General features: G+C 41.0%; 13 protein-coding genes and 3 long non-coding RNA genes across 28 annotated transcripts in view; 4 read left to right on the forward strand and 12 right to left on the reverse strand.

The window, feature by feature from the left end:
• Nucleotides 1–2,537: 2,537 nt before the first annotated feature.
• unm_sa1614 (un-named sa1614) lies at nucleotides 2,538–30,221 on the reverse strand. 3 transcript variants are annotated; one of them, XM_039797811.1, is made up of 28 exons: nucleotides 29,378–30,221; nucleotides 23,650–23,722; nucleotides 23,383–23,528; nucleotides 22,311–22,385; nucleotides 22,010–22,059; nucleotides 21,043–21,172; nucleotides 19,928–20,013; nucleotides 19,637–19,712; nucleotides 18,895–18,975; nucleotides 18,684–18,781; nucleotides 18,485–18,554; nucleotides 18,258–18,345; nucleotides 18,053–18,101; nucleotides 17,750–17,922; nucleotides 16,770–16,903; nucleotides 15,159–15,250; nucleotides 14,826–15,012; nucleotides 14,512–14,597; nucleotides 14,299–14,414; nucleotides 14,054–14,121; nucleotides 13,855–13,962; nucleotides 12,587–12,854; nucleotides 11,629–11,796; nucleotides 11,480–11,543; nucleotides 10,053–10,096; nucleotides 9,207–9,346; nucleotides 8,780–8,905; nucleotides 2,538–3,762 (listed from the first exon to the last, which is right to left on the reverse strand). In XM_039797811.1, exons 1-28 carry the CDS (start codon nucleotides 29,501–29,503, stop codon nucleotides 3,688–3,690), a joined length of 2,997 nt encoding a protein of 998 aa, XP_039653745.1. In that variant the 5' UTR covers nucleotides 29,504–30,221; the 3' UTR covers nucleotides 2,538–3,687. The 3 variants fall into 3 exon arrangements, with proteins under 3 accessions (XP_039653745.1, XP_039653746.1, XP_039653744.1); XM_039797812.1 differs by having other exon boundaries at nucleotides 8,784–8,905; nucleotides 9,207–9,361; XM_039797810.1 differs by having other exon boundaries at nucleotides 9,207–9,361.
• Nucleotides 6,135–8,941, forward strand: LOC120557469. The gene is made up of 3 exons (XR_005638971.1): nucleotides 6,135–6,539; nucleotides 8,518–8,647; nucleotides 8,807–8,941. It is a non-coding gene; the product is annotated as an uncharacterized LOC120557469 (long non-coding RNA).
• Nucleotides 30,222–31,973: 1,752 nt separating the features above from the next.
• On the reverse strand, nucleotides 31,974–75,395 carry LOC120557468 (fer-1-like protein 4). Its single transcript, XM_039797822.1, has 49 exons — nucleotides 75,302–75,395; nucleotides 74,637–74,692; nucleotides 72,504–72,592; nucleotides 72,181–72,280; nucleotides 71,968–72,062; nucleotides 69,601–69,645; nucleotides 69,252–69,413; nucleotides 69,014–69,074; nucleotides 65,818–65,949; nucleotides 65,613–65,675; nucleotides 65,432–65,516; nucleotides 65,181–65,349; nucleotides 64,599–64,779; nucleotides 63,808–63,994; nucleotides 62,623–62,702; nucleotides 59,511–59,636; nucleotides 58,900–58,969; nucleotides 58,415–58,518; nucleotides 58,154–58,262; nucleotides 57,247–57,475; nucleotides 56,120–56,252; nucleotides 55,923–56,023; nucleotides 55,696–55,783; nucleotides 55,478–55,594; nucleotides 51,270–51,422; nucleotides 50,991–51,183; nucleotides 48,860–48,984; nucleotides 48,483–48,617; nucleotides 48,146–48,319; nucleotides 47,216–47,326; nucleotides 46,774–46,935; nucleotides 46,448–46,622; nucleotides 45,581–45,693; nucleotides 45,346–45,462; nucleotides 44,831–44,879; nucleotides 42,760–42,866; nucleotides 41,529–41,663; nucleotides 41,330–41,446; nucleotides 39,683–39,810; nucleotides 39,423–39,593; nucleotides 38,668–38,822; nucleotides 38,332–38,513; nucleotides 38,153–38,238; nucleotides 37,803–37,901; nucleotides 36,904–37,021; nucleotides 36,131–36,254; nucleotides 34,124–34,428; nucleotides 33,130–33,230; nucleotides 31,974–32,717 (listed from the first exon to the last, which is right to left on the reverse strand). Exons 1-49 carry the CDS (start codon nucleotides 75,378–75,380, stop codon nucleotides 32,537–32,539), a joined length of 6,177 nt encoding a protein of 2,058 aa, XP_039653756.1. The 5' UTR covers nucleotides 75,381–75,395; the 3' UTR covers nucleotides 31,974–32,536.
• Nucleotides 75,396–80,402: 5,007 nt separating this feature from the next.
• LOC120557470 (fer-1-like protein 4) lies at nucleotides 80,403–157,426 on the reverse strand. 2 transcript variants are annotated; one of them, XM_039797824.1, is made up of 49 exons: nucleotides 157,310–157,426; nucleotides 154,279–154,334; nucleotides 153,571–153,659; nucleotides 153,360–153,459; nucleotides 153,095–153,189; nucleotides 151,198–151,242; nucleotides 150,862–151,008; nucleotides 150,644–150,704; nucleotides 146,481–146,612; nucleotides 146,305–146,367; nucleotides 146,124–146,208; nucleotides 145,629–145,797; nucleotides 143,429–143,609; nucleotides 142,680–142,866; nucleotides 142,014–142,093; nucleotides 139,093–139,218; nucleotides 138,479–138,548; nucleotides 137,912–138,015; nucleotides 137,651–137,759; nucleotides 136,145–136,376; nucleotides 135,033–135,165; nucleotides 134,825–134,925; nucleotides 134,603–134,690; nucleotides 134,385–134,501; nucleotides 133,655–133,807; nucleotides 133,376–133,568; nucleotides 133,067–133,191; nucleotides 132,683–132,817; nucleotides 132,382–132,555; nucleotides 131,352–131,462; nucleotides 130,969–131,130; nucleotides 130,638–130,812; nucleotides 125,749–125,873; nucleotides 125,515–125,631; nucleotides 105,349–105,400; nucleotides 103,520–103,620; nucleotides 102,578–102,712; nucleotides 102,380–102,499; nucleotides 101,496–101,623; nucleotides 101,236–101,406; nucleotides 100,478–100,632; nucleotides 99,047–99,228; nucleotides 98,868–98,953; nucleotides 92,952–93,050; nucleotides 91,950–92,067; nucleotides 91,340–91,463; nucleotides 89,633–89,925; nucleotides 85,796–85,896; nucleotides 80,403–85,615 (listed from the first exon to the last, which is right to left on the reverse strand). In XM_039797824.1, the coding sequence occupies exons 1-49, from the start codon at nucleotides 157,386–157,388 to the stop codon at nucleotides 85,435–85,437; spliced, it is 6,165 nt and encodes a 2,054-aa protein (XP_039653758.1). In that variant the 5' UTR covers nucleotides 157,389–157,426; the 3' UTR covers nucleotides 80,403–85,434. The 2 variants fall into 2 exon arrangements, with proteins under 2 accessions (XP_039653758.1, XP_039653757.1); XM_039797823.1 differs by lacking the exons at nucleotides 151,198–151,242; nucleotides 153,095–153,189; nucleotides 153,360–153,459; ... (1 more) ...; nucleotides 154,279–154,334; nucleotides 157,310–157,426 and having other exon boundaries at nucleotides 89,875–89,925; nucleotides 150,862–150,873.
• A 4,973-nt stretch (nucleotides 157,427–162,399) lies between these two features.
• On the reverse strand, nucleotides 162,400–195,380 carry LOC120556829 (RNA-binding protein 12-like). Its single transcript, XM_039796566.1, has 19 exons — nucleotides 195,253–195,380; nucleotides 187,661–190,371; nucleotides 182,341–182,395; nucleotides 181,901–181,973; nucleotides 178,202–178,330; nucleotides 176,466–176,645; nucleotides 174,927–175,001; nucleotides 174,572–174,643; nucleotides 172,565–172,648; nucleotides 172,328–172,417; nucleotides 172,145–172,243; nucleotides 171,973–172,059; nucleotides 171,285–171,344; nucleotides 170,855–170,988; nucleotides 169,435–169,489; nucleotides 169,164–169,218; nucleotides 168,941–169,074; nucleotides 168,619–168,855; nucleotides 162,400–166,499 (listed from the first exon to the last, which is right to left on the reverse strand). Exons 2-19 carry the CDS (start codon nucleotides 190,341–190,343, stop codon nucleotides 166,389–166,391), a joined length of 4,413 nt encoding a protein of 1,470 aa, XP_039652500.1. The 5' UTR covers nucleotides 190,344–190,371; nucleotides 195,253–195,380; the 3' UTR covers nucleotides 162,400–166,388.
• Nucleotides 195,381–196,807: 1,427 nt separating this feature from the next.
• LOC120558106 lies at nucleotides 196,808–200,169 on the reverse strand. Its single transcript, XR_005639057.1, has 2 exons — nucleotides 200,020–200,169; nucleotides 196,808–198,220 (listed from the first exon to the last, which is right to left on the reverse strand). It is a non-coding gene; the product is annotated as an uncharacterized LOC120558106 (long non-coding RNA).
• A 401-nt stretch (nucleotides 200,170–200,570) lies between these two features.
• Nucleotides 200,571–210,249, reverse strand: nfs1 (NFS1 cysteine desulfurase). The gene is made up of 10 exons (XM_039798975.1): nucleotides 209,888–210,249; nucleotides 209,001–209,077; nucleotides 208,790–208,906; nucleotides 203,170–203,253; nucleotides 202,410–202,562; nucleotides 202,193–202,286; nucleotides 201,655–201,789; nucleotides 201,118–201,275; nucleotides 200,898–201,003; nucleotides 200,571–200,720 (listed from the first exon to the last, which is right to left on the reverse strand). Exons 1-10 carry the CDS (start codon nucleotides 209,991–209,993, stop codon nucleotides 200,587–200,589), a joined length of 1,164 nt encoding a protein of 387 aa, XP_039654909.1. The 5' UTR covers nucleotides 209,994–210,249; the 3' UTR covers nucleotides 200,571–200,586.
• Nucleotides 210,250–213,508: 3,259 nt separating this feature from the next.
• On the forward strand, nucleotides 213,509–220,438 carry c4h6orf89 (chromosome 4 C6orf89 homolog). Its single transcript, XM_039796567.1, has 8 exons — nucleotides 213,509–213,556; nucleotides 214,498–214,764; nucleotides 215,250–215,415; nucleotides 216,062–216,210; nucleotides 216,940–217,091; nucleotides 218,329–218,464; nucleotides 219,356–219,479; nucleotides 219,740–220,438. The coding sequence occupies exons 1-8, from the start codon at nucleotides 213,509–213,511 to the stop codon at nucleotides 219,820–219,822; spliced, it is 1,125 nt and encodes a 374-aa protein (XP_039652501.1). The 3' UTR covers nucleotides 219,823–220,438.
• A 4,827-nt stretch (nucleotides 220,439–225,265) lies between these two features.
• Nucleotides 225,266–236,883, reverse strand: dram2b (DNA-damage regulated autophagy modulator 2b). The gene is made up of 8 exons (XM_039798976.1): nucleotides 236,631–236,883; nucleotides 235,096–235,245; nucleotides 234,788–234,855; nucleotides 233,963–234,105; nucleotides 233,666–233,843; nucleotides 230,473–230,555; nucleotides 229,624–229,716; nucleotides 225,266–225,866 (listed from the first exon to the last, which is right to left on the reverse strand). Exons 2-8 carry the CDS (start codon nucleotides 235,224–235,226, stop codon nucleotides 225,753–225,755), a joined length of 810 nt encoding a protein of 269 aa, XP_039654910.1. The 5' UTR covers nucleotides 235,227–235,245; nucleotides 236,631–236,883; the 3' UTR covers nucleotides 225,266–225,752.
• Nucleotides 236,884–237,378: 495 nt separating this feature from the next.
• Nucleotides 237,379–254,848, reverse strand: cept1b (choline/ethanolamine phosphotransferase 1b). Of its 2 annotated transcripts, none has more exons than XM_039798978.1 (10): nucleotides 254,635–254,848; nucleotides 253,079–253,344; nucleotides 251,045–251,219; nucleotides 248,664–248,811; nucleotides 247,852–247,993; nucleotides 245,629–245,713; nucleotides 245,146–245,277; nucleotides 243,582–243,740; nucleotides 242,904–243,029; nucleotides 237,379–241,001 (listed from the first exon to the last, which is right to left on the reverse strand). In XM_039798978.1, the coding sequence occupies exons 2-10, from the start codon at nucleotides 253,270–253,272 to the stop codon at nucleotides 240,879–240,881; spliced, it is 1,284 nt and encodes a 427-aa protein (XP_039654912.1). In that variant the 5' UTR covers nucleotides 253,273–253,344; nucleotides 254,635–254,848; the 3' UTR covers nucleotides 237,379–240,878. The 2 variants fall into 2 exon arrangements, with proteins under 2 accessions (XP_039654912.1, XP_039654911.1); XM_039798977.1 differs by having other exon boundaries at nucleotides 253,079–253,373.
• Nucleotides 254,849–256,630: 1,782 nt separating this feature from the next.
• On the reverse strand, nucleotides 256,631–262,846 carry pth4 (parathyroid hormone 4). 3 transcript variants are annotated; one of them, XM_039798625.1, is made up of 3 exons: nucleotides 262,812–262,846; nucleotides 262,187–262,275; nucleotides 256,631–257,355 (listed from the first exon to the last, which is right to left on the reverse strand). In XM_039798625.1, the coding sequence occupies exons 2-3, from the start codon at nucleotides 262,270–262,272 to the stop codon at nucleotides 257,085–257,087; spliced, it is 357 nt and encodes a 118-aa protein (XP_039654559.1). In that variant the 5' UTR covers nucleotides 262,273–262,275; nucleotides 262,812–262,846; the 3' UTR covers nucleotides 256,631–257,084. The 3 variants fall into 3 exon arrangements, with proteins under 3 accessions (XP_039654559.1, XP_039654560.1, XP_039654558.1); XM_039798626.1 differs by lacking the exons at nucleotides 262,187–262,275; nucleotides 262,812–262,846 and adding an exon at nucleotides 258,333–258,404; XM_039798624.1 differs by lacking the exons at nucleotides 262,187–262,275; nucleotides 262,812–262,846 and adding an exon at nucleotides 258,103–258,316.
• Nucleotides 262,847–276,977: 14,131 nt separating this feature from the next.
• LOC120558148 (plasma membrane calcium-transporting ATPase 1-like) lies at nucleotides 276,978–383,504 on the reverse strand. 6 transcript variants are annotated; one of them, XM_039799068.1, is made up of 22 exons: nucleotides 382,946–383,504; nucleotides 337,696–338,128; nucleotides 323,342–323,539; nucleotides 322,199–322,456; nucleotides 321,564–321,689; nucleotides 320,049–320,174; nucleotides 314,377–314,412; nucleotides 307,173–307,346; nucleotides 305,409–305,623; nucleotides 304,986–305,228; nucleotides 304,158–304,399; nucleotides 303,535–303,772; nucleotides 298,937–299,116; nucleotides 297,586–297,673; nucleotides 296,652–296,758; nucleotides 294,609–294,800; nucleotides 290,984–291,197; nucleotides 290,582–290,793; nucleotides 288,444–288,551; nucleotides 286,115–286,297; nucleotides 282,057–282,146; nucleotides 276,978–278,352 (listed from the first exon to the last, which is right to left on the reverse strand). In XM_039799068.1, the coding sequence occupies exons 2-22, from the start codon at nucleotides 337,889–337,891 to the stop codon at nucleotides 278,107–278,109; spliced, it is 3,672 nt and encodes a 1,223-aa protein (XP_039655002.1). In that variant the 5' UTR covers nucleotides 337,892–338,128; nucleotides 382,946–383,504; the 3' UTR covers nucleotides 276,978–278,106. The 6 variants fall into 6 exon arrangements, with proteins under 6 accessions (XP_039655002.1, XP_039654996.1, XP_039654999.1 ...); XM_039799064.1 differs by having other exon boundaries at nucleotides 278,218–278,352; nucleotides 281,930–282,146; XM_039799062.1 differs by lacking the exon at nucleotides 282,057–282,146.
• Nucleotides 383,505–471,235: 87,731 nt separating this feature from the next.
• On the reverse strand, nucleotides 471,236–478,117 carry gpr37l1a (G protein-coupled receptor 37 like 1a). Its single transcript, XM_039798285.1, has 2 exons — nucleotides 477,203–478,117; nucleotides 471,236–472,718 (listed from the first exon to the last, which is right to left on the reverse strand). Exons 1-2 carry the CDS (start codon nucleotides 477,860–477,862, stop codon nucleotides 471,693–471,695), a joined length of 1,686 nt encoding a protein of 561 aa, XP_039654219.1. The 5' UTR covers nucleotides 477,863–478,117; the 3' UTR covers nucleotides 471,236–471,692.
• On the forward strand, nucleotides 477,487–479,331 carry LOC120557726. Its single transcript, XR_005639012.1, has 2 exons — nucleotides 477,487–477,603; nucleotides 479,188–479,331. It is a non-coding gene; the product is annotated as an uncharacterized LOC120557726 (long non-coding RNA).
• nol8 (nucleolar protein 8) lies at nucleotides 479,096–497,731 on the reverse strand. 2 transcript variants are annotated; one of them, XM_039798277.1, is made up of 18 exons: nucleotides 497,619–497,731; nucleotides 494,749–494,897; nucleotides 493,555–493,617; nucleotides 493,320–493,398; nucleotides 492,699–492,855; nucleotides 491,398–491,711; nucleotides 489,833–490,101; nucleotides 486,785–488,118; nucleotides 486,068–486,274; nucleotides 485,687–485,812; nucleotides 485,420–485,513; nucleotides 484,676–484,814; nucleotides 484,470–484,553; nucleotides 483,937–484,253; nucleotides 483,716–483,854; nucleotides 482,048–482,109; nucleotides 481,800–481,882; nucleotides 479,096–479,584 (listed from the first exon to the last, which is right to left on the reverse strand). In XM_039798277.1, exons 2-18 carry the CDS (start codon nucleotides 494,867–494,869, stop codon nucleotides 479,525–479,527), a joined length of 3,648 nt encoding a protein of 1,215 aa, XP_039654211.1. In that variant the 5' UTR covers nucleotides 494,870–494,897; nucleotides 497,619–497,731; the 3' UTR covers nucleotides 479,096–479,524. The 2 variants fall into 2 exon arrangements, with proteins under 2 accessions (XP_039654211.1, XP_039654210.1); XM_039798276.1 differs by having other exon boundaries at nucleotides 497,614–497,731.
• Nucleotides 497,732–497,835: 104 nt separating this feature from the next.
• Nucleotides 497,836–507,500, forward strand: part of LOC120557724 (centromere protein P) — a 110,700-nt gene continuing 101,035 nt past the window's right edge. Inside the window, exons 1-5 of the mRNA XM_039798289.1 lie at nucleotides 497,836–497,951; nucleotides 498,073–498,181; nucleotides 498,871–499,029; nucleotides 499,206–499,360; nucleotides 504,270–504,358. Coding sequence (XP_039654223.1) covers nucleotides 498,872–499,029; nucleotides 499,206–499,360; nucleotides 504,270–504,358 — 402 coding nt within the window. The 5' untranslated portion in view covers nucleotides 497,836–497,951; nucleotides 498,073–498,181; nucleotide 498,871. The remainder of the gene's footprint in view (nucleotides 497,952–498,072; nucleotides 498,182–498,870; nucleotides 499,030–499,205; nucleotides 499,361–504,269; nucleotides 504,359–507,500) is intronic.

The raw sequence follows: 507,500 nt of genomic DNA on the forward strand, positions 1-507,500 counted from the left end.
TGACTAAAGCAGGAACATTTTAACTAGTTTTTTTTTTTATACTCCAGTAGCTGACAAAGGTAAACTCTACAACAACTTAAGATGTGAATCAGTGAGTAAAGCTGCAGACTGTTGAAATTCATGGACAGACGTAATGTAAGTATGTGAGTCACAGCTCAGCTGATGGAAATGACAAGGACGAGTAGACCCTGCACGACTTTTAACTAAAGATTTATTAAACAAAACATAACAAAGTCACACAATCAAGCAACACGACCAGTGTGTGCGGTGCATGGATGAGTGGAAGATGTAGTGCAATGGAAGTCCAACCAAAAAGAACCAACCATATGAATGAAGAGAGACTGCCCAGTCAAGCAGGTAGTAGAGGAATCAGCTGACTGCTGGACTTCCTGTTAAAGGGAGACGACAGCGTGCAGAGGGCTGTCACACCTGTACTGTGAATGTACAAAAACTGTTGCTGATTGTCAATCACAGTCGACTGAATGTTTGTGGCTCTAAGAGGAGTTTCAGGACGTTATCACACTGTGACAACGTCACAATGTTTGAGTCTGAATCTGAGATTGATCGTCCGTCTTAGATCGGTTATATAGTTTCTTTCAGCTGTGCTTCGGTTTTGCATGAGGGCTACTCCGCGAAGAGAAGAGAAACCTATATCGGTGTAATCCAAGCATACATTTTGGCCTTCACATGGATGGTGAGCACGTCCACTCATGGTAGATAGTTCAGACTGAACGAAGTTTGCATCCAGCAGCCACGCATTTGAAAAATTTGCCCTTAAGAATGCATGAAAACACTTTAACATGATCATGTTTAGTTGACGAAAACGAAGACATGGTCACTTTTTAATAGCTTTTTTACCTCCATTTGTATTGCTGTAAAGGTCAACGAATATTTTGTCAGATTTCGTTTAAAAAAAAAATGAACATGAACAGGTGCAAAATCTGAAAATTTTATAAGAAAGATATCTCACGCTGTAGCTCCTAAATTAGTGCCTTTGCTGGTAACAGTAGCTAATGTTACTGGTTTTAAAAAAGGAGAATAACAGATTTATTGACCTAATGCATCCACAATCTCACTGAAAATTAGATTTGGGGTTAACGTTACAACACAAAGTACATGAACAATGTTCATATTGCAGCTGTTTGTCAACGTGAGCAAATGGGTAAAATCGAGGAATATGAGCGCTCTGACCGCTCTGCTTTTAGTTGTTTACTGTTCTGATTGGTAGTAGATCATCACACTTCAGCTTTCGCTTTCGCTCATTATCTTGCTAAAAATGCCACAAACATGGAGTGGAGGTTTCCAGTAGGATTACAAAAAGTTTTATGACTGAACAGGCACTGAGCTGAGGCTACCACTTTCAGGTTTAAACAGGTACTATACTCCTATACTCGCATCTCAACTACATAATTGTCTCAAAAGAAATGTCAAAGGGGAGAGCTTGCCTCGCTTTTTTGGTTTCCTTTATTGTTTTCCTTTATTATTTTTTTAGGATTACTGTTAATATCCATTTCCAGATTTAGACCAACCTGCCATTGTGAAATCACTCTGTAAAGAGCTCAGTCTGCTTCAAACAAACTTGGTTGTACAACCTTTAAGGGCCGGGGATATGCTAGAAAAGAATGTGTTAATAATAATAATAATAATAGTTCCGAACAGCATCACTGGAAGGCAGAGTAAAAAATCCTGCCATCACAGACTGCTCCTGGCTGCATCCCATTGCCTCCATGAGCTCTGTCCAACACAGCTGTCTTTGGTGACAAAAGTTGACGGATGCAGCTGTCGGAATTTTAGACGATCCAACGAGCACTTTATTTGAAGCAGATTGAGGGCCTCTATAATTAATCATAAATGCTGAATTATAATCTGGAAGCTGTTGCTCTGACGTTAGCTTTGCTGCAGTTTAGATTTCTACCTGGTTTGTCTGGAACAAGTCGAATTATCTTTTAAAACCCAACTGCTGAGTCATCTAAAGCTGCAGTTTAATGTGAAACATCTGCTTGTTTTATAGCTTTTTGCTGAGATTTAACACTTCGTTGGCTTCTCGAGGAAAAACCTCCTGCTGGTAAACTGGGAAACTATCCACGTAATGAGGAACATTCAGCCACTAGCAGCCCTCCAGAGTCCTGAGCTGGCTTTAACATCCGGATGACGAACAATGAGGAATTTGCAGACTAAGTTATAGTAGAAAGATGAACTTCCTCGCACAAAAAAAAATATCCTAAACTGTGTTAATTAGAGTTCCTGCAGTTTGGAAATTTAGAGATTATTACCATCAGAAAAGAAAGGAAAGTGCAGATGAAATCAAATCAACAAATCATGTTGTATGATGTATGTATGTTATCATAGCTTTAATTCAGCTCATGTTTAAACTGTGACTGTTTGAATAAAGAGAAAGAAATGTCAGTTTCACTTAACAACCTGCTGTACGTCAATCCATCCATTCATTCAGAGTTACCAAACGGAGAAGCACTGTGATATTTTAAAACATAAACCCACCGATGGTATTTTCAATTAAACAAAAACATGAAACAAACTGAGTTTTTCTTTTCTTTTTTTATCAAAAGCTAGGAGGTAAATGTTGACAATCAAACCCAGATGAGAAACATTCTGCTGAGAAATTTGAGGTCCTTAAAAGTTCTTCCTCATGGCAGTGTAATGCTGCCACCATGATAAAAAAAAAATTCAGTCTAAGGTTGTTTAAGGTCATGTTATTATGACTTTGATGTTTTGTTATCACTAGATACCAAATTATTCCGTTTCAACAAGAAACGTTTTGTTTTTACCACAAATCACTTTATCAAACTCCTCGTCACGTTGTTATAACAAACATTACTTGCTTGACCTCCGTCAAATATTTAACTCCGTTATACACGTTATAAAAAACCCCAAAGTGTTTGTCATATTAGATAAAATAATAAGTTATGTAAAAGAATTATTTGGTATGTACTGATAAGAAAATGTATCATATCATAACAAATCTCTTGTTATAATGGGAAAAAATAAAAATAATGTGTCGTTTTCATGAGAAACTGAGCCAAAATATTATGTAATAGTGTCAGTAACTCGCTGCCGTACTTACTCACTGAGGCATCGTAATATCTTGTGACATTGAAGGCAGCTGGAAGCATCAGCTGTGTCCCATTTCAGGCTCCACCTCCTCTGAATTTATTCTTTGGTCTTCAGTATTGTCCTCTGGTCACTTGCTGGACCTTGTAAGCCCCGCCCCTCTAAGGAGGCGGAGCCTGAAATGGGACAGAAGTGCTGATGGATCTCCACAGGATCAATAACATTACAAACATTAGAAAATTAAATTAGAAAAAAGTTGAAGTTAAACTTCAAAATAAAAGTCAAGTGGATTGTTCTACTTTGAAGTGAAGTATTTGTGCTTTAAATAAAATATAATAATAATTAAAAATAAATAAATAAATAAAAGTATCGTCAACATCAGACTTCAATGGTTGCTGATCGGTTTGTGCGAGGCAGTCTCCATGGCAACATTATTACATGACCCGAGCTACATAAAGATCTAGTCTGGTCTAGATTCTTCATTAAGAAAAGGCAGGGACAACATGATCTGAGACTGGACCGTACTCAGTACTCATCTGGTTTGGTTCTGGTTCTCCATGCTGACTGATGAGGTCTGGATCTGTACTGGTCCAGGGTCTGCACCGATCCAGGTTCATGTCAGTCTGAGAGAAGCTGGACGAAGGACGACGGAAACAAACCCTTCTGGTCCGGTTCATCCTCTATGTAACCATGCTGCACGCCCACACACACACACAAACACACACACCACACACACTTTAGAGAAACTTTGACATAGAATTCACACAACTAATGGTTAATTAGCTAATTAACAGCTAATTTTGGCACCAGATATATACATTAGTTTTAGTCACATTTTTGTCATTTAATTATTGTTTATTTTAGTCAACAAAAACTAAAGACATATTGGTTTTGTTGTGGCACGCTTTTGTGAATTTATATACAATTTAAAGCAACACCAAAGCACTTTCCTCTTCGGTCCCCCTACAGGTTGGAAGCGTAATTGTCTATTATCGCTGTCTCATTCTCAACTACAGATCCGCTACCCGATCTGGCAAACTTGCATAGTGCGGTTTTAGCCGATAGAGGACCGCAAAGCGAATGCAGAAGTGCCATTCACTCTGTTATGAGTTGATGAACCACTGAAACGATTTTGGAAACATATTTTAAGGTACAAAAGAATCTTTGGTGTTCAGTTTATTTTATGAAAGATTACAGTGCAAATTAATAAAACGCATGATTTCCCATGGGTTAAAAAAGCCAGAATTAGTCAAAAGGCTATTTTTCATCTGTAGTCCCCTGCTCTCGATGTTAAAAAAGGCTTTTTAAAATACAGAGAAACAAAAAGGAAGACAACACAAGCAAAACAAAACTTAGCATAAAACATCACAGAAACGATAAATGAAAAAAACAAAGCACATCACAGAACTTAGCACAAGACACAACACAAAAGCAGAAAGATATACAACAAAGCAAAGCAACAGAGTATAAAGTGAAACAAATAAAAATTAGAATAGACACAGCCGTTAAGAACAATAAAAGCAGTAAACTAGGAGGAAACAATAAGTAAAATTCATATATGTTGACTTTACAAACTAACAGAATAAATGTAGTGTTAGTGCTGACATATATATGTATTGACCATCCAGTGTTTTAGCTGCTTAGTAAAAGATGTATATGTGTTTAACTGTCTGATGTGGTTTGGGATTGAATTCCACTCTCCTGACCCTCTGATGGACCAGGCTGACTGACTAAAAGAACTTTTCCGCAGCGGAATAACACGGTCTCCTCTTGAGGATCCCCTTGTGTCTGAAACAGTATCTGATCTTCTGTTGATGTAGGCAACAAGTGGCGGTGGTGCTAGGCTGTGAGTGACTTTATATACCAAGCATACGTTTACATATTTCATTAGGTCTTCCCAGCTTAAAATTAAGGACTGATGGAAGTTTTATTTATCTAAAGTTTTTATGGCTTGTTTGTATAGTGATTCAAGTGGTTTCAGTGTGCTGTGGTTGGCCTGGGACCAGCTTGTCAAACAATAACTCAGATGAGTGAAAATCATTGAATGTAAAAACATTTGGCAGCCTCTGTATACGTGATTTCTGATGGAACGAAAATTAGCAATATTTTACTTGATTGTTTTACAGATTTTTTTCACATGTGACTTAAAAGGAGAGGTTCGAGTCAACAGTGTTGGGAAGGATACTTTCAAAACGTATTTCGTTACAGAATACAGAATACATGCCCACAAATGTAATTTGTAACGTATTCCGTTACGTTACTCAATCTGAGTAACGTATTCTGAATACTTGGATTACTTCAGGATTACTTCCACATTGAATTGCGTTTTATAAGTGTAGGAATGCAGCTATCACATACCTAACTAACAGGCCTATAATGGTGTGTTCTTTTTATTCCAACTAGCTGAATGTATACCTGAACAAGCAGATAGATTATTGGTAGTCCCGAACTGCATACTACAAAAATCTAACCGCAGTCTTGCTACCACGAGCTAATTTTAGCTAACGTTAGCTAGCATGTCAAACGGGGCTAGTCAGTCTTTAAACGGCTCTGGAGCTAGTAAATCAGCACGTAGGAGAATGTAAAGTCGCACGTATGTTAAAAATAGCAAGGTGACCAGTAAAACTACAGCAGACGACTACCCTTGGCTAATTAAAAAAATAGCTTACTTTAAGATGCTTCTTCAGGTTGGAGGTGGAGTAATTTGGACGCTGAAAGGAGGTTGGTTGCTGGCAAGCACAGGTTGCACTGCACAGTTATATTTCATTCTCCCTGTTCGTTCTTTAATGTGAAATGCTGTTTGAATTTCCAAGATAGAAACTTATTCCTGCCCTGGCTCTGTCGTGCCGGTTCCGACTCCATTGTGACTGATCACGCAAATAGCTATTTTTTTCGATTTCATATCGGGGCTTCTGGAAAATGCATAGAGTTGCCTTAATTTAGTCAGAGTGAATAAACTCGTGAAACAGAGAAGTATCGTCATGTAATCCATTGATTTCAACAATGTAACTGTATTCTAAATACCAACGATTTAAATTGTAACTGTAACGGAATACAGTTACTCATAATTTGTATTCTGAATACGTAACGCCGTTACATGTATTCCGTTACTCCCCAACACTGCGAGTCAATTAGCACCCCAAGATATTTAAATTCACTCACAACCTGTAATTTTGCACCCTCAACAATTATGTGATGATCACTTGTGGATCTATTGGTTTTGCAAAAGAACATGCTAACTGTTTTAGAGACATTTAGTTGCAGGCAGCACTCTTGTAACCATGTTGTAACCTGAGCCATGGATCTGGTGAGCATAGCTGCAACGTCTGCTTTGGATCTGCCATGTACAAATTAAATAGTATCATCTGCGTACATTATGGTTTCAACCTCAGGACAAACAGATGGAAGGTCATTAATACATATACTAAACAAGAGCGGACCAAGAATGGATCCTTGTGGGACACCAGTAGGTAAGTGCACCAACTTCGATCTATGATTATCAATGGGAACTGACTGAGACCTGTTTGTTAAATAAGATTCTACCCATGTCATTGCACCATCACAGAAATTAAATTTGGATAACTTGGCAAGGAGAACTTTATGTATCAAAAGCTTTCCTAAGATCCAGAAATACTGCACCACCCAAATCCAGAGATGATTTTATTTTCTCTAGAAAAAGGAAATTAGCCATGTCTGTTGAGTGTTTGGCTCTGGAGAGAGGTGGAACGGTTTTCTAGATGGAAAACAATCTACTCAGCTACCCATTTCTCAGCAATTTTGGATGCTGTCAATAGAATACTGATTGGTCTATAATTACTTAAGGAAGTTAAATCACCAGATTTGAGAATTGGAGTAACAATTGCTGATTTCCAGGCGTTTGGAAACTGTCCAGTTGATATTGAGAGGTTAATAATCAAAGTAATAGGATTAACTAAAACTGAGCCGAGGTCGTTGAGCATAGTCGTATCCATCCCAAACACATCTTTTGCATTAGAAGGTTTGAGTGACCTAATGATTCTCATGATTCCTGACTCAGTAATGCTTTTTATGGTAAAGGCAAGTTCTACTGTGGTTGCTGGATTTTTCTATTGTTCCCCTGTCAGTTTCTTTAATTGGCTCTAGAACATTTTAACGTTTCCTCTGGCTTCATTTAAAGCGGCAATAAAAAAAGTTTGCCTTTCTTTACATAATGTAGTGATACTTGTCGTGATGGAATTTTTTTAGAGCAAGATCACGGTCTTTCATCAGTTTGAAAATGTTATTATTTAACCAAGGGAGACTGTTATTTTTGGCTCTATGTTTAATCTTACGGGTCAATTTTGAGATAATTTCCTGTATTTTCCTAGAAAATGTTAGACAATCTTGTTACAGATTATTCCCTAATATCAACTCATTCCAATTTACCTGTTGGGTTGAGGTTTGGAAATTATTTTGCTCATTCCTTGGAATTCTATAAAATTCTGTTGCAACCAAGGGTTTAAATCATTTGTTGTTTAGCTTCCTGGACACTGTAATCAAGTTATGATCAGACAGTCCTATTAGCATATAGAACAATTTAAAAATTCTCTCAGGTCTATTGCTAAAAACAAAAATCTGTGTACTGGTGGAATTAGTTCGTCTTGTGGGCCCTTGGATTAGCTGTGTGAAATCCATCCCATCCATAACCTTTTTCAGATTTTTCCTATTTTGTATATCCTCCCAGTTTATATTTAGGTCCCCCATGATGATTACTTCTTTCTTAAAATTGTATTCTTTCAACACATTATCAAGTTTTTCATAATGTCTTCTAAGTAATCTGAGGGTGCTTTCACACCTATAGTTCGGTGTACTCGGTACAAGTGGCAACATTGTTGCATTTTTCATTTGGTTTGGTTAGCTTTCACACTACACTTTGTCAAATGCACCAAACACTGTAAACACACCATCTGATCGAGACAGTCGCTTGTTTATTGGACAGAATATCCGAAACTCGCTGACACTTAAATAATGGAGCAACACCAAATTTATAACGTCTTGGGTTTTCTGGTTCTGCATTAGCGTTTCTCATAGTTTAGAAGGAGGCGAACAACGAGCAGCTGATGGACTGAGTGAAGGAGAGAGACAATGTGTGCTCAGAACAGCTTATGGATCGGAAAGCTATCATCCCTATATAGTGTTGTACAGGTTCGTAAATTGTGTGCAAGATTGAAATTCGCGGATCGAATTCTCACCTAAAGTAAACCAAACTCTAATTAATTTGGAAGCGAACAAAGCCCCCCGTTTTCAAGCAAACCAGATTTTGTTTTTATTATATTTTATTTAAACGCACAAATACTTCACTTCAAAGTAGAACAATCCACTTGACTTTTATTTTGAAGTTTAACTTCAACTTTTTTCTAATTTAATTTTCTAATGTTTGTAATGTTATTGATCCTGTGGAGATCCATCAGCACTTCTGTCCCATTTCAGGCTCCACCTCCTTAGAAGGGCGGGGCTTACAAGGTCCAGCAAGTGACCCAGAGTTCGGATGAGTTTTCACACCAGCCCAAACGAACCGGACTATCCGACCAAACGCTCCAGGGTTCGTTTTAAAAACAAGGTAGGTGTGAAAGCAACCTCAGACTACAGTTTGTTACCATGGTTAAAGGTTCTCGTCTATCGCATTGCTAGTGAAAAAAGCACTGTTTATCTATTAATAGCACCAATCAGAGCGCATGATGATGATACGTACCCACCAATCACTGTCCTCCTGTCCCAGGACCACCAGCACCTGTCCCTCAGAGAAGCTCAGCTCATCGTGGTGGTCAGCCTGGCAGTCGTACAGCGCCTCAACCCGGCGGCTCGTCGCACCCCGAGGCTAATAGACATAAGCAAATCACGCTGAAAAATGTCCTACTAATATTAATAATAATGCATATTAATAATTATTAGAAAGGGGTTACGTTTCTAAAAATTTTTTAACTGTTACAATGAAATTAACTAGGTGGCTGCAAAGACTTATATAGTTGATTCTAAGGTGTTGCTACATGGTTGCTAAGGCATAAGTAGGTGGTTAGAAGGGGTTACTAGGTGGTTGCTAAGGTGCTGCTGGAGTGTTTTGTGGTTTCAATGCTGATTCTAAGTGTATGCGAGGGAGTTAAAGGTTTTGAAGATCTCACCAATGATCTGCGAGGAAGTGGCTGGGGGGCGGGGCGTCTGCTGTCATTTTCAAAGCTCTGAGAACGGTGATTGGTGGGAGACCCGTTGGGAGGGGCTTTTCTGACAGGGTGCAGGAAGTGGGAGGAGCTACCGTCACTATCTGCTCTCCGAAAACCTCAGAGAGAAAGAGACAGAATGTAACTGTAGCTATTTCAATGTCAAGTTATTTAAATTATTTCATAGAGAAACAGAAAGACAATTATTTCTTTCAATTTACCGATATACCTTAACAGATTTTGATTTTTTTAATTTCTGTGTGAGAATGTTTTTTTCTACAATATTTTTGAGACAATATACACTTGCTTTAAAAAAAAAGATGGGGGGGAAATAACAAGAATATTGTATATAAGCAACTGGAAATGTAACTTGCACCTTTGAAATAAAGAAGGACAACTAACAAGTGTTTTCTATTATCGATTAATCTGCAAGAAACTCAATTAGTTTTATTAATTGTTTGGTCTATAATATGCCGTAAAATATGCTCATTAAATGACTGATTATCAAAATAGTTGGCAATTCATTTTCTACAAATTTTGGACTACTCCTCAATTGTTGCAGTTTTACAATAAAGTATAAAAAAGACAGCAAAATAAATACAATGATATCACAGATAAAAATGTAAACTAATCTGTTTAAAAAATTTGATTAAAGAATATGATGTACAGTCTAACCAGTGGAGGAGTTGCACTGGGCCAATAAAAGTTAAAGCTCCTCGGCTGACACAGTTAGCTACCATTCATCATAGCTACACATGATAGATTCATCAGACTCCAGACAGATAAAACAGATGTCTGGACAGGAAGTACCTCTTTCTGGTCGTTCAGTCAGCGAGCTGAGAGGAGAAGCTGGACTGGAAAGAGAAAGACAAGTTATTTTTATCTATCTGACTACTCTGAACTGTATTTCATCTTCAGTCCACCAGAGGTCAGTACAGTCTCTCAAGTTCAGCTGAAGAAGAGATTTTTCAGCTTCTTCATGCTTCAACACACACTGAATCCTGACTTTAACCTCACCTTTATTGTTCTTTTAGAATTTTGGGGGGAAACATTTTGTGTATTTACTGCATCATTTTAGACACATTTCACTAAATTCAGGCAGACATATCTGGTATCTTTTGACCCTTTGGGATCTCACTAGAATTTAAAATAAATGCGAGTTTAAACAAAGTTTGGACAAACGACACAATTTTGTAAAGATAAAGCCCCTCAAAGTTCTTGTCAGGTTTAGAAGAAGGGTTTGCAGTGGGGCAGTTTCATGTAAACGTATATAGCAGAGAATGGCGTTTCAACAGGTTGAAGGAACTATTTTAGATAATGTCAGCCTCCCCCCCTCCATGTTTCCATAACTGTCATGAATAACTGACAAACTGTCACTAACCTCCACCCCCTCCCCCAACCATCTTGTCGGTGATTGGCTAGAGTGGTTTCTTGTATTTTGATGCACAGCCTGTGCCCCTAGTGTTTGTTTGACGTTTACGGCCCCTGTGTTGTCTCCCGAGACCGGGTTTTTTCACAGTGCATTCAGGGGGCAGGCAGCTAGTGGATCAAGGAGAGATACCTACGATTTGAGACAAAAATGAAATTGCGCTGAAACCATGCAGGAGCTCATAGTGCACCTTTAAAGTTCCAAATGTGTCCATTTTAACTGGTTTTACACTGGATGGTATTTGGTCCGCGTTTGTGTTTTTTTCTTCTTATAAACAAATAAAAGAATAAACATAAATGTCGCTTTTTCCTGTTTTAAACCAAAAACAGCTTCAGTTCTTCTGTTTTTGTTGTCTAAATCAAAAAACAAAGTCAAATAACGAGGCAATTAGTTTTTCCCAAATTCATTTTTGTCAGTATTTCTTTTTGAATTGAAGAATGGAGAAAAATAGACAGAGGACCAGGAAGTATATCAAATAAAAGCCTGATCCATTACAATTGATGGATGGACAGACAGACAGACAGACAGACAGATAGACAATAGTCATTCTTCAACCAAAATTGGCCCAGTTATTTAACTTTTGGTTTTCCTCGTTTTTGGTGTTTCTTTTTTCATTGGTCCAAAAGAAAAGAAATTAATGTACACAGACCTGTTTAACACTATTGTTTATGGAAATGGAAAATCCAGGCAACCTGTCACCAATGTGACATAATTCTACAGATCCATTCAGAAGCCCAGCTCCCTTGGATGTGTTTATTGTAATCACATTTAAATGCACGTTTAAATTCATTGTGTCTCAGATACTCACACACACTTCTTAAAGGAGGAGTCTGGACCGCTGTAGATCCTGGGACTAGTTGGCAACCCATAATCTACACACACACACACACAAAGAGTTAATAACACAGTACTGTATCACTTTGACAGATTAATTGAAGCGTGTCTCTCAGATGTTACCGTGCTTGCTGGACTCGGAGCAGCTCCTCTTGTGTCGGACGGCGATGGGAGGGGGAGGCGTTGACTTTCTGTTTCCTGTCAAACGGAAGAAGACCTCCCCCTCTTCCTCCTCTTCCTCACCAACTCCGTCCCCCCCAGCAGGAGGAGGAGGGGGAGGAACGTTTGGAGCTGGAGGACGACAGAAAGCATAGATGGAGGAGTGACTTTTGTTTTCAAAACCTGGTCTTTACTTAATAAGTGAATAAAAACAGTATTAGTGTGAAAAAATTGTTTTGCCCTCATTGTTGTGAAGTTTGCTAGAAGTGATGTCATGTGGCATTTGTGGAGTAAGCACTGTGAAGGACTCCGTTAAAATAGCCTTTTAAATGCTACATTGCTTGTAAGGAAATAAATGGAGTAACAGGCTTACCAGCTTTAAAAGTGACGTATTCTCTTTTTTTTAAATGAGCTGTGTGTGTAGATCCAATGCATTCTGATGTGAAGAGCAGTTCATTCATGTGGATTTGAAATAGTGTTAAATTGAGAATAGAATTTGGTGTGGTGGTGAGAGAACAAAAACTGTACATAGTACTTGAGTAAATGTCTTGTAATTAAGAAGTAATGTAATTTACTTTCTACCACTGATTGTGAGAAATTGTGCAGCTTTAATAAAAGTATTTTTATATATTTATACATGTATAGCTTGGGTTGTGTTTGTCGCTGCCATTTTGGAGTGAATTTTACTCGTCCAAAAACGCTGTAAATATTATATTATATATATATATATATATATATATATATATATATATATATATATATATATATATATATATATATATATATAAATATATTAAAAGAAGCTGGACCTCACTTATTTCTAAACCATGGCTACAGCCCTGGTCAGGCAGCAAATGAAAGCAGAAAAACACCTGGAAACATTACAGATATAATAAAACTCAGAACCAGAATCTGAGCTGACCTTTGACCCTGGGGGGCAGTGGCGGTGCAGGGGAGGACGGAGGAGGAGGAGGGGGACTGGAGGCGCAGCCAGAGGGCCGGCTGTGGAGCTCCATAGCCATGGCCAGCCTCCTCCCCACACTGAGCAGACCCCCTGCTCCTCCTGCTCCTCCAGATGAGGGTGGGGGAATGGGGATGGAGGAGGAGACGGACTGACTGAAGCTGAAGGGCCGGGGGGTGAAGGAGAAGGAGGAGGACGAGATGGAGCGCTCCTTCTTCACTGGACCATTCTGAAACCGAAGAGGAGGAGCGAGAGAGCCACATCGGTAAACAAAAATTATTATCAGAATAATTATTGTTGCAATAAATGATTTAAACCTCAATGTTAGCGTACAGTAGGGCTGCACGGTATTAGGAAAATATCTATTTGTGATTATTTTGACTGATATAGCGATTGCGATATGATTCACGATATTAGAGGGAATCATCATTTTTGTGTTATTATTCTCATTTAATGTACCAAACAAAGATGTTTTTCTTTAGTCTGTAGGATACAATTTGTAGGCCGGGACATCGCTGCAGCACCACAATACTTTATTTTAGAATGGTTTGACACATATTTTGCCATTAACAAATATTGTGCCCCCCTGCGATTTGGATATTGCACTAGTACATATTGCGATTTCGATAAAATTGCGATTAATTGTGCAGCCCTAGCGTACAGACTAGACTACAGTTTGGTAACTTTATAAAACTATCAAGGCTTCATGCACATAGACACAGTTATTATCCCAAGAAGCCAATATAATATATGTGCTCAAGAAACAAGCACAAATACTCAATTTTCTGCGACCACGTACGAGCCTGCATCCATGCACTAATGCATCCCAAATTTCTGCCTCCTAGGGCGAAAACTGTGGCCGCCAAGGGTTGGGGACATTTTTGTGCACAGACCGATCGAGCTACAGAGGTGCTGGTCGCACTTAAAAATACAAAAACTGGACTGCCCTATCCTAAAAAAATATTGTCATGTTGAAAATGACACGTAAGTATTCTTTTTGTGCTTAAATTGTGAAATATAAGACTTATTAGAACAAGCTTGGTGCATTCAGCCACTAAAGTAAAGCATTAATAAAAGTAGTAATAGTAGTATTAAAGTATCACGAAAGGCAGATAATAATTAAAATATACTCTTTAATGTTATGGCACAGCTGTGTGCTGATGTTTTGTTTCTTGAACAAAGGAGGAATAAAGCAGATAAATCAGCAAGTTGTCAGTCTCCATGATTACCTTTTCGTCAAAGTCATCGTCGCTATCATAGAGATCGTCATGTCGAAGCCTCCACTCGTACTCCACGTGGACGTGATGGTCAAACTGGTTGGACTGGGCCTGCTGCAGCTGCACAAACACAACGCTATGTTACGATAAATGTAACACGGACATCTATAGTCACATGCAGAGATGTGCGGCTTTGGAGTGACGGCCTCACCAGCGCCTCACAGTGGCCGTGCTTCAACCTGCGGCTCACATCCAGAGCGGTCTCCCCAACATCGTTCTCTGTTCACACACAAACAGTTGAAATATAACTCAGATGGTCTCGGTCGTCATGACCATCAACAGGAAAAGTATGTGCTTCTACAACTGTGAGAACGGACTAGTTGAGAGTGAAGATATTTTTGGAAAACAAAAAATTCCCCAATGTGTGTGTGTGTATGTGTGGGGTGTATGTATTACTGATGTGTGTGTTGGCCCTGGCTCTCAGCAGCAGTCTCACACAGTCGCTCTTGTTGTGCAGACAGCTGTAGTGCAGCGCCGTGTTCCCTGCTGATGTCTGCACGTCCACGTTGGAGCTGAAGACAAAAGCACACACACAGGTGAACACAAAGGTGTACACATTTACACATGCTGAGACGATATCACTCATAACCGTCGTCAGAGCACACTGACCAGTTCTGAGCTAAGAAGTCCAGGATGTGCAGCGACGTCCTGTCAGACAATAGGACGGCTAGATGGAGTGCAGTCTCCCCTCTCTCCTGTTGGCGTGGAAACAAGCTGCTAAGTGTGTTTGTTTATGGGAGTTCACTGATGTGTGTGTACCTTTGTGTTACCTTATATGTGATAAACAGTACCTGTTGGTATACCTGTATATGTGTGCCTGTGGGCACCCGTACGTGTACAACTATACCTGTGTGTGTACCTTTGTATACTTGTATTTGTGTGTACCTGTGTGTGTGTGTGTGTGTGTGTGTGTGTGTGTATACCTGTATGTGTGTGTGCAGCGGCTGGCTCAGCTCCATCCTCTGAGCATACAGTTGGATCAGACTGTAGATGTCGCAGCTCTTGGTCGCCTCCTGCAGGGCAAGTCGCAGCACTGCAGTAGAGCTGTGGCTCCGCCTCACAAAATGAACATCCTGATACTTTGACAGAATGAAGTCTTTACGTTCTCCCCTGAACACACACAATAATATACAGTACCAACTTTATTAAAGGAACATTTTTACTAGAAAAAAGTACAGTGTGTGTGTCTATGTTTGTGTATCCATGCATGCGTGTGTGTGTTTGTGTTTTCAGGCGTGCGTGTGTGCGTGCCTTACATGTGGCTATGTTGGGAGGGCTTCAGTGATGGACTCAGCAGGTTGGCCTCCAGTATTTCATTAAAACCAGAGTTACCAACATTCCTTGCCAACTAGGGGAGAAAGAAGACAGAATTTTCTCACTACCCACATCATATAGTAACGAGTACTCCAGAAAAAAAATTACTATTTGTTTGGTTTTGCTTGCAGACAATTACCGCAAGCGTTCTTTGATTTAATGCAACGTGTAATTGGCCCAATTACGCAGCAGCTACAACCCATACAGTCTATAGTGTGGTCAAGTTGAGCGCAGCGTATTTGACGGGAGTTGTACAGTTTAGTAGTTACTATAATTCATTTAAGAATTTGAACACTTTCAATACCCAGCCCTGTTCTACTCTTGAACATACAGCATACATACAATAAAGTTGGGCCCTTTGGAAAAAGTATATTTAAAGAGTAACTAAACCCCTTAACTACTTTTTTCAGCCGAAAACCAATGTATATGGGTATTTAGTAGTGTTGGTGGTGGATTCAGGTCCAAAACTGGACACACACACACACATATATATATATATATATATATATATATATATATATATATATATATATATATATATATATATATATATATATATAGAGAGAGAGAGAGAGAGAGAGAGAGAGAGAGAGAGAGAGAGAATTTTGTTATTGGCTGATCTGGTGCTGGGTGATGTTTATGGTGCTGGCTTTCCTTTTCACCCTGGAGCCAGGGACATTCTGTAGTGAAGTGTGGCTAAACTAAAACTGAGGGATTGTTTAACTTTTGCCCACGAGTCGGGCCAGAGAATAACTACAGCCAATCAGTTAACAGTCCTGTGACAGGTTGATCAATGTTGCAAAGAATTCCTTCCCAACTGAAATTAAAAGGACATGCCTCCTGAACACAGAAAAATGTAATGTAATTGTGGCGAGACACAGTTCCCTGCTAATTGGTGTGTTTTCAGTGTGAGATCTAAACTATAACTCCCAAGGTGCTTCAGTAAGAAACATCCATCCAATCACAGACCTTTAAAATCTGTTGTGTGGGCACCTGGGTAGCTCACCTGGTAGAGCGTGTGCCCATATACAGAGACTCAGTCCTCGATGCCCTTTGCTGCATGTCATTTCCCCTCTCTCTCCCCTTTTATGTCTAAGTTGTTCTGTCACAAAAATAGGCCTAAAAATGCCACACACAAAAAATCAATAAAAAAACAAACAAAAAGAATCTGTTGTGTGTGTCGCTAACGGCAGGTAGAAGCTTAAGATGACAGTGAGGATTGAACTCTTTCCTAACTCGACTAAACCAAGCAGAGAGGAAGGATTCTCTTTAGTTAGTTAGTCTTGCATAGCCAGAACTATCTCATACCGCTTATCATTCTGGGATAAGGAAAAAAAAACACTCTGGCTTGTTTGCATTTCTTTAAACCAATCACAACACACACGTCTTGGGTGGCTATAAGCCACGGATGCAGCGACGGTGCCCTTGAAAAATAGATACCGGAGATAATGGAAGGGGAAAAGAATGTCTGACATCGGGCGCGTCTCAGGCTTTATCCCAGCACTGTAAATCCTGTAAGCCAGACTACTTGTTAGCTAACAGGCCAGACCTACCAGCAGGTCTGAAGTCCCCAGACTGTCCAGACTCAGAGACTGAATCCTGGAAACGTGGACCCCCATCTCCCTGTGGATCCCCGAACACTCGATACAGGTAAGGATACCCAGATTGGTCGAGATCCATCCAGGATCTACAGAGAGAGAGAGAGAGAGAGAGAGAGAGAGAGAGAGAGAAAAAAAAAAAAAAAAAAAAAAAAAAAAAAAAAAAAAAAACCCAGAGCATTAAAGTGTATTGTCTTGACATATTCATTAGATGAGTTTCAATGATATTAGCATCGAAAGTAGCGATAGAAAAAATATCTAATAAGTGCTGCAACTGACTCATTATCAAATAATCTGTTATAATTTCCTGGATTAATCATAGTGAAAAATGTCCGTCACGGTTTCCCAGAGCCAGAGTTGACTTCTTCAAATTACCTTTTTTGTCTGACCAACAGTACAAAACATGAATATATTTGGGATTGCTGGGTTTACTGTCGTAGAAGAGTAAGAAAAACAGAAGTTGAAACAAGGGAAGTTTCCAATTTTGCGACGGATGACTAATTCATAATTCCCATAATCATTTAAACTCTATATGCGATGTTTTTAAGACTCATGTAATTGTTTTTATTATTTTTATTTGTTTGTTGGTTGTTTAACTGTGTGTATGTTTTCCTCAATGAGACACCTGGTTAAATAAATGGTAAATGGTCTGCATTTATACAGCGCCTTTCTACCTTAACCGGAACAAAGCGCTTTACAATTTGCCTCTCATTCACCCATTCACACACTCATTCATACACTAATGGTGGCAGAGCTGCTATGCAAGGTGCTGGCCTGCCCATCGGGAGCAACTTGGAGTTCAGTGTCTTGCTCAAGTTTAAAAATGCAGACAGGAGGAGCTGGGGATCGAACCGTGAACCTTGCCGTTAAAGGACAACGATCACTAGATAAAATAAAGATGCATTGATTAAGAGATTGATTGATTGATTGATTACCTGGTGCTCCGCAGTCACAGCAGCAGTTGTTTCCTGGCATCCGCCTGACGTCATCAGTGATGGCCCGGGTCAGATCCTCCACGCTGCTCTCCCCGCAGCCTCCCCCTGTCCTCCCCCCGTCCAGAGCCACACTCAGAGCTTCCTGCTTACTGTTACTGAGCACCGAGATCCAGCTAAACACAAAGATTAACATAAACACATCTTAACACTTTTCATTTTTGTGATAATCAACATAATTACAGGATGACACCAGTATCAGACTTTATCAACAGCTCACCAGAATAAAGTTTATTTTTGACTTACGCCACACACTCTGCTTCATCCTCTGCCAGGAAGTGGTAGGTCCGATTATCTGGAGGATAAAGTGTCTGTTATATATTACACACTTCTATCAATTACACACTTATATCAATCAATCAATCAGGGCAGTCTTAGGCTGTTTCCTCAGTGTGTGTGTGTGTGTGTGTGTGTGTGTGTGTGTGTGTGTGTGTGTGTGTGTGTGTCTTACGAGAGATGAGGTCGAAGCATTTCTTGTCCTCCACACTGGGTTTAACCTGACAGGTGAGCAGGTTGAGTCTGGTAGGAGGTTTATTAGGCTGAGAGAAAGAATATTATAATTATAAGAATCATAACTTTAATGTTAAATGCCAAAGGTTACAGCTTATAATATTTCACACACACACATTTTTTTTTATATCTATGCACACACACTTGTGTACACAGAGGGGAACTCACAGTAGCGTGTGCGATGGTCAGGTAACAGTTGTGAACTGAACATTTCCTTTTCTGCCACATTTTCCTCAACCTGAAACACAAACACGCAGGCTTAGTCTCACTACTAATACTATACTACTAATAATACTGATACTGATTGTTAGTGTTGAGTGTTTTAGTGTGCACGTTAGTGTGTGTTTTTTTATTTAATGTTTTTTACCCGTCACTCTTCTTGTAGAGGAATCCTGTTCTTTCTGTCCCATACTGTTTGTCTCCCAGCAGCTGATGCATACTGTAAACCTGCTTAGGTAAAGAGTCCTACACACACACACACACACACACACACACACACACACACACACACACACACACATTAATTACCTGCTGAACAGTATTATAATGTTAGTTAGTGTCACGTTTGTGTCTCTGACCTGCTCTGTGTGAACCACTGGCCTCAGCTGATCTCTGAGAGTCACCAGCTGCTTCTTCTCCTCCTCCTGACGCTGCTTCACCTGAACACACACAACAGCTCAACTGAGCCAAATGTGTATTTTAACTAATTCAGACTAACAAGCTTTTATCAGGCCAAACATTATGTTAATTCTTATCCAGATAATTTGGTTATTACACGTTTTAATGTTAGATTAAGTTAAGTTTGTTTTTGCCACTTGCAGGCTCAGATTGTTATTATACATGTCTGACTGCATTATGAAAAGATGGAGAACTTGCCGTTATCCTGCCATGCTTTCATGTGTAACTTACTAATGCCTGGTACACACAGTAATGTTAACTTTAGCTAATAGCATTAGCTTACCTCCGCTCTGTCTGCAGCTCTCCACTCTTTGAACAGCATTTTTCTTTAGCAAAATGTGCCTTGGTATAGGATTTCTTCTCCTATTTGGCTAGCAGGAGTAGCCTGACAAGCCAGATCCACATCAAGATGTTGGCTGCAAATTACATTTGCTGCCGCTAGGGTGCGTCTAGATTTCTAGGCTATAGCAGTGGAGTCATCCCGGTCAAGCTAACATTGTTACCATAGACTTTTAATATTAATTCATATTTACAGTCCACGATTGTTACCCACATACTCCCAATCACAACACCAACAGCCTGCTAGCGGCCCCTGCAGGCTGCAGTGGTTATTACAGATAATCATAACTACTTGTACCGTACCGTGTTCAGGACTCCATTCAGCTCCTCCATGTACTGCTTCAACCTCTGAGTGGTGGAAACACACTCCTGCAGGAAACTAGATATACACACACATGCAGCAAACTGGCATGGTTGTATTTACTGTACTATACTGTACACACTTATATCAATTAAACACTTATATAAATCAATCAATCAATCAGTCAATCAATCAATCAGGGCAGTCTTAGGCAGCGTCCTCATTGTGTGTGTGTGTGTGTGTGTGTGTGTGTGTGTGTGTGTGTGTGTGTGTGTGTGTGTGTGCGCTCTTACTTGTTGTGGCTGTGGTAGTGTTTGATGAGGTTCTGCAGAAGGTCAACGCCTCTCTTGGTCTTTATCTCGTTGACCTTAATCAGATACTGAGACAAAGAGAGAGAGGATTGTATTTATTGGACAGAGAGAGGGCTGCATATTTTGTAAGCGATGGATTTGTTTCAGAGTCGTTGAGGAGCAGCAGGGGGAGGAGGAGGTTAAGGCCGGTTACACACTGCACGCGTCTCGCGAGCGTGGCGTTTCTGTTGCGTGGATTTTTCTGTGTCCTACATACCAGAAGCGTGTCTGACGCGGCGCTGCTCCTGCTGCTAGGTACAGGGAAGGCTGATCTTGGGACATAGTGCCGACATAGTGGACAGATTCAAACTCTGATAAATGGGTAAGTGGGCTGTCTGAACAACTTTGTGTAGCAGTAAAGAGCCTATATAGCCTGATGATATCTGATGTTGGACCGTCACTCAGAACACACACTACGTTGTTATCGTAGCCTATCCTACCATTTATATATAGCCTACTGATTTGATTAAAGCAAGACAACGTCGGCAGTATTGACTGCAAAATATGTTACAGAATATTTCGTTCTGTATGACAGGTGCAATATTTGAAAATCTTTTCTCTGAAATTTTGTATTACATTTATATCTACATTGATGTCAAAACCTAGACTTTCAAACATCAATATGTCATTTATTAATATGTATTTGTGTCTAAATGACATATAAACATATTTTCCTATTCTATTTTGCCTGGAAACGCTTCCAACACGCTCGCGTCTCGCGTGAAAAATAGGTGTTGGTTCTATTTCTAGCACGCGCGTCTCACGCCAGCAGTGTGTAAGCTCTAACCTGTTAACATGGGAGCCGAAATATAAACGGACACGCCACTCAGCTGACACGCCACGCAGCTGACACGCCACGCAGCTGACACGCTCGCGCGACGCTTCCAGTGTGTAACCGGCCTAAGGAGTGTGAGGAGGATCAGCAGGAGCAGAAGGAAGAGAAAGAAGGATAGAGAAGAAAAAGATAAAAAGACGGAGGAAGAAGAAGATGACCGAGGAAGTAAGGGTGAAGGAGCAGGAGGAGGCAGAGTAAAAAAAATGGAGGTAGAGTCACTGACCTCACACATGCTCAGTTGGAAGGAGCGTCTCTCCTTCTCCAGCTCCTCTGCAATCTCTCCTCCGCTGACCTCGGTCCTCACCATCCCATACTGACGAGCTAACTCCCTCTTCTCCTTCTCCACCTGTTTACTGCACGTGTGTGAGAGAAAAAGATTATAAACTGTAACCTCAGACGTTTAAGATTAAAAATATGAACCTTATAGTTATAATATTCTCTCTCTCTCAGCCTTATGAACCTCCTACCAACCTGCTCACCTGTCAGGTTAAACCCAGTGTAGAGGACAAGAAATGCTTCAACCTCATCGTACATTAGACACACATAAATACATACACACACACACACACACACACACACACACAGAGTACATACGCTGACTCCGTAGCGGGCAGTATGAGTCTGTTTTTCAGGCCAGTCGAGGATCTGAAGTCTTCAGGTCAACGACTCCACTGACCAACAGAGTGAGTGTGTGTGTGTTTGTGTGTGTGTGTGTGTGCGTGTGTGTGTGTGTGTGTGTGTGTGTGTGTGTGTGTGTGTGTGTGTGTGTGTGTGTGTGTGTGTGTGTTTTCCTTTGGTCCTTTTTAACCATTCAGAGCTCCACTTGAAGCTTCAGCTCAAGACACATTTTCCACACGACTTCTGGTCAGTGACACTTTACAGAAATAACAATGACGTGTTTTTGCCGTCTTCATGGAAACGTAGATATTCATGCAAAGCTGAGTATTTACCCTGAAGGCTACCTGAATTGTTATGACTACTTGAGCACTTACTCAAAGTTCTCCAGCAGACATATTCAGGTTTGTCAAAATCTAGACAAGAACGTTTCCAGGTTTCTGAAACCATAATGATGATATTTACATGGACAAAAACCTGAACAGATAACAACAAAACAAATAATAACAAAGATACTTGTGTGCATGTAAACACACTCAGTGTGTGTGAGATAATTCTGTGTGATCATCACTCACAATCTGCTCTCATAGTCCCTCCATGCTTTGTCAAAAGGCTTCTTCAGATCCTGCAAAGAGAGACAGAGGAGAAGACAGTGGTTTAGATTCACTGCATAGATGAGGCTGTAAACACTTCAGTCAGGTGACAGACAGCGCCATCCTGAAGCTATGAAGATCAAATAGGATGAAAATAATAACTCTTGTAAATAACTGAACTGTGGTGAAAGATGTATTAGTCCATCCAGTCTGACATGAGGTCTGCCAGAGTTTATATGTATCATCCAGGTGATATGAAAGTAAGTAAAGACAAAGTCCTCACCCCCTTCACCTCCCTCAGGTCTCCTTTAACCAGAGAGTCCAGGAAGAAGTTGATGTTGTGGAGCATACTCTTTAGCTGCACACAAAAATAAAAAATAAAAATAAAGTAACTTCCACTGTCAACAAAAATAAAAAATAAGAAGCATAATAAGAGATAACAACCAACATATTATTCATTTAACAATGGCAATGGGCAATATGGAGACAAACAACCACATCCTGTTGGTGTTTAAACAGAACTTTTCCAAATGGAGTGTTGAATAGACCAGGTAAAACTAGTCCTAGGTTCCTTTTTCTCAATAGAGATTGGACTGGACTGGTTAAGGCTCAGTTGGCTTTTTAATCAAATGTTTTTTCCAATCTAAGTTTGGAAAAGTTTAGAGCCAACTACTTTTAAGTGCTTTTTTGTACAATGGAGTTTGGAATGGACCAGTTAAATTATATTGTGTTTTTAATTGTAAGGCCCTGGTTAAGACATCGTTGGTGTGTATTGAATCAGAGGTTTTTTTTTCAAAAGAGTTTGGAATGTAGCAATTAAGGGCATATTGTTTTTAACTATTTAGTTTTCCAGTGGAATTTGGAATAGATCACTCAAGAATTAATCACAGGTTTTCAATTAGAGGGTTTCTCAATGGCGTTTGCAATAAAATAGTTAAAAGCTAATTAATTTTGAATAAACAAATTCTATGGAAGATTTGACTACAAACACATTTAGCCCCTTTTATGGTGGTGCCTCGTCCAATTGAAGACAACTGCGAACCAGTGTGTACTGAGGACCATAAAGATTGAGCAGATTTTCCCAATACATCCGGTGAGTTGGATGCCTTTTAGAGATTTGTGTTTTATAATCCATTCCTTTTTACTAATTTTATTTTTGCATTTTGGAGAGAGGACATTGGATATTTGTTTGTTGGATCATGCAGTCTCATTTGAGAAGGACACAGTTTTTGAGTTTTCAATCAAGTAGACAGGTCTTTGTACCACAGTAGCTCTCGAATTATACTTGTAACCAGGCTTAAAATTGCAGCTAACTGTTATACTGTGACGTCCTACTGCTGTCACTGATGACTTACCAGGTTCTTCATGGGAGAGAGGAGCTCTTTAGAAAAGTCGGCCAATCGACAGAAGGCAGAGCCGACCTCGGTCTCTCCGTTTGAGTGACAGTTGACCGACAGCTTCTCCATCGAATTAATGTACTGCTCCAGGTGAGACACGTGGTCTGACAGAGAGAACTGTTAGTACAGGAATTCACATTTGTGTGTGTGTGTGTGTGTGTGTGTGTGTGTGTGTGTGTGTGTGTGTGTGTGTGTGTGTGTGTGTGTGTGTGTGTGTGTGTGTACCTTGTCCTGATGTGTATTTGGCTTTAGCAGCTTTCTTCATCTTCTGCAACACCAACCGGTCACTGTCCAAAACCTGAACACACACAAACTCATATTTAACAGTTCATACATTTAAAACTCAGGGATGTTTTAACCACGAGTGCATGAATCTGCTGAATGTGTGTGTGTTGGTCCTGTTGAATGTGTGTGTGTGTGTGTGTGTGTGTGTGTGTGTGTGTGTGTGTGTGCGCGCACACGTAGAGGCCCTAATTCCCCTGCTGACTCAACACACACACACACACACACACACACACACAGAAACACAAAGAGAGAGACAGAGGACGAGCTTTGTTCTTTGACAACAGACAGCTATACATTGCTGAGTTTGTCAGTTTACACCGAGATCTCGGTCTTTATTATTTCTGACAACCACACAGACCTTTTTCACAGCGGACAATTTGACTTGTCATAGGTGGAAAAGCACAGGTGTTAATAATAACTGTTACTAATAAAGTTTCAGTGTGAGTGTTCCCAGTGAGCCAGCATGCACAAAACCAGGAGCCTGAAACCAATCATTCATTTTATTATTTACATCTGTGCTTTTCCTACTGGGATGTGTCAATATGTCAGTGAAAATGCCCTGGCATTGTTACAGATAAATGATCAGGGCTGATTTATTGGGAAATATTTAATTTGTATGTGATTTTTTTCATTAATGTCATAAAGATTTTATATATTTTTTTTAAATATTTAATTCACTGGATTAACCAAAAACAGACATGACTCTCTGGGTATTTTATCTAACAACTGTGTTTCTTAATAAGCACATAAAAAAAACTGTATCCTGACATGAAAAGCATTAAATGGAGCCAGTTGAGTTGGTTCGGGCGTCTGATCAAGATGCCTCCTAGACGCTTTGCTTTGGAGGTTTTTCCTGGGCACATCCAACTCATAGAACCCACTGGAGGGATTATCTATCTCATTTGGCCTGGTAATGCCTGTAAAATCCTCATTAGGAAATTGGAACCACAGACCACACATTCAGAGGTGGGTAGAGTAGCCAAAAATTGTACTCAAGTAAAAGTACTGTTACTTGAGAATAATATGACTCAAGTAAAAGTAAAAAGTAGTCATCCAAATAATTACTTGAGTAAGAGTAAAAAAGTACTTGGTGAAAAAACTAGTCAAGTACTGAGTAACTGTTGAGTAACGTCTGGTTTATTTTTAACACAAACATTCAATCAAACAGACAAAAATACAAAATAATCATCTTCAGGCAAATTATAGCCTAGTTCATCCAATCAATAAAATAAATTTAAATGAATTAATTACAAAATAGCTTAAATTAAAAATAATCCAGGTAAATTCAAATACTTAAAAAATAAAATCAATAAAATAATAATACATAAAAAATAAATAAGCACAAGTAACACAAATTTCCAAACCTTTATACTTTTTTTTTACCAAGCTCTGCAGGCAGAACTAGAACAAGGTAATGTAGCTGCTGTTTGGCACTTTTACGAAGGTAAACAAGCTTTCATTATGAGGCCAGAGGCCTGTACTACGAAGCAAGATTTGGTTTTCTGTATCACAAAGATGGATCACCGGATTCAATCACCATGGTAATTTATGCTGGACGCCTAACCTGGTCGGGAGCAGGTTATGTTGGAGATCAGAGATCAACTGTTGTAAAAGCACCGCCTACTGACCAATCAATACTTGATTGATAACGGCGTCACCGTTCTTAGAAGATCAGGGGAGCTCGGTGCGCGGAGAGAGAGAGAGAGAGAGAGAGAGAGAGAGAGAGATGAGAAAAAGGGCGCTCATACAAAAAACATTTAGAGACCGACAACCCCGTTAACATTCCCTGATGGGTATATTTATGAAATATATAGATTTTAATGGGAGGGAATTACATATCGGCCATTTGTCGGCTTCTTGAGCCGTGTGTCGCCAATGCGCACAGCGGTTTGAATTATGTTTTTTATATTTTTTATTTGCTCTCACGATCGCTTCCACTGCCAAGGTTGCAACTGAAATAATAGGCTAAAGCAACGTCAATTTATGGAAAGCACAAGTGTAAAGCTGTGTTCCAGGCAACCCGTAACTCGTGTTTTCACAACCTTCTACCCGTGAAAGTGCCCTGGAACGGCAGTCAAACCCGTAACTTACTACTCGTGAACTCGTACCAGATGGTTGTTCTCCCAGTTACAGTTTTTGACGTCACACACACATAAACAACAATGGCGACCCCCGTTGATGCTGTACAGACGCCGTTTATTAACAGTGATAAGTAGAAATAAATAGACATAAATAGGCAACGTAAAGAAACCTAGATAGCTAACGTCAACATTAGGTAGCCGCTAGCTAACGCTAGCTAGAAGGGTTGTGGTGACTTTGCCTGGAACGCTACCAACTCGTGAGTCGTGACTTGAAGTCGTAACTTACGGGCTAAAAACTGTGTCTGGAACGCAGCATAATTATGGTCAGATGTTGTGCCTGACTGATGGGGAAGTGATATTGATAAGCGTTGTGATGTAGGCTAGCCTACGCATCTACAGCATCGCCTATTTTTTTTTTGCCAGCTGTCCTCCTGTTTTAGGAAGCAGCGACTGTATTGCGTTTTGTCTGTAAAACCGTGTCTGTGTTCTTCATATTTATGTAGAATTATAGTTTGCTCTTCTTATGTAAAATATGTGGCTATTGGTCATGTTGTGCAAACATCGCCTCTTTTATGTAAACACGTGCCGCTAGATTGGGAAACCCTGGGTTTATTGAACTAGTTGTTAACCACCGTTATATATGTCAGTGGTCGTGACACAGCTTGCGGGACCACGGTTGGTAGGTTAGGTGAAGCCGGGTAACTGAAAAAAATGTTGATCTGGCCTCTGGGGTGTTCGTCCCCATCTGTTTCTGCATTGCCGATGGTTGATTCTGACATTGTCATTTTTGTTTTGCTGCGACTGTAAAGCTAACCCGTTGTCAGTCCCGCCGATGAGATTGAGTATGGTCACGTGACGAGACTGCACAACTACGTTTGATTGGTAAAACACAGCCACGTGGTAGAGCCTTTAGCGGAAGTCTCTCTCTCTCTGTCAAAATAAAACATTAAAATGAGGCGAATGCGGGGGGGATAAAAACAATGACACGTAGAATACCAAAGAGGTAAAAAGAAAAGTAACGAGCTCATTGTAGCCTAATGTAGCGGAGTAAGAGTACAGTTTCTTCTTCACAAATCTACTCAAGTAAAAGTAAAAAGTATAGTGATTTAAAACTACTCCTGGAAGTATAATTTTTTCAAAAACTTACTCAAGTAAATGTAACGGAGTAAATGTAACTCGTTACTATGGATCCACTCAGTCTAGTTTACTGTATCAACATGTAACACAAACGCAATGTTTTATGCATAAGAAGTTTTCTTAGAAGAACATTTAATTTCCAATTTTCTAGCCTTCCACGAATGTAGTAGCATCAGTGCGCAGGTTGCAGATTAAGTCATATCCTCATTAATGCTCTCTGGTTCCTCCTTATTACCATTAATTAACAATAAAATGAATACTAATGAGGATTCATCTGTTGTCGTGGTACACTAACTCTGTAGGGGGGGGGCAGTTTGAGTCTCTCTTTTTCAGGCCAGTCGAGGATCTGAAGTCTTCAGGTCAGCAACTCGGCTGACCAACAGTGTGTGTGTGTGTGTGTGTGTGTGTGTGTGTGTGTGTGTGTGTGTGTGTGTGTGTGTGTGTGTGTGTGTGTGTTGGGGGTTTGCTGCCCTCTGGTCTTAAGGGGCCCCCCACTCAAACACACACAGAAGCAGTCATCACACAACAGAAGATTGTTCAAAACGTGGATGGAAACGTAGATTTCCAACTACTTTAATAATCAATTATTTGTTTGACTGTTTGACAAAACTAGACATCTGAACGCATCAACATGGACTCTGGCACAGCTGGATTCATGTGAGAGGAGCACTTTGTAAGGGTCATGGCAGTTGGGATGGGGATTTTTATTGTGTTTCTGTGACAAATTCTTAGGAAATGTAGCTACTTCTTTTTAACAAAACATTAAAGTGTGGTTTCTCTTATCCATTTTTGGTTGGTCGGTGGGTATTTTCAGAAGAAATTTGTTAAAGAAAACTAATTTGTGAATGGTTTTTTTTATAAATAATGAAGTGTGTTTTCCAATCATTCTGTTACAGAATAATAATAAAAAATCGCAAATATAAAATTCCCAATATGCCTATTACATACAGTACATGTCCCTTACAAGTGTGTAAACTTTTGACTGCAACTGACCGGTATCAGTGAACACAATGCAGATACTGCAGATATGAATATTTATTGTCTTTGCAGATATATTCATTAAAAAGCTGCCGTGCTCAAACTCAGTTCGCTTCGGGAAAACTTAAAGCTAGCAAGCCACATGCTGAAAATGTTTTGAAGAAAATTTGGATCGTGCAACAATAAGGCAGACCTGCTTGGTTCTTTCGGGGAATGATTGTAAAGATTTAAGAAGAATGTGTTTACGGCATTTAATTATCTAAATGGGATTGGTGGGATTTTCTGTGGACGAAGTTCACACAGTGATACACTAGTAAGAGCTAATGATGTTTAACCATGTATCCAGCTTATTTAATTTGTGTGAAGAGTTAACTTCATTTAATTTTGTATGTTGCATTTTCTTTTGCAGGGTACAAATCTTCCATCAAAACAAGTTCCTTCCCGATACTATTTTGCATAGGCTGCGTCCAGAACTTAGCCCTGCCTAAGACGATTGTGATTGGTTTAAAGCTACATTGTGTAAGAATTTCTCCCATCTAGCGGTGAAATTGTATATGACAACCAACTGAATATTACTTTCTAGCCCTTCCTCCTACGGTGGCCGAACCCGAACCCGAACCCGAAATTAGCTCACTCCATCCTTTACAGGCAGCTGTTCTAGCCACTCCAATATTAACTTTGGTCTTGTTGCTTTGCCTGTCGCGTTGTCGTTTTAATTCTCTTTTTCGCTTCCCTGGCGAGTAATCTTCCCCTTGCATTCGTCACGGTGCCAATAGGTGTAAGAGGGTGAAATGCAGAGGTATGTCCCTCTTTGGCTAATGTATTTTAAAGATGGAGGCGCTACATGGCTGCTGCCATTCGAGCGAGTCGCTCGTATGTATTCTGAATGATTCTGAATGGCAGTTTCCACGCTTACGAGATACTTAGTTGGTGGAAGTAATTACACATGAATGAGTACATATTTGTGAAAGAACAAAGGGTTTTTTGCTAAAAATTACACAAAGAAATGCAAACATTTTCTCCTTTTGTGGAATGTAGGCTATGTGTGGTGTAGCCAGACCTTACTCCACAGCGCTGTGGAGATAGGTCAGGCAATGGGAGACTATATAATAAAACTGTACATATAGTGTACAGAGAAGGGGAGCTTAATTATTGCTCCGGGGCGGGACCCGGAGTCGGGCCCCCAGAGTCGGGCCCCCAGAGTCGGGCCCCCGGAGTCGGGCCCTGATTGTAGAGGAGAAACAAACACAACAGGTCTACTTTTTGCTTTTACATGTTTTATTACATTGCATTACATTAAGTGTATGAAACCCACTGTGTTATTATGGATGGGATTAAAGTGAAAATTTTAGTGGAAAAAAGTATTCCCCTTTTTACCCCTTGGAAAACCCTCAAGGAACCCTGGGGGTCCCCGGACCCCACTTTGGGAACCACTGTACTACTGTACTACCACTCCCTGTGTCAGTACTGACCTCCTCCAGCAGGTAGATGGTGTTCCTGCAGTTGATCATCTTGGAGGTGAAGGAGGAGGTGGTGGGGGAGCTCCAGTCCTCCTGAACCTCCTGCAAGAACTCGGATACCGACACGCACTCCGGCATAGTGCTGCTTAACCCGGGACACACCGGAACCACCCGGGCCAGGACCAGAACAGTCTAACAGAGGTCCGGGACTGACAGATCAATTCCACACAAAAGACGGAGGGAAGCAGGCGAAGACCTATTAAGCTATATGATCAATAATAAAAAAAATATTAATTTAAAACTCCACTGTGTAAAAAGGACAAAGAATCCCATCAGTAGCCGACTGTTTCCGCTTCACACTCCCACAGTCCCATGAAGATAAATCCGCACTAACAGGCTGATAAAAACCGTAGCCTGATTAAAGACCTGCTTCCTCCGTCAGTGTGACTTCATCGTGCACCGCAGCATCAGCCGCTTCTTGCTTCAAACAAAGGTGATCCAATCCAGCAGGAAATAACCCCGAACAGCGCAAATTCCGCAAAAAAAACCGACAAATTAAAACAGACCCGGGTCATTAGCGTGTTAAAACCGCCGAGTCTTTATTCGGTATAGAGCCGCTTCATTCAGAGAAAAACCCACAAACCCGGCCGGGTCTCTCCGTGTGTGAACCTGACAAAGAGCGGAGGAGCTGAGCGGAGAACCGGACCCACCCGGACACTGGAACCGGGCTCAGATGAGGGAATCAATGCGGTCTCTTTTCTCCGCTCTAGGAACATCTTTTTTTTATCATCAGCTGATTTCCCCCTGCTTTTTTCCTTCTTTATTCAAACCGCATGGAGAGGCGCGTGCACGGTGCGCGGGGCGGAGGCGGCGGCGGGTCTCTCTGCCTCGGGAGCGCGCGCTGCTAACCGAGCAAAGAAGTAGACCTAAACCACATTACACCCTGTTTCATTCATGTCAAACCTGCTTAAAGTGTGTAAAAACAGGTTTCTAAAAAAATAATAATAATAATAATTTCTAAACCACCTTCAAAAACGACATTTCTATTTATGGTTTTATTACGAGTCTTTGGTTTTTCTATGAAAGAAAAATATATTTAAAGAATAGAGGAGTTTACATGCTAGCAGCGCTCTAAGGCTGTCCTTAGGCACAGTGGTGCTTCGAGCTAGGCTAATGTCAGCATGCTTACAATGACAATGCTAACATGCTGATGGTAAGCAGGTATAATATCTTACCTTAGCCTGCTGACATTTGCTAATAAGCTATGAACACAACGTAGAACAGAGGTTCTGAGAATGTTATTAGTTGTTCAGGTTTTTGGATAGAAATCAAAGTATTGGACGGATCTAAAGTTTTACCTGGTGAAAAAGTTAAAGGTTAACTTATAAGTTAAACTTTAACTTTTGAACTGTGATAAATCACAGTTCATCCTGAGTAAGACATAAATGTCTGAAACACATTTATCCAACAGTTGTTGAGACATTTCACACAAAACCACAAATGTAAACTTAATGGTGGCGCTAGCGCAAAGTTCAGAGGATCACCAAAGTCAGTATGGTTCATCCTCTGGCGACCACGGATGTCTGTACAAAGTTTCTTGGTAATCAATTCAATAGTGGGGCGCCAGTCCTTGTCACAGCGGCCCATGGTTCGGTTCCGGCCCCTTTGCTGCATGTCATTCCCCCTCTCTCTAGCCCCAAAACAATCTTAAAAAAACAAAAATTCAATAGTTAGTGAGATATTGCAGTCTGAAGCGAAGTGGTCGAATAACGGATTGACAGACCGGTGTGGCGTAAAATAATCACCAGCGACAGCAGCTGAAACATTTGTGGCACAAACTGAACCTCATACTGATCTTCTGACATCACTTCCCTTCTAGTCTCAGAGGAAAAAATCTGAGCAAGCATCTGTAAACAAACCGTTTCTAACTTCCTGTTGATCTGCCTGAAGATGAGGATAAAGTCTGACGTCCTGACTTTTATTTCACTGCCCTCCACTTCAAAATTCAAACTGTGTTTTCTCATGATTGTATTTGATAATCTCATCAGGACATTGTTGGTAAACTTGAGTACAGGTAGATATTTCATTATCTACACAACAGCTTTCCATATAAGTTCCTGATCACATTCCTGCTCTTAAGAGGATGATCCCTCGACATTTTAATGACTCCATGACTTTTCCTCTAGCGCCACCCACTTAGGACAAACTTTACATTTTTAGAACAGCTAAATCATCAAGATGTTGTTTGCTGTGTCTGTAATGAACACCGCAGCCTTCAGCGAACACTAGCAAGCCATTAGCTTAAGTTCAAATGACTGTATATGTGTCTCAGGAGGAGCATCTTGGAAAACAAACTATTCAATCTTTAAAACTCTGAAATGAAGCACCTTTATTCACTGTTTTTTACAGTCTGTTCACTGCCTGTTATTGACTGATATTAGTATTTATTCATTTATTTACTTAGAAATAACAGCTAACATTCATATTGAACAAACTGGTACAAATGAAAAAAAAAATATATATATATATATATATATATATATATATATATATATATATATATATATATATATATATTATAAATATATAAACTTCAGTCAGTCCAAAATTAAACACAAATATAAAAAAAATGTAATATAATTTGTACTTATTTACTACTACTTTTGTATTTTATTTACCTTCAAATTAGAAAATTTGCAACCCCAACTAGATTTAATGAACAAAATTAGACTTTAATACATCAGAGTTATGCTCATGTTTAGGAGCGGTGCTGATTTATCCAGTCAGATTTGTGCTCATCTACACAATCTGCCCAGTGCTGCAGGACAGTTTCAGAGTCAAACAATCTATAATTTACATAATAATATAAATATGGGACTTAAATATGCAGTAATAGGTGTCCAGTAATTTCCTCTGTTGACCGATAAATCTGACAGTAAAACAAAATCTCTGATTATTGCTCCCATGACCCAGGATGTGTTAATATAAACGAGGATTCTGGGTAAAGTAGAGAAATGTTTGTGTAAACATATTAAATCATGAGTTTTACTGATCTTTTGTGAGTAGTAAATATGACTTCAGTCAGTCGTTCAGTGGATCAGTTCCGGATCAGAAAGCTGAGACGCTCTGTGACATCCAGGAGGAAAGAATGAAGACTCCCCGCAGGATTCTTTATCCTTTGATGATGAGGGAGGAGATTTGCCCCGGCAGCGTGTAGACGATGAGGCCGAGGAAGAGCGTGAGGATGGCGAGGATGACCAGAGCAATGATATACTTTTTGAACTTCCTCCAGATGATGAAGATGAAGGACTTTAACGGGTTGACGAACCAGGTGAAGCTGGTGGTGGGACGACTACAGAGAGGACAGGAGACAGTAAACAGCTGTTTACACCTGGACTGAGTCTAAAGGGGCTAAAGGTCGGATCACACCAGCATTTAAAAAGGTGACATTTTGCTGCAGAATCAGTTCATTTTCAAAGGAATCGCTGCAATCAGTGGAGTCACACTCAGGGGTAACGTAAAACTATGCAAATCTTTCACATAGATGTTAACTTTGGTGAAGTTTGACAAAAGAATTTGCCCTGTTGACCAATAGCAATAGTTCTTGACAGCGCTGACATTTGAGGGAAAAGAGGGTCGGGGAGTCCAAAATGGAGAAAGCTACAATAACTTATAAGATGAAAAAAATCTGAGTACTTCTTCCACCACAGCAAATCTGTCTTTTTGTGCTAATAAGTGTGTGCGTAGGTGTGTGCGTGTCGTACTTTGGTTTGTCCAGAGGCTCCGGCTCCTTGCGGGCGCGCCCCACAGGGTTGGCCTCCGCCTGCTCTAATGCCACCAGCTGCAGCTCCGCCTCCACCTTCCCCTTCACACACACACACACACACACACACACACACACACACACACACACACACACACACACACACACACACACACATACACACACAGTTTCAGTGTAAGTTTCAATATCACCACAATTATTTGAACTTAAAAAAAATAAGGTTTAGGTTACAGGTTCAGTATAATGTTCATTTCAACAGCATTAATTCCATCAAAATAACACGTCATAATCACCACTTTGCACCACTGTATTTATAGTTATGTTTTTTACTTACAGTTTTTATATAAACTAAGGACAATGAGATTTTATTAAAAGTATTTCTTAAGAAAAAGATGAATGCAACAGTTTGTATAGTGATATATCGATCACATGAAGTGTGATCAAAGTTCTGTATTTAGGAAAACAGGAAACAAGATTGCCGAAAACCTTTGGTAAATACAGTAAAGCATTCTGTACTGGAGAAGAGGTGTACAACATGTTTTATGTTGATGGACTTGCATTGAAGCTAAGAAACTGTCATATTAAAAGCTGACCAGAAAAAGGTGGTGTTATGATATTTCCGCTGCTGGTTGGCTTATTTTATAACTTGCATTTTTTTAATTTTGAAATATAACAAAGAGATCGACACTGTAAATCAAAAATGAAACCAGCCTATTATTCATCTCACATCTCCAATTTCCCTTCCCCATCCCAACCAAACAGAAACAACAGGGGTGGACCAAAATACTAATAGCAGAGATTACCGAACCGAGAGTAGTTTCTGCAGTCTGAGCATATCACGTCTATGGAATAATGCTTTTAATATGGTAAACTAGATGTCAAAAAAGTCAGATTCAGAGCCTAACTGCAAATTTGTAGCTACTGCATCTTGCCTTTCTAAGGCAGTATTGTCATTTTTTTTTTTTTTTTTTTACCATTAGCAGGAAAGTGTTGCCCATGCTGTCGGTGTATTGGATTTCCTCCGGTTTCATATTGCTCCTCTTGTCCTTCTTCTTCTTCTTCTTCTTCTTTCCTTTCTTCTTGGCCTCCTCCTTCTCCTTCTCCTCCCTCTCAAAGTCCTTGGCTGTTTTTGGGCGGGTCAGCGGCCACCAGCCCTTCATCTTCTTGGCGCGAAAAATGGAAAATCGAGGGCTGGCCCGATCCTTCGCCATCTCAATCGTACACTTACTGGATGACTTTGCCGCTCGCACCATGTCGTTGAGCCGTAACTCAATGGAGCCTGAAGGAGGAAGAGCAAAAGAAAGATGATGAATAAGAGTTAGAATCATAAGCATTTGTTCTTAAATGCACTGGGGATACACGGGTGAAGCTGTTGTATCCCATGATGCTCCCTGAATCTTGAATAAATAGGCTGCATGAAAGAAAACTCAGGTCCATGTAAAGGCCATTTTGAAGTGTTCAATTTAAGTGGTCAGTTCACCTAAATTACAAATTTTATTTTGTCCATGTTTGGAGATAACACAGCATTGCATTGCTCACATCATTGGAAAAATACAATTTAACATTCACTTTTTCAGTAACAGTGTTTCGGATTTTTCAGTTTCGATGTGTGGTTTGGGACTTATATAGCCTGGTTGACACCAGACCCTTCTCAGTTGTAACTGAGAGTGGATCTGGGGAAGGTTCATTCACAGCCCACTTCCAAAGGGGCGTCACCAACGGACGCCGCTCAAATGCCTCTGAACGCAATTGGATAGACCTAAAACCAATCAGAGCGATGAAGGAGATGACGCTTCAATATCGCTGCGCTATCGTCATTGTGTAAATCCCGCCTCAACAGTTGTGATTGGTGCCTCGTTTTGGAAAAATTGGAAATGGGCTTGAATGGGCTCTTGGCCAGATGGACTTGCAGAGCAAATCTCAAATTTGCCGGAAGTTCGTCAGGGTTTTCCCAGGCTAGGACGTATGATATGCAACAATTCAGATGTTGCAGATTAAGAGCCTACCAGGAACAGGAATGATTACACTCTTTGAGCTGCTATTTACAGTGGCCCTGCAAATCTTCACCAATTTGATAACAAATGTACAGAATTTAGAAAACAGCTGTGCGTGTGTTGTCAAATTGGTGAAGAAGATCTTCATTTGCTTATGTTGTGTTAATTTTCATGTTTTCTTAATTTGTGTGAGCTCCCAGGGCCACCATCGGTTTTTTACTTTGAAAGCAGGAAGTTTGATTGGCAGTAGCGATAAAACTCCAGCAAAGTAGAAATGACTGGAATTAATTAGTTAATGAAAACAGTACTTCCATTTGAGAGTAGTGGACTTCAGCAACATTAGTGCAGTAAAAATGGACACTATACTGAATTTATCAAGACATAAACATGGACATAAACATTACCAGCAAAATAGGAGCAGATGTAGGGAGGCTTCTTAGTAAATATGTATAAACACTTAAAAAAATATAAAAAGATATTAGAAATAAATACCTGCCTCTAATAAGCCTGTTTCTAGAGACCATCTTGCGATTGGATAACACTAGCCAAGATGCCAAATCGGGCCAGGGACGTAAAGTGGAGGGCCAATGACCCCTTTCCTACTTCCTACCCCCCTACTTCCGGCATCCTTGCTCAGAACACACCCATCTTCGAAGTGGCCTTCATTTTGATCACAGGTACACAACTGTAAAGTTTCATGACTGCATGTTGCACCATTGTGACGCTATCCACTGACATATACAAATTTGGCAAAGTACTCAAACCGCCTCTGTGGTAGTTCCCGCTACTTTGCCATGATGACACACGTGCACACACACACACACACACACACACACACGCACACATACGATACAACTTCATTATAAGTTTACACTGAACAAAACAAACGCACAAAAAAACCTCAGAAGGTGAAAACAATATCAGAATCGCTGTCGCGGCTGAGAAAATATTTGAGAATTTATTGTCCTGTCTGTCGGTGTGTCTCACCCAGGAAGTCGTTGGCAGCGATGCGGTCATAGTCCCAGACCTGCAGCATCAGAACAGCTGGCTGCCGAAACTCTGACTCCTCCAGAGAGAAAAAGGACTCCTTCTTCTTGTAGACCACCTCTTTCTACAGCATGAGAGGAGATTTACTCTTACTAACAACCAGACTGACTGCTAGTGTCCTCTAGTGGCTGCAATGTTCATTACAGCCACAACATAAACAAACACCACCACCTAAAAGGGTGGAAATTTTGATTAAATATTTAAATGTGTTGTGTACAATGGAAAAGTAATCCTGACGGTGACACAGAGTGTTGAAACAATTGGTTATTTAATTATTTGCTTGACTGACATAATGGTCATTGGTAATAATTTTGACAATTTTGTTTACTGATTCATCTTTCACCAATCAAAAACTCCAATCATACTTTGGTTTGAGCTTATTTTATGTTGGGATTTGCTGCTTTATTCTGTTTTATATCACTGTAAACTAAACATTTTTGACTCTTAACCCTAAACCCCAAACAAGACATTTGAACACATCCCCTTGGATTCTGGTAAACTGCAATGAACAATGTTTTGGACATTTCTTAGATAATTAATTGCTTAATTGTAAAAATAATGAACGGATTACTCAAGAAGGAAAATTATAATTTGTTTCCCTAGAGAGACCAGAGCAAAGGTCACTATAATCCTCAGGATTCATCAGTGGATCAGTGGAAATGTTGACCATCAGCAGGTCCAGGTGTCACCAGAAGTATGTACAGTATGTGTACCTCAGTAGGAAGGTAGTCGAAGCGGAACACAAATCTCCAGTTGAAGTTTCCTTCTCCAGTCAGAGAGTTGAAGTGGACATCAGTCTCCTGTTTTTCTCCTTCCAATCCTTTTATCCAGCTGCACAGAGAACAAAACAGAATAAAACACTGAGCCTCCATAGCCAAGCAATGCCTAAATAACCGTTCACCCAACCTTTTTAGTCTGAAGTACCCCCACTGTACCCCTTCATCGATTCCCAATGTATGTTCCAAACGTAAAACAGTATTCATTATATAAAAATAGACATTGTTAAGTTTTTAATACAATTGAACTGTCAATATTAAGGTTAGTTTGGTCAACAATCATACTACTACTAGCCTACTACTATTTAGAGTGAAGCTGGATGTTTGACCATTTATCCAGTAACGTTACTTTTGGCTAACTATTTTAACCATTTATCCAGTATTCATTACTTTTAGCTACCTTTTTAAAATTCTGTGCTAGCTTGCTAACTTGTTTTTTCTTACATAACAGCAACAGTAGTAGTGTACTGCTCAGGTGTTACAGTTGACTTAATGTTAATATGTGGACTTATTTTAATCAAATCCTAATTAAAAAAAAATTAAATTACAGTGGTTGGCTACAACATTTTCATGTACCCCCTGGCAACTGCAGAAGTACCCCTGGGGTACCCGTGGTTGGGAATCACTGCACTAGAGTTAAGCTAACGTACCTAAGCAGGTAAAACTCTCCAGTATTTTAAGGGGAAAAAGCAAGATTTGAGAGGAGTCAGAATCAAATTAACATCATTTTGTGTAGTATTTTTTTCTTATTCTTCTTTTCTCTTTCATATCTTTCATATCTGTTAATCATCTAAATGCCTTCAGATTTATCTTGTGTGTGTGCTTGTGAATCTAACCCTTTCACGTAGATGTCAGAGGATGGCTCTCCGGTGAAAATGTTGACATCGTCCAGGAACACATCATCGGTGTTCCAGATGATCACTCGCAGCTCGTACCTGTCGTCATGGAAACACCAACAAAGCTTACATATTGTAGCTCCTTCTCTAATCTATTCCAGTCCACTTTACTTGATAGATTTTATTTTACTCTACTGTACTCAATTATTCTATTTGACTACTCAATGATTCTATTAGACTCTACTGTACTCAATAGATTATATTCAACTCTACTGTACTATATAGATTTATAATCAACTCCACTGTACTATATATATTCTATTTGATTCCACTGTACTGCGTTGACCTACTGTTCAGGTAGGCGAGGCTTGATGTTAACGGGGGGCGGGGCCGGGACATCATTAGGAAACATGTCCACCCACATATGAAGGAAACCCTGAAGCACAAACATTGCTGATGACATGTAGTAATACCAGTAGAAGTATGTTACTGTTGTTGTGACTGTAGTTATTTTTAATTTTGTGTTTACCTGTGGCAGTCCAGGTTTGTCCTGGTTCAGCAGGGACCGGATCTCCACGTGCTCTGGGACCAGAGGAATGGCTCCAGGGAGGAACTCGTTCATCTCCCCCCAGCGCTGCAGCACGCTCAGGGCTGCATGCTCCTCCATCTCTGCCTCCTCCTCTGGAGACCGCTGGTTCTTCTTCAGCAGACCTTACGACAACAGCAACAACAAAACCGCTGTATAATAGTGTAGTGGTTCCTGATATGTATCCACAGAGAGACAATGATGGACTGTTCACTTCTACTTCTGTGTCTGGCTTGGTCAACCTGTCTGTCTGTCTGTCTGTCTGTCTGTCCGTCCTACCTTCAGGTACTGCGTCAGGTGGGATCTTGAAGATTTTGTTAAGAACTTTGACCTCAGATGTTCTGTACTCTGGAGACTGAATGCCGTTCTTCCTGCAGACCTCAGCCAAAATGGCAGACGGCTTCTTTGCATCGCGCCATATATTGTAGCCGTCACTGGAGAGAGACAGTCAAGTAGAAAGACAGGACACAGAAAGATAGGTACACATTTAAAGAGACAGGTACTCTTCTGACAAAGTACGTAACACATACATTATTTTCTGGTATTAACATGCCACAGTTTTGGTACTAACATATTGTACTTTTGATACTATTGTGTCGTAGTAGCAGTACAGTACTGATAGTACAGTACAGTCGTTCAAGTACTGATTTGTTCGTCAGGCCATGCCAAGAGGGCAATGTCAGGAGCCACCCACTTTAGCTTTATTTTGGCTCTTCAGAAACCTATGGGTGATGTCATGGAGACCACGTCCATATTTTATACAGTCTATGTTTCTAACATGTCTAATATGCTCCAGTTCTCACATGTTTTAGATCTGGTACTTGTGTCACAGTTTTGGTAGTAACATATTGTAGACACTTTTTGACAGTACTCGTACTAATGTGTTGTAGTTTTGGTACTAATATGTCCTACTTTTACTGTCTTCTAGCATCTAGTTCCACACACTGTCTGACTTTTTTTATACCAAAATGTCATTGTTCTGGTTTTAATGTGTCGTAGTTCTGAGACTAACGTGATGTAGTTGTGGTACTAACGTGTCATAGTAAAGAGCCAGACCGCAGGAAGCTCTGTGGTGGCTGTAGAACCGGTTCTCCAGGTCAACTCGCGTCTCACCGATGAAGTCATCAGACCCTATAAGATCGTGGTCCATCACTGAGATAACCAACTCGGTCTCCAGCGGGAAAGACACTGTGAATTCAAACACCCTGAAAGACAATGTCAGACAGACAGACAGACAGTCAGACAGACAGTCAGTCAGTGCTGCACAGGTACAGGTAGACAGACAGGTACTGACTCTCCGAACGTAGGGTTGAGCTGTTTGGGGATGTATCGATCTTTAGTGTCCAGAGACTGCTGTCCAGATCGGACCACCAGATACGGGTCGGCTTTACCGTTCGGGTCTGTGGGAGCCAGAGTGGTGGCCTGCAGGACACAAACAGAGACAGTAGAACACACAGTCAGTGCAAAGCTAGACCCCAGGTGGTGCTAAACCACCTGCCCTTTTGGCCCCTGTCTAGATAAGTGACTTTTTCTATTTCTATTTATCTTGTTTTCTATTTTAGTCTTTCAAAATTTGGCGCATGGCATAAATTCTCAATTCAAAGTGTGTTGTACTGCCTGACGACTGCATTTCAGTTCTAATCCCGCTCGACTGCACAAGAAACTTCCCTTGTCACAGCCACCACAGTTAATGCACGCAAATCGAATCTTCAATTTTGGAAGAATGGTCGAATAGTTCAGAGTGAATACCGAAAAGTATTTTTGCATTAAATTCCCATCCCTAATAGACAGGAGCATCTCAGAAACGGAGCATTTTGACTTCCAAACTCGCAGATTCGGTTATTTTGGTCATTTTTCCTGGATATTTGTGCTTCTACCACAAAAGTATGTAGTCTACATAGTTAAATGTTCTTTTAAATTTAGTCCAGTTATGAACGACACAAAACAAAGATTTGTCTGTGTTTTAGTTGTTAAAATAGTGTAGGGATGTGATATATGATCGGATGTCTTCACAGGTTTTGAAAATTGACTGAAAGCTCCAGCCCTTCCACTCCCTGCCTGACCTGTTGAACGCCCCACAGTTCCATCAAAAACGCGAGACGCGCCTGCCTGGTGGCTCTATGGGTCAGATGTCTGGACATCCTTGAATACCTTTTTATTTATTTTTATTTAACTTTAATTTAACCAGGTAGGCCGTTGAGAACAGGTTCTCATTTGCAACGGCGACCTGGCCAAGAAAAGCATAAAATGCAAGACAACATACAGTTTCACATTCAATACAATACAAGAACAAAGATGGGAAGAATAACAGTTGAGCATACCAGGGCAGATGAATAGTGCAAAAGAACGTAAACAGAATGTGTCAGTAATGCAGGTGAATATGTGCATTTGGGCATGACAGAGATAATGGAATGCAATAAGGGGATGCAAAAAGACAGACGTACTTTGAAGGCAGATAGTGAGATAAGGGTTTTGAGTTTCAGGGTTTTTTGAAGTGCATTCCAGTCATTTGCAGCTGAGAACTGGAAGGAGTGGCGGCCAAAGGAGGTGTGGGCTTTTGGGGTGACCAAGGAGATGCAACTGCTTGAGCGCAGGTTGCGGGTGGGTATAGTGACCAGTAAGCGTAGGTACAGCGGGGCTTTGCCTAGCAAGGATTTGTAAATTAGCTGGTACCAGTGAGTTAAGTACTTGTCAGCACTACTGAGTTAAGCGACGGGTGTGTAACAAGGGCCAGCCAACTAATGCATAGAGGTTGCAGTGGTGGGTGTTATAGGGAGCTCTGGTCACAAAACATATGGCACTATGGTAGACAACATCTAGTTTTTTCACCTTGAATGTAACAACAGTTTAAAGTCAGCGTAAAGGAGATTTTCTAAAATATCCGACTGTTCAAGGGACTAAGAGACAAAGACAGGCTGTGCATAGACAGAGAGACAGGTACCTTGACGATGTAGACTCGGACCAAGACTTTGAGAGGTGAGTTTTTGGGGATTCCATTGGTGATCTGACATGAGGTGTCTTCTTCATCTGAATCAACTGGATAAACCAGGAAGGAGCCCTTGGGATAGAGAGTATGAAATAATGAACACTTTTCTGCAGAGTAACACACAGACAGACAGGCAGCTCTCCATCCACAGTACCTTGTATTTTCCCATCAGCCGCTCCTCTTCATCTTCCTCTTCATCCTCAATGTCAGCTCTGCCTTTGTACAGTGGGAAGATCTGCAGCCAGTCCTGAAACTGACTGAACTCTGACTCCAGATCCCCTCTATACAGCTGAACAAACATACAAACAGAGTCAAACATTTTAAAACGTAGTTTCCAAATCTGTTCAGACTTTACTGTCTGTCAACATCATGATACAGACTGATGATCTGTCTTAAACAGGAAACTAAAGGTCTTAATGGGTCCACTCAGTTCATAGTGTCTGAAGCCATTCTTTCATATGAACTTGCAATTTTCATATGATGAATCAGGTCCGAAGTTGCCCTTTAACATATAGCACGTTTTAGGTTTAGGCGATGGGTGGTGCCTAGGTAGAGCATGAAGGATGCAGGACATATCATGGATTACTCGCGGTAACGTAGCCGGTTCGTAATTTGGTCCTAAAACGAGTCTCTCGCCGTTCCTGTCTCATGATTTCGCTGTTCAATGAATAGAATATAAAGGATGTAACCCATGTGTAATCACCAACATTTTGACCAACATAGTAACTGTAATTCAATTACATATTTTTTCTCAGTAAGTAACAAGCAGATTACAATTTAATTACATAACGCCATTAAATGTAACTAATTACTCCCCAACATTGGTAACTAATGGGGCACTCAGAGAGCCAAACGCCCTGTCCCAATGTTAACGCATGTGAAAATTAACTGGATCCGCCACATGTTTAGGATCTGCTCCAAAATCTAATGGGTTTTTCCTTGGCCCATGCTACACCCTTCCATGCTGTCGGGAAAATCAAGCCAGTAGTTTTTCCATAAAACTCTGCTGACAAACTGACAAACAAACATTACCACCTTGGCAGAGGTAAACAGAGGCATCACACTGGGGGGAAAAGGGGGACTGAGTACCCAGGGCCCTCATGTGAGGAGGGCCAGAAAAGAGGCTATAATGAATAGCTGTGGATGCGGGGAAGGGCCCATAGAAAATGCCTTTCTACATGGCCCAGAATTTTGTGCTACGCCCCTGGAGGTAAATATGCTGTAAAAACAAACCTAGGAGTTAAAAGAGGCCAAAAAGCTCTGTAGAGCAGATACACATTCAATTCACATTACACATTCGTTTCAAGGATCTTGTATCGCTGACGTCACTGCAGCCCTGGCCTGACAGACTGGATTGTAAACTGTGGATCACAGTGACTTCACACCTTTAGTGTGGCAATGTTCTTGCGTCTGGGAGGCTTAATCTCAACCACCACGATTTCCTCCTCGTCCTCCTCCTCTTCGATGTTCGCCATGCTCAGATTCCCTCCATCTGAACAAAACAGAAAACAACACATCAATGCTAACAAACACAACACTGTTAAAATAGTTTTTCAGTTATTTTTCAATTTGTAGTATGTTTATCCTATTTTTCAATGTTGTTGTTGTTTCTTTCATTGTGTTTTACTGCTAAAATCTGGTTGAAAGCTTTTCCAGAAGAGTTGAGGCTGATATCAACAGACTGATGCCTTTGGTTATGGGAGTTCAATTATTATAGCCTGGGAACCAGACGAATCTGCGACTGCATGTTTTATTTGCTCTGGCAGATATGTCTGGTCCCCCTCCCGGTAAGACAGATTTCCAGCCAGCCAGATCCTGGTCTCACAACCGTTTATCTCACATGGGGCGGGTTTCAGACGATTACTGACAACTTCGCGCTTTACACAAAATACGGAGCCCAGTCTCACTGAAAAGCGTACAAATACCACGGGTTTCTATCTGTGAAATACGTGCAATGTGTACGCGAAAGTGAAATTGTGCGTACAGTAGATACGTGGAGCGCTCCAAATTACAGTAATGGAACCCACTGCGCTTATAGTATAAAGGGACGTGGGACCGCGTAAGGAGGTTGGTTGGGGTGGTGGATGGGTAAAACACAGGACTTTCACCCAGGAGACCGGGGTTCGCGTCCCGTGTTTGGCGATTTTCAGTATCCCGTGTTTGGCGATTTTCATGTGTTTTGCATGTGTTTTTTTTGTTGTTGTTAGGCCGTTTATTAGTGTGTTTATGTGGCGCGTTTTTGCGACTTTTTAGTGTTTTGTTGTTAAGCCTTCCCCAATGTTTCTTCCCTAAACCCAACCGTTTATTAGTGTGTTTTTGATGTTTCTTCCCTAAACCCAACCGTTTATTAGTGTGTTTTTGTGACTTTCTTGTGTTACTAAAGCCTTTCCCTGCATTATTTTTCTAAACCCAACCATATCTATGTTTTTGTGTGTGATGCTGTTCTCGCGATAACACACAACGTGGTGACGCAAGCTGCGTGCATATAAAATGCACCGGTCCCCATTACTTCAATTGGAGCGCTCCGCGTATGTAATGCACGTAGAATTTCACTTTCGCGTACACATTGCACGTATTTCACAGGCAGAAACCCGTGTTATTTGTACGCCTTCGAGTGAGACCGGGTTGAAATACGTGATGACGTCATTTTTGGCTCGCACTCCCTCGTGCTGGGGACTCTCATGGGGACACTATAGGGCAAGCATAAACCTAGTTTAGAGAGGAGCGCCGTTGTTTTTTTAAAAACAACCAAGATGGCTATTGACTATTTTCAAATTCTGATGGCAAAAACAGCAACACTCATTCTCAGACTCAGACATATTGATTCCAAACCATCACACCTGCACGCTGTAGTCTGTTTACATTTGTCAGTAACTCAGCATTACATCATGTTTCATTGCTCTGATTGGTTGTAGGTCGATCCAATTGCATCCAGAGGTATTTTGGTCTAGACCCATAATAACACCCCTTGGAAATCGAGAAATGACCTGAAAGGTTCCAGACTAACTCAGATTTGCGCTTTGGTCTGAAGATGTCGGGCTGCAATGATACCGTGTCCACATACTTGTACATGCTACATGGCTTTATAGTGTACCTATTTAACACTGATTCTAAAAAATCTGCCCTCAGACTGACATGAGAAGAATATAAATGATCTCCTGAGAGCTGAACTTCTATAAAAACTGACTACTGACTTTGGAAGTTTTCCTATTCACTTCAATACAATCATAGTTCATCACAGCAGCATCTAGTGGACATTAGTGGAACTGAAGCTAAATACACTTCAGCTCTGACTCATACTGTATCAGCCGTGTGTGTTGTTGTTGCTCTAATAATACAATCATTTAAATAATGGAATCATTATGTATTTTTATTAAATAGACACATATGGCAAAATACAAAATATACCCAAAATATTATTATGACTGATTGACAAAGTAGGAGTTAAAACTGTACCCATCTCTGCTTGTTCCTCCTTCATTGCCTCCTCCTCCTCCTCAGCAGCCTGGAGACAGTCAACACATCAGACATGGTGAGTAAAGAACTGATTTATTCATAACAGTTAGTTATTCTGTAGTGTCACTTAACACATATTTACCGAAAAGAAATTCAATTTTATGTCTGTTGTTGAACTTTCTCGAGTGTCATTTTCTTAATTCTGCTGCAGTGATCCGTCTTATTCTATCTTGTCTTGTTTCACATACTCATTTTTGGAAAGGTCCTGTCTTATAATCTGGTAATAAGATAAAGTTCTCAACTACAAGAAAAACATATTAACCTTGTAATGGTGTGCTATCTTGGCCAGGTGTCCCTTTCAAAAAGAGATTTTAATCTCAAGGACTTTAAATGTTAAATATGATAAGGTTAACTCTTAAATTATCCTAGATATGTATTACTGCAATTATTCTGTCATTTCTGCTTCACAGTTATTACCACATTTATTTAGACAGACAGGTAAAAAAGTGTCTCACCCGTCTCTCCATCTCCTCTAGTGAAGCGTAGTATTTGGACCACCAATCCAACTCCTCCAACTCCGGTGGCTCCTCTTCTAGCTCCTCGCCCTTCTTTGTCAGTTTCTTCAGAGGATCCTGAACAGGTTTAAAAAAAAACATCAACCATTTATTTAATCTTTTATCGTTTAATCTGGTTGAAATTTGTCTGAACATTAATGTTTTTAAACACAGTGGAGGAAATAAATATACGTACATTAACCAGCTTCATGGGGTTAAAGGGAATCTTTGACTGTTTAATTGACAGGCCGCTGAGTCCGATACGCTCCACTGACATCAGAGGATTGATCTTTTTCGTATTCTGCCTCACTGGAGAGACACACAGAGAAATCATGTCCATAAAAACTTTAGGAGAGAAGTCAACTATGAAACCCACAGAGCATAGCTCACATGCAGGGCTTCTCAGTTGTTGTTGTTGTTAGCTTTAGCTTCAGTCTTTTTGCATTATTATACTGGGATGCGTTGGCATGATATTATGTGTATATGACACTTTTGCAGGTTTAAAACAAATCAGTTTGAAACATTATTAGTAGCTAGTTAGCTACAGCTGATAAAATCTCAGTGACAGCCAGGGGCGTAGCACAAAATTCTGGGCCCTGTAGAAAGGCATTTTCTATGGGCCCCTCCCCACATCCACAGCTATTCATTCTAGCATCTTTTTGGGCCCTCCTCACATGAGGGCCCTGGATACTCTCCCCCGCCCCCCCCAGTCCGACTCCCCTGGTGACAGCTGTCATTTGAGCAAACAAAATCAATAGTCACCAGCTGGAAATGAGAAGCTGCTTCAAAAATTACTGAGAATTTTTATGGTAAATCTGCCACTGTTTTTATAAACTGCATTAGGTGCTGTGCAACAACGGAAAGCTCGATATGCATAGCAACAGTAATTAAGAGGGGCAGGGCTTAGCAAATGGTCAATTAAAATGTTCTGGAAACATATCTATAGTACCTAGTACCTAGTCTGGATGTTACAAAAATGTCTCCAAAACATTCAAAACTCAAACTATCTAGTAGACACTGCTACTGTGACTACTACCTCCATCACTTCTTCCATAGCTCTTACCTTTTGGTTTTGGCTCGTCCTCTTCCTCCTCTTCCTCCCCCCCTAGCTTGCGCGGGGTGTAGTTCATGAGGCTCTGGACCACGTGGGTCCCGACTAGAGCGAGCCGACCGAATGCCCGATGCTCCACCACGAACAATGTCAGAGGAGGGTGGAGGTAGGCCTGCTCTGGCAGCTCCTATTGGACCACACACAGGAAAAGGAAAAAGGAAAACAGGAAAGAGAAGATTAGCCATGTCTCTACACTGTATGCTGGTGTGTTTCTTTAAGCCAGATGTGTAGACAGCCACTGTAACTAATGTCAGTTAGTAACCACTAGTTTGACTGACCACGTCCATATAGCGGACCAGCTCTTTGAAGTTGGAGTGAGTGCCGTAGCTCTCAATCTCTTCAGACTCCAGCTGTCGTCCTGCACACTCCACCCTCACTAGGGGGCGCTCCACTTCAAACAGCTGCACCCGCTTCAGCTCCCGCAGACCCCAGAACAGCACCTGAACACACACACACAAACAAGGGGAAACAGTCACACACATTCATACACAAAGTGCAACCTGCTCATCAGATAAAAATTCACACACATTTACACTCCGATGGCGCAGCATCGGGAGCAATTCGTGGTTCAGTGTCTTGCCAACACCACTCTACCACCTGAGCCACAGCTGCCCCAACTGTGTGTGTGTGTGTGTGTGTGTGTGTGTGTGTGTGTGTGTGTGTGTGTGTGTGTGTGTGTGTGTGTGTGTGTGTGTATGTGTGTGTGTGTGTGTGTGAGACCTCAATCCTGAAGGTCTTCAGAACCGGTCGGACTCCCTCAGGGATGATGTAACCTCTCTGATCCTCCAGGTAGGTCAGCTCCTGAGGGTCCACACTTCCTGGGACACAGGGCTGCAGGGGGGTGATAAGATTTTCCTATTCAAAACCTTTTGGAAAAAAGTCAACTACGAATGCCAGAGAACATAGCTGGGGGAGAAACATCCAATCACAGAGCTTCTCAGCTGTTGGGTGTGGTTAGAGATTGATCATTGTAGAACTTACTGAAATAAATTCAAAACTTTGAATCAGTTCAGATTTGGATTTTAGATCAATTGTGGATCAATTCATCCCTAGAAAGGAATCATGTTAACAGAAACATACCTGAACAATCACATCAATCTTAGACAGTAATGGACCCTTCCTAAGTCCCGCCCCTTATTGCTCTGTGCTCCAATAACAGTTGAGAAAACTTGGTACCTTGCAGAACCTCTGTCAACTTTCCCCTCTCCTGAAGGGCATTTTTTTTTCTATAATGGGGAAGTTATGACCAGTCCTACTCTTACTCTGATTGGCTAGTTCTCGTTTCCTTCCATGGTTGGGTTGGTTAGGTTAAGGCTATAGTCTGGATCAACGGAAGTACATTTCCAGCTGATCCGCTAGTTACATTTTGTGCAACCGGCTTCAGACTGTTGTAAAATGACCAAAGACCTCCGTGCTAATGTGCACATCAAACATGTCTTTTGATTAATCATACTACACAATTTGAAAACAGTTTACACAGCTTTATAAAAAAATCACTTCTCAAAATCAAAAGTCACATTGTACCTCTTATTCTGGCACCAGTGCTCTGTTACCAGATCTCAGCTACAAACAATGTTATTATCACTGTTAGAAATGATGGACAATAAAGAGGTACAAACAGGGAGACATTGATTGTTTGACAGGTGTCACCTCTCCAAACCCAGAGTAGTCCAGCTCGATGAGCTCGAAGGCAGCCAGCAGCTCGCCGGCGGGGGCCCTGCCCATGCTGATGTCATAGAAATGGAGGCGGGGCTTCTGGTAGTACTGTTCCACAGATTTAAACTCTGGCTCTGCAAACGCCCGACCCAGAGGCTTCACACTGCCCTGCACGCACGCACACACACACACACACACACACACACACACACACACACACACACACACACACACACACACACACACACACACACACACACACACACACGACATCACTACCAGAAACAGCAGCAGAATGTGTGGATAAGAAGTAGAAGAATGTCAGCGTTACCATGGCGTTGTGGTCATAGATGTTAATGGTGATGAGGGGTGGGTCTTGTTGGAGCTCCTCCCTTGTTCCCTCCAGCAGAACTCTGTCAAACAACAAACACTCACACCAGGCTGGAGAGAGAGTCTCATGCAACACCTGAACACACAAAAAAATGTGTACATTAAATGAGCACTCCACCAAATTTTGCACATGTAGTTGAGTTGACCGGTCATGGGTAGTTCTACATGTGAAAGCAGTTGTGTAATATTTACTGTGAGTTTTGAGTCTACAAATTTATAACAGAAAGCCTGTGTACAGACAGGAGTTATAATGTTAATTATAATTGTTTATTGAATGAACAATAATAACCTTTTAAACAGCGGGAGAGTTGTACCTACCCTGGTGACTTGGCACTGTGTAGAGAAGACGACCTTGGCGAAAGGATCCGATAGGCCGTTATCATCTGCAGCCATCAGGCCACGCCCCTGGTACAGGTGACATCGTAGCTGGAAGTACCTGCTGTCTGCAGAGAGATTGACAGAGAGAGAAAAAGAGATTGGAAAAGGTCTACTTTCAACTAACCAGAACAAACTGCTGCTGACTCCAGGTGAACCTTCATGATTGTAGAATAAAACTAATAACTGCCTTTTTTTTTTATTCCAACAACAGACAAGATTTGCTGAGCAACAGACCTTTTTCACAGCAGACATGTTGACATGTCATAGCAGGAAAAGCACAGGTGTATTCAAAACCATTAATGATGGCTGCATTCCACTTAGGAGAGGCCCTGGTATTGTGTACAGTACAGGCCAAAAGTTTGGACACACCTTCTCATTCAATGCGTTTTCTTTATTTTCATGACTATTTACATTGTAGATTCTCACTGAAGGCATCAAAACTATGAATGAACACATATGGAATGATGTACTTAACAAAAAAGTGTGAAATAACTGAAAACATGTCTTATTTTTTAGATTCCTCAAAGTAGCCACCCTTTGCTTTTTTGATAGCGCTGCAAACCCTTGGTGTTCTCTCAATGAGCTTCATGAGGTAGTCACCTGAAATGGTTTTCACTTCACAGGTGTGCCTTGTCAGGGTTAATTAGTGGAATTTTTTCCCTTATTAATGGGGTTGGGACCATCAGTTGTGTTGTGCAGAAGTCAGGTTGATACACAGCCGACAGCCCTATTGGACAACTGTTAGAATTCATATTATGGCAAGAACCAATCAGCTAAGAAAAGAGACTTTACTTTAACAAATGAAGGTCAGTCAGTCCGGAAAATTGCAAAAACTTTGAATGTGTCCCCAAGTGCAGTCGCAAAAACCATCAAGCGCTACAACGAAACTGGCTCACATGAGGACCGCCCCAGGAAAGGAAGACCAAGAGTCACCAGCCTCAGAAATCGCAAATTAACAGCAGCTCAGATTAGAGACCAGATGAATGCCACACAGAGTTCTAGCAGCTGACAAATCTCTAGAACAACGAATCAGGCCTTCATGGTCAAGTAGCTGTTAGGAAACCACTGCTAAGGAGAGGCAACAAGCAGAAGAGATTTGTTTGGGCCAAGAAACACAATGAATGGACATTAGACCAGTGGAAATCTGTGCTTTGGTATGATGAGTCCAAATTTGAGATCTTTGGTTCCAACTGCCGTGTCTTTGTGTGACACAGAAAAGGTGAACGGATGGATTCTACATGCCTGGTTCCCACCGTGAAGCATGGAGGAGGAGGTGTGATGGTGTGGGGGTGCTTTGCTGGTGACACTGTTGGGGATTTATTCAAAATTGAAGGCATACTAAACCAGCATGGCTACCACAGCATCCTGCAGCGACATGCCATCCCATCCGGTTTGCGTTTAGTTGGACCATCATTTATTTTTCAACAGAACAATGACCCCAAACACACCTCCAGGCTGTGTAAGGGCTATTTGACCAAGAAGGAGAGTGATGGAGTGCTGCACCAGATGACCTGGCCTCCACAGTCACCAGACCTGAACCCAATCAAGATGGTTTGGGGTGAGCTGGACCGCAGAGTGAAGGCAAAAGGGCCAACAAGTGCTAAGCATCTCTGGAACTCCTTCAAGACCGTTGGAAAACCATTTCAGGTGACTACCTCTTGAAGCTCATCAAGAGAATGCCAAGAGTGTGCAAAGCAGTAATCAGAGCAAAGGGTGGCTACTTTGAGGAATCTAAAATATAAGACATTTTCAGTTATTTCACACTTTTTTGTTAAGTACATAATTCCACGTGTCCACAATGTTCATTCATAGTTTTAATGCCTTCAGTGAGAATCTACAATGTAAATAGTCATGAAAATAAAGGAAACGCGTTGAATGAGAAGGTGTGTCCAAACATTTGGCCTGTACTATATGCTGACTCACTGAAATAGCTCACTGGGACACTTGATGGAATTGAACCATCGTTAAGGTTATCAATTTCAGCTGTGCTTTTCCTACTATGACAAGTCAAAATGTCTGCTGTGAAAAAGGTCCATTATACTGTGCAGAAGCCATGCCCCTGCTCACTCACCCTGGCAAGACAGACTGACAGGAAGTTTCCTCTGCCCGACAGGGACCAGCCTCCTCTGCTCCTCCTCTTCCTCATAGACCGGCAGAAACTCCTCTGGCAAGCAGGTGGTGACTTCTTTACTGTACTTGGCCAGACCGAGCCACAGGTAGACCTCCAGCTTCGCAAAGATCTCACTTGCGGAACCTCCGGGAGACTGGACAGACAGACATTTTTCAGATATGAAATAGAGAGCGAAATCAATAGTGTTAGAGAGATGGACATCAGTGTTAGAATGGTTACCTTCATGTAGAGGGTGGTGACTCTGCCACAGTCCCGCCCCCTCTGCTCCTCCACCAATGAGAAGAGGATGGAGTAGGAGGGGATCCTGACATAAGCCAATCGCTTGCTTCCACTTAGTAACCACAAAAATGCATCTGGGATGGTAGTCTGGGGCTGGAGAGAGGGTGGTGTGGGGAGAGGTGTGTCAGACCTCAACATATTGAACATACTGCAACCTTGGATGTCTTTGTTGTCACTTATGGTGATCTATGGTCAGTGTTTGGAAGGTTACTTTGGAAATGTAATAGGTTACCTTTAACAAGTTACCCTATTTAAAATGTAATAGTGTAAATATTTCAATTACTTTATCAAAGTTATCTTACTTAACCTTTAATTACTTTTTGATTACTCTTCTAAATTTTTAATTTATGTTTTCAACTGTTAACCATTTTCAAATGTTTAAACCTGGCAGATGGGTGGCACTGTAAATTCAAGTAAGAGAACCAATCGAAAGCATCAGAATAGCACCAAACGTTACTCAACGGTTATGGCTGGAAATTGCAAAGGAAGACATTAGTTAAGTTTCCATCCACTTGTCAATCGAATTATCTGAAGTTCGGTAAAAAAACTCATGCGAATAAAGCTGGTGAAAATGTGTTTCCATCCAACAGCTTTAAAGAGAATAAAAACCTGTGCGTAATGACGTCACATGCTGTTTTGCGATTAAATTGGTATATCGAATTGATTTGAGACATTTTATGGTGTTTCCATTCATTTTTTAACTGAATCGCACAAGATTCAAGCAAACTTTTGCGAACAAAGTTTTGCTAGACAAAAGTAGTTGTTAATATTAGAAGCCAAGCTATAGCCTAAGCTCCGATGGACCTTTGGCTGAGGATATGATCCAGCTCATCAAAAAGGTGGAACTTGCCTTATATTTTCCGTCCAGCACCGCTGCGAGACAACTCTCTTTTTTGAGCCTTGTATCGCTGTTTGAGCGCCTTCCATTTACTCCGCAGGACGTCCCACGGCTTGTCGTAAGGGGACATTCTAAAACGCTTAACGTGAAAAAGCTTAACATGGTTTAATATCTAAACAACGATCAATCATCACCAGATGTATCATGGTCATATCTTGTCATGAACACTTAAGCCTGTCAAAAAAACTAAATCGAAATCCAACGATTATAGAAGTTATCTCACGTTAATGTGTCAAATAACGTCCATAATATTTGGACATTGGGTTAGATTTGACCGTTTTAAGTGGTTATGATGAGCAATATAGAAGAGGATGTTTTGGTGATGATTGATCGTTGTTTAGATACATTAAACCATGTTAAGCTTTTTCACATTAGGACTTATAAAGCCAATGAGAACCGTGGAGAGTCAACCCCCAGCCGCTCCGCTGCCCTGAAGCAGAAACACTTTATGTCAGATAACGTCCATAATAATTGGACTTTGGGTTAGATTATTTGACAGTTTTCCGTGGTCATGATGGGTAATATGAGAGAAATTTGGTGATGATTGATCATTGTTTAGATACATTAAACCACGTTAAGCTTTTTCCTCGCCATATTAATAATATTAATACGGCCACTGATGAAGAAAATATTAACGTGAGATAACTTCTATAATCGTTGGATTTCGATTTAGTTTTTTTGCTCCCCAGAGCTAAGTTAGTAACAAGCATTTCTGGGACATGGATGCACAGAGATGGAAAGAGAGAGGAGCTCAGTGTGTCAAAGGAAGTCCCCCGGCAGTCTAAAACTATAACCTCATCATTAAGAGCTGGTGCAAGGCAAACCTGAGCCAGTTCTATAAGGGTTGGTAGATGAATCCGACAACTATGAAGAGAAGCAGAGAAGAGAAGGGGTGCCGTGTCTTTAGCTATACACCCTCCCCCACCGGTCAACGCTGCAACTCCTCACTCCCTAACTATAAGCTTTATCAAAGAGGAGAGTTTTAAGCTTACTCTTAAATGTGGTGACGGTGTCTGCCTCCCGAACCCAGACTGGGAGCTGGTTCCACAGGAGAGTAGCCTGATAGTGATGGCCAAATGAAGCTTTGTGAACCATTTTCTCTTTTTTCTGAGCCCACTAGATGGGGCTCTCTCTTCAACAAAGGGTTGAAAACACACTGAATTGCCATTCCTTTAACCTTTTATCTTTGAATAGAGAGCGCCATCTAGTGAGCTCAGAAAATAAAGACAATGGTTCACGAAGCTTCATTTGACCATCACTAGAGCCTGATAGCTAAAGGCTCTGGCTCCCATTCTACTTTTAGAGACTCTAGGAACCACAAGTAACTGCATTCTGGGAGCCAGTGCTCTAGTGGGACAAAAAGGTACTAGGAGCTCTTCAAAATATGATGGTGCTTGACCATTTAGAGCTTTGTAGGTCAGGAGAAGGATTATAAATTCAATCCTGGATTTTACAGGAACCCAATGCAGAGAAGCTAATACGGGAGAAATATGATCTCTTTTCTTAGTTGTTGTCAGAACACGCACTGCAGCATTCTGGATTAGCTGGAGAGTCTTATTTGAGCAACCTGATAGTAAAGAATTACAATAGTCCAGCCTGGAAGTAACAAATGCATGGACTAGTTTTTCAGCATCGTTTTGAGACAGTATGTATACACTGGCTGCGTCACGTGAGCGTGTCAGCTGCGCAACGTGTCCGTTCATATTTCGGCTCCCACGTTAACAGGTTAGAGCTTACACACTGCCTGCGTGACACGCACGTATCAGGCACCGAAAACGCATGCATACTAGAAATAGAACCGACGCCTATTTTTCACACGACACGCAAGCGTGTTGGAAGCGTTTCCAGGCAAAATAGAATAGGAAACGGTATTTATATGTCATTTTGACACAAATACATATTAATAAATGACATGTTGATGTTTTGAAAGTCTCTAGGTTTTGATATAAATGCAGATATAAATGTAATAAAAAAAATAGATTTTCTAATATTGCACCTGTCAATACAGAACAAAATATTCTATAGCCTATTTTGCCATCAATACCGACGACATCTTTGCTGTAATCAAATCAGTATATATTTATGTTTAACATGGAATTTAATTTTATCAATGGGAAACATACATGTGTACAGACAAGGCTAGCAGCAGCAGCGCTGCGTCAGACACGTTTCTGGTGTGTAAAGACATTGAAAAATCCACGCAGCTGCCACGCAGCTGACACGCAACAGAAATGCCGCGCTCACACCACGCAGGCAGTGTGTAGCCGGCCTTAAAGGATATATCCTGATCATATCCTGAAGTAACTCCTAGATTTCTAACAGTAGTGCTGGAGGCCAGGGCAATGCCATCCAGAGTAGCTATATCTTTAGATAATGAGGTTCTTAAGGTCCAGCACAATAACTTCAGTTTTGTCTGAGTTTAACATCAGAAAATTGTAGGCCATCCATGATTTTATATCTTTAATGCATGCTTGAAATTTAGCTAACTGACTGTTTTCGTCTGGTTTGATTGATAGGTAAAATTGGGTGTCATCCCCATAATAGTGAAAGTTAATTGAGTGTTTCCTAATAATATTGCCTAGAGGAAGCATATATAAGGTGAATAGAATTGGTCCAAGCACTGAGCCTTGTGGAATGCCATGGCTAACTTTAGTAAATTGAGATTGATCAGATAAATAGGACTTAAACCACCTTAGTGTGATTCCTAATGCCAACTAAATGTTCCAGTCTCTGTAACAGGATGGTATGGTCAATAGCGTCGAATTCAGCACTAAAATCTAGTAAGACAAGTACGGAGACAAGTCCTTTGTCTGAAGCAGTTAGAAGGTCGTTAGTAATTTTCACCAATGCCGTCTCTATGCTATGATACAGTAAATTCTAAATCCTGACTGTAAGTCCTCAAATAAACTATTGCTATGTCAAAAATCACATAACTGATTAGCGACTACCTTCTCAAGGATCTTGGAGAGAAAGGGGAGATTAGATATAGGTCTATTGTTGGCTAAGACCTCAGGATCGAGGGTGGGTTTTTTCAGAAGAGGTTTTATCACAGCTACTTTAAATGACTGCCATACATAACCTGTTAATAAAGACACATTGATCATATCTAGTAATGAAGTGTTAACCATGGGTAACGCTTTTTTAAGTAGCCTCGTTGGGATGGAGTTTTAGAGACCGGTAGACATTAAATTCCATAATGCCATTACATGTAACTGGTTACTCCCCAACACTGCCTATCATGACCGCTGACCTCCTTAGCTAGCAGGCGGAGTTTCCGCAGGAGTTTCCTGGTATCCATCAATTTCTGTTTGGCCGTCCGCCTGGTGATCCTCCGCCTGGCCCTCACTGCCTGTCTGGCCAGTAAGACCTGGAGACAGGCAGACATTAGGACAGACAGGAAGACAGTCAGACAGAAAGACAGGTAATGAATAGGCATGTAGAAAGAGAGACAGGTGAGGACAGACTCACCAAATTCTTCTTGATAAACTCCTTCCTGTATCTGTCAAGGTTATTGGGGCGAAACTGAGACCTCCTGTCTGCAAAACCACTAAACTGTCTGAAGAGACAGACAAAATGACAGACAGGAGACCAGAGAAAGAGAAAGACAAGAGGACAGAAAGAGAGACAGGAAAATCAAATCAAACCAAATCAAACTAAATCTATTCTAATCAAATTTTCATAAGGAGGAGACTGACTTGCAGGAGGCCACCAGCTCTAGCAGCACCTCCTCCAAACGTTCCTTTGCGTTACTCCTCGGCCTCCTCAAGAGACGTTCCACCTCATCAAGACCAATCTCCTAAAAGAGGAGTGGGGAGCAGAGTGGACAACATGTGACCACAGTTTGTGATACACTCCATGTGTTAATAAAAATTAAAGATCACTTGTCTCTCACCAGCCTATCGGCCGTTTTGCTGAGCCAGTTTGCCTGATAGAGACGAAAGTTGTGATCTTCAAACTGACTCCAGACAAATAGACATGGCTTCTGTTTCTCGGAGGGAGGCTGGAGAGGAAGACACTGGAAAGACCTGAGAGACAGACAGTTAGAGAGAACTAGACAGTCATGCAGACCGACAGCAAGTGGATAGTGTTTGTGGAGTAGTTACTATAGACGTTACTCTTTCAAAAATTGCCACCTTGTCATGATAAATGGGAAATGGACTATAGTGTTATTGCTCAAGGGCACTTCAGCAACAGATTAAACCACCAAAACTGTGATTAGTGAACAAACCACTCTACCTGCTAAGCAACAGCTAAGAAGGGGTTTGTGTGTCCCTGTGACCGTGGGAGCCGTGTCCATGGGAGCAATACCTCCTGGTAGAGTCTTTAAAGGCAAATTGGTGCCAGGTGAGTGGCTGGACTAAGAGCCATTCAAGAACAGCTACAAATTAGGATCTTCAGTATAAAGTGACTGGATTCGGCATTCTCGAGCCCCCTACTGGATCCTGTCCTAGGAACTTCTCTACCCTCTCCTGGAAGGTGAAATAGGATCCCGTCAGACGTTGGAGGCATGAAAACGGGGTGGGTCATGTTCAAGGCTTCCATTTTAGAGGCATCTACTTAAAAGTGAAGAAAGCTGCCAAGATGAAGAAGGGCAGACTGGTGTCAGGAGGCCAGACGCCAAGCTGCAACTCAACTCAGAAAGGGGAAGCTTAATTTTTTGGGGGAAGGATCCTAATGGGGATATTGTTGGGCAGGGGAAGGAACAGTTTGAAGAGCTCCTAAACCTAATTGGCCTGCCTTCTGTGGAGGAGGCAGGATTGGAAGACCTAGAGAAAGTCATAACATGGCAAGGTAGTTCCAGGGCAGTTCCAGAACACAGTGGAGAGATTAACCATCCCATCTAACGTGGCAAAGTTTTGGGATCACCCAGAGGTAAATGAATGATGGAGCTGGGGAGAAGGATGTCTCCTATTTGGCCATCTTCCACCATCTTGCAGCCAGAGAAGTGGTGGAAAATAGATGGATTGTGTAGTATTTTTAGGTGCAGTAGTTACCTGTGTGGGTGCAGAGGTTACTTACCTGTCATACTCGGTGGACTGGGGTCTCATGGCAGCAGACACAGATCTGATCTCAGGTTCGGGACTTAGCACCTCCTCTCTGTCCAGCTCCTCCTCTGACTCCAGCAGACCCTGCACCTCTTCATTTAGATCTTCCCTGCTGCTCCTCAGCTCCTCCCTGCTCCTCCTTAGCTCCTCCCTGCTCTGGCTCTTCTTGGATCTCCTAACCCCCACTGCCTTCCCATAATTTCCTGACAGAAACAGAACAGCTTGTGAAGCTCAGGGGATTGAGGTTGGAAATAAAATTGCATATACAGTATGAACCAGGTAGCCAAAGGGGTCTGGCTCAGCAGTGGCCTAAATTTGCCATCAGTAGCCAACTCTGACCCAAAGCAGACCCCAATATACTGACTAGAACTGATTGTTAATCAAAATTATCCCTAGTCCACATGACACACTAGATTGTGCTCTGCATGATTATAAATGATGTGAAACAGCATTTAAATAATGTCCAGTATTTAAAAACAGTGAAAAACTCTTTAAACTGTACAGATTGGAGCTGAAATTAATCTACAGAAAATGAATCAACAACTATTTTGATAATTGATAAATCGTTTCTGTAATTTTCAAAGAAAAATTGTCAAACATTCTTCAGTTCCAGCTTCTGAATTGTGAGAGTTTGCTGCTTTCTGTTGTCTTAAATAAAAGTAAGTTGAATATCTTTAGGTTTTGCACTGTTTGATGGACATTTAAAGATATTACTTTTGGCTATAATTGTGATGGATCAGTGTTTTCTGACCTGATTAATTCAAAAATTGAAAAAAGAATCAGCAGATTAATAGACAATGAAAACAATTGTTGCAGACTTAGTAGAGATGTGTAAGTAAGCAAACAATTGTCATATCTAGGACATAAAATACACTTTTTACCTATGGAGAGTTCGAAGGTCACCGGTCTGGTACCTACAGATGGGTCCATCATAGTGACTTCAAACAGAGATGCGAACAACAGAAAGTCCTCCCGTTGTCCCTGGAAACCCTGAGGACCAAAAAAAAGAGGAAAACCGTGAGAGCTAACAGGACATCACTCTCTCCGTTTTTTATGCATATGCAGATGACATACAAGTATATGACACAGTGTGTTTAAAATGGCTCGTTAATGATGATGGTGTTGGTGGTGGCAGCACTGACCTCAGGGAGTGGGTGGATCTCCTCAATCTCTACAGTAACAGCCTCTGGTACCTCAACTCCCGCCTCCCCTGACTCGTCGACCAATCCACTGGTAGCCACAGACACTATGACAATAAGTAAACAAATCAATGATTAAACTACAAATAAAGGAGGTCCAGAGCATACTTTCATTATTTCAACATCCTAGCTGTGAAACAAATAAAAATAATAATGATAAAAAATAAACAGTAAAGTCTCTTTAAATTACACTTTGAATAATTCAATTTAGTTCAATTCAAATTTTGTGAATCCCCTGTTTTGCTGTCTTACCCTGAGTCAATAAAGGAGCTACCAGATTCCCTCTGCAGCTTCCAGTCTGTGTGCTAAGCTAGGCTAAACATCTGTTCCAATATTCCAATATTCTTGAATTACGATAGGAAACTACACCCTCCCCTTTAAAATTTAGTTTCTAGTTTCTCCTGCTTGTCCTCAGTAGATAGACGAACCTTCCTTCTTCTTGTCCTTTTTGCTGCTCCTCTTCTTCCTCAGTCCCAGCTTCCCCAGAGCTCCCTTCACCTTTAAGGACACACAAGAAGGAGTTACGCAAGAGTTAGTAATTGTATTTCTATTCAATTGTCAAGAAAATGTAAAGCAAACTTTTGAAATGTTGCAAAAAAGAAATGCAAAATCGGTGCATATTCATCAACTGGTTTGGAACGAATAAACTAAGCTAAGCAAAGCATAGTTTCATCCAAAGTTGGCGGGGTAGGCTGCGCTATACATATGGCTATGATCGGACAGTATACAGAATAGAAGAAGTAGAGGTTGCGAATCAGAAACAAAACAAGTTGCCTTGGCCATTTAACACATCTACAAACAATAATGGAGGCAGGTCTTCAGAAAACGGCTAGTGAGGTGATGTAAGAGAGTTGCTGAGATCAGCTGAGTATCATTTAGGTCACATAAGATTTTATTAGATATTGTGGTTGCCAAGGTAACAACATCCTGACTCAGATGAAAAATGCAAGAGAAAATAGCTTGGCTTGTTAATCTGTTTGAAGGTCTGTGGTTAAATACACTGAAGTAACTTTTATGAAAAACGGGAAGTAGGAGGTACCTTTCCCAAGGGGGCAGAGCCTGTATCCGGGACAACGGCAGCAGGGGAGGAGTATACCTCCACGTAGAGAGCGAGGAGGATTCGACCACGGTAGAAGATTCCTTCACCCAGACCCTGGTTCAAAGCCTGTAGGAGAGAGAGGGTTAGTCCAGTTCAGTCTGGATAAGTTTTGTTTAGGGACCGTTCGGTATTTATGGAATGGACCACCGGAGGAAAATAGGGGAGGGTCATGTGTTTTTATTCTTTGTTAATGGGAGGGTCATCCAATTTGTTTTAGTCTACGGGGGAGGGTCTCCCAACTTTTGTATTCATGAGAAGAGCAGATTTCAAAGTGGCTTGTTTGGTGCATATTTATGCATGTAGCACCATGTAGCTCTCTCAGTCTCGGCCCCTATTGCTAGCAGATGGGTCCCTCCCTATTTAGTCAGCCAGACCTGTAGCTTAGAGACCGTGGGATTTCCCAAACTGAATAAATCCCGTTCGCACATATAAACACAAAACTGCTTTGCTAGCTCAATCGTGTTGTAACTGTTGTATGCTGAAAAAATTATTTTATTCATTCGCATGATTGCCATACTGTTTAGTTCAAAAACATCCAAAACACCTTACGAAAAAGCTGACCAGACGCAAGCTTTTATTTTGAAAAGTCGAAACTTGTGCCGCGGATAGCACCAGTGATGCTGATACTCTAATCTGACCACTTTTTTCAGTAACGAGTAATCTAATGCATTACTATTTCCAAACCAGTAATCAGATTAAAGTTACTTATCCAAGTCACTGTGCTACTATTTTTGTCATTTTCCTTAGTAAAAATATATATTTTTGCTTTCTTCTTGCGTCTCGGGGAGTGAAGTCACGTATGCGACAAGTCACGTTTTCAGCATGTGGACAGTTCACGTGTACCACGCAGCGACACAACAATGGAGGGACGAGAGAGATGGAAATACAGTCACTATTTTGAGTTTGTGTCAGCTAAAGACGGTAATATTAAGGTCCGTTGTACACTCTGTGCTGGTGGCGACAAAGTGCTATCTAGCTACAAAAACACTACGTCAAATTTGAAGAAACATTTGGAGTCGCAGCACTGCAGTCAAACTTACAGAGCAAGTCCCAGCAGGTGGTGCGAAGCAGAGAGGAGGTCCCCCACCACCCAAACAACAAAAGCTGGACTTCGGTGCAAAACCAGTAAGTGGGGGAGAGTTGAAGAATTCGGTCTGGCAGTATGTTGTAGAGGAAATGCTGCCCTTAAACACCGTTGACTTGTTCTCTTTTGTGACATAATAAACCAGATCCCGAGCAATGCCGAGCTGCCTCACAGTAAACCGGTTGTCATTTTTATGTTGAGGCTGTGGGGGTGTTGTCGGCAGTTGCTGAATGTAACTAATAAAGTAACTTGTAATCTAAATTCGTTACTTTTAAAATCAAGTAATCTGTAAAGTAACTAAATTACTTTTAAAATCAAGTAATCTGTAAAGTAACTAAGTTAGTTTTTCAAAGTAACTGTGGCAACACTGGATAGCACCAGGTGCAATTGTGCCAGCCGGCAGCCGGGAAGGCATGAGACGGGAGGTATATCCTTTCGGTCCCTGTGATTATTTGTGAAATTGTGCAAACGACAGCCTTTTCAAGAGATTTGAGAAGCTCCCAAATTGACGTTCGTGTTTTGGATAATGTTCAGCTTTGGCAGCTTTACCTATGCTAAAATATACAATGACTGAGGAAGCCTAGTGACGAGTCCATAGCAAACAGTGTTGAATTACCCAGTGTGCTTTGCTTAATGGTCTCAATGTTTTATTTCATGTGAATACTAGTTTACTAGAGGAGTAACTTATTATTTGAAGTAATACAGTAATGCAGGAAGTGTGCATTTAGTTTCCATGCTTATTGTGTTTCCACAACAATGTTAGTGAGTAAATCTACTGAAATGGCCACCACACCATAACAGAGGAGTGTGATGTGTCAGATGAGAATGTCAGGGCTGTAAAAAAAATGGAAATCTATACAGTTTCAGTACAATAAATTGTTGGGGAGGGTCATATTTTTTTTTCCAAAATTTGTTGCTGAAGAAGGGAGGGTCAGGTCTATTTTGATTAAAGGTCCCAAAACTCCTCCGGTGGCCCCTTATAAATAACGATCAGTCCCTTAGTTTGTTCGACTATGCTTGCTATATAGCAAGCCAGCTAGCACAGCTATCTGGCTTGCTAGGGGGCTATTGTGCGGGAAACACCACATAAAATATAGCTACTGAGACACTCGGTTGGCCCAACTTGGACCAACGGCCTACCATCTCCCTGGTGTGTTACCAACTTAACCCTGCAGACATTGAGTTGGATTGAAAAGGGCAGGGTTAGAACCAATGGTATGGGTGTAACCTGCCAAAGTACAAACTTTAGATTTGGCCTATGGCTCAGACAATACCTGCCGGACTATCTACTGGACCCCTTAAGACCCCGTGGGCCGAACCCGGCCCCTGGCAGGTTTTCATCCGGCCTGCATATCAATTTAGGTTCACAATAAATGTTGGCCCGCCTAGTTGTGCATCAACACAAAAAGACAGGAAACTGTTTTTGAAATGGCAACTACATGACACTTAGAGCAGAATTTGGTAGATTTGCCGACTTTGAGACTCCCAGAAATTCCCACAGAAGCAGAGAGCTGTGAGTCGACTTTTAAAATGCAATCTTTGTTTTGCTTGATTTGCTAAATTCTAAGATTTCTAAGGAACTATTTGCTGCCTTTTATAAGGCTTTATGTGGACCAAACTGTAAATGAGAAGACTATATGAAACATGGAATAATACAGTCAAAGATATTTGACTTTTTCTAAATAAAAGCATGAAAATAAACTCTACATGTCTGGCCCTTGATGCGACTCTCCTTTTCCAGTGTGGCCCTTAGTGAAGTTGAGTTTGACACCCCTGCCTTAAGAGGTCTGGACAGTAAAGGAGAAATGTTCAGTGTTTGCTGGGCCTAGCCTTATATTTACCGTACAGACATAAGAGTGGTATCAATCCTCTCATTTAACTCTCAAAAATAAAATAGGTAAGTGTATTTCCCAAAAATACAATTCATTGCTTTAAATGTTAGATTTCATTTGATGGAGTCTGGTCTACCTGGTGGATGTCTCCAAGGGTAGAGTTCTGAGGAGAACCATACAGGTTCACCCAACATGGACCAAAGGTGGGGTTAAATCCTGCAGACAGATAGATATTTCCTTGTTACCATAAATTCTCAAAGAAAAACTGGTATTCCAATAATGGCAGAGTCTAGCACAAACAAGTAAAAGCTGGTCTCTATTAAAGGCTTATAATGTAAATTTAACTCTCAATTCTTAACGTACACAATGTAAACATATCATCAGCATTGATTCCGATAGTACAACAACAGCACGCCATATTACACCATTCAGATAAAGCACTTTGTATTTTGAACTCAACACTTCCTTTGTATGTTTCCCATTAAAAGCCTACCAGGAAAGGAAGTAATAATTGTATGCCTGTTGAAACAATGAAAGACTTTTAATGTGAAGTATCTGAGCAGGAGGTGTTCAGTTAAATGATGGTAGTGCAACAGAAATCTAAAAAGATTTACTAAAACTTGATGAAATACACTTTAAAGGTCCCATGACATGGTGCTCTTTGGATGCTTTTATATAGACCTTAGTGGTCCCCTAATACTGTATCTGAAGTCTCTTTTATATAGACCTTAGTGGTCCCCTAATACTGTATCTGAAGTCTCTTTCCCGAAATTCAGCCTTGGTGCAGAATTACAGCCACTAGAGCCAGTCCCACAATGAGCTTTCCTTAGTATGTGCCATTTCTGTGTCTGTAGCTATAGAGGAGGAGAGAGGGGGGGCAAAGTGGAGGGTGGGGGTGTGGCCTTAACAATCTGCCACTTTGTTCATTTGAAAATCATGCTGTCTCTCTCTCATGGGTGGGCCAAATTCTCTGGGCTGCTCCTTATGATCTCATAAGGAGCAAGATTCCAGATTGGCCAATCTGAGCTTTCATTTTCTCAAAGGCAGAGCAGGATACCCAGGGCTCGGTTTACACCTATCGCCATTTCTAGCCACTGGGGGACCATAGGCAGACTGGGGGATTGCATATTAATGTTAAAAAAACCTCATAAAGTGAAATTTTCATGTCATGGGACCTTTAAAGATAAAAAATAATTTAAAATAAAGGGCTTTTACTGATATAAGACTGTGTCAGATAAAGACCTGGTTCTCTCTGCAGGTGATTTCTGATGTTTAGTAGAGTACCATTAAAGTAAAAACAAAAGAATTCTGCAGATTGTACCGTTCCTGGTGGGGTCTGAAATCTGCTGCAGGTCCAGGAAGTGCGTTGCCAGGGCGATGTCTCCCATCTTGGCGTCATCGAGGACCTGGACTCTGATTCGCTGAGCCAGAGGAGGAAACTGCTCAATGAATGAGATTTCCTCATTCCAAACTGGACTGCTGGTGGCACTGGCAACCGATGTCTCCCCCTTCAGACACACAAACATACAGTACGATTAGAAAATTTCAGATTTGCAGACTTCTAGTTTAACTATTAAAAGATATATTTTTCAACCAAAAATTTCCAAGAACTTTCAAACCAGAGGAACTAAACTAGCAACAGAAAGTCGCCTTTGCGTATTTCTGTTTGTGTTTCCATCGCATCTTAAGAACCTGAATAGTTAGAATAGAGAAGAAGAAGAAGAAGAAGAAGAAGAAGAAGAAGAAGAAGAAGAAGAAGAAGAAGAAGAAGAAGAAGAAGAAGAAGAATCCTGGTCTACTTTTATTAAAGTAGGATTTTGGATGCAAAACTTTTACTTATAACTGAGGATTTATATTTCTACATTGTGGTGTTGGCTACTTTTACTTAAGATGGATCTGAGTACTTCTTCCACCACTGCCAATCAGTGACATTCAGCCCTGCAAGCTCTAACCCTGAAAGTTCCCCCCCCAGAGACCTTTTTGGTACCTGGAAATATAGTACAGGAACTACTACTAAATGTAGTTTCCGAGTTTCTCAAAAAGTTCTTGGTGCAGGCTGCTACCTCCTGGAGGAGAATATATATAACAACACCTGTGTATACGTCTGAGTACCTGTTGTCCAGCGAAGGTCACCTGTACGTAGGGATCAATAAAGACCGTCCGGTCAGTGACCTTTGACATCTTGGCCATCAGCCCTGCATCCATGGTGGGCAGACCCTCGGCCCTGTAGATCCGGACACGGAACCGAGCCCACGGACGTTCAGAAGCCATACCACGAGGAAGCAGCAGGTTCCTGCAAGAAAAACACAGTCAGAACACAGATCCGATTGCATCAGCTGTTCAATCAGCCTCGATATAATGCACCGTTTAACTAACTGCTCAAGGCTTGGCGGCAGTTTTATTCAGATCTTTTACTGAAGTAAAAGTACTGCATTCAAAATAGTAAAAGTACAAAAGTATTAGCATCAACATATATTTTAAGTACGAAAAGTAAAAGAACTCATTATGCAGAATGGCGGGGGGGGGGGCACATTTTAGCATAACATAAAATGGCCCACAGCTCATTTTATGTATGTTAATCTGGCCATGCTGATTCATGACTTTTGTCGTCATATCGTTTTTTGTCCTTTGTTAAGTGCTGTGTAGTGTAGTTATATAGTATATATATATATATTGCAGTGTGTTGGTACTGACTTTTCTATGTCTTCACTGGCTCCGGACGAGGAGGGCGGGGGCAGACTGGCCATGCTCAGAGCGTCCCCCTTCATCAGCACACTGAGGCTGGCCTTGACATAACCTTTGACCCCTGACCTGGTGTCTGCTGGGTCGGTGAGAGGAGCCCACTTCTGGTAGAAGCGGTGGTCTGGAGACGCAGAGAGGTCAGAGGTCAGTGAATCCTATACTGTATTTGGATCAGCGTACTGCAGTGTGAGAAGTACTGGTACCTGGCTGGTTGTACACGGTGGCGATATCAATCTTAAAGGATCCAATGTGGGTCATCAGGAAGGCCAGAGTCCGCCTATGGAACACCTGAGAGGAGGGGACATTTACAGGGGTTCACTTTGGCCACACCCACATGGTACAGTAACAGCAGTAGAAACAGAAGTGAAAAACAGCAGAACTGACCTTTATCTCTATGACTTTATCAAAGAGGATTTGTGGAGTCTCTTGAAACTCAAACTGGAAGTTCTGAAAGAGAAGGGGAGGTAAACAGCTGTATTGTATTCTACTGTACTATATTCCACTGTACTGGCCTGTACTGATTGTATCCCACTGTACTCTACTTTATTAAACTGTACTGTACTCCACTCCTGGCTCCTCTCTGTAGTACCTCATTGTAGAAGGGGCAGTTGGTGGATTTCTGTGTCGCAGTGTGTTTTTTCTGATCTCCCACTCTGATGAAAATTGCAGGGCTGATGTTCACTCCAACAAGCTTCTGAGCCTCCAGGATGTTCACATTCACCTTCGCACACACACACACACACAGACACACACAAACACATACACACACACACGAACACACGAACACACAAACACATACACATACACATACACATACACATACACATACACACACACACACACACACACCACACACACACACACACACCTTTGTGATGTAAAAAAGCTTTATGGTTTCTTCTAAATTGGCTGGAAGGTCTATCTGTGAACTGTATCTCCCTTTAAGCAGCATCAAAAAAGTAAGTTAGAACTAAATGAACCCTTGCCACCCGGCCTATATCAGTGGGACAGAAGGGGGCAGTTCACATTGTGCTCCAATTACTGTAAGATATGCTCATGCAATTGAAAGAACCTCAATACCTGAGTTTGTTTCCTAGATGGGTTCCTATTTGCATAGCTTCAATCAGCTGTTTCTCAGGAGCAATGGAATAAATTGCAGGGAATATATTTGTGTTTATTAGGGGAACAGCTGTTCACTTTCACTTTAGCCTATAAGTTAGATTTAGAACATGATGTTATCTGTTCTGACTTACATTGTGAAAGCATTTGTGAATTTGGCAGTACATATCCATTGTTTTGTAAAAGATGTTCAAGCATTTTAAATTTGTGTTAACTGTATGCAATTTGTGTCAAAGCAACAAAAAATGTGTTAATTGTATAGCCTACACAGACAGATGTTTTGCTAACTGTGTTAAGAGTTTAGGAAAGTTGTTAAAAGTAGGGGAGAGCCGGGACAGTTGAAACACTTTTTAATTAAATGTAATTTACAAAGCGATCGTATCGCACTGAAAGGTAATGTTTTGTCACTAGCAACCTACACCTGTCATCTGTCAAATACAGTTGCATTTTCAGCTTTGAACAAAACCGTTCAGGAATTATTACAGCAAAAGTGGGGGATGCGTAATGTTTCATTCGTCCCTCCTGGTCGGGACGATTGAAACATGCAGTTTAAGCCATATAAACTTCCCACAACTTAAATATTTTACTACATATCATGAATGGTACTCCCAAAAAGTGTTATTTTAGATAGATTGTTGCTGGGCTATACGTCTTCGTGAATATCTGTTAACAACTCATTGCCGTCACCTTGAAGTGTGTATGAAGCAGTTTTTTAAATATCATGCACTGTGGATGATTCTGCCATTTGTATAGCTAGAACAGTACGTTTTCCCTTTTATATCATGTTTCTATTGTGGAAAATGTCGTTTCACTAGGTTTTTACGTGGGTTAGGTCACTGCACATCCAAATAAGTGGCCTTAACGACCCACAGCCCATCAGTCTCCATAGGATAACATGGGAAAACTCAACCCCTTACCTGGTAGGGCCCAAATATATCTCCCCTCCATAAATTATTGTATAACACAGATATTTGTGCATTTACTTAAAATACATGGAGTTACAGCCAGGTCGGGGACAGTTGAAACAGCTGTTTCAACCGTCCCGACATAGACATATGCCATTATAACCTGTTTTGCTTTCCATGTAAACAAGCATGCAATATAAAAGTCTGGGATTGTGGAGAACACTAAATAGTCTACTGAATAAGCATGTAGTCGAACCTTTAAATGAAAAACACTCATTAATAATTGAAAAAATTTAACCGCTAATGAAGTTTACTTTCGACCATTAAAACTTTGTTTATCGTCTGTAACTCTGTGATAAAAGGAATAACAGGAAGATATTTTGCTGAGAGAAGGAGGTTAATATGCTCTATGTTTTGACCTAAGGAAGTCTGTCTATCTTCATTGCACTCGGAGAAAACTGGAATGTTTCATTCGTCCCGCGTTTCAATCGTCCAGGCTCTCCCCTATTGAAAAAATTGTCACAGCAATCATAAAAAACTGTATAACTGAATCACGTTGCTGAAAAAGAGACCCTGGCTGATTGTTGAACCTTTGTTCATGGAGAAGCAATTCAGATTCTGTCCCAGTTGTGAAACAATAGTCAAGGATGCTGGAGGGTTCTTCATTGTAGTTTGCCCATCCAGTCTACTTGTTTTGTAGACCTGGAGAGACACTTAAAACTCTCCTCTTTGATAAAGCTCATAGTTAGGGAGTGAGGAGTTGCAGCGTTCGCCTAGACCGGCAGGGGAGGGTGTATAGCTCCAGACATAGCACCACTTCTCTTCTCTGCTTCTCTTCATAGTCGTCAGATTAATCTACCATAAAATAAAAATAGAGGGAGGCAGGCCAGTAGAGCCCGATCCGGCATGGGAGAGTTCTAGCCCGACCAGGCTCCTCTCCTTAACCTGTCTCTCTTAGTTATCCTGTTATAGTTTTAGACTGATGGGGACATCCTTAGACACACTGACTTTCTCTCTTCTCTCTCTTTCCATCTGTGTGCATCCTTGTCCCAAAAATTGTTGTTACTAATTCAGCTCTGGGGAGCTTATTCCCCAGAATCCTTATGTGTTTCTTTTGCCCAGCATGTTTCCTTGGATTAGGGTGGCACATAAATCATGGTTGCAGCTGTCCCGGTGGTCCTGCTCTACGCCCTGCTATGCCCTGTTACACCCCGCTACGCTCTGCAGTGCCCTGCTACGTCATGCTATGCCCTGCTGTGTTCTGCTGTTCCCTGCTACATCCTGTAATGCTCTGCAGTGCCATGTGCTATGCCAGGAACTACTACAACTATTATTTCTGGTCACTTTTCTAGTATCTCTATTGTGATTATTACTGCCATTGTTCATGACACCCCCAACCGGCACCATCAGACACCGCCTACCAAGAGCCTGGGTCTGTCCGAGGTTTCTCACCACCCGAGGTTTCTCCCTAAAAGGAGTTTTTCCTCGCCACTGTCGCACTAAATGCTTGCTCTTGGGGGAATTACTGGAATTGCTGGGTCTTTGTAAATTATAGAAGTCTAGACCTACTGGGTTTTAAGATTATTATTCTTCATCAAAACAACTGCCTGCTGCAGAAACATCACAGACTGGTGAACCAAAACAGTAAAGATTAGTGCCGGACTGCTTAAAAATGAGCTGAAACTCACTACAAAGTAAAGTCAAGGTCAGATGCAGATAAGGAAGATAAGCAGTAAAAAACAAATGGATGAATAAACTCACCTGAAAGCTCTGGACTCTGGGCGTCGCCGCAGAAACATTTCTGGACATCGGCCTGCAACGACTACACAAAGAAAAACACAGTCATGCACACACACACACACACACACACACACACACACACACACACACACACACACACACACACACACACACACAGAGACACACACACATTGTTGACAGCAGATGAGTTTACAGATCAGACAGACAGACAGATAGAAAGACAGTAAAGTAACCAGACCTCAGTAGAGGAGTGAAGATGATGTTGGAAGCCTCCAAATCCATCTGGTCGTCATCAAAATCATCATCATCATCTTCGTCTTCATCCCCAGTCTGGACCAAGCTCCGCCCCAGACGCCGAGCCTCTCTCTCCAACTGACCTGGACGAGCGACAGTCAGCTGACTGATAGGGGAGAGAGAGATAGAAAGTAGTTCTTCCAATACTCAAAGTACATAATATGTGTACTTTGTTTTTATTTTATTGTTCAGACTAAAGTCCAACTCATACTTGAGCATGTCTGATGTTTTTGGCCAATATTATCTTTTAATATATACATTGGACTTAATGTGCGGGTCGTGTAACTTCTCACCTTTCAGGGTCATTAAATCCGTCATTCCTGATGACCAGAGCTGATCTGAGGATAAAGGAAGGAAGAGAAACAAAATGACACGAGAGAAAAAATAATTTGTTCAAACTGGTCAGACCTCTCCCAGCTGATCTGGAGGTCTGCACTAGTTTTCTATAACACACTAAACACTGAAACCCTCTCACTGCCTGACTCTTTGTAGTTTCCCCTGCTTCCAATGTTTGTGTTAAGTTTGGCCAAACACACCCTGGGACCGCTTTTACAAAGACAGACATTGATTATGGGTATGAATATGAATTCTGCTAAATTAAGACTTTTTTCAAACATAAAACATGGCAACTGAGCAAAAATAAGAATTTAACAGTTAAAGGTGCATTTTCCCTGGAAAAATAAAAAGTGTAAAAATACAGAAATATTCCAGTAGCATAAAATATAGGGCTGTCAGCATTAACGCGTTAATTGCGATGCGATTAAGGGCCGAGTGTAACGCGTACATTTTTTTAATCGCATACCAATTTTATTAATTTATTTTCACTTCACTCGGCTTCGCGTTGTGCCTAACAGGCTACTATTTTGACCCTTTGCCACACTTTGCCATACTTCCTCGTAACACGTCATGCTGCTGCAGGCTGCAGGCATGATGGAGAAAGACAGCAGCAACTCAATTCTGAATGCCGCTTTTTATTTTCCAAAACTCCTGGATGGGTCAATTTTCACATTGTGTAAAGCCGAATTAAAATATCACCGAAGCACGTCAAGCTTGAGCTACCACCTACGAGCTAAGCATAGTACAGTTAATGTGACTCAGGTTGATGCTATCGGGCTCAGGCAAAGCACTATTTTGGAGAGTGCTAGTTGCCGACCTGTGGATTTACTAAGGGTCGACCAAAAAATTACTACAGGTCTTGCGAAATGGGTGGCAACGCATACCCAGCCTGTACGACACGGAGAAAGCAGCCATACTGGAACTGCTGCAAAGTGATGTAAAGTGATCACTGGACGTCGGTAAGTAATACAAATTATTTAGGAGTTACTGCACACTATATTGACTCTAGATTCAAATGTGTGACTAGATTCACACATTTTTCTTTTGTTTACAGTAAATAAATAAATAATAAACAAATACAAATCTTAAAATCAATCTCATAAAGTCACTTTCTTTGCATTAATTTGATTCCCAATCAAGATACACTGGTAAGAATTGCTTCCCATTGTTAATATGTATTTAAAAACAGTTCTGAAATGCATAGTTAATAATAGAATTTTAATCATGTGATAAAACATGCGATTAATCACAATTAACTATAGAAATTCTGTGATTAAATGCGATTAAAAAACATTAATCGTTTGACAGCCCTAATAAAATGTCAAGTCAGTGCAGACCTGTGGCAGAGCTGAGAAGCTGTGGCTTCTTAAGCTGCATTCACACCAAATCAGCCCTCCCATTCATTTGAATAGTAAGCGTTTAGGTTGTGGTGGTGGGGACTGCAGGGGATGCCGAAAAACTAAACGCAGCAGCCCTGCGGTGAAAAGTTGAAACAGAATGTGTAATGTGTAATGTTATGTTTCACGCGTAGTCACTAAATTTGGCTATCACCATAATGATAGGCCTTGTAAAACTGGTTAGTTATTGAAAGTAAAGGTGTTTCTTTAATCTGTCGATGTGACAGGTAATCACTCATAGGACCCGGCGTACTAGCAGCATGGCTAAATGCTTGCACCATGGGGAACACAATCAAGATACAAATGCGCCATTTAAGTGACTACGCACAACCCTGCGTTAATCACCTCAACGCCTGATTTGATGTGAATGCAGCCTTAATGTGAGAGGGTTCAGTACAACTTCTGCTAACTCCTCAGTTGTCAACGGAAACGACTGCCAATGTCCTCACTGCTGTGTATTTATATGGAGTTACTGTGGTCTCTAAGTTGTCTTTTCTTTCTTATCACTCATTCTGCAACGTAAGATAAACCCCAAATTATGAGACGAGGGAGACGTAACATAAGGCAAAGATATGGCATAAGATCACTTAAGGTACTTTGAAACTCTAAGTGCCTGTCTCTTTTTATTTTATCAAAACTGTCTAACTTCCATTAGACTAAACTAAGAACAGACTTAGGTTTGGCCTAACACTACACACTAGTCTGAAACATTTCTGTGAAACCAGTGGACAGAGAAATCTTCTCATATGACTGGAGATGGAGAAGACAGGGAAAAAGAGGATTTAAATAAATGTTGGAGTGTTCCTTTAACGTGAAAACGGTGACAAGTAAGTTCTGTTTCCTCATCCGCACTACAACCAGAGACTGTTGTTTTTACAGTATAGTGTAAAAGATGTTTTCCAGTTCAGTGTGGACACTATCTCTTACTCATCCGTGTCTTCGACTTTCAGGAAGTCAAGTCCTTCCCAGCTTCCTGCTGTTCCCTCAACTGGATGATACCGAACATCCAACTCAACATAGATCTACAGAGAGAAGAAGAACCCAAAGTGATGTCAACAACATCAGTGATCTCTCATACCACGGTGTGTGTGTGTGTGTGTATGTGTGTGTGTGTGTGTGTGTGTGTGTTTGTGTCCTTACATCAGTCGGGCTGTAGTTGGCATCAGTGAGAGGTTCCCGCAGCAACAGCCTCCCCGTGGTAACAACATGTTGGAGACTGACGACCAGCTTACCAAGCAGTCTACACACACACATTTTCTTAGGTATGATTGATGACTGACGGGAAAACAATATGTGTGTGTGTGTGTGTGTGTGTGTGTGTGTGTTGTTTTGTGTGTGTGTGTGTGTGTGTGTGTGTGTGTGTGTGTGTGTGTTTGTGTGTGTGTGTGTGTGTGTGTTTTTGTTGTTGTTGTGTGTGTGTGTGTGTGTGTGTGTGTGTGTGTGTGTGTGTGTGTGTTTGTTACCTGTTGGAGAAGACTTTACTGCAGTTGTAAACACTGATGGACAAAACTTCATCTCTGATTACTTTACCATAGTGAGGCCAACGGAAATGCTGCACACACACACACACACACACACACAGACACTTTAGAACAGGGGATTGAACCACCAACCCTGTGATTAATGGCCAACACATTGAGATAAAGCTGCTACAGCATATTAACATGAATATCAGACAAACTGCTGACTTCTGTTTACACATAAAGAAAAACTCAAACTAGAGCAAGAAGAAAAACACTTGACACTGTATATTTTTTAACCATTAATCACCATGTGCTAGGTATCGACGCACGCATGCATGCACACACACTCGAGTCTCAAACCTGGTCACACCTGAAGAACAAACACCAGCCTGACTCAGAAGCTGCACAGAGAAACATAACTCTGGTGTGTTGACGTCATATGGAGGTGATTGTAATTACATTGTCTGACCGTCCTCAGTGCTTATGTCAACAAACAGGTGGTGCTGTAGTGAAGTGGATGGAGGCTTCAGTTCAACAAATATGCTCTCCCTTTGTAAAATCACATATTATAGTTTGTTTTCAGGACAACCTCAAACTCAGAACCATAGTCTCCAGTAAACTTTTGTTCAGATCATAAGGTAGAACTGTTTCTTTTTGGTCTGTACAGCTCTAGATACTACAGTTTTACCATGAACATGACATGTAATGTAATGTAATGAACCTCAGCAGCGGTTGTTGTGTGGTTTAATCCATATGTCTGAACAGTGATGGTGCATTCACTGAAGTGCTCTATGGATGGCGGTTTGTCCAGACTAAAATATCACCACAACTATTAGATGAACCATAAACTTTGGTTCAGACATTCAGGTCCCTTTCAAGATGAATTGTAATGACTTTCTTCTACTTTTCATCTACTGTAGTGTCTTGTCTTGTTTAACAAGATGAGGGCTCGTCTGGATGCTAACATGTTCACAATGCCAATGCTAACATGCTGACATTTACCATGTTTATCATCTCAGTTTAGCCTGTTAGTATGCTAACATGTACTAAACATAAAGTAAAGCTGAAATACTTGCACGTATTTAGTCATCAACCAAAGTAATGGACAAATTAGAATTGAGACCTGATGATGGAGCTAGATTAAAAGTCAGTGAATCATCAAAGTCATTAGAATTAATCCTTTGGGGATCAGGAATGTCTGTACAAAAGGTCATGAAAATCTATGAAAGCGTTGTTAAGAAATGTCAGTGTGGCTCAAGACGGTGGACCGACATTCCTGCATAAAACAATGTAAATTTAAGAGCATAATTTTTAGCATACTGCAGCAGAGTGCAGTATGGCTAAAAAAAGCATCACGTATGTAGGTGTGTGTGTGTGTGTGTGTGTGTGTGTGTTGAAGGAGCGGCTGTGTGTTTGTGTGTGTGTGTGTGTGTGTGTGTGTGTGTGTGTGTGTGTGTGTGTGTGTGTGTGTGTGTGTGTGTGTGTGTGTGTGTGTGTGTGTGTGTGTGTGTGTGTGTACACTGTAGGAGTGGTACAGTTTCTAATCAGCTCTATTAAAATAGTTTCAATCTGAAGCAGACAAACAACTGCAGCTACCTGCTGTAACACACACACACAGGTCATGTTATCTAAAATCTGAAAGCGGCTCATCATCCTCACAGCTGCTTCTACCTGAATGGACCCACCTGTAAACTTCACACCGACTTCCCATTCACTTCAATACAGTCTTATGACAGCAGCATCTAGTGCACGTGAGAGGAACTGACTGGTCATAATGATGACCCATAGAAATAAAATGGATAGAAAGACCATTGAACTGTTTGCTGTGTTCATTTGATCAGTACAAAACAAAATGGCGATAGTTGTTAGTTGTCATGGTGACAACACGTCAGTGGGACTGTAAACTGTGTCGCAGCTCACTGGAAGAGAGCGGTCCGGGAGATGTTCGCCCAAGCCGAGGGGAGTGAAGGGGAGGGACAGTTCAGCGGACAGTTAGACCCAGCCTGCTGTTACTGCAAAACCTCACCGCCGCGTTCTATCCATTTTATTTCTATGTGATGACCTCATCGTTCTGTGTTCTGATTGGTTCTGTCCACCTGTCACACATCAGATCAGTGGCGTTGGTTTACTGACCTCATTGAAGATGGCCAAGTTCTCACACTGCAGGACTCTGGTTTTATGGGTGAAACCTGGAGGACAGACAGACAGACAGACAGACAGACAGACAGACAGACAGACAGACAGACAGGTTACCATAGCAACAGTACTGATAACAGTTAACTGCCTGGTGAAACTCAGATCTTTTAGTAGTATTTCTACTTTTAAAGGATCTTACATTGCTGCCCAGAGGTGGAGGAAGTACTCAGATCTTGTATTTCCTCCACCTCGAATTTGAATAACTTTATATACTATACTTCTGTACAATAACGTTTGATCTTAATCTAAAATATTACATCATATTTATTTGTTGATTATATATGGTATGAATAATCTAAATCTGCAAAGTAACTAAAGGTGTCAAATAAATGTAGTGGAGTAAAAAGTAAAAAATATTTGTGTATAAGTATACAGTATAAGTATGAGTATAAGCAGCATAAAATGGAAATACCCAAGTAATGTAAAGTACTTGATAAAATGTACTTAGTTACTTTCAAAGTGGCCGAAAACAAACCAGGAAAACAGACAGCGACCAAAATTACTGTAGATTAAAGTCAGGGTACTTCCACATACTTTTGGCCATAGAGTTCCAGAGGTATTTTATCCATGTAGTTACAAACAGGTGAGTGTGTGTTACTGACCTCTGAAGCAGAGTTCCACCTTTCTGTCAGATCGTCCTGGAAGGTTGGAGATCTTCCTCAAAATCACACTGATGGACATGATGATCCTGCTGACTGTCTACCTGTTCACCTGTTCACATCCTGTCCCTCTTCTGCTTTCTTCTGTCTTCTCTCTTTAACAGTTGGAAACTAACTGCTGTGTGTGTTTTTTAGTAACAGTGTGATGGGAGGTACCTAAGTGTGTGTGTGTGTGTGTGTGTGTGTGTGTGTGTGTGTGTGTGTGTGTGTGTGTGTGTGTGTGTGTGTGTGTGTGTGTGTGTGTGTGTGTGTGTGTGTGTGTGTGTTAGGGCAGGTCTACTGTTTGAGAAAGCAAATAATTCTATTTGCTTTTTCAACTAGTTTCCTCCTTAGAACACACACACACACACACACACGCACGTCACTTCCATTAATCAATGTGAATCTACTCAATTGTGGGTTAAAAGTCTGCATTGAAAACCAAAAGCTGATTTTGGGGAAAAATCGAGCTAGAAGCAAATAATTTTATATTGTGAAAACAAGAAACAGGAAATACTAACGTTAACTTTCTAATTTTAATAATTCATTTTAAAATGAATCCAGATTTGCTACAATCTCCAATGTTTTGAACATGAAAAACAGATAGATAGATAGATAGATAGATAGATAGATAGATAGATAGATAGATAGATAGATAGATAGATAGATAGATAGATAGATAGATAGATAGATAGATAGATAGATACTTTCTAATGTCTCAGGAGTTGACAGGAGTGTATGTTGCAGAAAGGAAAAAGAAATGTGAAGTTTTATGAGACAATGGGAGAAAAAGCATAACTTTAAGGGAAAGTTAAGTGTACAAGATACTAAGTTGGTGAAAGACAGAAAGAGAGTGTGGTGAAAGTGACAGGAAGAAAAAGAGAGCAGAAGGCTTAGATGAAGCAAGAGCATGGCTTGGAGGGGCAAATAAACGAAAAGAAGGGGTAGACAAGAGAAAAGCTCGTAAAGAAAAATAAACTTTAGCTTTAGTAGATAAAGAAGATGAAAACGCAGTGGCAGTAGTGGGCTATAAAATAATTATCGCCTTAATGCCGTAAAAAGTAGAGAGAGACAGCCAAGTTCACAGGACGACAGTCCACGAGCTACTGGCTCAGATTACTCTACAGGCACACCCAGTGAGGAGGAGTCTGAGAAGACTGAGCTAGAGCATTCACATAGTTTCACAGACCAGAGAGAGCTAAATGTACTTTTGAATTAGGATAATGGAGTTCCTATTGATATTATTGTTGACAGTGATCATATTTCTGAGGCATTATGTTGTTTCACCAGTGTATATTGTGCACAGTGTGTATGATATGTTGGTGGATTGTATGGAGTTAAATTTAACACAGTTACTTTTACTCAGAAGTCAATTACAATTGACCTACTACTTGCCTTTATCTGAGCGATATTTAAATGATGGTTTTCCTATTAATAGAGTAAAATAAGCTTTTTTCCAAATGCCAAAAGCTGATGAAGATTGTGAAAGTACAAAAATAAAGTGCTAAAAATGGAAAATGCACAGTTGATTAGAAGTTGTAAAAATAAAGCTGACAAAGACAAAATATATTTATGTGATTGAAATTTTGAGCTGCCGTAACTAGGGAATTTCCCCAGTGTGGGCTCAATAAAGTCTTTTGTATCTTATATACGTGATAGATAGTTCATTTTTTATTAAAAAAAAAATAGAGTCAATAGCAGAGTATGTCAAATGCTTTTAGATATTATTGTAATCTGGCATATTTTGGTTAAGACAAATTAGGATTTTGGTAAACAAAACATACGTTTATGAAACCACTTAATCACTTAGTTGATTGACAGAACTGCTTTGATCATTTCCAGTTTAAAAAATGTGAGGACTTTTCTGCATTGTTACTTTTTAATACTTTAAAGGGATATGCCACCGTTTGTTGAAATAGGGCTTATCACGGTCTCCCCTAGCTGTAGATAGGTGGGCCAACGCATTTTTTGTGCATGCATCGTTTTAGTCTGGTGCAACACCGGCAGCGCCGCCGCTAGTTAGCTTAGCGTAGTGAATGGAATCCTATGTTGCCGGTTAGCATGTTGTGAGTAAAAGTGAGCCAACAAAAGACCAAAAAACAACCTAATTACTTGCACTGAGACAAAAAATGCACTGGCCCACCTATCTACAGCTAGGGGAGACCGTTATAAGCCCTATTTCAACAAACGGTGGCGTATTCCTTTAAATATATATTTTTTAGGATACTTTTCTTACTTAGGTCATATTTTTAATGGAATATTGCTGGTAACTGAGTATTTTTACAGTTTGGAATTAGAACTTTTACTTAGGAAAGGAAAGGAATTGAATACTTCTTCCACTATGACTATTTGTATAACCTTAATGAATTGCCTAACCCTAATGTAGCAATATTGTTGAGGACATAAAAAAGCAGCGTGTTTCATGCAAAATGGAGAAATCCTCCTTTCTTTACAGAGGCTCAGAGGACAGCCAAGGGAGGGGCTTCCCAGAGAATACACAAATACACCCAGAGATAAGAGAAAGACAGGTGTTGTATAGGTGGAGTTTAGGCTCAGCAATGATTTTAATACACTGAGGTACATTTTTGTCATAAATTATAAAATGTAATATGTTCCTATATCAGGCAACAAATTGGATAAATATGCTGCAATACTCAGTGCTTAGGTTGCTCTACTAATACTAGGCCTAAAACCTTTAATTCATAACAATGATTATATCAGACAGCAATTAGTATTACTTTGTGTTGCAAGCCAAAGATAACATTTGTTGGTAATTGTTCAAGACAATTTTTTAAACCTTGTATTGCCTTTATAGAGGTTTTCCTGTTGTAACATAGGACAGAGTGTTAATGGCTAAACCACTAAACAGTTTATTTATATAATAATAATAATAACTTGGACTTATATAGCGCCTTTCATTTGTAGGTGAGCAGGAGGATCTTGTAGGTTATGTGTGACTTGATTGGCAACCAGTGTAGCTGGTGGAGGATGGTAGTGATATGCTGCCAGGGCTTTGTGTGGGTTAGAACCCTGGCAGCAGAGTTCTGGACATACTGGAGTCTGCTAAGGGCCTTGGTGGGCAGTCCAGACAGGACACCACTGCAGTAGTCCAGACGGGAGGTGATGAAGGCATGGATGAGTGTCTCAGTTACTGAATGTGTGAGTGAAGGCCGGAGTCTTGAGATGTTTCTGAGGTGGTAGAAGGCGGACATAGTGATGTTTTTGATGCAGGACCGGAAGGAGAGAGTGTATCATTCATCTGTTCATGTCTTCCTCTGTAAGTACAGATTCGCAAACAACTGAATGGAAATCAGTTTATTACAGCTCAATGATGGATCAACATCTTTTGTCATATACATAGAGGTTTAGAAATCTGACTAAAATGTCACTTTCTGCATAAGATGCAGTGATGTTAACTGAAGCCTGTAAACTGTTAGAAGGTAAAACAACTTACACTCACTCCAGAGTGAAGCTGTGCAATTCATTACATTTTGATAGTGATTACAATTTTGGCTTATTGATTACAGAAACAATGTAATCGAGAGGAACGATTGTTCTGCACACTACGTTTTGCAAGTAAACTCTTGGTTTGTCTTGTGTTCAGAAAGAAAATGTAAAAAAGAGTTTAAATGTGAAGAGTTTAAGATAATTTTCACAGTCAAGATGTTTACTTGTAAACCATTGTGGGATAAGAAGAGATTAAAATGAAGACAGTGTGGATGATGACGAGTGGGTGTAGTTTATGCATCAGGATAAGAGTGACTTTTTAAATGAAATGATGGAGGGAAGGAGGGAATTGGAAAATGTAAAATGTTTAATTTAGTTTAATCAAACACTGGTTTATGTTTTCTATTACTGTATGCTTTTTACATTTTGTGGCTGTATATTTTTTACATTCCTGACATTATATTTTTTATTCTTCTACTTGCCATGTTTGGTGACCAGTGCTGTACCTTCATACCGAACAACACTGTGCTGGATGGCTCTATTACACGGGTCCTGCATGGCCTCAAGACAATGGCGGTAGAGAAGCGTGAGCAAAATGGGGGAAATTTGGAGTGGGCTAATTGGTTGGACCGTTATTTGGGCAGATGGAAGGGCGTGATTTTCACTTTTAGGGATTGTATAATAATATTCTTACTATTTGCAGATAAATATAATAAGAATGTAAAAGGTTTCCATAAGAAATCACGTGTGTTTTGGTGTATGCTTATTGCACAGAGTTGTGTGCCGTCATCGAGAAGGTGGTTCCCTGAACAAAGGAAACTCTGACACACAGAAGGTTTAGATTAAGCCATAACTATAGAGTAGTTAAAGGTCATGAGCCTCAAGCAAAGTACATTGAGAGCACCTGGCGTGTGTTATGAAGAGATAACCGTCCCTGTGCTGGAGAAGAAGAGGGGGCCCAAGAAAGAAAGTATAAGACATGAGGGGAGGAATAGATTGGGGCTCACAAGGTCTGACAGTCTAGAGATCGGCTCCGTCTTTTTGTCTGTTGCTAGGGAAACTTAGTCTCTGCGTGCTTTGTGATCCCACAGATCTGTGTATTGAACTCTGTTGCTTGACTGATTAAACAAATGTATTTGACTTTATCTTATCGTCTTATTTGGCTCTTGCTTAGGATCAATGTAATACCAATTTAACGAATGTGCGGGATATATAGATCTTTTACTGGAGTCAGACACATTGTCCCAAAAGGGGGGACACAGAGGAGGAAATCCCAAACACTACACAACAGCTTTCCATATAAGTTCGTGATCACATTCCTGCTCTTAAGAGGATGATCCCTCAACATTTTAATGACCACATGACTTTTCCTCTAGCGCCACCCACTTAGGACAAACTGTACATTTTTAGAACAGCTAAATCATCAAGATGTTGTTTGTTGTGTCTGTAATGAACACTGCAGCCTTCAGGGAACGCTAGCAAACCATTAGCTTAAGTTCAAATTATAGGTATCTCAGGAGGAGCATCTTGGAAAACAAACTATTAAACCTTTAAAACTCTGAAATGAAGCACCTTTATTCACTAATGTTTTTTACAGTCTTGTACATACTGTAAATTAATTTTAAAAAATTGGTTGAAATTGGAGTCAGCAGAAGGCTGCTCGCACAGTGTGTTTTGTAGTGACTGTAAATAAGATAATTAATTGTAAATAGGATCATTTTTGTTGAATTGGGAGCAAGCAGGAGGCTGCTCAAGCAGTGTGTTTTAAACAAAACAGTGTTTTTTGACGCTGTTTTGTAGTGACTGGGGAAATGTGGGGAGGTTTTTAACTGAAAAAACTTAACAGAAGGGACTGGTTGAAATAAACATTCACCTCTTATGACTGTCCACATGAAAAGGTAGAAGCTTGGCTGCTTATGAGGTGAATTAAATTGAAAGCAATCAGTACCTTACATTTTACTCTGTGGCAGGGCTTGGGAATATTAAAACATCAGACATTGCATTGCATAAAGAACACATCCAGTCCCTGTGGTTGGCAGAAAAAAACAGTGGCTCCATCCGGTGGACAAATTAAATCATTACAACAAATTGTTAATATTGTAATTATTTGTATTACTCTATTTAGGCCAACAAAGAAAAGCGTTACAATCAAAATATAAATATTCTACTAAAAGACCAGTTAGTCATCAGAAAAGGTAATGATAGAAAAATAAAATAAATAAAGAACATGAAAATTGCATAACAACAAATAACATCTCTGAATTTAACTTAACAAAGGACCAGGATTTCAGATAAAAGTTCTAAGTAAAATCACTAAGCAAGATAATTAAATTAAAAATATTGTGAGCGTTCGTAAACCAGACCTGATAAAAGATTCAGAGGCAAGTGTCATCAAACACCAAACAGGGATTTAAGTAGATTTTCCTTTTTTCCTTTTTACGATTTACATAGATTACGATTTACATTATTATTTGTTTTCATTTTCATTCTATAAAAAAAGAAGAGTAAGAAACCAACTGATCTGTAGAAGTCAGGGATAAACAACTTAACATCATGGCAGAGCCAGTCCTGCCACAACCATACCTCATGTAGTACCAGAGACCACCCAAAAGAGGACAGCTCACACACTGGGCCAAAGCTTTTCCTTTCGGGGGTCCACCAGCACCAATGCCTTATGATTCACCGAGAGGAATAGGCACCGGTACTAAACAAACACTGGGACAAGCAGATAAAAAGGCCTGAGGTTACAACATACAATTGATATAACAACAGCCTAAAATTAACCGAAGAACACATACAGAGAATGCAGGAACAGGCAGGCCCCTATAACAAAACCAGTGGCTTTTAAAGGGCGCAAAAAAGACGAGATGGAAGTCTTAGAAGAGCACATGATGGTTGTTTGGTGGCACCTGCCAAACTCTGTCATTTGTTAAACAGCTGTGAAAAGTGCAATGCTTACAGTGGTGGGAGACCCTACAAATGCCAGGTTTGCCCAGAGATAGCGGTCTGGGCCAGTGTTGGATTTGTGGCAGATAAGAGCAGAAGATTATACGAGGACTCTCACTAATTTTACTCAAGTTTTTTCTTCACAGGTTCAAGCTGCCATCGAAGCACCACAGAACGAAACAGACTCCTGTAGGGCCTCGAGATTGGGTGAGGTTGAAGGTTCACAAGCAAGAATGGGCTGAACCTAGGTGGACAGGACAGTGGAAATGATTGAGCACTCCACCAACGCCCTGAAAGTTAGAGGTAAAAAAAGAGCGAATTGGCACCACCTTTACACATTGGCCCCCTCCCAACCAATAGAGGAGGTTAGAACTGATTTGGCCAAACTGTGAACAAAAAATAGGTTTTGATTTGCATAATGATGAATTGAAAATTTCTGGTAGTTTAAGAAACTCAACCACTCAAGAACCCTTTTTTGTCCTACAGTCTTAGTCTTGTTTAACTTTAAATCCACTTTCCTGTTCCTTGATTAAGTTTCTATTATTCTTTCAAGAAACAAACTTTTAGTGTCTGTCTGTTTTTTTATAGCCTAGCGTTCATTCAAATGAAGGACTGTCAAGGAGGTACTGTGTGTTCACACCTCATTTAACACAATAGATGTAGACAGCATTGAGTCTATGTAAATCTACTCAGATAGTTTTGTGAGTGAATGCTTTTTGATCATTGTAATCTTTTCTCTAAATTGTTTGGTATTCTTTCCTCATGCCAGAATATTTGTAATTGGAATAAGTAATTCATCATTATATTGGAAGTAGGTCACCATTAATATCCTGGGTTAGGCTACTGGATTTTCATTTTTCTTCTTCTACATTTTTTAATGCATTTTTATTTTGATCAATCGGTTATCGTTTCTTTCTTCTATTATTTTTGGTTTGTTGGTTTTTATTATTTTATTCCCTAGTTTGTAAATATTTTTTTCATAATCTAAAAAAAGGAAGATTTGAGGATGCTGGCCACGCAGTTGCTACACAAACCTTAATCTCAGGGTCTGAAGTGTGGCACATAGAGTGACACATGGGCAAAAGAAGCATGGTGGCTGATATAAGCAGACATTGATTTGCTCCAAAAAATAGCAATTTGTTGACCAAAATTGTCAAAGATGTTTGAAGTATCAACAGACTAACCCAGTAAAGATTAATCACGCAGCCCATACTTCCCCCTTGAGAGCCTTTGGAAACTCTATACAGTGCAAAATTTTATTGGTTTTTGAATATATGCTTTTGTAATTGATGATATACAATGGACTGATGATTTTCGGGATAATTTATTTTGTTTCGGACTGAAGCCTTTGCCCATTGTCTTAACGACTTTGGAGAACACAGATACCGGAAGAAAGATTTCTCTCTCATGAGAAATTTATGGACAGATCGAGGACAACTCCTATCGCTACACTTTTCTTTGTTTTCACACCTAGACATTGCCCTAAATGAAAACACTAATATGACTTTTGCAAAGCAATATGTCAGTCTGTCAAAGCACTTCATTCGTAGGTGATCACAGCAGCCCAGACTCCTCCTGTCATTCAGCCTGATGACTTCGTCTGTTCAAGGAATCCAGGTCCAGGTGGACAGGCTCATTCCAAGTACTGCTGACCACCAACACTGCAGTGGAGTGTGAAGGATGCCCCACATCTATCCATGTTCACACTGCATAAGATCAACAGCCCAGCAGAGTGCCAAAAGGAACCCAGGCTCATCTGACCAGACGCCAACAGAGAACACCAACATCACTGCTGCTGACTTCTGTGACCAGATTATTGCTGTGGTGGCTTCTTGACAATGCCAGCATAAAAAAAAGAATACCCTTCCTAACCCTGAAACCACTGACACGCCAGAAAAGAGCATTGTGAATGCAGTCCTGTTTCAGAAAAAGGAGGGAGAGACGAAAATACTGATGTATCACAGTTCCAGATTCGACAATATTGAACAAGGAAAAACAGGATGTGCCAGCACCGCAGACATTTGACATGCCATTTACTCCTCTAAACACAAACACACATATTACACCCATGAACTGTCCCCAGTTACACCTGTGATGACATCCACAAGCATGTGTCAGACATGCAGGGATGCTCCTGCTGCCATAATAGTGCCATTAAAACAGTGCATCAGAAGCACTGGAGGTGGTCACAACATGGAACTTTGAAATGTTAACTCTGTGCATTCTCCAATAACAAGTAACTTTTCAAAATCTGGACTTCAGACTATCTTTCCCTGTCTGCATCTTCTGTTACAATGGACATTGATGACAGCTGCTTTCTGTGCTCTCTCCAGTGGAAAATGAAAGGAAACATACAGGATATACTGAGATAGTGTGTTTAAGTTTTTTCTTTTCTTTTATTTATTTTTATTATTTCTGATATCCTTTTTCCTGTTGTTTCATTGTTTTTATCTGATCAACAACTTTTTGTGTCTCTTGATTTAATTAAATATGTCTGCTTTTGCTTCAGTTTAGTGTTAAAACAAAACATTTGCTTGATCACTGTGAATGAAACCCGCTGTTACATCAAACACAAAATACCGCCATTTTTTGAGTTCAAGCCACCCACCGTTTACCATAACAAAAACCACTCCACTCGATAGAAAGAACCCACACCAACCTATTTAGATAAGAATATTCCAGAACAAGCAATCGCAACAGATACACTGACATAAATACTTGGCTTGATTGGGTTTAATATTCAGCAAAAATACACATGTAAGACTGTTTTACTTGTCCCTCAGCCCGCCCCAATTAGGCACCATGCTAGAAGTTAATAGAGGGATAACACCTACACCATTGTTCCTTATGAGGGGAAGTTTGTGCTAAGAGAAATAGCACCTTTGATGCAAGATGAGGAGTCAGATAGTGAGGTCAGAGAAGATGAATTTCTTGTATAAATCATGATTTATTTTTTACGACTTTTGTTTGCTAATGTTTACATTTTTTGTTATATTTTTATGTTCATGTAATGACTTTATTTTCAGTGACATTTATAGTGATTTTACACCATAAATGGTGTGAAAGGAGGGATTGTTGAGTGTTAATGTTTAAAGATTTTTGATATCATTGTACTTTTATGTTTTAAGTGTATTCACAATGTATGCTGCAGATGGGTTAGGCGAAAAGGACTGTATCAATATCTTTCTGTTTCATACTGATTCCTAAGTTTCTCAAGATAAATTAGATGTCTGTCACTTAGCATACAGGAGGAAGCTCTTTGTCACATCAAACATCCATTATGTTAGAGGTGTATCCTCCTTATTTGGACGACGAAGAAAACTAATGAGATGTGCCACAAATGCCACCGTGCCATCGAAGGACCAATGGGAATGGTTTTAATCCACATGGGGAAAAGGAACCGCCCACATGTCCAGGAGAATATAGTGAACAAGCAGAGGGTCGTTAAGGACTGAAAAATGTGAATCCACGAGGGAGTAGCATCTTTTCAGCTCACAGCAGCGTAAAACTTGTTCTGTCATGTAATTTTCTTATTAAACCTTTTTGTTAAATCTTCATTGGACCGAGCCTCTCCTTTCTCAAAAATTCAAGAATATGCAACACTAAGTAGTAAATATCGTTAAGTGGATCAGTTCTGGATCAGAAACCTGAGACTGAGTCTGTGATATCCAGGAGGAAAGAATGAAGACTCCCCGCAGGATTCTTTATCCTTTGATGATGAGGGAGGAGATTTGCCCCGGCAGCGTGTAGACGATGAGGCCGAGGAAGAGCGTGAGGATGGTGAGGATGACCAGAGCGATGATTAACTTCTTGAACTTCCTCCAGATGATGAAGATGAAGGACTTTAACGGGTTGACGAACCAGTTGAAGCTGGTGGTGGGACGACTACAGAGAGGACAGGAGACAGTAAACAGCTCTTTACACCTGGACTGAGTCTAAAGGGGCTAAAGTTCGGATCACAAGTACTTCTTCCACCACTGCAAATCTGTCTTTTATGCTAATGAGTGTGTGCATATGTGTGTGTGTGTGTGTGTGTGTGTGTGTGTGTGTGTGTGTGTGTCATACTTTGGTTTGTCCAGAGGCTCTGGCTCCTTGCGGGCGCGCCCCACAGGGTTGGCCTCCGCCTGCTCTAATGCCACCAGCTGCAGCTCCACCTCCAACTTCCCCTTCACACACACACACACACACACACACACACACACACACACACACACACACACACACACACACACACACACACACACACACACACACACACAGAGTTTCAGTGTCAGTTTCAATATCACCACTATTATTTGGACTTAAAAAAAAAAAAAACACCAACATGAACAAATAAAACAACCCTTATCTGAACTACAGGTTCGGTATAATGTTCATTTGAACAGCATTAATTCCATCAAAACAACATGTCATAATCACCACTTTGCAGCTCTGAGTTTGCCTGTTTAACACCAATACTGTTATTTACTGTGATTATTACTTAATATTAACCATCACTAATACATGGTAAATTGATAGTTAATTAAACTGAAGTTAATAGTTTGTAAACCATCAATTAACATAATTTGGATGGCTATTATTAAGTTGCAACTGATGATTATATTACCTTGTTAATGGTTAATAAATACTTCATATATACATATACAACAAACAAATTTCTTTGTTAACAGTAATATAACTATATATATTAAGTTGAAATAACTATCAATTTCCCATTAATCAATAATGATGTATAATAAAGTGTTCTACTTTAGTCATCTTTGATTTTTTTCCGTGATTGCTGATAAACTAAAGTCAGCGACACACGCCACGTCGTGTGCAAATGTTTCATATTAAAAGCTTGTCACACGACTCAACTTGTACGGAGTATGACATTACAATCAACTTTTCAACTTTATTTTTACCCATAGATTGGTTAAGTGTATTTGCTCGGGAATAATGTGAAAAGTTGATTGTAATGTTACACACTTAGTACAATGAGGCTTAAAACATAAAAGTACAATGAGGCTCGGTGAAGGAAAAGATAGTTCAGCTGCTGGTTGGCTTTTTTTTAGGGCCCGAGCGCCGACAGTGGCGAAGGACCTATTGGGGTGGTGATGGTGCAGTGGATATAACACATAGCCTTTGGTGTGGGAGACCTGGGTTCGATTACCACTGCATTACATCAACCAATGTGTCCCTGAGCAAGACACTTAACCCCTAGTTGCTCCAGAGGTGTGTGACCTCTGACATATATATAGCATTTGTAAGTCGCTTTGGATAAAAGCGTCAGCTAAATGACATGTAATACTGAAACTGAAGAAATTATTATTATTACGGCAAATGAATTGCCTTTTTGGGGTTTAACATATTCAAAAACTCACCAACATTGGCGGTTGCATCAAGTCTGGTGAACATTTATGTATTTTAAGGGTTTTGGGAATAGGCGCACAAAAATGGCTCGCTAGCGCCCCCTACAAACATAAAAAAATGTAGCCCCTGCAGTACGTTTAACGTAGACTCACGGAACTTGGTACACGTATGTAGCATGTCAAGACGTACAAAAAACGTCATTAGAGCCATACCCTAAACCCAACAGGAAGTCCGCCATTTTGAGTTCAAAGTTCGAAATACGAAAAAAAATGCGATTTTGGCCATTTCCACATGTCGTACTTTAATGAACTCCTCCTAGAGATTTCATCCGATCAACTTCAAATTCGGTCTGTGCCATCTTAAGACGTTAAAGATGAAAAGTTATTAAAAGATTTTAAGTTTCGTTATAGGGCATGGCCGTGGCAGGGCGGTCATTTTGTGCGTTTCACCGCCGAAACAGGAAGTGGATGTAACTCGAGTGTTCATTGTCCAACTGGCTTGAAACTTTTCAGGATTCATAAGACTCTAACTCTGAGAACATTTACAGGAGTAAATTGACTCAAAGTCATAGCGCCCCCTAGTGGCAACCAGTGTTGGGAGTAACGGCGTTTAAGTATAACGGCGTTACTAACTGCGTTATTTTTTTCAGTAACGGAGTAATCTAATTAATTACTTTTCCCATCGTTGCAACGCCGTTATCGTTACTGAGAATGTAAAGTGCCGCGTTACTTGGTTGAATGAAGCACGAGGTGTCAGGCTTTGGCTACACACCAGCTGCCTGGAGAGAACAGGGGTGGGGACGATGACATCGTTGCAAATGTGATGATGATTGGCTGGGTGGGCGGATGCCCTGCTCACGCTGTCTCACTGCACGCTCTGACTACCACTAAACACAAGACAGCGACAACAGCGACGAGCCAGGGAAATTCAAAGGTAGCGTTCTTGAACTGGAAGTACCGGCACTACTTCTCGCTCATTGAAATTAAAGACAAGAATGTTTTTGTAACATGCACGCTATGCCCAGGAAAAAAACACTTTATCCACGTCTGCCTCAAGCAACTCAAATCTTATGAAGCACCTAACATCAACACATGCTAACACGACGCTTGTTGCTGCTGCTAACCCAACCCCAAGCCCAAATGCAGCTAGCGAAGGAGATGCTTTTTATTCTTCAATCAAACGTCACAGTTACTTTGCTGAATAACTAATTACTTTTACAATGTGGTAACTGAGTTACGACACTTTTTTTACTACTACTTTTTGGGAGAAGTAAGATGACCAACACTGGTGGCAACAGGAAGTAGGCCTAAAAAGTCAAGGTGCTATGCTTTAACAAACTCCTCCTAGAGATTTCATCCAATGGACTTCAAACTTGGTCTGTACCATCTCAACACCTTCAAAATGAAAAGTTATTAAAAGAAAAACTTTTCGTCAAACAGTGAGGGCGTGGCGTGGAGGCCATTTTGAGTGTTTAGCGATGAACAAAGAAGTTGTTGTAACTTGAGTGTACGTTGTCGTATCTGCCCAAAATTTCTCACAATTGACAAGGGTCCAGGCCTGAGGACACCTACAGGCCAAAATTGACTTTTGGTCATAGCGCCCCCCGCTGGCATCAGGAAATCTGCCTTATATGACAAACATCATCCGATTTACATGAAACTCAGAATGTGTGGTCTACATGTGATACTGATCCGCCCCCTATAATATGACCACGCCCACTTACTCAGGCCCCGCCCCCTTTCATAACATTTGAACCGTTTGATGCAGACCCTTGTGTGAGGTATCATTGAACTCAGCACAGACTTCCTTTTTAATTGGTGATGGTTTGACCCGCCACCTAAGCTTAAGCCACGCCCCCTTTCATAACATTTGAACCATTTAAGGTTGACCCTTGTGTGAGGTATCAATGAACTCAGCAGAGAGTTCCTTCTTCATTGGTGATGGTTTGGCCCACCCCCTATGCTTTAGCCACGCCCCCTTTTATAACTAATGACCCGTTTCATGTAGACCCTTGTGTGAGATATCATTGAACTCAGCACAGACTTCCTTATTCATTGGTGATGGTTTGGCCCACCCCCTATGCTTAAGCCACCCCCTTTCATAAAACCTTACCCATCTAACGTAGAGTCTTGTGTGAGGTATAATTGAACTCAGCAGAGAGTTCCTTTTTAATTGATGGTTTGACCCCCCCGGGGGGAAAGGACACGCCCCATTTTATAATTTTGACCCATTTTAGGTGGGGGTTTTTTTTGGGGTATATTTAAACTCGGCCCAACTTTCTTTTTAATTGGTGATGGCTTGACCCGCACCCTATGCTTTTGCCACGCCCCTTTTCACAGCTAATGAACCGTATGTTGTAGAGTCTTGTGTGAGCTATCGTTGAACTCGGCAGGGAGTTCCCTTTTCATTGTTGACGATTTGCGGCGTCTGAGTGCCGCGCGGATGCAGGGTCGCAAGGAGCGGCGTCCGCCGGTAACCCCGACGCGCGCAGAGGCGCGAGGGCCCGTCCATCGCTGCTCGCAGCTTTAATTCTATATTTTGTTTTTTTACCATTAGCAGGAAAATGTTGCCCATGCTGTCGGTGTATTGGATTTCCTCCTGTTTCATATTGTTCCTCTTGTCCTTCTTCTTCTTCTTCTTTCCTTTCTTCTTGGCCTCCTCCCTCTCCTCCCTCTCAAAGTCCTCGGCTGTTTTTGGGCGGGTCAGTGGCCACCAGCCCTTCATCTTCTTGGCGCGAAAAATGGAAAATCGAGGGCTGGCCCGATCCTTCGCCATCTTAATCGTACACTTACTGGATGACTTTGCCGCTCGCACCATGTCGTTGAGATGTAACTCAATAGAGCCTGAAGGAGGAAGAACAAAAGAAAGATGATGAAGAAGAGTTAGAATCATAAGCATTTGTTCTTAAATGTACTGGTGATACACGGGTGAAGCTGTTGTATCCCATGATGCACCCTGAATCTTGAATAAATAGGCTGCATGAAAGAAAACTCAGGTCCATGTAAAGGCCACTTGAAATGTTCAATTTAAGTGGTCAGTTCACCTAAATTACAAATTTGATTTGATTTTGTCAATTTTTGGAGATAACACAGCTTTGCATTGCTCACATCATTGGAAAAATACAATTAAACATTCACTTTTTCAGTAACAGTGTTTCAGATTTTAATTAAATTAAAATTGGCAATGTGAGGTTTGGGTAAATTGTCAAATAAATAAAAAAAATGGCTGAGTTTCAAATGCTAGCCCAAATGACTCAAATAACAATTCCAGTCGCTTGTACTTGATACTCATATGATATGCAACAATGCAGATGTTGCATATTAAGAGCCTTCCAGGAACAGGATTGATTACACTCTTTGAACTGCTATTTACAGTGGCCCTGCAAATCTTCACCAATTTGATAACACATGTACAGAATTTAGAAAACAGCTGTGCATGTGATGTCAAATTTGTGAAAAACATCTTCATTTGCTTGTGTTAATTTTCATGTTTTCTTAATTTGTGTGAGTTCTCAGGGCCACCACCGTTGTTTTTACTTTGAAAGCAGGAAGTTTGATTGGCAGTAGCAATAAAAAACTTTTAACATTTTTCATTAACTAAATTAAATAGTTAATGAAATGAGTACTTCCATTTGAGAGCAGTGGACTTCAGCAACATTATTGCAGTAAAAATGGACACTATACTGAATTTATCAAGACATAAACATGGACATAAACATTACACAACAAATTAAAACAGGAGCAGATGTAGGGAGGCTTCTTAGTAAATATGTATACACTTAAACACTTAAAAAAACAGGGGATATTAGAAATAAATACCTGCCTCCAATAAGCCTGTTTCTAGAGACCATCTTGCGATTCCTACTTCCTACCCCCCTACTTCCGGCATCCTTGCTCGGACTGCACCTATCTTCAAACTGGCCTTCATTTTGATCACAGGTACACAACTGTAAAGTTTCATGACTGCATGTTGCACCATTGTGATGCTATTCACTGACATATACAAATTTGGCAAAGTACTCAAACCGTCTCTGTGGTAGTTCCCGCTACTTTGCCATGATGATACACGTGCGCACACACACACACACACACACACACATACGATACAACTTTATTATAAGTTTACACTGAAATTCATTTTGTGTTCCAAAACACCTCCGCTCAAAAAAAACTCACAAGGTGAAAACAATATCAGAATCGCTGTCGCGGCTGAGAAAATATTTGAGAATTTATTGTCCTGTCTGTCGGTGTGTCTCACCCAGGAAGTCGTTGGCAGCGATGCGGTCATAGTCCCAGACCTGCAGCGTCAGAACAGCTGGCTGTCGAAACTCTGACTCCTCCAGAGAGAAAAAGGACTCCTTCTTCTTGTAGACCACCTCTTTCTACAGCATGAGAGGAGATTTACTCTTACTAACAACCAGACTGACTGCTAGTGTCCTCTAGTGGCTGCAATGTTCATTACAGCCACAACATAAACAAACACCACCACCTAAAAGGGTGGAAATTTTGATTAAATATTTAAATGTGTTGTGTACAATGGAAAAGTATTCCTGATGGTGAGTGTTGAAACAATTGGTTATTTAATTATTTACTTGAATGACATAATGGTCATTGGTACTAATTTTGACAATTTTGTTTACTGATTAATCTTTCACCAATCAAAAACTCCAATCATACTTTGGTTTAGATAATTAATTGCTTAATCGTAAAAATAATGAATGGTTACTCAAGAAGGAAAATAATAACTTGTTTCCCTAGAGAGACCAGAGTAATGGTCACTATAATCCTCAGGATTCATCAGTGGATCAGTGGAAATGTTGACCATCAGCAGGTCCAGGTGTCACCAGAAGTATGTACAGTATGTGTACCTCAGTAGGAAGGTAGTCGAAGCGGAACACAAATCTCCAGTTGAAGTTTCCTTCTCCAGTCAGAGAGTTGAAGTGGACATCAGTCTCCTGTTTTTCTCCTTCCAATCCTTTTATCCATCTGCACAGAGAACAAAACAGAATAAAACACTGAGCCTCCATAGCCAAGCAATGCCTAAATAACCGTTCACTTTGCCAGTGGTTCTCTCACGTACCCCTTCATTGATTCCCAATGTTCCAAATGTAAAATACTATTCATTATATAAAAATAGACATTGTTAAGTTTTTAATACAATTGAACTGTCAATATTAAGGTTAGTTTGCATTTATCCACTAACGTTAGTTTTGGCTAACTATTTTAACCATTTATCCAGTTTTCATTACTTTTATCTACCTGTTTAAAAATCTGTGCTAGCTTGCTAACTTGTTTTTTCTTACATAACAGCAACAGTAGTAGTGTACTGCTCAGGTGTTACACTTGACTTAATGTTAATATGTGGACATTAAATTAAATTACAGTGGTTGGCTACGATTTTTTCATGTACCCCCTGGCAACTGCAGAAGTACCCCAGGGGTACCCGTGGTTTGGAATCACTGCACTAAGCTCCCACCCCCCCATAGTTACGGTTGCTTCACCTGACATGCAATGCACATATTTAGTTGACAATGATATAAGGAGATTTATCAAATCCATAGTAATCTTTTAAACAATGGGTCCTTAATTTCAGACAAAAGCACCTTCCCATATGAGGCCTGAGACCGTTGATTTTGCAGAAATGACAACTGCAGCTGGCAGATTGTCTGAACTTTAGCTAAACAGCTAATTAAGCTAACGTACCTAAGCAGGTAAAACTCTGCAGTATTTAAAAAAAGCAAAGATTTGAGAGCAGTCAGAATTAAATAAACATAATTTTGTGTAGTATTTTTCCTCTTTCATATCGTTCATATCTGTTAATCATATAAATGCCTTCAGATTTATCTTGTGTGTGTGCTTGTGAATCTAACCCTTTCACATAGATGTCAGAGGATGGCTCTCCGGTGAAAATGTTGACATCATTCAGGAACACATCATCGGCGTTCCAGATAATCACTCGCAGCTCGTACCTGCCGTCATGGAAAAACCAAAAAATCTTACATATTTTAGCTCCTTCTCTAATCTATTCCAGTCCACTTTATTTGATATATTTTATTTTACTCTACTGTACTCAATTATTCTATTTGACTACTCGATGATTCCATTAGACTCTACTGTACTCAATAGATTAGGGACTGTTCGTTATTTATATAAAGGGCCACCGGAGGAGTTTTGGGATCTTTAGTAAAAATAGACTTGACCCTCCCTTCGCCAGTAAAACTATTTCTATGACCCACCAAAATGACTGCAAAAAGCGGCATGACCCTACCCATCAATTTGAAGATGCATTCTGTAATTGTTTGCACTTGGTAAATATGTGCAGATGCCATTTATTTTTTACAGCCATGACATACATGACAGCCTCTCCTGGAACTATCAGCTTATCGTGGTGGACAGGTTTGTGTGTCCCTATGAACCTGAGGGCTGTGTTGTGCCTACATCTGGAGCCAGGCCCAGATGGAGGGTTCATCAGCGAGCGTCTGGTGGCCGGGTTTGCCACGGAGCCCAGTCGGGCACAGCCCAAAAAAGCAACGTGGCACTCCCCTCTCCATTCCATGGGCCCACCACCTGTGGGTTACCCAGGGTGTGAGGCGCCGGGCAGGTGTGGGGATACTCACAAGCCCCCGATTGAGCACCGCTACGTTCACCCTGGTGGATGAAAGGGGTTGCCTCCTTATGCCTTCGGGTTGTGGGGGGGAAAACTCTGACTGTTGTTTGTGCATATGCACCAAACAAAAGCTCGGAGTATTCGGCCTTCTATGAGACCTTGAATGGAGTCCTGCATGGGGCTCCAGTGGGGGACTCCATATTTCTGCTGGGGGACTTCAACGCGCACATGGGCAATGATGGAGACACATGGAGAGGCGTGATTGGGAGGAATGGCCTCCCTGATCTAAATCCGAGTGGTTGTTTGTTGTTGGACTTCTGTGCTAGTCATGGATTGTCTATAACGAACACCATGTTCGAACATAGGGATGCTCATAAGTGTACTTGGTACCAGAGCACCCGAGGCCGAAAGGTCAATGATCGATTTTATAATCGTTTCATCTGATCTGAGGCCTTATGTTTTGGACACTCGGGTGAAGAGAGGGGCGGAGCTGTCAACCGATCACCATCTGGTGGTGAGTTGGTTCAGAGGGTGGGGGAAGACTCTGGACAGACCTGGTAAGCCCAAAGCGGGTAGTGCGGGTAGATTGGGAATGTCTGGAGGAGACCCCTGTCCGACAGACTTTCAACTCACACCTCCGGCGGAGCTTTTCGTGCATCCCTGTGGAGGCTGGGGGCATTGAATCCAAGTGGACAATGTTCAAAGTTTCCATTGCTGAAGATGCGGCGAGGAGCTGTGGTTTTAGAGTCTTAGGTGCCTCAAGGGGCGGTAACCCACGAACACTGTGGTGGACACTGGTGGTCAGGGAAGCCGTCCGACTGAAGAAGGAGTCTTTCAGGGATATGTTATCCCAGAGGACTCCAGAGGCAGTTGCATGATACCAAAGGGCCCGAAGAGCTGCAGCCTCTGCTGTGAAAGAGGCAAAGCAGCGGGTGTGGGAGAAGTTCGGAGAAGACATGGAGAAGGACTTTCGGTCGGCACCAAGGTACTTCTGGAAAACCGTTCGCCACCTCAGGAGGGGGAAGGGGGGAACCATCCAAGCTGTGTACAGTAAGGCCGGTTACACACTGCACGCGTCTCGCGAGCGTGGCGTTTCTGTTGCGTCTCAACTGCCTGTCAGCTGCGTGGATTTTTCTGTGTCCTACATACCAGAAGCGTGTCTGACGCAGCGCTGCTCCTGCTGTTAGGTACAGGGAGGGCTGATAAATGGGTAAGTGGGCTGTCTGAACAACTTAGTGTAGCTGTAAAGAGCCTATATAGCCTATCTGATATTGGACCGTCACTCAGAACACACACTACGTTGTTATCGTAGCCTATCCTACCATTTATATATAGCCTACTGATTTGATTAAAGCAAGACAACGTCGGCAGTATTGACTGCAAAATATGTTACAGAATATTTCGTTCTGTATCTACATTGATGTCAAAACCTAGACTTTCAAACATCAATATGTCATTTATTAATATGTATTTGTGTCTAAATGACATATAAACATATTTTCCTATTCTATTTTGCCTGGAAACGCTTCCAACACGCTCGCGTCTCGCGTGAAAAATAGGCGTCGGTTCTATTTCTAGCAGGCACGCGTCTCAGGCTGGCAGTGTGTAAGCTCTAACCTGTTAACATGGGAGCCGAAATATAAACGGACACGCCACGCAGCTGACACGCTCACGCGACGCTTCCAGTGTGTAACCGGCCTAAGGATGGGACACTGTTGACCTCAACTAAGGAGATAATAGGGCGGTGGAAGGAGCACTTTGAGGAACTCCTACATCCAACTAATACGCCCTCTATGTTAGAGGCAGAGCTGGATGATGATGGGGGATTGTCGTCACTTTTCCTGGTAGAAGTCACTGAGGTAGTCAAACAACTCTACAGTGGCAAAGCCCCAGGGATTGATGAGAGCTGTCCAGAAATGCTGAAAGTTCTGGGTTTGGAGGGGCTGTCTTGGTTGACACGCCTCTTCAACATTGCGTAGAAGTTTGGGATAGTACCTAAGGAGTGGCAGACAGGGGTGGTGGTTCCCCTGTTCAAAAAGGGGCACCAGAGGGTGTGTGCCAATTACAGGGGTATCACACTTCTCAGCCTCCCTTGTAAAGTCTACTCCAAGGTGCTGGAAATGAGGGTTCGGCCAATAGTCAACCCTCGGGTTGAAGAGGAACAATGTGGATTCCGTCCTGGTCGTGGAACAACGGACCAGCTCTTCACTCTTGCAAGGATCCTGGAGGGAGCCTGGGAGTATGCCCAACCGGTCTACATGTCTATTTGTGGATCTGGAAAAGGCGTATGAGCGGGTTCCCCGAGAGATACTGTGGGAGGTGCTGCAGGAATATGGGGTGAGGGGGTCCCTTCTCAGGGCCATCCAATCTCTGTATGACCAAAGCGAGAGCTGTGTCCGGGTTCTTGGCAGTAAGTCGGACTCGTTTCAGGTGAGGGTTGGCCTCCGCCAGGGCTGGGCTTTGTCACCAATCCTGTAATGGAAACTAAATGCACACTTCCTGCACTACTGCATTACTTCAAATACTAAGTAACTCATCTAGTAAACTAGTATTCACATGAAATAAAACAATAAAACATTGAGACCATTCACCAAAGCACTCTGGGTAACAAATTCAACACACAAACTGGTTGCTATGGACTCGTCACTAGGCTTCCTCAGTCATTGTATATTTTAGCATATAGGTAAAGCTGCCGAAGCTGAACCATAGACTGTATATTATTATATTCCAAAACATATATGTTTATTTTTAAAGCAGATTTTAAATTACACTGTAACAATTTAACAATTCATCCTTATGAAATCCAATCACGGCACGGCTGTCTTGGAACACAATAGACAGATGGTGGCGGAATGCCCCGACACTTAAATTCAACTAAGCTGTAACAGTGAACAATCATGGGCCTCATTCACCAACCGTTCCCACTTACGCACTTTAAGAAGATTCTGACATTCACTAATGTTTTCTTATCTTGGATTTGTTCTTATCTAAGAACAAAATCTACGAACACTCAAAAGAGCACTCTTACGCACATTTGAGTGATGACAATTTGCTCCAAATAATTGGTTACTGCATTTTATTTAATTCTACAGTAGTTTATAATGATAGTATTGTACTGTAATGTATTTCTGATCATTTGTTGAAAAAAAAATCATAGTATGCAAAGAAACACTAACACTGCAATTTACATAAGCAATGAAACTGATTAAATCCTGAGTTATTTGGTGATGGCTCGCGCTATTTATAGGGCCAAAATGCAGTGGGGGAATGTAACAAAGTACAATTTCTTTGTTACTGTACTTAAGTAGCCTACATTTTCACGTATCTGTACTTTACTTTTACGACTTTTACTTTGTTACATTTTACAGCAATTATCTATACTTTATACTCCACTACATTTCTAACGTTCCATTACATTTTCTGGTCAGTTTTTCACCCTGCCAAAACGTCTTCCTGACCGTCACACGTTTTTCTCACCAGTGAAGTTTGGCTGCCATAGATACTGTAAATATGGGGCACTGCTGATCTTTCATGGGCTTCCAAGCTGGCTCTGGTGCTCCAGAGCCCGGGCGCAGCGCAGCACTGCTGACCCTCAGTTATACAGCCTCCGGTAAAAGTGAAAATGAAAATGTTAAATCATAGTTGCCATCTGTTTCTCTCCACAGCATCATTTACTCCTCCGCCAGGCAGCATAAGACACGTTCATATCTTATTTATTTGATTGGACCTCTTCACATCTCCCCATTTTCGCTGTTTCACACACTTTATTTGCTTATTTGCATGGTTAAAGAAAATAAAACCATCTTTAAATACATCCCTGAATAAAACCAACCGCTTTCCAATTCTAACAACATATTTCTACCTTGTTTGTGGTAGTGGACATCTTCTACTTTTACTAAAGTAAATATGTCTCTGGTTATTTGTACTTTTACTTAAGTACTGCGATTCAGTACTTCCTCCACCACTGCAATGTACAAGTCATCTGCGACTCCGACAACCTTCTCTTGAACGCAGTCTCCCGCTTCCCAGGAGGTGCACAGGAAGTGTCATGTCCTTATATGGGATTTTCTTATGCTAATTGGGAACAACTGGCATGCACTTTCAGTTATGAAGACATGGGATTCATCAATCTTAAGAACACAGGTGAGAACAATTCTTTTGTTTAAGAACACATCATGAATCCGACATAGACTTTTCTTAGGGAACAAATTTAAGAGAAAACTTAGGAAGGTATTGGTGAATGAGACCCAATGAGTCTTCAACCTACAGTCTGTTGAGATGCCACTCCAAACGCAGAAACGAAGCGCAATCACATAAAACCTTAAGAAAAAAGATCCGTATTTTGCCGTAATCCAATGACACGAAAAAAAAAAGGAATCCACAGCAATCAATGGATCCACAAAAAGGTAAATGATACGGTGTATCCAGCAAGTCCTATGCGCGTTACATTCACCTGCCAGCTCCAAACAGGTGAACGAGGCCTCTCCACTTCGCCGTTGAAAACAAAGTGGAATAAAACGCAAAACGCGCAATCAATTAGTAAGCTGACATGAAATGTATATACATGGCATTTAGGAAACCTTTATTGCAACGTTGGCATGGCAAGATGTGCAGACATATAGTGCAACAGTAATTTTCGTTTTTTACGTCTTGCTGCTCCCATCGTCAGCCAGGTAGGCTAATATTTCTTTTTACTAAAGCAGTATATGAAATCAGATGTATTACCTACCACCATTTAGTTTTTTTGTGTTCTTTAAAATATTTATAAAATATCTGGTCATGCCAGACAGAATTATTCCACTCATTTTTTAAACAATGCAATTACCAGTTTCAGCCACCAGGGGGCAGTGCTCCCTCCGCTCCCAGTAAACTCATGGGTCAGACCCATCTGGTAGTGGGGGCTGAGACTGAGAGCTACATGGCACCAAACAAGCCACTTTGAAATTTTGCTGTTTCATAAATACAAAAGTTGTGTGACCCCCTCTCCTAGACTATAACATTTTGGGTGACCTTCCCCTCAACAAAGAATAAAAGACATGACCCTCCCCTATTTTCCTCCGGTGGTCCATTCCATAAATACCGAACGGTCCCTTTTATTAAACTCTACTGTACTATATAGATTATAATCAACTCCACTGTAGTCCACTCGATTTGATTCCACTGTACTGCGTTGACCTACTGTTCAGGTAGGCGAGGCTTGATGTTAACGGGGGGCGGGGCCGGGACATCATTAGGAAACATGTCCACCCACATATGAAGGAAACCCTGAAGCACAAACATTGCTGATGACATGTAGTAATACCAGTAGCAGTATGTTAGTGTTGTTGTGACTGTAGTTATTGTTAATTTTATGTTTACCTGTGGCAGTCCAGGTTTGTCCTGGTTCAGCAGGGACCGGATCTCCACGTGCTCTGGGACCAGAGGAATGGCTCCAGGGAGGAACTCGTTCATCTCCCCCCAGCGCCGCAGCACGCTCAGGGCTGCATGCTCCTCCATCTCTGCCTCCTCCTCTGGAGACCGCTGGTTCTTCTTCAGCAGACCTTACGACAAAAACAGCAACAACAAAACTGCTGTATAATAGTGTAGCAGTTCCTGATATGTATCCACAGAGAGACAATGATGGACTGTTCATTTCTACTTCTGTGTCTGGATTATAGTTTAGATTCTCTGCCCGAGCCCGAGCCCGAGCCGACCCGAGATGGACCCAACTTTCGGGGCGGGCCGGGTCGGGTCGGGTCGGGCCGGGTCGGGCCGGGCCGTTATTTTCCGCACTATCCTTGGGCCGGGCCGGGCCCTTGATCAAGCATTTGTGTTTTTTTTCAATCATTACTTTATTAGCTTAATTGGGTGGGGAGAAAGCTATGCCATAATCAGACATATTATGTATAGGCCTATAGGCTATATTTAGGCCAAAGTAACAAATGTGTCCAAAAAGTTACACAAGTTGGACTACAGTTACAAAATGTAACGCGCGTCATGCGAGGAGTCTCCTCCTCTCGCACGCATCACACCGGGGCTGCTGGGCGGTATGGTGGAGCTTAAGTGCAACATCGAGGTTGAAGATGTAAAGAAAAAAAGAAAAACAGGAGAATTACCTTTGAGCAAGTTTGGAGGAAAGTTGGAGGTATGGAACCATTTTAAACAAGTTGTGGGCAGTGACAACATATGTGTCGGCGTTGTCGAGTGCATTAGGCTAAGTGCGGCACGCTGCTCGTCTATGACAGCTGATAAAACGGGGACTTGGATGATGAACAGACACATGAACTTTGTGAAGCAGGCTCGCCATGGTAGAAAAGATGATAGTCAGCCTTCAACGTCCCCCTTTTGATACTTCTCCAAGCATAAGCTACCCCTGAGGACGAGGCAAGCCCTCACAGAGACGCGTTGATTTTTTTTTTTTTATTTACGTTTTTTCATTCAGATCCATTTGTGATCCATTCCATTCTGAATAAACAAACAGCGCAGTTTATATGCTTCGCTCTTGTTGCATTATTCATTAAGATCATTTTAAACAGATTTCTGCAGTTCAAACGACTGTGAATTGTAGTTGAGAACGTCAACTATAACGGCCCACGTATTAAAAAAGTGTCAGGTTGAAATCGGGCTCGGGATCATAATTCCAGTTGATGTGTCGGGCCGGGCCGGGCCGGGCCGGGCCGGGCCGGGCTCGGACACAACGTGCACGGGCTCAGGTAGGGTCGGGCTTGATTTTTTGGGCCCGATCTAAGCTCTAGTCTGGATTGGTCAACCTGTCTGTCTGTCTGTCTGTCTGTCTGTCTGTCGTCCTACCTTCAGGTACTGCGTCAGGTGGGATCTTGAAGATTTTGTTAAGGACTTTGACCTCAGATGTTCTGTACTCTGGAGACTGAATGCCGTTCTTCCTGCAGAGCTCAGCTAAAATGGCAGACGGCTTATCTGTGTCGCGCCACATATTGTAGCCGTCACTGGAGAGAGACAGTCAAGTAGATAGACAGGACACAGAAAGATAGGTACACATTTAAAGAGACAGATACTCTTCTGACAAAGTATGTAACACATACATTATTTTCTGGTATTAACATGCCACACTTTTGGTACTAACATATTTACTTCTGATACTATTATGTCATAATAGTAGTACAGTACTGATAGTAATGTATTACAGTACAGTAGTTCATGTACTGATTTGTTCGTCAGGCCATGCCAAGAGGGCAATGTCCGGAGTCGCCCACTTTAGCTTTATTTTGACTCTTCAGAAACCTATGGGTGATGTCATGGAGACCACGTCCATATTTTATACAGGCTATGTTTCTAATAGTCAGAGCTCTAGTTGTCACATGTTTTAGTTCTGGTACTTGTGTCACAGTTTTGGTAGTAACATATTGTAGATACTTTTTGACTGTTGTAGTACTCATACTAATGTGTTGTAGTTTTGGTACTAATTTGTCCTACTTGTACTGTCTTCTAGCATCTAGTTCCACACACTGTCTGACTTTTTTTATACCAACATGTCATTGTTCTGGTTTTAATGTGTCGTAGTTCTGAGACGGTGATGTAGTGGTACTAACGTGTCATAGTAAAGAGCCAGACCACAGCAGACTCTGTGGTGGCTGTAGAACCGGTTCTCCAGGTCAACTCGTGTCTCACCGATGAAGCCATTAAACCCTATAAGATTGTGGTCCATCACTGAGATAACCAACTCTGTCTCCACCGGGAAAGACACTGTGAATTCAAGCACCCTGAAAGACAATGTCAGGAATTAAAACTGTCAGACAGGCAGACAGACCTTCAGTGCTGCACAGGTACAGGTAGACAGACAGGTACTGACTCTCCAAAAGTAGGGTTTAGCTGTTTGGGGATGTATCGATCTTTAGTATCCAGAGACTGCTGTCCAGCCCGGACCACCAGATACGGGTCGGCTTTACCGTTCGGGTCTGTGGGAGCCAGAGTGGTGGCCTGCAGGACACAAACAGAGACAGTAGAACACACAGTCAGTGCAAAGCTAGACCCCAGGTGGTGCTAAACCACCTGCCCTTTTGGCCACTGACTACATAAGTGACTTTTTTATATTTCATCTATTTCTGTTTTCTATAGTCTTTCAAAATTTGGCCCATGGCATCAATTCTCAATTTAACGCATGTTGTAATGCCTGACGACTGCATTTCAATTCTAATCCCGCTCTACTGTACAAGCAACTTCCCTTGTCACAGCCACCACTGTTAACGCACGCAAATCGAATCTTCAATTTTGGAAGTAGTATTTTTGGTCGAATTGTTCAGAGTGAATTCCTTAAAAGTATTTTTGCATTAAATTCCCATCCCTAATAGACAGGGATATTGTGAAAGGCAAAATGTGAATTTGGTTGTTTCTTGCATTAAAAACAGGTTGCTGTTTAGCAGCCAAATCTTACTTCTCACCCTGGAATTCCACCAGGTGAGGAGGCGAAACGTTCCAGCTGCACCATGGTTTTGTTCCGTGTCTGCCATGCCTCATACCACACCGGGAGCATCTCAGAAGCTGAGCGTTTTGCCTGCCCAACTCGCAGGTTCGGTTGTTTTGGTCATTTTTCCTGGATATTTGTGCTTCTACCACAAAAGTAAGCATTCTACATAGTTAAATGTTTTTTTAGATTTAGTCCAGAGATTTTCTAAAATATCGGACTGTTCAAGGGACTAAGAGACAAAGACTTTGTATAAACAGAGAGACAGGTACCTTGACGATGTAGACTCGGACCAAGACTTTGATAGGTGAGTTTTTGGGGATTCCATTGGTGATCTGACATGAGGTGTCTTCTTCATCTCCTGAATCAATCGGATAAACCAGGAAGGAGCCCTTGGGATAGAGAGTATGGAATAATGAACACTTCTCTGCAGAGTAACACACAGACAGGCAGCTCTTCATCCATAGTACCTTGTATTTTCCCATCAGCCTCTCCTCTTCATCCTCCTCTTCATCCTCAATGTCAACTCTGCCTTTATAAAGTGGGAAGATCTGCAGCCAGTCCTGAAACTGACTGAACTCTGACTCCAGATCCCCTCTAAACAGCTTAACAAACAGAGTCAAAAAATTTAAAAAGTACTGTTGTCAACATCATGATATAGACTGATGATCTGCCTTAAACAGGAAACTAAAGGTCTTAATAGGTCCAATCAGTTCAAAGAGTATGAACTTGAATATTTAATATGAAGAATCAGGTCCGAAGTTGCCCTTTAACATATGTAGCACATGTTTTAGGTTTAGGCGATGGGTGGCGCCTAGGTAGAGCAAGCAGGATGCAGGACAAAAAAGTATAATATAACGGATGTAACCCATGTGTAATCACCAACATTTTGATTAGTAACTGTAATTCAGTTACATATTTTGGCTCAGTAAGTAACTGTAACAGATTACAATGTAATTACATAACACCGTTAAATGTAACTTGTTACTCCCCAACATTGGTAACTAATGGGGCACTCAAAGAGCCGAACACCCTATGTCGCCATGTTAACGCATGTAAAAAATAACTGGATCCGCCACATGATTAGGATCTGCTCCAAAATGTAATGTTTTTTTCCTTGGCCCATGCTACACCTTTTCACCTAGTCAGGAAAATTGGCTAAGTAGTTTTTCCATAAAACTCTTTGCTGACAAACTAACAAACAAACATTACCACCTTGACAGAGGTAAATATGCTGTAAAACCAAACCTAGGAGTTAAAAGAGGCCAAAAAGCTCTGTAGAGCAGTAGAGTTACCAGAGACACATTCAATTCACATTACGCATTCTTTTCAAGGATCTCGTATCGCTGACGTCAGTGCATCCCTGGACTGACAGACTGGATTGTAAACTTTGGATCACAGTGACTTCACACCTTTAGTGTGGCAATGTTCTTGCGTCTGGGAGGCTTAATCTCAACCACCCTGATTTCCTCCTCGTCCTCTTCGATGTTCAACATGCTCAGATTCCCTCCATCTGAACAAAACAGAAAACACAGCAATGCTATTAACAACTAGTTTTTCAGGTTATTATTCAATTTTGTTGTTGTTTCTTTCATTGTGTTTTACTGCTAAAATCTGGTGGAAACCTTTTCCAGAAGAGTTGAGGCTGATATCAACAGACTGATGCCTTTGGTTATGGGAGTTCAATTATTATAGCCTGGGAACCAGACAAATCTGTGAGTGCATGTTTTATTTGCTCTGGCAGGTATGTCTGGTCCCCTTCCCGGAAGACAGATTTCCAGCCAGCCAGATCCTGGTCAGGCCAATCACAATTGTTTATCTCACATGGGGCGGGTTTCAGACGATTACTGACAACTTGCGAAGTCTTTGCGCTTTACACAAAATACGTGATGATGTTATTTTTGGCTCGCACTCCCTCGTGCTGAGGACTCTCATGTGGACACTATAAGGCTTGCATAAATTTAGCTTAGAGAGGAGCGCCATTGAAGCATTTTTTTAAAACAACTAAGAAGATTTTGACTATTTTCAAATTCTGATGGCAAAAACAGCTCATTCTCAAACTCAGACATATTGATTCTAAACCATCACACCTCATGTCTACACGCTGTAGTCTGTTTAAATTTGTCAGTAATTCAGTGTTACGTCATGTTTCATTGCTTTGATTGGTTGTAGGTCAATCCAATTGCATCCAGAGGTATTTTGGTCTAGACCCATTGATAACACCCCTTGGAAATCGTGAAATGTCCTGAAAGTTTCCAGACTAACTCACATTTACACTTTTGGTTGCAATGATCTCGTGTCCACAGTACTTGTACACACTACATGGCTTTATAGTGTACGTCTTTAACACGGATTCTAAAAAATCTGCACTCAGACTGACATGAGAAGAATGTAAATGATCTCATGAGAGCTGAACTTCTATAAAAACTGACTACTGACTTCTCATTTGTAGAGAGAATTTGGAAGTTCTCCTATTCGCTTCAATACAATCATAGTTCATCACAGCAGCATCTAGTGGACATTAGTGGAACTGCAGCTAAATACACTTCAGCTCTGACTCACTCATTTCCACCAACTGCGCAACGTCTGCGGATCAGCTCCGCTGTGTGTTGTCTCCGTGTTCCGCCGTCCTTCAATACCCACCAGCTCCGGATTTGTTGCGCAACGGCTGCGACCATGACTGACAGCTGAAGCCACGAGGACCTACGAGATCTCGCAGATTCGCATATGATCGCGTGATATAACAGGAAGTAGTTTCTATAAACAGAACCACAAAACCAACAACAGTAGCCGTTTCCATCCATTATGACGTTTTCAAGGTGTAGTGCAGGGAAGTATGATCCTCAATGAGCATGGTGTATTTTATTTTGAAAATGAACCGGATGTTTTATTTTGTTTCTGTGCTTGACTTCCTGTCCCTCACTATCTCCCCTGTGCTGAATTGCTGTGGAGCTCTCCGGCGTCGGCAGCCGTTCGGCAGTGAGTGAAAATACACACATTGACTTTAATGGAAACCTATTGACTCCGCCGCCGTTCCGGAGCGGATCCGCAGACGTTCCGCAGTTGGTTGAAATTAGCAGTCATACTGTATCAGCCGTGTGTGTTGTTGTTGCTCTAATTATAAAATAATTTAAATAATGAATCATTATGTATTTTTATTAATTAGACAAATATGGCAAAATACAAAATATCCCCAAAATATTATTATGACTGATTGACAAAGTAGGAGTTAAAACTGTACCCATATTTGCTTGTTCCTCCTTCATTGCCTCCTCCTCCTCCTCCTCAGCAGCCTGGAGACAGTCAACACATAGGACATGGTGAGTAAACAACTGATTGATTCATAACAGTTAGTTATTCTGTAGTGTCACTTAACACATATTCCCCGTGTAATGCTCACAACAGAATGGATGAGGCGGAGCGCGTGTGTAAAGCTCTCCAGAAAGAAAACAAAGAGAGACAAAACTGAAAAGCTGGAGAGTCACAACCAAAGATTTAACCTCAGAGTATTTGGCCTCGACAAAGATATGGAAAAAGGAAAAGCCATCAAATTAATGTAGTCCTTCTTCAATGAGGTATTTAAAGATAAAAATCTGCCTTATAAACCCAAAGTGGAAACTGCGCACAGAGTTGGGCCTGTCACAAAACATGGTTTGAGACCGATGATCGTCAGGATGCAGAGGTATCCGTCCAAAGAGGCTATTTTACAAATAGCAAAGTAAGAAAAAGTCTTCCATTTCAAAGGGATGAATGTCAAATTCTTTCCAGATTTAACAGCAGAAGTGTCCAAGAGAAGAGTGCAGTTCAAAGTTCTGAGAATGAAACTACATCAGGCAGGAATAAAACATGGTCTGATTCATCCTGCAACACTGATTATAACATTTAATGGAGAAACAAAATACTTCTAAGATCAGAAATCAGCAGAAATCTACTACAATCAAGTGATTGGACCGACGCTGTCTGGCAATTAAGTATTGATGGGATTTCGCACCTGAAACAAGTGCATCAGATGCAGGTATGATGAACTGAACTGAGTTGAGAACTGGCCTGACAAATCTTGAGGAGTTGGGAATTGGTATATGGACATAAACTTGAGGACATAACATATTGTATAATTACTGATTCCATAGCCTTATATATTGCGTTGATTAATTTATTATTGACTGGCTAAAAATCTAAATTTACATTATTTCAGAAACTTGAGGGAAAACAAATTATGTTAATTAAATATAAATACAGTGGAAAACTAAAATACAGCTGTGTCATTTTCACTAAGGACTGTAGATTTTGACTACAGTTGGCACTAAAAGTATGTCAGATAAGACATTCTGCAACGTGTTCAGAGTACGAACCTACATACTTTTTATGTATTAATTAGGTTGGGAGTTGCAGAGTTATATTAAGGAAATGGAATTCAAGAGGAGTTCAGCTCACTTATTAATGCAACCTTGACAACTAAACTGTCAATACAAATTTTTCTGTTTGAATTTATGTGTATGAATGTATATATGTGGTTTAATTGCACATATTGGCAGTGTCTGAAACCCATTTAGACTCTACATTAGATGATGCAGCTTTGATGATTTACGGATACAGCATTTTTAGGAATGATAGGAATGGATATGGAGGAGGAGTTGCTATCTATATTCAACATAATATACCTGTCAAAGTAATGCTAAGTAATTTGGCTAAAAATTTCTCTGAAACATCTTAAGCCAATACTCATAGGATGCTGTTACAGACCTCCAAATGCTAATAGTGAGTATTTGGACAAAATATGTGATATGCTAGATCATGCTAGTAGTATGAATCTTGAAACTTACTTAGTGGGTGACTTCAACATAGATTGGAATTCTTCTGACTGTCCGAGGAAAATCAAATTAATGAGCACAGCAACGGCATGTGGATTATCACGTGAGTAAGTAATTAATAAATTGACTAGAATATGTATAAAAAGAGATGGCACTCAATCAGCTTCCTGTATTGACCACATGTTTATAAATAGACTAGAATTTTGCTCAAATTGGTTATCTGTGCCAATTGGTTGTAGTGACATAATCTTATTGCAATTGTAAGGAAAACAAAAGTTCCTAAATCGGGTCCAAAAGTGATAATGAAAAGGTCATTTAGAAGATTCAATCAATTACAATATAAAGATGATGTCAGAAATGCAAACTGGTCAGAGGTATTTCTACAAGAAGATCCAGAGAAAGCATTTCAGCTTTTTGATCAAACTTTAATGACAATTGTAGAAATGCACCAATAAAAAAGTGTACTGTTCAAACTGTTAACACCCCGCGGTTAGATCAACAATTACAAGATCTTATGAAAGAAAGCGATCTAGCTAAACAAGCAGCAATCATATCTAATTTCAAATCGGACTGGCAAATACATGTACAATGTAAACTTAGAAATGTTGTAACTAAGTTAAACAGGAAGAAAAAGAAATTGTACTATAATAAGAAAATTATAGTAAACAATTATGGAATACATTGAATAATATTATACATTTCTATGTTTGCTGATGATTCCACTATATTTTTATCAGGAACTGATATTGGTGATCTAAATACAAAACTACAGAGAGAGTTACAGTCAGTTGTGGACTGGATCAGCGGTAACAAACTGATTCTCAATGTATCTAAAACTACCAGTTTAGTGGTTGGAACTCATTTTTCTTTATGTTCCAAACCACAACTTGAACTCACTGTAGGGCAAACTTCTGTAGAGCAAGAAGAAGAGGATAAACTTTTGGGAGTGATGATTGACAATAGATTGTGTTGGGACAAACATCTTCAGAAACTGGTAACTAAAATGGGCAACACTGTCAGTTATTAAAAGGTACTTCAGGCTTTGTTTATTTCACACCTTGATTACTGCTCTGTGGTTTGGTCCAGCACTTCAACAATTAATATTAAAAAACTACAAGTGATTCAGAATAAAGCTGCATGTGTGGCTCTCTCATGTTGGTGTATTCACTAATGGTTTTTTTACATAATGACATAACAAACAAAAAAAAACACCTTTTACTTTATATAAAAAAAGAAACTATCATTTAGTACTGATACACATTCTCCAACAAGGCATGCAGTAGGAGGTAGTTTTATTTTACCTAAAGTGAAAACCAAATCAATTCAACGTTCAGTCAGGTACAGAACAATGTGTGAATGGAACTCTCTCCCAACTACTATCAAACAACAAAACACTAAGTAAAAATCACTTAATAAATATTACCTTCAAAGAAATATAAAGATCTAATACTTTTTCTTGCTAATAAAATTTAAATATGATTGGTATTTTTGAATGTTGTGTAATGTGAAGTAATGTCTGTGTGTGTATGGTGTGTAATGTGATGTCATAAATTGTATTGTTCCATGAAAGATTGTAGGACCCCAGGAAGAATAGGTCCGTGTACTTTTTCGTTCATTCGATTTTCATTTCATAAACAGGTATTAAAAAACAAAAAACGAATGGTTATTTGATTTTCGTTTTAAAACATGACATTTGAAATTGAAATACAATGCGTTTTTTCTTTTTCATTGTCGAAATGGGATGGGAGAAATTTAAAATATGCTGTGATTTTCATTTTCTATTTTATATAACAAAAATAAAATCACTCGAAAACAGAAACGAAAAAAGGCTTGTTTTTTTATATTCAGAGACCGGATGTTGTCATTTCCAAGGCAACAGCGCCAGCCTAGCCTACCAGTGTTCAGCCCAGGCCAAAATTACTTTGGAAACCTAGCTAGCTATACTCTTGATAATCCTTGGGGGGAATTTTATTTCATAATGTCACATGTATTTATTACCCTCTCTCCCTGCCTCCCTGTCTCTACCCGCCGCAGACAACTTCGCCCGAAGAGAGTCGAACCAGCGGAGCAAATAGACTTTCGGTTCACGGCTGTAACGTTACCGTTACGCCACCGTTAACAATCCCAGCAAACTTTCTGTTGCTGCCGTTAAGCTTGCTGATCTGGCAGAGAGTCACCGGGGGTTCGGGATCAGATCATAGGGATCAGACCTCCAGTGCTGGGTCTAATATTGTAATATTAGCTGCTGCTGCAGCTCCCCGGGACTGACTCTGCAGAGCTGGCGTTACCTGCTCTATGATCAATGAGCAATGATCAAGGATTACCAAATTTCTCTCTCATATTGCTCCTCATAACCACTAAAAAACTAAAAAATCTAACCCAAAGTACAATTATTATGGACGTTAGCTGACATTAAGGGTTTCTGCTTCATTAAGGGAAATTGTAAGGAAAAAGCTTAACGTGGTTAACCATTAAGCTTTTTCACGTTAAGCGATTTTTTGATCACTGTTTATAAACAGTGATCAAAAAATCTAACACAAAGTCGTTATGGACGTTATCTGACTGATAACTGACTGATATTTGATTGATCATTGTTTAGGTACATTAAAGTTAAGCTTTTTACACGTTAAGCGTTTTAGAATGTCCGGCTGCAGCTGAGGGAATCTGTAGCCTATAACTTCCGTTTTTTGCCCCCCTTTACATAAATATACATATGGCTATGAAATAGATCATGAAATACAGGCTTTAGTCATAATACTTCAATAGCCTAAATACATGTATGTTTTACTATGTATTTCGAGGGACTTTTATTTATTCCATCTATTTATATGCACGTTATATTTAAGGGAAGTTTGGTTATCTCACAGACTCAGACTAAAAGCAGCAGCAAGCCTGCCTGACATCAGTGCATCATAGCATATCACTATCTGCAAATAAAATAAAATATGAATAAATCACGAGCGCGGCAGATTCCCAGCTCAACTAGAGCGGGTAACGCAGCTCTGCAGACGGACCAGAGTCAGTCAACCCCGGGGAGCGAACCGTGGGGACCGAGGTCACAGGCTGGTGGCTAGCTGCTAGCTAGCTGCAACAGCAGATAATATTATAATAGACCCAGCACCGGAGGTCAGATCCCCATGATCTGATCCCGAACCGCCGGTGACTCTGCCAGATCAGCAACAGAAAGTTTGCTGGGATTGTTAACGGTGGCGTAACGGTAACGTTGCAGCCGTGAACCGAAAGTCTGTTTCCTCAGCTGGTTCGACTCTCTTGGGGCGAAGTTGTCTGCGGCAGGTAGAGACATAGAGTCAGAGGGAGGCAGGGAGAGAGGGGAATAAATACATGTGGCATTATGAAATAAAATTCCCCCCCAAGCATTATCAAGAGCACAGGTTTCCAAAGTAATTTTAGCCTGGGCTGAAAGCAACACTGGTAGACTATGCTGGCGCTGTTGCCTTGGAAATGACAACATCCGGTCTCTGAATATAAAAAAAAAAAACTTTTTTCATTTCTATTTCCGAGTGATTTTATTTTTGTTATATGAAATAGAAAATGAAAATCACAGCATATTTTTAATTTCTCCCATCCCCTTTTGACCATGAAAAGGAAAAAAATGCCTTGTATTTCAATTTCAATTGTTGTATTTTAAAACGAAAATCAAATAACCATTCGTTTTTTGTTTTTTAAGTCTGTTTATGAAATGAAAATCGAATGAACGAAAAAGTACACGGACCAGAATAGCTTTTAGCTTATGCTGAAGCTAATAGGGATCCAAATAATAAAAACAAAGAAGAAAAAAAAAGAAAGAAAATAAATTCAATTTTAACATGTCTGTTGTTGAACTTTCTCGAGTGGCATTTCCTTAATTCTGCTGCAGTGATCCATTTTATTCTGTCTTGTCTTGTTTCACATACTCATGTTTGGAAAGGTCCTGAAACAAGGGTAAATTACCAGTATGTAATTGTTTCATAATCTGGTAATAATAGATCTCAACTACAAGAAAAACATCCAATCGTTTTTGTTCTTTTGTGAATCCAAGAAACTGACCTGGGCTCAAATGGAGTTATCTTATATTGGCTGATTTTATTATTTCTTCCTTTCTTTTATCTAATTTCAATAAAGTTCAGTCAAGATTTGATCTCTTCCAACGTGTCCCTTCTCCATGCACATTGCACATGCTACAAGTGTTGCTGAGGTTTTGACCTCCTCAATTATTAACCTTGTAATGGTGTGCTATCTTGGCCAGGTGTCCCTTTCAAAAAGAGATTTTAATCTCAAGGACTTCCTGGTTAAATAAATGTTTTACGATGTATTAACGTTCCGACTCTACTAGCCTTAGCCGGCGTAGCTAGCGTTCAGCTGGCACATTTAAAGTGACTCCTTGCCTGGCCCAGACAGGCCGCCGTGGGCCTCACATAGTCCAGGCTGTGATGTAGCAACATATTTCAGCTATGTTTCTGTTTTGACTGTTTGAGTTTAACTATGCTTTATATTTATTTATATATATATCTATATATATATATATATATATATCTATATATATATATATATATATATAATATAATATATATATATAAGCCCCATATATAATATGTTAAGCCCCTCAAAAAGGCAATTCATTTGACGGGAAAAAGAAAGAAAGAATAGAAACAATAATTTCTTCAGTTTCAATAGGGCCTTCGCCGCTGTCGGCGCTCGGGCCCTAAATATCTCCATATGTAAGCTGTAAATCCAGCCACTCAATTATCTGCAAGCACTAATAGATTTATACACATGCCATTTTCTGTGCCATTTAAAAACAACCCGAGACAAACAAAGGCTATCAGACCGCTGTGTCTGCGAGTGCTCTGATGAAACAAACTCATAATCATTCATTACCAACTTTTACTTACAGACAATACAGAAATATTTCGGGAGGCTTTTTCCATGACTCTGCTGGCTCTGAGAACAAGTTATTTTGTAGTAAATGAGATGCTAACAGCACTGGTCCTCTCAGTGATGCTTCCTAAATAGATTGTAATTGTGTGTTAATACCCGGTTGAGCCTCTGCAACAGCTGGAGCCGAAGAGGAGAGACGGGGGTTTAAAGATTGGAAAATTGTTAAGACAGAATGAGACAGACAGACGTGTCTTAATCTCTTGGTCTTTGTCTTTCCTGTAGTCTGAAAACTTGATTTGGAGGGTAATCATCTCAGGATATTGTGACTTGAGGTATGCTGAGGCACAAAAACGCAACTTTTAGATCACATCCATAATCAATGCAGGAAATACCTGATGGATTTGACCCACGATCACCAATAAATCCAAAAGTAATAGTAACCGCTGTAATCAATCTATTTTCATGAACCTAGTGCATATTGCAGTCAAGTGTGCCCTGCTCAATGTCAATGGCATGCACTTTTGGTAATTTCATGGTTTGCCTGCACCCGTGATGCACTTGGGTGTAATCAGTATGAATACATTATATGTTACAAGTGGGCATGTTAGAACCAAAATAACTTGGGATGTTTGGGACCTGTAGTTTCAAACATCTAACAGAGCTAACTAGCCAATGCAGTTAGCAGTTCCTTAACGCGTAACTCTCACCAAAATGCAACCTAGGGTCTTTTTGTGAATATACCCGAGTCAAACTTTCGTTTAAAAGCATAATTAGCTTTTAGTTTGCTTCAGGCCAAGCGTGCTATTGCTTTAAAATGGAAAGAGACCCAAGGACCCACCCCTAGTCAGTGGTTTAAAGAAATGACCTGCAACCTTGCCTTGGAAAAACTGACTTATGTTGTTAAAGGGAAACTAAAAGACTTTTACAAAATTTGGACTCCCTTTTTGCACTACTGTAACCAAATTGATCAGACAACATCGGATGACTGAAATAGCAAATTAAACTACACAATGTATGGCTGTGAACTGTGATATCAAAATGTATAATTTACTTATTTTATGGTTTAGTTTTGTTCTGGATGTCCTGTAATGTTTTTATTTATTTTTTATTATTTTATTCTTTGTCTATTTGTTTATATTATTATTATTATTTATATATATAAATAATATATATATATATATATTTTTTTTTTTTGATGTTCAAACAAAAGCCAATAAACATTTTATTGAAAAAAGAAAAAAAAGCATAATTAGCACAGAAACGCCACTTTTAAGATTCACCGTATTCTTGTTTTTCGGTCAAATGGCCTTTTGAATGGGAGAGCTAGGGGCACTTCTATGATAGCATCAAAATCCCTATTTTTAACACACTAAGAAGGCTCGACACAACATGAACCTTTGCTCAAAGTGTCACCAGGGGCTCTACACATGAACTCCAGCATTGAGAACATTGTGTACACAGAGTTTACTAAAAAGAAAGGTTTTGAGCAACTCACGTTAGCAGTTGTTGTTTACGCTATCAGCCATTTTCTCAGTCAAAAATAGTCGATCTCCGAATGAGAATGAACAGACTCCATAGGAGGAAATGTCATTCTTATATGAGGCTCCTTTTTCAACTACAAGGCCAATATTGTTTTTCACTAATGACAAAACAATAAATTATCCATGCATTTATATGGAACTATAAGGAGCTTTCCATCTTTACTCTACTCCCTCGACTATTTTTTACTTGCGAGATGGACAGCGACCAGAAAAAAAAACAGCTACAGTGAGCTGTTCAAAACCTTTTTTTAGTAAACTCTGTGTACACAACCAATGTTCTCAATGCTGGAGTTCATGTGTAGAGCCCGTGGTGATACTTCGAGAAAAGTTTCATGTTGTGTCGAGCCTTCTTAGTTTTTTTTTTTTTTTTTTTTTTTTTCAAAGTTCCATTTCCTCCCAATTCAAAAGGCCATTTGACCGAAAAACGAAAATACTGTAAATCTTAAAAATGGCGTTTCCGTCCTAATTATGCTTTTAAACTAAAGTTTGACTCGGATATACAATTAAGTTGCATATAAAACTGGGCATACTATAACATGTAGAGCGGCCTAAAGCCTTTACATAGCTTTTTAGTGCATAGAATACTAAGCTATTAAAATAATAATTGTTGGCATAATTTTACACATCATGTTTTAATGTTAAACATGTGGCACAGTGAATCCTTTGGGATTAACTGTGTCTGTGGATGGCTATCTTAGTGACTACCTTACCTATAGGCCAGTAAGCCTATCATCAATGTTTTTTTTTCATAAATAGGCTGCTTTATATTTGCTAACAATATTCATATTAAGATATTTAGGATGCTTTCACACCTGAGCAGTTTGGTCTGTTTTAACTGAACACTGGAGTGTTTCGTGGACTAGTCCGGTTTGTTTTGGGGGGGTGGGGTGGATTTTGACAGCTCATTCAAACTCTGGTGGGGACCAAACAACCAAACTCTGATCCGCATGGAAACAGGGGTCTCGGTTCGCTCCCAAGTGCACTAGAGTTCGGTTCACTTTAGGTGAGAAGGCAATCTGACCTTAATATAGGAACTGAATCAAAAAGCAATGCATTTACTAGCTTGCAATTTCAAGTTATATATGATTTAAGAGATAACTTTTAAATCCATAACCTTCTTCTTACTCGTCTTGTCAGCTGCTTAATGTTCGCTTTCTTCTAAAATATTAAAAACCAATACATTATAAATTTGATGTTGCTACATTATTTCTCAGACCAGGAAGTGTCAGCGAGTTTCACTCGGACATTCTGTCTAACAGACCAGCGACCATTTGATTACAATGTTTGGTGCACCTGACAAAGTGCAGTGTGAGCGCTAAATGAACATGTGAAAAATGCAACAATGTTACAACTACAACCCCGAATCACACCGAGTCTACAGAATTAAAAGGTGTGAACCAGTGACTGTTAAAAGAACGTCAAAAAAGGTGTGAACATGCCTTTAGACTCCAGAATCACATCATATTGTGTGAAGGTGAAAATGAAAGAACATCTTCAGTTCAATCAAAAAAGGTCAATATGTGAAACATTTGCAGTCAGGTTTTCATGGTAGATGTGTGTTTTTATTGAACCCATTTAAAAAGACAAATGCACAGATAAGAGATCATTTAAAAAAAAAACATTTATTTTAACAACTGAAATGTGGCAATAACACCGGATCACCCGGAGTACACCAACACTATTATAATTAAATTTTAACCTGCAAGTTTGTGAAATGTGGCAGGTAACCAGATCACCTGGAGTATACAAACACTTTAACCTGCAAGTTTGTGGAATGTGGCAGGTAACCAGATCACCTGGTTTTGGGGGGGGGGGGCTTGAGGTGAAGTGGAGGAGAGAAAGGTTGATGATGTTAATCCTCTCTCTTCTAATTCTGCTCCTCTTCCGTCACTCTCACCTCCTTTTCTTTCTTCTGTCTTTTCAATCCCTCCTTCTCTCTCTTCGCTTGTTCCTTCCTCTCTTTCTTGACTTTTTTCTCCATCTCCTCTTTTTCCTTCTTCTGTCTTTTCAGTTCTTCCTTCTCTTGCTTCCTATTTTCCTCCTTCTGTTTATTCTCTCGCTCCTCCTCCTCTTTCCTCTCCTTTTTCAGCCTCTTTTCTGACGCCTTCTTGGTCTTCTCTTCCTCCTTTTTCATTCTGGCCTTCTCCTTGTCAGTTTTTAGAGCCAGCTCCTGCAGGCTAAGGAGACTGACCTGAAGTTCAGAGTTTTGTGCTTTTAGGAGCTCGATTTTGTTCTCCATTTGGCTCGCTGTGGTAATCCTATCCTCCTCTATCCTTCGGCTCATTTTTTCAAACTCCTGGAGGCAGTGGTTTTGTACCTGAAGAGTAGAGATTTTGTCTTGTAAGAGTTTGATTTTGTTCTCCATTTGGCTCTCTTTGTTGTTCCACTCCATCTCTCTCCTCTCTCTTTCCAGCTCATGCCGTTTCTCAAAGCTTTCTTTTGCAGCGAGCTCACGCGTCATTTGGTCTTCCAGAGTGGCAAGTTTTATTTCAAACTCTGCCTCCCCCTGAATGATCTGCCTTTCCTTCTCCATGAGCTTGGCTTCGCTTTCCAAATACTTTACTTCTAGAGCCTTCTTTTCCTTCGTTATTTTACAGATGAGATCATCCTTTTCCTGGACGACATGACTCAACTTCCGATCATTGTCCTCTGCCAGGGATTGGAGCTTTGTGTTCTTGTCCATTAAATTCTGGTTCTTCACCTTGGTCTCTCTGTTACTTTCTTGCTCCTGTTTCAAGAGCCTGACGACCCGGTTGTACTCACCAGTCCAGTGGAGTTTGCCTGACAGGGAGATGTTCTTCTGTGCCTTCAGACTTTCTCTGAGAGAGTAAATCTCTTCATTTTTCTCCTTCTCCTGGATTTTACTCTCCTTTTGGACATTTTTCCTTATGGTTCTCTCTGAACGTAGAGCCGTCAGGATTTTCTTTTTCTCTTCTTCCAGGCCAGCATTTTCGGAGACCAGCTGGTTGATTCGTTCTTGAGTTTCCGGCTGGTTAATTCGTTCTTGAGTTTCCGGCTGGTTGATTCGTTTTTGAGTTTCCAGCTGGTTGATTCGTTCTTGAGTTTCCGGCTGGTTGATTCGTTCTTGAGTTTCCGGCCGGTTGATTCGTTCTTGAGTTTCCGTCTGGTTGATTCGTTCTTGAGTTTCCGTCTGGTTGATTCGTTCTTGAGTTTCCGGCTGGTTGATTCGTTCTTGAGTTTCCGGCTGGTTGATTAGTTCTTGAGTTTCCGGCTGGTTGATTCGTTCTTGACTTTCCGGCTGGTTGATTCGTTCTTGACTTTCCGGCTGGTTGATTCGTTCTTGACATTCCGTCTGGTTGATTAGTTCTTGAGTTTCCGGCTGGTTGATTCGTTCTTGAGTTTCCGGCTGGTTGATTCGTTCTTGAGTTTCCGGCTGGTTGATTAGTTCTTGAGTTTCCGGCTGGTTGATTCGTTCTTGAGTTTCCGGCTGGTTGATTCGTTCTTGAGTTTCCGGCTGGTCTTTTTTCAGGTCCTCGAGCTGTACGCTGGGAGTTGGGCAGACGACTGTCGCCGGCATTGTTGCCATGATCGCTGAACAAGAGTATTTGTTGCGATAGTGCAGTATTGCAGTGTAGAGTAGTATTGCTCTATCGTTGTAGTACGGAAGTTTTGGTCTTTTGAACTCTGTCACAAAAAGAGATGCGTCCTTAAGGAGATCAGACTGTTAACTGCCTGTAAGCACCCAGGGTTGTATTCTAAACAGAACGAAAAAAAAAAAAAAAAAAAAAAAAAAAAAAAAGGGGGGGGGTAAAAAAAAAAAAAAAAAAAAAAAAAGGGGAAAAAAAAGAGAAGGGGCAAAAAAAAAAATAAAAAAAACACCTAGCAAAAATTTTTTAAAAAAAAAAAAAAAAAAAAAAAAAAAAAAAAAAGGATAGCTTCGTTTTCTCTAAAGGCAAGAACAAGCCTATTTAGCTAGTAGCGGCTAACTCAGCCCAGCATTGCTTGAAAATAATGACGGTTCTTTGTTCATAATGCATATATCTGAACGTAAAATATATTTCAGCATTTTGTTAATCGCCAAAATATAAGCAGGAGATTGTTATCATTTCAAAGTGGTCAGGCTAATGTCTTGTGTTTATTCCACAAGATTTATGGATAAGAGGTTTGATATATAATTATTAGATTATCTTCACATTTCACTTACCCTGCTCTTCATGAACATAGCTGTTCCTCAATTTGGGTTTCCCATTTGAATGGTCAGCGTATGAGGCGGCTCAAATTATGGCATGACCAGGGTTGGGTAGTAACGGATTACATGTAATCTGGATTACGTAATCAGATTACAAAAATCAAGTAACTATAATCAACCCAGATTACAAAAAAAAATTGTAATCAGATTACAGTTACATTGTTGAAGATTACTTGATTACATTTTATCATGCAAACAATGCAACTTTTTTATGATAGCCTAACTATGTTTTAATTTGACAGGCAGTTCATTCGTTTGGCCACTAGATGTCACTATCATCCAATTGCCTGTGTAGTTTCTTGACAAGAAAAAGGTTCAAATCAAAACTCTCAGACCTGTTTCAGTTGGGAAAAATGGGTTTACTAGTTGGCAATATCGCCACAACTTCGATTTAAAGAAGTGGGAAATAATAATGTGTATGTTGTGTGCAAGTATTGTCAACGGAGCTAAAATCTATTTCAAATCTGAACACTTGGAAACACTTAGAGGTAGGTTGAACGTTAACATTAACATTACAGCAACATGCAAAGCATCGTTCAAACATTGCTAGCTATGTATGCTAAGTACTTAGTAATAAATATAACGTTTTAAGGTAGTTCACACAGGAATGCTTTAATGTGAACAAAACGATTTCTTAGATGTAATGAAATAATAAAGAGAAAAATAGAATGAGAATTCATTGATCAATTCTGTTGCGGTGTTTATTTATAGAAGTGATAAGTGATGAAGACTATAAATAAAATCCTATAAACCTTTTCAATTTGACTTCCATTGCAAGGCAGCTATCTGTGCCCTTGTTGTTGTTTCCTAGAATCGTCTTACTCAGAGAGGAAAAAAATCCAACTGTGACTTTCTTAATCAGATTCATAAGGTCAAGTGGCAGCTTTAATGTCATTATGTAGAGCGAGATGTGAAGAATTTTTAGCAAAAAAAATGACATTGAAATGAATAATTTAAAAATGTAATGCTTAATTTAATAATTTAAAGCATGTGCTCTAAGGGGCCGATTTTTGCATTTCAGCACATTTTCTTAAAAAGCCAGCTTTCATTATGCATTAATGTCACTACATGGGCATCACACAAAGTGTACTGTACACATTCTACTACCTGGAATAGTTAAAAAATGTTTTGCTGCTGCCTTGCCTCCTTCACAAGCGTCCCTTTCAGTTTGGGCCCTGAATTGTGACATTCACTATGCTTGGTATCCTTTATAGTATCAGTGTCAATATCTCTAATCTTTGCCCAATAAGAGCCAAGAAACACAGTAACACTAGAAAGTTTTCTTCCAGGGACCCACACAGGACGCTCCCCGCTGCAACGCAATGCTTTAATGTGGTGTTGAGTCTTTGGTGTCATGTTAAATGAAAACACGGTGGGAATCTCTCGTACAGTCAGAGTGTCGCTTTCACACTCTCTCTCTCTCACACACACACACACACACAGTGAGAGTTGAATGAACAGGGAAATGCCATATGTGAGCCCATGCAGGAAGCACACGCACACCTTGTGCTGTATGTGGAGTGCAGGGATGTTCGATTTGGATCACAGTTCAGGGCAGGAAGTTGGTTCAGAGTCTCCAGAGGCTGTAGGAGCCTCCAACTGTCATGTACTGCAACTTCTGTCTAGTGGACTGTATTCGCCAACCACAACCAAACACCAAACATGTTGTAGTTTGTATGTGTGGGCGTGGGTGGGTGCGTGCATGTTTGTGGTATCTGAAACAGAAACCCCAGTGGGAGTTAAGACACTGATGTACAATCTTCAAGGCCTCTTTCTTCTAGACCCAAAGCAAAGGCTGGATTACCAACCAGGCAGGGTGGCAGTTGCCCCAAAAACAATCGCCACCACTAAAATAAAACACCAACTAATCGTTGTGTCCGTTCGGCTGCTGTATTCACAAAACATCCAACAGTTAAGCTCCTAACCTCCTACCTGTCCTGCTGTACATTTCTGGTGTAAGAGTAATTCATTTAAAATGTCAGCACTGAGAGACAGACGTTCAAAGTAACTCTCAGGACGTCACTAAGACCTGCTCACAATAAGTCGGCTACTGTAAAGTGCTTTGTTCTGTCAGTGATACACACAAATATGATAATTCACTTTGAAAAAAAAAAAGAGGTAATAATACTGTTTTCACTCTTCATCATTTACACATTGTTCCCATTGCTTGTGATTTTCAACATATATTTAGCTTTTGCAACACTGCAATTTTCCTCTTTAAAGATTAGCTTCTATATCTTCTCAGCTTTGAACTAAATGAACCACGCAGCCAATAATAACAATCCAGTGGTAGGAAGGCCATGCTGAAACATCTTTGATGAGCTGCTCATCGGTGATGTTCAAAAGGTAAAAATTGCAGCCTAAATGTTTCCAAAACCAACAAAAGCGAAAATGAGACCAAAGATTCCTCCAGAGAGAAATTACATGAGCTTTTTGCCATTTGTTAAAGAGAATCAGTTCTACGGTATTCTCCGTTTTCAAAAAGACGTTTAAAAGAAGATTTATTTCTGTCTTTGAATAGAAGTTGTATGAATATAAACTGCCTCAGGTACCTGCCAACCATGCCAAAAAAAAGCTTCAGTGAGTATCTGGTCCCAGAACTGCTGGAGGAAGACATAAACCACAGCTCTAGTTTCACATCAGCTGCAATGCAGGAAGAGGAAATAGATGCATGCTGGTATCATCCCAAAGGGGAATCACCTTTATGAAACCCTCAGGTAGAGCAGCGCAGACAATGACTCATATGTAAGAGACTGTTATGGAGGGCTATAGGACGCAAATGAAAGCTTCTATTTTAGGCACGTTGCTCTGAGATAAATACCTCTCTTTCAAAACTACATGAAGCACTGCAGTTCTTCCGATTCCCATCAAAAGGAACACGGTGAAAATGTAAGAGACAATTAAAGCTGCGAGCAGCGATTTACGGGCCCTCGCGCCTCTGCGCACGTCGGGGTTACTGGCGGACGCCGCTCCTTGTGACCGTGCATTCGCGTGGCACTCAGACGCCGCAAATCGTCACCAATGAAAAGGGAACTCCCTGCCGAGTTCAATGATACCTCACACAAGACTCTACGTCATACGGTTCATCAGCTGTGAAGGGGGCGTGGCTAAAGCATAGGGGGCGGGCCAAACCAGCACCAATGAATAAGGAAGTCTCTGCTGAGTTCATTGATACCTCACACAAGGGTCAACCTTAAATGGTTCAAATGTTATGAAAGGGGCCGTGGCTAAAGCTTAGGGGGCGGGTCAAACCATCACCAATTAAAAACGAAGTCTCTGCTGAGTTCAATGACACCTCACACGAGACTCTACCTTAAACGGTTCAAATGTTATGAAAGGGGCGTGGCCTGAGTAAGTGGGCGTGGTCATATTTTAGGGGGCGGATCAGTATCACATGTAGACCACACATTCTAAGTTTCATGTAAATCGGATGATGTTTGTCATATAAGGCGCATTTCCTGTTGCCAGCAGGGGGCGCTATCACCAAAAGATAATTTTGGCCTGTAGGTGTCTTCAAGCCTGGACCCTTGTGATTCGTGAGAAACATACACTCAAGTTACAACAACTTCTTTGTTCATCGCTAAACGCTCAAAATGGCCGCCACGCCACGCCCACACCGTCTGACAAAAAGTTTTTATTTTAATAACTTTTCATTGTTAAGGTGTTGGGATGGTACAGACCAAGTTTGAAGTCCATCGGATGAAATCTCTAGGAGGAGTTCGTTAAAGTACGACATGTGGAAATGACCTTGACTTTTAGGCCTACTTCCTGTTGTCACTAGGGGGCGCTATGACTTTAAGTAAATATCGGCCTTTATTTGTCCTTAGGGTTGGACTCTTATGAATCCTGAAAAGTTTCGAGGTAATCGGACAACGTACACTCGAGTTACACCCACTTCCTGTTTCGGCGGCGAAACGCACAAAATGGCCACCCCGCCACGGCCACGCCCTATGACGAAAAGTTTTTCTTTTAACAACTTTTCATCTTTAACATCTTAAGATGGCACAGACCGAGTTTGAAGTTGATCGGATGAAATCTCTAGGAGGAGTTCGTTAAAGTACGACATGTGGAAATGGCCAAAATCGCACTAATTTCGAACTTTGAAATCAAAATGGCGGACTTCCTGTTGGGTTTAGGGTATGGCTCTAATGAAGTTTTTTGTACATCTTGACATGTTACATATGTTTACCAAGTTTCGTGAGACTACGTTAAACGCAATCAATTTTCTTAACTTTCTAGGGGGCGCTAGCGAGCCATTTTCGTGCGGCTATTCCCGAAACCCATAAAATACGTAAATTTTCACCAGACTTGATGCGACCGCCAAATTTGGTGAGTTTTTGAATATGTTAAGCCCCTCAAAAAGGCGATTCATTTGACGGGAAAAAGAAACAATAATTCCTTCAGTTTCAATAGGGCCTTCGCCACTGTCGGCGCTCGGGCCCTAAATATACTATAGTCATGCCGAAAGTGTAGCTAGCTAGCTGCGATATTTCCCCATTGTATTGAATGGGACATATAGCTAGCAGCTGCTCGTCCTACAAAGACGCCTCACATTCATAAAAATGCCTTAAAATCAAGTCGGACACAAGCTTTATAAGACATTGGGGAATGATGTTATAAGTGGCGTGACGAAATTCAAACCGTAAATATATTATAGTTATGCCGGCAGCCGGCCGCGGAGCCCCGGTAGTGCAGTATCCACAAAGGGTGACTTTGCGCTGGGTATGGAGACCAGCAGTCTGCCGCTTTCTCGTCAGACTCTGTGGAGCTCCTAAAGTCCGACACGTCTTACCAAATTTGCAATTAGCCATACATTTTTGTAAAACGGCCCATATTTGAGCTTTATATAGTTGATTTCTCGCATAAAAAAGTCTCAGAAGTGAATTTGGTAAGGAAACATTGCAGTGTCTGGAATATGAGATTCTGTCGCGTCTCTTATGTGTGTGTATTGGGGATTCGCTCAACTAATCAGCGCACGTCTCTAATGTGTGTGTATGGCGATTTGCTCAACCAATCAGCGCGCGTCTCTAATGTGTACGTATGGCAATTCGCTCAACCAATCAGCGCACAGCTCATCTAAATATTCATGATATACCATATTTGGAAGAAAAGCTCTTGTTACAAATAGGGCCAAAACACAGGGATGCATAAGGGCCAATAAAATATAAACCAGGCCATTTTCAGCCCAACCAATGTTACATACCCCATTAGGAGACCATAAGGAACAGTGTGAAATACCCTATATAATCATTCTATCACCCCTTTCAAAGGCATCACACGGTCTGGCACAACTCATAAAGTTTCATTGTATGCGGATAACTTGCTCCTGTACATCTCCAACCCAGCCGCCTCACTCTTTGTGATTTTAAACATTCTGGAACAGTTCGGTGTGTATTCCGGCTACAAGCTCAACTATCAGAAAAGCGAGCTCCTACCGATAAATTCTCTGGCTATGCATGCCCAATTGTATCCCTCTCGCTTAAGATCTGGAGTTAGGAAAAACTTTGGCTTACAGGGCCCTTACATCTTTACCACACTGCTTAAAAACCATGTCTTTACACCTTTTATGGTCAGACCTCGCATTTAGGGCCTGGCACAATAAAGGTCATCAGCGTCAAAGACCTATAGATAGGTCCTTCATAAAGTCCACTATAATTTTAATTTTTCAATTTATTGTTATTTATAGTCAGTGTTGGGAAGGATACTTTCAAAACGTATTTCGTTACAGAATACAGAATACATGCCCACAAATGTAATTTGTAACGTATTCCGTTACGTTACTCAATCTGAGTAACGTATTCTGAATACTTGGATTACTTCAGGATTACTTCCACATTGAATTGCGTTTTATAAGTGTAGGAATGCAGCTATCACATCCATCTTACTAAATAGGCCTATAATGGTGTGTTTTTTTTATTCCAACTAGCTGAATGTGTACCTGAACAAGCAGATAGATTATTGTATTGGTAGTCCCGAACTGCATACTACAAAAATCTAACCGCAGTCTTGCTACCACAAGCTAATTTTAGCTAACGTTAGCTAGCATGTCAAACGGGGCTAGTCAGTCTTTAAACGGCTCTGGAGCTAGTAAATCAGCACGTAGGAGAATGTAAAGTCGCATGTCAATGTTAAAATAGCAAGGTGACCAGTAAAACTACAGCAGACGACTACCCTTGGCTAATTAAAAAAATAGCTTACTTTAAGATGCTTCTTCAGGTTGGAGGTGGAGTAATTTGGACGCTGAAAGGAGGTTGGTTGCTGGCAAGCACAGGTTGCACTGCACAGTTATATTTCATTCTCCCTGTTCGTTCTTTAATGTGAAATGCTGTTTGAATTTCCAAGATAGAAACTTATTCCTGTCCTGGCTCTGTCGTGCCGGTTCCGACTCCATTGTGACTGATCACGCAAATAGCTATTTTTTTCGATTTCATATCGGGGCTTCTGTAAAATGCATAGAGTTGCCTTAATTTAGTCAGAGTGAATAAACTCGTGAAACAGAGAAGTATCGTCATGTAATCCATTGATTTCAACAATGTAACTGTATTCTAAATACCAACGATTTAAATTGTAACTGTAACGGAATACAGTTACTCATAATTTGTATTCTGAATACGTAACGCCGTTACATGTATTCCGTTACTCCCCAACACTGTTTATAGTGAATTATCACCATGGACCATGGTCTCAGAACACTTCACAACAAAAATTGAAAATTTACAATTTAGCCAATATAAAAGGCGGAATTAAATATAACCTATAAAATCAACAACACAAAAAGGGATGCAATTGGAATACCACAGGTTAAAATTGACATGAAAAAAGACATGAAATAAAACAACGAATGATAATGCATAATAAAATAAACAATAAAACAATGGTTCAAAAGTTATGGATTTTAAACATGTCCATAATACTTTGAATAAAGTCTTGATTTAAAAATATTCATTGAGCCTGCCTCCCTAACATTGGATGGAAGACCATTCCAGAGGGAGGGTGTGTGAAAGGCAAAGGCCCGGTGACCAGCTGATCTTTTATTTATATTTGGGACCATCAGAAGGCCAGCATCCATAGAACGAAGGGGGCGTGTTGGGATATACAGTGTAAGTAGCTCACTTAAGTAGGCAGACTATACAAACGCGAAACTGTCCAAAATATACTCTACTGTCCGGGACGCCTGTAACAGGTGTAACCAGTCTCCTGCCAACCATACTCACATGTTCTGGTTTTGCCCTAAATTAACTACTTTTTGGATGAGTATTTTTGACACCTTCTCCCCTAACCCCTTGTCAGCCATTTTATTCATTTCCTCTGACACTGGCCTCCCGGTTGCACTAAGGTGGTGTTTACATCTCTCCGATCTTCCTCAACTGGAGGCTTTCCCGCACCCCTACACACAACCATTGGATTAATTGGATTAAAGAGGTGCTCTATCGTGACATTCCTAGAGACATTGAACCCTTTCCTAGAACTTGTTGACTCCCTCAGCTTATCTCCTGACTTGGAGGACTGAGCTCCTTCTGGACCGCTCCACTTGACACCAGCTGCCCCCCCCTCTTTGTTTTGGTTGTTCTTGTTGCTCTTCCTATTTATCTATCTATTTTACATTTATTTTTTGTATGTTGTGTGCCCCTACTGGTGTGTGTTTGTCAGTGTCCATGGGTCCGTGTTGTGTGTCCCCATCTGTTTTGGACCTGAACTGGGTAGGTTTGTGGGTGGGTATGGGACTGGGTATGGGTGGCTATGGGAAATGACACACTGTTTTCACTACACCTTGTTCACCACGACTTGTGCTATGTGTCACCTGTTGTAAAAATGTAAACTTTAATTTAAAAAAAATTGGACAAAAAAAAAAGATAAGGTTAACTCTTTAAATTATCCTAGATATGTATTACTGCAATTATTCTGTAATTTCTGCTTCAACGTTATTACCACATTTATTTAGACAGACAGATATAAAAGTGTCTCACCCGTCTCTCCATCTCCTCTAGTGAAGCGTAGTATTTGGACCACCAATCCAACTCCTCCAACTCCGGTGGCTCCTCTTCTAGCTCCTTGCCCTTCTTTGTCAGTTTCTTCAGAGGATCCTGAACGGGATTAAAAAAAACATCAACCATTTATTTAATCCTTTATCGTTTAATCTGGTTGAAATTTGTCTGAACATTAATGTTTTTAAACACAGTGGAGGAAATAAATATACGTACAGTAACCAGCTTGATGGGGTTAAAAGGAATCTTTGACTGTTTAATTGACAGGCCGCTGAGTCCAATACGCTCCAATGACATCAGAGGTAAGATCTTTTTCGTTGATCTTTTTTTTTTCTGCCTCACTGGAGAGACACAGAGAAATCATGTCCATAAAAACTTTAGGAGAGAAACCCACAGAGCATAGCTCACATGCAGGGATTCTCAGTTGTTGTTGTTGTTGTTGTTGTTGTTGTTAGCTTCAGTCTTTTTGCATTATTATACTGGGTTGTGTTGGCATGATATTATGTGTATATGACACTTTTGCAGGTTTAAAACAAAGTTTAATAATGTTAGAAACATTATTAGTACAGTGGGGCAAACAAGTATTTAGTCAGCCACCAATTGTGCAAGTTCTCCCACTTAAAAAGATGAGAGGCCTGTATTTTCATCATAGGTACACTTCAACTATGAGAGACAAAATGAGAAATAAAAATCCAGAAAATCACATTGTAGAATTTTTAATGAATTTATTTGCAAATAAGTATTTGGTCAATAAAAAAGTTAATTTCAATACTTTGTTATATACCCTTTGTTGGCAATGACAGAGGTCAAATGTTTTTCTGTAAGTCTTCACAAGGTTTTCACATACTGTTGCTGGTATTTTGGCCCATTCCTCCATGCAGATCTCCTCTAGAGCAGTGATGTTTTGGGGCTGTCGCTGGGCAACACGGACTTTCAACTCCCTCCAAAGATGGAGCTGAAGCGGGTGCAGCTATGGGGTTGAGATCTAGAGACTGGCTAGGCCACTCCAGGACCTTGAAATGCTTCTTACGAAGCCACTCCTTCGTTGCCCGGGCGGTGTGTTGGGATCATTGTCATGCTGAAAGACCCAGCCACGTTCAATGCCCTTGCTGATGGAAAGAGGTTTTCACTCAAAATCTCACGATACATGGCCCCATTCATTCTTTCCTTTACACGGATCAGATGGGCCTGGACATGTACTGGCTTAAGCAGGGGGACACGTCTGGCACTGCAGGATTTGAGTCCCTGGCGGCATAATGTGTTACTGATGGTAGCCTTTGTTGCTTTGGTCCCAGCTCTCTGCAGGTCATTCACTAGGTCCCCCTGTGTGGTTCTGGGATTTTTGCTCACCATTCTTGTGATCATTGCGTGGAGCCCCAGATCGAGGGAGATTATCAGTGGTCTTGTATGTCTTCCATTTTCTAATACCTATTGCAGATTCAGTCTTCCCAGCCTGGTGCAGGTCTACAATTTTGTTTCTGGTGTCCTTTGACAGCTCTTTGGTCTTGGCCATAGTGGAGTTTGGAGTGTGACTGTTTGAGGTTGTGGACAGGTGTCTTTTATACTGATAACAAGTTCAAACAGGTGCCATTAATACAGGTAACGAGTGGAGGACAGAGGAGCCTCTTAAAGAAGAAGTTACAGGTCTGTGAGAGCCAGAAATCTTGCTTGTTTGTAGGTGACCAACAGTGTTGGGGAGTAACGGAATACATGTAACGGCGTTACGTATTCAGAATACAAATTATGAGTAACTGTATTCCGTTACAGTTACAATTTAAATAGTTGGTATTTAGAATACAGTTACATTGTTGAAATCAATGGATTACATGAAGATACTTATCTGTTTCACGAGTTTATTCACTCTGAATAAATTAAGGCAACTCTATGCATTTTCCAGAAGCCCTGATATGAAATAAAAAAAAATAGCTATTTGCGTGATCAGTCACAATAAGTCGGAACCGGCACGACAGAGCCAGGACAGGAATAAGTTTCTAACTTGGAAATTCAAGCAGCATTTCACATTAAAGAACGAACAGGGAGAATGAAATATAACTGTGCAGTGCAACCTCTGCTTGCCAGCAACCAACCTCCTTTCAGCGTCCAAATTACTCCACCTCCAACCTGAAGAAGCATCTTAAAGTAAGCTATTTTTTTAATTAGCCAAGGGTAGTCGTCTTCTGTAGTTTTACTGGTCACCTTGCTATTTTAACATTGACGTGCGACTTTACATTCTCCTACGTGCTGATTTACTAGCTCCAGAGCCGTTTAACGACTGACTAGCCCCGTTTGACATGCTAGCTAACGTTAGCTAAAATTAGCTCGTGGTAGCAAGACTGCGGTTAGATTTTTGTAGTATGCAGTTCGGGACTACCAATAAAATAATCAATCTGCTTGTTCAGGTACACATTCAGCTAGTTGGAATAAAAAGAAAACACACCATTATAGGCCTGTTTAGTAAGCTGGATGTGATAGCTGCATTCCTACACTTATAAAACGCAATTCAATATGGAAGTAATCCTGAAGTAATCCAAGTATTCAGAATACGTTACTCAGATTGAGTAACGTAACAGAATACGTTACACATTACATTTGTGGGCATGTATTCTGTATTCTGTAACGAAATATGTTTTGAAAGTATCCTTCCCAACACTGGTGACCAAATACTTATTTTACCGAGGAAAATTACAGGCCTCTCTCATCTTTTTAAGTGGGACAACTTGCACAATTGGTGGCTGACTAAATACTTTTTTCCCCACTGTAGCTAGCTAGCTACAGCTGATACAATCTGTCAGTGACAGCTGTCAATTCAGCAAACAAAAGCAATAGTCACCAGCTGGAAATGAGAAGCTGCTTAAAAAAATTACATCTTAATCTGCCACTGTTATTTTAAACTGCATTAGGTGCCGTCTGACAACGGAAAGCTTGATAGGCATAGCAACAGTAATTAAGGGGGACAGGGCTTAGCAAATGGTTAATTAAAATGTTCTGAAACATATCTATATACCTAGTACCTAGTCTGGATGTTACAAAAATGTCTACAAAACTCAAACTATTTAGTACACACTGCTACTGTGAATACTATCTCCATCACTTCTTCCCAGGGACGGACTGACAATCTGTGCGTTCTGGAAAAGTCCAGAACGGCCTTCCAACCAACGGCCGTCGGCACAAAAAAAGTCTATTAAAGCGATATTAACTGCCAAATACAATCACTTATATGCTATGTGTAAAAATAAAACTGAAGAAGAAGAGTCGGCCTACATCATTAGACGTGAGTTAATTTCACATCAGCAATAGAGAGCCAAAGTCCTGCCCTTCTACTTCCGGTCCATGGGACCTTAATTCATAAAAAAATATGAACGAGAGTCAATGGAGAGATAATAATTATTTTTTGGTCCTGTTTGAATTGAGCCATGGATTATAAATATGATGGTCGTCAATTTAAAAACATTATTTTTCAACCGAAGAAAGTCTCAGTTTATTGTTAAACTGTTGAAGTATAAGACTGTGAAAATACGTTGAAATACGCTGAAGCTACGATGTCTGTGTGGATCGTACCGGGGATGTAACGTTACTCAAATGAGCAGAGGATCTTGCTTATTCTTTTGCTACTGAAAACACTTCACTGGATAAAACACAGCAGTTAAGATAACGTTACATGTGTTGTTTAACAGAGCTAAGATAGCTAGCTAGCGAGCAAGCTGAGCATCAAGCTAGGTGAGGTAGATTGTGTGAGACGGGAGATGTAGTTCACTGAGCGGTTTCACACAAAACTAAGTGGTCATATGACAAACCTACGGCTAACTGAGACTTTCTTCGGTTGAAATATTATCTTTTAAATTGACGAACTTTATATTTGTAATCCATGGCTCAATTCAAACGGGATCAAAAAATAATTAGCTTCTTGCCGTTCACTACCGTTCATATTTTTTCTGAGTTAAGGTCCCATGAGGTCCACCGGAAGGGGCGTGACTTTGGCTCTCTATACTGGTATGTGCCAGGAGCAGGAAACATTATAGGCTGCCTTTATCCCTAGCTTAGTGAATTACATAGCTCAACATGAGTGTGCATCATGATTATGAAAATGATCGTGCCATTTAGTGCTTTCAAACTTAACGTATTTAATAATTTCTGTTAAGTTAATTTGAAACAATAAACGCGTTAGAAATGAATCGTGGGTTGACCGCGATTTCACTTGGTTGTATATCAGAGGTTGTATTGAGATCAGTTTTGCTGCTAGGATGAAGACTATGGTATTAAATTAAATGGGAAAACATCAGGCATGCATTGGTACCACGCTAAACGTGCTAACAAACAGGGAAGGGGGCTAAATAATTCACCAAATTTAACCAAAAGTTTAACCAAAAAATCCTAGCTTGCACTTTCTGTCTGTCTTCCATCAGAGTGCAGTTTTTCTATTGCGGAACTGGCAAAGACCTGGTGATTGTTTGTGAAAGCTTCACAGACAAAATTGATAGGGCCTAGTAATTTTCATCATTTCACAGCCTTAATATGAATCAAAAGTGTAATATGACTGACAAAATATTAAATAGGTTATTCAATGCTAATTCTTTAACACAAAGCAACACGCTATATACATTTATAGTCGAATAATTATAATATATAGTAACTAATACTCTCAGTGTAGTTTTGGTATAGGCCTACAATATATCTAATCCCCATGGTCAGGTACAGCAAGTAGCCTACTTTATCTCTGAAAGTGTTGTCAGTAATACTGTAATACTGTAATACTGTTTTTAATTACAACTTTGTGTAATTTGGGGTTTCTGTAGCCAGTGACATTTCATTATTTGTATTTTATTTTCAATGCAGATGTAATGGCATTGTACATTTTTTGTTTTTATTTGAAGGCTGAGGTTTCATTAATAAACACAACCCCAATTATCATCATTGATTTTGAGATGTTACTTGCTGTGAATACCTTGTCTGATAGGCTACAGTATTGTGGCATTGTATCAGGACATCCTGGCTAGTGTCTGTCACGCACGGCTACGGGCGAATGGCCAGATGATGGGCCTATTTGGGAGAAAGTCAAGGGCTGTTTTTTAGCCCCAGTCCGTCCCTGCTTCTTCCATAGCGCTTACCTTTTGGTTTTGGCTCGTCCTCTTCCTCTTCTCCCTCCCCCCCTAGCTTGCGCGGGGTGTAGTTCATGAGGCTCTGGACCACGTGGGTCCCGACTAGAGCGAGCCGACCGAATGCCCGATGCTCCACCACGAACAATGTCAGAGGAGGGTGGAGGTAGGCCTGCTCTGGCAGCTCCTATTGGACCACACACAGGAAAAGGAAAAAGGAAAACAGGAAAGAGAAGATTAGCCATGTCTCTACACTGTATGCAGGTGTGTTTCTTTAAGCCAGATGTGTAGACTTTAGTAGCCACTGTAACTAATGTCAGTAACCATCACTACTTTGACTGACCACGTCCATATAGCGGACCAGCTCTTTGAAATTGGAGTGAGTGCCGTAGCTCTCAATCTCTTCAGACTCCAGCTGTCGTCCTGCACACTCCACCCTCACCAGTGGGCGCTCCACTTCAAACAGCTGCACCCGCTTCAGCTCCCGCAGACCCCAGAACAGCACCTGAACACACACACAAACGCACCGGTAGGACTAAGTTACTTCACAGATCCAACAGCCTGATGTACCAAAAGCACTTAAACACAGTGCGTGTGTGTGTGTGTGTGTGTGTTTATGTGTGTGTACGGGAAACATTCACACACATGCATACACTGTGGCTGAAGCTACCTGCTCATCAGATAAACATTCACACACATTTACACTGGTGCGTGCGTGCGTGCAACCTCAATCCTGAAGGTCTTCAGAACCGGGCGGACACCCTCAGGGATGATGTAACATCTCTGATCCTCCAGATAGGTCAGCTCCTGAGGGTCCACACTGCCTGGGACACAGGGCTGCAGTGGGCAATATTATTTTCCTATTCAAAACCTTTTGGAGAAAAGTCAACTACGAATGCCAGAGAGCATAGCTATGAGGAACATCCAATCACAGAGCTCACAGAGGAAGTTAGAGATGGATCTTTGTAGAACTTACTGAAATAAATTCAAAACTTTGAATCAGTTCACATTTGGATTTTAGATCAATTCATCCCTAGAAAAGAACCATGTTAACAGAAACATAACTGATCAATTGCCCTTAGACTGCAATGGACCCTTCTAAGTCCCGCCCCTTATTGCTCTGTGCTCCAATAACTATAATGTGGAAGTCATGACCCACTCTTCTCTTACTCTGATTGGCTAGTTCTAGTTTCCTTCCATGGCTGGGTTGGTTAGGTTAAGGCTATAGTCTGGATCAACGGAAGTACGTTTCCAGCAGATCCGCTGGTTACATTTTGTTTCAGACTGTTGTAAAATGACCAAAGACCTCCGTGCTAATGTGCACATCAAACATGTCTTTTTTAATTAAATAAAAGATATTTTTTGGGCCATTTTAGGCCTTTATTTATAGGACAGCTGAAGACATGAAAGGGGAGAGATAGAGGGGGAATGACATGCAGCAAAGGGTCACAGGTTGGAGTTGAACCGCTGCGTCGAGGAGTAAACCTCTGTATATGGGCGCACGTTCTACCAGGTGAGCTACCCAGGCGCCCTCAAACATGTCTTTTGATTAATCATACTACACAATTTGAAAACAGTTTACACAGCTTCACAAAAAAATAATTTTTCAAAATCAAAAGTCACATTGTACCTCTTATTCTGGCACCAGTGCTCTGTTCCCAGATCTCAGCTACAAACAATGTTATTATCACTGTTAGAAATGATGGACAATAAAGAGGTACAAACAGGGAGACATTGATTGTTTGACAGGTGTCACCTCTCCAAACCCAGAGTAGTCCAGCTCGATGAGCTCGAAGGCAGCCAGCAGCTCGCCGGCGGGGGCCCTGCCCATGCTGATGTCATAGAAACGGAGATGGGGCTTCTGGTAGTACTGCTCCACAGATTTAAACTCCGGCTCTGCAAACGCCCGACCCAGAGGCTTCACACTGCCCTGCACGCACATGTGCGTGCACACACACACACACACACACACACACACACACACACACACAGAACATCACGGCTAGAAACAGCAGCAGAATGTGTGAGGATAAGAAGTAAAAGAATGTCAGCGTTACCATGACGTTGTGGTTGTAGATGTTAATGGTGATGAGGGGTGGGTCTTGTTGGAGCTCCTCCCTTGTTCCCTCCAGCAGAACTCTGTCAAACAACAAACACTCACACCAGGCTGGAGATAGAGTCCCATGCAACACCTGAACACACACGCAATATGTATTAAAATGTGTACGTTAAATGGGCACTCCACCAATTTTACAAATGTAGTTTTGACCGGTCATGGGTAGTTCTACATGTGAAAGCAGTTGTGTAATATTTACTGTGAGTTTTGAGACTACAAATTTATAACAAAAAGCCTGTGTACAGACAGGAGTTATAATGTTAATTATAGTTGTTTATTGAATGAACAATAATAACCTTTTAAACAGCGGGACAGTTGTACCTACCCTGGTGACTTGGCACTGTGTAGAGAAGACGACTTTGGCGAAAGGATCTGATAGACCGTTGTCATCTGCAGCCATCAGGCCACGCCCCTGGTACAGGTGACATCGTAGCTGGAAATATCTGCTGTCTGCAGAGAGATAGACAGATAGATAGAGAGAGAAAAAGACATTGAGAAAGGTCTACCTTCAACTAACAAGGACAGACTGCTGCTGACTCCAGTTGAAGCTTCATGATTGTAGAATAAAACTAATAACTGACAAGATTTCCTGAGCATTTATCCTGTGCAGAAGCCACGCCCCCCGCTTACTAACCCTGGCAGGACAGACTGACAGGAAGTTTCCTCTGCCCGACAGGGACCAGCCTCCTCTGCTCTTCCTCTTCCTCATAGACCGGCAGAAACTCCTCCGGAAAGCAGGTGATGGCTTCTTTACTGTACTTGGCCAGACCGAGCCACAGGTAGACCTCCAGCTTCGCAAAGATCTCACTTGCGGAACCTCCGGGAGACTGGACAGACAGACATTTTTCAGAGACGAAATAGAGAGCGAAATCAAAAGTGTTAGAGAGATGGACATCAGTGTTAGAATGGTTACCTTCATGTAGAGGGTGGTGACTCTGCCACAGTCCCGCCCCTTCTGCTCCTCCACCAATGAGAAGAGTATGGAGTAGGAGGGGATCCTGACGTAAGCCAATCGCTTGCTTCCACTTAGTAACCACAAAAATGCATCTGGGATGGTAGTCTGGGGCTGGAGAGAGGGTGGTGTGGGGGAGGGGGTGTCAGACCTCAACATATTGAACATACTGCAACCTTGGATGTCTTTGTTGTCACCTATGGTGATCTATGGTCAGTGTTTGGAATGTTACTTTGGAAATGTAATAGGTTACATAGTGTAAATATTTCAATTACTTTATCAAAGTTATGTAACTTATAACCTTTAATTACTTTTTGATTACTTTTCTAAATTTTTAATGAATGTTTTCAACTGTTAACCATTTTCAAATGTTTAAACCTGGCAGTATCAACCTAACAGATGGGTGGCACTGCAAATTCAAGTAGGAGAACCAATCAAAAGCACAGAATAGCACCAAACTTATCTCAACGGCTATGGCTGGAAATGGCAAAAAAAAAGACATTGTGCACATGAATGAAAACAAGCATCAAAGTTAATATTATTCAACATATAGCCTAGCTTTTATAATTAAATAATTTTCATAGGTAATTGTAAATTAATTACAAATTTTTTCCCATTAACTGTAACAGATTACGTAATGCCTTTACATGTAACTGGTTACTCCCCAACACTGCCTATGGTGACCGCTGACCTCCTTAGCCAGCAGGCGGAGTTTCCACAGGAGTTTCCTGGTATCCATCAACTTCTGTTTGGCCATCCGCCTGGTGATCCGCCGCCTGGCCCTCACTGCCTGTCTGGCCAGAAAGACCTGGAGACAGGCAGACATTGGGACAGACAGGAAGACAGTCAGACAGAGAGACAGGTAATGAATAGGCATGTAGAAAGAGAGACAAGTGAGGACACACTCACCAAATTCTTCTTGAGAAACTCCTTCCTGCATCTGTCAAGGTTATTGGGGCGAAACTGAGACCTCCTGTCGTCAAAACTACTAAACTGTCTGAAGAGACGGACAAAATGACAGACAGGAGACCAGAGAAAGAGAAAGACAAGAGTACAGAAAGAGAGACAGGAAAATCAAATCAAACCAAACTAAATCTATTTTAATCAAATTTTCATAAGGAGGAGACTGACTTGCAGGAGGCCACCAGCTCTAGCAGCACCTCCTCCAAACGCTCCTTTGCGTTACTCCTCGGCCTCCTCAAGAGACGTTCCACCTCATCAAGACCAATCTCCTAAAAGAGGAGTAGGGAGCAGAGATGACAACATGTGACCACACTTTGTAGGCATTGAGTGATACACTCCATGTGTTAATAAAAATTAAAGATCACTTGTCTCTCACCAGCCTGTCGGCCGTTTTGCTGAGCCAGTTTGCCTGATAGAGACGAAAGTTGTGATCTTCAAACTGACTCCAGATAAATAGACACGGCTTCTGTTTCTCGGAGGGAGGCTGGAGTGAAAGACACTGGAAAGACCTGAGAGACAGACATGTAGAGAGAACTAGACAGTCAAGCAGACAGACAGCAAGTGGCCAGTGTTTGTGGAGTAGTTACTATGGACGTTGCTCTTTCAAGAATTGCCACCTTGTCATGATAAATGGGAAATATATGGACTATAGCGTTGTTGCTCAAGGGCACTTCAGCAAGGGACTGAACCACCAAAACTGTGATTAGTGAACAACACGCTCTACCTGCTAAGCAAAGGCCAAGGAGGGCTTTGTGTGTCCCTGTGTCCTGGTAGAGTCTTCAAAGGCAAATTGGTGCCAGGTGAGTGGCTGGACTAAGAGCCACTGAAGAACGTCTACAAATTAGGATCTTCAGTATGAAGTGACTGGATTTGGGATTCTGGAGCCACCTACTGGATCCTGTCCTAGGAGCTTCCTTACCCTCTCCTGGAAGGTGAAATAGGATCCCGTTAGATGTTGGAGGCATGAAAACGGGGTGGGTCATGTTCAAGGCTTCCATTTTAGAGGCATCTACTTAACAGTAAAGAAAGCTGCCAAGATGAAGAAGGGCAGACTGGTGTCAGGAGGCCAGAAGGGCTGCACCTTTGTAAGACGCAGACAAGCTGCAACTCAACTCAGAAAGGGGAAGATTAATTTTTTGGGGGAAGGATCCTAATGAGAATATTGTTGGGCAAGGGAAGGAACAGTTCCTAAACCTAATTGACATGCCTTCTGTGGAGGAGCCAGGATTGGAGACCTAGAGAAAGTCATAACATGGCAAGGTAGTTCCAGGGCAGTCCCAGCACACAGTGGAGAGATTAACTATCCCATCTAACGTGTCAAAGTTTTGGGATCACCCAGAGGTAAATGAATTATGGGGCTGGGGAGAAGGATGTCTTCTATTTGGCCATCTTCCACCATCTTGCAGCCAGAGAAGTGGCAGAAAATAGATGGATTGTGTAGTATTTCAAGGTGCAGTAGTTACCTGTGTGGGTGCAGAGGTTACTTACCTGTTGTACTCGGTGGACTGGGGTCTCATGGCAGCAGACACAGATCTGATCTCAGGTTCGGGACTCAGCACCTCATCTCTGTTCAGCTCCTCCTCTGACTCCAGCAGAATCTGCACCTCTTCATTTAGATCCTCCCTGCTGCTCCTCAGCTCCTCCCAGCTCCTCCTCCTCAGCTCCTCCCTGATCTGGCTCTTCTTGGATCTCCTAACCCCCACTGCCTTCCCATAATTTCCTGACAGAAACAACAGCTTGTGGAGCTCAGGGGATTGAAGTTGGAAATAAAATTGCATATACAGTATGAACCCCAGGTAGCCAAAGGGGTCTGGCTCAGCAGTGGCCTAAATCTGCCATCAGTTGCCAACTCTGACCCAAAGCAGACCCCAATACACTGACTAGAACTGATTGTTAATAATCAAAATTAGCACTAGTCCAAACGACTCTGTGCTCTGCATGATTATAAATTATGTGAAACAACATTTAAACAGGAAGTGAAGGAGTTCAAATACCTTGGGGTCTTGAACGCGAGTGAGGGGACAATGGGGCGGGAGATTGGTCGGAGAATCGGCGCAGCGGGAGCGGTATTACATTCAATTTATCACACTGTTGCGACGAAAAGAGAGCTGAGCCAGAAGGCAAAGCTCTCGATCTACCAGTCAGTTTTCGTTCCTAACCTCACCTATGGTCATGAAGGCTGGGTCATGACCGAAAGAACGAGATCCAGGGTACAAGGTCCCTTAGAGATAGGGAGAGAAGCTCAGTCATCCATGAGGAGCTCGGAGTAGAGCTGCTGCTCCTTTGCGCCGAATGGAGCCAGTTGAGGTAGTTCGGGCATCTGGTAAGGATGCCCCCTGGGCACCTCCCTAGGGAGGTGTTCCAGGGACTTTCAGCTGGGAGGAGGCCTCAGGGAAGACCCAGGACTAGGTGGAGGGATTATATCTCCAACCTGGTCTAGGATTGACTCAGGATCCCCCAGTTGGAGCTGGTTAATGTGGCTCGAAAAAGGAAAGTTTGGGGTCCCATGCTGGAGCTGCTGCCCCCGCGACCCGACCTCGGATAAGCGGACAAAGATGGATGGAACATTTAACTAATGTCTGGGTTTAAAAGCAGTGACAAAGTCCTTAAACTGTACAGATTAAAGCTGAAATGAATCTATAGAAAATGAATCAACAATTATTTTGATAATCAATAAATCGTTTCTGTAATTTTCAAAGAAAAATTGTCAAACATTCTTCAGTTCCAGCTTCTGAATTGTGAGAGTTTGCTGCTTTCCGTTGTCTTATATATAAGTAAGTTGACTATTTTTAGGTTTTGCACTGTTGGATAAACATTTAAAGATATTACTTTTGGCTAAAATTGTGATTGATCAGTGTTTTCTGACCGGATTAATTCAAAAATCAAAAAAAGAATCAGCAGATTAATAGACAATGAAAACAATTATTGCAGCCCTAGTACAGATGTGTATGTAAGCAAACAATTGTCATTTGTAGGATATAAAATACTGTTTACCTATGGAAAGTTCGAAGGTCACCGGTCTGGTTCCTACAGATGGGTCCATCATAGTGACTTCAAACAGAGATGCGAACAACAGAAAGTCCTCCCGTTGTCCCTGGAAACCCTGAGGACCAAAAACAAGAGGAATAACCTGAGAGCTACAGGACATCACTCTCTCCATTTTTAATGCTTTATGCAGATGATATACAAGTATACAACACAGTGTGTTTAAAATGGCTCGTTAATGATGATGGTGTTGGTGGTGGCAGCACTGACCTCAGGGAGTGGGTGGATCTCCTCAATATCTATGGTAACAGCCTCTGGTACCTCAACTCCCGCCTCCCCTGACTCGTCGACCAATCCACTGGTAGCAACAGACACTATGACAGCAAGTCAACAAATCAATGATTAAACTACAAATAAAGGAGGTCCAGAGCATACTTTCATTATTTCAACATCCTAGCTGTGAAACAAATACAAATAGTGATACAAAATAAACAGTAAAGTATCTTTAAACTACACTTTGAATAATTCAGTTCAATTCAAATTTTGTGAATCCCCTGTTTTGCTGTCTTACCCTGGGTCAATAAAAGGAGCTACCAGATTCCCCCTGCTTCCAGTCTGTGTGCTAAGCTAGGCTAAACATGTCCTGGACCTAGGCTATCTTTGTTCTGGACATTCAGAGAGATGAAGCTGATGTCCATCCATGTCCTTGAATTAAAACATTAAACTTGTTCTCTATTCTGTGTTACCAACATTATTGAATTATGATAGGAAACTACACCCTCCCCTTTAAAGTTTAGTTTCTAGTTTCTCCTGCTTGTCCTCAGTAGATAGACGGACCTTCCTTCTTCTTGTCTTTTTTGCTGCTCCTCTTTTTCCTCAGTCCCAGCTTCCCCAGTGCTCCCTTCACCTTTAAGGACACACAAGAAGGAGTTACACAAGAGTTAGTAATTGTATTTCTATTCAATTGTCAAAAAAAAATGTAAAGCAAACTTTTGAAATGTTGCAAAACAGAAATGCAAAATTGGTGCATATTCATCAACTGGTTTGGAGCGAATAAACTAGGCTACGCAAAGCGTAGTTTCGTCCGAAGTTAGCGGGGTAGGCTGCTCTATACATATGGCTGTAATCGGCCAGTAAACAGAATAAAAGTAGCCTAGACGTTGCGAATCGTAAACAAAACAAGTTGCCTTGGCCATCTAACACATCTATGAACAAAAATGGAGGCAGGTCTTCAGAAATGGCTAGTGAGGTGATGTAAGAGAGTTGCTGAGATCAGTTGAGTATTATTTAGGTCACATAAGATATTATTAGATATTGTGGTTGCCAAGGTAACAATATCCTGACTCAGATGAAACATGCAAGAGAAAATAGCTTGGCTTGTTAATCTGTTTGAAGGTCTGTGGTTAAATACACTGATGTAACTTTTATGAAAAACGGGAAATAGGAGGTACCTTTCCAAAGGGGGCGGAGCCTGTATCCGGGACGACGGCAGCAGGGGAGGAGTATACCTCCACGTAGAGAGCGAGGAGGATTCGACCACGGTAGAAGATTCCTTCACCCTGACCCTGGTTAAAAGCCTGTAGGAGAGAGAGGGTTAGTCCAGTTCAGTCTGGATAAGTTTTGTTTAGATTGTTCGACTATGCAAGCCAGCTAGCACACCTATCTGGCTTGCTAGGGGGCTATGGTGCGGGAAACACCACATAAATTAAGGCTACGGAGACTCTTGGTCAGCCCAACTTGGACCGACGGCCTACCATCTCCCCGGTGTGTCACCAACTTAACCCTGCAGAAATTGGGCCCTATTTTAATGATCTAAGTGCACGGCGTGAAGCGCCTGGCGCAGGTGTGTTTAGGGAGTGTCCAAATCCACTTTTAGTAGTTTGACGGCGGAAAAAAGGGTCTGTGCGTCGGGCGCATGGTTCAAAAGGGTTGTACTTAGTGTCTTCATTAATTCATAGGTGTGTTTTGGGTGTAACATGCAATCAAAGTTTCATCTCCCATTCCCTTTAAAAGCCAGGCGCGTTTGTACCTTAATATTTTTATTTGTAATCGTTTGCATGTTTGTGTGCTGCTGCGATTCCCTGTGTGTGTGTAACAAGCATAGTGTGCGCACGCTGTGCAGAAGCCTAGGCGCATTTTACTAATTTGCTGTTAAAATAACAATGAAATGCTGCGCTATTGACTTTAGACCAGGTTTTTGTTGGTCAATGGCACAATCACTTCCCGCTGCCGCAAGATAGCAAGAATTCACCTGAACACACCTCCCTGTATGACCAGCACGCCCATGGGCGCAAAGATGGCCGCAGGTGCATTTGTTTGTTGCTACCCCCCTTAATTTACTGTTTTCGGTCAAATTTGACCAGACAGTTTTAACTGCTCTTATTTTAACATAAATGCCAATAAAAATGACAAAAAGTATTTTTAATAGAATATTTATTGTAAAAGAACCTTATTAGAACATTAACATCTACAATGCGTGTGTGTGTGTGTGTGTGTGTGTGTGTCTTTGTCTGTTTGTAGGTGTGTTTCTGTGTGTGTGCGTGCATGCATGCATGCATGTGTGTGCGAACATTGGTGGTTCACATGCACAAGTGGCAACATGACAACATGAACTGACAACATGAGTATGTATGTGTGTGTGTGTGTGTGTGTGTGTGTGTATGTGTGTGTGTGTGTGAGTGTGTGTGTGTGTGTGTGTGTGTGTGTGTGTGTGTGTGTGTGTGTGTGTGTGTGTGTGTGTGTGTGTGTGTGTGTGTGTGTGTGTGTGAGAGAGAGAGTGTGTGTGTGTGAGTGAGTGTACATGTGTGTGTGTTTCTGTGTGTGTTTCTGTGTGTGTGTGCGTGCGTTGCATGTGTGTGCGAACATTGGTGGTTTACACGCACAATTGGCAAATGGCAGTCATGGTGCTGTGTCCCTTGCAAATTGAAGCTTTGCACCTGTGAATGGGTACTGTTGGAATATGTTTTGTGAGAATAAAGTGAGAGGTTTTTAGAGTTCATGATCTGACCTTGTTGTCTCTTGGTTTTTTTATCTGGTTTTTAAAGTGATAAGACATTATAAAGGGAGTATGGGATATTGGCACCCAGGGAATGGTTGGGAACTGAAAAAAGGTCTCCTCTGACCGGAGGAGACCGAGACAACAATTGTGCAGTGTTTTGCAAGCGCAAGATATGGAAATGGCCTCAGCTCTCACGCAACTCCTTAAGTCTGCAGAAGATTAAGAACACACAAGTATTCAAATCCAACAATAACAGCTTGTCTCTTTTGACCTGGGAATTGTAGAAGCCAAGGTAACATTTTCATACATTGTGTTACATATAATTAGGAGCCGACTGGAGCCAGAAGATCTGGACGGTATCCAAACTGATGACAGCACTACCAGAAGATGGGACAGAAATGGATAAATAGACAGCATTTTAACTTAGCAGCATCAGATGCTGGGGAAATTTTTGTCTGTTTGTTAGGTGAAAGATAGACTTGTATTGAAGTATCTGATCTGTGTACACGTAATTGTAGACTGCAATATCATTTATCACTAAAGCTTGTTATAACTTTAACTGAACGAATCCTGAGTTTTATTTCTCTGATCTACCAGTAAACGAACACTATTCAGGGTGTAGTGACCACAGAATTGGAGTCAGGATTAAGTCTAACCTTTTTAGGGCCAGACCAGTCATCTGTCACATTTTTAGCATAAATTCCTTCAGTACACAAGCACAGGAAAGTTGTAGGAGTGTGTCTATGGAGATGTCTTTTATCTCCTGGATGAAAATTATACTATTTCCCATTAATTTCCTATGGCAGTCATTTTTGACCGTAAACAAAAGAAGTGTGACTAAGTTGAATAAATCACTCAAAATTCAAAGAAAGAAGTCACAATGAATGTTATGTGTTCAAAAGCCTTTTGTGAAGGATATCATAAGGTCTTGAGGCAATCTGATGAAAAATGCCATATTTATGGTACAGGGAATGTGTAAATCGGTCATTTTTGACCAGAATAATGTTAGAGTGTTAGAAGGTTAAACTAGCAAAGACACTTGCGTCAGGCTTTGCGCTGCACCAGGTGCAAGATAGGGCCCATTGAGTTGGATTGAAAAGGGCAGTGTTACAACCAATGGTATGGGTGTATCCTGCCAAAGTACAAACTTTAGATTTGACCTATGGCTCAGACAATATCTGCTGGACTCCTTAAGAGGTCTGGACAGTAAAGGAGAAATGTTCAACATTTGCTGGCCATAGCCTTACCGTACAGACATAAGAGTGGTATCATTTCTCTCATTTAACTCTCAAAAATAAAATAGGTAAGTGTATTTCCCAAAAATACAATTAATTTATTTAAATGTTAGATTTCATTTGGTGGAATCTGGTTTACCTGGTGGATGTCTCCAAGGGTGGAGTTCTGAGGAGAACCATACAGGTTCACCCAACATGGACCAAAGGTGGGGTTAAACCCTGCAGACAGACAGATATTTCCTTGTTACCATAAATTCTCAAAAAAAAATTAAATAATGGCAGAGTCTAGCACAAACAAGTCAAAGCTGGTCTCTATTAAAGGCTTATAATGTAAATGTAACGCTCAATTCTTAACGTAGACAATGTACATACATCATTTCAACAGCACTGATTCTGATAGTACAACAACAACATCATGCCATATTACACCATTCAGATAAAGCACTTTGTATTTTGACACTAACACTGTTCTCACTCACTTGATTCTAGTTGCTTTTGCTTACTTTTGATCACTGTTAAGCTACTGTCAATTAAAAGCCTACCAGGAAAGGAAGTAATAATTGTATGCCTGTTGAAACAATGAAAGACTTTTAATGTGAAGTATCTGAGCAGGAGGTGTTCAGTTAAATGATGGTAGTGCAACAGAAATCTAAAAAGATGTACTAAAACTTGATGAAATTAAAAATAAAGGGCTTTTGCCGATATAAGACTGTGTCAGATAAAGACCTGGTTCTCTCTGCAGGTGATTTCTGATGTTTAGTAGAGTACCATTAAAGTAAAAACAAAAACATTCTGCAGATTGTACCGTTCCTGGTGGGGTCTGAAATCTGCTGCAGGTCCAGGACGTGCGTTGCCAGGGCGATGTCTCCCATCTTGGCGTCATCGAGGACCTGGACTCTGATTCGCTGAGCCAGAGGAGGAAATTGCTCAATGAATAAGATTTCCTCATTCCAAACTGGACAGCTGGTGGCACTGGCGACCGATGTCTCCCCCTTCAGACACACAAACACACAGCACGATTAGAAAATTTCAGATTTGCAGACTTCTAGTTTTACAATTAACAGGCAATTAGCATTTTTCAACTAAAACGTTCCAAGAACTTTCAAACCAGAGGAACTAAACTAGCAACAGAAAGTTGCCTTTGCGTATTTCTGTTTGTGTATCCACCGCATCTTAAGAACCTGAATAGTTTGATATAATAATAAAAAATAAGAAGAAGAAGAAGAATCCTGGTGTACTTTTATTAAAGTAGGATATTGGATGCAAAACTTTTACTTATAATTGAGTATTTATATTTCTACATTGTGGTGTTGGTACTTTTACTTAAGTAATGGATCTGAGTACTTCTTCCACCACTGCCAATCAGTGACATTCAGCCCTGCAAGCTCCACCCTGAAATTTCCCCCCAGATACTTTTTTTGGTACCTGGAAATATAGTACAGGAACTAGTACTAAATTTAGTTTCCGAGTTCCTCAAAAAGTTCTTGGTGCGGGCTGCTACCTCCTGGAGGAGAATATATATAACAACACCTGTGTATGTATACGTCTGAGTACCTGTTGTCCAGCGAAGGTCACCTGTACGTAGGGATCAATAAAGACCGTCCGGTCAGTGACCTTTGACATCTTGGCCATCAGCCCTGCATCCATGGTGGGCAGACCCTCGGCCCTGTAGATCCGGACATGGAACCGAGCCCACGGACGTTCAGAAGCCATACCACGAGGAAGCAGCAGGTTCCTGCAAGAAAAACACAGTCAGAATACAGATCCGATTGCATCAGCTGTTCAATCAGCCTCGATATAATGCACCGTTTAACTAACTGCTCAAGGCTAGGTGGCAGTGGAGGCAGTGGTATTCAGATCTTTTACTGAAGTAAAAGTATTAGCATCAAAATATATTTTAAGTACCAAAAGTAAAAGAACTAATTATGTAGAATGGCCTATTTCAGAATTAAGTGCAATATATTACTGGATTATGATTATTACAGTAGTGTGTCCAACACAATGTTGCAGCTGGTAAAGTGACGCTCATTTTAATTGGTTTATATACTGCTGGGTAACATAACTCTGTTAATACAACATAATTCATTAGTTAATTATATTTTGCATTGGTAATCTGAATCTGCAAAGTATCCAAAGCTGTAGTACTCAAATATAATGTAGTAGAGTAAAAACGTACAATATTTCCTTCTGAATTGTATTGAAATACAGCTAAAAAGTAGCACAAAATGGAAATACTCAAGTAAAGTATTAAAATTGTATGGTGCTTAAGTAGGAGGGGGGGCACATTTTAGCATAACATAAAATGGCCCACAGCTCATTTTATGTACAGTATCTCACAAAGGTGAGTACACCCCTCACATTTTAGTAAATATTTCATTATATCTTTTAATGGGACAACACTAAAGAAATTACACTTTGCTACAATGTAAAGTATTAAGTGTACAGCTTGTATAACAAAATAAAAATAACTCAAAATAACTCAACACACAGCCATTATGTCTAAACCGCTGGCAACAAAAGTGAGTACACCCCTATGTTAAATTCCCATAGAGGCAGGCAGATTTTTATTTTTAAAGGCCAGTTATTTCATGGATCCAGGATACTATGCATCCTGATAAAGTTCCCTTGGTGTTTGGAATTAAAATAGCCCCACATCATCACATACCCTTCACCATACCTAGAGATTGGCATGGGGTACTTTCCATAAAATCATCTTTAATTGCAAATCAAACCAGCTAACCGACATAAAACCATGCCAGCAACAACCCACAGGCGCCTGCTGGTCTGGTGGATGTCCCTCAAAAATAGGTAATTGAGCACTGTAGTGGTTATGATCATATCAGTGACTATGTAACTACATGGAAACAGACCAAATGATGCCTGTTTCTTGTACAGTAATAGCGTTACTGAAGGCTAGCTCTAGCTCCATAGTTACGTTACTCCAAGCTTCTTCCCTTGTGAACACCTCCGTTCTTCACTCTTCACACACTACGCTCCGATCTGCACACTGTTGTTTACCTTTTCCTGCTACAACTGAATTCCCACGGGACTTCAGCGCAAGGCTATACTATAATTACCTATTTTTGAGGGGGGAATAAACTTCAAAATTTCGCCGCAAAAGCATGAACTGTCCTCTGGAGGACATCCACCAGACCAGTGGGCGCCTGTGGATTTTTGTCGGCCGCGGCAGGCGAGGGAGGCGGGGAGGAAGTAGAAGGACGCCGGTCGGGGCTGCTAGCCTGGCTAAGGAAACTACCACGCAACAAAAGACTCATATTCACCAACGACAGCACACAAAATGGATATATATGCTACAAATACACATGGAACTGCTACGTGATGATTATTACCGGAGCCTGGCTGAACACACTCACTCATCCCAGACGGCAGCTAGCAGCTAAGAGGGTAGGTGTATTTAAACAATGGCTAAGTTGCTAAACGCATCTTGGTGTCATGTAAGGGCCCTGTTCATGTTGCACAGACATTTTAATTGCATTTTGTGTCTGTTAAGAGGCACAAAGGCACTCTTTATCTTATGCCCCCATAACTGCCATTTTAGCTGAGTGGGAGCTCTCGGCATTAGCTGCAGCAGCTCCGTGTTGCTAGCACCGATTTGGCTCGTGATTTTTGCTATCGACAGTACTCATATACATATAGCGATCAAGATTAACATAAAAATTGCCCGGAGTTCTCATTTAAGTGCTGTGTAGTGTAGTTATATAATATATACATATTGCAGTGTGTTGGTACTGACTTTTCTATGTCTTCACTGGCTCTGGACGAGGAGGGCGGGGGCAGCCTGGCCATGCTCAGAGCATCCCCCTTCATCAGCACACTGAGGCTGGATTTGACGTAACCTTTGACCCCTGACCTGGTGTCTGCCGGGTCGGTGAGAGGAGCCCACTTCTGGTAGAAGCGGTGGTCTGGAGACGCAGAGAGGTCAGAGGTCAGTGAATCCTATACTGTATTTGGATCAGCGTACTGCAGTGTGAGAAGCAGGCACGGCGTTGTGGGTGGGCCTGATGGGCCTAGGCCCACCCACTTTTCAACATTTAAAGAGCATCAAGCTATTACAATCTTTATTGTGTAAGCACATATAATATATATAATATAACAGTATATTAGTCAGTCATTTGTATTAGGTTAAACAGTGATTTGATAACGTTTTTAATTTAAGGCCCACCCACAATTGGTCTGGCCCATCCAAAACTGGAATCCTAGTGCCGTGCCTGGTGAGAAGTACTGGTACCTGGCTGGTTGTACACGGTGGCGATATCAATCTTAAAGGATCCAATGTGGGTCATCAGGAAGGCCAGAGTCCGCCTATGGAACACCTGAGAGGAGGGGACATTTACAGGGGTTCACTTTGGCCACACCCACATGGTACAGTAACAGCAGTAGAAACAGAAGTGAAAAACAGCAGAACTGACCTTTATCTCTATGACTTTATCAAAGAGGATTTGTGGAGTCTCTTGAAACTCAAACTGAAAGTTCTGAAAGAGAAGGGGAGGTAAACAGCTGTACTGTATTCTACTGTACTATATTCCACTGTACTCTACTTTATTAAACTGTACTGTACTCCACTCCTGGCTCCTCTCGGTAGTACCTCATTGTAGAAGGGGCAGTTGGTGGATTTCTGTGTCGCAGTGTGTTTTTTCTGATCTCCCACTCTGATGAAAATTGCAGGGCTGATGTTCACTCCAACCAGCTTCTGAGCCTCCAGGATGTTCACATTCACCTTCGCACGCACACACACACACACACACACAAACACACACACACACACAGACACACATGAACACACACACGAACACACACACCTTTGTGATGTAAAAAAGCTTTATGGTTTCTTCTAAATTGGCTGGAAGGTCTATCTGTGAACTGTATCTCCCTTTAAGCAGCATCAAAAATGGTTCACTAAATGAACCCTTGCCACCCGGCCTATATCAGTGGGACAGAAGGGGCAGTTCATGTTGTGCTCCAATTACAGTTTTTTACAATTGCTATGACAATTTCTTCAATACTTTTAATAACTTTCCTAAACTCTTAACACAGTTAGCACAACATCTGTCTGTGTAGGCTATTATACATTTAAAATATTTATTGTTGCTTTGACACAAAATGCATACACTTAACACAAATTTGAAATGCTTGAACTTCTTTTACACACAAGTTCCACCAAGACCAAAACAATGGATCTTTACTGCCAAATTTACAAATGCTTTCACACTGTATGTCAGAACAGATAACATCATGTTCTAAACCTAACTTATAGGCTAAAGTCAAAGTGAACAGCTGATCATATTGTAAATTGAAACACAAATATATCCCCTGCATTTTATACATGCATTTATTGAGAAACAGCTGATTGAAGTTATGCAAATAGATCAATTACAGCTGATTCCCTTCTAGGAAACACACTCAGGTGTTGAGGTTCTTTCAATCGCATGATCATATGATAGTACAGTAAAAGAGGACCTATTTGAACAATATACTGTAGATGAACACAGAAAATAAGAAAAATGCCTTCATGAGGGAGAGGAAGAGGAGTACCAGGACAATTCTGTCTCTTTCTCCTTTTTTTCATAAACCCCACATTCTATAAAGCTACTCTGAGATGGGTCATTCATTTTTTGTATTGAATCTCTGCAGCAAAAGAAACAAAATGGTGGCCAGGTTGGCTCAGTGGGTAGAGCAGGCACACATATACTTGGAGATTTATACCTCAACGCAGAGGTCCAGCGTTCAAATCTGACTTGTGACGATTTCCTGCATGTCTTCCCCCCCCCTCTCTCTCCCCTTTCTCAACTAGCTGTCCTGTCAAATAAAGGCGGAAAAGCCCAAAAGAATTATCTTTAAAAAAGAAAAAAAATATGCATGCATTTACTAAACCCAACAAAACAAAAATGTAGAGAGGCTTCAAGAAAAACTGCATTGCAAAACACAATCTATGATCAATACAATCACTATCTGTTGTATAAGGGCAGACCTGACACATAAAATAATGCAGTTTCTGTAATTCCATCTAATGAACGTGTTTTGTATGATATTGTTCTATGATTGACTAAATGTTCCTGTTGGGAGAGAACATGTGGTAGTGTTTTGGAAGAATTATTTGATTGTGAGACCTGTTTGCATTATTTTGATAGACATAGTGTATTGTGTTAGTGAATTGCTGTATTTTGAAAATCAGCGTTAGAGTTTAGTTTTCAATGTGTGATTTTGAGCATGGAATTAACTGTTTTGTCAGTTTTATGTTGTAGATGTGTTGGTGCCTTAAGAGTTTAGGAAAGTTGTTAAAGTAGCCTATTGAAAAAATTGTCACAGCGATCGTAAAAAAAACTGTAGCCTATTACGGAACCATGTTGCTGAAAGAGAGACCCTGACTGATTGTTGAACCTTTATTCATGGAGAAGCAATTCAGATTCTGTCCCAGTTGTGAAACAATAGTCAAGGATGCTGGAGCAGGGCTTACAGTAATTTGAGCCGGAACATGTTCCGGCATCTAGGCCTACGTTGGATCTGGCTCCTGTCTCACCAGGAAAAATTAATCGCCTAAATGAAAAAATAAACTACTGTTTGTGTAGTGTTCAATGTTGTTATCTGTCTTGTTAGGCTTTATTCCCCATTGAAGTTCCACAAAAATCTTGTGTTTGCATTTTCGATGCGTTTTGAGGGGAATTTTCAGGGTAAGACGGAGGAGGGGAGGGAGGGGAGACACTTCAACAGCGCGGCGCTGCACTTGTGCTGGTTGAGACTAGAGCTTAGATCGGGCCCAAAAAATCAAGCCCGACCTTACCTGAGCCCGTGCACGTTGTGTCCGAGCCCGGCCCGGCCCGGCCCGGCCCGGCCCGACACATCAACTGGAATTATGAGCCCGAGCCCGATTTCAACCTGACACTTTTTTAATACGTGGGCCGTTATAGTTGACGTTCTTAACTACAATTCATAGTGGTTTGAACTGCAGAAATCTGTTTAAAATGATCTTAATGAATAATGCAACAAGAGCGAAGCATGTAAACTGCGCTGTTTGTTTATTCAGAATGGAATGAATCGCAAATGGATCTGAATGAAGAAACGTAAAAAAAAAAAAAAGCCCAACGCATTTCTCTGTGAGGACTTGCCTCGTCCTCAGGGGTAACTTATGCTTGGAGAAGTAACAAAAGAGGACGTTGAAGGCTGACTATCATCTTTTCTACCATGGCGAGCCTGCTTCACGAAGTTCATGTGTCTGTTCATCATCCAAGTCCCCGTTTTATCAGCTGTCATAGACGAACAGCGGCCGCACTTAGCCTAATGCACTCGACAACGCCGACACATATGTTGTCACTGCCCACGACTTGTTTAAAATGGTTCCATACTTCCGACTTTCCTCCAAACTTGCTCAAAGGTAATTCTCCTGTTTTTCTTTTTTTCTTTACATCTTCAACCTCGATGTTGCACTTAAGCTCCACCATACCGCCCAGCAGCCCCGGTGTGATGCGTGCGAGAGGAGGAGACTCCGCGCATGACGCGCATTAGGCTACATTTTGTAGGCTAACTGTAGTCCAACTTCTGTAACTTTTTGGACACATTTGTTACTTTGGCCTAAATATAGCCTATATAGATAATATTTCTGATTATGGCATAGCTTTCTCCCCACCCAATTAGGCTAATAAAGTAATGATTGAAAAGGCCCAAGGATAGTGGCGGAAAATAACGGCCCGGCTCGGGCAGATAATCTAAACTCTAGTTGAGATTGCTGTTATAGCCTCATTTCACTCAGGGGAAAAATGTCGAAAAGACAACAAAGTTTGCTTAACTTCAAATACGCTGGCCAGTCGGATCCCAAACAAGCAAAACCCGTTTCTGCCTATCAAGAATCTGGACACCACGGTGTTTTTTTGGGGGGGTTAATTTAATAGTCCGATGGATAATTGCTGCTTGTGAAAACTTTTTTACATTACATGCCATTTTTATTTGTTACCTCCAACCCCCGTTTTGAGTCGCCGGATTCCCCCTCCCCCCCTCTGCGCTCCGGGACCTCCCACTTTACAAATTAAGCACTGTGCTGGAGGGTTCTTCAGGGTTCTTCATTGCCCATCCAGTTTACTTGTTTTGTAGACTTGGAGAGGGCTTATGACCCTCAGGGTTTCTTGTGAGAGCTGCTGCAGGAGAACAGTGTGCTAGTGCTTGTATAACCAGTTTGCTTTGGTTATACACAAGTTGTGTAATAATATGTGTCCATATTCTCAGGCAAAAAGTAAAGCACTTTCTGAGTGGGAAATATCTTGCTCTTTAGCTGCTAAATGCTCCGCTATGTTCACCAGCTAGTGTCGAACTGTGTCTGTCTGCTGTTTGGTGCTCAGCAGGTAGTGTACAGCGGGTTTTTAGAATATTATTCTTTATGAAAACAACTGCCTGCTGCAGAAACATCACAGACTGGTGAACCAAAACAGTAAAGATTAGTGCCGGACTGCTTAAAAATGAGCTGAAACTCACTACAAAGTAAAGTCAAGGTCAGATGCAGATTCAGGTGATAATTCTCTGGAGGTTCATCACTATGAGCGATGCCTCTCACTTAAAGATATAGATCATAGCCGCTTTAATTAAAGGGTTTCGAGGCACACCAGGGTATGCTGGAGGGACTACACATCACCTCAGGATCCTCCAGGAGTAGCTCGAAGATGTGGCTGGAGAAAAGGATGACTGGGCTACCTTACTTAGTCTGTTGCCACAACAACAGACACCTGGATAAGCAATAAAAAACAAATGGATGAATAAACTCACCTGAAAGCTCTGGACTCTGGGCGTCACCGCAGAAACATTTCTGGACATCGGCCTGCAACGACTACACAAACAAAAACACAGTCATGCACACACACACACACACACACACACACACAGACACACACGCACGCACGCACACCCACGCACACACACATTGTTGACAGCAGATGAGTTTACAGATCAGACAGACAGATAGACAGACAGTAAAGTAACCAGACCTCAGTAGAGGAGTGAAGATGATGTTGAAGTCCATCAGGTCGTCATCAAAATCATCATCATCGTCTTCATCTCCAGTCCGGACCAAGCTCCGCCCCAGACGCCGAGCCTCTCTCTCCAACTGACCTGGACGAGCGACAGCCAGCTGACTGACAGGAGAGAGAGATAGAAAGTAGTTCTTCCAATACTCAAAGTACATAATATGTGTACTTTGTTTTTATTTTATTGTTCTCATACTTGAGCATGTCTGATGTTTTTGGCCAATATTATCTTTTCATACATACATTGGTATCAATACCCAGTATTGCTCAGAGACTACTAGTCGTGTAACTTCTCACCTTTCAGGGTCATTAAATCCGTCATTCCTGATGACCAGAGCTGATCTGAGGATAAAGGAAGGAAGAGAAACAAAATGACACGAGAGAAAAAATTATTTAGTTCAAACTGGTCAGACCTCTCCCAGCTGATCTGGAGGTCTGCACTAGTTTTCTGTAACACACTAAACACTGAAACCCTCTCACTGCCTGACTCTTTGTAGTTTCCCCTGCTTCCAATGTTTGTGTTAAGTTAGGCCAAACACACCCTGGGACCGCTTTTACAAAGACAGACATTGATTATGGCTATGAATATAAATTCTGGTAAATTTTTTTCAAACATAAAACATGGCAACTGAGCAAAAATAAGAATTTAACAGTTACAAGTGCATTTTCTCTGGAAAAATAAAAAGTGTAAAAATACAAAAATATTCCAGTAGCATAAAATGTCAAGTCAGTGCAGAGCTGAGAAGCTGTGGCTTCTTAAGCTGCATTCACATCAAATCAGCCCTCCCATTCATTTGAATAATAAGCGTTTAGGCTGTGGCGGTGGGGACTGCAGGGGATGCCGAAAAACTAAACGCAGAGGCCCTGCGGCGAAAAGTTGAAACAGAATGTGTAATGTGTAATGTTATGTTTCACGCGTAGTCACTAAATTTGGCTTTATGCACCAGTTTAAAACCCACCGTAATGATAGGCCTTGTAAAACTGGTTAGTTATTGAAAGTAAAGGTGTTTCTTTAATCTGTCAATGTGACAGGCAATCACTCATAGGACCCGGCGTACTAGCAGCATGGCTAAATGCTTGCACCATGGGGAACACAAGATACAAATGCGCCATTTAAGTGACTACGCACAACCCTGCGTTAATCACCTCAACGCCTGATTTGATGTGAATGCAGCCTTAATGTGAGAGGGTTCAGTATCAGAATCAGAAATACTTTACAGTACAACAGTACAACTTCTGCTAACTCCTCAGTTGTCAACGGAAACGACTGCCAATGTCCTCACTGCTGTGTATTTATATGGAGTTACTGTGGTCTCTAAGTTGTCTTTTCTTTCTTATCACTCATTCTGCAACATAAGATAAACCCCAAATTATGACAGGAGGGAGAGACGTAACATAAGGCAAAGATACGGCATAAAGGCATAAGGCAAAGTGCCTGTCTGTCTTTATTTTGTCAAAACTGTCTAACTTCCATTAGACTAAACTAAGAACAGACTTATGGCGTTTTGCCATTACATGGTACCTGCTCGACTCTCCTCGACTTGCCTTTTTTGGTTTTCCATTACAAAAAAAAGTCCCTGGTACCTGCCAACAGGTACTTTTTTTAGTACCACCTCAGTCGAGGTTCCAAGCGAGCTGAGCCTATACTAAAAGGTGATGTGAAAACCTGCAGACTACTGATTGGTCAGAGATCATTGTCAGCCACATGTCGAGATTCAAAAACAACACACATTCGACGTTCTGTGTGTGTGTCGCGTTAGGTCACGGCAGTTTCCTGCGGAAATGACGCAATGACGACCAGCCACGCTCGCCTCAGGCATAAGGCGGTACTAAATCTGCAATGGAAAATGGAGGACGGGGCACTGTGGCCAAGTCGAGTCGAGCCGAGTAGAGTAGAGTAGAGTAGAGTCGAGCAGGTACCATGTAATGGAAAAACGGCATTAGGCTTGACCTAACACTAAACACTAGTCTGAAACATTTCTGTGAAACCAGTGGACAGAGAAATCTTCTCATATGACTGGAGATGGAGAAGACAGGGAAAAAGAGGATTTAAATAAATGTTGGAGTGTTCCTTTAACGTGCAAGCGGTGACAAGTAAGTTCTGTTTCCTCATCCGCACTACAACCAGAGACTGTTGTTTTTACAGTATAGTGTAAAAGATGTTTTCCAGTTCAGTGTGGACACTATCTCTTACTCATCCGTGTCTTCGACTTTCAGGAAGTCAAGTCCTTCCCAGCTTCCTGCTGTTCCCTCAACTGGATGATACCGAACATCCAACTCAACATAGATCTACAGAGAGAAGAAGAACCCAAAGTGATGTCAACAACATCAGTGATCTCTCATACCACGGTGTGTGTGTGTGTGTGTGTGTGTGTGTGTGTGTGTGTGTGTGTGTGTGTGTGTGTGTGTGTGTGTGTGTGTGTGTGTGTGTGTGTGTGTGTGTGTGTTTGTGTCCTTACATCAGTCGGGCTGTAGTTGGCATCAGTGAGAGGTTCCCGCAGCAACAGCCTCCCCGTGGTAACAACATGTTGGAGACTGACGACCAGCTTACCAAGCAGTCTACACACACACATTTTCTTAAGTATGATTGATGGGAAAACAATATGTTTATGTGTGTGTGTGTGTGTGTGTGTGTGTGTGTGTGTGTGTGTGTGTGTGTGTATGTGTTACCTGTTGGAGAAGACCTTACTGCAGTTGTAAACACTGATGGACAAAACTTCATCTCTGATTACTTTACCATAGTGAGGCCAATGGAAATGCTGTCTTGACACAATACACACACACACACACACACACACACACACACACACACACACACACACACAGGTCATGTTATCTAAAATCTGAAAGCGGCTCATCATCCTCACAGCTGCTACCTGAATGGACCCACCTGTAAACTTCACACCGACTTCCCATTCACTTCAATACAGTCTTATGACAGCAGCATCTAGTGCATCATCATAATGATGACCCATAGAAATAAAATGGATAGAAAGACCATTGAACTGTTTGCTATGTTCATTTGATTAATACAAAACAAAATGGCGATAGTTGTTAGTTGTCATGGTGACAACACATCAGTGGGACTGTAAACTGTGTCACAGCTCATTGGAGGAGAGCGGTCCGGGAGATGTTTTCCCACGCCGAGGGGAGTGAGGGGGAGCGACAGTTAGACCCAGCCTGCTGTTACTGCAAAACCTCACCGTCGCGACTTCCCGCAGGTCAGTTTATATGGAAGTTAAAAATGGCTGCCACTCTTACCATTCTGCTACGTTGATTTCTATCCATTTTATTTCTATGTGATGACCTCATCGTTCTGTGTTCTGATTGGTTCTGTCCACCTGTCACACATCAGATCAGTGGCGTTGGTTTACTGACCTCATTGAAGATGGCCAAGTTCTCACACTGCAGGACTCTGGTTTTATGGGTGAAACCTGGAGGACAGACAGACAGACAGGTAACAATAGCAACAGTACTGATAACTGTTAACTGACTGTTAAAGGTAGATCTTTTACTTAAGTAACAGTAACAATACCACCATGTAGAAATACTAAAGTCCTGCATTTAAAGTCATAGTCAAGTAAAAATACAAAAGTAATAGCATCAAAATATATTTAAAGTGCCAAAAATAAAAGTACTCTTATTTCAGAATAATACATATCAAATTAGTAATGCGTTGACGGGGAAGGAGCTTCCAGAGGCTGTAGTGCAGGCTTCCTCAGTTCACTCTTTTAAAAATAGACTGGATAAATTCTGGTCAACAAATGATATTTTCTATAATTTTAAAGCAGATTCTTGGATTATTTGTGAAATTATTTGTAAAATGATTGTTATCTGGAACATAAATATTGTGGTATTGTTTCGTTTGTTGTTGTAGTTGGAGAGTCTGGTATGGAGGATTTATATCCTGTACCAGAAAACGTTAATTAAATTTTATTAAATCATTTTTTTTATATAAAATAAATGCATTAATCACTTTAAAATTGCAGCTGGTAAATTTGGAGCTAATTAACAACTGAGTATCTTAACCTGTAACAATATAGCATTATTTATTATGTGATATACGTTTTGCATTAATAATCTAAATCTGCAAAGTAACCAGTAACTAAGGTTGTCACATAAATGTAGTGAAGTAGAAGTATTAAGTAGCATAAAATGGGAATACTCAGGTACAAGTACCCCAAAATTGTGCTCAAGTACAGTACTTGAGTAAATACAGCTTCAAAGTGGTATTGAGAGGTATTTGAGAGACTCAAAGTGTATCCCATAATTCACCACGGTCTATACAACAACACCAGTAGAGTTATTGGTGCTAAAGTTGCAGATTAGCTGGTTTTAAAAGCAACAATATTTAACAGACATGAAGAAGTCGTTGTATATAACATTTTAGATTCAGCTTGAATATTATTGAACACTACGTAGTTTATAACAAAACCTCCGCAGATGGTAATAACTCGATATCAAAAATCTTTTATTTTTAATCCAGATATATTACAGGATACAGTGAGTTATCTGCAGAGTTGGATTTTTTTTTTTTTAATCATTGTATTTAAAAAAGACTTGAAATCCATACACCATCCCACACTGCTACACTGTATTATTATGAAAAGTTATTATTAAAAATGTAAAAGACAATTGAAAAGAACAAATTAACGCAATTTAAAATGACATGGGGAGAAGTTTTGCAAGTGTAAACGTTGTAGATAATATATATTGAGAAATCGAAATAAATATTAAACATCATTTCCTTTTATCAATGATTTTGGGAGATATGTTGCTTTTTTAAAACTATTATCAGACAGATTACTTTCAAGGTAATATGTTATTTCTCTTGTACAATTCGTATACGTGCTTGTATAGTAGTTAACTCAAGTTAATTGCTTTATAGCTGAAGGTGCGTTCATTTCTTACCATAATCTGAATGATACTCCTTATTTGTTCATTATGTGGAAATAAATTAAACCAACAAAGATATAAGCTTAATAGAGCCATGTACCCAGCCAGTCTCAGTGAGCGCTGACAAACCTCCACACGTTTGCAGTCGTAAGGGAGTCATTTTTTTAAAATCAGACCTACAACAATAGTCAGGTGCCCTTTTTGCTTCTTGTGATCATTCCTCCTGTTCGAGGTTTCTTCCTTTTAAAGGGGAGTTTTTCCTTTTGTTGCCGTCGCCAGTGCTTGCTCATGGGGGAATGTTGGGACCCTGCCCTACATGAAAAGTGTCGGGATGAGATAACTGCTGTTGGGATTTGACTCAATCTACACATTAAGGCACTCCATAATATGTTTCCAGTAAAAGTGATTGAATACAAAATCTACTATGGAAACATATATTCTATCTTATCTGAAGTTAAAATGAGGCTTCAGCAGTCTGAGTTAGTCAAATCAAGTAATTCTAAAGTGAATGTCTTTTCAGTAGAGGATTCCCTCTTTGTGTTCCCATGCTGAGCTGCAGTGGAGGGACACTAATGTTTTTCTCCTTTTCATTAATACATTCACTCAAACATCAGCAGGAAATACCAACAACAACACATCACTCTGTAGTTATTCCAGCTGTTGTTGGATCAGGAAAGCCACATGTTAATTCAAGAACAAGTTTGAGGTACTATTCCACTAAATCTCCTCCACTAAATTAACAAGAACACAATGATATATGATGAGGTAAAAGAGGGTTAAAAGTGGTTAAAAAAAGTTCCATGTAAAAAAGCTACATTCAAATGTTACTTACTCATTATCAATATTAGTAATCCACTAATCTACAGTATATATAACAATCTGAAAGGAGCTATTCTACATTAATAGTATTACTTTTAATAATTAAAGGACACTTTGCTGACGTTTTGACACTTTTGTTAAAACTACTTTACTTTTAATTGAGTACATTTTTAAAAAGCAGGATTTTTACTAACAATATATAGTATTTTAACCGTATGGTATTTCTACTTTTAAGGATCTTACATCCCTGCCCAGAGGAAGTACTCAGATCTTGTACTTCCTCCACCTTTAATTTGAATAACTTTATATACTTTACTTCTGTACAATGAAGTTTGATCTTAATCTAAAATACGCTATTACATAATATTTATTTGTTGATTATATTTGGTATGAATATCTAAATCTGCAAAGTAACTAAAGTTGTCAAATAAATGTAGTGGAGCAAAAAGTACAATATTTGCCTCTGAATTCTTATAGAGTATAAGCAGCATAAAATGGAAGTACCCAAGTAATGTAAAGTACTTGATAAAATGTACTTAGTTACTTTCAAAGTGGCCAAAAACAAACCAGGAAAACAGACAGCGACCAAAATTACTGTAGATTAAAGTCAGGGTACTTCCACATACTTTTGGCCATAGAGTTCCAGAGGTATTTTATCCATGTAGTTACAAACAGGTGAGTGTGTGTTACTGACCTCTGAAGCAGAGTTCCACCTTTCTGTCAGATCGTCCTGGAAGGTTGGAGATCTTCCTCAAAATCACACTGATGGACATGATGATCCTGCTGACTGTCTACCTGTTCACCTGTTCACATCCTGTCCCTCTTCTGCTTTCTTCTGTCTTCTCTCTTTAACAGAAACTAACTGCTGTGTGTGCATTTTAGTAACAGTGTGATGGGAGGTACCTGAGTGTGTGTGTGTGTGTGTGTGTGTGTGTGTGTGTGTGTGTGTGTGTGTGTGTGTGTGTGTGTGTGTGTGTGTGTGTGTGTGTGTGTGTGTGTGTGTGTGTTAGGGCAGGTCTACTGTTTGATAAAGCAAATACAGTAGTAGTAGTATTAGTAGTAGAAGTAGTAGTTTCCTCCTTGGAGACACACACACACACACACACACACACACACATCACTCAATTAATCAATGTGAATCTACTCAATTGTGGGTTCTGCATTGAAAACCAAAAGCTGATGTTGGGAAAAAATCAAGCTAGAAGCAAAGAATTTTATATTGTGAAAACAAGAACCAGGAAATACTTGGTCAAGATTTCACTTGGTCATTTTAATAATTTATTTTAAAATGAATCCAGATTTGCTACAATCTCCAATTTTGAACATGAAAAATAGATAGATAGATAGATAGATAGATAGATAGATAGATAGATAGATAGATAGATAGATAGATACAAATGATAAAAAAAAATTAACTAAAATATCAACCCTGTGTAAAAAAGAATTCCTGAGGAATAGACACAAAGAGAAAAATGTTTTTGAAAACTCTTAAAATTGTTTTCATAATGGCTTCTCAAGGGAAAAAGCGGTGCATCTGGTATAGCAGTACCAAAGATGCTTGTTGATTTATCGCTGACAGCTCAGTCTTTACTAAAAGAGCCTGTTTTCTAGAGAGCAAACTTTTGCTTTGTTTGCAAAAGGTTATTTCCATGCAGTTCCGTGCAAATCCTGTCCAGTTAATTCAAACAAACAAAACTAGTCCAAATGGTAGAGCCATAACAACGATGCCTTTAGGGACAACTACGCCATTTGGCTGACGGCGCAGTCTCTCTGACCCTTTCACTGGAAGAGCCTGTTTTTTGTTGGAAAGTTTCCCTCCATCAAGTTCCATGCAATTCTTTTGGATTACCTCAAAGGTAAAACGAAGGTCCGCAGGGTATACATTAGTCCAAACAGCATAGCAACAGCTAATGCTACATTATCAAGATGCCTTCAAGGATAATTCCGATGTCCTCTGGTTCATCACTTGAAGAATGTTCTTTAAGAACACAAATACCAACAGTGGTGTCTTCAATGGCCTCGTTGATGGCGTCTTCATCCATGCCCTATTAAAAAAAAAAGCCAGTAAATAAGACCAATCGAGGAAACAAATAAATGAATATTAAATCATTGAGAGAAAAGACAGAACAGTAGTTGAGTGTGGTAAGATATATAGTGCTGTAACTACGATTAATTTAACTAATAATAAATACTATAGTCTTAAGTCCAGCGCAAGGGAGACCCGACTATACTATAGTCTTAAGTCATGTCTCAGATTTTTTAAGTTATTGATCGTATAATGCTATGAAAAAGAACATTTTAATAGATTATCAAAATTATAAATCAATACATTTTCTATTAATCAATGAATCATTTCAGAGAGTAGTAAGCACACAACAAATGCATATTGCTGCACAAGGATTTCTGGATCTTCACCCAGGTAGATATTAGGAAGGCCTCACGATACGATATCATCACGATAGTTATGTCACGATACAATATTATTGCGATTTTAAAGATATTGCAATATTTTGCGATATATTGCAATTTATTACCTTTTTTCCAACTTCAAATTTTTGCCAATTTTAAATTATGTCCCCAAAAGAAAACTTTGTCAACATCTGTTTTATCTAAAAAAAATACATTTCTTTGTTTGTTCATCTCACTTCAATTTTATTTTGGCAAAATGGGATTGTCAAGCAGACAAACTGACCAACACATATATAATAAAAGATCAATACTTGGCGTCTGTGTATCGATACAGTATTGCCACGGAAAAGATTGCGATACTATGCTGTATTGATTTTTTCCCCCCACCCCCTGGTAGATACACTCTCATCCAACACCTATATCATCACATTGAATTTTTTTTATTAGCATCTAGTTTAGCACTTTTGCTTCATTTTGAAGTCAACTACTGGTGTACACTGTCATATGGGTACATATTTCTCTAAGAATATTACACCATGGTTCCTACAATGGTACTAGCCTTGCTGTCAAATCCAAATCACGTAGGAAAGAGATTGACAGTAAAGACAAGGTAAGACTGCTCCTCGGCCACAGCAAGGGCCGGAGCAGCTGGAGGAAATAACTGGCTCTTTCACCTTGCTCCTCAATTCCTATAGACAAATACCCCTCCTACCAGGCTTCACCCCCACCCCACTCCTTTTGTTTTTTTTTTACTCTCCCTTCCTTCTGGTGAGCTTCACCTAATCCAACATACTCAAAACTTCATACCCACTCCCTCTCATATCTATAACACAGTACCACGACTCACAACATTTCATACTATAATCACAAAAACACTCATCATACACACACGGACACACCTATTCATGCACACACGCGCACCTCCCCCACCCCCATTGTAAACTGTCCCCTGTAGCGTTTAGTCAAATACTTTATATGTTTTATGTTCTTTATGTTCACAAGCTCTGTGTTCACAAGCTCTATGCATGTCAAATAGTCTTTGTATACTGTATGTTAAATGTCTTTTACACTCATTTGGGTTATGTAAGGTTTGTGGGTTTTTGTAATTATTTATATATATAATTATACCAAAACTTAATTTAAAAACAGACAAAAAGATGAAAAATAAATAGACGTAGGGCCTCCCGTGCTTTCTGTACTGTATTCCGTTATGCCAATAAATTGTGGTAAGTAAAATATTTTACCATTTTACATAACCTTTCCACAATTCTAAAATCTTAATGTTTTTCAATAACACGGTCATAATTCTTAATCTATCTAGGATTTCTGGCCCGTGGTCCCTAAGAACTACTTACATCAGCCATTTGTGCCATGCTGGTTTTGAGCCTTTCCCCTAGCTGTCCTCCTCTCTTTTCGAACAGCTTCATCAGGTTGTCAGAGTGGAGGTCAAGCTGAGGCAGAAACTTGGATTGAAGTGGGACGGTGGTGATTCTCTTGAATAAATTAGAAGTTTGGGTTAACATTTAGACCTTATGAATTAAAATGTGAACTTTCCCTTGTACTGCTTATTTATAAAATTGAATTTCAGACATGTTTAGGATCTGCGGACACCCTGTGATATAATTAAGATATATAGTAGTTTCGAACAAGTATTGCATTAGATAGATATGCAGAAAGAATATAAGAAGCTGCACAATCCCGTAACCATATTTACTAACGTAGACAAAATTAAATCATCATACCCCTCCAACTCCGTTGCTAGCTCACGTATTTCAATATGCCTTTTTAAACTCACCATGCGGGCTGATCCAAGCTTGTAGTCAACAAGTGGATAAGTATCACTGGAAAAAAATCAAGCTAGAAGCAAATTTTATATTGTGAAAATGAGAACAGGAAATAGTTAACTTGCTAATTTTAATAATTTATTTTAAAATGAATCCAGATTTGCTACAATCTCCAATGTTTTGAACATGAAAAAATAGATAGATAGATAGATAGATAGATAGATAGATAGATAGATAGATAGATAGATAGATAGATAGATAGATAGATACTTTCTAATGTAACGTTTGGTTTGTCACTACAGAGGTGGTATTCAGATCATTTACTTAAGTATAAGTACCAATACAACAATGTAAAAATACTCCATTACATTAAAGTAAGTTAAAGGGCTGTTTTCAGCCCTGTAACTGACATTCTTAGAACATTATCAGGTGGTTCATGGTAAAGCTATAATGTGTAGTTTCTGTCGCCCCCAAGAGGAATTCTAAGTAATGACAACAACACTGTCGGCGGGTGTCCACATGATACAAGGATTAAAAAAACATGGACTCCTCAGAAGAGGTAATTAACTTCACTCGAGCTTCTGTGCAGGAAAGTCGCCGGACGCCACAATCTTCTGAACACAGCCATACTGAGAAATCCAGAGAGAGTTGTGTGGAGCTGATAGTCTTAATTAGCTTTGTAGCAACTCATTTGGCAACTGCTTGAATGTAACGGACGTTCATTAATATCAAAAAGATACGCATAAAGCTTTAATGCATCAACGATTAAGAAGTATTTTACTGACGTAGCTGCTTGAGGTGGAGCTAGGTTTAACTACTTTTTATAGTTTGGTAGTTTACTCCAGAGGTTCCCAACCTATGGGTCAGGTTCCTCCAAAGGGTCACCAGATAGATCTGAGGGGTCGTGAGATGACTAGAGAGGAAAGAGATAAAAGAAAATATAAAAATAAATAACGTTTTGCTGTACAAATTTGCATTCATCTTTTGGATGTTGCTTTGTTTTGTGAATTGTCAGATAAGTTCACCTCTTTGGGGCTCAAACTGTTATTTAAATTAAACTATCTGATGCTATCTTATAAAATCTTAATCTGAAAAGTAGCTAAAGCTGTCAAGTAAATGTTGTGGAATAAAAAGTGTAGTATAGGAGAAGTATAAAGCAACATAAACTGGAAAAAAGTACAAGTATCTGAAAATTGTACTTAAGTAAATGAGTAAATGTACTTAGTTACTTTCCACCACTACTGTAGCAATGCATAAGAAGTTACTTGGACAAACAATACAAGTTAAATTTAGGCTTTAACATAGTATTTTGAGACAAAGCAGTTTCACTTTCACATGAGGAATTGATTTCAAGAAGAGGACTACTGTACCCGATGTAGTGGTCCATCATATCTGTCAGTGATAAACGTTGTACTCACCAATAGCTGAGATCTGGCAACACAGTGGCATCAATAAAATAAAAAGTCCAACAGGTCAAGAAACACGAGACAAGACGATCAGACGACAGATATGACCGTAAAAACGATGAAAATACAAGTTGGAATAAAGCGGCAGCAGCTCTCTCCACTGGAACACAGTAAAGAAACGTTGGTTTATCTTTTACAAAGTTGTTTTATTGTTGTATTCTAACAGGCAGCATTCATACAGACATGATGTTACTGGTTATACTGGTTTAGGAATACTGGTTAGGTAATAGCAGTTGTTTGAAAATGTGAGCAAGTGGAGCAAAGCATTATGGGAGGTGTTGTTCTTTATCAAGATACTATAAAGGCAGCATTTTTTCCCCTCTTTTTCAAAGTGTGATGATTTCAGTGATGTAGTTTTCAGAATTTTTACAACTTCTTCCCTTTACTTGATGACAACACATGTAGCCAGTGCTGCCGTGACAATACAGCATGTTCGGCCGAACACTGATCATATTTCTATAATGTTTTGTTTTTCTTCCTTTACTTCATAAGCAGTCCGTTTAAAATGAAAACTGCCAATTCTTGGCTGAAATTTCTACCATTCAAATACTTTGAACACTTTAAACCACATGTGAAAATAAAATGTCCCTTTAACTAGAACATATACATAAAACAAGTTTTTGGCAACAGTGAAGAAAACAAAGGAAGATCATGGCAGTATGACACGGACAGACTTGAATAGGCTTTACAGAATCTGCTGCAGTTTGGCATCAACACAGATTGAGATTAAACAAACAAACCTGAACTCATGGTCCACTTAAAAGGTGGAGTCAGCGATTCTTGAGAAAGATTGTTCATATTTGAGCTCAATGACCAAAAAAAACATTTTTATACCAAGTTAGCAAGGGGATACCTCCAATGTTTTTTAGGCTTTTACTATGGAGGTCTAGCTCCGTTCCTTGTGGGCGAGGAGGATATGGAAGTGGGAGAGTAGCTAAACTAGTGTCTTTTGGCTTGGTCCGAGCCACTTTATTTCCCATTCACAGAGCCAGGGCAGTGTATAAACACCGGATTTCTTTTCAGCGCGCACACAGAACAGATAGCTGGCAGACCATCAGGAGATATCCCTGAATTTGACAGAAAGTGGATTGGATTAAAATCACTGACTTAACATTTAATTAGCCTAGCTTGTATGGAGCTTTTAAGTTTTTATTTTTTACTAAAAACCAAGGTTTACATTGTCAAAATGAACGTTCACACTGTCAGAATTTGTTAGTTTTTCCTGGAAGATGAATTCATTAGTTGTTTTTTTTATTTAACAATTTTTTAACGGTTTGACCAAGATATGTATATCATCTTCCGACGTTTGATGTGCAAAGCAACCAGTGCTTCCCAAACTGCGCTCATTAATTTTTTCACCTTTTTTTTAATAATTTTTGCTTTCTTCCTGGATTATTTTACTACTCCATGTATTCAAAAAACACAAAGAAGCAATTCACTTGAACTGAAATATAGAAGTAAACCCCTCTGAAACAAACTAATATTTGCAACCCAAATATACCATTGTCATCTAAGTGCAATAAAGAAAAAGCTTTTACTTAAAGCTGTGGTAGGCAATTTATTTCTGGCGACATTGGGCAAGAATTCCATAATAATCTTTCATCATATTGTAATTCAAGGGGTCTGAGAGAAAAGGAAGACTTCTCCTCTTGGCTTGTTTTCAGGCTTTAGTAAATCTGACCCATGACAGGAGACTTTGGCCAATCACAGTTCATTTCACAGAGAGAGAGCACTCCTATTGGCTGTTCTGTACATGCATTGCGCATGTGACAGGAGGGAGAGCTGCAGGAAGAGGTCTCACTCTACTTCAAATTCTGGCTTTTTTGCTTTCTTCCCACTGCAGCTTTAACTGCTTCAAGTGGATTTCTTTCTGCTTCTTCTTCTTTTATGAGGTCACAACTCCTAAGCAGAAAGACATTGTTCAGGAGAATAACAAGACATGTTATTCTCCTGAACTTTGGATGAATCAAGACTCAGCAATCATTCCGTCTTTCTAGAAAACATCTTTACAAATTAACACCGTCATCCTCTTTACTTTCTGAGAATCTCATTTCAAAATTATAATTTTTTTTAAAAACATAAAAACCTGTTCAACTGACCCTCAGATTCAAAACTTCTCTGAAAAACTGGAATTAAGGGTGAGTAGAAGACTCTCTTAACTTGAGCATCTTTTTCACTTCATCTCACCCTGTAAACACTTCCTGCGACTCCTGTCCCTCACGGGCGACTCTAAGAGGTGAACAGGAGTCAGTGAGCAGGTGACGGTTACTATTGTTTTCTTGGATAGAAACATGGAACTAATTTGATCCAAAAACAACCATGCACAGAGTCTGAAGCAGCAGACACTGTTGGTACCTGAGAGGCAGACAGAAGTCTAACAGCTGGAAACATAAAACACTGCTTCAACTAAAAATACACAACTGATATGACACAATAATCTTTACTCTCATTTCTAACTTGCAAACTCTTTTTCCCAGAGCTTTCTTTTTGTTCCCGAACATTTAGCTAAAGTTAAAACAACCTTGAGCACTAAAAATAATATGCAGTACAAATTTTTCACTTAAAATGGACCCTTCAAAAAAGGAAAAATGCTATCGCCATCCACAACAAAAGTGGTGATTTTAAGTGGTTAAAGGTGATTTTAAATGAATTCTAAGTCATTTAAAGTGGTTGCAGATTAAGTGTTGGCAATAGCTCTTTAATAAGCAATGTAACATTAAGTGTGGCTTCGCTGCAGTAAACATGAGTTTTGACACATTTTGACAATACGTGTGTTCAGGTCATTCCAGTATTCAGAAGACTTTGGTAAAGAATCAGTGCAGATGTTCAGACAGACTCTCAGTGCGACGCTTAGGTATGTAGCAGCTCAGACTGAAGTCAAGTCTATCAAGCTCTCGATTCTTGCGAGATCTCATGATATCGCCAGAATTCAGCTGCCGTGCAAGGTAAAATGAATTTTGGCTTGATAGTAGAAATGAGTTCAGCACTAGGCGCCAAGATGGCAGCATCAGCAAAACACAGAGTCGTGACAGAACAGTCTGGAAACATTCAAGCTAAAGCAGCGGGCTAAGGTCACACAGGCTACACTAAAGACTACAGTAAGGCTATAGTAAGGTTTTATAGTAATAAAGCTATTAGACGAGTATATAATATCATTCATGATACAATATTCCAGCATTTAGTGCAAGAGCAAAGTGCTAAGTATCAATACCTGATCAATAAAGCTAATCAGAGCCATACACACACACACACACAGCTGGTCCAGCATGTCACCATGGCAACATGGACACCACTGGTTACAGTAAGGTATATGCAGCTGTACTTCCTCTAATGACCAATAGGTGCTGCTGTGTAACACTTTGACCAGAGCCGTATATTAGAGAGAGTTTGGCCAACTAGGGAATCGAATGTCCCGAGCTATCCCGTTATGAGATTAGTTCCGAGGTGGTCGCGTGTTTTGTGGACTCCATGTTGGATACAAACATCCATCTGATTCACACTGACATAGTGCAGGGAATAGTGGAAAAATGTAATAAATTATTTTAAAAAGTGACATAAATCACTGAAATCCAATATGGCGCCCATGATTTGAGTTGGCCAAACTCTCTCTAATATACGGCTCTGACTTTGACTGCATTGAAGTGAATGGGAAAACCCACAAAGCTTTTACACAACAGATTCAGCTCTATTCAAGTGACATGTCAGTCGACAATGGAAACAGAATGTGGACCAACGCCTTTTCTATTTGTGTGTGTGTGTGTGTGTGTGTGTGGCTCTGTGATTGTTAAAACACGTTAGTAAGCACACGTGATCTGCATAGTTAGTATGGAAGCAGCAGAGGGAATCAGTTATTGTAGACAAAAATAATAAAAAAGTGAATATAAAACAGATTTTTTTTAAAACTAGAGGGTTGCCCATGGCATCCTGATTGGCTGACAGCTAAATGCTGCAAATTGTGATTGGCTGAGATTCTAGCAACACATGGGGTTGGTCCCTGAAGGGTGGTCGACTTTGTGGGAGGTCTCATCCTGGAATTAGATGAGGGTGGGCCTTCAGCTTTAAGGGTGGGTTTAGGGAGTGCAGGGGTGGTGTTTAGGATTTGTGCGTGCAGGGTTTAGGATTTGGGGGCAGCTTTAGCTGGTTCTAAGCCTCTCATTTTGAAATAAGAGACTAGCTGGTTGGGAACCTCAGCAAGGACAGACTGAGCCAGAGACGACTGTGGAGCCTGGAGGACAGAGAGAGAGAGAGAAAGAGAGTATAATTTAAAATATCAGTACATTATAAAGAAGCCTTTTTTTTCATTTTCTCAAGTCACAATACATAAATGTCTGCACCATTAAAAAGTAAAAATGTTTAATGCTGTAAACTTACACTCACCTAAAGGATTATTAGGAACACCATACTAATACCGTAAATGGTGGTCATATGAGGATGGACATGGTCAGAAACAATGCTCAGGTAGGCTGTGGTATTTAAACAACGCCCAATTGGTACTAAGGGGCCTAAAGTGTGCCAAGAAAACATTCCCCACACCATTACACCACCACCAGCAGCCTGCTCAGTGGTAACAAGGCATGACGGCTCCATGTTCTCATTCTGTTTACGCCAAATTTTGACTACCATCTGAATGTCTCAACAGAAATGGAGACTCATCAGACCAGGCAACATTTTTACAGTCTTCAACTGTCCATTTTTGGTGAGCTCGTGCAAATTGTAGCCTCAATTTCCTATTTTTAGTGGAGGTGAGTAGTACCCGGTGGGGTCTTCTGCTGGTGTAGCCCATCCGCTTCAAGGTTCTTCGTGTTGTGGCTTCACAAATGCTTTGCTGCATACCTCGGTTGTAACGAGTGGTTATTTGAGTCAAAATTGATCTATCAGCTGGAATCAATCGGCCCATTCTCTTCTGACCTCTAGCATCAACAAGGCATTTTCGCCCACAGGACTGTAGCATACTGGATGTTTTTCCTTTTTCAGACCATTCTTTGTAAAACCTAGACATGGTTGTGCATGAAAACCCCAGTAACTGAGCAGATTGTGAAATACTCAGACCAGCCCGTCTGGCACCAACAACCATGCCATGCTCAAAGTTGCTTTGATCACCTTTCTTTCCCATTCTGACATTCAGTTTGGAGTTCAGGAGATTGTCTTGTCCAGGACCACACCCCTAAATGCATTGAAGCAGCTGCCATGGGATTGGTTGATTAGACTACTGCATCAATGAGAAATTTAACAGGTGTTCCTAATAATCCTTTAGGTGAGTGTATATGCATTAAACTCTTCAAATATTAAATAAAAACCTAAATAACTCACTTGTGTTCCACTAAACCTATATATTTGATATACAGTATTAATGATCAAAATGAAGACACGTTGCACAACTCATACAATGTGGTGAAGTGCCTATCTGGAGCATTCAAAGGATGGATTCACAATTTCTCAAGTCTGTCTTAAGCCCAGTTAAGACCAAAGATTTGTGATGAGATTAAACTCTTTTAGATTGTTGCAGCTGTGTGAACTTCAGCCCGACTCAAGCATGCCGACGGTGTCGCCTGCAACTCAGCTTGTCAAGTCGCCAGTGGCTGGTTTTAGAACATAAGGCACGCCACCGGTTTCAACAGCCAATCAACTCATAGTGAAATCAGGTGGTTAAGTCAGTTAAAAACTGTCAGCTGGTTGAAATGGCAGTTTTGGATGGATGCTCGACGAGTGCGCACCCGTGCCAGAGAGAGAGAGAGAGAGAGAGAGAAAACGCGGTGGTGGTCGAGCGAGCCAAAGAGTGAATGACGAGAGGGGGCGGCGTTAGCGAGAACAAAGTGTATCGAAGAAATAAAATGTCTTCATTGTAGTGTAGCAAGTATTTTCACTGTCACTATCATTCATATTTTAAGACGCCTCAAGTTATAAATAGCTAAATAAAACTGAAAAACAGGAAGGTAGAAAGGAAGTCATTGCTATGGAGACGATACACCGTCTAGTTGCATTGGTGTGAACTGAAAGGTTTCAGAACGTTGCAGACTGGCGCATTGCTACTAATTCTTATTGCACACAAAAAAACTGTCCAAAAAACTTTGAAATTTTTTTGCAGGTGATCCGTAGTAATTATCTGCACAAGAACAAGGGAACTATACACAGCTATTACGTTCCCAATTCTTTTAATCCACGTGGGCATAAAAGTGATCGGAGGGTGCAAGTACTTTTCCATTGGTACTTTTTCCATTCTTTGGCTCTTGAATTCAATTCTTGGTGTGGATGAACAACAAGGATGAAGCTGAACTTTTCTCTTTTCTCACTCCTTGTCCACTAGCTGTGTAAGGACAGCACACTACTCGCACACACACACTTACATCTTTAAACTGTCTGAAGGGGACAAACTGGACGATGTCTCTGACGACGGCCTCCCCCACTGTCGACCTCAGCTTGCCGTCGTCTCCATCCAGAAGCTCCATGGCCTTAAAGTCCGCCGGCCCCACCCCAACGATGATGATTGACATTGGCAGCCGCGACGCCCGGACGATAGCGTCGCGGGTCTGATCGAAGTCCGTGATCTCACCGTCAGTGAGGATGAGGAGGACGAAGTATTGCTGCAGAGAGATACAGACATAGCTGAGTGTGTGTTTTTGGTTCATTTGTTTGTGGGTTTCTGTGTGTTTCTGTGCGGGTTCTCACAGAGGCGTTGTTGCTCTGCGCGGCTTGGGCGGCGATGGAAGCGACGTGATTAATGATGGGAGAGAAGTTTGTGGGTCCAGAGAGTCTCAGCTGAGGCAAAACCATCCTGTAGGCATCAACAATTCCCTGAATACCTGAGAGAGACAGAAGGGGAGGAAATTAACACACATACTATATATACATATATAAGGGAATGGAAATGCATAAACTAGTGTGTGTGTACCTTTGCAGTAGGGGTTTGTAGGGTTGAAGTTGAGGGCAAACTCATGGTGTGCAGCCTGCAAGATCAACAACACAACAGTTCAATAAACAGTGACAATCTACAAGCTCTAGTCTGATTGGCCGCTTATAAATGATTAAATAAAAGAAGAAAAATTATTTTACACCCTAGACTCTGGGTTGGGTTAAAATTAATGAATGAATGAATGTCAAACTTGAGAGACAAATAGAGCCTGTAGAATGCTGTGTTGTGATTGGTTGGTTAGAGAGCTGACCTGGTAGTCTGGAGGCAGTTTGGCTCCAAAACCGAACGCTGGGAAGAGTTTATCACTGAAAAAGGAAACAACCACTGTTACAGGCATACTCTTTATAAGAATTCAGAACCTCTGGTTCAACCTGTAAGATTTAGGGAGTAGTGTAGAGTTCAGGGTGTGGAGTTCAGAGCGTAAGCCTGATTTATGGTTCTGCTTCAAATCGACGATGTAGTTACATATGCAGGTACTCAAGATACAGACCCTTCGCCTTTACTTTATTTTATGTCCTTTCCTAGTGAGAGAGCTGGGCCTATGACTGCCCTGCCAGTAGTTTGACTCACAGCTTGAATGGAGTTACTGCCATTCTCATGCACATGTGTAGGTAATTATTGGTGAGCCTGGAACGGTACTTAATAATGTTCATAGCGGAGAAAGCTGACTTACAGCTCCAAGTCGACCCAAACATGGACGAGGTGTGTAGTGCTACTTTGGTAGCCAGAAAGTAGCAGGTCAGTCGCTTCATACTCCATGCTGACATCTCTCACACATCTCTCCTAGATACTGTCAGCGTCTGGTCCGGTTATAAACATAATATTATATTAATCACTTTGTCATCACCAGTGTTGGGCAAGCTACTTGGAAAGTGTAGTAAGCTAAGCTACCAGTTAAATTAAGCTTCACTACACCTAAGCTAACATTAGCCCCCAAAGAAATGTAGCAAGCTAAGCTACAGCAACATGGCAAGAGTAGTTTACTACATCGAAGCAAATCTGTATACATCCAGCAGTTTTATTTCAGACCGCATCACAAAGCTCCGCTGAGCTTGAGCTTCACAAAGGCTTGAGGAAATGTAGCTTTTGTGGACACTACCTCACTACTTGATCAATTAAAATGATAAGCTACTGAAAAACTATTTAATTCAGAAAACAACGACGCTACTGTGTGAACTAGTAACTAAAGCTGTCAAAATAATGTCAATGAGTAAAAAGTACAATATTTCTGTCTGTGTGTATGAAATGTAGCAGAGTAGAAGTAGACCGTGTCATGAAAAGGCTGGACTCAATTAAACTACAAGTACCTCAAATTTGTAATTAAGTACAGTACTTGAGTAAATGTACTTAAGTTACGTTCCACCACTGCTAGTAATACTACTGCCCAACACTGCATGCAATACCAGTTGGATACAGCGCCGTGACGCAGTTGGAACAGGTGTTACAATGACAAATGCCGGTATAAGCTTGGACCGGCAAAACCAGAAATGGACCCAACTCTAGTCCAGACAGGCAGCCATTTGGTGATGCTCCATAGAGAGTTTAGGGTGAAGGGTTGCGATGTAGGGGGTGGGGTTTAGGGTTATAGGTGTAGGGCATGTGTCTGCATAGTTTAGGGTTTCTGTGCGTATTTTCGAAGGTGTAGTATTTCAAGTTGAGTGTGTACTGACGTGTCGTAGTCCTGGACCACGTGACCCACAGACCACAGAGCAGACAGGTACTGGTTAGATCCGTCTTGACTCATGTAGTGGAGAGAGTTGGGCGAGCGAGGATCCCCATTAGAGCCGGTGAAGTCGATCCCCACCTACAGTGTTCATACAAAGGTCAATCATTCACTATTGAAATACACGGTTTACATTTTAATTTAATAAAACAGATTAAGAAGATCAATTAAAAGATTAGGATTACTAACTGTAAGTCTGTATGTATCTCAGTTCACAAGGATCCCGAGACCAATCATCCCGTTATCTCAAGAACATTGACTTTTGTAATCCTTTATATATTTATTTTTCAATCTTGTGAACTTGATTTATTTCAAGCTTGTGAACTTGAACGTGAATAATTAAAATAAAGAACTTAAGATCATTTGTGTTGACATACGGTGAAGTTGATCTGGCTGCCGCCCATCACATAGTCCAGGAAGGTGTACTGAGTCAACAGCTACAAACACACAGAAACAGTGTGTGAATGAAAGAAGTACTCATGTGTATATTATAAAATGCACAACAACAATGGCTACTATGGGAACTAACATCACAAATGAATACAATTGGGACCTCAGTATGCAGAAATATTCAAATGAATCATTTTAGAATAGGCAAAAATATTATTTATATTAATACAGACAAACTTCATGGGATTAGCACAATGTGGGTACAGGTATGACTCGTCGGTACCCACAGAACCCTTGGTCATTCAGATATCTTGAGGTGAGAGGTCATAGGACCCCTTTAAAAATGGCCATGCCAGTTTTTCCCTCGCAAAACTTTTGTCTAATTTTGGAGCGTAATTTAGCCCTCTTCCCAACAAGCTATCATGTCGTGGTTGGTACCAACGGATGCCTTAGATCGTCTAGTTTCTTCGTAACAACAATATCTTCTCTTTAACTTTTTAAGCTTATTAGGGAGCTTGCTACATCCTCTTACAGACAGTAACGTCGGCCAAGAGGGATTTTATGATTTGATATCAGATCATTCGAATGAAGATCGAAGGAATCCGTTCTACTAAAGTTCTACTCGACAGCGTTACGATTTACAAAGCAGAGAAGCCTGGGTGATGTGGTCTTTACCTTGCAGCTCTTCACAGAGACGACTCCAGAGTTCTTGTAGCTCTTCTTTTTCTTCTGTTTCTCGGGGTGGATGCAGTCAAACGCCACCTGGAGGACAACACATCAGACGGTTTAATGACCTCTGACAGAGCAAATAGAAAGACGTCCAATGTTTGATGATCAGTGAGCTCACCTGAGCACCTTGTTCAGCTTTCAGCAGCTCAGAGACTTTAGTGGTGAAAGAACCAATCAGATCATGAGATCCATCACTGTCATGATCAGAGCAATCCACCTGCAGAGAGAGGAGGAGACTTCATGTAACTGTTGAAGATTGTATTGGTTGGTAGGAGTGAAGGTAGCTTCTGACTGCTGGAACCTTCAGGGGTCTGTCGAGGTCGCTGCAGCAGAACGTCTGTAGAGGAACGGAGAACTTCTTCCAGGAGGGATTCAGATTGTTCTTCACCACCTACACACATACAATCTTCATCACAATGACATCATCCTGTGTGTCTGCTCTTCAATTTTTGTGTGACATTTGTCTGACAACATCATTTTAAATTCTAATTATTTCATGACTAAATAACACTCGCTGAAAGTGTGTGTGTGTGTGTACCTCTGTTCTGTGGACCAGCTGCCACTTTCCATCGTCTCCTTGTTTAAAAATCTCCAGGAACGGATCAGACTTCCCAAAAGTATCCTGAACATAGAAAAGACGACATGCTCTCTTGTCATTCAGTGCGTACTATACTTAGGTAACCGCTTAACAGCCTTGTTGCTCCAGTGAGCAGACTTCCTAAACATCATGTAAACGATGAGAAACCAGGGGCGTGTACTACGAAGCAAGATTTGGCGTTCAGGTTCCACCCAGGGTTTTGTTTATCACGACGGTGGATCAGTTGTTACCGGGTTCAATCGCCGTGGTAACTTATGCTGAACCCCTAACCTGGTCGGGAGCAGGTTATGTTGGAGATTAGAGATCAACCGGTGTAAAAGCACCGCCTACTGACCAATCAATACTCGGTTGATAACGGCTTCACTGTTCTTAGAAGATCCGGCGGAGCTCGGTGCGCGGAGAGAGAGAGGTGCGCTCAGAAAAGTTAAAACATTTAGAGAACGACAACCCCGTTAACATTCCCTGATGGGTATTTTTATGAAAGATATAGATTTTCAGCGGAGGGAATTACGTATAGGCTATTTGTCAGCTTGTTGAGCCATGTGTTGCCAATCGGTTTGAATTATGTTTTTATATATTTTTTATTTTCTCTACTTCAGGATCGCTTCCACTGCCAGGGTTGCAACTGAAATAATAGGCTAAAGCAACGACAGTTTATGGAAAGCACAAGTGTAATTATGGTGCCTGACTGATGGAGAAGTGATATTTATAAGCGTTGTGATTTACGCATTTACAACGTCGGCTATTTTTTTGCCAGCTTTCTTTCCTGTTTTAGGAAGCAGCGACTTTATTGCGTTTTGCCTGTAAAACCGTGTCTGTGTTCTTCATATTTATGCAGAATTATAGTTCTCTTCTTATATAAAATATGCGGCTCTGGTAGATGTTTGCGATTGGTCGTGCTGTACAAATACCGCCTCTTTTATGTGAACGTGCGCGTCGCTGGATTGGGAAACCCTGGGTTGAATGAACTAGTTGATAACCAGCGTCGTGACACAGCTCATGTGGGACTGCGGTTGTTAGGTTAGGTGAAGCCAGGTAGGTGACTAAATCCAGGGCATGTTGATCTTGATTGGTAGTACAGGCCTCTGGTCTCTTTAATAGGGTTAAGGGATTAGAGAAACATGATTTCAAATGACAAAACTCTGTAAATGGAGGTCTGTCTTTGTTTAACTATATGTGCATGCATTTACATTTCAAAAGGAAATTTCAGTTAAGTTTAATAAAACATTTGCCCCCGCTAGAACTGTTATTTTTTGGAAGTTATGCAACAGCTCATGACGCAGTAACTTCCTATTAATGAGAAGCCCTTACTAGCTAAAACACTGCTCAAGTTTTAAGGTTACATTTAATTAACTCTGGACAATGTCTGAGGAATCAGGTCCAAACATTGTACGGAGTTACCCTTGCTGCTGGGTAGAGTGCGACACGGTTGGAGTCAGTTCGTAATCCGGTCATAAACGACTAGGTCTCTTGCCGCTCCTTGAATTTGTCTGATGATTTTTGCATCGGCCCTTACCGACAGAAAATCCTGAATCTAATTGTCTCCACATTTTCGTTGACGTCTCCGTGTAAATCACCCTTCACCATCGGAGGTTTGTTTTCTTTTAGTTTCGTGCGAGCTGATAGAAACGGCATACACACGTCCACTCGCTTGCTGTGAATTCTCACACTTTGGGCTCAATCAGAGATTACACTGACTTTGTACTAAGGAGCTGGCAATGTAAACACCATTTGATGTCCGATCCAACTGATGTGGACATTTGGTAATTTCTAGATAATTCCAGGTTGGCAGTGCAGGTGTCAAAGTGCTTTAGTAATGGATTTATAAAGAGCTGTTGGAACACAGTCTTAAGAGGTGGATAACAGGAAGACGAGAAAGATGAAGAGCAAGATAAAAAGGAAGACAATGAAGAAAAGTGGGAAGGTGAGGAAGATGACACGAGTTACCTTCTTGTCCAAGTTTTGGGCATTAAACTCCAACTCAATGGCTCTGTTGTCCTTTATCTCCTCTGCTGTGATCTACACACACACACACACTTCACTTAATAGTCACGATTATCTGAATATTGTTTTGAGTATCACAGAAGATTCTCCATGAAGACAATGTAATATAAATATGTATTCAGTTTATACAAAAATATTATTAGAAAGTTATGCTTTCAAAACACACACACACACACACACACACACACACACACACACACACACACACACACACACACACACACACACACACACACACACACACACACACACACACACACACACACACACACACACACACACACACACCAGTACATACAGTGATGCTTCCTTTGCCTGCAGGTTTGCCTTTCTTCAGCTGCAGAGGTCTGGTCAAAGTTTTACTGGACACTATCTGAAATACACACATAGATTAGTCAGTGTATCAGTATTGTTGTGACAGCAGCAATACTAAAGCACTTTGGATAAAAGCACTAGAAATGCAGTATATATAATTCAGAGACAGTGTTGTGATATCACAGTTTGTCCACCAGAGGGCGGTGTTGACCTGAGGAACGTCTCTGCCCGAGTGACTTCGTAACAATTTTGAGGGATCTCAACTAAGTGTTTTTTATTTGACTTTATGCAAAAACTGAAAATCAATCAGTTTTACTGCGTCTAACCTGCAGCATCAATTTCCAATGGTTACTGTGATACAAACAACTTCCTGCATCATGTCAAATTCACACACTGAGCTGAGAGCAGAGACATTACAGAGGGTCACAACTCCATATGCCACTCCACTGGACACAAAAAAAACAGCAAAAATAATTTCCTACATGAAGAGCTGAAACAATTAAAGATATTAACGAACGTCCGTTACATTCCAGCCATTGTCAAATGAGTTGCTACAAAGCTAAGACTATCAGCTCCACAAAACTCTCTGCATTTTCTCAGTATGGCTATGTTCAGAAATTAGTGTCTGGAATGAAGATAATTAACTCTTCTGAAGAGTCCATCATGTTTTTTTTTTCCATCCTCCGTGTCCTCCTTGGCTACTAGCAACTGTTGTGGAAGGCTTGTATCATGTGTAGGCGCCGACAGTTTTGTTGTCATTACCTAGAATTCCTCATGGGGGTGACAGAAACTACAAACTATAGCTTTAAATCAATGTATTGAATGACAGAAAATGTATGGGAAATATTTTGATTATCAATAATATTTCAAAAATTCTGCTTTTCAAATGTAAGGATTTGCTGCTGATTTTTTTACAGAGCATTTTTACTATTTTCTGACATTTTATAGACAAAAGGATTAATCTATTAATTGAGAAAATAATCAGCAGATTAATCCATGAGTTGCAACCTGGACATAATGATAAAACCAGCTAATTGAGTCCTAAAAACTTTTTTATTAAAACAAATGAATTATATTACTGACAGGTTGAGAAGGTTTCACTTGTTTACAAAAGAAAATCATCAGCTTGTTTTGGGATTTAACAGTCAAATTTTCGGTGATCTAACCAATTCTTGTTTTAACAGACATATTTCTGAAAAACTAAAAATGTGAAAGATTGAAGTGTAGACTGAATCAAAGTTAAGACGGATGTTTGTCAGGTTTAGGATTTCCAAGAAAAAAAAAGTATCCAGCTCACTGGAAATGTAACATCAATTCATTACATAGCTGTTATGATATTGCCTCCAAACCATTATAACTAACCGTAACATACAGTATTATGAAGGTTTAACAAACGAAGCATCAGTACAGCCCAAGGAGTTGACACACTGGAATGAGTTTTCCCATCTTTTTCTACTGAACCAGAGTGAATGAGAAAAAGGGTGTTTCTACTGAGTCTGGTATAAGTTGGTCTGGTGTGTACCTGTCCCAGTGTTAGCTCCACGCCACCCAGGAAGTCATCATCGCCGAGGTCAGAGCTGGCGTTGTCGATATCGTAGATCCCCAGCTTCAGATTCTGCACCGTCTCAAAGTGATAATCCAGTCTGAGGCGCTGACTGAAAGACGGACTGGAGGTATTTTTCAAACTCTCAGTACGACCCAGCTGACGGGGACACAGGGGAGGGGGGGGGGTAAATTTATAATATTAAAAAAACAAAGCAGAGTAAGGTTTTTTGCCACAATAATTTACACTTCTGTGGAATTTGCCTTGGTGAATGGTGCATACAGCACATACATGAACAAACAAATAGGAGTCAGTGGGGGGTCCGGGGCCTTGTTGGTGAGGCTGACCGCACAGTGGAAGTACAGCGTGAGGTTTTGGTCAAAGACAATAAAGGCCCAGACACACCGACCAGACGGTCGACCCTCGGCAGAAAAGGCAGTTGGGCTGATCAGTCTCCCTGAGTTGGTCAAAAAAGTGCCTCGGAACACACCAAAGCGACGATACGTAATACGTCTCCATGACAGCAGGCGGCGCTAATCTGTATTGTCCAAGAGGGTAAGCTTCGCTTCAGAACTCGAACCTCCTATGGCTCCATTTTGTTGATACATGGCCATCACCTCCCGTTAGCATTCCACTGACTAGCATTCATTTTGGCACCACTTGACAGTGAATAACTTTACATCTGAAGCGTTTAAAGACTTTAAAGATTTGTCCATTGTTTATTTCTAAAGAAACACGACAATGTATAAAATGCTCCATTACCTTGTATCTCATGTTATGGCTCCGTAGCAGATGTTTTTGTAAAAATAGGCTAACGATTGTGTCATAACCACGAGACTTACTGTTGCATAGCAGAGGAATTACCGTATACTACAGGAGAAGCTCGCAGGCAGTTTCGACTTACATGAGCTGTTTAGGTTTAATTACTAATGTTAACTAGCATGTTAGTTAGCAATAATTAGCCTGTGCTTATGTTATCTCCTTACATATACCTACGCTCTCCGTCTCTGTAAGATTGGGAATGATTGAGATTTCTCTTGGCACAACTACCAGAAGACTTACAACTTTCAGACACGTTGCTCACGTCACATTTACGTTGTCTCTCTCAGTTGCCGGCTGCGCAGTAAAGCTAGCTAAAGCTAGAGAAAAGTGCTTCTAATATCCTTCACTGGTCTCCGTCCAGAGCAACGGGATCTGTTGGTCCATTCTTATATACTGTCTATGGTATTGTCGCCCAAAAATGAAAACCGGCAGCTGATTGGACGAACGCGTCACGTGGGTTTCGTTTCTCCGGAAATTCAAAGACAGACTGTTTTGGCGGCTTGTTCAGAATACGATCTCATATTGTACTAAAATAGTTCACTGAAACATGTTTCTGAAAACATTTTAAGCCAGAAATAGGCCGTGCAGTTGCTGAATCTGTCTTTATTGCAGATCGACAAAGGTCAGTTTAAAAGATTTTTGTCAGATTTTGAGAGACTATAGTCACGCTTGTCCCGCTCCTCGTTTCCGGGTTAGCACTCTACCAATCAGATGGGTCATTTGAGTCCGCCTTCCGATTCAACAAGTCAAAATCGGCCAAAATGAAGGCCGACGGCGGCACGGAACACAGCGAGCCGACTTGAGTCACTGCCCTCGCCAGACTGTCCGACCGCTGATTATCGGCTTGGTGTATCTCGGGCTTTAGACACATGCATCCTGTAGTGTTATGTTACCTCGGTCCAGCTGTCTGCTCCTGAGCTCTGCAGCAGCACACACAAAGGATCAGACTTTGATCCGACATCTTTATCCAACAGGTCAGAGCAGGAGACACTCAGCTCCACTTTAGTGACACAATCCGCCATCTGAGAGAGAAGGGGGGGGGGGGGAGACAGAGAAAGACCTTCAGATCAGAATTCAATGCAACCGAAAATGAAACCGAAACTATTTTGACAATTCATTAATCGTTTGTCAAGCAACATTTTTACATATTTGCGTTTATTGGACTCTTCGTCAGGCAAAACAAGCAATGGGAAGATGTCACCTTGGCTTTAGGGAATTGCGATCCAACGTGTCACCATTTTATAGACCAAACAATTAATCAACAAATCAAGAAAATAAATGGAGTATTGATTGTGTGATAATAAAAATTGTTAGAAGCAGCCCTACTTAACACCACCAATAAAACATATATTACCCAATAACTCCAGCTACAGACCCTGACTGCAGTCTCAACTGCTCAACACTGAGTCCAGAAAACTGTTTCTTTATCATTTTTCAAACTTGAATATGCACTAAAACAGTTCATGTCACAGTAACATCATTGCTGCACCACAGAGATAAAGTCGTAAACAGTTTAAAGTAAGGTACAAAGGAGGTATGATATTCTCTGACCATCTGGATTCACAGAGAGTTCTGCTAGTTACTTTATTTACTTATCTTGTATTTTTACATGAAATGAACATAACTTTATAGTGTGTCACAAGCTCTATTGCGATAACACTATGACTGTACAATTCTATCTTTTCAACATGCAAAGGAGGCGGACAGTCCTCAAACAGACACTAAATAAACGGACTAAACCACAGCTGAAGCTTCGGAGACCTTCTTCAACAGCAGTTATAAACTCCGGCTGGACTATCTATTTGACGTTGTGTTGCATAAACTTTTATATGGATACGTGGTCAGTCTGCAGTTATGTCGAAATGAAAAACAAGTGAAATAATACCAAAATCTGTCAAAAAAGTGACGGAAAATACTTATGTGAGATATTTTTGGAAGGACTTTATTAAAAACAAAAAAACAAAAAAACATCACTCAATGGGAGAAACATGAAGTTAACTTGTAAAATTGGTATTTAGGATACTTAAATGTCACAAATTGAATAAGTTGATTATTATTGCTGCTGCTAAACATAAAGACAACAAATAAATCATGATTACCTGAAGTCCCTCTACCTGATAACTAGTGGTGGAAAGTACATGTACTCTAGTACTGTTCTTGAAAAGGACAATTCTGAGGTGCTTGTACTGCTTTATACTTTACTCCACTACATTTCAGACTGAATGAGAATTATTTTGATGGAAGGCTGTAAAACCAGTTAGCCATCACAGTAAATAACTGTGTGTGGGTTCTAAGGAGAAAACTAGTTGAGCAACTATATTTGCTTTCTCAAACAGCAGACCAATATCCCCACCCACCCACCCGCACACACACACACACACACACACACACACACACACACACACACACACACACACACACACACACACACACACACACACACACACACACACACACACACACACACACACACACGACCAATATCCACCCACCCAAGGCATTGTGCGACTATAACTTTGTAAATCATCTTATCAGAGCCGTTATATTTTATCTTCTTCAGACCAGGAACAAACACAAGGGCGGAGGAAAAACTAACAGTCCGGAAAAGATAACGACACCTTTTCAGTCAGAGTAAACACACCTGAAAGAGCACTTACCGTTACCTGACCAATCCTTTGGACTTTTTGCAAAGATTAACCAAAGCTGGAGCTTGTATTTTTAACTGTAACTAAGGAGGAAAACAGCCGTGTGTGTCCGTTCAGCAGCTTAAGCTAACAGGGAGCGGCACAAACATTTGACGCGCTCTGATTGGACAGGGAGCTCCACAACCACATCCTGATTTGACAAGACGACTATCAGTCACGCCCTCTGGGTTCAGTGTGTTCTAGCTCATTGCAGCAACAACATGAGAAACTTCCGACCCGAATCCTTCAGAGTAAAAGCGGCACCCCAACAAATCGTCCTTAGTCACCTTGTAGCAAATGCTCCTTTTAACACACATGTTAAAAGAAGACAATTTGAAGACAAACTCTGCAGTTTACCAACCTTAAATATCAGTATAATGAAATATCTTTTGAATTAAGTTGCAAGTTGCCACGAAGCCTATATGAAGAGGTCAAAACTCCAGCAAACACCAAATGTATTGTTAATGTTGTTCCTTCTCCATGCACCATGGAAGTAGGTGAAGTTTAACCAGAAATCCATACTCTGCTTCAATAAAGCCAATAACACCACATCAAGAAACAACAGGGTAGGGAAAATGACAGACTTTAAATTACATTATTAAAGTCCATGGTCCATCCAGTCCTGTAGACCTGACATTGTTCTCTCCCATCTAAAAGTCTAAAATGTCTTTGTCTATGTAGGTTTCTGTGATTTCTAGTGCAATAACATTATTTGTTTAACAGATAAAAGGTAGGTGCAATAATAAAAAATTACAGTCCTAGATGACACATTTTAAATTTTTTGGCCAAAGTAACACTATTGAACATTTTGATGAATTTGTATTGAACTAGGAGTATTCTGGCAAGTGATCTTTACACTAATCAAATAAAAGCAGCTTGACAAGGTTGTTTAAAGTACAGACAAGCAGCAGAGTTTGAACATTAAATTTGTGCATTACCAAATACATTAGTTGTGCATTGTTTAATTTAGAAACTGATCTCTGACTGGATAATTGACAACCTCTTAAATGCATCCTTTACATTTAAAAATTTAAAAAACTTTTTTTTAATTTTATTCATTATTTAGACAGGACCACTGTGATTTCATTGAGTAAGGGTGCTGATTAAATACCACATTCTGTCACTTTTCTAGAGCTTTCAATCACATCTCAAGATCTTTATCAGCAGATGGAGTTTGCTCAATATGATAGCAGGTGTTGATGTATAAGGTTGTGATGACAATTGATAACATCCGCTGAGGAAGACTGTGACATACGGTTGAAATCTCCTGGAAACAATAGTAGTAATGCTAGTAAGCGGACCTTTAGTCGAGATTTTGGGTTCAAACTACCGTTTTCAAGGTCAACAATGAACATTCACACTCACTTCAAGACTGGCTAAAAAAGTACATTACGTGCTTTTATGTTGAAGGGCAGACACTCAAGCCGGAAGTAATGTTGCTGAAGAAATAAAGCAGTCAGTCTGAGAATGAGCTGTACCGAGATGATCAGAGAGAAACCAGAAAAGTCTCAGAAGTATAATTAAGAGCAGTAAGCAGAGGAGGGGCAGAGCAAACGGAACACAGCACGATCCAACCTCTTCACAGAGAACACAGTTTCATTTTATTCACCCTTTGCAGTGGAGCCACCATGGAGTCAGAAAGAGCAGCAGAGTGTCATATGGCAGAACAGGAAAAGACCAAAACATAGAAAAATACAGTCCTGAGAAAGAAAAGGTCATCATGTACAGAACCTTAAGTGTTCTGTTAAACACTGTAAATCACATCCCCACATCCATCCCCCACACACACACACACACACACACACACACACACACACACAGAGCTACTGCCTCAGCTGTCTTTGACATCCTATCATCATCATCCTCTACTGATCTACCTCCATGGATAAACTGCTCATAACATGATACAGCTTCAATGAAGAGTTGGAACAAGCTTTTACACATGTCAGGGGTGTCAAACTCATTTTCACTAGGGGCCACACTGGAAGAGTCACACCAAGGGCCGTACATCTGGAGTTTATTGACTCTACATAGTAGACTCTTTATAGTCTCATTTTTGTGGCTTTCTCAGACATTTGTCACCTTTATGTAAATTTGTTGCTTTTTCCCAACATTTTTGTACGCTTTTTGTCGCATTTTTTGTTGACACAAAGCCCTACAAAAGTCATCAAAGGAGTTCCTTCTGTGGGAATTTCTGAGTCTCAGAGTCAAAGCATATTCTGCTTTGAATGTCACGTAATTGCAGTTTAAAAATAACACTTTTCCTGTGTTTTTGGTTTGGCGCACAACTAGGTGGGCCGAAATGTATTGTGAACCCAAACTGATATACGGGCCGGATCTAAATCTACAAGGGGCCCAGATTTGGCCCGCGGGCCTTGAGTTTGACACGTGCTGTATGGGATACTGTCAGGCAGAGTTAAGGGGGGTTGTAAGGGAAAGCTGGAAGCTTTAATTGTTCTAATTTAATGATTTAATTCTATATTTATCATTTAACATTAAAATAAATTATACAATACCATATCACTTTAATTGTCAAATAATTAAATTCCTCAAACAACAGCATTTTAGTTGCAAAGGAGACACAGCAGTTTGCAATTGGAATTGAGTTTATTATCCCAATGTCTGGACTGAGCTACTGCACCTTCCAGGAGCTGCACTGAAGCTATAGTGTAAAGATCACTTTATTTGATCTATTACTTTTTAGAAAAAAATGACGCTCGATGCCACCATCTACAAATCACCATACTGGTATACATTGTTACAACCCGACTGCCACTTTATTGCCATTTTCTGGCTATTCACCGACTATTGCACTATTAATAGAATGCTGCCGTACATCGCTTCCGCTGCTGGATACTGTTTTACTTACTCCCTGCGACCACCCCCACCTCAGCACCATGGGTGCTAGGGCTTTCAGCGGCACTGCTCTAGGCCCTCGAACACCCTGCACCCACACATTTGACAGTCAGACACCATAGCAACATTCAAATCCCACCTCTAAACTCACCCACCGTTCAAACTGGCCTACTCACTTTTTTTTCCCTTTAGCCCCTAAAATGTTAGGTTTTTTTAACCTCCCCTACACATGTCTGGCCACCTTATCGTTTACTGGATGTCTGTGCTGGTGTCTGTCTTGTCTCACTGTTTTGAATTACCTGTATGAATACTGTTATGTTTTGTAAGGCGACCTGTGTGCCCTGAAAGGAACCCTCAAATTAAACTTATTTTTTATTATTATTTGTTATAACTTACTTTCACTTTATTGCTGTTAACCTATTTGTACTTCTGTCATGTGCTTTCTTTTTTATCTTTACCTTATTTTATGGTATTGATATGGAGGTTGCAATCTTAATTATGTTGTACAATGACAATACAAATATTATATTCTATGGAGTAAACACACAGGCCAGGCCACCATTATCTAAACACTACCACCTACAGGCCACCATCTAATGACTACTCTCTTAATGCCCATTTAGTATCTAAATGCCAGCATCTACGGGCCACAATTTACCATCTATCTACAGACTACCATATACCGGCCACCATTTACCATCTATAGGCCACTATCGCTTATCTAAATACTATCATCTACATGCCACCATTTACCATCTACAGGCCACATTCTATTATCTACAGACAGTACATATAGGTAATGTATATGGAAGCATGTTTGTGTTGCATGCGAGTATGTGTTGAGAGATGCTCATTTTCTGTATTTTGTGTCGTCTTTGTAAAGCTGCGGAACGGACAGAGTCCAAAACAAATTTCCCTTCGTGGAAAATAAAGTATATCTTATATCTTACAGTACAGGCCAAAAGTTTGGACACACCTTCTCATTCAATGTGTTTCTTTATTTTCATGACTTTTTATATTGTAGATTCTCACTGAAGGCATCAAAACTATGAATGAACACACATGGAACTATGTACTTAACAAAAAAGTGTGAAATAACTGAAAACGTCTTATATTTTAGATTCTTCAAAGTAGCCACCCTTTGCTTTTTTTGATAACTCTGCAAACCCTTGGTGTTCTCTCAATGAGCTTCATGAGGTAGTCACCTGAAATGGTTTTCACTTCACAGGTGTGCCTTGTCAGGGTTAATTAGTGGAATTGTTTCCCTTATTAATAAAAAGCAAAGGGTGGCTACTTTGAAGAATCTAAAATATAAGACATGTTCTCAGTTATTTCACACTTTTTTGTTAAGAACATAATTCCATATGTGTTCATTCATAGTTGTGATGCTTTCAGTGAGAATCTACAATGTAAATAGTCATGAAAATAAAAACGAAACGCATTGAATGAGAAGGTGCGTCCAAACGTTTGGCCTGTACTGTATATACAGGCCACAGTTTACCAAGACCATCTACAGGCCACTATCTATTATCTACAGACTACCATATACAGGCCGCAATTTACCAAGACTATCTACAGGCCGCCATTTACAGGCCACTATCTTTTATCTAAATACTACCATCTACATTCCCCAATTTACCACCTACAGGCCATTATCGATTATCTGAAGACTACCATCTACAGGCCACCACCATGACCTAAATGCTACCATCTATTGTTAACAAGATTTATCCTCCCTCCCTCATTTAAGGTGAATTCAAGACAGTTTCTGAGGATAGTGTATCGGTCTCTATCCATCATTTCTCATGTTTTGATTTGAGCATCTTTGTATCCGTCACTCACCTGCAAGTCCTGCCTTCTGTTTGTCTATTGATCAGTTGGAGAGAACCTCAGCAGGTTAATTCTGGTCAGTGTTAGTACATCTGTCCCACACCCACACCCACCCACACAGACTCACCCTTGCAGAAACCAAGTCTGTCATCAGGATTTTTCTTTTATTCCAATGCATTTTTCCCCCCACACACCAGGTCCACAACACAATCATCTTTACCAAAAACCATTTCTCTAGACAGGGTTTCAGTTCACTTTATTAAAGCCTGTGTATCCTTTTTTTCCTCTCACACGCACGCATGCGCGCTTTGGACAAAACTACTTCACCTGAAGCTTTCTGTTTGTTAAGTGCTCTGCTCTCCTAAACATCATAGGATAGAAAACTGTTTCTGTGATCGAGAGCCTAGGAAAGTGAGGACAATATACAATTGATATTGTTGTGGCGTTAACTATTACCTATTAACCTTTAATGATACTTTTGGGGATGTTATTTTTAAGTCTGCTATGCATGGTTTAAAACTTTAATATCATTAATTGGGGATAAATGATGTTAACTGTTATGTGTTTTTGCTTTGTTCTCTTTCTTCGGTTGCCAAGGAAGAGGAAAGACTGACGCGTCCTACTTGGACAGAACATTGAGGACATTCTAGGGCTGGGCGATATGGAGAAAATCAAATATCTTTTTTTTTTTTTGACCAAATACCTCGATATCGATACCGCAACAATATTGTAGTGTTAACTATTGGTGCTTTCACAAAATATTTACACAATGAGATTTTTGATGAATAATCAATAGTAATGTGGATATAATGACTGAGTAACGATAATGACTGGGTAAAGGCAAATAATAGAACAGCTAAAGTTCAGAAAATGGCATAACTGTACTGTAATGTAGCCTTTAAAACCAGGAAAAGACAACACTTATGGCATATTACGATATCCAAAATCTAAGATGATATCTAGTCTCATATCACAATATCGATATATTGATATATTGCCCAGCTCTAGGACATTAAAACAGATCATAACAAACTGTTTACATAAACCTGATCATTAAATCCTAACCTCAGAATAAGTGACTTAAAAAGCTTAATATGAGCCTTATTTATCGACATGGGCACTTTCTTAAAAAAAAATTTAATTATTTGATCACTGCTAAGCCCCCTAAAAGGTTACAGTAATCTACTTTTACATTCACTTGCAGTACTTTTGCAAACCCTGTAAACTAATCTAGCTGGTTGAAGGCTTGCTACTGTGACGCTGACATTGCTCATAGAGTAGCGAAATTGACAAAAAGGGGAGCGCTAACTTCATACTACAGCAGCCATAATGACAAGGATGATAGTTAATCAGGCCTTGGCCAATTACCTCAAAATGGCCTTAACGGCCCGTTTAATTGGTCTATCACTACTTATTAGCAAGGTAGCAGCTCTCAGCTGTTGCATGAACCACCTAGAGCATGCTGAATATTGATCATTTTAAGTACCTTATACTGCATTAAAGATGTCAACGAGAAGGTCATCTGTATTCCAAACAAAACCAACCCAGACTTCCATTCAACTTTTGCAACATACATTTTTAAGTCATTAACTCAAATGAACCCATTAACCAGATACGTTTCCATCATCAGACAGTGAAGAGAAGACAGACAGAGCTGATCCCAGGTGACCATCAGGAACGTCCTTTTATTAGCCAAAGCAAAAAGAGACTCCACATCATGTATGGTCATTTGTTCACACTGACAATAGAAACAAAAAAAAACGAGCTTCAAGGTGAAAACATCCAAAACATTATCAAAACATACATACTTACAACAAAAAGCTACCCAACTAAAAACGCTACAGACTTCATCTCAGCGCTCCATAGTCCAAACACCTACTGGGCATGTGCTGCAGAAAGGGAGGGGCTGGAGGTGGCGTAGTTTAAACACAGCGACATCAGAAAAAAATGTGACAGAGCAAAAAGATTCAGTGGCCAAAAGTCATTATTTACAAAATAAAAACAATCTGTCCATCCCACATTCTCTACATAGCAACAGAGCAGTGTCGCAACTCGACATTTCACCATAGCGGGAGAGCATAAACATTTGATCATGGCAACATAGCTTTTTTATCATAATTTTTTACCATAGCGACAGAGGATGTGAAGACATTATCACAGCAACGGAGATCCAACACTTCACTGTGGTAGAAAAGCTTTTCATCTACAGCATGTTTTACCGTAGCAACAGAGCATGTGAAGTTGTTACCGTAGCAACAGAGCATAGACATTTTATCATAGCAACATGCTGTGGCTTTTCATCATCATTTTTACAACAGCAACAGAGCACATTAAGATATTACCATAGAAACAGAGCATGTACAATTTTAACCACAGCAGCACAGCATATTTAAGCGCATACAGCAACAATGTTTGTCAAACTCATTATTATCACGATGTTGCCGTTACAACAAAACAGGTGACTATGTTCAGTGTGTCAACTGGACATGAGTTGACAAAAAGCTTGCATTGGAAACATGGGTAAAAGGGGACAAAAATCCTGCCAACATCAACATGATCAGTTTGTGCCAGAGTTGGTGGAGGAGCTGCAGAAAAGAGCAGTCTTCCTACTGGACAGACTGCAGGGGGGGAGGGGGGGGGGCTTACCTTTTATTATCTATACACAGGGAGGAGCTTCAGTAATGACCAGGCCCACATGGAATATGCGGCAGCAGGATTTAGATGACACCTCAACAGATTTTAAACAAATGAAAAATAAAACTCATTTTCTCATTTTAACACATCTCCACCCCAAAAAAAAATGCAAAAATGCAAAAATTCTGCATTCTGGATCACCGTTTGGGTCAGGGACTGGGCAAAGTCTAAACTGGGCCGTAGGTGAGTTTGTGTCCAGAATCAGGTAGGGTTTATGTCGGCTTTGTTTTATTGTTGTTGTTTTTTTATATATATATACAGTCTGTCTGTTTTGGGTGGGGCTTTAACCGAGGCTTATCTTGACCTTGCGTGCTCCAATAGGTCGGTCATTAAGGTCCATAACAGCGGCAGTGGCCTCCTCATGGTTCTGGAAGGCCACCATGGCCTCGCCAGTTGGCAGGCCTTTCTCACTGAACTGCAGGCAGACTGAGCCTTGCAGGACCTGGTAGCCATAGAAGAAGTCCATGATCTCGTCCACGGTTACAGTAAACGGCATGTTCTGAAGCTTTACAATTGTCGGGCCGGCCGCACCGCGTTGATTGTTGGGATTGTTAGATCCTCCAGGGGCCTGCTGGTTACGGAGACCGTCAGCTCCTGGAGTGAACACCTGCTGTCCACCAGCAGCCCCGCCCCCTGGACGCCCTTGATTGTTGTTAGCCCCTCCCCCTCTGGTCTGACCTCCTCCACCTCCTTTTCTGTTGGCATTGTCAAAGGGCACCAACCCTCTCAGCGCATCCTGGCTAAATGGAGGTCCTCCTGCACCTCCGGGTCGAAAGCTTAGCGGCTCCAGGATCGGGCCTCCAGGAAGACCAGCCACTAGCGGAGGAGCAACGCCCAGATTAATGTCCCCCAGCCCTGCTGCCAGAGGAGGGAGAGGAGGAGGGCCTGCCAGCCCATTGCCTGGAGCTGAGAACTGAGTCACAAAGGGGGTACTGTTGAGGTTCCCCATTGTGTTTCTGAGAAAGTTAAACTCCTCCCCACTAATCCCTGCAAATGGGTTGATCTGCGGTTGCTGGGGACTGGGCTGGGCTTGCTGGTGCTGGTTCTGATTTTGGTTCTGCTGGTTCTGGTTGCGTTGGCCCCTCTTGTTCTGGGGGGGAGGATTCCTCTCAATTTCCTTCATCTGCTCAAATGTCACCAGATGGACAAAGGCATCGCGACCATTGAGTTTTTGGCGGTGCAGTCTTTCAGCTTTGCGGGCGTCTTCCTCGGTGCGCAGCTGGAAAATAGCTTGCCCTAAACCGTTGCCATGGCTATCTGTGAGAACCTTTAAGGTGTCCTCGTAAAGCCCCACACCCTCCAGGAAGGCACGGACATCCTTCTTGGAGACATTGTAAGGGATGTTGGTGATGTGAGCACAGTTCCTGGGAACTTTCAAGCCATCCTGGCCCTTGCCATCACCCTGTACTGCTTCACGTTTGCGAATGGCATCTATCTTTTCAAGCATTCCCTTCTGGCTGATTGGGTGGACCTGGATGAAGCGAGTGCCCATGTACTGCATGTGAGCACCTAGAGCAGTCTTGTAGTCCTGTTCTGTTTTGAATTCAAGAAAGCCCTCTCCTGTGGCTCGCCCATTTGGCCCGTAGGCGATGTAGATGCTGTCCTCCATGATGGCCAAATTGTTAAAGAACTCCTTTATCTGTTTCTTGTCGGCCTCGTAGGGAAGGCCCTTCAGGTAGACGCAGAACTCCTGCCGGTGGGGAGATCGCGACCTTCCTCGCTGATCCCTGCCTCCTGCCCCAGCATTACCACGGCGGTGATGTTGGTCCTGTGACTCATTGCTGTTATTTGATTTGCTGATATTGTGAGGAGCATGGCCCATCATGCCGTCGTTGAGGCTGGCCCACTGCCGCTCAGAGCCAGGGGTGATGTCAATGAACCTTTGGCCCATCATGCCACCTCCCCGCTTCACAGCTTCAAAGCTGTCCTGGGGGGAGAAAAACTTGACCATAGCCCTGCCGGTTGGCCGACCCTGCCCGTCCCTCAGCAGGCGAACCCCATCCACCCCCAGACCGCGGAAAAACTCCCTGACATCCATCTCTGAGCAGGAGAACGGGAGGTTCTGCAGAAGGACAAACAACTCATCGGGATGGGCCACACCAACCCCTGCGGCTGCGGCAGCAGCCTTCATATGGGCCTGGAGGCCCAGCGAGGCCAGAGGTGAGAGAGGGTTGAATAGCATGGGGTTGGGGGTTCCAAGAGGGAGGCCAGAACCCATTCCCCCTGGGGGAGGTAAGGAGGGGTTGAAGGGAGGCATAGAGGACATGTGGGCAAGGTGGGACATATGAGGCACAGGAGGACCTTGGGAAAGGGGAGAGACAGTAGGTACAGGGGGAAGGGAGGACACTGGAGGAGGAACTGGAATAGTGGGCAGAGTGGGCATGGAAGGCATGCTAGGAAGTGGAGGGATGGGTGGGGGGCCTGCATTGAGCGATGCCAGAGCTGTGGTGATTGTGGGGGCGGAGCTGTAGCTGTTGGGGAAGCTGGACACCACACTGGCCACTGCCTTGTTGCCCGGTGGCTCTTGAGATGAGCTTGCTGCCGTCACTGAGGCTGAGGTGTTACCAAAACCTTGGTTTCCGTGGCTACTGCTTCTCCCCCCAGCCCCTGGCTGTACTGAGGGTATGGGGGCGGTGCCTGCTTGTCGGTTGGCATTTCCTGCTGTAGGTGCTGCCGTCTCCACAGCGCCCGCCCCAGCCTCAAACCTGCGGCGGCTGAGTTCAATCATGTTCTGCATCTCTGTCTTGCTGCTAAGCAACAGGGACACTTTGGAGCTTTTAATGGACCCGCCTGTACGCATCATCCCAAGCCGAGCGTCCTCGTCAGTAGCAAAGACAATGAAGGCTTCGCCATGCTCACCCCCCACGATGTGCACTCCCCCGTCAGGGATGGTTAGCCCAGAGAAGAAGTGTCTGATGTCCATGGTTCCGGCCACTATGGGCAAACCCTGCAGCCTGATGACTACCGCCATATTGACTGCTAAACAACAGCCCTACAACCTGGGGAGAAAGCAACACTACCGTCAGATGAAGAGCAGAAAGAGGGAGACCAGTGGTTTCCAGATGTTTCCTCAGGAATGTCAGATATTACTTCGTAGGCCAATAAAGGCCTAATAAACACTGCTTTCATTTCATTTTCTTTTAATTTTAAAGTTATGCATTCCCATTTTTGGGCCCTGACATTTGGAAACCAGTGGTATTTGGAAGGGGTTGGGGGTGGAAAATTAGCAGGAAACAGCAAAAAAGCTTAACTGAAACAGTCTCTATACATCTGCAGCTTTGACTAAGTTTTATCAGATCTTTAAAAATTAAGAGATCAGACTTTTAAAAACCCCAACAGAATCGTAAGCATTAACATAGCGCCACTGTTCATAAATTTTTTTGTGTTGTAAAAGAAATCCATGGCAATGAATTGAGGAATTAAGAAATGACACCAATGTAAATAGACAATACATATGATATAGTACATATGTATATGTGCAAGAAACCCTAAATTCCTAAATTCAAAATCCTATTTCCAAAAGGTGAAATCAACCCTTTTGGAACTTGAAGCAAATTATGAAATATATGCACCAACCAACATAGCAACATTTTTGTAAGTACTTATTTGGCAATAAACCTATTCTGATTCTGAATGACGACTTCATAGAATACAATTTCTTTAGACCTTAAATCTCAATTGAGTTGCTCTGTGCATCAGCCCTCGTACATAACTGATGAACTGTGCAATTTGGCTCTTTAAAGTAACCCTTACAGTACAGTACAAGGATATTGCTTGTAGTTTTGGCTGAGTCTGAAATATTTTGTGCAACAGTAAACCTTCATGAATTTCATGCAACTTGCAATTTACCAATGCAATTAAGATGTGTGTATAGTTTCAACAGACAGGATTTCTGCAGGACACTGAAACCTGGTAAAAAGTCAGCAAAACAAACATTCCTGTTTAAAACATCTCGATGGAATTCAACTTTTCTCAGAACAGACTTACAGTAAGTTTAGGTGTTTCTTAATGAGTGTTAATAACTGACTCTTAGACCCATTTTCCACTGGGTGTGTCTGGGCTGCGTTCCGAAGGCACCGCAGCCCCGCGAGCAATCGCAGCCATTCAAGTCAATGCTTGATATTCCACCGACCGCGTCACGTCCCAGAAGCATGCGTGAAGCTGGTCTCCGCTCAGCTAAAGATACGCGCCAGGTCTATTTTCAGGAGAGCCGTGGGGCGTTTGGATAGCCGTGCAGGAAGTAAAACAGGAGGGCATCCTGTCAATTTACCAAAAGACACCCCCTATATCGTATGTCTCCTCTACAACACCACGGACGACGAGAGATAAATTTTGGAGGTTAAAAAAACTTAATAGATACCACAGATCATTTTAATCAACGCCAGAAAAGAAGGCATGGAGTTTAATTGCAGAAGTGCTTGGAGTGGAGGGTAGATACTAGCTTAATAAACATGCGATTGTTCTTTCAAGTACTTGTAGAGACAATAAAATCTGCGAGTTAGGCAGGCAAGGCACTCCGCTTCTGAGATGCTCCCAGTGAAGTATGGCGCATGACAGCAGACAGAACAAAATTGCGGTGCAGCCGCGGACGCGCCTGGTGGAAAATCGGGGTGAGTCAGGTTAACCAAAGAGTTGAATATTAAAGCATTGTGTGGTGTATGATTTAATTTTAGCCTCAGTTCTAAAAGGTTGTCTTTGACCTCAACACGGCACACAAAAATTAAACTCAACAGCCACAAGAGACTTTTTAAAACTAGCAGCAGGACAACAAATCTCAGAATCAAACTGAAGGAGCTCTGCTACCTGAGACACACCTGTCCAAAACCCATAATGACGAAAGCTGGCGGTGTACACCAAATATCAAACTAAACTCAAACTGTCATCACAACAATTTAAGAAGTAAACTAAGGATAGGACATGCTGAGCTGCAACCAGCCAGCAACACCCTGCAAACACAAAGTAACAATCCAGGAACAACACACAGGTGAGCAGGACCAATCCTTCGGTTTCCTGAATCCTCAAGCAGCACCAAATCAGCAGGCAGCACTTCAGCAACTGGTTGTAGAACACCACCACACAAGCAACATGTCAACCAGCAAATCTGCAATACATTGTCAACAAAACATCATGTTAACTTATCAACCAGAGCAATAATAAGAGCAACGTTGCCAGTATTTTAACAAGAGCAATGTCAGGTACATGTAAACCAGAGCAACATTAGCATCACATCAACCAGAGCAACATTAGCAATATATCAACCAGAGCGACATTAGAATTATGTAATGCATTATGTAAATTAGCAACATCAGCAACTGGCAGCACAGCACCAAAGACAGCAGCTGATCAGAAGAGAAAGCAAACAGAAGTTAGGTGCAGACTGAGCAAAACTGACATGATGTCCAACTGAACAATAGAGCAATGCTCGCTGCTTCCCAAAAGCTCTAAATCCTCAGACACATCTTCAGATTTCTGTTCTCTAACTAACCTTGATCCAGGAATGTCAGACGTTATGGTTGTGGATGGATATATATATATATATATCTCACTAAACTGACATTTCAGGCACTCTGAAGCTCATGAAATGTGTTAGTTGAAAATACAATTTATAAAAAAAAAAAAAAAAAACTGCACTGGGTGTGAGGCTGTTACCTGCAGCCCACCACAGCTTCCAACACGATGCCAGGTATCATCATCATCAATGATTTCAGTGCTCAATCTCAGCACAGACAATTCACACCCACCACCAAATTTCAACCTGGACATCTACTCCTCCTGTTCCTCATTGGTGTAGACCTGCTAACAGCCTTTGTGAAACATCAACAGCAGAAAGAGAATAAAACACAGCAGGAGCGAAATCGGCAAACCCTAATAATGTCAGAAACAACCAGAGTATCCAGAGAGAGGCAAAAGGTTAAGCTGCAGTTCTCACTCACATGAGCCAAGAAACAAAATAGAGCTGAAAAGAGGCAAAAAAAAAAAAAGAACCTGCATCAAACAGCCAGAAACTGCTAATTCAGAATTAAAGAGAAAAACGCTGCCTTGATTTCTCAGTTTAAATCTGGAATACATAACTGTCCACATGTTGTCACCAACCTCAAAACAAAGCAAAAAGAACGGGATTGAACGAGAAGAGTGGAACGACATCCATGGACTAAATCATTCCAAATAAAAAAAGATTTAAAGATGAGGGAATCTCCACACATAAACCAACTTGGAGCTCAAATCTCAATAGACAGGACAAGGAGACAGGGTCTGGTGTGATGAAACCTGAAGCACACAGCCTTTGGCTGCTCCCTATTAAACCTAAACGTGTTCTCCAGACCGCATCAGTTCATCTATTTCAGAATTGACTGATCTCTGGTTCTGCTTGTACAGAACTACACCGACCTGCACAGGACAAAAACATAAACAACTACAGTACAGATAACTCAACTATGGAAATTATTTTTCTTTTCAACACAAGTTAACCATATGCACTATTATTCACTGACTTAATTTTAGCCCCTTTCAGATATTCATCTTGTTACATAAATGTTCAGGCAAATGTCAGTATCATGTTTGAAAAAGAGACCTCTGTTGCTTTTACGTACAAGTCACAACGGCAATCTGATGAGGTTGGAGCTGTAACATTTCTCTAACAATAAATCTAATTTATTCATTTAAAAAGAAAGAAATCAGTTTGATAATCCAGAAAACACTGTGAATGTGCCTATTTTAGATTTTAATAACAGATTCACGTCTGATCAGTCTTCCTTTCATTGCACGTATTTACAATCTTTTGGCCATTGAAGCTGATTCTCGTCATAACAATATTGACATTTGAAAGTTGGAAAAATCTGATACATTGGTTGATATTCAATTCCTTTACATGCTCATAACGAACATTTTTGATAAGGTTCCCTTACATAAGTGAGTTTTCTTTTTATAATTTTAGTCAGGAAATGTACAGGGCAGAACATTTTACAGTTGAAAAACAAACTAGTCACTACTCTCTCTGGTGGACAAACTATTTGTGTACTTCACTTTCTGTCACTTATCGGTTTACATATGCCGATGCTCCATCTGTAATGGATCTGTCATGTTTGAATGAAACCACTATGAATGAGCATTTACATAACGGAGACCTTTGTCTGGACAAAAAGCGGCCATTTCTTTTGCAGAATCCATGTCTGAAAGGGCTTAAAATCTGTTAGCTGGTAGTGTGTAACTACCAGCTAACAGAAACACAATCTGAAACCCAGAATGTCTCCATGACCACTGTCACTCATCTTTACCCTTCTCATATCAAAATTCACCTGGTGATGGATGAGTGACGCCACGACCAGGGGGCATGGCCTGCGCTTGTGGTCTGCAGTGGGCACTGACGCAGGGAAACCGAGAAAAACTGAGCTACAAACAAAACTGTACAGGGACTCACACGTATTCTCCTAATCAGTTCAAACAGTGAGGAAACTACAACATAAGCGGACCCGTAATGAAAAATACATTAAAACATTAATATTGCGTCGGTTAGCTAGCTAACGGTAGCTAGCAGCTACAGACAAACATTTAAAACAAACCTGCCTGAACATTTGAAAAAAAAAAAAAAAACAGTCATTATAATAAGTATCCGACAAAAACCCTCTACAGAAAGATCCTAAAGAGTCATAGCTAACTATCCAGTTCCCAACATAAATACTCAGTGTAACCTCGCTAGTTTAGTTTAGCTTAGCTATGCTAACACTTCGTTAGCCACCTAGCTGGCACCTAGCTGTGAACCTTGCTTTGTGTGTTGGAGCAGAGCAGCGAGCAGGATGCGCGTTTTAAGCGGCTCCTCTCGTGCTCGGCTCCCGGTGTGTGTGTGTGTGTCACTGAGCGTGCTGCCGCTGCTAGATTCTTACCGAGAAATGTGTCAACAAACACACTGAGGTTTAGTTCATGAACGGAGCGGTTGTCTTCTCCTATATCTTCTGTGAAAGTTGCTGCTGCACGAAATGTCGGCGCAAACACCGCGATACCAGACGTGATGCCGCGAGATTGCATTTCCCTGATGTCAAAGCGACAGCGCCCCCTACAGACTTAAGAGGGCTAACTTTATTAATGAGTGTCAGCAATATAGCACCATCTTTTCCAATGTTAAAAACAAAAAAGACATTAACACCTTCAAGGCATTACATAATTATGCTATGATGCACATAACACAAATTCTAGCATTACAAAATAAATAAATGTAGTCTTTTTAGTTTTTTAAGGTCTTGTCTTGTCTTGTCTTTTGTTTTTTACTGTCTATGTATCTGTTTATAGTATACCTCTGTTTATGAACTTGTGAACATTTAAAAGTGGGGGGAAAATGAAGAGGGCTAATGTGGGCTAATGACACAAGAGTTTCTTCTTCTTCTTTCTGGGTTTTTTTGGTGCATAACAATAAACATGTACACTATATGTCCATAAGCATGTGGACACCCTGTCCTTTGCACAAGAGTTTCTTCTTCTTCTTTCTGGGGTTTTTGGTGCATAACAATAAACATGTACACTATATGTCCATAAGCATGTGGACACCCTGTCCTTTGCACAGAGCCCTGACCTCAGCTCTCAATCCAGCACCTTTAGGATGAACAAGAACTGTGAGCCAGGCATCGCCCAACATCAGTGTTGGACCTCAATAATGCTCCTATGGATGAATTGGAGCAAATAAGACAGGTTCCAAAATCTAGTATAAAATGTACAGATAAAGTATATATTTTAACTTCTGCACTATTTATGTCTTATAGTCTTGTTATTACTTGCATGTTTTTTTCTTTTTAGACATACGTATTTGTTTGAGCATCGTTGGAGGGAACCTGAGATCTCAGATTGTTATTGTCAACAACTGCTACTTTGTAATTTTTGTGCATATGGCAATTAATAACTTCAAACTAAACCTTATATTGTAAACACTTGGTGCATAAATGAATGTTTACTTGACTGTGACAGGGTACTTACAAACGTTGTGGGGTGTCAAAAGGGCCCTCAACCAGGTTAATCTCAGCACATTTGACCACACCATACTGGGTATTAGGAATTATTAGTATTACAGTATATACTTACTATACTACTAATATTAGATGTATGGTATGTAAGACAAACAGTATGAATAAAAACTGAGGCAGTACAGAATTTGCTTTTTTATGTACATTGCTTCTACTGGTGTGAACTGTAGTGTACCTTTTTATATAATAATAAATAATGATATGCTTTTAATTCAGTTGTTAATGGTATTTAGATGTATTGTCTGTTTTGTATTGTGTAAATTATGATTTATAAATGCTTGTTGATTTGTGTGTTGTGTACAGGCCCAACTGTGGACGGGCATTGCAAACTAGCAAAGGCTTTACATTCTGTGGTGTGTAGCATTTGTTCAGCAAATGTAATTATCCCAATACACATCAACAAAGAACAAAAAACAAACTAAAAAAGTGTATTGAAGCAGCACTTTATTGCATAATAATGTATATGAGAGTAACAGTAGAAGACAGTCGAGGGAGTCTAATAGATGTGACAGGAACATCCAGGAACACAATACAAATTCTTCTGATTTTTGTGTTCAGACTTTGAGGATCACGTTCAGATTCCCATCAACAACCTGGACCTGAGCGGTTTTTACTCTCCACCTTTTTGAAAGTCAGCCATTGTGGTCAAAGGCTACAGTCTTGTAGAGTGTCCCAGACTTTAAGTGAATAACCAAACTGCAGCTGCCAACACTGCTGATAAACTGACATGATGCTGCTGTTTATTGAAAACTGAAAAACTGATGGGAGAGGAGAAAGCAAAACTACAAGACTGGGTTGTGAGACAGGGAGGGCAGTGAGTGTCGCCATGTGAACAAAGCAGGAAACAATCTGTGAATCATAAAATGAAAAAGTTTGGACTGGGAATTACTACATATTAAGACAGGTTAGTAACTGCCTACAGTTGCAGCCCCTAGCGACGCTAAAGTAACGCAACACAGTTTGGTTTCTGCTCAACATGTTGACAAGAGGCTATATCACGAAGCAAAATTCTGACCAATCAGACTACTGAAAAACTGAAGTTATAATTACTACTGGTTCCTGACAGGGACAAAGGTCCTGAGTTTACAATAAAGTGACAAGAAATAAGGAGCAGTAGAGACTTTTTTATAGATCAGCAGACTCCCCACACTTATTTACAGACTTAACCTTTCTTTTATATTTAAACATTAATCCTACAACAGTTTATTTTATTCTAGTTGTGCGATTATGCTCAATATATTTCACCTCGATGTAAATCTCTTCTTTTTTTCCACCTCAGTAATATAATTTGCCCACAGTTTCATCTAGTTGTCATATCATGTTATTCATGGAGCTGATGACGTTACATGTGACGTCATCAGCTCCATGAAGAACATGATTGTTCACCATTTCTGGTGAACATGCTCAGAGCTGGATTAGTAAACCAAGAGATAGCTGAAAGTGAAGCCGGGTAACCTGAAAGGGAGCCAGACTAAGATGAACTGACTTTGTGATACAGGACCTAGGTGTCACAGAACGACATTCAACAAGCAACGGTTGCCATGTGCTGGTCAAATCTCTGAACTCTGAAATAAATCTCCTGACAGAGCTACAAGAGGAGCTTCTACGGAGACACAGAGCTGCAGCTACAAACAGACTTCAAGTCGGACAGGAAGTTTGTGCGTGTTTGTGTAAAGGAAGGAACAGCTAGTCCATTCCCAGAGTTCCCTGGGAATCAATTGTCATCGTCGTCATCATCATTGGCAGCCAGGGAAGTAAACAAGAGGTGGGAGGAGTCTAGTGCTGCGTCCACTTGATGCTCTTCAGATCGATGCCTTCTTGAACCATCTCCCACAGAGGACTGACAGACACAGAGAGAGAGACACGGAGAGACAGACAGGTTAGTGGGCTTTACCTACAACAATATTACAATTTAGAACACATTACAGTTAATATTGCCGTCACCCATTCATGCAAAGAAATACATATACTTGACAAAGGGAGAGAGAAATATATGTATGGAGCAACGGAGTCAGTTTTAGAGTAGAATTCTAATTTACTACAACATGGGTCAGTGACATTTTACTCACCAAGTTAACATTTGATATCTTGGAACAGAGTGACATCACTAAAAGAAGACTGACGATCGGACAGTTTGGAAACAATTGGTTTAGATTAGCCTGACATAATAGTAATTTAGAATAGCCTGGTCCTACTCAGATTCTAGTCAGAATGTGAGTCTGAAACCGCTCCATTGGACTGTGATTACTGGGCGTGGTCCAACCGAACAAGGAAAGAAATGCCTCTGCATTCATCGGATAGACCTACAACCAATCAGAGCAACAGAACTCAACACCGTGTATGGTCTCCATAGCAACCACTCTTTGCACAATGCATTTGTTCTAACTTCCGACTTTTAGAAGCTGGATATATCATTTGTTGCGTGTAAATATAAATGTGGATAACGTTAGTGATAGTGACATGCTTGATACAGTCGCATTTCTAGAGATGAATCGGCGAAAACACGTTTTATTTCTCTGATTCACGGCTTTGTTCCAACGCCGCTGGGCGCTCTCTCTCTTCAGTCTCTCTCTATCTCGCTCCACCATATAACGCTACTGTGCTTTCGGGCAGTTGTTGAGGCTCCGTCTAAAACTCTGCCATTTCGTAAAGCTGTTTGTAACGCAGAAATAAAATGGATTAATGAACATTTTATTCATATAGTTTATATTTGACTTTATCAGCTGACTTATATTGGCCGTTGAAACAGGTGAAGCCTCTAAAACCAGCCTCTGCCACTTGAACAGCTGAGTCGCAGCCACACCATCAGCTGGTTTGAGACAGGCCGGTTGAGGATTTTAAAATGAATGTGCTGTCGATATCTTCTGTAACAGACGCGATGGTGGAATCTAGCTACACATCTAAATTCTCCAGCGGCATGCAGCCACCTGTTGTAAACAAATTCAACCCAAGCGCTCTTTGGCGACGTGGTTGATTCTGTTACTGTTGGTCATCTGTCCGACAATTTGATTGGTCCGAACAGATCTTGTTCGGGCAATAATTGCTCCTCAACGGATCAAGTCCAGACCGAACTTCCCGACCTCGAATGTTGTGGGCGGGGCTAAATTTGGCTGGCATCCAAGTTTAGATAATCTGAATAAACCAATTTCCAAACTGTCCGATCGTCAGCCTTCTTTTAGTGATGTCACTCTGTTCCAAGATATCAAATGTGTGGTTAGAAAAAAAAAATTTTAAAAAAAAAAAATAAAACTAATTTTTTTTTTTCATACATATATTTCTCTCTCTTGTAAACCAATTTCATTGGAACTGAAAGTAAGGGGCACCTGAAACAACAGTAATAATCCCTCATTAAACAGGAAAACTGCGCACGCAAGAACAGTAGGTACAGTAGGTCGACGTTGAAGCTGAACTGAACGGACAATTTGGGTAATCATTTTAACGTTCACCTTCGGTTTCTCTTACAAAAAGGTTTGTCCAACCTGTGGTCCGACTGCTTGTGTTTCTTGACCAGTCAGATTTCTTCTAATTGATGTCACCCTGTTCTCGATTTTACATTGGTGAGTACAGTGTCATCATTACCACTACATTACCAACTACTTAACCAAAAAAACCCAGAACTATCAGTCCAGCTAAACCCACCTCATCTCTCTGAGCCTGGAGACCTGCAGGATACATTTCTCTGCTGTGTAGTCTACCTCCTCTTCTGTGGTGAACCTGCCAATACCAAACCTAAAACACACACACACACACACACACACACACACACACACACACACACACACACACACACACACACACACACACACACACACACACACACACACACACACACACACACACACACACACACACACACACACACACACACACACACACACACACACACACACACACACATTAACCCTACAAGTGAAGTCATCGTACATGGCTAGGGATCAGGGAAAGGATCATGATATACTTCTGAAGACATGGGATTTCTTTAAAATGGCAAACATTATTATCAGAATTGGGTGGTGTGGTTGGGTGGGGGGGTGGGGGGGGGGGGGGGGGGGGGGGGGGGGAGGGGGGGGGGGGGGGGGGGGGGGGGGGGGGGGGGGGGGGGGGGAGCACCGCCCGAACCAAAAAAAAAAAACCAAAAAAAAAGGGGCCCCGCTCCATAGTGCTACTACTGGTGGTAAACAACAACAAAAATCCACAGGGTACAGTTCAATTTATATATTTTAAAATAGTTTGAGTGAACAGCTTGTGTGTGTCTGACCTCCCAGATGACAGAGCGACATCCTTCAGCGCCATCAACAGACTCTCTCCCTCCACGTAGGCAAAGGACAGGTTGACACAGCCTGAAAGGTACACAAACACCATCTACTGCAGTAACACGTTTCTGTCAACACAACACATTTTCTACAGAAACCTTTAAGATCAAGTCCAAAGACTTTCAGGTTCATAAAGGTTAAAATTCAAGAATGTGACAGTCATGTCATTTTGTGTAAGAGTTTCACTTCTGTGCATGTGTGTACCAGGGTAGCGTTGTTCTGGATCTCCGTTCATAATGACGTCAGGAAGCTCCGACATAATCTTCTGGATTAGACGATTAGCCAGCATAGACACTCTGTGATGATCATACTACACACACAGACACACAGACACACACAGACACACAGACACACACTCTCTGAGTCTCAGGATGTTTGGATGTATTTTTGAGTCTGAGTGGATGCGTGGGTGCGTTAGTTTTACCTCCAACTCCTGCTTTGCGATGCTACAGGCGGCTCCCAGCCCAACAGCCAGAGGGGTGGGGACCGTTCCGGAGCGCAGCCCCCTCTCCTGCCCACCCCCACTCTGCAGTGGCTCCAGACGCACTCGGGGCCGGCGGCGCACATACAAAGCACCAACACCTACAAACACACACACACACACACACACACACAATGTAACTTCCAGATCAGCATGACATGTGGCGTACCAAAAGGATCAGAACACGTATGCTCCATCAATACATGCTGCGGTTATTCAAAACAACCTTAATTACAAATTTAATCTATCTTCTTTCAGTATTTGTATTTTAACTGCAAATTTGACTGTATCAGAATTTCAGCCATTAGGTTTAAAAATGTTAGCTGCAAGCACATGTACATTTCTAAGCATTTTCTAGTATGCAATTTGTAAAGCACTTTGAACTGCCATGTGTATGAAATGTGCTGTTTAAATAAACTGCCTCTCCTTGTCTAATGAGCCACCAGTTAAGAAGACATCTACAGTAATGCTATGGCTAACCTTTGGGTCCGTAGATCTTGTGGCCACTGATGGACATTAGATCAACCTTCCAGTCCGTGACGTTGATGGGAATCTTTCCGACAGCCTGAGCAGCGTCAGTGTGGAAGAAGACTCCTTTGGAACGACAAATCTGACCTGTGGGCAGGAAGAGTAAAGTTCAACTGTTCTAAAGTTTTGATATGAATACTGAATCAGATCAGACACTCCTTGTGAAAAAGTAAAGATCAGGGGAACTGGTGAATACTCTACGTCAGTGGAAAAAAAAAAAAAAAAGTCTATATAAAGAGGAACAGTACAGCGCTGTCAGCGATAGATTTACTAAAAAACAGCCTTGTAACTGAAAAAAACATTGAAATGCGGATGAGAAAAGGAGACAAAAACTGTAAAAAAGACAAAACCTTGGAAAAAGATGGTAGAAAGAAGGAAGTAAGGCAAGAATAGGTCGAAAATAGTATCAAAAACTTAAAAAAATATGACATAACTTCGAAAAAGGCGGGGAGTAATTAATTAATTAATTAATTTGTTTTGCAATGGTTACCGATCTCCTTGATTGGCTGCTTGACTCCTATCTCGTTGTTGATGGTCATCACCGACAACAGAGAGGTGTCAGGACGAATGGAGGCCTCCAACAGCTGGAAACACACAAACACAACAGTTTTTAATGAACACAATGACATCTGTATGTTCTCTGCACATGCTTCACGTGATCATTTTGTACTTTCTCTTGTGTGTTCTCTCTGTACGGTCGTGAATACCTCCAGGTCCACCAGTCCGTTGGTCTGGACTGGCAGGTAGGTCACACTGAATCCTTCAGACTCCAGAACTCGACACGAGTCAAGAACACATTTATGCTCCGTCTGCGTGGTGATCACGTGACGCTTCTTGGTCTGGTAGAACCTGGACACGCCCTGCAGGAGAGGGACATGGGACAGACGGGGTCACTACTGACATCACAAGCTGGCGTTTAACTCAGTGTTGTTGTTTTTACTGCACTTTCACCGCTTGACTGTTCTCACTGCCTTGTCATTTTGTTCCTAATGTGTTAAAATGTTGCGGTGAAATCAACTCATTCCAATACTTTTTTGATTGTTTGTTTTTCGCTCATCCAGATGAAGTAAATTTGGGCAATTTTTTTGCGCCATGTTAAACTTGGGTAAACTTTAACAAAGCAAATTCAGGCCAATGACCAAAAGCTAACTGTCTTGACAGCGCTGAACAGAGACTCCATAATGGAGGAAACTAACTAGGAAACTATCGTACTGTAGCTGTGTGTCACCATCAAGTTTAATTTAACCTCCTCCTGTCTGAGTATAATCTGCTCCAAAAAGAGCAATTGTTAGCAGACAGTCATAAGACATGAGTTGATGGTTTACATATTTTGATCTGTTCTCACTGTGAAGCAAAACCAGAGAAGGTAATAGTGAGAGGAGAGGGAGAGAAGGTGTGATGAAGAGAAGGTGTGATGAAGAGGCGGTAACGTAGAGGAAGTGACGAAGAAGAGGAGCAGAGTGAGACCTTGATAGCCATGTTGTTGGACTCGGTGGCTCCGCTGGTGAAGATTATCTCTCTGGGATCTGCTCCAATCAGATCAGCCACCTGCTGCTCAGAGAGAGAGAGAGAGAGAGAGAGAGAGAGAGAGAGAGAGAGAGAGAGAGAGAGAGAGAGAGAGAGAGAGAGAGAGAGAGAGAGAGAGAGAGAGAGAGAACACAGTCAGTGTCTCTCTCTCAAATTCAGATTAAATGGAAAAGATGACCAAGTACAAATCATGTTGATCACTGGACTTCAGTCACCAGACCTGAGCTTCCTCTGGAAGAAACTGGTAGTCTAGAAAGCTAAGAGAATCATGGGTAATTATGGCCATGTTCTTTCTTGTAGATTCTCTTTAATGCCATCAGGGTGGTGCTATCTTGCCCCTCCCCCATGTAAAACCAACAGATTTTTTAATTCCTTCATTCCTTCTGCCATTAGGCTCTTGAATGGTACTGATGGCAGCAACCTGTAACATTCAGAGCTTGTAATTCTGAGGAAGCATAATGCTTTGATTGATGTATTTAGAACTTTACTTAAGTTAGATTATGGTTGTATATTTATTTAATTTAGCTTAAAGGGGTGATAGAATGATTATATAGGGTATTTCACACTGTTCCTTGTGGTCTCCTAATGGGGTATGTAACATTGGTTGGGCTGAAAATGGCCTGGTTGATATTTTACTGGCCCTTATGCATCCCTGTGTTTTGGCCCTATTTGTAACAAGAGCTTTTCTTCCAAATATGGTATGGTTATGAATATTTAGATGAGCTGCGCGCTGATTGGTTGAGCGACTTGCCATACGCAGACATTAGAGACGGGCGCTGATTGGTTGAGCGAATCCCCAATACACATACATTAGAGAAGCGACAGAATCTCATATTCCAGACACTGCAATGTTTCATTACCAAATTCACTTCTGAGACTTTTTTAAGCGAGAAATCAACTATATAAAGCTGAAATATGGGCCGTTTACAAAAATTGATGGCTAATTGCAAATTTGGTAAGACGTTCGGACTTTAGGAGCTCCACACAGTCTGACGAGAAAGCGGCAGCCTGCTGGGCTCCATACCCGGGCAAAGTCACCCTTTGTGGATACTGCACTACGGGCTCCGCGGCCAGCTGCCGGCATAACTCTAATATATTTACGGTTTGAATTTCACGCCACGCTTATATATAACATCATTCCCCAATGTCTTATAAAGCTAACCGTTGTGTCCGATTTGATTTTAAGGCATTTTTATGAACGCGGTAGCCTTTGTAGGACCAGCAGCTGCTTGCTATATGTCCCATTCATTACAATGGGGAAATACCGCAGCTAGCTAGCTACACTTTGCCGCCATAACTAAATTATATTTACTGTTTGAATTTCGCACGCCATTTATATAACATCATTCCCCAATGTCTTATAAAGCTAACCGTTGTGTCCGATTTGATTTTGCAAGGCATTTTACGGACGCGGTAGGCCTTTGTAGGATCGAGCAGCTGCTTGCTATATGTCCCATTTATTACAATGGGGAAATACCGCAGCTAGCTAGCTACACTGTCGCCATAACTAAATTATATTTACAGTTTGAATTTCTCAGCTACCACCTATATAACATCATTCCCCAATGTCTTATAAAGCTAACCGTTGTGTCCTTGATTTTTAAGGCATTTTTATGAACGCTGGAGGCATCTTTGTAGGACGAGCAGCTGCTTGCTATATGTCCCATTCATTACAATGGGGAAATACGCCCCGCGCTAGCTAGCTACACTGTCGCCATAACTAAATTATAGTTACAGTTTGAATTTAGTCACGCCACTTATACAACATCATTCCCCAATGTCTTATAAAGCTAACCGTTGTGTCCGGATTTGATTTTAAGGCATTTTTAGGAACGCGTATGCGTCTTTGTAGGACGAGCAGCTGCTTGCTATATGTCCCATTCATTACAATGGGGAAATACCGCAGCTAGCTAGCTACACTTTTGCCATAACTAAATTATATTTACAGTTTGAATTTCGCTACGCCACTTATACAACATCATTCCCCAATGTCTTATAAAGCTAACCGTTGTGTCCGATTTGATTTTAAGGCATTTTTATGAACGCGATGCCTTTTGTAGGACGAGCAGCCTGCTTGCTATATGTCCCATTCATTACAATGGAGAAATATCGCAGCTTGCTCACTTTCGCGATAACTAAAGTATATTTACAGTTTGAATTTCGTCACGGCATGAATATTACAGGCTCCTGCAAGGTCTTACAAAGCTTAGCTAACACTTGTCCGATTTGGTTCCATCGAATGTATTTTTGTGAATGTCAGAGTTAGGAGTAGGCTAGCTAGCTCTCATTGATGGACTCCATCTCACCGCGGCTCTATCAATGAGACTCCCGACAAGAGGCGTGTTATTTCCCGATTGTTTGTTTTAATAACTCAAACACACATACCCATTATAAGATTAACTGGAACCCGCGGGCTGCGGTAAAAGATTGCGGGTGTATCATGCTCGCTGACACTGCGGTCAGGGCGGCGATGTAGCAACCCAGGCAGCACCAACACCGGCACTAAACTCCGACACACAGTCGGAGAAAATTTGCAATTAGCCATCCATTTTCATAAAGCGGCCCATATTTGAGCTTTATATGGTTGATTTCTCGCATAAAAAAGTTTCAGAAGTGAATTTTGTAATGGAATAGCAGAGATCTGCGTGACCTAGCTAGATTCAGAAAACTACCTGATCTCAGGTCAGTTGTGTAGCCTATGTAAATGTTGGGGCGTGACCGTTCTCTTAATACACCCATGGGCTGACAAAGGTTCCAGTTTTTGGGAGGTTGACGTCAACTTCCAGCTTTGTTGGGATTCGCCCGTTTTCAGCGGCAGTTTCAAAATATGAGATTTTCATAGTAAAGGGGTGTCAATGGGATTTTGAGCTTCTATGTACAGTGCCTTGCGAAAGTATTCGGCCCCCTTGAACGTTTCGACCTTTTGCCACATTTCAGGCCTCAAACATAAAGATATAAAACTGTAATTTTTTGTGAAGAATCAACAACAAGTGGATCCCAATTATGAAGTGGAACGAAATTCATTGGCTATTTCAAACTTTTTTAACAAATAAAAAACTGAAAAAGTGGGCGTGCAAAATTATTCAGCCCCTTTACTTTCAGTGCAGAAAACTCTCTCCAGAAGTTCAGTGAGGATCTCTGAATGATCCAATGTTGACCTAAATGACTAATGATGATAAATAGAATCCAGCTGTGTGTAATCAAGTCTCCGTATAAATGCACCTGCTCTGTGATAGTCTCAGAGGTCTGTGTAAAGCCGACAGCATAATTGAAAAACAAGGAACACACCAGGCAGGTCCGGAGATACTGTTGTGGAGAAGTTTAAAGCCGGATTTGGATACAAAAAGATTTCCCAAGCTTTAAACATCCCAAGGAGCACTGTGCAAGCGATAATATTGAAATGGAAGGAGTATCAGACCACTACAAATCTACCAGACCGGTCGTCCCTCTAAACTTTCAGCTCATACAATGAGAAGACTGATCAGAGATGCAGCCAAGAGGCCCATGATCACTCTGGATGAACTCGCGGAGATCTACAGCTGAGGCGGGAGACTCTGTCCATAGGACAACAATCAGTTGTATACTGCACAAATCTGGCGTTTATGGAAGAGTGGCAAGAAGAAAGCCATTTCTTAAAGATATCCATAAAAAGTGTCGTTTAAAGTTTGCCAAAAGCCACCTGGGAGACACACCAAACATGTGGAAGAAGGTGCTGTGGTCAGATGAAACCAAAATCGAACTTTTTGGCAACAATGCAAAACGTTATGTTTGGCGTAAAAGCAACACAGCTCATCACCTGAACACACCATCCCCAATGTCACACATGGTGGTGGCAGCATCATGGTTTGGGCCTGCTTTTCTTCAGCAGGGACAGGGAAGATGGTTAAAATTGATGGGAAGATGGATGGAGCCAAATACAGGACCATTCTGGAAGAAAACCTGATGGAGTCTGCAAAAGACCTGAGACTGGGACGGAGATTTGTCTTCCAACAAGAAAATGATCCAAAACATAAAGCAAAATCTACAATGGAATGGTTCACAAATAAACATATCCAGGTGTTAGAATGGCCAAGTCAAAGTCCAGACCTGAATCCAATCGAGAATCTGTGGAAAGAACTGAAAACTGCTGTTTACAAACGCCTCCATCCAACCTCACTGAGCTCGAGCTGTTTTGCAAGGAGGAATGGGCAAAATTGTCAGTCTCGATGTGCAAAACTGATAGAGACATACCCCAAGCGACTTACAGCTGTAATCGCAGCAAAAGGTGGCGCTACAAAGTATTAACTTAAGGGGGCTGAATAATTTTGCACGCCCAATATTTCAGTTTTTTATTTGTTTAAAAGGTTTGAAATATCCAATAAATTTCGTTCCACTTCATGATTGTGTCCCACTTGTTGTTGATTCTTCACAAAAAATTACAGTTTTATATCTTTATGTTTGAGGCCTGAAATGTGGCAAAAGGTTAAAAAGTTCAAGGGGGCCGAATACTTTCGCAAGGCACTGTATGTCCTATTTACCCACCGAACTGTCGTTATTCAACTATGACAGGGTAAAATCGGTTTTGCATTCTATCACCCCTTTAAATTCGGCAACCTGTTTGTGCTTTGTTGCTCTTGCCTGGGTTTCCTATTTGTTGACCTGCTGCTACGGACATGATGGTTGATTGAATGATTGCGGTGTTTATTCTTGTATGTTTATTTTTTTTCTATGTGACTGATTGACTGCAAAATTGAATTGCCCTTTAGAAATAAATAAAGTTGTTTGAACTGAATACAATTTTGTAAAAGGTTAACAATGTGGATGGTTTAAACTAAGGATGCACCAAATCCAGGACGTGGATTCAGCCTTTCAACTTTTAGAATTTTTTTCCACCGAACCCTACGCTTGCACTACGCGCGCTACGCTTGTCGACGTAATGACGCCGCCGTTGATTACGGGAAGGTGTTTACGTAGGTGGATCGTTCAATGCAGTAGGCTGTGAGGAAGTGAAAATGGAACTTGTGAGCAGAAAAAGTGTTGTTTGGCAGTACTTTCAGTCAAAAGAAGGCCATTCAAGTCTAGCTACATGTTCAATTTGCAATGCTGATTTGCCTCGTGGTGGCAAGGACCCTAAACAATACACAACATCGCCGCTGTTAAAACATTTGCGTATGAAACATCCGAAAGAATACAAGTTGTGCATTAAGGAATCTACAGACAGCAGCCAAAATGCTGCAACTTCAGGTGCGGCAAAGGAAGGACAGTCACGGCTAAAAACTTGTGTTAACCAGACGACCACTACCAGCTTCATTACTTCATTAATGTGTTTACTGTGTTAATGGACTGAGGATGGGAGTAGGATCCGGTATTCGGAATCTGCAGAATCTTAACCAGTGGATTCGGTATTTGGCCAAACCCCAAAAATCTGGATTCGGTGTATCCATAGTTTAAACATTACTACAGTGCACTGTAATGTAAAGAAATAACGGTTAAAAAATAAAAGAATATATATGATAAATTGAGATAAAAAATAAAATAAGAACAAGATTCTCTCTATGTACAGATATGTCTGTCTCTATACCTTCCTGGCCGTCTCCATGGCGCTCTCGCTCTCCCAGCCGTAGGCGTGTGTTCTGGAGTGAGGGTTACCATAGTAATTCACTTGGTAGGGCAACATGGCGTCCAGCACCCGGGGGTCCTACACAAAAATACACACGTGTTAAACTGTAAGTCCAAGTTAGTGCAAGTAACTCTCTGACATCAGCTGGAAAAACATGGTGGGTAACGGTTACCATGGGCGTGGTGGCCTGGAAGTCCATGTAGAGGGGGCGCAGCTCATCTTTCTCCAGTTTGTGTTTCTTTATCAACTCTGCAGCACAAAACAACAACAGTCACGCAGTCAGCTGGGGTTTAATCTGAACTGAATGATCCTCTGGTCTCAAACACGGGGTCAGACAACAGGCAGGTCAGTATGTGTTGAGTCATTCATCAACTATTCACCAACTGTGTTTGGAGACCAGAGTATGGAAAACTGTCCAGCTCTTAAAATTAAACACTGTATCATGTATCAAAACATATTTGTAGGCCATGTGTATTATTAGTATCCATTTTGTTGATTTTATTTTACATAACAAAACAATGCACATCCTTATATTAGACTAAATTGTATTAGCACTTATTTTAGCAAACTATAATCTGTTCACCCTGTACTGTGCCCTGTACAGTTTTCTTGTTAACTAACTAATGATTTGTTTACATCCAATGTTACTCACCAAAACACATTGTGTGCAGAGTTCAAAATTAGCACCATCTACCAGCCAAATGCTGGTAAAATATCCAAGCGGCTGGTAGTTATGCTCACTCATCACCAGCCAAAAAACAATGGTAATCTATAGAGTGGCTGGTAAAATTTTAACATTCACTAGCCATTTGACTGGTGAAGGATAGGGTTAATTATGAACGCTGATTGTGTGTCAAAAGCATTTTGTTTCAGCGACTTTAAGTCCAGATTTGTTTGTTCCATTGGATATTAATACATACATGTTCATCACTGGGGTCAACGTTAGGTTTTGGGAAGTTTCCTGTCTCCGTACCAAACTGCGTCACTTTGGGATTAGCTTCATGCTAGCTACTCTGTGCCTTCAAATAAACATGCTAACGTGCTCCGGACGGCTGTTACCTTTAGGCAGAGAGCTGGCGGCTCTACCATCAGAGCCCAGCCAGATAGGAAGCCTAGACAACGGCCTGAGCAGCCGGGAGGAGACGGTCTTGCCCGGGGAAAGCATCTGGTCGGCTGGCTGGTTTCAACTGGAGACACGCTGACCTCCAATAACAACACGCTGATCGCGACCAAAACACAAGACTACACCGGGGTGAACCAGTTTAACCTGCTGGTTTCTGTGGAAGAAAATGAAGAAGATTTAGCTACGATTTAAGAGAAACTGTTTAAACGTGAGCGAAGTTCGGTTTCGTAACGTTGCCGCTTGTCGGATGCATCCAGGTTACAACACAGTGTCAAGGTCGACATGCTAACGAACACTTCCGATGACGACTTTCAAAATAAAACATTTTTAATGCGTGTCAAAGTTATTTATTTATTTTTACTTTTACTCCTTACTTTTTTGGGAGCTTCATCCTCTGATTCTCTGTTTCATAGTTGCACCTAATATACATCCAATCCACGAGGCATGAGTTACATACATAGGTCTATGGTTACACTATATGGTTACACAGAAAAAATAAACGGAAACAGGGGGCGGAACTTCATTTAGACAGGCAGAGCTCTCACTGGCCGATATGTGATGTTTTGGTCCTGTTTGAGGCCTTTCTCTGTCCTGTGATTGGTTACAGCCAAGAGTTTATGCAAGGCGGGTTCAGCTTCTTAAAAGGTTCATGTTGTATCTTCTAATGAAGAACTGAGTGTCCACAACATCCACATATATTTGCAAGATATTACAGTTAGGATACCACAGTTCAGTTAAAGCCATATGGGTAAACAAAATTATACATAAAATTGATTTACAGCTTGGCACAATCGTCACATGAAAATCAGGATTTTTAAAACACTGTGTGCTATTTGAATTGCATTCAAAATGTTACTTGAGTAGAAGTACAAAAGTATTCGCATACAAATATACTTTATATAAAAGTAGCCTATATCATTATGCAGAATGATATGTAATGTGTACATTACTTTAAGTGGAGCTCATTTTAACTACTTAATATATACTTTACCTGTAGCTTGTGAATTTACCCCAGTGGATCAATAAAGTGTTATCTTAATTTATAATAAAACTTAATTTATGTGTTGATTATATTTGACATTTATAGAGGAAGAGATGGATTCAGATGAAAGATTAAGACAACATGCTGTCTGTTGCCAGGTTTGATTCAATATTCTCAGACTTTATTTATGTATTATATGTATGAGAGCAATGCAAAAACCAAAGTCAAATTTTTTTCTTTTAGCTTATACACTTTATTAAAGACAAAACCATATACCATACATACAGGACACACAAAAACACAAAATATCACAACAGCAAGACCACAGGCAAAAAGAAAGAAAATAACCAATTATTGGTTAGGACGATGCACCATAGACTGTATTTACAGTCACGATGTAAGCTATACACACACAGCCTACTTGGCTAATAAAGATTATTCTAATTGATTCTGATTCATGAATAATTCCCTGTAATGAAAATTACCTGCCAAGCGCAAATTCGAAAAATGCCACAAGAAAAAGGAACAGAAGAGAGAAAAAAAAAAACATAGACAAGACAACATACACTTAAAACATTATTGAACATGTCAAATGGATCAAGCAGTATCATTTTCTGTGATTTGATCCATCTGATCCGACAAAAAGGACTAATGGATTAATCTCTGATCCACATTCCAAAGCAGAAGGTGGAGGTACTGCTAATCCGATGCTTTGCCAACCGCCGTTAAAACTTAGAAACTAGTAGTAGAAGAAGAAGCCTGTATCCGGGCTGTTTGCAAGGAAATTTATAAGTGATCAGGAGCCAGCGTCACCTCCTGACAATACTAGGAAACATTATGGAGAGAGATGGCTAATGTTACCCCTCTTAAATAGAACTATATATCAACAACAGTTTGCAGGTTGGTTGATTATTTATTGATAACAAGATTCTCAATTAATCAAATACATATAGCTACTGGTTTGGCACCAATGACGCATGCATGTGACGAGTAATTACTCTTCCTTCTTTATACGGTTCCTTGGTTGTTTGTGGTAGCAATGCCCCATAACTAGCAAGCTAGTTTATTTAAAAAAACAACAACAACAAAACATTTATTTTCCTTCGTAACGTGAGAAAGAAGAGACTCCCACTACGGCGGTGGATGTCACTTTAAGGTGAGGCTGTCAGTCTTCTGTAGTTTTCTTTAAATGACGTAAACTGAAAGTGGTGTTAATCAAGGCTAACGTGTACAAGCTAACATGTCAGTTAGCCGCAGTCAGTCTGACTGTGGTGGTGTGTTTTTAAATCACAATCGTGCCATCTCACTGTTTTGGCTCGAAGTTTGTATTGACGTTACACTTTATATAGCTGGTTGTTTTAAATGCGGCAGGCAACAGTTGGACTGATGGCTGCGTGTTATGTTATCCACTGTGGCGGAAAGTAGCTAAGTACATTTAGAATCAGAATTAGCTTTAATGGCCAAAGTTTGAACACTTAGCTAGCTAGCTACATGGAATTTGACCCTGGCTTTTTGCTCTCAAAGTACTTACACAGAAATGACATACGGCTAAACAAGGTAAACATGACCATTTGATTACTATGTACAGATGTAGAGATGTAGAGTTTGTATTTAAAAAGTGCATATATACATATAAACATGCATTATGTATGCTATGCATACACATAAGTACATAAACACATGCACACAAACTGTTCTATGAAGATTTTAAACAGTAATGCAAAAGTGCAAATTGTGCTGGAATAAATAACTAATTATTAATATAACAGGTTGCTTATATATCTGAGGTAGGTGGATATGACAGTCTCTTCAGTGTATGTTTGACCGCCATTTACATGTTTAAATGCTATGTTTAACACTATAAAATATATAATTTACTTATGCTTGGTGTTACTGGGTTACTGCGCAGGGATTGGCCCCGACACCATGGAAAGGTTTAGGTGTTCATCATAGTGACAGTCTGTGAGAAAATAAACGAAAACAAAAAAAGTACTAGAGAGCACAAAACAGAGGCTGCCGCCCCCCCACGGGGGCATCTCGATCTTCTTCGGTAAGGTACTGTACTGAAGTACAATTTTGAAGTATTTTTACTTGAGTGTTTCCATTTCATGGAACATTACACATCTAATACACTACATTTCAGAGAGAAATATCTTAACTCCAGTTCATTTATTTGACACTTGTAGTTAACTTATAGTTATAAAAGCCTGCCACAGACTTGTCACAAATGTCCAAATTCTGCCTGACACCTGTCTGAAGCCTGCCACGTGCTATCCAGTGAGGTGCTAGTGTCACTCGGAGGATCTCGGCCTTGCCGACAAACTCTCGGGTCTTTAGCGAACTGCATAGAGACAATAACAGACTCCCATGTGTCCACATAGTCCCTACATGTAAAGTTATTAATGGACTTAGCAAAGAAAACTAGTTTTTATCCTTGTTATGCTTCATTAAGTAATTACAGCTATACTCTCTCTCATGCAGTACAACTGTTATTTTGACCTATTCTAACATGGTGTGTTTGAATATTTCTGCATACTGGGGTCCCTAAACAGTCTTGGAAGTGCATAAATTGGGTATGAGTGACTGGAAAGCTGAGACTCTCGTGGCTTCATTGAGCCCTGTTGTATTCATGTGTGATGACATTAGTCCCCATAGTGGCCATTTCATTGTAGTGAGACCAGTTTTTTTAAAACTTGACCTTACTGTATAAAACGACCTGTTATGACCTCTTCAATAATCCCAGCCTCATGGAACTTTACAACCACAAACTATAGACCTAGGGCAGAAGATGTCCCTTCTAGGGTAGAATGTGAACAGAATGCCTTTTTATACCTATAATGTTTATTTTATTTATTTTGTTTTAGTTTTGCATCATATTTAACTTCAGGTCTTCAGTTTAACTGTAGAGAGAAGTATCAGTACAAGACTCCTTCAACAGGTCTGGACCACTTACCTCCGGGAAAATACCACAAATTCTCTGAAATGACTCATATAGAGCTGGGCAATATATTTATATTAAATCGATATCGTGATATGAGACTAGATATCGTCTTAGATTTTGGATATCGTAATATCGTGATATGACATGAAGTGTTGTCTTTTTCTGGTTTTAAAGGCTGCATTACAGTAAAGTGATGTCATTTTCTGAACTTACCAGACTGTTGTAACTGTTATATTATTTTCCTTTACCCATTTAGTCATTATATCCACATTACAGATGATTATTTATCACAAATCTTATTGTTTAAATATTTTGTGAAAGCACCAATAGTTAACACTACAATATCGTTGCAGTATCGCTATCGAGGTATTTGGTCAAAAATATCATGATATTTGATTTTCTCCATATCGCCCAGCCATAGACTCATACAATGAATGTTTGTATTTGTGGCTCTTGCATACGGCCCATTATTTCCATGCAAGAGAAAATGGCACATACTGACACGCGTAGCAAACTATAATTGCATTTAGATTACATATTAATTAATTACTAATTTACACGATACCACCTATTAATCATCTAAGTTATGATCGCTAGCTGTTTTTTTGTGGATGACTTCGTAGGTGACACCATGCTCCTGGGCCCCGAAGCAGCTGAAGATCGACGTGTTTGACCGAGAAGCCGCCGTCGCTGCCGCCATCATTGGAACGACGATGAGCGAGCCGTGTATCTACGACAAACTGTCCGAGAGCATCGACATCCTCCGCCAGTCGGGCTACCGCTACGGCATGTCGGAGAGGGAGATCGAGAGGTTCATCAAGCAGGTCCTGGAGACAAACGAGCCCAGGAGAGAGCCTCCCCAGTTCCCCATCCTGAGAGCCACCATAAAGGTCAGGCCTGCCAACGCTAATATTACTGCTAATAAAGTCGACAGAAAATGTAATCAATGAAGGCTTTTATCACATGAAAGTTGTTAAGATGCAGGTTACAGCCTCTTAAATATGAGGCTGTAAACTGCCAGTTTGTTATTGTTTAATCTTTTTTAAGGTTATTATTGTTTGTCAGACATAAATAGTTAATTTTCCACTGCAGGACCCTTGTGTTTCAACTTTGGTAATTCTCTCTTTTTATTAGTATAACTATTTGTCCACTGCAGCTCAGCAAGTAGAGTAAACAAAAAAACAAAAAAAAACAATACAGGAGTGATCATGTGATGGCCAATATGGACAGGGGGGGCTATTACAGCTACCAAAAAACTGATAAAGATCCAACCGATGAGAAGTTTCGTCTCAAGAAAATAAATTTGTCTTGCTGAAAAATAAATCTCTTACCTTTTGCTGCGGAAGTGTTGGTAATGTCTCTGTTGTCTCTGCAGTTTGTGGTGGCAGTGGGCTTCCTGCTGGTGGTGGTGCTGGCCTTCACATACCCTCAGAGCGCCCCCCAGCTGGGCCTGGTCAACCTGGGCTGTTACAACTGGTCATCCCCACTCAGCCACGTCCGCCTGCTGTCCCTGCCCATCGCCAAGAAGTACAATCTGCAAGGTGTGAAGCGTAGAGAAACCCATGCGCTCACAGACACACGTTTCAATGAGGAAGTCCTGGATATCTTAAGGATGGAAAAAAAGAATTATTAAGAATCATTACTGAAGTGCAACACACATTGGCTGCGTCGAGAGTCGTGTAACCCAAGTATAGCAGTGAGTCGTTACTCCTACAAGTAATCACAACCCACGCTTTGCAACGTCCATTTTTGAGAAAAAAAAAGTCCAGGGTGCTCAGGAAGTTCAGTCAGATGTTTGAAGGTGCTCTTTGGGGTTGGGAATTCAATTAAGTGTAGAAAAAAAGGAAAATCCAAAGCACTCTTCAAAATTATTTGAAGAAGAGTGCCTTGGCTGTCTGCGCCGCTACGCGTGGGTTGTTTCTCCCTATGTCTATTAAATTTTCTATTATGATATAGCCAGTAAAATAAAGGCTTTTTAAATAATTTTGAAGAAGAGTGCCTTGGATTTTCCTTTTTTTCCTACACTTAATTGACGTGTGTGTGTGTGTGTGTGTGTGTGTGTGTGTGTGTGTGTGTGTGTGTGTGTGTGTGTGTGTGTGTGTGTGTGTGTGTGTGTGTGTGTGTGTGTGTGTGTGTGTGTGTGTGTGTGTGTGTGTGTGTGTGTGTGTGTGTGTGTGTCCCCTGCAGGTTTCCATGAATGGTGGAGTGCCGGCTCTCTCAGGCAGAATCTGGTCAACTGTTCGGGCTGTGCAGAGATCTCCTCGGTGCTGGAAGTCCCAGAGAGCCTCAGAGGGACGGTGAATCTGCGACGGGGGCCACAGCTCGTCCTGCTAAAGGTCAGATTTACAATCTGATGGGCCTCCCCTTCTGACACCCACGGGTGCAAACTTTGTAAATGACGATGTTGCTTTTCTTTTGTTCTTCAAACAGAAGACTAATGTTTAGTAGTAAATGTAGTAAACATTAAAAGTGCAACAAGTTGTCGTGGTTGTGTGCATGTACAGTATGTGTCCACAGTAGGGCTGCTAAATTATGGAAACCAATCATAATCACAATTATTTTGGTCAATATTGAAATCACGATTATTTAACACGATTACTCATTTTTGGAAAGATGTTGCAATTATTAAAACATATATTATTATATTAACATATATAAACAAATCAACCGTGTAAACACCTTGAACTGTGAGATTGCCCTTAATGCTTTACCTGCTTGAACGTTTTAAATTCCCATTCAAATAAATAATATAAAAAATATATTCAAATGTTGGCCGAGGGAGTTTAGCCTTAGGACGAGTTTAGGACGAGCGAAAGTCCATGTGTCATTCAGAACACACGACAAAATTCGAATTTACTTGCAAAACCTAATGTGCAAAATTTATAGTTTTTCTCGATAGCGTTGTTTTTGTGATCGTTGTAGGAGCCAAAACCAAAATTTGGGGGGGGGGTGAGCATAAAAAAGAAGAAATAAATAAGAATGTAAATGATAATAATATGAATAAACAGTATATCAGAAAAGTCTAAATCCTACTGGTTTGTGTTTGTTCCTACTGGTCTGTGCAGGGTGGGGAGTCCCTCAGTGTCCAGCGGCAGCAGCTGGAGGAGCTCTACCTGGCCCACTCAGGCTCCATGTCCATCCTGCTGGAGGAGGACGACGGTCTGCACGACCACCACCTCGGCCTCCCCCAGGGACCCGCCAACTTCACTCTGCTCTGGTACACATTTCGGTTCAGAGTCCAGTTCACTGGTCCACTCGGTTCTGAGGAACCCTGACCTGCATCATAATCACAGGGGCGAGAATATTTTAGGAACTCAGTAGTCTATGCAAAAGATGTATGCTGTCAAATAATCATTATTATTTGGCATTCGATACACAGATGTTACATTTATACAGATGTTACATTTATATCTTGTTGTTCGTCTATCGTCCGGATGGTTACACAATGTTTTATTGTTGGTGCAGGAGGTGAAAACTGGACTGCAAATCTGTCCTCGTCTATATTTACTGATAGAGAAACTATATGGAGTAAATGTTTGATAACATTAGACATGTGTAGTCTGTATCGATGACGTTTCATTTACGGGATTGTTCCGGTGCCGCCGGAGGTTCTGCCGGATGTCCCTCATTTTCTTCCGGATGTCCGTCACCTTCCTCTTTCTTTGTGTTGGCGTTCTGAACTCTGGTGGATTAATGAGGACTATGGTTAACTGCTACTCAGAGCTCTGCAGGGTAAATCCAGACAGCTAGCTAGACTACAGTGGCACTCATAAGTTTACTATAGTTGACTAAAAAGAGGAATAAAAAAAAAAAATCATCTTATTGCCTTAATTAAACAATGAGGAAAAATCCAACCTTTAAGGACACCAATTTTCTTTGTGAATGAATAATGTATCGTAAATAAATAAATGTTCTTCCTTAAAATACAGGGGGCATAAGTGAGTACACCCCTATGTTAAATTCCCATAGAGGCAGGCAGATTTTTATTTTTAAAGGCCAGTTATTTCATGGATCCAGGATACTATGCATCCTGATAAAGTTCCCTTGGCCTTTGGAATTCAAATAGCCCCACATCATCACATACCCTTCACCATACCTAGAGATTGGCATGGGGTGCTTTCCATAAAATCATCTCTCAATGGAAATCAAACCAGCTATTAGGGTAACTGAAATAAAACCATGCCAATCTCTAGGTATGGTGAAGGGTATGTGATGATGTGGGGCTATTTTAAGAGTGCCACTGTATCTGAGTTTTCTGTTGCACGACTAAAACAACTTTTGAACTTACACATGTTCCACCAAAACAAGTTCCTTCCCGAGGCCAATAAACCAGAGCACATTTTTCTCCCATCCCGGGATGTTGTGTGGACTAGCCAGACCCTCCTCCACAGCGCTGTGGCAAAGCGAGACCCAGTGGTATTTAATGCTTGTTGGTGTGTGTTGATTTGTTGCAGGAGGTTCAGCTCTGGGACCAGGGAGAAGGTGTTGAGGTGGCTCTTCCCGAAGGCTGAGCTCTGCCCCCTGCTGGACAGCGCTGGGACCATCGTGCAGCGCTGCCTGGTCACCCACAGCACAAACTCCCAGAGTAAGGTGAGTTCACATGTCCAGACGTCCCCACACTGCAAGACTGAGAGACTGAACAGGAAAACATGGTTCTTGTTACTGACGTACCTAAAGTATTGTTTAACAATATCTCGCTAGATTTTGTGACTTTTCAGACCCTCTTAGCGACTTTCTTTCTAAAAAAGGGCTAACGGCAATTTAGCGACTTCAGTGTATTGTAACTGATTTCCACACATGCTGCTCAGAGTAATCAGTCCACGGCTCTTCTGCCAACAACACAAGGTCTTTCTCTCCCTCTCCTCTTGCGCTGTGAGCAGCAGGCCATCAGACAACACAGCCACTAAGCTTTATGCAAATGATATGCAATGACGTCACCAATATGCAAATGAGCGTATGATGTCTTATGGCGACTAGTGCTATCTACTTCCATTGGAAAGTTGGAAACACTGTACCATAGCAGGTTAAATACAGTTCCTTTTTCCTAAATGTAATTTAAACGTGTATTGATGCAGTGAAGTTTGATATTGCATTACTTCATGGACATGAATCAGTACCCTGTCTTTCGATGTAGTCATTTGCGTACAATTGTTTGTTTGTTTTTTCCCGATGACAGTTGCTGGTTTCGTAGATTTGCAATTAGCTAGCCAGTGGGCGCGCTATTGGCGTTGTTAGCTCGTGGCTAGCATTGCGCCGCTATTTGCGGAGGAAAAATTGGAGCCGTTGAACTGCAACTGATACAATGTGCACTGGGGCACGATTATAACGGCTCAGATCATGGACACATTTTAATCGTTAAAATGTGTCCATTACCGTAATCGTTTTAATCTAATATCATATTGCATACCCCTAAGTGTAGCCCTCCATCACTCGCCACAAATGAACTCTCAGCCTCTGTTCTAACTTTGACTTGTGTTTCAGGGTGTCGGGGTGTTTGGCTGGCTGGTGGTGGGCGAGGGGCTGCCAACAGTTCGAGTTCTGCCTGTTCAGCGCTGTCAGAAACACTGCAGCTCCTTCAACCTGTGGCTGACACCTGGAGACATGGGTAACACCTGCCGCACCCGTTTTAAATCCACAAACCCATTAGCGGGACAAAACGACAACTTCAGGCAGAACAGACAAACTTTGGTCTCGTGCCCCCACCATAAAAAGCCATATCTTAGCCACTGCTTAAACTGTACCTCACAGTCTTTGAAGAGTCTGCATGCTGCATCTGTTCTCCTGATCCCTAAAATCAAACGGTTGAATGAGCTGTCCGGTCTGCTGAACACGCAGTTGACGGTTGTTCCCTCTGACCTTTTGTAGTGTACGCTGACCCCCGGTACTGGCAGATGGAGCTGTTCCCTGGCCGAGGCCAGAACATCATCTGTGACGGATCTGCCCTTTAAGTGAAGGAGGACAGGAACGTGCAAATGACGGCTGTGAATGTCGAATTTTCAGAGCTCCCCGGCCTTTCTATGGCCCCGCCCACTGATGCCTTAAACCCTCCAGGCTTTTTTTTTTTTTTTCCTCCTGATGCCCCTATCCGTCCGAAAATCCCCCCCAGCGTCCTTACAGAGCTGGAAACCACTGCACACATGACTTCAGTTTGGAAAAAGGGATCCTCCTGCAGGTTCCAAGGGTTCGAGGTCAGAGGATCGAGCAATGACTTTGTCCTTGTGTCTTTAAACTCTCCGCAGGTCTCCGATGTTCTGGATGTGCTGTGCTCGTGCCATAGCTTCAAGCAGATCTCTAGCAATTAAAAGAAATCCCTGAAATCATTGGGTGTGTCTCTGTCAGAAGGTAGTGAATCACTGTTGGGTGCATCGGCGTTAACACCGGTTCCAGACCTCTGAATCACGACCCACATCTCTGGAGCTCGTTTCCTCGGCTGTTCACTCGGTTAAAAACTAGCCAAGCTGAGCTTTGTAGATGGTGTCGCATGCCCGATGTGAGTCGAGTGCAGATGTGAGTCGCGCACGCGTCACTTTGCAACAAGTCGCCTACAAGATGCTAACGATTTGGCCAGAGGCAGTATAATGTCTTCAGGTGTGGATGAAATGTCTGTAGGTGTACAGGTTGATGTTAAGTCGACTTCAAGAAATAAGTCTTCAGTCTTCATGTCAAAACTTTAAAGATAACCTCTGTCAGACTGAAGAATAAGGAGAAGCAACTTTCAGTTTGATTATCAGGAAACCTGCAGCTTACATGGTGCATATTATTCTTGCATTTAAATCACCTTATAACCACACTAAGTTTAGAGGAACACAGGGAGCTCTGGCTGATAAGTCCATCCAGTCAGTGAGCACTCACTACTTTTTGCAGTGCATATGGGGGAACTTTTGAATGATTTTCGATGTCTAAACTTGCTGGACGTTCACTACCTCTTGTAGTTCTGAGACACACCTGAAGCTTTACAACTCTGCTCATCATCCGGTTTGTTCCTCGCTGTTAAAGGGCCAGTTCACCCAAGTTATGAAAAAGAAAAACACTATGTAACTCTAGAGGTACCTAGAACACACTAGCAGCAGTTTTCATTGGAACTTAATTACCATTCTAACATAAATATTGATTATTTTCTGTAAATTAGTATCGAGGCTTGTTTGGTTGTCTACATATTATTAAAATAGATAGGTTTGTTCCATCAAACTTATTTCTACATGAAAAGAATAATAGATACAGGTATAATGCTACTTCTTGACGACATCCAGGGTTCTTTTTTTTTTTTTTTTTGTTCTTCTACAGAGAAATCACAAATTGTATTTACATTTGTGCCCGTACTTGACATTGCTAACCAACAATTTGCAGAAATAATTGTGACATTCAAAGCAGCGTTCTATTTATTTTAAATACTGCTCACCCAGCTGTAAATTGTACCGACACCACCTGAGAATTAAATTTTTGTTAATTAACATAACGGCTGAGTAATTTTACCAGCCAAATTAAAAGTTGGAGACTAAACCTTGGGAACACCTTTTGCAGTTTGCAGAGCCATTAATAAAGTAAAGAAGAGATAATACTAGAGAGAATATGAATTTCTCTCATTTGGGTGAGTTTACCCTTTAACAACCAGTTACTACTTTAACCTAAAAGATTTTTTTCATTTTCATTGATTTTACAGACAAAGCTGCTTTTCTAATTTCAGTGTTGTTATTTATTGTTATGATTGTATGTATATACTGTATGTTCAAGCCATTCATATTTTAATAGTAATCTGTTGTAATATTATCAAACTTTGATCACTTGTGATTTTCATGAACACCCCAAAGCCTCATTTAATCCATGAAGCTGTTAACAATATATTGGGTTAATAATTATTTCAATGGTAAAAAATCTGAATAATATTAAATTAGTTTTCCAAAGTTAATGTGAACTCTGACTTTCAGTGTTTAGTATTCAGTCTCCCTCATTTTGTTTTAGCGTCCCAAAAATCTAAATTTTCACCATTTGGGGGCGCTTGAACAAAAGTGAATCTTTTAAAATGTACGCTTTGAATAGAAATGTCATAGTTTTATGAGAAAATTAAAACGATTAAATCTGTGTGGAGTTGTAATTGTCTTTGTTGAAGCACATTGAAGTTGAGTGGTTGAAAATGAGGCGCGTTGGTTTCGTTTCAATGAGAAGCGGGCGTTCAACTGGTTGTTTTACAAATGACCCCACGGGTGCTTGAGGTTATCAGAGAAAAGCAAAACCAGTTAAAAAGTTGCACTCCCAAATTAATTAATTTGTGCTGTTGAATGAATCATTTTTTTTGCATAATCAGAACAATATTGTAGCAATTAAACAGCCAATAGTGCCAATTCATAAATTAGATTATTTTTTTAATTGATTATTTTTATGCAGAAATTGTAAACTGGGTAATCATTATTCCAGTTAAGTCCAGAGTTTTCATTAATCTATCAGCAATATCATTTGACCTCAGTATTCTAAAATCATAGCTACAGCATGAAGGTAAATAAAGGAGAAAACATCGGAGGAAGCTGAATCCTTTGGTATTTGGACATATTTTCATTATTTTGCAGTCATGTCACTGCAACTTGCACGGTTATGACGCTATAGCGGTGACCAAATCCATACGTGTGTAAAGTACTAGAGACCCAGACTTGAGTAAAAGTACAAGTGCAAAAAAAAAAGGAAGAAAAAAAGGGGGGAAAAAACCCGCGGGGGGAAGAAAAAAAAAAAATTAAAAATTTTTTTTTAATTGAAATTATTTTTGAAATTTTTTTTTTTTTATATGTTACTACTCAAGTACTGAAAGTAAAAGTGCAAGAGTTGTGTTATGTAGTTATTAAAGAAAGCAGTCAAAAGTTTGAATATATTGTTTATATTATTTCAAATGTTTAGCCTAACGAGTAACGATGCAGCACATAAAAAATGTATCGGAGTAAAAGTATTAAACTCATCAAAAATGTGAACTGAAGTAAAAGTGTGAGTAGGAGAAAGAAAATAATACTCCAGTAGAGTACAGATACAGCCTTTTAGTACTTACGTACAGTAGTGAAGTAGTTCTACTTCCTTATATACATCTCTGACCAAATCTGACATGACCATACCTGGCAAGTATTCAAAACCGCCTGTGGAGTTCCTGCTACAAGAGGTGTCTCCCGAGGATTTATTAATAGACCGCGGTGTCTCCAGGAAATAGTGCGTGTTAAATTGAGTTGTTTTTAGGTCTGACCTGTTGGAAGCAGCTGATCAGAGAACAGCCGATGACGACCTGATGGCAGAGGAACCTCGACCTGTTGGCTGTGAGTAAATAGGACAAAGTTCTTTAATAACAGCACCATTAATTGAGGTTTTGGCCACTTGGGGACAGCAGAAAACCCAACCACTGACACTAAGTTGTTAGTCCAATATTCAGTCCCTTTTAACTCTGTTTGGTCTCCACCAACTCCTTATTAGCTATCTGCCTCCTCCAATTATTTCACCAGCTAGTCTCTAACTACCAAAACTAGGAGCTAAAAGAGGTTAAAAGCTCTGTATGGTCAGTCGATCCATTGAACAAAACTAAACAAAAAAAAAATTAATCAATCAATCAAAATGAATTAAATAGGTTAAATATGAAGTTTATGTTTTACTTGGCTGCAGTCGGAGTCTGAAGTAGACAAAGGGTGACCTTAGCTACAAACAACGAATACATCTTTTTAAGTCATAACAAGAATAACGTACCCACAATACAATGTACAGTCGCAACTCAGGGTTAGAAGTTAAGTAGGTTTGTATCTGATGAAATATTAAAGTTTATTTGTAGATATGATCTCAGTCAGTCAACAGCCAGCAGGTACTGTGGAGTCTGAAGTGTGCCACCAGAATATACACTGTTAAATAATAAGTTTAATAACATATTGATTTTTATTTGAGGTGTCGGCGGTGTGACACCTTCAAATGAAATATGGTTCAATCCAATCCATTGGCCATCTGTTGTGTGTTGACATCTGACCAATCAGAGCTCTGCTGCGTCTCTGTGGGTCTGGACTTTGGATGCTTACACCTGGGCCACGTTCAGCCTTGACAAAAAAAAAAAAAATATATTAAACTGAAAAGGTGGTGCGTTAAATGAACACCCTGCTGTGTGTACAAGCACACTACCTTTCTTTTTACCACAAGTTTACATACGTGTCGCTGCTGATTGGGTAACATGTCTGTCGCACCCACCAAACTAGAGAAGACGCACCTCAAAGTTCACACCGTTCCGATGAAAAGTGTCATTCAATCCGAAAACCGCAACACAGCGGTGCACACCATTTTGAGACTGAACGGGCACGATATTTCTTTCTCCCCCTATGGCCACGCCAAGACCCGCCCTTTAATAGCTACTATTGGCCAGGCGTCCATGCTTACGCAAGGCAACGTAACCTGATTTGTACAGGTCCTATCCCCTGACCAATCGGCTATCCTAACCTTAACCACTCGAGGTGAAATGCCTAACCCCAACCAATCAAGCTGCTTCGTAGGGAGGGTCTTGGCGTGGCCATAGTGGGATTCGTAATTTTGCGAACGGGCCCCTGTTCAGATTTAACAGAGCTATTATGGCAATTATGGAACCCACTGCAGTTCTAGGAAAGACTCGCCCTACAAAGCAGCCCAATTGGTTGAGGTTAGGCATGGACCTCGAATAGTTAAGGTCAGGATAGCCGATTGGTCAGGATATAGGACCCATATATATGTTAATGATAGGACCTGAACAAATCGACGTCCATTACTTCACGCGAAGCATGGATGCCGGGCCAATTGTAGCGCGTGAATGCACCACAAAGGCAGTGAAGAAGACTGCTAGCTAGTGAACATGAATGTAAATAATGCAGGATTCAAAATATTTAGAAAAAAAAGTTGTACATTTTTATTAGTAAAAAAAACGCATTCAGTACATTTTGTTAGACACAGAATGTTAAAGCAGTAGACATAAACTGAGATGAAATAGGCAAAGATTAATGAATGGAATATAATTGAAAGTAGCATTAATAAATAGAATAGTTACAAGCTTAAAATTCAGTTATTAAAGCACTGGTATGCTCTTGGTATTTTGCATTCTTAGGCAAATATCTAATAATCTTTCAGCATATTGAAATTCAAGTTGTCTGAGAGAAAACTACACTTCTGCACTTCCTCTTGGCTCTGTTTTCAGGCTTCAGACTGGGAGACTCTGGCCAATCACAGGTCATTTCAGAGAGCGAGAACGTTCCTATTGGCTGTTCTGCGCATGCATTGTCCGTGCAACAGAGAGGGCAGAGGGAGAGCTGCCGGAAGAGGTCTCACTCTATGTCAAATTCTGGCCTTTTTTTTTTTTTTTTTTTTGCATTCTACCCACTGCAGCTTTAATTGTTTAAATGCAGAATAAAGAAATAATAAAAGTGACAAATGTAATAACGTTTTATTTTTAAATGCATGTTTTTTTTCTACCATATGACCCCAGTGGGCTTCACAGACATGTGAAGGAAGAGCAGGTATAATGTATAACTGAAAATAAACCACAGTGGATGTTTTAAAATATAATAGCATCAAGTGCATAAAGTGCAGCGCTGAGGTGGAGTAAGTCACCGAGAAGGACCGATGCAGTTTGAGGAAAAAGTGCAAAGCCTCATATTTGGGTTAAAAGGATAATTTGCCCCAAATAAAAAATAAAAAATCTGTCTCTTTCCCCTCATATTATCTCCCAAATCTCCAAACTTGGACGAATAAAACCCAAACTATTTGACTGGATAGATAACACTAGAGGGGAGAGGATATGTTTTTTTACGAGCCACCAAACCAGCTTTAAGGGAGTCTTTATAAAAAGGCTTTAAGCTTGATTAGAAATAGTTAAAACTGGTATAAAAGCAGCGGGGTGCTCTGCAGCTGGTCATGTTCCTCCTGCCAGCAGTGGAGAAGACTCAGAGGCTGCGACGCCATTGTGTGGCCAGTTGTCGTACAGGTGGCTGCTCTGCACATCTGCTTCAGCTCGCAACTGAATTTTCTTCATAAAAAAAAGAAACAAACAACATAAAAAAAAAAGTTAAGAAATATTCTCTGTCAACACAGATCTTAAATAAGAACTTGGAAGTTCAACATTTTGGGAAACAGTCTTTTGAGTTGTTCAGACTGATATCAATCTCATGTCCTTTAGTTGAGTAGCTTTGCATAAAGACTGGAAGCATGGGGAAACAACTAGTCTGGCTTTGTTCAAAGTTAAATAAAAAACACCTGCCAACATCGCTGAAGCGAAATAATTAACATGTTGTATCTTGTTTAGTCAGCGCAAAAACAGAAATGTTAAAATCAAATCTTATGGGGTTAAGAAGGTGCTGCCACAATTCCTTAGGGAACAACCGGAAATCAAGAAACGGCACATAATAATATGAATCCTGTAAAACTGCAATTTGCCACCTTACGCTGCAGTTCTTTAAACAAATTCACAAATGAGATTCAACATGTTTGACTAGTAAGCTTAAGAGGTGTTGGTAGGTGTATTTTGAATTTTGGAAATTCGGCTTCAATATGAAGCAGCAGCCAATTATCTTAGCTTAGCATCAAGTCTGTAAAAAGCAAGCCTGGTCCTGTCCAGTCTGTAGGTTTTGACTAACTGTGTGGTTCATGGAACGTTAAATGTGTGGTATTGAAAAGGGAAAAAATAACACAGCCTTTATTCTTCCGTGCCGACGACAGGCGTGGCCAGAGGCATTATGTTATCAGGGTGTCTGTCCGTACGTTCCATACTTGTGACCGCAATATCTCATGACCCCCTGGAGGGAATTTCCCACATATTTGGCACAAACAGCCAATTTGACTCAAGAATGAACTGATTCCATTTTGGTGGTTGGAGGTCAACTTCACTGTGATATCATAATGTTCTGCAAAACCTTTAAATAAAATTCCATTCAAAGTCTTCGCTACATATACAGTCCCCTCCAAAAGTGTTGGAACGGCAAGGCAAATTCCTTTGTTTTTGTTGTTCACTGAAAACATCTGGGTTTAAGATCAAAAGATGAGTAGGAGACAAGAGTTTAGAATGTCAGCTTTCATTTCCTGGTATTTACTGGTTGATTGTTCAAACATTAAAGTGCCCATATTATGAAAAAAACACTTTTTCTGGGATTTGGGGTGTTCTTTTGTGTCTCTGGTGCTTCCACACACATACAAACTTTGAAAAAAATCCATCCATGCTGTTTTGAGTGAGATACGGTTTCTGAATGTGTCCTGCCTTCAGTCTCCTGGTGAGCTGTTCAAAATCGGCCTCGGACTGTGACGTCACAGTCCGAAATGAGCTGGCTAACCACAACCGTTAGCTCATAGCGTTGAGTCAACATAGCATGCTAGCGTTAGCCGGCTAACGCTAGCATGCTATGTTGACTCAATAGCAAAGCACTGCTACAACACACACACGTTCACCATAATCTACAAAAGAACTACTTACATGTGCTCCCTGGTTTAGAAGAAGTCTCCCAGCTAATCCTGCCTTGTAACTGACCAAAGTTGAAGAAACAGCCTTTCTTTTACTGTCTCTAGAGTTAGCTAGCTGACATGCTCTACATCTGAGCTACTCGTGGCATGTGCGAGTGCAATCAAAGATAGTACAGAAGAAGAAGATGAAAAGAGGTCTCACTCTGTAGCTAAAACAGAAACCAGGTGAAAAGAGGATCTGCAGCAGTGAGAGAGAGCTGTGCAGTACAACAACAATATGGTGTTTTTTGAAAATTAAACCATGTAAACCTATTCTGGTACAACCTTAAAATACAGTTATGAACCTGAAAATGAGCATAATATGGGCACTTTAAATAGCTCTGCATGACTGTCTAAGTTTTTATCCTTAGTTTAAACCTATGAAGACTGCATTTCTTGTTAAAGAGGATAAACCAACATGAATACCAGAGAGCGGTCTATGGGAGAAAAGCAAGCCATTTTCAAGCTGAGAAAAGAAGGAAAATCGACTAGAGCCATTGGACAAACATTGGGCAATGTCCTGAAAAAGAAAGAAACTACTGGTGTACGAAGACTCTGAGAGCAGAAATATAGAGGCCATACCACAAGATGCAAAACCCTCATCAGCAGTAAGAATCGGAAGGCCAGATTGGAATTTGCAAAGAAGTACAGAGATGAGCCGCAAAAGTTCTGGAACACAATCTTATGGACTGATGAGACCAAGATTAATCTCTACCAAAGTGATGGAAAGGCCCAAGTGTGGAGAAAGAAAGGAACTGCTTATGATCCGAAGCATACAAGCTCTTCTGTGAAGCATGGTGGAGGTAATGTCATGGCAGTGTTTCCTCTATGTTGATTTTTGTAGTGGCGGCCCACCATGGCAAAATTTCTGCCACCACGGTATCAGAAATAGGGCTGTACAAAAAAGGTAGTCAGTTGCCTTTTAAATGATCCTGCCGACATAATGCCCCCCCCCGTTGGCTGCCGCTCACATTGCAATTTAACAACAAGTACAACTATTCAGAGGTTATTGGGCCCGTCCAGTTTAACTCCACATACTGTTGTGTGGATGTAGTTTATTGTCAAAACTTTCGCTTTCTTCCGAGTCGACTATTAAACCAACAGCTCCACCAAAAACTTCACCGCGGTGGGTCCGTTCTAAGTGTAGGTTTTTCGGACGGACTTGCCCCCACTTAAAAAAAAAAAATAAATCCTAAAAAGAAACACTGCATGGCTTGGGCATGCATGGCTGCTTCTGGAACAGGCTCATTCATATTTATTGATGATGTAACTGATGATGGTAGCAGCAGAATGAATTCAGAAGTGTACAGAAACATTTTGTCTGCCGATTTACGGAGAAATGCATTGAAACTAATCGAGAGGAAGTTTATCATGCAGCAGGACAATGACCCAAAGCACACTGCCAACAAAACAAAGGACTTCATCAGGGGGAAAAAGTGGAAGATTTTAGACTGGCCAAGTCAATCACCTGACCTTAACCCAGTAGAGCATGCATTTCACCTCCTGAAGAGGAGACTGAAGGGAGAAACCCCCCGAAACAAACGAGAACTGAAAGAAGCTGTGGTAAAAGCCTAGAATAGCATCACAAATTAAGAATGCAACCGCTTGGTGACGTCGATGGGTCGCAGGCTTGAGGCAGTTATTACAAGCAAAGGTTATGCCACCAAATATTAAATGTTATTTACTTTAAGATTATTTGTTCCAATACTTTTGCTCACCTAAAAATGCAGTGGTCTAATACAAACGGTGATATGTCCTAAGTTGTTTAACACAACAAGATGTAAATACCAGGAAATAAAAGGTGAAATTCTGAACTCTTGTCTCTTACTGTCTTTTGATCTTAAATCCAAATGTCTTCAGTGAACAACAAAAACAAAAGGAATTTGCCTTGCCGTTCCAATACTTTTGGAGGGGACTGTATATTATAGGAGTCTGGACAGACATGGATGTAAACTGCAAATTGACTGGTTGACGGAGGCATACAACTGCAAGGTTTCAATTTGTGTAATTACATTTTTAGGCACATTAAGCATGGATGTATTAAGAACAACTGCATACTAAATTCCAATTGATTTCTAATAATGTTGCTCAGTGGGTCTCCACAAAAGTCTCCACGGGCGTTTTTGGCCCTAAAGAGCGAACTACAGTCCTTCTGCGGCCGAGCTGGTTGAGAGCATGTACGTTACGAGACTTCATGTTGAATTAAATTTGTTCATACTTCTCTTATAGACTTCCTAATTTTACTGAACCAAATAAATAGGCAGCTGTGTGGGTGAAAAGATAAGATCGACTACCTGGAAATCTCTGATGTAGGTAAGGAAGAAGCTGATGAAGGAGAAGGCGAGGGACCATTCAGACACGGTGCTGATAATGTGAGCCGTGTAACCCTGAAAAAGACATACAAACGTCAATGTAATGCTGCAAAGAGCGGTGTTACCAACCAAAATGTGCAACTATTTTAATTAGACAAAGTTCTTGTGTAGCTGCTTGTGTTTAGATAACATTCTAACATCTGAGAAGTTAGAAACGCATGTTCATGTTTGTCATATACATTTGTTTATAAAAGGCATCATTTTAGTATCAGTACTTAAGGTCCCATGGCATGAAAATTTCACTTTATGAGGTTTTTTAACATTAATATGAGTTCCCCTGGATAGGTGTAAACCGAGCCCTGGGTATCCTGCTCTGCCTTTGAGAAAATGAAAGCTCAGATGGGCCAATCTGGAATCTTGCTCTTTATGATGTCATAAGGGGAAAGGTTACCTCCCCTTTCTCTGCTTTGCCCGCCCTGAGAATTTGGCCCACCCATGAGAAAGAGAGACACATCATGGCTTTCAAACGAGCCAAGCGTGGCAATTGGTCAAGGCCACACCCCCACCCTCCATCTTGACCCCCCTCTCTGCTCCTCAATAGCATTTAAAGCTACAGACACAGAAATGGCACATCCTAAGGAAAGATCATTGTGGGACTGGCTCTAGTGGCTGTAATTCTGCACCAAGGCTGAATTTCGGGAGACTTCAGATACAGTATTAGGGGACCACTGAGGCCTATATAAAAGCATTTCATATGACCTTTAAACTTGGATATCATATCTGCACAAGTATTGAAAAAAAAAAATCCAACTTTGATGCTACAAAACTAACCGTTTCTCCAGGAGTCCAGTGCAGTTTGCGAGGTACGTCCACTCCCGGCAGACTGCTGTACATGATGACTGACGATACGAACACTGGCAGGAGAGGATGCTGTTAAGGATCACAGCTCACTGCTCCAACACACGGCGTTCATACATAATAAATATGCAGGTGATATTCTGAGTCAGAATATTCAACATTGGGGGCGCCTGGATAGCTCACCTGGTAGAGTGTGCGCCCCATGTACAAAGGCTCAGTCCTTGTTACAGCGGGCGCAGGTTCAACTCCAACCTGCGGCCCTTTGCTGCATGTCATTCCCTCCTCTGTCCCCTTTCAGTCTTTCACTGTCCTATATAATAAAGGCCTAAAATGCCCAAAAAATAATCCGTGTAAACTGTGTGCACAGTATTGGTGTGTGCACACAACAAGTTAAGTATTCTGGTTGGTATTTTCATATAAGATGATTTGAAGGTATGGAGCAGAGAAAGAGCGGGACTGGCAGCTGACCTGTCCTGAACGACGCAGGTCTTTTTTTTACTAATTTAAAAAAAAATATATTGTTTATTTAACCAGGTAGGCCGTTGAGAACAGGTTCTCATTTGCAACGGCGACCTGGCCAAGAAAAGCGTAGGCGTGCAAGACAACAAATAGTTCCACCGTCAATACAGTACAAGAACAAAGAATACAATGTGCTACATAAAGTACAGAATAAGTGGGCAATTACAAATGCCGGCACGTAGTGAGGTGCAAGTAAGTCGATGGATATGCAATATACATGAACAGAGAGTCTATATCACTGCTGAGATGGAGTAAAGAGTCGATGGTGTAAAGAGTCAGTAAACAGATAATCTAATGGTCTAGTTAGTGAGGTAGATCAGTCATAACACAATGTATATTAATAGACAGTCTAGATTAATGCTGTGGTGTAGTGAAGAGTCAATTTACAGAAAGTTGTGGTCTATTAAGTGATGTAGATCAGTAATAACACAGTAAGCAGTAATCAGTCTAGATAAATGCCGGATGTAGAGAAGAGATATCTGACAATAAAGCTCAACCACATGTAACTTTGAGCTTTGCATAACCTGAACTTTAAAAAAAAAAACCTCTTTGGTTCTGGGTTGTGCCTTGTGTTTTGCAAAACCAGAAGGTTTTGGATATACATTATTAAAAAGGTGACACCTAAACATTATTAACTGTGGGGTTTTGCACAGAAGCCTTTACATTTCTTTCACCCCAAAGAGTACCTGGAACTTGGATTTAGTATAATCTCCCGCACCTATGTCTTTAAAAGGTGATACAGAACAGTGGAAACTTAAGCAGAAACTATGACAATCGTTCCATTGTAAAGCTTTAGTGCGTAACTTTTTGATATTATTGAACGTCCGTTCCATTCAAACCATTGCCAAATGAGTTGCTACAAAGCTAATTAAGACTATCAGCTCCACACAACTCTCTCTGGATTTCTCAGTACGGCTGTGTTCAGAAGATTGTGGCGTCCGGCGACTTTCCTGCGCAGAAGCTCGAGTGAAGATAATTACCTCTTCTGAAGAGTCCATCTTGGTCTCCGTGTCCAGGCTTGTATCATGTGGACGCGCCGACAGTTTTGTTGCCATTACTTAGAATTTCTCATGGGGGCGACAGAAACTACGCACTATAGCTTTAAGTTACTGGTTGTTAAGTACCTGTAGTGGAAAAGGCCTATCTATCAATATCTCTACCTCCTACTGTAAATAGAACCTGACGCACCAGATGGTTTAACACAGAACCATCCAAAAAGCTGCCGTAGGAAACTGTTTGGCAAAGGGCAGGCACTTTCAATAAAAATGCCTTGCAGGTGATTGGATAAACCATCCGTCTATCACATCCGTCATTAATGTTTTGACTGAACAGTGGCGGCCGTCACTCAAACACACACACACACGCACGCACGCACGCACGCACGCACGCACGCACGCACGCACGCACGCACGCACGTGGCTGGCAGTAGCTCCGGCTCGGACGCTGATTGGTTCCGACACAAACGCATTACTTGAAGCCTGACAAGATGGATTTTCATGTGCGATTCTCATGCAATCTCATGGTATCGCAAGAATCCAGCTGCTGTTCAAGGTAACAGCAAGTAGAGTCCTTTCATTAATTTAATGATACCGACATTTAAATGTCACTGTATATTTCAGGATCCGGCACCGTATGAGTGGCAGCCAGCAACAGTTTGCTCTCTTATTTTAAACAGTTTCCCTCAGGAAAAATAAAGATCTATCTTATCATATCTTATATAAAAAAAAACATCAATACTAGCACAGCTTTTTTTGTACCACAACTTAACTGCACTCGCTTACCAAACAACACATCAATTATAACGTTTGTACCTGGGTCACATTTTTTAAATGTCGTATGTCAAAAACGGTCTAGTTTGTAAAACCCAATGTAAACAAAAGGCAAAACCTAGAACCAAAGTCACACAGGTTTTTAAAGGTTCAGGTTACAGGAAGCCCCAGGGTTGGCACGTTACCGTAGTGGGAAATACCTCGTGGCACACAGGGACATCTGTAGGGTTGGGCATTGAGAACCGATTCCTACTTGGAATCGTTTCAAAAATTACGATTCCATCGGAATCGTTTCTTTATTGGAATCGTTTGGAGGATTTGGTTTCAATTCTGATCATGCGTTCCAAATTTAACATGCACAAGTTTTGGTTTCCGTAGCGGCTAGGCGCTTGTTGTGTTGCAGCCATGGAGCACAGTAAGTGTGGCTTTATTTTACATTGAAAAGCCCCGTCAAACTGCAACCCAGCTTTGAATCAAAATAAAACTTTCCTGTTATTTGTGAAATAAGCATGTGACCCGTTTCAACTCCACCCCTCAAAGAATCGGAATCGAGAATCGATAAGAACCGGAATCGATAAGAACCGGAATTGAAAAGAAAAATCGGAATTGGAATCTGAATCGTTAAAATCTAAACGATGCCCAACCCTAGACATCTGGGAGTGCACATGCATCTTTGCACTAACTTTGTAAATAGTCAGTCAAAATCAAACCTTCGGAACTGGTTGGACTTTGAAGATAATAATAATAATAATAATAATAATAATGAAAACATTTCTCATTGAGTAATTATGATCTCACTACAACTCTGCTCTTACTGACTGTAGTGTTAGTCCGCTCTGGGCTCTGTGTTTCCAGCTGTCACCCTGTCAAAAGGATACTGCTGATGATGCTGCTCATGGTCCAGAGTCCGACGCTGAGCCGGACCAGGTAGATGGTCCTGCTGTGGACGTGAGGCTGCATGTGGAGCGAGAGCAGCGTCTGAACCACAATGTAGAGAGCCCCGACCCCGAAAGTCAGCACCGCCCCCACCAGGTGCATGGAGAACAGCGTGGTCTTCTGCTCTGACACACACGCACACGCGCACACACACACACGCACACACATTCACTGCTGACACGTTCAACACTTCACCACAATGTACAGATGGGACCTGATCTAGGACCAGCAGCACTCACCTGGAAGTTTGCGACCACGCACATCCCAAAAGAGCTGATCAAGCCGAGCAGCAGCCCAAAGCGGTTCAGTCTGTTCAGTTTGAATTCGCCTTGACCCGTCAGAACCTCCACCTGTTTGTAACGCACGTACACCGTGGCTATCCCTGCAAACACACATACCAATCATTCAAAAATAATCAATCAAAGTCTAATAACCATATATCAGCTAATATTCTTTTTACATAGACAAAAACATTTTGGCTGAAATCCCTCAAATTCAAAGAGCTTGGCCTTTGGTATTGCAGCTTGCTGCAGAACCATTGTCCCCCAAGATAACTTACAGAAATCCCCCAAATGCTTAATATGCAACCCAACTGTATACTACTCACACTGTGTACTTCTGCTTCAGAGGAAAATACTGTACTACTACATTTACCCGACAGAGAAATATTACTGGTTACGTTGCAGATTCAAATTTACTCACAGAATATCACAATTAGATAATGCATTGTTATTATGAAACAGTCCATCATTAAATTAGAATTGAAAGCTCCACCTTAAACAGAAGTAGAGTAAATTAATTACATTGTGCTCATAATGCCTCTCTTTCACTTTTCATTTGAATGCATGACGAGTTTGTTACAACAGTAGTTTCCATGCATTAGCTCAGAGAGCTAGCTTGACTGATTTACTTTATTAGATTCCTTCCTTTGAGACTCTCCCCAATTAATCAATCATCAGAGATTGCAGGTCTTGTTTTGATTGTTATGTCTATAACTACGAATGAGACTCAATGTAGTTTCACATAAAGTGTAGTGTAGTGTAGTGTGTGTGTGTGTGTTTTACCTAAAAAGGCTGACACATCCAGCATTATGCCGAACACACACCTCTCTGGTGCCATCGTTCCTGTGTCGCTGCAACACACAACAAAGTTCACTGAAGAGAAATTTGATTTATTTTGCTGAAAATCTCAATAAAAAGATTTAAAAAATAAAAATAAAATAACAAGATGTTTCAGCTATGTTTCCATGGAGACATTTGATAAGAAAAAATAAATGTAATATTACAAATTTGCTCATAAGGAGTGCGGGCCAAATCAATTCTACATATGGGAACTACTTTGTGTGTGTGTGTGTGTGTGTCCAGACTCAGACCTGATGTAAGGCACCAGAGGATCCACGTGCCTCAGCGACACCGCTGTGATGTAAGCAAAGACAAAGGACGCCGCTGTCCAGACGACCAGCGCCGCAGGCAGGAAGCACAGACCCTGCTGGAACCACCACATGGTCTCCTCACTGTGTGTCCTGTACACAACACACAAACGGTAACACACACATTGATATACACACAGCAGTGTCCTCCTACAGTCTCATCGTCTTCTTGAGTATGTGCAATAAATAGAATTTAAACAAAGATGACAAAATTAAAGTCCCACTGGGAAAAAGTAAAATTGTACATTAACAGTAAAAGATGAATTATGCAGTTCACACTTGAGTCTCAAAATATCCCCACTGTAGTGTTGAAATGATTGATTGGCTGATTAATCAACAGACTGAATTCAATTTAATCAATTAGTCATTTAAGTCACTTATCAAAAACTCCATCCATTCTCTAGCTGCCGTTTCTCTAATGTGATAATATGCTGCTTTTCTCTGTTTTATATCACTGTAAACTGAATATATTTGGGTTTTAGACTGTTGGACAGACAAAACAAGACATTTGAAGTCATCTTCGGCTCTCGGAAACTAATTGACTATTTTTGCCATAACAACTTGTTACCCTTTCATAATACTATGGAAGCCTCATTTTTGGTAAAATACTGTATGTGACTTCAATAAAAACCATCTGTGGAGGCAACATGGTTCCTACTGAGATCACAGAATCTGATGGGTGGGTCACATAAAAGGTGCAAAACCGGTCTAAATAACTGTAATGAGCATTTGAATATCCTAATCTGTCACAGAAGTATAAACACCGAGACTGAGTAAAACTTGGACAGATAATACATACTAATTCATTCATTAACTAATAACAAGCTCATCCATCCAGATTCACCTGGGACTTGTAACCTAAAACTTAAAAGGGATAAACAGGGTTGTGTTGTAACAGTTTTAAAAACTGTTTAGAAAAGTCCCCGTATTCTCCCTGAGGAATTGAAACAGAGAATGTCAGACAAAAGTCTGTAAAATTAGCTGTTTTCGCGGTTATTCTCGTTGATAGTGAACGAATGTCCCACAAACCAAACTCCATTAAAAAATGTGCAGTTTACGCTTTTTCAAAAACCAAGTTTGCACGTCTCGCAAAATATCATTACTTCACTTTAACTTTACTAGAGAATACATCAGAAACCAAACACTGAATGTACAAACACACAGATAACGTTAGCTACACATAACGTTACAGACAGTAACAGTAACGAATATGCATCAATAACGTTAGCGACGTTTGTACAAATCACTAGCTATTCAAATCACAAAGATGATGGCTAGCAGCTAGCTAGCTAGCTAACGTTAGCTACGGCCAATAACCTTCGCCGACCAAAATTAACGTTAACGATATACCTATATGTCAAAGTTTGTATAGTTGTATGTGTTGGTTGGACCATACGGATAAGTTACAATGAGGAAATGGCATCATGTGAGCCAGCCACACTGACATAAAGTCGGGTTATAAACGTAATGGCACTCACGTTATTCAAGTCCTCCAGCGACCACAATCTTCCTGCTTCAAAAAAATCCTTTATCACTTATTTTCAAACCGGACTCCGGTGTTCAGATCTCTGTCGAGCGTCAACAATCCTCGGTATAACGCAGAGGTCATGAGCCACACTTTCAATTAAAAAAAAAATGGTCACAGTTTAAAAGTTGTCACAGCGTCGTTGTCCTTGTAGACAGGAGTTCTGTTAAGAGTGGAGCTATGCATTGCACGCATGCGCTGCCGGTCAAAAACAAAACAAATGTGTGGGACCTTCAGTGGTTGCCTGAAGGTTGGGGGTCCTTAAGGGAGTTCCAGAGCGTCCCCACCAAAAAAGGGAATCGTTTATTTGCACTAGAATTCCATCCATAAGTAACACACTGGCAGAATGTATGACTATTTTGGTCATGGGTTTCAAACAATTTCTGTTCTTTAGTTTATGTACTTTAGCAAGAGTGGTGGCATCAGTTGACACTGCAGCAGGTGAGAGGAAGAGTGGGTTGATAAAACATTATTTAATGTACTTAATTTCATTCCACAATACCCAGCAGAGGCCATTGATAAGACATAAGTATTATAAGTTATAAATATATTTCATAACTTCGTAAAATATACAATATAATATACATATACAGGGTCTTCAACATCTTAATGTGGGTCTTCCTGGCTTGTTAGGCTAGCAGGAACGAGGATGTGACTCCATCAGTTTGACAATTTCCATTAAAACACAAGTAGAAACCTGGTTCCTGGTGTGTATGAAATTTATTTGCATTGGTAGATGGAGAGATTGTCAGGTGATCTTGTTTACCGTATTCCTCTAAGAACACACTGTTCTGCACACTGGTGATATACGTATACCTGAGCTTGGCAGTCTGGCCAACATAAGACACACTTCTACACAAGCTTTCAAGAGTAGACACATACACACAGTGACAACAGCTCTGAACAAAACAATAGAAACCAAACTTGTTTAAGGCAAACCTATTACTAACAATGAGAGTCGACCTGACATCAGTAACTATATGCACATGAGCTATTGATGCTGTTATTGCACTGAGCTATGAAAAGCTGATCACAATCTCCAGCTATTGTACACACACTGTAAAGCAGTATGCGTTAGTAGGCCTATACTCATACAAATCATCAGTTTATCTTCCATTTCTCCTAAAAGACCCTACTGAACTGATCAGACACGGCCTTACCGAGAAATCCACTGTAGCAAATAAAGGATTAGAACATCTAATCATAGATAATAAGTGACATTCAAGCAAATACTGTTTGTAGTCAACGGTGTTCTATAATGTATAATGTACCTGGTCGTTTGCATGTCATCTGTCAAATTAAAACACTTTGAGAAAAATTGACGTTGAGTTTTGTTCCTTATAGGGTCAGTTCACACAAATCTGAAGATCTACACAGCAAAGATTTCTGCCGTCAAGCCAACACAACGTAGGAGAATGACACAGTGGTGCTCAGTGTTGGAAAATTACATTTGAAAAACTCAACTGCAGTGAGTTTTCAGTGACAATTCTCATAAAATCACAACTTTATTCTCATAACATGATTTCTTAAAACATTGCGATTTTATTCTTGAAATATTGCGACTTTCTCAAACAAATTTTCCCAAAGTAACAACTTTATATTTATTAATGTATTATAACTATTCTAGAAGTATTGACACTTTTTCTTGTTTTACATTTTTTTTCTTTTACTTCATATTACTTATCAAAATAACAGCTAGTCCTGTCTTTAAAAAAAAAAAACATGAATTTATTCTCCAAATATTGCAGCTTTTTTGAATTACTTTATTCCGATAATTGAAATTTATTTTCTCCAAAGATGTCGAAACATGTATTATTTTATTCCCTATTGGCAGTGAGCCTTTTCAGAAGCAATCATGACTTATCAATTATAACTTTACTTCGATAATATTTTGACTTTTTAAATGACAACTGTGGAGTTTAACTTTCTTCTTTAAAATATTATCTTTATTGGCTAAAACTAATGTATTTTTCCCCCAATTGTTAACAATTTACTTTTTTTGCCATTACATTCTTCTCAAAATACCGAAACCTTATTCTTCTAATCATTTTATTCTCAACACTTTTTTCTCGTAAAGCCCAACTCTATATGCAACTTTTCTTTACTCAGAACTACAACTTTATTTTAATGATGTACAACTTTTTTTCTAAGAATGTTACATCTTTATTGTATAAATCTCATAATACTCTTTAATATTCCATCTTAAGATACCACAAGGCTTTCAAGGACAAATGTTTCTGTGATTTGGGTGAAGTGACCCTTTAACACTTTTTTTTGTGTGTGTGTTTGTCCCCCGCTCCCAACAGCGTTCAGATTGCAACAAACCCACCCTGAATCTTAACTTCAGTTCAGACACTGACAAAGTTCTGAAGCTGCTGTAATTAATGATGCTCAACACTTGGCATCGTTGATCTTCTTAAACATTTTAAACAAATTAGCGGCTTAGTAAAGCGTCTCCAAATGGAGCTGTTCGACAAAAACAAACAAAAACAGGCACAATATGCAAAAGCAAGAAACTATAATCTCTGTCAAGGACAAAACATGTTCTCAACATGAATACATCAGCACAGGTTCTGTTCAGAAGCAGCGACATTAAACACCCACTCAGTATCAGATGATGTTGCTAGATGTGGAGGCGGAGTGAGCAGCAGCCACTTGAAATAAAACAGGTTTTTAATTAACTGTCAGGGACAAAAAAAATAAAATAAAAATGTATCCAAGTCTCGCCAGTCACCACCTTCAAAACTGTGACGTCATTGTGTGACCTCATTTAGGCCACCGTCCGTTTTCGCTACCACCATGTACAGTATGTCGTTTTGGGGGAAACACAATGTCGACCAGACAATGTTAATAATGGACACATTTTAAAAACGCTGGTTCACTTAAGTAGCGGCATCCACCGGCAACACAGGAAGGAGCGTGATGTATACTTAAATAAGTCGAGGTGGCAGGGAGTCATTCTTTTTAAGAGGAGAAGTCTGGTGATGTTCGGTACTTTTCTTTTGCTCAACAGTTCCCAACCAAAACCAACAATATGTTTTTGGTCTTTTCATGGGATTAGTTGACAATGAGATAAATATAGCATAATACCAGGTGGAGTGTAAAAGACAATGTGAAGTGACAAGTGGCCGCTGGTGGAGTGAAAAACACCTCTCTTTTTTTTTTTCTATCAAAATGAGTGAAAATCTGAGCATGGGAGTTCCTTCTCGACCTCAAAGACCTTCTTACTAGCTTTCAGACCTTTCATCCACATCTGCATAGCTCTGAATGCTAGCAAGTGGACCTTTGAGTTTAGATATTTTTGTTTACGTGTAAACAAAAATCTGATTGTGGCTGTGTTTCTCTGTTGTGCATATATAAAAGTGACTAAAAGTGTAGAGGAAGCCTAACTCCATTAAGCATTAACCAAACCATCACGATGAATATATTCCCAAATAACATTGCACGGGACAATAAATACACACAAAATCCCTACCCAGAGATTAATATCCCATGTCTTGTTTTAACCAAGTGGTTTCAGTTGACAGACTAAACAAACAACATTGGCAGTGAATATTTTGCAGGTTTGTTCAATGACAACATTCTGAAGTCGGCATTAAGTTTCCTCCAAAACCACATTTTTGCTGATCAGTTGCACAGTTTTGTGCAACGGGCAGGAGATAAAGTGGTTTTAAAAATCATATACATGACAGTTTATAAACGTGTCAAAGCAGGATTTTTGAACTTAAACGAAAAACGCACAGACAGTGTAACAGTTTGGTATTTACAATAACAAAAGGGTAAAGTTATGCAAATGTTTAAAAAAAAAATTATAATTATGAAAAGCAAATAGTTTGATTCATTTCCTATACATTTTCTTTGCACACAAACAGTTAAAAGACATTTAAGTTGCTCTCCTTGAACATAGCGAGTAGCACCTGTACTCTCCTGAAATATTTGCTCATGAGTTTGTCAGAAGGAGAATGCTTATTACTGGTGCAGAAGATGAAAACGGGTACAAATTCAAATTCTGCACTGGTGAAAAAGAAACGATGACAGTAATACTCCAGTAACTTAATATATATTATTTGTCCTCACATTCAGTTGGCAGAAGCACATACTTTTACACCAGGTCATCCCCCTGCGTCGTGGAAGACAGAGGGAAGAAAAGATGAGTGCGACTAACGGGAAAGGGACAGAGTCAGTAATGGCCGGCGTGTCCTCAGTGAGGCGCTGAACTGAGCACTGAACAAGGCTTGATTTTGAAAACAAAAATGTGAAGATGGCAGGCAATCTGGTTGCAAACACTGACACAGTAACGCACCAAGTCAAAGAAGGAAATGATCTGCAGGAGAGAAAGAAACACCGTCAAACAGGAGCTCTACACCGCTGACAGGAAAAGAAAACTCAGTGATCTATCATTTCATCATTTTGGACGTAGCTCAAATTTTCACCATTTCATAGTTCTGACTTACTATCTCATATTTTCAACTTATAAAAATCACAATTTCAATTTAGTATTTCATACTTTTCACCTTGTGTTTTTCCTCGTTTTTTTTTTTTTACCTTCATAGTGTTTAAAATCGTGATCGAGGCGGTGACGTTTCCTGGTTACAGTAACGTTAACGGGACTCGCGCGCCGCGATACGGACAGACGAGCCTGATCTCCGGTTACAAGATTGTCCACCGCAGATTGACGTCCGGTTGCTTTTTCTCCAAAAGTTGATTCGGACTCAACTTTTTGCCGCAGGCATAAAACGGAAAGACGTGACTTTTTACTGGACCGTCTGACGAGTGACGATCTCTTTGATTCATTTCATTTAAACAGGGACAATGGTCAGTGTAGCGCTTATCAGTTCAATCTTCTAAGCACAAACGGACATTTGGAAAAACTGAAAAATGGGTTCTAATATCCAATTTTTCCCACCATGACAAATTAAAAAATTTGATCTTTAAACTGTTTTTCCAATTTTCTGTTTTTATTCAGAGGATCAGACATGTAGATACCATCAGTTGCAAGCACCTCTGACCCCAAAGTCTATCAGTTTTTGTTTTTTTTGGTCCATATGCAGTTAATGACCTGCATATTCCGCAAAGTAGAGGAAGAGAATACCATTGCAGTATTGAATAATTGGAGCTCAGACGCAATTTTGTAATTTTCTCAATTTCGGATCCTCTGACTAAAAAACAGCTAATTGGAAAAACAGGTTAAAGATCCAATTTGTCAAGGTGGAAAAAAATAAAAAACTTGATATTTGAACCCATTTTTCTGTTTTTCCAAATGTCCAATGTGCTTAGAAAATTGAACTGATAAGCGTTACACTGACCGACAATGCACAAGTTAACATTAACCTTGTTTAAGAACAAGGAGAGCTGCATTGTACCAGGTTGTAGCTGGTACAATGCAGCTATTTTCCACCCGTAGTCTCTGGGCAGATCAGTAAAACAATAAATATTCAACGCAAGTGAAATACCAAACATCAGAATATAAAATTTTTCAACCACAGTCACACCTAATTTACAATAAAAAATAAAATAAAAAAAAACTATCATGGGCTCAATCGTGCCCACTTCCTAAAACCAGTCCCCCCCCACCCATCGACGCAGTGTTTATGAGTGAATGCAGCCAGCCGGTGCCTCACTAGAGCTTTAGCGTGAGTGTTAGGAATGGCTATACTACGTTTAGCTTTATCATATCACCTGACAACGACACTAGGCTGCTACAGTATGACCATACAGGCTTCTACAAACAGAGTCAGACTGCTCTCTGGTAACTCAACTATTCTCCGTACCTGGCTGAGACAAAACTCCACAGTAAATTTCAGCCTGCATGCATGTTTTAATTTTTTTTATTCTAATCCCAAAATTAAAAATCGAATCCCTACCTATGGAACGAATATTGGGATCCAGCCCTATGTAATTCAGTGTCATATCTCAGATCTTTAACTTAATACTTCATAATTTTGATACATCCTAATTTTGATTTACTATCTCATAGTTCCAATTAAAAAAAATAAAAATCATAGTTTTGCTTGACGTCCTAATTATGATTCAGTAATATTGACTTATAGTAGTAGTAGTAGTATGTCCTCTTATATTTGTATCTCGTAATTTGACATACTATCCAAGAGTTGCAACTTATAAAATCATACTCTTGACTTAAAAATAATAGCCTTTGCTGCCTACGTACACACAAATACTATTCCTGAGCACATTTATCCAAAGCTAGCATCATGTGTGTACTTACCAGTGCAATCCACAGTACCAGGTACTCGTCAATAAAACTATTGAAATACTGATCCAGGAACAGTAGTCCTGGTCCCAGGAAGGCTAAATCGTGGAGATGCATCTCACTTTTTGTCATATGTGCTACCTGTGGACAGATGGAAAAACACACACAGTCAGCATCACACACACACACACACACACACACACACACACACACACACACACACACACACACACACACACACACACACACACACACACACACACACACACACACACACACACACACACACACACACACACACACACACACACACACACACACACACACACACACACACACACACACACACACACACACACACACACACACACACACACAAACACCGTTTTCTTTTATTAAATTTATTAAATTACAAATTTTAAAGCAATTTGAAGAGAATAATATATAACACTATTTTATTATCCGAGTCTTAGCACCCAGTAGAACAATTTGGCCATGAACTCTTTTGACATGGTTATGAACATCGGTCCTTTTCCAGAATAAAGTAGTAGCAGTAAACCACAGTGATTACCATGATAATTCAGTCAGTATGAGATGATATATTGCCATGTTATCAACATTGTTAGTTTATTCTTTCTGTGACCACAGCATTGTATTTGACCCCTTGTACAGTAAAAAGTGGGTTCGACTTACAACTAATTTATTGGTGATTTTGGCCGAGACAAAGCCAAACGCCAGGATATAAAGACATGGATGTTTCTCGAAGAGCTGGACAGCCGACTTCTTGTATATCATCATCGCCAAAATTATAACTGAACCAATATGTAAAACTGGAGAGAGGACGCTGGTTCCCTGAGGACAGAGGTAAAAAAAAAAAAAAAAAAACACAGATGGTTAAAGTCAGTAGAAACAGACACAATCTGGAACACCAATCTACTTATTCTGCTCAGAAACTTTGAGCTGCTAGTATTTGTACCAGATGTATTATAAGAAAGAAAAAAAAAATGTATTAACTCAAGCACATTATGTTTCTACAGTTAGGAATTTGGTTGCCTGGGAGCAGGTCACATGGACCAATTGAATAACATTCAAAAGTACCACAATATTTATCAATGACTGCTACATAGCCATCCAATCTTATTTTCTAAATATCAAAACCATAGGAGGGGTGCATACAGACAGTAGTCAATTTTAGTTTGGCTAACTAACAGAATTACTGTTAATTAAAGAGTAAACCTCTAAAGCACCTTTTTAGCTGAAAACCAATGTAGAAGGGTATTTGGTAGTGTTGTTGATGGAGTCTGGACATTTTAGTGCAAAACAAAACTCAACATTTTGTTTGCTGTAGCAAACACATGGAGAAATATTGGCTGGTAGCAGTGATGACGCTAACTGGGACTACAAAAAGTTAACTCTACAAGAAATTAAAGGACAATTCCAGTGCAAAATGAACCTAGGGGTTAACAACATGTGTGTACCGAGTCGATCGTTCTCTGGGACATGTTTTCATGCAAATCGAATGCGTTTCTAGCTTGAAACAAGCTACCGCAAACCGGTGGTTAGCTGCTAACGCTAGCTTTCGGGGCAGAGGGTAAATCCCTATTTTATACCACTAACAAGGCTCAAAATAGCACCACACTTCAACGGCAGCACAATGAGGGTCCCTACATGTAAACCGAAGCATTGACAACTCTGTAAGTGTACAGACCGATTATTAAAAAGATAGATTATAAAAGACAGTAGCGTTCATGTTTACATGCGGGCGCCATCTTGGAAAACAGCCGAACCACGATAACGGTGTGTCCCAAACTATCAACAGGCGTCACGGTATGAAAGCACAACCTGACAAACTTTTGCTGTACTCATCAAAACAGACAAACGCACATTAAGAGTGTGAGGTGTCTCAAAACGGTTTCTTCCTCCCCAGTTTATATGCTAAACCAGATGTTGATACCGAACTATGTGAGTTTTTTCTTGGGTTATAGAATAGGTAATGGCACAAAAACAACTCTGTGCTTCTGGTTTGTTTTCTACCCCCTACATAGAATAGAATAGAATGCCTTTTATTGTCACTATACACATGTACAATGCAAGAACATCTTGCAATGAGGTTGCTTGGAAGCATTTCTATATTGATTTATCTGTGATAAAACAATATCCACCCTCTGACTGACATGTCAGGCTCTGGGAGAACATCCATCGACCAGTTCTTTGACCACCAACCTATCAGGAGAAGTGCAGACGTTTCCAGACTTACTGCTATTGTGGATCCGTTTTTGCCCACACCTCCTGTAAAAATAACTCTGAAGTAATTGGTGCAGGAGAAGATGGCTCCTAAAAACGTGCAGATGGCAGGAATCATTTTCATCTGGATATTTAGGATCGGAATCTAGGAATCAAGACATCAAAAACACAGAAATTAAGGAATGATAATACAACTCAGACTCAAAGACGCAAAGTTTACATCAAAAGATGTGTTGATATTAAATGTAATTTCCAAGCTATTTTTGTAGTTTGTGAGCACATTCACCTTTACATGTACATCCACAATGAAAGCATTATGAGTAATGTTAGAGAGTGGTAAAAGTGTTCAGAGTGACATTTTTTTGTATTTCTGATAACAATTGCAGTAAAACAGTCAAAACGACAATGTTACAGCAACAAAACACATATTATATAATTATGGCATCATCAGTCTCACTAATCTCAATCTGAAGCAAGTAGAACCGATCACAATTACCATTGACTGCCACAAAGCAGATCCTCCCACGGCGGCCAGCAAATACATGATTATTATGAAGAGTTGCACCTCAGTCACATCAATGCTGAGTGGGAGGAGAAAGCAGAAAGTTGAAAGTGAGGATTAGTGACGGCTAGCAGCACACAGTCATCCTGCAGCCTTCTTCCACAACACACTGCCGGACGTGGAGCTGATGGGACGCTGTTGTTTTCCTCTGCACCACACAGGTTAACTTTGGAGCAGTGATTCCCAACTAGGGGTACTTGTACCCCAGGGGGTACTTGTGCTGTTGACGGGGGTATGTGGAAAGATCGTAAAGCAACTAATTTGAAGAAAAAAAAAATGAAATTATGATTTGAATAAAATAATATACAGTGGTGCTCATACGTTTATGAACCCATGCTAAAAATTGGAATAAAAAAATCATCTTTTGGAAATTGATCTTAATGCCTAAATTAAAAAAATAGGAAAAATCATATGGTACTTTCCATAAAATCATCTCTCAATGCAAATCAAACCAGCTATTAGGCTAACTGAAATAAAACCATGCCAATCTCTAGGTATGGTGAAGGCTATGTGATGACGTGGGGCTATTTTAATTCCAAAGGCCAAGGGAACTTTACCAGGATGCATAGTATCCTGGATCCATGAAATAACTGGCCTTTAAAAATAAAAATCTGCCTGTCTCTATGGGAATTTAACATAGGGGGTGTACTCACTTATGCCCCCTGTATTTTAAGGAAGAACATTTAATAATTTACGATACATTATTCATTCACAAAGAAAATTGGTTTCCTTAAAAGGTTGGACTTTTCCTAATTTTTTGAATTAAGGCATTAAGATCAATTTACAAAAGATGATTTTTTTTATTCCTCTTTTTAGTCAACTTTAGCATGGGTTCATAAACTTATGAGAACCACTGTATCAGCTGTAACACCTGAATACTCAAACTAGTTAGAAAGTTTAAACAGGTAGCTAAAAGTAATGAATAAATTGTAGAACTAAATAGCTGAAAGTAATGGATAAATGGTTAAAATAGTTAGCTTAAAGTAACGATTTAACGGCTGAAATGGTTAGCTAAAAGTACGGACTAAACCATTGAAATTATTCACTAAAGGTAATGGGTAAACGGTGGAAACCACAGCAGTACGATTGCTGACCGAACCAAGCTAAATGCTGACAGTTCAACAATCTTGAAATACATTCCATTTGGAACATAGATTAGGACTTGATCAAGGGGTACTTGAGTTCATCTGGCAGCGCTGCGGGGGTTGTACCCTGCAATCTTTAATGGTTCATTGGCTCTTTTCTTTCCTCTGTTCCGTCAATGACGGAAAGTATACATTTCAGTCATCCAGAGGAGACTCCAGAAAGTCGCATTTACATTTCTGTTTGTGTACAGATTAAACAAAGGAGATGCAACCTGTTAATCAGTGAACTTTAGAGGTGTTGGTAGGTGAAGTTTGGAACTTTGGACAGAGCCACGCTGGCTGTTTCCCCCTGCTCTAGACTAGTTTTAAGATAAAGTGATACTTTAATCTATAAAACAAATTCCGAAAGAAAAAGGGTAATTGTTTGCTCAGTCTGACCAACTGTCCAGATGTAACATAGTATGCGTTACATTTCGACAGTGTCTTTTATTATGGAGATAGAATAGCGATAGTATATTTTTGCATTGAAAATAAAATTTGGCACTGTAAAAGAAAAACATAAATGATTTTGTGGGGATATTTTTTTTAAATGAAAATCTTCAGATTTCTTTTCTTCATGTCACTCTTTTTTCAACAAACGGTCTTGAGATATTGCAGTGAGCTTTTGATGTAAAATGTGATGTATTGTAAAGGCATAACAAGCTGTAGCTTCAGAAACCTCTATGTTGTATGAATATGTTGTATTGTTTTTAATTTATAGTTTCTTGCCTTATTATCTCCATTATTGATTACAGACCAAACTAAATTTAAAGATAACATTAAATACGGATGCATTTTATATGTACTAAAAAAAGGCTTTTGTGGAATCACTGAACTCAGGTATTGGTGGCAATATTGAAAAATAACACTTAGACCTGCTAAGGACTGAATTTTAACTCCTGAAATTAGCAGACTTAATAGACAAATGGCTGGAAATGATGTTTATGCTTTAAAAAAACAAACAAACAAAAAAAAACAGTATAAAACCATCAACCAACAAACTAAAAAAAAACAAGCAGCTTTGTTGACTCACATGCCGAAGCGCAGCGTTCCTGACACGTATGTTTGCCAGTGGGCACAGTAGAACATGAACATCCCGGCGAAGCAGCAGAAGAACATCCAGTCTGGGTTGGTGCCCATCTGCACTGCTATACTGGTTCCCAACACCACAAACACTGCAGAGACGCATGAACACCAGCAGCGTTAAAATAAAGGGCTTCAGTTATGGCCAAAATTCTGCAGTATTTGAAACTCAATATTTAAAACTGTGGGACACGAGGTAGAACCTGACACAGTGTTGGCTGTATTTGGAGTACTGGGAGAGGACAGTCCTTTTAGAGGACCCACTTTCACAGTGGCAAGGTTCATAACCCTTTTTAGCGTGCAGATGTGTTCTATTGAAATGGAAACAGGCACAGCCTGCCACGTTCCCTATGTTGCTCAAAGACGTTATACAGCACCTACAGTAAAACTGGAAAAACTACATTACGTGGTACCAGTGAGACATTTCATGAGACTTGGTAACCTTTCATAACCAATGATTATGTAGCAGAGGCTAGGCAATACATATGCTCTTAACTCTTTGCTACAATAATTACCTAATGTGAGATGTCAAAAATAATTATGTGAAGCAGCTTTGTACTTTGATTAATATCTAAACCGTTTATTTATTGTACAGGACCTATTGTTTTTTTATCTAAATGTAAAACATTTTTTGTAATAATTTTATACAATATGGATGCAGTATTTACTGTTTCTTTGTTATCTGAAATACCAATAAACGGATTTTGAGGCTTCAGATTCACTGAGACACGGTGGAATGAAGTCAAACAGGAGAAAACAGACCGGTGGAGAGGGAGTCACAGCCGTGGTCAAACAGCTCGCCCAGCGGAGAGCTGCTATTGGTGCGTCTGGCCTGCTTCCCGTCAATGGCGTCCAACGATTGGTAGATAAACAGGCCCACAGCGCACAGCAGGTACGCCCAGAGAGGAGCCTGAAATAAAACATTCATATAGAGCAGGAGTCACTCCATCTCGAAACCCGAAAAACAAAACAAGCTGAAGCAGATCTCGTCCGATCAGGTGACTTTAGCTATACAAATCAATACATGAAATCACAATGCATACAGTGTGTGTAATACCCTATGTCAAAATCACGGGTAGGGTTAGGAACCGTTTCCGGTACCTTTTTTCGGTACCCTCTGTAATAACAAAAAAGTTATTCAGTTGTAAAATAATTCCAAACCTATTTACTTAGAACATTTTGTTATTCATTTAGAAGATTTTACACACCACACAAAATAAAACACCTCCCTCTCCCCTCCCAAACCCGTCCTTACACACTATAAAATTATAAATTATTAATTTCTCTCACACTGCACTGTAACTTTTATTCTTGTATTTGGATGTTATTCGTTTTTATTTTCTATATCTCTTTTAAACTGCTCTTTAATGTTTTATGTAAAGCACTTTGAATTGCCTTGTTGCTGAAAGGTGGTATAGAAATAAAGTTACCTTGCCTTACAACCTCCAGCCAAGGGGCGGATCTACCGGGGTGGCATAGGGTGGCAAATGTCACCCTAAAAGAAAGCCTTGCCACCCCTGCTGCCACCCCAGTTGGCAGCAACGAATTACGGTAAAAGGTTAAATATGAATAATTAGGGAAAGTTGTCAGTGTGAAAGTGTGATGAGATGGGGAGATGAGTTTTTATATTTTGTGTAGAATGTATTTTAGATCTATTGCTCAGATTAAATATAAAAAAAAAAAAAAAATAAACAAATGAACCTAAAAATACACTCCCAGGCTAAAATGTTAGTGTGTGTTAACACAGTCTGATGGTTAGAACTAATCAATGACAGTTCCTAATCTTGTACAAATGCTGCCTGCATCGCTGCCTCTCTTTATTAATGTTTTTAAATTGTTTTAAATTGTTTTTAACTGCTCTTTAATGTTTTATGTAAAGCACTTTGAATTGCCCTGTTGCTGAAATGCGCTATACAAATAAAGCTGCCTTGCCTTCTCTGACACAGTCGAAAACAGTTTGCTTCCCCTCTCACACATCTGCCACTCATCACCTGTGTCTTAACTGAATGCCTTTCCTGTGATAATGCCCCTTACTTCTATCATACTTCTATAGCTCCTATTAAGTGAGATCACATTGTATGGTCACTTATTCCTAATATGAACCGTTTCAAATGAAACCTCAAATGCAGGACACTGATTGCATGAGATTAAGTGTGTCTGTAGGAGTTTGTAAATAGCAGCCTGTGCCCTTTTGTAGCGTGTATATACTATTTCTCATCAAACTGTGATAACTGATTAAATTCAGTAAATATACGTCTGACATATTTTGCCACCCCTCAAAAATTCCTGCCCCCCTCTCGCCACCCCATAAATATTTTTCTAGATCCGCCCCTGCTCCAGCCTGTCAGTCATGTCCCAGGGCATAAGTGAACACTGGTGTGCCTACCTGTCTCAGAGGAAGTACAGCACAGCAACCACTTTCGGCTCGCCATTAATATTATATTAAGCAAACGCTGTCTGCGTGGAGTTTTGAAAAGTGTAACTACTTTTCAAACGGCCGTGTTGGTAGTTTTGCTCCGTCCACACCGCAGCTCTGTATGTGTGTGTGTCGGAGTTGAGCCCCGCTCTCTGTTAACACATGCATTAAGGACAGAGAAGCTCGCCCTTACACGCTCTCAGGTTCCGAAATTTGGCACCGTTTGATTGAACGTGAATCGGAAGTGCTGACGTAATTCGGACGGTACCCAAAAAAGTTCTGATTTTATTACCCAACCCTAATCAGGGGTCCCTTGTCGTTGCTGTGCTTGGGATCTGGTTCCAGTGTAATCAGATATTCCCAGAGCGGGCTGCTGAGCAGTATGAACAGAAGGGAGGGGAGCTTATGATAATAATACAGTCAATAAACAACAACACTTTGATACATGCAGACTGTGAAAGTAGACACACCTTCACGATCATCTTTCTCCTTTGCAGTTAAAACAAAATTCCCTGTTAACCTACCATTTAAAACATTCACATAAAATAAAAGCAGATCTTTCCTGGTAATCCTTTAACAGGACACATTTGCCTTGACAGTAGCTTAATAGAGATCCAAAAACAGACACTGGAGTTAATTGGTGAATGAAAACATAAACGCAAGCGTGTTTAATATGTTTGAACATAAAGAGCGTCCAGGAGAACGGTGTTCCAGAGTGATGACTAACCTGTTCAGTGGCAGTTGGGCAGTAGTAGATGAGCACGAGGGTGGTGAAGACGTTGGTGGCCAGGCCGATGATGGTGATGAGGTTGGGAGCAATCCAGGAAGGGACCCGTCCCACCAACCATTCCCAGTAACGCTGCATGAGAGGCTCCAGCAGGGAGCGTCCTGCACTGCTGTACCTGCAGGGACCGACAACAGCCAGGTGAGGAGGCCTGTACTACCAATCAAGATCAACATGCCCTGGATTTATTCAGTTACCTACCTGGCTTCACCTAACCTAACAACCGCGGTCCCACATAAGCTGTGTCACGACGCTGGTTATCAACTAGTTCATTCAACCCAGGGTTTCCCAATCAGCGCTGCGCGCGTTCACATAAAAGAGGCGGTGTTTGCACAGCACGACCAATCGCAACCATCTACCAGAGACGCATATTTTACATAGGAGAGCAAACTATAATTCTACATAAATATGAAGAACGCAGACACGGTTTTACAGGCAAAACGCAGGAAGGAAAGCCGGCAAAAAAGCCAAAGCTGTTGTGCGTAAATCGCAACGCTTATCAATACCACTTCTCCATCAGTCAGGCACCAGATCTGACCATAATTACACTTGTGCTTTCCATAAACTGTCGTTGCTTTAGCCTATTATTTCAGTTGCAACCCTGGCAGTGGTAAGCGATCGTGAGAGAAAATACAAAAATATAAAAACATAATTCAAACCGATGTGCACATTGGCAACAGACGGCTCAACAAGCCGACAAATAGCATATACATAATTCCCTCAGCTGAAAATCTATATCTTTCATAAAAATATCCATCAGGGAATGTTTTTTTTCTTTTTTTTAAAGATTATTTTTTTGGGGCTTTTTCCCCTCTATTTCAAAGTGGATAGATATGAAAGGGGGAGAGAGATGGGGGATGACACGCAGCAAAGGGCAGCAGGTCGGACCCGAACCCTGCGCCGCTGCAGGACCCTGCCTACATGGGGCAAACGCTCCCACCGGGTGAGCCAGAGGCCGCCCCCCATCAGGGAATGTTAACGGGGTTGTCGGTCTCTAAATGTTTTAACTATTATGAGCCCACCTCTCTCTCCGCGCACCGAGCTCCGCCTGATCTTCTGTGAACGGTGACGCCGTTATCAACCGAGTATTGATTGGTCAGTAGGCGGTGCTTTTACACCGGTTGATCTCTAATCTCCAACATAACCTGCTCCCGACCAGGTTAGGGGTTCAGCATAAGTTACCACGGCGATTCAACCCGGTAACAACTGATCCACCGTCATGATACACAAAACCCTGGGTGGAACCTGAAGTTACCTCGTTAACGCCAAATCTTGCTTCGTAGTACAGGCCCCTGATGACTTTAACCTCCCAGAAATAATGACGATGGTGACACAATATTAGAGTCGTGACGAGGGCTTGCTGATAATTAGGGCTGAAGTATTACTTGTTTTTATATTTTAATTACTATTTGAAAGAGCGCAATTTTCAAATCGCAAGAGCTGCAATTTTAATTATAACTTACAGTGTCTCTTAAGCCGTCAACCATTGATTTCATCAGCTACAATGAAAGGGGTCACCTCAGCGATAGATAGTCAAGGAAAAAAATGTAACTTTGCAAAAGAACTAAAAGTTCATCTTGGTGGTTGTCTGGTAAATGCGCTCTCAGCCTGCCGAACTCTGTACATTTACACTCAACCAAAGACACTTTTGTTAATGAAAAACAGCGCTCAGTATAATCTGCGTTTGAAAGAAATCAGAGAAGTGGTTTGTTGTTTTGCTGTTGAAAGCACTTCACATCAATTTCAAAATTCAGACAGGTAGCAGGTAGCTCTGCAGATAGAAATATCCAAATCTCCTGCTGTGACATTCAGCACAACAAATATTTACATTGTAATAGTGGAGTAATGGCAATAGTTCCATACATATCATTGCTTAACCACAAACCTAGATAAACTCACTTAACATGAGATTAAATAACACCACATGGAGGTTTTATTTCAATTTTTCTCAGTTATCTGAGCAGGACTGCGTGTTACCTGTGCTCCTCCAGTCTCTTGAGCTGGTGTCGGGACAGGGGGGGTGAGGGCAACTCGATCAGCCTGCGCAGCACTCCGGGGGCCAGCCAGCAGGCCGCCTCCATGCCCATGCCCTGCCCAGAGTCCTTGTCCCGGCCAAGGCCTCGGCGAGACCGCAGGCCCCCCGCTTGCTGCTGCTGCCCCGTGGCGCTCATGGAGCCCTTCTGCCTGCTGGTCTGGTCCCCGATGGCTCTGGCTCCGCCTCTGCCACTGTCCTGCCGTTGGGTCTAAAGATCCACAGTGGGGCTGGATGAGGCTGGACAATACCCAGGAACAAGAAACCAATATCACAATACTGTCCTGTGACAATACTGTATGAATACAGATTCACAAAACCGGGGAAGCAACTGATGATTGTTTTTATTATCGATCAAGCTGATAATTTTCTCAGTTTATTTGTTCTTTAACCATGGATCCAGCTAATTTAAATAGCTCACGCTACTGTATTGTGTGAACTTCATTTAACATTTTATGTAAAACACGTTCCTTCCCGAGACTATTTTGCATACAGAGCCACTGTCGCTGTGTCTGGTGCTTGGCGCCGCCCAAGACGATTGTGAATGGTTTAAAGAAATGCAAACAACACAGAGCGTTTTTTCTCCGATCCTTGAATGTATGTGTGGTGTAGCCAGACCTTACTCCACAGTTCTGTGGAGATGGCGCTGACAATGCAAGACTAATAAAGTCTTATCTTTATCCATAATAATACATCATAATTTATTTCTTGATTGTTTTCTGTGCTATTAATCTGATTCTGCAAAGTAACTAAAGTTATCAAATAAACGTAGTGGAGTCAAAGTACAAAATTTGCCTCTGAAACGTAGCTAGTGAAATAGAAGTATAAAGCAGCAACAAAAAATTGAAATACTCAAGTAAAGTATTAGTGGTGGAAAGTAACTATGTATATTTACTCAAGTATTGTGCCATTTTGAGTAACTGTCAGTCACCACCAAAATGATTAGAAACTGCCCTTAACTGTCACGTGTTATTGTTAGTACTACTGATTAATTTTGATTAGATCAGGAGTGTACACAACTACCACATGACAACTATGACATCAATACCAAAGACACCATTATCTGCAGAATTGAACAAAGACAGTATGAAAGATCAACTCAATGGTCCGTGTCTGTGTTACTAAACTATTTCTTGTAACTATCAGCAAAACCTGAGCTACTGACGATAGCAAAACAACCTGCTTCTTCAGCGATCTGCGAATGCTGCCTGGCACACTCGCTATTAGCATAGGAAGGTTAGCATTTGCTGGACTGGTAGCTACGGAAGACTTGTGTCAGTTTGGTAATTTAAAGTCACTCGCTTGCTATTGGCTTGTTATCATTCCTCTATACTTAGCTACACTGCTGAAAATACCATCACCCAATTAAGATATTAATTAAATCTGAGTGTACTATTGACACCTCCCGGATTACTGCGGCTAGTTTAAGCTAGCTTGACTAGTTAGCTACATGTATATGAGTTAGCTACCCCAAAGACAGCTGGCGAGCTTCTGAACTGACCTGGCCGGTTAAAGGACGAGAGCCGTGGGCAGTCCAAGATGCGGTGAGGGCGCTTCAAGTCGGCAGACAAGACGCCTCTGTGGATGGTTAGCTTTAAAGTTTCTCTCTATTACTTAGAGACCACCGAAGGGACGTTTGCAGCTGGAGGTGGATCACCACGACCGGTGTCAGTCACTGTGGTTGTCAAAGCAAGCTAGTTCACGTTAGCCATCACGTAAATCTCGCGTAGCTTCTTCTTCTTCTTCTTCTTCGTTGGGTTTTAACGGCAGCTTGCGTCCTTAATGTTGCACTACTGCCACCTCCTGGAGATGGTAAACTCCTACAGTGTCCAGTATGTCAGATTTTCCTCATCAGTCCTGTTCTTATTAAGCTGACCAAGCATCTTCTGCCTTGTCCACTTTGACCACTCTCCAGTATCTATTTACTCCTGCACCTGTTAGCCCTAATCGTTTCAGTTCTTCCATCATGTTCATGTTCTCTGACACATATTTTCTGCAACAAGCACATGCTCTGTTTATGTTGGGAGGTACCAGAAACTGAAGTCTAGTGAAAGTTATTTGACTGTCTGGGGGTTTTAGCACACGGTGAGCTAAACAAAAATGTTGCACACAGACCACATCCGTGCATCCACAGAGTTTAATATACATTTTCACAAGATTAAATTACAGGCATTCCAATAATATGTTTAAACATGCACCGCTCTAAACTCTGAAAGAATGAAGTGAACATGATTCAGTCACTATTTAGTGTTGCATTCCCAGACTTTACTCCCTGACGCTGCAGAGTCACTATTAAATAAAAGTAGTCAGTTGATTATTTCAAGGAACAAAAGTAGCCTACAGACTGCTACACTGTAAATAATTTTAAACTACGCATATTGGCTGACTGTATACATTTGCAGGTAAAAGCTGAAAAAACTTGAACTGGAAACACATGCTTCAACTTTTTAACTGAAGAGATGGCGCAAATATAAGCATGATAGTAGTAGCAGCGCTGGGTGACATATCAATTCGAGCAAATCAGATTTAACTTTTTTATATTCTGGCTATCTCAAAGCAAATGTAACGATCTTTAAGAGGGACAGACTGAAAAAAAGGGTTTCTGTTTCTGGACGAGGCATCATCTCTGCTTCAATAGGTGTTCAGATTTGACTTTTCTTTCACTCTGTCCCACCTGTCATGCTAGCCAGGTAGCTAACACTAGCCAGCCAGCTGTCTGCAGATATCAGGCTGATGTCAAGAAACACAAACAGCAGATAAATCAGTAAGTCTCTGCTCAAACGGAAGCATCTGGTACTGACAGTCTGTGTGAGACGACGTGTAATTGCAAGTGGTGCAGATCTTTTATTATTAGATTAGATTCCACTTTATTGTCATTGCACAGAGTAGGCTACAGGTACTGAGACAACAGTAAATGCAAGGCCTGTCCAGGATTTGACCCAGGACCTCTCACACTCTAGGCAAAAATCATTCCACTACCAGGGATCTTCAACGTTTTTTAAGCCAAGGATCCCTTAACTGAAACTGAGATGGAGCAGGGACCCCCTACTACATAAATTGTATACAATTTATTATAAAAGTTATAATTATAAAAGAATAGGTTTACATGGTGTAATTTTCAAAAAACACCATATTTTTGTTCTACTGCACATTGCTGCAGCTCCTATTTTCCCCCTGTGTGTTGAGCTCTCTGTTTTAGCTACAGAGTGAGGCATCTCACTTCTGTTCCGTCTTTGTTGGGAGTCGCACATGCGCAGTAGCTAGCGAGTATGAAGGCGTGCCACGCTAGCAGCTAGGCGAGCATTATAACGTGTGTTACAAAGTGACGCACGTTCGTCACGGAAGTAAAGGCTGGACTACAATAGAGCTGTTTGGAGCAGTTGGAGATGGTAAGTCCCTTTGGGGTGAACTTTGGGCTTTTTCACTTTGTAAACCTATAACATGCACAAAAAAGATATTTAACACAATAAAGGAAAGGGGAAAAGCCAAAAAGCATAATATGAGCACTTTAAGACATTTTAACTTTTTTTAAAAACTTCAAAAATGAACAATGATTTGAGGCTTCACTGCATTGACTCTGAGGACCCCCTAGGGGTCCCGGACCCCCTGTTGAAGACCAACAAGCCACATACTCTAGCTCTGTTTTGCTCTTGCTGTTTATTATAGGAAAAACATTTATTAAATTGTGAATCGCCCCCATGCTTGAAAACATTTAAATGTTTTGGTTGTATCATCCAGCCCTCGATGTAGGCGTAATGTTGTGCATAAACTGCACCTTCAGGAAGCTTAGACTCAACAAAACTAAAAATGTAATCTGCTTCTAAACTCTTGGAGACATTTGGACACGTCTTCAGCTGAATGAGTGTCTTGGCACTAAGGACAAACAATGGACACAGATCATTTATTTTATAAGTGTGAACAGTAGCTTGATGTTTCTGCATTAAAGTGATGTTACGCCTCTCTGTCTGGCTGCTGAGTCAGGTAGGGATTAAAGAAGTCTCTCATGAGGCTCTCCACCCGGTTGGGCTGGGGGATCCCAGCAGCAGGGACCAGCTTTGGATTCAGAGCCAGGTTCAGGACCTTTGTGGGGTTGAAAGCAGCAGAGCGAGTCTGGGCAGTGTGGAGACCCTCGATGGCGCTGGACAGCCAGATGAGTCTCTTGAGGCTCTGGATGTTTTGGCCGCGGTCGTGCATCAGCTGGTGTTCGGTCACAGCTCGCCGACTGCAGGGAGAGGACAGGTCAGACATCACATCACATTAGACATTTGATCCAAAACAGAGGCAGATTCAAAATACATGTAGCCTCATAGGCGTAATTTACAGGGGGGGGTCACAACCCCCCCAATAATCAAAACTGCCCAGTGCAACATTTTTTTTTTCATTTGCGTACCTTTTTATTTTTACTTAGGCTATGGGTTACTTTACTGTCATGCAAATAGCTCTCATTATGAATACCAGTGATTTAACTACGATGTCTACTTTAACTTACCTCTCAATTAGATGAATAATACAATGTCAGAAAACTAGATCCTACTTTGTTAGCAGATGCTGTTTTTTGTTAAATTACTCCCTAGGCCATAACCTTTTCTGGAGACTAACAAAAGTGATGAAACTTCCCCCTGCTTAGGGAGACCCTGAAGGCGAGTATTAGGGCCACTATTATTTCATATACCAACAGACAATAACAGCAACAGGAATTAGTAGAGGTGAAATCAGCAGAGGTGGAAAGCAACGAAATACATTTACTCACGTTACTGTATTGAGTAGTTGTGTTGTGTATTATGTATTTTTCAAGTAGTTTTTAAAATCGGTAATTTAAAATGTAGACCTTCTTGATTACGTTTTGAGTGAAGTATTCTATTTCGCTACATTACAAATCCCATCCGTTACTGAGAAAAAAAAAAAAAACTTCCGAAAGGAAGAAAAAAAACCACTACAGTGACGAATGATCAGCATCTAGGCTGCCTACCAGGCGCCAAGTCTTTCTGTAGGAGATTGAGAAGGAGATGGAGGTGGATCAAGCGAGCGACGACGGTTCAGAGACTGTTTCAGTAGAACTGCTAGCTGAAACGTTGAATTCTGCTGCCCAAAAAGACGAAAATCCTTGGCCACATTTGAAAGTCTCACTTTCATTTAAATTCAAGATGGCCAATAGTATCATCATGCAACGCCAGATGTGCCTGCCAAAGGTGACTGAACTTAGCCTGGCTCCGTCCTCCTACGTACATCCGCTCAATTTTCATTTTCCCTCAGTACTCCGTCTGGGTTTGCGGTATATTCTTGGGTTTTCTCCGGCCAAATATTTGGCGGTCCAATCAGCGAACAGAGGGAGTGGCTGAGAACGATGATGTTGAGGACGTGCGCTAGAAAGATGCGAGCGAAGCGCGAAGCCATTCGGTCCGTTGTGGCAACGCTGCAGAACATCCAGAAGTTAAAGCCCGAGCAAGAACAATATTTGCTGAGTTGTGTTGGTGGCCATGATGTTGTGGCCCTCCTCCCCACGGGGTTCAGGAACAGTTTGATTGTCCAGCTCGCTCCGTTAGTGGTGAAGGAGTTGGCTAAGGCTAACGCTAGCGATGCTAATGCTAAATATAAGCTGATAGTTGTTGTCGGTCTACCCTCTTGTTGCACATGCGCATGACATACGTCACGACCAGTGATGCCACATAACGCGTTACTTGTAACGCGTTACTCTAATCTGACCACTTTTTTCAGTAACGAGTAATCTAACGCGTTACTATTTCCAAACCAGTAATCAGATTAAATTTACTTATCCAAGTCACTGTGCGTTACTATTTTTGTCATTTTCCTTAGTAAAAATATATATTTTAGCTTTCTTCTTGCGTCTCGGGGAGTGAAGTCACGTATGCGCCAAGTCACGTTTTCAGCATGTGGACAGTTCACGTGTACCACGCAGCGACACAAATGTAAACAACAATGGAGGGAGGAGAGCGATGCGCGCTTTCTAGTTGGAAATACAGTCACTATTTTGAGTTTGTGTCACCTAAAGACGGCAATATTAAGGTACGTTGTACACTCTGTGCTGGTGGCGACAAAGTGCAATCTAGCTACAAAAACACTACGTCAAATTTGAAGAAACATTTGGAGTCGCAGCACTGCAGTCAAACTTACAGAGCAAGTCCCAGCAGGTGGTGCGAAGCAGAGAGGAGGTCCCCCACCACCCAAACAACAAAAGCTGGACTTCGGTGCAAAACCAGTAAGTGGGGGAGAGTTGAAGAAGTTGGTCGGGCAGTATGTTGTAGAGGAAATGCTGCCCTTAAATACCATTGACTGGCTCTCTTTCGTGCCATAATAAACCAGATCCCTACTACTGGCAATGCCGAGCTGCCTCACAGTAAACCGGTTGTCATTTTTAAGTTGAGGCTGTGGGGGTGTTGTCGGCAGTTGCTGAATGTAACTAATAAAGTAACTTCTAACTAACTAACTTCTTCGTTACTTTTAAAATCAAGTAATCTGTAAAGTAACTAAATTACTTTTAAAATCAAGTAATCTGTAAAGTAACTAAGTTACTTTTTCAAAGTAACTGTGGCAACACTGGTCACGACCAAACGTTAGCGATTGGTTATGGTAGATCCAGAGTGGCTCTGGGCAGATCCAATAGTTTTAAACTTCAACAGAGTACCCGCCTTCAAGGAAGTTAACACTTGTCAATGGCCAGACTCTCTGTACAAATGAAATGTACCACAGTCTGGTAGGACCAGGCTATACTGAACTGGCAGCATTCAATAACTCCACATCTAATCTGTGGAAGCATGTTTTGGTAAGTATTTGTGCACTGGTACTGCCAATTAGCAAAAATGTTTTGTGGCATTGCTAATTTTTGTCTAGCACTAGCAACCCGTAGGACAACGTATGCAGGACACTGGCTAAATCCCCCCACCCCGTTTTACAGTTTAAAATTTTTTTTTTTAATGTAACTAAATTCAATTCAATTCAATTTTATTTATAGTATCAAATCATAACAAGAGTTATCTTGAGACACTTTACAGATAGAGTAGGTCTAGACCACACTTTATAATTTCCAAAGCTCCAACAATTCCAGTAATTCCCTCAAGAGCAAGCATTAGCAGTGGCTATTGCGACAGTGCGAGGAAAAACTCCCTTTTAGGAAGAAACCTCGGCAGACCCAGACTCTTGGTAGGCGGTGTCTGGCGGGGCCGGTTGGGGGTGTGATGAACAGTGGCAATAACAGTCACGATAAAAGATAATGGAACAGTGACTACAATGGTAGTCGTTGTAGTTCCTAAGTGAGCTAAGTCACTTTTACTTAGAGACCGTTCGGTATTTATGGAATGGACCACCGGAGAAAAATAGCGGAGGGTCATGTCTTTTTATTCTTTGTTGAGGGGAGGGTCATCCAACATCTTTTAGTCCAGAGGGAGGGGGGGGGGGTTACCCAACTTTTGTATTCATAGAAACAGCAACATTACAAAGTGGCTTATTTGGTGCATATTTTTCCATGTAGCTCTTAGTCTCGGCCCTCCTTTGCTACCAGATGGGTCTGACCCATGAGTTTGGCTGTGGGCACGGGGAGCACTGCCCCCCCTGGTGGTTGAAATGGGTAATTGCATTGTTTAAAAAATGAGTGGAATAATTACGTCTGGCATGACCAGATATTTTATAAATATCTTAGCTAAATAACACAAAACAACTAAAAGGTAATACATCTGCTTTCATATACTGCTTTAGTAAAAAAAATATTTCCTGGCTGACAATGCGAGCAGCAGGACGCAAAAAATGAAAATGACTGTTGCTAGTCTGGACATCTTACTGTGCCAAGGTTGCAATAAAGGTTTCCTAAATGCCACATTTGATGTCAGCTTACTAATTGATTGCGGGTTTTGTGTGATTTGGACTTACGTTTATTCCACTTTGTTTAAACGGCGAAGCAGAGGAAGCCAAGTGACAAGTCCATAGCAACCAGTTAGTGTGTTGAATGTTACCCACAGTGCCTTGCTGAATGGTCTCAATGTTTTATTGTTTTATTTCATGTGAATACTAGTTTACTAGAGGAGTAACTTAGTATTTGAAGTAATGCAGTAGTGCAGGAAGTGTGCATTTAGTTTCCATGCTTATTGTGTTTCCACAACAATGTTAGTGAGTAAATCTACTGAAATGGACACCACACCATAACAGTGTGATGAGTCAGATGAGAATGCAGAGGTTAAATCATGTATGTCATTGCTGTAAAAAAACAATGGTAATCTGTATATTTTTGCTGAGCGCAAACCAGTGCAGAAGGTATTGATAAATTGTTGGGGGAGGGTCATGTCTTTTTTCCAAATTGTTTTGGAGGGTCATAGAAAAATTATTACTGGCGAGGGGAGGGTCATGTCTATTTTGACTACAGGTCCCAAAACTCCTCCAGTGGCCCCTGAAATAAATAACGAACAGTCCCTTAAAGTACATTTTAAATGAACTACTTATTACTTTTATTATATTATTATTAATTTCACTTCTACTTGAGTAATATTTCATCAAAGTATTGGCACTTTTACTTGAGTACAATAGTTTAGTACTTGTTCCACCTCTGGAAATCAGACCTGGATCTTGTTTCTTTGCAGCCCCCAACCAAAATCTATAAAAAAATACTCAGTGTCCATACAAAGCGGATTTAAAAAAACAAAAATGTTGTTTCTCCAATTCTCCAATTCTCCAATTCTCCGGTACTGCTCATACCTAGCCTGGAAACCAGACGAATCTGCAAGTTGTATTTGCTCTGTCAGGCCTCCCTCAAATTCAGACCGATTTCTAGCCGGCCAGAACTTGGACGGGCCAATCGCAACCGTTTATCTCACACGGGGCGGGTATATAACAGTGACTGACAGAAGAGCGTTGTGCTTACCGGACGTAGTTACCGAACATATTGGCAACGCGCCAGGCTCACGAAATTCAGCCTGTATGCTGATGCACACCAAACATTTTCCTATTTCTACATTTATAAAATAACTCCACTTTTTGTGTCAAAGCAATTGAAATTCATTCACAACTTTGCACAATGTTAAACTGTGTAAATTAGACGGGAGTCTCACCTCTCATTCTGTTGACACTGGCCGGTTGTAAAGATGGTGAGAAGCATGACAGCGAGCCACTGCACAGGCCTCTGGGACATCTGCATCTTCTGAAAAGAAAAAAAACAAAACAGCAAGAAACACTCTTCATGTAAAAGAAGAAAGTAAAGAAATATCTACTTGCAAATCCCCTATTGAATTGAATATTGAATATAAATATAAACTCCCCCCAGGTCGCTAAAATCTCCGGACCAGACAGTCCATCTAGCCTTCAGTTAATCAACAGAATCCACAAACTAAGATAGAAACTTCTCTGATCTTCTATTCATCAATTTTCCTTTCCTTAAAAAGATTTCATGTTAATCTGACAAACAACAAATATTCTGAAAAGTTCTATCAAATTTGACATATATATCCATTACTTACTATATCACACAGACTTGGGTATAAAGTCATTCTTAATAAACTTTGACAGGAAAATGTGTTGCCTGAACAGACGGGCAAGTTGAGCATACATTTACACAAGTAACCTTTAACAGAATGGAAGAAAAAACGGATTACAGAAGTGTGACCAAAACACAAAACTAGAATAAATCGCGAAAAAATCACACTTTGAGCCTCAATAAGTGATGATCTCTCTACTTACATTGCCCGTGTTGGTGACAGCAGCTCCTCTAATGATCAGACACTAAACTGAGTTCAGGTTCGACCTCCAGACCTCTTTATAAAGCCCCCTGACACACACACACACACACACACACACACACACACACACACACACACACACACACACACACACACACACACACACACACACACACACACACACACACAACCTCCCACAGGCTCAGGAGTCATAACATTCAAATTCAATTCAAAGTGGGGCTTTTGATTTGCTCATGAAACAAACGTCAGCACCGTCATCTCTCTGACATGTCATTTTTGTGTCTGCGGAGTGAAAAACATCAAACATTTTGGGGGTTATTTGTGTGAATACAATACCAAATAGGCTCCTGTGATAGTGGAGGAGGTTTACACTCGCAGGAACTCTTTACATAAGCAGGTGTTTTGAAAAGGAGGATGAAATTCGATTGTAGGGATTATCATTTTTCTATTTCCTGGTCTAATCCGCCCCGTTCCCCTCGGAGAGATTCATGCGTCTGACAAAGAGGAATTTATAAAAATGTGGCTGCGTGGTTTTATTATTGTTTAGGGTGCAGACACACAGGGATGAGTCTGTGTGGATAAACTGAACGTCAGCAAACTGTCCGCCAGCTCAGGTTGAAACTTTTCTAAACACACTGAGATGCTTGTCGTCTGGAGCTCGTCTCCAGCTCCTTGACATTACAACCACCACCTCAACAACACTAATGAACCCCAAATAAACTAGAGGCTTTGGTTGCCGCAGTCTCACCACAGTCACCGTTATAGACACAGTCGTCTTGACAACACCTTCCAGGACGAGTTTCCCTCAGTGAGAAATGTGGGCTGCCGTCAGAGGCCCGTGGGCGGAGAGATGGAGAGATGGAGAGATGGAGAGATGGAGCGAGGACAAGTGATTTAGTCCATTAGAGAGTAAATGACGGCAGCGCGAGGAAAGTCAGAGACAAATGGAGCTGGACAGAGAAGAAAGAGACAAGTGGTCAGGCTGAAAAGGAAAAAAGAAAGTAATCAGCAGATGGAGGGAAACATTTCTCACAGCAGGAAGCACAGGGGGCAAAATCCATGGCAACATGATGCCCCCCCCCCCCACCCCCCCTCCAACAGTCTGCAGTGATATCCTCACCTGTCACCTGTTTGCATTTGGTTGCTCTAAATGGTGAGGAAATTGTATTGTTCCCCATCTAGCCTACGTCTATCCAACTGAAAACATTTACAACAATACCACATTACTATTATGTCTTATATCTAATATATGTGTGACAGGTTATTGTGATCATTGGTTGCTCTATTTTGCATGTAGGGATTTACACAATGAACATTTGTAGAGTTGCATTTGAGAGTAACATGATTCAATAGCAAATGAATGCAAACGATTTTGATCCACAAGGCTTACTCTGTGCATTTTGTGCCAAAATAATGACAAATGACTATAGTCATGTGAAGAACTGACTTAATGTACATATAAATAGCCACATAGTTTGACAAAGTTTAACAGGCATTCGACGATTGTGCCAAAGCGATTAAGAAAAAACTGTAATGGCCACCATGGCCTCAGTGCAGGCGGGATTCTTAGCTGATTGCCACAGCGCCTCTGCGTGAAACTTTTAATTGGCAACTGAACAGAGGAACGTCTACACTTTGTCAATTGTACGGCGCAGTGTACATGTACGGTGTTGTTTAGCGGGCTGCCATTTAAAAAAATAAATAATTGGGGTTGAGTGAATAAGAAAATCTGGCTGCTATTGACGGTAGCTTGGCTATTTTAAAATGGCGGGTTTGTACAGGACCCAACCCGTGTCGCGCTAGTGACGGTTCTCTCTGACCAATCAGTAGTCTGCAGTGTTTTGACTCCACCTTCTAGTATCGGCTCAACTCGGTTAGAATCTCGACCGAGTTGGTACCAAAAAAAGTACCAGGTATCAGGTACTATCCACAACTTTTGCTAATGGAAAACCAAAAAAGAAGTTGAGTTGAGGAAAGTAGAGCTGTGCCCTATCGTGCAGAGAAAATGCGGCATATGACCCCATTCAGACAGCACAATAAATAGTTTAAACGTCGGTATCATACATTCCTCAGTATTGGGCTATGATTGTCTGCTGACAAACAATGAATTGCTCTGCCTTTGGGTTGGGAAGGAGCTCAAGTATCTGGGGATCAGTGGTGCAGTCAGTGCAGCGCTGCGCTGGACTGTCAGGGTTAAGAAAGAGCTGAGTCGGAATCTCTACATTTGCATATCAAAACACCAGGCGTGCCACAGAGCCAGAAATAGTCAGTAGCGTCAAAATCTGTGACATTCAGTTCTGGTTGGCACAATGGAGGCAGACAAGTGATTTGAAGTTTATATACTTGGTTTATTCACAGAATAATAACGTATGTACCATAACCATATCATCCAAGCACCGATTGATTTGTAAATCTGGTGTTCTGTACGTAGACTGTATAATATTAATGGACAGAGCATGTGTGACGTCACCCGTTGGTTTGTGGAGATCCGCTACGAGTCGTCGAGTTTGCCGTTACGGGCGCAGCCATCCTGGTTGCGGATGTGACGATTTTAGACGAGAGGGAGGAGCTGCTTACACTCTACGTTACGTTACACACTTTCACTGGCAATCACATCATAGCCACGCCCTAAAACACCCCCTGCTTTATCGCCGATTTTAAAATCAACGAGACCATAATTTAAAAAAATGAACATTGTTCTGTGTTGCAGAAGACTTCAAACTAGCGATTGAGACCATAAACTCATTAGGAAAATGTTTAATGAGGTAATAAATCAAGTGAGAAGCGGGTCACTTTCTCATAGACTTCTACAGAAACCGACCTCCTTTTGCAACCGAACGTGTCGCCCCCTGCTGGAATTCAGATAGAATGCAGGTTTAAAGGTACGTCCGCATTTGCAGCACTTCGCCGAACCGGATGCTTTGTCCATTAATATTATACAGTCTATATATGGTAGGGCTCTTCAACGTTTTTTAAACCAAGGACCCCTTAACTGAAAGAGAGATGAAGCAGAGACCCCCTACTACATGTGTTGTATACAATTAAGTTGCATATTAAACTGGGCCTACAAAAGTGTGTAGGGTGGCCTAAAGCCTTTATACACACCTTTTTTTGCATATCTACTACGCTATTAAAATAATAATTGTTGGCATGACTTTATATATCATCTTTTAATGTTAAACATACCTGTGGCACAGTGAATCCTTATTAACTGTATCTGTGGATGGCTACCTTAATGACGACCTCACTCCGATAGGCCAGTAAGCAGAGGGGATTTATATTTGCTAATAATATGTTGGATTCTTGTTAAGGCATTTTAATTTTTGAAAAAACTTTCAAAAATTAACAATAATTTGGAGGCCCCCCTGCAGTGACTCTGAGGACCCCCTAAAGGACCCGGACCCACAGATCTCTGGTCTATGGTTCTGCAGCAGTAGGTCCCTCCGGTGTAAAGCAGCTGATATCCACATGGTGGCAGTGTTGCACTGAGCATCTGAGGGCTAATGAGAAAGAGGAAGTCTTGTTTAATGGAGCTGCTGATTTAAAGTAGAAGGAAAGGAGACTAAAAACAAATAGTCAAAGGCGTTCCCTAAAGGTGGAAGTGTTCATTACAGCCACAATATTTTAAGAGACGTACCAGTAATGGAGCTAAAGATGTACAGTTTACCCTGATAACAGCTCTAAGGGAAAGGTCACGGGCTCATTAAAACTTGATCTGACTGTCCCCAGCTCTCTTTGAATCATCTTTACAGTTCAGGAAGATTTTCTGTTTCTGATCAGGTACAAACTTTTCAACGTGTGAAGACCTTTAGCGTGGTCAGAAAGAGAAAATGCACAGACCCGTGTCAGAAGGCAAGTGTAACCACAGCGACAAGGACATAATCCCTCACTGGCTTCCCACCCACCAACCCTCAACTAAATTCAACGGTCAAATTTCACTTTTTCTAATGTTACTGATTGTGAATTACCATCAGCTGTGGGATGTACAGTGTATATATGTATATATATATATATATATATATATATATATATATATATATATATATATATATATATATATATATATATACACACACACACACATACCAGGCTGTTCTCAGTCACTGTTCACACTTATGCCTACGAAAAGTAATGCACTATTTAATTCCTATATAACCCACGTAATTATTTCACTTTTTCTAATGTTACTGATTGGGGATTACCATCAGCTGTGGGATGTACAATATATATATATATATATATATATATATACATACACACACATACCAGGCTGTTCTCAGTCACTGTTCACACTTATGCCTACGAAAAGTAATGCACTATTTAATTCCTATATAACCCACGTAATTATGAGCTAGGACATGAAGGGCTGCCTCAAGGAGGAAGTCAGGCGACATATCATATAAAGAGCGACAAAATCTGCATACCCAGGAGACCGCTGTTTTTGTCCCGTGTAAAACCAAAAGGCAACGTTGACTTATTTTAACTTGTTATGTAACTTGCGTACGTATTTGAACCCAAACCACGGTCTTTTCCTAAACCTAACCAAGTCGTTCTTTTGCCTGAACAGGTACTGCACTGCAGGGGCTTGTGCAGGCGCACTGATCGCTTGTGTTGCTGGACATTCATAGGATAACACAAAGATTATTTTATGGGCTTTTCCGCCTTTAATTGATAAGACAGCTAGGTGAGAAAGGGAGGAAGACATGCAGGAAATTGTCTTAGGTCGTACTCGAACCCTGGACCTCTGCGTCGAGGCATAAGCCTCGCAGGATATGTGCACCTGCTCTACCCGCTGAACCAACCCGGCCACAACACACAGACATTTTTGTTAGCTATCATACAAACCGTTAGAAATATATGTAGGGATCCGTAATGAGTTAGGTTGGGAACCGTAGAGTCGCCGGTTCAAATCCCCGTAAAGACCAAAGGAAGGAGTGTGAACTTGTTGCTGGAGTGGTCGAAACATTAGTATAATAATGATATCTGGAGCTTAGTGTGCATTCTCCTCCAATATATGACCAGCACCTCTTCTTCAGCGTGCATTCACCAGACAACTCTTGCACATTGTGCATGTACATTGTTACATTGAAGCCATTGCCAAATGAGTTTCTAATTAAGCCTATCAGCTCCACAAAACTCTCTCTGTATTTCTCAGGATGGCTAGTTCCTAGCAACTGCGTGGAGGGGTGGGGTGGGGTGGGGTGCGCGATCACTGAAGGCTTGTATCATGTGGATGCTCCGACAGTGTTGTTGTCTCATGGGGGAGACAGAAATTACACACTATAGCTTTAAAAAGCTTTCCAAATTACTTTAAAGCATTTTAATAATAAATGATTCTAATAATTACACAAACACAGATCATACACAAATAGTTACTTTGAGAGTCAGGGTACAGCTGAACAAGTTACCTTTAATAAGACCAATAAAACCAAAAATAAATAACCAAATAAACCTGTTCAAGTAAATAAAATCAGACCATCAGCTCATTTAAAGCGATATTTTGCTGATTTAAATCCAGCTGGATTAAAATTGGCAAAGTATCCCTAATAAAGAAGTTCTTATCAAGGATAAATCTAGTTTTATTCTGTATTTTTCTTGAGCTGGGCCGGATGGATGAAAATGGATGGATGGATATTGATGATACATCATGTTTTAATGTTAAACATGTGGAAGGCACAGTGTATCCCTAAGCCTAGATGTACATGTGGATGGCTACCATAGTGGCTATCATAGTTTTGAATATATAATATATATATATATATATATATATATATATATATATATATATATATATATATATATATATATATTTTTTTTTGTATGAATAGGCCAATTCATCTTTGCTAATAATATGTTGGATTCATGTTAATGTATATTTTCAGACATATTTTAATAAAAAATAAACACTTTCAAATAAATATCAAAAACAATTATTTGGCTGCCCCCCTGCAGTAAGTCTGAGGACCCCCTAGGGGTCCTGGACCCCCTGTTGAAGATCTCTGCTTTAAAGGTGCACTATGATATCCTGCATGATTTCAGCGCAATTTCATTTTTGTCTCAAATCGTTGGCATCTCTCCTTGATCCGCTAGCCAGGTAAGTGTGCATGCACCCCCTCCCCCAAACAATATTACATGAGAGGGTTCCCCCAAGCGTCTTGTCGGTGATTGGCTGGAGTGGTGTGTTGTATTTTGGTGCACAGCCTGTGCCCCTGGTGTTTGTTTGACGTTTACGACCCCTGTGTTGTCTCCCGAGACCGGGCTGTTTCCCAGTGTGTTCAGGGGGCAGGCAGCTAGCGGATCAAGGAGAGATATCTACCATTTGAGACAAAAAAATGAAAATGCGCTGAAACCACGCAGGAACTCATAGTGCACTTTTAAAGACAAGACGTCTAAAAATCTTTAAACAGTTGTTCTTGACTAAAGCATTCAAGTGCAATGTTAATAATAATTCATGAGGTGTTGAGATCATTCCTCTCCCAGTAGAAGCAAGAAAAACAAATATAAATAAATAAAAGTAAATAAAAAAGAAATCTGTATGAAAATAATCTTAAAAAAAAAACAAAAAAATAAATCACAAATTGACACTGATTTATTTCAAATTCCAATGGCTTTATTTTATGTATATATATTTGTATATATTTATATATATTTATATATTATATATTATGTCACAACTTTTACTCAGTTGCTTGATTATCATCTTTTTGTTCAGCTTAAGTTCAAACGACATGACACTAAGACCAAGGCATTCCACATGATCATATCTTACAAAAGAGTAAAGAAAACAACATGAGTGTGTGTGCACCTGTCGCACACACACACACCACACACATACATACGTCAGTGTACAGGTACAGTGGTTCTGTTTGTAGAAAGAACTGAAAAAGAAAAAGCCGATAAAGAGACGAGAGACGGGCAGACAGAGTGAGAGTGTGAGGGAGAGAAAGTGAGAAACCAGATGAATCAATTGGTATTGAATAGCTGAACTGGAGGATTCTGTTGCATAGATTGAAGCAAACAGGAGGAGGGTGTTTGATCGAAACAGACAGAGGATGTCACACACACACACACACACACACACACACACACACACACACACACACACACACACACACACACACAGGAAGTTTTATTTTGGCTAACAAACAACAAATCACTGCTGAGGCTCAGAATCTGCCAGACAGGATGACCAAAGACAGCGAGGTGGAGTCCTTTCTACACTTAAACAAGAGTCTACAGTCATGTGCCAGTGCTTTGAGCTAAACGCTAACATGCTGATGCTTAGCAGGCTCACCAGCTCAGTTTAGCCTGTTACAGTAACATGCTACGATTAGCTAACTAGCACTAGACACAAGGTACAGCTGAGGCGGACGGGAATGTCGTTAGGTTTACGGGTATTTGTTCATAAAAAAAAAGTATTGGACAAATGAAGACTTTGGCCTGATGATGGGGCTATATTCAGAATGAGAGGATCACCGTAGTTATTCTAGTCAATTATTAGGGGGAATGAATGTTTTTGGCAAATCTCATGACAATACATCTAATAGTTGGTGAAGCATTTCACTCAAAACGACAAATGTGAACTTCATGGTGATGTAAGAGGAAAAGTCATCAAGGAATAACAAAGTCATGAGGATTCACCCTCTGGGGAACATGAATGTTTGTGCAAAATGTTATAGCCATCTATTGAATAGTTGAAGATATTTCAGCCTGGACCAAAGAAATCATTTGACTGCGTTTAGGTAAAAAAACAAATAAAGAATTTGCCATGTCCTCGCCACAAGGCTTTGAAACAGCATTTAGACCTCCATGTTAGGGAATAATATATACAGTAAATGAATAAAGTAGCATAAATCCCCAAAAATTTAAGAACAAGACTTTATTTTCGGTTGCATTTCAGAGCGATTTGGATTCATGACCCGTCTGTCCTGAATCCTGGCTGCCAGATTCGCCAAACTACCGTCTCAACACACTCGGTGCACTTTTAACATGACCACAAAGTCCAACATTCATTCCCACATTGATGCAGAACTTTAAAATGCTGTCAACACTGTTGCCATGACGGCCATTTGTACAGCCGGATAAAAACCAAAAAGTCAATAAACACAACATTTTTATACCGATTTCGAATTTGAGGAGAGATGGTCAGTTGTGTTATGATGAAGTCAGAAGTTTGTTTCTAACAGGTAAACCGACTTGATGATAACTGAAGTCAGTGTGAGCAGATGTATGAAAACATCCACTCTGGTAAGATTATCACTCCCTATTCTCTGAATCCCGTTGCCTTTGTTCTCTCTCTTTTCCAGCCAGATTTTCAGATCAGTTTCATTTCTGTTTTTCCAGTACATACAGATAGGACAAGGCCATGATTAGCCTAGCTTAGCGCAAAGACTGAAAGCATAGGGAAACTGCTAGTTTACCTCCATCAAAAGAGAAAATTTAATCGAATCCTAAAACTCCGGTTTGATTTACATCGTTGTATGTCGTTTATTGTTCAGGTGGAGGAATAGAAATCTAAAGAAGAGATGTTTTCTGGGGTCTTGTGTTTATGCTGTTCTCGAGTTTAACACCTCGATGAGAATAAAATCCGGAGCAGCGAATGATCAGATTCAAATGTAAATCCAGAGTTTTAACAGTGAACCAATATTTTCTGGAATTCCAAATCACAACCCTGCTCTCACCGATCAGACTGACCGTGATGTGAATTAGAGCCTGATCAATACCGATGTAAAATGTGTTTGAACGCATGAATAAACGATAAAACGATAAACCAAAATGATCAACAACAAAAGGAGGTTTTATAAGAATCTCCTACATTTGGTTATTAAAGGCGTTTAACACGTGGGATATTTTACCGCAGCTAAACCTTTATGTCAGTATAGCTGCTGATTCATTTTCTCTTGATCGATTAATCAGCAACTGTTTTGATCATCCATTAATGTCAAACGTTCTTTGATTTCCGCTTCTCAAATTTGGAACTTTTCTTTGTCACATATGAAGTTGATCTGAATATCTTTGGGGTTTGGAACCATAGGCGCATTTTTCCACTAATTTATACAAAACGATATATTGATCAATGAAGAAGAAAAAAAAAGGAAAAGAATCCTCAGCAGATGAATCAATATTAAGAATAACCATTAGTTGCAGCCATACATTAACTTGTCAGGTGGACACATTTCTAAATGACCATTTCTGTACCAACATTTCTTATCAGCAGACTTTGATATTGATACATATACGGACTTTATCTGTGACAAATACAATCAGCCATCATATCAGTCGGGCTCTAACAAGGACACACACACTTCTACAGGTGAGCGACAAACTCCATTATCCTCGTTTTTCTCCACAACCTGGACCAGTAGAGAGAAGCAGACGATAATGGATCATGGAGAATCAATGGATCGGTGAGATGATGAAGCCTACCTGAAGGTTTCAGGTTAACTGTCATCATCTCCCTCCTCCTCTCACTGCACAGATGGCTGGGTGGTTCAGGAGAATCTGTGCATCTCAGGGTGTGTGTGTGTGTGTGTGGGAGTGTGTGTGTTGGGACAGAAGGATGAAACCGTGATAAGGTGGATGAGCAGACAGATCTGTTCTAAGTTATTTTTTTCCTGTATAAATGAGACGATGTAAACAAAAAGAAGAATCTTCATCTTTCATCAATCCATCCATCAGAAGTCACACAGTTTTAATTTCCTCAGTGTGTTTCATTTTACAGTGCAAATACGTGTGTGTGTGTGTGTGTGTGTGTGTGTGTGTGTGTGTGTGTGTGTGTAATGTTGCATGTGTTTGGGGCGTGTATTTGAGATTAATTTGGAAAAAAAACAAGTCGACATTTTGGGATGTTTCATTCCATACTAAAACATGCAGAACACAGAACATTGAACACAGATACTGAACAGTTAAGTTTTTTTTTTTAAACTCTTTTCGCACAGAGTGGCTTTAGGCTACACGGAACACGACAGAACCAATCGCACCAGGTTGGACATATTGCTTTAAACCACCAAATTTTGTATATATGTCATGCATGCCACACTGATGATATTATGTTTATACAAAAATAACACCAACGCCTATTACTGTGTATCATAGTAATTACAGAAAACAAATCTTTTTCAGTCTTTTTTGCAGTGAAGTTCAACTGAGAAACCATATACATATATTTATCTATGTATTTATATATAATATATATACACACATATATATACTAGATATAAATATATAGAGATAATATATATAGATATATATATTGAGTGGTTATGACTTTTCCAACTGTGAAATTCCAGTTTGTTTGAACCATTTTTTTGATTTGTGAATGTTGAAGTGAAGGTTCTCCAAAGAATACCTTAAGATCCGACAACAGGAAGCTGTTCTGGTAAAAGGCAGTGCTCTGAAGAGGAAGCAGTCAAAATGCAACGATGACTGGATAAGACGCGAGTTCCTTTTCCATACAGAAGTCCTATTGGAAAACTGAGATCTTGTGAACTCCACGTCTCTGATGGTGGGGGGGGGCTGTACTGTGCACCTGGCATGAGATGTGAGGGCAACCAGTCCAACAGAGGACCGCCACAGCCGCAGAAAGGCTACGGCAGGAGCAGAGGGACAGTCCTATCCAGGTGGGAGGGAGGGAGGGAGGCGGGGAGGACGGGAATGGTCATGGGACTGCAAACTTTCTAAAAACAAACTTGCACAGAAGAAGAAAAAAAATGAAAAGAGAAAAACGACTTTGGCAGAACATCCTTAAAGCTTTGCCGGGTGATGATTGGCTGATTGCCCCCTCTCCCATTTCCTGTTACCGAGACACAGACAGCAGGTACGCTTCATTCACTTCTATGACAATATGTACATTGTACTGGCTGCAGGAGCACAGCTCTTCTGTCAGATTCAGCAGTTGAACAAAAACAGAGAGGAAAAGCGTCATCGTTGGGAATGGTGCGTCTCATTTATAGCCAACGGACACACGGCAGGAAGAGGAAGGGATGTCACGAGCGCTTTAATAGTCCTGCTCTCTTCCCGGGAAATGTTTCTGAAGTTGGTAGTTGTATTAAATGGCAATGACATCTACAGCTGCAGCTGTGTGCCGTCACAGGCTCCCCACCCCCCCTCTAATGTGCGGATTTCATGACCAAATCAAAAATATGGCATCCTCTTGTTCTTTGGCCTGAATTTAGACAAGTTAACCTGAGGTCCAGGGCCGCCCAAGCATTTTTGGGGCCCTAGTCATGATTAGACAGCCCCCCCCCACCCCACACCCAAGTACGCAAACATGCACAGCAGCAGTTAACTTCAATTTATTACAATTAAATCAGTGAAAGAAAAATTTTAAATTAACGAAAATGGTTTGGCACAGAGTTGTCGTGGGAATTCAAAATTCTAATTATAAAAAATACACAATTTTGAAAAGGCAACCTTTTACAGCAAAGCCATTACAGCTGCTGGTTACAGTAATTATTTGTATCTTTAAATACTGGGATTATGACAAATAAATTAACAGAGGAACTCAAAGAGAGTTCGCATTTTGTTTGGGGGGCCCCATGTTGGCGGAGGTCTTCTTGGGTCCCAATGGTTTCCAAGCAACAAGACCCAAGTCGGGCTGGGTTCATATTATACGACTGCGTCTAATTGGGGCGTGTAGGGTCCCTGCTGTTTTGCCCCAGATGTCAGAGCAATTTGGAGTTGGTCTCTTTTAAAAAATTAAAAAAAGATTTATGCACGTTAGGTTTGGGTAGCTTTTGTTTTTCATGGGTCCACTTTAAAAGACCTCGAGGCTAAGGGGTTCAAAGCAACTCATTGGTTCGTTTTATGATTGGGGCCCGGCCTCTGCTTTGGTCCTCAGGTTACTTTCTCAAGTTCTGGCTCCGTCTGAGGGGGTCAGAGCTTGTTTTGGGGTGAGACGTGCTGTAATAGGCCACGCCCCATTCAAAGGAGGCGGGGCCTGAAGCGGGACACAGCTGTGATCCTCTTTAAAGTCGTCAGCTCCGACACCAGTCGGTTGGAAAACAGCATCAGTCCACTCGTTCAAAGAAATCAAATCGTAGTAACTTCAAAGTACAGAAACAAAGAAACCCAGAGGTTGGATAAATAATTATACACTCCCATTTAATGTTTGATACAGTTAGCTGTATTCACTTTGTATTGGCTGAACTCTAGTTAGATAACTGCGAAATCACATAGCGTGTAGTGTGTCACAACATCTTGGATAAAGTGAATATACTCATGGAAAAGGGGGGGGCTGATGAGAAGAGATTGTTGAGATTCCAATTGAACAGCCGACAGGAAGTAAACAAGTCACTGCAGGTTTCTGAGCCCTAACGTCAGGTTACCAAGACGACACACGTGGCATAAATATTTAGAGAGCTGTAAAAAGACAGAGTCCACGTTAGATTCATCTCATCCATGTACTGCACTATCACCAAACTCTTCAGCCTATACATATATATTCATATATCTCCAAAATATTAAAAAGTACTTAATATAAAAATACAGAAGAATTGTAAAAAATGAGCAAAACATTGAATTTTATATGAAAACCATGCAAGAAAGATCCCCCATTTAGTTAAATAGTAACTCTAAGACTCAGGAAAGCAAGGGAATGAAAAGGGAAGTGGTGGGATGAGAGAAGCGCAGGCGAACTGCCACCCACTTGCTTTTCATGTAAACATTGTAGAGGTCCTTTAAACATGGTTCGGCAGTGACGACTGAAGATTTTCTCCTTGCTTTTTGGTCATGTTTGGAGTAAAGGGCCAGGGGTTGAGAGGAAAGAAGGGTCGAGAAGGGGAGGGGTCAGGGGTGAAAAAAGTCCAAAGGAAACCTCGATAACAATGAGATAAAAAAAACAATACAGACAACCTATAAAATATGGCTCTGAGTTACATAGAAAAAGCTCATCAGAGGGGAGAGGAAGAACCTAGTAATGACAAAAAAGTTGGAAATATGGCAGTACTAGCACATTACGTCAATAACGTGTGTCCTAGTTCGTAGATAAGTTGATGGCTGCTAGTCGAGGGGGGATTACACACATCGCTGCTTCTGATTGGAAGATGATTCCTTCTTCTTTTATGACAGTAATTGGAGGACAACGGCAGGCAGGAAGTACTGAGTGGCAGCAGGGATACGGTGCGTTTTAGTCTACAGGCTGACTGGTGACATCATCAGTCTCCCATAAACCTCAGCGTGTGTCACTGACCGCTGATTATTTTTATGTTCATAAATATCTGACAAACGAGGGGACCAAACACATCAGAAACGGGTAATAAGATTTGTCTTCAACACAGAGAGACGGTCCAGACCCTGTTTAGAGATCAATCAACTTCCTGTCTGTTGGAACTGAATTTCGTGCACGGTGACCCAAAACAGACTCATCGATACTGGATACTGGATTTTTTTTCCATTTTCTTCTGAAGGGACAAAGGGATGAATACTTGTCATCCTGTGGCAGTAGTGTTCAGCTTGGGAGTCCAAACCTGAAAGATGTGAGCTAAATGTTTCCAGATAGCTGTAAGGGTCCACGTGACATTAACTTTGTCATCTGCGGCACAGTGGGGCAGTGTTTAGCGGGGGGTCGCCTCACAGTGTCACGGTCACAGGTTGTCATTTTTGATTAATTGCAGTACTTCAAGAGGGCGGGTCTTATCTAATATGAGCCTGTCGGGGTAATGAGAACGCAAGAAAAGTTGGCAATTGAGACCGAGACTTACAATGAATGATATCCCTCATCTGTGAAATATTCTGCTTTAGTTTCTGTCTACTTGTTCGCCTAAATGAACGGTAAAGCAACGCCGAGCACCGTGCACGGTTATTAAAACGAGAAGAGGACTGGGGTGGGATGGTCCCAAGCAGGCGTCGAGTGGAGCGCCAGCAGAAAGATTTCAGGTTTCAGGTAAGGCTGCATTATATTCTCTTGTTAGCAATCAAGGCATTCAGCGTATGTCGTGGCCTCATTTCATCGGTGCTACCTCTGCCGTGACAACACCGCTAGCCGACTGCCGAGTACCCGCCTTTTGCCCGATATGAGGTGGGATGGGCTCCAGCCCCTTGCAACCCTGCACGGGTCTTCGTGGGTAAATTTACGTTCGCAAGAACAACATTTAGGACCATGTGGCGTACACGCAGATTATTGAGACACCCTGCTGTGGAGTATGTCAAGACTTGATCAAGTATTGATGAGTCTGGTTTTTTTTTTTTGTGCGGTTGTGGTAACGGGAAGTTCAGTCATAAAGACAAGGAAGTGAATGAAGCGCCGAACAGAAGCTGCTGCAGACTAACACACATATAGTCGTCTGAACAGAATCCCAAATACTCATTCCTAAGTTATCATGCGACTCAACACGAATGAAACATAACATGCATCCTACTAGAGCTGGAAACCTAGACCACGCTCCTGCTTCCTATCGACACTGTGGACGTACTGGGGGTGGGGGTGGGGGGGGGGAGAACCAGAACCCTGACTGGATGAGATGAAGTCAGACCCTCACTAGGCAGGGAGGGAGCCCTCTCTGGACGCCGCCATGTTGGATATTTTTGGGTAAGTAAGCATTCTGTCCTTCAACAAGCAACACAGCTGATAAAAGAAAAAGCAAACGCATACAGACACCAAAAAAAAAAAAAAGGGGAAGAACATATTTTGAACAGTTGAACCTTTTAAGACCGTAGTGTCACACTCACAAGACATTCTCAGGAGTTTGAATGAACTATCGATTAACAATCGTTAAGAGGTTTTTTTAAAAAAAAACAAACTAACTAAATTACATTTTTGCATTTGCCTAAAAATCTTCTGATCACCAAACCCGGCTGTTAGCTGTGTAGAGGAGCGGAAAAGCGTATGTACATGAGAATCACTGCACTCTCTGAAAAGTTCTGTGCCGTTTTTTTTTTTTTTTTGGGGAGCGGGAATGAAGCGAGTACAGAACACGACATGCTGCTGCGAGTCCCGCAAAAGATCGAACCCAGCGTAGTTTAAAAGCTTTTCAAAAGGATCGTCAAGTAAAAAATATACATGAATGGGCAGGCCTCCACCCTCTACTGAGACATGTGTGGTAGTGGTGGTGGTGGTGGTGGTGGAGGGACAAACTTACAGGCAGGATGACGCCACAGTCAGTATGAAAAACACATGGTGGCAGGAATGACTGAGAGGGGGTGAAGACGATGTGAAGCGTGCGTGTGTGTGTGTGCAGAATGAGGGGATGCAGAGTGACTTCCCTCCTCAGCGCGACAGTTCAGTTGATGGGATGACCGATGATGCTGATAAAGAGGATGGAGGAGGGAGGAGGAGCTCAGATGGATGACTCGCAGCTGTGGGGGAAGGCGCTGGGCGGCTCTCCTCCTCCCCCGGCCCCAGAGGAGGCGCTGGGGAGGAGGTCGATCTCGTCTCCGGTCTCCTCGATGGTGGGGATGCGAGCCTCCTCCTCGGACTGGGGGACGAACTCAGGATGGGCCATGAAGCTGTGGATGGAGCTACGGGACTCTGGGCTCTCCAGCCCCGCATACAGGGAGCTACGGAACGCGTTCACCACCTTAATCTGAAACAAAGAAAAGAAGAGAAACGGTCAGAGAACGAGCACGTCCACAGCTTACCGACGGTTTACGAAAGCGTGATGTCACACAAGCAGCAGGGGCTGATGGGACACGTGGGTGGTCGTGCGTCTGAATCTGGGGAGGGATGTGCAAAAACCACAAAACGCAAACGTGAAACACAAGTCGGCTGGATGGGAGAGCTAAAAATGTAATTCTACAGGACATCAACACAAAGAGGTCAAAAACAAAAAAACGGTCGGCATGATGTTGGAGGCAGCTGGGTGCAGGGAGACAAACGGAGATGAAGAAAAAAAAAACACAACAACAGACGGCTAAATGCGGAGGACCATCAAACCACAACAGCCTAAAATCACACACACACACACACACACACACACACACACACACACACACACACACACACACACACACACACACACACACACACACACACACACACACGCACTTTTTATTTGGCCCTTGTCCCATCCGCTAACATGGAGGGGGCGGGGTTTATTAACTATACTGCAGCCAGCCACCAGGGGGCAATCAAGATGTTTTGGCTTCAGTTATACGTACAGTCTTCTTCGCTTCACAACTCGAACCTCCTATGGCGCCATTTGGATGCTACAAAAAGATCACCTACCGTTAGCATCCCATTGACTGCCATTCATTTTGACGTCACTTTGACAGTGAATAACTTTACATCTGAAGCGTTTAAAGACTCCATTTGTCCATTGTTTATTTCTAAAGAAACACGACAATGTATAAAAGGCTCCATTACCTTGTACCTCACGTTATGGCTCCGTAGGAGACGTTTTTATGAAAATATAAACGATAAAACGATTGTGTCACATAGTAGAGGAATTACCGTATAGTACAGGAGAAGCTCGCAGGCAGTTTGTACTCACATGAGCTGTTTAAGTTTAATTACTAATGTTAACTAGCATTTTAGTTAGCAATAATTACCCTGTGCTTATGTTATCTCCTTACATATACCTACGCTCTCCGTCTCTGTAAGATTGGGAATGATTGAGATTTCTCTTGGCACAGCTACCAGAAGACTTACAACTTTCAGACAGGTTGCTCACGTCACATCTACGTCGTCTCTCTCGGTTGGAGGCTGCGCAGTAACGCTCAGCGCTCACCGGAAAAGTGCTTCTAATATCCTTCACTGGTCTCCGTCCAGAGCAACGGGATCTGTTGGTCCATTCTATATATACACTGTCTAGGACTGTATGCCCTACCCTAAGCATAGGCAGTGAACCGCAGGACTTTTTTGGTTCAGACCAAAATGAGTCAAAATTCAAAAGTTAGATTCATCATCTTGCTGACTTAATTTCTGATTTACCTGTATTCTATTCAGAAGAAGCAAAAACATCTATCTATCTATCTATCTATCTACTGTATTACACATATCAATTAAAATTAGTTGCATTAATAAATATGTATAGCCTACATATCAAAAGCCAATTGTCATGCTTTGACTTTTGAGGCCCCTGGGGCTCTGAGGCCGCTTTGGCAACACGTTTTACAACCCTGATGGCGTCAGCACCAGTACAGAAGTTTCAAACGATACCGGGCCCCAGTAAACAACACACACACACACACACACACACACACTTGGGAAAATCAACAAACACATGCATACTATAAGTATTTATAATCACATTCAGAGCCAGAGTCATTTTGTCCTCTAGCTGCTCTCTTCTCTCTGCCTTAAGTCGTTTCCTCTGTCATGAATCCACAGAGGCTGCAGCTGATCACACTGATTTATACGCACCATCAGACACTCTTTGTCATAATTAATAACCCTGCAGTTTTGCAGCTCTCTATTACTGAACCACAGGAGAGCTGCAGAACTGCAGCTTAGAGCGCGCACACACACACACACACACACACACACACACACACACACACACACACACACACACACACACACACACACACACACACACACACACACACACACACACACACACACACACACACACACACACACACACACACACACACACACAAAGCTCTTGAGAAAAAAACCATGAGAGACTTGCTGAGCCTGACAGATTTAACCCTGCTCAGGATTAACCCATAAAATTATCTTGGTGCCCAGGCTGTCGCCTCAGAGAAGAAAAAAAAAAGCAACAAAGAGAAGGATTTTTTTTTCTTTTCGCCACTCTGTCACGAATCAGAACAATTCCCAGCTTCTTTCTCTTCTCGTCAGCTAACTGTTGTGATCTGTCATCGAGTCTTCAGGCAGCAAGTCACATCAGGGTTAATAATAATAATTGAATAATATTCAAGAGTTTAAATCTCCACAACATGCAGGAGGAGAGGCAGCAGGCGACAGAGAGGGAAGTAATGAAAGATATTTCAAGCAAAAAAAAAAGAGGTGGAGATTATGATGGAGAAAAAAAAGCTACAGCAGAGGAAGGTGAAGTAGGAAGCACGGTGTGGAAACACAGATCACGTTATCTGCAGGTTCACTTTTAGATGGTTTTCAGACCAAAAAAGCAACTATGTTGTCCATCTCTAAATCATTTCTGAATTCCCTACTCTGTCTGTGGCACTGAGCCCCAAGCTTATTGGTTCCTACTGAAGACGTAAAACTTGAGAAAACGGCTCACAAATATATAATTTCGTTTATAAAAAAATGACAGAGGTGTATTTCACATTTCTGGTTTTGTATGGATTAAACCATCAAGAAACAATGTGTAAATTAGGGAGCTTCAGAGGTGTATTTTTAAACTTTAAACGCCTTTTCGTCCTGCTTCCAGTCTTTATGCTAAACTAGGCTAACCACGTTTGACTCCATCTTAAACAGACGTGAGATTGAAATCCACCTTCTCATCTCACTCTCAGAAACAAAAAAGAAAAGAAAAGAAAAAGAGGTTTATTTTCTGTTTGAATTACTGCAAATGCAAACTGAGCATTTCCTGCTGTTGCTGCTTCACATTAAAAGCTTTCCACTGGAAAACCTTTTGGGAGGCTTTTATTGTGAAGCAGCTGTAGACAACGCAATTTGGGGGACTCTGAGATTAGTGGAGCGTTGTAAGGGGTGCTATAAAAACTATAGTTGTAAAATAATTATTTGTTGCTATTTTGTCAGTGGATCACTTTCAAATACCGTCTCAATATAGAAAAATACTACCAAATGTCTTTTGACATGGCTAAATTAAAAGAATGAAAAAACAACGGGCCAAAACAGAAACTATAGAACGATGAAATACCAATCCTGATTCGATGCTAGCTTTACTGGTCGGCGGTCATTTCAGCACTTCCCCGAAGTGACTACAGTGGCTATCACATGCTAACTACACTTCCTGATATTTCTACTCCAAACAACTTGGACACATCATTCACATCATGTTTTATCAGTCAGTTGTTTATAATAATAGCTAAAATAATAATCTAGATCTTTCAGATTAGGTCAGGGGTGTGCGGACACCTGACAGGATGACAGAAATGGAGTTTTAGTGTTGGTGAGTCATGCAGCGTTCATGCAGTTCAAACAGAGGGAAAAGACAGAGAGTCCAGCCGCGGTGAAGCGTGGTGTTAGCTGGCCTCTGGTCACCGACTCACTGCCTGCAGTGGAGGAGGAAGCAGCAGCAGCAGCAGCAGGGGGCGGAGCCCCGGCCGAGTTGGTGAGAGAGGAGGAGGGGCTAAGCCCTACGTGGGTGGGGCTAGAGAGAGTTTTGGCGGCAGTGGCGTCATTGTGCTGGCTGACGACCGACGGCTGGCGGCGCAGGGCACCGGGCACCGGCGCCTGGCCCGTCTGGAAGGTATAGACCACATCCATCTGAAGGAAGGACAGCCACAACACACCGTTAGACAGCAGAGAGACAGAGCGGGGGAAGGAACAGGAAGGGAGGAGAGATTGTGGTTACAGAGAGTTTGAAAGAGGCTGGACGGATTGACAGTTTTCATTTCTACAGTGCAGAGCAAAAAGAACAGAAGTCTTGACCTAACTTTGTTCGGCAGCATAAAGACATTACCATGACGCTGGTAGAAACCAGCTACAGAGAAGACACAGAAGAACATGAAACAGAGGCGAGACGAAAAGGGCGAGAACAGGAGTGAGGAGAAGACACTTTGAGAGAGAGAAAGGCATGAAGAGAGAGAGAGAGAGAGAGAGAGAAAGGCATGAAGAGAGAGAGAGAGATAGAGAGAGAGAAAGGCATGAAGAGAGAGAGAAGAAAGGCATGAAGAGAGAGAGAGAGAGAGAGAGAGAGAGAAAGCGGTTAGTTAGTTAGTGAAAGACCAAATGCGAAAATCCAGAAGAAGCTCTTATAGAAACGAAGGGATTGCGGAAGAAGCGCAACAATGAATAAAGAGCTTTTGAAACCCGACTCAAAAAGCACTCTGAGAGAAGAAGCGGTGGAGGAAGAGGAGAAAATGTGTCACTCCGAATGACTGATAAAGTTTGGGCAGCGAGGTGCTGCTTGTACCAATTATTCCCCCACTGTGTTTGACTGTCGAGGCGTTGAGCGGCATAACGCTGCCCACCAGGATTAGAGAGGAGGAGGACAGGAAGAGGAGCGTGGAGAGATAAGAACCTAATTAGCTTGCAGCCTTTCGTTGCCTCCCCCTCCATCCCCTCATCCTCCCATCCCAGGAGGATGACAGACTGATATTACAGATACACAGACATGAAAAGAAAAGAGAGAGCTTCCACTTTTCTCTACAGCGTGTCTGATGATGGAGACAGAAGAGCCTTATTTCTGTTCCTCCACGCATCACTTCCTCCTCTCACGACGCCCTGCGGCTTCACGAAGGCCAGCTGGAGGTTATTTTCTGACACGGAATCGCATCAGAATCCGGGTTTCCGTCTCAGGTCTGCACACGGCCGTCCGTTTTGTGGCCTCAGATCGTAAACCGTGAGCTTATAAGGCAGGTGGAGTTGCCAAGTTGTCGTTGAATTGTAGAGGTTTAAATTTCCATTTTTAAGAACTTCTCATCCAGCTCCTAACTCTGTTTGTAAGCTACTGTTTCCAGGTCAAGAATGAGCTTTGAACCTCAGCTTTTAAACCTTTTTTTGGGGCGCTTTGTGTCAGCAAAACAAGTCATTTACTCATCATATTTATTATACAAAACATTTATATATATAGCTGCTTTAAATAAAAATGTAAATCTGACTGTTGCAGCCAGATACTGTTACTGTTAAGATACTGTTGGTTGTGTCTGGAAAACACATTTGGAACAAGATGCCAGTAAAGTCTGATATTCTGTCTGTTAGTTTGAGTCTTTGAGACTTTTTCAAAAATGGCCAAACAGAAAAACTGAAGACCGGAAGAAGATATCAGTTGTTATGAATTCAGATGTGTTTTTCCTGCGGCCACAACAACTATAAGTTGGTCCACTGCTGAGAGTTAAACACCTGACCTCTCTGACTGTGTGTGTGTGTGTGTGTGTGTGTGTGTGTGTGTGTGTGTGTGTGTGTGTGTGTGTGTGTGTGTGTGTGTGTGTGTGTGTGTGTGTGTGAGAGAGAGAGAGAGCAGAGCGCTGGCTGTTGTTACTATAGGTGGGTGTTAGCATCAAGGCTAATGAACCCCACAGGGACTGAATAGGACTGCCTGTGGACATGCTAATGCTCAGTGAATGTAGATGTATCCTGTAGGAGGATGACACACACACACACACACACACACACACACACACACACACACACACACACACACACACACACAGCAGAGTCTCAGACTGTGAGATGAGTCACAAGGGAAGACGGCTCTGTGAAGGTGCTGCTGTGTACCACCAACACCGACCGGCTGAAGAATAAAAATATCCAGTGAGCTTTTTTTTCGTTTTTAAAGATTATTTTTGGGGCTTTTCTGCCTTTAATTTTTGACAGGACAGCTAGGTGAGAAAGGGGAGAGAGAGGGGGAAGACGTGCAGGAAATCGTCACAGGTCAGATTCGAACCCTGGACCTCTGCGTCGAGGCATAAACCTCCCAGTAAATGTGCGCCTGCTCTACCCAATGATCCAACCTGGCCACACTCCAGTGAGCCTTCTGTCCCACGCTGGATGCAGTCTTTAATTTTTGTACTAAAGCTCTGCAGCAGAGTGTGAAATTAACAATGACAGTGTCTGTGTTAAATATCTCCGGTTTAACCTCCACACACTCTACTGTGTTTTAATTTACCACAAACACGTGGCTGAGCATTTTAAAACGTGGAGGACGGTTTCGACATGAAGCTCCATTCAGAGGCACAAATAACCAATCCGCTCGTCTGAACTGGATTTAAAATGTGATGAAAGAGTTCATCGGCTCTACTGTATTTCACAGTCTGACCTGACACAGATGTGAGCAGCAAATAGACAACGTGAACATAAAATGTGCATGTCGCACCAAAACCATTTTTCACTTCCAGAGTTTAGTAGTTTCCTTCAGAGTTCAGCAAAATAAATCCACACTAAAGTACCAACCTCTAATCCAAGAAACATTTTATTCTCCCTCAGCCTCTGGTTCTCAGTTACATAAACTCTGAGTGGAGACATGTTATTAGCTGCTTAGTGTGGTTATGTATAACGATTTATGCCTTTTTTTTCTCTCTTGAGGACAGGAAAACTATTGTGCAATAGACCATCATGTATGTAGTTTTTTTTTTTTCTTTTTTTTTTTTTAACATTACTGCTGGTAGTTTCCGAGGTTTGCAGAAACCATTTACTCTGCTACTTTTCTCTAGTTTGTAATAACTAAAAGATCTTTTATTTGCGCCAATCTGACATAATTCCTATCAAGATATTGTGTTCACCTGTTTTCTGCAAAAACACTGAGCCCAAAATGGCACACGTTCAAGCTAATAATCTAAACTTCTTACTGCTAACTCCTGTTTGAATCTGCAGCTCTTATAAACGGACAGAAATGTTTTTAGTTCATTCAGTCTCTCCTCTTGGTCTTGTTGAAACACCGTTCTCTACCTCCCTTTGGTTCAGCTGGCGATTCTTTGATTCTGGGAGGACGAAGTCGAGGACTAGGAGGGTTAACTGAATAGGATTTTAAGTTTGCTTTGCAGACGACGGCGATCAGAAATGTACCTGAACAGCTCGCAGGTTTAAACGACAGATCCCCAGCGAGACAACAAACAAACAAAAACTAATACGAAAACAAACAAAAAACAAGTCCAAAAAGTCATAGTTTTTCTTCCAGAGCCCCCCGCATCTATCCTCGTGAGACCGTCCTGATCTCGCGAGCTCCAGTTTTCCACTCGCAGATCAGTCTGGCATCTTGAGATGGAGAACATTTGGAGCCGTTCGCCAAACGACCGACCGATCAGCGTTGGCTTTGAGGCGGGTTTAGCTGTGACGCAACGAGAAGCGTCTGTTCGGTCTAAACAACGTGGCCGCTTCCACGGATGAGACGAGCGTAGCTATCGTGCAAGTTTTATCCGAATTAGAAAGTATTCCTTCATTGAAAGAAGAGCAAAAAAAAACGGCACTGGAGCCTTTTCTCGGAGGAAAAGAGGTTTTTGCTCTTCTCCCGACTGGTTTCGGCAAGAGTTTGATCTGATTGGTCGATTACTGATTGGTTGAAAGTTCCCAGATGGATATGCCGAGCAAATGCGAAGCAATCCATCTGGTCGGAGTCAGGTTACCCTGCATCACTATGGCAACGGATGTTTTCTGCAGCTATTATGACACAACAGATATTTAAGTCACCAACCTTGGAAATGTGATATCAGAAAAAAAAAACTGAAACGAAAAGTGAAGTTCCAGGTAAAGCTGGTCTTGGCGGTGTGCTGGGTGTCTCTGTGCGGCGGGCGTACCTGCGTCTGGATGCGGTTCAGCCCTCTGAACCAGAGGATCTGGCCTCTCCTCATCTCCATCTCGGCGTGGTCGATCTCGTCGGCGCCCTCCGTCATCTGCTCCTCGTGGATGTCCTCCTTGGTGGTGCCGTGGCCCGCCTCCTTCAGGAACTTCAGGCGGTGGGTGGGGATGGCCGAGATCAGCTGAGAATGAAAAACATTTAAACATTATTTTGTTAAAGGATCACTCCACCGATTTTACACATCGAGGTCAGTTTACTAGTCAAGATGAAACCTACTCGGCATAAAGCTTGGGCTATCTGTTGGAGTTCTGGCTGATACTGGGGCAGAGCCATCACAGAAAAGAAGAAAATTGAACAACTAAAAGCTTAAAAGGGAAAGGGAAAGTGAAAGACGACTGCCGAAACCGAGTCACGCTCAGTCAGGATTTCAACAGATTGAGACAATTACGGGATTGTAAATGATTCAAAACGGACCCCGAATTGGCCCTCAGGTATGTAATTTCATTCATAAAATAACTTTACAATGCGAGATGTGGTTGTGCGTTGTAGCCGACATTAAATTACGTCCCCTTTCCATTTAGGGCGGGCGTGTTATTCCTTTTAGTCCGTGTTTGTGTTGGCCTACTATTATCTTTTGTCCCCTTGTACTTGGGTTTCTTGAAATGCGCTATATTAATCTAAGTTATTACGGTCATTATTTTTGTTAGTTGCTACAACAATCTCATAATGCTCTGGCCTGTGACACAGTGACAGTGATAACGTTGCCCAGTTTAGCTCACGAGACATCCAAAGGCTAAGTTACCGTATGCAACACTTGAAATGCAACGATGCATCTCTAACTTATTTTTTTATTGTAAATGAAAGTTTTTCTGTTTGAGCAAAACATTCATTGCGACTTTATAACCTCCTGGTTACGCTAACTCAGTATTCTACAGTGGGGCAATACTAGCCTCGTGAGACCGTCCTGATCTCGCGAGCTCCAGTTTTCCACTCGCAGATCAGTCTGGCATCTTGAGATAGAGAAAATTTGGAGCCGTTCGCCATATGACCGACCAATCAGCGTTGGCTTTGAGGCGGGTTTAGCTGTGACGCAACGAGAAGCGACTGTTAGTCTAAACAACGTGGCCGCTTCCACGGATGAGATGAGAGTAGCTACCTCGCAAGTTTTATCCGAATTAGAAAGTATTCCTTCAAGAGAAGGAAGAGCAAAAAAACGGCACTGGAGGCTTTTCTCGGAGGCAAAGATGTTTCTGCTCTTCTCCCGACTGGTTTCGGCAAGAGTTTGATCAAATTGGTCGATTTGGCCCGTCTATCATCAACATAGGTGGTGATAGACAGATGGTTTATCCAATCAGCTAACCAGTATTTTCGCCCCTTGCCAAAAGTTCTCCAACGGAAAGTTCCCAGATGGATATGCCGAGCAAATGCGAACAATCCATCTGGCTGAGTCAGGTTAGGGCAATACAGCACCGTAAAGAAAAGCCCTTTATGACAGTAGGTGTGGTAAAAACACTACCGCTTTAGTCCAAAGGGGCCGCTAGAATCAACACAAACTGACCGTTCCATATAGCCACTTTAAACAATAAACTGAATATATCCGATATATATGACAACCTTGCACAATGTATTTTGTTTATTGTTAATTTCCATTACTATTATTATGTTTACATATCTTATTATTATCATTAATCAAATGGACATGTGATGTAATGGTGTATTGACTTAACTATTATTGTTGGATTAAACGAGAAGAATAGAAGCGAGAGATACACGCAGCCTCCTGCTGCACATCGGCTTTTTACATTTCGGTCACATTCTTATGAAACAAAAGACCTCTAAAATAAACCACAGACTTCAGATCAGACCGTTTCTGTCAGCATCTTTCTGTCTCTATGTAGTCTGTGCCCTCCAAATGAACCCACCAGGCTTCTTGTGACTGAACTTCTTTTTTTTTTTCTATATTGTATGCTTTCTAAGCCTGCGTGTGCATTTGTGTGTGTACACGTTAACCGAATCTTGCATGTGACGGTGTGTTTGTGTGCATCCACAGAGGGACTGACACGCTGGGTTTGTTTTCCCTCGGTGCACGTAAAACAGGAGTCGCGCTGCTTTCATGTGCTGCGCTCATTACCACAGCGATGGTCGTGACGGAAACCCTGCAGCAGCAGCAGCAGCAGAAGTGTGACAGACAGCAGTTTGCTGCCACAGACCTCTTCATCTTCTCCCCCCGTATGTGTTTATTCTCAGAGCTCAAGCTGGTGTTCCACATTCGGCTCTGAAGCCGTTTGTTCAGAGCTAAACACCTGTGGTTCTGGTTCTGGTCTCACCTGTCCCCACAGCAGCTCTCCCACACCGATGAACACGCACCACAGCCACTGGTCGATGGTCAGAGCCGTGCAGGAGAACGGCTTCCCTCCGAACTGAACGATGACGATCTGAGGAGGAAAAGAAACGTACGGGACGTGTTAGCCGAGTAATGGTTCAGTCTTAAAGGTGCACTATGAGCTCCTGCATGGTTTCAGCGCGATTTCATTTTTGTCTCAAATCGTAGGCATCTCTCCTTGATCCGCTAGCTGCCTGCCCCCTGAACACACTGGGAAACGGTCTCGGGAGACAACACAGGGGTCGGAAACGTCAAACAAACACCAGGGGCACAGGCTGTGCACCAAAATACAAGAAACCACTCTAGCCAATCACAGACAAGATGGTTGGGGGAGGGTGTGGGGGTTAGTTAGTCAGTTAGTCATGACAGTTAAGGAAACATGGGGGGAGAGGTGAGCTGGCTGTGTTTTGTTTGGCATTTACTTGGAACGTCAACAGAAGTGACGTCACGCAGGAACTCATAGTGCACCTTTAAAAGGGCTGGTCTTCTATTTATTTTTTTTAAGATTCTTTTTTGGACATTTTAGGCCTTTATTTATTTAGGACAGCTGAAGACATGAAAGGGGAGAGAGGGAGAATGACATGCAGCAAAGGGCCGCAGGGCGGAGTCGAACCCGCGGCCGCGAGTCTCTCTCTCTCTCTCTCTCTCTCTCTCTCTCTCTCTCTCTCTGTAATTAAATACAAAAAGTGTAACATTGTTTGGTTACAATAATAACTTTATTCATATGGTACTATTTTTTAAAGCACATACATATGATGTAAAACCAACAGATGTAAAGTGCAATAAAATATAAGCGATAAGGTTAAAATAATGAGCAATTCATCTCAATAAAAAGATTTAAATGAACAGTTTGCCAGCTATATTGCAGGTAGTTCAAAAGTTGAGGGGCCCTAAGTGCAAAGGCTCCTCTGGTTTTCAGCCTTGACTTGGGAATCATTTAGAGATCTACAAGAGATCCCAGACTGCACCTGGCTCATGTGAAGCTAGATAGTCCGAAATATATTGAGGAGCCAATCTTATACATACATTACTTACACTGTAGGTGATCATTTAAACCTTTACATTTTCTGTATAATGTACAGGCAACCAATGTAGAGATGCTACATGCTAACGCGACATAGCTGTAATCTTGGCCAATGCTGGTTCTCTCGCTGGTTCTCTCTCTCTCTTTTTTTTTTTTTTTTTTTTTTTTTTTTTTTTTTTTTTTTTTTTTTTTTTTTTCTTACCCCCAGGTGAGCTACCCAGGCGCCCCTATTTTTTTTTCTTATTGTAAACGAATCCCATGTGTAGGCCCAAACTAACAATGAATTCATCCGACTTAACAAGTGTCTGTGTGGGTTTCCAAAGTCTGATATATCTTCTTCCTCTGTGCCATAGAGCCTCATTATTATCCCAAAAACTAAAACACAGCCATACTGTTGCACTGGGGGACATGTTCCTTCATTACCTCGAACACACACATTGAATCAAACCCGCATACACCTTCCTGCTGCTCCAAAATACTCACTAGAGCACTCTATGTGGATTAATGCACTGCTCAAAAATACTCCCCACGAAAGAAGCACTATTTCCTTTTGCTGTTGGTTTGATTAAAAACTACAGTGACCAGCGGTTTTAGGTACATAACTGAGTAAAAAAATATCTTTAGTAAAAATGAAACTATGTTTGTGAGCTGTTTTGAAAGCTTTATGTCTTCGGTAGGAACCAAAGAGCTTGAGGCTGAGAGCCACAGACAGAGCATGGAAGTCGGGGGTAATCGAGAGACGAACTAACACGTTGTTAATTTTGATCGTTTAATGGGATTTATCGACACAGATTAGTGTACATGTCAGCCTAGCTTCAGCCCTGTGATTATCAAACTAACTTCCGCCAGGCAATTATGAAGCCATCTTCAGCTGGTAAAACTCCCTGATCCCCTTCTTCCCTCCCTTTATACCAATGATCTAATTTCATCATTTTTTACACTTTAATTCAAATCTATGATCTATCTCACAGTTTGTGAATCCCTGCGTTAGATGATGATGATGATGATGATGATGATGATGATGTATGTCATGATGGTTGCGGTGGTGGTGGAGTTACCTGCAGGACGAAGGTCCCCAGTACTACGCTGCAGAAGATGGGGTTCCTGTAGATGCCCTCGAACACATTCCTCTCTCCGTGGATCTTCCTGGCGTTGATTTCGTTGAAGAGCTGCATCATGACGAACACGTTGAAGACGATGGTGTAGTGCTCCGACGGGGGCGCGTGCAGGGGAGCGTTGCGGCCGCTGTCCATGTCGAAAATCGACTCACCTGAGAAACAAACAAATAATAAATATGAACGTATACTATCATACGGACTTTTCCAGACTGAACAATAATTCCACAACTTAAAGACCTCACAGACCTGAACAAACTGATTTTTTTTTCCACAGAGGTAACCCGTCTGGTTTCTCCAGTTGGATTTTTTTCCCCTTTGCATGCCGTTAGTTGTTAAACTCACCAGCGAAGAGCAGGGTGAAGATGATGACGAGCTGGTACACGGCGTGACCCAGGATGTTCTTCATCATGGTCCTGGAGATGAGAGGCTTGTTGCGGCCGTACGGCCTGCGTAGCAGCAGAGACTCGGTGGGCGGCTCGGTGGCCAGAGCAAGAGACGCCAGAGTGTCCATGATGAGGTTGACCCAGAGCATCTGGACGGCCTTCAGAGGGGAGTCCTGCAGGAGGGGGAGGAGGAGGAGGAGGAGGGTGGTGAGTTCAGGAGTTTAATTTCCGCAAAGCAAACCCAACCATTAACACGCCTGCCTAATGGCACATTTGGAGTAATACAGTTTTGGGATAAATGCAACATTTTTCATTGCCAATTAAATCATTTTTCAACAAACGCCTCTTCACCTCAGTTTTTCAACAGCGGTTTGACCTCATATGCAATTTCGCCGCCTCTAAAATTCACTTCACACTCGGTCTCAACCCGCTTTGAGAGTGTCAGCTCATGACGTTGTGTCTGCAGCCCTCTGACCCCAGCCGGGCCGACAGAGGCATTCAGAGACATGTTTGTACATGTGAGTTGAATGAAGCACAATGTCCAATGGCACATACGAAGCATAGCAGGTCAAGCTCGGCTATTATATCAGCTCATAGCTGACCGTTCCTAAGCCAGCACACCAGCTGATGGCTCAGCTGATTCCCTCTTTTGATTGGATTTCCAAATAGTGCGCTCTATTTAAACTGCTTTTCCCAGCCTACCTTGCTGCATCTCTGCTAGCACTTGCAAACCACATCCACCCCAGCTCTTCCTTTTAAATGCATGTTGTCTGACTTAATCAATGTCGTGTTCGACTTCCAGACAGTACTCAGGACTGAAGTACGAACCTCCATCTCTCCTGCATGTTTTTCAGGACAGAAAATAAAACTATAAACTCTAAATATTTCTATTTACAGGAAATATTCTACTAAAAAGATGCTGAGTTACCTAATGGTGATGGTAAGCTCACTTCTTACTAACTTTTTTTCCTCTCCATTTGTTAAACTTGTAGTCTTCAGCCCCGACCGACGCTGACAATTATGTGCAATAATTACTCAGTAGAATACTGTTCTCTACTACTACTGTAAATATGACTTTTTTTTTCCTTCTTATTTTTGCACTAGCTATGTTACTTTACTCTTATTTACAGTATGTCTTACATTTGACTGTGAGCAACTGTAACTGAACAATTTCCCAGAAGGGATCAATAAAGTATTCTGATTCTGAAGTGACATCACTTGAGGCAAGCTGTTTTGGCTCCAGAGGGAGCTGCAAAGTCTTATAATATAAGACTTTGCAGCTCCCTCTGGAGCCAAAACAGCTTTATACAACTTCTTTTACAAGCACAGTAGTCCTCCCCAACACCTGTAAACATACTTTGATGTGTAAAATTGATAGTTTTCCTTTGAGTAGGTTTTGTGCTTTAAAAATACAGCGATTTACATTAGTTATGTATATTTTTATATACATACTACCATTATAATAACCAATGATATAGTGTTGACTGCTAGACTGATTTAAGTGCATATAAAAGCAGGAAAAAGCATTTACACACATTTTATTGGACCCTACGCTCCAGAGACCTTCCTCTGTACATACAATAAAGACATAAATCAGTTCACCATCTTTTAATGATCTGAGCCAACATGTCAGTGGCCTAACAGAGACCAAGCGACGGATGATCAGTGAAAACACAGCACATAGACCACAGACCTGCTGAGTTCCCGTTATATTGCAGGATTATGATGGCGACGTGTTGCCATGGTTTCAGGCTGTATCTTAGCCTACTTTGTGCTCTCGACTCTGTAGCCCAGTTAGTTATCTGTCCTGCCAGCTGTGAGCCTTTCATTTAATACACAGCCGCTAGTTACTTTTTTTTTTTTTTTTTTTTTATATTGTGCCAGGAGTTCAGTTTTCTGATTAGAGACACATTATGAAACAAAGAAAATGTGACACGGCTGCCTCCTCTCCTCACAGCGCTCAGACAGACACTCTCTCGTTCATGTTTCTGTGGGAATTTGATCAAAAAGAAAATTGCAGAAGAGCAGATGCAGAAAACACAACAGTGAGCCTCAACATTCAATATAACTATCAGGACATGAGCTACAGTTCATGTTTAAACATCAAAAATCCACAGAGAAGGTAGAAATACTGATTCCCCAACAGAATGCAGCGCAGCCGCCACGTTACACAACTCTCATTTGTTCTCAAGCTTTCATTCAAACGTGTGCATCCTGAATCAGGTTGGTTCAGCTGACTGATGGCAGGGACATGGAACATTTAATCCTGGTGATATTACAGCTTGAAGTCTGTGGAGGAAAAGTTAACTTTTATATCTTGTAGGAAGTCAAACTAAGCCCACAACTCATCCTTAAGTTTAAAACCTCAAGAGGCAGTAAGGTCAAATAATGTAGAAAATAAAGATTTCCAGTTGTCAAAGAAGTACATAGTATTTCTTCTCTCTAAATGTTTTCAACCATCATCACAGCAGTGCTTTGAGTTAAATGCTAACATGCTCAAAATGTCAATGCTAACATCCAACCAACCATCCATCCATCCATCCATCCATCCATCCATCATCTTTTCCGCTTAACGTATTTAGGGTCATAAGGGGGGGCCTAATTAGCAGTAAACACAAAGTAGAGCTAAGCTTAATGGCAATGTCATTAGTTTTGCAGGTATTTGGTCACAAAGAAAGGTGTTGCACAAATTGGTATTTTGACCTAATGATGGAAAGGCCGGTGATCACCAACATTTTTTAAATTCAGTCTGAACCAAATATCAGGACAATCCATCAAATAGTACTGCAGTAATGGACCGATCAACATTTCCATCCACAGAGTCATACCACTAATACGGATATAAAACACAGAGGTCCAGAGGTGCCAATACTAAAATGAAACTGAAATTTCATTTTCCATTTATGTGGAGGATTTATGACAAAATATGAAACTTAAAATAATGTAAAAAATGATTCCTTACAAGATGAAAAATGTAATGAAAAAATCCACAGACAAATTATTGTCAGTGTACTCCAAGGCTAAACACTGACATTATGATAATGAAATGTGTGACATGGATTTTTTTATTATTTTTTTTAATTGGTAGATGTGAAACCTAAAACTTGAAAATGAAACCGTAAACTTGACTTTTCAGTTACATTTTGGTCATTATTTGAGTTCAGTTTTAATGAAAAATGGACAGTGGAAATGTCCTTTTTTACGCACAGGATGTTATATCCATGGCTGGATCACACCAATCAGAGTTTGTTCTGGAAAATGATGTGAAAATTAAATAAAAAATTGGATTCAAAAATTTGAATATTGTCATACATTATGTGCACACAAATGGACAATAAAATTGTAATTTGATCGAATGATTTCATGATGATATTGGCAGCCTGGGACCATAAAAACACCAAAGATACCAGCTGTAACAGAGACTGAACTGTCCGTTATAAACACCAACAAATGAGGAATGGACTGGTTTAAACCGGCTGGGTAATGTCAGCTTTACCAGCAGATTCTTATGTTAGCTCAGACCTGTCTGAGCAACCGTGATGACACCATGAGCAGTAATCATCAGTGTGCAGCCTGCGGCCTACCTGTGTGATGCAGGCGCCGGTGAACGCCACGATCACGGCCACCACATTGACGGTCAGCTGGAACTGCAGGAACTTGGAGATGCTGTCGTAGACGTTCCTTCCCCACATGACGGCCTTGACGATGCTGGTGAAGTTGTCGTCAGTCAGGATGATGTCAGACGCTTCCTTTGCCACGTCTGTGCCGGCAATTCCCTGATAAGAAGAAGCAGAGGGGGACGATCAGATCCTGGTTTATGATTTCAGATTGAATGACCAGATAGCAGCTTCTTCCTCTGTGCCATAGAGCTCCATTGTTGTCCAAAAACTATTGAAAACCCATCAGTGTGCCACACTGTTTATTTATTATTTATTCATACACTGTCCTGCTGCCACAACTACTCGCTAGAGCGCCAAATGTGGATTAATCCACCGCTGAAATGAGTCCCCAATAAATGCACTATTTCTTCCTGTTTAAGAAACGTTTGTTAAAAATGACAGTGACCTATGCAAAAGAGCTTTGAATGCAAAAATGTAATGTATGTGAAATATAATTGCTCAATAAAAAGTACAGTGACCAGCTGTTTAAGGAAATTACTGAGCCTTTAAAAGAAAAATGATTTATAAAATTATATATATTTTGAAAACCAGTCAACCTACGCAGTGGTAAAATGAAAACAGGAGAACTGGTGGCGTGTTAACAGTGACCATACAGAAGCTGTGATGTGAGTTGACTCTCTGCAGTCAGGACTCTCACTGACAGACAGAGGTGGATTGCTCTCTGTTTTCCAGCTGAACAGGTGATAATTAAACTGGGACAATTGGGTGTAAAGTGAAAATGTTCCAAATGGGACTCATTAGGACTGAAAGGTGACTGGTTTCAACCCCCAGGCTGCCTCTGTACTGTGTTTAGGGACAGTTAATGTTTGACAGCACAGCAGCTGCTCAACGGCCTGCAGGAGACGCTTTCCTCAGTAAACAAAGGTCACAACAACGCACAGAGGAGGCAGCTGATGTTCAATTTAGCAGCATGGGCTACAACATCAGCTGATCATTTGTGCATTTGTGTAACTCTTTGTGCTCTGATGTCAGCTGGGAGAAACGACACTGTGAGTATTTTCTGATCAGCTGAAACATTCATTGATGAGAAACACTGTGGCAGTGAGCAGAACTGCTTCAGGTTTCAATCAGTGTCTGTTCTCTCAATTGTCTCCATTTCAGCAGTATTTCTCAGGGCTGCTGCTAGTTCATGACTGCATTTAAGCCTTTGAACCAGCAGAGCCCTCACACCCTTTATTTACAAGGTGAATTGCAGTCACTACATGTCTTAGGGAGACATGTCATATTATTATTTTCAACACTACTGTATGCTGGGCATAATTTATGAACAATTTGTATGAGGAGAATACAAATCTTATTGCACAGCAATGAATGAAAAACCAATAGATTTCTGAAATACATCCAAAAGTCTAAAACACAGCAGCATGGCTTGTAAAATTGTTAGTATTGATATATTAAAGTATATGCATATTTTACTAAATAGGATAAAACTCACTGATATTTAAAAGGACTGAGATCAGGGACCAGGGTTTGTTAGCTTTATGTATTTATATATGATTTATAACATGTAACAGATTCATGTGACCAGGATGTAAGACTGATATTATTGTCTGTATATTAGACAGACATAAATCAGAAGTATAAAAGACACAATCAGTCCCTGTGTTGTCCCTCTGTGTGTGAGTGTTGGTCTTTGGAGATTAAGCGCGGTAATGTGACAGTAGAGTGGCACAGTGGCCCCAGTGGCAGCTCAATATTTATTGATATATTTTTCCATTTCACAGCCGAATCCATGACATTAAACTTAAGAGTTATTGTGGATGACGTTTAGAGAAGATTGCCTTTATATATATATATATATATATATATATATATATAAATAAAACATGTAATTAACTCAAAAGTTGTTTTTTTTGGTAATGATGCAGAGCAAACTGGAGCAGCAGATGAGTAAAGCAGTGAGGAGCTGTGGAAAAAAAACAGATGAAAATATAAGGAAGAGGTTACCATGGCAAAGCCAACATCAGCTTTCTTGAGGGCGGGGCCGTCGTTGGTACCGTCTCCTGTCACCGCCACCACCTGTCGGGTTTCGCCCACCGTGCTGTCGATGATACCTGATCAACAACAAAAACAATACTCCATGTCAGTGTAGTGCAGGGTTACCAGGTCCGCGGTTTTCCCGCGGAATTAGGCTACTTTTAAAGTGTTGCGGCGGGTTGAATGTTTTGTCTGCTGATTGGGTAGACCAAACCCCCCCCACCCCCACACACACACACGAACACAAACACACACACACGACATGCCCCCAGCCCATCACCTGCCCCTCTAACAAAAGCAGCAAACGGACTAGCACACAGTTTACAACAAAACAGGTTAGTTTGTGCATCAGTGAATTGGTCTACATGTGCACAGTGATTTATTTATTTATAATAATATACTGTATCTAATTACATAAGGACAATTTAGGACCTAGGTGGATTAACTTTAAGGGCAAACTGCTAATGCTGGTACACTATTTACACTACAGTACACATTTAGGGTGTTACTTTGCAGATATTACAATACATTTGGCAATTATAGTAATGCTGTTGAACTTTAAGAGCAGAATAAGGTATAGTGTAATATGTTTTGGGAGGGGAATATTTTGAGTTCTGGTCTGGGTTTGGTTTTATTGGCCATTGGGCTGGTTTTGATTGGCAATTGGGCTGGTTTTGTCATACAGACTTGGCAACCCTGAGTGACTGAATGAACATTACAGAAAGAAGAACAAATGTATTTAAAAACACAAACATGTCACGATTACTTCAATTAAAGTTCAACCAATAATAGACTTGGCTTAGAACTACACCTATCTCACCTGGTACACAAAGACAAATAAACATGTAAGCAGCAGTAAAACATCCTAAACAATATACAATACATGGTCAAATACTGAACCCACCTTTGACCAGAGTGTGTTTGTCTGTTGGCGAGGAACGAGCCAGAACGCGCAGTTTGGGCCAAACTTTGTCCAGACGCTCTTGTTCCACCTAGGAATAAAGACAAAGCTAAATAGTTTCACCAAATTCTTTTTACACAACAACACTCTGTACCAAATACTGTGAAATTACAATCGCTGCCAGAGTAATGAAAGCATAAAACCTTCATCAATGTAAAGATAGTCTCGCTTTGCCAGACCTTCCTCCACAGTGCTGCAAAGGAGGGTCTGGCTAGTCCACACAGCATTCCGTGATGAGAAAAAAAACCTGCTCTGGTTTATTGGCATGTCTTTAAACCAATCACAATCGTCATGGGCGGCGCTAAGCTCCGCATGGAGCCGCTGCCAAATAGCCTCGGGTAGGAACTTGTTTTGGTGGACCATATGTACGTTCAGAAGTTGTTTTAGTCGTGCGACAGAAAACTCAGATTGGACAGATAGTCTAGCTAGCTGTCTGGATTTACCCTGCAGAGATCTGAGGAGCAGTTAACCATAGTCCTCAGAAATCCACCCGAGTTTCCAACAACACAAAGAAAGCGGAAGGTAACGATCATCGGAGAAAAGACATGCATTCGGCAGAATTTCCTACGGCACCGGAGCAATCCCGGAAGTGGAACTTCGTGGATATAGACTAATTTAAAAGATAACCCTCCACTTTACTTGTACTATGGAGAATATTTTTACTTTTGGACACAAAACAATAATTCATTAATAGTAGAGGCAAGGTAGTCTGGGCTTCATTTAAAGACTCCACAACCAGGCTGGACGATGGGACCTCAAATCAAAATCACAATTCATTGAACATTCTCCCTCGATTACAATTAATGAATGTTTTTTTTTTTAATTAGTTTTTTTGTGTTTTTGCCCTGATAGTTCACTGACAAGGTTTGTAATTCAAGTATGCTCAACAATTGAAGTAGGGCAGGATTAAAAAAAAAAAAAAAAAAAACGAATTAACCGACATGGGAAACTCTGTTAGAGGTTCTGAATTTGATTACTTGATTAATGAGCTACCAATCAAACCAGGATTAAAACACCAGAGAATACTGGCACTGGACCGAGAGTGAGAAAAAAGAAATCTTCTGCAGCAGCTAAACGAAAGCTAGACCGATGCATCAGCCGATATTAGCTTATTGCAGATATATCGTATCGTGTATACACTGACCGATAAGCAACAAGAAATTCAAGGCTTAGTTGATGTGAAATCTGTGGAGTCATTTTGTGGACAAAAATTCATGTAGCTTCAGGTAAAAATGTAAACACATCCTCGTTGGCTGCGGTAAACTTCCGTATAACATTTCTACAATGGTCTCACCTCTCCCTGGTCGTTTCTGATCTGCTGGTTGAACTCTTTGCCCTCCATACACAGGAAGTCCTCACCGGGCAGCAGGATGCCACACTTTGTTGCGATGGCGCGGGCGGTGTTGATGTTGTCTCCGGTAACCATACGTACAGTGATGCCTGCACGCTGGCACTTGGTAATAGCCTCAGGTACCTGGAAGAGTGTCAGACAGAAAGAAACGTCATGAAGCCTGAAAGATGAACACAGGTCAGAGAAACCCGCCAGCTTCTCTTTCTGATCTGTACATCGCTTTAAAAAGGCAATTTAAAAGGAAAGCTCACTCATCTTTAAACCAAGTGAGACTGTCTGATGGCGAGTCTTTTAGTTGGGTTTATTTTTCTTAAGTATGGTGTGATAAAAAGGATCACATCTTCAGGCGCCAACATGTGGGACCAGACTCATCCTGCAACAGCAGCAGGTTCTACACTGTACAGTTGCTGTTCTTCGTCACATCCTAACTGAGACCTCATTCATCTCAGATAATAGACGGTGAATAAAAAGAGACACGGAGACAGGCATCTGTGAGGAGTCCATGGTGACATAATGGTCAGAGGACAATCAGAAAGCTGTTGGCTACTTACTTTGCTCAATGGGTGGCTCAACCAGTTGGACGGAGACCAACAGGAGTTCTGTGTTTGCTTACAAATACAAACAGACGTCATATCTTTGATTCACGCACAGGGAGCCTTGACCTGAGTGAAGGAGTGGAGGGGTTGGGCTGTCATTATGATCAACATTTTCCAGAAAGTGATAAGGTTAAAGAATCAGGAAACTAGGGCTGGTTCTATCGTTAAAGATTTTTCGATACCGGTACCGATACCACTACCGTGACTTTGATACCGGTTCCTAAACTATACTTTTATCGATACCAACTTTATAAAACAAAATGAAATTACACATTACGACACATATCTTTTAATGTATTTTTCAGCTCCTACTACGCGAGCCCCGTCTCTGTGACTAATGTAAAGTTTTTCCTGCCTGCCTCAGGGATGTGTAACGTTAGACAGCCAAACACCAGCATTATTAGATGTTGGTAGAAGCATGCTGCATGTTGACTGGCTCACTGACGCTAATGAGATTTACTCCTTAGGTACTGAAATTGGGTATAAATGACGAGGCATTTTTCGATACTTCAGAGGCAATTCGGTCTGTGCCTAAAAAGTATTGAATTCGGTATCCAGCCCTACTGGAAACATACTTGAGTTCAGTCAAAAACACTTAAAGGACAACACACAGAGATACTCTGTATACAAAGAGTTTGGAGGGTGTTTTTTTAATCACATTACCAAAAGCAAAAAAACAAGAGCAAAAGTGTTGGATGAAACTGTGTGTTCCACAGCCAAAAGGTATTATATCATTAGCGAACTACATTGCACATTGAAGACCCCACAAGGTTCTTGTTTTAAAACAAGTCAGCTGGAGACTCAGTAACTCACAGAACAAAAGTTAATTAGACTACCACTGGCTAAAAAGGAGAAACTGCTTTCGTTTACTTCTGTCTAAAATCGAGGACCAACTGTTTAAAAAAAAATGTTTTTTTTTTGTAAATCTGCAACTGATATCATCGTAAACTGATCATATGTGTTGTGCTAGAATGGAAAGCTGCCAGGCGTGGCAACAGTAACTAAGGGGGGTGGGGCTTCAGGACGGGTCATTTGACACACCTGGGACACACAGAGTGCACCTTACGGACAAAAGAAGCAATCCAGGCTGATCCGGGCTGCTTTACAGTTGCTGTGTGTCATCGCTGAAAATTGAACAGTGGTGTATCCTGAATATAATGATAATCCATGACCATTAATTGCAAGGGGTCTGATAGTGGAAGTAGTCCCTTCTACAGTTACTAGTATATTTGTGCAGACTACACACGGTCAGGTCACAGCTACATACAGGTTTCTTAACAACACGTATGCAGCTGTGACATGTATTTCTTTTCTTCTTAGAATGTGAATATGAATTTTATGCCTTAAAGTGGAAAAATGTAATGAGTTTTGTGTCCTTCAGATCACATGATGTGCAAAGATAAACGCTGAGCTGTGGACTGACTCCGACTGCTCTCCACTTATTTCCGTTCCGACACGGATGCTTTCTGAGCTTCATTACAGGCTTCATTTAACACTTCAGAGTATCTGCACACCTGACCACGACTCACCTTAGTGGTTCGGTTTGGAAAAAACTGCTCGTTTATCTCAACTCTGTCATGGACTATTGAATGTTTACACCTCCACATTTTTTCTTCTTCTAGCACCAACACTTTAATATAATTATGAGCAGCCTGTCGGATCAGTTCAGTTACACTCCTGGGCTCCATCTTCTCTCTGTTCTCTTCTGTTCTTTCAGGAAGAAACTGAACTTCAGTGCCCCTGCTTCATGCCCACAAAGAATGCAGGACATTTCAAACTAAGCCAAAGTCATTTTGTATCAGTGAAAACAGCTGCAGACTACAAACACTGATTATTAAGTACCAACCTTAAAAATCCTTTGAATTACACTGTGGCTTTTGGGAGAGCCCTATTTTTCAGGGGTGGGAGGGTACTGTGCACATGCACGCACAAACATGAATGTGCCCCCCCATGTGTAAAATTATGCAACAAAGACAACAAAGAAACAGAAAAATTATTCACCGGTGTAACAGTTTTTTTTTTTTTTCTTTTTAAATGCTCTCCATCGAGAAACGATTAAAATGCCAACGCACAGTGGACGGGCGATGTTTGCATTACTTTGTTTAACAGACAAGACCAAGCCTGTATCCCATGGCAATTATGAACATGCCCACATCCTCAAATGTTTGTCTTACTGAAAACATAGCAAGATAACTTCGCCAACCCAAACTTCCAAGCTTCTCTAAACACAACACCCAATGCTCGCTGCACAGTAAAACATTCCGGAGGGAACGTCGCAATGCAAATACACAAATCATACGGTGTTGGTAAGACACCAGTTTTCAGAAATTGTTATGCCAGATAAACACACACGTTGACAAGTGCTTTACTAGTAGTCTATTATTTATTTAAGGAACCTAAATATTCAGGAAAATATAAATGTATACAGAAAGGAACCAGAGGCACCAAAAGTTAGGATTTTTCAGAGCTCTCCCTAAATTTCTCAAATGAGGCTTTCGTGGCGCTCTTTCAGAGAAGCCGAGCTCCACAAAGCTTCCCTGTATTTTGAACCATGTTTTTTTACTTACCGTAGTGGTCTGAATAGAAGACGACCCCCCCCCCCTTTTTTCAAGACTCATTTTTGTAAAAAATACTTAAAGCCAAATATTATTTTGGTAAAAACAACAGCCTACCTTGTTTTCATTTAATTTGAAATACCGGTAATTCTAATAAACACGTTGAATAAAACAAGGTGGGCTGTTTAAAATAAAACTATATTTTCAATATCTTTTTAGATGAAAGTGTCCCATTTAAATTAACGGTAAATATTTCCAAGGCCTTCAGCTGAATGACTGCTCTGGTAATGGGCATCACATCGTTACGTTTTTTTCTGTCACGTAATCACACACTCTCCTGTTTGCATTTTTAGACGGTGTATCATCTCCATGACAACACCTCGTTGTACTTCCGTTCTACTTCCCGACCTCCAGGCTTTTTGTAGCTGGATATATCATTTGTTTCGTCCACGTATGAATGTGGTAAACGTCAGTGATATTGAGATGCTCGCTAGTTACATTTCTAGTGAGGAATCGGCGAAAACACGTTTCATTTCTCTGAGTCACGGCTTTGTTCTAACGCCGCTGGGCGCTCCTTCTCTTCAGTCACTCCCTATCTCTCTCCACCATGTAACGTTACCGTGCTTGGGGCGCTCGTTAAGGCTCAGTCTAAAACTTTTTCGACCAGCCGTTTGCAACATTAAAATAAAATAGATTATGGATCATTTTATGTCTATAGTTTATAGCTGACTGCTCTGTTGGCTATTGAAACAGACAGACTGAATGACAGATCAGTTTTGATTATCAGTTTTACCAATAAAAGTACCCTATTTGGACATGCAGTTTTTCTTAAATCTAGCATCTGGCTGCTCGGCACTCTTCTAAGTTTGAACCAAGCGGCAGCCTACGCTGCTAAAAATAAAGCCAACAAGGAAGTGCCAAAAACTGCCATTCATCGAGTGGCCACTTAAGGCTTAAAACTTTTTTTTATAACTCTAAAAATATAGACTATCACTTTGAGTGACAGGTGGGCTGCCGCCTCAGGAGGCGAGCATAGACCGTAGACTTCATTGAGCCATACTTTGCTCCAACCAGGTTTCACCTCTTTGCCCATTTTTGGATTTGGCGATGGCAGGTACTGCCAAGACAGTGGACGGAGCCACCGGGATCCGCCCACTTTGAGCTTTAACTTGGCTCTTGAATCAGTGACGTCCAGGAGACTACAGCCACAGTCTAGGGTTGGAAGTTTGAACCATATATAATGAATCATGACATTCCAACAACAAACGTTGTTGAACGATCACACGGTTAACAGTGAACGACCTGAACATAACCTAGCATCAGGTGTTAATTACAGAAAGTGTTATCAGGTGGATATCTGTGTCTGGGCTGAGTTTAATTTGCACAGTACCTCAGGTCTGACGGGGTCCTCGATGCCGACCACCACGATGCAGGTGAGGTCATTCAAGATGTCGTTCTCGTTGTCCCAGTTTGGCTCTCCGGCCTCGGCGGGAAAGTCCCTGTAAGCCACGCAGATGGTCCTCAGCCCGTCGCACGCCATCGGCTCAATCACCTTACGCACCATCTCGTCACGGTCCTTCGGCTTGAAGATGCGAGGCTGACCCTGGGCGTCCAAGATATAGGAGCATCTGGGGAAGGAGAGGAGAGAGAGACAGAGGAGGGGGGAGGAGATCAGTAGGTAGGGTAAGAAATGCCATCCTATCATCCATCCATCCATCCACCCACCCACCCACCGAACCATCCATCCGGCCGTCCAACCAATCTATCCATCCATCCATCTGTCAAAACAAACTATCCATCCATCCATCCATCCATCCATCCAAAACCCACCCACCCACCCACCCATCCATCCATCCATCAGTCCATCCATCCATCCATCCGTCCAACCAACCAACCAACCTATCCATCCATCCATCCATCCAAACATACTATCCAGCCACCCACCCATCCATCCACTCTTTCCACCCATCCATCCATCCATCCATCCTCAGGTTATTTGATCTCTTTTCTTACTTTCTCAGGACTATCTCTGACGCTCCTTTGCTGTACATGCGGAAACCTCCATCAGCGTTCTTCAGCACCGTGCTCATGGACTTGCGGGAGGAGTTGAAGGTGTAAACCTTGTAGAGTTTCTCTTCGGGGATCTCATCTCTGATTGGCTGGTAGTCCCTCTTCAGCTCCAGCACCAGGCCCAGCAGAGCACACTCGGTCTTGTTGCCCACGTGGCGGGGAAGGCCACCTTCTTTTTCCGGAGACTGAGGAGGGACAAAAGGTTTGGATGTGATATGATATTAAGAGTTTAAAATTGGTTTTGTGTCATCGCGGGCACCAAGACTCCTTCTGCGTGTAGAGTTGTTGTTTGATTTTAATGACATGTTAGTTCACTTGCACAAGCATTAAGTCAGAAGAGAACAGAAGCTAACCCGAAGTTCTGACAGACGGTTTGATTTTTAGATCCTGTTTCAATCAACTAAAATAACCAAATTTGCCGAGCTTTGGGGCTCTTTGGGTTCCTTTTCATGCCATTTCTCTTCCTGATGAAGAACCGTTGTAGGCAGCAGATTATATCAGCTACAGCTATTTTACATATTTTGACTGTTTACTAAACCTGCAACATAGCAACTAGTCGAGCTTTCTTCAAGTAAACATCTTCTGTTTTCTTTAGAAAAACGAACATTTTGATGTCAGGTGCGCTGCAGCAAATCACAGCTCTGTTGATTGTAGCTAACGTGTTCAAGGGCGTTTTTAGACTGGGTTTAAAGAGAAGGTTTAGATCAGGTCTAGGTTCATGTTTGTCCTAGGTGTTGTGGTTGGATGCAGCTGTGACGGTGAAGCTCTCACCAGGATCTTGGTGGTGTACGCCGAGTTGATAGAAATGCTGTTGACCATAACTTCCAGAGTCTCTGGTTTGATGGCGTCGGGTTCAGGGACCGTTCTGTAGTGCGTGTCGCCGACGTACGCCTGCACCACCGTCATGCGGTTCATGGTCAGCGTGCCCGTCTTGTCCGAGCAGATGGCCGTGGCGTTGCCCATGGTCTCACAGGCGTCCAGATGACGCACCAGGTTGTTGTCCTTCATCATTTTCTAAAAAAATAGAGAACGAGGTCAGAGGCTGAGGTCTGCATTTAAACACAGTTTGGAAAACTACATGACTTGGCCTTAAAGTGGATGAAATAAGTGTTGTTATGAAATCCTAAAAACGGAAATGATTCTGTGAAGAGTTCAAAATGCAATCATCTTACATTTCTCCATAATCCTGCTTACCTTGACGGAGTAGGCTAGAGAGATGGTGACGGCGAGCGGCAGCCCCTCGGGAACGGCCACCACCAGCACCGTCACGCCGATGATGAAGAACTTGACAAAGTACTGGATGTAGATGGGGGTGCACTCGGCCAACCAGGTCCGACCCTGGACCGCGAAGGTGTCGATCACAAAGTAGAGGATGAGGATGACGACAGTCAGAGCCGACATGATCAGACCTGGTTAGAACGGGCAGAGTTTAGACACAAGCGCACGTCCTAACCACGACGAGTCCGTTTTTATATGTAGAGGCTACTGGTTTCCAGTGTGAAATATAAATTATACATCCCAAAATTGGGTTTTAGTCATAGTAGCTTTTGTTGTGGTAACGCTTTCAAAACACCGCATGGGATAATCCATTGTCCAATAACTCCCATAACACAAAGCCAGTACAAATGTATTTTGGGTATTAAAAAAGTTTGCGGACATATACCATGTAATCACAATTGGTTTGATTTAACCCTTGTGTTGTCCCTCTGTCAACCTTGAAAAAAAAAAAAAAAAACACTTGTTTTTTCGACATTTTTGATGCCTTTTTTTCAGTTTGTTTTTGCTTTTTCCAACGTTTTAAATTGTTAAATTTTTCGTCTACACATTTTCAGCACTTATTTCTACATCCCATATTTTCTGACATAAAACAAAAATTGAAAACGGGTCAAATTGACCCGAAGTCAACACAAGGGTTAAACCTTTGCTGCAGATCATTCCCTTTGCTCTCTTTCTCTCTCTCCATGTTCTCTGTCTGTCTCTACTATCAATTGTCAAATAAAGGCAAAATAAGCAAAAATAAATGTTGAAAAGTTTGAAAAAAGTTGCTGACTTTCATGTTCGTGAATGCGTTCATTCTTTAATTACTTGATTGTTTGATGAATGCAACATTTGAATATATCAGGCTTGTAAAACACACTGAAATCACAGGTGGTGATTGTGGTTAAACCATAGCCCAAAAAAAAGTATTATTGGTTTATGTTTGAGCAAGGCGGTGAGGTTGATTTTTTTGGATGCAAAACAAAAAAGGTATTAAGAGGAAGGGTCGGCAAATAATACCATTTAAAAAAAAAAAAAGTTATTTTCCTGTAATATTCGACTAATAAATATTTGCCTGTGTGTCGGACAACACCTAAGTGGAAAATCAGAAATAGGTTTGTCCAGGTGAAACAGAGAAATCCATTGCTTGTGTTCTTCTGCTTCACCTCGCCATTTCCTGTCAAAGTGTTTTGGTCCAAATTGTATTTCGGTGGTTTATAACTGAAGCCCTCCAGGCCGTCCTAAAAGCCCCTCAGTGTATTAAGGTCAATTGAAATGACACAGAAAATACCTTCAATTCCGGGATGAATCATGTTCCTGATAAAAACGTCCTTCCAATAAAACTGAGTGCATTCTGACCCTCTTCCTCCCAGTCCCTTCACTGCCTGAACACTTTGTGTGCTATTAAAAGGAACAGTCTGACATTTCTGGAAATCCACTTGTTCTTTGTCTTCTCCAGAGTCAGAGAAGAAGATGGGTACTGTACAGAGACAAGCTGGGTTCAAAAGTGTTTAGCAAGTGTGGTAAATAAAACACTACCACTACCAGGGGCCGCTAGAATCAACACAAACTGAAAGTTACATATAGCCACTTTATGCATGCTAAGGCACTGCTAAACATCAGTGTGTGTGTGTGTGTGTGTGTGTGTGTGTGTGTGTGTGTGTGTGTGTGTGTGTGTGTGTGTGTGTGTGTGTGTCTCACCAGCCTTCCCGATCTGTACAGCCAGTTTGGTAAGTTTGCCCTGCAGCACCGACTTCTCCTTCTTGGTCACGTTAACCTTCTTCACCGGTTTGGCCTCCTCCTTTTCCTCCGACTCGGTGGCCTCCTCGCTCTTCAGCGGCTGGATCTCCAGGGCAATGCCGTCCTGGGTTTTGGCTGGGAGGGGGAGGGGGAGGTGGGGTAAAGTGGAGGTTGGGAGGTAAAAGGAGTAGGAGGAGAGCGGGACCGGGGTTGAGAGTAAAGGGAGATGAGGAGGAGGAGCAGGTTTAGGAGAGGTCAGGAAATAGGTTTGTGATGAAGCAGAGGTGAAGATAAAGGAGGATGAGGAGGGAGGATATGGGACAGAGTGTTGAAAGATGGATGGTTGTATTTTTAAGAATGGAGATGGAAGAGAGGAAAGTTTTCAGCGTGGTCAGGATTGGGAACAGAGGATGAGGGAGGGAAGGAAGGCAGGACGGGTTAACAAAAGGTGAATGGATTAAATCAATAAATAATAATAAATTGGAAAACAAAAAAGGGGGGGGGGGTTTTTTTTTTTTTTTTTTTTTTGTGGAAAAAAAAAAAAAGGGAGGAGGGGGGGGGTTTTTTTTTTTTTTTTGGGATGAAGGTTAGAAAAGAGAGTTTTTTTGAAAGAAAAAAAAAGCAAAGTACGGATCAGTCGGAAGGGAAAGCTGAAAACGACTGGACGAGTATTTCTCAGAGATCAGAGAACTTTAACATCTTTATTAACATGGTGACCCTTTTGGCTGAATGCTGAGAGTAGCATCTCATCCATTTACGATCACAGAAGACTCATGAAAAAGGTCCAGGTAGCTTTCAGAGAGACGAGTTGGGAGCAGCAGATCATAATGAAGAGCAGCAGACAGAACAGAGAACAGCAGATACAACAGAGGATTTAATCAGGGGCTGTCAATCTCACACACACACACACACACACACACACACACACACACACACACACACACACACACACACACACACACACACACACACACACACACACACACACACACACACACACACACACACACACACACACACACAGAGAGTTTGTTTCACATCAGAGCTCAGAGTTATGAACGAGGCTGAGTTATAAAGTCTGGTATGGTGTCTGGTTTCTCATCCTGCTCGGCGGCTTTGCTCCTCATTTGCATAAACAAACTGTGTATTTGCAATTCACTTCATCAGCTGGGATGCTGTTTGGACTGTAGTACTGTAACGTGGAGCTCTTTGATGTGTTTGATCTCTGCTGCAGAGCTTACACTGAATTGGGCTGCACTCCCTCCATCCACTGCCGCTTGTCATATTTCCATAGCAAAGGAATGTGAGCTGGTGATGTACGTAAACTGAACAGATCTACTCTGATCTGACACGCTGAGTTGTGATGTGCCGTGTGTCCTCACGAACAACTGAGCTGACAACACTGACTGAAACGGAGATGGTTTATTAACAGCCAATCCTGGAAATGTTCTGATCCATCAGCTACCTGTACTGTCCAATATTAAACCCTGGTGGAGAGCCACTGCTGGTAACAATGTCAACATCACTTCTGGAACTAACAATACCAACAGATCATGGACATAAAGCAGCTTTAGATTCCTGGATGACCGCTAAGAAGTTTCTAAATGACCAGAAGACATTCAGGTTAGCTGGAGATTGGAGATTATCTTCGTATTTTCCTGTTTATATTGACGAAGACTGTTGGGTCATTGACTGTTAAGATCAGATAGAGATATAGAGATATAGAGATATAGATAGATAGATAGAGATATAGATAGATAGAGATATAGATAGATAGATAGATAGATAGATAGATAGATAGATAGATAGATATAAAAATATATAAAATTCTTTATTTTTTTTTTAACAGCTGTCTGCTGGAGAAAGTCACTGGAAGCAGCCAAAAGCAAATAATTAGAATCTGGACTGTTTGGGAAACCAATATTGTCCTCTTTTGTACCCTTTCTTTTTTTTTTTTGAGTTTTCAGCAAATTGAAATATATTAAAACTAACTGACTGATTGGACCTCATGCAAAAACGACTCGTAAAAACAGAAACAGACAAGGGAATGTGTTGCATTAAAGGAGTTATCCTGTCATATGATTCACGTGTCCATAAATCGACAGATAGAAACAGGTTGTTCTGAAGTGATTAAAGAGAACTTGTTGCATCCAATGATTCAAGCCTGTTGTATGATGCATGCACAGACAGACCGAGTGATAGATGTGGAAGAAGCTCATTGTGTTGTATTGTGAGTGTGAAGGTGGGAACGCTGTGAGGCTTACCGGGGGAAAGCTCCGAGGCGGATGTTTTATGGTATTAACATGATATATTTTATGTGTAGATGTGTTTTCCGGGTAAGTGAATATGCTTTTATTCTTCTATCAATGTGGTAAGGCGTTGCGGCCAATGTACTCTGATTTTGTCATTTTTAATTTTGTTGTGCTCATTTACATACATTGGGTTAGCAGAATATTAGAAACACATCCTTATATATTGCAATCAATTACAACACCACCACCAATTATGACCTCAATGCTAAAACATATGATTTAATTAACACCTTTACGACAGGCAGAACACTAATCGTTAAATGGATGATACTTCTAATAGATTCACACATTCCAATCTATTCCTGCGTAGGACAGGGTTACCTTCAACTAACCTTCTGTGTAGTACACTACATACAAGTATGAAATACATTTGAAAACCTGAATGCTGAAATATCCAACCTATCAATAGGTACTGTAAAAGTAGAGTTTATTGCAGAGCAGTTTTATTAGACTGCATTAAAGCTAATTAGGTGGCCACTGAGCGTATGCCAGTGGTGGTTATGAGACTGACGTAATAAAGCTGACGCATTTTGAACGGACTCAACGTTTACAGTAAGTCGTGCGTCCCAGTTGTGAGGTGACAATCGCTCTAGTGACTTTTGATTTTCAATAGACTGCGTAACAAGTTGTGAAGTAATAGCTCAGCAGTGTAAAGTTCCTTTTACTCTTGGGGGACATTCTGGTAAAAGGAAACTTGCAGCAGAGCAGGTCGCCTTATAAAGCAATTTGGGGGCAGCGATGACCAAATCTCACAAACGCACACCTCCTCAGGAACAGGTGGTATCCACCAAGTCAAAACCAAGAATGTACAGTATGTACAATCGCTTGAACACGTACAATAAAAACATGAGGGCAAGAGAGAGACGAAGGATAAGAAGACAAAATTGTTTTTGCATGGGGCTCAATGTCTCCAACATTTCCTCCCAGCTCACTGTTCATGTTTTGTAGGTTTTGTACAAACAGTGAGGTTGGGGAACTTTGGTTGGGGAAGATTTGGGGATGCCAAAGCAAAAGCAGGGATTATATCGTTAATGCGTATCATTCTGTTTTTGAGTTTACTTGACACTTTTATCCCCCAAATACTCCTTTACTGTCATCGTCACTGCCTCATTCTGAGTTTCACATTTAGACACTCTGAATGCTGCGATGAGTCGGTGTCAAACCAGGAAGCCGTGGAGCTTTATGCACATGGTCCACTCTGAAGACAAGCCACAACATAGAACTAACTGACACAGCTTCACATGAACAGGACTGAGACCCACTGACCAACCACAGAACTGGAAACAGGCGCAGCACTGAACCATGGGAGAGCGCACGGCGGGCAGAGGGGAGGGGTTGTCTGACAATCAAAGAAAGAAAGCAAGTCAACAAACAGAAGACAAACTCAAACGATCACCCCAGAAAAAACGAGAAAAAAAAAAAAACGACAGCGATGCAGAACCACGACAGAGATAGACAGGAGGAGGTAGAGGAGGCTGCAGAGCTGTGGAGGCTGCAGGAGAACTTCAGCAAGACAGAAAAAAATAACAGAGAAGAGGGAGAGAGTCAAACAGTGATTACAAGACAACATGGAGTCCTGAGCAACACCCTGCAAGGAGGCAACAGTGAGAGAAATGGGAGGAATCAAAAGGCGAAAAGAAACCGAGGATACACAAACAGAACAGACGACAGCCCACAGCCCACTAATGCTGCAAGGGTGCAACTCCCACACACACTGACAGCCTCGCTTCAGCCAAAAAAAAACATCACGGCACTTCATTGATGCTAATTTAACAGTTGTCGAAAAGAAAAGAAAAGGGAAAGAAGAGGTGACTGAGTGGATGAAAACAGTGTTGGTGTTAAAAAGAGAAAGGGAGAGCAGCAGTGGTGAAATGACACGACTCCGTTGTACTGATGGAATTCATTTTAAGAAGCTGCCCTGTTTGCTGATCTGCGCTACATTCATTTGGTGTTGATACAAACACTTCAGTTCGACAAGTCATTTCACCACTCTCCTGCTCTCGTTGTTTTTGACACTTTTTAACACTAATACTGTTTTTGTTTTTTTAATTCACTCTATTTTCCAGTTGCTTTTTCTTTGCTGGTTTTTTTCTATCGCTGTTGAGTTACTTCCTGAAGAGATGTTTGACTTTGAAAGCTTTTTAGCACCTCAAAAGGCATAATTTCCCCTAGATCTTAAACAACGTCAATTAAATCAACCAGAAAATGAACTGGCAACTATTTTGAGGACTCATGTTTTAGGCAAGCATTGCCTAGTTCCAGCTTCTCATTTGTAAAGAGTGGTTGCTTTTTGTCGTGTGTGAGAGCAAACAGAACATCTTTTGGGTTGTAAGTTGTTGAACAAACAAGCAATTCGGAGGTGTCAAATTGGGCTTTTGGAAAAATGTGATGGGCAGATTAATCATCAATGAAAATAATCCGTAGTTGCAGCCCTAATACTCCCATTTTCCTAGCAGGCTTTTGTAATGAAACACCTGCAGGAAGTAATAGTAGCTTTACAGTGATCGAAGGAAACCGAAAAGTAGAAGCGTTTAATAGGAATTAGAACTAACTGTGAGAGTCTAATTTAAAGCTGCATTTATTGTTTTTTTGGCCACTAGGGTGCAGAAGAACTCCACCATAAGATGACCTATACACAATCCTGACACTATAATATATTATATTACATATATAGTACAAACAGCTGCCTACTTCTCCATCCAGCAGACACAAAGAAGCATCATCCCATTGGTGTCATGTGATAAACAGCTGCTGGTGAAAACGTGGTTGATGACAGTGTTGATACTAAAAGCGTACAGTATATGTGCTGTAACACCAAAACTAGGAGCAAAAAGATGCTAATTAGCTCAAAAGAGAACTCTAAAGCTACCAGTGGTGGAATGTTACTAAGTAATTTTAAGTACTATAGTTAAAGTGATGGTTCGGAGTATTTTCACCCTAGACTGCTTTGCACCTTGACCTCGAGCCAAACAACCCCCCATAAGCTTTTTTCCCTTATTGTAACGTTGGTCGAGTTAGCGTTATCAGCTGGTTAGCTTAGTGCAGGCGCTAATGGATCCGCGTTTGTATCTCGTAAATTACCCCACTAATAATGCCCGGAATGATACCAAACTTCTACAGAAGTACAAATAGTTTCTGTACTTATAAAACGAGGCATTCGAAAGTTTGTAACTACACCAGAAGTATATTTAAATAACACTTGCCTGATGGATACTCCTCTCGGCTGCTACCGCACGAGATCAGGCGAGATCACGCACGGAGAACAACATCTATTGCTTTTAAATCGCAGCCAGGATATATACAACTGTGTGGCATCTTGTCCTATCGCCCCACGCTGCAGTAGCTGCTTCTGCTGTTCACTCGCTTCTTGATTCTTCTTTACCGGTAGTCTCTTCCGGCAATAGATGTTGTGCTCTGTGCGTGATCTTGCGCGATAGAATATAGTTCCCGGTTTGTTTACGGTTAGAAGATGGCTGGGTCTCATGTTACGTTGTTTTTTGTACACGCTGTGACTATACAAATCACAACATGTAAATAGGAACATGTTGGCGTTATTTTGGAGCAGTAGGATTACTGGAACCATTCACCTGCCTGTTCTGTGATTGGCTGATGCCGCTGGAGATGTCAGACAGCTTTACAGCATGCACGGAGATGAGAAGGGTATGTATCGACTTGTCTTACTCTGGGGGTTACGGTGAATAAGCTAAATTCCCAATAAGTCAGCGTGTTCCTTTAAGAAAGGTTAGACTTTTATGTGTAGTGGAGTATTTTTACAGTGTGGTATTTTACTTAAGGAAAGGATGTGAATACCTCTTCTACTATTTTTTTTCTGCGGATTTTGTTTTTGATGCATTTTTTTTTTTTTAGTGGAGGTCATCCATGACCTTAGCTCTGCAAATTATTTCTGTGTGCAAAAGTGTGATGAGTGTCCAAGAGCAAGGAGTGTGTGTATGCGCATGTGTGCGTGTGTGTGCATCAAGAAGCATTCTGTCCACAGCAGATGCTCAAACCCTGGGAGGTCGGGAGGAGGGGAGCTGTGTGTGTGTGTGTGTGTGTGTGTGTGTGTGTGTGTGTGTGTGTGTGTGTGTGTGTGTGTGTGTGTGTGTGTGTGTGTGTATGTGTGTGTGTGTGTGTGTGTGTGTGTGTGTGTGTGTGTGTGTGAGACAGCTTGCAGAGGAAGTTGGACATGTGTTGGATCACACGGGACGGGACATTGAGGACGTTTGGCTAGTCGAGTTTGGAGGTTGGAGCGATGACGTCATCAACACAAACACACAGCCATCAAATCCCTTAAATATTTAATATTGAGGGAAGCACCGAGGGAGCGCTTGATTTAACACTGTGTCAACCATTAAGCACCCCTTAGAGGTACAGACTAGTAGGTGAAAGTGACCCTCAATGGTGGAGTTATATTTGTGGCTCAATTCTCAGAGCACGAGGAAACAGTTGAGATTTTGCAAGCACATCATTTATATTTTGGAGAGAAATGATTATAACAAAACCAAAAAATTTGAGCAACTGTGATCACGCTGTGATTGGCTATCAAAGACTTAAGAGGTTGAGAGTTGCACCCTTTTACAGGTAAAGCAAGGCGAAAGAGCATCCCCCTTTAAACAGCAGAGAGAAAAAAAAAAAAAAAAAAAAAAAAAAAAAAAAAAAAAAAAAAAAAGAAAAAAAAAAAAAGAAAGAGAGAGAGAGAGAGAGAGAGAGAGAGAGAAAAAAAAAAAAAAAAAAAAAAAAAAAAAAATGGACTGGACACTCCCCTCCTGCTGCTGGGTGGAGGGTGAGGAGGGGGTGAGTAATAGGGATGATGGAGGGACAGAGAGGGACAGATGGATGAATGGAGGGGTTACCTTTGTTGCGATTTTCGGGGGGTCCTTGTTTTTTACCTGTTCGGACAGAGAGAGAGGGCGGAATGCTGATAAGATGGCTCAAAAGAAAAATAAGATCAAATCAAACCAAACTGAGGGAGAACACAAAGTTCAAACTGATAGAAACCCACAGGTGTGTGTGTGTTGTGTGTGTGTTTTGGGCAAGAATGGACCAATCAGAGGAGAGAGACACGCCACTTCCTGCTGTGGAGAACCGACAGTGTTTGACAGCAGAGCTAATTCATTTATCAATATCTCAGTAATCAAAAGAAATAAAAATGTATAGTTCGGGGAAAATTCTGAAATTCAATTGAATGTTAAACAACCAAATGTATAAATAAAATATACATTTTTGGTTTGATTTACCACAATGCTCTTTGTACAAGTATATCAGTTGTATACATGCTAGCCTATTTTTTATGCGGTATATTGGTTCTGTTCATGTTGTACTTGTAGCTACGTTCGTCATTATTGTCCATCATTCATCTTCATTGCTCTTTTATATGCACTTAATACTGTTTACTACCTTATGGTTAGATGCTAAACTGCATTTCCTTGTACTGGTGCTGAATCTGTGAAATGACAACTAAATGTAATCTAACATTATTTTGAATTTAATGGATCAACCAAACCATTTCGGCATACTTACATATTTCTAAATCTAGTTTGTTTTGATTGAACAAGTTTTCTGAAAAACCTGTCCCACTATTGCTGTGGCTCTAGGGATGGCAATGTTTGTCACACTACTTTGGTTTGGACTGATAGATCTCAACAACTATCGGATGGATTGCCATGAAATCTTGAACAGACATGCATAGCGCGCAGAGGATGACTTGGACAGTTTGTCCAATACTTTGGTTTATAACCTAATACCTGCAACAATAATCACGTTCCCAACAGCCACTGGTTGGACGTTTGAGCAGACAGTCAGTCTGAAAGGTTAACATTCTTCTGAGTTACCCTGGTGGCACAAAGCTTAAAGGAATAATTCACCCAAAAGACTATACAAATTACAATAAAAAAAAAAAAAAATTGTGCAGAATTATTCAAATGTTTTGTGGGCTCGTGTAAATCCATACACAACTATGTTTGCCTATTACTAAACAATTTGTCTGTTGGCCTCCATTGAGGACTGCTTGCATTGATATGCTTTCATTTTTTGGGTGCTCGGCTCTCCTTAATGCCATTCCATAGAAAACCTTTTCTGAGACCATAGAGAGCCTAGGGAAGTGAGTACTATATACAGTATAATTTATATTGTTTTTGGGTGAACTATTCCTTTAAAGGGGTGATAGAATGATTATATAGGGTATTTCACACTGTTCCTTATGGTCTCCTAATGGGGTATGTAACATTGGTTGGGCTGAAAATGGCCTGGTTGATATTTTACTGGCCCTTATGCATCCCTGTGTTTTGGCCCTATTTGTAACAAGAGCTTTTCTTCCAAATGTGGTATGGTCATGAATATTTAGATGAGCTGCGCGCTGATTGGTTGAGCGACTTGCCATACGCAGACATTAGAGACACGCGCTGATTGGTTGAGCGAATCCCCAATACACATACATTAGAGAAGCGACAGAATCTCATATTCCAGACACTGCAATGTTTCATTACCAAATTCACTTCTGAGACTTTTTTAAGCGAGAAATCAACTATATAAAGCTGAAATATGGGCCGTTTAAAAAAAATTGATGGCTAATTGCAAATTTGGTAAGACGTGTCGGACTTTAGGAGCTCCACACAGTCTGACGAGAAAGCGGCAGCCTGCTGGGCTCCATACCCGGGGCAAAGTCACCCTTTGTGGATACTGCATACGGGGCTCCGCGGCCAGCTGCCGGCATAACTCTAATATATTTACGGTTTGAATTTCGTCACGCCACTTATATAACATCCATTCCCCAATGTCTTATAAAGCTAACCGTTGTGTCAGATTTGATTTTAAGGCATTTTTATGAACGCAAGGCGTCTTTGTAGGACGAGCAGCTGCTTGCTATATGTCCCATTCATTACAATGGGGAAATATCGCAGCTTGCTCACTTTCGCATAACTAAAGTATATTTACAGTTTGAATTTCGTCACGGCATGAATATTACAGATTCCTCAAGGTCTTACAAAGCTTAGCTAACACTTGTCCGATTTCGGATTTCAATTGAATGTATTTTTGTGAATGTCAGAGTTAGGAGTAGGCTAGCTAGCTCTCATTGATGGACTCCATCTCACCGCGGCTCTATCAATGAGACTCGCCGACAAGAGGCGTTTATTTCCCCGATTGTTTGTTTAAATAACTCAACACACATACCCATTATAAGATTAACTGGAACCTGCGGGCTGCGGTAAAAGATTGCGGGCGTAACAAGCTCGCTGACACTGCGGTCAGGGCGGCGATGTAGCAACCCAGGCAGCACCAACACCGGCACTAAACTCCGACACACAGTCGGAGAAAATTTGCAATTAGCCATCCATTTTCGTAAAGCGGCCCATATTTGAGCTTTATATAGTTGATTTTTCGCATAAAAAAGTTTCAGAAGTGAATTTTGTAATGGAATAGCAGAGATCTGCGTGACCTAGCTAGATTCAGAAAACTACCTGATCTCAGGTCAGTTGTGTAGCCTATGTAAATGTTGGGGCGTGACCGTTCTCTTAATACACCCATGGGCTGACAAAGGTTCCGGATTTTGAAATGCTTACGCAAGCAACTAGCTTTGCTGAGATTCGCCCGTTTTCAGCGGCAGTTTCAAAATATGAGATTTTCATAGTAAAGGGGTGTCAATGGGATTTTGAGCTTCTATGTATGTCCCATTTACCCACCGAACTGTCGTTATTCAACTATGACAGGGTAAAATCGGTTTTGCATTCTATCACCCCTTTAAGGTGCTGACCATGAATCACAACTTCCCTTGTTCCGTTTTGGCAGAAGCAGCAATGGCTGCATGTCGTTCCCCATCGCTCTCTAATTTAATTAGTTAGCATAATACATGTGGATCCTAACATCGGTTATTGATCCTTGTCAGCTGGCATGTATTGATCAGATATGTGACAGGTCAGGTGTATTTTCATCGTCAGGGACATGAACTTCCTGTTGCCCTAATATGGAGCTCTCTATTTTTATATTGTTAAAGGATGTTTGGCAAGGTCGAAGTACACACACACACACACACACACACACACACACACACACACACACACACACACACACACACACACACACACACACCACACACACACACACACACACACACACACACACACACACACACACACATTGTTATTCAGCTCGTGGTTCGTGATTAATGACAAAGACTGAACTGCTGCAAGTGTGTTTTTAGAGTCTGTGTGTGTCTCGGTGTTTGCACATACTTGAGACTCTTAGGCTGTAATATAACCACAATGGGTGTGACTTTTACATGAATGCATGAATGTGTTTGTGTGTGTTGTAATGTGTATTTGTGTGTTCAGTGGATTAATCATGCAGCCGTGTGTGACAGTAAAGTCTGCTGTGTGTCTGCTATTACCAGAACTCAAGAGACACACAACAGTGTTTGTGTGTGTGTGTGTGTGTATGTGTGTGTGTGTGTGTGTGTGTGTGTGTGTGTGTGTGTGTGTGTGTGTGTGTGTGTGTAAATTCTTATACTTCTATCTTTGTGAGGACTGATTTAAGTTTCAGACTTAGTGTGGACAATGTTAAAAGTGAGAAACATTTAAGAAAGTGAGAGCATTTGGTTCAGTCCTCACAGCTTCAAAAAGGGCCATTTTAGGGTTTTCAGGTTTGGTTTAAGGATTATAGTTAGAATCAGATTATAGATTAAGGTTAAAGGTAGGGGCATAGCAAAGTATTATGTCAAAGTACAGACATGTGTGAGATGCTAATACATTGTAAATGCTCTCTGCTTCTGCTCATTTTCAGTTTAATTTTAGTTGAATCTGAAAACTTGTCTTGTGGTTCTCCTCATTAGGAATTCATTACTAATTTTGTTTTTAAAATCAGTGACTGGAGACCGAAATTTAAACCTGAGCGTCTCTCTCCGCTGAGCTGGTACATTCAGCCAGTTCACAATGAATGCCTGACAAACTCAAACTTTAGCCAATAAAACAAATGATCAGACAAAAAAAAAAGAAAAGACATGAGTAAAAGGGGGTTAGCATGATCACAAGCAAATCAAAAGCAATAAAGACCGACTGCAGAAGCCTGTTGGTTTACATCAAACTGCTCTGTGATAGTACGAAGACCATCTGGACTTTTTGAAGGGTTCCTCTTCAAAAAAGCACTGTATGTAAACAGAGAAAGGTACATTTCGCATTTTTAACCAACTTACATCACTGTCAAATCAATAGCTCATTATAGTGGCCATAAACTACCATGAATAAATGAGACCATGATGCAGTATTTATTCAGGTGACCAACCAAACAGAGTTTTTGTATTTTGGTGGATTATTTTGTCCTTTTAAAAGGTCTGTTTGGAAACACACTTCAAAGTGTCTCCTGACTAAATTCTTTATAATGATGCATTCATTTGAATTGTGCAACGGAAATTATTACTTTTGTTATGTCCGTCAAGCTTCCAATCTAGCAGTTTTTCAGTTTACAATGGCAGATTAACTATTGGAATTATTAGTCAGAAGTAAACAAAATCAGCCTCTCATTTTTATCCAGTGACTGAAATAAATTTTTTTTTTTTAAATCACTGGCAGATTTAAACCGCTCTAGCTACCAAGCTAACTAACGTTAACTCCACTGAGTTACTTGAATACTATCATTTCACTCAGTCTCCAGTTAACTTTTTAATGTAAACTGATTCCTTAAAAATAAGAACCCTGTAAAAGACTCCTAGATATACATTTAATGGTCACATTATCACATTAATTGTGATAACTAACAGGTCCCAACAAGGAAAGAGCTATTTGTCCCCATGTGTTATAATAGGCCTACAGATTAACAAGAAAATCATATTATCAGAAATATTTCTTTTAGGTGCAGCCTTGATTACAACAGTAGGCAGTAAGCTAGTTAGCCAGCCAGGCATGCTGGCGTTAGCAGCTAATGTTGGCCACGAACGACGCCAACCTACAAACTCTTTGGAAGCAGAGGATTTCTTTTACTACTAACTCTGACAGGCCTTGTAATGGTTGCTGAGCTATGACTGTCACTGTTTAGGGGAGGGGTTAAGTGAACAGTCAATTAGAAGAAAAACTGGCTGTTGTAAACATCCCATTTGGTCAGATACATAAACCTCATGTCAGTTGTGTGTAGTTGTTGTTCATCAGATATGATCACTACAAGTGAACTCATCTGTGGTCTCATTTATTCACTGAAGATGCTTTTGTGATCAGATTGAAGCTCACTAATGTTAAAAAAAAAAAAGTATAGTTAGACCCTTCAAACAGCTCTGCTGTTATCAGCTCGGACTGGATGAACTCGACCTGCTGACAGAGTCGGCTAGTGCGACAGGAGAAACTTCAAATCAACACCAGCTGATGAAAACGTGCAAATATTTCCAATCTGCACTGTTCAAACAGTAGAGTAGAAATATTCAGAAGCTGACACGATGATAGTTGTCTTTCTTTCCTCCAAACACTTCACACACTTAGTGTCCTCGTATGATCTTTGAAACTTTTTTTTCTAAGACGTGTGTGACAGGCTTTGTCTCATGTCTTACTTTTCTTGACCTTCTTCACTTCTTCGTGCTCGCCGGCGCCCAGCAGAGTAAAGATGATGCCGGTTTGAGAGTTGAGGCCGACGGCTGACACCACCATCCTGCCTGATCCCTCCATTACATGGGTCCCTGAGGAAAGATTAAAAAAAAGCTAGGAGTCACAACTGGAACTTGTTTTGTTTTTTTACTGTCACTGCATTACTAAAATTTCTGTATAATTTGATCTATCTAATCTTTTCTTCAGCTGGATCATTGAATACTTTCAAAAGACCAATGTTAGCATTTTCGTTGTACTTCAGTGTTACAGTTCGCTGATCTTATCAAGTTGGGGAGTTCCCAAAGATCAATCTTAGGGCCACTATTTTTTCATCTTGGTGGTGTTATCAGGAGACACGGGACATCATTCTATGTGGATGACGCACAGCTTCAAGTGGCTGAGTCTCCTGCTGACACATGATCAACTGTTGCTCTTTTTAGATGTAAACTTTAGTACCTGGATGTCACAAAACATTTTACAGCTCAAATGAGGATAAACCAGAAATAATAATTATAGGTTCTGAGGCTCAGAGAAAGAACACAGGGTTTCCAAGTGTATTGCTTTTGACATGAGGCACCAGCTCTCAGATTCTGTCTCACGCTGTCCAAAGAAAATACATGCCAAATAATAGGGAGCCACTCCTTGGTTAAAAATACAAGTTGTAAAGCTTGTATAAGTTACCTCCTATGTCCATTTCAGCACCAAGATTGGTCCATAAACATGATAGAGGCTGCATGTCTGTTTAGTTTATCTTATTGGATTGTGAACATGTCTATTGTAAAGACTGGGGATAGGACTTGATAAGCCTAGGCCCCTATCCCTTTTCGATCAGGTCTAGTCTGTTTTATGTTGAATGTTTTTGTTATTCATTTTATATCTACTTTTTTTAAACCGTTCAAAATAAAGATTTCATTAATTGATTTATACATTACAAACACAAAGATCTCTCCAAAGTCTTTAAACACCTTTCATGTATTTTGAGTTTTGCACTTTTCACTTAGCTCTATTAGAGATTGAAATGTCCATCAAAATCCATTTCTGGTACAGTTTTTATTTCATTATTTAAAAATTAAAAGGACAACTTTTAATGTTATGGAGAACAACATAAAACAAAAGAAAAATAAATCTGAATCTAACTCGGCAAACCTGGAGAACCGACCACACAATTTTGTGCACTGTGGCAGTAAGTGATCCTACGCTGACATTGAACGTACAAACAAAGTGTTGATATCTTTTTTTGTATTGTATATTTCTCTGATTGTTAGCTTGTCAGTTAAGGGTCCGGTCTGATATGGATATAATGCACACTGATTATTTATGAGATCTGATTCCACATGCGGCTTCAGAGGATTTTCCTTCCAGACATCATCCAAACAGAACCAGTGAATGTGTTGTTTAAGGGCCGTGAATATCAGCAGAATCGTTTCAAAGAAGAATTCTAAGTGTTGATCCATGTCAGGAGATTGTGAGCAGGCACTCACCGGACAGCAGCATGGGGTCCTTCTCCATAGACTTTCGGACCTGATCAGACTCTCCGGTCAGAGAGCTCTCGTCGATCTTCAGGTCGTTGCCTTGGATCAGGATCCCGTCAGCAGGCAGCAGGTCTCCTGCAGGCACGCAAGTAAGAGGGTGCATTTCATTTATGAGTTCTAAACAGTTTCAGTGTAAACACATTTTGGCTCTTTGCCGCAGCACTCTCCGACTCTGATGAAGGCTGAGCATCAAAACATTACATTAAAACACTTCAACCACACTGATGAGTACATACTGTATAGCTCTCTAATTAGCTCTCACTAATGCTAAAAACAGACTTTATTGTACAGTAGAAAAAACTACTGGAATTTGAATTCAGTCTGCCCACTCTGTAGTTGTTATTGTTAAAAACAGTCAGAACAGTAAAAAAGATCCAAGAAATCTACAGAACGCTTTTGGTAAAACTCTCAAGATGTAAAAGATATCTTTCATAAAAATGTGAATCAATGTAGAAACAATCAGAATGAACATTAAACAGACAGAAAATTACCATCCAGTCATGTTTGAGTCTGTCTTTAGACTTGTGAGGCAACATGTGACATCACAGGTTTGATATTTCAGTCTGGTGTCTGTGGTCTCGTACCATATTTGATCTGAGCGATGTCTCCCACCACCAACTCGGCCACAGGGATCTGGATGACCTGGCCTTTGCGGATGACGGTGAACTTTTGTTCATGTTCGATGCGACTCTGCAGCCCGCGGAACTGCTTCTCTTTGGACCAATCGTTGAAGGCCGTCACCAGGACCACGATGATGACCGAGAACAAGATGGCGGCGCCCTCGATCCAGCCAGCCTGGGCCTCGCCCTCGTCCTCCACGCCACCTGCAACCTGGCCACATGCTGCCACAGGACCAGGACATGTTGAATTATAATCACTTTCACCAAATAAATATGTCCAAACAGACAGAGCAGCTTACAGCATCAAATAGTTTTCATGTTAATACTAGCTTCCGCAAGAATGTTTTCAACACAAATGCTTCAACATGAACTTTAGTTTTTCTATTGTATATATTCAATCCTAGGCTAATTATTAACATTTGTAGAAAAAAAAAGGCATTTTTTCTCCCCCCAGTTTTTGAACATCTTTGTTGCCGTAGCCAGGATTTTATACAGTAAATAGTCAGGTCAAATTATATTGCTGATAGGTAAATAGATTAATAAATACATGCACATACACAAATATTAAATAAATCAAATATAAAATATATGAAAACCGAAAGCATTAAATAAATCAAATAAATAAAACTACAAACAGTGAATCAAATAAATAACTAAAAGAAATAAATAGATGAAAATGAAACTAAATATGAAAATTAAATTAAATAAATGCATAAATACAATTAATAATAATGCTGAGCTCCCGGAAAAATGGACTGCTGAAATAAAATGATATATAATATAATTAATAAAAATATAGGTTCGATTACAATAAATTACTGATTTATTTAATCTAACCTATATTTTTATTAATTATATCATATATCATTATATATTTCCCCAACAAGACGGGCTAAGTGGCGTTTCTAGAAATTCAATTCTGGTGGAGAAATACTGAAACCTTAATTTATTTGGTCTAACATTTTATTACATTTAAATATAGAAAGCCTAAAAACAATGGGATCAGCATACAATAACTATGTGTTTTAATGAATAAATTAAAAGATGTATAACATAATAAAGTAAAATAGCCGAGTGTCTTTCAGTTCAGACTCTGACTGTACCGACCTTCACTGTCGCCCCCTGGTGGATGGTAGAAGGACAGGCCCAGCGAGATGATTGCAGCGATTTCCAGAATAATAAGTGTGACATCCTGCAGAGCCTCCCAAACCAGCTGCAGGAACGTCTTGGCCTTCTTGGGTGGGATAAAGTTCTTGCCGAACGCCGCGTGACGTTTCTCCAAATCAACGGGGTTACCAGACAGACCTGCAGACACAAACACACGACATTGATAATCACATCAATACAGAAAGGGATTTTCTTTTTTTTTAAACAAAAAGTCACACATAATGCTCTTTAGGAAGATACAAAAAAAAAAAAAATCCATGTCCCTTTGAGTAAAATGAATAATTCTGCACAGCTGACACCACCCTGATTTGGCTAAAAGTCAATTCAAAAATAAAACATGACCCAAATGACTTTCAGGTGTGGACAAAAGAGGAAAATGTTGCTACAGAAATCACAGTACTGTATGTAGATCACATAACATTCTAGGAGATTCCAGTATCTTGATATGTAAGTAAAAAGTACAATTGTTTGGCTTTATTAAGCTCCAGCTGTGTGTGTGTGTGTGTGTGTGTGTGTGTGTGTGTGTGTGTGTGTGTGTGTGTGTGTGTGTGTGTGTGTGTGAGTGAGTGAGTGAGTGAGTGAGTGAGTGAGTGAGTGAGTGAGCGAGTGTGTGTGTGTGTGTGTGTGTGTGTGTGTGTGTGTGTGTGTGCAGTCAATCTTCTCCTTATGAACGGTTTTGATTTGTATTCACTGTCATTAAATGGGTGGTTCAATGTTTTCAAGTTTCACAATTGCATCCAATAAAAATGTCCTGTCTTAAACCTTTATTGGAAGTGTATTTAGCCCTTGCATGCTGTAGCTGTGCACCTACCCGCAGTGCAGGCAAAAGATGCACTATAGTTATGAAAAGATTTTACAGATTTCTATAAACAGTACTTCTGCAACATGACCTACTTTTGTTGACATAAAAGACTGCAGTAATTCCATATACAGTATTTATTTGGGAGAATCACCAACACGGTTTCCACCCAAAAAAAAAATTCATTATTTCCACAATGGTGCCTTCAGGTGCAGCCACAAAGATGGGACTAAGTCCCATGATCAGAGGAGTTTTCCAGATTTGACTGATGCCTGTATGTTGTATCCAGCTGTGGTAGAGCTTTGTTTCTCTGCACGAGCCTGACTGGACCCTGGCTGGGCTGTTATTTCTCAAAATTCCCCCCGGGCTTGAATTGCGGCAGGTTTGCACAAATTTCCCAGGGATTTTCTCTTTTTTTTTATGCAGACCTTATAGTTTATGTAATGCCATGAATATTGTATGGGCTGTATACTGCTGTGTGTGGCCATCATCTTCTGGATATCTATTCAACTTACAAGCATGGATAATTTCTTAAAAATTATTTTACAGTGGAAATTCTGTTTTTTTTTTTTTTTTTTTTTTTTTTTATCTGCTCACACCCAAAACTGTTGCTGTCCTTCAGGCTTGGGTTGGGCTTGGGTCAGAAAGAAACTATGCTGGTTCATGAAGGGTAAGGTAATTTTGGACCTGATCATAGCTCGAAGCAGTGGCTCCCCTACAGATTTAGCTTGTGGCCACTTAAAACGACCCCTTGTCACCAGTTCCATTCGTCTTCTAGTTCAACCAAAGGGTAACAATTTTTTATTTACTTTTGGCAATTTTTAGGAGGCTTAAAAATTACTAAGTAATTCCCAAGAAAAACTAAATATTAGAAAAGAGTGTGAAAAATAAATGTAACTTAATATATATCATAAGTATGCTGCCTGTAGGTTCCACTTCCTGTCAATCATGCTGTGACCCTTCATGTTGATCCAGGGGCCCCTTGTGTGGGCCCCGACCCCCAGGCTGGAAACCACTAGCCTGACAAGCCAGACCCACATCAAGATGTTGGGTCTGGGAACTCACCATTGGCAGGGCTCAATGCGAGGGGCGGGATAAACGGTTGTCTTTCAAATTCCCAATGCACGCTACAACCAGGCAGAGCAACGAAGAAGGTAGCGGAGCTAGTTGATAGATTAAACTTTTGCCGTATCCGGGCGGCTAAACTCCGAACACATCTTCCTTATTTACGAATGACTTCAGTGCCATTCTTTGTTCTTTTCTCAAAGAAAAGCTTAACTCCAAGTCTTCCAGATTGGCCAAAGCCAATTCGAAAGACCGCTGTTCGCCAGCAGCCATAAGCCCGCACACCGACTCTATACACTATGTGATTGGCCCGGCCAGAGTTTGGTTTTTCCAGCTCGCAAGCCAACAGAGAGTTGCTAGACTGACCCTGGCTGCAAATTACATTTGCTGCCATTAGGGTGCGTCTAGATTTCTAGGCTATAGGGAACCACAGGTTTGTGGTAGCAACGCGTCCATGGCAGCCTGAACTGACCCGAACCCCCTCCCCTGCTGTACCCACAATCTGCTGCTCTACCAGAGCCAACATACTCCACGTCAACACAACACCACCTGATCAGGATCTGGATCAGCTGGCTCACAGGAAGATACTGCAGACCCTTAAGCACTTGGGAATCAAGAATAAAAAAAACTAATAAATAAAACTAAAATCGAAATTCAAACTACAACAAAAAAAATTAAAAATAAGAAGGTCTGGATAAGTTGGATGGAATAGGTACTGTAGTATCATCGCCTACAATCTCCTTTAAATATCAGTCACAGGACTTCTTCAACTGATAAAAAAAAAAATCTGTCTGATGTTTTTCTTCCTGACCTTCTGCAGAAGGAGCTCTCCAACCCTCTGCTCTCTGAAGACCAAACAATATCTGGGAGTTGTTGATTCCAGAGCGGTGACTGTCATTTTCCAGCAGTGACTCATATCTAGCTGCTCATTCATTCTCCATATAAAGACAATAAAAACAAAAAAGATGTCTCAGTTGACCCAGTTGCTCACAAAAAGGGAGCAGAGCAGGAGGGCTTCATCTTTAGACTTTTTAGTTTAGTGTTTTATTAAAACTGGGTGAGAACCAGATCTTAAAAACACCATTTGCGGTTTATTAAATCAGCAATTAATGAATAATCAGCAGCACTGATTATTCATTCTCTCTGTTAAAAGGAGGACTTTCTGAGCTGATCTCGTTACCACAGCACCTCGTTAACTTTAAATTCAGTAAAGAGTATTTATTTGCAGCGACTTCTTGTCTGGGTGCACAGGGGCGAGTCTGAATGCAAAACTAGTTTAAATCATGTGCTTCTTTTAATAAATCTGGGGCGTTTTTCAGTGATAACCTGGAAATCTGTGACTTCCTCTGCACGGCTGTGTAGGCAGCAACATGGCTGCTGTGGATCCTTGGTGGAATTGGGAGATGTGCAGTGGAACGTGAGCTGAATGTCAACAGGCCGCACCGCCAGGATTTCCCATGAAGGAGGACTCTGTAAGTCAGCATGAACATGTTTCTGCCTTTGTGTGCTTTAATAATGGCCTCCTATTTCTTCTCTGGTGATTCTGAACTGAACGACGAGTTCCCCTCCTCCTCTTTCTCGTGACTTCTCTCCATCTTTCTTCGCTTTTCTTTGGACTCTGTAATCCGGTAGAAATACCAGATACTGGTTTCTGCCATTTTCAGGTTGTGTGTGCTGTCAGAGTAGTATGCAGCCACGACGCACACAGAGCTACTAGTTTCCTCATCAATTATGACGTGCAACCCTAATTAGATGGGAAGCTTAAAAAGGTGGCTGAGCTGAGATGAGATGAAATGACGTGAAATTAAATCACGTGAGTTAAGACAAAGTGAGAGGAGGCGACGAGACGAGAAGTGATGTGTGATGGGGTGAATGAAATAAGGCCAAATGAGGTTAATTAAATGAGATGAGGCAGACGAGATGCATTGGTGCGAGAGATTTACAAATCAAAACTTAAAAAGCTACAGTAGTAACACAGTACTCTGCCATAGACCAGCGTACCTGAATATATCTCTGTGTACGAGCAGCAGTCTATCTGAGAGACCGTACGACTGAGCAACATGTCTGAGTACCTCAGTGGTTCAGAGCAAGGGCAGAAACGTGACGAGCCGACGCACAAACAAAGATTTTTAAAAAATACACCGGTTGTCAAAGTCATCATCAGCTATCTTTCATCACACTGTTGTTTATTCCAAAGTTTGGTTCGATTGTTTCAAAGCCAGTGATAAAATAAAGAAAAACAGAACCACGGAGCACCTTTTATTGGCCGTTTGATGGGTTTGAGTCCGTTTTTGGTTGTTTTTTGTTGTTTTTGTTTGTTTTTTTGTTTTTTGGGGGGTTTATTGTGATGGTGGCGACGGGTTTCATCTGGCGTCAGCTGGCCGGGTTGGATAACGTCCCCGTGGAGATGCAGATTAAAGCTCTGAGATGATGTTCCAGTAGCAGCGGAGCAGTCGGCTGCACACTCGCCTGTCACAGATGTTTATGACTTCACTGGTCCAAAAATCAGCCAACATGCAGCTTCCATCTTTCACCGCACGCAGCTTTCACTTCCATTCATTCTCCCCCTGAGAGATGAAACTACAGCAGCAGGGATTAATGTCCAGTCTTATTGTGCTGAATGTTTGATGTCCACAGTTTTCTCCATCTCTCTCCTCCATGTTGTCAGGACTGCTTCCTGTTTCCTTCCTCCATCATCTCCGCAGTTCATCCACCAGTTCCCTCTGTGCCGTAATCTCTTCTCTATCATCCTGCGGTGCTTTTTTTCATTTCACTACTGCCCCACAGCTGGACAAAAAGTCGCTGACACATACAGAAAGAAATGATACTAATGTCACGCCTATAAGCCGTATCTGACAAATGATACTAATGTCAAGGCTATAAGCTGGATCTGACAAATGATACTAATTTCACGCTTCTTCTGTATCCGACCAATTTCAAGTACCAAAACCAAGAGTATCAACTGTCAAGATGTGTTCAGAGTGCAAAGCAAATGTCAGATTCAGTGCAATTGCCCTTTTAAAATAAATGATGCGAGTTTGCCCGGGGTCCCACGTATTAAAACGTAAAATATGTAATTTTCTGCCGCAACTAACACTGAAGAAGGAAATGCATCCGTTCACGGGTAAGTTAATGTGTAAAAGTTGTACTCACGTTATGTTAAGTAACGTTCATTCATGTCATTCTAATGAAATAGCCACAGAGTTTCCATAGTTACTTACATAGTTACTTAGATTCGGTTTGTGGTGGTAGCTGACCAGTTAGCAAGCAAGCAAGCTAACATTAGCCAGCAGCTAAAACCACAATATCACTAGCACCGGGGGGTTTGGTGTGGTCTGTTCCCCCGATCTTCCGATGGATCAGCCAACTTTCTGTTAGCGTCGTTAGCACCAGGCGCAAAGGTGCCGGCCTTGGTGTGAAATCTTTGAATACGAAAAATGTGTCAAGGAATATTCCGTGTTTGTATTTTTATTCCCAGTGTGACAAGGCCTTTCGACTGGTACTATTATGATTTAACCCTTGTGTTGACTTTGGGTCAAATTGACCCGTTTTCAATTTTTGTTTTATATCAGAAAATATGGGACGCAGAAAAAAGTGCTAAAAATGTGTAGAAGAAAAATGTTACAATTTAAAACATTGGAAAAAGCAAAACCAAACGAATCGAAAATAAAGAACTAGAATAATTATCAACAGGAATCTGAGATTTCATGTAAACGTTTGCTACTGAACTTATTATCATCTGGCAATCAGGGCTGAACGTCCTTTTTATAAACCGTGTGTGTGACATGTGACCATGTGCACAGTTGCCGTGGTAACGCCTACAGAAGCCGTCCTCACAGCTTGTCCAACCTCTTAAAGAGCACAATATAACCAACAGAACAGATAGTCACTATGGTTATTATTAATATATATATATATATATATATATATATATATATATATATATATATATATATATATATATATATATATATATATATATATATATATATATACACACACACACACACACACACACACACACACACACACACACTGTATGTGACTGTCTAAAGTGTGTTCTGCAACAAACATCCAACAGAATTATTTCAGATAAGTGTTCTGCACGGTTTGTTAATATCACACGTCATATACTATCATTTTTGCTTTGGTCTCTCTGGAATAATAAGCTCTTTCACTCTGCTTAAACATGCATGAAGATATGTGGCGTGATAGCATGCAATGGTGCACACACACACACACACACACACACACACACACACACACACACACACACACACACACACACAAAAAAACTGTTCCTGGTGATTTTTGAAGACCCAGATTATTATTTAACAAAACCTACAGCTGTACTGAAGGTATTTCCAGAATCCTCAAAGACTCTTCTAGCCATCTGGTTGCCAAAATCTCCTGTCCTCTGCACCATAAAAAGATTCATTACCAGTTTCCCAGGTTGTGACTATATGTGTGCTAGTCCTTTTTTTGTAAAGCACAAGCCAAATATACAGTAATGCATTATTTTCCCTGAAAAGGTTTTCATTAAAATGAATGCTCAGCTATGTGACTTAAAAATGCCTTTAATACAGACACTAATCCTCTACTGCAGAATGACGCAACGAAAGAAATCCTCAGGCAAATAAAACCTTCTACCCAACAAATGTACATATATTTTACCTTTTTATTTCTCAGTACATATATTTTACCTTTGTATTTCTCAGCCCTGTGATTGACTGTGCCCTGCCTCTCTCCCCAATGTGAGCCCTGACCCTCAAGGACGAGCGTGTGGAACTAATGGATGGGTGGATGAATTTTTATTTCTCAGCTCTTTTCAGTTTTTTGCAAAGTCTGGAGAGAGAATTTCAGAGGGTGAGATCGACTACAGCAAACCGTTTATTTTAATTTACTATAAGAGATGAGACAGAGTGGAAAAAGAAAAGAAAGACACAAAGAGCGTTGCATGTCTTGGTGTCTTTCTCCCTCTTGCTGATCGCTAAGAGGAGTTTTCCACTTCAACTGGCAGAGACATGGATAACCTGAGGCTGTGTGTGTGTGTGTGTGTGTGTGTGTGTGTGTGTGTGTGTGTGTGTGTGTGTGTGTGTGTGTGTGTGTGTGTGTGTGTGTGTGTGTGTGTTACAGTAAAAGTAAGACTCGGGTCACGCAGCTCAAGCTGAATCTCAGATTGGTTGCTGACTTCTCACACCAAGGAGCTCGAAAGATCTGACATGCCAGCAGGCCGAGAAACCTTGGAACCTACTTATACTACTTCTGTGTGTGTGTGTGTGTGTGTGTGTGTGTGTGTGTGTGTGTGTGTGTGTGTGTGTGTGTGTGTGTTTTCAAATCAGCTGAATAATAAGAACTTCTGGTTTTGGAATCAATGGACACTGAACTATTATTCGATTAATTAAAGTGTCCCGTATTTGTCCAACCCGTTTCATCTGATTACATGTTCTCTGTAGCTCTAATCTAAGGGACAAATTTCAGCACAAAAATCTCTGCAACGTCCACACTGTTTGTGCTTTCGCTCTGCATACAACGGAACGTCAGTGACTGTTTGAATCCATTTTTATCTGCCAGTTTCAGCTCTCAGTCCGGGATGTTTGTCTGAAGATACAAGCTCCTTTACATGAAGGAATACAAGTGATAAAAGTGACCAAAATAAATCATCTCCTGTCAAAAAAAAAAAGGGAGGGGGGGGGGGGGGGGATTTTATCAACCGAAAGCAGTGTGACATTTTTTGGTGGGTGGTTGGGGGGGGTGGGTGTTTGAAGAAAAAGAAGAAGAGGAAAGAGGGAGTAAGGGGGGGGGGGGGGGGGGGGGGGGTGGGGGGGGGGTGTGGGGGTGTTTGTGTTTTTTTTTTTTTTTTTTTTTTTTTTTTTTTTTTTTTTTTTGTGTGTGTGGGTTGGGGGGGTGGGAGCAGGGGTTCTTTTTGCGGGAAAGTGAAAGCAGCTGAAGACGAAACATCTCATTATTCACAGCCAGAACATTGAGCTGATGCAGAAACACAGTTTTTATATATATATATATATATATATATATATATATATATATAGTGTGAAGTCGCTAATTGCTAACATTGTGCTTCTGTTGCTGAGCAGATCAGCTCAGCTAGCAGTCAACTGGCTATCAGACAGTAGAACATTATCTGTTCTGTTTGAGGATGTGAGAAACATGATTCATCTCAGCTTCAGCTCAGGACTGTGTTTACATGAACACAAAAAAAAAACAGATCTATGTGAGGAATCAGGTAAGGTGAGAAACTGTGTGATATTTGCTAGATAATCGCAGTGTGAAACTCCGGTTTCATGCAGGCATCACTTCTGTCACAGAAACACAGACACTAGCTCTTGATAATGCAGACAACAACACTGATAATCAAGTTATATCCTTAAGATTTTCATGTTTTCCTCCACCTTATAATACTATTTACCACCTTGTAATACATTTTCCAGCAAAATTCTGTAGTTACCTCTCCATATACTAGCTTTCGTCGCTAGTGGCAGAGTCCGCCTTTTCTGCACCACATTTAAATTACCGTAACATGCGAGATTACTATATATTCACCGTTTAAAAAGGTCCAGTTTGTAGGATTTAGTGCCATCTAGCGGTGAGGTTAAAGATTGCAACCAACTGAAACTTCTGTGTGTGCCAAGTGTGTAGGAGAACTATGGTGTCCCTATCTAGTGCTAGTGTTTGGTTTGTCCGTTCTGGGCTACTGTAGAAACATGGCAGTGCAACATGGCTGACCCGCTCCCTATGTAGATATCATAGACAGTATATAATGGACCAACAGCTCTGGACGGAGACCAGTGAAGGATATTAGAAGCACTTTTCCGGTGATGGCCAGCTTTACTGCGCAGCCTCCAACTGAGAGATACAGCATAAATGTGACATGAGCAACGTGTCTGAAAGTTGGAAGTCTTCTGGTAGTTGTGCCAAGAGAAATCTCAATCATTCCCAATCTTACAGAGACGGAGAGCGTAGGTATATGTAAGGAGTTAACATGGGCACAGGCTAATTATTGCTAATTAAAATGCTAGTTAACATTAGTAATTAATCCTAAACAGCTCATGTAAGTCGAAACTGCCTGCAAGCTTATCCTGTACTATACGGTAATTCCTCTACTATGTGACACAATCGTTAGCCTATTTTTACAAAAACGTCTGCTACGGAGCCATAACATGAGATACAAGATAATGGAGCCTTTTATACATTGTTGTGTTTCTTTAGAACAAAACAATGGACAAATAGTCTTTAAACGCTTCAGATGTAAAGTTATTCACTGTCAAGTGGTGCCAAAATGAATGCTAGTCAGTGGAATGCTAACGGGAGGTGATGGCCATGTACAGTGCCCTCCACAATTATTGGCACCCCTGTTTAAGATGGGGTCATGGACTTCTAAAAATTCTCCTTTTTTTTTTAAACAACATAGAACTCAAATGCAAAAAAAGAGAAAAATCCAACCTTTTATTTAAGTACATTACTTCAGTGGTAAAAAAAAAAAAATCACACATTTAGAAAAAAAAAACTTGAAATCATGTGTCCCACAATTATTGCCACCCCTGATGTTAATACTTTGTACAACCCCCTTTTGCCAACAAGACAGCACTTAATCTCCTTCTATAACATTTCACAAGATTGGAGACCACAGAGAGAGGGATCTTTGACCATTCTTCTTTGCACAATCTTTCTAGATCATCCAGAGTCCTGGGTCCTCTCTCATGCATTCTCCTCTTTAGCTCACCCCACAGGTTTTCAATTGGGTTGAGGTCTGGGGACTGAAATGGCCATGGGAGGACCTTGAGTTTGTGACTGCTGAACCATTTTTGTGTAGATTTTGCCCCATGTTTAGGATCATTATCCTGCTGAAAGACCCAGTGACGACCCATCTTCAGCTTTCTGGCAGAGGCCATCAGGTTTTTATTTAAAATGTCTTGGTAGTTCAAAGCATTCATAATGCCATGCACCCTAACAAGGTTCCCAGGGCCTTTGGAAGAGAAACAGCCCCAAAGCATCACAGATCCTCCACCATACTTCACGGTGGTGAAGGTGCTTTTCGGCATACTCATCTTTTGTTTTACGCCAGACCCACTTAGAGTGTTTGTTGCCAAAAAGCTCAATCTTAGTCTCATCTGACCAAAGCACACGATCCCAGTTGAAGTCCCAGTGCCGCTTAGCAAACTCCAGACGTTTGCTAAGTGAGTGTTAGTGAGAAAAGGCTTTTTCCTTGCATGCCTCCCAAACAGCTTGTTGGCATGTAGAGAGCGTCTGATGGTTTTTTTTGAGACTTCGTGACCCCAAGATGCCACTCTTTGACGCAATTCTGTGACAGTGAGCTTAGGACTTTCTTTTACTTCTCTTACCATCCTCCTCACTGTGCGTTGTGGCAAGATAAACTTGGGACCTCTTCCAGCCTTGTTTGTCACTGTTCCAGTTGTTTTAAACTTCTTAATGATTCCTCTGACTGTAGATACGGGCAAGTTAAGGCGAGTGGCTATTTTCTTGTAGCCATTGCCTGACTTACGAAGGTCGACACACATCTGCCTTACTTGAATTGTGTGTTCTCTTGTCTTTGCCATGTTGACAAATGGGTAAGAGAATTAGGACTCTGTGTCACGTCATATTTATACCCCAGGGAAACAGGAAGTCATGAATTACTATTTAAAAGTTCCTACATACCCTGACCAACTTTAGCAACTACAGAAAAATATATTTAAAAAAAAAATCTATTAAATTTTTCAGCGGAATTGTTAGGGGTGCCAATAATTGTGGGACAGATGATTTCAAGTTTTCTTTTTCTAAACCACCAAAGTAATGTACTTAAATAAAAGGTTGGATTTTTCTCTTTTTTTGCATTTGAGTTATATTTTGTTTAAAAAAAAAAGGAGAATTTTTAGAAGTCCATGACCCCATCTTAAACAGGGGTGCCAATAATTGTGGAGGGCACTGTATCAACAAAATGGAGCCATAGGAGGTTCGAGTTCTGAATCGAAGCTTACCCCCTTGGTAGATATAAACGGCTCATTCTAAGGTAATGAAAACCCAATGATTCCTATTGTCAGGTGATTATGCAGTAATGAAAACATAGCTATTAATATTATATTCCATTTTTGCCAATAGATTGCCCTAAATCCTAAACACTAGACCTTGAAGGCTAATGACTGCTAATGCAAACGCACCATTTCTTGCCGATTTCTTGCTGATGTTGCTTTAAAAGTCTTAGACGGGCTAACCATGGGGTGGCTTTTATTGTGGAGCAGCCAAAAGAAATGCAATGCATTCACACCAGGGTAAAAAACTCCTTGTACAGTGCTGTCCACAGCATGAAATTAGGCCAATTAAAAGGCCAACTATTTACTTCCTTTTTTTTTTTTTTAATACCACAACATGAGGCGATGAATCCTCTCATCCCCTAGTTTGTTTGGCTGCACTGAAAACACTCACACCAGTTTCCTCTGTTGCATTTCTGACACAGTAGCTGCTCAAGTTGTGTTTGCTGCCCCGAGTGGTCAATATATGTGTGATTTCCAACAGAACTCTGGGGCCTGTAGTAAAACCACAGACTGTAAAAATAATAGACATAGCATCGGTGATGTGATGTTTGTGGACTGACATTTTGAAGCTAGCAGTTTGCATTTTGGCTGTCGCCATCTTGGAATTTGGAGCCAGAAGTGGCCATATTTGGACAAGTGGGCAGAGCTGGGGAGAATGACGCGGCTCAACCAGTGTCGTGTATGGTTTCAATGGCGCTGCGCTAAGCTAAACTCGCAGATTTTCAACCAACCAACGCAAGTCCTCCAGCAGAGTTTTCCAGCGGGTAAACATGGACCTCGGGTACTGGCGCCCTTCATCTGCATGCACGGCAGTACACAGAGCTGGTTGAAAATTGGCAGACTTTCCCTTAAGTCTTCAGCTAACGCTAACGCTAGCTAGCTAGCTAGCTAGCTGTGTTTGACAAGGTGCAACTGAACACTGAACAAGACATTTGTAGGCAACCAAAATGTCTCTATTAACTTTCATTAAGTAAAACCACACAGTGAAAGAGTCAAAGTTAAAGACGAAAACATGGACAACACCCAAAAACAAGTCCACGCTGAAAAGTTTGCCTGGATTGAAACAGGACAGATTCTCATCCAGTATCACTCTTGTTAACTTTAACAGTCAATCATTGTGGCGTGTTGCCCTCAATCTTACATTAAGGTTTCCCCCCTTTTTTCTATTCCCTCCCTCCCTCTCTACAGTGAAAATATAATTACAGTTTCTTCATTAAAGTGAGTAATTTTCTTGCGTAGAGGACACGACTACAGCTGTCCTCTGATTACTAAATGGAACACAGCAATGATCTATGGAGCCATTAGGGGAACGGGCTGGAACTAATTTCAATCCTGGAATGGACCGATGTCTACACACACACACACACACACACACACACACACACACACACACACACACACACACACACACGGATCAAAAGATAAGAGAGGGGGAGCAAAATAACAAACAGCAGCATGTCGGCCATTTTCTGCCCTCACATGAAGCTCTGACTGAAATCCAAACTGATCTTCTATCGCTCCTAAATAAGGAGTGCTTTCATCTTTTACCAGAAATATTTTCTGTTTGTTTGTATGAATTAATTTAATGGCTCACACATTGTCACCTCCTGATATGTGCGTTAGCGGTACCAAAATTGGAATTAATATTATGTTGCTCTGTACAACAATGCAGCAAAACAAAATCCATTAGGGGTCTCCAGGGCAAGAACTAATTGCTGTTGGGTTTTTGTTAGGGAGTTAAACTGGATTTGTATTAAAGGCAAGACAGGGTCACAAGATTAGTAAAAAGTGCAGAAAGTGCAGCCCAGTTGAGTAGTGCACACAATGAACTTGGGGCTTTTGAGGGTCCCAGCAGGGCAGTTGCCTTCTTTGATGGTTGGTAAATCAACCTTGACCAACCAACCCGGATTTGACTGGGTGAGATTCAAATCAGTGGCACGCCAACTGATGATTCAACCCATTGACTTTAATACTGATTCATATCTTGATTAAATTAAGTATGAAATAAAACAGTGATTCCCAAAGCCTAAGGCGCAGACACTTACAAGGCCCAGAATCATTTGCTAAAGACCCAAGAACAATAGGATTCGGTGAAAAGAAAAAAGATACAAGGCTTTATTAGGCTATGTGTGACATAATAACTTTGAACTGTTACACTCATACACTCACTCACAACAGGACACTGCTCATGTACTGTATTAATTTAGGAAAAATCATAAGTCAGTCATCACCCACTTAATATAAAGTAAAATATTAAGGCCCTATTTTAATGATCTAAGCTCACGGCGTGAAGCGCATGGCGCAGGTGCGTTTAGGGCGCGTCCAAATCCACTTTTGTTAGTTTGACGGCAGAAAAAAAGGGTCCGTGCGGCGGGCGCATGGTTCAAAAGGGTTGTAGCCTACTTAGTGTCTTCATTAATTCATAGGTGTGTTTTGGGTGTAACAATAAACCGATCAGTGTCATCTCCCATTCCCATTAAAAGCCAGGCGGGTTTGTACCTTGGCGCATTGCTATTATTAGGGCTGTGCTCGATTGACGAAATTCTTAGTCGACTAACACTCATTCAATTGTATCGACTAATCGACTAGTTGATTTAATAGACAGATCTGTAAATCTGAGTTTCTCCGCAAACAGTCATGCAAAAGCACCACTTTAATTCTTGTGTTTACCAGAGATGTGCTCGTACGTTTCTTGGAAATAAGTCATTCAGCATGAAAAAAGCATAAAACATGACTAATCGACTAAAGAAATCTTAGTTGACTAAGACCAAAACGACCGATTAGTCGACTAAGAGGGAGCAGCCCTAGCTATTATCATGGCGGCTTTGCACTGTAATATTTTTATTTGTAATCTTTTGCATGTCTGTGTGCTGCTGCGCTTCCTGTCTGTGTGTCTGTGTGTGTGTGTATAACAAGCATAGTGTGCGCGTGCTGCGCATAAGCCTAGGCGCATTTTACCAATTTGCTGTTAAAATAACAACGAAATTGACTTTAGACCAGGTTTTTGTTGGTCAATGGCGCAATCACTTCCCGCTGCCAAGAATTCACCTGAAGACACCTCCCTGTAAGACCAGCACGCCCATGGGCGCACAGATGGCCGTAGGTGCATTTACTATTTAAACGACGTGGGCGCTGGACGGGAAATTGACGACTGCGTCGGTCTTAAACTAGCAAAGACGCTTGCATCGGCCTTTGCGCTGCGCCGGGTGCAAGATAGGACCCTAAGAGTTTAACAGAGCTTTGATTGTAGATAAAAGGCCTACTGTGTGAGCTTTCCTGGTGATATACTGCATTTTTGAATCTTTAAAAAAAAAAAAAAAAAAAAAAAAGGAAATGAACATGTTTATTCAGTCTGGTTTGGTGTGTTTGATGTGTCTCACCTTCTATAGGTGATGTTTTCAGGCGGCGGCAGATGCCCTGCACGTCTCCGTGCGCGTCCTGTATCTTGTTGACGGCCTCGGCGCTCCGCAGCTCCATCAGCTCCCTCAGTTCCATCACGGTCACCCCAAAGTCTCCGTCATGGTTGCCCTCTGCCACCGAATTCCCCGGAGGGTGGTCTGCCGTGTTGTTGGCCATGTTGGTCGTCTTCACAGCAGTGTTGTGGTGGTGTCGTCGTAGTTTTTGTTCCTCTGAGTGTCTTTCTTAAAACTGATCTAAATGTCAGACTGGGTCCTCAGTTCACAGGACTCGTGGGTAGTGTAGTTCTCACAGGAGTCAGGCGGAGGAGATGAGCGCTGAGGTTAACTCCTGACCCGGACGTGCATGCTCCTCTTGGGTTACCATAGAAACAGGGTAGTAAACATGATCTTGTTGCTGCAGAGGAAACAGAAACAGAAACAGGATGATTTTATAAAGCAGATCCAGACAGGAAGCAGTCTGAACATCATCATCAGCAGACCGATCAGTTCAGGCTTAGACTTTGTTTGATTCTTACTAATTAATAGCACAGAGCCTAATTGGGCCAATTAGAGGAGAGTTTCTCATCTCAGATTATTAAAAGAGTCCAATGAATCACAGAGGTCGTTAGATATAAACTGATTATCAGTTTGCGCTGCTCTTTTGAGACGTACGATTGGTTAGTAAATAGAGTATCTGCTCTCCCTGAACCGTCAGCTCCAAGGTTATGACTGACGTGGAAAGAACAGTATTTCATCCTTCGCAACAGGAAAATAAAACAATCACTCTCACCAAAGGTATTAAAATAAACAATTGAGTACAGTAACAAGGAAGCTGGGTTACTATGTCCTGCTGATGAACACAATGCAGCTCTGAGAGCCAATCAACATCAAGCAGAGGATGATACACCAATAAAAGGGCGAACTTGACCGGGTGCAGTGAGTGTGTGTGTGTGTGTGGCATTCCAGTCCATCGCCACAGATTATGTAAGTGCACATCAAAGGCTGTCCTCCATTTTTCCCCGCTTAGTGTTCCGTCATGGACACACACACACACACACACACAAATAGTTACACAAATAAGAAACTACACAATTTGGGCCATAGTTTAATGCTCTGCTGCAGAGAGGTTAGGGCTAAAGACAGTGGACAGTTCAGCCTCATCTCTACTGTATGTGCTACTGAAACAGTCATGTTATCACACACACACACACACACACACACACACACACACACACACACACACACACACACACACACACACACACACACACACACACACACACACTTCTGCAGTTGGTGCTGGAGTCAGGGTTCTCCTGAGTGATTGTTTGTGGTACTAGTGACAGACTCTAGGTCAGTGGTTCTCAAACTGGGGGAGCACAGAGCTATTTCAAGAGCATGAAAAGTGGAAGACACTGAATACGTAACATGGCTGGTTAAAGTAACGGCTTTTTGTTATTCAGACGTGACAGGATATTTAAGGACAGAGCCAAAGGCTTGTATATTCGGCACTTGGTCCACAGAGGGAGAGACATCACTGCAGTATCGCTGAGATGAAAAGTTTAATGATATGAAGTAGGAAGATGGCGTTTTAAACTTACACTCAGTGGCTGCATTACAAGGTACACTTGTACAACCTAATCCAGTCTAATACTACAGCCCTGCCATACCTATCCACAACTATCCTTACGAAACTTATAATGTTCAATCGTAGGGGATTTTTCTTTGGCAGAAGGCTTTTAAAACTAGGATACCCATGAGCCAAAATCCACCTTAGGAGTCGAAGTTGACTTCTCTCCTTTGGTTTTTACATCCACAGGCTTGTACATTCTTTTTTTAAATCAAAAGTACCAGATATTTTCTAAAACAGTCGGACAACCAGGAACATTTTTTTTTGTCCAAGAGCTTCAACTGTCAGTCACCTAACAACGCCTAAGGAGAAAAATCAATGGGACATTTACTTCTGGAACCGGGTGAGCCTGAAATCGCTTCTCCCACTTCTTAAAACGCTACACTTATATACAAACATATATGTACTACTTTACACTCCCTGCTTGTATCCCTTAAAATGCAGAAACTAGAACTAAAAAACAAAACAAAACAGACCAAACTAAGGCTCAGTATGTTCTATCAACTTCTTATATATTCATTATTCATTCATTCACAGTTTTTTAATGTGTTCCACAACATGTGGCCAACAACTCAAACAATTTAAAAGTATATACACATTTTTTTTTTTTTTATAAAACCTGTCCTGCAATGTGTAAATGCACATTTATTGCATTTCTGAGTAGCCTAATTTATTCAGCGGGGGGTACTGAATGAGACGTCGCCCAGGGCACCAAAACATCCGGGACCGTCACTGTGAACACCACAGGCTTCTGTTGGTTTGTTCCACTGTATCCGTTCGTACCTCAGAGCCTCTGTTGTGTCTGTGAGACGGTTCTGCGTACGTCCCTCAGGGACTAATCCCTGCAACTAAATCAGGAACTGGAGTCAGGACTCATTAACTCTTCATTAAATAGACTCAATAAACAAGCTATAAACTCGGGGAGTGAACATCGCATTTAGCACATTCATGTTTGTGTTTCCAGTGAAAATCAAGTCAATTAGACCGATGCAGGGAATGAATAAGTGTCCGCACCACAACACAACAGCAGAGTTGTTTTTCTTTATTTGGCCTACTGTTGTTTCCTTTGCAAGTTCTTAAAAAGGTTTCTGGAAATTTGAAAAAATTGCCATGAGAAGCCAAATTTCTAATTTGTCCCTCTAACCTCCTCCGTTATTTTCCGTTTCAAACTGTGTCTTTTAGATTATTTTATGTCCCTCATATCAGGTTTCATAAGTATCAGTGTGTGTGTGTGTGTGTGTGTGTGTGTGTGTGTGTGTGTGTGTGTGTGTGTGTGTGTGTGTGTGTGTGTGTGTGTACCAGGAAAACAAATGCCCTCCCTCTGCGTTCACTAATTATCCACCTGCTGTTCATTGACCAGAAGTCGAGTCATTATTACAATGAGACAACAGAGAAATAAAATAAACTGCCCACAGACCTCACCACATTAGTGTCTGCTGTACATTATTACACATAAAGTTGGGGATGTCATTGTGATGGAAAGTGTTAATTACAGATAATGAGATTGCTTAATTATGCAGGCACTAAGAAGAGGGAGTGTACACATCTTTCATTAAAACAGACCAAACAGGTACATAATTCTACATGAATAATTCATATTCACATTAAAGCAACAGAACCGGTTAGCTTATCGTTAACGGAAATACTGATAATTAAACACAGAGCTTAAAAGGTCCCATGACATGGTGCTCTTTGGATGTTTTTATAGTTAGTGGGCCCCTAATACTGTATCTGAAGTCTCTTTCCCGAAATTCAGCCTTGGTGCAGAATTACAGCCACTAGAGCCAGTCCCACAATGAGCTTTCCTTAGGATGTGCCATTTCTGTGTCTGTAGCTATTGAGGAGGAGAGAGGGGGGGGGCAAGGTGGAGGGGGTGTGGCCTTGACCAACTGCCACTTTGCTCGTTTGAAAGCCATGATGTCTCTCGCTCCCTCATGGGTGGGCCAAATTCTCTGGGCGGGCAAAGCAGAGAAAGAGGAGGTAACCTTGCTCCTTATGACCTCATAAAGGAGGAGATTCCAGATCAGCCCATCTGAGCTTTCATTTTCTCAAAGGCAGAGCAGGATACCCAGGGCTCGGTTTACACCTATCGCCATTTCTAGCCACTGGGGGACCATAGGCAGGCTGGGGGGAACGCATATTAATGTTAAAAAACCTCATAAAGTGAAATTTTCATGCTATGGGACCTTTAACATCCATTTTATCTCATGTCATATGGCGGTAAATACAGCAGTTTTCTAGCTGCTCTTCTAACTTTGATTTGTTTTCCCGACTTTGGATGAAATCCCACTGTTCCACTATATAAACTCAGAGTGGATATGTTTTCCTCTGTGGGGGCTCACGGGCGCACAGACTTTAAAAAAAAAAAAGTGGTCCAAAAAATGTTTGCATTTCAGAACCTTAGGAAATGGACAGCGGCCGACACGAACACACATGCCTATTTACTTGATAATACAAATAAGCTCTCGGCAGTGGTGGTGGATGTCGATGCACTTGCATCATTAGGTTTTGCTTTTTTAAAAACAAATTTGTCCATTTTAGTCTCACTCTGATTACCTAATGCTCATGCACACACTGTATAGTGGGGGGATGAGGGGGGATAGGATATGGAGCAGGGGACTGACTGCGACATAACCAATCACACTATGACAGATGCTCCACTTAGCACCAACTGTAATGTTTAATTTTAAATGAATTTAGCCTACTGGCAGTCTGGCACACGTGGGTGCTCAGTATTTTCCGTGGGTGCTCGAGCTCCGGAGCACCCACGATATCGGCGCCTATGAATACTACCTATCACAATGGTATTGACATAAAGGGACTATTCGAGTACTTGTAAAGAATACACTGGTTTATGGTCAGTGGTGGAATATAACTAAGTACTGTACTTACTACAATTTTTAAATACTTGTACTTGAGTATTTGCATTTTATGCTACTTTATACTTCTACTCCACAACATTTTGGAAGCACACATTGTACTTCTGCAGTTAGCGCTAACACTAAAGGCAAGGCATCTTTATTTATAGAGCCCATCTCAAACGCAGAGGCAATTTCAAAGTGTTTTACATAGGCAAAGAAACTATTAGGACAGACGGACATTCAAAAACAGTAAGCAATAAAAAGTAAAATCAATTAGGACGAAATAAAAAACAATCTGAGATTTAAAACACGTGATGAAATAAATAAAATACAAGTAAAATAGACCAGAAATACAGTTACAGTGCAGTGATGAGTTGCAGTAGCTGGTGGACCTACTGAAGCGCAGCTAGTTTATGGGTGCTGAGTCGTAACGTTAAGTGAGAGAAGGCGTGCATTTTACATGACTGACAATGACATGACATTACATCCTTCCTCACTGGTCAGCATTAAACTCTGGCTGTGCTACTTGTTAGTAATGCGGAGATGGTGTGGAGACGGCTGAGTGGTGCTGGTGGCTTGTGAGAGCCCGACTGTGCTGCGGCCCATCGCTATTATGTTTTAATGTTGCGCATTGTAAGGATTAATGCCTAGCAGAAAACACTTAATACAAAGTCTTGAGTCAGAGGGGATTGGATCATAAACTCTGCACATTAAAAATCAATTCATGAACTTTACCTGATGAAGCGAGTACTAGTGTGCAGAATGTGCCAGCTCTTAAATATGTAGAATCACATCGATTTCAAGAGAATTAGATCTTTAACTGCATTTTTAAACTAACTTCCAAAAGTTTGAAACCTGAAACAACCAACCTGCTTTAGTTTATAGAGTCTTTGGTGGTAGTTCATTTGCAGAGTCCAAAATAACTTCACTTTACAGTTCACAGTTCAGTTGGTCAGGTTCCATTAAATCCAAGGTGACAGTGGAGGTGGTGTTTGTACTAATAGTAGTATTTCATCGTTGTGATAATACCATTTACGGTGATAATTTGGCCACAATGATGGTAGCACGAACATGTGTTTCCTACTGTGAGCTTGTTTTTATGTAGCAGTCTGTGTTCTGTTTTACTGCTGGAAGGTTACCTTGAGTGACGTTAAATAAAATAAATAAATAAAAACATTAAAAAAAGATTTTTTATAAAAAAATGAAGTTGGGAGACTTCTGAAAGACATAGCGTGCGCACACACAAACACACACACACACACACACACACACACACACACACACACACACACACACACACACACACACACACACACACACACACACACACACACACACACACACACACACACACACACACACACACACACACACACACACACACACACACACGGTTTGCTAACTACACCACCACACCCACTTCAGCCCAAAAGTCAACATTCTTATCTTGAGACCTAACGACACACCTGCTGACACACACAGATTTACACATGTGTATGCACACACTCACCTTTTCTCTTGCCCGTCATGTGACTCAGTGTTTATGGGGCCTGTATGTATTGATTAACACACACACACACACCATTAGCTCTGCCACACAGTTACTTAGTAAGTAAGTAAAGTTTATTTATATAGCACAGAAAGGGTCACAAAGTCCTTCACAGGCCAAATAAGTTAATACATTAACACCCAACAACAACCAACCCAATAGAAATCACAAAAGGCAAGGAACTTAAAAATACATAGTCACGCAATTAACAATGTGGCTAGTCGAACGCCTGACTACAAAGATGCTTTTTAAAAATATAAATGGAGGCCGCCACTCTCAAATCATGGACGGCTCTGTATGTAATTACAAGAATCTGGAACTAAATCCTGACTTTAAAAAGGTAGGGTAATGTGACATGTGACCTTGTCAAGAGCAGCAGCATTTTGGACCAACTGTAAGCAATCTACAGATGATTTGCTGAGGCAAGTTAAAATATAATTACAAATCCAAACGCGAAGAAACAGAAAGGCATGTATAATAATTTCTAACTCGCCGTAGGATACAAAATGCCTGAGTTTTGCAACGTTTCTGAGGTGGTAAAAACAAGTGTGGGTCAAGGACTTGACATGCTTGTCAAGGTTCATATAGCCTGATCAAAAGTAACCACAAGATTTCTCAGGCTGTAACGCACATTGGAGCTAAGTGAGCTAATACTGCTAGCCACCTTAGAAGCAATGCTGTCCGCAGCAACAACCAGAGCCTCCGTTTTGCCAGCATTTAGCTGAGGAAAGTTACTGGCCATCCAGACAGATAGTCCTGTTAAACATTGAAATTATCAATCTGGTCAGGTTTAAAAGAAAAATACCTAGCACTTTGCTTGACACGTAGAATTAGATGTTAATATAAAGTGTGTTTGAGAGGCTTGATTGGGTCCAGTCAAATGTCTGAGGGGACTACTTTATATGCTTGAATCATGCTTTTATGTTGTAGAAAATCCGCTTTACAAATATATGCTATTTTTTTTTATTAAGGGTGTGTTTTGTACAACCATTATACAAGCTGTACAATGTTGCTGTTCAACCAGAATAAGAACTGAAAGGGCAGAAAGACAAAGATCCCTCTGAGCAACAGTTGAATAAGAAGAGAAGAATTCAGCAGTCATTGGTGAAAGAAACTGGAAGCTTAGCATCCAAATGTGTGCACATTTAAATCAGGAGCAGGTTTAGGTTTCAGTGTCAACAGGAATTAACAGGTGTGTTGCTCTAGCAAAGATATTCATCCAACTACACAATGGAAAGAGAAGGTTAGCACTGTTGGAACTGGAACAGGGAATATCAGCTGAACATACTGTACTATGGACTGACAAATCACAGTTCAAACACTGAGTAGACTACAGAGGGCTCTCTGCTTTAATATCAACACTCTTTCATTATAAATCCAAGCTAGCAAGACATTTGTATTTAAACATTACTTCATGTATTTGGTTCACTTTAAAACGTCTCGGTCATGATCCAGCTAAATGACAATCAGCCTGCTCTTTTGCAGGTTTGGGCTAAAATGTTAGGTGGCATTTTTGCACATTTCCCCCGTAACTCTAAACTAGCTACATGAATACTACTAATGCTGAAACATATTTATATCTGCACATGTATGCAGGTATATAAAACAAGCTCATGCCTATTCTTAAAAAGGCTTGTCGGGTAAGTTAAATTTATCGTTTGACCCCTAAATGTTATCATTGGATGTTATGGGTTACAGTTCACTCATGCAGCGACTTCCTGTTTACATACGGCAGCCGATTGCTTTTGATTGGACGGTGCTATAGAAGTGTCAGAGCAACCGATTTACGCATTACTTGTAGTCGTGAACGAGTTGAGACATTTCTGAAATTTTCATGTTGCAACCTGATTTGAATAAATCCCCAGCTTGAAACCAACTGGCCAAGAACGGAGGAAAAGCGTAAACACAGAATGTAATTCTGTTCAACTCTGAGGTTCATCGGTGAGTTGGGACGACACAGCAGACTGACTTCGTGCCACGGGATGAACACGTTTCACTTTTTTTTTTCCCCACAAAAGGTCACAGAAAGAAAGCCTTAATGAGAGACTGTATTGAGCTATAGAAGCCAGACAGGAAGTGATGTCAGGACTTCAGCTGTCTCTATATATAGATGGAGCATATATGCAGCCATAGGGCAACCAGAGTTTCAGTGTGCGTTTTAGTGCCTCAGAGACAGTGTGTCTGTTCTTCGTCCATTTTATCTGTTGGTTATTGACTCCAGATGAAATTATGATGCAGCCACCATGCTGCCAGCTACTCAGCTTATAAGTGTGTGTGTGTGTGTGTGTGTGTGTGTGTGTGTGTGTGTGTGTGTGTGTGTGTGTGTGTGTGTGTGTGTGTGTGTGTGTGTGTGGTGAGCTTTTTAATTCATGCCGAAATTATTCAAAATCATTTGTGTCATTTAAACATTTCACTTTTGTTTATAGCACAAACCCCGCAGGCATTCGGTCTCATGCTGGGTCTTCTTATCATGCAGAGATGGAAAGATTCACATGTTTATGACTTGTGGATGTTTATGGATTTTCCTTCCATATCATTTTCTAAATTCTAGAAAACTGAAAAAGAAGAGATGTATTTCTATGGTTGGTGTTTCAGTTTGGATAGAACCCTTTTGAAAAGAAAAGAAAAAAAAAAAACACCTGGAAACGTACAAATGTATGTATGTTTCACATGTAAACAGTTTTCAAAAATAATCCGCCTCAGTGAGGACATGATGTGTGTTTTGGCATGAGTGCATGGCGCACTTGTCAGGATTTAATTTGGTTAAACTAAACAAAACCAAGAAGCAGAATGACTCACACTGACTAACATAATAACATAATCACATCCAACAGGTTGTTATGTTATTATTAGGGAATCCGAGGTATATTAACACAGCAGACGGAGTAGTATTTTTACATGCTAGAGGTTTCATCAAAACATTTTAAAAAGGCTTTTTGCTTTTGTTAAAAGTGGCCAAAATTCTCATGAGGACAGTATCAATCAGATGTTAACAATAATCCAATATTCAAAACTAGTCCAACAACAGAGACCATCTTTGAGTAAAGACAGAGGTTGTCATCTGTCCCCATATACAGCCACCAGTTATCATGTGACTGAAGCGCCACACTTGATAAGAGCTGAGCTGGAGAAGGCTGTGGGATGTGGTCAAAAGCTCTGGAAAAAGCTAGTAAGTGGACCATTAGCATGGACTGAAAAGCTAGTTGATGTAGCATCAGTGAAGTCACCCATTGGTTTTTGCACTGCCGCTTTGAAGCAAGAAGTTTGCATTTTGGCTGTCGCCGTCTTGGTATTTTGGAGCCAGAAGTGACCATATTTGGACAAAAAGGGCAGAGCTGGGGAGGATGATGCGGCTCAGCCAGTGTCCTGTATGGTTTCATGGCGCTGTGCTAAGCTAAATTTTTCGTTTTTTTTTTTTTTAAAAAATCAAAAATTTTTTTTTTTTTTTTTTTTTTTTTGTTTTTTTTATTTTTTTTTTTTGGGGAGTGGGGGTAATTTTTTTGTGGTCATCTGCATATACAGCAGTACACAGAGCTGGTAGCCAGGGTAAACCCTGACGAACTTCCGGCAAATTTGAGATTTGCTCTGCAAGTCAGTCTGGCGAAGAGCCCATTCAAACCCATTTCCAATGTCCCCAAAATCGAGGCACCAATCACAACCGTTGAGGCGGGCTTTACGCCAATCACAACCGCTGAGGCGGGCTTTACGCCAATCACAACCGTTGAGGCGGGCTTTACGCCAATCACAACCGTTGAGGCGGGCTTTACGCGACGACGATAGCGCAGCGACGGCGAGCAGCTTTTTGTTTACATTCAACACGACAGCTACCGAAGCCGTGCCTCACGAGCTCGGCCATGACCGGCGACCGGCAGGTCAGTCTGACATATGCCGATTTCAACCGGTCAACGCTACAATTAACTGACAACATAAGTTGTTACAGTTAAGTCAGTTACAGTTCTCAAGTTGTCCGTTTTTTTTTGGTTGGATATTGGATGTGAAAAGCGTCACCCGGATCGTTGGTCTGATTGGTTGAAGGACTATCCAATGCGCCCAGAGGCATTTGAGCGGCGTCCGTTGGTGAAACGCCCCTTTGGAAATGAACTGTCAATGAACCTTTCCCAGACCCACTCTCAGTTACAACTGAGAGGGGTCTGGTGTCAACCAGGCTACAGAGCTGGTTGAAAATCTGCAGACTTTTCCTTTGACCATCATGCTGTATTGAAGAAGACTTGAAGGTAGTGAATGAGACCATAAACTCATTATGAAAATGTTGAAAATCAAGTGAGAAGTAGAGTCATTTTCCTATAGAAATGGACTAGCCAGTGGAGTCACCCCCCTGCTGGAAATTAGATAGAATGCAGGTTTAAGGCACTTTCGCATTGGCTTCACTTTTCAGGCCAGGAAGTTGCCGACTGATCATGACTTCAAACTTGCAGTTTGTTATAGCTTGTTCATTCAGAAGGGTACACATGATCAGCTCTGGCTTCAGCCTAATCCTTTTCAGGTACAGTGCTTTAAACTCTTTTGGCAATGAGACATTATATTATGGAGGTGTGAGCACATGTGAACCATGCAGGCTTTTATCATTTTAAGAGAACTTATGGACATCTGGCATAATTGGCAAACTGCGCTAACAGCAGCATTTCACAAAGTTTCAAATGATACAGCCTCTTATCAAACACTTTACTATCATTGTTCTCGGTCACTGTCTTTACACTCTGCATCCCTCCGTCTCTGCTGCTTTGGCTATTTCCTCATGCAGTTATAAAACTAGAACATGAACAAACAGCATTCCCTGAATGAGGTCAGACACACCCCTTCCCCAAAACTGGGTAGACGTTGGAGACCGTCAGTGATTCTAATTTAATCCTGAAGGGTTAACATTCAAGGTTACTTTTGTGGCGACATGTTTCTGTTTTGAGACTGCATAAATATAAAAAAAGAAAAAGAAAACTTGACTGAGAAATCACACGACCAGTTTCAGTTCATGAAAAAGGTTTGATTCTTCATTATCTTCCATCAGACTGTCCCCTCCGTTCAGCTGCGGTTCTCCTCCCTGCTCTCCCTCCTCTTCCTTCGCTCTGCTCTCTGCCTCTGCAGACACACCTGCTCTGCATACTAAAGCACCAGCCTGCACCTCCCTCCTCCTCCACACACACACACACACACACACACACACACACACACACACACACACACACAAAAAAAAAAAAAAAAAACACACACACACACACACACACACACACACACACACACACACACACACACACACAAAGCCCGCTGCTGGCCACACCCTCCACACAGAGAGAAACTTTTTTTCCTTTTGCACCCAGCAACAGATCTCCACACACACACACACACTCTCTCACACACACACACACACTCTCTCACACACACACACACACACACACACACACACACACACACACACACACACACACACACACCAATTGAATCATGACACAGTGACTTTACACAAAAATAAGTCCACATGCAAGGCACGTCAAACAGCCTACACTGAGCCAGGGTGTGTGTGTGTGTGTGTGTGTGTGTTTGGTCTAGACGACGATATGTGTGTGAGAGAGAGAGAGTGTCGCAGCATGTCAGACAGTGTAAGAGAGCCAGGCCAAGAATGCAGGAGACCACACCCATATCTGCAGTCATGTGACCAGGGTGGAAAAAGGAAATCCCCACACTGCAGAGAGACTGAGGTCTGGACTCAATGTGGAGCAACCATGGGAGCAACACACACACACACACACACACACCTCAAATTTATGTCATTCCAAGACTCATCTCCACAACATTTCCACTCACACACACAACTGTCTCAGTTCAGTTGGTCAATTATGCTCATTGTACACACACACACACACACACACACACACACACACACACACACACACACACACAAGTATGACTCATCATAAGAAACAGTACAGGGGTTGACTTGCTGCCAGTTTCCTGTTTGTCTCTTTATGAATTTTAACCCCTTAAACCTCACTGGGGATACGCGATGAAAATGAGATCATCCACAGCTGTATGAAAATGAAATCAATCTCCACCTGACGTCTGCAAACACTTAAGTTTGTAAACATTCAAATACTTGAATAAAAAATTATCATTTTAACAATGGCTTTTATCCGGTTTTGCAAATGCAGCTAGATCAGAACTCATAGTATGAACTCAAAGTGTTTACATCTTTCTGTGTTGTCTTTAAACTCTCAGCAAAATAAACGCTTTGGGTCACGGCAGCTTCAGTCTAATCGGAGAAGAAGAGGGGCAGGCCTTCCCAACTGAACTATCAACTACAACAATGGTTAGTTTAATCTTACAAAATCAACAACATACTGAGTTTGGAGGAACGTTGATGCAAAGGTTTCAGATCTGCAGACTAACCGAGACCGCCACTCACACACTTTCAGCTCTCTTCGTAGATTAGGCGGAGACCAACCCGTTCGCATTCCGAACTCGTAAAATAAGTACGTTTGGGCAGTGGCCTTCAGCGTCCGATGCGACGAAAAAGGCACCCTTCGGCGTATTTGTGTAATGTACTGGGGAGAGCCGCAGTTGGATGAGATTTAGCGAGTGGTATGTAAGGGGAAATGGCTGCGTGAGGAGGTTGGTTGGGGTGGTGGATGGACTTTTACTCAGGAGACTCTTGAGGAGTCTTTTGAGGAGTCCTTCCCCGGGTTCGCGTCCCGCGTGTGGCGTTTTTGTTTCCCCGTCTCCGGCGTGTGTTTCCCTGCTTTTGAGGCGTCCTTTTCCCGTTGTTTTTCTCCTAAACCCAACCTCCGCGATTCCGTTATTGTCGCGCTTCGCCCGCGGCCGTCTCCCGGCGTGTGAGGCATCCTCCCCCCGCTTGCTGGAGTCGCTTTATAGAGTCGCTTTTTTTCTTTCCTCCCGCGTGTCACAGAACCGTACGCCCTTCAAAAAGGGACGGCAATAGTGGCGACCAAGCACGTTTACATGAGACGCTAAAGGAGACTTTTAACGTCAATAAGAACGAGAAAGGCTCCTGACTGAACGTCCTTATTTTACGAGTTGGGTGTGAGAATGTGTTGCGGAGACAGTGGGGCTGATAAACCTGTAGGAACCGAATGGACAGATAGCTAAAAGACATGCCAGAAAAACAACCACCAACAAGCTCCATGTGTGTTTTATCATCAAAGCTGTGTGAAAAACACAGACACACACACACACACAGACACACACACACAGACAGACACACACACACAGACAGACACACACACACAGACAGACACACACACACACACACACACAGACACACAGACACACACTCTCTTGGGTCTCATGTAGAATCTAATGCCTGGGATTCCTGGCTGAATGACTGTACAGTTTAGACAACCACAGTCCCCACAGTCTATTGTGGTGTGTGTGTGTGTGTGTGTGGTGTGATTACTTGACTGTTTCAGTAGCACATAGAGATAAAGCTGAACTGTCTTTAGTCCTTCCCTCTCTGCAGCAGAGCATCAAACTACGGCAAGCTCAATGGACGAAATCCTGTAGTTTCTCATTTTTTTCCCCAACCACATTGTATATGTCTACACACCAGGGTACTGCTTCTTAACAGGTAGAAAACTGGAATCTTCTAATGTTAAAAGCATGCTAAAACCTCCAATTGTGTACAGACTGAAAGCACCAACAAACATGTGTGAACACATCCACCTGCAGGCAATAGATGTAGAATACGGTCTGCGTCTCATAGGAATTCTATCCAGTCATTGATGTTTCCATGCCATTGGCTGGCACTGACAGGCCAACCCTGTTTGACTGAGTGCTATGGAGACATTTCCACTAGCTGACTCAGTACTCCGGAATTCACTTCCTTCTATCAGTGTGCTCAAGAATCATCTTACTCATTGGCTTTTAACTGAGGCTAGCAAGACCCTGGATTTCTTCTGAATCCTTAGTACGAATTTGTTGTCTCGGTCAAATCCATTTCTAATAGTGGTAGTAGCAGTTGGACAGCCTCCCCCTGACTGAATCATGACAAAATGGGTTGCTCCCATTTTTAAATGCATTAAGATGTTGAAAATACTACACACATATTTTACATCTTAGATTTAAACATTTGAAGGCAATAACATTTAGGATAGGGCGGAAAAGATTATTAAATGAATCAGTCCCTCCAGGATTTCGCGATGTCGCAATCGCGCCAATTCAAGAAATCACTGCGACTCGCAATTTTGATCAATCCCCGCAACTTTTCCGCAAATTTGACCAATAACCGGAGTTTCCCGCGACTTCAACCAATCCCAGCAGTCCCACGTGCCAGACTTTGCATCGGTATGTGACTCTGAGAGCCAATGACCAAGCGGGAGTGAGAACGGAAAATTAATTTCCATGTAAGACGAGACGTGTGTAACTCCAACAGCTCACATTTACCAACAAAACATACAGCGAAAGACCGTGCGCAACATTTCAGACCGTCCTGCCAACCTGTATACATTTTAACACCAATGTACGCTGTAATGTTTTTTTCACTCTAAAGTCGCTGAAAGCTGCTGCTGTTTCAATCCTGTCGGCTCTCTGCAGCGGGCGGGGCTGATCAGTACACACACACACACACACACACACACACACACACACACACACACACACACACACACACACACACACACACACACACACACACACACACACACACACACACACACACACACACACACACACACACACACACCGTGTGAATGTGTCCCAGGCCAGGATAGGAAATTAACTAACAATGTAAAGATCAACAAGCCACTGACAGATTATGTTCAAATTTGATTCATTCAATATTTGCAGCATCCTGAGCCTTTTTGGTAAGGTTACTAAGAAAACTCAGCCTAGAGTAAAAAACAAGTTTCCTTTTTATTTATAAAAAAAGAAATTCTAAATCTTTTTTGCAACTTTCTCTGTCTCCCGCAACTTAATTGCAACAAACCTACAAAAGACATTGCAACTTTTATCGCAATTTTTTACAAAAGCTCCCACAAAAATCAGGCATTTTGGGCCGCAACAATCTTAAAAAAAGGCCGCGAAATCCTGGAGGGACTAATTTATTAATTAGCCGATCGTCAGAAAAGATGATTGACGATGATAATTTTGATCATCAATTAATCCTTGAAGTTTTTTTTTTTAAGCACACAAACTTCACTGGCCGCAGCTTTCTTTAACAAAGTAAGTTTTCTTGGTCATCTATAAGAAATTATTTAACCTGCAACTGGCTTAGTCTGTCATAACCACATGCTTCAAGAAATCCACCATCGTTCCTGTGCCCATAAAAACAAGAGCAGCCTGCCTGAATGACTACCGCCCAGTGGCACTCACCTCACCTCACCTGTAATGATGAAAACGCTTTGAACAAGTGATCAAGGATTACATCTGCTCCTCACCACCCAGCACAGTGGACCCATTGTAGTTTGCCTACTGTCCCAACCGATCAACAGAAGACGCCATAGCACACATCCTCCACACCACCCTGTCTCATTTGGAAAAGAAGGGGAACCTATGTAAGATTGCTGGTCATTGACTACAGTTCAGTGTTTAACACCCTAGATCCCTACAGGCTCGTCACTAAGCTCAAGGACCTGGGATTAAACACCTCACTGTGCATCCTTGACTTCCTGACAGGCACACCTCAGGCGGTGAGGCGGACACACCTCTCCCGCCCACATCCTTAACACCGGAGCCCCCCAGGGCTGCGTTTTGAGCCCCCTGCTGTACTCCCTGTACACACATGACTGTGTGTAGCCACTTTCTCCAACACCATCGTCACGTTTGCTGACAACACAGCTGTGGTGGGCCTGATCATAGACGACAATAGCCGCTTTCTGACCGCAGGGATTTTTGCAGTTCCCAGAACATAACGTTCCTAGAACCCTTTTTTTTTCGTGTTTCGACTGGACCAATTTGGGGATTTATTAAGCTCCTCTGGCCACAGTTCCTGTAACTCTTTCAGCTCCTACTTCAGGGCAGGGTTTTTTCCCCTTTTCCGCATAGTGGTGGTTAGATGGCTGTGATTATAATAACAAAAGGTCAGTTTCTATGGCCACTTGGCCAGTGTGAATGCAAATGGGAAACCGGTTTTGGGGGAGAGTAGTTAGTAGAACGGTTTAGAAGTGGACTGTTCCTATAACTACGTTCCTGTAACTACTTGGTCAGAAAGAGGCTAATGTAAAGACCTAACTGAATGAAGTAGAGGACCTGATGCGCTCTACTTCTTTACCCAACAACCACCTCATGAAAGACTAAAGAGATGATAGTGGACTTTGGGCAGAGGCAGGAAAAGAACTACGCCTCCGTTAAAAACGGGTCCTCGCTGGAGAGAGGGTGGACAGCTTCAAGTACCTTAGTGTCCACATCACCGAGGGTCTGACCTGGGTACTGCATACTGATTTAGTGGTTCGTTCAGCAAGAATCCATTAATAGGGAAAGTATTGGTCAGATTTGTCGATGATGAACATATTTGCTGTGTCTGTAAGTGCCGGTTGAAAATGATTCCCTGCATCAGGTGAAGTGAGTGGACAGGCTGAAAGCAGAGAGGTGGGGAGAGAGAGACACTGCAGAAGGACACAGGAGACCGCAGCATAGCGGACATGTCCTTCATCTCTTTTTTTAAACCAAACAACGGCACCAGGGAGAAGACCGATCTGAACCAAACAAAGCAGGAACATCTGGAGAGTGTCCAGAGATTTAATAATCCTGTTTGCAGCCTGAAGCTCAGCCTGTTCTTTAATGCAGAGTCCTGAGCCACACTGATCAGAACCCAAATACGCCCAAACAGACCTGCAGCAGCCTCTTTGTGTGCGTGTACATGAGTGTGCGTGCGTGTGTGTGGAAGGGGCACATCAGACACTGGTGGTACTGGTCAGTTCCCAGGTGTGAATGTGCATGAGGAGCAGTCCGATAAAAGCCTCCATTGTTGCAGCAGATGAATGAAACGCACAGAAGGGCTTAAAGATTTAGAGCACTGTCCCTTTAATGCTTGTGCTTTTCAATTGAGCCATTAGGGTTTTTCTATAGTAGGGGAGGTAGTCTAGCCACAGTCGAGCCAAGTTGTTTATCTTGCTGACATGATGAAGAAGGTGTGCCAAGTCACCAAACACAATAAGATCTTGTTGCCTGCAGCCATTGTCATCTCACTGTGGCTGTTTGTACAATTCCTCCTGCAATATTTAAATCCTGGTAAAGCAAAACAAAATATGTGTTCTGAGTCTGTCACACCACAGAATAATGTATTAATAATCACTAGGGTTGGGTATAGTGCTGGGCGATATGGAGAAAATCAGATATCACGATATTCTTGACCAAATACCTCAATATCGATACTGCGGAGATATTATAGGGTTGACAAACAAAATATCTTCACACTTAGATTTTAGATAAATAATCATCAGTAATGTGGACATATTGTCTAAGTAGGAAAAAAGGCAAATCATAGAACAGCTAGAACAGTCTGGTAAGTTCAGAAAAGTACATCACTTTACTGTAATGCAGCCTTTAAAACCAGTAAAAAGACACCACTTATGTCATATCACGATATTACGATATCCAAAATCTAAGAGGATATCTAGTCTCATATCACAATATCGATATAATATCGATATATTGCCCAGCCATAGTTGGTTATCGTTTGGGTTTTTTCCAATACCTGTGCTAAAACGATACTTTTAAAAAAACGGTGCCGGTGCTTGAACCAAAATATATAATTATAATGTATATAACATAAAATTAAAAAAAGGAGCACAAAACAACAGTTGGCGACATTAAATAACGGCTTGTTTATTGCTAAGGCCATGTGGTCAAAATTAAATGATTGACTAATAATGTAATAACAATAACTTACAATGATTTATTTCACCTGTAAATTGCTGGTCAACGACAAAAACAAGCACCAGATGGGAGAAGGGTATTTTACAATAACTTTGAATGCACCACAAGGCTGGCGAGCTGTGTGTTGTTTTTCCAACAACGGCAGCTGCAGTCAGACTGTTACGCCCCGGTGTTGGAATCCTCTACCTGGGAAATACAGTCACACTTTACACCGCTTAACGTAAGCAGTCAGCATTTTAACCATTGTGTTTAATCCAGCTACTAGCTAACGGTAACGTAGCGTCGTGTGCAGCGATGCTTCTGAAAAAAAAAAAAAGAAAAGTCAGGCACCAAAACGAGGCACTGAAATTTTCGTTCTTATTCAGTCTCGTTCCTACCGTTTACGTTGGAACCGGTGCCCTATTGGCACTGCATTTCGGTACCCAACCTTATTAATCACCCAGCCTAATCTGATGGTAAGAAGAAGAAAAATCGCCAAGTATATAAAATTAGGTTACAAACTCGTGAAAAAATAAGCAGTATTCTCTTAAGGCGCTGATCCAAAGAACAAGCTGCTGCTTTGTTTGCTAGCACATATACTAAAAAACGTAGCACACACATGGTAGCACAGAACACACGCCCAAGCCGATGAATAAGTGCCGCTCCACGGCGACAGCCTATCGTTAGCAGCTAACTCAGTAGCACAAACAGTCTATGGTAGAAATTCAAACACACCCTGAGCCAAAGAAGAGTGCCGCGTCACAGCAACAGACAGCACAAAGCACACAGCCACAGCAGTGAGCAGTACCTGCTGGCAGGCCGGGAAGCCGATTGGGGCTGAAAGACTAAAAGCTATGTTATATGATTGTGGCATTTAGCAGTGTTGTTTATTCATATATTTAATAGACTGAAAGAGCTAAGAGAGCTTGTGGAACGTAGTGAACATAGGCCACTCACGCAGGAGGTTAACAAACGGCTATAGCTATGCGCTATAACGTTAGCAGTAACGCCGTTGTTATATAGTAGGGCTTATGTTAGGGATTTTTTTTTCTAACATGTATGATGTGTTTGGAAAAAAATCACAGATTTTGCTTCACCAGAACTTTTAAACTCAGAATATGTCCATACCTGGTTGATTAAACTGGTTATTATTAAAGAATAGCACTGCTAATGAAGAACACACACATGCACACACATTGCATTTTTCTGTAATGTGTCCTTCAAAATAAAAGCATCTCAACGGTTTGCCAGTGGAAAAGCTTTTAATGTGAAGCAGCAACAGCAGAAAAAAAAAAAAGGTGTGGTTTGCATCAGCAGCAACCGCAACAGGAAACAGTACGATAATGCGGATATCTAAAAGTACAAACAGGAACACAGAAGTGAAACTTGACTCCAAACCACTAACACAAGGTCCACTTGTTTTTTTCCCCCCCCCTGACATTTCAGCCACATCTCCAGGCCTTCATCAGTGGTAATGGAATGGAGTGGCTCGGTTGCTATGGAGATGCTTTAAATTAGAACTAATGGTTAGTGGTTGACCATGGGATATGGCTGAAAGGTCAGGGGGAAAAAAAATGTAAGTGGAACATATGACATGGTTTGACTATGACGCAACATTTCTTCTTTGATTGACACGACAAACGTTAACTGCTCCAAGAAAACGCTCATCACAGCGCCTGATTCAAACGAAAATGAAGTTGAATGGACGGATCAGCAATATAAAAAACGCTGACATGCCCGAATGAAGAATTGAGGGTAAATAAGGTACTGTACAATTGAATTACTGGAATTGTTGGGTCTTTGTAAATTATAGAGTGTGGTCTAGACCTACTCTATCTGTAAAGTGTCTTGGGATAACTCTTCTGATTTGATACTATAAATAAAATTGAACTGAATTACATTCAGTGTAAAACATGTTGGTAAAAAGTATAAAGTCCTTATTGAAATGCTATCTCGAGCACACAAACCGTGTGTAGTTTGGGCCTTTGTGTTTTAATGACTGTGACAGATGAGTCAGCAGGTCACTTTCAGGTCTGAGCTCACCCCCAGAGGACCCTGTTTACTGTAAACGCTGATCCACTTTGCAGCAACAAACACCACAACTTTTCTTGATACCTGAGAACATTAGATCCAATCACTGTAACCCACATTTGTTTGTGAGTGTGTGTGTGTTCACGTTCAACAGTAAACACTGCTGGAAGACATGCATGCTGAGCAACATGCAGAGTCGAAATATCACTGGTGCACTATGTGGCCACTATGTCATTTTCACAGCAGACATTTCATAAGCCGGAAACCGAAACTGCCCATCGTATCGTCGCAGTAGCTGACAGAATTATGTACTAGTTGGAGGTGTTTGGATGTCAGTTGGGAAAAAAACATTTACATTTCAACAAGGCTGTGGTTGAGGTCTAATTTATTATTTTTTTCCCTCATGGTACAGATCTAAAAACGGAGTGATGGAGGTGTGGGTTGAAGCCAACAGTCCTCTACAGCTCCATATCTCTCTGCCAACTTTTAGCGCTCTATATTTTGATAAGCCAGGTCCAGTTTTGAGCGGTCTAATCTCATTGGAGGCTTTAATCAAATCGGTCTCGTAACTATACACCGCCCACATACCTACTCCGTTGCGCTCAGATAAACTTCACATTAAAAGACGATAAAGATGCTCCAACTGCCATTTCACTGTGACTTAATATTGCAACAGGAAATGAAATGGGCTTCCAACTTCCAACTAGTTTGTGTCTGGCCCCTTCCTGTTTCAACGTGACAACGCCCCGTGCACAAAGCCATGAAGGAATTGTTTTCCCAGTTTGGTGTGGAAGAACTTGACTGGCCTGCACAGAAACCCTGACCTCAACCCTATCCAACACCTTTTGGGATGAACTGGAACGCCGACTGTGTGTGAAATTGAAAATCAAAAATCTAGCTGGGAGTCTTCCCAGGAGAGAGGAGGCTGTTTTGTAGCAGCAGATTAATGATCGTGGTTTTGGAATCACATGGTCATTCATTGTCACGTATGGCTGCGATGTCCCTGTGTCCACGCACATTATTTTCGGTGATGAAGTATGTGATGTACACTCTGCAGACATTTTTGAGGAATTTGATCAAAGTATTTAACAAAAAGAAAGAAGTGACAGGCCACTTCTCCCCAGGTTCTTCTGTCCTTCACTCTGTTCTATAAAAGGGAACCCTCAGAGTCAAACTATTCAGCATAAAAGGAATGCATATGTATGCATATATTCATGTTCCTCCTCCTCCTCCCACTCTGACCTGCATGCTCTTTGAAGGGGGAACTCCTTTGAAGTGCGTCAGCATCTGTGCGGTGAAGACCCTCCCAATTAGCTTTGACAGCTAACGAGCTCCACAGGGCTACTAGGGCAGGGTGGGGTGGGGCGTCCCAGGCTTTGATACGGCCCAGGTGAAAGTACCGGCAGCTGGGGTCGGAGCCAGCTGACCTCCCGTGGGCTGCATACTAACAGGTGGAGTCCACAACAAACCAATAAAAAAAAAAAAAGAGAACTCTGAGGCTTCAATCAAACCGAGCTGCTGCTGTTCTGACAGACAGGACCACAAGGTTTGCACTGATCAAGTCTGATTTTCCATTGACTCATCTTTTTTTTTTTTTTTTTCATATGATGTTAGCAAAGAGCTAAAAGAGGAAATGAAACAAAGAATGAGTGGTAACTGTTGCCGTTTGTCTGCAGGTGAGATAATAGAAGCAGCAGGGCGGGGGAGCTGGGCTGCGGCGAGGACAGTAACAGAGATTAAGACCGACTGCTGTTAGCCTGGTAGACATGCTAGCTCTCAGTTTAGCTTTACAACCCTACAGGCAGGGTTTTTTTTTTCCCGCTGAAAAAATAAAATAAAATAAAAAGACATGCATCTTAGGAACAAGCCACATGCTAGAGTATGAGGCATGGCCTGTTGCAATTACGACCTAAGAATTTAGATTTTGAACAGATCATTTAGGGCTGGGCAATAAAACGATAACGATATGTCTCGCGATAGACACGTAATCAATATCAATAAAAAATGTGGTTCGATAAAACGTTTGATAACATGTTTTTCTTCATCAGAAGAAACCAGAAGTTGTGAAGCAAGTTTGGTTGCATGAACAAAGGCACTCACTCTCTGGTAACCTAGCAATGTAGGGAGTGACACTAACAGCCAATCATGTAACAGTATCAAGTTTGGTTGCGCCACATCGCTGTCTCGTGTTCTTCAGTAACAGAACCGGCGTGGAGTGGAAAGTGGAAAGTGAGTGCCGCAGCGAGCGAGGAAATTGTTGATAAAACAGGAAAAGTCAGAATGGCAGTTTTTGGGGATTTTATAAGTCTGACCGTAGTCAGACCAATGTCGTCACACCGCCGTCCCCACCAACACCGGTAATAACCACAAACTTGTTTTACCACCTTAGCCGCGCTCACACTTTGGAGCACAGCCGTATTCGCCATCAACGTCCAACAACATCTGCAGCTGCAACACGGCACAAGCAGCGACACTGCACGATCTGTTCCACGCTTCCGGTCGACAGCCAAGCTAACGTTAGTTTAGCTAACAGCTAATTCGGCTAACCGCTAGCTGACAGCTAGATTCAGTCTAAAATAACGTTAAGTCAACCTTAATGGGAGAAGCAGGCTACAGCTAAATTAAGACTTTACAGTAATAACAATAAAGACAAATATTGAGTGATTGTATTTGAAATGAGCACAAGTACAGTAGAACTGACGTAACAGCTGTTATTTATGTTAACGTTTATTTTCAAGTTTTATTTTGAGGGTCTTTTAAAGTTATTACATGTATGTACTAACTTTAAAAGACCCTCAAAATAAAGAGTATTGCGTCTTGAAAACACGCCAAAAATGGCATACGAATTGGCGTGTCATACATACGCCACTTCATGAGATCAGTCTGTTTGAATAATGATTTGTTTTTGTCAGAGGGGATTTTGGTATTCCTCCCTGGGAGTGATCACGGACACACCTCTGCTGCAGTTACATGTCTAACCTAGTTGGTAGTGATGATGACCGTGAGCAGAGTGTAGACTCCTATGACTACATACTGTAGGCTGTGTAATTAATAGCCGATTATTAACGGGAGGGGCTGACCCTGAGAGTGATGGCAGCTTGGGGAGCATGAAACAAAGCAATAGGAGGAAGGAAAAGAAGCCGATTTCTGCCCTCCCTGCTCAACATTTCCCTCTTGATAAGCAGCAGAAACACACGGACTGCTGTAGCAGTCGACTGCTGGTCAAGAAAAGGAAGCTGCTGACGGCTCCCAGTACAGTAAATCTGTTTAGGGGATGTGTTAGGCTAAATCAGGGATAAGGTGCTTCCTAGAGCTGTTTATGAACTACAGTTTGACCTGCCCTGTTGTTAAGGCCAGTATACTGCATGTTCACATCATGTGAAGCAGCTCAATGAGTCAGACAGGAGCCAACTTACATAGTCATTCACTCAGCAGTTCAGGTGCTGTACGTCCTTGTTAAGATTCAAGCTGCTTCTATTCACTGGATTTAAATGGCACTATTTCGAATAGGTTGCCCCAAAACAAGTCATTTTTAAATAGCAGTTTAAATAGTTGATTTTCAGAGCTCACAGGGACAGAGCCTCTCAACCACCATGTAACAACAAAACAACCATTAACATGTGCGTTTTAAAACCTCCAATGCTAGGTTTAGCTAAAAATAATACCAACTCAAGGTCCACTTACTAGCTCTTTTTCTGCAACTTTCATTAAATGTTTGAAAATGATCTCCCCTAGGGTCCTTTGCACCACGACCTCGAGCCAAACAACCCTCCAGAAGCTTTTTTCACCTGGGTGGAACATTGGGAGAGTTAGCGTTATCAGCGGAATAGTTTAGTGCAGGTGCTAATGGGTCCAAGAGTGTATCTTGTAAATGACCCCACTAATAATGCCCGAAATGATACCAAACTTCTACACTAGTACAAATAGGTTATGTACTCATAAAACAATGGATTGGAAAGTTTGTAAGTACACCAGGAGTTTATTTTAAATAACACTTGCCTGCTGGCTTCTGCTCTCTGCTGCTACCTGCAGTTAGACGAGTGCTTAGGGACGTCTACAAATTACTACACCAAAAAGAAGATATAGATAAGAGATGCAACAAACATATTTATTAATTTAACTTATTTTTTAAAAGTAAGTGCTGTAGTACAACTAGCAGGAGACACGTTATAATTGAGGTAAGTTTGGAGACACTACCTTATTTAATCATTAAATTAATAAATATGTTTGTTGTATCTCTTTTCGGTGTTGTAATTTGTAGACGGCCCTAAGCGCTAGTCTTTTTCTCCCATCCCAGAATGCTGTGTGGACTAGCCAGACCCTCCTCCGCAGCGCTGTGGAAGAAGGTTCTGGCAATGCGAGACTACATCAAGAAGAGGCCAAAAGAGATTTACATGGGTTCTGAGGTTACCTGTAGAAGTGCAGCTGTAGAGTGAAGCTGAATCCGTTCCAAAGTGACAGGTCTGATAAGCAAATGAAGTTTCTCCTGGTGACACCTGGCACCTGTTGTACTGTATTGTCTGTGTGTGGCTTTTACAGCCTGAGGTCATCAGACATCTGGAAACACTGATATATGACATTTAAGCTACATCTACACTGCTACGATTCCATTTTAAGCGCCATTTTGACACAAAAACAATCTCCGTCCACACAAGAGTTTTAGCTCAGTAGCAGAACTAATCTCTGTCCACATTAACACGTCTGACAACATATATCACATCACCATTCACATAATGCCCGCACAATATTGGAAAAAACTGACATGATATTTTTTTTTTTCCTGAGATATATTTTGATATGAAAAAATAGACTGCAATTTATACAAAATGACATAAATAGCTCTATTTGGAAATTTAAAAAAAATCATTCTCGACTACTGGGGTTATTTTGTAGGGGAGTGCATCTACATAGAAAATAAAAAATGAAAATGGAACTTTTCTAATGTGAACGATTCTTTGTTGAACTTGAATGCTTTTCAAACACCAAAGCAAGTAAGCGCTGTGACTACTCTTCTCAAGTGATTTTAGGTAAAAATACACTGATTGACTGACATGACACCATTGTATTCAATTAATACTATCAATCCAGGCTAAAGTGAATGATGTTAATTATGCATGCATGGTGCTTCCTCTGAATTCCAGGTTGTGAAAATTAACAGAAGAGAAGTTGACACACTTTGTCCTGCACTCCCCGTGACCCAGACTTCTCTGATACCTGTAACATGCTGAGGATGTGTCTCGGTATCGTCTCGTCAGGATCTTTGCAGCCCTGTGCTGTCATATTTTTAGCTTCTTCTTCTACATTCGCCTCACGAGGAAAATGCTGCCGTGTCCTACTCCGTGTGCTCCGCTTATCAACGAGCTGCAGACAGCCACTGTTATCTAACGTGTTAGAGAGACACTCTCCATGTCGCACACACACTTGGCTTAATCTACTTTGTAAACGAGAAACTGTTCTCGGTAATTAATAGTGACATAAAGTCATTTTCATATGAACAACAGCCCGTGTTCTTGGCGGTTCTCGTGTACGGTCTCAATTCAAAAGTCCACATTGAGAGAAGAACGCTCCGAATGGCAACAGACACGATGAGCTCTCCTCTTCAATTAGCTTTATTAGCACAAATTAAAGTAACTGCTGTTACTAAACAAACAGCTGCTTCAGACCACATGATGTCCTCACGGCTGTCTGTCGCTTGTTTTTTTGTTGACTGTCTGCGAGTGTGCTTTTGCCTGCTGGTCACCAGTTTTCACTTTTCCCCGAGTTTGAACGGTGTCATCATTTTTGTCATGCTGCACTCAACACCACCAACCTTTTAAAAGCAGCTACACATGGACAAGCTTTCCCACATCGTGATGAAGCAGAAGGACGCCGCCTCACCGGAAATAAAAAAACTAAATTCTCCGGTAATTTTCAAAGAAATTGTTCTTTTTTTCCCCCAGGGAAAACGAGCGGAGGCGCTACATCACACGGCAAAGGCTACGTGGAAATGTGTAAAGAAAAACGGATAAGTTTCCTGCAGGAAGCATGAAAGCGAGTCATATTTTTTTTTTTTATGGTCAAGTTAAGGTTACTTTATCGTCTCCTACAGGAGACAATTGTTGTGGAGATAGGGAAATTGCTGCATCATATGGATTTAGATGCCACATCAGGCGTCAGGCAGCAGTATATCAGAGGAGACATGGGTGAAATGATGTCGTACCAGTTGAAACATTTATTTTTAACCTATTTTCTGCTGACTGAGTTTGACGTTAGTCAAACAAAGTGAAACCAGGGCAGCTTTGCACAACTGAAAAACTTGGTCCATCTCCAGTTGGACAGTGTTAGAGCTAAGCGTCATGTTTGAGAACAGGCCACCGTTTGAATCTCAGAAATCTCCTGCTGTCTTATCAAGGACAATGAGTGATCAAGGCCTTCAGTTTCACTGTGAGCTCACTGGTTCGACAGAGAGACCAAATCAGTGAATCAATCCCTAAAAACAATGTAATCAAGCAACGTAATAATGCTATCCTCCTGTAACTCCTCGCGGGCCAACTGTAGAACTATTTTCGTCCAGCAGACTTCTGATGTTACGAGGAGGTCGGAGACGCTTGCAGCTTACACGCTGCTAACAACGGAGAAAAGTCCAATTTAGTGAAACCAGCCCTGCAGTCTTCCTAAAAGCCTTGACCTTCATCACAGGCATCTCTGCTCAAACTTCTAGCAGTCAGACAGTAAGAGGTTGTTTTCTGTTGGACTGGTCTAAATCCAGTTAAAAAAAATAAAAAATAAATAAAAAAACTAGAGTGATTGATTCTGCTATTGCTTAGCTATTAGCAGTTCGTCTTTGCAATACACTCCTGACTGTATAGAAGAAAACTTGAAACGTGATTATTCTCAAACAAATTCTGGAGTTCTAACGAGGGTGTTTTTTATGATTTCTAATTGGATTTACGGACTTTTTACCTCGTGCAGTAGCCTAACTTTGCCTCATCTCTCTCCTTCTTCGTCCCCACCCTCTTAACTCTTTCATTTGAGCCTGTGGTGACATGCTTCTATTGTCTCTGGTTCTGCTTTTTTTCCCCTCCCGACTTTTTAATGACGTGATGCAGTAAATGCAGAAACCCAAGGGCTTGCCTCGTACCAAAGACCCACAGGTTTTTAAAAGGTTGCTGTTTAAGTTTCTGCAGTAGAAAAAGACTAAAGTATATGTTGTTTAATTAGGGAGTCAAACCAACAAGCTCTGTTGTGCACAACATTTGTAAGGACGTTTTCTTTCTTATTGTGCAGTGAAATACCCCAAAAGCCATCAGCCTCTTCCAGCCCTCAGCAGTGAGACAGCACATTACTCAGCCTCAGATGACGGTTGGTGGAGCATCTTGTGACTGAGAGCAGCAGAGTGGAAAAAAAAGCCTCAACAGTCTGCTGTTTGTTGGGCTGAAAACCAGTTGGACAACGCGACACCAAACATTCCTGGGTTTTATTACAAATAACTGTCCGGGCTGTCAGAGAACAGAATACACAAGCTGCCATTCATGTCCATGGATGGGAGGAGGCGTATCTAACCGTCCAATCAGAGAGCAGCTGAGTGTGGCAGGGTCGTATTCAGAGGAGGAATGTGATGTGAGGAGGTGATAAAGGAAACATGTTGCCGTCTCAGTGGGCAGAATGAGGATCTACAGCCAACATTACAACATAAAGCAGGGCTGCTAGATTATGGCAATAATCACAATCACCATTATTTGGGTCAATATTATTAAGATCACGATTATTTAACATGATTACTCATTGACTTTGGAAGCATTGTGCATTTATTGAACTTTAAAACAAAAAAAACAACGTCTTTTTAACAGTGGATTTTCTTTAAAACTATATTACATTGAAAAAAAATAATTTAAAAACTATTATCGTGTTGCTCTCATTATCGCTGGAAGCCAAAATCGTAGGGCTGAGCAATATATTGATATTATATCGACATATATGAGGCTAGATACAGTCTTAAAATGTGGATATCGTTATATGACATAAGCAGGCCTTGACATTAACTTTTTGAGGCACTTGTCCTCTGGACAAGTACATTTACGTGTCTTGTCCATGCACAAAAGTCACTTGTCCGGGTAAAGAGAGAGAGAGAGAGATAGAGATAGAGAGAGAGATATATTGAACGGTTTATATATATATATATATATATATATATATATATATATATATATATATATATATATATATATATATATATATGCTAATGCAGAATTTGAACAAACCGTTGAAATAAAAGCATCCAAATACTACCAACATTAATAAAATTCAGTTGAAACAGTGGAAACAAACGTGTCCAAAGAATAGATTTCCCCTTCAACATAAAAAAAGGATCTGCAGACTCCATAATACAAAGTACCGGTAATACTTTGCACGCCGGTGTGCAGTGTATCCCCAGAGGTAGTGGTGACTTGGTGTAAAAAATAAAACTGTCTGGCCTTGACGCAGGCTCCAGTATGGACTGTGCGTCTGTCCAGGTGAGTAAATCATATCGGCAACATAACTGGAACACTATTCATCTGCTGTATCTTGGGACCGACACCTTGCCACCACCGACACCTTACCACCAATCCAGCATTAAAGTCTTGCAACTTCAGGCCCTCCACTGACAGAAAAACTGATACAAATGCTGCTAATGCTTGCTAGGTACACAGCTGCCGACGCTAGCTAGCTAATGTCACTTACTTGTCAGCCAAGTTGGGTTGCCCCCGACAGACGCCGCAGAAACATTACTCCTTCTTCATAACCCAGTCCAATTCATCTCTCCAGCTGTTATATACTACTTTCAACTTAACTCCTTTCAGCCCTTGCACCTAACCTGCCACTTCTACTTCTTATAGTGCTTCAACTTTAGCTTTTACTGCTTCAGAAATACATTACCAAAGTCAACGATACTTTCATCCAAAGCGACGAACATTTGTTTTACTACCAAACGCACTCATTTTCATGTCTTCAAAAGCAGAACACAAACAGTACGACACATTCAAAACACATCTGAAGCTGTGCTGTATGGACAACCACACACAGTTCTCACGTGCCTCTCATCCACCCTCTCCTGCTCGGCTTTTCTTTTTCCTGCTGAACTTTGAAATGAAAAGCCACTTCAGTTTCATCGAGCACATGATCTCACCGACTCGCTGAGTCTAAAGGATAGCTGACTGTACTGAGGGAGTCGAACTGTGAAAAACGCAATCACGGGTCAGACAGAACTAAATCTGATGTCACCGAGTTAGAACAACATTTAGTGTTCTGAAAACTCAAGTGGAACAGCTGAGAATAAACTCAAAAGGTGTTTTTGTTTTTTTCCCCCCCTTTCTTTCTTTTTCTAACAGCATAGGAGCAAGCAGGTCCCAGTTCCTTTTTGTGGTTTTGACAGATTTCATCTTGTCCCAGTTGGGAGCGTCTTGGCTGTGACAGCAGAGTGTGTGTGTGTTCACATCCGAGCTGTGTGTTTCCGTGTGCACAGGACTGCTGTGGTGAATGGTTGCGTGCCGATTGTGTGCAGTCCCCACGGCCAAACGGAGAACCACGCCCAGCTCTTCAACAAAAACACTGCATTCCACAGAGCCCACTCCCCACACACCACACACACACTCACACCTGGTGGATAGAGGTAGTGTGTGCGTTGCAGAGCTCCCAGTCAGCAGGACATCACACTGACAGGACGGCAGAAAACAAACCACAGCAGAGACTCTCTGCAGCGTCTGCAGTCTGAACAGGAAACCCCAAAAACACCCAACAACTTTTCACGTGATTCCACTGTTGCAGACTTATTTCCAATATCGGAAAGAAATCATGAGAGTGAAATCAGTCAGCTCTAGCGGTTTGCTGCTTCCTGTTTGGTGCTGGAGGGAGCGCACCCATTGCTTGTTGACAATGTTCACATGATTTAACTTCACTACCAAAACTTAAAACTTACCATAATATCAAACACGTTTGATTTTGTCGGAACGTTGTGGCCTTGCAATTTGTGACACTGCGAGATCCCCAGTCCTTACGTATTAGGACAGTCTTTAACGTTAGATGCGAGATGGTGTCAGACTTTTGTATTTTCAAAGTCCGTTCAAAGTCTTCTAGTGTATGGTAGATTAGATTAGATAAGATTAGATTCAACTTTGTCATTGTGCAGAGTACAAGTACAAAAGACAACGAAATGTTTGCGTTCAACCAGAAGTGCAAAAAAAAAAAAAGCAGAAAAGTGCAACGTGATATACAAAGTATAGACAGGTGGTATGGTGGGCATAAATTGCAAAAATGTGTTGGAAGTGTGTCTATTAGGGGTGTGTATCTCCCCCTCCCATTGATACGTATGCAGTACAAAAATGGTACAAATACATAACTTTGCGTAACTGTGATACACTGCAGTTCAAAGTCGATTCAATAATATTGCATATTCTTTTTCTAGGTCATAATCTAAACTGCATTACTTCAGCGTAACTGGATATTCCCCAACATCCCATCCTTATTTCAAGTTCTGAAATGCCCCAGAAATGATGTGTTCTGCAACAACAACACTAAACATGGGCAGTGATGCGCTAGTGATCACTTTTTCGCCAGTCTCCAAGGAGGGAAATGGATATGGATTCCTGTGTGGACACCATGTCCTTGGAAATATAACAGCCATTGGCTTCAGTTACAAACAGGAGGAGTCGGAACCAGTTGGAGGTATGGTACGCATTGGGTTGACTGAATCTGTCTGTAATTTCAGTGCACAGGACGGTGAGTAGCGAGGTTTTTGGTGCAGCCGCTGCCTGATTTTATGACGATTTGTGGTTATGTAGCAATGTGGTCTAGTCTCACGTTGCCAGACCTATCCCCACAGCGCTGGAGTATAGTCCGGCTACGCTGCTCATCTATTCTGGGATAGGGTTTGTATTTCTTTAAACCAATCACAACCGTCCTGGCCGTCACTAAGCTTCTGATGCAGCGACAGAGCCCTGGCGTCAGTAGAATGGGAGGGATGGCAGGCTTTATCCCAGCAGTGTACATCCTTTGAGCCAGACCGATGTGGTCAAACCACTGACTCTAACTTCAGTTTCCTGAAAGGGTCAGTTAATCTATCCTGACATTGTGACATGCTGCTCTGAGTAATTACTGCCAAGCTGGTGTACCATGTCATCAATCAATCAATCAATCAATCAATCAATCAATCACCTACCTGCTATCTAGCAGGTAGGTGCTGCCATCTAGTTATCAATGTAGTTACTAGACGATAGTTTCGACAATTATTCATTAAGGGCATTGCTTGTGCTGTGTGATGCACTGCTCCTTTTCCTGGAAGCTTAAAGTGAATATATTTAACTTTTGAATGTTTCTGAAACTGTGTAATTTTTCATCTGATGATCATAAATGTAGTTTAGTTTGCTGCGATTAGTTTACTGGAGCGAGATGAAACTGAACATGGTCCAGTGTTGCAGGAATTTGCTGACTGGTGTGAAGTCTCCCAGTTGCAGTTGAATACGTCCAAGACAAAAGAATTGGTCTTTGGCTTTAGACGTGGGGCTCCCTCACCCACTCCGACTCTGATAAGAGGAGAGGAGATAGAGATGGTGACGGAGTGCAAATATCTCGGCCTCATCATTGATCATAAATTATCCTGGGATCAGTGTGCTGATGCAGTTTTTAAAAAAGGGCCAACAACGTTTGTATTTTCTTAGGAAACTTAATTATTTTAATGTTGACTTTTGTCGAAAATGTTGACTTTCCTTTATCGACAGTATTCTCTCCTACTGTATTGTATGCTGGTATGGACATTCAAAAATCACCCATAGGAACAAATTGGGGAAGATTGTTAAAACCTGTGGAAAAATCATTAGTAGGCAACAGAATTGGCACAGAAAGCAGATAAGGTTTGTATGGATACAACCCATCCACTTTCAATGGAGTTCAAGCCGCTCCCTTCCGGTCGTAGATATAGATACCCCAATGTTAGAACCAACCGAGCAAAAAACTCATTCATTCCTATGGTAATAACCCAATTAAATAAGGTGTAGGGAGGGGTATGACTGAAGGAATAGATGTGAAGTATGGGTAGCGATGTGGATGTCTGGTTCAATGTTTGTGTTGTGGATTGTGTGTCAATATGCCTGTACTGTACAACAAATTGCCTCTCGGGGACATTAAAGTTTTCTAAGTCTAAGTCTAAATGACCTGTGACAGCAAACGAGACTAACAGTGAAAAGAATGCTATTTTTATATAGTTTTATTAATGCCTCTGCCCGGGTTCCGATTTTCCCCACAAAGTCACAAAATGATTTACGGCAGGTAGACGGCACTACAGAACACACATTCTGACGGGTCACAGATTTCTGCGTTAACACCGGAAAAACCTGTGTTAGGGAGTATGCAGGAGATTTCTTTATACAGGCCTTATTGTATTTTTATTATATTTTAGAAGTTATCTGTTGTAGTTATGGCTGATACTGAGGCAGGACCAGCACAGAATGATTCAAAACCGACCCCGAACTGGCCCTCGGTTATGTCAAATATGTCCATTTCATTCATAAAATAACTTCAGATTGCGCGATGTGGTTGTACGTTGTAGCAGACATTAAATTGCATCCCGCTTCCATTTAGCACAGACATGTTATTCCTTTTAGTCCAGGTTTGTGTTGGGCTATTTTCTGTTCCCTTGTCCCCCTGTACCTTTGTAAAGCGTCTGTGGGTTTCATGAATCTGAGTTATTATTACGTTGGTTGCTACAACAAACTCTTATTGCTCTGGCTCGTGACACAGTCACAGTGATACCCTGTTTAGCTCACGAGACATCCAAAGTAGGCTAAGTTACCGTATGCAACACTTGAAATGTAACTATGCCTCTGTAACTTATTCTCTTATTGTAAATGAATGATTTTCTGTCTGGGCAAAACATTCAACGCGACTTTATGACCTCTCGGTTACGCTAACTCAGTATTCTACAGTGGGTAATACAGCACCGTATAGAAAAGACCTTTATGACCGCAGGTGTAGTAAAAACACCACCGCTTTAGTCCAAATGGGTCGCTAAAATCAACACAAACTGACAGTTACATATAGCCACTTTAATAAGCCTAATATTATATTTCTTATGATGTTAGGGCACATCCACAATAAAACATGGGAAACTGAGATATACAGTTTACTATAAAAATCTCCATACTGCCTAGCTCTACCACAAACTGCCATTAACTACCTGTAGACTGTGCAGCGCTGAACCAACAAACAACTGGACAATGGACTCGTACATATCTTCACCCAAATGTGTTTATGTCCACATAAACAGATTTCAGTGGAGCTTCAGAGATTTGGATAGCTGCATGACAGAAATCAGAACCAGTACAATCTAAAAAAAAAGGTATACAGTCATCATCTCCGCTCCAAGTTTGAGCTCATCCAAACAGCTGACTGGAATTGTTTTACAGGGAGGTTGAGAAAGGTGAATATATGTAATTTTGCTCAAGAAACTGGTTCTTTTTACACTTCAGAATGAACAGTGCACGCACACGCACACACCACACACACACACACACACACACACACACACACACACACACACGAAATCCTGCCCGTTGCCAACACAACACAAGGAAACCATTGAGCCTCCATTTCCTGATGGGTCTCCATCCGCCCTCCATCTGTTCGCTCCCTCTTCTGACCGACGCCTTTCTCTCAATATCTCTGAAAGGATACTTGCGCACCTAATTATTTGTTTCACTATCAGAATGTATCCATTCGGTCCGATAACTTTTAGAAAGTCTCAGAAGAGACACACAATTAAATCATTGAATCCCCATCCAAGTTAGAAGAGCGCTAAACCGGAAGTAGCCGGCAGAGGTCTCTAGTGCGCAGGCTCTATGGGCCGCACAACGCGGATGCAGCGCCGATCATCCGGGTAATTGTAGACGCGGTAGTCAAACTATTTCAGCTTCATTTGCCACTCTCATAGGAATGAACGGGGACTCGAAACGCTGTATCCAGGTTTCATTATACATCATACACAGACACACACACACACACACACACACGGCATTATGCCACCTTTGCTTGGTTCTGTGTAAATAAACAAAGCCAGCATAACGGCACACCTTCATTGCGGCGCTATTGCGGAGTCTCTGTGTGAAAGGGGCTACAGAAAGACTTCGGAGTCTGAGTGGAACCTGGTCCTGCTGTTGGACTCTAGCGCAGCTTACTGACGTCTTCTTAATGTGTTCCAAAGCCATTTATGTATAACAACATTTCTTGATTCACATATAATAAAACAAATATGTCATCAATTGTCAGTGTTTTCCAGGATGTAGGGTTGGGCGACATGGTGATATACCCCGCAAGATTTGGCTATACATTTTACATTTGGCATCTCTCCCTTTAAATGGTGCTGTAGGTAGGATTGCGAAGATCCAGGACTTAGCCAAAACAATTTAACATCGACAACTTCTCAGTCCCTCCCCCCTTTCCGCTAAAGCCCAAAACGGTTTCCTAAGCCCCTCCCCCCACAAGGGAGAGTGAATGCATGTGCATGAGCAGTGATTGACACGCAGTTAGATCGCCCCCCCCGGCCCTGATTGGTGCATCTGAATAGGGAGCTGTGGATTTTTGCAAATCGCACTACAGGTTGTAGGTGGTGCCAGAGGAGCTGGATTTCTTTTTTAAAATGACCTGCTTCATGTAGTTCTACTCAAACACAGGGTCAGTTTCAGAAAATATGACAGAAAGTTAGTTTTATAAGGCTTACCTACTGCACCTTTAATATCTTTGATTGTAATAGGAGTTTGTAGACGATCTTACAAATCAATGAACACGACTCATCTTTGGCGATATTGGATTTCTATATAATTTATGCATTATTTAAATTAGCTGGAACAACAAAAGAAGACGTTTCTATTCATAAATTGAAAATGTAGCTACTATTTCACAATGTATATATATATATATATATATATATATATATATATATATATATATATACGGATATAAAATTCAATATAGTGTTATAAAGGAGTTATCCCTATGTAGGCTAACCTTAAATTTGTGATAAAAGCTGAAAAAAGACCCACAGCCTTCTCGTTTGTTTACAAGTCTTCTTGTTCTATGCGGACACAATTCCCTACTTTAGGACCACAGACAGTCTTTTTCAGGTAAAGCAAGTGTGAGCACACCTGTATATGTAGTTTGTTATGAGATTCCCACGCCATCATTACCTGATAAGATCATTGATAAATTAACTTTCATGGCAATGTGTTCAGTCTTCAATGCTCAGGAATGATCACACAAACCAACATCATTAAAGTGGAACATTAAATGCAAAAAAACAAACACACACACACACACACAGAATTAGATTTTGTTCAAAATAGAACAGATTTAGGCTGCTGGGTTTCTGCAAAAGTAAGTTTGGACAGTGATGAAATAACGAACCATGTCTTAGTTCTGCGGGCCTATCGGTAAAAACCGCTCTGCGCTCTGATACACACACTGTCTCTCCTGCAGCACTGCTCTCTTTATTCTATCATCTTTATCAGTTGTTAACATGCTGCAGAGGGATGCCAAGTAAGCTGCCAGCTTTAAATACACACACATACACTCCAGTCGACTTCAGAATCTGCACCAACACCGGTCTGAATTACACAGCTGCTCAGTCCTGGAGCCGAGTCAGTTTACTGCAGTCTGTTTAATACAGAATATATAAAGTTGAACATGAAGGAACATACAGACAGCGAGCAGGTGTTGTCCCTGCCTCCTTTGCTTCTAAATTAAACATGACAGCAGCAGACGTGCCAACAAGGTAGCCGCCCTCTTTCTTCTTGCCACTTTCGTAAATGTGCAGCTTTTCAACGCTGCCGAAATGAGTCGACGGTGTCTCTAAATAACCGGTACATTCCCCTTAACCAGCAGATCAAATCAACAAAAACATCAGATTAAAAAAAAAATGTATTGAACCACCTGGAACTGGATATTAATTGTGCCATATTACCTTTTCCTCTAGTTTAACCTACAGCCCACGCTTTGTGGCGACATGAGGAGATTACAGTAAGTGAATCTCAGCAGTCTGTCGCATACGGCACAAGTCGTTTGCAGAAGCCACAGCGGCGGAGAGTTGTTGCCGCCCAACGAAAACACAGAACGTTGACATCGTCAGGTGGTGAGGTGTTGAGCTGGATTTATGATCGGCGCGAGGGAGTTCCCGCCCTAGGTTCTGATTTATAGCTCAGTGTCAGATTTTAACAGGTGATCTCACAAGCAGTATTTACTGGCTTTCGTTCACATGGCGATATGAAAAAGGTCTGCCTTGTTTCATTACTGATAGGACACTAGTCTGTGCAGCTGCTGTGCTGTATGTTGGTTGTTTGTTGGGAGCAGAGGGTTTGCCATTGCAGTGAAAATGTCTTTTTTAGGTGTGTGTACTGCATAACTTGCTGCTTCGCGGTGTTTTCACTCACGCATCAGACGCTTTTGGGAGAAAACACAAGCAGCCAATCGCAGTTCTGGTCGTCGCCACGTGGCATCTCCGTAGCTCAAAACGTGTAGTTACGCCTACGTGCACAGGCGGCCCCATAACACAGAGGTATAAATCCAGCTTCAGCGGCTTGCTGTCTGAAAGCAAATGCGCCAACATTGGATCTCAATTGGATATCCAGAAAATGTACTATATCATATTAAATATCAATATCATGATGTCAATTAACCATATAACGTAATGTTCCATCAAATGATTACTTTTAGATCTCACATAAGTACATATTTTGACAACATGAGCAGCGTGAAGGACTATTGGGGTTCATCAGCAGATCAATGTGTGGAGAATGAATGGGAATACCAGCTGATAAAACTCCTCATAGCAACTGGTGACGCACATCAACACTGTTACGACCCACAGAGCGGCAAATACACTCACGTGTAACATTCACACACACACACACACACACAGCTCACCGCAGCTCATCACATTCACGACAAGTTTCAACACCTCTCTTCTGCCCCAACAGCTTCATCAGCGCACACACACACACAGACACACACACACACACACACACACGGTGAGAAAAGTTAAGTTACAGCTGCGAATAATCTAAAACAGACACAAATCCCAGAAACACTCCTTTAGGATTTCAGATCATGAACATATAATGATGACGAATGAATATGACAATATCCACAGACACACACTTGCCATCATATTTTTGCTTAATCTTTTATATTCTTCTATGATCTGGATATCCCTTATAGACTTGTCGTTATGGTGAGTTTTATTTGCCCCTCTTTTGTTTTATTTTCCTTACTTCTTGCGGTTTTCATTATTCATCGGTGTTATTAGTTCTTATGATCTCAGTATGTTCATATTGCAGATGGGAGGATGCATGAAGTCACGAAGCAACCGCACCCTTATGACATTTGGAATCACACAGCTGCATCACATGATTTTTTTTTTTTCTTTTCCCAAAGCTTTTTTTGGAAAATAATTGTGGCTGTTCTGTTTGGGCCTCATGTTAACACATGAGAAGCTGAACAGTCGGTGTCAGGTAGGCGTGATTACCACTTCATTTGGAGGTGGTGCACAAAACAGGACCTGCTGCTTGTGTCGACCAACACAGATATAAAAATAACAAAATAAACTCAGGCGTGGCTGTAAAGGATGGTTAACAACTTGAAGGTGTAAAGTGTCCGGTATACTCGCCGCAGCCGACCTGCAAATGTGACGTCTTGGGAGCCGCAAAAAAGGTTTATACTTGCGCGTGGTGGTCAGGACGCTAGTTGCAGTCTTCTCCTGAACAGAGGTGGCGCTAATGAGGAAAGGCTACAGACTTTGCTATTTCTACGGACTAGAAGAAGAAGAAAAAAGGTAAACAACGGCAGAACTGGCAGCAGCATTGCCGTCAATGCTTCGATTTGATTCGATGACCTACTTCGTCGGATCAAGCCTTTCATTCACCATAAAGCTGCTTACACATATAGCCGACGGCCGACCGTCAACAGGAAAGCCAGTCGAAATGATCCGTCTCCCCGTGTTGGTCCAAAAAGTGCCACAGAACACACCAAAAAGATGAGACGAGACGTAATACATCTCTATAGCAGCAGGCGGCGCTAATCTGTATTGTTGCCCAATAAATGAAAACCGGCAGCTGATTGGACGAACACGTCACATGGGTTCGTTTTCTCCGGAAATTCAAAGCCAGACTGTCATGGCGGCTCGTTCAGAATACGATCTCGTATTGTACTAAAATAGTTCACTGAAACGTGTTTCTGAAAACATTTTAAGCGAGAAATAGGCCGTGCAGTTGCTGAATCGGTCTTCATTTCAGCTCAACAAAGGTCAGTTTAAAAGATTTTCGTCAGATTTTGAGAGACTGTAGTCACCTCATCCCGCTCGTCATTTCCGGGTGAGTCCCGACTGCCCTGCCGGCGACTGAACATGTCAGGTCGGCCTAAATGAACGCCGACAGCCCCCCAGACTGACGACTTTGTTTGACTGAGCCTTCCTCAGTCATGTATGTGTGTCAGTGACCGGTTGGGACGCTGTTGGCAGCTTCTGGAAATCATGCAAAAGGTTTGCTTTGGATTTTGTTCGCAGTGGCCAAAATATCCGGATCTGTTAAGCTCCGATGCCAACCTCTTATCAAACCCTCACTGTTTTTTTTTTTTTATTAGCAAACAGCCACGTACAATATACCGTAGCTTCTCATTTTTCGCCAGTGCTGACGGTCACTTTCCCCATCGCCGGTAGAAATTGGGAATTTGGGTTGTGTTAACTCTCTCTCTCTCTCTCTCTCTCTCTCTCTCTCTCTCTCTCTCTCTCTCTCTCTCTCTCTCTCTCTCTCTCTCTCTCTCTCTCTCTCTCTCTCTCTCTCTCTCTCTCTCTCTCTCTCTCTCTCTCTCTCTCTCTCTCTCTCTCTCTCAGTTAGTTACTGTCACCAGTCAGGGAGCCTGAAGCATCAGTACTGTTGCTATGGTTACCTGCACTTTAACATACGTTATACAGCACTAAAGAGGCCTTAAATGTGCATGTGTTGCACATTCTACCGGTGCAGGGGAGATGGCGTACAACAAAGAGAAAATGATGAGTATACATTTATAATCAGTGTATCATTGACAGAGTACCAAAACCAAATCTTACATTAAAGTGATAATTACTATATTTTAGGAAAATATCCTGACTTGAAGCTGCAGTATGAACATGAAATTGTGTCTAACTCGAGCTGAATTCTGTCCCTATAAAGACCTGAGCAGACACCAACCAGCCAATCAGAAACAAGTACTTGCCATAGCCATGGTTTACTGTAAATTCTCAAATGAAAGCCGGTATTCAACCAATGGCCCAAGTCCTAACACACAAACTCATTTTGGATGTGCATATTTTGTATTATCTATCTTGTTTTCCGTCTGTAAGTTGTTATTGCTGCCTAGCTTGACCAGCAAACTCTTGAAAAAAAAGAGGTTTTTATTCTCAATGAGACTTTCGAAAAATTGACCAATTAGGATTAGGCCTACAATTTACACAAGTGTACACTTTTAATTTCCCCATTTAGGGATTCATTAAGTGCTTCTTTCTTTCATGCATTCATTCTCTAATGAATAAATAAATAAAACATTACACAGGGGCATATTTCAGCAATTCTCTACTGAAATTGGGGTGAACCCTTTTCTGCCTTCAGGGTTATAAAATAATGATAAAGGCCAACAGCTCTATTAAAACCACAAACTTTGTGGCTCAGCTGAGCAGAGAGCTCCCATATCTTAAATATAGGACTGAGCCTTTAATAATTGATGTGGACTTACATAAGAGACAAAGTGTGCGCTACTGGATCTGGTTCACGGGCAGGGATTCGGTTTGCTGAGGGGTTCCCACATTTCACTACATTTTATTTTTAGTCATATTTTATTATTTATTTTTCGACACCAGCATAAGGTCCAGGGTGTTTGCCCGGCCCATTCCGGTGTCAGGTGTCTCAGGACTGTATGGTGCCCATGCAGTGCTGGAGGTTATCATTTACACCTATCCAATAATCATTTGCACCACAAAATGTTAGGAAAGGGGGACAAAGGTCTATCACAATTTCACCTCAACTTATACATGATGGAGGATTTGATCAAGATTACCGACACGCGGTTTTGCAATGATGTCAATGCAGAGAGTCATATCTGTTACAGATACATTGGACATGGTTTTTTATATTTTTCATACAGTTTATTATTATGCTGTTCAATATTTATGGTTCCAGACTTCTGTAGTACTTGTTTTCTCTTTTTTCCCCCCTTTCTGTACTAAATTTACCATTATGCACCAAAATACCAAGGCAAATTCCTTGTATATGAAAACCTACTTGGCAATTAAACTGATTCTGAGGACATATTTTAATGGGAAGATTTCTAAAAACATTTCTTTAAAATGCTGGGGTCAGTAATAGACAGCTTTTACTCACTACAGTTATCAAGTTTGTCATTTCAACTGTAATACAGTACAAGTTAAATATTGTCTCTTCAGGCTAATTATAAAAACTAACAAAATGTCAAGGCCTAAACATTAAACCGGAGTGCAATAAAAAGATCTGAGTTTCTTCAAATTAAATGCCTATAGGTAAAAGGTACTTTATTGTCACATACACATACATGTAGCGAAATTCATTCTCTGCATTGAACCCATCCCTCAAGGGAGCAGTGGGCAGCCATTTACAGCACCCGGGGACCAACTGGACCAACTCCAGATCTGAGCCAGTGCCTTGATCAAGGGCACTGACTGGAGAGGGGGGGGGGGAGGAAACCGGAGCACCCAGAGGAAACCCACGCAAACACGGGGAGAACATACAAACTCCACAGGGAAAGGCCTGGATTCGAACCCAGAACATTCTTGCTGTGAGGCCACAGTGCTAACCAATGGGCCACCATGCTGCTATAGCAGAGTAAAAACATAAGACAAGATAATGTTACTATTATATTAATATGAACTGACAAATAGCTCAGTATTGCTAGAAAGCATCTCTTTCCAGTCACACATTCCCTTACAAGTAAGTATTTACAGTAGAGTAATTTAATCACTTCAGAACAGCAGACTTAGAACCACAGAAAGAGAGCTTTTATAGAGCCGCCAGTTTGAAACCAACATTTGACAATCACACAGGGAGATAGCCATCAGCCCAGGGTGAAACACAGCGACCAGTTTCTTCAAAAGACGATAGCCTTTAGTGTTCAGTAACAATAACAGTATATCACACCATTACGGAGCGAGTGGTTTACCTTTAACTCTACAGTAAAACTACCCGGAGAGTGGCTAACACATAACAGAGGTGAGAGTGACACCTCGGGTTACGCAGAGCCTTCTTCAGTGAAGAATCGGAGTGGCTGTAAAATAAATCAAATGCTGAAGAGGCCTGAACGCTCCTACGGGACGTTAAGAGGACCTGTGTCAGCATCAGTCGCCTCCTGTGGTCATCAGAAGCTCCGCAGCAGCTCCAGACACAAACAGGACACTTAACCTGTGTGCAGGTAAACTTGACTGGATGTCCTCTGCCGGGAGGTTCATCGGAGTGAAAGCTGTAATTATTAACGGGCATTATTTATTAGGATGATTTCAGCAGCATGTAATGATATGTTGGCCCACCAGTGCCTGAGGCTGCACCCACTCCCAGCACATACTGGGGCACACCTGGACAGGTCGCCAGTCTAGCACAAAGCTGATATTTGTACTAGAGCTGCAAAGATTAATCAATTAGTTGTCAACTCTTAAATTAATCGCCGACTATTTTGATAGTCGATTAGTCGGTTTGAGTAAATTTTTTTTTTTTTTAGACAAAAGTAAAAATTCTCTGATTCCAGCTGGTTAAAATGTGAATATTTTCTAGTTTCGTCTCTCCTCCGTGACATTAAACTGAATATCTTTGAGTTGTTGACAAAACAAGACATTTGAGGACGCCATCTTGGGCTTTTGGGAAACACTGATCCACATTTTTCACCATTTTCTGACATTCTATAGACCAAACAACTAATCGAATAATCGAGAAAATAGTCAACAGATTAATCGACGATGAAAATTATCGTTTAGTTGCAGTCCTAATTTGTACGTTCAATTCTCGTACAAAATTCCGTATTCAAATAATGGCAGTCTTAAATAACAGCACAACCAAATAAACTAAAGTCGCTAAAAGGTAAATAAACACTGAGGGGTTGGCATTACCTGTAGCTTTACTACAAAATGGTACTGAACATTTTCCGTGGAAGTGTTCACATTAAAAGCTAACCAATAAAAGGGAAAGCTGAAAGACAGGAGTGGAAACCACACCCACCCAGCACAAACCAGCACGAGTCCATTCAATAGGTCATTCCTATGCATTCATATGCTGACTTCAGGGTTTTTCCACACTTTTAAGATGGAATTATGCTTCTCCGGGCTGCAGGTAAGCAAACATACAGGGTGCCATTCAGACACAGTTTGTGTCTACGAGTAAGCAGGGTCACATTTAGCAAATCACAATGTTCACAAACCGTAGAAGAAATTAGGAAACAAACCACTACATTCATGTAACACACGTGAAAGAATTTGAATTTATCAACGTAAATGGACTGGATGACAAGATGGGCAACAATATTAAGTGCCTTGAGGACAGTTTCTTATTCTCTGCTAGAAGATTACTTGGTCGTCGGTTTACGTGAATTCAATTAGCATAATTTCAGCTTTATAGCCACAACTGCAAATAACAATTATTTCCACAAGCAATAAATCTTGTTGATATATTCTCAATTCATTGTATAACAGTTTGTCTATAAAATGTCAGAAAATAGCGCAAATGTCCACCACAGTTTATCCAGAGCCCAAAGTGATTTGTCCAACCAACTGACCAAAACTAAAAAGAAGTTTACAGTGATATTTAAGAAAAGCAGCAAACTCTTCGCATTGGAAAAGTGAATGTTTGGCATATTTTCTCATGTCCTTCTGTTAGATCAATTAATCAGCTAATCGTTTCACTTCAAGTTACAGCGAACGTATGTCGCCTCGCCTGAAGTAAAGACCACCTCTGTTACTGCTAAAGAGCAGAGGTGCCATTTCTCACTGCAGATGCCATTATATGTAGTGTAGCTATTGTTAAGGGAGTTATCCATTTACCAATAACACCGCATGACAAGATGCATCAGGATCTGCGTGGCAGACCACCTCAGCTGAAACATTTCATTGGCGAAACCCTGTCGTCATCACATGTGCAAATTCCTGCGAGGAAACCCACGGAATCTCACACGTTTTGGACTTTATTTAAACCCACCTCTAAATTTAAACTTTTGAAGTGAGTTTTTGATTCACTGCACCGGTCAAAAAGACTAGAGGTGTGCACAACCTCTGTTGTAATGATTATATTGTGTTGTTATGTGGATCTGTCAGGTCTCCGCCTCCATATTGATCCAGTAGCCTGCATCAGATCACTGCATCGCTAATTATCTGCTTTCAAATTAAACCCGTTTTGGTAGCTAACGACAGACCAGGTGACTCACACCTGGTTAAATATAATGCATGCATCAGTGAAAAGGAAAGGTTGCTGTCCTTTGGCTTCCAGTAAACAGCAGCGTCTCTGCGCCATGGGCTCCCTTCAAAAAAAATCCCCTTAAAATGTAACCTATTTCAATAAAACAGACATCAAAGTTTTCCTTGCAAGTCATGTTCTTTGCACAGAGCTTCTCTGTTTGGTGAATTAGCAGCAGAGGAAAACAGAAGGAGCAATGCCCTCGTTTGGAGGTCACAAGCTGAGGAGTCACCATGAGCCAAGACGCGGGATCCCCCCTCCTTTCTAACGCAATAAGGCAGGACACACCCAGATAGAGAGGGGAGGAGGGGGGGAGGGGGGGGGGGGACGACGAGATGGATGAAATGAAATGAGGAGGGGAGGGGAGGGAAAAAAGAACAGAGCTGCTACTGGTGCTCACCCGCCCATCTCTGCAGATGACGTAGACGATTCTTCGCGAGCTGAACGCCCGTTAATGAAAATAAACCGAGCTCGGTAACGATTTTTTTTTTTTTTCCCCCTCCTTCACCTTCGTTCACTGACGCCTGTAACTGTGACAGCCTGGAAAGCAGAAGTACTGGCCTATTTGCGCTAAATGTGGCCAAACCACTTCAGCATGCTCATCCTGAAAGGCACCGCATTCATGACGACAGTGAGGACACCAGAGTCATACCAGAAATACACACATTTTAATATTGAAACAGGAGCAACAGCCGCAGCAACCGGTGTTCGCTGAGAAAAAAAAGGCTATTTTTTTAAAAAAAAATTTAATGAAAGACCGTGTAATTTACGGATGACCACGGGTTATTTAGGTTACCAAGGGAAGTAGCTATCACTCGGAAAACAAAACATTGTAGGCAGGGACTATGAGCAAACTGTTTCCAGACACTCGGGAGACATCCGCAGGCGGTCTGATTCCTGCCTCGCAACCACTGCAACAGTCGGTATGCCGTTCTGTCGCCCGGGGAGACCAGTCACAAATGCGCCATTCAGAATCGGACTATTTGAATAACATGTTCTCGTTAAATAGTGGACATGAAGATTTTACAGATCTTGAAACCCCTTTTAAGAATCACTGGAAGCGGCTCTTCAATTCGGCATGCCTCCAGTACATGTACAAACATCGTATTTTACCAAAATTATAACTTTACTGACCGATACACACTCACGGTCTCCTGGCTGGAAAATACACACTGTGGGCGACAAAGATTAGCGAGCACTGCGTAACAAGTCTAAAAGTTGGTATTTTATCGAACTTATGTGCCAATTCGATCCATTATAGATGTGGTCATTTCTAAACGATCGTACAATGCCACAATGTAACGTTAGGCTATGTCTTAACGGGTGTTTTTGATTTGTCGAAAAGCCATGTAGCTAAGTTGGCGTTTAACGTCCACATTTGTGAATGGAGACAGCGTTGCATGCAGACTAGAGAGAGGCACGTTTCGGGGCTGTAACCTAGCTGAATGTCGGGACGTTTGACGAGAAGAAGAACGGTTAGACAACGTGCCTCGGGGCTTTGTGAGACACTATAAAGATGAATCTCGCAGAAAATACAATCCAATAGGAGGTTATAATGTCCCTCAACAGAATAGTTGTGCGTTCACACCTGTGGAAAATGTGTCTGTAGTTGCTAATAAGTGGGTGTCAAGGTAAAGAAACAGCGGTTGTGAACGTTACCCGGATGCTAAGCGGTGCGGACACGACACACTCATTAAAACACGTTTAAAAAAGAAAATCACTTTAACGGGCACTGGCAGACAAACGACGGTGTGTTTCTCGTCTTTCAGCCACAAGTGATTCAAAAAGAAATCCGAATTGGGGTGATTTAAAGTTTTAAAAACAGCAACAACAGAGAATAGACGGTTACCTCCACTCGGGGGATCCTCGTCCAAATCACGTCCTGGGGTTGTGTTGGTGAGGCAAAGCAGCGTCTTCACTTTAGAGGGGTTTGTCCATTTCCCAGCAGGGCTCCAACTTGACAACTGCAGTGGTGAATAATGGTTGACAGACCTGGTCGGGGAAAAGATCTTCAACGTCCCTTTTGTTCCGACGTTTAAACCGGTTTCGTTGACAGTAGCCTGGGCTAATTACATTGGTGGAAACATCAGCTCTGGTCCTGCAGCGGCAGCCCAACAACAAGAAGGAAAACAATCCAGATTCATTCAGAAATCAATCCGGTAAAAGGAAGAAATAACTCTCCTTCTCTCTCCGGGAATAGAAGCAGAGGAGGGTAAAGGCTCTGGTAACAAAGAGCAGATCCAGTAAATTAGGACTGGTTATTGTTTGTGTTGCAGAGCGGTGGGTGGGAGTGGAGGGTCCGACACATTCAAACAGGGACCAGAGAAAAGAGCCAAAGTCCGGGTCAGCGTCTTTTCCTGGCTAGCTGGGGGGAACTGAGAGAGAGAGGGAAGTGAACTGGTGCTGGAGACCGCGAGAGAGGGAGGGACCAGCCCGGGATTACCCTGTTTTTAAGGTGGATCTATGAATTAATTAGGTAGGCAGGCAAAAACCGAGCCCTTTGCTATCGAGAACATCAGCCCCGGGTTTGAACATCCAGGCTGAAGCCCTGGAAACTTGAGAGGAAGAAGACAAAAAAAGGAAAATCCACATCTGGATCTCTTCTGGAGAAATGCTCACATTTCCTCCCACTGCAGAGAATCAAATCAGAGATAGGCTAGCCTAATATCTCATTTATTATTAGCTACATTAGGCCTACATTACACTATTAGGATGTTCTTTTTAAACTTATTTTTCTAGGATAGGCTACAAGAGAAAGGATTGCCACTGTTAGGGGACAATACTTTCGAGAATAAAGTCGAAATAGCCATGTTCATTTAGAAAAAGTCATAAAATGTCAAGATTAAAATTATATTATTTCAAGAAAAAAAGTAATTATTTCCAGAAAGGGGTCGGATAATATATCTAGATTAAGTCACTGTATAGAAAAGTTGTAGCCCTAATATTTTGATAAAGAAGAAGTATTTCGAGAGAGAAAAAAGTATTCCTTTCAAGACAAAAGCAATGAAAAGAAATCGTAATCGTAATATTATATTTCAAAATTGAGTACACATTTCAAGATTAAGTCGTAACATGTCTAGAATAACATTTTGATAACAATAATCACAACAAATTGTGATATTTTAACAAGAAGAAGTGGCTTGCCAAGATATTTAGAGGGAGGATTGCTACTTTGATTTGAAATCAATGCAGATTTTAAGAATGAAGTCAAAATAAAATGAGGAAAGAGTTTTAAACAAAGTAATTGATGAAAAAAGTCATATTTCCAGGAAAAGGTTGTATAGCATTTAGAGAAAAAAAAAGTTGAGATATTTAGGGAAGAAGTAGCCTAATATTTCGAGATTAAGTCAAACTATTACAAGAAAAAAAAAACTTGTATTTTGAGATAAAATTTGATTTGGGTGTAGGTACTTGATGAGCCAAACAAAGTTGTCATTAATCTGGTGATAGCAATGTACTTTCAAGAGCTTTCCCCAGAAAAACACTCCCAGAGAATATTTACCTTTCTAGAGGCGGCATCCACTAGTGGCCGTAGTAGGCTAGTTATGACAGGAGCAAAGCAGGAAGTAAGGTGACGAAGAATAAGAGCACCAAAACTCTGCTTAAAGGCCGGGACACACCAGCCAGACGGCGTCGACAGAAAAGCCAGTCGAGATGATCAGTCGGGTCCCCGAGGTCCAAAAAACTACCTCGGGACACACTGAGGCGACACCGACTTGAGAAACGTAATACGTCTCCATAGCAGCAGGCGGCGCTACTCTGTATTGTTGCCCAAGAAATATAAACCGGCAGCTGATTGGACAAACGCGTCACATGGGTTAGTTTTCTCCGGAAATTCAAAGCCAGACTGTCATGGCGGCTCGTTCAGAATACGATCTCATAATGTACTAAAATAGTTCACTGAAACGTGTTTCTGAAAACATTTTAAGCTAGAAATAGGCCATGCGGTTGCTGAATCTGTCTTCATTTCAGCTCAACAAAGGTCAGTTTAAAAGATTTTTATCAGATTTTGAGAGACTCTATAGTCACACTCATTCTGCTCGCCATTTCCGGGTGAGTCCCGACTGCCCTGCCGCCGACTGAACATGGCCAAAATGAAGGCCGACAGCCCCCCAGACTGACGACGGCACGGGACACACCGAACAGACTCGAGTCACTGACCTCGCCAGACTGTCCAGGAGGCAGGTTGGGACGGAGGATGAACCCCAGAAGAGTGGGTCCCGTTTGAAAAATAAAAGTAAATGGCAAGTTGTTTTTTTTTTAAAGTGCTCATATTAGGCTCATTTTCAGGTTCATAATTGTATTTAGAGGTTGTACCAGAATAGGTTTATGTGGTTTCATTTTCAAAAAACACCATATTTTTGTTGTACTACACATTGCTGCAGCTCCTCTTTTCACCCTGTGTGTTGAGCTCTCTCTGTTTTAGCTACAGAGTGAGGTATCACACTTCTATCCCATCTTTGTTGGGAGTCGCAAATGTGCAGTAGCTAGGTAAGGACTACTAGCCAGTCAGAAGCAGAGTATGAGGGCGTGCCCTGACAGTACCTAGGTAAGGACTACTAGCCAGTCAGAAGCAGAGTATGAGGGCGTGCCATGCTAGCAGCTAGGTGAGCATTATAACGTGTGTTACAAAGTGACGCACGTTTGTCACGGAAGTAAAGGCTGGACTACAATAGAGCTGTTTGGAGCAGTTTGTGAACAGTGTTTTCTGTTGGAGATGGTAAGTCTGGTAAATATGAGTGGTAATTGGTGCTTGAACAAACGACTTACGGGAGCGTTTTTCTGGTGGAGGACAGATCTATATTCTCTATTTTGTAAGGGGTCCTTGGCTGAAAGAAGATTGAGAATGTCTGCTTTAGACCATGTGCTATAGATCGTTTAAATAGCTCTTTAATTTAACTACAAGGACAAATATTAAATTGAATCTCAGCTGAGTCAAATAATATGTCTGCCTTGAATAGCAGTGTGTTGAATCATTTTTGAATATTGTATCTTTATATGTATTTAACCTTTGGAGAGAAACAAGTACTTGTCCTTTTTAAATGTGTTCTGGGAGTTGATAGATGTGTTTGTTTAACATTTTCAGCTGACTTTTGTAGCTGCTGTTTGGGTGAAAATCTGCTCCTATGATAGGATTAAAGCTTTTAATATGTAGTTATGAAAAGCAAAGAACACATCATTATCAGTAAGACATGAAGATGTACCTTGATAAAACTGTGCTCATGTGTGGTGATTTTTTTTTTTTTTCCTGGTCCAAACGCTGAACATGAACAAAGAATCTGAAAGGAAATTTCTCTCTGACTGCCAACTGGCCACTCAATCAGCTCTGCCTCCTACGCTATGCTAATGACAGAGAGGCAGAGAGGTGGTTAAAGCTGCCATTTAACAGCACAGTACACTGCTTCACTTTCAGCACAAAGTGACTGCAAAAGAAGGAGAGCTACTGATTCCCATAGTCACCGTCAGTCACCACCAACCACAGCTGCTCATTCTTACTGAGTCCCAGATCTGTACATCCAGTCATCTTTGTCATACAGGTACTGTTTCTGCAGTTGTTATACAAAATATCAACATACTTTTGTTCAACTGTTCAACCCATTCTCCCAGAAGTTATGGTTATATAAGACTACATTTTTCAGTAATACCATTTTGAAAGTAATTATTCTTCTAAGTTCTGCCTGAATGATGTTATGTTTTTTTGTTTTTCTTTACAGATGTTTTTTTTTTTCTTTCCTAAAAGGGTTCAAAAGAAATTAAAGAGCTAAGTGAAATTAATGAAATGGGTCATTGTGCTTTCGATAATAATAGTATTTAAACAAAAAAAAGAAACACTTTTCAGTATTATGAATGCAGTGAGACATGATAACTTAAACCTGCAATAAATGTTTTTGGCCACTTTGGGGGCAGCAACCTCTGGGACTGAAAAATGAACCCAATGCAGTTCCTCCAGTGGCCACCTGAGGCTGGCTCTAACAGAGAGTCAATCCCCACAAACTGATACATGTTAAAATGCCCAACTTTACAGCACAATCAAACTCATTTCCCCCATCTCAACCAACTTCACCGGTAGGTACAACTATGCTTTTACATTAATGCATGAGAAATAATAATCTATTGAGACATACAGTACAGGCCAAAAGTTTGGACACACCTTCTCTTCAATGTGTTTATTTTCATGACTATTTACATTGTAGATTCTCACTGAATGCATCAAAACTATGAATGAACACATATGGAGTTATGTACTTAACAAAAAAGTGTTAAATAACTGAAAACATGTCCTCAAAGTAGCCACCCTTTGCTTTTTTTGATAACTCTGCAAACCCTTGGTGTTTTCTCAATGAGCTTCATGAGGTAGTCACCTGAAATGGTTTTCACTTCACAGGTGTGCCTTGTCAGGGTTAATTAGTGGAATTTTTTTCCTTATTAATAAAAAAGCAAAGGGTGGCTACTTTGAAGAATCTAAAATATAAGACATGTTTTCAGTTATTTCACACTTTTTTGTTAAGTACATAATTCCATATGTGTTCATTCATAGTTTTGATGCCTTCAGTGAGAATCTACAATGTAAATAGTCATGAAAATAAAAAGGAAATGCATTGAATGAGAAGGTGTGTCCAAACGTTTGGCCTGTACTGTGTGTGTGTGTGTGTGTGTGTGTATATATATATATATATATATATATATATATATATATATATATATATATATATATATATATATATATATATATATACACACACATATACACACACACACAGTCACAGGGGACATTTTTTGTTTTTGTTTTAATACTATAAACGTACAATATGTAACTTTCTGCCACTAGAGGTCTCTCAACCAAAACAATGGATTGTAAACACAGACATTTGACGTTGGGAAGTTGCATGGAATTATGGGAGTTTTTATTGCTAAACACTATCGTCGATTAGAATGCATCTGTTCATGGATGAGTTTACCCATTCAAGTTTATTAACGTTACGTTTTGTAACGTTTATTCATGTCATGCTAATAAAATAGCTGCAGTTTCCCCAACATAATTAAGTTTTTTCTTGATTGAATTTGTATTGGTAGCTAGCTGACCAGTTAGCTAGTGAGCCAGCAACCTAACATTAGCGGCTAACGTTATCAGGTTTTAGCTGCTGGCTAATGATTAAAACCACACTACCACAGTTTATTTCACATGCCTATGTCACCTTTTGGATTTTACCGGGCGGACGGGGTTTGTTGTAACGCTAGCTAGCTACTCAACAAGGCTGAGATACGGGTGTGGGTAGGGATTGCAGGGGGAATCTCCAGGATGGCGAGAACATCTCCCAGCTGTCCAATCTCCCCCTTCACTTTTCTGTAATCTTAACTATTCATTTTGGTGCTTAACTCACCTTTTGTCGGGTTAATTTAGCTAGCTAACTGTAAAGACAGCTAAACGCGAAGGGGGGAGAAATTCGGCAGGGAGGAGATTTTCAGTACAAACACTGGTAGCGTTTACGGAGACATAGCTAGCTAGCTAGCTAACATTATGGATGGCCGATGTCGTGACTAGGAAGCCTGGGTCTGATATTCTCTGTTTCCCGACGCATCATTAAACTGCCGTTAGCGTCGGCACCAGCTGGGGCTAATGGTAAGTAGCTATTGCTACATGTCCTGGCTGTGTTGAATGAAGTCTCTTTGTGCCGGGGGAGTGAGGCAGGCAGACCGGAGTGTGCTAGATGGCTAAATTAGCATTAGATTAATCGTCTATCTATACAGCTAACGTTAACGTTACTAGTGAACTTATTCGTGGGTTAGCGCAGTGCTGCTTTTATCCATGGTCAAAACAATCATACTACTAATAACTTTATGAGCATGTTGAACGATGTTGTAACCCTATAATGTTATCCACCAAGCATTAGCTAGCATTAACGTTAGCTACTTGTCAACCAGCACATACATTGTAGTAAGGATATCAATAAATAAGGTTTCTTCTGTATTACTGTGTTGCAAAGTGACATGTAATGAATCACAAAATGATGCCTTTTGGCAGAAAAAGCAGTGTTACCAGTATTTCTTTCTGTGACATTGTATGATTTACAATTACTCTCGAACGTAGCATCAGGGTGCTTGTGTTTTGACGGAAGTTACGAGTAACTAGATGGTGAAAGGTCATATGACGCCACTGACGGGCGACTAAATGAAACGTGACGTGTCTGAAAATAAAATAGAAGATTTCTCTGGGTTTACCATTTGATGTAAACATTTGGGATAGTGTAACTACACAACTCAAAAAAATATATAACATAGGTATGGTCGTTTTTAGACATTTTAATGCATAAAAGTTATATTGTACCTTTAAGTACATTTCCCGATTATACTTAGGCCTACATACTTTCACTTAACATTCTCAATGCAGGACTTTGACTTTTAAAAGGGTATTATTACCTGAATAGTTCCTCCACTGCCTATTAGGTATATTTAACATTAGCCATGTCAGGACTCAGCTGCTTGATTCGCTGCAGTCCTTCACCTCCCATCCTGAACACGCTGTTGTCACAACACACCTGTGTATCTATTGTCAATAAATCCTGCAGAGTCTGTCTGAGGCACGGACAGGAGAAAAGCCAGACATTTAATCTGAAGAGCTGCTGACCACTAACTCCAGCATCTGGGAGGACGAGGAGGACACAGATACTGAGGGACATCCACCAAACTCAAAATAAACTGCAGGAGATCAAATTTTAAAGGGGACACCTGTAGGATCAGGGTTTAATGTTTGGTGTGTTCCATCAATAGCACCAAATACACCAGGTGATGGCTTTGAAATCAGATTTATTCATTAATTTATTATAGTTGGTGATTATTTGACAGAAACCAGTGTTTCCCATAGGTTGACTGCTTCAGCCAGGTGGGTGGGTTGGGCTGTCAGTTTCTTTGTGAAATCCACATGAACCACTCTTTACATCGACATGAATTGGATCCACTGAACGGCACCTATTTAAAAAGAAAATATTTGCCTGTTAACCCAGTTATTTCCTTGCAAGCAATGTAGCATTACAAGGTTATCCAGCGCAGTCCTCACCACACATAAAACGCTACATTACCTCACTTCCAGCAAACTTCACGGAGAACAATAAGGGCAAAACAGCATCACCGATCTGTTTTAACGAATATTCTCTGGTCCAGTTCAGCTAAAAAACACAACAACATCGAATCCGTCGGCTTCTTAGCGCGTTGTTCACTACCGAGCCTGTTTGTAACCAGCAGGCTACCGACAATGTTTTAACTGCCTTTAGCACTAACAGACTTGACTGTCATTGCGGTTACAGATGTGAACTAACCACAGACATCTGCCTCGTCTATGACTCACAGCGGTGCGTCGCTGTGGAATGAATACAGGGGAAACACAATGGATATTTGGCGGTATTTTTAGCATAAACAAAAGATTGTTCTAGCCCACCAGTTTTGTACAATTATAGGGGAAACACTGAAAACTTAATGAACTGTTGGTTTGATGAGTAATTCTGACGGCTGAGATGTTCCAGTTCCTTTTGAATGTTTTGTCAGAGTTTTTACAATTCTTTGAAAAGGAGGAAAATACCTGGGTGTTAGCTGGGACCAGGGTTCAAAATTAACCTTTCGCCCACCAGCCAAATGGCTAGTAAATGTTCAGATTTTACCAGCCAATCAATAGATTACCATTGTCAGACGCCGGCCTGCTCCTTCTCACACCAGACTCTGTACCTTCAGAGACAGAGCCTTTAGTGTTGCAGCCCCATCCCTCTGGAACTGGGACTGACATAGCCACCGTTTCTAAGAGTTTCTCCTAACTTAGCCAGTTAAAATTTACTTTTAGCCTCATGATGTGTTGTGAATGGGGGCTGTGATCCATAACCTCAACCATCTAACGCATTTATGTAGTTGCTGGAGGTGTTCCAGAGCCTGGAGGGAGAGTGTCCTGAGAGATTCGGTTCAGGGCAACAAAGTCACCTCTCCATCTGTTCATAGCTTCAAAGACAGCAGGAGTGCGCACACACACACACACACACACACGCACGCACGCACACGCGCACACACACACACACACACACACTTTTTTTCCCAAAATGTCTTTTTGACAGCCACAGCATCTTTAAGTCTCATAGCCATTTTCTGAGAGGCGTTGCATCTAACTGCAATGATAAAGCAGCCGGTAATGTAGACCAGTGTTCCTGGACCTACTGTCACTTAATGGATTGCTGTTCAACCTGTACATGTTGCCAGTCCCCCCAATATTATAAAAGTCCTTTTAGTTTGTTTTATATCTTGAGATATTTTATATCTATCTTTTACAGTTTTCTACCTTCATATCCGTTCATCTTAGTTCCTTTTTTTCAGAGGAAATGAAACTTGTAGCTTGAACTCATCTTTCATCACCCACAATATAACCAGACTTTTATTAGACATGTATGAACGATTCCATTAAAGAAAAGTCTTAATGGTGGAAATCATTGTACGCTGTATTTGTTAGAAAGAGCTTGGTGCGGCACAGACTGGAGCAGGATGCTGACTGATCTTCTGTCTGCATTGTAATAGCGTCATACATCACTGTGTGATGTGTTATTGGTGCTTCTGCCCTGCAGTTTCACAGATACGAAAGAGTGATTCCACCTGCAGCTCAGAGTTACTGCAGCACTGAGCAGCTGTGGCTGAATTTCATGGAGACAGGACTTTATATTTCCTGTTTTATTTTTAGCAGTGTGGCTCTGAACACTCTGGTTCAGAGTGAAATATGTCCATAACTGTTGGATGGATTATCATGAAGTTTGGTTCAGACTTTCAGCGTCCTTCAAGTAAAAGTATATGAAGGTAAAGTGACAGTATAGGGTGGCATTGAAGGGTGATTTATAGCTAATAACAGATGTATTGACGTTAGTGCCTTTGTGCACATTCGCGATCGCTTAGTTTGGAAAATAAATTTACAAACTGAACTACTACTACAACTAGAATCAGTTTTTCCAACTGCTTACACACAAAATCTTTTCATGTCACACGATTTTTGAAACCTCATAAACTATTTCTCAGCCTTTCACTCAGTTTTCAATTGCATAAAACACTTAAAACACTACACACAATTCTCTACCTAAGACACAAAAAGGAAGTGACTAACAGCCTCTTCGTAAACTGACGGCGGCATCGCGGTGGCTGGTCGGCGGCCTCTCTGGGAGCGGACAGTGGCCTCTGCCCAGTTTATTTGGAGGCTGACTTGGCCTGTCGGGAGCTAAAGGCAACCTCCTTGGAAACTGCTGCAGTCTTACCAGGAAGTAACGACGAGATCCTGACTGGGAGCTGGCATAGCCAGGCGCGGGGAGGTGCGGGTTTGGCGAGCTGGACCCATGCTAACGGGAACTACCACGGCTAGCTGTGTGTCTCTACCTGGATTGGCCGTTTGTTTCTCCTCACCTGCTAATCTGTCCAACTGGGTGGCTCTGCCATTGCCTGACAGTACATTGCATCGGTAAGTGCAAGCCACTCTGGAAAAAGGTCCTTTCTCTGACTTTTAGACTTTCTCTGTTCTCTGCTGAACCATGGATACATTTAAACTGTTTCGCATTTTTTTCTGCACTTGTCTCATCTTTCTCAGTACCTTGCGTTACTCCATGTATAATTAAACACAGTGTTTCCCACACATAGACTAATGTGTGGCGGTGCACCGCACATTGCATTATTAATTTTTTTCCTGCTCTCCTCCGTCTCTCTGTCACTTGTGTCTCGCTCACACACACACACACACACACACACACACACACACACACACACACACACACACACACACACACACACACACACACAGCTCCTCCCACCGTGCGGTGTTTGGTGTTTTTTGCCCCCAACGTCGCCTTCCAGGCAGCGCAGCAATTTTTATAGTTAGGATTAAGGTGAGGGTTAGCTGCCTGGAAGGCGACGTTGGAGGCTTAAAACACCATCGAGCCCACCGTGCACACAGTGTCTGTCTCCATAAAGGAGAGAAGACGGCTGGCAAAATTCACAAGTTCAAGAAAGTTTGGTATCTATCTCGTGAACACCTTTACATAATCACACATTCACAATCACCGACCCGACTCTTAGCAAACAAGCGATTGTGCCCGCTTTAGAAAGTTAACTAGTTGCAAGATTGCGGTAAAATGCAGTTGGGTTGTCGAGGTCAAAACACTATATGTAGCAGCAGTGAATCAAATAAACGTATTATAAATAATGTTATGTCATTTTTTTTACTCTAACACTGAATGTTTGCTGCTTCAATTCAGATGAGTATTGAAAAGTATTTTCCGCGACTGAAAAAGGCCCTTGTTGAGGATGAGGACCAGCCTGAACCGGAGGTATCAGTCTGAAACAGAGCTGAACAGTCCGACCAGTGTAATTAGTTATGTTGTTAATTTGTTTACAGTATTTTCAGGCTTCAACCAGTGAAAGACAGGGTCAGGGAGAGAAAGAGATAGATTCGTTAGGCATTAAAGTAGGAGAGGAGGACAGCATCCAACAGCATGATCCTCCTGATACTTGATTGTTACGACACCCCCCCCCCCGCCACAAATTGCTTTCTAATCTGTGGGAAACACTACTAACAATATGACCTTGCTCGTTTACCCAGCAGAAAAACAGACCATTCACATGATAGAGACTCTGCCTCTTTAATGATATTAAGGACTTTTGGGTTAATGCCTGACAGATTCTCTGTCACTGCGGCTCTGCTGTCATGTTTTATTATGCTCATTAAAATTATTGCATTACCCAACAAACTGCATACAACTGTTTTGTTAAAACAACAATACTGTAGTGCCTCAGCTGTTCTCTGTCGGGCCATGATTATATTACTGCTTATGATTTCTGGTAATGTTCATGTCCATCCTGGCCCCTCTTCTGGTGTTCTTTCTGGTGTTGCTTTCCCTGCGGATCATGTGGCCTCAAATAACATATGTTTTGATGATTTTTGTAACCACAAAAACCTTGGGTTTTTGCATGTAAACGCAAGAAGCATATTACCTAAATTGGACCAACTTAAAGTATGGGTTGAGAGTTCCAACCCTGAAATTTTAGTGATCATTGAGACATGGCTGCGTAACTCTATTCCCTACCCTGAGCTGAATTTATCTGGTTACAACCTGTTTCGGCAGGATAGGTCATCTAAGGGTGGGGGGGGGTGGCAATTTTCACCAAAGAACATCTTCAGTGTAGTATAGCCTTGGCGAAGTCTATACCCAAACAGTTTGATCTTCTTGTTCTTAACATTAAACTATCCAACAGCTTTTCTTTATTTGTGGCTGGCTGATATCGTCCTCCATCTGCACCAGCATGTACCCTAGAGGCCTTAAGCAGTGCTCTTGCGCCTTTCACCAGGTCCGAGCTGATCCTACTCGGCGACCTAAGCTGGAACATGCTTAAAGGTCCCATGGCATGAAAATTTCACTTTATGAGGTTTTTTAACAATAATATGAGAGTTCCCCCAGTGGCTAGAAATGGCAATAGGTGTAAACCGAGCCCTGGGTATCCTGCTCTGCCTTTGAGAAAAATGAAAGCTCAGATGAGCCGTTTTGGAATCTGCTTGTTATGAGGTCATAACAAGCAAGGTTACCTCCCCTTAATCACCACGAAACGTATTCTGAAACATTTTGATGCTCAAGCTTTCTTACGTGATCTGGCCAATGTAAGCTGGTATAGTCAGACTGATTCCCACTGTGAATGATGCATGGTTGTTGTTTATAGATCTTCTTACTGTGGGATCGACAAACATGCCCCAAACAAAAAGATATGCATAAAAAAACGCAACAGCCCATGGATTAATTGTGATCTAGCTGTTCTCCTTCAGCTAAAAAATACAGCCTGGCACAAAGCACGCAAGTCACATTCTGCCAATGACAACCTTTTATTTCGTCAAACCCCGGTCCCTACCACTGTCTCTGAGAGTGGATGATATAGTTGTTACTAATAAAAACTCTATGGCTGAAGCATTCAATCACCACTTCATAAATTCTGGCTTTGTTTCCGAGTCTTTAAACTCTATTGCTACAGCCCCTGCAACCCTAGTACCTGCAGCCTTTCAGCACCTCCTCACAGTTTTTCCATCTGGCCTGTTTTAGTGGGGGAGGTCCTGGAGGAATTGACCGCTCTGGACCCCAATAAAACAGCTGGGACAGATGAGCTTGCCGCTTTTTTCATTAAAATTGCGGCCCCTGTCATTGCGGCTCCCCTAACAGCCCTCATTAATCTCTCCCTCCATACAGCCAAAATTCCACCTGCTTGGAAAGAAGCGGTTGTGCTTCCTCTGTTTAAAGGAAGTGATCAGGCTGACCTAAATAATTACAGGCCAATTTCCATCTTGCCTTGTGTGTCTAAGATTCTGGAAAAACTTGGCAATAAACAACTAACCAATCACCTTAATGTGAACAGTATCATCTCAAACAACACTGTGCTGCTATATGGACCTTTTTCACAGCAGAAATTTTGACTTGTCCTAGTAGGAAAAGCACAGCTGAAATTGATAACCTTAACGATGGCTCAGTTCCATTAACTGTCCCAGTGAGCTATTTCATTGAGTCAGCATGAACAATACCAGGGCCTCTCCTAAGTGGAATGCAGCCATCATTAATGGTTTTGAATACACCTGTGCTTTTCCTACTATGACATGTCAACATGTCTGCCGTGAAAAAGGTCTATTCATTGACCTTGCCAAAGCTTTTGACTCCGTGAACCACAATACACTCATCCACAGTCTTAGCAGCATTGGTGTCACTGATCACTCACTGATTTGGTTTTCCAATTATCTCTCTCACCGGATGCAACGTGTAAGATTTGATAACCTTTTCTCCCATTCTCTCCCGGTCACCAGGGGTGTCCCCCAAGGCTCCATACTTGGCCCCACACTTTTCTCAATTTACATTAATAACATTCCTCAGGCAGCTGGCAATTCACTGATTCACTTATATGCTGATGATACAATTCTTTATGCCACTGGTCCTTCCTACAGCAGTCTTTTTCCCAACTCAAACTCACTCTCAATACCTCCAAAACTAAAGTCATGTGGTTTTACCATAAGGGTACTACGCCTTCTCCCACCCTTATTATCAACACCTACAAGGGGGCTATTCTAGAACAAGTCACTGCATATAAATACTTGGGCATCTGGTTGGAAACTTTACTTTCTTTCTCCATCCACATATCAAGACCAAGCTCGGTTTCCTTTACAGAAACCGTTCCTCTTTCACCACTTCTGCCAAAATCACTCTCGTTCAAATGACCATTCTACCTATGTTAGACTATGATGACACTACATACAGGGTTGCTTGCAAGACCACTCTATCATAACTCAACACTCTTTACCATTCCACTATCAGGTTTGCCACAAATGCCCCCTTCAATACACACCACTGCACCCTATATTCATCTGTCAACTGGCACTCTCTTCACATTCGCCGTAAGATTCACTGGTTCACTTTCATTTACAAGACCCTTATTGGCCGATCACCTCCTTACTTATGTCACCTGCTAAAGCAAAAGCCTGTCACATACAATACCCGATCCAAACTTCATCTTCAATTAAGCATTCCCAAAACCAACTCTGCCTCAGGTGTCGCATCTTTTCAGTCTGCTGCCGCTCGCGACTGGAGCGCTCTGCAAAATATTCTCAAGCTGGATAAACTAAATTCCATTTCATCCTTCAAAACTATCATATCATCCTTGTTCACGGACATATGCAGTTGCTTCTCTACATAATAGTTTTTGTTTTGTTAATTTCTAAACGTGGCGTACGCACAAACCGGAGCTGAAATGTGGGTACGCCACTTCCCACGCAAAGGTTGTGATTTATAAAAAACAAACTTGACGGGAGAATGTACGGTCCTCCACGCAGACTCTGACCCATGCGTACGCACATTTTGGAGACAAAATAGGAATTGGCGCAGATGGTGAGGTGGTGAACTGAAGTCAGACTGCAGAAAGTAAATGGGAATAACGATTACTCGTAATATTGAAGACTCACGCACATTTTTTCACTCCATATCATCCACGTTACCATGAAGATTAAATCCATCAGTGTTATTTGCGCTTGTGCTGAGTGATACTTGTTCCATAAACACCTGACAACTCAAATCTTAAATAAAAATGTGTTCTTAATGTTTATCGGCGCTGTCTCACCGTCACATTGTCCGCTACAGAGCGCAGGAGGATGATATGGAATACAGGATAGCATCAAATACCCTAGCATTAGATAACGGCAGAACACAGTGTAAATAACTAAATATCTGTCTTTAAAACTGTGCATATATCATCAAATATCAAAGTCTGAAAATACAGCCATTAAGCTCTCGCGCAATCGTTACCCTTAATGTCCTTGTTATCAGTCCAAACTTTAATACTGTTTGTGACAAAACCTGCATAACCTGCAGAAAAGTGCCTATTACACTTTCTTTCATCTTCAAATTGTATCTCGGGTGGGGTATATCACTAGTTAATGCTGTGTTGGCAAGGTGTTAACAATCACAAATTGTTTTAAACATATAAATACTGCGGTGACCCCTGTGCGTAATGCTGCATGATGGCACTGCTGGCCCTGCAGGAGGACTACGGCAATGGAAGAAAAAGAAAAAGAGACTTCAGGGACCATGACGATGATTTAGATTCCCTAAAGCTGAGCTCTTGGATCTATGTACTGAATTGGGTCCAGTAGAGAGGGCAACGCGCTGGAACCATGCCATCCCGGTCCAAATACAGGTCCTCGCCACTCTGGGGGCAAACCGGCTGTTTCCAGAGGGAAATGGCTGACAGCTAAGTGTTTTTTATTTTTATAAATATTATATATAATCTTCAACTTAATCACTAAGGCTTGTTTGGATGTAATATATATTTCTGTTAAATCTTATTATATACATCTGGTATATCGAAGCTGCCGTAATGCCTGCCATTTTGGACATATTACATGTAGTTACAGATCAGGGTTCCCTACACTGTGCAAGAAAAGGCTAAAATTATAATTCAATTTGCAGCCATTCCTGAACATCTGAGAAGTTTTTTGCTTTTTCTCCGCCAGTCATCATGATTTGGTGTAACAACTGCCAGTGTCATTCATACACTGATCAGCATTCACGAGGTGCTTTGCATTGACTATTTATGGTTAAAAATGGGCGTGCACAGGGCGGGATAAGAGGCTGATCCACGTATGCCCGCTTGTAGGTAATCTCTGATCTATAAAGGGAACATTGCTTACAGGTGTGCATACACACGGTTTTATAAGTCAGACTTTTTTTTGGCGTACGCCATTTTGGGCTTTTGGGCGTACGTACACTTATAAGGATCCTACACACAGTTTTATAAATGAGACCCCTGTTCTAATGACTTGCCTGTAAAAATAAAGGTGAAATAAAAAAAAAAAATTTAAGAATTGCTTTCCTCTTCCAAAACACAACCTATCAAAATGCTATATAAAATATAATATAGTATATAAAACATACACTTATTTACCAGGGCGCGCGCGCACACACACGCACACCTCACTTTAGTATAGGCCTATAAATCGGTCAAAGGTCAGATTACCTGTTTAGCACAATGGATGCCAACAATAGACAGAAAGCAAGGGGAGGAGGAGGACGACAACCAGGAGGAGGAGGAGTAGCTTTACAGTGGCGTCCATGCTTCAAACCATCAGAAATGAGAACAGGCATGCAACTATCTAATGACTATTTCAGCATTATGAATCAATCAGACTTTGTTTTGCACAAAGTGTATACAATACCCCCTCCCCCCTGCCGCGCCCCAACACACAAGCACGCAAAAACAAACACACACAACACACACACAAAACACACACACACACACACACACACACACAAACACACACACACACACACACACACTCTAAAAATGATACCTTTGGTTTACATCATTTGTAGTTTTGTTTTCTTGTTTCATGTTACTGTATACAACACTGTGCTACTCTTACAAACGTAATGTTTTGCCCAATAAATATTTTGTTTTACTGTAACATTGCATTGTTGTTTACAGTGCACTTTTCAACCACTCTCAGCAGATTACTTTCACTCTAGAACATTGTAAAAGTAGATATTGTCACGTCCAGCTCCCGCTCTTAATTTGTGTTTTGGTTGTTTTCATGGACTTCCTGTTTTATTTTGAAATACACTGTCTTCGTTCCAGGTCACTTGTCATCCCGTCTTTGTCGGGTTTCCCGCCTGTGTGATTACCTGTCCCCGCCCTAATGTGTATCACCTGTGTGTGGTTGTCTTCCCCAGTCCCAGTGTATTTATACTCCCCTTGTTTCACTTACCCTTTGCCAGATTGTTGTACTACCTCCTGTGTTTCACTCTCCAGCGGTTTTCCCAGTGTGTATTTGTTCCAGTGTTACCCGATCTTTTGTTTTATACTTTTGACCACGTCTACTGCCTGCCGATTTTGTACTGTTGCCTGCATTGTTCTCTGTAATAAACAATAAACGTACTTATCTTTTTAATCCGTGTCCTGAGTTGTGCATTTGAGTCCGCCATTGTACCCTGACAAATATAAGCCTATGAAAGACATAAGACATTTAGATTTAGAACAGTGTGTACATGGTATATCCCAAAACTTACTATTATGAAAAAAGTAAATAAAGTTTGCCTTTTGATGCAAATGCTTCATTTTGCGATGTGTTTATGGTATTTTGAATACAGGGTTTCATTTTGAAGGAGATATGAGGCATTTTGCATTTTGTGTGTGCAGTTTTGGGAATTGTGTGTAGAGTTTAGAAAAAAGGAGACATCGTTTTGAAAACGTGCGTAAGCAGTTGGAAAAAATTAAGTTAAATAGGGTATGTCCAAAATTCCTCTCTGTACTAACGTTACTGTCCATTTCATTTGAGTGTGTGAATCCTGAGAGAGAAAAGTATGCACTATATAGTGCCCTCAGAAATTCCCTCAATAGAGCAAAAAAACGTAGTGCCCTTGGCACGTATGTATTCTCAGGTCACTAAGGAACTACCGAGTGTTCATTATGTAGAGGGTAGTGAATGAGCAGATGAGGGAGTGATTTCAGATACATCCTTGGTGAATAACACATTCTCAGAAACCTTAGTGATTAAAAAGACTGTAAAAAAGCAGAATTGATGTATGGTAATATGTCCACATTTTAAAATATGAATATGTTGATACTTCAACTGGGGGCTTTTTTTCAAGGTCTCATCTCATATGTGGGAGGGTGTTTTTTGTGTGAAAATGTGCAAAGAGCAGGAGCCAATCAAAATCAGTGATTTAATCATAATTTAATCATTGATAAGCTGTGCTGCTGGAATGCCATGCAGTTCTCAAGAGAAACTTTTCAGTATTAATGTTAATTATGAAATGAAGGCTGTGATTCAAATCCATCAGGCTTATGTAACGCTGTGACTTCCCGGGGTCAGGATCCACCTACACTGCAGCTATCTGACAACACACAGCATTTAGACAACTACTTGAGGTGGAAACACATAAATCTCTCCATATATGCACTGACAAGGGTGACTGGATGTTGTATCCATGGCTACCTTCTCACGTAATCCGTATTATTTTTATCACAAAGGCTTCTGCTTTCCTCCCGAGCCTCCTGCTAACATGATATACACAGATTCAGTTACTATTATGTGAAGGAACTAAAACCAAACAGGCTCGATAACAGAGAGAGGATTTTATCAACAGTCCATGCCACTTTATCTGGTGTACAAGTCAGCGACATGATTTCCATTTGTTCTCTCGTTCGCAGCAGTGATGAAGATAGACAGACGTAGAGCTGGTTCACCCGCAGCCCTTTTCAAAACTTACATCTGTCACGGGGGTTGCGAGGCTTGGACCCAAATGCAGAGAGCAGGCAAGAGTATGTTGAGCTTGAGGATTTATTTAACAAAAACAAAGTTCAAACCAACAAAAGGAATCCTGAATGCAACAGGCAAAACTAATTCCAGAATGTAGATAAAAGCAAAAGAGCAGGATATCCAAACTGGAACACAGAGACAACAGGTTAGACTCCACACAAGAACACACAAACAGTAGACACCGCAAACAGAATACAACGATCTGACAAGATACCAAGGAAACACAAAGACTAAATACACAGGGTAACGAGCAAACACGGGACAGGTGATACAACAGGTGAAACACATCAGGGCGGGGCAGAACAATCAAACACGCGGGAAACCACAAGACAGGAAGTAAATCAAGACAAGACTAGGGAGGAAAACAGACTTCAAAATAAAACAGGAAACAGAAACATACAACCATGACAACATCCCTTCTGTTTAAACTGTTCTTTGCCTGCACTTGGGACGACTTCCTGGGAACTGAATGTGGGCTCTGCTCAGGAGGTGATGGTGCATTCCATTTGAACTCAGAAGTCAGAATTTACGAGTTCCCAGTCGGAGAACCGCACAGTACCCCGAGCAAAGCCGACCTCAAAATCCAACATGGCTGCTCCGTGCATCAACAGTAGTGAAAGCTGTAGTAATATACAGTTTATTAGCACTTCTTCTTCTTATTTGTGTCTCGCTAAATCAGTCTTACACACAGTACTGTTCAACTTCTATCTGTGGACATGTTGCAAGGCTGTTTGTATGCACAAAAAATAGCCTAATGTAGCCTGACGTTGTCCTACTCAGATTATAGTCAGAATATGAGTCTGATACTGCTCCATTGGGCTGTGATTATGGGGCGAACCAGGAAAGAAAATGCCTCTGCACTCAACTGGATAGACCTACAACCAATCAGAGCAACGGAGACAGACATCACAGAAGCTGCAAGTCAAAGGCGTTGATTACGTTACTGTTGATCATCTGTCCATCATCGTATAAAGCCCGCCCTGACAATTTACAATTTGATTGGTCCGAACAGCTCTGGTTCGAGCATAGATGCTCCACAACGGATGAACTCCAGATCGAACTTCCCGACCTCAAATGTCGTGGGTGGGGCTAAATTCGGCTGGCATCCAGGCTAAGCCTAATGCGTTGTTCAACTGATATTGCTAACAATGGTTAACCTGCCTAGTGCAAACCCTGTACAGTATTGTATTATGGTTCCATGAGGTCCACCGGAAGGGGAGGGACTTCGCCTCTCTATACTAAATGCAAGCTCCAGGTACTTTCACGGGTTGACTGCAGGATTGTGATTGGTCAGTCACCACCATTTCACTACTGCATCTGTATGTAACAGCCAGAGGTAGGAGTAAGTCACACATGTGCAAGTCACAAGCGAGTCTCAAGTCTTAACCTTCAAGTCGCAAGCGAGTTTAAAGGAGAAATCCGGCGCAAAATGAACCTAGACCAGTCGAACGACCAACGCCGTGCAACCAGTAACATAGCTCAAGCATGGCGTTCGTTGTTTGACTGATCACAAGATGGCGCCCGCATGTACGTGAACGGTACTGTCTTTATAAACTATCTTTTTAATTAACGGTCTGTACACTTACAAAGTTCCCAATGCTTCGGTTTACATGTAGGGACCCTCATTATGCTACCGTGGAAGTGTGGTGCCTTTTTTAGCCTTGTTAGTGGTATAGAAATAGCGATTTCTTTTTACTTTACCAGTGCCCCGATGACTAACTTTATAAGCTAATTAGCGGTTTGGGCTAAAACTGGTCACATTCAATTAGCATGAAAACATATCCCAGAGAACGGTCGACTCTGTACCCATGTGTTATTAACATCTAGGTTAATTTTGCGCCGGATTTTTCCTTTAAGTCACTGTGGTGAGAATCAAGCAAGTTAAGTCGAGTCCCTGCTATAAGTCAAGCAAGTCAAAGGTCAAGTCATACAGTCTAAAGTAGGTTAAAAAATAATGTTTGCCTACTAGCTATTGTTTAACCAGACGGTTAATTAGATGAAAAGACACAGTCACGTACCTTTCTTTGTGGAGTTTGTAGTGACAAATGAAGTTAGTATGTTGTGGTGGTAGTGTCTGTGATTTCAGTACAGCCTAGGCTGATGGGAATGTCATTATTGTTGCAGGTGTTTAGGGACATCAGTAAGTAGTGAAATTGAAATGTTGGCCTGATGATGGTGCTAGATGAAAAGTAAAAGTTTGTTTCTTTTCTCTTACGATTATTTTTGGGGAATTTTAGGCTTTTATTTGTATAGGACAGCTGAAGACATGAAGGAGGAGAGAGAGGTGGAATGACATGCAGCAAAGGGCCGCAGGTCGGAGTCAAACCTGCGGCTGCTGCGTCGAGGAGTAATCCTCTATATATGGGTGCGCGCTCTACCAGGTGAGCTACCCAGGTGCCCAAAGTAAAAGTTTATCATCAAAGTTATTACTATTCATCCTGAGTGGAACATGAATGAGCGTGCCAAATTTGAATGGCAATCTATTCAATAGTTAGGATATCTCACATAAAACACAAATATGAACCTCATGGGGGTGCTAAAGGAAAAGTCAGAGGATCACCAAAGTTACCAGGATTCGTCCTCTGGGGACCATGAATGTCTGTACAAGATTGCATAACAATCCATCCAATAGTTGTTGAGGTATTTTAGTCGGATCAAAGTGGTGGACCAACTAACATTGTGATCGATAGAGCCACACTGCTGGATATACATTTTTCTCATCTCCCCTGCCTCCCTGTCTCTGCCTGCCTGTTTCTACCTGTCTGTCTTTTACTTTTGCGTGTTTCCGATCTCAAATAAACTTTTTATTTTACCGGTCTTAGAGTTGTGCTTTTGGGTTCAAACCTTTTTTCCCCTGAACCTATACACAACTCCAGCAGGGCGCTGGAAAAAGAAAATCAATAAAAATAGTAATATTTAATCCATTCATGTCTGTCCCATTGACTTCACAAAAATGCTGTGCTCATCTTGCTGACTTTTTAATGTCTATCTGAAACATCCCAATTTGTAAAATACAGTGGAGACACAGGAATAACCTTATACCAAAGACTCACAAGATACTTAAAAGTTCAGGTTCTAACCACTTTACAGAAACCGACTAAAACAGACATGACACTTAAAGGTCCCATGACATGGTGCTCTTTGGATGCTTTTATATAGGCCTCAGTGGTCCCCTAATACTGTATCTGAAGTCTCTTTCCCGAAATTCTGCCTTGGTGCAGAATTATAGCCACTAGAGCCAGTCCCACAATGAGCTTTCCTTAGTATGTGCCATTTCTGTGTCTGTAGATATTGAGGAGGAGAGAGGGGGGGGCAAGGTGGAGGGTGGGGGTGTGGCCTTGACTAACTGCCACTTTGCTCATTTGAAAGCCATGATGTCTCTCTCTCTCTCATGGGTGGGCCAAATTCTCTGGGCGGGCAAAGCAGAGAAAGGGGGAGGTAACCTTATGAGGTAACCTTATGAGGTCATAAGGAGCAAGATTCCAGATCGGCCCATCTGAGCTTTCATTTTCTCAAAGGCAGAGCAGGATACCCAGGGCTCGTTTACACCTATCACCATTTCTAGCCACTGGGGGACCATAGGCAGGCTGGGGGAACTCATATTAATGTTAAAAAAACTCAAAAATGAAATTTTCATGCCATGGGACCTTTAAAGTAAGTAAAGATATTAAAGGATCTTCTCTATCACAAATATTAACATTAATTCCCCAAGTTAATAGTTAATAAATCTGTGATCTGTGAACAATAAGGTACAAAAGGGTAGTTACCCTTTTTCAGAAGGGTAATTACCCTTTTTGAAAAGGGTAACTAACCATTCGTTACCCTTCTGAAAAGGGTAACTACCCTTTTCAAAAAGAGTAACTACCCTTCTGAAAAAGGGTAACTACCCCTTTCAAAAAGGGTAACTAACCCTTCTGAAAAAGGGTAACTACCCTTTTGAAAAAGGGTAACTATCCTTCTGAAAAAGGGTAACTAACCATTCGTTACCCTTCTGAAAAAGGGTAACTACCCTTTTCAAAAAGGGTAACTACCCTTCTGAAAAAGGGTAACTAACCATTCGTTACCCTTCTGAAAAAGGGTAACTACCCTTTCAAAAACAGTAACTAATCATTAACTACCTATTTTTTTGTGTACCTTATTGTAAAGTGTTACCGAATTCCCATCTAAGCTCCGGCCCACTTCAACCTGAGCAGAGGTCTAATCAGCCAGAATAAGTGAAATCACCTTTGTGACTGTTCAGAGGCTTTAAACACGTGGTTAACATTGTGTAACAATCACAGTTTGGTTAGGTCTAGGCAACAAAAAATACAGGTCAGGTTTAGTAAAAGATCATGGTTTGGGTTAAAATAAGTAGCTTAAGTTTGTAGATACTTTAGTTGCATACATAAGTATGTGACATAGTTACGTACGTAACCTAGCGAAATGCAGTTACATACGGATCTTAACTTACAAGTTATAATACGTAGCCTACGTAACTTTAAAAAAAGTCAACAGCAGTCTCCTGTGTAAAAGTCCTGTAATTGCTTGACCCCTCCACCATCCATTCACCCCGACCTTTTCTCTTCATGGACTCTGACTGGGATCGTATTCTGATTATCAGTTAAATAGAAGGTTTTGTATAAACACAGCTTGACTGAGCTCGCTCAGAGCTGAATTTGAACAATTTTAATGTATCCATACATTTTTGCAACATGTGCAGTTTAATCTCTAACTCAGCTGTGAGAAATACGGCCTTGGAAAGTCGAGGTGAAAGGTCAGGAGAGAATCCATACGATGCGACGCTGCTCCAGATTGAACATCAATCCCTGTCACCTGCTCAAGGAGAATCCCATCATCCTCAGCGCCGCAACTACTGCAGACAGCTGTCAGCTGATGCATACCCAGGCAGAGGAGTCCCTGCCCTGGGCAGCAGGGTGAGGCTCGCCTCCTGGCCTGGAGCTCTGCTGGTGGTCCCTGACATGGAGCCCAGTCCTGTCATTACTGCTGCCCGGGGGGGCAGTGACTGCTCACTGGCACCATTAACTTTTCATCAGCACCTCCAGGTTTCAACTCCCATCATCTACTTCCACAGAAAAGACCATAAATATACTGCTCCGCGTCTGCAGTGTGCTGTACTATAATTTACTAACGCCATCAAATCTTTTCACCTGCCTGAGCTCACCAAGACACCACTGTAACTGGCAAGTTAAGCCATTGTGCTGTGCGGTTAGGGGTGGAGGAATGAATGGCCGGAGGCTTTTATCTATTTTTATGATGAATGTTTCCCTTCTGGGTATGAACTGATTATATGTACTGCTCAGTCAATACAGTTGGCTTGCACACTCGAGCATATATTGTTTTAGATGGCCTTTATGTAAAACAAATATAGGTACGTGTGGATTCATTCCAGAAGCCATCAAACTGAGAGCGGGTTATTTAACTGTGTATAGATCGGTAAATGCACTTCTGGCTAGGGATGCATTACACTCAACTCATGATTCGATACAATTCACGATTTGATACAGTTTTTCTCAATCGCTTTGGCACATTTACTGAAACAAACTTAAAATGTTCAAAACTCGTACAATCCTCACACCACGTGGTACATTCAAGCACATCACTCTATGTGACCTGCAAAAGGTAATTACTCAATCAAAATAATTAACTCATCTTTCAAATGTAAATAAATCTATCAATGAATAAATCATTGTCATCAAAACAAAAGGGTTCCTTTATCATTGCTTAGACCAAGACAGTCAAAATGCAAAGACATCTTGTCATGTCACAGTGTACTCTGAAAGTATGATAGTTACCCACTCTGTGATATTGTTGCTAACATTGTATATTTAGGCAGCTGAATGGTATTGATGTCAGCCATGGCATACACTATACTTTCTCATTGTATGTACACACCAGCCAACTGTAAATACATAAAGAAAGCTTGTACAGAAAAAACAACAGCAAAATAATGAGGAAATTGTCTTATGATAATTGGTTGCTCTATTTTGCATGTAGGGATTTACACAATGAACATGTGTAGAGTTGCATTTGAGAGTAACATGATTCAATAGCAAATGAATGCAAACGATTTTGACCTGCAAGGCTTACTCTGTGCATTTTGTGCCAAAGCAACGACAAATGACTATAGTCATGTGCACAACTGATGTTTATTAATGTTCATATAAATAGTCACATAGTTTGACAAAGTTTAATAGTCATTCGACAATTGTGCCAAAGCGATTAATAGAGAAAAACTGTCAGCTTTATTGCCGTTCTCCACCTGTCCACCAGATGTCCTCGGACAGTACCCTCCTAGTCCCCAGTCAGTAGCCAGATCGTCAACATTGCTTATAGCCTTTGCATCCAGCCACTTGTACCTCTTCCTGTTTTCTTGTTACCAGTTCTAGTGTTAGACATGTTGCCTGCTCCTGACCTGCTACCCAATGGTGCCCACTTGGATTTGATTATTCGGACTGACATCCTGGTGTCAACTTGTAATACTGTTCCTGGCTTTTGCATCTTGTAAATTCCCCTTCATCTTATGTCTACCATACACTAGAAGACTCTGAAAAGACTAAAGTCTGACACCATCACACATCTAAAGACAATCTTTCATAATGTCACCGAGTTTTTAGTCACAGATTAGAAGATTTTGCAAAGACAGGGGATCTTGCAGGGTCACAATTTGCAAGACTACTATTTAACTTTACTACCAAGACTTAAAACTTACGATAATATCAAACACGTTTGATTTTTTTTGGAACATCAAGACGTGAAAAAGACTGACTTAAGACAGCTCAAACTCAGTTTTATGATCACGACAGGAGAAAGTGACACAGCAACCAGCAGCATTGAAATACTGAGCCAACAAACCTACAGTACTGGATATAATTTATCAACTGAGTTTATCTGGATACTTCTTCCACCACTGGTTCCTCAGTACATCCTTCTGCCGCAGACGCTCAACATTTGTCCAGTGTTGGCTGACGGAGGTTTCAGTCCGTCTGGGCTTAATGTGGATGTGTTGGTGGGTTTGATCCTCCTGATGCTGTGCAGTGAGGCAGCAACACATCAACACATCTCTCTGATTCTCTACCATGAGAAGTGTGAAATGGTAGGTTGTGATTGTGTGTGTGTGTGTGTGTGTGTGTGTGTGTGTGTGTGTGTGTGTGTGTGTGTGTGTGTGTGTGTGTGTGTGTGTGTGTGTGTGTGTGTGTGTGGGCGGGCTCTGGCCTTTTCCCCTCCTCTCCCACGTCCTCTAGCTCTGCCGCAGCATTAGCATGCAAACAGCAGCTGCAGCGCTGCGCCCCATTGCTCACTTCAAACAGCCGCACAACCTCAGCTCCTACACACACACACACACACACACACACACACACACACACACACACAAACTCCCACACAGCGTCACACTATGGCCATGTAGTCTAGTTCATATATCACAACAGTAGAAGAAAAAGCACTTTGTACATGTCAACAAGATGTATTCATTTGACATTCAACTCATGCAGTAAGGGACACACACACACACACACACACACACACACACACACAGTTAACAACCCACGCGGTTATGAACCTTAACACACACAACATCGCCTACACACACACACACACACACACACACACACACAATGCGTACCTAGCCACCCACACAAACAAAAAAAAAAAAAAAAAAAAAAAAAAAAAAAAAAAAAAAAAAAAAAAAAAAAAAAAAAAAATAATTACTCTGTTTCTCTGCAGAACCTGTTAAGCTGTTAGCGATGTTTTCTTGTTTCTTCACTTTGTTTCCCAAAGTACAAATTCAAAGAGCTTCACTCTGAGTGCTGAGCTGGATTTAAACTTGTGCATTAGGAGGTTACAGCATAGCAACAGATCCCAGGAGCCTCTGCAGCTGCAGCACAACCTTCACCAGAGCAGACCAGCACCTCCTCAAAGGTGTAACTACACGTTGGGGCTACGGGTACAAGCAAACCCAAATCTGCTGTATACACGACCAGTACAGGTAAAAGCTCAGGGTGTCAGGCTACTGTACTCAATGGCCAGGGGAAATCCATAAACCATATTATATATATATATATATATATATATAACCCAGAAACAGTGACTTTGCGCTGGCCGCAGAGCCCGGTGGGCTGCCTGCCGAGGAGCCCCGCGGATCTCAGCCAGGGCAGCGGCATTTGTTTGTCTACTAACCCAGAAACAGTGACTTTGCTCCGGCCGCAGACCCCCGCTGGCTGCTGATATCTCTGTGCCCGAGTAGCAGTGCTTTGGCTGTAGCCTGCTTCCACCCAATATAGTCCCAAGTCAATATCTGCCTAGGAAATCGTCTAGTCTTAATCTGCATTGCTATTTTTACTCGTTGTGAATACACAGGCCACAAGAAGTAATTAGGTTTTGTTTTTGTTGTTGTTGGGGTCACTTTTACTCACGACATGCTAACAGCAACAAAGGATTCCATTCATTACGCTAAGCTAAGCTAGCAGCGGCGCCGCCGGACTAAGACAATGCATGCAGTGAGACAAAAATGCGTTTGCCCACCTATATAAATACAGAGGAGACGGTGAATAACCCAATTTCAACAAACGGTGGCGTATTCCTTTAAATCGCCTACTGACAAAATATATACATAGATGTGAACATCTATGTATTTTCACTGTTTTACAAAACAGAACATTATGGATATGGATATATTTGGTGGGCAAGCGCAGTTCAGATGTCGAACAAACAACTGAAGAAGTGGTGCTGGCATAGATTTTCCTTCAAGTTTACAAGTAATGACTGAAAACAATGATATCATTAAAATAACAGATTTGCCTCAGTTGAGCAAAGAGAGTAAAGAAGGCCGGCCCCAGACCAGCCCCCATCCCGCTGACCAGAGCCCACTGTGTCCTCCATGACAGGCCGGCTGTCAAACTCTGCTGTAACTGTAAGAGTGATGGGATGAGACTAGTAATTCTGGGCACCAGGATGGGAACCAGTACAACACAAAGCATTCTGCAGTTTGTTGATCATCATATAGTCTATATCCACGACGTTCCACTTCCGGGATTGCTCCGTTGCCGACGAAAATTCTGCTGGATTTCCCTCTTTTCAGCCAGATGTCCATTACCTTTCCGCTTTCTTTGCGTTGGAATTCTAAACTCCGGTGGATTTCTGAGGACTAGGGTTAACTGCTCCTCAGATCTCTGCAGGGTAAATCCAGACAGCTAGGTAGACTATCTGTCCAATCTGAGTTTTCTGTTGCACGACTAAAACAACTTTTAAACGTACACATGTTCCACCAAAACAAGTTCCTTCCCGAGGCTATTTTGTAGCGGCTCCGTGCTCTGCCCGGCGCTTAGCGCCTCCCAAGACGATTGTGATTGGTTTAAAGAAATGCCAATAAACCAGAGCACGTTTTTCTCCCAATGTGAGACTAATCATCGTATAAATTCCAAGGATGAATGTGCGAGTGACCTCAGGACGAATCTCTGCTTCATCACAGATGGTAGTTTCTAATTACACATCCCCAACATTTGGGGGGTTGGTGGGAACACGAGCACAATGCATTAATTAACCGACGTGTTCGGATGGAAGATGCTCTTTTAAAGACATAAGATCCACTTATAGCCTACTGTATGGGTTTGTGTGTTTCAGTGTTTGTGTTCATACATTACGTAATGGCGCATTGATACTCTTTCAGCAGACTTCACTCGCTGATGTCACAGAATATGTTCCTTGATTCGGTTTCATGGTTTGTCTGAAGACAACAGGATGTTTTATTTATTTCCTGCTGAGGCTGAAATTAGACGACTGTTATGGAAATTTTCTGGCCTGTCTAGTGATGTATTTCAAGATTCAATATACAAGCACAAAAAGCACAGAGAAACACAGAGATGGTTAAAGTGACATATCACAAAGGTTTTATGTAATTAATTACAGGGACGTTTACAGAGAAAAAGTGTCAGGTTCTTACAACTTCAGTTGAACTCGGCAGCTTCCAAAGGACATAGGGATACATGTGTGAATATATACATGCCACAAAACAACAAGAAGTCTATGCTTATTGTCAGTGTTGTGCCTGAACGCGTTCACTGAACGATAGTTCATGAACTCGTTCATATTTTGGGCAAACGTGAACTGAACGTACTGTATTACTGCCTGATGAACGTTACTGTGAATTCGTTCATTCTGGTGTCTGTGAACGACAGGCTCTCTCAGTTTAACTTCGTTCAGTAGGGTGCCAGATTTCTGTAGAGCCTTCCAGGCAAAAACCCGGCTAAAACACACCGTAAACAGGCCGTAATATGTAGCGGAAAAAAACACCCAATCTGGTAACACCAGCCACCAGCGTCGCACCGCCGCATGCGTCATCAAAACAAAAAGCAGCAAGGAGACGACAGCAGCATGGAGGCTTCGTATGATCATTTAAAACAAGTTTTATGTATGAGTTTTAGGTCGGTGAGGATGGGAAAAATCTTACATTTCTGTGCAAACTTTGCCCGCCGGCTTTCAAAAAGAAAATCCGCACCTCAGTCACATCCACAGCAAACCTGAAACGGCACATTAAACTGCTGAAGCACCCGGCTAGCCTTTCAATTTTGAAAAATAATAGCTCGCAGCAACATATGAAAAAAAAGAACTATGAACTAGTTCATTTTTGGAACTGTATGAAAAACTATGAACTGAACTAGTTCATTTTCAAATTTGTGAACTGAACTTAGAAAGTGATCTTTCCCAACACTGCTTATTGGAAAGCAGCCAAATGAACATTTTTACAAACCAATCAAAAGGTTGTTCATCAATTTCCAGTAGCCAGTGGAAAGCTTTTAAATGTCTCCATATATTTAGCTTGTCCTTCAATAGCCATTCAGACATACTGTCTCCTCCTTCAATGACAAGCTGTCAGAACTTCACTCAGTTTAACATAAATAGTTTCAAACCTCCTGGCAGCTGTCACAGTCAACAAGAAAAGCCCTTTACATAGGTAATCTGACTACACCTCAGTGTCATAGCTCATACAACAGTGATGTGATGACATGGTTTGAATTAGGGCCTTTCTCAAATTACCTCGTTCACGTGGAGGATCCGCCACATTTTAAGTGCCATCCCAAACCAATTAGCCGGGAGTGGAAATGGGTCATAAAACCCTCCAACGGTGAGTCTACATCAATGCTGACTTACTGACCACGTACAACGCCTGTTTTGTGTCCTTCATGGAAAAAATGTAAATTCCGTACGATTACCCATACAAACATTTAGCCATAAACTGCACAAACTAAGATATTTAACATAAGACACTTAATATCGCCATACAGGCAGTTAAGAACTTAAAGGTTACATTGTATTTAGCATCAAAGATACTCTTTTATAGTCTAGAAAATTGTAAACATGTTAATTTGATTATAAAGTGTTGTATAATTACAGGGACTGGTGCAAAAAATCAAGCAGCCAATAAACATCAGGGTTTAAAACGAGGAGTTGCCACCAAATAAGCAGGAAAGTAAGTTTTATTAGGCAACAGTTACTGCTTCTGAAAGATGCTGATACGAAACCATGGTTACAAAAAGTTACGACAGTTCCGGTTTCAGCCAGAGAGAGGAAAGTTCGTCCCGAAGCTTGCCGCTGTATTTATACCCTACACCTTAATGAAAGGTTGCTTTATTCAGCTGTAAGTGTGTCTACAAACTGAGTGGGAAGGGTCCTGGTCAAGTCCCTTTGGCGTTGTTATTGATGCTAAAAGTCTTCTTTAGGGTCACATCTAAATGCGATTTATCTAAACGCGCTGGGTCAGGACTATTGTTGTCACTTTTGTCAGTTAGGTTTAGGAAAAGATCGTGGGTGGGCTTATAAAAGGTACGTTCACGTGACACGTGGAACAACAACGGGACAGTTGGGTTTTATTTAGGAAAAGAAAAACTGGACAGGTACTTTTAGGAAAAGAAGAACCGTAAACAGTTGGGTTTAGGAACAAAAGAACGCAACAGTTGGGTTTAGGAAAAGATCGTGAGTGGGGTTATGAAATGAACGTTTCTGTGACATGTGTTGTTTGACCCATCCACCACCCCCAACCACCCTCCCCCAACCAACCTCCCCGTGCAGAATTTCCGCCTTTCATACTACTCGCTACCGTTGTCACTCTTAATCCTACGTCATCTTCACATGCCGCGGAGCTGCTGCTCTGCCCGTTTTCTATATTATTTATCATGGGATGTTGCTAAGACAAGACTAAACATCTATAGTCATGCTAGCAGCTCTGTGAGGCTAGAGTTACGCACAGCAGTGCTTTGAGCTAAATGCTAACATAAGGAGTGTTTTTCTCCTCTCTGTAGCCCCATTTCAGGTTGTTTTTTGTTTTGTTTTGTGTGAGATCACAGGGATGAAATAACTGGAGGACTGATAACTTTTATTGGAATTGTTCACTTCATGTTTACTGTAATACAGTGACACTGACTGAAACAGAGTTGTTAGCATTGAGCTAAAACTTCATGTGCCATTTTAAATGAACCTACTACAACAAGCTGCAACAACAGTTCCTAAAGCTACATGGATAAGATTAGGCTGCAGACCTCAATAATTATTTAGACCTTTTTTACATGTATTTATATCATATGTGTGTGTGTGTGTGTGTGTGTGTGTGTGTGTGTGTGTGTGTGTGTGTGTGTGTGTGTGTGTGTGTGTGTGTGTGTGTGTGTATTTTCTATATAAATAAATAAGTGGAACCATTTAAAAAGCAGCAGCAGCTCACAAAGGCAGCAGATACTAAATACTGTTTTCTGTCTTTCCTCCCTCAATGTGACACACACACTTATGTTCTACTGTGTGTGTGTGTGTGTGTGTGTGTGTGTGTTTGATTCAGATGTGACTGTGCCACCTAAATCATGTAGGCGCTGCAGCAGAGTGTCAGATATCGACGCCATGGCAACAACACAAAGCTGTGTGGTTACATAAAGACGATCAGAGTTTCAGAGCAAAAAGAAAAACTGATCAAAAACAGACAGACTTACCTGAGGAGCCACTGTGTTCAACTGATCTGATCTCAGACCCCTTTTAGCCCCTTGCGATGCGTCTCGTCAGATAATAAAAAAAAAAAAGTCAAGTGTAAATGCAGTCACAATTGCGTCTGAATGTTTGAGATGGAGTGTTTTAGGTCTGAACCAAGCAGCAACCTCTTGTGCTGAAAAATGAAGCCAACACGGAAGTGCCAAAAACTGCAGTTCATCAAGTGGCCACTTGAGGCTGGATCCAAAACGGAGTCTTTAGGCGACAAAAAGCCGCGGTCAAGTCAAACAGTTTACAGCCGTTTCTAGCAGCCTTCAGGCTGAACAGGAAGTCACAGAAACACTCACATCCTGTTAGGTCAGATTCCGATTTATTAAAATGTTATCAGTTATCAGTCATATTTATCTTGTACACAGTCTCCAGTTGTTTTTAATATGACAGAGTAGCTGTCAAAATGCTCTACATGCGATCTGTTTCTGATGTTAATAAACAACAGACTGTAGATGATCCGTAATCTGAACGGATTTAGTCTCTCTGACTTATAAACGTCACTATCAGCCACATTAACGTTACATGTGTTCTGTACAGAATAAGCCTTTAATCAGACAAACAGCAATTAAAACCCCTCCAATTCAAAAACAATAAAAAGTTTGTATAAAACGTCATCATGTTGAGTCGATTCTGAACCAAGCAGCTGTGAGCCAGGCGTTTCCCATCATGCCCTGGGTCCACCTGGGTCTTGCAGTCAGTAGAGAGCAACTGCGCTGCCTGCCTCTCAAAACTGCGGCCGCCTTGAACTGAGGTTATCGTTGCCCACGTGTGCATGACGTCAGAGCAAGTCGGGATCAAGTCGGACACAAATCTATCATGAAATGTCCAAAATAACAAATTGTTCATCTTGGTTCTCTGACAAGCAACTTTACAATTTTGGTTCTCTCTCTTACAGAGGTGTCAAAAGTATTCACATTCATTACTCAAGTAGAAGTATAGATACTAGGGTTTGAAAAGACTTCTGTAGAAGTTGAAGAATCAACTCAAGCTTTTTACTCAAGTAAAAGTGTAAAAGTACTGGTTTCAAAACTACTTAAAGTATAAAAGTAATGTATGGGGAAAAAAATGCCATTGACAAAAGCTTAGTCCGCCCCATAGGGGACTAATAGTGCACTACCCCACCTCCACAAAAAAACATTTTTCTAAAGGCCATAATGACTATAATAATGTTATATTAAAATCATACCTGCAAACTCAGAAGGGCTGAAAAAGGTGACACATCTCTTCCGTGTTTTTCAGACAACGGTAGCTACAGTCTGATGTTAGAATCCTCTCCAGTGAAATACAGACACACTTTTACACCGTTTAGCTGTCAGCATTTTAACCGTGTTTACTCCAGCTGCTAGCTAACGCTAGGCTAACGTTACCTGCTGCCAACTGTAGTGTTCACTAGCGTCTCGTGCGGCGATGTTTCAGTTCCCTCTAATGTTTTTGGAGCATCAGAGAGAAGCGCAGGCATTTAAGTGGCACCTAAATAAAGCACCGAAATCTGCGTTGCTATTCGGTCCGGTAGATAACGGTCGTTAAGGCACCGGTGCCGTATCAGCAACGGGTCTGTGCAGGTTGCAATGGATCGCGTACAAACCAATAGGGTGTCGGAATGGTATATGTTTATACTTCTCATCCAACCATTATCAAATTCACTCTCTACGGATGGCGTGATGTATCTGGATAGGTTGTTTTTTTTGTGTGTGTTTTTTTGGATGACAAGCTAGAATGAAAACAAGCCAAACTGAAACAGGAGTAACAAGGCTATTTTTAAAATGTAAGGAGTAGAAAGTACAGATAATTGCATGAAAATGTAAGGAGTAGAAGTAAAAAGTATGCTGTAAAATAATTACTCCAGTAAAGTATAGATACCCAAATTTTCTACTTAAGTAAGGTAACAAAGTATTTGTACTTCATTACTTGACACCTCTGCTTTCTTACCACTTTCATGGTGTTGTTTGCAGCTGTTTTCAGCTTTAAAAACCAGCTTGCTTTAAAAACCAACTGTACACCAGTGTTATAGTCGAGACCGCCTAAACCTGAGTCCTCTTTATCCGAGACCGAGACAAGGCTGAGTAGAAATACGGTCGATTCCGAGACGAGACCTTCAAAAATTGATCTCCAGACCGATCTCGAGTACTACAACACCTCTGTCCAATACCTGCTCAGCACCAAACAGCAGACAGATACAGAGACCACAGGCCTCTCTCTTTTCCAATTTCCTCTTATGGAACAATAAAGAGAATTAGAATTGATTAAAGGTCCCATGGCATGCTGCTTTATGGATGCTTTTATATAGACCTTAGTGGTCCCCTAATACTGTATCTGAAGTCTCTTTCCTGAAATTCAGCCTTGTTGCAGAATTACAGCCACTAGAGCCAGTCCCACAATGAGCTTTCCTTAGGATGTGCCATTTCTGTGTCTGTAGCTATTGAGGAGGAGAGAGTGGGGGCAAGGTGGAGGGGGGGGGCGGGGGGGTGTGGTTTTGACCAACTGTCACTTTGCTCGTTTGCAAGCCATGATGTCTCTCTCTTTCTCATGGGTGGGCCAAATTCTCTGGGCGGACAAAGCAGAGAAAGGGGAGGTAACCTTGCTCCTTATGACCTCATAAGGAGGAGATTCCAGATCGGTCCATCTGAGCTTTCATTTTCTCAAAGGCAGAGCAGGATACCAAGGGCTCGGTTTACACCTATCGCCATTTCTAGCCACTGGGGGACCATAGGCAGGCTCATATTAATGTTAAAAAACTTCATAAAGTGAAATTTTCATGCCATGGGACCTTTAAGATTTTAGTATTTTACTAGCATTCAGATGTTCGACTTCTGAGTTTCTGCTGGAATATTTGTATGTGAATTCTGTTTTTCAGGGCAAACATCCAAACACACTCACCTGCTTCCAGGGAAGAACTCATGAATAATTATTTTACACTTTCCAAACACTCCAACACTTTTGCTGTGTACAGACCCTGGGAGCTGGCCTGATTATGCTGTTTGCTTGTTTACAAGCATTTTGCCCAGTAGTCCCTGCAGCGGCTCGCTTTTCACCGTCTCAGGAGTCCGCAGCCGTCCGGATGATACTGCTTCTTCATCTCCCGGAGCTAAAACAGACGTCTATTTTTCTCCAACAGGGTTCACTGCTGCTGAATTTATCAAAGCTCTGCTCAAAAACAGAAATAAATAAATAAAAATATTCACTGTTTTGCCTCTGGGATTAAGCTTCAGCTGTATAATAGCATATGCAGATGAATATGTCTTTCCTCCAATCCTTACACGTGTTCTGTGTTTTTTCAATTAGCTTTTTTTAACATGGATATAGTAACAGCTGATACTAAAGTCCATTTAAACTATTCAGGATGTCTTTATAAAGGTTTAGTCAAGACCACCTGTCAATTCAGAATCAAGTCCGAGTCAGAGCTAAAAGTTGACAGTTGTTTCATATATTATTTCATATATTTAAAATCATGGAAGAGTGGGTGTAAAAAAGAAATCCCATTTATCCCAAATTATGTATGGCATTTGAATCAGACCCTTAGTCTTTTTTTTTGGTAGGACAGAGACAAGTCCAGACCAAGACAAATCCAAGTCAAAACACTTGCAAGGCTGAGACAAGTCAGAGACAAAAAATCTATCTTACAGAGACACATCCAAATCAACAAGTCAGTCAAAACCTCCCTATGCCTGAGACGACTCTGACCCAAGGACCGAGACAAGTCAGCGTCAAAACACCTACGAGTTGACCGTTGTTTCATCATTTTATATATCTAAATCCATGGCAGACTGCAACAAGTCAGAGTCAAGTCAATTACAAGACCAAGACAAGTCAGACTTAAAGTACCAATGTTACAGAGACACGTCGAAAGATCCCTGATTCGTTGGACCCAAAAAGCCGAGAAAAGCAGGAGGCAAAACACCCTTGAGACCAAGGCATCTTCAAGACAAATCATCCGCAAGACAGAGACAAGTCACATTTATAATGTCCACAACACTGGAACCTAGGCAAAACAACTACGAGATCAAGACAAGTCCAAATCAAAATGCCAAACAGACGGAGTCATCTCCAAGCTTAAACACCCAGAAAGGATGAGACAAGTCAGAGGAAACGAGTCCAAGTCAAAACACTGCCTAAACCCAGAAAAGTCCAAAATTGACCCGTTACTGCAGCCCGGTTTAAAGCCAATAGAGTTCATATATTGTTGCTAAATGACCTTTCGTTCATTAATCTATCAATACTACATGCCAGATTGCCAGAAGCATTTCCTCTCTGACGTGACTGTGATGCTGCAGAACATTTTATAATCTGAACTGACCAGTGGAAACAGTGAGAGAGAGGAGTTGAAGTCAATAAAAAGAGAAAGTATTCAAGGTTCACAGCTGACTCTGCCACCTTTGTTGACCTTTGCTTGTTGCTGAGTGTGGGTGATGATGCTCCTCCGATCAATAACGCCCACCAGACCCATCTCCAGCCCGAGGAGCTGACAGAAGAGTGAAGCTGAGAAAAATCATATCTGCACTCTGCAGCAACGAGGAAGTTTGTCAAGAGAGTGTGTGTGTGTGTGTGTGTGTGTGTGTGTGTGTGTGTGTGTGTGTGTGTGTGTGTGTGTGTGTGTGTGTGTGTGTGTGTGTGTGTGTGTGTGTGTGTGTGTGCGCGCGCGTGCACATATATGTGTAGGCTTTCTGGTCTAAATACCATTCAGTTTCCACTTTACAGGGTCTCATTCACACAAACGTCTCCTCCAGGCTGTGAGTCAGGTGAAGCAACAACACTATCAGTCTAAAGTCCTGCTAGTGTCCCCTACAGGAGGCAGAGCTCATTACAGCCACAATATGACAACAACAGAAAAGCAAAATGCCTTAAAGTTTAGGTAGCCTATTGACAATTTTGGGACCATGTAACCCCTAATCAGATGGGCTGTTCCAACATCAAGTGGGCCGAACCGGCAGGTCAATTTCTTTTCTCCACAGGGCGTTTTCGGGCATTTGCCAGAATTGCCAATCCGATTCTCTGTAGCTGCTGCAGCCCTGTTAGCAAACAATATGTTAAAGGTCCCATGGCATGAAAATTTCACTTTATGAGGTTTTTTAACATTAATATGAATTCCCCCAGAATGCCTATGGTCCCCCAGTGGCTAGAAATGGTGATAGGTGTAAACCGAGCCCTTGGTATCCTGCTCTGCCTTTGAGAAAATGAAAGCTCAGATGGGCCGATCTGGAATCTTGCTCCTTATGAGGTCATAAGGAGCAAGGTTACCTCCCCTTTCTCTGCTTTGTCCGCCCAGAGAATTTGGCCCACCCATGAGAAAGAGAGAGATATCATGGCTTTCAAACGAGCAAAGTGGCAGTTGGTCAAGGCCACACCCCCCCCCCCCCCCCCCCCTCTCCTCCTCAATAGCTACAGACACAGAAATGGCACATACTAAGGAAAGCTCATTGTGGGACTGGCTCTAGTGGCTGTAATTCTGCACCAAGGCTGAATTTCGGGAAAAGAGACTTCAGATACAGTGTTAGGGGACCACTAAGGTCTATATAAAAGCATCCAAAGAGCACCATGTCATGGGACCTTTAATAAGCACCTCAACACTTTGTCCAAGTGCTGCAAGACATTTGGTATAGCAGCACTTGAGTTTTGTCTTTGTCATCTCGAAAGTAAAAAGTCATACAAAAGCAAATCCTGTTTGTCTTTGACTTTTTACTTCTAGATATTTGAAAGAACACCGTCAGCTATGTGACGGAGCTGCGAGCCGCTTCATCACACTTACAGAAATATGACAAAGGTGTTGACATGTTGTACATCAGACAGCCTTTCGACCTCTATCAGGCTCTGCAGGCCTGAGTAGCACAACACTGAAACACTAACAGGAGCTGACTCGGCATCTTCTTACAGTCAGCAACCCGTCATGTAGACGGCTTACATGCAGTGAAGGATGACCTTGTGTCCACTTCCTCCTGCTCTGGTCTCACGGGGACAGCTGATCCATATCCTGCCACATCTGTCTGGTAACACTGCGGTTAAATCTCTGTGCCACAACAAATCATAATCATGTCGTCACGGAACTTAGGGCTGTGTGTTGCTGCTCTACATTAGTGATATAACACACTGTTTCCTGATATGTTTTAAGTGCAATCGACAGCATAGTCAAATGGATGGAAATGTACAGCTCCCAAAATTGACGTCTTTAAGCCTCGATTATACTCCGGAACGAACGCATACATGTACAGCTGCGGCCGCTATGGACCAATAGTAGTTCTGTTTATACTTTCTGCTTATCCTGCACAGTAGATCGCTACGCTATCGCTTGCATAGGCGGCGCCAGGGAGGGGCTTAGGGGTACTATAGCTACGCCTAGGATAGCCATAGCACCCACAAGACATTTCTTTGTGGTTTATTTATACTTTTTTATGTGTGAAAAGTATAAATTTTGATTTAAAAACAAATAAATACATTAATTAAACCAACCAATGATTTTTTTGGGACTAAAAGTCATGAAGCCAACACAGGTGATCTGATGTTTAACCTTACTTCCACTTCCTGTTAGCCAGAGCACAATGTTTTGGAAACTTAGCATAGAGGAGGGTGTGGAGACCATAGGTGGAGACTCAATCAAAACCTGGAAACAAAAGTGATTGTGAACCCAATAGAGCTAATACAGGTGATGTTAATAGGTCTCATGAAGGTGTAGTAGACACAACGCAGTAGTTTCTTACCAGGACCAAGAAAAGCCAGAGGATAGAGAGGAGGAAGGGGACCTGCCTTGATTTCTGCTGAGGATGCTAGCATTGTTGTATATGATATTAGCATTGTTTTGCTATGAAGATGTCTAATGGTAAGTGCATGATATAGTTTTTTTCACTGTTACTTATTATTAATGTAATGCATTTGGTGGTTGAGGCACAAATTCGTATTCCTTATAGTTATCTATATTGCGATGCTCATTCACAGAGGCGTCGTTAGGCCTGGCTGCAGCCCCGAATGTTTTATAAATAGCCCCGCTCTCGCTTTTTTTTTTACAAAAATAAGTATAATAGAAAAAAAGCCACAGTTCTTACTTTTTTTGTAGAACTCATGGTAGAACTGTAACTTTGTCAAGTTTATTTTTACGTGCAGGGTCCGACAATCATGCCGTATTTATTGCCATCACCTAGCAACCGTCTCTAAGCGAGGAAAGCTATGAAAGGTGTAATTTTCAAGGTGGTAAGCGAGCATCCGGAAAGCGTACCTCCTATGGGGAGATTAATAGGCTAACAAGCCATCAACTCCCGCTAGCATTCCATTGACTGCCATTCATTTTGGCATCACTTTGACAGTGAATAACTTTACATATGAAGCGTTTAAAGACTCTATTTGTCCATTGTTTATTTCTAAAGAAACACAACAATGTATAAAAGGCTCCATTACCTTGTATCTCACGTTATGGCCCTGTAGCAGACGTTTTTTTATAAAAGTAGACTAACGATTGTGTCATCACCACATGAGTTTCTGTCGCACAGTAGAGAATTTACCGTATAATCAGGAGAAGCTCGCAGGCAATCGGGGGGACGTGGAGGCATACAGTCAAGGGAGAAGCCCATAGAGAGTCAATGAAAAGCATCGGCACAAAATATTTCAGCAACGTTTTGATGGATTGGAAATACTTCGGTATGTGGCAAGTGAATTCATATGAAGTAACATTTATCCACGAACAGATTTCTCTTGGCACAGCTACCAGAAGACTTACAAATTTCAGACAGGTTGCTCACGTCACATCTACAAGCTCCAAGCTCAGTTTGACGCTCAGCCATCACCGGAAAAGTTCTTCTAATTGACCTCACTGGTCTCCGTCGAAGTCTATGGCGTCTATGGCGTCACTCTCATTCAGAGACCAGAGGCTCAAACGGGGCTTTGATTGTCAGAAGGTCTGAGATATACCGTATCAGCAGAGCAATCATGTAACGTTAATGCAGAGCAGAACATGGTGCAGGTAGATTATTTTCTGAAATATAGTAACTTTATTCTTGTTATACTCCTCCAAATCACAGAGGGCACAGTTAGGATAAGTTATATTTTGAATGTGCACAAAGTTTTGAACATGAGCAAAAATCTTGCTCAAACATCTGAAATATTACAGTCCAGGGGTTTATTTATTCATTCAAATGAATTAATGTATCATTAAGGTGAATAATTGTCATATGCACATTTGAGGTTACTTCCCCAACAAAAAATGCAACAGAGGAGGGAAGAGTAAATTATGCCTAGGCTACATTTGTGCTGACTCAGATATAATTAGAAAAGTCTATCTACAGGAGAATAAATAGTTAAAAGCAATACAGAATGCCTGAGAGCCTTACTTCAATATATTCCATTATGTTTTTATATTTGGATCGTAATCTGTTTCCCTTTACACAAAGATATTTTAGCATAAATTGATTCAGAAAAAGGTAGAAATAGGTCCATAAAAATTGTGTTCAATGCTCAAAATTGTATGGGGGAACGGAAGAACAGAATACTGTTGATTCATTAAGGCGGATTCATGCTTCTGCTGGGGCTTTACGCAGAGCTTTTGTGTGTGGAGTGTGTGGTAGAGCGAGTGAGAGAGTGACTGTGATTATCTTCGGAGCGAGTACCGACTCTAGAGGCATAGTAGGATAAACAAAGTGTTTCCCCTGTGCTTTCTGACCACCGTCAGAAATCTGTAGCAGGAAAAGTTAATCCTCACCTCGATTTAATGGAGAAGGAGAACCCGGAAATGAGTAGGGGGAAATGCAAAGCTACCAAGCCACGGCCAAGAGGACCAATCACAGTTGTTCCAGTCTGCGTCGCCGCGGAAGTGTAGTTACATTTTTTGAGAGGTGCAAGTCAGGCTACGGCGTAGGGTTCATATCTCCACGTACCAAAGTACTGTACGTACCCACGGCGTAGATTTAACGCAGGAGCATAAATTGGCCTTCAGTGGAGGTGTTGGTAACTGGCAGCATGAGTTGGTGATCGCAGAATCTGAGGCTGAAATGTACACAAACTTGTACAATGTACACAGATAATAGTCTACGTATTACACAATAAACTTCACAATGGGACACTGTACGTGTTGTCAGAGGTCCAAACCATAGACTGTATCTGTGTCCAAACACACTGTGCGTGTGGGTGAGAGTGTATATGTGCACACCCATAAAGTGGTCCATTTAGTATTCTGTGGCACGCTCCAGTGGTACCCCCCTCACTACTGAGTCGACAGTCCCATTGGAAATCCATGAAGCCTCTTCCCCCACGGCTGCCTGCTCATTGATTACCTGTCAGAGAGAGAGAAAGGGAGAGCAGGGCGAAATAGAGCAGGCCAAGAGACAGAGAGAAACAATGACAGAGAGAGCAAGAGAGCTGACGGGACGGAGCACGAAGCAGAATGAGAATGAGGAAAAGAGGAAGAGTTCTGCAAGTCCTGAGATTGAAACTGGGAGACGATGTGAATGACAAAAGGAAGTGAAGAGAGAGGAGAGGATGAGAGAGTTCTCTTTCGATCCTATTTATTATTTCTTGTATATTCTGTATGTGTACTGTCTGGAATTTCCCAATTTGGGCTCAATAAAGTCTATCTAATCTAATCTAATCTCTAAATCTCCTATCTGTGACATCTCCACATTTTTTTATTTTCAGTTTTGGTTGCATCAAATGCATCAATGTTTCTCACTGAGCAGCTTTTTATCGGTTTTTATTCATTGGCCACACAATAAAACAGCCCCTTAGCTCTTTAGTTAAGTCTCACTGTTGCTGCGTCATAGTTGAAAAGTGAATCCGAAACCAAGGGGTGTAGTGCTGCCAGAGCGAACCGGAACAACGCTCCGCCACCTTTCTTCTCCAAGTGAGGAAATAAAATATTCGCACAATCCAGTTGAAATTCATATTTTTTTTAATTGCTTGAAGATCCAATAATTACTAAAGCGTATGTTATGCAAGAGAGACAATAAAAACAAATGGAATGGTCAAAGTTGTCATATTGACATTTAAGGTGTGTTGATTGATTCAGGACATCAACCCATACATTGAGTAACGTGCAAGAAAACATTCTACCTTAAAAGTTGCAGGTAGGGGCGCCTGGGTAGCTCACCTGGTTGAGCATGCGCCCCATGTAAAGAGGCTCAGTCCTTGACGCAGTATATATATATATATATATATATATATATATATATATATATATATATAAAAATAAATAAATAAATAAATAAATAAATAATGAGCTAGACGCAGTGCAACAATTTGATTCAAACTTTCCAAACTGATATATTTTCTTCTCCATACAACCAGTAACAAGAACACAACATCAGTAACAAAGCTGCGTAAAAATGACACAGTTATTCATGTTGGATTTAAAGTTTGTCCAGGTTTTTTGTTGGATTGGTCAACCTACACACCCATTCTTCAGAAAGTGAGATGGGACGGTGCAGAGACGTGATGGAGGATAAAGAGGGAATGTAAATGTCAAATGTTAATAAGATTAGAAAAGGCAGAGGAGGAGTTGAAAAGAGGAGGTGAAGCAGCAGAACGTGGGGGTACAGCTTCCCTCTGATGTAGCCCAACTATCATATCTGAGCTTTAATGATTCTCTCTGGATGAAGGAAGAAGAGACTAAAGAGAGATCAAGGGAACTGAGGGGGGGTGGGGGGGGAAGGAGTGGAGGAGTGAAGAAAAGCAGTAAAACCGCATTAAGAAAAGACAGAAGTGGCCTTCCAGACTTATTCTGTATGCTATCGTTTCTCTTATGGCTGCAGATGGGTTAAAGTTTAAATTTTTCATTTATTTTTTTTTTTACTTTTTATTTTTTTATTTTTTATTTACTAAAAGTCAATGAGTAATCGTGTTAAATAATCGCAATTTCAATATTGACCAAAATAATTGTGATTATGATTTTTTCCATAATCAAGCAGCCCTTAAACAGTTTTAACCCTAATCCTTAAGTCCAGTTTTGAGGTAGTTTATCTGACAACATTAGTTTTCTGTGGATGGGCGGGGCACACGGTTTGACTGACAGGAAAACAAAGTGAGCCAGTGGGAATATGCTGTGTGAGAGGGGATTCATTAGCACTCTCAAAGGGATGCAGTCATTTATAATTAAATGATGAGGCTGCTCTATAATAGATGGCCAGCAATGAGTGTTTTCCCTTGACAGAGACAAAATACAGAGAGGAAGAGAGAAGCAGAGAAAAGAGGATACATTAAGGGTACAACCTTCAATATGGTTGAAATTAATCACCCCACATAAAAAATACCATTTTATCTCAGAGGAATCGAGTCAGCAGCTGTTCTTTCATCCTGTAACCTCAGGATCACCACTTCATCTCTTTATCTTGACATAATAAATTATGCTCTGCTATGTAGTTTTAAGCCTGTTAACATATAATGATAATGAATTTTAGAGGAACGACCCACAATTACGTTTCATGTTAGGTGGCAACTCGCGGCACTAGTAATTATCGCAAGAACAAACGAGGAAGTGAGGTGACAAAGTATGAAAGCCCCAAATTCCATGTAAGGACACGGGTTGGGGTGGTGGATGGGTCAGACAAACACAGGACTTTCACTCAAGAGACTGGGCTTTGTGTCCCAGGTGAAACCAAAAGTCTACGGTCATCATTTTTGAATTAACAGACCATAGTCTGTGACACAATGATGTCCGTCATGTCCATATTTTAGTAGCTTTACATTGCTCATTTTAAAGGTCTCATAACATGGTGCTCTTTGGATGCTTTTATAAAGACCTTAGTGGTCCCCTAATACTGTATCTGAAGTCTCTTTTATATAGACCTTAGTGGTCCCCTAATACTGTATCTGAAGTATCTTTATATAGACCTTAGTGGTCCCCTAATACTGTATCTGAAGTCTCTTTTATATAGACCTTAGTGGTCCCCTAATACTGTATCTGAAGTCTCTTTTATATAGACCTTAGTGGTCCCCTAATACTGTATCTGAAGTCTCTTTTATATAGACCTTAGTGGTCCCCTAATACTGTATCTGAAGTATCTTTATATAGACCTTAGTGGTCCCCTAATACTGTATCTGAAGTCTCTTTTATATAGACCTTAGTGGTCCCCTAATACTGTATCTGAAGTCTCTTTCCCAAAATTCAGCCTTGGTGCAGAATTACAGCCACTAGAACCAGTCCCACAATGAGCTTTCCTTAGGATGTGCCATTTCTGTATCTGTAGCTATTGAGGAGGAGAGGGGGGCGGGGGGGGGGCATCTGAGCTTTCATTTTCTCAAAGGCAGAGCAGGATACCCAGGGCTCGGTTTACACCTATCGCCATTTCTAGCTACTGGGGGACCATAGGCAGGCTGGGGGAACTCATTAATGTTAAAAAAAACTCATAAAGTGAAATGTTCATGCCATGGGACCTTTAAGCCGATACCTGATGTTTTACTAACCATAGTCCACTTCCAGGATTGCTCTGGAAAATCCGCCAGATTTCACTTATTTAGGCCGGATATCTGTTGCCTTGGGCTTCCTTTGTGTTGGCATTTTAAAATCTGGTGGATTTATGAGGACTATGGTTAACCTTTTCTCAGATCTCTGCAGTCTCGTCCCAATTCGGCTCAGTTTTGTATGTATCTTGCTCTGTCAAGCGGTACAAAAATGCTTTTGAGTAGTCCATACTGGGGTAACGCTATGTTATCTGGTCAGGGGGAAAGTGTGTCCTGCAAACACCAAAAAACACCTTAGAAGCCACCCACCAAAACCCTAGCAACCAGCCTAATCTCCATAGTAACAACCCTACATGTCGGCCCTACACCGTAGCAGCCCGCCCAGTGACTTCTTTCTCAGAACAGTTAACCATTTCTGGTTAGATGTAATTCTTTGTCAGAGTCAACCGTAAAGATGCTCTTTAAGCAGGACTGAATTTAATATTCATACCAGGAAACAGGAGGAATTGTTTTAGTCATTTAGAAGTGATTTACTCAGTTTAAAGTGTGAATTCTCTGAAAGCCCAAATTTGTAGACTTAAATTTGAGAAATAACAGATGACATAGATATGAGAGAGAGCTTCATATCTGAGGACATTAACTGAAGAAGTAGTCATTATCTCAGTGTCTAATTTGACCACAGTGAGACGAATGAGCTAAGCATCTTCTTTAGAGCCACCATGGGAGGTGTATTATGGAAAAGATGCAAGGTCACCGGCTAAATTGGTAACGCTTCGGTAGCCCTGATGATATTGCTGCTGTCAGAAAACACAAGGGAGCAATAATGCAAACAAAGCATCATTCTGAGGAAACATTTCCACAGACTGATGCATGCTGATAAAAAAAAATGTGTGTGTGGTAGAAAACCAGAAATATAGATATATGCTTTAATATGAATGTTCTTTAATCTTTGCAAGAACCTTTGCATCCTAATCATTGTGCAAAGAATGGAGTCAGGAAGTCGGGTAAAGCCTGAGGGAGGGATTCCGCACCAAGAGAAGACTTTGTTCTTCATCTTTTGGAAATATATGTGTACATTATGTGAGTGTGTGTGTGTGTTAATATGTTGAACCCTCGGTGCTTGTTAAGTGCAGCCTGCGATGAAATGCTGACTGGCAGCCATTACTCTTCCAGCAGCAGGAAGGACACATTTCATTCGTCCCTCCCCCTTATGTCATCTCTCCCTGGTTCCATCCCTCTCTCCATCACCCTCTCGTCTCACTCTCCTCTCCCTCCCACCCCTCTCATGAGACGTGACAAATTCATATCTACATGGGTGGAAACATCAGGGGTTTAAATGTGTCAAGAATGTTGTTGGTAAAAGTGTTGGTAAATTGTGGAGACTGGACCACGTAGAACAGGGCAGCTAGCCACCCCCACTTCCCTACCCAAGTTACTTTGTGATCATTTGATTACACATAGATTAACTGAAGAGCAACCTTTTTCTTAAACGTTAAAACTCAACTGATTTTTAGCTGATGTTATTAATCCCTAAATAAAATCTGTGAGGTCTGCACTTATGTTATTAGTAGTATTGGGGTGGTGGAAGAAATCTCAGGAACAAACAGCTCACGACCAAATGTACAAATGATACCAAAACTTGTAGCGTAGCAACCAGAGCTATGAAATTATAGTTGATTAATTGGTTAGTCGATCGACAAAAAATTAGTCAATAATCGTTATTTAATCATCCCTTCTTGAGAAGAAATGCCAAAAGTGAACTGATTTCAGCTCTTCAAATGTAAATATTTGCTGGTAATCTTAGCCAATATGGGTAAAAGTAGCAATACCACAGTGTACAAATACTCTGTTACAAGTAAAAGGCCTGCATATAAAATCTTACTTAAGTAAGATTACAAAAGTATTAGCACCAAAATGTACCTAACGTAGCAAAAGCAAAAATACTCATTATGCAGAATGGTCCATTTCAGAATAAGATATTATATGAGCCTACTGGATTAAAGTTATTGATACATTAATGTGTTCATCGCTTTAATGTTTTATTTTATTTTTATTTCTTCATATGCTGGGTACCTTAACCTATAATAATACAACATAATGTTATTAGTTGATTTATAATTTGTATTAATAATCTGAATCTGCAAAGTAACTTGTAACTAAAGTTATCAAATAAGTGTTGAAGTAAAAAGTACAATATTGGTATAATAATGTAGTGGAGTAGAAGTATATAGAAGTAGCATAAAATGAAAATACTTAAGTAAAGTACAAGCACCTCAAAATTGTACTTAAGTACAGTACTTAAGTAAATGTTCTTAGTTACATTCCAAAACTTGCTATTTGTATACCAAATATCTTTGGGTAGTGGACTGATTTTAAATTAGGAACCTGAAGCCCTTTCCTTGGACTCTCGGAGATTATAATGTGCATTTTTCACTATTTTGTGACATTTTATAGACGGGTTTCTGAGAAATGTCATCAGTGAGATGCACACAGGGCGAGAAAACAAACTTGACTGACTGACAGCATTTACAGTTTCACTTTGCCACTTGATGACAGCTGTGCAAGTTGGCTTTGAATGGGAAATACATCATGTTGTTCCACAGTGTGCAGAGTCTCTGTTCATGATCCTGTGTGAATGATAAATATTTGAATATATTGAATAGTCAATCTGGTACTGACATGGCTTTCTTGTGAGTGTTAGTTGCACAGCATTTTATAGCAGAGGCCAGAGGTGACTGTCTTGCCTGATACATCGGCCTGGAATACAGTACAACAGCTAACATTCATGTCATACATCATAACACACCGTAAGCGTTTTGCAACTTTGAGGTTGATGAAATGTTTGAATTCTTAAAAGCCTAAAAGTTCAACCAAATATGTGTCACATTGAGAACTGTGGCCCAGAAAGGACTGATTTGCTTCTCTGAGACAAGTCATCAATTCCAATAATTGGTCGTTACACCAAGTTGTGCCAAGTTGTGCTTACCACCATAAACTATTGGCAGTACTGGAGTCAGCCTCATTAAGTCCCTTGTTCAACTCACTAACTGTCCATCGGCATGAAGCAGCTAATATTAAACCCTATTATGTTTACTGTAGCTATTACTAGATAAGTGGTTAGCCTTCGCACTGTGTGTGTGTGTGTGTGTGTGTGTGTGTGTGTGTGTGTGTGTGTGTGTGTGTGTGTGTGTGTGTGTGTGTGTGTGTGTGTGTGTGTGTGTGTGTGTATGTATAATCCATCACACCTGCAGTGAGCAGCAGAATCTAAACCTGAAGGTTCCTGAGAAAACAGGTTTTGGGGAAAGGGGATGAATTAGGTTAACATGGTACATAATCCATATTCCAAACACGTTTGTATCCCCCACTGAAAGCATCTTGTAAATTGCTTTACATGCTGGCGCCAACAAAAGGCATTGAAAAATTGCTAGTTTTTGTAATGGACTCTGGTGAGTGGTTGTGTGCCTCACATCACTCTGCTGTTACATTTTCTTCTCCTCCTCCTTTCCTCGGCTTCATCAACTGAAACACTGTTGGTCATGGAGCTGAATTAAAAGCTCAAGCACATGTAATACTTACATTTCTTCATTATTATACTGAAGAAGCACATCGCCATGGTCTTTTAACGGCTCATCCAATTCACAATGACACAATCTCCCATACTATTCTCCTCAACCGCCTATCCAATCACCTTGGTATCACTGGCACAGCTCTCTCCTGGTTTCAGTCTTACCTCTCACACAGGAAGCAATTTCTCACCATTAGCAACTCTCGCGCCGATCCAGCTCCGGTCGACCAAGGCGTGCCTCAAGGCTCTGTGCTTGGACCCATTCTATTCACCATCTACATGCTCCCCCTTGGTCAGATTATCCAGCAACATGGTCTCAGTTTGCTTCAGGAACACCCTCCCTGCAGCTAACCGAAATGCTACATCCCTGGTCATATTTAAAAAAACTCCTGAAACACCACCTGTTTACCACAGCCTACAACCTCCTTTAGCTTAGCCACAGTAATTCTGTAAAGTGTCCTTGGGTTTCTTGAAAGGCGCTATATAAATAAAAGTTGTAATTATAATTATTATTACTAAAGATAAAAGTGTGGGTATACACATTAATGATGGAGAATAGTGCACACAAACAGTGTTAATCAATGAGATTTAAGTGTATTTTAAAACTTTGATCACTAGCTGGCTGTTTCCCCCTTGCTTCCAGTCTTTATGCAAGCTAAGCTAACCACATCCTGACTCCAGCTTTGTACACACTGACATGATTGATATATATCTGAACATCTCACACTGAAAGAAAGAGAATGAGTATACAGTATCTCCTAAAATGTTGAGCGATTCCTTTTTTTTTTTTATGAACCAATTATATTGCTTGATTTGAGCTACCCTATTAAAGAATATATATACACATACTTTAATGGTAATATAACAAAAAACAATTGCTGCCTCTAGACCACTAGATTGTCAATACAGTAAAAACAATTGCTGCCTCTAGACCACTAGATTGTCAATACAGTAAACATACTTTCTGATAGATAATGTGTTTGCATCTTTACTACAAGAGCACTGAGCTTTACAGCCTTGCGTTCAATTCTACCGAGAACATTAACTGTAAAAAAAAATAAAAAAAAATAAAAAGATCTCAAAAATGACACTCAGCCCTTTTTGTAGGTCCCTTTTCAGGCTGCAAACAGGCCTTTAAAAATCCTTTACCAATGAGGTAGGGCAGCCTGTATAAATGATACCCACAGCAAAAAGAAGTCCATAAAGCACTCCCTGCATAACTCACTCCTGTTTGGTAATCTTATTGCTCTGTGCACACAGTAATAACTGAAGGTTGAATATCTAAGATGAAAATATCAACATTTTTATCAGCTCTTGAAAACTGAAACAAGCCCACATCCTATCATGGCTTCATTCGACTTTGCTACAGGGTGTAGACGTGTTGCATAGGGGGGATTCCTGTCTGTTTGTGTGCGTGCGTGCATGCGTGTGCGTGTTGAATGGTGCAGTACTTATTTATGTGTCCATTGCGGCATCTAGCTTCGGCAAAGTGCTGCAGTCACTTTCTACCAACACCCTTCCCCACACACACACACACACACACACACACACACACACACACACACACACACACACACACACACACACACACACACACACAGTCCCTTGTTAGAGCACACGGTTATGCGATCAGCACTGCATACGGCTGCAGGTGTCAGGGCTCAGCTCCTATAATCCACATTGATTCATGGTATAGAGAGGAAACAGCTCCCTGGAGAGAAACACTCAGGGCCGCTGTGTCCATCAGCTGCGGTTTGTGTGTCTGAGTTCTGACTTAGTGTCTTTCTGGCAGCTTCTTTGTTTGTAAAAGTGTGTGTTCAGGCTGAATATAGTCTGAATCAACAGAGAGCTGGGTAGAGGTTTGGTAGTGTAGTACTGTAACCAAATCAGGGAGTGTTTCTTTAAAAGAAAAGCATCAGGGTTTGTGCTGGGCGGAGTTACGTTCGGCTGAACATCTGTGGAGATAGAATTTATAATCAATCGTTGGTTAATTGAATGGACGATGTATGGATGGAGAGTTGGATGTACTAATGAATAAATGGATAGATCGCTGGAGGGATACATCGATACATAAATGGGTGGACGGATATATAGTTGGATTGCCTTATATATGGATATACTGTACTGTATATACAAACATATGTATGAATGCATGAATCAATATGGATGGATGGATGGATGGTGGGATAGATACATTAATGGGTGGACAAATAGATGGATAGGTTAGATGAGTAGATGGATGGATTGATTAATGAATTGATAGAGGCATAGGTAGATACATTAATGGACGAATGTCTGGCTGGATGGATCGAATAATGGCAGATGGTTGAGTGAATTGGATGTATATGGATGGATAGATGGGTGGATGGATAGATAAGCAGACGGACAGGTAGGATATTTAAATGGAAGGGCAAATAGATGGCTGACTGATGGTTACAGTAAATGAATGCATATATACAGTGTTGGGGGGGTACTTTTAAAACATATTTAACTACAGATTACTGAATACATGCTTTAAAATGTAATTTGTAACTGATTCCATTAGATCACTGGTTGTCAAACTATGGTAATATGGTATATATATATATGGTATAAGTAACATTGGTGGTAAGCTAATCTCTGATGTATTTAAAAAAAAAAAAGTAAATACATGAATTTTAAAAAGATGACGTGCAAGTCGCTAGTGAAGCAGCAGCGGTGAACTCTCCACAGCACCTGCTAGTAGCAAACAGTAAAGAGATATGACCCGAGTTACCTTAAATTTGGATTCAGTTGGAGCGGGACGGTGGAAGTACAGTGTGGCTGTCGCCAATAAATATCGTTTTTAGGAATGAACCTGCCTCCCCTGTGAATTGGCCGTAGCTGCAACTCTATTTTAACGTTGGCCATAATAGTGGTACTAATGGCGTTTTTCCACTACATTGTACCTGCTCAACTCAGCTCGACTCTACTCGTCTTTTTTGGTTTTCCATTATAAAAAAAAAAAAAAGCACCTGGTACCTGCCAACAGGTACTATTTTTAGTATCACCTCCATCGAGGTTCCGAGCAAGCTGAGGCGATACCAAAAGATGACGTGAAAACCTGTAGACTACTGATTGGTCGGGGAGAATCGTAACTAATCACTGCGTCATCATTGCTAGCCACAGACGGGAGTGTCCTGAACAAACCCGCCATTTTTAAATAGTTTAGCCAGCAGTGTTTTTTTTTTGCTGACTCCAGCTTCTTTTGAAACAAAATGTGTCTTCTGGCTGTGGCAACAGCCACATGCCGAGAATCAAAAACAACACAACTTCAATGTTCTGTGTGTGTGTCGCGTTAGGTCACGGCAGTTTCCTGCGGCGGCGCTTTGACGACCAGCGACGCTCGCCTCACGCATGAGGCGGTACTAAATCAGCAATGGAAAATGGAGGACGGGGCACCGCGGCCGAGTCGAGCCGAGTCGAGCAGGTACCTGTAGTGGAAAAACGCCATTAGAGTGCCTTATATTTTCTGAGGTAGAACGTGGTGAAAAAAGTTTGAGAACCACTGCATTAGATTACTCAAGTTAAGTAGCGTATTCAAAATACTTTGGATTAGGGATGTCAAGGATTTATTGATTTGCGCTTAATTGGCATTCATAATTTAACCGATTAAAATATAAGCCTACAATAAAAGTTGTTGTTTTGTGTTATGGTGGCTGCGCAAGCTCATGCTAAACTAGCATCTTGAACAGAAGCAGCTGCTCGGTGAACGCAGGCTGAGAGCTGCATGTCAGACAGCAGGAATCTAATTACACATACTTCCAGCTAAGTCCACACAAAAGTGATTAATTGTATTAGCAATACTGCCCTGAGTATAAATACCGGTACATTTTAGCGATGGCAGTTAATGGACAGACAGTCAAAGCGACAGTATTGTTCATCCCTGGGACATGAGCAGCTATTTTCAGCAGCAGTTCAATAGAGACAGACAGGAGCTATGTAATTTTAAATGTCATTGATTTGTGTTATTTAGTTTATCATTCAAGTAACTTGATGTTTAGCCTACTTGATCTGTAACTCCTAAACCTACTCTGATTTTGCATCAAACATAGGTCATGTCATTAGTTTTAAATGGTTTTCTAATGGAAAAAAGCCCAAAGTATTTTTACAAGATATTAATGATTAATCTATTATTGATTGTTAAGGTGGCTGACTATTGGTTCAAGAAATTGCTTAAAATGTGTGTCTCTACTTTGGATTTCTTTTGGAATACTTTAAAAGCATCTTGCTGAGCCCATTTGTATGGCTCACTCTGAATGCAGTGAAAGGGATACTTTGCCGATTTTTAAACAGCTCTGTGTCATCTTAGTGTGGGCAGACAGAAGAGGAAGGCTGAATAGATGGTTGAGTGAATGGATGTAGGGATGGATGCATGGATAGACGGGTGGATTGCTGGTTGGATGAATAAATGGGTGGATGAATAAATGGAAGAATAGCTGGGTGGATAAGTGAATTAATGGGTGGATGTGTTTGACAGCAGCCCTGTCAAGCCAACAGTAAAAGAAAAGATAAAAACAGATCATTTTTTTCCTGACAGATGTTCTTCAGTTGGTTTGTTGTTATGCAAGCTGAGATACTAAAGGCTGCTGTAAATATTCAACCAGCTCCTGACGCCCATCCACACAGACACAAACAGCAAGAGGAGAGGAAGGGGGAGGAGGCTGTAAATCCAGAGTTTATGGTCTGTCCAGTAAGACCAGTAAAACCCACCAAGCTGCAATACCAGTCAGCAGGTCAGAGAGAGAGAGGGAGAGGGGAAAAGGTCATCAGGGAAAGATGGAGCACAAGAGAGAGATGTAGATGATGAAAGAGGGGAAAGGAGGTCAAACTGATGGAAAAGAGGGGGAGGAGGAGTTTTGTGGTAATATCTTATTGTGCTTCTGACAGCTCTTCCTGTTTGTGCCAGTTCTCTTTGTGAAGACCAATTAGATTTTTAGATCTCAGGAGTGAGGATATTTTTATCAAAGTGCACACAATCTTTCTGGACTTGGTGGGCTCCGTAAGAATTTGAAACTGAAAGTGAATTCTCACCCCCAAGGTCCATTCAGTAGTTGTTCTGGAGCTTTCCATCATGTCACATGATCTTCCTCAGCAGATGGATTTTGCCCAGTCATTAATTGTAAATGTTCAATGTCTACTTTTTTATTTTTTATTTATCTTTACTGTTTTCTACTCAACTTTTCAACCAACACGGGTGATGAATTCATTTAAGTGCTCAGAAAAAAATATAAACATCTACAATTTCATAACAACAGGACTGAGGAAGATAATATACCATTAGAGACATTGCTGTTGAGTTTTGCAAATCAATTTTTTTCGGCTTTTTAAAGCACCACAAGCCAAGGGCTATCTAGTTCCATTATATTGGAGAGAAGGCAGACATCTCTACAGCTGATATCTCCAACACTGGGCAACTCACACCAATACAATCTAGATTGATAAACAGCACTACAGGTAAGAGGAAGAATAATGTATTTTTGATATTGGCTGCACTGTCCCTTAAAGTACAGTTCATTTTATGTTCCACCACTGGTTATTAGAAGTGGGGGGAAAAATCTTTACAGCATAGTATCACAATATTTTCCGTGGCAATACTGTATCAATACACAGACGGCAAGTATCGATCTATTATTATACATGTGTTGGTCAGTTTGTCTGCTTGACAATCCCATTTTGCAGCAATAAAATTGAAGTGAGATGAACAAACAGAGAACTGTATCATTTTAGATAAAACAGATGTTGACAAAGTTTCCTTCTGAGGACATAATTTGAAATTGGGAAACATTTCAAGATGAAAAAAAAGGTAATAAATTGCAATATATCGCAGAATATTGCAATACGTTTAAAATCCCAATAATATTGTATTGTGAGGCCTCTGGTGATTCCCACCCCTACTGGTGATAAATTAAAATTGTTATAGTTGCAAAACCTAATAATCATATACTAAGTTCTTACATTTTTGCCTCTTTTTGTGTTTTTAAGTTTAGCTGCAGTTTGGTTTCTGCTGGAGCTGTCAGCATGGAGTCTGTGTTAACTTCTGGAGAGAAAGAGCTGCATTGTATAGTTTTGCCAAGTCAGATGTTGTGTTTCTGTTCTGCTGCTGTTCAAGGAGGAGGAGAAGGAGGACGGACATCTTTAGACTCCTCTGGGGTTCTGTGAGAATGTTGTCACGGATGTCACTGTGTGAATAATGTATAAGTCATATGATGTTTTGCTCTTATGGCCATACATATTTGACCAAATCTGCCGTTTCTGAGAGGCAGATAGAGCATGCAGCACTCAACATGCAGTATGTATGTTTATACACACACACACACACACACACACACACACACACACACACACACACACGTTTGTACTTCTAACCATTACAACTACTTCCTCAACCCTCACATTAACCTAATTAAATTAAATGAATTACATTATTTTAAAGTCTGGTTATACTCTATATGTTACGGTCAACAAATTGTATTAAAAAACAACAACAAATCAATCCTACAAGTTTTTCCAAAGCTTCTTCCTCTGTGCCACAGAGCTCAATTGTTGTCCAAATTAAAAACACATCAAAGAGCCACACTGTTGCACTGGGTGACATGTTCATTCATTACCGTGAACACTCACACTGTAGTTTGATTTGATTCTACCCCACATGTTGCCAAAAATACTCACTAGAGCGCCAAATGAAAAACCGCTGAAAAGAGTCCCGAACAATTTCATCCTGTTTGAGTGACATTTGTCACTTTCAACTACTCAACTTCTGTTGCAACAGATTACTTAGGCTACTTACATAGGTCCACTGTCAAACTGTCGATCTACCTGCCACATTGGCAGGTAGCCAATGAGAACTGAGTGATTCATTAGTTGTTGTTTTTTGCCAATGTTTTTGCCGTTCATATTTCAACTAAATCCGCCATTTTCTTGGATTTGAGCTAAAAAAAAATGTGGCGGCACATTACTGGGGTGAGGAGGCTGGCTGAAGCAAGCAACCAACATAAAGATGAAGATGATTCAAAGAAAAGTAAAAGAAGACCAAGTGGACCATTGGCAAGGTTCTTAAATTTTAGATTTACGACAGCAATTAATCGTTTAAAATCATGACAGCACATAAATGTGTATTTTTAACAAGTTCAAGAATGATGCTTGTGCATTTCCTGATTTTCACCTTAATTAAGCGGGTTATAAAGCCTGCGTGGTTAGTGGATTTTAAAGTCCGCCTACCACAGTAATCAAAAAAAGTTAACTTCAGGCCCTGCTTAGGCCTTTGTATTCCTTAACTATAGGCCATGAATAGAGAGCCGAAGTCACGCCCCTTCCGGTGGACCTCATGGGACCTTAACTCGGAAAAAATATGAACGGTGGTGAACGGGGAGAGGCAAATTACTTTTTGATTCCGTTTGAATTGAGCCATGGATTACAAATATGATGTTCATCAATTTAAAAGATATTCTTTTAACCGAAAGAAAGTCTCAGTTAGCCGTAGGTTTGTCATAGTACCACTTAGTTTTGTGTGAAACCGCTCAGTGAACTACATCTCTCGTCTTACACAATTTACGTCACCTAGCTTGATGCTCAACTTGCTCGCTAGCTTAGCTCTGTTCCACAACACATGTAACGTTACAAGAAGGAGTTGGTTGAGTCATGAACGCGCATTGTGGAAGTAGACTACGTGCTAACGCTGCTGCAGTGATGGCTCGCCCCAGCTCCTTCTTGTCGGTTATTGGCTGGAAGACTGTTTGTTATGGTTCGTGGGGCAGGTTGGCGCAGTTTGTTTTTGTTGCCATTTGTGGAGCCTGAGCTGTCTTCATAGACCGCGTTTTTTTTTTTACAGTGTGTTCAGGGGACAGGCAGCTATCGGATAGTGAGGAGATGTTTGCTGTATGTGACGAAAAATGTTGTAGCCTAAAAAACGCGTCACATCACTTAGAGCACCTTTAAACTAAAACTCTATGTTTGTAAGCAATTCTTAAAGATGTGCGATTTCAGTACCAATGGGCTTGGAGCTGAGAGACACAGACATGCCAGGCGTAAACACACAAAGGTATGTGTTAATCATCAAAACTCATTTTATGTGTCCTTGAGGACTAACAAACAGGTTGGTTGCAGGTCATTCCTCATAAAAAACAACTGCCAGTAAATACATCCTTTTGAAACCTGCATCAATGTTAACTTGAAAGCAGTCTTCTTCCTCTTCCCTGCATTTTGCTTGTGCATTCACCCCTAAGCTTGTGTCTGTGAATTATCCAGAGTTAAAGGGACACTCTTCCTAGAGAGCTGTGTTGCCGTTCAATTTCTAAAACCTAATATGTCAACGCTGGGCACTCCGATTCAATTGAAACACAAGAGCAGGGTGTGGATGGAACGTGCATTCAGCCTGGCTGCAGCAGCAGAGGGATTCCCTAAGATGCTGTGGTAATTATTGGATTATTGAAGAGTGGAGGAGCTGGTGGCCAACCTGAGCCCTTCACACTCATGATCACAACCTCAAACATCAATACCCTACTCCCTGTGCTGCCATCCATTCTGCAGCCCCCTTCCTCTCCTCAGACTGCTGAGTGGAGGGGGCAGAGCTGCTGGGAATCCCACAGTCATACATTATATAACCAGCTCTGTGCTGCAGTCATGGTGCTCAAGCTGTGGCACTGATTAACTGCTGGCTGTTCGTCTAAATCTAGCAGATCAATCTCCACATGGAAAAATTTATAATTTTTCCATCTACTTAAAAGGTACACTCTCTTTTATTTAGTCATTGCGCCGGAATTAACTAAAATGTCCTGTCAGCTCAGTGTTGAGACATCAGTCAATATTAGTACCTTTCTGAAACAATCAGCCCACTTAAGGCAATGACTAGCTGCTCATGTGAACAAGTGATTGCAACACGTCTTCAAGGAAACACTGACTAAAAGCGTACATCTTTATTTTTCCCCCATTCGTACGCTTTCTTGTATCGCATCTTGTCCCTCTGTACGATGGCCCATTCAGAACAGTTAGAAACACTTTGACTTTAGGCCGGCAGGAAAACCTCTACATACAGACGGGGCTCACGTAGTAAGAGCTGAAAAATAAATTAAAAGATGTTTGCTGTAATGTGTAATGTTGCAGTTTACTCGTTTGGTAAAATGGATTTAATAAAATTGGTATCCAAAAAAGTAAGTCACGTTATTGGTATCGGTACCAACATTTTCCCCCTATAAACTAGTTTGTGTGAAGCAGAACTGTTACGTCCCCAAAGTGGACTTGCAGTGGTTTCCAAGCGTTTACTGGTATGCTCCTTTTTTGGAAGTTAAAAAAATGGCATGCCACCTTACCGCTGAAATGTACGTAACGGACGATCTTTTCCCCGCGCTTACGTGCCAGGTCTATTTGTGCCGGAGCAGTTCGCGTCTCTGAAGCATTAAATTCACTTGAATGCCTGTATTTACTGGCAGTTGACTTATAATACATCTTTAATGCTGCATTTCATTCATCCACACACATACACAGCAAAACTAGTTTTTCATATTTGCAGTAAGGGAGGGGGGGGGGGGGAGAGGAGAGAAAGGAGAGAAAGTGAGGGAGGGAGACGGCCCATTACCAACGCTCATACTGTGTTTCAATGCAGCCAAATATTCATAAAATAGTTGTTCTCATTTACATATTTTTTAGTTTCTGTTGTAAACAACAAGCTGACTCAGATAATTCACTAAAAAAAGATGTGGAGAAGGGGGGTGGAGAAACAAACTTATGACGTCATTAAACAGACCGATTCAATTTTTCAAACATTCATTTCTGAAAAACTTATTGTATGAAATTATGTCTGGAAAAGAGCATTTTCTTCAGAGTCCTGTTCCTACTGATCACACGTATCGACAATGGTGAAGTAGATAATGCTGCATGAGCAGTTTGAGCACTTTCTGGGGTTGGTTGATTGGATTTGTTTGAATGTTAAAATATTATATAGTCTTCTATGGGATTAGTTTTGTGACTTTAATTCCAAGCAAAACTTCTCAAGTATCAAACAAAAAAAACTAACTCAAGCAAAAAAACTGTAACCTCAAAGGTAAAACTTAAAACTTGCAAACAAAACATTTGTGTAGTTGTAAACTATTGGTCTTTTATTTGTTTGATATTATGTCCTTTTGTTTACAGTTCCCTCTGCTTCTTTCTCAATGATCAGTCTTTTGCTCTCTCCATCACGTTTGCAGTCATGCTCCCAGCTTTCTCGTTTGCGCTCCCTGACTTTTTGCTTGCGATTCTGACACAAATATCTTGCGTGGGCGGGTCTTACAGGGGTGCGTCCCCATTGGCTAATGAGAGTTAAGGGGAACGTTTGAGTGACAGCTCAGCCTCAGTGCAGGTGTTTATAACGTTAGAGACTCAGAGTCTGGTCTGGAGGACACACAAGCCACTCCACAGGGGATTCCTACAAGATTAATAAAGTGTAAGTATTATTAATATATATATATATATATTATCTGTGATCTACGTTGCAAGCATGGTTACTAGACATTTGTTGTTTCGTTGTGTTAAGTGACTAGCTAGCTAGCTAGTAAAGCTTTTTTAAGTTAGCATTTAACATTAGCTATAGGCTACTGCTAACGTTATCTAAAACTTGTAGCTAGCCACCTTACTGAGCTAATAATTTACCATGGGAATCATGTATTCTTCGTGAGGCCTTACTCAATGGAGCTGTATTAATTATCGTCTTCTCTCTGTAGAGACCTGCAGGACCCGAGCAGAGCTACGATGCTCTCCCAGGTAACCTAAAGGTTAGTAACGTAGCTATATTATGGTCTATTAGGAAAAATTATTATCCAGCTAACTACTAATTGTTGTGGTTGCTATTGGCCTGATAATACACAATGCTAGGGTATTGGTTAAGTTGTACAATGTAGAAGCTGTGAATGTAATGTATTATATCTAGAGGTTGACACATACTGTACAGTACAAATGCAGTGTTAGCACTGCTTAACTGGTTCATCTTTATAGTTTTGTGCTCATCTGTACTTTCCTAGTTATGACAAAGACTGGCTATCCTAACTCTAATTACATATCTTCTGTTGCATTTGCAAGCAGGTCAGCATAAGGAAAATGTTCATAGTGTTTTTAAAGCCTACACATTTGCTAATGGCTACTTAAAAGCAAGTTATTTTAATTGTAAATCACACAACCTTGGAAGCCTCAGTTATCAGTAAGAACTTTGTTACCATTTGATTTGTGTAAGAAACTTTGTTATAATTTTCTATCACAGCTCACATCAGGCAGCAGGCAGACCAACCAGGAGGACGTGGAGCAGCAGAGGGAGAGGAGCCTTTAATCTCTCTGTGGAGGAAACACTGTGTGCGAAGGCTTCAAACAGCCAGGGTATAGACCAATAGTGTATGTATTGATCATATTTTGCTCAGATACTCAGTTAACACTTATAATAACCTTTTTTCTTAAGTTTTCATTGGTGTACTTGTAGTTTCTTAGTCCATTGTATGGCAATATATATCCTACTACAGTATACTGTCCTGTAATTTAATTTGTGTTTACATTGTCTTACTGTAATTATATTTTAAAATGCACATAATATATAAAAACATTTTTTACATTCACCCTTGTCTGTTTGGTTCATTATATAAAACAGGAAATAAGGTTGAGACTATTATAATGCTTTATTTTTAGTCCAATATAAAACTTCACATACATAATGGATATTTGAACATATTTAGCTGGGGCTCCGGTGGTAGAAGAAGCTGGAACTCAGTGTCAGTCATTATTTGCAGTACATCACAGGTCAGGGTCAGTTTTTCATCACCAACAATACACAAACATACTGAGTAATTGGGTTATGTATATATTTCACATATTCAGTTTCACCTAAGGCAAGCTGTATTTCTCTGCTGACTTGTGTCTGCAACAACACTTCTGAGGGTGGTGCAAGAATATCACACACAACTCCTGGATGCCTGGGATCATCTGGTCTCCTGAGCTCACTGATGGCCCACCGCTCCAGTCTGGACGACAGCCTTTTCTGCAGGACAGTTCTCTGAAGGGCTGGGATGTGGCTGTAGTCCTTCACTTCCTTGACTTCTTATTGTAAAGCTAAAGTACCTTATTGGATGATAAAAAAGTGTTTGAAATTAGCTCAATAATAAATAATTGTAATAAAGCCTGCACTCTAGAAATTTTTTTCTAGCTTTCTGAACACTACTGGAACACTTATTTCTGGAATATTTTTGATCACACTTTCTAGATTCCTACCTCCACGTTGACTACATGTGTAAAGTAAGATATGGCCAGCCACCAGGACACATGCACATCACATCACATCAAACCATAAGGATCACTAAGCTAAGTATTTGTCAAGGGCCTGGTGTGTTAGTTAAAGTACATAGTTTGGACAGTAGTAACACTATGCATTAATTCTAAATATTGTTGACATTTACAGCGCTAAAAAATACGTCCGTTATCTGCCATCTTAAGGTAGTGCAAAGAAAGAACAGTGTGTACAGATGGAACATTATCTAATGTATGTGTCGAACCCTATATATATTACATTCACAGCTTCTACATTGTACAACTTAACCAATACCCTAGCATTGTGTATTATCAGGCCAATAGCAACCACAACAATTAGTAGTTAGCTGGATAATAATTTTTCCTAATAGACCATAATATAGCTACGTTACTAACCTTTAGGTTACCTGGGAGAGCATCGTAGCTCTGCTCGGGTCCTGCAGGTCTCTACAGAGAGAAGACGATAATTAATACAGCTCCATTGAGTAAGGCCTCACGAAGAATACATGATTCCCATGGTAAATTATTAGCTCAGTAAGATAGCCGGTGGCTTTTAGATAACGTTTGCAGTATAGCTAACGTTAAATGCTAACTTAAAAAAGCTTTACTAGCTAGCTAGCTAGTAACTTAATACAACAAAACAACAAATGTCTAGTAACCATGCTTGCAACGTAGATCACAGATAATATATATATTAATAATACTTACACTTTATTAATCTTGTAGGAATCCCCTGTGGAATGTGTGTCCTTCAGACCAGACTCTGAGTCTCTTACGTTAGTTTACCTGCACTGAGGCTGAGCTGTCACTCAAACTTTCCCCCTAACACTCATTAGCCAATGGGGACGCACCCCTGTAAGACCCGCCCACGCGAGATGTTTGTGTCAGAATCGCAAGCAAAAAGCCAGGGAGCGCAAACGAGAAAGCTGGGAGCATGACTGCAAACGTGATGGAGAGAGCAAAAGACTGATCATTGAGAAAGAAGCAGAGGGAACTGTAAACAAAAGGACAAAATATCAAACAAATAAAAGACCAATAGTTTACAACTACACAAATGTTTTATTTGCAAGTTTTAAGTTTTACCTTTGAGGTGACAATTTTTTTGCTTGAGTTAGTGTTTTTTGTTTGATACTTGAGAAGTTTTGCTTGGAATTAAAGTCACAAAACTAATCCCATAGTCTTCCTCAGTACAGCACTAGCTACAGTCATAAAAAAAACAATAAAGACTGAAGATAAACTGATATGGGGGGAATGTTTTATGATCATGTACAACTATACAAAACATGCAAGAATTAAATCCCCCTTTCAATACCATGGATATAGTGCCACTCTGCCAGCAATGCCAAAACACTTATTTATGAACTTCAACATCCAATGGAAAATAATCTCAAAATGAAATAGCACAACATGGTGTCAACCTAAAACATCTTTTGGGATTGTTTTAACCACAATCTTTTTCCTAAACTTAACTGTCATGCCAGCTTGACGCTCATTTTTTCAGGCTAAACTCCACTGCCATGGCTCCTGAAAGGACCGTCATCTGGCGGTGCCTGTAGCCGGCTCACAGTCACCGATTGGCGGCTAAACAACTGCCGCTGGTGGCCAGCGTCCCGGAGCTCTGTAGCAGCTAAATATAACCAGCAACTGCTGCTCGGATTTTATCGTTCCATCACACTGTGTTCACGTTACAGCGCCTTACTTAATTTAAAAAAACTTCTATTTTAGGTATATAATATATGGCCTATTGCTGAAGTAGCATTGATCACTTTGAGGGAGGGGGGAGGGGGGGGATACATAAAAATAATTCAGCAGAGGCAGGGATATATAGACCAGAAAGGGAAATCCCACGCATCCCCCCCTCGGCAAAACTCACCCTGCATACAGGAGTAGAGTTCCAGAGTGTTCCATCTGATTACTGATTGCATTGATTAGGCTGATAATGAGGCCCTTACTGTTTGTGAGACTAAACATCAAACAAATATCAACACCCAATGCTGGGTTTGTTTTCTGAAGTCAGCGTGAATATGAAACACACAAGAATTAAAAAGCAGCAACGGATTATTTTTTCTTAGTCCGAAACCAAATGAGCCCAACTACAGCTGGGAAAGAGACCATAAACGTGTTGGTAGGTACAATTTTGAGCTTTGAACAGAGCCAGGTTAGCTACTTTGCCCTGCTTCCACTCTTAATGTTAAGCTTTAAGCTTTGCAGAAATACTCTGTTACAAGTAAAAGCACTGCTCTTAAAATGTTAGTCAAAGTACACAATTATTAGCATCAACATATACTTCAAAGGTCCAATGTGTAGGAATTTCTCCCATCTAGCATTGAGATCATATATCGCAATCAACTCTCTCGCACCACGCACTTCAAAGTACGTACTACAGCTACGGTAGCCTTCACACTTCAAAAAGCCGGTCTCTTGCTCTTTTCAAACATCCTTTTTCTGGGCGAAGAAGAAGACTCCTATTCCTAAAATTTGGATTTTGAATACGTGTGGTCCTCCATGTTTCCTTCGTCAAACTTGCCGGGGCCGGGAAGCTACGATACCCAATAGCAGCACCTGTGAATTTATCATGTGACAGCGAAAAAAGGGAAAGGCGGAGCAGTATGTCCCGTATGTTCCTTACCGGCTAACGTATTTCAAAATGACGCATGAATATGAAGAGTCTACCCCCAGTTCATGCGAATGCAAAATTTCAAGCCAAAAGGAATACTTGGAATTGATGGTGGTGGTAAATATTCATGAAAAAGGACAAGTTTGTGAACGGGCAACACAGATTTTGATTATGAACAACTAAACACGTTACACACTGGACCTTCAAAGGAGTATTTTAGGTGTTTTTCCACATTCCCACACTCCCCTCGTAGCACCCATCTCCGACACTGTCTTTGAACCCAACCCTAACCTAAACCTAATTCTAACCTGAACCTCAAACATTTGAAGGTCTGTCCAACGGTGAGGCCCTGACAAAATGTCCTCACTTTTCCAAACTGTCCTCACTGTCAAGGTCTGAAACTCAAATTGGTTCTCACAAAGACAGCTGTACAAGTACACGCACATTATATCAGGAGATGATTACAAGCAGCAATGTGTTGGTGGTTGTGATAATGAAGGGAAACTCTTTCATTTTCACATAAATTAAGTTTTCATCAGACATAGGAACATAATATTGCATGGATGAGGTGTACGCTCTGAAGTACTAATTTTGCTCATTTCAGAATCATTTATTATGTTATTGGATTATGATGCATTGATGTATAGCTCACTTTAATATAACAGCTAGTAAATGTTTAATCATAAATCAGTTCATGAAATTGTATACATGTATGTGACGGCCCTATCCACCGCCAGCATGTAATGTGGGGTAATGGGTTTAATTTTTACAAATAACTACAAACACCTTTTTTTTTTTCAAGATATGTTTATTCTTTTGATAAATTGTTTGTTTCATAAATTGTTGATTTGTACCTGGTTTTTGGTTTCTCCACATGCTGCTGCTGCTGAGCCATCTGCCAAAGGGATAACTGGAGTTTGAAACTGTCCTTTATATTCCACCACAGGAAGTGGAAGGAACCAACTCTTGGCAGTGGGCAGGGGGACTCTGAACTACAAAATACTTAACAACACAGCAGCATGTGGATATTTTGTTTGTGTTAGACTAATATTGGGTTTTGGTAGTGTTTGTTTCTTTAGTAATCTCTTATGGTTGGTTGTGGGGTTTAATTTGGGTCTTGGTAATTGTATTAAGTTACATGTTTTTCCTTTTGTGTTTGGGGTGGGCTAGTCTTGGGGTATATATACCCCTCTCCCCCCAGTGTCTCTGGAGGTCGGGTTTGTTTATGTTAAAAGGTACCTGGTATTATTGTTATGTTGACCTCAGTTTTGTTAAAGACCCACTTCTAAGTATTTTTGTTGAAACTTTAATGGCTATAGCTGGCAAAAATAAAGCCTACATTTTTCTGAACAACTGTGTGTCCTTGCCTATGCTGCTTGGTCCCTGACAATGTATTACTTTATATACTGCTGGGCAGAGATGTGGACTTGAGATTTGGTGACTAGGACTCAAGTCCACTTGACTTGACATAACCTGTGGCTTACTTGCCCCCAAAAAATAATAACTTGAGACATACTGAGCAAAGATGATTTGGTCCCAACACTGCTGCTGGGTAGCTTGTGAACTTCCCCTGGGGAGTCAATATTATATAATATATTTGTTGATTAGGCCGATATGTTGTAATATTGATCTGATGAGTCAGGAAAGTAACTAGTTCAGATAAATGTGATGCAGTAAAAAGTAAAATATTTCCCCCTAAATTGTAGTGGAGTGAAAGTATAAAGTAGCAGGAAATGGAAATACTCAAAGAAAGTACAAGCACCTCAAAATGATACGCTGTTCATATCCACCGGGTCGCCGCGAACCGGTTAAATAAGTATGGACGTGTTTCACATTAAGCATTTAACCACAAAAGCAGGGCTTAATTTGAGCCGGAACACGCTACGTTGGATCCGGAACCTTTTTTATTGGATCCGGCACCTCCTGTCTCACCAGGAAAAATGAATCGCCTAAATGAAAAAAATAAACTACTGTTTGTGTAGTGTTCAATGTTGTTATCTGTCTTGTTAGGCTTTATTCCCCATTGAAGTTCCACGAAAATCTTGCGTTTGCATTTTTGATGCGTTTTGAGGTGAATTTTCAGGGTAAGACGGAGGGGGGGAGGGACGGCGCTGCACTTCAGGTGACACAAGCGCTTGTGCTGCTTGAGATTGCTGTTATAGCCTCGTTTCAGTCAGGGGAAAAATTTTAAAAAGACAACAAAGTTTGCTTAACTTGTTCAAATACGCTAGCCAGTCAGATCCCAAACAAGCAAAAAACGTTTCTGCCGATCAAGAACGTGCAGACCACGGTGTTTTTTTGGTTAATTTAATAGTATTTTTTATTTTATTTTTTACATTTCGCACCGATGCAGTGCGTGTTCTGAAATAAAAATAAACATTGCCCTGATGACCACACAGCGTTGTTTAGGTTTTTTTAGTCAGAGAAGCTACGTAGGCAGTGTAATTATTATTTTTTTGTTCCGTTACCTCCATCCCCCGTTTTGAGTCGCCAGATCCCCCCCCCGCCCCCTGCGCTCCGGGACCTCCCACTTTACAAATTAAGCACTGCACAAAAGGCCAACACTCACAACACACAACGGGCCCTATTTTAACGATCTGAAACGCAAGTATGAAACGCCAAACGCAAGTAGCTTTGTGGGCGGATCTCGGGCGCTGTTGCTATTATACCGGCGGGATAAATGACTCTTGCGCCCGACGCCAAATCTAAAATGGGTTGGTCTGAAGTAGCTAGGTGTGGTTTGAAAATAACCAATCAGAGCGTCATCTCACATTCCCTTTAAGAGCAGGCGCGTTTGTTCCATGGCGGACTGCTATTATGACGTTGCGCGCGCGCCTGGCGACGCTGGTCGGGGATGCGGCAAAGTAATAAATGCCGTCTTGGCCGGGTGGCGATGTTGCTGCGGCCTCTCGGGTATCCTCAAGTCTGGAGAGGATTGTCTGCAGCCATGGAGCGTGGGCCTCCAAATGCGCCCACCTGCACCTGTTGTGCCCCTTCCTCCTCCCCCACTCCATCTCTATCCACCCCCGCTCCACCAGGAGCCCATCGTGCATTAGGCGCTACTCCATATTCACCAGATTCCGCCGAGTGTCCAATCCCACCGTAGTTCAACATCAGTCTCCTTAAGTCCTCTAATATTTCCTCATTTATGTCATCAACACATCCATGATTCATGGAAATGTTGTGTAAAACACAACAAGCCACAAAGAATGCGCGACTTTTTGAGGACTGTACTGTAAAATGCCTCCTGATCTATCCAAACACCTGAAGCGTATTTTCAGTAATTTTTTTTTTTAATTTTTTTTTTTTTTCAAAAATGGGAACTGCTGTAGATGAGAGAAGTGTATGCGGCGGCCTGCTACACGCTACATTATGGCCAAGCATTCGGTCCTAACATAGCATCTGAATAACGCACTACTGACTTTAGACTACGCGCCACTGACTTTAGACCAGGTTTTTCCTGGTCAGTGGCGGAATTGTTTTCTGAAACTGCAGAATAGCACCACGTAACGTTTGCGCCGGAACACGCCTCCTCTTTTCGCTGAACCGCCCCCTGCAGCGCAAATACATTCCCTAATTTACCGACGTGCGTCTGTGGAGGGAAAAGTCCGCTGTGCGTCGGGTGCAAAATAGGAATGATACATGCGTCGGTGTACAAAGGCAATTGCGCTGAGTGCAAGATAGGGCCCAACGTCAATATGGACATGCTACACATCATTAGATCGGTTAGATTCTCCACATTAAATTGTTCAGTTCATTTTACTGAAATCATAAGCAACAAAGCATGATTCATAATCATAGTGCTCATGATAATGAGCACAAGAGAGGACAAGTCATGATGATGATTCCCTACCTGTGTGAGCTGGTCTGAAATGCTGAATCTGGGTCCATTCGTGGCTTATTTATATTCCACTAGTCTGTAAGTGTCCACCAATCAAAAAAACTAAAGGTATTTTCAAGAAAATAATCCAAGTTAGAATATGAATATCATCCTGTAGAGTCCATTGCTAACTGTCTGCTAACTTCATTTGCGGAACTTCAGCCTGGCTCATCTCGAACAAGCCTAATATTTCTCCTAGCAGACATTTTGACTTTTCATAGTAGGAAAAGCGCAGCTGATATTGATAACCTTAACGATGGCTCAATTCCATCAAGTGTCCCAGTAAGCTATTCCAGTGAGTCAGCATCGCAATACCAGGGTCTCTCCTAAGTGGAATGCAGCCATCATTGATGGTTTTGAATACACCTGTGCTTTTCCTACTATGACATGTCAACATGTCTGCCGTGAAAAAGGTCTATGAAACTATCCCCACCCTTTTCTGTTTAGTTTTCACCCCGGGACCACCCCCGACATCCAGCAAGCACTCCCAGTTTTGAACATCAATAAGCTGCGTCATGTTTCTGAGCAGCCATGTTAGAACAGCAGTCACATGACTGTGTTTTGTGCAAGGGTGTAAGCCTCTCCCCGTAACACGTAGCTCCTATGGCGCCATTTTGATGCTAATAAGCCATCACCCGCCGTTAGCACTTCATTTTGACATCACTTTGACAGCGAATAACTTTACATCTGAAGCGTTTAAAGACTCTATTTGTCCATTGCTTATTTCTAAAGAAACACAACAATGTATAAAAGGCTCCATTACCTTGTACCTCACGTTATGGCTCCGTAGCAGACTTTTTTGTAAAAAAAGCCAAATGATTGTGTCATAACCACGCAACTTACTGTTGCATAGTAGAGGAATTACCGTATAGTACAGGAGAAGCTCGCAGGCAGTTTCAACTTACATTAGCTGTTTAAGTTTAATTACTAATGTTAACTAGCATTTTAGTTAGCAATAATTAGCCTGTGCCTATGTTATCTCCTTACACATACCTACACTCTCCGTCTCTGTAAGATTGGGAATGATTGAGATTTCTCTTGGCACAGCTACCAGAAGACTTACAACTTTCAGACACGTTGCTCACGTCACATCTACGTCGTCTCTCTCAGTTGGAGGCTGCTCACTAACGCTCAGCCATCACCGCAAAAGTGCTTCTAATATCCTTCACTGGTCTCCGTCCAGAGCAACGGGATCTGTTGGTCCATTCTATATATTGTCTATGGTTTTGTGAGAAAAAAGATGATCACCAACGTTTGAGTAAATGTAAAAAGGTTTGATGTTTTTTCTAATAGTAGCATTTAGCTCAATTTGGTAACTTGAAGAGGTTTTGGAGAGGTTCGGGGACCCCAGTGACACTCCCTAGCTCCCATTAGGTTAGGCCTAGAGGTCTAAAACTTTATACAGGTGTTGACAAGATGTAGAAGGTAGGCTATGTGTGGAGATGTGGCATAAAACATGTCTTAGGTATTGTTATTCAAATATGACTTATCATAGACGAGGACCAAAAAAACATTGTACCATGTTTGAACTGATGTAATGTAGGTTGTGTTTAAATCACATGGTTGAGGTTTCAAATGAAGACTCATCCATGCATTTCGGCCTTGCAGTTCTTCTGTTATGAGCTTTGCAATTTGGGTATGGTAAATAGACAACTAGATGAAAATCTATCAAAAAGCTGTGGCTACGAACAGGTTGCAGTTGCAGTACTTTTTCTTTTTTTAAGATTATTTTTTGGGGCTTTTTTTCCTTTATTTGTAGTGACAGTGGATAGACAGGAAAGGTGGGAGAGAGAAATGGGAGATGACACACAGCAAAGGGCCGCAGGTCGGATTCCAACCTGGGCAGCTGCAAAGGACTCAGCCGACATAGGGCGCACACTACCGGTCGCCCCTTAAGTGCAGTACTTGAGTAAATGTTACATTCCGCCACTGAGGCTAAGCTAGGCTAACTGCATCGTGACTCCAGCTCTGTAGTTAAGACAAAGGCATGAGATTGAAATCCATCTTCTCATCTCACTCTCAGAAAGAAAGTGAAAACCCCAAAAGTTGGAATATTCCTTTATTGTCAAGTATGGGGGGGGGGGGCTGATTTACTCCTCATACATTTTCACTGATATCCAGAAAGCATCACAACACTTTATCACCACATTCAGTTATTTCTGCTGAAAAGGTTCATGTATAGAAGGCTGAGCAGTGTGGGCGCGTGAGGTTGCATCTATAATCAATACAAACCAGTTGGAGAAAGTTAGAAAGTAGAGGCAGACATGGAGGGGGCAGGTAGAGAGGGGGTGGGAGACAGTAAAGCTCAACTGATTTGAATTCTATTCAGAATTCTCTGCTGGGAGGCTGGTTAGCTGAAGGCGGCGGATGATGAGAGATGGAATGAAAGAGGGGGAGAAGGTGTAGGAGGAAGAGAGAGAAACAAAGGGAAGGACAGGATGGGATGGAGTGTTGAGTCTCTGAGGGGGAGGGAAAGTGGGAATTAAATACAGCTCGGCTTCAAACAGAAAGGTAGAGAGACGGACAGAATGAATGAAAGACAGACAGAGAGAGAGAGGGGGGAAGCTGGTGTCTCTGCTGTGTGGATGTTTGGACACTGATTTGCAGCAGCTGCTCAGTTTGATTCCTGCAAATCAAAAACAAGAGCATTAACCATTATCCTCCACATATATGTACATACATACTTATACACCCTGAGCAGTGGGCAGCGATGCATTACAGTAATGTGATTATGATTATAATATTATTATTATTATTATTATATGATTATTTTCAGTAGCAAGTAGTACGCCGGACATCTGCGGATTATTTATCTGAATTAAAATTGAAGTCAATAATGTGAAGTTCCTCTTTTCCATCCATCCATTGTTTTATTAGACCTAATATCATCTCCTAACACCACACATCACTCACCTTCTCTACTGACTACCACATTCCATTGTTTCATTAAACAATTATGTTGAAAATAACCTTCAGTCCTCTGTCTCCTGTGCTGTAGAGCCAAGTTTAGGGCTTGTTGTTTGAGTCAGTTTTGTACATACGAGTATATTTTTCAAATCTGCTTTTGCTACAAGTACAGTTTGTGTTAGTTTGGGTCTATTTTTGTGCTACATTGTAGTTGTTGGCCCAGTAAGATTGCTGCTTTTGGATACAGTTCCAAAGTCACTGACATAAAGTCACTGGTTTAGGCGGGGATCCTTTACGTTGTGCATGATGTTCCTTTGTGTTTTGGGAGACTCAGTTATTTGTTAGTTACTGTTAAGAAAATCTCTAAAAGACGTGTTTGTTTGATTTCTGAGGAGGAAGGAGAGGCCTGGGTCGAACTGAAAGATTTAGCAAAAGGTTTAATGAACAACACGATGAAAACGACATGACAAAAACAAATGTTACACTGCAGCTGACAGCGGACTGAATCCATGCTTCTCCTTGTGGAGTCACATAAAAACAGTCCTGAGACATTCTCAGGATCACACATATATTCCCTACACCTGGGTGGCTCCTCAAATGAAATCTTCCCCTATTGGTCAGATGTCTCTCAAAAGAAAAGGTGTACGTTCCCAATCAATCCAAACTATATGAATACACATTCTTTGTTCTAATCACGTCTGGCCTAGCAGGGAGTGGCTCCCCAAAAGGCAGAAGCAACAGTTACCTTTTCTGTGAGGACAATGAGTCTTCTACTTTCATGCTAAATAACAGACATGACCTAATTAATTCTTTAGAAACTTGAGTAGGTGTGAGCCAGACCAATGCTGATTAGGTGTGGTTATTTGATTAGATTTAGCTGCAGGCTAAATAAGACCAAAAGTACATTATTTTCAAAACATAAGCATGGTTTTAACTTTTTACAACCTAACATTACCTACTGGTTGTGCACTAAGTTGTGTTGTCTGTGTTGTCTCCCACCAGTTCACCAGTTGGAACCATCAAAAGGGAGTCCCCCAGGAGGCATCCTTATGACGCGGTCCAATTGGTCAGTCAGGACAGACGACAAACTACTTCTCTCGTTTCAAGGTGGTTTATTAAAGCTGGAATAATAATAAAAAATGTGTACAAGGATCTTTTCGGTCTGTTTGTCCACAGTCAGCCGGGCGCTGTTACTCTGTCTCTTCACGCCCCAAAAAGAATACTGAATAAAGGTTACATGAGATTATATAGAAATGTGCAAGCTATATGATTGGCTAATACTAAGGTGGGAGGCAACCGTGATTTAGACTTGGCGCTTCCTTGTTCGTGCACAGGCTAGTCCTAGCCTCTTGGCACACGATGTTCCATCCAATGGGAGACGTCGACTCCCTTAAGGATTCCTCTCTCCCTTTCCCCAGGTATTTTCCACTCAAGAGGACTTTAATCTACTTCCTACCAGTCTACTACCCCCCTCTCCTTCTAATATCAATGCTCTGTGTGTGAAGACATGCATTGTTATATGTGTATGTGTTATCTTGCCAAGAACAGACATTCTTTTAAGATGACTGTTATCTACAGTATTGGTGAATATTCCTAACAGTACATAGTGGTCGACAGCTCTGGGTGCATCATCAGTCCAAGGCTCTCCATCCCCTTGTGAACTCTTGTCTAGTTAGATATATCTTAACCTAATCAACCCTTCCCCTAGCCTGACGTGGTCATACTCAGATTTTGTGGGCGGGGCTAAGTTCGGCTGGCATCCAGGCTACCCTTCCCCAGGAAACATTCTTGTGCTGGCATTTTGACCCCCTTGACTTCTCTACGCACATTTCAGTCTCTTCTAACTGAAGTCAAGATCCAGTACATTCATGCAATTATATTTGATGAGTCATTATAACTAATTAATTATTTGATTATTATACATGTTATAGGTAGACATTATACATGTTTGTCTTTTTATCGAGGCCTTAGCGTAGCCTACTAGGCACTTAGCATATTTACTTTTTATTTCCTCACACTTATTAGGTGCCCAAACCATCTCAACGGGCTCCTTTGGACAAAAAGGAGCAGTGGATCCACTCAGAGCTCCCTCTGATATCTGAACTCTTTTTATCTCGGAGGGTGAGACAGCCACCCTACAGAGGAGACTAAACTGCTTCTCATTCTTTCGGCCATTAACCATAGGTGAGGGTTGGAACGTATTGACTAGTAAGTACCGCGATGGACCTTTTTCACAGCAGACATTTTGACTTGTCATTGTAGGAAAAGCACAGGTGAAATTGATAATGTTAGCGATGGATCAGTAGATCCCAGTGAGCTATTCCAGTGAGTCAGCATGCACAATACCAGGACCTCCCTGACGTTGAATGTAGCCATCATTGATGTTATAATATACACCTATATTGATGTATTGAATGTATTGATGTATTGAATGTTGTTTTTTGCTGGTTGTTTGTAATGTAATGATGCACGGCAATGTACAGCTGCACAAGTTGTGGGTGGACTCCAGGAAGAATAGCTGTGGCTATGGCCCCAGCTAATGGAGATCCAAATAAATCAAACCAAATCAAATCTGTACTTTTCCTACTATGACATGTCAAAATGTTGGCTGTAAAAATTGTCAAGTACAACGCATTACTGCTGACGCTGCACAATCCACCGGTCGATTACCGGTTACCTAAAAAAAAACACTATTTATTATAAACTAAAGTTAACTCACATGAACAATGACGTGTGTAGATTAGCAATGAGAGGAGTTTCTACCACCTCCGTAACATCTCCAAACTCTGCCCCATTCTCTCCCTCTCAGATGCCCGAAAAGCTGGTTCATGCCTTTGTCTCCTCCAGACTGGACTACTGCAACGCACTTCTCATTGGGATTCCTAGAAAGAGTCTGCAGAGGCTTCAGTACATCCAAAACTCTGCAGCTAGGATCCTGATGAGAGTGCGGAAACATGAGCACATTACCCCCATTCTCCACTCACTCCACTGGCTTCCCAGTCTCCACCAGGATTGAGTACAAGGTTTCCCTCCTCACACATCAATGGATCCATGGACATGCCCCCCCCCCCCCACCTCAAAGAACTTATCAACCCACAAAACACAACCCGTTCCCTCCGCTCCACTCACTCAAACCTCCTCCACATACCCAGAACTAGACTCAGGACAATGGGAGATTGGGCCTTTTGTGCTGCTGCCCCACATCTGTGGAATGCCCTCCCTGACACCTTGAGGGCACCTCAATCCACTGACTGTTTTAAAAAAAGGCCTTAAGACATTTCTTTTTAGCAAAGCTTTTGGTCCCCTTTAGATGTTTTTTTTGTATTTTAAACTGCTTATCTTTTTTGTTTCTAACCTGTAGCACTTTGAGATCTTTTGATGAAAAGTGCATTATAAATACAATGTATTATTATTATTATTATTATTATTATTATTATGTCTTTATGTCTTTATTTGTGCATATAAAAACTTAGTTTTTTCAAAGACAAAATATACAATAACATTAAAAATGCACAGCAAAACTGCACAACAATCACAAAAACTCCTGAGGGCTTGTAAAAGGAACCCACCTAACATTACATTTAAAGACAGCTGTACATGCTTGCCACCGATTCACAAATAAACATAAATATGTTTAAAATATACATAGGAAAGAAAAGAATACAAATCCCAGACATGGATGTGTGGTTAATGTGTGCTGTGGTGGTGTTAAAAGTGCTAAAGAACATGATGCAGGGTGGGTGTCAGCCATTAGAACACAGAGGCAGGAGGAAGCACATGGCCCAGCTTATAGAGCCCAAAGGCCCAAGTGAGCTTAATAAGTGGACAACCCTCCACTGTCAAACAATTGTCTATTGAGGTTGGCCAGGACAGCCTTGTCACAATTAACCTCACTCATGAAAAAACACAGAGGTACTTGAACTCCTTCACTTAGGGCAGTAACTCAAAATGTTTCGGCAAAGAGATAAAGATAAGATAAAATACAACTTTATTTGGGAAATTGTTGTGCAGCAGTTGCACTACAAAGTAGGAAGATTGCAAATATAAAATGCAATATAAAAATAAAAAGATTATCAATAAGATGCAAATCAAATGTTCAGAATTTCCAAAATATAAACAGGTTAAACGGAATGGATTATATGTATGAGAAGATAGCTATGCATGTACAATATCAAACCGGTATGTTTATATGGTTAAATGTTCAGTGATTATGTCCATTATATTGCACATTATGACCCATGGTGTCCCGTAAATCACAGAGTTGTAATAACTGTAATCCACGGAGAGAAAGAGGGAGATTTAAACCATGGCCTCAGACATGGAGGTGCTGACTCTCATCCTGACCACGTCACACTCGGCTGCAAACCGTTCCAAACGGCAGGCTGAAGGTCCCAGTCTGACGAAGCCAACAGACCCACATCATCTGCAAAGAGCAGAGAAGCAATGGTGCGTTCTTTTTGTCTTGTAATCGCGACTAGTAGCTCAAGCGTGACGTCAAATCCGTGTCGAAAAACGAATAACTGCGGGTTGTTGCATTCTTTTTGTCACACAATACTACGAGTTGGAGAAAAGATGGATTTTTGCAGAGGTGTATAGTCCAGGTGCCAAAAAGTAAAAATCCTGCCATGTTTTTGGATCTGCCTCTACATCTAGAACAGGTGTTTTCACTAACGAGCTCATCTACCTGGTAGAGGAGCTGGTTTAGTGATGGTTGGGACAGCTGCTGGACAGGATTTCTACTTTCTGGCACCTGGACTATACACCTCTGGATTTTTTTAACATTTTTAGTTACATTTAGGATTCTATTCACCCAGTTATTGACATATTACACACATATATTTCACAGTTTGATACATGAAAATTACGTTTTGATTAACGTTAACGTTAGGCTACTGCTCTGCTTTCTGCTCAAGACTCGGCTTAAAGCCATTGTTGTCATATAGCAACCGAGCGTCTCTAGCCAATTTCAGCTGCACAAGCTACAAAATAACTAATTAGGCGGTATTTAACTCATAATAAGACTGTAGCGACATGCCTATAGGTACACTGTAAACCCGAATATTACATAAAATACATCAGTGATTTTAATTTAACTAAATATTCATTAAAGGTGGTTGTTGTATTGTATTTTTAACAGTTATTTATTTAGCCTCAGTTTATAAGTTTTTAATATTATTGAACATGAATTAGAAACCACAATTTTATGTTAATAAATAATTTATTTGTGTATTTATACACATTAGTTTTTATTTGATTACTTGCCCACATTAAGTTTTATTATTTGTTTGATTATTATATTATAAATAAATTTTTATATAATATTATGTAATAATATAAATTGTTAGGAAAACTCAAAATCTTCCTAAATTAACACACTAATGTTGTACTTTTCTTGTTGTTGTCTTGTGGACCCACTCTAGCGCATAGCACATGTTGTACAAATCACAAATGTAATGAAAATGTTGGGATTGTCACATTAAGCATAGATGGAGCCGATACCAGATTGTGTAGTATGGTAACAGAATACCCACATGGCGTATGTATGCTTATCAACTCTGGGGACGTGATAAATCATATTTCATAGTTTCCTACTTGGCTGGTTGACATGCGCTTGTATATCAAATATATATAATTTAACATTTTTAATTTACTCACATACTCTCAGCCGAAGAGCTCTAGCTTGTGACAACTAGAACGCTGCTGTAAGAGGTTAATATCAGCAAACTGTAACCAGAAGTTTGAAGGGAACTTGTGAGTCGGTATTATGAAACATGCTTACGCGGTTGTGGATGGTGAAATGGTTGGTTTTATGCCTGGTAGTTGTTTGTGTGTATTGTATAGTTTTAATGTTTTGTAGTTCATACCAGTATTCTGTGGGTATTGTGTTTTGTGTAATTATTTTTTTTGTGTATTTTGGCTTTTTCCATATATTTTATTATAAAGTTGCTACTTTTGTTCTGCTTTCGTACAGCCAATTTGTTAATAGTCATAACAAAAGTGTTTTAAAAAATCAAAAAGGATTGGATTTCGCCACAATTAATTACAATGTATTTATTAATAATATTGTGTAGTTGATGCTGATATTCTTATAATCGCACTTTTCAGATGACTTGGGTGTAGTAACTTTCTGTGGTGGGGGTTTGATAGGTGCCAAGGGCACAGTGATTCTCAATGTGTGTCTGCGTCATGGTACGTGTGCATCCACTTCTGGCTGTCATTGTTACTTCAATCATTAATTGCTTTAATAAATTGTGTAGAATCATTACAGGTAAAATTTTTACATTTAGTGGTTTTTTTTAAAATCATGGTGGGGGAATCTCACTTGAGAGGATGGGGTGATAGATTCAATTCATTGTTACGGTTGTTGTCTCTTAGATGAAAGGATATGATAAAGAGTTAAAAATTCCTTTTAATTTCTGTTATTTTCTTTATCCCATAAGTGTAAGTATACCCAAGCAAAATACATTAGTAAGAAAAGCAGCCCTTTGTCATGTTAATAACAAATACATTTCACAATACTATTAAGGTATTATTCTCTTTGTATGAAGCAGCTTCCTCCAGCAGGGTGTTTGTTTTAAAACCAGGCAACACGTAGCGGCACGGCAGTTGTCGTCTGTTAACAGCAATCCGTGTCTCAGTTTCACAGATTTAACTAGCTAGAGCTACACAGAGAGGGGACTTGCAGTGTAGGAATAGTTTGAGGGTTTATGTCTTTTGTGCACTATTGAAAGTTTCCATCAACAAAAACTAACTATCGCATATGGTGCTGTTAGTGCTTTACTAACATACCAGGTTTGTTAGTGCTTCTACTAACAACTAATTTTTAACACACCTTTAGCGGAATGAGTGTGATTACTAGATTATCCGTGTCAAATTTTATTTAGTGTAGTAGGTTAGTTGTGTTGAGTGGTACTCAAAGTTTTATAGTTGTAAGTTATTGGCGCGCTGTGTGCTAGCTCTTTAGCATAACTTATCTGCAGTTGCAATCTACAGACTGTGATAAGAGTGAAGCTAAGGTAGCTCTCTGGACAAACACAAAAAGTATAAGAAGTAAAAATTATAACATTCATGTTGTTCCCTGCGCTTCCGCTCGCGTTGTTCAAACTTTTCTTCTTCTGTGTTTTCCAAAGAGCGGTAAGGAATCAGTGTAGTGTGAAATTACCCACCTCTTTCGCAGTTGACAGGATTAACTCCATACAATCCTGCATTTTATATACTCATTATGATAATAATTAATTTTGTCTCACTAATTTAATCATTTCGTTTTATTATATGATGTTTACTTATTTGTGCCTTTGGTTTGTTTTTAACATGTGCTATATAATTGTTTTTATATTTTATTACTTTATCATTCTTATTGTATTATATGTTTGTTTTGTTGCACTTACCAATGTTCAATGGGACTGTTACACCAACTGACAATAGTTAGTAGCTTGTTCTAACTTTGGTATACACTACTTAATCTATTTAATTATTTGACGCGGTTTACAGTGTAGCAGTATACAGCTATGTGTAACTTCTTCATTTGGTTACAACAAACACAAAAGTGCTTAAAATTGTAGATAACCACAATGTTTACTACGTGTGATGCACGCCGTAGCCTCTTTGAAAGTGAGCTCGGGGTCTCTGAGTTCAGACGACTTGACGAGTCGTAAATACGACCTCGGGGGCGTTCTTTTTGCAACTTCCGGGTCGTAACTCCGGAAAACAACTCGTAAAACGACTTCGGTGGACAAAAAGAACGCACCATAATTCTGAGGTCTCTCCCCCCCCCCACTGCACCTTGAGATCCTATCAATGAAGATCACAAACACAATCCTGGCAAAGTCCAACACCTTCAGCTCTTAGTCCATTGACTGTGAGGAGTGCCCCATGGTCGCAAGCTTTCTCTAAAGGCCGTCGGACAGTCTGGCGAGGTCGGTGACCCGAGTCTGTTCGGTGTGTTCCGTGCCGTCGTCGGTCGGAGGAGCCGTCGGCATTCATTTGGGCCGATTTGACTTGTTGAATCGGCCAGTGGGCAGTTGGACTCAATGACCAATTACCGGAAATGACGAGCAGGGTGAGCATGACGAACGCCTCTCAAAATCTGATGAAAATCTTTTAAACTGACCTTTGTCGATCAGAAATGAAGACAGATTCAGCAACTGCACGGCCTATTTCTCGCTTAAAACTTTTTCAGAAACGAACGAGCCGCCATTATGGTCTGGCTTTGAAATTCGGGAGAAGCCAGACCCACGTGACTCGTTTGTCCAATCAGCTGCCGGTTTTCATTTTTTTGGGGCGACAATACAGATTAGCGCCGCCTGCTGTTATGGAGACGTATTACATATCACACACGCACAGAACGTACGCTCAAGTCGGCGTCGCTTCGGTGTGTTCCGAGGCACTTTTTTGACCATCTCGGGGAGACTGATCAGTTTTGGTCAGGTTGGTGTGTCAGAGCCTTTAGTCTATGAAACACATGTAGACTGGATAGGCAAACTACCATGACCCCTCCAGTAACCCTGTAAAGGTGAAGAGCTGGTCCACTGTGTTAACATTGTCCTCACTTTCTGGGCCCGCCTCTAGCTCACTGAGTAGAGCGTGTGCGCCCCATGTAGGCTGAGCCCTTGGCAGCGGCCTGGGTTCAAATCCGACCCGTGGCCCTTTGTTGCGTGTCATCCCCTCTCTCTCTCCCCTTTCCTATCTGTCTACACAAATGAAATAATAATAAAAAATAAAAAAAAGTAATCAAAACAAAAAAAGATTGTCCTCACATTCTAAAACTCAAACTGGTCCTCACAATGATGGAAGTAAAAGAGCCCAACTCTAATCAGAATCCTAAAAGAAACAGTTAATCTTGTGAAGAACTGTTTAGTCCCCACAATGGGACTGTGTCCACACACACACACACACACATATGCGGGTATAAAATTCTGAGTTGTGTCTTGTGTCTCACTGTCATAAACATGCAGAGCTGTTGGACCCGATACTAGTCTAAATATGGACGTCGTGAGCTGGTCTCTGTTAGGAAGCTGCAGGCCTGCTGTATAAACATCCAGCCATCCAGGTATCACACACACACACACACACACACACACACACACACACACACACACACACACACACACACACACACAGGAATATTGAGCAACATTGAGGAACAATGTTACTGCTGATGGAAAAAATGAGTTGTAAAAATGTATTCTAACCCCCTAACAGTTATCAGAGACAGCAAACTGCACGTTTTACATTTTGTTGCTATGACAGAGTCGAGTGAATCATAATATAACATCTTTCAAAAGATCTGAATTAATAGCTGAGAGACATTAATGTGACACGTGTAACAGGAAGAATAGTTAAATTTGTGGTGCTGTTGAAACTGCATTATACAGAAGTGTTTCTGTTCTTTAGCTACTCTCATTGATATAAATGGGGTGGACTAAATAATAGAAACACCTCTCAGAATAAGGTGCAGTGTAACAGCAACACAAACTACAGCCTCCAAAATGATCATATAGTTAAATCAACCTCTCAGGAAACAAAAACTGAAGATTATAACTTTCATGAAGGAAAGATTTAGTGCAGAACTGTTGTATTAGACTGCATTAGTTTTGGGAAAGTGTACCTAATACACTGGCAACTGAGTGTATGTGTATACAGTATATTTGATATCAGATATTGTCATCATATATATGATGACATAGGTCGTTTGTTCCTCTAATACGACCCATAGGAGCGTTTACTGTCCTCATATCTAAAGGACAGAACGTAACGAACGTGGTTTTAAACAGGTCGTCAATGTTATGAAATGGTCGCAGTTTGGTTAGGTTTAGGCACCAAATCTACTTAGTTAGGTTAAGAAAAAGATCATGGTTTGGGTTAAAATCATCTGTTACGGCAATTCTTTTTAAAAACTTGTTTACTATTATTTTTAAACAGGACCCGAAGCCCGGTCTCCTGGGTGAAAGTCTTGTTTGTTAGTCCTGTGCCTTTAAATGAGCCGTCAGGACTTCTGTACGGTTGTGATGTCACATCTATACTTTATATAGGTAGAAAGTGCCAGACAGTACCAGTACAGTTATTCCCCGGCTGCAATGACGGTGTAGAGACTTTGAGAGCGCAGATGCAGGGACCCGGAAACACTGGCCAATCAGAGCAGACTGGTCTTTTTCGATTTTTTTTTTTTTTTCGAGCTTAGAGAGACAGGCGCTAAAACAGAGCGTTTCAGAGAGAGGCTGAATACAGGTATATTCAGACAGACAGTATGAGAAAAATAATGTGTTTTTGAACATTAAAGCGCGTAGACATGTTCCAGTAGAAGGTATGAACCTGTAAAATAATGTGCATAATATGTCCGCTTTAAAACAAATCAAAAGGATCAAAATTTCTTGTGAGATTATTTCCACCTGTTTCAACATAAATCAGCTTGTTTCAGGATGCCTTTTACAAATCTACTTCTACGGCAACTTGAAACAAGACAGAATAAAGTAGATCACTTGCGAAAAATAACTCTTGAAACAGATATATTTTTATTGTATTTTTTTATTGTCATTTGTAATATTTGTATACTTTTTAACACAGTGGCACACATGAACCATATCTGACAGTTTTTCTCAATCGCTTCGGCTCATTTTATTATATTTACATTCTCTAAGCTGTAAGTGCAATTGTAAAAACTATTTAATGGGACATCACAACTGTATTGCATGTCTGCAAAAGGTAGTAGCTCACCCAAAACATTTCATTCATGCTTCCAAACCTAATTATTGTGTCAGTAAATTGGCCAGTGCCACCTAATTGAAAAGTTGTTTATCATTGTGTAAGACGTACAGGTCGAAGATGCATTATTCACTCTGGCAGTCAACCCTGGAAATGTTTCTTATATACGAATCGCTGTTTTGTTAGTTCTCATTCAAGAATTGATCCAAAGTGATTGATAAAAAACTGAGTTCCTGCCTGGTGTGGACTGTGTGGCTGAGAGACATCAGGTCCTTTGACATGAAGCAACACTGAGCCCTTGTGGCCAAAGAAAGATGCACAACACTTTATTACATTTCAGAGGAAATGATTGTACTACATTTATCTGACAGCTATCTGACAGCTGTGTAAAACCTGTAAAAACAAATAAAAATGCATTCTGATAAACTAAACTACATAACATCATATTAAGTAGTTCTAATTAGCTCCACCTTAAAAACATTAAAATGCTGTTAACGTAACACTCTGAGTGGGGTCATTTTGCCAAAGGACTATTTTTACTTTTTATACTTAAAGTACAGTACATTTTGATGCTAATACTTTTTACAGTACATTTTTACTTGAGTAAACTTTTTGATTGCAGCAATAGGCAAGTATTTTACTACTTCTATTACTACTTTCACTTGAGTAAAAGATCTCAATACTTCTTCCACCACTGACCAATGCTAACATCCATTGAAACATTAAACAATTCATTGAGAATAGAAAATGCGTTTGAAAAATCTTTTTTAAAATATGGGTGATTCTGCCTCTGGTATAATTGTTATCAAATCTTAACTAAATTATTTATTATTTGTGGTGTTTGCCCTAACATAAAAAAAAACGAACAAAAAAACAAATGTCTAATTTGAGTTTAACCGTTCGTTTGATGTTTTTTCTTGAAAGACCACCTTCAGATTTTGGCTTTTTCCTGCTTGAGCATTGCCAAGTCAATAAAAGCAATGTTTGCTCAGGATTGAAAGGCGCCCCCCCCCCCAATGTTTCCCATGTCCTCTTAAAGAGCTCAATGAGGAAGTGGTATGGGGAGCCTTCAGTCGGCTTTCACTGCCTGCCGTCTCACACTGATGTGACCGCACAACAAACTGGACCCTCTTCTGTGTTCTGGTGACTGGGGGGCATGAAAGCATCCGGAACCTCTGGTCCTAATGGGAAGCCCTTAGCCCAAAAGTCTCTGTGGGACTCCAGCAACAAGCAGGGACAAGCCGAGCCTTTTGTGGAACCTATGGTGCAGTGATGGAAGTGGTGGTAGTAGTAGTAGTAGCATTAAGTATTAAAATGTGTAAAAATACTCCATTATAAGTAAAAGTCCTGGATTTGACTTAAATAAAAGTACGTAGGTATTTTCAGCAAAAATGTACTTAAAAAGTACAAAAAATATTCTATAATTCTATTATTATTATATATATATTCTATATATGTTTGTTTAACAAATCCAGATATTTAGCCAACGTGGAACCAGATCCGAAATGTAACTATATATTGAAACATAATTCTAGTGCCCCCAAATCCCATTTTGTGGGCACTAAAGGGCATGGTAATAAAATCCACGAGTATACCTTCAATACTTTAAATATCGACATAAAATGAGTAGAAGGCCCCCCTGTTGTCCTCGGGGTCCTAAGCAACCACTCAGTGTGCTGATGCCCCGTTCTGGCTCTGCATCGAGCCAACACAGAGCTCCACATGTGGACAGGACTCTGTTAGCGTTGCTGATCAGCACATGAGCGGCGTCGGGGGGGGGGTGTGTTGCTTTTTTTTCTTCTTCTGCTGGGCTACGGGGGGGGCTGGGGGGGGAAAGGGAATGGGGTTTTTTTTTTTGTTTTTTCTGGGCTAGCAGAACAAGACAAGTATAAAAAAAACAACTGCCAGAGCTCACAGAGGAGAGCCTGGACGTCAATACAATGAGGCCCAAATACATGAAGGCCAGTACTTCTATTTTGACATGTTACATGACATTTATTTTTGTTAAACAAAATTACTATCTGTTCCATCACTCAAAAAGCTATTTTGCGTGGCCGGTTAGCTCAGTTGGTAGAGCAGTCAGACGTACAGAGGTTTATTCCTTGATGTAGTAGGTCCAGGTTTCGAGTCCGACCTGTGACGGTTTCCTGCGTGTCTTCCCCCTCTCTCTCCCCTTTCATGTCTGAGCTGACCTATCATTAAAGGCAGAAATGCCCATAAAAAATCTTTAAAAAAAAGGTTTAGAAAACAGTGCCAGTATTTCTCACGCTTTAGCCCATTTACTACACATCATAAGTTACAGTCCTCTGTGATAACGCAGTGCAGAACATAATCAACAGGATCTCTGCAGTGGCATGCTAAGCCAACATAATTTAAAAGCCTCTTTTACACCTGCAGTCTATCCCTGCAATATTCAGGAACACTTTCTGCATGGGATCATGTGTGAATGGGAGCAGGGATTGATATTCAGGGAAACCTGTCCCAACAAGTTTCTGTCCTCAAGACCTTGGAACATTTCAGGGAAAATGAAAGCAAAAACATTGCAGTGACAGGCACGTAAAGGGTTACACCGGTCTGATTTAAGATGCTTTTGAAGATTCTTTCTGAATAGAAATCCGTCAGTTGTTTATGGTTTAGCATTTACGCCAATGCTTTTGCAACGACTTGTCTTGCCAACTTATTGAATATTAAATACATTACAAGAACAATGTTACCGGACAAAAACAGCTCCTCGCCCGCTATGTTCCTTAAAATATTAAGAGACATCTTTCACCGCATCCAGCCCAGCCTTAACCCATCTTCTTCTTCTGTTGAGTTTTATGGCGGTTGGCATCCATAAGTGTTGCATTACCACCATGTGCTGGACTGTGCCTTACCCCATCTGTTCCGGTATTGCCATGGCATGTGTGAAAAGGCGCAAAAGGGAAATGTCCCTGAATATAGTGCATGTATGAATAGTGAAAGGTGCCTGAAAGGTTATCCCAGTAATTTACAGGGAACTGTGTGTGAAAGAGGCTTTTAAAAACAGTCATAGCAGACTGACGTGATAACTGTAGTGGAGTCACAAAAAGTCTGTAACACAATATAATAATGTTAAAAACATATGCTTAAGTGAGTTAGTGCTAAATGGATCATCGGTTAATGGTTGTTTGTGTAATTACACTTACTTCATACACTCATTTATATGCAGCCAAATTAGCTGGAATCAAATTACATAAAAAAGGGAATTTCAGACCTGTGCTTTTAAACATTTACATCCTTATTAGTTCATGCATTACAACTAAGTATTTCATCTCATTATGAACAAAAAGTCTAGAAGTAAGAGTAAGAGTCCTGCAGCGGCGAATCTGTTCGAATCTGACCTGCTGCCCTTTGCTGTGTGTCATTCCCCATCTCTCTCCCCCTTTCATATCTATCCACTGTCCAATAAAGGGAAAAGCTCAAAAAAAAAAAAAATGTGCAGTGATATAAGGCTGTCCCTGTCCATGCAGTTAAAACCATGTATCTGTACATATTTAGATAAACTGAAGGATTCAGTGTTTAAATTCTACTTCTCAAGCTAAATAAACCACACAGATAAACATATCCATTGACACTAAGATAAATTGGCAGACAGTAAATATAGAGCACTATATAATAAATAGGGAGTCATTTCGGACACAATCTCTGAATCTTGTGTGTTTTTTTGATTTTTTTTACTTTCCTTTATTGCTTTTTTGAAATATAGTTAAAGATGGAAAGAGAGCAATAGAGAGTAAAGGGTGGAAGTTGAGAAATTAAAGGAGAACAGTGCCTGTTGGGGGACAATATACATTACATACAAGCAATATTTTTGAATGTTGTGTGGGTTTTACAGTAGTTGCCGGTTAATCTGGTTACAGCCTTACCTACTTATAAAGTGGACCTCGGGCAACTCGACCCAACATGTCTGTCTGTGTGCCGGAGCACCGGATTGAGCCCACATGAACAGCAGGAAGTCTGCACACGGGCCCCAGCCGGGTTCAAACCCAGGACCTTGTTGGTTTTAGGCCATATTGCTAACTTCAAGCCACCATGCCGCTGTGTCTCAAATGGTTGTCAAGGCAACTAAGAAGAAAAAGAGTTTTGGCTTATCTGGGTGGACGGCAGCAGTGTTCCGTCTCCTGCATCTCTGCCCTCTTTCTTCTGTCTTCAGTGGCCGGGGCAGCTGGTGGGAGGCGGTGGGTGTTGTGTAGCTTAGCAACTCCCTCGGTAGATGGCGATTGATATGCAGCTTTGTTCAAGTGTGTCTCTCTCTGAGCCAGAGAGGGGGACGCCTGAACAAAGCAGGCCTTATTGAAGCTTCCCCTCCTCCTTGTCTTTGCCCAGGCACAACGACGTGGGAGGACAAATTTTTCAGCTCAAAGGAACCGAGACTCAAACTTAACAACAGCAGGTCCTGAGAGTGTAACTCGGGGGCTGTGAAGGGCCTCCAGGTGTCCCCAGGAAAATGAAAGCATTATGCCTTCGCAGTCTCGAAGCAGAAGTCGTCTTTGTACTACAAACTTTTTTCTTTATTCACTCCAACTAATCAACCTGCGGAAATCACCAGGTAGAATCTGCATTACCTGATTAAATATGTCTTTGGGTCTAATTTGAGCATTCGGGGTCATATTAACATATCAAAGTAAAGAGTTGCCTGTTTGCTTCAGTAGTGGAAACTAGGAACCGAGACTGAACTTCAACTGTTTATTGGGTAAAAAGCATAACATGTAACGTACACCGAATATCAAACTCCAATCTACGAAATATCCCATTTCTTGTAACTCTTTTCTTGTGCTTTTTGTTTTCAAAGAAAAATGTTGTGAAATCCTTCTTTTTCTGTGTCTTCTCCATTGTCAGATGAAAAGATGGATATCAGTTTCATCTCTGTGCGTCCAGTACAGTGGTAGGGGTTGCTTTTTATAAAAAATAAATTGGACTTGAGTTCAGTCAGTCTTGGATTAGTCTGGGAGCAAAAAATATCACATAAGATTGCTAAAAACAAATCTTAAGCCTAACAAAATAACCACCTAAGTGGTAAGCCCCTACGTAGGCCCTTGTTCCCTAAGTACTAATACCTGTCCCAGATTTCCTCCTGACTAAGGCCAGTAGCATTTGAGTGTCGGGACACTTGCCAGTTTTCTGGTCCCAAAGGAACAAACGTGAGCCGGCTCTGGACCAACCATAGCTGGCAGATTTGGTTTAGGTTTAGGGGGTGTGGACTTAGGCAGTCTTGGGCTGAGAATGAGCTCCTGTGAGCAGCACACAGGCTGTGGGCCAGAAACCAGAATCAGTTGTGTTCAAATTCTTCCACAAAGCACAATTTTTTTTTTCTCTCGAATATGCAGGTTAGCAGCCTCAGAACATACAGTAGGTTACTTTGTTTTGAGTTTCTTAGATTACACAGATTTCAATTAAAATGAATCCTACTTAAGATACCAAAGGAAAAACTGCTAGCTTAGCGCTATCAAAAGAGACAAAATACATCTTCCAAAACTGTTAAGATACAACATGATTTTACATGTTTTACTCTGTTTATTGAACAGGTGTAAAAAATATATATATATATTATAAAAATATATAGTATGTAGAGTTATGTGGGCACAAGAGCCATATCTTGATCCCTATTATGTTGTTACCCATGCTATCCTGATATGATTTGACACTATAAATAAAATGGAATTGAAAAAATCCTAAATAATATCATCACATAAAATAAAATACCCACAAATCATCAAGATATGGATCGGCCCACAAGATCCATATCCTGTTTCATATAATCTTGCACAATCAAGTTTTAGTATCTTATCTTTAGCAAGATCTGAATAGGGTAAAAACAAGATAGATAACATAATATATGGATCAAGACATGGATATTGTGCCCAGAAGATATTATATTATTATATTAAAAAAAAAGAAGTTATCTCGTGGGACTCCAGGGGTTTTGTGGAAGACTTGATTGAAATGTTTTCTTTTTAACGTAACTTTGTTGGTTTTTCATTTCTCAATAACCAAGATGACTCTGGCTATACATTACAAGGTGTTATTAAAAGTTGTAGAACTTGTTTGCTAGTACAAAATGGATGACATTTTTTGAAAAAAGCTGAGAAACGCTTGAAAATACACGGGTAAGCGAGGCATTCTTGTCTGCTCTCCCCAGCAACTGGTCACAAAGCCACTGTTCATTATGTCTGCCGAAGCTCTAAGGCCAACTGTTATTGTGAAGCTGTGACCTTCAATAATTGAATAATGACTAAAAGGAGCGTCACAGTCAGCCGTGAACAGCTTTCTCCTTCAGTGGGTGTTGAGAGCACTGCTGCGAAGCATTCCTTCCTACGGAGATCAGCGTTAACATCCGACATCTCTCTTTTTCCAAATAAAATGAATCCACATACAAATAGGGATTCTCCAAAAAGTGTTCAGATGTTCATTCTGCTTTTCCCTCTCTGGTTTTTCCTTCTTTGTTTGGAGAAAAGCTACTTGCTCCTCTTTCCATTGTTTTCTTTCTCTATTGTTGTTCCTGTTTTTCTTTGGGACTTTTCTCTCCGACTTCCTTTGTACTCGTGCTTGGCAGCTTAACATTTGACTTATCTCTAACTGGACCTGGATGTCTGCAGATTTCAATTCAACACTTTTTAAGAAAATTTCAATTGTATATTTAATGACAAAATATAAATTTCTTTGACACGGCAGGAATACTTTTTTTTTACTATTAACTATTAAGCTTTAGTTTAACAGGTGGCTAACACATTCTTTCTTTTAATGGGAGCCCCAGAGACTAACAAGATCTGGTTGAATAAGTCATTTTCTTATTGTCAACAAATCCCACACTCGCAGACAAAAACCAACAACGTGTTAGTCCGTCTCTGAATTATTTCTGACTTCCCTACTTTCATTAATAAAAAAAAGGGCTCAGTAATTTCCTAAAACCACTGGCCACTGTAGTTTTTAGACTTAACTCAATCAGGAGGAAATAGTACATTTGTTGGGGACAAAATTAACTAGTTTGTGTTCATAGTCACTCAGTGCAACAGTGTGGATCATCAATGTGCTTTTAATAGTTTTTGGGCAACAGTGGATTTCTATGGCACAGAGGAGGAAGATATGCCAGGCTTTGGATATACAGACAAGTCACATTAGTGGATCAATTCATTGTTGGTGTTGGTCTTTCCATGAGATTTGTTAACGAAAATAAAAATTTTGAATATCAGCAGACTTGTCTTTTAAAATGTGATTCTAATGCTGAAATAAATCCACAAGTTTTGACTTTTTTATTTCTTCTTCAATGAAAACCAACCATAGAGATGTATAAACCTAAAAGAGCACTTTCAGAGTTTTTGCTGAACAGAAGTTCGAATCCATTACGCCCATTTCTATTCCAATTATTAGTGTAATAAAAGGCTCTGTAAACACATGAAGATCATTCATCAACAGCTCTACTGTTTGTATCAGTTGATAATGTGTATACCAGACAGAGGAATTACTCACAGGTGACACAAAAGTAAGAAAATCTAAACTTTACTAAACCAAAAAGTAATAAAACAAGTCAAACTTCAAACTGAATTGACTGATATGACCTCATCTTATTTTTAACCTGTTGTCTCACTGCAACAGCAAAATCATGTTAAAAAAAACTAAGTTCACAGCAGTCTGTCAGTCTGCTGACAAAAAAGCCATCTTAAACTCCCCCAAACTCAAATGATGTGTTTCTATTTCATACAGCGGCTGATACTAATCTCCTGAATGAGCATTAAAGAATTATTAATAACCATAACACGTATCAAAAAAGAACATGCAAAAAAACAACGATGAGTCCTAAAATAACAGGATTAAACCCATCACAGGTGGACAACACTAAACTCTTCAAAGAAAAAAAAATACTCTATATTGTAACACCAGTCAGTGGCTCTAAACCACCAGTTTATACAGACTAGATTAAAGGATTATTCCAATCTATTCCAACTCCATTTTGGTAGTTTGGTCCATCATTTCTATCAGTGATAATAACACTGTACAAACCAAGTTAATGGCTGCGATCTGAGTCTGACAGGTAAAGAAAGGTGAACAAACTTCACTTGGAAGAGAAAACCAGTCAACAATGTCAACATCCACCACAGTTTACAGACCCACACTTCCTGCTTCAACTTTAACCTTACTGTACTTGCAGTTTTACCTTCAATAAAACCTGCCAAATAAAGTGGTTTAGATGAGCAAGAGTAATGTGAACAGCCCAACGTTACGTGATAGTTGAACATGATTGTCGACCAGACGTTGAACCTGGCTGCAGGGATTTGCTCCCATTCAGTCACAAGAGCACTGGTGACGTTGGACAGTTCCTCCCAAAAGTGATGGATGGGGTTGAGGTCAGGGCTCTGGGCAGTTAAGTTCTTCCTAAACTCGGAAAACAATTTCTTAATGGATCTGGCTTTGTGCGCGGGGGCACTGTCATGTTGAAACAGGAAAAGGCCTTCCTTCAACAAAGTTGGAATCACACTGTTGTCTAAAATATCATTGTATGCTGCCGAATAAAGATTTCCCATTATAGGGTCTAATACCTCATTTCCACACATGGTTCGGCTTGACTCGACTCACTTTTAGTGCCGCTACTTTTCTCAATGTCGTTTTCCACTGCAGATAGTACCCCCTCAGGATAGACGTGTTGTAGCTGACGATCTAGCCACCCCACGTGAAACTGCTGTGACATCATCTTCAACGTGACACTCGCTGGATCTTATCACTCCGCCCAAGTAGCAGAAGTCGCAGTGCTTCTGAGAATATAGTTCCCAGTATGTATACGGTTAGAAGATGGCTGCGTCTCATGTGACCTTGTTATTTGTACACGCTGTGACTATACAAATCACAACATGTAAATAGGAAAATCTTGGCGTTATTGTGTCACTTATTGGGAGCAGTAGGCTAGATGGAACCGGTTACCTCCAGGATCTGTGCTAAGCGATGCTACCGGTGTGTGTGTCAGACAGAGTTACGACACGCACGGAGATGAGAAGGGTATGTATGGACTTATCTAACTCTGGGGGTTAGGCTGAATAAGACAAAGTCCCATTAAGTCGGCGTGTTCCTTTAAAGAACAGTTTCAAGCGAGTCGACTTGAGTAGAGCCATGCTGTACCATGCAGCGGAAATGTAGCATAAGAGACCTAGGCAAAACAAGGCAAGCAAGACACATTGAGACAGAGGTGTCCACGTACTTTTGTCTCCAACTTGTCTGATCATCAGACTGCTTATGTTTCTCGGCCTGTCGGTCTTCTTCTAGTGCCCCCAGATCCCCACTATTCTCTTGGTGAGTATAATATTATTAGAACTGAAAAAATGATGGACAAACCTACAAGAAAAAAAAAAACCAAAGTTGTTGTAAACCTAAATGATCCTTTAACGTTACACGTGGTTAAATGCAGTTCTGGACCTCAGCAGGGCGTGCCGATAACTGTTGAAGAGTCTTTCACCCTGTCGTAGCAGACTGCTGGTTCGGTCGCCAACAAGCTCTTCATCGTCTCATCTTTGCTGGAAGGAGACAGGGAGGATGGAGTGGGCGATGTGGGCGAGGAGAGGTTGGAGGTGGCAGCGGTTGAGGCGGACGAGGATGAAGAGGAGGTGCCGTCGGGGAGGCACTCTTCACAGCAGCAGCAGCAGCAGTCCATGAAGGCCTGGCCGAGCGAGCGACACAGGCACAGCAGCAGCACCGGCGTCGCCGAGCAACGCGCAAACAGCAGGAACTGTCCAATCAGACTCAGCGCTGGCAGAGCCAGAGCCGGGAGCGCAGCTAACACGTGGGCAGAGACGTACGCCAGGGTGATGTTACAAATGCTCTCCGGGAGGTTGCATATGACGTACAAGATGGTGAGCGCCGTCACAGTGGAGCGCAGCCTCTGCTCTCTGGTATGCTGCTTCTTCTTTGACGAGGAGGAAGCAGAAGAGGAGGAGGAGCATCTGCTGGTCACCTTGTCACCGGCGGCTTTCTGCGGTAGACGCTGGGCTAACACTTGCCTCGTCACTAAGTCGCAGGCCAGAGTGAAGAGCAGTGGCAAACAGAGGTAGCACCCGAAGACCCACCACATGCGGGCCTCGTGGTAGGTCAGCACCAGAGAGTAGATGCTCTCTGGGAGCTCCACAGACGGCTCACGGACGCAGATGTCCACCTTGAACGTGCCTGGTCGGGCCCAAAAGACATCCATCAGCGAGCCTCCCTGCTGGCTCTGCTGCTGGTCACTGGAGAGCATCGGCAGGCTGACGGTCTCCTGGAGGAGCTGCCACAGCAGCAGCTCGGGGGCGGCCAGCACCATGGAGCCCACCCAGATGACGGACAGCTTGGATAGGATGGACTGGCAGGGCTCCACCTTGGGCGTCTGAAGGGGCCCGGGGCCAGTGGCCGCATGGAAGCGGTCGATACTCAGAGCACAGAGGCTGAATGTGGCCACACCCAGAGAGGACACCTGACACAGAAATGACAGAGAGGCGTGGAGATGTAGGTTAATGGCACACGTTGCTTGGGGGGAAAAAACTGTTTTATAGATTAGGTATAAGCCATTAATAGACCTTTTTTCACGGCAGACATGTCGACATGTCATAGTAGGAAAAGCACAGGCGTATTCAAAACCATCAATGATGGCTGCATTCCAATTTGTGCTGGCCCTGAGTGTTGTGACTCACTGATATACTTACGGCACTCTTTTAAGGTTATTAATGTTTTCGCTTTGATTTCTTTTGTTTTTTCCTACTATGACAAGTCAACATGTCTGCTGTGAAAAAGGTCCATTGTGGCGCTTTTTCATTACATGGTACCTGGTCGACTCGCCTCGACTCTTCTCGCGTTTTTTGGTTTTCCATTACGAAAAAAAGTAACGGGTACCTGCCAACAGGTAATTTTTTTAGTAGCACCTCAGTCGAGGTTCCAAGCGAGCTGAGGCGATACCAAAAGGTGACGTGAAAGCGACAGACGGGGATGTCCTGAACAAACACGCCATTTTTAAATAGTTTAGCCAGCTGTGTTTTTTTTTTTTGCTGCCTCCAGTTTCATTTGAAACTAAATTTGTCTTCTGGCTGCGGCAACAAGACACCTTCGACGTTCTGTGTGTGTGTCGCGTTAGTCACGGCAGTTTACTGCGGCGCCGCTATGATGACCAGCAAGGCTGAGGCGGTACTAAAATCTGCAATGGAAAACGGACGCACAGTGCGTCGAGTCAAGTCGAGGCGAGTCAAGCAGGTACCATGTAATGGAAAAACGCCATTAGAACCACTTTTGGGTTGCTAGGTTGAGAAAATTAAATGCCTTATTTGGTGAGCATGGCACTCAATTGTTTTTTATCCAGTTCTTTAATTCATCAGAAAACCCCATTATACACAGAAATTGAATTTTTGTCAGTTTGGCATGGTGAACAGCTCTAAAAACTACAATACCCATGAGCCTTGGGCATCATTGCTATAAAGGAGAAGCCAGTCAGAGGTGGAAATCCAAAGCTGTATTGAATACAAAAAAACGCTTTGCTGTTGCAGTTGTGAACAAAACCATATTTACGGAATTTATTTCAAAATTGACCCAAAAAGTGAATTCATTTAAACTGCAGATTGTTTTTTTTTTTACCAAAAAACACTTAGGAATATTTTTATGTCCACAGGCTTGTACTTTTGACTTTCTTATTAAAAAAATGATATTTTCTAACAAAGTTGTGTGTGATGTTCTGCAGCCCTTTTCCAGATGGTAAGTGGTCCAATGGCCAATTTGGCCTAAATGTTAAATGGCTAATGACTGAAAAACATGATTTGTTACCATTGATAAAACCACAAGTTTCAACTTGTAAACTCTTAATAAAGGCTACATCATTAAAATGTGGTACTAAAAAGGGTATGTGTCTGGTACAAGCATTAAAACTCTGGAACTGTACTGGCATTAAAACAAATCCAATGACCCCAGGTCTGCTTTTAAACAGTACAATATAATTCAAAACCATTGAATTTAAAATCCAAAGACTTTTTCCAGGGTTAAACTCCAGTCAGACGTGCCCTGTTAGCACGACTGAGAACTCAGATGAAACAAGACTTTATGCAGACAGTGGGTCTAAATTGAGTACAGGAAGTAGTTTTGTTTCTTAAAGAACAGATTTAAGGCTTTCCTTGCCTCTTTATGCCAGCCTACAGGTAAACTACAGCCACAACTACAGTAATAAGACCTAGGCTGTAAGAAACAGCTTTAGAATACAGAAACAGGGAAATAGAAAAGAGGCACCGAGGGAATAGAGAGCCATTATGTTGTACTAGCAGCTCTCCCCACAGACTGCTGCCTTGTGCACATTAAAGTCGGTGGTTTTGGCCAAAAACACAGACTATCATTACAGAGACTTGTCCTCCCTCTGTGAGTGCTTAATGACCTTAAACAGTAAAGACAAAACTGAAGATAACTAACACACAGCTCTAATTAGCATGAAAATAGTTTAACTAACAGAGAACAGGGGCAGCTGGCAGCATGACCTGCTTTAAACACGGCTCAATACAACCAGTACAAACTGCTAAAGACCACTTAGACTAAGAACGTTAATTAATTAGCAAGAAACTCCTTCATTAGCATAAAAATACGTGACGAAACAAAGAATAGAGGAGGCCAGCAGGCTGACCTTGTTAAAGACCGCTTCATACAAGCTGTTATTACAAATTAGTAAAGCTTCACTTAGTGATTTAAAGCTTTGGAGGAGTTTGGAGCTGGGTTAGAGCCAAAAACAAGGACCCCGCAGGCCAGCAGAGTCCATGTTGAAATAGTAGACTGATGAAGCCACTGAAAATCCAACAATGGACACTGAGAGGCTGTGAGAGCTCTACATTAAATACTCTGTGAGGGAAACTCCTCTACTGATTGGCTGATTTTTTCACTTATACATTGTCCCACTGCTCTTTAATGTTTAATTTCTTATACTGCACTGTAACTTCTATTCTCGTATTTTATCGGTTTGTAATTTTTTTATCGTTTTTAATTGCTCTTTAATGTTTTATGTAAAGCACTTTCAATTGCCCTGTTGCTGAAATGTGCTATACAAATAAAGCTGCCTTGCCTTAACTCAAATAATCCTCTGGGGCTGTAGGGACAGGCGATAAGTCAAAATTATTTTTAGTGCAATCAATTAATCGGTTAGTGGATTGTCACTTTTTTCACCAATCAAATGTGAAGTTTCCTGTTTTTCTCTGTTTTACATTAGTAAACTCAAAATGTGTTTGTTTTTGGTCAGAAAAAAACTTGGACTTGTACAAACTACGATGGATATTTCTCACTATTTTCTGACATTTTATAGATCCGATTTGATTAGATTCAACTTTATTGTCATTGCACAGAGTACAAGTACTGATAAAATGAAATGCAGTTTAGCATCTGACCAGATGTGCAAAAAAAGTGTAGAGTAATATATATTTCTATAAAGGTATATATAAATACAGTAGGTAGCTATGATACTAAGATATATACAGTATGAACATGTGCAGCAGTTGCAGTAGGCAGTGTAGGTAGAAGTAAATATATATATATATATATATATATATATATATATATATATATATATATATATATATATATATATATATATATACACACATGTATATGTTGCAGCCCTAATTATATTTCATCAACTTACAGCAGATATAATTAGAGCTGAAACTATTAATTGATTAGTCACAATATTAAAATGCCAAACATTCCCTTGTTCCTGTTTTTTTTTGGAGTAAATAAACATCCCAGTCCCTGATAACTACGTCTCTGTGTTTCATTGTTTGGCTCTGTGAGCTGGGGAAGAAGAGTCCCTTCATGCAGGGCCCCGCAGGCCTCCACTGATGGTTCATAACAGACAACTGAAGAGGCCAAACAGCCCATAACAGCACGTCTGTTGAAAGCAAAGACTGCTCTGAGTCTGAAACTGGGGAGCAACAAGACACAAACAGGCCATTCATCACCCTGGGTTTAGGCTACAATAAGTCTAACATGGGGGTGTAAAAACAGCACTACATTAGTGTGAAGGCAGGCTTGAGGGACTGATTATTATCATCACATTAATTGTGGTTTGTTTTAAGAGTTTAAGTTGTTTGACAGCTCTTGTCACGGCTAGATTATATCATAGTTTTGGTAACAAGAGCTTGAGTAACAGTTTAACTCGCAACACAGTGTTAACATTAATACTTGATGGTTGCAGCATCTCCAATGTGAGTGTTTGCTGCTTATCTCTCATTTATAATACTAATAACTGAATATCTTTGGGGTTTGGACTGCTGGTCAGGCATAACAAGACAAAGATTTCACCTTAGATTTTAGGGAAACTATGATGGACATTTTTCACTATTTATTTCACTTTTTATCCTACATACTAAGCAAATAATTTAAAAGAAAATGCAATAGATTGATGAAAACGATAATTGGTACAACACTGGAGTTATCTGGTAAAACTGTAGGTTTTTAAAGTCTATAGTGTTTAAATTCCTCAAGCACTGATTGATGTAGAAAGGTGCAGAACTGTATTTAAAAAATAGGAAATCAGCTTAACCTTTCTAAAAAAAACACACACATTACTTCATTATAATAATAAAATAAAAAAATCACATTACTTCATTATAATTAGTAAATTCTAAATTTTAGAGTGTGGTCTAGACCTATTCTATCTGTAAAATGTCCTGAGATAACTCTTGTTATGATTTGACACTATTAATAAAATTGAAGTAATAATTTTTTAAATACCCTATTTATTTTTTTCATATTCAGATTTTATCCATTTATCTGTTTTCCCTTTTAATGAACAAGGGACGATTTCCCGTGGCATTTTCATAACAGTATACAATTATATTAAAACTTTAATAATGTTACTTTTCGTCATAGTAGCCTAGCATTTCAGTAAATGAACGTTAGCCTACTGGAGTGCAATGTTGGAAACATTCAACTTCTTCTCCTCACCTCAAGATACGGCACGAGCCGACAAGACAGGTCTCCTAACAACCTCTTCAAGGTGAGCTCGTGGAACACGACCACGGGAAGGCAGAAGAACAGCACGAGGAAATCCCAGAACGCGAGCCCCGCCAGGACGCAGTTCCACGTGCTCTTCAGGTAGAAGTTGTGCCACACGATGCACATGAGCGCCAGGTTCCCGACGATGCCCGCTGCGAACAGCACGAGCGCGAGTAGCATGACTGCGTACGCCCAGTAGGAGCCGTCAGTGCCCGGGAACAGCGGGTTGAGGAGCCCTGACCCGCTGCCCGACGAGGAGTTAGTACCCGGCCATGCGGAGGCGGGTAACCGCGGTGTGGTGAAGTAACCGCTCGGGTCGTCATACCGCCGTGGAGGCATGTGGCTGCTCGGTGAGTGAGGGTCTTTTTTCCTGAAATTCCCATCCTTGGCTCCTCGGGCGACTCGCTTCAGGTCGGGAACTCTCGAACTTTCAACCGGGTCTAGAGAAGTCCTGCCCGGGGAGAGAGGCTCCTGTGTTCCGGCACCCCCGGCTTGCTGCGTGTCCAGCGCGGACCCCGACCGAAGCTCCCCGGCTGCGTGGGCTCTGTGGACGTGACGGAGCTCCGCGGTCCGCAGAAAGAGAAGCAGAAGAAACAAAACCGGGCTCATTGTTGTTGTTTTTTTTACCGTTTAACTAAATGTAACTGGTCCGTGTTATCCGTTTCTTTCACAGACATGTGATGAAACTCATATTTTGACTCCTGGGATAAAAAACAAAGTCCATAAAACTGTCTCACAGTCGGACCTCAGTCCGGTCCCGATGGAGAAGTTTGGAGTTTGCTGCTCACTTCAGCACTTGTTATTCATCAGTATCAAGACAGACTGACTGCAACAGAGAGCTTCCGGTTATACATTTCAAAATAAAGAAAGACTAAAACGTGAGATAAAGTGAGACCTCCCCTTATGAGCATGGAGATGCTACAGAAGTTAAGAAGTTAACTTTAGACACTTTTAGTTTTTAACTACTTGGACGAAGCCTCTTTCCATCAACACTTATTAATGCATGAAACACGAGATGGCCTAAATGAACTATCATTGTCCTCAGTTTGTAAACGGAAGTTGGTCATGGACAACAATTTCAGTCAAATAACTGGTATAACTCGATTTCGCCGGCAGATCGGGCAGGGTTTACCCAGTCTGGCGTTGTAACGTAACGCCACCGAAACGGCGACCCTCTGTAAACGTTATGAATTCAAGCATGCCAGTTTGTAACATTTTGGATTATGCTGTTCTTGTCTTTACTAAAATCAAAACTAATCAAAAGGGCAGAATTCTCTTACAAATTACTTTTGGCTCATGTTATAGACACGTTGTTGACGCTGATTCGCCTTTAACATACATGATATTTGTTACAAATTTAACTTTACATTAAACGTGTTTAAACTTCACCTGGGGGAACTGACTTCACCTTGCAGGGCCACCACATCACAGCACACTCGCTGTGTGCGAGCCAGGCTGTGCGAACGCCGCTCTGCACGTTTGATGCAGGGACATAGCTAAGTATTTGAGGAGCAGGAGGCTAAGATTACATCTACAATTATTATTTATTATTAATTAATATAAATGAATGGTTTGTTTCAATGTTTTAAGAAGCTTGTGGACATAGTGGCAGATTGTTTTTACAAGCACAGTTTTTTGAACACCAAAGTTAGGGGGGCAGCTGGGGGGGGTCAAAGCCCTACACTGGGGGGTCAGCTGCCCTCCCCTTGCCCACCTGTAGATCCACCCCTGGTCAACAATATTGTGATATAAGAGTTTTTCCATATCGCCCAGCTCTAAGATATATAAAAATTCACAGATCAAGAAAATGCAGCCTGGGGCATCAGTAAAATAAAATAACGTACAATAAAGTTTCATCATATTGTTAACACTTCTTTCTCTATTTATTTGACCATTTGTTTGTTTAATCATTTTTATTTATTTTTTTACAACAGGTTTGGTCCTCTGAGGCTGTGATTGGCTGCTGCTGAGGATTGTCCAGAAGTTCATTTGCAGCATTGTTTCCATGGCAACTAACAAGAAAACCAAACCAGATGGACCAACAGGAAGTTCTGACCACAAAATATCTCAGTATTTACTAAAATAAAAAATAAATCTGATACTGATGCTCTTTCACTTGGTGTCTGTGTCTTCAGAGGCCATTTGGTGTTCCTCCTGCTGACTGCTAAAATCAGTCTGGGGCACAAAATGGCACAGAGGAGGGAGAAATAATTCTCAAGTCCAGACCAGTGAGTCCAAACTGAAACACAGAGACTTCACCTCCCATGATCCTCAGCTCTTCTGGGAGGACTTAAGCTTCCTCCGGGCGTCCTTGTGTTTTTTGCGGTACTCCTGTGGAAACAGACAAGAAAGTAGAAATATCTTGAAATCTTCCCCATTGCAGTTCAGGCTTGCACTCAGTCTGAGGTTGATATTAATTACATTTAGTATACAATAACATAACCAAATAAAAGGGGAACAACTCAATGGGCTTAATATTGTAGATACATTATTTTGCAAACATGTAAGGAGAGGTTTTTTCAAACCGTACAGGTGTATTCGGATTTGTGAATGTGTGGAACAATCTGTAAGATGTGTATACTATTTGTACATGTGAAGAAGAATCTGCGAAGGCATCAAGATGTGCTGTGGAGGGGCGGCCCAGTGGATCCCTGTCGCTACTTTGACACAAGGTGGGGCCCCGATCATCCCTGACTGGCTTACCTGGACCAGGGTGTCGGATGTTGAAAGACCCGAAACACTAAGCTGACCCAAACTTACATTACTGATGCTGTGACCAAGAGCATTGCGAGATGTGTCAAAGAACAACAATAATGCGTATCAGTCATGTCAATACCTAGAAAATACATACGACAGTCAGCCAGAATTCATAAGACTGTAGTAAAACCCTCGGACCCAAAGCTTTTTTTTTAACCAACCGACAAGGAGAGCAGTCTCCATCTTCCCTAACTGTCCACACGGTGGTTCAGAGAGGTTTGAACTGCTAGCTTAGTGTAGCAAGGCTTCAGCAGAGCCAATGGAGAATGACAGAACAGATAGGAAGGGTGTAAAGTGTATCAAGATGGCGCCATATGGCGACTCATTACGAAGAAAATATTACCGGAGCATAAAAAAAGCGTTGCCGGAGCATCAAATCACAAACCACCCATCTCAGTAATAGTTTCTTTCTACCGGCAGTCAGGTTACTAGCAGCTGATGCACTCATATGCACCTCATTTGCTGTGTGACCGTGTACAGTATACTGTGTATGAATGATTGTGTACATCAGAGATGGGAAGTAACAAAGTACAAATACTCTGTTACTGTACTCAAGCAGATTTTTCAGATATTTTTACTTTACTATTTATTTTTGTGCCGACTTTTTACTTTTACTCCTTACATTTTTAACACGAATATAGGTACTTTCTACTCTTTCTACGCTCGTTACTTAGTTTCAAATAATTTCAGTGGAGTTACCGTTATTATTATTATTATTATTATTATTTTTCGCGCCATCAATACCGAATTCAGTCTAATTGGATGGGAATATACGTTGCACTTGACGCACCACTACAAGACGACTCGACAGAGTCGGCGGCATTCATTCGCGGCAAATCATCGTGGCTTGATGGCGGTAACGTTAGCACTAGTAGTATGGACGGTGACATGATTGAAAATGAAGAAAACGGAGATCCCAGAGGTTCGGCAGACAAACAGCAAGACATTCCCAATCATCCTTGGCCTTATCGGAGTGAGTTTAAAAAAAGAGAAAACTGGATCTGTGAATTCTCACAGAATCACAACTGAATTCATATCTTGCTACTCAGTCAGAATCTTATTAACCTGGAGTCCCAGTCTCTGTCACAATAATCATATATGTCATGTTTTAGGCCTATTGGCAGACATCCATTTAAAATGTAGGCAATGGCATATAAAGAGTCCACTGAAGTTTCTCAGCTACCTCTCTAGTTAGATTTGTGTGGTCCAGGCAGCTTTGCATCAAAAATGGATGTCATTTGCAAGGCTACTTTTACTTTTATACTTGAAGTCCATTTCCAAGCCTGTACTTTGTTACTTTTACTTGAGTAAAGAAGTTTAAATCTGTACTTCTACTTGAGTACGGGAAGAGAGTACTTTTGCCATCTGTGGTGTACATGTACATGAATCAATGTGTATGTAGGTGTGTAGTGCGTCACCTGAGTTAAGGCAGAGCAATTTTGAATACACAATAAAGTGGACTTGAACTTAAATACTGTAATTCTGATCAACAGTGTAAACTACTAGCTTAGTAGTAGTAGTAGTAGAAGTAGTTGTGATTAATGTGACATTTCCTGTTCATATATCATTTACAAACTCAAAGTAGATTTTGTGTGAAGTTACACTTAAAAAATGTTTTAAAACTAAATGCACAAAAAAAAAATGGTGTTGAAGGATGTTCTTACAACGGTTACATTAACATTAATTCAGTCTGAAAATGTTCACCAGGTTTAATACCTCATGGAGGTAAATATGACGAGGCTGTTACCGATCATGCTGCTGTGAAAAGTTAGTGCTAACTGACGTGTACCTGTCTGAGCTCGCTCCTCCTCTCCTCCCACTGCTCCCTCTGCTCCTCCAGCTGAGAGGAACGACAGAACAACCTGGGGCCCTCTGATGGACGAAAGAGAAGGGGAAAAAAAAAAAAGCCCCATCAAATTTAAAGAAATGAATCCTCTAGTTCTCTGTAATGTCGGTTTCACCCCCGGGAAAACATTTTAACAGTACCGATGGGGATTCACTAAAAAATATATATTCATTTTATAATCTCCATCTTACCTGTCAGTCTGCTGTCTTCAGGATAGAAGAAGAATAGATCGGTCTTTGAAGGAGTCTCCTCTCTGTGAACAGTAAGACACACACACACACACACACACACACACACACACACACACACACACACACACACACACACACACACACACACACACACACACACACACACACACACACACACACACACACACACACACACACACACACACACAATTATGAACGGTCCTGCTTTGTAACAACAAAATCACAGGTCTATGTGTAAAGGTCAAGGTCTCAGTAGACTTTAAACATGCTGTGTCCAACAAGTTTAGTAACTTTCTGAAACAAACAATGTGACAATCACTCCCCTCCTTTATGCAGTGATTTGCCAGGTGTGTAGAGGTGTGAAGTAGGCAGGTTCCCCCCGCCCCCCCGTTCCTCACACAGCTACCGCTAATTGCAACCCCCATGAATGCTTTCAAGGAGAGAAAGCTTGAAGATTCATCACGTCTCATCCTCAAACAGATTAATCTATTCGTCCAACAAACTATTTTGACAACTGATTCGATTGTTTCGGTCAAACATTCGAGGTTTCTTAAATGTCAGCATTTCCAGCTTTTCTTTGTCATAATTGATATTAAGAATATTGACTGTTTTTTTGTTTTGGACAGACTGTCGGATAAAACAAGGAAATTGAAGACGCCACCTTGGGCTTTGGGAAATAATAATTTAACTTTATGAGGTTTTTTAACATTAATATGAGTTCCCCCAGCCTGCCTATGGTCCCCAACTGGCTTGAAATGGTGATAGGTGTGGGACTGGCTCTAGTGGCTGTAATTCTGCACCAAGGCTGAATTTTGCGAAAGAGACTTCAGATACAGTATTAGGGGACCACTAAGGTCTATATAAAAGAGACTTCAGATACAGTATTAGGGGACCACTAAGGTCTATATAAAAGAGACTTCAGATACAGTATTAGGGGACCACTAAGGTCTATATAAAAGAGACTTCAGATACAGTATTAGGGGACCACTAAGGTCTATATAAAAGAGACTTCAGATACAGTATTAGGAGACCACTAAGGTCTATATAAAAGAGACTTCAGATACAGTATTAGGGGACCACTAAGGTCTATATAAAAGAGACTTCAGATACAGTATTAGGGGACCACTGAGGTCTATATAAAAGAGACTTCAGATACAGTATTAAGAGACCACTAAGGTCTATATAAAGAGACTTCAGATACAGTATTAGGGGACCACTGAGGTCTATATAAAAGAGACTTCAGATACAGTATTAGGGGACCACTAAGGTCTATATAAAAGAGACTTCAGATACAGTATTAGGGGACCACTAAGGTCTATATAAAAGAGACTTCAGATACAGTATTAGGGGACCACTAAGGTCTATATAAAAGCATCCAAAGTGCACCATGTCATGGGACCTTTAACATAATTTAACCTAAAAAACATTTTCACAGTTTACTGACATTTTATATAAACAATCGATTAATTAGGAAAATACTCAGCAGACTAATGGGTAATGTAGCCAGTGGTTAGTTGCAGCGCTGGCAGGGACTCTGACTGGAGCGGTGGTTAAACTGGGTCATACAATCCGCCTCGTCTGAAGGAAACGGAGGCTTTCAAAATACACACGGAGCCGTTGACCGGATTTCGTCTTCATTGTTCTCACTCTGTGGTTAAAGCGGCGACGTTGCTTTGCTCCTCCTCATCCTCCTGCTCTTCCTCATCTTCATCTGAGCTGCTGTCATGGAAACGTAGGTCTTGTTGCCATGACACCTTTGGCGCCTGGATGCTCTCTACTTTGTACTCTGCCGGCAGAGAGATTTAAAAAGAAATTAGGAAAACATATCTCCCCCCTCCGCCCCCCCGAGAGTCTGAGATATGACCTACCTGTCTCTCCACTTCCTGTTTCTGCGTCGTCTCCAAAGAAGGAGAATTTAAATCCAGACGCCTCCTCTTTCTCGGCGCTGGGATCAGCGAAGAGGAGAGACGACTGCAGGGTTGGCCGTTCTTCCTTCCCTCCTTCCTCCGCGTCGTCTTGTTCTTCCTCTTGGTCCCAGTTCGTCTTCTCGTCCTCTCCGGCGACGTCATCCTTCTTGGTTTGACCGAACACGGCCTTCAGGTCGCCGGACACGTCGTAGTAAATCTCCTTAGAAACCTCCGGAAGTTTCTGAGCCTCCTCCCTCTTCTTCCTTCTGGCCGCTTTGCTGCGAAGACGACAGATCACATGACAGTTTCACTGGAGAACAGGTAGAGCTGATGATGTGGACATAATGCAGGATATTGTGATTGGATGAGTACTTCAGTGTTTTGTTTTTTTTCTATAAGAAGACTTTAATTTTACATAGAAAAGAAAGTTTCTCAAATACATGATGCCTGGTTAACACAGTCAGTATCAGCGTCCATAGTTTTCATGCCCGTACCTCTCCTTTTTGGTTTCATCGCTTTTAGTCTCAAACGCAGCGTGTTCCTCTTTGCTGGGGTCGTAATGCAGCGCTGAGACGTCTCTGCAAACACACATTTTTTTTTTTTAAATCATTTTTTCATTTCCTTTTGAATATCAAATGTTCCAGTTGAGAAGGGGCTGTGGTCCAGACTCTGTGAATGTGCGTGAGTTTGCGTGGCTGACCTGAAGGTCTTGGCTTTGCCGGCCGTCTTGCTGCTGCAGGTGTGTTGGCTGCTGCCGAGGACGCTCTGCAGGATGGACAGGTTCTTCTTCCTCTCCTCGTCCAGAGCCTCCTCTTCCTCAGTCACGCTCTTCTTTTTCTCTGAATCACAAACAGTCACTTTATTCTCCAGAGAAGAGATGCTCACAGGTTTCAACAAGCCCATTATCTTTCTTAGCGCCATCCTCAAGACAAACCTTATATTGTGAGTTCCACTACTGGTAAGGCTTTATAATTAACAAAAACTAAAATTACTGTGTGTAGAAAAATATTCAACTTTTGCAGCGAAAACGAGATGAGAATGAAATAAACATAACTTCTGAAAACAAAAATTACGATAAAATGTATTAAAATTCGTCAACCAGTGACCGACGGACAAAAGGACCAATAAGCTAATTCATGTTTAAATGTAAAATCTTATTCAACGACCTGCATGCATCTGTGGAATCACACATTTTATTCTCCCCAAAATGAAGCGGACCTGCTGCACTACTCAGCATCATCTCAACATTTCAGTAACAGTATGTCTCTGTAAGTAATGTTAGCTAACACCATTACTGAAGCAACAGATTTATGGACTTTACTGAACTACAATTTGCACAATAAACATATCCGTCCTCTGCGTTATTGTAAAGGAAATGTCATCCTTCCTTTATCACGGTCTTGACCTGCTTGACCAGAGCACACACCCCCACCCTCAGCCTAACCTGACTCCTCCTCTTTGTCCTCTTCCTCCTCTAGGAAGCGAGAGTCCATCCTGAAACGCTGGTCTGTCCCGAAGCGAGACTGCAGCTCCATCAGCTGGACAACACAGTTATGGATTTGCGTTTAAATTATGTAATAAATAAATAAAAAAAAAATATATATATATATATATATATATATATATAAAAACACACACACACACACACACACACACACATACATACATACATATATATGCATGCATACGGAGCACCATGTCTGCTTCTCACCTTCTGTCCTGCTTGGCCTTCAAACTGAGGCCTGATGTCAAACCTGCTGCCATCCTCCTCTTCATCAGCATCCTCCTCGTTCTCACTGCCGCCAAACAGCTGAGGGCCCGATGGCTTCAGACGCACCTGACGACACACACACACACACACACACACACACACACACACACACACACACACACACACACACACACACACACACACACACACACACACACACACACACACACACACACACACACACACACACACACACACACACACACACACACACACACACACACACACACACACAATGAATAACAAACACATACGGGCATTTACATAAATCCACAGGTACATTCTTAACTAACCATGTACCATCAGTAACCCTTCACTCACCTTTCCTTGTGTTGTGGCGTTCTCATTGACTGCTGCCTCATCACCTGTGGCCTCATCCTCTGATTGGCTGTCCTGGAACAGAGTCTTCTTTGACGTCGTGACCTCTGAGGTCGCCTGCTTCTTATCTGCATCATTACCAACACCATCATCACCCTCATCATCAGAGCCAAAGACGATGTGCTTCCCTGCTCCTGCTGCTGGAGCATCCTAATGGAGATGAATGTTGTGTGTTAAACACGACTCCATATGAATGCTAATGTTTCTCAATGTGTGCTGCTGGATGTGTTCATACACAACTGAATACTCCATCAACTTTAAAAAGGTTGAAATGGGTCAATGTTTGCGTAAGTGGCCAAAACAATCAGTGTTTGCAGGTTTAATTTCAAGATGTGTACCAACGCAGAGTTATAAGAAGTCTAACCCACAGAGAACTCGGATTGGCCAGAACCCCTGTCAACACATAACAGCCGGCCAATAAGAGGTTTACAACGCATAATAACACACTGTAATGTTCCCTAAACTGTGTTAATCAAAGGTCAAGACTTTGTTCATGTTTAACTAAACAGTTTATAATATCTTTTTTAATTCATCCATTTATTAATTTATTGTAATTAAAAAAAAATCATAGAAGTTTAAAAATGTTCCTGCCTCGACCCAAAATTCAACCTAAAGCCATTTAGCAGCCCTCCCAGGACGGGACTGGACCATGTGACCCACCAGGTTGGCCAGAGCTCCCTGGATCAGCTTCTTGTGTTCTTCAGCCTCTTTCTGTCTCTGCTTGACGGCAGCCAGCCTCCTCGCGTTGGCCTTCCTCTGCCACTCCTCTTCCTCCGCAGCTCCTAACGCCGCCCGGGGAGGAGCCTCCTCCTCTTCTTCTTCTTCTTCATCCTCCTCCTCCTCCTCTTCCTCCTCGCTGGAGGAGGACTCGCTGTGAGGAGCAGGGGGAGGAGCTGCTTTCACGGCAGCTTCAGCTGAAATCATCTCTTGCTCGTCCTCGTCAGCGGAGGAGCTGGAGGACGAAGATGAAGCCGTTGCGGCAGCTTTAGCTCTAACATCAGTCGGATTGGCCTCCATCCTCTCCTCTTCCTCATCATCACTGCTAGAAGAGGAAACCGTCTTAGCTTTCTCCTCCTCCTCCTCCTCCTCCTCCTCCGAAGATGTATCCTGTGTTGCGCTGTGTTTCTGTCCGTTGGTTTTGCCGCCCGTTGCTCTGTGGTTCAGCTGAGGAGCTTCAGAGTGCAGCTTCTGTTTTTTAACCTGACCTCCTCTTCCCCCCTCCTTCTCCTCTTCCTCCTCTGCTTTGCGTCTCCTCGGACACTCATCTGTTTGTGATCTGTCGTCCAGTGCTCGCGTCCCCTGGAAGGCAGGCAGCGGCGCTGACCCGACGCCTTTACTTTTCTTTGTCTTCTTCTGCTCGTCCTCGCTGCTGTCCTCCTCCATGAGGGCGGCGAGGATCTCTTCCGGCGTCGTGCCTTTCTTGGGAGCGGGTCGTTCTGGAGGCCTGGATGGGAGGTCGGTTTCTTGTTCCGGGGAGGCGCCGAGGACGCTGGGAGCCGTAGTCTTACAGGTCTGCTGGGATTCTTCGGCTAGCCTCTGTAGATCAGCCAGAGAGAGCTCCAGACGGGTGACGTTAGAAAACATGGCTTCATAATCAGAATCTGAACTGTAATCGGCCGATTCTAACTCCTCCTCCTCTTCATCATCATCCAAATCACTATCTGATTCTGAGGAAGGGGGTTTTACAACAGGGAGGACTTTTAGCTTCTTGCTTTGGTTCTGAGAACCGGGCTTATCACAATCCTCGCTCTGCTGTGTGGAGGACGGTTTCCTGGAGGCGACGTGTTTTTCAGAATCTGCTGGATTGTCCTCTTCCTCCCCAGCTTTACCTTTCTTCTTCGTCTTTCTCTTCTTGTCCGTGTCGTTCCCTGCGAGCTGTTCTGCAGTGGGCAGAGTCAGTCTCTCCTGCGCTGGCGGAGGAGGTTTCCTGGAGGCGAAGAGTTCATCTGTGTCTGCCGAGTCGTAGTCATTCTCCTCTTCGTCACCTGCACTACCTGGAATCCCAAAGAAAAGCTGGTTCTTGCAAAAGTTTGTCACATTTCCACAGCATATTTAAAGAGTTTTTGCCTCGTCATTAGATACATCCTGAGCTTCAGGCACTAAATTTACAAACCTTCCTGGAACGACGAGTTGATCCTTATTTTTTTAAAGCTCCATTGTGTAATTTTTTGAGTTGATTCTTAGCAAAAAAAAAAAACTTATACACAAATATGTACTCATTCATGTGTAATTACTTCCACCAACTAATCAAAGTATTCTCATAGCTTTGAATCTGACATTTAGAATCATTCAGAATACATACGAGCGAGTCGCTCTTGCGCTTTTACACTCAGTGGCACTGACTGTGACTAATGTCAGGGAGGGGGAGAAGATTACTCAGCGACTGCCGGCAGATTTGAAAGCCGGTTGAAGATGGAGGATCACGCTTATTCTCAAGGACATGTTACAGAGTCGCCAAGCAGGTTAAAAAGAGAATTAAAACGACAACGTGACAGGCAAAGCAACAAGACCAAAGTTAATACTGGAGTGGCTTTTCCAAGATGTAAAGAGCTCATAAAAGGAGCAAGGACTTTAAAAAAGGGATGCCGAAGTGTCCTGCTTTCTTCTCAAAAAGGTAATTCTGCCTATTTGTGTAAATTCAAAGTTTTATAGTTACTTGGCTAACTATAGCATGGTTGTGCATAACGTTGGAACGACGTCTAGGATACTTTTCCTCGCGTCAATGATGAAAAAGGATTGTCTACATGGTAACATAAACGTAATCATATGTGTCGTGATTTCCCTGGCAGACAACTCACGTCATGGAGTTGTAACACAGACTAGCTACAGCTGGAACAGCTGCGTGTAAACGATGGAGATACTAAGAGCTAATTTCGGTTTCACTGACATGATTGTTCATACTGAAATATATTACAAACACAAACCTCCGTTGCTTCTCTCCTACGCTGTAAACATTGCCTTACATTATTAATCTCGTACAATATACAGAATAACGATAGCACTGATACTTTACTAACATTAGGTTGCATATGTTTGGGAACCTGATAGCTGATGTTAGCAATGAAATGGTCCCAAAATAACATAAAACTATTATTACACTTGAAGGAAGACTCACGGACGACGTCATACTTCTTGGAATAATACGGCCACCGTAGGAGTTAAAATGCGCTCAGAATGGGAGGGGCTAGAAAGTAATATTCAGTTGGTTGTCATATACAATTTCACCGCTAGATGGGAGAAATTCTTACACAATGAAGCTTTAAGTAATAACAACAGAGTGATAAAATGTAAATTCCCCGTGCAGGATCAATAAAGTATGTCTTAATCTTATTTTTTAATCTAAATTGCTCCAACCTTTAAGAAAATGTGTTTTCTTATTCCATTATCTTATTTTCTGCATTCTATTATCTTAGTTTCATTCTTTTACACATCATTTCTATTTGTTATCATTACAGCTCCACCAATAAATTGACTTGGATGAAATATGAGCCAATAGTTCAATAGTTTTTCACAGATATACTGGTATCCAAGAAATGTCAGCAGTGTCTCCTCTCCATAGTTTGAGCACAGATACGTTAATACACTGTTAAAATGTACTGCTCACTATATATTTTGGTCACTTTTCTTCAATAACCAAATATAAAAGATCTTTATAAAAAAAAAAAAAAAAAAAATTCTAATTCTCAAGAAGAGGAATGTGTTTGTTACCTCTCCGCGGCTGACGAGCACGGCTGGACTTCTCCAAGTAGTCGAGTCCGACTACTTCCAGCTTATCATCCTCCTCTTCCTGCCGCAGTGCAGCATGGGAGGGGTTGTGGGCCCTCGCCATTCTGCGGATTTCCTCATCTGAATCCACATCGCTGTCAGTCAAACGTGGCCCCTTCCCCTGAGCCAGTCGGTGGTCGGTTGGTGGTTCACATCCGTTGGTGAACTGATGAGCCTCGGTGCCATCGACAGAGTCAACCGTCTGCTTCAATCTAAGAGAACAACCGAGACTGAGCTGATGGGAGCAGAATAACACACTGTGTAGATCCCACAAGTGGATCAAGTTGCTGTAAATCTTAATACTCAAATATTCAAAGAGACCTAAAATATTCATAATTGTTCCTCGCCAAACTGTAAGGAACATTAAATTATAAATACCAACAAAGAAATCATAAAATAAGTTGACCTAAAGTAATTGATGTAAAAGTCCCAATTCTAGACTCAAGTCCACACCTCTAGGAATTATGCTGTAAATATACATAATACAGTATCTGAGAGAAAAATATCAAAAACCAAAGAAAAGGTTTTGATATTTATCAGTTTCTATATCAAATGTAAAATGTTTGCTAATAAGAACTCAAGAAACCACTTTAATCTTCAATCAAAGCAATCAGTAGGGGTGGGGGGAAAAAATCGATACAGCATAGTATCGCAATATTTTTCGTGGCAATACTGCATCGATACACAGACGCCAAGTATCGATCTTTTAGGTTATATGTTTTGGTCAGTTTGTCTGCTTGACAATCCCATTTTGCAGCAATAAAATTGAAGTGAGATGAACAGACAGAGAAATTTATCTTTTTAGATAAAACAGATGTTGACAAAATTTTCCTTTGGGGACATCATTTGAAGTTGGGAAGAATTTGAAGTTGGAAAAAAGGTAATACATTGCAATATATTGCAGAATATTGCAATAGGTTTAAAATCGCAATAATATCGTATCTTGACATAAGTATCGTGATGATATCGTATTGTGAGGCCTCTGGTGATTCCCACCCCTAGTAATCAGTGGGAGCATTTGGGAATTCAACAAACCAACTAGATTTAGATTTTTAGATTTAGGAATCCCAGAAACTAGTAGAACTCGTTGAGAATCCTGGGATCAACACTTTGAAATCTGTAGTACCCGAAACCAGCAGGGATCACCGAGTAGCCAGCAGAAATTAGAGAAACATTTAGGAACATTTGGGAATCCAATAAACTAGAAGGCACTACTGAGAATCCTGGAAAGAAGTGGGAAAATATGGAAAGTCATGAACTAGAAAAAACCAGGAATGCTAGAGATTAGCTAGAGATCAGCTAGAGATCAGCTAGAGATCAGCTAGAGATCAGCTAGAGATCAGCTAGAGATCAGCTAGAGATCAGCTAGGCACTTTTGAGAATCCCAGACACCAGCAGAAATTCTGAATACGACTCTCTGGGAAAATATGGGAGTTGTGAATCCCAGGAAGGAACAAGAGGAACCTTTAGGTTTAGGTTGTCAGCATCAGAAAGCATCACATCGGTACCTGGTTCTGCCCTCGGCAGTGTGGGAGTTGACCACGTCTGTCCGACTCTTCTTGCGTGTCGGCGGCTCATACGGAGGAAACTCTCCCCGCCTCTTCTTGCTGATGTCATCGTCCCCTCCCTGCACCTCCCAGGTGAGCTGGGTGACCGGTGTGGGCTGGTCTGTGGTGGGCTGGTCCGCGGTGGACCGGTCCAGCTTGCGGATGTTGTGGCTGTATTTGGACGGGTCGTACTTCAGGGTCCGAGCCCTGCTGCCTTTTTGACTCCTGAGCTGCAGGACGGGGAGGACCCGTCCAAATTTACTGACCACCCAGTCCTGAAACCAGAGCGCCCAGAGGACAGTCAACACCTCCATGCTCACACAGGATGCTGTGCGTTTAATAAAGACAATTACCGTTCATTCTTTTACCTCAATGGCAGAGAGAACAAGGCCTTGGTTTGCAGGCTTTAATATGAAAAATCTACAGGAAGTGTTTAAAGGAATACGCCACCGTTTGTTGAAATAGGGCTTATCACGGTCTCCCCTGGCTGTAGATAGGTGGGCCAATGCATTTTTTGTCTCAGTGCAAGTAATTAGGTTGTTTTTTTGTCTTTTGTTGGCTCACTTTTACTCACAACATGCTAACCGGCAACATAGGATTCCATTCACTACGCTAAGCTAACTAGCGGCGGCGCTGCCGGTGTTGCACCGGACTAAAACAATGCATGCACAAAAAATGCGTTGGCCCACCTATCTACAGCCAGGGGAGACCGTGATAAGCCCTATTTCAACAAACGGTGGCGTATCCCTTTAATTGGCCGCAGCTTAACACCAGTTAAGGAAAAAACGTTTAAGCGAGCCGAGTGGTGAGCATGACACGACTCTGTTGTACTGATGGAATTACTGCTGTGAAGGTATCATGTTAGCCATTGTTGTTGGCTACAGGCATTATTTCACCCTCCTCAGTGTGCTGGTTTTACTCGGCCTGTAATTGTTTTTCTTGGCTGTTATTTCAGACTCTGCCATTATTTGAATGCCTGCTTTTTTATGAACATTTATGGTAAACAAACACTCGGGTGCCTCCATATTTCTGTCCAGGCAGCGTGCTTCTAACACGAAGAACTGTCAGAACAAAAATGCAAACGATATATGCGAGGCAATTGAGAACCAGTGTCTTCATTACATTTCATTTATTTTTACAATGTTAAAAAAAAAAAAAAAAAGTACTGATATTGGTATCGGCCTAAAATTAAAATAAGGTGTTATTTGGGCTCTACTGAACCTGATGTCCAAACAGAAACGGGAAGCAGTAGATGACTAGACCTTGTGTCCTGGTACTTCGGTCCCTGGCACCGCAGCCTTCATGGTGAAGTTGTCCACGCCAGCTTTGCTCAGGGAGTCCAGCATCTTCTGTCTCTGGTCCTCAGCTGCGGTCTGCGGGAGGCGCTGCTCTGCTGCCGTCTGCCGCTCCTCAGCCAGTCTAAAAGACACAAATACCACAAACTCACCACCCACTGGGATCAGGAACAGCCTATCATCAGAGATCCTCAGTGTGTGGTTCAGGGAGGTAGAATACATACAGTATATACTATACAATAAACAATCAGCTGTTCTCTGGTTGCAGCTTCTCAGATGTAGGGATTTACTGCCTTTTTATATTATTGTAAATTAATAAATGTTTTTTGGACAGTTGGTCACTTTGGACTCTGGGAAAATGTGATGGCAATTTTTTTCCAGACAGTTTATGGATAAAACGGTTTATTACTTAATCAAGAAAATAATCAACAGATTGGTCGATCCTGAGAGTAATTGTTAGTTTCAGCCTTTCTTAAAATTAAACTGACGGATTTTTAAATATGTCCACTTCCTCTCACCCCGTAGTAATTTTTGTGTTAATATTAGACTGCCCGAAGACTGTCATGGTGAGAAAAAACATGATTGTACCTGTGCAGGAAACTCTCCTTGGCTGTTTCAATCTGCAGAGTTCCTCCTTTCCATTTGGATTTGTTCAGCACCGTCAAACCTGCAGAGGAAACACACTGATCTCAGCTCTAATGTCAGCTACGCTAAACACAAGGTAAAGGACACCAACACAGTAATAAGTTTTTTCTCCTGTTTTAGGTCAAATAAGACTTGACGACTAAATGACATGTTCAGATGGATGGATTAGTTCACTTACATTTCTTCAGGTCGGCGTCTGAAATGTTGATGTTAATGTAGCCAAAGGTTTTGTAAGGAACGCCTGCAACAAAAGTCAGAACACATGCAGGTCAGTGAGGACCAAAATAATATAAAACAACTAAATATGCAGTCATTTATATCTGATGGAACAGCAACAGCAACAACCAAAAATAGAAAAGAAGCCTGAAACGTTTCTGTTGACTACAGGATGATAAGGATAATTGATTATCCCAAAACGCATGTACTTAAAACTCAGGTATCAGCTATGAGAGCTTCCTTAAACGCAACAAAAGGATTTTAAAAGGTCCTATGACATGGTGCTCTTTGGATGCTTTTATATATATATATATATATATATATATATATATATATATATATATATATATATATATATATATATATATATATATATATATATATATATATATATATATATACATACACACACACACACATATATATATATATATATATATAGATATATAGATATATATAGATATAGATATTTTATATTTTATATTTTATATATTATTATATAACTTAGTGGTCCCCTAATACTGTATCTGAAGTCTCTTTCCTGAAATCCAGCCTTGGTGCAGAATTACAGCCACTAGATACAATGAGCTGTCCTTAGTATGTGCCATTTCTGTGTCTGTAGCTTTAAATGCTATTGAGGAGAGAGAGAGTGGGGGGGGGCAAGATGGAGGGTGGAGGTGTGGCCTTGACCAACTGCCATTTTGCTTGTTTGAAAGCCATGATGTCTCTTTCTCATGGGCGGGCCAAATTCTCTGGGCGGGTTAAGCAGAGAAAGGGGAGGTAACCTTTCTCCTTATGACCTCACAAGGAGCAAGATTCCAGATCGGCCCATCTGAGCTTTCATTTTCTCAAAAGGCAGAGCAGGATACCAAGGGCTCGGTTTACACCTATCACCAACTCATATTGATGTTAAAAAAACTCATAAAGTGACATTTTCATGCCATGGGACCTTTAACAGTCTCACATAATAATGACAACGCCGACATCGGTGGATTATGTACGTATGTCAAGCATGTTTCAGATTAGAATGTACAAAACATAGAGCATAGAAATGATCAGAATGAAAAAGAATTTTAAAATCAGTTATCATCGACTGTTATCATCATCATCATCATCATGGCTGTCTGAGGGTAAGAGCGTGTACTGGATTCCTCACCCTCGTCGTCCCTCCGGGTCCGGAGCTCCACATCCTCCACCTCTCCAAACTTCCCGAATCGATCCTTTAGATCCTTCTGGGTGACCGTGTGGCTCAACCCGCCGATGTACAGCCGTCTCATCGCTCCGCATCCACGAACAACACTGTCACTGCACAGACAACAAAACACCAGAGGTCAGCCATCGAACTGTTCAGTTACTCATCAATCGACCACAGATGGGGGCCGACTTGGATCTTTTAACATATTCCTTTTCACCGTGGATGTGTAAGTAAAAATAACTTTTAAAAAACTTTTTGGGGGTCAGTTCTTAAGGTAACCAGGTTGGTGCATTATATAATACATTTGAGGGTTGCTTCTTGCTTGTACAATTTACAGCATAAGTTCTCTGATCTCTTATATCCAAGCAAATGGTATTGTAACTGAAATTCCCCTAACCTAATCGATATCGAAATGTAATCAAATCGGGACCTTGTGAATCGACATTGATTCGGGAAATCATTGGCGATACCCAGCCCTACACCTGAGCAGTGCCAAAAACGTTTGATTAGTTGATCAACAAAAAAATGTACTCAATGAAAGATTTTGATAATGGATTAATAAGAACCAATTCATTTTTTGTAACTTCTTTTTTTTTCTCTTTCTTCTAACTAGTTCATTTCTAACTTTGTCATTTCCGAGTGTGCAGGTTCTTTGTTTCATAACAGTGAAACAAATAACTTTTATTTTCACATTCCTTGGTCAATTTTTTGCACATTCCAACCATTTATTTCATATTTATGATTCTTGGCTTTTGTTACTTGTTTCTTGTTTTTCAGTCTTTTTCAAATTCCTTGTATATGAAAACCTACTTCAGATACACGTTTTTTGACTTGTGGTTGGACTGAAAAAGTCCACCAAAAGTCCAGGAGTCCTGTATTTGTATTTCTGTATTATAGCACAATTAGATTCATAACTGGTGACAGGTTTAGGAATCCTTACAGGAGCGTAGGTTGGCTCCCTCCGTCAGCTAGAAAGGATCCGATTCTGCATTCTGCCAGCTTTATCTTCATAAAACCCTTGTAAGTGATTATTAAACCACATCCTCATAAATGACTTTGAAGTTGAATCAACACCTCTCTAAAACAGTTTCAGCACAAAACTGAACATTATAACTTTCATGGAGGTAGGGGGTTAATTGCAGAGTTGTTGTCATGACCTAATAATACACTAGTAAGTGACAAAAATGAAACAGCGTTTCCTCTATGTTGATTTTGTAGTGGCGGCCCACCATGGCAACATTTCTGCCACCACATTATCAGAAATAGGGCTGTACAAAAAATGTAGTCGCAGTTGCCTTTTAAATGATCCTGCCGACGTAATGCACCCCCCGTTGGCTGCTGCTCACATTGCACTTTAACAACAAGTAGAACTATTCAGATCCTAAAGGAAACACTGTGAAATGAGAAAATTCAATAACATGATAGGATTCACATGATCACAACCATAGTCCCTGTGCGGACAGGCTATGCTAAGAGGGAAAGTACGTAAGTAAAACGAAACCGACGCAACTACTTAACGATTAGTGGACTTTACCGTCTCCATCCAGCTCAATCTGAATTAGATTAGATTCAACTTCATTGTCACTGCACAGAGTGCAGGTACTGAGACAACAAAATGCAGTTTAGCATCTAAACAGAAGTGCAAAAAGCAGTAAAGTGCCGAGTAATGTACATATGTCTAGTGGCAATATGAATAATAAACATTATAGATATTAAGCGGTAGATATGAATACGCTGAATGTATACAGTATCAGTGGAGTGATGGAATATAACTAAGTACATTTACTCAAGCACTGTATTAGGTACATGTTTGAGGTACTCGGTATACGTTACTTGAGTATTTCTATGCTACTTTATACTTCTACTCCACTACATCTCAGAGGCAAATATTGCACTCTTTACTCCACTACATTTATTTGATAGCTTTAGTTACTTTTTAGCAGATTTAGATTATTAATACAAAATATAATTAACTAATAAATGATGTAGTATTATTACAGGTTAAGCTACTCCAGTATGTAATTAAAATAAGCTCCACCTTTACCAGCTGCAACAATAAAGTGATGAACACATGAATGCATCAATAATCACAATGCAGTAAAATAAGATAGCCTATATGAATCTGAAATTGGTCATTCTGCATGATGAGTAGCCAACATTTACTTTCAGTACATGTTTTAATGATGATACTCTTGTACTTTTCCTTAAGTATGATTTAAAATGTAGGACTTTTACTTGATCTATTTTTTAACAGATTACTTTTGTTACAGTGTAGTATTGTTTTATTTAAGTAAAAGTCTCTGAATTCTTGTCCACCACTGTATAGTTTTAACAATATGGACAGTACAATTGCAAAGATATATACAGTGTGAAGAGTACAAACATGGGCTACAGCAACAGTAGTCAGTGCAAGTATCGTTATAGTGCAGGTGTAAAAAGTTATTGTAAAAGTGAGGACAATATATACAGACTACACATCTGGAGGTATGATATGAATACTATAGATCCGACATGTACATATTAGACAATAGTATAATATGAATACGCTAGTAGTATATACAGTATGGATGCTAATAAAAAAGTGTACATGGTCCATGTAGAGCAAGTAACGTTATAGTGCGAGTGTGAGCCAGCAGCAGCGAGTGAGGCAGAGCCAGTCATAGGGCAAGATATTCACTGAATCGTTGTAAGAACTAAAACAGCGGCACACAGAGTCTATATAAACTACTACCTCTAAATAAATGCACTTATAACTGCGATGATAAAGTCATCACGACCAAACTACCCGTTGAATTGATATCGGCAGAAAAACCAACAAATGTTTACCTCACATGTATCCAGCTGGTGTTACACTGAACTCTGTCCGGGCTGCACTGCTACATTCCTGCTGACTTTCCCTTCCGTACTTGTTTCCGCAGAACCGAAACGTTCCGCTGTGTGACGTTCAACAACAGCTTTAGAGAAAACAAAATACAAATAAAGGCAGGAACGGATGCCGGTACGTTTATTTATAAAATGTTGAATTATCACGGTTAATCGATAAAGAAATAACCATATTTTTCTTGGTTAGCTCAAACCCGTTGTAATCATTCTTGATTACCATCAGCTGTTACAGATACGGCTTACAATGTAGAAGGGTCTATCAAACTTTCCAGCTCGACAAGGTTATTATGTATTGCCTATTAACAATAATACGACGATAATGTGTGCTTTTAAATTACATATACATGAAGATTTGCGGTATTTTGTAAATAAAGAGAAGCGCTATTTGACCCTTCTTCCCAGAAATAGTTTCTTCTCCCCTCCGACACGTGAAAAGTGGTAGAGTCCGGAGGGCGCGAGGCTCCAAACTGTTTTGGTTGTCAGCAGCAGAGGGAAGACAGAAATCGTTCAGGTGAGGAAAAAAAGAGGGTTTAATATAGCTAGCTAGTAGGCCTGCTTTAAAATAACTTTAGTTTAAATATTTCGACATTATAACAGAGAAGAACAACTTTAGACATGTCAGTTTGTCTAACTTTATCTAGGGCATTTATTGTTTGCTAAAGTCGTCGTCATTTTAGATGATGCACTGTACTGTTAATAAAATCAACGTAACCCAATTTAAGCGTTTTCCAGTGTATTTCTTTAATAATTTGACTAAAAACCCTCTATTTTTAAGATGTTTTAACGTTAGCTAACGTTTGTTGACAGACTGTGGTGGAATGTAAATAAACTGTAACGTTACATTTACTTAAGTTACTGTACTTTATTTGAGATTATTTCCATTTTATGCTAACGTTACTTCATACTTCTAACGTTACTCCTCTACATATTGGAGGTGAATATTGTAATTTTTTACTCTACTACATTTATTTTACAGTTACTTTGCAGATTCTGATTATGAAGACAAAATATAAATCAACTCATAAATTATGATATATTGTTATATGGTCACATATGTGAGATTTCCATGTCTTTTAGTTATTATAAAGCAGGTCGAGGTGCAATATAAATACTGAAAGTATCAAAACAATGAACTGATGCACTGACAACATGAAACTTCCAAATGTTTTATTATTGAGTCAGTCGGTGTTTCTCCTTCAGGATGATGGAGAAGATGAGCGAGGAGAACATTGAGGATGTTAGAGTGCTGGAGGCTCAGATTGAGCATCTTCAGGCAGAAGTTGCAGCGTTGCAGCGCCAACAGCAGGACAACCACAAGGACATAACGTTCCACTTAAGAGGACACATGCAGGATGCCATGTGAGTTTCTTTTTTTTAAATCTCTCTCACGCCCTTTTCCACTTTTTAACCTATAGCATTTTCACATCTAATCTTTAGTACACCTGGGCCATGCAAAGGCATGTCAGTAATTAGAAAATGGTAATCGAAGGGCTGAATTGTCATGAGGGTAAATGAATGGTCTGTTGTCCACACAGGTCATATGTGTGTGGACAGAAACAAGCAGGAGAGAAGGAGAAGGTACTGTCCAAGCTAACGGAGGAGGTGGAGGAGCTGGAGGAGGATCTGAAGCTCCAGACACAGATGAATGGCATCAGTCTGAACAGCTGCACGACAAAGACTCTACAAAGCAGTAAGAGCAAAGCGTTGTCTCAATCCATTCACTGTTTTCTGATGTTTAAATGATTAATCAATGAATCTGGAAAAATACCAGCAGATTCATTGATCAAAATATTTGTTAGTTGCTAATTCAATAGTTACAGTTTATTATTCCCATTTTTTTACCCATAGTGTTACTACATTTTAGTACCTTGTTTCCATGCCTATTGTCAAGGCCGCACATCACAACAAATATTTTGTGATTTTTAAAAGGTACATCCCTTTGGAGTTTTGGAGACTGGGCCCATTATTTTATTTGTATCATGACCGAGCGTGAATCACATCCTGTTGGTTTCACACTATCCCATATATAACATTGTTATAAACCAAACAGGCAGGGAAAAAATAATGTTTAATGTAAGAAATAAAAGTTTAAAATAGAATATTTCAAACCTCTACGTTGGAAAACATTTCTGAGGAAAGAAAGGCATTCAACACTTTTGTTAGGACGCAAGGACATACACAGTGCATTTTGGTGAGAAACACTGGATGTAAATGTGTGCGTGTGTTTTTTTTTTTTTATACTTTTTTATTGTGACGTTCATATTACAATCCTACAATTAACATGTCAAAATTGACACAGTATATTTTTTTCCCCTTTTTTCCTTCTTTCCTTTTCTCCCCCTCCCTTCCCCTCCTTCACACCCAGTGGGAGAAAAAAAATAAAAAATAAATAATTAACAGAAGGAAATATATACGTCGACACACACTCATACATACCTACTTACACATGCACACACGCATCCACCCACACCCATCCTCTGTGAGGGAGGGAAAATATTGTTCCCGCACTCTGAGAGAGGGAAAATGTTTTTCCCGTACTCTGAGGGAGGGAAAACATGGTTCTCGCAGGGATGGTTTGCATCACATGATACACAGGGGAGGGGCAAACATATAAAAGCTCACATGCAGGCACTGCGGCCTTCTACATCATTTCTCTTGGTGCTCGATGTGCTCTCTCTGTACAGTGACTTTCATTTGAAAATGGCCTGCAAGGAAAGGTTTTCTGTCAGTGAAGTTTTGTCACAGCTCTTTGACACTGAAAGTGACATAGAGGAGAATGTGTCTGAGACTGAGGATAATGTTGAGGAAGACCCTGATTATGAGGCATCCTCCTCTGAAGAAAATTAGACTCTTGGGGTTGACCCTTCTGTTGTCTCTCAACCACCAGCAGACACGTTACCTTCCAAAAATGGAAAATTATTATGGTCCCTCTCCCCACTTGAACGACAGGGTAGACTTAGTGCTGCTAATGTGATAAAATGATTCCAGGCCCCAGCAGATATACTATCAGCCATGTCCAAGATATTTTCATGACACCATAGGTTGAAAAAGACATACTTGAGATGATAAATTTAGAGGGAAGTCGTGTGTATGTGGATAGTTGGAAAGATGTGGATGTGACAGACCTCCATGGCTACACTGGGTTGCTCATTTTGGTGTACAAGTCAAAAAGTGAAGCAACAGCAAGCCTTTGGAATGTGGACAATGGAAGGGAAATATTTCTAGCCACTATGTCTCTGAAAACATTCAGTGTTTTCTCCCGTGTCATCCGCTATGATGACAGAGAAACGAGGTAGGGCCGACGGGAGCGTGACAAATTGGCAGCAATCCGGGATGTATGGGACAAGTGGGTGCAGCGATTACCCTTTCTGTACAATCCAGGCCCCCACGTGACTGTGGATGAATGTCTGGTTGCATTTTGTGGCAGTTGAATCAGGGAGATTTTGTAGTGATTTTCATATGTTTCAATAGTCACGTAATAGGTATTCTCGATGTGTGTGTGGGTGGGGGGCTGTCAACATTTTCCAGTTGCCAATTTAGGCTATCAATATAAAACTTTGGTAAAAGATTTTTAATTACCAACATTTTTCTGGAGGTTTCAAATCCTGGGGTCAAATTGACCCCAAGGATAACGGATGTTAGTAAATTTGAGGATAACAGGAGGGTTAAAATATTATAAATTTGTCCCGTTACATTTTTAAAGCTCGACTTTTCATAGACTTTCAAGATATGCTCCACAATGGGACTAAGACCTTGAAAAGACTGTATGTTTGTTGTTATATAGCTCTTTACTTGGAGATATCTAAAAAAAATGATTACTTGGAAGGTTATAATCCTTAGATAAATTTTCGAATGTATCAAGTAGATGGTCTTTGAACATTTTATGGAGTCCTTTAGTTTCCCATATCCTGAAAGTCTCATTCATACGATTTGGAGTGAAGTCTGGGTCCTGACTAATTTCCCTCAGGCAAACCGTATCAGTTGATTTTATTTTCATAATTTTACCTAATCTTTTCCAGCTCTTCCATGTATGGTAAATAGTGATTCAAATGTTTAACCCTTTCTGCAGTTTGCCCTGAGAAAATTAGAGAGGTGGGTGAGTCTACCAATTTGTTCTCAATAGATTTCCATTTAGGATTAGTTTTATTATTAATCAAAACTAAAATGCTTTTAACTTGAGCTGCATGGTAATAAAGGCCCAGATTTGGTAGACCCAACCCACCCTGTTCCCTATTTTGTTGTTACGATTTAAGTTTTACCCTTGGTTTCTTTTCATCCCAAATAAACCTTCCTAGCATTCTTTCCCACTCCTTAAAGCATGAGCTTGTTAGATATAAAGGAAGGTTCTGGGGAAAAAAAGAAAGCGTGGCAATACGTTCATTTTTATAATTACTATTTTTTCAAATATTGTAAGTGGCAAGATTTTCCAGCGCATAAGACCCTGCCTTAAGGAGTTTTCCAGAACTTTATAGTTGCATAAATACAATTTATCAATTTCTCTGGGGATTGTAATGCCTAAATATTTTATTTTATTCTGATCCCATTTCAACTTAAATTTTTTCTTAAATTCTATTTGGAGATTACATCCTGTTTCCATGGCTTCAGTTTTAGCTGAGTTTAATTTATAGTCTGAGATGGCCCCATATTTTCCAATTTCCTCCAAAAGCGCCAGTAATGATTTATATATCAGTTAAGAATATTATAACATCGTCCGCATATAACGCAAGTTTATGTTCTTCATCTTGTATCTTAACGCCCTTTATACCCATACTTGTCCGTATGCATTCCGCCAATGGCTCAATGCACTGGGCAAAAATCTGTTGGGAGAGCGGATCGCCCTGTTTTACCCCTCTTTTTACCTGAAAGGGTTTCGATAACAAACCAATGGCTTTCACTCTAGCTGCTGAATCATTATACATCCCATCATAAAATTAATAAATTTCTTGTGAAAGCCAAATTTATTCAAAACTGCAAACAGAAAGGGCCAAGATACTCGGTCGAATGCTTTTTCCGCATCCAATGTAAGCACTACCATTTGTTGTTTTGTTTTTCTAGCAAAATCAATAACATTGAGGGTTCAACGAACATTGTCACTAAGAAATCTATTTTTAACAAATCCTGTTTGGTCCTGATTTATAATAAAAGGTAAGATATCCGAGAGCCTATTTGCCATGATGGATGTAAATATTTTCTGATCAACATTCAGGAGTGAAATTGGCCTATACGAGGAACATTGTTTTGGGTCTTTTCCTTCTTTAGCTATGACTGTTATAATTGCATTTTTCCAAGTATCTGGCCATTTTCCTGTTTGTAACACCTCATTAAACACTCTGTAAAACTGATGCGATAAGGTCTTTATAATCTTTATGAAATTCATAGGTATAGCCATCTTCTCCAGGGCATTTCCCCAATTTTCCCTTTTCAGTAGTTTTTATTATTTCCGTTTGGGTTATATTTTTTACTAAGCTTTCATTCTGAGTTTCAGTCACAGATACAAGGCTTAATTAATCTAAGTAACTTGCAATTGTCTGCTTGTCCAGGTTATTTACTTCTGAATTATAAAGGTTTTCATAGAAGTTCCTGAAACAAGATAACATTTCTTGTCCCCCTGTCCTTGGTGTTTTACTATCCATAATTGTATTAATTACAGCTTTTTCTTTGCTAAAATTTGTTGAGCTTTAGAGCTATTATCATAAAATAATTGTTTAGCAAAAGTAAAGTCTTTTACCAAGTCCTCCGAATTAATACTCTCTCTATTTCTATTATTTTATCCCTCACTTTTAATTCTTGCAACTTTTGTATTTTGCTCTCTATTAACCTTTTGTTTATTCTCTCTCAGTTTTTTACTCCAAGATGAATATGCAATTATCTCTCCCCTTAGGGTTGCTTTAGCTGCTTCCCATAATAATACCGGATTTATTTCACTGTTGTCATTTATATCAAGGAATTATTTCTTCAAACCTTTGATCCATGAGTAATGAGTTGTTAAATCTCCAGATGCTTATTTTTAATGCTCTATACAGATTTAATTCAATGACGACTGAGGAATGATATGCCAATAGAAAAGGAACGATCTCACAAGTAATCACCTTAGAGAGGTCATGCTTTAACATAAAAAAATAGTCCAGTCTTGAGGATACTTTATGTGCATCAGAGTAAATGGTGAAGGTTCTGTCCTTTGGGTGGAGATAACGTCAAACATAACAGTCCCAATTCTAATTTTGCTTTAGCTGTTGGTTCTGATTTGTGTTTTATTCTACTTATAGTGTCTATCTTTTGGTTCATCACTAAATTAAAGTCCCCTCCCATTATAGTTAATCCTTTAGCCTCAGACATTAACAGATGGAGGATTCTTTTAATGAGGGCAACGCTTTCTCCTGGTGGGTTATATACGTTAAATAATGTAACTGGTTGACCATCTGTTTCTCCACGTAAAAAGACAAATCTCCCTTGTTTTTCTTTGATGCATTTATCTTTAGTAAATCTTAAACTGTTATTAAGGAGCACCGCTACTCCGCTTTTAGCTGATGTATATGAGGGTGAATACATTTGTGTTCCAGCTAATTTCCCCAATTTTTCATGTTCCCCTTGACTTTTAGGTGGCAGACAGCTGGTCCAGCAGCTCTGTGTATCAGGTCACTGCTCTGAACTGGTCTTCCAGGTGGAGTTCCTCCTCTCTGAGGTCAAGGTTAGTCCTTTTCATTGTGCTATTAATCTGTTAAAGAGACAAGAGGGTCTCTGGTTCACTGTGGCACTGGCCAACATTCCTACCCTAGCTAAGGCACCGGACAAGTGGAGTTGATTTGATTGCTGCTTTTAGCCTTTCTGAATGTGCTGAATCACCATGTTTTAGCTAAACTGACATGAGTCAAATCTCCTCAGAAAATGTTGCCTTTTCTAGTTCCCATATCAAATGATCTAGTCCCAAATTGCATATAAGCGTTTGGAAATTTATTCAATTTCTCTACATTCTTGTTTTTCCAGACTGATAAACAGTTCATACAGCTTCTTCTTTGATTTCTATATGCCCTTTTCAACTAACTCTGTGTCCATCTTCTAGTACCCATCCAATATAAACTAAGCAAGGCATTTAATGTTTTTATTTTTTATTTTTTTGATCTGCTGTTCCAATAACTAGGCCACTATACTCATGATTAGAGCCAGTATACTCATGATTAGAGCCCAATGTTATTGGCTAATCGCAGACATCCGTTTTTGGCCTCAAAAATCCAGTATAACGTAGGCTCTTCTCATGATGTCCCTTAGATGTACCTGGAGTAAATGTTCAGATCCAATTGGGTCAAAAACACGACTCTAGCCAAAACCTTGCGGTTTCTTTTCATTTACACAAAACTAATGTCAGAGACAAAAGCTGCGTTGAAAATGTTTCAGGTAACACACTGTATCCTTAAAGGGGTGATGGAATGATTATATATGGTATTTCACACTGTTCCTTAAGGTCTCCTAATAGGGTATGTAACATTGGTTGTGCTGAAAATTGCCCGACTGCTATTTTATGGGCCCTTAACTACCCTGTGAATATGGCCCTATTTGTAACAAGAGCTTTCCTTCCAAATATGGTATGCTCATGAATATTTAGATGAGCTGCGCGCTGATTGGTTTGAGCAAACCACATACAAATACATTGGAGACGAGACAGCAGGTCTCATATTTCAGACACTGCAATGTTATACATTGTTTGTCTGCTATTTTGTTATTAAATTCACTTGAGACTTTTTTAATGCGCGAAATCTACTATATAAAGCTCAAATATGGGCCGTTTTACGAAAATGTATGGCTAATTGCAAATTTGGTAAGACGTGTTGGACTTTAGGAGCTCCACGCAGTCTGACGAGGAACGGCAACCTCCATACCCAGTGAAAGTCACCGTTCCTCGGTTACTGGACTACCGGGGCTCGGGGCTCCATTGAGCTCCGCAGAGCTGGCCGGCTGCCGGCATAACTAGAGTATATTTACAGTGTGAATTTCGTCACGCCACTTATATTACAGCTACCCCAAGGTCTTATAAAGCTAACCATTGTGTCCGATTTCAATTTAATGCATTTATGTGAATTATAGGGGTTTCGTTAGCTGCTAGTGTCCCTTCAATCCTAGCTATGTACAGATCACAGCTAGTTAGCTACACTTTCGGCATAACTATAGTATATTTACAGTTTGAATTTGGTCACGGCATGTATATCACAGCTACCCTAAGGCCTTACAAAGCTTAGCTAACACTTTTGTCCGATTTTAAATTTAATGAATTTTAGAGGTCTAAGAGGAGACTAGCTAGCTCTCATTAATAGAGCTCCATCCAGCCACGGGCTCTATCAATGAGACTCACGGACAAGAGGCGTTTATTTCCCCGATTGTTTGTTTAAATAACTCAACACACATATCCATTATAAGATTAACTGGAACCTGTGGTAAGAGATTGCGGGCGTAACAAGCTCGCTGACTGCGCTCTCACTCACACACACCTGCCATTTAGCAGGAAGAGGGGAGCTGCAGGCCCTGGAGCTCTGTCCAGGCAGCGGCGTTTGGTAGTCCAGTAACCGAGAAACGGTTACTGGACAGGCCGAGTGGCGAGGCAGCAACCCAGGCAGCACTGGCCGCTGAACTCCGACACACAGTCGGACAAAAGTTTCGTAAAACGGCCCATATTTGACCTTTACATTGTTGATTTCTCGCATAAAAAAGTCTCTGAAATGAATTTAGTGGTAAAATAGCAGATGAACAATGTATACAATTTCTGAAATCTGCGTGACCTATTCAGAAGACGTGTAGCCTATGTAAATGTTGGGGCGTGACAAAGACTAGAGACTAGAGCCAAATGAGGAGGAGCCACCGAGTTGATGTCAACTCGGTGGCTCGTTGAGATTTGCCCGTTTTCAGAGGCAGTTTCAAATTGTGAGATTTGCAGAGGAAAGAGGTGTCAATGGGATTTTGAGGTTCTATGTATGTCCTATTTACCCTCCAAACTGTCGTTTTTCATCTATGACAAGGTAAAATCGGTTTTGCATTATATCACCCCTTTAATAGAATAGAGGCTGATGGTGTGTCCAGGCAGAAGAGGGCGACAGAGGGCTATTTTCAGTCGTTCACTGATGAGGGCTCAAGTGCTCACTTAAGATTTTAGCAGCACCTCAGACCTCGGTAGCAGCTCTCAGACATTTTAGTTATTTTTTTGTTAAATGTTGTCTAAACACAAGCCATACAAGATCTCTAAATAAAATACAGTCAAAAACAACTGGCAACATTATGATTTATATCAGGAACCATCTGATTAAAGAATAATTGTTCCAAGATTATGAATCTGACCAGACATTTGATGCCAACTCTCAGTACCTGCCAGTTTTTGATAAGAACTGATGTTTAATACACATAACACACTTCAGGCCTGAGGCACATTTTGGTCACAGTTTAACAAAAATGATGGTTGACCTTAGACATCAGCCAATACAAATACTGTATGTAAAGTCAAGAGTAATTGTAAATCTATTGTAAGGACATTCTGTAATTCTTGTCCTGTAAACGTGCTTCATGTAGGTCCAACAGTTTTCTGGTTTTCATTCGAACTGGACAGCCAGGACAGCTGGTGTCATTGAATCACTCCTCCTGCCTGGCTCATGAAGTATCATTAAAATTGTAGTCTTCTGAAGTCTTGACTTGTTTTGATAAATTATTTGGCTGTTTAATTTGGAAACACTCATTTTGTAAACACACACTTCTTAATCTTAATTATAGTTTGATTAATACTTTTTTTCCATTTCCATTGCAACATAACGAAAGCTAGTACAACTTCCAGTAACTGAAACGTGTTTTGTTAG

Source organism: Perca fluviatilis, chromosome 4 (assembly GCF_010015445.1).
Source record: "Perca fluviatilis chromosome 4, GENO_Pfluv_1.0, whole genome shotgun sequence".
Classification (NCBI taxonomy): Eukaryota; Metazoa; Chordata; class Actinopteri; order Perciformes; family Percidae; genus Perca; species Perca fluviatilis.

Bases quoted from the DNA above. Each gene is read 5' to 3' on its own strand.
- LOC120556829 (XM_039796566.1), bottom strand. From the start codon at position 190,343: ATGGCGGTAGTCATCAGGCTGCAGGGTTTGCCCATAGTGGCCGGAACC. The intron at 169,219-169,434 runs GTCAGCTCTCTA...TTGATCTTGCAG, and splicing joins AACTGCCTCCAGACTACCAG to GCTGCACACCATGAGTTTGC. The intron at 169,075-169,163 runs GTACACACACAC...TGTCTCTCTCAG, and splicing joins TACAAACCCCTACTGCAAAG to GTATTCAGGGAATTGTTGAT.
- gpr37l1a (XM_039798285.1), bottom strand. From the start codon at position 477,862: ATGAGCCCGGTTTTGTTTCTTCTGCTTCTCTTTCTGCGGACCGCGGAG. The intron at 472,719-477,202 runs GTGAGGAGAAGA...TTTCTGTGTCAG, and splicing joins GGCTCGTGCCGTATCTTGAG to GTGTCCTCTCTGGGTGTGGC.
- c4h6orf89 (XM_039796567.1), top strand. From the start codon at position 213,509: ATGAGTGACTGGAAAGCTGAGACTCTCGTGGCTTCATTGAGCCCTGTT. The intron at 216,211-216,939 runs GTCAGATTTACA...TGGTCTGTGCAG, and splicing joins CACAGCTCGTCCTGCTAAAG to GGTGGGGAGTCCCTCAGTGT. The intron at 217,092-218,328 runs GTACACATTTCG...GATTTGTTGCAG, and splicing joins GCCAACTTCACTCTGCTCTG to GAGGTTCAGCTCTGGGACCA.
- LOC120557468 (XM_039797822.1), bottom strand. From the start codon at position 75,380: ATGTCCATCAGTGTGATTTTGAGGAAGATCTCCAACCTTCCAGGACGA. The intron at 64,780-65,180 runs GTCAGTACCAAC...TTTTTCTTGCAG, and splicing joins GCCAGTGAAGACATAGAAAA to GAACCTGCTGCTTCCTCGTG. The intron at 39,594-39,682 runs GTCAGTACCTGT...ATTGTCTTTCAG, and splicing joins CTCAACCCTACGTTCGGAGA to GGTGTTTGAATTCACAGTGT.
- cept1b (XM_039798978.1), bottom strand. From the start codon at position 253,272: ATGAGCGCCACGGGGCAGCAGCAGCAAGCGGGGGGCCTGCGGTCTCGC. The intron at 248,812-251,044 runs GTTAGTCATCAC...GTTTTATTTCAG, and splicing joins GCCCAACTGCCACTGAACAG to GCTCCTCTCTGGGCGTACCT. The intron at 247,994-248,663 runs GTCTGTTTTCTC...GCGTCTCTGCAG, and splicing joins CTGTGACTCCCTCTCCACCG to TGTTTGTGGTGTTGGGAACC.
- pth4 (XM_039798624.1), bottom strand. From the start codon at position 258,266: ATGAAAGTGAGACTTTCAAATGTGGCCAAGGATTTTCGTCTTTTTGGG. The intron at 257,356-258,102 runs GTAGGCAGCCTA...CTCTCCCTGCAG, and splicing joins ACAGAAAGACTTGGCGCCTG to TCGGCGAGCTGTGACCGAAC.
- dram2b (XM_039798976.1), bottom strand. From the start codon at position 235,226: ATGTGGTGGTTCCAGCAGGGTCTGTGCTTCCTGCCTGCGGCGCTGGTC. The intron at 229,717-230,472 runs GTTAGTTTTGTA...TGTCTTTTTCAG, and splicing joins ACTGGACTCCTGGAGAAACG to GGTTACACGGCTCACATTAT. The intron at 225,867-229,623 runs GTAGTCGATCTT...TTTTTTATGAAG, and splicing joins CCTACATCAGAGATTTCCAG to AAAATTCAGTTGCGAGCTGA.
- LOC120558148 (XM_039799068.1), bottom strand. From the start codon at position 337,891: ATGGCCAACAACACGGCAGACCACCCTCCGGGGAATTCGGTGGCAGAG. The intron at 321,690-322,198 runs GTACGAGACCAC...GCGTGCCTGCAG, and splicing joins CATCGCTCAGATCAAATATG to GAGACCTGCTGCCTGCTGAC. The intron at 314,413-320,048 runs GTAAGACATGAG...CTGTCCGAACAG, and splicing joins AGTGAAGAAGGTCAAGAAAA to GTAAAAAACAAGGACCCCCC.
- LOC120557470 (XM_039797824.1), bottom strand. From the start codon at position 157,388: ATGTCCATCAGTGTGATTTTGAGGAAGATCTCCAACCTTCCAGGACGA. The intron at 154,335-157,309 runs GTCAGTAACACA...TCTGTCCTCCAG, and splicing joins GGTGGAACTCTGCTTCAGAG to GTTTCACCCATAAAACCAGA. The intron at 102,713-103,519 runs GTGTGAAGTCAC...CTGTTTGTTAAG, and splicing joins AGAACATTGCCACACTAAAG to CTGTTTAGAGGGGATCTGGA.
- unm_sa1614 (XM_039797810.1), bottom strand. From the start codon at position 29,503: ATGCCGGAGTGCGTGTCGGTATCCGAGTTCTTGCAGGAGGTTCAGGAG. The intron at 23,529-23,649 runs GTACACACACAC...TCTCTCTGTCAG, and splicing joins CAAATACACATCAGGACAAG to ACCACGTGTCTCACCTGGAG. The intron at 14,598-14,825 runs GTATACACACAC...CCACGCCAACAG, and splicing joins CGCTGCACACACACATACAG to GAGAGAGGGGAGACTGCACT.
- nfs1 (XM_039798975.1), bottom strand. From the start codon at position 209,993: ATGCTTTCCCCGGGCAAGACCGTCTCCTCCCGGCTGCTCAGGCCGTTG. The intron at 208,907-209,000 runs GTAACCGTTACC...ATTTTTGTGTAG, and splicing joins TCCAGGCCACCACGCCCATG to GACCCCCGGGTGCTGGACGC. The intron at 200,721-200,897 runs GTACACACATGC...TGTACCTTTCAG, and splicing joins TCCAGAACAACGCTACCCTG to GCTGTGTCAACCTGTCCTTT.
- nol8 (XM_039798277.1), bottom strand. From the start codon at position 494,869: ATGAGACGGCTGTACATCGGCGGGTTGAGCCACACGGTCACCCAGAAG. The intron at 493,399-493,554 runs GTAAGTGAACTA...TTTCCTCTGCAG, and splicing joins AGACGCCGACCTGAAGAAAT to GTTTGACGGTGCTGAACAAA. The intron at 479,585-481,799 runs GTACACGTCAGT...CTGTTTCCACAG, and splicing joins GGAGGAGCGAGCTCAGACAG to GAGTACCGCAAAAAACACAA.